Genomic DNA, 576716 nt, shown 5'->3' with positions numbered 1-576716 from the left:
TCAGAATCATGCATGCTTTCCTGGATTTCCCTGAGGAAATAATCCTTGATTTCATGGGTTTTGGCTCTTTCATACGTCACTCTTTGAAAAACTTCTCCTTCATCACTGTTTCCTTTTGCCTGTAATTTCTTGATCATACATATATGAGACATATCTCAGATATGTGCTGAATCATATTCACTGGACTGTCAGGGAATTCCCCACAGAGAGCAGGTTCCTGAGGGTCTCCACCATCGTGTCCCTGTACAAGGTCCTCTGAGCAGTGTTCAGGCATTCCCACTCCTCAGGAGTGAAATCTATGAACACATCCTTGAAGGTCAACTGTGCCTGAGAAAAAGCCATTCCTGACTCCGTTTCTTTCTTCTTCCTCATCTTCTGAGCTTTTTCATCAGGCAGCATGAGTCTTCAGAGGTCTATCCTCATGTTCCCCAGGTTGACTTCATCTACCAAGTCTCAGCTTCTGAGAACATTTCTTGTAATGAATCTCTTGTTGTCCTAACTCACAAAGGGGCCACACATCAGTGCTCAACCCCACTACAGAATTCCTACCCTGGTACTAAAACAGTTTGAATAGTGGAGATCTCTGATAAACCTAAAGAGGTTCCAGTCACTGAAACAATATCCTCTTGGTTAGGCCCTTTGAGAGATACACACTCCTCAGTTCTTCTACCACTTTCTTTTTATGAGGTCAAGATTTTAGAGAAGGATCATGCCTGCATTTCTTTCTCCCAAAAGGAATAAAAAAGCTAGAATTTAACAGCAGTCATCAAAGCAGCCAACCAGATGAATTAAGTGACCCTTTGACATCTTTTAAATTACTCAGTCTCTACCAGTACTGGAACTGCTTCTGGAAACACTGCTCATTTGTCCCCAGTGAATCAGTTATTAATACATCCTTTCTTAAAGGCAAAATCTCCAACTGATTTTGGCACAATGCATAGCACATATTCAAGAAAATTAAAACAGATGCCTTCAAACCTCTTTCCAGAATTAGTCCAATACCCAATAAGTAAGGAACCCTTCAAATTTTAACATCCATTATTGATTACAACTCTCTAGGCATCATCTCTTGCACCTTCCTTGTAGTATTTCTGTTTGCTAGTGAGAAAACTAAGGACAAAAGAAGGAGGTTTTTCTTGGATTTTTCTAAAACACATTGTTATCACTCAAAACACTGCCTTTCTTACCTCCCCAACACTACTGACATCCATTCACACTGGGAATAAAGTCTTTACTGTACAGGATTTATGCAATACATTCTTTCCTATTCCAGTCAATGTGGTTAGTCAATACCTGCTTGCCTTCACCTGACACAGACAACAATACACTTGGACAGCAAAGTCTCAGGTTCTAATGAATGTCCTTATTTGTCACAAATCCTGAAGACTGACCTCAATGACATAAAGTTCCCTAGGGATGCTATATTGTAACAATATGGGGATGACTCTGTTCCTTACTCTCCTCAAAACACCTCACAGGAAGAAGTATCCATTTGCTAAAATTTTTAATATTAAAGGGACATAAAATAGCCAAAAAAATTGCAGTGTACCCAATCCCAGTTTCAATAATTAGAGTATCTGATATAAAAGCAAGAGGGCTACCTAGATCTTGTCAACCTTCATGGTGTCCCACCACCCTTACCAAAATTAAAAAATAAAACAAAACAAAACACCTAAGTACCAATTTGAGGTTTGGTTGAGCTACTTGGTTATTGTTGAAACTGAATTCTCAATTACTCTGTTATGGCCAGATATTTGTATGTTTTACAAAGAATAATAATTCCATCCCAATTTCATGGGAAAACAGGAACATAGCTTTTAAGGCCTTCAAGGAAATTTTGATGAATCCATCTGGTCCTGGATATCCCAATATTTGGATTCATTTAAAAATTCCTCTATATGAAATAAAGAAAATGACCTTGGGGTACTCACCCCCAAACATGAAATCACCATGATGCCTAGGGTACTATAGTTAGCAATGGGACCCTGTGGCACAAGGTATCTGGCCTTAGAGCCATTACAACATTGACCTTTTGGTTAGGACCACAGAGAAAATCATTGTGGGATCCCATTTAACCATTTTTGGACCTCACACAGTAGAAGCTTTCCAGAGTTGCCATTCCTCAATCAGCCACTTCACCTCCCATGAAGTCTCTCTGATGCCAATCCTTACACAACTCTCAAGCTGTAGTAACCTAACCCTCCTACTCTTCTCCCCCCTGTCACTGAGGAAATCCCTACAGCTGTGTAACCATGACAGATAAACTTCTGACTCCTCATGGAGGTCTACAAGAAACTACTCTGGGTTTTCTCATGGTTCACTGAATGGTTCTGATTTGATGGCAACAGTATTGTACTAGGAATGTTGTTACAACTCATTTGATATTGTTGAGGCTATGCATCATTGTCCATAGCTAATTTAGTCAAACAAGCTGAATTATACACTGTTACACAGGTTAATATTAAGCCAAAAGAAAACAGCCAGTATTTATACTGATAGTAGTTATGATTTGGGGCTTCCCAGGTGGCTCTAGTGGTAAAAAATCCACCAGGCAACAAAGAGACATAAGATATGCGGGTTAGATCTCAGGTTTGGGAAGATCCCCTGGAGGAGGAAATGGCAATCCACTCTAGTATTCTTGCCTGGGAAATCGCATGGACAGAGGAACCTGGCAAGCTACAGTCCTTGGAGTTGCAAAGAGTCAGACATGACTGAGCAATGAAACAATACCAAGAGTTATGATTTTAGAGAAGCTTAGGATTTTGGAATGTTGTGAAAACAATATGTTTTCATTATTTACAGCAGACATAAAATTAAATGCCATGCCATAAGAGCTTCCCTGGTGGCTCAGACGGTAAAGCGTCTGCCTGCAATGCGGGAGACCCAGGTTCATATTCCTGGGTCAGGAAGATCCCCTGGAGATGGAAATGGCAATCCACTCTTTTTTTTTTCCCAGGCAGTCTTGCCTGGAAAATCCCATGGATGGAGGAGCCTGATAGGCTACAGTCTATGGGATCACAAAGAGTCGGACACGACTGAGCGACTTCACTTTCCATGTAGGGCCACCCAAGACAGATGGGTCATGATGGAGAGTTCTGACAAAACCTGGTCCACCAGAGAAGGGAATGGCAAACCACTTCAGTATTCTTGCCTTGAGGACCCCATGAACAATATGAAAAGGCAAAAAGATAGGACACTGAAATACGAACTCCCCACATCAGTAGGTGCCCAATATGCTACTGGAGATGGGTGGAGAAATAACTCCAGAAAGAAAGAAGAGACAGAGCCAAAGCAAAAGCAACACCAAGTTGTGGATGTGACTGATGACGGAAGTAAAGTTTGATGCTGTAAAGAGAAATCTTGCATAGGAACCTAGAATGTTAGGTTCATGAATCAAGGCAAATTGGAAGTGGTCAAAAGGAAATGGCAAGAGTGAATGTCAATATTTTAGGAATCAGTGAACTAAAATGGACTGGAATGGGTGAATTTAACTCAGATGACCATTATATCTACTACTGTGGGCAAGGATCCCTTAGAAGAAATGGAGTAGCCATCAGAGGCAACAAAAGAGGCTGAAAAGCAGTGCTTGGATGCAGTCCCCAAAACGACAGAATAATCTCTGCTTGTTTCCAAGGCAAACTGTTCAATATCACAGTAATCCAAGTCTATGCCCAACCAACAATGCTGAAGAAGCTATGTTCAAATGGTTCTATGAAGACCTACAAGACCTTCTAGAATTAACACCTCCAAAAGATGCCCTTTTCATTATAGGGAACTGGAATACCAAAATAGGAAATCAAGAGATACCCGGAGTAACAGGCAAATTTGGCCTTGGAATACAAAAGGAAGCAGGTCAAAGGCTAACAGAGTTTTGCCAAAAGAACACACTGGTCATAAAAAACACCCTCTTCCAACAACACAAGAGACAACTCTACACATGGACATCACCAGATGGTCAATACCAAAATCAGACTGATTATATTCTTTGCAGCCAAAGATGGAGAAGCTCTATATGATTAGCAAAAAGAAGACTGGAAGCTGACTGTGGCTCAGATCATGAACTCCTTATTGCCAAATTCAGATTTAAACCAAAGAAAGTAGGAAAAACTACCAGGCCATTTCAGGTATGACCTAAATCAAATCCCTTACCATTATACAGTGGAAGTGACAAACAGATTCAAGGGATTAGATCTGATAGACAGAGTGCCTGAAGAACTATGAATGGAGGTTTATGGCATTGTACAGGAGGCAGTGATCAAAACCATCCCCAAGAAAAAGAAATGCAAAAAGCCAAAATGATTGTCTGAGGAGGCCTTACAAATAGAGAAAAGAAGAGAAGCTAAAGGCAAAGGAGGAAAGGAAAGATATACCCATCTGAATGCAAAGTTCCAAAGAATAGCAAGGAGAGATAAGAAAGTCTTCCTCAGTGATCAGTGCAAAGAAATAGAGGAAAACAATAGAATGGGAAAGACTAGAAATTTCTTCAAGAAAATTAGAGATACCAAGGGAATATTTCATGCAAAGATGGGCACAATAAGGGACAGAAATGGTATGGGCTTAACAGAAGCAGAAGATATTAAGAAGAGGTGGCAAGGATACACAGAAGAACTATAGAGAAAAGATCTTCATGACCCAGATAACCATGATCTTGTGATCACTCACCTAAAGCCAGACAACCTGGAATGCAAAGCCAAGTGGGCCTTAGGGAGCATCACTACGAGCAAAGCTAGTGGAGGTGATGGCATTCCAGTTGAGCTATTTCAACTCCTAAAAGATGATGCTGTGAAAGTGCTGCAGTCAATATGCCAGCAAATTTGGAAAACTTGGCAGTGGCCACAGGACTGGAAAAAGTCAGTTTTCATTCTGATCCCAAAGAAAGGCAATGCCAAAGAATATTCAAACTACCACACAATTGCACCCGTCTCACATGCTAGCAAAGTAATGCTCAAAAATCTCCAAGCCAGACATCAATAGTACATGAGCCGTGAATTTTCAGATGTTCAAGCTGGATTTAGAAAAGACAGAAGAATCAGAGATCAAATTGCCAACATCCACTGGACCATCGAAAAAGCAAGAGAGTTCCAGAAAAAAATCTGCTTCTGTTTTATCGACTATGCCAAAGCCTTTGACTGTGTGGATCACAATAAACTGTGGAAAATTCTTCAAGAGATGGGAATACCAGACCACCTGACCTGCCTCCTGAGAAATCTATATGCAGGTCAAGAAGCAACAGTTAGAACTGGACATGGAACAACAGATTGGTTCCAAATTGGGAAAGGAGTATGTCAAGGCTGTTGTCACCCTGCTTATTTAACTTATATGTAGAGTGCATCGTGCGAAATGCTGGGGTGCTGCAGTCCATGGTGTACACAAACAGTCAGACACTACTGAGCAACTGAACTGAACTGATGTTCAGAAATTTTTTTTTAATATAAATTTATTTATTTTAATTGGAGGTTAATTACTTTACAATATTGTATTGGTTTTGCCATACATCAACATGAATCCGCCACAGGTATACACGTGTTCCCGATGTTCAGAAATTATTATGTGCAATGCTTTAGTAATATTTGCCATTAAGATTCCCTATGGCACTTTAACCTGGATTCTCTGGAAGCTAAGGGACAATGCATTGCTGATATTTCCACAAGGAAGACTGTCCTTAACAGAGGAATCACAATAGCCTATCCTCTGTTGTAATACAAAGGGATATTTAACCAAATGATAATTTAGGAAATCTGGCAAGAGAAGCCTATTATTTCACTTCTGAAAAGGAAAATCAAAATTTGAAATTCAACAATTATTTTTTTCAGAAGAAAAGAAAATTCTGGTTTAGACCAAAACACCCAGTCTTAACTGAAGACTCTATAATTCCCACTCCTCACCATTGAACATCCATGAAACCATTGGTCTACAGATGAAATGATAGCATTCATGGTTCAGTATTGGTGGAAGAACATTTAGTAAGGCTGAAAAAGTTTCATTGTCTAATTTGTGCCACTTCTCCAAAATACAATCCAAGGAAACCTGTTTATAAAGCTCCCAAATATTGTGAATGGCCTAATGGACCACTTGAAGCCTGGCAAATGAATTTTACACTACTTCCTCTACCTCATGGATATAAAAATGTTTTAGTGATAGTTTGTATATTTTCACACCTTCCCAGGTGGCTCAGTGCTAAAGAATCCACCTGCAATACAGGAGCCACAGGAGATGTGGGTTCGATCCCTGGGTTGTGAAAATCCCCTGGAGAAGGAAAGGGCTACCCCTCCAGTATTCTTTCCTGGAAAATCCCATGGACAGAGGAGCCTGGAAGGCTACAATTCTTACAGTCTCAAAGAGTTGGACACAACTGAAGCAACTTAGCACACACGCACTGCTTCTTTTGGAAAAAATTATCCCAACCCAGAGAGCTCCTTTCAGATATCAAAGGGATAGAGGAACTCATTTCACCGGTCAGGTTCTTCAACAAGTGCATATTTTACAATATATTCACTGTGCTTTCTGCTTTAGTTGAATACACTAACAGCGTTATTAAGAAATAATTGGCAAAATTTGTAGAGACCCTTCAAATGCCTTGCCTGAAAGCACTGCTATTAGTCCTAAATCTTAGATCTCCCTCTTTTGGAACTCACAACCTGTCACTCTTTAAGACAGTCACAGAAGCCCAATGCATTTGACTCTCACTTCTTTTGTCCAGACACTAAAAAAAGGTGAGATGCTCCAGTAATGTAGAGGCCTTATAGCCTTCTTGAAAAATAATCATGTTTCAGATAATACAAAGAGCAATAATTCTTTGAGAGGAAGAGAAAAGCTTTATTTTTGTCTTTCTTTTTCTTTTTTTATTGGCAGCTATATAATGTAGATGAATAATTAATTCTTTTTGATTCATAGTTAAAACAAGGCTAAATTTCTATTGTGGTAGGGTCATCATTTAATTTTTTAAATTAATTGATTCATTTTTATTTTTCATGGAGACATTTTATTTTAAAACATAGCAGTGTGTATTGCTCTTTGTATTACCTAATTTAAATAATTTTCTTAAAATTACCTAAATAATTTACCTAAATTTAAATAATTTACTTTGTGATGTCGAAAGGACTTCTATTGATTTTATGACTCAATTTTCTGGAATACGGTAAGATATCCTACTTTTCATGGCATGATAATATATGAATATACATACACACACATAGGAAGAGGAACTTTAGATGAGATGCCCCTTCTATTTGTATTACCAGAATATTTTACACTGCGAATTACTTAGGCAAAACCAACCAAACCATGGAAAACAAAGTTTTTTTCATAGATACTTTACATGGATATATGTATTGACCACAAGTGCTATTTCTTCTATATCCTACATATTTATATTATTGGCAGCCGATAATATAACATTGATTTTCCCCAAATTGGCATTTTAGTAAAAAATAATATTTGATTATAAATTGATGATAAAGTTTTTCATGGACCATTAGTCATAATTGTTTACTGCCATGTCAAGCTCCAGGAGAGTTATATGACCACAGGGTGATGGAGACACCGTTCCTGTCCTTTATGGGACAATATTTGTCTAACAGGGGAGATTGTCAAGAAAAAAATAATTTTAGTACGTACTGTTATCCTAAAATCCAGCACTCTCACTTCTTGTTTGTTTGTTTTTGTTTGTTTGTTTGTTTTTGCTTTTTTGGTGGCCCATTCAGGGAATGAACAGCACTCTCACTTTCTTGTATCTATCCAAATGAATTGAAACATTATGTCTGCACAAAAAACATGCACATGGAAGCTTGTAGCATCTTTATGTATCATTGCTAAAACTTGGAAGCTGCAAAGATTTCCATCAGTATGTGAAAGAATCAATAAATTGGAATGCTCTCAAACAACAAAAACACTTTGGAGGAAACCTTAGTGTTTATTATTGAGATAAAGAACCAATCTGAGTCCAACTCTATAACATTTTGGAAAAGGCAAATTCTGAGAACAGTGCAAAAATCAGTTTTTCCCAGGGATTGAAGTGGAAGAGGGATAAACAGGCAGAGTGAAGAGGATTTTTTGGGCAATGAAAATACTCTGATGCTGCAATGGTGAATTCATCTTACTATGTATGCATGCATTCTAAGTCGCTTCAGTTGTGTCTGACACTTTGTGACCCTATGGACTGCACCAGGCTCCTCTGTCCATGGGATTCTCCAGGCAAGAATACTGGAGTGAGTTTCCATGACCTCCTCCAGGAGATCTTCCCAACCCAGGGATGGAATGTCTTTATATCTTGCACTGGCAGGTAGGTTCTTTACCATTAGTGCCACAAGTGAAGCCCCAGATGTTATATATTTTCCAAAACTCATAGAATGCATAACACCAATATAAACTATCTACTTTGGGTGATAATGATGTCTCAATGTAGGTTCATCAATTATAACAAACATACCAATCCAGTGGGAAATGTTGATAGTTGGGGAGGCTGTACATGTGGTGGGTGGTGGTGGTTTAGTCTCTAGGTCATATCCCACTCTTTCAACCCCATGGACTGTAGTCTGCCAGGCTCTTCTGTCCATGGGATTCTCCAGGCAAGAATGCTGGAGTGGGTTGCCATTTCCTCTTCCAGGGGCTCTTCTTGACCCAGGAATTGAACCTGGTTCTACTGCATTGCAGGCAGATTCTTTACCGACTGAGCTATGAGGGAAGCCCCATCTGCGGTGGGGGCAGGATTTAAATGGAAACTCTCTTACCTTGTGCTCAGTTTTACTTAGAACAGAAAACTTCATTAAAATATAAAGTCTACTTTAAAAAGTACAATTGCAATCCTTCCTGCTCTAAAATTTTATTATTCTAAATATTTTTTAAAGAGAAAATTACCCTTTTAAATTATCTTCAAAATCATTTTTTAATTTGAGCCTCATTTTCTTTTTTAAAATAACTGACTTATTTAATTTTTGGCTGCACTAGTTCTTCATTGCTGCACACAGGCTTTCTTTAGTTGCACCAGTGGAGACAACTCTTCATTGCAGTGCACAGGCATCTCTTAGTAGTGGCTTCTCTTGTTGGGGAGTATGGGCTCTAGGGCAAGCAAGCTTCAGGAGTCTTGGTACATAGGAATAGTTGCTCCACAGTGTGTGGAATCTTCATGGACCAGGGATAGAACCTGTGTACCCTGCATTGGCAGGAGCATTCTTATCTATTGTAACTCCAGGGAAGTCCCCAAATCAGTTCTTTAAAAGAAATATTTATTTTTGACTGTGCTGGGTCTTCATTGCTAGGTGGGCTTTCTCTAGCTGCAATGAGTAGGGGCTACTCTTTGTTGTGCTGCGTGGACTCCTTGCTGTGGTGGGTTCTTTTGTTGTGGAGCACAGGCTCAAGGTGCTGGGCCCTCAGTAGTTGCAGCGGACAGGCTCAGTAGTTGAGGTTCCTGGGCTCTAGAGCATAAGCTCAGTAGTACAGCCCACCAGCTTAGCTGCTCTGAGACATGTGAGATCTTCTCGGACCACGAATCAAACCTCTGTCCCCTGCATTGGCTGGCTGATTCTTCACCGCTAGACCACTGGGGAAGTCCCCCAAATCAGTTTTAAAGACACTATTCTTTTGAGGCTCCAAATCAAGATAAACATCCCCCCCCCAAAAAATATCCACATGCATTATTTAAAAGTACAAAATTGTCCTTACAATTTTAAAGGACAATTTATATCTTCTGTATTTATATAAATCACAGCACAAATATTTATACTAGATGAGCTTTTATTTTTAATATAAATTTATTTATTTTAATTGGAGCTAATTACTTTACAATATTGTATTGGTTTTGCCATACATCGACACAAATCCACCACGGGTGTACTTGTGTTCCCCATTCTGAACCCCCCCCCCCACCTCCCTTCCCATACCGTCCCTCTGGGTCATCCCACTGCACCAGCCCTGAGCATCCTGTATCATGCATTGAACCTAGACTGGTGATCCGTTTCACATATGATAATATAATGTTTCAATGGCATTCTCCCAAATCATCCCACCCTCTCCCTCTCCTATAAAGTCCAAAAGACTGTTCTATACATCTGTGTCTCTTTTGCTATCTCACATACAGGGTTATTGTTACCATCATTCTAAATTCCATGTATATGCATTAGCATACTGTATTGGTGTTTTTCTTTCTGGCTTACTTCACTCTGTATAATAGGCTCCAGTTTCATCCACCTCATTAGAACTGATTCAAATGTATCCTTTTTAATGGCTAAGTAATACTCCATTGTGTATATGTACCACAGCTTTCTTATCCATTCATCTGCTGATAGACATCTAGGTTGCTTCCATGTCCTGGCTATTATAGACAGTGCTGCGATGAACATTGGGGTAAGTGTGTCTCTTTCAATTCTGGTTTCCTTGGTGTGTATGCCCAGCAGTGGGATTGCTGGGTCATATGGCAGTTCTATTTCCAGTTTTCTAAGGAATCTCAACACTGTTCTCCATAGTGGCTGTACTAGATTGCATTCCCACTAACAGTGTAAGAGGGTTCCCTTTTCTCCACACCCTCTCCAGCATTTATTGCTTGTAGACTTTTGGATAGCAGCCATTCTGACTGGCATGAAATGGGACCTCATTGTGGTTTTGACTTGCATTTCTCTGATAATGAGTGATGTTGAGCATCTTTTCATGTTTGTTAGTCATCTGTACATCTTCTTTGCAGAAATGTCTGTTTAGTTCTTTGGCCCATTTTTTGATTCGGTCGTTTATTTTTCTGGAATTGAGCTGCAGGAGTTGCTCATATATTTTTGAGATTAATTCTTTGTCAGTTGCTTCATTTGCTATTATTTTCTCCCATTCTGAAGGCTGTCTTTTCACCTTGTTTATAGTTTCCTTTGTTGTGCAAAAGCTTTTAAGTTTAATTAGGTCCCATTTGTTTATTTTTGCTTTTATTTCCAATATTCTAGGACGTACATAGTTTTGGAAGTTTTGGCCACAGCAATCAGAGCAGAAAAAGAAATAAAAGGAATCCAGATAGAAAAGAAGAAGTAAAATTCTCACTGTTTGCAGATGACATGATCCTCTACATAGAAAACTCTAAAGAATCCACCAGAAAATTACTAGAGCTAATCAATGAATATAGTAAAGTTGCAGGATATAAAATTAACACACAGAAATCCCTTGCATACCTATGTGCTAACAATGAGAAAACGGAAAGAGAAATTAAGGAACAATTCCATTCACCACTGCAATGAAAAGAATAAAATACTTAGGAGTATACCTACCTAAAGAAACAAAAGGCCTATATATAGAAAACTATAAAACACTGGTGAAAGAAATTAAAGAGGACACTAATAGATGGAGAAATATACCGTGTTCATGGATCAGAAGAATCAATATAGTGAAAATGAGTATACTACCCAAAGCAATCTATAGATTCAATGCAATCCCTATCAAGCTACCAACGGTATTTTTCACAGAGCTAGAACAAATAATTTCACAATTTGTATGGAAATACAAAAAACCTCGAATAGCCAAAGCAATCTTGAGAAAGAAGAATGGAACTGGAGGAATCAACCTGCCTGACTTCAGGCTCCACTACAAAGCCACAGTCATCAAGACAGTATGGTACTGGCACAAAGACAGAAATATAGATCAAAGGAACAAAATAGAAAGCCCAGAGATAAATCCACGCACCTATGGACACCTTCTGTTTGACAAAGGAGGCAAGACTATACAATGGAGAAAAGACAATCTCTTTAACAAGTGGTGCTGGGAAAACTGGTCAACCACTTGTAAAAGAATGAAACTAGAACACTTTCTAACAGCACACACAAAAATAAACTCAAAATGGATTAAAGATCTAAATGCAAGACCAGAAACTATAAAACTCCTAGAGGAGAACATAGGCAAAACACTCTCCAACATAAGTCACAGCAAGATCCTCTGGATGAGCTTTTAAAATGGTTGTGTTTAGAATGCTGAACACCAGAGACCTGCTTGCAGCACTACTTTTTATCATCTGGTCTCATCTACCAGCAGGTGGCCTAGGAGTCCTGAGGCTCAGAATGTCTATCCCTGGAGAGTAATGGAATCTTTCTTATTACATTCCCCTGCCTGTCCCTGTGCTGATGGCTAAAGCAGCTTGGGTAAATTGTGATTCATCGCTGGCCTTTGTAAATTCTGAGTCCTTTCTTCTTTCTTTCCTGTTACAGAAATAGAGGGTAAGCTTGAGGAATGAAGAATCCTGGAGGTGTCTGTTAGCAGGGAAAGATAATTAAATGACTCATTTATAGAGCTCCTTCTGTATGCTAGGTCTAGTGCCAAGATCTCAACATGCATCATCTCATTAATCCTACAGGAACTCCATATTCTGTATGTGCATCATTACGAACATTTTCTGAGGAAGCTGTGCCTCTTGCCTAAGATCTCTCCAGCCCAATATTCACTGCATTCCCTGAGCTAAATACACCAACCCCTGACCCTCAGCAGGGGACCTTCCTTGGGTACCATTTGTTTATGGTCCCTGTGATGTAATTTATGTGGCATTAATTCTGGGTGTTTCTGAGATGATGTTTCTGGAAGAAATCAGAATTGAATTCATCAACTGAGTGAAGGGATATGCAATCATCAATGTTTGTGGGCATGATCCAATTCTTTGAGGGCCTGATAGACCAAGACTGCATCTTTTCTCCCTCTTTCTCTTCTTGCCCATGGACATAGCAGCTTCTGGCTCATGAGACTTGAAACTCTGGGGCTTTCACCAGTAGTCACCTGATTCTGAGGCATATGATCTCAGATATGGATTGCATTATTAAATCCCCTGGTTATAAAAGTGGTCTTACTTCTTTGCTAGCTTACAGGGAACAGACTGTGGGACTCTTCAGCATCTGTAACTATGCAAGCTCATTCTCACAAGAAATCACTTCTGGGGGGGCATTCCCAAGATGATGGAGGAATAGGACGGGAAGACCACTTTCTCCCCACAGATTCATCAAAAGATCATTTCAATGCTGAGCAACTTTCACAAAACAACTTCTGAATGCTGGCAGAGGACACCAGGCACCCAGAAAGGCAGCCCATTTGAAAGGAGGTAGGACAAAATATAAAAGACAAAAAGAGAGATGAAAGATTTAGGGATGGAGACCCGTCCTGGGGAAGGAGTTGTGAAGGAGAAGTTTCCAAACCGTATGAAATCCTCTCACATGCGGGTTTTTGGGGAGTTTTGGAATCTCGGAAGGCAACATAACTGGGAGGGAAAAAAAAAAAAAAGCCCCACAGAATAGGCGCCTAACCGCAACTGCCAGTAGAGAAGTAGCCCAGATGCTCACAACCACCACCAGTGAGCGGGGTCTGGATAGGGAGGCACGGACTGCATCTTTGGTCCTTAGGGTAAGGACCCCAGCCTGAATGCCCTGAGGACAATCTGAAGGAGATAACCTGAGACAGCAACCCAAACTGTGGGATTGCCAGAGAGAAAGAGAGAAAGAGAGAGAGAGAGAGAGAACTTTGCCACGAAAGGCTCTAACTCACAGCCTGGCCCTCTCACAGAACAAAGGATTGAGCAAATACCAAAGGAGAGCTGGCCGGCTGCGTACAGGCCCGTCCCCACTGCTGGAGGCAGAGAGGCAGGCGTGGGACAGCCAGAGCCAGAAGGCAAGGGGCTGCCCCAATCTTAGCCCCAGAGACTGGCATCCTCCACCAAACTGTGAGCAGGCTCCCAGTTGCTAACCACATCTTCCTGAGATCCTGGACAGTTGACATCTGTCAGAAGGCTTGCAGCCTGAGATCAGCTCCCCAGGGGACACACAGGGCACATCTGGGGCAGCGAACTCACCAAACATCTGGTTGCCTGAGTTGCTCGGACCTGGGAAGGGCACAAAACGCATGCCCAACCAAGTCTGTGCCCTTGCTGAGTACCTGAGAACATGAACCTGAGCAGCTTAGACCTGCGAAGTGCACAAAGCGCAGGGCCCAATTGAGACAGTGCCCTACAGAGCACCCTGGAGCCTGAGCTGTGTAGACCCGGAAAGCACAAGCCACCTTGAGCTGGGGCAAACCCAGTGTGGTCCGTGCACTGTGAGCACTCCCCACGCATGCCAGCAATATTCGGTTGCAGTGTTCCTCCCTCCTCACAACACAACTGAACAAGTGAGCCTAAATAGGTGACCACCTTCATCCCCTTGCATCAGGGTGGAAATTAGACACTGAAGAGACTTACAGAGGGAGCCAAAATAAACAAAGAAGAAGGAACCACTCTGGAAATGACAGGTGTAACAGGTTAAAACCCTGTAGTTAACATTGACTATGCATTGGAGGGGGGTCTATAGACCTTAAGAACAAGTACAAGCTAGAACAAGGAACTATCTGAAACTGAACTGATCCCACACTTCCCACAACAGCTCCAGACAAATTCCTAGATACATTTTTACTATTATCATTTTTTAATTTTTTAAAAATTTAAGTCCTTTGCTGCTGCTACTGCTGCTAAGTCACTTCAGTTGTGTCTGACTCTGTGCGACCCCATAGATGGCAGCCCGCCAGACTTCCCATCCCTGGGATTCTCCAGGCAAGAACATTGGAGTGGGTTGCCATTTCCTTCTCCAATGCATGAGAGTGAAAAGTGAAAGTGAAGTCGCTCAGTTGTGTCCAACTCTAGCGACCCCATGGACTGCAGTTATTATTCCTTTAATTTTCATTTTATAACCTACCATTACCTTGCAAAAAAAGACCCCATTTTTTAAAGAAAATTTCATGTCTATATTTTTAATAATTTTTATGATTGATTTTGTTTTGTATTTTAAATATTGTGGTTTTTTTTTTTTTTTTTTTTTTTTTTTTTGAGAGTCTAACCCGTACCCTAGATTTTAAATCTTTGCTTTTTGGTATTTGTTATCAATTTTGTACCTTTAATAATCTAATCATCAGTATCCATTATCACTTAGGGGTGTGATTACTGGCTTGATTGCTCTCTTCCCTCTTGATTCTCCCTTTTCTCCCCCAGGTCACCTCAATCTCCTCCCTACCCTTTCCCTTCTTTACTTCACACTGAATCTCTCTGGGTGTTCCAGACTGTGGAAAACACTTAGGGAATTGATTACTGGCTAGATTGGTCTCCCCCTTTTGACTCCCCCTCTTCTCCTCCTGGTCACATCTATCTCCCTCTCCCTCTTCTCTTCTCCATGTAACTCTGCGAACCTCTCTGGGTATCCCTGACTGTGGAGAATTGTTTCACCATTAACCTAGATGTTTTATCATCTGTGCTGTATGGATGGAGAAGTCTTGAGGCTACTGTAGAATAAGACTGAAAGCCAGACTTGAGAACATCAGAGAACTCCTGACTCCAGGGAACATTAATAGACAAAAGCCTCCATATCTACACTGAAACCAAGCTCCATCCAAGAGCCAACAAGTTCCAGAGCAAGACATACCATGCTAATTCTCCACCAAACCAGGAACACAGTCCTGAGCACTAAAAGACAGGCTGCCCAAAACCATACCAAACCCATAGACACCCAAAAACTCACTACTGGACACTCCATTGCACTCCAGGCACAAGAGATCCAGCTCCACCCACAGAGCACAGACACAAGCTCCCCTAACCAGGAAACCTTGACAAGCCACTAGTCCAATCCCACTCACAGGGAGCAACCTCCACAATAAAGAGGAATCACAAACTTCCAGTGTACAGAAAGGCCACCCCAAACACAGTAATCTAAACAAAATGAAAAGGCAGAAAATATTCAGCAGGTAAAGGAACGTGAGAAATGCCCACCACACCAAACAAAAGAGGAGATAGGGAGTCTACCTGAAAAAGAATTCAGAATAAAAATAGTAAAGATGATCCAAAATCTTGAAAACAAAATGGAGCTACAGATAAACAGACTAGAAACAAGGATTGAGAAGATGCAAGAAATTTTAACAAGGACCTAGAAGAAATAAAGAAGAGTCAGTCAATTATGAATAATGCAATAACTGAGATCAAAAGAACTCTGGAGGAAAACAACAGTAGAATAGCTAAGGTAGAAGAGAGGATAAGTGAAGTGGAAGATATAATGGTAGAAATAAATGAAGCAAAGAGGAAAAAAGAATTAAAAGAAATGAGGACAACCTCAGAGACCTCTGGGACAATGTTAAACACCCCAACATTTGAATCATAGGAGTCCCAGAAGAGGACAAAAAGAAAGGGTATGAGAAAATACTTGAAGAGATAATCGTTGAAAACTTCCCTAAAATTTGGAAGGAAACAGCCACCGAAGTCCAAGAAACTTAGAGAGTCTCAGACAGGATAAACCTAAGGCAAAATACCCCAAGACATATATTAATCAAACTAACAAAGATCAAACACAAAGAACACATATTAGAATCAGCAAAGGAAAAGCAACAAATAACACACAAATAACAACAAATAACACACAAGGCGATCCCCAAAAGGATAACAGCTGATCGTTCAACAGAAACTTTTCAGGCCAGAAGGGAATGGCAGGACATAAAGTGATTAAAGAGAAAAACCTACAACCCAGATTACTATACCCAGCAAGAATCTCATTCCAATATAAAGGAGAAACCAAAAGCTTTATAGACAAACAAAAACAGAGAATTCAGCACCACCAAACCAGCTCTTCAGCAAATGCTAAAGGATCTTCTCTAGACAGGAAACACAGAAAAGGTTTATAAACTGTAACCCTAAACAACAAAGTAAATGGGAACAGATGATACTTATCAATAATTAACTTAAATGTGAATGGGTTGAATATCACAACCAAAAGACAAAGACTGGCTGAATGGATAAAAAAACAAGACTCCTATATATGCTGTCTACAAGAGCCCCATCTCAAGCCAAGGGACACATACAGACTGAAAGTGAAGGGCTGGAAAAACTTGTTTCATGCAAATAGAGACCCCCAAAAAAGCAGGAGTAGCAATAGTCATATTAGATAAAATAGACTTTGAAATAAAGGCTGTGAAAAGAGACAAAGAAGGACACTACATAATGATCAAAGGATCAATCCAAGAAGAAGATATAACAATTATAAATATATATGTACCAGCATAGGAGCACCTCAATACACAAGGCAAATGCTAATAAGTATGAAAGGGGAAATTAACAGTAACACAATAATAGTGGGAAACTTTAATACCTCACTCACACCTATGGATAGATCAACCAAACAGAAAATTAGCAAGGAAATACAAACTTTAAATGATGCAATGGACCAGTTAGACCTAACTGATATCTATAGGACATTTCACCCCAAAACAATTAATTTCACCTTTTTCTCAAGTGCACATGGAACATTCTCCAGGACAGATCACATCCTGGGCCATAAATCTAGCCTTGGTAAATTCAAAAAAGTTGAAATCATTTCAAACATCTTTTCTGATCACAATGCAGTAAGATTAGATGTCAACTAAAGGAAAAAAAAAACTATTAAAAATATAAACATATGGAGGCTAAACAACACACTTCAGAATAACAAACAGATAATGGAAGAAATAAAAAGGAAATCAAAATATGGATAGATACAAATGAAAATGAAACCATGACAACCCAAAACCTATGGGATTCAGTAAAAGCAGTGCTAATGGGAAGCTTCATAGCAATACAAGCTTACCTCAAGAAGCAAGAGAAACATCAAGTAAATAACCTAACTTTACACCTAAAGCAACTAGAAAAAGAAGAAATGAAGAACCCCAGGGTTATGAAAATCATAAAAGTTAGGGCAGAAATAAATGAAAAATAAACAAAGGAGATCATAGCAAAAATCAACAAAACTGAAATCTGATTCTTTGAGAAGATAAATAAAATAGACAAACAATTAGCCAGGTTCATCAAGAAAAAAAGGGAGAGGAATCAAATCAACAAAATTAGAAATGAAAATGGAGAAATCACAATATACAACACAGAAATACAAAGGATCATGAGAGACAACTATCAGTAACTACATGCCAATAAAATGGACAACTTGGAAGAAATGGACAAATTTTTAGAAAAGAATAACCTTCCAAAACTGAACCAGGAAGAAATAGAAAATCTTAACAGACCCATCACAAGCACGGAACTAGAAACTGTAGTCAAAACTCTTCCAACAAACAAAAGCCCAGGACCAGATGGCTTCACAGCTGAATTCTACCAAAAATTTATAGAAGAGTTAAACCCCATCCTAATCAAACTCTTCCAGAAAATCGCAGAGGAAGGCAAACTTCCAAACTCATTCTATGAGGCTACCATCACCCTAATACCAAAACCAGACAAAGATGCCACCAAAAAAAGAAAACTATAGGCCAATATCACTGATAAACATACATGCAAAAATCCTCAACAAATCCTAGCAAACAGAACCCAACAACATATTAAAAACATCATGCATCACGACCGATGGGCTTTATCCCAGAGATGCAAGGATTCTTCAATATCTGCAAATCAATCCATGTGATACACCACAGTAACAAATTGAAAGATAAAAGCCATATGATTATCTCAATAGATGCAAAGAAAGCTTTTGACAACATTAAACACCCATTTATGATAAAAACTCTCCAGAAAGCAGGAATAGAAGGAACATACCTCAACATAATAAAAGTCATATATGATAAACCCACAGCAAACATTATCCTCAGTGGCAAAAAATTGAAAGCATTTCCCTAAAGTCAGGAACAAGACAAGGGTGCCTACTCTCACCACTACTATTCAACATAGTTTTAGAGTGTTGGCCACAGCAATCAGAGAAGAGAAAGAAATAAGAAGAATCCAGATTGGAAAAGCAGAAGTAAAACTCTCACTGTTTGCAGATGACAAGATCCTCTACATAGAAAACCCTAAAGACACCACCAGAAAACTACTAGAGCTAATCAATGAATATAGTAAAGTTGCAGGATATAGAATTAATACACAGAAATCCCTTGCATTCCTAAACACTAACAATGAGAAAACAGAGAGAAATTAAGGAAACAATCCCATTCACCATTGTGATGAAAAGAATTAAGTACTTAGGAATAAATCTACCTAAATAAACAAAAGACCTATATATAGGAAACTATAAAACATGGATGAAATAAGTCAAAGATGACACAAATAGATGGAGAAATATACCATGTTCATGGATCAAAAGAGTCAATATAGTGAAAATGAGTACATTACCCAAAGCAAGCTATAGATTCAATGCAATCCCTATCAAATCAATGGTATTTTTCACAGAACTAGAACAAATAATTTCACAATTTGTATGGAAATACAAAAAAAACCTCAAATAGCCAAAGCATCTTGAGAAAGAAGAATGGAACTGCAGGAATCAACCTGCCTGACTTCAGAGTATACCACAAAGTTACAGTCATCAAGACAGTATGGTAATAGCACAAAGACAGAAGTATAGATCAATAGAACAAAATAGAAAGCCCAGAGATAAATCCACGCACCTACGGACACCTTCTCTTTGACAAAGGAGGCAAAAATATGCAATGAAGAAAAGACAATCTTTTTAACAAGTGGTGCTGGGAAAACTGGTCAACCGCCTGTAAAAGAATGAAACTAGAACACTTTCTAACAGCATACACAAAAAATAAACTAAAAATGGATTAAAGATCTAAATGTAGGACCAGAAACTGTAAAACTAGAGGAAAACACAGGCAAAATAATCTCTGACTTAAATCACAGCAAGATTCTCTATGAGTAAGGGAAATAAAAGCAAAAGTAAACAAATGGGACCTACTTAAACTTAAAAGCTTTAGCACAATGAAGGAAACTATAAGCAAGGTGAAAAGACAGCCTTCAGAATGGGAGAAAATTAAAGCAAATGAAGCAACTGACAAAGAATTAATCTCAAACAAGCAGCTCGTTTACCTCAATACCCCCTCCCCCCAAAAATGATCCAATCAAAAATGGGCTAAAGAACTAAACATACATTTCTCCAGAGAAGACATACAGATGGCTATCAAACACATGAAAACGTGCTCAACATCACTTATTATCAAAGAAATGCAAATCAAAACCACAGTGAGGTACTGTCTCACGCTGGTCAGAATGGCTGCTATCATAAAGTCTATAAACAATAAATGCTGGAGAGGGTATGGAAAAAGGGGACCCTATTACACTGTTGGTGGGAATGCAAACTAGTACAGCCACTATGGAGAACAGTGTGGAGATTCCTTAAAAAAGTGAAAATAGAACTGCCATATGACCCAGCAATCCCACACTGAGGAAACTAGAACTGAAAGAGACATGTGTACCCCAATGTTCATTGCAGTGCTGTTTACAATAGCCAGGACATGGAAGCAACCTAGATGTCCATTGGCAGACAAATGGACGAGAAAGTTGTGGTACATATACCCAATGGAATATTACTCATCTATTAAAAAGAACACATTTGAATCGGTTCTAATGAGCTGGATGAAACTGGACCCTATTATACAGAGGGAAGTAAGTCAGAAAGAAAAACACCAATACAGTATATTAGCACATATATATGAAATTTAAAAAGATGGTAATGACGACCCTATATGTGAGAGCAAAGAGACACAGATATAAAGAATAGACTTTTGGACTCTGTGGGAGAAGGCAAGGATGGGATGATTTGAGAGAATAGCATTGAAACATGTATATTACTGTATGTGAAATAGATCACCAGTCCAAGTTCGATGTATGAAACAGGGCACTCAAAACTGGTGTACTGGGACAAACCAGAGGGATGGGAAAGGGAGGGAGGTGGGAGGGGGGTTTGGGATGGGGTCACATGTACACCTGTGGCTGATTCATGTCAGTGTATGGCAAAAGCCACCACAATATTGTAAAGTAATTAGCTTCCAATTAAAATAAACTAATTAAAAAAGAAATAACTTCTAAGATATGTCTATAGAGTGATGGTTCCTGAACTGACCATGTCCACTTTCATGCACATATTTTTTAAGAATGAATTCAGCACCACACCATCTGTAGATGGTGGAATCATGGGATATGGACAAGTCTGAGTTTTAAGTGGTATATAAGAGGTGTTTTGTTATACATCCTGATATATTGGTGATAAATCATGCTATACTAGTCTTTCCCAATAAGCAGAGAGAGCAGGTTTTACACAAAAAATGTCCATTTCTCAATGACATTCAGTTCAGTTCAGTCGCTCAGTCGTGTCCAACTCTTTGCAACCCCATGAATCGCAGCATGCCAGGCCTCCCTGTCCATCACCAACTCCCAGAGTTCACTCAGACTCACGTCCATTGAGTCAGTGATGCCATCCAGCCATCTCATCCTCTGTCATCCCCTTCTCCTCCTGCCCCCAATCCCTCCCAGCATCAGAGTCTTTTCCAATGAGTCAACTCTTTGCATGAGGTGACCAAAGTACTGGAGTTTCAGCTTTAGCATCATTCCCTCCAAAGAAATCCCAGGGCTGATCCCCTTCAGAATGGACTGGTTGGATCTCCTTGCAGCCCAAGGGTCTCTCAAGAGTCTTCTCCAACACCACAGTTCAAAAGCATTAATTCTTTGGCGTTCAGCCTTCTTCACAGCCCAACTCTCACATCCATACATGACCACAGGAAAAACCATAGCCTTGACTAGACGGACCTTTGTTGGCAAAGTAATGACATTACCTACCCCAAAAAGGATATGATATTTTTAATGTGGCTTAGAAATACTAAATGTCAGATGTTTGTATGATTTGAGTGTTTTCCAAAATGAATTTGGATGATTTTACTGGGGACAACTTGTTTTGTACCAGAAGGATGGCTACACACTCATGAAAGACATGAATTGGTGAGGACTGGTAATGTGTACATCTGCAGTGTAGATGATGCCTTCCAGAACTGGGGGCCTTGGTTTGTGTAGTGAAGCCCTTTCCTAGCAACAAAAGGCCAGGAACTGAGACCAAGGGACCCACCAGGAGAACCATGAGGACTGCTCATAACCGTGGTCATGACGTGACAGCAGTCCGGGCCCTGCCAAGTGCTCTTCATTCCAGTGGTTCATTGGACACCAAATGTGTTCCGCTTGTGTGTACTGACCCATGAGCAGACACAGAAATAAACAAGGGTGCTGAGATGCCCCAGAGAGAACAAAAAGCCAGTGGGAATGGTTGGGTTTCAGATAAGACAACTCAGTGCCTTTTAAAAAAGTCAGTAGCTAGAGATTCCTGAACTATAAACTGACACAACAAGATAACATATCATGGATGGCAGCAGTCAGTTTATGCAGAGGATCTCTTTACTTCTGACCATTTCTTTGCAACCATCCATGCAGGGAGTCGGAGAAGGCAATGGTGCCCCACTCCAGTACTCTTGCCTGGAAAATCCCATGGACAGAGGAGGCTGGTAGGCTGCCATCTATGGGGTTTCACAGAGTCGGACATGACTGAAGTGACTTAGCAGAAGCAGAAGCAGATGCAGGGAATATTGCAACATATCTCAAGGCCAAATTTCTATCCAGAAACTTAGATTCATATTTCAACTCTAAATACATGTCCCCAGAATTACCAACAACTCCCCTAGTCAACATTTTCCAAAGAAATTCTGCACCCCTCTGGATCACCTTTTCTTCTCACATTCACGTTGAGCTGATATCTGGACCCATAGGTTTCTGTTCCCTTCACCATGCACCTATGTCCTAGATGTCACTTTTCAACTGCTCAGAAAAATTTTTTTCATAGATGTACCCAAGTAGGCTGGCAAATAGCAATGGTATAGAATGGGCTTCTCATGATAGAGTATCTTATCACCACAGCAAGGATATGGGCTGAAGCTAAGCCAGATGGCCCTAGGACCTCCAAAGCCCCTTATAATGTCAATTAGCTCAGCCTGAAACTGGGTGAATCTCCCTAAGTGAAGGACTCCACTAGAGCTGGAACACTCCTGAGGGGTAGAATAAAACTCTTCCTTTAAACAGGTCAGCCCAGCCATGTGACTCAGCACCTTCTCCAGGATGGCCATGGAGAGGAGGTTCCCACATAGGCTGAAGGCCCTGAGCTCAGAGCAGAGGCTCACGGCAGGCAGGATGGCCTCCAACTGGGAGTGCATGACCCCACACTGTTCTAAGTGCAGTTTCTGGAGGGTGGCTGCAACTTTCTTCAGTAGAACTTGGAGGATCCCAGGACTAAATTCAGTCAGGGTGATGACACTCAGATTCAGGCATTGTGGCTGCATGATGTTCAGACACTGAAACAGAAGGATCAAGTCTGATTCTGTCAGCTGGCAGTGAGTTACTTCGAGGTTGTGCAATGGGATCTTCAAGCACCTGGAACTTGTGGAGAAACAACAGATTAGGTTTGGTCATTTAGGAGCCACATGGAATGAAACCAGAGTCTCAGAATTGAGGCAGCATTCTGATTTACCACCTGTTCTTTTCCATCACAATCCTGACATCACCTGTTCCTTTGCTCTCTTTCCTCCTCACTTTCCTCCAGCTCCATTTCCCCTTCCATCCTTGCTGGTTCTTTATTTCTTATATCTTTAAGCATCACAGGGAGGAGGCTGGGACTTACTCTTTCAGTCTCCCTTGCATCTTGTGCACTCCTACACTTCCAAAGGCATTTCCTAAAGTGAGCTCACCAATGACCAAGACCATTCTTCATTGTCATCATCAGAAGCCTCTTGTCCATCCCATGGCCATCCACCCTTGCTGACCTCAGAAGTATCTTCTGAGATGTCTAGGATGCTAACCTGCTACCTAGATATGACTCACCTGGGCAGGGGGGCGGGCAGCAGCTTTCTGGGAAAGCAGAACATCAAGCCCATTCAGCACTGCTTGTAAGGTTCCCTGGTGAGGTATCTTCATCAGGTCACCCAGAGGCAGGCAAACAGAGGGCCAGGTATGCACCATGGCCTTCAGGGTCTCCCTTTGTTGCCCATAAAAAGCCTTCTTGAACAGTGGTGGAAACTGCTCAGTGGGTAGATTGTCCAAAGCAGAAGTGACCAAGGCCTCATCCCTCAGCAGTCTGGTTCCCATCAGGTTCATGTTTCTGTGTGGGTTCCAGACACTCATCCTGACTTTGCTCCAAAAGGTGCCCTATGGAATCTTCCAGGGAACAAAGCATCTATATCAGGCCAAGCATGAGCACACCTTCCTCTGTCCCCCTACCATTCAGAGTGACCAACTAATGCCCAAAGCATAACTGCCCTGGAACTGGTGGAAGAGCCTCACGGTTGCCCAGCTCCACTCTAGTCTCAAGTGGGTACTGAGTCATAATTATTTCCCTACTGGCCCCAGAACCAGCATCTCTCAAGTACCAAGGAGGAGGAAAGGCAACCACTAGCCCATTTGTTTCCCTTCATTGCTTTCTTGATTTCTTAGTGAGAACTGGGTACTGTAATCCTGAAAGTTACCCCAGTTTTGAATGAGAAACATTTTCAGACCATCACTTGGTGCTCTAAAACCATGGGTATAGGAGGATTATGTAGACCCACACAGGTTCCCCACTCAGTTATTACTGCAACCCTGGATGGTACAGATTAAGGGGACAGCCCTACAGTGAACATCATATGAGCATGCTAAATACTTTATACACAAAGAAATAAAGTTCTAAACAGTTCTATGTTTTTCATTTTGGTTCAGATGTTTTAAAATGAGATAAACTAAAGCACAAAACAAAAATTTGAGATTAAAACAAAATTACACTGAGGTGGGAAACAAAAAACCTTGAATTTGTTCATCTGAAAAGATAGAATAAAATCTCTCTCTTCCATCCCCACCTGATTGACGCCATTCAAGATCTGTGACTGTAAGTAACATGAGGGTGTCTGTAGCTGAAATCTGTAACTCACCAGCCTTGAGTGGTTGGCCAGGAGCTCAGACTTCTGACTTGGAGTACACAGCTGGTAACTCCAGAGTTAGAAGATTCTGCATTCCTCCTTTGGTCCTGAGGCTTTTATATACCTTACTAACAACATCTTTCCTCTTTCCAAACATCCAATCGGAAGGCCATACTTGATTGGATTCCAAAATATGCCTCAGGCTGCTGTTTGACACTGATTGGATCAGTGTCAATCTCCAAATAAAATTTTGAGACAGATATTCATTGGAGAAAGAAAAGAATAAAAAAGATAGAATCAAGTACATATTCATTCATTGTCTCCACAGCTTGGGTTTTCTTTTACTAATATCTACTTCTGCTTCATTGACTAAGTGAAAGTCTTTGACTGTGTGGATCACAACAAACTGGAAAATTCTTAACAAGATTTGAATGCCAGACCACCTTACCTGCCTCTTGAGAGGCCTGTATGCAGATCAAGAAACAAGAGTTATAACCAGACATGGAACAATGAACTGGTTCAAAATTGGGAAAGGAGTACAAAAAGGCTGTATATTGTCATCCTTATATGCAGAGTGCATCAAGCAAAATGCTGGGCTGGATGAATCACAGGTTGGAATCAAGATTGCTGGAAGAACTATCAACAACCTCAGATATGCAGATGATATCACTCTAATGGCAGAAAAAAAAAAAAGAGAAACTAAAGAGCCTCTTGATGAAGGTGAAAGAGGAGAGTGAAAAAGCTGGCTTAAAACTCTAAAAATCCAAAAATTCAAATGACTAAGATCATGGCAAACAGTCTTATAACTTCATGATAAATAGATGGGGAAAAAGTGGAAACAGTGACAGATTTTATTTTCTTGGCCTCCAAAATCACTGTGTATGGTGAGGAGTACGGCCAAGAAATTAAAAGATGCTTATTCCTTGGAAGAAAAGCTATGACAAACCTAGACAGCATATTAAAAAACAGAGACATCACTGCCTACCAAGGTCCATCTAGTCAAACTATGGTTTTTCCAGTAGTCATGTACAAATGTGAGAGTCGGCCCATAAACAAGGCTGAGCACCAAAGAATTGACGGTTTGGAATTATGGTGCTGGAGAAGACTCTTGAGAGTCTCTGGGATAGCAAGGAGATCAAACCAGTCAATCCTAAAGGAATTGACTTTAGGATTTAAACCCTGAATATTCACTGGAAGGACTGACGCTGAAGCTCTAATTCTTTGGCCACCTGATGTGAAGAGCTGACTCACTGGAAAAGACCCAGATGCTGGGAAAGATTGAAGGCAAAAGGAGAAAGGGACGGCAGAGGATGAGATGATTAGATAGCATCACTGACTCAGTGGACAAGAATTTGTGCACACTCCAAGAGATACTAAAGGACAGAGGAGGCTGGCATGCTGCAGTCCGTGGAATCACAAAGAGTTGGACACAACTTAGTGACTGAACAACAACATAGCCCTGGGTGTGAGACATGGAAGGGGACACCCATTACTGACAGTAAACACACACACACACACACATAATAACTTGGAAACAAATCTTGAAAGGGTCATGATTGTGAGATCATTGACCATATCAAAATTATTAAATGTCCAAGATTTAAAATAGCTTTGTGAAGGAAGTTGTACTTTCCCCAAATAAACAAAATAAACATGTTCCTATATTAAACTGCTACTTTTATGTTGGAAAGAGTATTAGACCATGAGCTTATTCAAGGAACAGGTCGAATGATTTTGGGGATATGGTTGGTTTTCCAGCCTTAAGTCAAGCCTTCTCTGAAGGAGGTCTGGTCAAAATCATGAGAAGAGAGGGCTGTCTTATTTGGACCCTCAAGTGGACAGGGACTAGATATCTTCAAGATTCACAAGTTGTTTAACTGTAAGTTCATTTCAATAGCAGACCTGGTAAATATTTGAGGTCAAAACCCTACCATGTGTTTTTAAAATAATTTACCATATTAATAAAAGTATGTATTTGCCTGGAAAAAAATCACAATAAGAAACGGTGGAGACTGGGTAGCATAGAGCTGGCCATTCTTTAAAAAAAAATCCTGTGAATGACCCAAGCAGTGTAAAATATTGTTTCCCTGCCGCCCGCCCCCCCCACCCCCGCCATGGGAAGAATGGAGATTAAAAGATACCCTACTGTAAAACTCCATTCACAGTACAATAGGAACAAATGAGGATTCGCAAAACAGTAGAGGGAGGATGGTGGCTGGAAAATTACTAAAAGGTAAATGATGTCCTCTGCTCTTAAATATAGAAGAAAAAGTCCTCGACTCTATAACTGAAATTGATGCTGAACCCAAATCTGTTCTGCTCGCTGCATAATAGGCTAATAAATTGAGAGAACAGTGAGTTTATTTGGAAAGCCAGTAGACCAACAGTATGATGAATTAATGTTTCAAAGAACTAACTTCCCTAAGTTCAGGTTTCATGTATAATAAGTGAGGTCAGTGTAAAATTATGGTTCTGGCCAGACTCCAGAGAGGATGTGTTTATTTCTTCCTTCCTACAGTCATTCACCTTTGGCTGCCCAGGTGGCTCAGTGGTAAAGAATCTGCCTGCCAGTGCAGGAGACGCAGGAGCTGCAGGTTCAATCCTTGGGTGAGGAAGATCCCCTGGAGGAGGGAATGTCAACCCACTGAGTATTCTTGCTGGGAAAAATCCTATGGACAGGGGAGCCTCGTGTGCTACAGTCTCTGGGGTTGCTAAGAGTTGGACAAGACTGAGCATTCACTTACTGACTCACTTTCTTTGTTAGTTTTAAAGTTGAAAATATTTTTCTATTATTTTTGTTTACCCTGTTTAAACAAAATCTAATGTTAATTGGTACTTATATCCTTTTCCAAGAGACAGAAAAGACCCCATGTACTTCTTTCTGACTTCTAGGTTTTTATTGTTATGTTCTCAAATTGCATATATACAAATATATATATATATACACACACTCACATACATTATATAAATAAGTGTAATAAAATGTATAAATATATATTTTAAAATTTTTATCTCATTTGGCCATTGTCTTGTACATTTTTATTTATTTAGAACTGCCTACATATTTAGTAATTTTTGTATTTTTAATTTGTTACTACTTCTCCATCCTGTTATCCAGGACTTTTCCCCTTATTTTTTCTATTTATTTATTTAGTTGGCTGTGCCTCAGGACTTGCGCGATCTTAGTTCCCAGACCAGGGATTGAACCCAAACTCATGGCAATAAAAGCACTGGTTCCTAACCACTGGACCTCTGGGAACTCCCTTTTCTTTTTAATAAGTATCCTTTATTATTATTCTTTAATTTGATATGTTCATGAAAAATCTCAGATTTTGTATTCTCTAAGTGTTTTACTTTTCTCATTTTTCCAGAAGATCGTCTTTGCCTTGTACACAATTGTTACATGTGTCATTATACTCTTCCAGCACACTGAAGCTCTTTCAATTGTGACCTAGTTGAGAAATTGGGTATCAATTTAATGTTTTCTTCTTTGGTGCAATCTTTTTTCTTTGTTTCCTCTTTGTATCTCCTCCTGGTAACTATCAGGTTATTTCTTTGTCTTCTTTTTTGTGATTTTGTTAAAATCAGTGTAGCTGTGAATTTTTTTGTGTGTGTTATGTTCACAGTCTAAAGAGCTTACTGAGTTTATGGACTGTTTATTCATCAGTTTTAAAGCTCTCAGTCGTTTCAACCCCAATATCGCTTCTGCCCATTTCTCTCTTTAAACTACTGTGATTCTAATTAAAAGCATTTTTAAATTTTTTATTGTATTTTGATGGTCTTTCTCTCTAGGTGTGTATGTATCTCATTTCCTCAAAATTTTGCTTCTTCAGACTTTATTCTGAATTCTTTTCTGGTATTTACTCAGTTCACTAATTTTTTCATTATTCGTTTCTAAGCTGAGTACTTTCAAACACATCCATCCATGTTATTTACTTTTCATTTAGAACTTTTATTTTTCCAAAATTGCTTTGTTCTTTTTAAAGATATGTTTGACTTCTCTGCCAGAATATTTAAACGTGTATTTTATCTCCTTGAATCTAGTAAGTTTAATTATATAAAGCCAATGTCTGGAACTCAACTAAGCTGGGAGAGAGAGCTGAGCTGCCAGGCATCAGAGTAACCAATAAAAAGCCAAAAATGAATGAGTTAAGCTTTTAATCAAAGTTTGCTGCTGTCTGTTCAGTCTGCAATCAGCCCACAAAAAACAAATGTCCATGCCTTAGTTTTCAGTTTCAGAGCCTGTCGGTGATTGCCTGATGTGTCTGTTTTCCAGGGTACATGCAGTGTGTGCTTGTTTTCCCTCCCACCGAGGACTCCCCTATCCATGGAAAATACAAAGAAAGAATTGCCCAAGAACAATGAAAGTGCAGCCAAGAAACAGAAAATGATGACACTGGAAGTCCACTTGGACGTGGTCAGGAGACACCTGAGCATAGCTAGGACAACACTGCCACCGTGTGAGAGACCAGTGCAAGGAGCGCTCACGAGTTCAAAGGAGGAGGCGGCGGGAGGAGGAGAGGGACAGGCTGAAGATATCTCAGGGTGATAATGTGGGTGAAAACGTTCCTCTTCAGAAGGACCCCTCGAGGTAGTTCCCACAGGACCTTGAGAGCATAAGGGGTTATGTATTGGAGGCTGATCTTAGTTCAGGTCAGTTCATTTCAATCACTCAGTCATGTCAGATTCCTTGCGACCCCATGAGCTGCAGCACACCAGGCCTTCCTGTCCATCACCAACTCCCAGAGTTCATCCAAACTCGTGTCCATTGAGTCAGTGATGCCATCCAACCATCTCATCCTCTGTTGTCCCCTTCTCCTCCTCCCCTCAATCTTTCCCAGCATCAGGGTCTTTTCCAGTGAGCCAACTCTTCGCATGAGGTGGCCAAAGTATTGGAGTTTCAGCTTCAACATGAGTCCTTCCAATGAACATTCAGAACTGATTTCTTTTAGGATGGACTGGTTGGATCTCCTTGCAGTCCAAGGGACTCTCAAGAGTCTTCTCCAAAACCACAGTTCAAAAGCATCAATTCTTTGGTGCTCAGCTTTCTTTATAGTCCAACTCTCACATCCATACATGACTACTGGAAAAACCATAGCCTTGACTAGACGGGCCTTTGCTGACAAAGTAATGTCTCAGCTTTTTAGTATGCTGGCTAGGTTTGTCATAACTTTTCTTCCAAGAAGTAAGCGTCCTTTAATTTCATGACTGCAGTCACCATCTGCAGTGATTTTGGAGCCCCTCAAAAATAAAGTCTGCCACTTTTTCCACTGTTTCTCCATCTGTTTGCCATGAAGTGATGGGACCGGATGCCATGATCTTAGTTTTCTGAATGTTGAGCTTTAAGTCAGCTTTTTCACTCTCCTCTTTCACTTTCATCAAGAGGCTCTTTAGTTCTCTTCACTTTTTGCCATAAGGGTGGTGTCATTTGCATATCTGAGGTTATTGATATTTCTCTTGGCAATCTTGATTCCAGCTTGTGCTTCATCCAGCCCAGAGTTTCTCATAATATACTCTGCATATAAGTTAAATAAGCAAGGTGAAAATATACAGCCTTGACATACTCCTTTTCCTATTTGGAACCAGTCTGTTGTTCCATGTCCAGTTCTAACTGTTGCTTCCTGACCTGCTAATTATTAGAGAAGTGCAAATCAAAACTACAATGAGGTATCACCTCATATCAGCTAGAATGGCTATCATCAAAAAATCCACAAACAAAAAATGCTGCAGAGGTTACAGAGGGAAGGGAACCCTCCTACACTGTTGGTGGAAATAGAAATTGACACGGCCACTATGGAAAACAGTATTGAGGTTCCTTGAAAAACTAAGGTAAAGCTACCACATGACCCTGCAATTCCATTCCTGTATATATATCCAGAGGAAAAGAAAACATGATCCAAAAAGATACATGCACTCTGGTGTTCATTGCAGCACTGTTTACAACAGTCAAGACATGGAAGTAACCATCGACAAAGGAATTGGAAAAGAAGATGTGGTATGTATATACAATGGAATATTATTCATCCATTATAAGAATGAAATAATGTAATTTGCAACATTTTTGGACCTAGAGTATCGTCCTGAGTGAACTTAACTCAGAGAAGGAGAAATATCTTATGACATCCCTTATACGTAGAATCTAAAAAGAAATGATATGAATGAACTTAAAAAAAAACAAAACAGAAAAGACTCACAGATTGAGAGAATGAACTTATGGTTGCCAGGGGAAAGGATGGGGGAAGGGATAGTTGGGATGTTTTGGATGGACATGTACACACTACTATATTTATTTGCATAGCACATGGGATTCTGATCAATGTTATGTGGCAGCCTGGATAGGAGGGGAGTTTGGGGGAGAATGGATACATGTGTGTGTATGGAAGAATCCTTTTGATGTTCACCTGAAATTATTGCTTGCTCCTTGAAAGAAGGAGCTATGACCAAACTATACAGCATATTAAAAACCAGAGACATTACTTTGCCAACAAAGCTTTGTCTAGTCAAAGCTATGGTTTTTCCAGTAGTCATGTGTGGATGTGAGAGTTGGACCATAAAGAAAGCTAAGAACTGAAGAATTGATACTTCTGAACTGTGGTGTTGGAGAAGACTCTCTAGAGCCCCTTGGACTGCAAGGACACCCAACCAGTCCATCCTAAAGGAAATCATTCCTGAATTGGACTGATGCTGAAGCTGAGGCTCCAATACTTTGCCCATCCAATACTTAGCCCATCTGATGAGAAGCAATGATTAGTTGGATGAAAGACCCTGATGCTGAGAAAGATTGAAGGCAGGAGGAGAAGGGGACAACAAGGGATGAGATGGTTGGATGGCATTACCAACTCGATGGACATGAGTCTGAGCAAGCTCCAGGAGATGTCCAGATGTCCTGGTGATGGACAGGGAAGCTTGGCGTGCTGCATTCCATGGGGTCGCAAAGGGTCGGACACAACTGAGCGACTGAACTGAACTGAAACTATTGCAGCGTTGTTAATTGGCCATACCCCAATACAAAATAAAAAGTTGTTTTTTTTTTTTAAGAAAAACATCTACCCTTTTCTATCATTAGGAAAATAAAGTCATTGAGACAAATTTATTAGGCAGAACCACCAGTGGTAAAGAAGTAAATGTTTGCAAATTCTAAATACTTGAAATTTCAGCAAGAAAAGAGGACACATCTGCTAACCTGCTTCACAATATTTACCTGAGAACCTGCCACTTCTTTCTCTTCTTCCTCCATTTCTAGGTTTCTTTCTCAGGCCATATTGTGCAGCTAAATTACACCTGTACCTCTTTGAAGGCATCAGCACAGACCCTTCACCTGCTACCCTCTCCCTCAGAGGTAGAAGGCCCATGAAGTGCAGAAAAGGTCATTCCCTTCTTTTCTTTACCACCTGAGAGATTCAGGGAAAAAATGAGTTCCTACTTAAAAAAGAACTTATTTTATCCTGCCTTGTTTTCACATACCCTGCTTTCCCATAGTCAGTCACTAATTTTGCTACAGCAATTGGGAATGTGAATTGCAAGGATCTAACCCTCTCACACAGGTTCTCTTTCTTGCCTTTCCTTAAACCAAAGATTGGACTCAACTGTCACACCAGAGATATATCTGAGAGCCATTTTGCCTAACTGTGGCTTAACCCTGGAATTTCCTGGAGCACGTAGTTTAAAAGTTATTTTTAATCTACGTTAATCATATTGTTCACCTGAAACAATGTTTGCAAAACTTGAATCAAGTATTATCGTAGGTCAACTACAACGTGTAGGTCAATTATACTTCATTTTTTAGAAAAGCGTGTGCTTGGACAGAATCTGTGAAGGTGGTCACAGGGGATAGTGGTTATTAAAACTCACTAGATCATCTTTATTGTAAGCTTAGAGTGATAAGCATGTATGTAAATCTTGCCTCTCAAATTTTAATATTCATACAAAGCTTTCAGGAAGCATGAAAGATATTGCAGTTTGCAGGTTTGGAGTGGGGTCCATGAATTGGCGTCTTCTATCAAGTTTCTTCCTTGTGATGCTGCTGCTCCCCAGACCTGTTTTCAGTAGCACAACCCTAGAGAAGCCAGGCACGCTACATTTCAGCCCTTTCCACCAACCAGCTTATTGCAACACGCTACTATTGGTTCTACTAAAGACCACCATGACCATCTTGAAGGATCACATATTTGACTGGCACTTTAAAGTTTACAGAAGTTTAATAAAGGCTGTAACATGTTGGTAAATCTCTACTTGGAAAACAACATGTATATAGTCATTAACACAACGATTGTTGAGCATCTGCTATGTGCTTACAAGTAGGTTATGTTGCACTGGAAACCTCACAGCTATTATTTGAGTGAGTACTCATAATAGTCCCAAACCTGGGAGTTGGGCACTAGAAATCTCATAACAATAATGAGGATGTAGATCCTGGGACTCACCTTTCTGTCTCTTCTGTTTCCCTCTCATTGATTTTTGTTAAATGCTTGATGGAATAGAAGCTAACTGTAGATGACTGGAGTTATAGAGAAGGGGAGGGTATGTTAGAAGTTCAGAGAGTTTTTATTTCAATCTATACCTTTACTTTTTTTTTTGCTAATATGATAAAGTTTTAACTTTATAAGTAAAAGACAATTAGTTTTTCTAATTAGTTATATTTTCTATACTCTCATCAGCAACACAGGGTAGTTTTAATTCCTCCCCAGTCTCACTAAAATTTGATGCTAGCAATTAAGGTTTTTTTTAAATTTAAATATTTATTAGAAACTTGAGGTATCATCTCACTATTTATTTCCTTGTGTTCAGCATAAACAGATAAGGATAATGTGATATAAATGAATATATATTATTCAGCTTTAAAACCAGGACATCTTTCCATCTGGAACAGCATGAATGAACCTGAAGGACATTACGCCAAGTGAAATAAGCCAACAGAGAAATAAGATACTCTATTATCTTAATTATATGTGGAATATACTAAAGTCCAACACAAATCAGAGTCTTGACTGTCTATAACTTGCAGTGAGCATAATGGGAGATGTTGGTCACATTGTATAAAATTTGGTTGTACAAGATAAATGAATTCTGGAGATCTAAGTACAGTCTGGTGAAACAGGGGACATCATTGGCTTGTTCCTGATATTACTGGGATAGGTGCTAGTTTTTCATGAGATGCCTTTTTTTAAATTTTATTTTATTATTTAACTTTACAATGTTGTATTGGTTTTGCCATATATCAACATGATTTTAAGCTAACTTATTTTGAGCATTTTCTACATGTAGAACTTAAGTGTTTCATATACATTCCTTCTTTCAATTCTCAGATCTAACTACGGTCTACCGAACTCGATCAAGAAGAAAATTTGCATTATTTGGTGTTGGCCCATGACAGTGAAGGACAGGGGAGCCTGGAGTGCTGCAGTCCGTGGGGTCACAAAGAGCTGGACATGACTTAGTGACTGACCATGGCAGAAATTAAATTTTGAAACTCATCATACAATACATCATCAATTAAACCCAAATTATCACCCCCAAAAATGAAGATTAAAATTACCCCACTAAATATTTGAGAACTTACAAGTATTTTTCTTTGTCAGCATCATCTATTTTTGAATAAGTAACAGAGTTATGAATAAATATAATGCTGAACTGTACATATAAAGACTGATTTTCTTGATTAGTATATGTATCCACTGGCTATATTTTAATGCTTAAAATGATGCAGGGCTTGATAATTATATCTATTTCCCTACAAATAAACAAAATATTCATACCCAAAGTTCTTTAGAATGCATATTAAGAGATAGAATTTTTGTCTAAAAATTGGGAAAGTCTTCAGGTGACTTCTAAATTGTACATTGACTTTACAAATAAATGGGGTGAGATTTAAAGAAAATGAGTCAAAAGGAAGAAAATGTGTCTTATCATTGTAACTTTTAATGGAACATCTATAGTAATTTGTAATTGTGTACTTTTAAAAAAATTCTTGGATAAGGAGTAGGGGCAATACTTTTTCTTAGTTTAAAGAATTTCACAATATATTTCATGAAAAGCAGTGTCAGTTGCAAACCTGGTTTTCTGCCATAAATGGAGAGTTATTTCTATGAATTTAACTTATTTATTTTTCTAAAGCATACTGCATATCTTCAAAAGAATCACAGACAATTATGGCTGATGATTATACAGGACATATGTACATTTCAGAAACTTTATATAAATGCTAGAATATCTATAGTAGTAACATTTATCCATACTGTATAATCTGAGAAGACTTATCACTCCTTTAACAATGCTTCCCACGTAATTCTATATGCCAAACAATGCTGGATATATACTCCTCTCTGAGATGCCTCAGGAGTCTTCTAAAGCATCTCCAAATTAGCTGGAGGTCAAAAGAACATTAATTAATATTAGGTGTTTGGGAAGTTTGTAAAAAAGTTTATAAACACTTGGTCAAACAACATCACAGGTCACTTTGAGACCTATTTCTTAGGCAAAGTGAGAAGAGATCTCAAAGCAAATATAGATCACTTAAAGGCAAGGAAGTTCATATAATCTGTTATCAAAAGCAGCATTCTAAGTAAACTTGTTCTCTTAACAAAGAGGAATCCAATCTAGCCTTGTGTCAGTCTACTTTTAATAACAAAATCCATTTACCCAAATTTAATTTAATCTCATCCAGACTCTGCATAAAACTCCTTTTTTACTCAATATATGTATCCTACTTTCCTACTGTAGCTTTTTAAAAATTATTTTTGTAGCTTTAATTAGTTTTAATTATTTATTAGACTCCTCAGCTCTTACATACCTTAATTTTTGGTGAAAAGCAAGAGGCAAGTAATTGTGAACTGTTTGCCATACAAGTGCTTTCTGATTGAAAACTTATGCTTTAGTTAAAAATTTTCCACTTCTAAGAAAGCAAAGGTAGTAAACTTAGATCTGCCCAGCAGTCAATGTTTTATCCTGTTTGAAATGAACCAGGTAGTCAATGAGTTCTTACCATTTAACTTAGTTCAATTTCAAGTTACCAAAATCTGGAGAGACTATTTTAGACAGGCAAAGTTTCATTATATCAAGTTATTTTTGCTTGCTGACAAATTTGCAACAGTCATAAGCTCTTTTTTGACCTCTAATAAATGTAGGTGCAATGGAAGTGTTAAACTTAACATACCAGAAAGTTTAAACTATACCATTCATCAATTCAGTATTGACTATTTCTCAGATCATGAGGATCAGAAATTCATTTGGCTGATTTCCTATATATTAGGAAGTATTTAATTCATAAGCACTTACTTTTGAATCAGTTGAATAGAATTCATTTACAAGTCAACTCAGCAGTGTTATAAGTGAAAATAATCCAGTTCTGGAGGATGAAACTCAAGGGGCTGCATTCAGGAAACAAATTTGAGTTTCCCACAGCTGGCACACTCACACCCAAGATAAATACCATCACGCACACAAAGAACAACATCTTATTCCTGCAGGACAAAAACAAAAGGGTGAAATTCAACAATTTCTTCAAATGTTTCAAGCAAAGACCTTTTTTTTAAGAACAAACAATACGCAAATAGAAAAATAAGTGATCATGACTGCATGTGTTGTGGAATTCACCTGGCAAACACAAAACTAAACAAAAAAAAATGGAATCTGAAAAATGATACAAATGAACATACGTACAAAACAGAAATAGACTCACAGACAGAAAACAAACTCATGGGGCTTCCCTGGTGGTCCAGTGGTTAAGAATCTGCCTTCTGATGCAGGGGATAGGGGTTCAATCCCTGGTCAGGGAACCAAGATCCCATATGCTGTGGGGTAACTGAGCCCATGAGCCACAATGAGGATGCATCAGAGCCAGAATAAACAGCAACAACAATAAGAAAACTTACAGTTATCAAAGGGGAAAAGGGGATAGGGATAAAGTAGGAGTTTGGGATTAAAATATATACACTGCTATATATAAAATAGGTAATTAATATAATATGAATAATGAACATAATAGCTATATTCAATATCTTGTAATAATCTATAATGGAAAAATCTCAATATACATATTATCTGATATATATAATATTTATAAATATATAATATCTACAAATACATAAATATATATAACTGAATCACTGTGCTGGTGGTCACCTGAAGCTAACACAATATTGTAAATTAACTATATTTATTACAATAAAAATTTTAAAAATAAATAAATAAAAATAAAAGTTGAACCTGAGATTCCAGAAATACAAGCTGCTCTGCTCTGAGAAAGGCCATGACACTGACATGGATGCATGCAGGCTTTAAAATTGCAAACTGGGAAATTTGTTGGATTGTCAGTGCTGTCTTCATTCTACCACCTCAAGATTATTTATTCAGTTCTTTGCGTTCTTGCTGGATGTCAGCAAAGATTTGGCCCCCTCAGTAACTAAAGGCTATATAATCAACTGAGGGAGCTGTATAATCAACTCATTTCACAGATGAAGAAAGTGAAGTCCAGAGAGGTAGTCACTTGGCCAGGGTTTCTGAGACAGAAAGAGTTTAGATACAGGATATATTAATCTACAACCTGTACTTTCAGAATCTTGCACCAACCACTATGCCCTCTGGCCTTGAGAATAACCAGAAAATAGTCTTATAATCATCTGAATGGATTTTCAAGTCGAGCATAGCTTATATACCAAAAAGACTGGAAATCACATGTGCATTGCGTCATGAACCAGCACACATAGGAAATAGGAAATAGAACATTACCACACTCTGGGCACTGATTTCAGCTTATGGCTCTCTCTTAGCCAAGGGAAGCCAATTTTCTAACTTTGGAATTAATTTTGCTTGTAGTTGAAATTTATTTAAGTGGGATAATACATAATGTTCTCCTTTAGGTCTGTCTTCTGTCTTTATGCTTATTAAAATCATACCTACTCTTCAAAGTGGCTGTAGCTCAGTTTAGTTCTGACTAATATTCTATTTAAAAATACACACCATAGGAAAAAATTAAGTCAAAATGGATCAAAGAGCTAAATGTGACACATAGAGGTATAAAACTCCTAGAAGGAAACACAGCAGGAAATCTTCATGACATTGCATTTGGCAAGGACTTCCTAGATATGAAAACATAAGCACAAGAAACAGAAGTAAAAATAGGCAACATGGACTATTTCAAAAGCTAAAACTTCTGAGCATCAGAGCACACAATAGACAGAGTGAAAAAGCAACAACCTATGGAATCAGAGAAGATACTTGCCCATCATATATCCTGTTCAGAACTGGACATGAAGAGCTGCTACCAGGGATCCTGCCCCTCAGCATGCAGCCGGCTGACCTGGGACCCACAGGGCCCTGCTGTCAGTTGTCCCAGACCTGACCCCGTCCACGAGTGGTCAGCAGGCGAGGCTGGGTCCATGCTGTCCCTGGAGGACTCGGCTGGGGACGGAGGGGAAGAAGGTGCCAAACATTTTAAATTTTTTTGCAAAACGTGACTTGTACAGGCAGGTTGTGTCCAACCCACAGACTTGATTTCGATAAAGAGTACCCTGCACGTGAGTTAATGTGGAGTGGGGCCTGCATCCCTCCCCAGTCCTGGAGGACTGAAAACATATTTCATGCTCTCCGTCAGGAGGTGGTGGCCCTAAGTCTCCTCCCAGAAGCCTCTCTCATTGCCTCCCCCCCAGATCCTTTGCCCCCACCTTCACCCATCCATCTGAGAACCTGGAGCCCACCCAGCCCTGAGCTGGTGGCTCCCTATTGAGCTTTGTCAACATCCACCCAGGACCAGACACTGAGCTGGGTTTTGCAGATGCTTCCTGTGAAGTGACAGGTACTGACAGAAGCACATGTGAGGATGTAGAGCTATTTCACCTACAAAACACAGTCCACTCTCCACTGACTGGCACTGCCTGGCCAGGAGCTGGGGCTGCTCTTATGGGTCACTGGGTAGATGGCTAAGGAGTTTCTTAAGGGCTTCTCCCCTTCTGCCAGCTGGGCAGAGGCCCCAGGAGAAGGAGGGTTTGGTTTTATTTTTATTTATTTATTTTTAAAAATTCCACCAGATAAGAGTTTATGATAAAAAATCCAAAATCACATAAGGATATAAAATATCATAAGCAAGTCAACTGAAATAACAAACAGCATAATCAGACCAACAAAGATTTTAGAGTAATAATCAGCGTTAAAATATAAAATGATATGTAGTATGTTTTTACACAGAAAGAAATAATAGCAAAAGAAAAATATGATTCATAAAAAATGATCATGAAACAAAGGGGGGAAATAGAATTAATCAGAATTTAAAACTTAATAAACATGTTAAGAGCAGTGTAGACATATAAAGCAGAAGACCTCGAAAGAGGCATGTATGCATCTTGAAGAATGAGTCTCTATAGATGTTGTTTGCATAACATGTGTCTAAATTATCAAAAATAGGGAAGAAGCTGCATGGGAAGACAAGCAGGGATACCCTAGAAGCAAAGACCTTTCAGAACCTATTTCAAGTCTGTGACAACACCCTTGAGTTTGAATTCTTGAAAGATGATAGAGAAGGAAGTGGGAAACAGCCTTGGGTAGATCGGGCTTTGAGGCTGAGTCACAACTTATGGGACCTAAAGCATAGACTTATATAGTTTGGGGTGGTGCTTTTTAAGAAAAAGTACTCAGAGTTTTGTGTGGGATCCAAGAAGGGGCTGAACAAGTGAGGGTCTTGTGGTTTCAGCCTCTGTAGCTTCCCAGGAAACATGCCTCTGGCGATGAGTTAAACCCAGGGTTTTAGTGAAAAAAACCTTTGCCCGAGTATCTCCTCTGTCCTAGTAGACTGTCTGTACCTCGACCTGGTCACCTCTCCCCTAAATGGTACACTGGCCCCAGTGGCTGTGTGACCTTCACCCAGTCACCTCTCCTCTCTGGATTACCACCCTCCCCACAATGGGGCATTTAAAAGCCCTATTCATGTGCAAGAAAAAGATGGTGACAGCACTGAGGACTTCCTTTCCAAGGTAAGATGAAAGGCAAGAGGTTGTTTGGAGGTTGTACCATATTTCCATGCTGTTGTGACTCATGCTCCCATTAAGCTTTATGCTTGTTACCTGACCAATGTGTCTCTAATTTTTGTTTCAAAGCTCACTTAGTATCATGCAAAGATGCCAGTAACATGAGAAAACCTCTCATTTGACGGGAGCAGTCCTCCTGCCTATTGGCTGCAGTCTCCCCCACCTCCATCTGATCCTCACTATTCTGGGCTGGACTGTGTGTGCCCATGCGCCCATAGGCACGTATGGGGGGAGCAAGCAAACTCTTAGGGCTTCTCTTTCTGTGGACCTCTTCCCTCCTGAATTAGCACTGAACACACAGACATACAAAAGTCTCAGTGCCCAAGTGCCCAGGAAAAGCAGTCACAGATGTCCACTACCGCATCCAGGGCACTGGAGCATCCTGGGATCTAAAGTGCCTTGCTTTGATGGCTTGGTGCTAGCTCCATTGTGACCCACCCCCATCAAAATCAAGTCAGTTTCAGGTCCAGCTTGACCCAGGGCCTCAAATTATGACATCAGGAGTTACCTTAGCTCTGCTTCCCATGTTGGCCTCATTCTTTGGTCAGTTAGCTGATGTAGTGGCCCTGAAAGCCTCTCAGAGGGGAGAGAACGTCTCGTTCACAATAGCTCTGTTGCACAGCCACCAAAGCTCTCCGGCACAGCTTTCTTGGGACCAGGTCACATGTCTACCCTCAAACAGGTTACTGAAATCAAAGGAGATAAAGTCTGTTCATTGCCCAGATCTAGGTTATATGCTCAAATTTTGATTCTGATATTATAGAGAGTTGCTGCTGCTAAGTCGCTTCAGCCGTGTCCACTGCAGCCTACCAGGCTTCTCCATCCATGGGATTCTCCAGGCAAGAACACTGGAGTGGGTTGCCATTTCCTTCTCCAATTATGGAGAGTTAACTTTCCCCAAACCACATGAGTAGGAAAGGCTGATGGTGGGGGTTCTTCACAGAAAAAAGATAGAGAGACAGAGATCAGGCAAGAAAAGTAGTTGCAGATGACTACTACCTTACCCAGGGCAGTGGAGCATTCTAGAATCTAAAGGGATAAGTTCACCCCACACCAAGTGGCAAGCCCAACCGAAGCCCTAAGTGCCACTCATAAGTCAAGGGCCTTGGAGTTTGGAGTTGAGAGCCAAATGGAGACAAGGCCTGAGGCAAGAAGAGCAGAAACAAGCACAGGCTGTGCTGCCAGGGCTGCTGGCCTGGGAGGCTGAGGTCTGGCCAGAGACACAGCTGCCCAGGGGCTGTGTTAGCATGGAGTCGAGACTCTCACATGAAAGAGCAGGCAGGATGAGGGCCTCTGGGGGAGTCTTGCATGGAGCTTGTTAGATAGAAATGAAGCATCTCAGGCCTCACTCCAGAATATCCTACAATGGAGTCTGAATTTTCACCAGATTCCCAGAGGATTCATATGCAATGCTCATCTTGAAGACATGTCTCTTGTTTCATGGCCTTCACATTCAGGGGTTGTGGGACTTATGTCAGGGTTTTAGTCAAACTTTCTTGAGTGTAGTGTGTCCATTTTAATGGAGGAGCCTTAAGCATATTCATGCCCCATCATGGAGCCAATATTTCTATTTCTGAGATATTACTGAACAAAATCAGCAGAGTCAGGAACAAGGAATGTTATGCATGGAGATGCTCATTGCACTATTTTATAATCAGAAACTATTGCCTATCCACAAATAGGAAAGAATGAAGTAAGTTATCGCACCTTATATAAGACTAATATGCTACTGTTTGAAATATTGTTTTAGAAGAAATCTATAGCGAATACACACAGAATGTAGTGATAAAAAAGATAGATCCAGTGCCTGCACTCTTGAACCTGACATTCAGTAGGGGAAGACAGACAGTAAGCCAGTGGACAAATGAGATATTTCAGATTGTGACAAGTGCATAGAAGGAAGGAGGGGGTAATGTGGTAGAGAAACATGAGTGGATTATGGAGGGTTACGTAGATGGGGAAACAGTGAAAGCCTGTTTCAGGAACTAGAATTTAAAATTAAGTCCAGAAGTTGAGAGGGAGTCAGCCAAATGAACAGTCAGGCAAAGATTTTCGAGGCAAAGGGAACAAGAATTAACAAGATGCTGGGATTAAGAAGCTTGGCTAGTAGAGGGAAGTAATGGAAGGTGTGTGGCTGGAGTGGGATAAGCCAGAGGAAGCTTGAAGGAGGGTGGAGCAGTGAGTAAGACCAGACCCCTCAGGCCCCCTGGGCTGTGAGTAAAGTTGGATTTTGTTCTAAGGGCTGAGTGTTACAAGAGTACATGGATCATAAGGCAGTTCTATTTCCAGTTTTTTAAGGAATCTCCACACTGTTCTCCATAGTGGCTGTACTAGTTTGCATTCCCACTAACAGTGTAAGAGGGTTCCCTTTTCTCCACATCCTCTCCAGTATTTATTATTTGTAGACTTTTGGATCGCGGCCATTCTGACTGGTGTGAAATGGTACCTCATAGTGGTTTTGATTTGCATTTCTCTGATAATGAGTGACGTTGAGCATCTTTTCATGTGTTTGTTAGCCATCTGTATGTCTTCTTTGGAGAAATGTCTATTTAGTTCTTTGGCCCATTTTTTGATTGGGTCATTTATTTTTCTGGAGTTGAGCTGTAGGAGTTGCTTGTATATTTTTGAGATTAATTTTTTGTCAGTTGCTTCATTTGCTATTATTTTCTCCCATTCTGAAGGCTGTCTTTTCACCTTGCTAATAGTTTCCTTTGATGTGCAGAAGCTTTTAAAGTTAATTAGGTCCCATTTGTTTATTTTTGCTTTTATTTCCAATATGCTGGGAGGTGGGTCATAGAGGATCCTGCTGTGATGTATGTCAGAGAGTGTTTTGCCTATGTTCTCCTCTAGGAGTTTTATAGTTTCTGGTCTTAGGTTTAGATCTTTAATCCATTCTGAGTTTATTTTTGTGTATGGTGTTAGAAAGTGTTCTAGTTTCATTCTTTTACAAGTGGTTGACCAGATTTCCCAGCACCACTTGTTAAAGAGATTGTCTTTAATCCATTGTATATTCTTGCCTCCTTTGTCAAAGCCAGCAAGCCCACTGCTGGGCATACACACTGAGGAAACCAGAAGGGAAAGAGACACGTGTACCCCAATGTTCATCACAGCACTGTTTATAATAGCCAGGACATGGAAGCAACCTAGATGCCCATCAGCAGATGAATGGATAAGAAAGCTGTGGTACATATACACAATGGAGTATTACTCAGCCATTAAAAAGAATACATTTGAATCAGTTCTAATGAGGTGGATGAAACTGGAGCCTATGATACAGAGTGAAGTAAGCCAGAAGGAAAAACACCAATACAGTATACTAACGCATATATATGGAATTTAGAAAGATGGTAACAATAACCCTGTGTACGAGACAGCAAAAGAGACACTGATGTATAGAACAGTCTTATGGACTCTGTGGGAGAGGGAGAGGGTGGGATGCTTTGGGAGAATGACATTGAAACATGTAAAATATCATGTAAGAAACGAGTTGCCAGTCCAGGTTCGATGCACGATACTGGATGCTTGGGGCTAGTGCACTGGGACGACCCAGAGGGATGGTATGGGGAGGGAGGAGGGAAGAGGGTTCAGGATGGGGAACACATGTATACCTGTGGCGGATTCATTTTGATATTTGGCAAAACTAATACAATTATGTAAAGTTTAAAAATAAAATAAAATAAAAATAAATAAATGATTAGGGAAACGTGACACCCCCCCCCCCAAAAAAAAGAGCACATGGAGAGGAGGAGAGATATCAGTAAGATGGCAAAATAGGAGGTCCCAGCCCTTATTCCCCCACAGAAACACTGATTTGACAACCATCCACAGACAAAAATATCTTTGTGAGAGCTCTGGAGTCCAGTTGAGAGGTTCTAGCACTCCATGAACCACAAAATGTAAGGCCAGCCACACTGAAAGGGTAGAAAGAGCAATCTCAATTTGCTTGTATCACCCCTCCCTGAGGCTGACAAAATTCAGAGCCCAAGAGATTCCCCAGCCCACAACTTCTCCCACAGAATAAAGACAGAACAGATGAGAGTCTGAACTCCCCTGTTTTTTTAGGGCAACGTCTAAAAGCTCTACTTATCTTGATGCACTCAGAACACTGAAGAAACTGCCATTGCTGGATTATCTGGGAGCAACAAAGAACAAAGAAAAGGGTAGAGGTTCATAACAACCAACATATACACCCCAGAGCCACAAATCCCCAACGATGGTGCCTGACACACCCCCACTGATGGCATATGGACCTCAGCAGCCACTGAAGACCTCAACAACCAGTTTGACTCTGCAGGACTCGGAGAAGGTGCACAACTCTGAGACTGCTCTTCAGAAGGGTGGGGTAGAGTGGGATTGAGCTCATTGTCCTTGCAACTCAGTGTACTGCCCTGTGAAAAGGGGGCATGTGACTCCTGGCAATCAACATGGTCCTGTGGGTAGGGAAAAGGCACAAAATTCTAAAACATGTCTTCAAAAGGGAGGGAAGAAAGTAGTGCTTGCCCCCAATGTCATGACTCAGCACGGCATGCCCTAGAAAAAAGGATTAGGCAGCTCTCAGTACCTTACACAGCTCTGTGGGTTCAGGAGAAGGCACACAATCCAAAGACTAGCCTCCCAAGGAGGGATGAGAGGAGTCCAGTGGGCACATCTATACAAAAAGTTTGATAGATTCCCATGATCTCTATCCAGGTGAAAGCTTTTCCATTCCCAAGCCGGGATGTAAGGACTAAAAGGGGTGACTACTTTTTCAAGTGTGCAGACATCAGCATAGGATAAAATAATCACAAAGAATTAGGAAAACATATCATCAAAGGAAGTAAACAAAGTTCCAGTTACTTACCCCAAAGAAATGGTGATCTATGAATTGTCTGACAAAGAATTCAAAATAATCACCTTAAAGAAGCTCAGTGAGCTATAAAAGAATGCAGATGGACAACTAGTAAATCTGAAAAAGCAATACTGGTCACAGTAAGAAGTTCAACATAGAGATATAAACCATAAAAAAGAACCAAAGTATAAATTCTGGGAGCAAAGAATACAATCATTGCTCTGAAAAATTCAATAGAGAGCTTCAACAGGAGACTTCAGCAGGCAGAAGAAAGAATAAATGAACCAAAGACAGGTTATTTGAAATACTGTACTTGGAGATGCAAAGGTTAAAAGGAATGAAAAAGTGCATAAAGCCTGCAGGACTCACAGGACCCAGTCAAGAACACAATATAGCACAATGGGAGCTCTGGGAGGTGAATAGAAAGAAGAAAGTTTATAAAGAAATAACAGCTAAGACTTCCTTAGTGGTTCAGTGGTTAAGAATACACCTGCCAATGCAGTGAGCATGGGTTTGACCCCTGGTCCAGGGAGACCCCACCTGCCACAGGGCAACTAAGCCCGTGTGCCACAGCTACTGAGCCTGCGCTCTAGAGCCTGAGAGCTGCAGCCACTGAAGCCTGCTCATCCTAGAGCCTGTGCTCCACAACAAGAACAGTGAGAAGCCTGCACACCACAACCAGAGAGCAGCCCCCACTCTTCACAACTAGAGAAAGCCCACATGCAGCAGTGAAGACCCAGCACAGCAAAAAAAAAAAAAAAAAAGTTAAAGAAATAACAGCTAACATTTTCCCTAATCTGAGGAAGGAGAAGGACATCTAAATTAATAAAACCCAGAAGACTCCAAAAAGGTTGAACCTAAAAAAGGTCTATGCTGAGACACATTAAAATTAAATTATCAAAAATTAAAGAGAGAATCTTGAAAATTCAGAAAAGAAAAAAAAAAAGACTCCACATAAAATGAAACCCATTAAGATCATCCACAGAATTTTTAGCAGAAATCTTGAAGGCCAAGAGAGACTACAGTGATCTTTTCAAAATACTGAAAGAAAAAGATCTGCCAACCAAGAATACTATGCCTGGCAAAACTGCCCTTTAAAGAATGAAGGCGAGGTAGACCTTCCAAGAAAAACAAAAACTGAGAGGGAGTTTGTTATCACTATACCTGCCTTACAAGAAGTGCTAACGGGAGTTTGCCATGTTGAAACCAGATGACACTAAACAACCACATAAAAGCATAAGAAAGTATCCATTTTACTCATCAGTTCAGTTCAGTTCAGTTCAGTCCCTCAGTCGTGTCCGACTCTTTGCGACCCCATGAATCACAGCACACCAGGCCTCCCTGTCCATCACCAACTCCCAGAGTTCACTCAAACTCATGTCCATCGAGTCGGTGATGCCATCCAGCCATCTCATCCTCTGTCGTCCCCTTCTCCTCCTGCCCCCAATCCCTCCCAGCATCAGAGTCTTTTCCAATGAGTCAACTCTTCACATGAGGTGGCCAAAGTACTGGAGTTTCAGCTTTAGCATCATTCCTTCCAAAGAAATCCCAGGGCTGATCTCCTTCAGAATGGACTGATTGGATCTCCTTGCAGTCCAAGGGACTCTCAAGAGTCTTCTCCAAAACCACATACATAAATATAAATAAATAAAGAAAAATACAATACTGTCATGCTGGTGCACAAATCACTTTTAACCCTACTTGAAAAATTAAAAGACAAAAATATTAAGAACACCTATATCTACAGTAATCAATCCATAATTGCTTTAAATTTAAATGGATTGAACTCATTAATCAAAAGAACTGAGTGACTGAAAGAATATAACAACAAGCTACCAATATAGGCTCTGTACAAAAGATGCACTATAGCTTTAAGAACACTCAAAGTTTGAAAGTTAAGGAATAGAAAAAGATATTCCATACAAATGTTTAACCAAAAGAAAGCAGGGGTGGCTATACCTATGAGACAAAATCGAGTTTGAATCAAAGACTGCTACACAAGAGAAAGAAGATCACTGTGTGCATGCCAAGTCACTTCAGTCTCATCTGACTCTGTGACCCTATGAGCTGCAGCTCACCAGGCTCCTCTGTCCATGGAATTTTCCAGGCAAGAATACGGGAGTGGGTGGCCACGCCCTCCTCCAGGGGATCTTCCCAAACCAGGGATCGAACCCCTGTTTCTTGCATCTCCTGCATCGGTAGGTGGGTTCTTTACCCCTAGTGCCACCTGGGAAGCCCAAAGAAGATGATTATACAATGGTAAAAGGATTTGTTCAACAGGATGATGAAACAATTGTCTATGTAACCATTCCATTCTTGGGTGTGTATCCAAAAAAAGCAAAAACATTACTTCAGAGAGATACATGCACTTCAATGGTCGCAGCAGCATTATTTATTTTTTTGGAAGTTTAATCTTTTTTAAAATTAATTCATTTTTTAAATGAAGGATAATTGCTTTACAGAATTTTGTTGTTTTCTGTCAAACCTCAACACGAATCAGCCATAAGTATACATATATCCCACCCTGTTGAACCTCCCTCCCATTTCCCTCCCCATCCCACCCATCTAGGCTGATAAAGAGCCCCTGTTTGAGCTTCCTGAGCCGTACAGCAAATTGCCATTGACTATCTATTTTACGTATGCTAGTGTAAGCTTCCATGTTACTCTTTCCATATATCTCGCCCTCTCTTCCCCTCTCCCCATGTCCATAAGTCTATTCTCTATGTCTGTTTCTCCATTGCTGCCCTGTAAATAAATTCTTTAGTTCCATTTTTCTAGATTCCAAATATATGTGTTAAGTAAGTGTGAAGTTGCTCAGTCGTGTCTGACTCTTTGCGACCCCATGGACTGTAGCCTACCAGGCTCCTCCGTCCATGGGATTCTTTAGGCAAGAATACTGGAGTGGGCTGCCATTTCCTTCTCCAGTGGATCTTCCCAATCCAGGGATCGAACCTGGGTCTCCTGCATTGAAGGCAGATGCTTTACCCTCCAAGCCACCAGGGAAGCCCATTATGTGTTAGAAAGATAAATATCTTTCTAACTTATCTTTCTCTTTCTGACTTACTTCACTCTGTATAATAGGTTCTAGGTTCATCCACCTCATTCAAATGTGTTCCTTTAAATGGCTGAGTAATATTCCATTGTGTGTATGTACCACAACTTCTTTATCCATTTATCTATCAGTGGACATCTAGGTTGCTTCCATGTTCTAGCTATTGTAAATAGTGCGGCAAACAACAATGGGCTACATGTGTCTCTTTCAATTTTGGTTTCCCCTGGGGTATATGCCTAGCAGTGGGATTGCTGGGTCATAGGGTGGTTTTATTCCTAGTTTTTTAAAGGAATCTCCATACCGTCTTCCATAGTGGCTGTATCAATTTACATTCCCACCAACAGTGCAAGAGCATACACTTTTCTCCACACCTTCTCCAGCATTTATTGTCTGTAGACTTTTTGTTGATGGCCACTTTGACCAGTGTGAGGTGATATCTCACTGTAGTTTTGATCTGCATTTCTCCAATAATGAGCCTTGCTGAGCATCGTTTCATGTGTTTAACAGCCATCTGTATGTCTTCTTTGGAGAAATGTCTGTTTAGGTCTTCCCCCATTTTTGACTGGGCTGTGTGTTTTTCTGGTATTGACTTGTATGAGCTGCTTGTATATTTTAGAAATTAATCCTTTGTCAGTTGTTTCAGTTGCTATTGCTCTCTCCCATTCTGAGGGCTGTCTTTTCCCCTTGCTTATAGTTTCCTTTGCTGTGCAAAAGATTTTAAGTTTATTTATTTTTTTCTTTTTTAAAAATATAAATTTATTTATTTTACTTGGAGGGTAATTACTTTTCAATATTGTATTTGTTTTGCCATACATTGACATGAATTCCCCATGGGTATACATGTGTTCCCCATCCTGAACCCCCCTCCCACCTCCCTCCCCATACCATCCCTCTGGGTCATCCCAGTGCACCAGCCCTGAGAACCTTGTATCATGTATCAAACCTGGACTGGCGATCCGTTTCACATATGATAATAAACATGTATCAATGCCATTCTCCCAAATCAACCCACCCTCGCCTTCTCCAACAGAGTCCAAAAGAATTCTATACATCTGTGTCTCTTTTGCTGTCTTGGGTTATCGTTACTATCTTTCTAAATTCCATATATATGTGTTAGTATACTGCATTGGTGTTTTTCTTTCTGGCTTACTTCACTCTGTATAATAGGCTCCAGTTTCATCCACCTCATTAGAACTGATTCAAATGTATTCTTTTTAATGGCTGAGTAATACTTCATTGTGTATATGTACCACAGCTTTCTTATACATTCATCTGCTGACAGACATCTAGGTTGCTTCCATGTCCTGCCTATTATAAACAGTGCTGCAATGAACATTGGGGTACACGTGTCTCTTTCAATTCTGGTTTCCTCGGTGTGTATGCCCAGCAGTGGGATTGCTGGATCATAAGGCAGTTCTATTTCCAGTTTTTTAAGGAATCTCCACACTGTTCTCCATAGTGGCTTACCAGTTTGCATTCCCACCAAGAGTAAGAGGGTTCCCTTATCTCCACACCCTCTCCAGCATTTATTGCTTGTAGACTTTTGGATAGCAGCCATTCTGACTGGCGTGAAATGGTACCTCATTGTGGTTTTGATTTGCATTTCTCTGATAATGAGTGATGTTGAGCATCTTTTCATGTGTTTGTTAGCCATCTGTATGTCTTATTTGGAGAAATGTCTGTTTAGGTCTTTGGCCCATTTTTTGATTGGGTCATTTATTTTTCTGGAATTGAGCTGCAGAATTTGCTTGTATATTTTTGAGATTAATTCTGTGTCAGTTGCTTCATTTGCTATTATTTTCTCCCATTCTGAAGGCTGTCTTTTCACCTTGCTGATAGTTTCCTTTGTTGTACAAAAGCTTTTAAGTTTAATTAGGTCCCATTTGTTTATTTTTGCTTTTATTTCCAATATTCTGGGAGGTGGGACATAGAGGATCCTGCTGTGATTTATTTCGGAGAGTGTTTTGCCTATGGTTACTCTAGCAGTTTTATAGTTTCTGGTCTTAGGTTTAGATCTTTAATCCATTTTGAGTTTATTTTTGTGCATGGTGTTAGAAAGTGTTCTAATTTCATTCTTTTACAAGTGGTTGACCAGTTTTCCCAGCACCACTTGTTAAAGAGATTGTCTTTTCTCCATTGTATATTCTTGCCTCCTTTGTCAAAGAGAAGGTGTCCATAGTGCATGGATTTATCTCTGGGCTTTCTATTTTGTTCCATTGATCTATATTTCTGTCTTTGTGCTAGTACCATACTGTTTTGATGACTTGGCTTCGTAGTAGAGCTTGAAGTCAGGCAGGTTGATTCCTCTAGTTCCATTCTTCTTTCTCAAGATTGCTTTGGCTATTTGAGGTTTTTTGTATTTCCATACAAATTATCAAATTATTTGATCTAGTTCTGTGAAAAATACCATTGGTATCTTGATAGGGATTGCACTGAATCTATAGATTGCTTTGGGTAGTATACTTGTTTTCACTATATTGATTCTTCCAATCCGTGAACACGGTATATTTCTCCATCTATTTGTGTCCTCTTTTATTTCTTTCACCAGTGTTTTATAGTTTTCTATATATAGGTCTTTTGTTTCTTTAGGTAGATATATTCCTAAGTATTTTATTCTTTTCATTGCAGTGGTGAATGGAATTGTTTCTTTAATGTCTCTTTCTGTTTTCTCATCATTAGTGTATAGGAATGCAAGGGATTTCTTTGTATTAATTTTATAACCTGCAAATTTACTATATTCATTGATTAGCTGTAGTAGTTTTCTGGTGGAGTCTTTAGGGTTTTCTATGTAGAGGATCACTTCATCTGCAAACAGTGAGAGTTTTACTTCTTTTCCAATCTGGATTCCTTTTATTTCTTTTTCTGTTCTGATTGCTGTGGCCAAAACTTCCAAAACTATGTTGAATAATAGTGGTGAAAATGGGCACCCATGTCTTGTTCTTGACTTTAGGGGAAATGCTTTCAGTTTTTCACCATTGAGGATAAGGTTTGCTGTGGGTTTGTCATATATAGCTTTTATTATGTTGAGGTATGTTCCTTCTATTCCTGCCCTCTGAAGGGGTTTTTAATCATAAATGGATGTTGAATTTTGTCAAAGGCTTTCTCTGCATCTATTGAGATAATCATATGGCTTTTATCTTTCAATTTGTTAATGTGGTGTGTCACATTGATTGATTTGTGGATATTGAAGAATCCTTGCAGCCCTGGGATACAGCCCACTTGGTCATGATGTATGATCTTTTTAATATGTTGTTGGATTCTGTTTGCTAGAATTTTGTTAAGGATTTTTGCATCTATGTTCATCAGTGATATTGGCCTATAGTTTTCTTTTTTTGTGGCATCTTTTTCAGGTTTTGGTATTAGGGTGATGGTGGCTTCATAGAATGAGTTTGGAAGTTTACTTTCCTCTGCAATTTTCTGGAAGAGTTCGAGTAGGAATGGTGTTAGCTCTTCTCTAAATTTTTGGCAGAATTCAGCTGCAAGGCCGCCTAGTCCTGGGCTTTTGTTTGCTGGAAGATTTCTGATTACAGTTTCAATTTCCGTGCTTGTGATGGGTCTGTTAAGATTTTTCTATTTCTTCCTGGCTCAGTTTTGGAAAGTTGTAGTTTTCTAAGAATTTGTCCATTTCTTCCAAGTTGTCCATTTTATTGGCATATAGTTCCTGAGAGTAATCTCTTATGATCCTTTGTATTTCTGTGTTGTCTGTTGTGATCTGTCCATTTTCATTTCTAATTTTGTTGATTTAATTTTTCTCTTTTTGTTTCTTCATGAATCTGGCTAATGGTTTGTGTATTTTATTCATCTTCTCAAAGAACCAGCTTTTGGCTTTGTTGATTTTTGCTATGGTCTCTTTTGTTTCTTTTGCATTTATTTCTGCCCTAATTTTTAAGATTTCTTTCCCTCTACTATCCCTGGGGTTCTTCATTTCTTCCTTTTCTAGTTGCTCTAGGTGTAGAGTTAAGTTATTTTTTTTGACTTTTTTATTGTTTCTTGAGGTAAGCCTGTATTGCTATGAACCTTCCCCTTAGCACTGCTTTTACAGTGTCCCATAGGTTTTGGGTTGTTGTGTTTTCATTTTCATTCGTTTCTATGCATATTTGGTTTCTTTTTTGATTTCTTCTGTGACTTGCTGGTTATTCAGCAGCATGTTGTTTAGTCTCCATATGTTTGAATTTTTAATAGTTTTTCTCCTGTAATTGAGATCTAATCTTACTGCATTGTGGTCAGAAAAGATGCTTGGAATGATTTCAATTGTTTTGAATTTACCAAGGCAAATTTTATGGCCTAGGATGTGATCTATCCTGGAAAAGGTTCCATGTGTGCTTGAGAAAAAGGTGAAATTCATTGTTTTGGTGTGAAATGTCCTATAGATATCAATTAGGTCTAACTGGTCTATTGTATCATTTAAAGTTTGTGTTTCCTTGTTAATTTTCTGTTTAGTTGATCTATCCATAGTTGTGAGTGGGATATTAAAGTCTCCCACTATTATTGTGTTATTGTTAATTTCCCCTTTCATACTTGTTAGCATTTGTCTTACATATTGCAGTGCTCCTATGTTGGGTACATATATATTTATAATTATTATATCTTCTTCTTGGATTGATCCTTTGATCATTATGTAGTGTCCTTCTTTGTCTCTTTTCACAGCCTTTGTTTTTAAGTCATTTTATCTGATATGAGTATTGCTACTCCTGCTTTCACAGAGTTACACAGAGAAGAGGAATGAAGGAGACAGAGGTGGCCAGGAGGATAAAGGGGGCAATCAAAAGGACACAGTGATCCAGCAAGTAATCAGTTCCCTAAGTGTTCTCCACAGCCTGGAACACACAAAGATATTCACAGAGTTGGGTAGAGAAAAGAAGGGGGAGGGAGGAGATAGAGGCGACCTAGTGGAGTAAACAGAGAGTTGAAAGAGGGAGAGAGCAATCAAGTCAGTAATCTTGCTCCCAAGTAAAAATGGGTACTGAAGAATGGGTTCTTAAAGGTGCAAAATTGATAAAAAATACCAGAAGCAAAGATTAAAAATCTAGAGTAGAGGTTAGATTCTCAAAAATACAATATTAAAGAAAAAAACCAAGTCACAAAAAGTATAATATATATATATATATATATATATATATATATATATATATATATAAAGTTTGCTTTAAAAATAGGGTCTTTTTTTTTTGCAAAGTAATAGTAGGTTATAAAAATGAAAATTAAAGGAGTAATAGAGGACTTAAAAATTAAAAAAATTAAAAAGTTAAAAAAATGATAATAGTAAAAATATATCTAGGACTTTCTCTTGTGTTGTTGTGGACAGTGTGGGGTCAGTTCATTTTCACATAGTTGCTTGATCCAGCTTATACTTCTCAAGATCTATGGGCCCCTTCCTATGTAGTTGGTGCTAATGATAGGGTTTTAATCTGTTGCACCTTTCTCTTCCAAAGTGGTTCCCTCTTGTTTATTTTAGCTTCTTCTGTTTGCTGGTCTCTTCAGTGTCTAATTTCCATCCTGACACAAGGGGGCGGTGGTGGTCACTTACTTAGGCTCACTTGTTCAGTTGTGCTGTGGGGAGGGAGGAACACTGCAAACAAATAACACTGGCGTGTGTAGAAGTGCTCGCAGTGTCTCAGCCACGCTGGGTTTGCCCCCACTCACGGTGTGTGCTTTCCCAGTCTACACTGTTCAGGCTCTAGATTGCTCTGCCAGGAACTGTCTGAGGCGGGCCCTGGGTTGAGTGCACTTCCCAGGTCTAAACCGCTCAGGTTCAGGTTCTTGGATACTCCACAAAGGTGCAGACTTGGTTTGGCCTGCGTTTTGTGCCTGTCCCAGGTCCGAGCAGCTCAGGTGACCAGGTGCCTGATGAGCGCAGTCGCCCCCAGTTGGGGGCTGCGTTTTATCGCCTCCCTCGTCCCAGCCGCTTGGTTTCCTGGGTGTACAACCCACGCGGCTTCTCAGGTGTGCCGAGTGTCTCTTCTGGGGAACTGATCTCAAGCTGCGATCCTCCCGGCGGATGTCAACCGTCCAGAATCCCAAGAAGTCTTGGTTAGCAATGAAGCCTGCTTGCAGTTTGGTAGATGATGCCTCTCTGGGGCCGGATTGTCCCCTTCCGGCTCTGGCTGCCCTCACCTGCCTGTCTCTGGCGGGGGATGGGCCGGTCCCTAGCCGGCTAGCTCTGCTCAGTCCTTTGTTCTGTGAGCGGGCCTGGCAGTGTCTTAGGTTAGAGCTTTTCACAGGATAGCTATCCCACAGTCTGGTTTGCTATCTCAAGCTAGTTTCCTCAGATTGTCCTCGGGGCATTCAGGCCCGGTCCTTACTCTAAGTAGTGCAGCCTGCGCCTCCCTGCCCAGCCCCCGCTTGTTAGTGGTGGATGGGAGCCTCTGTGCTGCTTCTCCACAGGGAGTTGCCGTTAAGCATGTAATCTGTGGGTTTTATTTATTTATTTATTTTTCCTCCTGGTTATGTTGCCCTCTAAGGTTCCAAGGCTCTCCACAGACTCGCCGGTGAGAGTGTTTCCTGGTGTTTGGAAACTTCTCTCTTTTTTAAGACTCCCTTCCCGGGACGGATCTCTGTCCCTACCTCTTTTGTCTCTTTTTATCTTTTATATTTTTTCCTGCTGCTGCTGCTGCTAAGTCACCTCAGTCGTGTCTGACTCTATGTGACCCCACAGACGGCAGCCCACCAGGCTGCCCTGTCCCTGGGATTCTCCAGGCAACGGGCTGCCTTTCTGGGTGCCTGATGTCCTCTACCAGCATTCAGAAGTTGTTTTGAGGAGTTTGCTCAGCGTGCAAATGTTCTTTTGATGAATTTGTGGGGGAGAAAGTGGTCTTCCCATCCTATTCCTCCGCCATCTTAGGGTCGCCCCAAGATTTTAAGTTTAATCAGGTCCCACTTGTTTACTTTATGTCCATTACTATAGGAGGTGTGTCATAGAGGATCTTGCTTTGATTTATGTTATCGAGTGTTCTGCCTATGTTTTCCTCTACGAGTTTTATAGTTTCTGCTCTTACATTTAGATCTTTAATCCATTTTCAGTTTATCTTTGTGTTTGGTGCTAAGAAGTGTTCTAATTTCATTCTTTTACATGTAGCTTTCCATTTTTCCCAGCACCATTTATTGAAGAGGCTGTCTTTGCCCCATTGTATATTCTTGTCTCCTTTCTCAAAAATAAGATACCCATAGGTGCATGGGTTTATTTCTGGGCTTTCTATCTTGTTCCATTGGTCTATATTTGTTTTTGTGCCAGTACCATACTGTCCTGATGACTAGCTTTGTGGTATAATCTGAAGTCAGGAAGGTTGATTCCTCCAGTTCCATTCTTCTTTCTCAAGACTGCTTTGGCTATCTGGGGTCTTTAGTGTTTCCATATGAATTGTGAAATTTTTTGTTCTAGTTCTGTGAAAAATGCCATTGGTAATTTGATAGGGAGCACATCAAATCTGTAGATTGTATTTGGTAATAGAGTCATTTTCACAATATTGATTGGAATATCTCTCCATCTGTTTATGTCATCTTTGATTTCTTTCATCCGTGTCTTATAATTTTATGTGTACAGTTCTTTTGTCTCCTTAGGTGAGTTTATTCCTAGACATTTAATGCTTCTTGTTGCAATGGTAAATGGGATGGATTCCTTATTTTCTCTTTCTGATTTTTCATTGTTAGTATATAGAAATCCAAGTGATTTTTCTGTATTGATTTTGTATCCTGCAACTTTGCTAAGTTCACTGATAAGCTCTAGTAATTTTCTGATATAATCTTTAGGGTTTTCTATGTACAGTATCATGTCATCTGCAAACAGTGTGAACTTTACTTCTTCTTTTCCAATCTGCATTCCTTTTATTTCTTTTTCTTCTATGATTGCACAGCAGCATTATTTAATTGTCAAGCAGTTGAACCAACCTAAGTGTCCATAAGAGATGGATGGATAAAGAAGATGCAGTATAGGTACACGCTGGAATGCTACTCAGCCATAAATAAAAATGACTTTTTTTTTTTTTTTTCCATTTGCAGTAACATGGATGGACTTGGAGGGCATTATGCTAAGAGAAATAAGTCAGACAGTGAAAGACAAATACTTATATTTGAAATCAACATATATATAGTATTATATATAAAGTAGGTTAACAACAAGGACCTACTGTATAGTACAGAAAACTGTACCTGTATCTTGTAGTAACCTTCTTTGTAATGGAAAGAATATATTCTTTATCACTTGGCTGTAAATGTGAAAATCAAAAAACATTGTAAATTATCTATTCTAGAATTTTAAAAATACTTTCAAAAATAGTTATAAGTAAAAATAAATATGCATCCAACATCAGAGTTCCTAAATATATAAAGCAAACATCTACAAATCTAAAGGGAGAAATATATGGCCATACAATAATAGTAGAAGAGATGAATACTCCACTTTTGACAGTGGATAGAACATCTAGAGAAAAATCAATAAGGAAACAGCAGAGTTGAACATCACTGTTAAACCAATGAACCAAACAGATAAATATTGAACATCCAACAGCACCAAAATGCACCTTCTTCTCAAGCACGCATGGATTCTCCAGAATAAATCATATTAGAGATCACAAAATGGGTCTTAACAAATTTAAGGAGCTTGAAATAACCCCAAATATCTTTTCTAATCACAATGAAATGAAATTTCAAATCAATAAGAGAAGGAAAATCGGGATATTCATAAATATATGAAAATAAGCATCATCCTTTTTATTAAACTTATTTTAATAAACATAAATGTTAATATATTTTAACATTATTTTAAATTGCAAATATGGCACATGCTTATTATAAAAACATTGAACCAAACCAAAATTATAGCATAAGGAGAGTTTCCTTCTTTTCTCTCCCCAGATGTCTATTGACAGATGAATGAATAAAGAAGTTGTGGTACCTATACAATGGAATATTACTCAGCCATAAAAAGGAATGAATGTGAGTCAGTTGAGCTGAGATGGATGAATCTAGAGCCCATTATATAGAGTGAAGTAAGTCAGGAAGAGAAAAACAAATATTGCATATTAACACACACACATATATATAGTCTGGAAAAATTGTAGTGAAGCAACACCCTTTTGAATAACATTGGATCAAAAAAGAAACTTTGGGAAATTAGAAAATATCTTGAGACAAACAGAAAGTACCAAGAGACACCAGTAAATACATACCATCACAAAAGCAAATCTCAAATAAGCTAAATTTACACAAAAAGTACATATCAGGCCCTAAGTTAGCAGAAGGAAAGAAAAATAAAGGTGAGAGCATAAATTTAAAAAATTAGAAAATACAAAAGCAGTAGGAAAACAGATTAAACTAAGAGGTGATTTTTGAAAAGCTAAAACGATTGACAGACTCTTAGCAAGATTAATAAAAAAAAGAGAAGACTTTAATAAAATCACAAATAATAGACATTACAAGATGCCACAGAAATTAATTCTTATAAGCCATTGTGAACAATTATATATCAAGAAATTGGACAACCTAGAAGAAATGGATAAATCCTAGAAACATACAACCTACCAAGATGGAACCAAGTAGAAATTGGTCAGAAAACCAAGAATAGTAATAAATAGGAGATTGAACCAAATACTTCTCAACAAAGAAAAACCCAGGGTCAGATTTTTGTAGGCAATTCTACCAAATGTTTAAAGAAGAATTAATAAAAAACTATTCAGTCATGTCAGACTCTTTGCAACCCCATGGACTGCAGCACACCAGGCCTCCTTGTCCATCACCAACTCCTGGAGTTTACTCAAACTCATGTCCATTGAGTCGGTGATGACATCCAATCATCTCACCCTCTGTCGTCCCCTTCTCCTCCTGCCCTCAATCTTTCCCAGCATCGGTGTCTTTTCAAATGAGTCAGCTCCTTGCATCAGGTGGCTAAAATATTGGAGTTTCAGCTTCAACATCAGTACTTCCAATGAACACCCAGGAACATCAGTCCTTTCAATGAACACCCAGGACTGATCTCCTTTAGGATGGACTGGTTGAATCTTCTTGCAGTCCAAGGGACTCTCAAGAGTCTTCTCCAACACCACAGTTCAAAAGCATCAATTCTTATGTGCTCAGCTTTCTTTCTTTTTTTTTTTTTTCAGCTTTCTTTATAGTCCAACTCTCACATCCATACATGACTACTGGAAAAACCATAACCTTGACTAGATGGACCTTTTTTGACAAAGTAATGTCTCTGTCTTTTAATATGCTGTCTAGGTTGGTCATAACTTTCCTTCCAAGGAGTAAGTGTCTTTTAATTTCATGGCTGCAATCACCATCTGTGGTGATTTTGGAACCCCCCAAAAAATAAAGTTAGTCACTGTTTCCCCATCTATTTGCCATGAAGTGATGGGACTGGGTGCCATGATCTTAGTTTTCTACACTCAGGTAGCTGGGATCTACCTGCTGGTCACACCTTTGCTACTGGTGAGATCAAGGTAGGTGGGTGCTCAGGGGAGCCCAGGTTCATCCATGAGTTACGAGGGGCCTGGGAGTCTGAGGAGCAAATTTCAGGCTCTGTCCTCCTTTTAAAAATAACAGTTCACCACTGATGAACAATTGTTGAACAATTGTTCATTTTCCCATTAAAACTGGTTATGTACACACAGGATACAGAACAAACTTATCTCCACATGTGTGGGCATACATGTTGTATACAGTTCAAAGCTCCACCACAGTGTAGACAGGGGTATTCATACCAAGTTAGTAATTGGGCATTTCCAGTGCCCAATTACTGGAAACAGCCCTCTCATTCCCGTGTGGATTGAGTCTGATTCCCATGCTGGCACCTCTCAGCCAAGGCAGTGGGTTTTTCTGTGTTACTTCATTCAGATGGACTATGACACCTCCCCACTTTGGGGACTGGCTGCCTGCTCCTTGCTGCTCCAAATGGCCAGTCAAGTGTTCCTGAGGTTGCTCAGTGTCCCTGGTGTGGACTTGCCACATGCATCTATTCTCCTGATGAGACACAAAGGCCTGTTCTAGCTCAGGGTTCTGGAACACCCAGCCAAGCCATGTCCCACGTTTCACTGGTGTTTACACCAGGAGTAGACTGTCTGGGTCAGAGTGCTTTACCTCCAAGGTCAAGTTTAGTGTCTTTTCTAACAATGGGGCTTGTCTCTGTGCCAGGTCCCATGCAGACCTGGGAGGAGGGGAGCATTTATCAAACCTTTACTCAAAGAAATCAAAGCTGCTGCTGTGGACTGACCCATGCTGAAGGAGAGGGTGGGCAGGCTGCATTGAGAAGGGTGAATATGGAGGGAGACCTGTCTGATGGAGGCACACACCTCCCAATCCCTCTCTGAGACAGGACCACAGTTGTTGAGTGTGAGCTGCAGGAAATATCCGGGCAGAAGGGAGAGTGTGTGCAGTCTTCAAGGCTGGAGGGCTGTGTGGTTTATGTGCTGCGGCTACCACCACACAGGTCACAGCCTGGGCGGCTTGAACAAGAAAAGGGTGTCTTTCCACAGCTCTGGAGGCTAGAAGTCCCACATCACAGTCCAGCAGGGTCATGGTCTGGTGTGGATTCTCCTCCTGCCTGGAAGTGGCCGCCCCCTCACTGTGTCCTCACGTGGTGGAGGGAGCCTCTTATGTAAGGACTCCAGCCCTACTGGGTTAAGTCCCACCCTTAGGACATCGTTCAAATTTTGCATCTCCTTACAGGTCTCCCATCCCCAAACACCACCACAGTGGGGGTTGGGACCCAGTGAATCTGGGGACATGAACATTCCATCTGTAATGGGGTGAGGGGAACTGAAGGGCCTGGAGCAAACGTGGGGCAAGGGGGAGGCTGCGTTCCTGTACCTGCTTTTGTGAAATTAACCATCCATAAACACAGAGGTTTTAAACAAGCATCATGTATTCAGGCTGGACTACATGCTTTGGGCAGGGCTGAGGGATGGCCCCTCACTGCCGCAGGGGACCTCAGTTGAGGCCTCACTCATGGTGGCTGCTGTCCAGTGCTCATCTGGGCTAGTGGCAGGGCCTCCTCCTCCTCCATATCTGTTGGGCTTCTTCACAGGCGGGAGGCTGGTTTCCAAGAGTGAGGAAGCAAGAGCCACCTTTCCCATGGCAAGTTGGGCCTGACCCTAGCAGGACAGTCATTTCTGCCATCGTTGAAGTCACAGCATTCAGGTGAGCTGCTGGCCACCCACATCACAGATCTCGTCTCCTTTGTTTTTAATGAAAATTGTGTGAATTTCAGGAGTTGTTTTTCAGTCTCTAAGTCATGTCCTATCCTTTGTGACCCCATAGACTGTAGCACACCAGGCTTCCCTGTCCTTCACTATCTCCCTGAGTTTACTCAAATTCATGTCCATTGAGTCAGTGATGCCATCCAACTATCTTATCCTCAGTTGCCCTCTTCTCCTCTTGCCTTATGTGTTTCCCAGCATTAGGGGTTTTTCCAATGCTTTGGATCCTTGCATCAGGTGGCCAAAGTATTGGAGCTTCAACTTCAGCATCAGTCCTTCCAATGAATATTCAGGGTTGAGTTCCTTTAGGATTGACTGCTTTGATCTCCCTGCTGTCCAAGGGACTCTTGAGAGTCTCCTCCAGCACTACAGTTCAAAAGCATCAATTCTTCAGTGCTCAGTCTTTTTTGCGGTCCAACTCACATCCATACATGACTACAGGAAAAGCCATAGCTTTTACTAGACCAGACCTTTGTTGGCAAAGATATGTCTCTGGTTTTTAATATGCTGTCTAGGTTTGCCATAGCTTTCCTTCCAAGGAGCAAGCTTCTTTTAATTTCGCGGCTGCAGTCACCATCCTCAGTGAATTTGGAGCCCAAGAAAATGAAATCTGTTACTGCTTTCATTGTTTTCCCATCTATTTGCCATGAAGTGATGGGACCAGATGCCATGATCTTAGTTTTTTGAATGTTGAGTTTTAAACCAGCTTTTTCACTCTCTCACCTTCATCAAGAGGCTTTTTAGTTCCTCTTCACTTTCTGCCATAAGGGTGGTATCATCTGCATATCTGAGGTTATTGATAGTTCTCCCAGAAATCTTCATTCCAACTTTAGGACTGACTGCTTTGAAAATTGCTGTCATGTCCTACTCTTTGCAACCCCATAGACTGGAGCACACCAGGCTTCCCTGTCCTTCACTATCTCCCTGAGTTTACTCAAACTGGCATTTCGTATGATGTACTCTGCAAATAAGTTAAATAAGCTGGGTGACAATATTTGATGTATTCCTTTCCCAATTTGGAACCAGTCCATTGTCCTATGTCTGGTTATAACTGTTGTTTTCTTGACCTGCATACAGGTTTCTCAGGAGGTAGGTAAAGTGTGCTGTTATTCCCGTCTCTCTAAGAATTTCCCATAGTTTGTTGTGATCCAAACAACCAAAGCCTTTAGCATAGTCAATGAAGCAGATGTTTTTTTGGAATTCCCTTGCTTTTTCTATGATGCAGAGGATGTTGGCAATTTGATCTCTGCTTCCTCTGCCTTTTCTAAATCCAGCTTGTACATCTGGAAGTTTGGTGTCTATGTACATAGGGGGATGATCGGTACAGGCGCACTAACTAACCTGTCCATGTGCTCAGGTAACATGTGCTCACACACTTTTTGGTGTGGTCTGAGCACCTCAGGTCTACTCTCCTGGCGAGTTTCCCTAACACAATGCAGAGTCATAAACTACTGTCATCCTGCTGTGAGCTGCCTCTCACTCAGCCTACAGACTGAAACTTTTACCCTCTGACCAATCTCTCCCTTTTCTCCCACCCCTACCCTGGTTACACTGGACCTCATTTCTCTCAACAGAGCATATCAGGAAACATAGCATATCTCCTGTGCTATTTATCTTCTTGACCTTGAAGAGAACATTGGCCAGCTGTTTCCCCAAGCCAGCACAGCCCCAGAGGGATAAAACACAGCAGGCTGGGTGCTCAAAGGCTGTGAAGTCAGAATGAGCTGTCCCAAATTCCCCCCACCCCCCATGCTTCCTGCATGGCCAGTGCACACGGGCTCCATGACTGGAGATGCAGTTGAGCGTGTGTGTGTTGACCATGAGTGAAGTTCATGGCTTTGATCATATTCTCTGGGGGGAGGTCTCTCACCCAAGAGAGGGTGCATGATCATGAAGATGGACATGATTTGAACCCATATCTGTGTCTTGGCTGAGGGGGTGGACAGTGCATCCAGCCGTGTGAGCCCACCTTGGAGTAGCCATGGTTTATCCCATGCCCCACTCACCACCTGACTCAGCAGGAGTCCCAGTGATGTAGGCACCACCTTCACTTACTCTTGTGGGGTTTTTGTTTTTGTTTTTTTTCATTTTGCTTTTTCACTTTTTCTTATGGAAACTTTGAACATACACAAAAGAAGGCAAAGCAGTACAATGACCCTCCCTTCCCACGTACACAACTTCAGCAGTTATCACCTCATGGCTTGTCATAGCATCAATCTCACTTTCACCTTCCCTGCCATCATTTTTTTTTTTCATTTTTTTTTAATGGAGCAGCAGACATACTGAAGAGTGTTTGTGTCCTAAGCATGCAACAGGGTCTGTTTCACACTGTGAGCTCACAAGGTAATGGTTCGAGTACCCAATCTGGTGTGTGTGTGTTTGTGTGTGCGTGGTATGGGGGATGTTCTCTACGCCTAGCAGCTGTTACACACCTGCTGGCTATCCCACAATTCATCTCAGCCCCGACACTGTCTACCTATAAATAGTTAAGTGCTCCGTCCCATTACCCTGCCTCCACTTGAGGTGCCAACTGCAAGCCTAGGTTGTTACCTGTACTTCTGACCAACAGGCTATAAGCCAGGCTCCCACGCCTCTCCCTGCATTGATTAATTTGCTAGAGCAGCTCACAGAGATCAGGGAACCAGTGTGCTCAACTGTATCAGCAGTTACTTTAAAAGGTTGTAACTCAGGAGCTGGGGTCAGGATGTGGGGAGATGGTACAGAGCTTCTGTGCCTTCTGAGGGTTCCACTCTCTAAATTTTCAAACTTCACCAACCTGGAAGCTCTCCAGACTCTGTCCTCCTGGGGTTTCAGCACATGAGCCGACTGATTAAATCACCAGCCTATGGTGTTCAAGTCAACCTTCAACTCCCCTACTCCCCTATGAAATCAAGGGCTGGGACTGAAGAGAAGTACCAAGATCTTAAAGGAATCAGATCAAGTCACTGGGCAAAGAACCCCTCTGCTGGATATTTTTCGATTTCCTTTGATGACCATCAAGAAGATGCACCGGAGATTTTTGGGGGTGGGTCTGAAAGCAACGCTGGCCTCATAGGAGGAGTTAGGCAGTGTTCTATCTCCTGAATCTTTTGACTGATTTTGAGGAGGATTGGTGTTCCTTCTTTTCTAAATATCTGGTAGGATTCATCAGTGAAGCCATCAATTGGACCCAGAAGTTTTTCTGTAGAGAATTTTGTGATCCAATCACTTTACTAATTATGAGTTTATTCAGATTCTCTATTTCTTTGTGACTCAGTCTTGGGGGGGTTTGTAGTTCTAGGAATTTGTCCACTTTATCTAGTTATCCCATTTGTTAGGGAACAATTATTTACAGTACTCTATAATACTTTTTGGAGAAGGCAATGGCACCCCACTCCAGTACTCTTGCCTGGAAAATCCCATGGATGGAGGAGCCTGGTAGGCTGCAGCCCATGGGGTCGCTAAGAGCCTGACACGACTGAGCAACTTTCACTTTCACACATTGGAGAAGGAAATGGCAACCCACTCCAGTGTTCTTGCCTGGAGAATCCCAGGGACAGGGGAGCCTGGTGGGCTGCCGTCTATGGGGTCGCACAGAGTCAGACACGACTGAAGCGACTCAGCAGCAGCAGCATAATGCTTTTTATGCCCCCATGTTCATTTCTGGTTTTAATAATTTGTCTTCCCTTTTTTCTTAGTTAACTTTTCCAAAAAACCAACTTTGGGTTTTGCTGATTTTCTGTTTCTTTCTATTCTCTATTTTGTCTCTGCTCTAATCTTTATTAGCCTCCTTCTGCCAGGTTTGCATTTAGTTTCTTTTTTTTTTTTCATGTTTTAATGCATTTAATTATCATGCCATGTGACAAAAGAAAGTGTATGCTAAGGAGATTGAAGTCAAGCTTGTTACAGTTCTTTGGTTTTGTAAAATTTAGACAAATATCTTACAGCACTGATTCTGTTTATCATCTCAAATAATATAAGAAGTATAAAAGGTGAACAGGAGTAGATTAAGGATAGTAGAGGTAAGAAAGGTAGGCATATGTTATTTTCACATATTGTATATATTTATTATAAGAAGTTTTACCATCTTCAGATAAATGCCAGTTTTAGCATTATATGCATTTATATTTTTTTTGTAGAAAACCACTTTTATTTTATTTATTTTTGAATATAAATTTATTTATTTTAATTGGAGGCTAATTACTTTATGATATTGTATTGGTTTTGCCATACATCAACATAAATCCACCACAGGTGTACATGTGTTCCCCATCCTGAAACCCCCTCCCACCTCCTTCCCTCCCCATACTATCCCTCTGGGTCATCCCAGTGCACCAGCTCCGAGCATCCTGTATCATGCATCAAACCTGGACTGGTGGTTCGTTTCATATATGATATTATACATGTTTCAATACCATTCTCCCAATTATCCCACCCTCGCCCTTTCCCACAGAGTCCAAAAGACTGTTCTATACATCTGTGTCTCTTTTGCTGTCTCGCATACAGGGTTGTCGTTACCATCTTTCTAAATTCCATATATATGCGTTAGTATACTGTATTGGTGTTTTTCTTTCTGGCTGACTTCACTCTGTATAATAGGCTCCAGTTTCATCCACCTCATTAGAACTGATTCAAATGTATTCTTTTTAACGGCTGAGCAATACTCCATTGTGTATATGTACCACAGCTTTCTTTTTTCTCTCTCTCTCTTTTTTTTTAAATTTAATTTTATTTTTAAACGTTACAATATTGTATTGGTTTTGCCAAATATCGAAATGAATCTGCCACAGGTGTACATGTGTTCCCCATCCTGAAACCCCCTCCCACCTCCTTCCCTCCCCATACCATCCCTCTGGGTCGTCCCAGTGCACCAGCCCCAAGCATCCAGTATCGTGCATTGAACCTGGACTGGCGACTCATTTCATACATGATAGTATACATGTTTCAATGTCATTCTCCCAAATCTTCCCACCCTCTCCCTCTCCCACAGAGTCCATAAGACTGTTCTCTACATCAGTGTCTCTTTTGCTGTCTCATACACAGGGTTGTTGCTACCATCTTTCTAAATTCCATATATATGTGTTAGTATACTGTATTGGTGTTTTTCTTTCTGGCTGACTTCACTCTGTATAATAGGCTCCAGTTTCATCCATCTCATTAGAACTGATTCAAATGAATTCTTTTTAATGGCTGAGTAATACTCCATTGTGTATATGTACCACAGCTTTCTTATCCATTCATCTGCTGGTGGACATCTAGGTTGCTTCCATGTCCTGGCTATTATAAACAGTGCTGTGATGAACATTGGGGTACACGTGTCTCTTTCAATTCTGGTTTCCTTGGTGTGTATGCCCAGCAGTGGGATTGCTGGGTCGTATGGCAGTTCTATTTCTGGTTTTTTAAGGAATCTCCACACTGTTCTCCATAGTGGCTGTACTAGTTTGCATTCCCACCAGCAGTGTAAGAGGGTTCCCTTATCTCCAAACCCTCTCCAGCATTTATCGCTTGTAGACTTTTGGATAGCAGCCGTTCTGACTGGCGTGAAATAGTACCTCACTGTGGTTTTGATTTGCATTTCTCTGATAATGAGTGATGTTGAGCATCTTTTCAAGTGTTTGTTAGCCATCTGTATGTCTTCTTTGGGGAAATGTCTGTTTAGTTCTTTGGCCCATTTTTTTGATTGGGTCGTTTATTTTTCTGGAATTGAGCTGCAGGAGTTGCTTGTATATTTTTGAGATTAATTTTTTGTCAGTTGCTTCATTTGCTATTAATTTTGCCCATTCTGAAGGCTGTATTTTCACCTTGCTTATAGTTTCTTTTGTTGTGCAGAAGCTTTTAATTTTAATTAGGTCCCATTTGTTTATTTTTGCTTTTATTTCCAATATTCTGGGAGGTGGGGCATAGAGGATCCTGCTGTGATTTATGTCAGAGAGAGTTTTGCCTATGTTCTCCTCTAGGGGTTTTACATTTTCTGGTCTTGCATTTAGATCTTTAATCCATTTTGAGTTTATTTTTGTGTATGCTGTTAGAAAGTGTTCTAGTTTCATTCTTTTACAAGTGGTTGACCAGTTTTCCCAGCACCACTTGTTAAAGAGATTGTCTTTTCTCCATTGTATATTCTTGCCTCCTTTGTCAAAGAGAAGGTGTCCATAGGTGCACGGATTTATCTCTGGGCTTTCAATTTTGTTCCATTGATCTATTTCTGTCTTTGTGCCACTACCATATTGTCTTGATGACTGTGGCTTTGTAGTGGAGCCTGAAGTCAGGCAGGTTGATTCCTCCAGTTCCATTCTTCTTTCTCAAGATCGCTTTAGCTATTCGAGGTTTTTTTGTATTTCCAAACAAATTGTAAAATTATTTGTTCTAGCTCTGTGAAAAATACTGTTGGTAGCTTGATAGGGATTGCATTGAATCTATAGATTGTTTTGGGTAGTATACTTGTTTTCACTATATTGATTCTTCTGATCCATGAACATGGTATATTTCTCCATCTATTAGTGTCCTCTTTGATTTCTTTCACCAGTGTTTTATAGTTTTCTATATATAGGTCTTTTGTTTCTTTAGGTAGATATATTCCTAAGTATTTTATTCTTTTTGTTCTAATGGTGAATGGAATTGTTTCCTTAATTTCTCTATTCTCATTATTAGTGTATAGGAATGCAAGGGATTTCTGTGTATTAATTTTATATCCTGCAACTTTACTATATTCATTGATTAGCTCTAGTAATTTTCTGGTGGAGTCCTTAAGGTTTTCTGTGTAAAGGATCATGTCATCTGAAAACAGTGAGAGTTTTACTTCTTCTTTTCCAATCTGGATTTCTTTTATTTTTTTTTCTACTCTGATTGCTGTGGCCAAAGGTTCCAAAACTATGTTGAATAGTAATGGTGAAAGTGGGAACCCTTGTCTTGTTCCTGACTTTAGGGGAAATGCTTTTAATTTTTCACCATTGAGGATAAGGTTTGCTGAGGGTTTGTCATATATAGCTTTTATTATGTTGAGGTATGTTCCTTCTATGCCTGCTTTCTGGAGAGTTTTTATCATAAATGGATGTTGAATTTTGTCAAAGGCTTCCTCTGCACCTATTGAGATCATCATATGGCTTTTATTTTTCAATTTGTTAATGTGGTGTATCACATTGATTGATTTGTGGATACTGAGGAATCCTTGCATCCCTGGGATAAAGCCCACTTGGCCATGATGTATGATCTTTTTAATGTGTTGTTGGATTTTGACTGTTAGAATTTTGTTAAGGATTTTTGCATCTTTGTTCATCAGTGATATTGGCCTATAGTTTTCTTTTTTTGTGGCATCTTTTTCAGGTTTTGGTATTAGGGTGATGGTGGCCTCATAGAATGAGTTTGGAAGTTTACCTTCCTCTGCAATTTTCTGGAAGAGTTTGAGTAGGATAGGTGTTAGCTCTTCTCTAAACTTTTGGTAGAATTCAGCTGTGAGGCTGTCTAGTCCTGGGCTTTTGTTTGCTGGAAGATTTCTGATTACAGTTTCAATTTCCATGCTTGTGATGGGTCTGTTAAGATTGTCTATTTCTTCCTGGTTCAGTTTTGGAAAGTTGTACTTTTCTAAGAATTTGTCCATTTCTTCCAAGTTGTCGATTTTATTGGCATATAGTTGCTGATCAGATCAGACCAGATCAATTGCTCAGTCATGTCCAACTCTTTGCAACCTCATGAATCCCAGCACGCCAGGCCTCCCTGTCCATCACCACTCCCGGAGTTCACTCAGACTCATGCCCATTGAGTCAGTGATGCCATCCAGCCATCTCATCCTCTGTCGTCCCCTTCTCCTCTTGCCCCCAATCCCTCCCAGCATCCGAGTCTTTTCCAATGAGTCAACACTTCGCATGAGGTGGCCAAAGTACTGGAGTTGCAGCTTTAGCATCATTTCTTCCAAAGAAATCCCAGGGCTGATCTCCTTCAGAATGGACTGGCTGGATCTCTTTGCAGTCCAAGGGACTCTCAAGAGTCTTCTCCAACACCACAGTTCAAAAGCATCAATTCTTCAGCGCTCAGCCTTCTTCACAGTCCAACTCTCACATCCATACATGACCACTGGAAAAACCATAGCCTTGACTAGACGGACCTTTGTTGGCAAAGTAATGTCTCTGCTTTTGAATATGCTATCTAAGGTTGGTAATAACTTTCCTTCCAAGGAGTAAGTGTCTTTTAATTTCATGGCTGCAATCACCATCTGCAGTGATTTTGGAGCCCAGAAAAATAAAGTCTGACACTGTTTCCACTGTTTCCCCATCTATTTCCCATGAAGTGATGGGACCAGATGCCATAGTAGTCTCTTATGATCCTTTGTATTTCTGTGTTGTCTGTTGTGATCTCTCCATTTTCACTTCTAATTTTATGGATTTGACTTTTCTCTCTTTGTTTCTTGATGAGTCAGGATAATGGTTTGTCAATTTTATTTATTGTCTCAAAGAACCAGCTTTTGGCTTTGTTGATTTTTGCTATGGTCTCTTTTGTTTCTTTTGCATTTATTTCTGCCCTAATTTTTAAGATTTCTTTCCTTATACTAACCCTGGGGTTCTTCATTTCTTCCTTTTTAGTTGCTTTAGGTGTAGAGTTAGGTTATTTATTTGACTTTTTTCTTGTTTCTTGAAGTATGCCTGTATTGCTATGAACCTTTCCCTTAGCACTGCTTTTACAGTGTCCCACAGGTTTTGGGTTGTTGTGTTTTCATTTTCATTCGTTTCTATGCATATTTTTATTTCTTTTTTTTTTTTTCTTCTGTGATTTGCTGGTTATTCAGCAGCATGTTGTTCAGCCTCCATATGTTTGAATTTTTAATAGTTTTTCTCCTGTAATTGAGATCTAATCTTACTGCATTGTGGTCAGAAAAGATGCTTGGAATGATTTCAATTGTTTTGAATTTACCAAGGCTAGATATGGCCCAGGATGTGATCTATCCTGGAGAAGGTTCCGTGTACACTTGAGAAAAAGGTGAAATTCATTGTTTTGTGGTGAAATGTTCTATAGATATCAGTTAGGTCTAATTGGTCTATTATATCATTTAAAGTTTGTGTTTCCTTGTTAAGTTTCTGTTTAGTTGATCTATCCATAGGTGTGAGTGGGGTATTAAACTCTCCCACTATTATTGTGTTATTGTTAATTTCCACTTTCATACTTTTAGCATTTGTCTTACATATTGTGGTGCTCCTATGTTGGGTGCATATATATTTATAATTATTATATCTTCTTCTTGGATTGATCCTTTGATCATTATGTAGTGTCCTTCTTGGTCTCTTTTCTTTAAAACAAATAGCTTTTGTTTTAAAGTCTATTTTGTCTGATATGAGTATTGCTACTCCTGCTTTCTTTTGGTCTCTATTTTCATGGAATATCTTTTTCCAGCCCTTCACTTTCAGTCTGTATGTGTTCCTTGTTTTGAGGTGGGTCTCTTGTAGACAACATATATAGGGGTGTTGTTTTTGTATCCATTCAGCCAGTCTTTGTCTTTTGGTTGGGGCATTCAACCCATTTACGTTTAAGGTAATTGTTGATAAGTATGATCCCATTGCCATTTACTTTATTGTTTTGGGTTCGAGTTTATACACCCTTTTTCTGTTTCCTGTCTAGAGAAGATCCTGGAGAACTGGTTTGGTGGTGCTGAATTCTCTCAGCTTTTGCTTTTCTGTAAAGCTTTTGATTTCTCCTTCATATTTGAATGAGATCCTTTCTGGGTACAGTAATCTGGGCTGTAGCTTATTTTCTTTCATCACTTTAAGTATGTCCTGCCATTCCCTCCTGGCCTGAAGAGTTTCTATTGAAAGATCAGCTGTTATCCTTATGGGAATCCCTTTGTGTGTTATTTGTTGTTTTTCCCTTGCTGCTTTTAATATTTGTTCTTTGTGTTTGATCTTTGTTAATTTGATTAATATGTGTCTTGGGGTGTTTTGCTTTAGGTTTATCCTGTTTGGGACTCTCTAGGTTTCTTGGACTTGGGTGATCATTTCCTTCCCCATTTTAGGGAAGTTTTCAACTATCATCTCCTCAAGTATTTTCTCATGGTCTTTATGTCTTCTTCTTCTGGGACTCCTATGATTCGAATGTTGGGGCTTTTAACATTGTCCCAGAAGTCTCTGGGATTTTCCTCATTTCTTTTAATTCGTTTTTCTTTTTTCCTCTCTGATTCATTTATTTCTACCATTCCATCTTCTACCTCACTAATTCTATCTTCTGCCTCCATTATTCTACTATTTGTTCCCTCCAGAGTGTTTTTGATCACATTATTGCATTATTCATTATATACTGACTTTTTTTATTTCCTCTAGGTCCTTGTTAAACCTTTCTTGAGTCTTCTCAATCCTTGTCTCCAGGCTATTTATCTGTGATTGCACTTTGATTTCAAGATTTCTGATCATTTTCACTATCATTATTTGGAATTCTTTATCAGGTAGATTCCTTATCTTTTCCTCTTTTGTTTGGTTTGGTGGACATTTATCCTGTTCCTTTACCTGCTGGGTATTCCTCTGTCTCTTCATCTTGTTTATGTTGCTGTGTTTTGGGTGGCCTTTCTGTATTCTGGCAGTTTGTGGAGTTCTCTTTATTGTGGAGTTTCCTCATTGTGGGTGGGGTTGTATGGGTGGCTTGTCAAGGTTTCCTGGTTAGGGAAGCTTGTGTCAGTGTTCTGGTGGGTGGAGCTGGATTTCTTCTCTCTGGAGTGCAATGAAGTGTCCAGTAATGAGTTATGAGATGTCAATGGGTTTGGAGTGACTTTTGGCAGCCTGTATATTGAAGTTCAGGTCTGTGTTCCTCTGTTGCTAGAGAATTTGCGTGGTATGTCTTGCTCTGGAACTTGTTGGCCCTTGGGTGGTGCTTGGTTTCAGTGTAGGTATGGAGGCGTTTGATGAGCTCCTGTCTATTAATGTTCCCTGGAGTCAGGAGTTCTCTGGTGTTCTCAGGATTTGTACTTAAGCCTCTTGCTTCTGGTTTTGTCTTATTTTTACAGTAGCCTCAAGACTTCTCCATCTATACAGCACCATTGATAAAACATCTAGGTTAAAGATGAATAGTTTCTCCACAGTGAGGGACACCCAGAGCGGTTCACAGAGTTACATGGAGAAGAGAAGAGGGAGGAGGGAGATAGAGGTGATCAGGATGAGATGAGGTGGAATCAAAGAGGAGAGAGCAAGCTAGCCAGTAATCACTTCCTTATGTGTGCTGCACAGTCTGGACTGCTCAGAGATGTTCACAGAGTTATACAGAGAAGAAAAGAGGAAGGAAGGAGACAGAGGTGGCCAGGAGAATAAAGGGGGGAATCAAAAGGAGAGAGACAGATCCAACCAGTAATCCATTCCCTAAGTGTTCTCCACCACCCGGAACACACAAAGAGATTCACAGAGTTGGGTAGAGAAGAGAAGGGGAAGGGAGGAGATAGAGGCGACCTGGTAGAAAGGAGAGTCCAAAGGGGGAGAGAGGAGTCAAGCCAGTAATCTCACTCCCAAGTAAAAATGGGTACTGAAGATTGGGTTCTTAAAGGTACAACATTGATAACAAATACAAAAGCAAAGATTAAAAGTCTAGAGTAGAAGTTGGATTTTCAAAAATACAATATTAATGAAAAAAGAAAGTCACAAAAATTATAAAATATATATATATATATGAAGTTTGCTTTAAAAAATAGGGTCTCTCTCTTTTTTTTTTCAAAGTAATAGTAGATTATAAAAATGAAAATTAAAGGAGTAATAGAGGACTTAAAATTTTTTTAAATTAAAAAAATTAAAGAATGATAGTAAAAATATATCTAGGACTTTCTCTGGTGTTGTTGTGGGCAGTGTGGGGTCAGTTCATTTTCAGATAGTTCCTTGATCCAGGTTATATTTCTCAAGATCTATAGGCCCCTTCCTATGTAGTCAGTACTAACTACAGGGTTTTAATCTATTGCACCTGTCACTTCCAAGGAGGTTCCCTCTGTTTTAGCTTCTTCTGTTTGCTGGTCTCTTCAGTGTCTGATATCCACCCTGACGTAAGGCGGCGGTGGTGGACACTTTTTTAGGCTCACTTATTCGGTCGTGGGACGGAGGGAGGGACGCTGCAAAAAATAACACTGGTGTGTGTTCTCAGTGTCTCCAGCACACTGGGTTTGCCCCTGATCATGGCATATGTGTTTTTCCTGTCTACACGCTAGGCTCTAGGTTGCTCTGCTGGGAACTGTCTGAGACCTGCCTGGATTGTATGCACTTCCCAGGTCTAAGCCACTCAGGTTCAGGTACTTGGGTAGTCCTTAGAGGCACAGACACTGTTGGGCCTGCATTCTGTGCCCTTCCCAGATCTGAGAAACTCAGGTGACCAGGTGTTTGGAGAGTGCAGTCCCTGCGACTTATCACCTCCCCTGTCCCTGCTGCTCGGTTTTCTGGGTGTACAACTGGTGCAGCTTCTCAGGCAGATGTTGACCATCCAGAATCCCAAGAAGTCTTGGTTAGCAACGAAGCCTGCTTGCAGTTTGGTAGATGATGCTTTTCTGGGGCTGCGACTGCCTGCTTCTGGCTCTGGCTGCCCTCGCCTGCCTGTCACTGGAGGGGGATAGGGTGGTCTGCAGCCGGCTAGCTCTGCTCAGTCCTTTGTTCCGTGAGTGGGCCTAACAGTGTCTTAGGTTAAGGCTTTTCGTGTGGTAGCTATCCCACAGTCTGTTTTGCTAGCCCAAGTTACTTCCCTTAGATTGCCCTCAGGGCATTCAGGCCCTGCCCTTACTGTAAGCAATGCAGCCGGCGCCTCCCTGCCCAGCCCCCGCTTGCTAGTGGTGGATGCGGGCCTTTGCGCTGCTTCTCCTCTGGGGGAGTTACCATTGGGCACATAATCTGCGGGTTTTAATTATTTTTCCTCCCAATTATGTTGCCCTCTGTGGTTCCAAGGCTCGCCACAGACTTGGCAGTGAGAGTGTTTCCTGGTGTTTGGAAACTTTTTTTTTTTAAGACTCCCTTCCTGGGACGGAGCTCTGTCCCTACCTCTTGTCTTTTTGTCTATTTTTCCCTACCTCCTTTCGAAGACAACGGGCTGCTTTTCTTGGTGCCTGATGTCCTCTGCCGGCATTCAGAAGTTTTTCTGTGGAATTTATTCAGCTTCCAAATGTTCATTTGATGAATTTGTGGGGGAGAAAGTGGTCTCCCTGTCCTATTCCTCCGCCATCTTAGGACTGCCCTTGTTCTTTTTCTAGTTCCCTTAATTGGATGAGGTTACTGAGATTTTTATGTGTTTAAAGCTATAAATTTCCCCTTAGTACTGCTTTCCTGTTTGTCATTAGTATTTCACTTTCCTTCATTCTACATATTTTCTGATTTCCCTTGTGCTTTCTTCTTTGCCATGATGGTTCTTTTAAATTTTTACAAATTTGTGAAATTTCCATTTTCCTTCTGTTACTGATTTCTAACTTTATGCCACTATGGTTAGAGAAGATACATTTTATGAGATTTACCTTGTGAAATCTACTGAGACTTATGGCCTATTCTATGGTCTGTCCTGGAGAAGGCCCCACATGCCCTGGAGAAGTGTTTGTCTGTTAGACCTAATTGCCTGATTGTGCTCTTCACATTCTCTACCTATGCATTCATCTTGTCTGGTTGTTTATCCATCACTGAGAGTAAGGTATTGGAGGTTCCAAGTATTGTACAGAACTATGTCTCCTCTCAGTTCTATCCATTTCTAATTCACGTGTTTTGATGGTGTGACTGGGTGTGTAAATGGTTGTGATTTTATCTTCTTGCTGTATTGAACCTCCTAATCCTTGTCTCTTGTAACTTTTCTGATTTAAAGTCTATGTTGTCTGATATTAGTATGGCACGGCTGCTCTCTTTTGGTTACTGTTTTGATGGACTATCCCTTCCCAGGTGGCACTCGTGGTAGAGAACCAACCTGCCAAAGCAGGAGACATAAGCGATGTAGGTTCGATCCCTGGGTCAGGAAGAGCTCCTGGAGGAGGGCACAGTAACCCACTCCAGTAGTCTTGCCTGGAGAATCCCATGGACAGAGGGGCCTGGCATTCTACCTGCCATAGGGTCGCAAAGAGTCACGACTGAAGTGACAGAGCACAGCACATCTTTTTCTATCCTTTCATGTTCAACTTTTTTTCTGTCTTTGGATCCAGTCTCTTATAGATAGCAAATAGCTGCGTCATATATTTTTATCCTTTCTGCCAATCTTTTAAGTGGAGAGTTTAATCCATTTACATGTAATTACTGATACTGAAGGAGTAATTATCTGAAGGAGTAATCAGTAATTGTCATCTGGCTCTTTTTCTGTATGCCTTATGTCTTTTTTGTCCCTCACGTCCTGCAAGATCACCTTTTGCATTGTTAATTTTTTGTAGTGAAACATTTTGATTCCCTTCTAGTTTCCTTTTGTGGATATTCTGTATCTATTTTGTGATTACCATGTGATTACAAATAACATCCTAAAATTACAACACTCTAATTCAATTTAAGCCAGTTTAATTTCAGTAACATAAAAAACCTGTTCCTATACAGCTCTGACTCCAGCCCCTTTCAGCTACTGATGTTACAAAATTAAATCTTTTTAGATCATGTCCAAAAGCAGACCAATTTTTAAACTATTAATCTCGTCGAAGAGAAAACAAAAAGTGGAGCTACAAACCAAAGTTAAAATAGGACTAGCGTTTTTTTTTAGTTTGACTGCACTGGGTCTTAGTTGCGGCGTGTGGGATCTAGTTCCCTGACCAGGGATTGGACCAGTTTCAACCTAGTCCTTCTGCATTAGCACCAGAGATTCTTATCACTGGGCCACCAGGGAAGTCCCAAGGCTTGCTTTTCTAATTGCCTATCTACTTTTACCAAATATGAATTCCTAAGTTTGTCCAGGGTTTTTCATTACAACCTGGAGGACTCCGTGCTGCAGGAGTATAGTTAGCACAGTTAGCATTGCTAGTTAGTGCTGGCAGTCAGTGTAGTCAGCAGATCACCATGATGCTGGGCCTCACAGCTATCTCAGGGGACAAGGCTTCTATTGAGAACTGCGATTCTTTACATTATCGGTAAAGGTTGATTTGCCAAAGTGGGCCCGGTACATTCTGACTGGGACAGAGTTGGCCATAAAGGTCATTAGGAAGAGTCAGCAGAGCTTCTCCAGACTCCAGGACTTTTCCGGGAAGTGAATAGTATGAAGGTTCTAAACCATGAAAATATCGTCAAACCACTGGAGGTGACTGACACAGGGACCTTGTTCCTGGATGGAGGGCCTCAGTGAGGGGGACACGTGCACCATTTGGAGGACCGTGGGACATGGACCAAATGACAGAGGCTGACGCCCGAGGCCGCTGGGACAGCTGCTCTCTGCCCTGCAGCACGGCCACCAGGGGCACGTCCTGCGCTGGGACGTGAAGCCAGGGAACCTCCTCTTTGACACCGAGTAGCACGTGAAAATCACAGACTTTGGCCTCAGCAACGAGTGTGATCAGAGTGGGAAGCTCAACACTTTCTATGGCAGCTGCACTTACGCTGCCTGAGAATTCTTCCTGGGACAGGGCTCCTACTGCCCTGCGGTGGATGTGTGGAGTCTGGGAGTAGTTCTCTACTCCATGGTGACCAGGACCCTACCCTTTGGGGGATATGACTTTTCAGAGCTGTGGCTGTGAATCCTCGTAGGGCAACAACACGTTCCCCTGTGTCTGTCATCAGAGAAAGAATTTGCTAAAAGATATGGTCCTCAACCCCAGTGACAAGAGCACCTTAAATGACTGATGAGGCCTCCATGGGTGAACTTGGGCCAGAAGGAGCCACTCAGGCCATTCTGTGCACCACCCTGTGACAAGGACCCAGGGATGACAGTGGTAAGGACTCTGGTGTGGAGGTGGGACCTGATCCATGACTCAGGGAACAGGCAGCAGGCATTGCACTGTCAGCTCAGGGGAACACAAGGTGGAGGGCTGCTCCATCACTGCGAGGCTCTCCCCTTCCACTGACCTCAGCAGCCATAACTTGAGCCTTCTCCAAGGCCTGAGGTGTCCACACTCATACCACGTGGCTCAACCAGGGAGAGAATATACAACTGCACAAGGACCAGAAGTCAGAGCAGAAGATGAGGGAGCCTGCTGGTCTCCACCTGGCCTGGAGCAGAGGCCCGCCATCCCCAGCGAGCGCCCTGTGTGGCCCTGAGGCCTTCCCTCCGCCAGCAGCACCAGCAGCAGGACTGAAGTCCCAGAGGGAAGCAGCTGCCCCTGGGTGTGTCCAACACCAGGATCTCCTCCCACACTGGGCAGCCTGAGAGTGTGTCCCCAGACACTTTCCTCTGGTCACAGCCCAAAAGAGTGGGGTTCACTTGAAAATATGCAGATTTATAATAGTCTGCCCAGCAAGAGGCAGCATAACAAACGGAGCCCAGGTTAAGTCCATGGATGCCCCACGATGAAACGTCAGGATGCAGTCCCTGGCAGTGGTTGAGGGGTCAAATCCTCTGATAAGATTCGAATCAGGAGGGTATCCCATACCTCCACAGCCTTCAGAAGCATCGTATCCAAAACACTGGCCAGGTCAGAGGACGGTCTGCAGCGGCCTGGGTGACCAGAAGAGGGCCCGCCTGGCTGCAGGCCCACCCCTGGGCTCTCACCTGAAACTGCAGAGACTGGACTGCCTCTCCTGGGCATGTCTCCCTACCCCACTCTTCTGTCCTGCATGTGAGAGGGGGAGGCGGAGACTTCTTGTCAACTCTTTGGTTCTTCCAATTCCTCTTGATAAACTTGATGCTCCAGTTTTGAATCCTCCCTGCACAGAATTGAGGCTGTGTATTTTCCCGTCTAAGAAGTGCGCAGTCATGTGGTACTAGAAGTAAATCAGAACAATTAAATGCAAAGACGACCAAGAGAATTAGGAGGATGACTCCCAACAGCAACAGTTGCTGCGCTGCAGGGCCGAGATGCAGAAAGCATGTATGACCTCCCTGCACTGACATTACCCAACATCTTTAGAAGGGCTGAGAGGAACTTTTGGCCCCTGGGGCCTGTGTTAATCATGACCGAGATGCCCATAAACAGGATAAAGTCCTGTGAAAGCCTGTGTGTAGTGTGATCAGGTCCCTGTGCAGCTGAGTTTCCTGACTCTCTGCTTTCACATGATGGGGGAGTTGTCCTGATATGTGGGTGTGACCACAGGGACTGGAGAGCAGGCCATCCGGCAGGAGAAAGCTGGAGTGTCAGGCACACACAGGACAGAGGTCAGGAGCCAGGCTGGCGAGAGGGGCCTGGGCTGGCCCCCTTGCTTCCAGGACCATCCACACCGGTGCTCTGTGTTCTGTGTCTCCAAACTGAAACATCCCCACCTCAGGGCTGGAAAGTAGTTGAATCTGATGATGGAACGTTGTGCTCAGAGACTGTCTCCTCTTCTGTGAGGTGTGGGCTGGTGCTGGCTGGGCCACAGCTGCCTCTGTTCACTCTATTTGTCCACACAGTCCCACAGGGAGGGTATGGATTTTGTACTAAAGAGCAGGGCATCCATGAGCAGGGCGGGACACAGTCTCCTTCCACTGGCCAAGATGTCTCTGGCTGCCGGTGTCCAGAGGGCCCTATGGAGGTGGGGTGGGGAGAAAGCCTCAGTGTCAGTGATGGAACCCCATCAGCGATTTGTCAGCAAAACTCAGGAAAAGCACCCCCTTGCCCATGATTTTCAACTGGTTTCTGATTTCCTTCATGCACTTTGTCGAACAGACAATCTCATAAAATGTGAGTTCAGGGTAGAGATAGGTCGGGTGATGGGAGGGAGCATTAGAGGCAGTGGGCTGAGGCATCCAAGGGCTCCCAGTACCTTGTCCACTCCCAGGTCACCGGGCATCCTCCTTTATCTGGACACTGGCCGCCCAGGACTACAGAGTTACCACCTCTTCTGCAGCTAGGGTGCTTGTGTGACCAGGCTCTCTTCCAGAGGGGATGGGAGTCATTTGCACAAACTCTAGAATGTGTCCTGGGAGAGCAAAGCAGGCCCTTTCTGCTTCTCCCTCTGTCCTGATCAGGAAACTTCAGCTCTGAGATTGGAGCTCATTCTGCCCTGTGGACAAAAAAACTCCTCTGGATTGAAGGGCATCAGGAACAGGAGGCTCCGGACCAGCCCTGGACTGTCCGCCTCCTGACCCAGCGTGAGGGGGGCCAGCTTCCCTTTGCCCCTCAGCCATGGGCCCTGAGTTGCAGCTGCTGAGCCTTACCCTAGGCTGGACAGCAGGCTTGGAGGGGGCCTTTCCTGTGGCTCCCAGGATCAGGCTGCTCCCAGGACCACAGCTGTCTGATGTTTCCCCCCTCACATCCGTGGGGGATAGCCCAGCTCAACTGCAGCCCACTCTCCCCTCTGGGGGCTTCTCTGGAAATCTAATGACTAAAAGATTCAGGAGTGATACATTCCAGGGGCACCACCCCCACTCTCTCCCAGAGATGCAGCTTGTTTTGAAACAGTGATATTTCCCTGCTACCACCTGCGGATTCTAACCAAATAATTAGGGGAACAGGCCATCTCACATGTGGTATAACTTGATTATTGCCAGAAACATGAGTTTGGAACCGAGAACTTTCCTGCTCAGCTGACAACTGTAAAAGCTTAATTTGAAAAACCAACCCATTTCCACCCAAAGGCAGAGACGGGTTCTTGGTCATGCCTGGGCCTGAGCCCTCAATTTAGGGAGATGGGTAGTTAGGACCTCGTAGGAGTTCGGTCCTGTTCACGTGATACTTACATGCCCTCCACCCTGATGGAGCCTGTGATTTTATGGGAAAAGGAATTCTAATACATCTTAATATTTTGTACTTGGTTTTGTAAAAAGGTGTATAGTTCACTTGTTCTTCATTTGTTTGCTGTGTCTGCAAAGCGTCTCATAGGCTGGTGTAAAATAGAATATTTAGTAGTAACTTTGAGGGTCAGTAAGGCTAACTGATCAGAAAACAACCACTATTGAAATGAAAGTTTCTCCTCACAGTCCTGGAAGAGGGGGTTTCACCACGCAGGGAGCATGGGGAGGTCAGGAGGTGGAGGAGCCGGAGCTGTGGACAGAGGAAGCCTTCATCGCATTGCTGAAGAGGGAACAGCAGACAGGGTGAGCAGGATGAAGGCTGGCTGGGCTGAGTAACTTCATTGGCTCTGGGGTTAGGGGACCCCAAGTGTCCTACAACCTGACCCTGGTTAGCAGGGCAGGTGGACAGTGGTTCAGAGTGTGAGCCCAGTTAAAGAGAAGGTTGGTTTGTATGTGAAAAGTGGGCCCTGGGGGGGAATTCCCTGGCATCCAGGGGTTAGGACTAGGCGTTTTCTCTGTCAGGGGCCAGGGTTCGATCCCTGGTCCAGGAACTAAGATCCCACAAGCCCTGTGACGCACTTAAAAAAAAAAAATAGTGGTCCCTGGAAGGACTCCTGTGGGGGCAGGGGTGACAAGGGGAGCAGGAGGCCCAGTTGAGGTGCTGCAGAACACGGAGTGCTTTTGCTTGCAAAAGCAAAGCATCAAGTTGACGGAAGGTAGAAATGGTCTGTAGAAGGTACAGCTCTAATGTCACCTCCTCAGAGGAGCCTTCCCTGCCTGCACCTTCCACAGGGAGACCCTCCCCAGGGCTCACCTGCTTCATTCCTGCACAGTATTCAGCACCCAACTCCCTACTCCATGCCTCCCCCAACCCAGTGGAAAGGTCCTCACAGGGACTGCAGGACCTGCAGGACTTGACCTCTCTCCCACCACTCCCCCCTTGGTCCTCTCTTCTGCACCCTGCACTCCTGACTTCCCTGGCCTGCGTGTCCCCACAGCACATGTCCTCCTAACAGGCCCTGTGCTCCCTGTGTGCCTCATTCAGCACCAGACCTGTCCCCCAAGTCAGTGCTGAGCCTGCCCCCCCGGGGTCAGTGCCAGGCACACAAGAGACTCAGCAAGTCGTGAGTCAACAACTCACCATCACTGCCTGGAACATTCTTGTCCATGGCCTCAGTGTCCACACACGCAGTGCAGGTTCACTGAGGCCCTACTGTGGACTGGGTAGACTCCAGACCCAGCACACAGATGGAGTGAAGCAGCGAGTCTCCATTCTCAACAGCACACAGCCTGGAGGGAGACAGAGGAAAATAAGTAATGTAGAGGCAAAGTCAGGTGGTAAGATGTTCCAAGGAGAAAAAGGGAGTCAGGAGGGACATTTGAAGGCAAACTCTTGGAGGTGTTCAGAGAGCAAGTGACGCAGGGGGAGAGAGTGCCAGGCTGAGAGATTGGCGGTGGAAAGGCCCCGGGGGCCACAGTGGGCTGCGTGTCGAGAGTCTTACGCTCTGCGGCTTCTTAGCTTTCTCCCCAGCCTGTATGTTGCCTTTATTTATAATCCTAATTCTGGGCCACCCATCTGTAGGGCTTAGCAGATTCTAGTCCAGTCATTTGAAGTGGGAATGCGTGAATTTGGGTCATGTGTTTACTGAGTGGCCTCCCTGGGCCCAGCTGTGTTTGGCCCCAGCAGGCTGTGAAGTGAGGACGATCTCCACCCTGAGGACCCCAGTTAGTGGACATCCAGATGCCCTCAGGCCCCTTCTGTTGCACCCCTGGGCCCCTCCTCTGGGTCTCAAGCTCCCACCCCGACTTCAGTTGCACCTTTGTCCCCTACTTCCAGCTCCTCCTGGACATTTCTGTCCCAGTGGCCCCTGAACTTCCCTGGGTCAGCATGTCCCAGACAGAGTTCATCCCTGGCCCCATAACAGCTGTCTCACCATGAAGCACCTCTTGTGAGGGAGTCACTCCCAGCTGGATGCTTGAGTCCCAAGGCACAGCCCCTTCCCCCCCATCACATGCCTCCCAGTCATGGTCCCACCTCTAGGGGTTCCCCATCATTCTCCCCATCCTTCAGCCTTGCGTTGCACACCAATCCATCCCTCCTCTTCACAACTCCCCATGAGGCAGGAACAGGTACATACGGGCACAAGGAGGTGACAGGATATTCTACTTGGAAGATAGAATCGGATCCCACAACAGAGGACAGACAAGGTCTCCCCAGTTGGCCAGAGCACAGACCACAGTGGCAGCAAGATGCCCCTAAAGGGTGAGGCAGCCTCATACTGCAGCCCCTGCCATCTGTCCCCCAGGGCGTCTTGTGCTTCATGCCTTGGCCTGGGCTACTGCCTACCTCAGTCTGTTAGGGGGATACATGTTCATTAATTCACTCACTCATTCTTTTATTATGTACCTGGTTCCTGTTCTGTGCCAGCTGAATAAGGCCTCATCCTTGGAGACCCAGCTCAGACACCACCTCCTCCATGAAGCCCTTCTTGATTTCCCACCCTTTCTACAGCTCCTCTGGCCTCATCTGGGGCCCCCAGGACTGTGATCACATTATGTTTACTTCTCCAGCCTGTGACCTCTGTGAGGGTCTGGGCCCGATGCAGAAAGGGGCTCAGAAAAATGTGATGGGGATAAAACACCAAATAGATGAAAGGATCAAACACAGGCCACATGTCCATCAAGTGCCCCTCCTCCATCCCTCTAGGACCAGGGCTCCATCGTCAAAAGGAAGCAATGGGACCCACTCTCACCTCATGCTCATTCAGACAACTAACAGTCTGGTGTTTTTTTTTTTAACTTGGGAGCCATGTCACGATGGTGCCCCTGAGTAGTGAGAAATCTAGTCACCACTCCAGGAGTGGAATCTACCTGTCCTGTCTTAGCTGAGACTGGACGGGAAGCAAATGCAGGATGTGGAGGAGATCCTCAGGGTCTCGCCGAAAGGGTCTCTTCTGTCTCACTGGAAGAGGTGAGATGGAAAGAGAGGAGGCACAGCTGCCAGGGCTGGGTCACAGCAGGAGGAGTGGAGACCAGGGGCTCCCCGGGTTCTCCTGCTGCTCCTGCCTCCACGCGGAGCCTGCTTCTCATGCTGCAGCCCACCTCCAGGCCCTCACATGGCTGAGCCTCCACCAGGAACCCTCTCCTCTCCTCACCAGCACCAATGCCCTGGCCCTTTCAAGACTCTGCTCTTCTGGGGACTTGTCCCTGAGCCTGCCTGCCCCGGGCACCCACCCCACTGTGACTTACTCCTCCACTCTGTACTCAGCCCTCCTGTTGTAATGGCCTGAGGACAACACGTCTCCCTGGGACATAGTCTGTGCTCTGGGACCAGCTGAGACCCAGCAGACTTCGGTCATAAGCTCTAAATCTCTGTGACCCTGGGTGAGTCCCTTGTCCCCTTGGAGGCTCCATTTCTCCTGTAAAGGGTCTGGCAGTGGCCACTTCACAGCAAAGCTGAGCCATTGGAGCTGCCAGAGGTGGAGTTGGGCCAGAGACTGTGGCCCTCAAGGCTGACCCGGGGACCGGGCCCCTCATGGCCGGTGTTTGTGGAAAGACCGGGAGCAGCGATGCATGCGTGGTGGGAGAAGGGCTGGGTTTAGGGGCAGCTTTGGAGCCTGAAGACACACCACCCAGGGGATATGTTATGGAGCTCCTGGCCCTGGTTTTTCCCACCCCTTCCCTTCCTGGGTGCCTTTGGAGGACATGTGACGACGAACCCCTCCTTTGAGGGCTGCACTCAACCCATTTATCCCACCCTCCAGGGGATCAGGACAAACTCCACACAGCTGTGGCCCTCATGTCAGCAAAGCTCCATGGACTAGGAGGAGGACTGCAAACCCAGACATCTCCAGGAGCAGGCATGAACAGGCCGGGGAGAGCCTGGGCCTAGGGGCTGCATAGAGGGAGGTGGGCACTGTGGCGAGCTGGGGACACAAACCCCTTCCGGAGGGGCCCCCACTCAGCCTCAGAACAACCTCACCCATTCACCCCCTGGGAATGTCCCCCAGGAGGCCAGGACTTCTCATTTCATGTCAAAACTCACAAAGCTAGAAATCTGGGGCTTTGTCTGAAATCTCCTAGTGTTTAAATGTTGAAATTAATTTTTAAAATCCAGATTTGCCCCTGGGCCCTTGTTCAAGGCCCTTGGTTTAAGACCAGATGTGGGCTGGGCAGCTGCCCTGAGGCAGGGTCTAGACTGGATGCTCTGTCACTGCCCAGCACGGCCCTCGTCCTCTGGTGCCTCCTTGTGGATGCTCAAGGGACAGCTTCACCCCGAGAAACCAGCCCCCAGGCAGAGTACGGGGGGTCAGGGTCTCCCAAAGCTGCCCTTTCCTTCAGCAGATCCGCGGCAGTGGAGCCATTTATGCCCCACACTAGGCTTGCCCTGTGTGTGGAAGAGCTGGAGTTGCCTTCACGAGAAGCGTCCATGTGCAGGAAAGCGATGAGTCTTTCCCAAAGCCCTAAACCTGTATTGAGCACCTGCTGCACACACAGTCCTAGGATGGGAGCTTGGGGATTGGGGAGCCCGAGCATCTGACCACAAGGGACCAAATAGGCCAGATGAGAAGGCAGTGGTGTCCAGGGCTTCGAGGAGGAGGGAAGATACATCTGAGGGGGGAGGGGGCATGTGACTGGGGTACCTTTGAAGCATCATCGCCAAATGATCTGGGGGGACAGAGGACACGTGTGCTTGGTGCTCAGAAGGTGTGGGGAGCAGAGGGAGGGACCCTGTCCCTGTAGAGGCCTCCCTCCCCTTCCTCTGTCCTGACGGGGCTGCTGATGAGGCCACTCTCAGTCTGCCCTCCTGGCCCTGTTACTATTTCTCTGCACAGATGAGGACGCCATGGTGCAGAGAGGGCAGTGGCCACCGGTGGTCACACAGTGACCCCTCTGTGGTGGTCTCAGTGACCCCTCCTGGGGCCCTGTTATGAGTTCTCTATGGCAGATGTAGACCCTTTCCCTGCTTCAAACTTTAGGTTTCAGTTTGTTTGGGGTCACTGTGCACTGGGAACAAAACGTGTGTCCATAATGTGGACACGAACTGCACTTCCACTGACAGACAAGGGTGAAGAAATGAGATACATACCATATGCACACATATACAGTGGATCTGACTCAGGTGTATATCAAATACACACATGCATATACAATGGATCTTACTCAGATATATACCATATGCACACATATATAATGGATCTTACTCAGATATATATCATATATACACATACATATACAATGGATCTTACTCAGATATATATCAAATATACACAACATATACAATGGATCTTACTCAGATATATACCATATGTACACATATATGATGGATCTTACTCAGATATATACCATATGCACACATATACAGTGGATCTTACTCAGATATATATCAAATATACACATATACAATGGATCTTACTCAGCTATAAAAAAGCATTTGCAACAATATGGATGGACCCGGAAGGCATTATGCTCAGTGAAATAAGTCAGAGAAAGACAACTACAGTCTCACTTGTATGTGGAATTGAAAAAAAATCAAACTCAGAAACAGAATAAGGTGTGGGGAACCAGAGGCGGGTGTAGAGGGGGGCAGGTGAAGTGGGTGAAGATGGCCAACAGGCACACACTTCCAGCTCTAAGACACACAGTCCCTGGGGTTGTGTAATTACAGCAAGGTGACTGTGGTTAACAATACTGCGGTGTGTATATGAAAGTTGCTAAGAGAGCAGTTCTTAAGAGATCTCATCACAAGAAAATAATGTGTAGCTGTGAGTGGTTGTGGATGGTAACTGAACTTGTGATCATTTCACAGCATGCACACATATCAAATCATGATACTGGGCGCCTAAAACTAACACTGTTCTGAACCGATTATATCTGATAACCTGTATCTCAGTGATCGGGGGTGAAAGCCTGGAAGATCTATTGCTGAAGCAGACCCCAGGTCCCTCAAAGCCTAACAGGGCCCTTTATGGGAACAGCTTGCTGACCCTGCCCCGGAAGACAGTGGTCATTGCAGCCACAGCAGCGAGTCTGGGAGCACTCCCAGCCCATCCAGCCCCTGTGCTCTACTTGTCGCCTCATTTACCCCCCTACCCACCCCAAGAGGGACAATATTTCAATTTTACAGATGAGAAAATGGAGGCTTGTTTTGCTTTGAATAACTAATGAAGTGATGGGAACCAGCTTTGAACACCAGTGTTCTGAGTTCACAGCCACATCTCAACCCTGATCTCTAGAAGGTGGGGGTCTAGGCATTGGAGACCCTCTATCTTCCACACTTGAAGCCTTGCTCCAGGGCCCACCATCCAGCGGCAGAATCAACACACTTAACTCACTTATTCTCACCCACTCAGCCCTTGGCTGCTGCTCTCCTGCCGCTGACACTTCAGCTGGCTGAGGTGCTACAGGCGTCTCATCTCCACCTGCTGGCCCTCCCTGCCCTGAGCGGCAGCCCCTCCTCACCTCCTTATTCTAAAACTTTAGCTCACAAGTCTGCAGAACTGCATGAAAACAGCCCTGCTGGCCTGTGTGGAGGCCTTGATAAGGGGAAGGAGGGAGAGTTTGGGGTGGCCTCTGATACGGAAGGGATATGGAAAAGACAGTACTTATGTCCATAATGGGGCTCAGTTTGAAGCTAAGAACTTGGTCGCAGAGAGAAATAAAGGCTGAGGAGGGGCTGAAGGTTACAAGGATGCTGAGAAAAGGGCTTGACTATGGGATTGCAAGTAGGTGGTGCTAGTGGTAAAGAACCCGCCTGCCATTGCAGGAGACCTAAGAGATGTGGGCTCCATCCCTGGGTCGGGAAGATGTAGGAGTAGGAAATGGCAACCCACTCCAGTATTCTTGCCTGGAAAATTCCACAGACAGGAACCTGGCAGGCAATGGTCGGGCCAAACACAACTGAGTGACTGAGCGCACAATTTAATAAAAAATAATCAGGCCCCTGGATGATAACAGTTTGCACATTAAGGTTGGAATTGGCTACTTGACCTCAGTTCCCAGATGTGACTCTCTGGGAACTGGGGGGCCTTAACTAGGGGTGCTGTCCTCTCAGCCATAGCCACACCTGCCCACATGTGCACCTGGGGCCTGTGGTCCCATGGGTCAGGGCACTCCTGTCAGGCCCAGGAGGGCCAGGTCATAAGGGATGACACTTCTGTGGGGTCACCTGTGTGCCCCCTGCAAGGGTGAGCAGCACGTGAAGAAGAGCCCTCCTTCCCCTCCATACCCCAGTCCCCAGGTCCAGTGCTGGGCAAGCACGCATCAGATCCTGTCTGTGTAGCAAACATCCTGGCTGGTGTCAGGAGGCTGCCCACTCTGACGTCATAAAGGGGATGATGGATTGGGATCCAACCCCCCGACTCACCAGTGAGTCCCTCACCCACATCCAGCCCCTGTTATCTTCTCTGTAAACTGGAACCCACCCTGGGGCCCCCGTGTAAATTATGACACAAAGTGCTGGGCTGTTTCAGGAACCCTGGGGTGTGCTGACCCTGAGGCCCGGAAGGTGGGAGAGGAGTGGTGTGGGTGTAGCAGGTGTGACAGCAGAGCTGTGTAAGAACCAGCTGAGTGTACTTTCTAATATCCAGAAACAGAAAGCTGCCACTAGCAAATGCATTCATTAGGGCCACATTTACTCTCGCACCAGTTACAATCATCTGCTTGAAAAGAGCTCGCTGGAGACTATCAGTGACATTTCTGACCATCAAAGAACAGTGATGCTTAGCTCCTCAGCCCAGGGGGCCTTGTGCACTGGAATTTCCGTCTGCTTCTGTCCTCACTCTCTTGCTCAGCTTCTCTAAGCAGCTTCCCATGGCCCGAGGCCTGCTCATCTCCAGGCAGAAAACACCATATAAAGTCTTGCCACCTTCCCCACCCAGGCTGTGTTTCTGCAGCAACTAGCCACCAGTGATCCCAGTCCCCTGATCATCCCGGCATCTCTGCATGTGCTACTCTCCTCCTCTCTGCTCCCACGCCTTTGATCCCTCAGCTCCCATGTTATTTCCCCTTTATGGCAGGATGGCTTTGGCTGCTCACCCAGAGGATTGGCCCAGTCCAACTCACTTTCTTCCAGTGGATGCTCAGTGTGGATGAATAAAGGTTGGTCCAAATCTGTCATGAGAGCTGCTTCCACCACTAGCGATTGGTCAGGACAAGGATTCGTGACCCAGTTCTAGCCAGTGATATACTAGAGGAAGTCTACAGGGGCTCCTATGAGAGATTTTCCTTCCTGAAGAGAGATAGGTAGGGGAAAAGGTGACCCTTGCTTTCAATGGAGGGTTAAATTTGCAGAAGTGATGGCTGGAGGGGAAGCAGCCACCTTGCATCCATGAGGCAATGACACCCACATTCTGGTGATGGTGGAATAGAGAGGTGGGTGATTCTGATGAAATTGCTGGGCCACCAGACCCACTCTGACTCTCCCACCTCTCAGTTTCTTGAAACGTTAAATATTAGTTGCCTGGGTAGTTGAAGCCACTCTCAATATGGATTTCTATCATTTCAGTCAGACACATAACTAAATGATACAGCCTTCAAATCCCAGTTGAAAATTCTCTGTCCTGAAGCAGTTCCCCCAGCAGACTTGGGTCTCTGCCTCTGCCCCACACCCTTCACCCATGAAAGCAGCTTAGGTGCTATGGCCTGTCAGCCTGGCTGGCTTATCTGTATGTGGTCTGTGAACACCTCTGGGCAGGCCTCTGCCTTCTCTTCTCTGTGCACCCTGAGCCTGCAAACAGTGGGCCTTCAGAACCTTAGGGACCTCACCCTACCATGGCCAGAATCCTCCAGCTATCAAAAGGCCTGTTGATGCTCTTTGGCCCAAGTGCTTCTTTCAGACTGTGGGGTCTTCTACAGCCTCTGCAGCATCAAGAGCAAGGGGCATTGTAAACAGAGCTTCCCAGCTGTTAGATCTCACCTCTCACCTGCCTTCCTGTGCTGAGCTGTCAATTCCTTGTCCACTGGGTCTCTTCTGTGGCACCACGGGAGGCTGCAATGTGGAGAAAGGAGTACTGGAGCTGAGTTTCAAGGGAGACGTGGAAAGGGCAGTGTTGGATGCATCCTGTTCAAATTGAGTGAGGTTCCCTGTACATTCTGGAAAAGGCTTCTGGTGTGCAAGAGGGAAGCAGGGCCCCCCAAGGCCCAAAGGAAGAAGATGTCCACAGGTATGAGTGGGGAGCCTCCCCTGTAGCAGCTCCAGATGGGAGCCAGGGACCCAGGAACTGTCCATGTGGTCACATGAGCATGACTATGTAATTGACAAGCAAAGCAGGAGAAAGGTGGGAAGGACTTGGGGAAACCAGAGGGTTGGGTGTGGTCTGGTGAAGTAAGGTGCCCTCCTTCCTTCAGTGTGAATTGCTTTTGTGACTGTCAAAACAGCCACTGGGCAGTTACCAATTCTCAGACCCCTGGGAAGCCAGCGTGGGGCTGGGTGCCTTAGCCCCTTCACATGGACAAGCCGCACCATGTGGCTTCCCAGATTTCAAGGAGCAGGACCTGGTGCTTCTTTCTGACTTCACACTTCCTGGCTGTAGCCCACTTACCTTCCTTCTCTGAGCCTCCATCTTGTCCTCTAAAAAGGGACATGGGTTACTACCTTAACCCTGTGAGGACTAATTTGGGGAATCCTAGAATTAATAGTTGGCCCCAACAGATACCGCTTGTATCCATTCAAATCTCCAAATTAAACTGGAGTCTTGTAGTGTTATGGGGAATTTCTTCCCTGAGGTCAGATGAAACCCACACCGTGGCAGTCCCAGGGTCTCCACTTAGCCAGCTGGACATCAAACCCAAAGGGGCTCAAACAAGCAGGAGAGAATGATCATAACTAAGTCCACGAGCACAGCTTCTGGCTGGACTGTACCTGGGTCTCAGGGACGTCAGCAGGAATCGTCTTCCCCACCTCTCAGCTCTGCTTACTGATGTCATCCTCACCCAAGTAGCTCTGCCTTTATGGAACAAGGCCACCAACCGCCACAAGCTGATGTCACATACCTCCAACTGCCACAGGCTGACCTCACTTCTGTCCAACTGCCAAGGGCTGACCTTAGGTATCCCCTGTTCCTAATGGCAATAAAACTCCATCCCCCAGGATTCCAGTATAGGCCCTGATTAGTCACTTGTCCAGCCCCGAGTCAATCACAGGTGTCCAGGAGGATGGAACATGCTGATTGGTCAGGTGGAGGTCATGTGACCACCCTGTCTGGGAAACCTGTGAGCTGTTCAGCATGTTTCAGGGAGGGAGACAGTGTGATGCCCCAAGAGCAGGGGTGAGGGCACAACTGAAGGATCTGCTGTGATGTGTTTCTGGGATGTACATGCTTACATCCTCCTCACATACCCAGTTTCCCCTATTTACAAAATGCTTTGTGACGGATCTCTTCCCTCCCCAAGCCCCGTTTCACCCACTCACACCAATTAGGATCAAGACCTCCTGTTTGGAGACAAGACTGGGGATCCCCTCCCAGCCTCAACGCTTGTTTTCAGTGTGTGATTGCAGTCATTTATTCAGTCAACAAATACCCACTGAGCATCACCATGTGTTCCACAGGTTTCAGGACTGTTGGTTGCTCTGAGTAGTGGGCATTACCTAGGGGCCTCCCAAAGGGAGTGAATTTTGTCTGAGGAAGCCATTCAGACAGAGTCACTGAATAACTGAATTGTTTGCTGTACCCGTGAAACTAACACAGCCTTGTAAATCAATATACTTCTATATATAAAAAAGGTATTCCCTTCTTGAAAATTGTCCTTAAACTTGTAAAGTTTTCCCTTTCAAATGTAGGTTCTTGTGTCTGTAATTCATTTGGTGGTGTTTCTCTGAGTTAGGAATCCAGCTTTGTTTTCCAGTTGCCTGTCAAATTGCCCCAGCACCATTTACTCAATGGGCCTCCTTCCTCCATTTACATACTGAGAAGCCTTTTTGCAAACCCCTAAGTATCAAGGACCTCAGGTCTTTGGTAATCTGTAGAGCACCCCACGGTCAAGCAGACTGTCTCTACAGTCTATACCTTCTCTCCTCTTTCTATCATTGCAGTTTCTAGAATGCACAAGTGCCCCAGAAAGCCCCGTGTAGTGACCCATGGATGTTTCTGTGAGGACAGGGGACGTGAGCATGGAGGAGGGGCTGAGTCCTTAACGACCATGTGACCATGCTGAGTGACCCCAACAGGGGGTCTGGCGTCCTCAGATGGGGTTTGGATGTCCTGGTGTCTGGTTGTGCCAGTGGGACTGGCAGATAGGGACCTGGGGCTCTGGGGCCAGCAGTAGAGAGATTAGCCCTCTCAGCTTGCTTTTGCATTCTTTTGCCCCCTGTGGGCTCCACATAGCTGGTGTAGAGACATTTCTGACACCTTTATCCTAAAAGCCAGAGAGGTGCTCACTGCTTGTGCTTCTCATCCTGGTCTCATCCTTCCTTGCGTCACATTGACTATAAGGTACCTACGGTTTAATAGACCACCACCTCCTACCCACCTTACTCCTACTAGCTCCTTTCCTGGTAGGGAGATAAAGAACTCTAGGAGCAGTACTCCATCATGCTTGAGCCTGGCCAGAGAGACACATTCTGGCCAGGAAGGCTGCACCCTTGCTGTGGCTTCTGATCCTGCACCCCTGTGCCGTTAGTGTAGGCCCCACCCTGAGGCCTCCCCTCCCTGATCCACACCAGTAGAGAGTACTTGGTGCAGCCCCTTGGCTTTTCTGCCCTGGTCCTCCTCCAGCCCCATCTGCCTCCCAGGCTTCACCCTTGACGCCCACCCACAGGGTCAGGAGGGCCCAGTTCTGGACAGTTTCACACAATGAGACACTGTTGGAGGCCCTCCAACCCCTGGTCTAAATGAACATTTCCTTAGAGCCTCATGATCCTGTGAGGAGATACTGTTTTTGTGCCCATTTTACAGTTGAGAAAGACAAGGCTCAGTGCCATTGTGTGATTTGCCCAGGGTCACCCAGCAGGTCAGTGAGTGAGTTAGGGTTTGAACCCAGGCTGTATGACCCCAGTCTCCACATCTCAGACTCCATGACTCTATACAGGTTTTTCAGCTCCTCAGTTAAATTTATTTCAAGGCATTTTATTCTTTTTGGTGCAGTTGTAAATGGAACTGTCTTCTTCATTTCTCTTTCTGATAGTTTGTTATTAGTGTGGAGAAATGCAACAGATTTTTGTCCTGCAACCTTGCTGAATTTGTTAGTTCTAATAGCTATCATTTGGTGGAGTTTTTATGGTTTCATAAAATATTGTATCATATGTAAATAGTGACAGTTTTACTTCTTTTTTTCCAATTTAATTTGGATGGCTTTTATTTTCTTTTCTTGCTTCATTCCTGGGTAGGACTTCCAATACTTTGTTGAATAAAAATGTGAGTGGGCATCCTTGTATTTTTCCTAATCTTTCAGATAAATTTTCACCTTTTCCCCACTGAGTATGATGTTATCTGTGGGCTTGTCTTTTATGGCCTGTAATATATTCCATGTATAACCACTTTGTTGAGAGTTGATATAAATAGATGCTGTATTTTGTTAAAAGCTTTTTCTGCATCTATTGAGATGATCATGTAATTTTTATCCTTTGTTTCATTTGTGTGCTTGTATCACATTGATTTGTGCATATCAGCTTTGCATCCCTAGAATTAATTCCACTGGACATGGCATTTGATTCTTTTAATGTATTCTTAAATTTGGTTTGCTAATATTCTGTTGAGGATTTTTGCATCTATGTACATCTCTATGTACATCTGGGTCCTTCTTGACATTCTTAAATTCTGAATTTAAAATGTTTTCTCAGACTTCCCTGGTGATCCAGGGTTAAGAATCTGCCTATTAATGCAGGGAACACGGATTGAATCCCTGGTCTGGGAAGATCCCACATGCTGAGTGCTACTAAGCCTGTGAACCACAACCACTGAAGCCTGATCACCCTAGAGCCCAAGCTCTGCAACAAGAGAAGCCACTGCAAGAAGTCTGTAAAGCACAGCTAGAGAGTAGCCCCCACTCGCCACAACTAGAGAAAGCCTTTGCATAGCAATGAAGACCAAGCACAGCCAAAAATAAAATGTCATCTCAGTGAAAAAATACATTTAAATGCAAAGATATCAAGAAAGTGAAAAAGTCCTTAGAAGTAAATGATATTAATACTAAGGCGTAACAGATGAAAGGAACAAGTATTCCAAATAACTTACTTTTCATAATAATTTTAGCTCTTCAGAGGACTTCTCATTAAAATAAATTTAAAAGGCAAGTTCCAAGTTAAATTTTCTTGGCACTATATTTCTACAATAAACTGAAACTTACGTAATTTATGTCTATGATGTTAAGGAATACTATTCAGATATTAAAATCGTATTTTCAAAAACTTAATGACATAGGTAAGTACTAATATTAAGTGAAAATGTAACTAGGAATATAGGATGAGCCCATCCCTGGAGAAGGAAATAGCAATCCATTCCGGTGTTCTTACTGGGAAACCCCATGGGCAGAGGAGCCTGGTGGACTGTGCTCCTGGGGTCACAGGACTTGGACTACACTTAGGGACTAAAGCACCAAGTTTAGATGAAAGTACAGATACGTTGAGTGATAATTTTCAAGTTTACCAAAATGGTTTAGTGTTAATCAGAAGGATTCCATAAATATGCTTTGGTTTGATATTCTGTTTCTTTCAATCAGATACACAGAGCTGTGAGGCAGGTCAGATATTACCAACACTTTCCCACGGCACCCTCTGCAGGCCCTGGGAGGCACTGACTTTCTGTCCTGGAGCTCAGTGCCTGACTCAGGGGCTCCGTAAATATTCCCAGATATGCTGCACTTGCGAAGAAACCTACTTTTCCACAGTGTGAAATCACAAGACAAAGATTACTTCCATTGGAAGGTACCTCCTAAACTCTGACTCTTACGAATTTGGTTTTATCTGCCTGCAATCCAGTGAAAATGTCTGAGTTACAGGTGCGGCTTCTTTTGCCACAGAGCCAGGGAGCCCTGAGCATTCCTGCCATTCCTTATGTGACCGCCAGAGGGCCGTGCATGACCGCTCATGACAATCGCACTGCCCACATCAAACGTTTCACCAGTTGTTCTTCCTCAGAACTTGTTTCATTTCCTTAGAGAATGTCCTTCAGGACTATTATATTCTCTTTTATTCATCAATCTTTCGGAATCTAATGAAAACTTACAAACAACAACTGAAGATAATGCATTGGACGGGAGATGCCCCTCCTTCCATAGGCAGGCACAGAAAATAATGAGTGTCTGAATTGAGAGGGTCCGTATTCAACAGTAGGTGAACCAAGAAATTCCAGATGCTCAAGCTGGATTTAGAAAAGGCAGAGGAATCAGAGATCAAATTGCAAACATCCGTTGGATCCTAGAAAAAGCAAGAGAGTTCCAGAAAAACATCTACTTCTGCTTTATTGACTACACCAAAGCCTTTGACTGTTTGGATCACAACAAACTGTGGAAAATTCTTAAAGAGAAGAGAATATCAGGCCACCTTACTTGACTCCTGAGAAATGTGTATGCAGGTCAAGAAAGAACAGTTAGAACCGGACATGGAACTATGGACTGGTTTCAAATTGGGAAAGGAGTAGGACAAGGCTGTATATTGTCACCCTGCTTATTTAACTTCTAGGCAAAATACATCATGTAAAATGCTGAGCTGGATGAAGCACAAGTTGGAATCAAGTTTGCAGGGAGAAATACCAATAACCTCAAATTCGTAGATGATGCCACCCTTATGGCAGAAAGTGAAGAGTAACTAAAGAGCCTCTCGATGAAAGTGAAAGAGGAGAGTGAAAAAGCTGGCTTAAAAGTCAACATTCAACTTAAAATGATGAAAGAGAAAAACCTACAACCAAGGTTACTACTTGGCCCAGCAAGGATCTCATTCAGATAAGAAGGAGAAATCAAAAGCTTTACAAACAAAACTGAGAGAACTCAGCACCACCAAACCAGATCTTCAACAAATGCTAAAGGATTTTCTCTAGACAGGAAACACAGAAAAGGTTTATAAAATAGAATGCAAAACAACAAAGTAAATGGCAATGGGATCATGTTTATCAATAATTACATTAATGTAAATGGGTTGAATGTCCCAGCCAAAAGACAAGGACTGGCTGAATGGATATAAAAATAAGATCTCTATATATGCTGTCTGCAAAAGACCCACCTCAAACCAAAGGACATGTACAGACTGACAGTGAAGAGCTGGAAAAAGATATTTCATGCAAGTGGAGAGCAAAAGAGGGTAGGAGTAGCAATACTCATATCAGATAAAATAAACTTTGAAATAAAGACTGTCAAAAGAGACAAAGGAGGACACTAACTAATGATCAAAGGATCAATCCAAGAAGATATAATGATTATAAAGATATATGCACCCAACGTAGGAGCACCTCAATTCATAAGGCAAATGATAACAAATATGAATGGAAATTAACAGTAATACAATAATAGTGGGAGACTTCAATACCCCACTCACACCTACAGATAGATCAACCAAACAGAAAATTAGCAAGGAAACACAAGTTTTAAATGATACAATGGACCAGTTAGACCTAATTGATATCTATAGGACATTTCATCCCAAAACAATGAATTTCACCTTTTCCTCAAGTGCACATTGTACATTCTGCAAGATAGATCACATCCTGGGCCATCCTTTACCATCCAGCCTTGGTAAATTAAAAAAAAAAAATGAAATCATTTCAAGCATCTTTTCTGATCACAACGTGGTAAGATTAGATGTCAACTACAAGGAAAAAAAACTATTAAAAATTCAAACATATGGAGACTAAACAACACACTTCTGAATAACAAACAGATCACGGATGAAATAATAAAGGAAATCAAAATATGCATGCTGCTGCTGCTGCTAAGTTGCTTCAGTCGTGTCCGACTCTGTGTGACCCCATAGACGGCAGCCCACCAGGCTTCCCTGTCCCTGGGACTCTCCAGGCAAGAACACTGGAGTGGGTTGCCATTTCCTTCTCCAATGCAGGAAAGTGAAAAGTCAAAGTGAAGTTGCTCAGTCGTGTCCGACTCTTCCTGACCCCATGGACTGCAGCCTACCAGGCTCCTCCATCCATGGGATTTTCCAGGCAAGAGCACTGGAGCAGGTAGCCATACTTTCTCCAGGGGATCTTCCCGACCAAGGGATTGAATCCAGGTCTCCTGCCTTGCAGGCAGATTCTTTTTTACCATCTGAGTCACCAGAGAAGCCCCAAATATCCTGAATATCACCCCCAACATCATCCTACAATCAGGGAAAGAGCTGCAACTTATCTAGATATATACATATTTCACTCAACAAAGCTGAAGCTTCTATTATTAAAAATTTAAAAATTAATAGATAGGCCTATTTAGATGTGATAAATCTCAGCTCCAAATGTGTCTTATTGAACTGATCATCACTACCCTAATAGAATTTCTTGTCCCATAAAAGACGAGTGAAAACAGCAATTATTCTTGAAGCTAAGAAAAAACAGAAACATGTATTATCATTTTAACTCATTTAATAAAGACCAGTGGCTGAGCTAGACATTAATTCAACATTATTTGGTTACTTAAATAATACAAAACATCATAAAAGTCTACTATCAGTAACTATATGCCAATAAAATGGACAACTTGGAAGAAATGGACAAATTCTTAGAAAAGAATAACCTTCCAAAACTGAACCAAGAAGAAATAGAAAATCTTTACAGATTTTTACATCACAAGCACAGAACTAGAAACTGTAATCAAAAATCTTCCAACAAACAAAAGCCCAGGACCAGTTGACTTCACAGGTGAATTCTACCAAAAATTTAGAGAAGAGCTAACCCCTATTCTACTCAAACTCTTCCAGAAAACTGTAGAGGAAGGTAAACTTCCAAACTCATTCTATGAGGCCACCATCACCCTAATACCAAAACCTGACAAAGATGCCACAAAAAAAGAAAACTACCGGCCAATATCACTGATGAACATACCTGCAAAAATCCTCAACAAAATTCTAGCAAACAGAATCCAACAACATATTAAAAAGATTATACATCATGACCAAGTGGGCTTTATTCGAGGGATGCAAGGATCCTTCAATATCTGCAAATCAATCAATATGATATACCACAGTAACAAATTGAAAAATAAAAACCCTATGATTATCTCAATAGATGGAGAGAAAGCCCTTGAAAAAATTCAACATCCATTTATGATAAAAAAAAAAAAAAAACCCAGAAAGCAGGAATAGAAGGAACATACCTCAACATAATAAAAGCTGTATTTGATAAACCCACAGCAAACATTATCCTCAATGATGAAAAGTTGAAACCATTTCCCCTAAAGTCAGGAACAAGACAAGGGTGCCCACTCTCACCACTACTATTAAACATAGTTTTGGAAGTTTTAGCCATAGAAATCAGAGAATAGAAAGAAATAAGAGGGATCCAGATTGGAAAAGAAGTAAAACTCTCACTGTTGGCAGATGACAAGATCCTCTACATAGAAAACCCTAAAGATTCCACCAGAAAATTACTAGAGCTAATCAATGAATATAGTAAAGTTGCAGAATATAAAACTAACACAGAGAAATCCCTTGCATTCCTATACACTAACAATGAGAAAACAGAAAGAGAAATTAAGGGAAAAATCCATTCACCAATGCAATGAAAAGAATAAAATACATAGGAATAAATCTACCTAAAGTACAAAATACATATATATAGAAAACTATAAAACACTGGTGAAAGAAATCAAAGATGGCACAAATAGATGGAGAAATATAGGATGAATAGAATCAACATAGTGAAAATGAGTATACTACCCAAAGCAATCTATAGATTCACTGCAATCCCTATCAACCTACCAATGGTATTTTTCACAGAACTAGAACAAATAATTTGACAATTTGTATGGAAACATAAAAACCTTGAATAGACAAGGCAATCTTGAGAAAGAAGAATGGAACTGCAGGAATCAATCTACTTGACTTCAGACTATACTACAAAGCTACCGTCATCAAGACAGTATGGTACTGGCACAAAGACAGAAATATAGATCAATGGAACAAAATAGAAAGCCCAGAGATAAATCCATGCACCTATGGACACCTTATCTTTGACAAAAGAGACAAAAATATACAATGGAGAAAAGATAATCTTTCTAACAAGTGGTTTTGGGAAAACTGGTCAACTGCCTGTAAAAGAACGAAAATCAAACACTTTCTAACACCACACACAAAAATAAACTCAAAATGGATTAAAGATCTAAATGTAAGACCAGAAACTATAAAACTCCTAGAGGAAAACATAGGCAGAACACTCTCTGACATAAATACAGAAAGATCCTCTATGACCTACCTCCCAGAAAAATGGAAATAAAAGCAAAAATAAACAAATAGGACCTAATTAAACTTAAAAGCTTCTGCACAACAAAGAAAACTATAAGCAAGGTGAAAAGACAGCCTTCAGAATGGGAGAAAATAATAGCAAACGAAGTGACTGACAAAAATTAATCTCAAAAATATACAAGCAGCTCAATACCAGAAAAGTAAACAACGCAATCAAAAATGGGCTAATGGACATTTCTCCAAAGAAGACATACAGCCAGTTAACAAGCACAGGAAAAGATGCTCACCATCACCCATTATCAGAGAAATGCAAATCAAAACCACAATGAGGTACCATCTCACGCTGGTTAGAATGGCTGCTATCAAAATGTCTACAAACAATAAATTCTGGAAAGGATGTGGAGAAAAGAGAATCCTGTTAAACTGTTGGTGGGAATACAAACTAGTAAGCCACTATGGAGAACAGTGTGAAGATTCCTTAAAAAACTGGAAATAGAACTGCCATATGACCCAGCAATCCCACTGCTGTACATACACACTGAGGAAACCAGAATTGAAAGAAACACATGTACCCCAATGTTCACTGAAGCACTATTTACAATAGCTAGGACATGGAAGCAACCTAGATGTCCACTGGCAGATGAATGGATAAGAAAGTTGTGATACCTATACACAATGGAATATTACTCAGCTATTAAAAAGAACACATTTGAGTGAGTTCTAATGAGCTGGATGAAATTGGAGCCTATTATACAGAGTGAAATAAATCAGAAAGAAAAATACCAATACAGTATATTAAAGCATATATATGGAATTTAGAAAGATGGTAATGATGACCCTATATGCAAGAAAGAAAAAGAGACACAGACATAAAGAACAGCCTTTTGGACTCTGTGGGAGAAGGCAAGGGTGGTATGATTTGAAAGAATAGCATTGAAACATGTATATTATTGTATGTGAAATATACATGTATGTATAGACCAGCAGTTCAAGTTCGATGCATGAAACAGGGCACTCAAAGCCAATGCATTGGGACAACCCAGAGGGATGGAATGGGGAAGGGAGGTGGGAGGAGTTTCAGGATGGGAGGACACATGTACACCTGTGGCTGATTCATGTCAATGTATGGCAAAAATCACCACAATATTTAAAGTAATTAGCCTCCAATTAAAATAAATAAATAAATTTAAAATTTTAAAAGAAGATATTTAGGAAAACTTACAAAACAAATAAAATATGAAAAATAAAGTGAAATCACTCATAACATTCTTAAAAAAAAACACCTCAACATTCAAAAACTGAAGATCATGGCATCCGGTCCTATCACTTCATTGCAAATAGATGGAGAAACAATGGAAACAGTGACAGACTTTATTTTCTTGGACTTCAAAATCACTGCAGATGGTGACTGTAGTCATGAAATTAAAAGACACTTGGTCCTTGGGAGAAAAGCTATGACAAACCTAGATAGCATATTAAACAGCAGAGACATTACTTTGCTGACAAAGGTCTGTCTAGTCTAAGCTATGGTTTTTCCAGTAGTCATGTATGGATGTGAGAGTTGGACCATAAAGAAAAACGAGCACTGAAGAATTGATGCTTTTGAACTGAGGTGTTGGAGAAACCTATGGAGAGTCCCTTGGACAGCAAGGAGATCCAACCAGTTCATCCTAAAGGAAACCAGTCCTAAATATTCATTGGAAGAACTGACGCTGAAGCTGAAGTTCCAATACTTTGGCCACCTGATGCAAAGAACTGACTCACTGGAAAAGGCCTGGATGCTGGGAAAGACTGAAGGCAGGAGGAGAAGGGGATGACAGAGGATGAGGTGGTTAGATGGCATCACTGACTCAATGGACATGAGTTTGAGCAAGCTCTGGGAGTTGGTGATGGACAGGGAAGCCTGGCATGCTGCACCCCATGAAATCGCAAAGAGTCGGACATGACTGAGTGACTGAACTGAACTGAACTTTGCCTAATGTGAAGTTTAAAAACTCATTCAAAGTGGACAAAAGACTTAAATTTAGGAGCTAAACCTATAAACTTATTGGAGACCACATAGGAGCAAATTTCTTGACTTGGGATTTGGCGTCAGTTTCTTAAAGGTGCCACCAACTACGCAAAAGTTAGAATATATATTGGTTGAAATGTCACCAACATGACTGCAAAAATTACACAGGGCATTTCTCCAGTAATTCTCCCAAAACCCATTGTGTGTATGTGTGTTAATTGCTCAGTTGTGTCCAGCTCTTGATGACCCGTGGACTGTAGCCTGCCAGGCTCCTCTGTCCATGAATTTCTCCAGATAAGAAGACTGGAGTGTGTAGCCATTCCCTTCTGCAGGGGATCTTCTCGACACAGAGATCGAACCTAAGTTTCCTGCATTGCAGGCAGATTCTCTACCATCTGAGCCATCAGGAAAGCCCTCCACCCTGCCTCCGCAAACCCATTAGGCAATGCCAGTTATTGTCTCCATTCTAGAGATGGGGCCACTTAGGCACACAGCCCTGCTGGGATCATGCAGCTAAGAAGAGGCTGAATAGGCCCCAGACTACAATTTCTCTGTCTTTGAACTCTGTGCCCCTTCCACACTGCTTCTTCCTGGATTTCTCCAGAGATTGGATGCCCAGGCCTCAAGAACTCCCTGAGCTCTGGGGCAGGGTCACCACCTATGCCTGGGACTGAGCTCACTGGCCAAGAGTAGCCCACCCTGGCCACTGGGGCCCTCCCAGTGCCAGGATAAGCTTCTATCTGGGCAGGAGGTTGTTTCTTTATAGACACTGGAAGTAAGGGCTCCTGTATCCTCAGAGCTGAGAGACCCCCTACAGCATCCAGTTGCAGCTTGCTTGTCAGGTGGGTCCTGCAGATGTCTACTAAACCCTGGGTTCAAATCCATTCTCTGCAGTCTCTAGGACAGAAATGGGGACAGTTTCTTTAAGCTCCATTTCTTCATCAGTCAAACAGGGACAGTGTTTCTACCTTATGCCTGGAATTGTTAAGAGAGTCCATGAGCTGATTCATGTCTGGTAAAGAGACCCAGGTAAGGGGTGGATCTTTAGCTGCCCCTGTTGATTTGATGAGGTCTTCCCTGGTAGCTCAGTGGTGAAGAATCCACCTGCCAATGCAGGAGACCCAGGCTCTATCCCTGGGTCAGGAAGATCCTCTGGAGGAGAAAATGGCAACCCATGCCAGTATTCTTTCCTGGGAAATCCCATGGACAGAGGAGCCTGGTGGGCTACAGTCGATGTCCTTGCAAGCCTGCTGCTGCCCTGGGCTCCCCAGCTCTGACCACTTAATTCCCTCTGCTGAGTGCTCAACTCCTTCAGACTCATATCATTCTCCAGAAAGCCTTTTTCACACCCCCACTGGGTGGGGTGTCCTTTGGCCGGCTGTGGGGAACAGCATAGGGGTTCATGCCATCAGACCCAGGGCATCCCTGAAATGACCCGACCCTGTGCCTGTGGAAGATGAAATGCTGAGTGCTGAGAGCTGACCCTGGAGCTCCCTACATAGTGCTGTCTCCTCCTTGGACCACATGTTGGGGTGACTGGGAAATGAGCTTCTTCCTCCCAAGGCAGCCAGAGTGAGCTGCCCTGATCTCCCTGGGGTGCCTCCCACCTCCTCTGTGTGCTCACCCTGAGACAGCATGTCAGGGTCCACAGCCATCGAAGGGCCAGTGTCTTTCTGGTGGTCTATCAGTTCAGCTCAGTTCAGTCGTTCAGTCACGTCTGACTCTTTGCAACCCCATGGACTGCAGCACGCTTTATACTGAAAGTCAGTTTCTGGAGAAGAGTTTAGGTTTAATGGAAACAACATTGGGAAGAAGAATTCAGGCCGCTTCTCTTACAAACCAGCACTAGCCCAGCCCCTAACGTGTGGCACTGCCTTCGGCTGGCAGCCCTCGCCCGTGGTCCTCACTGTTCTCCCAGCCGGCAGTGCCCTGTTCCATCAGGGGCATCTCTCTCTCTCACCCTGGGACCCTGAGTGCCCTCCCTGTTAAGATCTACATTCTGTGAGTAGGGATCCATGTCCGGGAAGACAAAGGAGAGGTTGCTGACCCAAAGCCACAGGCAGAGTGCCACTCTTACTTTAGTTTGAGGGTGGGAAGGGCTTTTCTCCTTTCCCCTCACTTGGGGTCTGGGGTGGGAAGCAGAGCCCCTCCCCCATGAAGAATCTGAATCAGGACTGGGGCAGGGGCTGAGCCGGGGTCACTGCTGGAGGAGCCTGAGGGGTGCTTAGGGGCTGTGCTGCCTTCAGAGCCCCAAGCCTGAGGCTCTGACCTTCCTGCAGCCCCCAGTGGCCCCAGCGTGCTGTGTTGAGGCCTCTCCTGCTCACAAGAGCTATAGTGGTTCTTGTTGTCATAGCTCAGAACTTCCTCTGAACTGAGAACACAAAAAGTCATGTCTAAAACTCACAGATGTGCCCTTGCAGATGCTCGCTTGAGAAGAAGGAGTCCAGGCTTGGAGGAGGAGGGAGTGGCTAGGCCTGGGCCCTCCACTAACTGGGAGGCAGGGCCTGGTCTCTGTGCTCAGAAGCTGAGTTATGAGATGGAGGGGCTGGAGTGGTTCTTGGGTGGGGCCGGGGGCAAGGCTGGGTGTACCCCCAGGAGGGAGCTGGGTGAGCTGTGCTCCAGGGAACGGAGCAAGGGGCCGTGGCAGGAAACCTGGTGAAAGGAGACTGGGGTGGCCCCTCCCTGCTCCAAGGGTCACTCTTAGATACCTCAATGGCCACCGCCCTGCCTCAGGTGTCAGCTCCCGGCTCCCAGGAGTCCCTGCTTTCCCAAAACACAACCTTGATAAAGACATCACTGATATTGGAAACTGTGACAAACACCTAAAAACAGTATGAATTGTGTTCACAAAAATTCCACCTGTAGGGACCAGTCCTAAAAAAATAGAGACTGATGAATGCAGATGTACCCTTCAGCATTAGGAGAATGAAAAACTGGAAATGGCCCAATTGTGTACAGCTGGAGCTGCTGAGTAAACTGTGATATGTGGCCACCAATATAGGACAGGGGACACAGGACTGACCTGTGTGTGTCCACCCAGGGGGACATCAGGTTACATTCCTGGGGCCTCCCCACCCACCCCCTCATGTGTACATGCACACACACACTCCTGCAATTTCCAACAGGAAAGAGTGGGAAAAGAGAAATCACTTGCTGAAGACAAGTTTTTTTTTTTTTCAGGATTTTACTTTATTTCAGTCTTATTGAGATATAGACACACAATAGTGTACATATGTAAGGAGTACAGCATAACAATTTGACTTGACTTAGAATCATCATGGAGTGATTATAACAATCAGTTTAGTGAATATCCATCATCTTACATAGATGCAAAATAAAAAAAGAAAAAGTAGGTATTTTTCCTTGTGAGGAGAACTTGCAGGCTTTATTCTAACAACTTTCATATATAACATATACCAATGTTAATTACAGTTATCATGTTATACAGTACATCCCTGTACTGTGGAAAATTCTTAAAAAGATGGGAAAACCAGACCACTTTACCTGTTTCCTGAGATACCTGTATGCAGGTCAAGAAGCAATAGTTAGACCGGGACACTGAACAACTGACTGGTTCAAAATTGGGAAAGGAGTAGGAGAAAGCTGTACATTGTCACCCTGTTTCTTTTTTTAAATATTATTTATTTATTTTAATTGGAGGCTAATTACTTTAAATATTGTGGTGATTTTTGCCATACATTGACATGGATCAGCCACCGGTGCACATGTGTCCCCCATCCTGAAACCCCTCCCACCTCCCTCTCCACCCCATCCTTCTGGGTTGTCCCAGTGCACTGGTTTTGAGTGCCCTGTCTCATGCATCGAATTTGGACAGGTCATCTATTTCACATATGGTAATATACACGTTTCAATGCTATTCTCTCAAATCACCCCACCCTCGCCTTCTCCCACAGAGTCCAAAGGTCTGTTCTTTACATCTGTGTCTCTTTTGCTGTCTTGCATATAGGGTCATTGTTACCATCTTTCTAAAGTCCATATATATGCTATAATATACTGGATTATTGTCTTTCTTTTGACTTACTTGACTCTGTATAATAGGTTCCAGTTTCATCCAGTTTCATTCAAACACATTCTTTTAATAGCTGGATAATATTCCATTGTGTATATGTACCGCAACTTTCTTATTCATTCATCTGCCGACGGACATCTAGGTTGCTTCCATGTCCTAGCTATTGTAAACAGTGCTGCAATATCGGTCACCCTGTTTCTTTAACATACATGCAGAGTTCAATTCAGTTCAGATCAGTCGCTCAGTCATGTCCAACTCTTTGTGACCCCATGAATCGCAGCACACCAGGCCTCCCTGTCCATCACCAACTCCTGGAGTTCACTCAAACTCATGTCCATCGAGTCAGTGATGCCATCCAGCCATCTCATCCTCTGTTGTCCCCTTCTGCTCCTGCCCCCAATTCCTCCCAGCATCAGAGTCTTTTCCAATGAGTCAACTCTTCGCATGAGGTGGCCAAAGTATTGGAGTTTCACCTTTAGCGTCATTCCTTCCAAAGTACACCGAGTACATCATACGAAATGCTGGGCTGGTAGAGTTATAAGCTGGAATCAAGATTGCTGGAGAAATATTAACAACCTTAGATATGCAGATGATATCACTCTAATGGCAGAAAGCAAAGAAGAACTAAAGGCCTCTTAAAGGGGAAAGAGAAGAGTGAAAAGGCTGGTTTAACATTCAACATTCAAAAAACTAAGATCATCACATCTGGTCCCATCTCTTCATAGCAAATTGGGGGGGTGGAGTGGAAGCAGTGACAGATTTCCTCTTCTTGGGCTCCAAAATCACTGCAGATGATGACTGCAGCCATGAAATTAGAAGATGCTTGCTTCTTGGAAGGAAGACTTGGCAAAACTAGACAGTGTATTAAAAAGTAAAGACACCACTTTGCTGATGAAGGTCCATATAGGCAAAGCTATTGTCTTTCCAGTAGTCATGTATGATTGTGAGAATTGGACCGTAAATAAGGCTGAAAGCCGAAGAATTGATGCTTTTGAATTGTGGTGCTGGAGAAAACTCTTAAGAGTCCCTAGGACAGCAAGGAGATCAAACCAGTCAATCCTAAAGGAAATCAGCCCTGGATATTCATTGGAAGGACTGACGCTGAAGCTGAAGCTCCAGTACTTTGGCTACCTGATGCTGGGAAAGATTGAGGGAAGAGGGCAGCAGAGGATAACATCAATGATTCAGTGGACTTGGGCGAGCTCTGGAGATGGTCAGGGACAGAGAGGCCTGCTGTGCTGCTGTCCGTGGGGTTGCAAAGAGCTGGACATGACTTAGCGACTGAACAACAATGCATCCCTAGTACTTATTTGTTTATAAGTGGAAGTTTGTACTTTTGTGACCACCTTCATCAAATCCCCCCTCCTACCAACCCCTGCCTCTTGTAACCACAAATCTGGTTCTTTTTCCATGTGTTTGCTTTTTAAAATGATATTTGACCTCCAATACTATTTTAGTCCTAGTACACAACATAATGGTATTTCTATGCATTTCAAAATGATCATCAGGCTAAGTCTATTTACCACGTGTTTCTGGACAGAGATATTAAATTATTATTGACCATATTCCCCAGTCTGTACATTTGATTCTCATGATCCAGTTATTCGTAACTGGAAGTCTGTACCTCTTCCTCTCCCTCATATATTTCTGGCACCCCCATACTACCCTGCCTTCTGAAGACTACCTGTGTGTTCTCTGTATCTAGGAGTCTGTTGCTGGTTTGTTGCTAGTTCTTTCATTTGTTCTGTTTTATAGATTCCACAGAAATAAAATATTTGATTTTCTCTGTGTGACTTATTTCACTCAGCATAAGGTCCATTCATGTTGTTGCAAATGGCAAGATTTCATTCTTTTTAAATAGCAGAGTAATAGCCCATTGTGTGTGTGTGTGTGTGTGTGTGTGTGTGTGTGTGTGAATGACATCTTTTTAACCTACTCATCTGTCAGAGGGCTTTTACATTGCTTCCATATCTTGGATATTGTAAATAAAGCTGCTATGAACATCGGGGTGCAAACACCTTCTGGAATTAGTGATTTTGTTTTCTTTAGAGAAATACACAAAAGTGGAATTGCAGGGTCACATGGTAGCTCTATGTTTAGTTTTTTTGAGGAAACTGAGTACTGTTTTCCACAGTGGCTGCACCAGTGTACATTCCCAACAACAGTATAAGGGTTCAAATGTTCTCCACATTCTCACATTTGTTTTCTTTTTTGTGATAGCCATTCTAACAAATATGAGGTGATATCTTGTGGTTTTGATTTAAATTACTCTGATGGTAAGTGTCTAGTCAAGGCTATGGTTTTTCCTGTGGTCATGTATAGATGTGAGAGTTGGACTGTGAAGAAGGCTGAGCGCCGAAGAATTGATGCTTTTGAACTGTGGTGTTGGAGAAGACTCTTGAGAGTCCCTTGGACTGCAAGGGGATCCAACCAGTCCATTCTGAAGGAGATCAGCCCTGGGATTTCTTTGGAAGGAATGATGCTACGGCTGAAACTCCAGTACTTTGGCCACCTCATGTGAAGAGTTGACTCATTGGAAAAGACTCTGATGCTGGGAGGGATTGGAGGCAAGAGGAGAAGGGGACGACAGAGGATGAGATGGCTGGATGGCATCACTGACTCAATGGATGTGAGTCTGAGTGAACTCCGCGAGTTGGTGATGGACAGGGAGGCCTGGCGTGCTGCGATTCATGTGGTCGCAAAGAGTCAGACACGACTGAGCGACTGAACTGAACTGAACTGAACTGATGATGAGTGATGTTGAGCATCTTTTCATGTGTCTGTTGGCCATCAGTATGTCTTTGGGAAAATGTTGGGAAAGACTGAGGGCAAGAGGAGAAGGGGATTACAGGATGAGATGGTTGGATGACATCACCAACTCAATGGGCGTGAGTTTGAGCAAACTCTGGGAGATAGTGAAGGACAGGGAAACATGGTGTACTGTAGCCCACGGGATCGCAGAGAGTTGGATATGACCCAGGGACTGAACAACAACATAGCCTCCCCTCCCCAAATATGGGGCCAAAACGTGCATATGCAGATATGCATAGGATAGGTAAACAGTTGGCATTATTATAACTTGAAAAAAGATACAAAGAATTAAAGAACCTGCTCTAGACAGTGAACATTTAGCATTTCCCATTGTATTGTAAAGGAGGTTAAAACTATTAGAGGAGCAATTTAAGCTCCGAAGCTTGGGGCTGCAAGTATAGCTATCCAGTGGCACTCACCCAGGGAAATTTTTGGAAAGATTCTGGGAAGCAACTGAGAACCTTGTGAAATATCTGTAGCAATAACATGTTCACTTTATACACCGAAGATAACATTATCTGTTGTTGTTGTAGAAACTCCTCACTGGAGTTAGATTACTATGCTGTTCATGTACAGAAACTATTAACAGGTTGAAACATTTATTTTCATACAAGGAAAAATGCTTTTTCTGACTTTTATTGAAGTGATATTTTTCCTGATACATCATAAACCAAAAACTCCCAGTGTACAGAGTTTGTTAACATGCCACAAACTGAGCACTTAATGGATCACATTTGTGTGATAATGATGTAAGATCACTGATTTAATCTAGGAATTGAGGATTAATTTAAGGATTATTTTTTTATCCTGGAAATCACATCAGTAAGGACCAAAAAAATCTATGGGTCAACAGTGTGTTCAATATTGCTGAAGACAGATGGTATTCATTCTACTCACTCAAATGACTACAGACCTGGGTGTGAACACTGAAGGGCAGAAATGTCGCTACAGCAACAGAGTTCTGGAAAAGTCTCAGACCTTCTTTTGTAACATTCCAGGAACTGACTGTCTGGTAAAGTGGGTTTTGAGACTGCAATCACATCATTAAAATTCAGTGAATGACTGTTTAAAAAAAATCTCATATAAATACCTTTTTGAGAAAAGAGCTTTCCTAGATATAATTTACGTATTATATAATGCACCTATTTAAAGTGTACAATTCAATGAGCATGTTTGCAGAACTGTGCAACTATCACCGCAATCGATTTCAGAACATTTCATCACATCCCCACAAATCCATGCCCATTAGCTGTCACTCCTCACTCCCCCCAACCTCTTCCAGCCCCTGGCAACCACTCATCTGGTTTGTGTCTCTACGGATTTGCCTGCTCTGCGCATTTTATATCAATGGGATCATACAGTATGTGGAAACTTTTTGTTTTGAGGGAAAGGGTAGGGAAAGCTCCATGGTCTGCTTTTCTATTATTATAAATTTCTTGTCTTATTTATAATCCTTCTGTCCCTAAGTAGTATCTTCCTAATTTCCATCACAGCTGGTAATGGAAAGGAGGATGGTTCCTGGTTGGTTACAGTGTGATATCCTGCTGCACAAAATGCTTGCTTCATGCGGACACTGTGGGGTTGGGGGAAGGGTGTGGCAAATGCTTTTGTTCTTGGCAGGCAGCCCTGGATGGTTCCCCAGCCGCCTACATCACCTAACAAGGTGATAGGATAAGCCAGGTGCATAAGGATAATATGCACATCAGTGAAAGAGTCTTGAGAGTCAAGTACCAGAGAAATCAGCTCAAACATCGAGGAGGAGAAAACAGCAAGATTGGAGACATGGTGTATAGATAGATCACACTAAGAGCAGATAAGAAATGATCAGTCCATGTCCGTGGGGTGAGCCCAGGGGCTCTAAGTCTTACTCTAGAATGTAGCTGTTCTTCGGGAGACACTGAAGGGCCAGTGATCCTTTGTCTCAGTGACCTGAGACTTTGTGTTCTTAGAGAATGCGTAGACATCAGTGGTTTCCTTCAAAACAGTCACCACCCCTCCCACAGCCCACACCCTACCTCCCCCCTCCATTCTGGCTACATACAAGTCTGAAAATGCCAGATGCTATTTTCCCATTCCTTCTACCAGCAACAGTTAAGCATGAGAGCCATACATGGTCAAGTGACCTAGTGGGAGACCACTGCGAGATTTCTTGGGATGGATGTCTTTCCTAATAAAAAAACAGATTCACGAAAAAAATTAAGGGTTTTGACAAGACATTGTCTTCGCTTGCTCCCTAGAAGTGTAATGACCACTTTGAAACCATGAAGGAGGAGTCAGAAGCTGGCCACCTGGGAACACAGGACCCACGCAAGCCCTTGACCATAACACTGCGCTTCTCACATAACCAACCCGGGATGGCCTTCTCAGCTTTTTGGTACATGAGTTCATCAACTCTTAATTGTGCTTTCTCATAATTTTTAATAGGAAGTATCCCAGAATGATACACTGGAATGAATTTACTACTTTCAGAGGATCATTGGTTATAAATCTTGGTTATAAGGCAAGCAGGCAGTTGTGCTTCCTTTGTGATTTTAATTTCTCCTTGGAAAAATGCTCCCAGTGGACTCTGTCCTTGGTCAGTATCCAAGAACTGGAGTGTTGTCATGGACTAAAAGACTCTAAGAACCAAGGGCAGCACTTGCAGTGTGATGTGGCAATGAATGCTTCCTCAGAAATAATGGGGTCATGAAACGCCAAGTTCAGTGCCATAAATCAGCACTCTGTGCCCGAGTCCACCCACCCCTTAAAGCTGGCGTGAGTGTGACAGCAGCTGGGGAGGCCGATTTTCTTTGTGATGTGGGTCCTAAATACCAGGTTTCTTTGGGTTGAATGACAGCTGGGCCCACTGACCAGGGCCTTGTCAATACAAAATTACAATTTTCCTTAATCCACCTCTGTAAAGATTTTAAGGCAAGCCTTAGCTGGAAATCAGGACATATCACTTTTTTTCCTTTTTAAAATGAATTTGTATTAAAGTTGATTTACCATGTTGTGTTTGCTTCTGCTGTACAGCAAAGCAAACTAGTTATACAAATACATATATCCACCATCTTTTAGATTCTTTTCCCATATAAGTCATTACATGGTGCTGAGTAGAGTTCCCTGTGCTACACAGTATATATACAATGGAAAGTTATTCAGTCATAAAAACAATGCAATAATGCCACTTGTAGAACGTACCATTTTCATCAAGGTTTTAGATTTAGCAAAGATCAAAATCAGGGCCCCAGGCTTCCTTGGTGGCTCAGTGGTAAAGAATCCACCTCCCAACGCAGGAGACACAGGTTCTATCCCTGTTTCGGGAAGATCCCACATGCTTCAGAGAAACTAAGCCTGTGCTCTAGAGCCCAGGAACCCTAACTACAGAGCCCACGTGTAGCAACTACTGAAGCCCACACTCTCGATAGCCTTTGCTCCATGACAAGAGAAGCCTCTGTAAGGAGAAGCCTGTACACCACAGTGCAGACCCCCATTCACTGCAACTAGAGAAAAAACCAGTGCATCAACAAAGACCCAGTACAGCTTTAAATAAATAAAGCCATTAAAAAAAATCAGAGCCCCAAATTCCTGAACACCCTGTGACACTGCTCAGAAGCAGTTTTGATAGCCCTGGAACCAGAAATTTATGATCCTTTTTAAGTTAAATTGATTCAGTTCTGCCTGGTGGTGGTACCCCTTTTGAAAAGAGACAGTCATGCCAGGCAACTCTGCTCTCCCTGCCTAAATACCTGCTCCCCACATTAGGGAAAAATCAAGAACCAGAAAGGCTGTGCTCACTCCCTTCAAACACCTACTTCATCTTCAAGCAAGAATTTGCTCTGCAAAAGCCTCTCTGGACCAGCCCAGCTCAACACAGAGCTCCCTTGTCTGTGCCCAGGATGAACTACTGTGCTGTCAATGGTCTGGATCCAGCTCTGCCTTTTCAAAACCATGACTCAACAGAAACATCATGCTTTTAGTGAAAGTGAGAGTGTTAGTTGATCAGTTGTGTCCAGTTATTTTTTCGACCCCATGGACTGTAGCCCATCAGGTTCCTCTGTCCATGGAATTCTCCAGTCAAGAATACTGACGTGGGTAGCCATTCCCTTCTCCAGGGTTCTTCTCAACCCAGGGATCAAACCCAGGTCTTCTGCATTTCAGGCAGATTCTTTACCATCTGAGCCACCAGGGTAATTGCATGCTTCTAGGCTCCCACATAAATCATGGGCCCTGTGTGTTTACTTTTCAAAACACAAATACAAATAAAACAAAAAAAAAGCTAAACATGGGTGGTTGATTGTATTTCATGTGAACTTTTGGTTTCGGGGAATAGGAATGAAATTGGGATCTTACAGCATCTATGAACAGTAGATTGTACAGCACATGCTGGATTGCTGGGGTTAACCTACTGGAGCCTTAATTTTAGATATTTGAGGTTTGCAGACATGGAGAAGACTCTTGAGAGTCCCTTGGACAGCAAGGAGATCAAACCAGTCATCCTAAAACAAATCAACCCTGAATATTCATCAGAAGGACTGATGCTGAAGCTGAAGCTCCAATACTTTGGCCACTTGATGCAAAGAGCTGACTCATTAGAAAAGACCCTGATGCTGGGAAAGATTGAAGGCAGGAGGAGAAGGGGAGGACTGAGGATGAGATGGTTAGATGGCATCACTGACTCAATGGAAATGAGTTTAAGCAAACTCTGGAAGACAGTGAAGGACAGGGAAGCTTGACATGCTGTGGCCTATGGGGTCACAGAGTGGACACCACAACAGACATGGAAACTGTACTGTGGAGCTCCCCAGCCCAGCATAGCCCCTGCAGAGGGCAGGAGGGCGGGGGCGGGTGCAGAGTGGGGGATGGGGTCTGCCCAGCTCCCGTATCCACAAGCAGAGCTTTGCTGCTGCTGCTGCTGCTAAGTCACTTCAGTCGTATCCGACTCTGTGTGACCCCATAGATGGCATCCCACCAGGCTCCCCCGTCCCTGGGATTCTCTAGGCAAGAACACTGGAGTGGGTTGCCATTTCCTTTTCCAATGCATAAAAGTGAAAAGTGAAAGTGAAGTTGCTCAGTCGTGTCCGACTCTTAGTGACCCCATGGACTGCAGCCTACCAGGCTCCTCCATCCATGGGATTTTCCAGGCAAGAGTACTGGAGTGGGGTGCCATTGCCTTCTCCAAAGTAGAGCTCTAGCATCAGCCAAATTCAAGGACAGCAGACTCCTGGTTGTTTCTGATCTCATTTTTACTCTCAGACCTCTGTTTTTCTGAGGATCAAATCACTGTGAAGTCCCGATGGCACGCACCCCAGCAAGCCTCTCAGCACAGAACTAGCCCCACCCACGCAGGGATCCATCTCCCCAGGAAAATACCACTTGCCCATGACACTCAGGGCCTTCAAGATGACTAGATTGCTGGCTGTTGATCTTACCAATCAATTTTATGGAGAAAAACTGTATTTATTTTCATTTAAGATTTGGTTCTGGGGTATTTTTTTTCCCCCAAGGGGACAAAAAATGGTTAAACTTGTGGTTCAAGTCACATATTAGGGTTTCACTCTAGCGGCTTAGACAGTAAAGAATCCTGCAATGCTGGAGACCTGTGTTTGATCCCTGGGTCGGAAGATCCCCTGGAGGAGGGCATGGCAACCCACTCCAGTATTCTTGCTTGGAGAATCCCCATGGATAGTGAAGCCTGGCAGGCTACAGTCCACGGGGTCACAAAAAAATCAAACATGACAGAGGGACTAAACACACAGCACATACTCCATCCTGCAGTTCCCCTCACCCTTAGCCCAAGCGAGTGACTGAGGAAGAAGGAACAGCAGTCTGTGGGGTTGAGGTGGCCATCCTGCACCCTGCTGAGGTCTCCAGAGCTGCTGGCTCTGGCCAGAGTTGAGTGCTCTGAACAGGGCTGGCGTCTCCCCTCTGCAGAAGAACCAGTCCACACAGGTAAATCCAGGGTGAGGCTGTCCGGGTCCGAGTCGAAACTACACTTGACTTCACGGCCCTGCTGCCTCACAAGGGTGGGGGCACAGCCTTCTTCCTCCCAGAGAAGAAGAGGAAGCCACCTTGTTTGGAGCAGCCTGCACCCCGAGCCCACCCTTCCAGGCAGGTCTGTGTCCAGCATGCCATCTTCTCCATACTCCATATTCCTCAGTTCTTCTGCATGGTGCCCCACCAGAAACACTGGAGGCAGAGGACTGGAGCTTCTCTTTCATGGGACCCCTGATCTCAAAAAATACCTTGTTGGCTGGGCCATTAAGGAGCTTCCCTACTGTGGTCCCATGATCCTGTCACTGGAGGGGTTCTGGGAGCCCCACGTTGTATCCTAGCCTTATGGACTGGTGCTTTTGCACAAAAGAGACGGAAGCCAGCCCTTATCAGATATCTCAACCACCAGCAACTGGGTAAGACTCCAGCAGGGGTGTTGGACAGCCACCCCCGCCCCATCGGCTGCTGTTCCTTCTCTCTCAGTCACTCGCTTGGGCTAAGGGTAGGTGGGTGGGTGGGAATGCAGGATGGAGCCCACAGCCCAAGTCTGTATTTGACCTTATTTACTGAGGAGCGCCTCTTCCCTCATCCTTTCTGAGACAGTCCCTGAATCCAGTGTACACCAAGGGGCACTTGAAGGATGAAGCTGCTGGGCCCCTGGCAACTCTTCTGGAAAGTGAGCTGTCCTGCCACCTCAAGGACACTCCTGTGACAGGCACTGCAAGGGCCCGACTTCCAAAATGTACAATTAGGCTTGGGGAGCACATCTTCCTGGGAATTTCTATACAGGTTAGAATGACCGATCCAGTAACTTAAGTCTGCCTGTTTATGTAGTGAGAATTTGTCATTCACCAAACCCATCTGTAACTTTCCTTTTAGTGTGTGACATCATTTTTAATCATGTCAAGAGCTGCCTCTGTGTGGTACTCAAGTGAAGCCAGTATTTAAGGCATTAAACTTCAACCTGAACTGTTACCCCCCAGAACCAGCCCAGACACCTGTGTCCACGGGCCTGGGGCCCCTCCCTCAACACCTGGGAGGTGCCGTGGACTTAAACACGCGCTGAGTGGCTCTCTGATCTCACTGCGTAGTCACTTGTCATGAATCTGTTTGCAGAAAGTAATGTGCTTGTGCTCTAAGTAAAGTTTGGCTTGGCAAAATATAAAGTCAATAAACGACAAGGCCTACTCTACAGCCCAGGGAACTATATTCAATACCTTGTCATAACCTACAATGGAAAAGAATATGCAAAAAGAATATAGATGTTTGTGTATATATGATTTAAATATATAAAACCTGGAACACTTTGCTGTACACCTGAAACACTATAAATCAACTAAGTTGTTGTTAGCAACTTAGTCCCTAAGCCATATCCGACTCTTTGCAGCCCCATGGACTATAGCCATGGAGTTTTTCAGGCAGAACACTAGAGTGGGTTTCCATTTCCTACTCCAAGAGATCTTCCTGACCCTGGGATCAAACCCACATCTCCTGCATCTTCTGCATTGACAGGCAGATACTTTACCAGCGAACCACCTGGGAAGCCCACTCTGTAAATTTAAGGTGGACAGCATGTCAGTTTGATACATTTTACACTGTCATGTGACTGTCATTGTAGCAATAATTAGACCTCTGTCTCCTTATATAGCTGTCATTTCCTTTTAGTGGTTGGAATAGTTCTAATCTCTTAGCAACTTTGATGATTATAATACAATGCCATTGTTTAATTGTCCAGTTATGTCTGACTCTTTGTGACCCCATGAACTGTAGCCCAACAGGTTCCTCTGTCCGTGGGATTTCCCAGGCAGAAAACTGAAGTGGGTTGCCATTCCTTCTCCAGGGGCTCTTTCTGATCCAGAGATGGAACCCACATCTCCTGAATTACAGGCAAATTCTTTACCACTGAGCCACTTGAGAACACCTTATAATAAAATACTGTTGTCTATATTCATATACTATAAATTAAATCAGATATTTAACATTTTAAAAAGAAGCTGAAAAGCTAGCTACACAAAATTTTTCTAATTCTTCTAATTTTTCGATGCTGGCAACTAACTGAAAACCAAAGTTTTCAACAGTTTGTTGGCCAAAGTGTTTTTAAAGCTGGATTTGTCTGGATCCGATGCATCTCCATTTTTACTCAGCACTAAACAATGCTCCAAAGTATATAAATTCCATGTTCTACCTGTTTTCATAGTTTAATCACATTGAATTTTTAAACCAGGTTTGAAAACCAGAATATCTTACGAGTCTGTTAACGGCAGCTTAGCTCAGGCGACCGGCTACACACAGGAATCTGGAGTTAGAAGTCCAGCCCCAGGGCTGAAACTGATTTATTCAGTGACTTTGAACAAGGTTATTCACCAAGAGTTTACCTGGGTCTGCATCTGGGTCTGCTGTGAGAAGACCTAACCAAGGGGATTTAAAATATTTAGCTCCCTCCCAAAAGTGCTTCAAGAATTCATGCCACTATCTATTTGTAATTTTAAAGTCTGTCTCATTTGGAAACATTTCCAGTGAATTTTGCAGACAAAGGTCCATATAGCAAAGAGATGGTTTTTCCAGTAGTCATGTGAGAGTTGGACCATAAAGAAAGCTCAGCACCAAATAACTGATGCTTTCAAACTGTGGTGTGGGAGAAGTCTCTTAAAAGTCCCTTGGACAGCAAGGAGATCAAACCAGTCAATCCTAAGGGAAATCAACCCTGAATACTCATTGAAAGGACTGATGCTGAAGCAGAAACTCCAATACTTTGGTCACCTGATGCAAAGAAATGACTCACTTGAAAAGACCCTGATGCTGGGAAAGATTGAGAGCAGGAGGAAAATGGGTCAACAGAGGATAAGATGGTTGGATGGCATCACTGACTCAATGGGAGATTAGGTCCCAGCAAACTTCCCAGCAAACTCTGGGAGATAGTGAAGCACTGGGAAGGTTGGCATGCTGCAGTCCATGGGATTACAAAGAGTTGGACATAACCTAGCCGCTGAACAACAACGTGAAATCTAAAAATGACAGTTAAGTACTGTCAACTGAATACAAGCTTTTCAACACCGTAAAAAAAAAAAATATATATATATATATATATATATATATATATTCCTTTTATAAATTAAAAGATTTTCCAGGAAAGACTAGCTCTATGTCAATTTTTTCAATACTTTAGGCTCTGAAACTAACTTCCTTAAAAAGCATGGTATAAAAATGAAAACATATTAAATATTTTAAGCCTCAGAAACAAACAAATTGGTGGAAGAAGCTAATATTCATTTCTCTGCTTATCCTCTCATATTTCTGTATGACCCTTGAGTTGAGGCTGTGAAGACTGCTCCTTTACATGTTTTCTTATTAGGAAAATGCTTTCAGTTAAGTATAATGGGCTCTATTTTCACTTTGTTTCCAAGATATATTTAATATTCTTAGGCTATATTTTATAAGCCTAGATGTGTATTGCACAGATATGCACACTATCATTTTAAAAAGATCAGTCCAATTAATAAATTTTACATACTCCAAAGTTATTGTTTGGTATATGAAACCACACTTCCCCTATTCATCATTATGAAAATTCTCTTTCCCTTTGATATGGCTTGATGTGGGTCCTTAGTAACACCCTCAATTTCATTCAATCTATCGATGGTGTTCAAAACTCATCCTTGAGTTTCTCATTTGTGAATTTTGTGGTTTGCCTTCAGCATTAAAAATGAGTTGATTGCCCTTCTTGAATCCCTATAACTACTTCCCTAAAAAGAATACACAATTGATCTTACAAACTCAACATGTACGTTTCACTTCTGTGCATCTTAAGTATCATGACAAGTTCTCTAGCTCATCCTCACTGTTCGCCTCTGCCCCTTCCTCTCCAGCCACAAATCACCTGCTCCAACAGTTCTGCCCTGGTTTGCTCCATTCTTATCGTCTCCCTTTTCTCAGCCTTCCTGTCTTCACACAGGCCCAACTCACTTGGCATCTGTGTGCATTTCTGACCCCCCAGCCTCCTACATGCAGCTCATGCACTACTCTGCCCAAGCCTGTCTTCTGACTGCAGGCTTTGTTTCCCTCGCCCACTCCACAAAATTCACCCCTTGTTTTTTATTGCTCTTTATGTTCAGAACTGCCTCCCACGAACATTCACAAACCTCACCACACTCCCTAAGATCATTTCTCCAGAAGGGCTTCCTAGTCTGCAAGCATCCTTGCTCCTGTGTCTGCATGTCACACAGTTGTTCCTGGCCCGTTCGTAGCAATTCGCTTTTCTCCCTGAAAGATTTTGTTTGGAGCCTTAATTTTTTTTTTTATGGGTACTTTATAGAATTAATCAGGGAAGCTTCAACAGTATATGTTAAACATATGTAATACTTAATTGTAAGTTATGCAAACACAAGGGCAGGAGTAATTCTATTGCCTGATGGTCTCATGGACCAGTCAAATCAGCACCAAAATTGCTTATCACACAGGTGGAACTTACATCTTTGCTGCATGCTATTTTAATAACCATTACTATCAGAAAATTTGAATTTAATAAAAATGCCCACTCAATATTTAGAATATTTGTTAAAATGTTTATTGCTTGTTAAAATTTAATGTTTGTTTAAAAGGCTTTTTAAAATTGCCTTTATCATAGGATGCAGGAGTCTTTGAATCTGAGTAGTTTCACTCTGTATAGTATATAAGACTTGAATTGAGTGAAAACCTGTGCCTTTAAATATCTTGGAAAGAAAACACTATTATTATGTCTTTTTCAACCAGAGCAATTTACTAAACTAGCTTTAGTAACTATTTATCACCTCCTTGCTGCAATAAAACTGCAAAACTGGCAGTTGGTATCTGTCTACATTCCCTGGGATGAGATATTAACTGATTCCAAAGTAAAAATAATCAACAGAAATTATACGCTTTGAACTCACTGCAGTAAGTCCACAGGGCAAGTTGCCAAGCCTCTCTTCATATGGTAGCTGCCAGTCTTGGGAAAGATCGATTCTAAATAAATAGCTCACTGCCATGCTCAAAGGCTCACAAAATGCCCTTTGTCCTCAACTAGAAAAGTCATGAAAAGAAAATGTGGAGATTCAAGGTCTTCATTTGGTCTCCTCCAAACAATCCATCAAGCACAATCCCCCTTCTCTCTAAACTTCTGTGGCACTTACTCTCACAGTTAACCAAACAATATTCTCTTTCTCTGCATGTTTGTCTTCCTACCATAGTCTTCTCTGGAACTGCTAGAGGCAGAGACCATCAACTATATTCTCTCTGCTTGTCATTTCAGCATTGGTGCCACATGAATGGGAGGAACATGAATTCATTCAACAAACATCTTCCAGACAGCTATGGTGCTCCAGGCACTGTAACTAGAGATACAGTGGTAAATAAGACCCTGCTCTGAGAGAACTGAAATCTAGAGGGAGAGAATCGGGTAAGCAAACAGGCAAGTAGCATCATATGTGATGGGAGACCCTTGAAGCCAGAGTGAGTTATGAGGGCACATTTGGTGGGGTTTGAATTGTTTTTAAAGAGTTCAGGATGAGCCCTGGATGGAGCGATTTCTAACAAGTAATTTGGAGGTGAGTAGGACTCAGCACAGAGAAGGCAATGGCACCCCACTCCAGTACTCTTGCCTGGAAAATCCCATGGACAGAGGAGCCTGGTAGGCTGCAGTCCATGGGGTCGCTAAGAGTCGGACACGACTGAGCGCCTTCACTTTCACTTTTCACTTTCATGCATTGGAGGAGGAAATGGCAACCCACTCCACTGTTGTTGCCTGGAGAATCCCAGGGACGGCGGGGCCTGGTGGGCTGCCGTCTATGGGGTCGCACAGAGTCAGACACGACTGACGCGGCTTAGCAGCAGCAGCAGCAGCAACTCAGCACAGCGAAGAAGGGTTGGCGGAAGCAGAAGAGTTTAAGTTGCATATCCCAGAAGTGAGACAAAGCAGAGCACATTAAAGGAACAGGAAGTACTTTAGAAGACTCGGAGTTTACAGTGGTGGTGAGGATTGGAGATGGGAGATGAAGCTCTAAAAACGAGCTAAGACCAAGAGACATAGGAGGGAATTTGGTCTTGCACCTTCAGGGTAACGGAGATTAGGGGGAGGTTCTGAGCAAGCGAGTGACTGTGGCCAGGGAGGTCCTTCTGGCTATGCCGGGAGAGATGGTGGGAGGGATGCAGGTGGGGGCGGGGCTGTGCTGGGCTGGGCGGGAATGAGGAGGGGTGGTGGAGATCTCGGAGGCTGTGGGAGAAGGAGGAGTCGGAGGATGTAGGTGTTCCCAGTTCCGTCAACTGCATATATGCTATTAAGTATTCTAGGGCAGGACTGTAGTTCTCAGGGTGGGTCCAGCACAGATGAAAGATGCAAATGTCCCAGATCCAAACTACTCCAGACTGACTGGGTGAAGTGGAGGAGACCAGCCACCTGCGTGCACTTTAACCACCTTCTGGGTGGTTCTGATGTGTGCTTAAGTTTGAAATCAATGTTTTAGCTCATGAGTCTTCCAACTGTTTTGTTCAGTTACCCTAAAATGTGTTTGAAAACATGTGTGTTATTCACACGTTTTAAATTTGACATCCAAATGTTTTCTTTTAAAGTATAAATAGCTACAAAGGATGTAATTTTTAGCATGTTAAAAATATATTGTATCTTTTAAATACAGTCAGCAAAATCAAAATACCCTAACAATGTGATACTCGCCATAGCACAGTAAGAAGGGAAGCAGGATAAAAAAATGAACAATTTCTTTTTTTTAATAGTTTAGCAGTTTCAAAATGTAAGCCCATTCCTTGGACACTCATATCCTTTTAATTTCCATAACTGAATGTTATACTGTATTCTGTTAATCAACCGACCATACTTAGCTGCAACAAAAATATGAATGTGATAAAATGCATGTCTGCTAAATCGCTTCAGTTGTGTCTGACTCTGTGCGACCCTATGGACTGCAGCCCACCAGGCTTCTCTGTCTGTGGGATTCTCCAGGCAAGAATAATGGAGTGAGTTGCCAGGCCCTCCTCCAGGGGATCTGCCCGAACCAGGGACTGAACCAGCTTCTCTTACCTCTTCTCCATTGACAGGCAGGTTCTTTACCACGAGCACCACCTGGGGAGCCCTGAAATAAAATATTCATCCTCAATTTAGATATAATTATTTAGCACATAGTTGATAAAATAGCATAATGTTTTATAATTTTGATAATAACTATTAACATGAAAAGTAGTGTATTGTTGAAATATATCTCCTAGTGTGATGAGTAGAGCTTCTAAAATTTAATTCATATATCTGTGGATAAATACTACATATTAATAAAATAAGACAAGCTTTAGTGTCAATTCTATCCATATTTTATTTTTATAATGCAAATTAAAAACAATTAACCAAACACCCTGTTCATATAATAAGGAAAAGGGATGAAAGAAGTTTTATTATAGCAATTCTACCTAATTCTCTGCACTCCTTGTAAGATATATGCTAAATTATCATAGAATCATCTATCATCAAAAATGTCTGGTGGACTATCATTTCTCTGTGAAATAGGAGGCCAAGTCATTTGTTCAGAGTAAAGATGAAGTGGTAGGTAGGCACATGGAAGAGAATGGAGTTTAGGGGGTAGGAGTGGAAGAGAGTGAGAACAAAGAACATACGTGAATTGCCGGGCAGAGTTTAGGCCCTGAAATATTAAGAATACAAATGATTGGATTAACAAACTGAGGGCATGTTATTCAGTTGCCACTCTTTGAAATTGCCGATTAAATGAGCAAAGCTTAATCACATGGTATCTGTTACAGACAGAATAGCGGCCCCTCAAAGATGGCCATGTCCTAATCCCCCCTGTGAATGTGTTAGTTTATATGCCAAGAAGTACTTTTGTATAAGTGATTAAAGTTTGTAAACAAGATGGGATAGGTGTCCTGGATTATCCAGGTGGTCTACTGTCATCACAAACTGAAAGGCAGGGGATTCAGAGTCAGAGAAGAAGACTGAAGCCAGAAGAAGTGGTCAGAGTGATGCAGGAAGAGGCCAGGAAGGAGCTAAGGATGCAGGTGCCTCCAGAAACTGAAAAGTCAAGGAGATAGACCTCCCCTGGAGCCTGAGAAGGAACCAGAGCTGACTGCACCTTGAGTCTAGGACTTCTCCCTCCAGGAGTGGAAGATTATACACTTGTTTCAGGCGCTCAATTAGTGGTGATTTATTACAGCAGCAATAAGAAATGAGCACACTTGTCCCTTCAGTTCTGTGTGGACAATGTTGCTCACATTGTAACATGCAATCATCTGGGACTTTATTCCCATGCAGCTTTTGATTCAGGAGGTCCTAGGGGGTCAGACTGTGATTCTGCACATCCAACAAGTTCCCAGGTCCTGGGCCACAGACACACTTTGAATAGGAAGGATCTGGAAAGCAATGTCTAGACAGAGAGAGAAGTGGTTTTTGTGACCATGTAGCATCTTTCATTTGTATAGTTGCCCCGAATTTATACCTTATGATGGCATTCACTAAGCACAGAATCTCTGTGAGGCAAATACTGATAGCATTTTCTTTTACTGATGAGGAAAGTGATACTCATAGAGGGTGTGCCACAGCCCCAGGCTGCACAGCTGCTCTGTTGTATTTGGCCTGTAGCAGGACCAGTACTTGAGCATGGGTTCCTCTGTTCCAAGTTCTTTTCACTATAGCAAAGTCAATGTTTAAATCGAGATACTGAAACAACCAACAAATTCTGAAGCCTCAGAGCTGCTCAAGGGTAAGAAGCAAAGTTAAAGAATCCACAGCAATTCCTGTGAAATTTAACTGACGCAGGAATGGATGGAAAGAGAGATGAACTGTTACACAGTTTTTTTCACTCTGAGATTTGACCAAAATGTTAATCATGTTTCAAGTCACCTGGGATACACTTGTATTGCTTGGTACTAGTATCTTGACAATGAATAAATGTACATTGGATATATTAAGTCATGCTCTGCTGTCTTTTCCAGAACCTTCTCATTATGTTCAGTATTTATTGAGCACTTACTGTGTGCCAAAAGCTTATGCCAGACATTACAGAATTGGATATAAATGAGACATTGTCCTTGTGTTCTGGAATTTCACTGCATGATAGCAAAGAGATAAATGCAGGGAGAAATCTATATTTTTATACAATTATAGAAGTTTCAAAGATTAAAGGAAGGGTTGATTTGGTCTGGAAAAGTTAGATATTAGAGGTTGTTTTTGTTTTCCTCAGAGGAAACTGCATCTGTTCTAAAAAACTCTATTGAGATTTTTTAAATAAGTCACAGATATAAAGCCCTAGTTTTTCCCAAAGTTTTAAAGCTCATACTACACTAATCTTATATTTTTGAGCAATTATTAACTGTCACTTGCAGGGGGGCTCTTATTACTGCTAAGTCTGGACTGTTTACACATTTTATATCTTTAAACTGCACTGCAAATTTAATACATCCCAGTTCCTTTGTAAGTGTAAATAAAACCTACCTAAGTATTGTATAACTTATAAATGTAATAAATTGAATGTGTAAATACAGTAAAGTTTAATAAAAGTCACATAAATGTCCCAATTCAGGAAGATTTCAACTTTAAATCACAAATCTAAATCAATTGCTTGATCTGACATTTCAGTTATAAAGCTGAAGTTCTGATAGGCCAAATATTTTATACATTAAAAATATGTAAGAAGTTCCTACATGTTCTTTAGCACAATAGTATTATTGTTATGATTTCAGTTTTCCTAAACATTTACAGCCTTTCTAAAACTAGGAAGATGTTTACCCTCTAGGAAAGACAGGCATATCTTGCTGTGCAGGGCAGTGCCCTCCACTCTAACAGAAGGACCACGGGGAGCAGGATGCCCACTGTAGGGGAAGAGGCCTGTATGCAGACAAGGAGTAAATGAGAAAACTCTGTACTTCTGCCCAACTTTGCTGTGAATCTAAACAGCTCTAAATTATATAATCTATTAATTCATTAGAAAAATAAATGAAAGACAGTTACCATCTTTGTTAATGGAGGATTTTCTGGGGATGCCACATTCTGGTCCACAGTCTTCACACCCACGTTCCTGAATCCACTCATCATCTAACTCCTGAGTCTCTCCCAGAAGTCTGTAGCCTATCGGTGTTGATCATTTAATTGCATTCTGCGTGGTTTTGACTTTAAAGATACATTAATGTTTCTTCTTTCTGTGTAAAGATCTCTGAACCTTACTAAAAACCTGCATTATTTTTATTTTATATGTTTTATGGGCCCACACAAAATATATTTCTCTGAACAGTGAGTGTTCAAGGTTTTCACTGACTGGTGGTTACAATTTATAAAGTCATTTAAATAACAATTCTTCCCCACCTTTAAGAGCTTGTAGAAGAGATGTAGTCCAATACAGGTCCATATGGTGAAACATTCAAGTATAGAAGAAGCTCACATGAGACAGACAAGAGGATGAACTAACTCCAGGTGGGGAGACACTGTGTGTGTGTTTTCAGAGCACTTCAGAACTGGGGTGAGCTTAGAATGTTAAACAGGCAAATACTAGGCAACTAATGGAGAAGGAAATTCCAGTAAGGGATGCAATAAGTGCCAATACACACAGAATATTTTGACCCAGAACATACTATATGTATTAAATCATGCTTGATGATCACTTCTTGAGGAAATGATGGACGAATTATGAATGAACACTGTATAAAGTGCTCATAGACAACACTAGTCCTAGAATATAAAGTACAGGTAGGTTATGGGTTTTGACTTATAGTGAGAAAAAACCCATCTGCCCCCTGAAAACCCCCTGTTCCCCTCCTGTTTGTTTCCTTCTCCCTTCCCAGAACACCTGACAACCACTGATCATTTTATTGTCCATAGTTTGGTATTTTCCAGAATGGCCTATATTTGGACTAAGCAATATAGCTTTTCCACACTGGCTTCTTTAGCCCAGTAATAAATAGTCACCTAAGAGTCCTTCATCCATGTGTTTTTAAATTTTATTTTATTTTTGGCTGTGCTGAGTTTTCATTGCTCTGCATGGGCCTGCTTCAGGTGTGGTGAGTGGAGGCTCCTCTCTAGTTTCGGTACACAGTCTTCTCATTGCAGTGGTCTCTCTTGTCAGGGCTCACAGACTCCAGAACACTGGCTCAGTAGTTGTGGCACGTGGGCTGAGTCGTCCTGTGATATGTGGAATCTTCTCAGACCAAGGATCAAACCCATGTCCCCTGCATTGGCAGGCAGATTCTTTACCACTGAGCCACCACAGAAGCTCCCGCTGTATCTTTTCACAGCTTCTTTTTTACACTGAACGACATTCTGTTGTCTGGATGCTTCACAATCTGTTTATCCCTGCACCTGTGGAAGGACTTCTTGGTTGCTTCCAGTTTCAGGCAGTTATACATTGGTATAGACAGTTGTTTGCAGGATTTTTGTTTTTTGTTTTTTTTGTTTGTTTGTTTGTTTGCAGGGTTTTAAGTGAATATGGGTTTTCAAATAAACTGGGTAGATAAGATTGCTGCAGCTTACAGAGAGGTTTGCAACTTATGGCTTCCCTCTCAAATCCATTGACGCACTTTCAAATGGTTGTGTGGATACTGGATGTTTAAACTTTACCAATTGCTTTATGTTGACACATTTTTTCATTTTTTTTGTTGACTCAGGAACTGTTTATTTAAATAATAAAGCAAATCCAGACTTCATCCAGTGATGAAACTAGCAGTATGATAGGAAATTTTGCTGAGTGTGCTTTGAATGACTAATTGTTATATATTTTTTAGTATTTTATAGCTTTTGCATGACATGTCTATTCCTAATTGTGCATTCTTTGGTTTCCAAATCTTAACCTAAGACACTCTATGTTAACCTGAGAAAGGGCTTTTTCCTGCCTATTTTCCTCCCCCTGCCTTTTTTTTTTTTTAATTACAGGAAAATCAATGCTTTTTCTCATTTCTCTAGATGTAGCACAGCTTTTTCGGAGAGCACATCCTAACTTCATACCTAGACAGAATAGCTATTAAGGATGTTTTCAAAATCCAAATTTATCAGATGATGGGAAATCATAAATGTAGTTCATTAATAATACATGCTTAATTTTCTGAGTTTATTTTGGAACATTGTTTAAATTGTTTTTTTTAATTTTTATTTATTATTATTATTTTTTACTTTACAGTATTGTATTGGTTTTGCCATACATCAACATGAATCCACCACAGGTGTACACGTGTTCCCATCCTGAACCCCCTCCCACCTCCCTCCCCATACCATCCCTCTGGGTCATCCCAGTGCACCAGCCCCAAGCATCCTGTATCCTGCATCGAACCTGGACTGGCGATTCATTTCTTATATGATATTATACATGTTTTTATGCCATTCTCCCAAATCATCCCCCCCTCCCTCTCCCACAGAGTCCAAAAGACTGTTCTATACCTCTTTGTCTCTTTTGCTGTCTCGCATACAGGGTTATCGTTACCATCTTTCTAAACTCCATATATATGTGTTAGTATACTGTATTTGTGTTTTTCTTTCTGGCTTACTTCACTCTGTATAATAGGCTCCAGTTTCATCCACCTCATTAGAACTGATTCAAATGTATTCTTTTTAATGACTGAGTAATACTCCATTGTGTATATGTACCACAGCTTTCTTATCCATTCATCTGCTGATGGACATCTAGGTTGCTTCCATGTCCTGGCTATTATAAACAGTGCTGCAATGAACATTGGGGTACACATGTCTCTTTCAATTCTGGTTTCCTCGGTGTGTATGCCCAGCAGTGGGATTGCTGGGTTGTATGGCAGTTCTATTTCCAGTTTTTTAAGGAATCTCCACACTGTTCTCCATAGTGACTGTACTAGTTTGCATTCCCACCAACAGTGTAAGAGGGTTCCCTTTTCTCCACACCCTCTCCAGCATTTATTATTTGTAGACTTTTGGATAGCAGCCATTCTGACTGGCGTGAAATTGTACCTCATTGTGGTTTTGATTTGCATTTCTCTGATAATGAGTGATGTTGAGCATCTTTACATGTGTTTGTTATCCATCTGTATGTCTTCTTTGGAGAAATGTCTATTTAGGTCTTTGGCCCATTTTTTGATTGGGTCGTTTATTTTTCTGGAATTGAGCTGCAGGAGTTGAGTGTATTAAATTGGTTTTTTTTTAAAGTTTATTTTAATCAACTTAGAGGCAGGAAGCTACTTAGCTAATGAAAGCTGAGACATCCTTTTATAAACTCAGAATATTCCTGAGAGCATTTAAAAATGGGAGGATGTTATGTCAAGATTCATACTCTCGGATAATCTGTAAGAATAAAAATTCTAAATTCCTGACTTATAGGATTCCCACTGTCAAGTTCTCACTGACTTGTGAATGTAGAAAAAATGATCTTTTGCTTAAACTTTGGTGGAAGAGTTTAACTTCTTTCAAAGGATATTAAAAAAATCGTTGGAAAGTGTAATATGTATATATTTCAAAGACTCTCAATTATCTGGACTGAAGGCTCTGTTCTCACTGTGACTAGATGAATGGAAGTGTCCTGCACATGAATCATGCTGTACTTTAAATCAAGACATCACTTAGGTATTAATGCTGTGTGTATAGGTGTTTTGTTTTGGGGATTTTTTTTTTTGCCTAAATTAATGTTACAGATTTAAAAAAGATAAGATTGCTGAACTGTATGGTATGGTAAGCCTATGTGTAGCTTTGGAAGAGGTAGCCAAGATTTTTGCTGAAGAGCCTGTACCGTTTGCATCCCCAGCCAGCACGAGTGACAGTACCTGTTGTGTTGCGTGTTCACCAGCATCTGGCGTTGCCAGTGTTCTGGATTCTAGCCATTCTGAGAGATGTGTGTGGTATCCCACTGTTTCAGGAACTTCCCCGATGACAAATGAAGGTGAGCATCTTTGCAAATACTTATTTGCCATCTTCCTTGGTGAGACATCTGTTCAGATCTTTTGCCCGTTTTTTTTTTTTTTTTTTTCTGGTGGGTTGTCTGTTTTCTTATTGCTGAGTTTGCAGTGTTCTTTGTATTTTTAAATGAAAATCCTTTAACAGATTTGCAAATATTTTTCAGTTGTGGCATGTCTTTTGATTCTTTTAACAGTCTTCACAGAGTAGAAGTTTAGAAATGTTTTAATTCAATGTATTTAAGGAAAAAACCCATAAAAACAGTTTACTCATTTCTCCCACCCTCCACCTACACCTCTGGCAACCACCAATCTATTCCCTCTATCTATGACCCTTTTTGTTTTTAGATTCCACGTGTAAGTGAGGTCATATGGTATTTTTCTTTCTCTCTGACTTATTTTACTTAGTATAATGCCCTTGAGGTCCATTCATGTTTCATTACTTTTTATGAGCAAGTAATATTCCATTGTATATATATCACAGTTTCTTTATCCATTCATCCATCGATGGATACTTAAGTTGTTTCCGTATTTTGACTATCATAAATAACGCTGCAGTAAACACACACACATATCCCCAATTTCTGGCACAGAATTCCTGAGACCTTTGTAATTTCAGGAATTGAACTGGGTTCTCCTGCTTTGCAGGAGAATTCTCTACTGGCTGAGCTACCAGGAAGCCCTCCTGGATGATAAGAACATCTTTTGTTCTAATGAGAGAACTCTTGGTGGACTTCTGGGTGGGGAGGCTGGTCACCAAAAAGAATAAGCTGAGATTAGAAGCTTGAACTTGCAGCGCCACTCCCCAGTTCTTGGAGACAAGAGGGGAGGGGTTAGAAGTGAAGTGGATGTATCATTCCTACATGATAAGGTCTCCAAAGAATCTCCAAAGTATGAGGCTTGAAGAGCTTCCAGGTCAGTGAATATATCCAGATGTCTAGACGGTGGTGCAACCCAACTCCAATGGGACCAAAGCTCCTATGCTCAAGAGCCTTCTGGACCTTGCCCCACATATCTTTTCATCTGGCTATTCACCTGGGACTTTTACTATGTAATAAACCTGTAAATGTAAGTGTTTCCTCTAGTTCTCTGAGCTGTTCTAGAAAATTATTATACCTCAGGACTGGGTCATGAAAACTCAAATGATTGAAACCTTAGGAGGGGGTTTTAGAAACTCTGGTTTACAGCCAGTTGGTCAGAAGCACAGGTGACATCTTGGACTTGGAGCTGGCATCTGGAGTGGGTGCCAGCCAGCTCATGGGGTCTGTGCTGAATCTGGCTAGGGTCAGTATTAATTGAATTGTAGGCCACCCAGCAGGTGTTGGAGAATTGCTTGGTGTGGAAACACATCTGCCTGCTGAAGTGTTCTGAGTGTGAGTAGAGGAAAATTATTTTTCTTTACAATAATCTTTACAAAATTTAATTTTTGTGACCAGTGTAACATCTGTGTCTAGACTTTTTTTTTTTTTTGCATATGGAAGTTCAATTGTTCCAGCATGGTTTGTTGAAAGACTCTTTTTTTTTTCCCTCCTTGGAATTGATTTTTTTTTTCTTTATCCAAGGTAAGTTGTCTATATTGGGTGGATCTGTTTCTGGACTCTTCTGTTCCACTAATCTGTATATCTTTTTTTGTTCTTACCCTATACCACACTGTCTTGATTGCCATAGTTTATAGTAAGTCTTGCAATCTGGTGTGTCAGTCTTCCAGCTTCCTTCTTTTTCAGTATTTTGTTGATTATTTTTAATTTTTGCCTTTTTTGCACAAACTTTGGAATTAGTTTGTTGATGTCCACAAAATAGCTTGCTGGGATTTTGATTGGGATGTGTTGAATCTATAGACCAAAGTGGGAAGAATTGACATCTTAACAATATTTAGTCTTCCAATTCATGAACACAGGGTGTCTACCCATTTATATAAATCTCAATTTAAATACTTTAAATAATGAAATAAACTTATTTACCCATAAAATGGAAACATTTCAAGGTAACATAGCCCTCATGCATAATATCATGAAGAAGCTCATGGTTTTATCCCAGGACAAATATTTGCCTCAGAGGCCCTCAGTGGGTTTCCTTCTTCATGACACTACATTGGCATCTAGCATCCCAGCCCTCTGGTGCATCTACCCTATTGTCCAGAGACTTTGTGCAAGAAATTCCAACTCCAGTCCTAGATCCACTCTGATTGGACCAGCAGAGGTCATGTGCACATTCTTAAATAGCATATCTGTATGAAGGCACATATTCCGTTCCAGATACTAGATACCAGGCAGGGCAGGAGCCAGGTTCTCCAGAAGCCCATAGATTTCCAAATGGAAACTGGGAACTGTTCTAAGGTGTTGCAGGGGGTAATGGGGGGAAAACTATCACACATATAACTCTAGCAGGAAACTGAAGAGTTGGCCTTCAGTTAAAGCTGGTGAGGTAGAATAAGGATGGGTTTCACATGGCAGTGGTAAATGATTGGACTTCCCTAGTGGCTCAGATGGTAAAGAATTTCTGTGCAATGCAGGAGACCCAGGTTTGGGTCAGGAAGATCCCTTGCAAAAGGGAATGGCTACCCACTCCAGTATTCTTGCCTGGAGAATCCCATGGACAGTGGAGCCTGGCGGGCTACAGTCCATAGGGGTCACAGAGAGTGATTAGATGTGTATGTTAGAATATTTTTTCTGTGGTATGTTTGGAACGAATTGACCTTTACATGCCTCAAGGCAGATGAATGGGGGAGCTGTGAGACTGGTCCTGGAGAGCGAGGCTGAGGTCTTAGAGCTGGACCCTGGTTGTAGCAGGGAGGAGAGGGCAGATGTAAGGAATATTTAGGAATTAAAAAAATTAACAAGCATATAAAATGGTGTTCTGGTTTCTCTGACAGCCTCACAAATCAGGGAATAAAGGATGACAGAGCATGAGGTGGGAAGTGGGATGGGGTAGAGCTGATTGATTATTTCGCCCATGTTGGATTTGGAACGTCTGAGCCAGCCTAGAGGAAATGTGGAGTAGACGAGTGGATCTGTGGATGCATTATAGTTAGGCTGAGGGCAGAGAGAATGTTATCATCCTGTAGGGGGAAACTGAAACCAAAGACAGCAGGATTAAAGTATACTAGACTTTTAATAGAGTGGGGAGCTTACTGGAACAAAGCCTATATATTATTTGTTGTCTAAGTTAATTTTTTATTATTTTTACTGGAATATAGTTTTTACAATGTCATGTTAGTTTCAGATATACAGTACAGTGAGTCAGACATACATATACATATATCCACTCTTTTTAGATTCTTCATTGCAGAGGATTGAGTAACATTCCACTCTTTTTAGATTCTTCATTGCAGAGGATTGAGTAACATTCCCTGTGCTATACAGTAGGTTGCTGCTGCTGCTGCTGCTGCTGCTGCTAAGTCACTTCAGTCGTGTCCGACTCTGTGCGACCCTATAGACCAGCAGCCCAACAGGCTCCACCGTCCCTGGGATTCTCCAGACAAGAATACTGGAGTGGGTTGCCATTTCCTTCTCCAATGCATGAAAGTGAAAAGTGAAAGTGAAGTCGCTCAGTCGTGTCCGACTCTTAGCGACCCCATGGACTGCAGCCTACCAGGCTCCTCCATCCATGGAATTTTCCAGGCAAGAGTACTGGAGTGCAGTGCCATTGCCTTCTCTGATACAGTAGGTTATCAATTTTATATATAGTAGTGTATATTTGTCAATCTCCCCATTTATCCCTCCCCCCTTTAATTGTAAGTAAACTGATTGGGATTCTGATTCTTTAGTGTAACTAAATCAGTCTTAATCCTTGTTATTTTAATGTCACAAATTGAAGGACCACTTTATGTAGGACTTTGTATAGTGTCTGAATCAGCTGTACTCCAAACTGACAACCACAGTCAAGATTCTGGCACCCGGCATGGGAAGACAATAGAAGCATCTTGTGTGCGTGATACATCGCCTCAGTAATGTCCAACTCTTTGTGACCCTATGGACTGTAACCCCCCTCTGTCCTCTGTCCATAGGATTCTCCAGGCAATAATACCAGAGTGGGTTGCCATGCCCTCCTCCAGTGGATCTTCCTGACCTCGGGATTGAAACCGAGCCGCCTATGTCTTCGGCATTGGCAGGCAGCTTCTTTACCACTAGCACCACCTGGGAATCTCCAATAGAAGTGCCTTTTCCTAATAGTCTTTTTTCTTTTTAAAGATTTTTTTTTTTTAATGTGGACCATTTTTAAAGTCTTTATTGAATTGATTACAACATTACTTCCCATTTCTGTTTTGGTTTTTTGGCTGCAAGGTATGTGGGATCTTAGCTCTCTGACCAGGGATCAAACCTGTGCCTCCTGCCTTGCAAGGCTAAGTCTTAACTGCTGTACTTCCAGGGAAGTCCCCCTAACAGTTTTTTGTTTTTGTTTTTTAATCTTTAATCTTTGTACATGTGTTCCCAATCCTGAACCCCTCTACCACTTCCATCCCCATCCTATCCCTCTGGGTCATCCCAGTGCACCAGCCCCAAGCATCCTGTATCCTGCATCGAACCTGGACTGGCGATTCATTTCTTATATGATATTATACATGTTTAAGTGTCATTCTCCCAAATCATCCCACCCTCTCCCTCTCCCACAGAGTCCAAAAGACTGTTCTATACATCTGTGTCTTTTTTGCTGTCTCATGTACAGGGTTATCGTTACCATCTTTCTAAATTCCATATATATGCGTTAGTATACTGTATTGGTGTTTTTCTTTCTGGCTTACTTCACTCTGTATAACCAGCTCCAGTTTCATCCACCTCATTAGAACTGATTCAAATATATTCCTTTTAATGGCTGAGTAATACTCCATTGTGTATGTGTACCACAGCTTTCTTATCCATTCATCTGCTGATGGACAGTTTTTAACAAGGCTTTTCTCTGTATTTATAGAAATAAAATTTACCCATGAGTAAGGGCTAAAGGCTAAATTTTAAATCTTTCTGAAGATACTTCTTGCATTGTAAGAATTCATTTTTTAAACACTACATTAGTTTTCTAATGCTACCATAACAAATTACCACAAATTTAGTGGCTTAAAAGAACACCAATGTATTATCTTACAGTTCTAGAGATCAGAAGTCCTAAAATCAATGTGTCAGCAAGGCTGTATTCCTCCTGGAGGCTCTTGGAGAGAATTCATTCCCTTGCCTCTCCCGTCTTCAGGACTTCAGAACAGTCATCTTTGGAGCCCACTGTTCCTTTTCAGGCTAAGAGGTGAGGCAAATTTGGGTAACCTGGCCAAGGCTGCAGAGCAATGGAACACAGGCCATTTTTTTCCTGGAAATTACAGCCTCTAAGCTGAGGCCCAAAGTGAGAACTATTTATTTTTCAAATTAATTTTTTATTAATAACTTTGTGACAGTGTAATTTATATACCATAAAGTCAGCTATTTTAATTCAGCAAGTTCTTAGTTTATTCACAGAATTGTGTAACCATCCATAACTTCATTTTATTTTTTGTTTTGTTGCTTTTTAATTATTTATTTTAATTGGAGGCTAATTACTTTACAATATTGTGGTGGTTTTTGCTACACATTGACATGAATCAGCCATGGATGTACATGTGTTCCCCATTCTGAACCCCCTTCCCAACTCCCTCCCCATCCCATCCCTCAGAGTCATCCCAGTGCACCAGCACTGAGCACTCTGTCTCATGCATCGAACCTGGACTGGTGATCTGTTTCACATATGATAGTATACACGTTTCAATGCTATTCTCTCAAAGCATCCCACCCTTCTCCCACAGAGTCCAAAAGACTGTTCTATATATCTGTGTCTCTTTTGCTGTCTCACATATAGGGTCATTGTTACTGTCTTTCTAAATTCTATATATATATGTGTTAGTATACTGTATTGGTGCTTTTCTTTCTGACTAATTTCACTCTATATAATAGGCTACAGCATAACCTCATTTTAAAACACTTTCATCTCCCTCAAAATAAAACTCATATCCATTTAGACACTCCCCATTCCTACCCACAGCCCAAGTCAACCACTAATCTACTTTCTATCTCTAAATTTAACTTTTCTGGACATTTCATATAAATATACATTGTAAAAGATGTGGCCTTTGTGCCTGGCTCTTTCACTTAGTATAATGTTTTTGCCATTCATTCTTATGCTAACATGTAACAATACTTCCTTACTTTTTTTTAATTTATTTTTTAATTGAAGGATAATTGCTTTACAGAATTTTATTGTTTTCTGTCAAACCTCAACAGGAATCATTCATAGGTATACATATATCCCCTCCCTTTTAAACCTCCCTCCCATCTTCCTCCCCATCCCACCCCTCTAGGTTGATTCAGAGCCCCTGTTTGAGATTCCTGAGCCACAGTAAATTCCCATTGGCTATCTATTTTGCATATGGTAATGTAAGTTTCCATGTTACTCTGTCCATACATCTTGCCCTCTCCTCCCTTTGCCCCATGTCCATAAGTCAATTCTCTGTGTCTGTTTCTCCACTGCTGCCCTGTAAATAAATTCTTCAGTACCACTTTTCTAGAGTCTGTATATATATGTTAGAATATAATATTTATCTCTCTCTCCGACTTACTTCACTCTGTATAATAGGTTCTCGGTTCATCCACCTCATTAGAATGGACTCAAATCCATTGCTTTTTATGGCTCAGTAATATTCCATGGTGTATATACAACTTCCTTATCCATTCATCTAGCAATGGACATCTAGGTTGCTTCCATGTTCTAGCTATTGTAAATAGTGCTGCAATGAACAATGGGATACATGTGACTTTTTCAATTTAGGTTTCCTCAGGGTATATGCCTAGGCATGGGATTGCTGGGTCATAGGGTGGTTTTATTCCTAGTTTTTTAAGGAATTTCCAAACTGTCTCCCATAGTGGCTGTATCAATTTGCATTCCCACCAATAGTGCAAGAATATTCCCTTTTCTCCACACCCTCTCCAGCATTTATTGTTTGTAGACTTTTTGATGATGGCCATTCTGACTGGTGTGAGGTAATATCTCATTGTGCTTTTGATTTGCGTTTCTTTAATAATGAGCGATGTTGAGCATCTTTTCATGTGCTTGTTAGCCATCTGTTTGTTTTCTTTGGAGAAATGTCTGTTTAGGTTAGGTCTTTTCTCCACATTTGGATTTTTTTTTCTGGTATTAAGTTATATGAACTGCTTATATATTTTGGAAATTAATCCTTTGTCAATTGTTTCATTTGCTATTATTTTCTCCCATTCTGAGAGTTGTCTTTTCACCTTTCTTATAGTTTCCTTTGCTGTGCAAAAGATTTTAAGTTTAATCAGGTCCCACTTGTTTACTTTTGTTTTTATGTCCATTACTGTAGGAGGTGGGTCATGGAGGATCTTGCTTTGATTTATGTCATTGATTGTTCTGCCTATGTTTCCTCTAAGAGTTTTATGGTTTCTAGTCTTACATTTAGGTATTTAATTCATTTTGAGTTTATCTTTGTGTATAGTGTTAAGAAGTGTTCTAATTTCATTCTTTTACATGTAGCTGTCCAGTTTTCCCAGCACCATTTATTGAAGAGGCTGTCTTTGCCCCATTGTATATTCTTCCCTCCTTTGTCAAAAATAAGGTTACTATGGGTGCATGAGTTTATTTCTGGGCTTTCTACCTTGTTCCATTGGTCTATATTTCTGTTTTTGTGCCAGTACCATACTGTCTTGATGACTGTAGCTTTGCAGTATAATTTGAAGTCAGGAGGTTGATTCCTCCACTCCCTTTCTTCTTTCTCAAGACTGCTTTGGTTATTTGGGGTCTTTGTGTTTCCATATGAATTGTGAAATTTTTTGTTCTAGTTCTGTGAAAAATGCCATTGGTAATTTGATAGGGATTGCACTGAATCTGTAGTAGTGTTGGGTAGTATAGTCATTTTCACAATATTGATTCTTCCTACCCAGGAACATGGAATATCTCTCCATATGTTTATGTCATCTTTGATTTCTTTCATCAGTGTCATATAATTTTCTGTGTATAGTTCTTTTCTCTCCTTAGGTGAGTTTATTCCTAGATATTTAATTCTTTTTGTTGCAATGGTGAATGGGACTGATTCCTTAATTTCTCCTTTTGATTTTTCATTGTTAGTATATAAAAATGCAAATGATTTATATGTATTGATTTTGTATCCTGCAACTTTGCTAAATTCACAGATTAGCTCTAGTAATTTTCCGATACCATCTTTAGAGTTTTCTATGTACATATCATGTCACCTGCAAACAGCGAGAACTTTATTTCTTTTCTGATGTGGATTCCTTTTATTTCTTTTTCTTCTCTGATTGCTGTAGCTAGGATTTCCAGAATTATGTTGAATAATAGTGGTGAAATTGGACACCCTTGTTTTGTTCCTGATCTTAGGGGGAGTGCTTTCAATTTTTCACCATTGAGAATAATGTTTGCTGTAGGCTTATCATATATGACCTTTGCTATGTTGAGGTAGGTTTCTTCTTTGCCCATTTTTTGAAGAGTTTTAATCATAAATGGGTGCTGAATTTTGTCAAAGGCTTTTTCTGCATCTATTGAGATAATCATATGGTTTTTATCTTTCAATTTGTTAATATGGTGTATCACATTGATTGATTTGCATATATTGAAGAATTCTTGCATCCCTGGAATAAACCCAACTTGATTGTGGTGTATGAACTTTTTGATGTGTTGCTGAATTCTGTCTGGTAAAATTTTGTCGAGGATTTTTGCATCTATGCTCATCTGTGATATTGGCCTGTAGTTTTCTTTTTCTATGTTGTCTTTGTCTGGTTTCAGTATCAGGGTGATGGTGGCCTCGTAGAATGAGTTTGGACGTGTTCTTTCCTCTGCAATTTTTTTAAAAGAGTTTTAGAAGGATAGGCATTAGCTCTTCTCTAAGTGTTTAATAGAATTCTCCTGTGAAGCCATCTGGTCCTGGGCTTTTGTTTTTTGGGGAGATTTTTGATCACAGCTTCAAATTCAGTGCTTTTAATTGGGTTGTTCATAATTTCTATTTCTTCCTGGTTCGGTCTTGGAAGATTGAATTTTTCTAATCTGTCAATTTCTTCCAGGCTATCCATTTTATTGCCATATAGTTGTTCATAATAGTCTCTTATAATCCTTTGTATTTCTGCATCATCTGTTGTAACCTCTCCTTTTTCATTTCTAATTTTGTTGATTTGATTCTTCTCTCTTTTTTTCTTGAGAGTCTGGCTAAAGATTTGTCAATTTTGCTTATCTTCTCAAAAAAACAACTTTTAGTTTTATTAATCTTTATTATTGTTCTTTCATTTCTTTTTCATATATTTCTGCTTGGACCTTTATGATTTCTTTCCTAATTCTAATTTTGGGTTTTTTCCCTCTCTTTCCCAGTTATTTTGAATGTAAAGTTAGGTTGTCTATTCGATGCTTTTCTTGTTTCTTGAGGTAGGATTGTATTGCTATAAACTTCCCTCTTAGAACTGCTTTTGCTGCATCCCATAGGTTTTTAGTTGTTGTGTTTTCATTGTCATTTGTTTATAGAAACTTTTTGATTTCCCTTTTGATTTCTTCAGTAACCTGTTGCTTATTTATAAGTGTATCATTTAATCTCCATGTGTTTGTGTTTTTTACACTTTTTTCTTATAATTGATATCTAGTCTCATAGTGTTATGGTTGGAAAAGATGCTTGATAAAATTTCAATTTTCTTAAATGTACTGAGGTTTGATTTGTGACCCAAGATGTGGTCTATCCTGGAGAATGTATCATATGCACTTGAGAAGAAGGTATATTCTTCTGCATTTGGATGGAATGTCCTGAAGATATCAATGAGATCCATCTCATCTAATGTACCATTTAAGGCTTATGTTTCCTTATTAAATTTCTGTTTTGATGATCTGTCCATTGGTGTGAGTGGAGTGTTAAAGTCTCCTACTATTATTGTGTTACTGTCAATTTCTCCTTTTATGTCTGTTAGTGTTTGTCTTACGTATTGAGGTGTTCCTATGTTGGGTGCATAAATATTTACAATTGTCATGTCTTTCTCTTGGATTGATCACTTGGTCATTATGTAGTGTCCTTCCTTATCTCTTGTAATATTCTTTATTTTAAGGTCTCTTTTGTCTGATATGAGGATTTCTACTCCAGCTTTCTTTTGCTTCCCATTTGCATGGAATATATTTTTCCATGCTCTCACTTTCAGTCTACATGTGTCTTGTGGTCTGAAGTGGGTTTCTTGTAGACAGCATATATATGGGTCTTGTTTTTGTATCCATTCAGCCAGTCTGTGACTTTTGGTTGGAGCATTTAATCCGTTTACATTTAAAGCAATTTTTGATATATATGTTCCTATTGCCATTTTCTTAATTGTTTGCTGCTGGTTTTGTAGATCTTTTTTCTTCTCTTGTATTTCTTGACTATATAAGTCTGTTTAACATGTGTTCTAAAGCTGGTTTGGTGGTACTGAATTCTCTTAACATTTGTTTGTCTGAAAAGCTTTTGATTTCTCTATCAATTTTGAGTGAGATCTTTGCTGGGCACATTAATCTTGGTTGTAGATTTTTTTTCCCTTTCAGTATTTTAAATATATCCTGCCATTCCCTTCTGGCTGACAGAGTTTCTGCTGAAAGATCAGCTGTTATAGGTATGGGTTTTCCCTTGTATGTTACTTGTTGCTTTTCCCTTGCCACTTTTAATATTCCTTCTTTGTGTTTAGTCTTTGTTAGTTTGATTTGTTTGTGTCTTAGTATGTTTCTCCTTGGGTTTATCCTGTATGGGACTCTTTGTGCCTCTTGAACTTGATTGACTATTTCTGTTGGGGATTTTCTCCCCAGGACTTGGAAGCAATGAACCTGAAAGAATGACACTTGGACAGTCTCTTGCAAGGACTGACAAGTTTATTTCTGCAATCAAGCCTTTTTATAGAAGTAGGAACAAAGAGCTTAGAGCATACAGCCAGCAGAGCGCGTACAGGGCTAACACCTAATCAGTGAAAATATTTCACGGACAGCGCGTTCTAAGTGACCCATGTGCTTATCCCATAACCTGTTTTCTCAAGCAACATCCTTAATATTTATTATTAAATCTTGGCGCTGGGCATAACCAAAGGTAGATGTTTTTCTGCCTGAGCACACCAAGCTGGGGTATTTCTGGCCCTTCGCCATTTTCCCAAGGACTTCCTCCAACCAGCTATTTTGTACTGGGCTTCCCAACATATCCTCCTTTTGTTTTTAATTTAAGCACGGCAGCTGCTAGTTGGACTCCATTGTGGGAGGCATGGAGTCTTGAGTAAAGACATTTGAATCCTATAAGCAATGACAGAAAAAGCAGGGTAATTAATACATATATAAAAATGTTACTTCCTGAAAACCAAGCTCTAGGGTCTAGAGATGATAGGGTTTTGGTTAAAGTATCGTAAAATTGAGTGCTGTACAATTCCTTAGGTACCTTAACTTGAAAATTAGCAACTTGCTGTTTCAACAAATTGATGTCTAAACTTGAGTTATCTGTGAGATCCTGCAAATGCGCTTTAACTTTATCCCAAGGATATTCAGTGCTATTATAGGGCATGTCAGTCAGACAAAAAGAAGTAAAATTCCAGTGATGACGTATACGTGTTTGGAAAGTCAGTTGCTGCACTTGATCTCCTAAGTGGATAACCACAGTTTGTAACTCATTAATTCATGTTTGTAATTGCTGATCTATTTGAGCTTGTCGAGTCCAAAGATCATGAGAGTCTTTGTGCCAAGCAGTGATAAAATCATGACTTTGTATAGAATTATGTAAAGCCATACCGGACAAAGTTCCTACAGTCACAATGGAGATAAGGCTTAAGATGCCTGCAATAATCCACCCAATGATGCGCTTATATCGCCTAAGTCCAGTTTTCAACAATACAGAAAGAAATACAGAATCAGTCCAAGGCTCAGTTAAGTTTACAGGAAGCCATAACTCAGGTCTTTGTTTAACTAGCGCAATGCTAGCATTGTGATATGAAATGATGTGATTAAGGCAGGTATACAATGCATATGCAGTACAATTGACAATCTTGGCCGATAAGTCAATATAAAAATGCCCTACAATAAACAAGTATGGAAGGTGAACACACAATTGAATATAGCCAGTACTATTGTATAGGAAGGTATAATTAGAAGGATGAAACACACCATAGTCCCATAAACACTAGCAAAGTGCTCTAAGGCTGCTGAAATTTTCCAAATGTGCCATTGCTCTGGCCCCACAATGGGGACAACAATCCTGGGTTGTGGGGGTGATAAGCCCCCGTTATACCAATTCAGCAATATGTCCTTATCAGTCCAGAAACTTGTCTTAATTTTATGAAAGCCTCCAATGCTTGATCTATTAACCAGGAGCAATTATGATGTTCCTCCTGCTCTTCAGAACAGTTTACAAACAAACCGTGAGGTCCCCAGTCAACAAATTTAAATGTATGATTAGTATGATTTTGCTGAAATATAGAAATTTTCCTAAATTGGCCTCGACAATCAGACCAATGTAACGGTTGTATCTCCTGTTTTCTTCTCCAAGATACAGTATGACATGAAGGTTCCTCTGGTTGAAAAAGCGAGTTCGAATAGTTGGCTATCTGGCCTGGATAATGTCGCTTGGAGCCATTAAGTAAGAAAGATGCCATAGCAAACATTCCCAGATGCAAAGCAGTCCCATTGTTGGCAGAGTATGCCCACCACTGTGGGAAGATAGTCACGCAAAGGGGATGAGATCCGAAACAGATAGGCAAGGTTTTGAATCCCATGGAAATATTGATTGGCTTTCCCTCATCTTCTTCATGAATTGGTCGCTTTGTGGACCAGGGACTTGGAAAATGCATGCTGTCATTAGTAAAGATCATAGAGGCTTTATCTACCCAATCCACTATGGAGAGAACTGGTGGGTTGGGTATGTATGCCCAATAAACATATTTTGCACTTACCCCAGAGGAACAAAAAAGAACAGCTAACATTGCCAGAAACAGCTTATCTGGAGTCATAGGAGTTCCAGTACTCTTCAGTGTCTGCTCAGCTTGATGAGTCATGTTTTTCACTTGAGCCCATGTCGGGTAAGGATTCAGACAATGGTGTTTCCTCATTGGCTCCTCCAGGGTCATTGACAAGACCCTTTGCGTCAACTTCATCACTTCCCGAGGGAGTCCGGTCTTGGGGTCCCTCTTGGTAACAGACATGGCGAAGGGGAACCCAGATTTCCTCTCCATCTGCAATGACAAGACCATAACCCTTGCCTAGGAGTCATAAGATTCCTGGCAGCCACTGATTAAATTGCTTATGCCATATTGGTGTATTGATTTCTAATTTGCTGTTTTTGTCTTCTGCAAAATGTCTATCTGCACGAGTATCAGAATTATTTTTTGTTAAGGTTAAAAAACTCAGGGAATAAAGAGTTAAAGATAATAGTAATTGAGGGTTCATGGGATAAGAAGTGTGTCTCCTCTTCCATATTCCCCCTTTCTGTTTTAATAAATGAGTTTTTAGGGTGCGGTGGGCTCTTTCAATAATGACTTGACCCTGAGGATTATAGGGTATTCCTGTAATGTGTGTTATGTTCCATTCTGATAAAAATGAATGAAACTAATGAGAGGTGAATGCAGGTCCATTGTCTGTTTTCAAGACAGAAGGAATCCCCATAACGGGGAAGGTGAGTAAGAGTGTGGAAATGGCGTGTTTACTGGATTCTGAAGAGACAGGTACTGCCTAGATAAAGCCTGAAAATGTATCAACTGAGACAAAGAGCAAAGAAAACTTTCTTAAGGAGCAGTGAGTGAAATCAGATTGCCAAAGGGAGTTAGGCTGTTGCCCCCGGGGATTAACTCCTGAAATCGTAGTTTGTAAGTGCAGAGGGGCACAGACATCACAGGTTTTAATAATACGCCGCACTTCAGTGAGAGGAATATAGTATTTAGAGTGCAATCTGTTAGCATTGGTATGAAGATTAGCATGTTCGTCACTGGCAGACGTAAAAACGGGAGCTATGAGCCTGTCAAAGGCATCATTTCCTGCAACCAGAGGGCCAGGTAAACCTGAATGAGCACGTATATGTGCAATAAAGGAAGGTTCCGTATGTGAGCGAATTAAAGCCTGAGTCTGTGAAACGGGAGTATATAATTCTTCATCTAGGTTGTATAAAAAGGCGGTAACAAAATCAGGAAAAAGGGAAGCAAGGTATTTGGAATCAGTATATACGTTGAAGGATAATGGTTGAAGCGACAAAAGAGCATATAAAGCATACAACTCAACTCTTTGTACTGAAGAATAGGTAGTGGGTAATTTCTCTTTGATATCAGGGCCGACAATCCCTGCTATGCCTTTCTTGTTGCCAACAATGAAACAGGTGGGTGCATTGGAAATAGGCTGGGATGCAATGATATTAGTTACAATGAATTTAGTACATTGTAGAAAGTCCCATAATTTTCCTTTCAGCAAATGAAATGAGATAACATTTTGAAAATCACTTAATGCCATTTGCATGGTCAAGTTATACTGTAAGGCAATTTGTAATTCCTTTTTTGTCAAGGGAACATGTATTGCATATGGATCAAATCCAGTCAAAGTTTGTATACAGCTTCTTCCTGACACAATTAAGTGCCCTATTTTCTCAATATATGATACAATTTTTTTAGACTGTTTAGTGTGTAAATATACCCATTGTATTGGGCTATGCTGAGCTATAATTGCAGTGGGCGAATGTTCAGTGGGGAATATATATAAAGAAACTGGTTGATCATAATCTAGCCAAGTTGAAAAAGATTGTTGAATGCGTTTCTCCACTAAGGCCAGTTCTTCTTTGGCCTCTTTTGTTAGCTGCCTAGGGCTATTAGGGTCAGGGGATCCCTCTAAAATTTTAAATAGATTTTGTAAGGCATAGGTGGGGATGCCAACAGATGGCCGCAGCCAATTAATATCTCCTAGCAATTTTTGAAAATCATTCCGCATGTGTAGAGACTGCACAGTAATTTGAGTTTTTTGAGGTTTGATTTTAGATTCTTCCATAACATGTCCTAAATAACTGAAGGGTGCTTTCCACTGAATTTTATCTGGTGTAACAAGCAGGCCATGATTTTGAAGAGTAGTAGTAACTTCATTATATAACTGTTGCAAACAGAGTTCAGATTCCATAGAAAGAAGTATATCATCCATGTAATGAATTATAAATGCAGTAGGATACTTATCTCTAATGGGTTGTAATAAAACAGATATGAGATATTGGCAAATGGTAGGAGAGTTCATCATTCTCTGAGGTAGCACCTTCCATTGAAATCTTTTAACAGAAGCCATGTGATTTATAGAAGGAACTGAAAAGGCAAAACGTTTTCTATCTTTAGAGTGCAGAGGTATAGTAAAAAAGCAGTCTTGTAAGTCAATAATAACTACAGACCATCCTTTTGGTACCATAGAAGGGGAGGGCAATCCGGGTTGTAAGGGCCCCATAGGTAACATGGTATTACTAACAATTCTTAAATCTATCAACATTTGCCATTTTCCTGATTTCTTTTTTATTACAAAAACAGGGGAATTCCACGGGGAAAATGAAGGTTCTATATGAGCTTTTTGTAATTGTTCATTTACTAATTGCATAAGAGCTGCCAATTTTTCTTTAGTTAGGGGCCATTGAGGTGTCCATACTGGGGTATCAAATTCCCAATTGAGAGGCAGCGGTGTTAACTCAATGGCCTCCATTAAAAATGTTCATTTAAAGAAATTGTGGCTTTCGTTTGTTGAAGAAAATCCCGTCCCCATAAATTGATAGGCATATTAGTAATATATGGTTTAAGATAAGCTACAATTTGATCAGGGCCATACACTTGGAAATAGGATGCACTGACAAAAGTTTTTGTGGCATCAGCTTCACCCACTCCTAATAGTCTAGAAGGAGCCACAACCTTACTCCAATCAAGGGGGCCATTCTGCAGCTCTAATGATTGAAATGTCAGCTCCAGTATCTAACATGCCCGTGAAATTTTTTCCCCATATGCGTAAAGTAAGCATGGGTTTCTGATGTTCCTTTAATAAGGTGGATAGTGCAGCAGTAAGGTTGGTACTGCCAAAGCCTCCCTGCTGAACTTTATCAGATGCCTTCATTGGTTTGACATATGGCAAAAGTAATAATTGTGCAAAACGTTTCCCTTTTTGTAAGTATACATTTCCCATTTTCACAACATTTACCATAACATGTATTTCCCCTTCATAATCTTCATCCACAACACCAGTCAATACCACTAAACCTCTCATTGTGCAGCTACTACGTCCCAAAATCAGTCCCACTGTCCCGGGTGGAATCAGGCCATAATATCCAGTGGGAATTTTGTGGGGGTTGTATAATTCTATTAGTTCCATATCATAAGAACTAGGTATATCAATGCAAGCACTCTTAGATGTAGCTGCTTGTAGCATCATAACGCTAGGTCCTCCTTTTGTAGTGGGGCTAGAGGATGACCCCTTTATCAGTTTCCCTGTTGTTTTTATTGTGCACCGGGGTTCAAAGTGTTTCCATCCTTATCAAATTTAGAATGACATTCATTCAGCCAATGGAACCCCTTTTTACATCTTGGACATACTCCTGGGGGTCTCTTCTTATTAGAAGTAGTAGTATTTTTTTCCGGCCTGTGTTAGCATGCGACATTGTTTTTTCATATGGCCGGGCTTCCCACAGTTAAAACATTTGGCATTAGCAGCTTTCTGTATATTAAAGGTTTCCAATGCTGCCAATTTTGCTCTATGGGACATAGATCCGTTGTCCCTACATGCTTTCAAATATTCCATAAGAGAGCCAGTCTCTTGAATTGGTCTGAGCACGGATCGACATTCCTCATTAGCATTTTCAAAAGCAAGTTGTTTTAAAATAATATTTTGTAAAGTCACATCCTTAATAGATTTCTCAACTGCATCCTTTAATTTTCCTATAAATTGAGAATATTCCTCCTCATGTCCTTGAATAATCTTAACAAATGAACCATCAGAGTTAGCATTATCAACCTTTGCCCACGCCCTGCAGGCAGTTTCTTTAATGAAATGCAACATCTCAGGGGTAATATTAGCTAATTGCGCCATTACATCGGCCATAGTCCATGTTCCAGTCAGTATATCATAAGTTAAATTGGCAGGGTTACCACGAGATTGCTGGTCAATCATCAGCTGTCGGGCCTCATCACTAACCCACATTTGCCACTGCAGTAATTGTTGAGGATTTAAAACCATCTTTGCTACTTGAAAAAAATCATATGGCATCCAATGGTCAGCCCATCCTCTGAGAAATTCTATACAGTAAGGAGAAGTAGGTCCATACAGAGTACATGCTTTCTTAAAGCTAGACAACATGCTAAAATCTACACTGGCCCAAGAATTTTGACCCTGGACGGGTTGATCAAATTGTATTGGGAAAGCGAAAGCACAAGCAGGTATCTCCCGAGGAGGAGTGAAGCGGTTAGTACGAGCAAGGTTAGCGACTGCAGTTACAGATGCAGCAGAAAGAAAAGCCTCAGATTTGGGCTGTCCGCTGAACGAAATGACTTCCGCCTTAAGCGGTTTCGGTTTTGGCACATCCTTAATAGATACAGCCTCAAGTTGTTTTTCCAGGGTTTGTGTTTGATTGAGCATGACATTCTTGCATTTCAAAGCACCTTGCATGTCTTATTCATTAAGCTCGTATTCATGCAAAGACCCAACAGTCTCTATCTCCAAATCAACATTATGTCCTTCAATTTGTTCTATGACAGCCCGTATGAGTGACCAGGTAACCCACCATTGAGGAGGAATGCGAACTCCCTGCCGATATGCTCGCAAAACATTGTTCTTAACCCTTTTCCATACATCAAGATCAAGCGTCCCCTTCTCCCGGAACCATGGATTATGTTCCAGTAGTATATGATAGCAGTCATTCAACTGATCTCTTGAAACATTAACACCGTTTTGTTTCAAAAAATGATGCATTATAGAAATGAAAGGAATTTTACTGCTATGTTGTCCCATCCTGCTTACCTCTTTCTGCAGGGGCTCGTCGCTTTGCTCAGCCTTCCTTTCAAGTCCCTGTTCGTGGCGCCACTTGTTGGGGATTTTCTCCCCAGGACTTGGAAGCGACGAACCTGAAAGAATGACACTCGGACAGTCTCTTGCAAGGACTGACAAGTTTATTTCTGCAGTCAAGCCTTTTTATAGAAGTAGGAACAAAGAGCTTAGAGTATACAGTCAGCAGAGCGCGTATGGGGTTAACACCTAATTAGTAAAAATATTTCAAGGACAGCGCGCTCTAAGTGACCCATGTGCTTACCCCATAACCCGTTTTCTCAAGCAACATCCTTAATATTTATTATTAAATCTTGGTGCTGGGCATAACCAAAGGCAGGAGATGTTTTTCTGCCCAAGTACACCAAGCCGGGGTATTTCTGGCCCTTCGCCATTTTCCCAAGGACTTCCTCTAACCGGCTATTTTGTACTGGGCTTCCCAACAATTTCCTTTTCCATGTTGGGGAAATTTTCAACTATAATCTCTTCAAAATTTTTCTCATACCCTTTCTTTTTCTTTTCTTCTTCTGGGACCCATATAATTTGAATGTTGGTGTGTTTGATGTTGTCCCAGATGTCTCTGAGACTTCTGGGAACTATCCTCAGTTCTTTTCATTCTTTTTACTTTATTCTGCTCTTTAAAAGTTGTTTCCACCATTTTATCTTCCAGGTCACAGATTTGTTTTTCTGCTTCAGATATTCTATTATTAATTCCTTCTAGAGTATTTTTAATTTCAGTAATTGTGTTGTTTTTTCTGTATATTTATACTTTAATTCTTTTAGGTCTTTGTTAATTGATTCTTGCATTTTCTCCATTCTGTTTTCAAGGTTTTTGCTCATCTTTACTATCATTATTCTGAATTCTTTTTCAAGTAGTTTGCCTATTTCCTCTTCATTTATTTGAACTTCTGTGTTTCTAGTTTTTTCCTTTATATGTGTAGTATTTCTCTGCCTTTTCATTATTTTTTTAAACTTACTGTGTTTGAGGTACCCTTTTCCCAGGCTTCAAGGTTGAATTCTTTCTTCCTTTTGGTTTCTGCCCTCCTAGGGTTGATCGAGTGGTTTGTGTAAGCTTCGTATATAGTGAGATTTGTGCTTAGTTGTTTTTGTTTGTTTGTTTGTTTTTCCTCTCATGGGCAAGGCTGAGTGAGCTGCTAATCCTGTCTGCTGATGATTTGGCTTGTATTTTTGTTTTGTTTGTTGCTTGGATGAGGTGTCCTCCACAGGGTGCTACTGGTGGTTGAGTGATGCCGGGTCTTGTATTCAAGTGGTTTCCTTTGTGTGGGTTCTCATTATTTGATACTCCCTAGGGTTAGTTCTCTGGTAGCTTAGGTTCTTTGAGTCAGTGCTCCCACTCCAAAGACTCAGGGCTTGATCTCGAGTTTTGCGTGGTTCTATATATTCTTCTCCAGTGATCAGGTACTCCTGCCCGCTCTCAACTGATGTTCTGCAAGATCTTCTGTGTCTGAAGGTGTATTCCTGATGTATCCATGGAGAGAGACAGACTCCATGTCCACCTACTCCTCTGCCATCTTGTTCCCCAGTACTTCCTTACTTTTTAATCACTGAATAGTATTCCATTGTACTTCAGGATATGTTGCAATACTTTTGTGTATCCATTGATTAAAACTATTAATTTCTACTGTTAGATCATGAAAATGTATTCTAGCTCAGAATATATATCCTAAGGAGCCTCACATATGTATTCAGCTGTGGAGCACTGGGCTGATTCCTGTATGGCTGGGAATTCTTGGATAAGCACTCTGTCTCTGAGGTGGACTCAAAGCTTTGCTCAGACTTAATCTTCTGATTGGGAGTCCTGGGTACCCTGACTCAGGGCTCACGCTCTCCTAACTCCTTGCCTCTGAGGCTATGGATAAAAAACAGCACTGGGTGCAGGAAAACACTGGGCCAATCAGAAGGACACTCAGCCCTTGGCACTCATATGAGGGTGGCAGAAGTAATAGGTCTTTTTTGGCAAGATGACGGCAGCTCAGAACACCTAGCAACAAAACTTGGAAATGTCCAGCTTCTCATGGCAGGCTTCCTCCATCTTGATGAATTAATATTTCTGCCTTTTTCATTTCTAGGATGACTGGAAGAGGTTGTAAGACATCTGGATGTATTTGGATTACGTAACTGACTTATTTCCTTTGTTCAACATTTATTGAGCATTTAATATATGCTATGCCATTTGTATGCATTATCTGATCCAATTATAGCAATGATCTTATACAGTAAGCTATAATACTTATTTTATAACTTTGGAACAACAGACTGGTTCCAAAAGGAAAAGGAGTATGTCAAGGCTGTATATTGTCACCATGCTTATTTAACTTATATGCAGAACATCATGAGAAATGCTGGGCTGGATGAAGCACAAGCTGGAATCAAGATTGCTGGGAGAAATATCAATAACCTCAGATTTGCAGATGACACCACCCTGATGGCAGAAAATGAAGAGGAACTAAAATGCCTCTTGATGAAAGTGAAAAAGGAGAGTGAAAAAGTTGGCTTAAAGCTCAACATTCAGAAAACTAAGATCATGGCATCTGGTCCCATCACTTCATGGGAAATAGATAGAGAAACAGTGGAAATAGTGACAGAATTTATTTTTGGGGGCTCCAAAATCACTGCAGATGGTGACTGTGCCATGAAATTAAAAGATGCTTACTCCTTGGAAGAAAAGTTATGACCAACCTAGACAGCATAAGAGACATTACTTTGCCAACAAAGGTCCATCTAATCAAGGCTATGGTTTTTCCAGTCATCATGTATGGATATGAGAGTTGGACTATAAAGAAAGCTGAGCACCGAAGAATTGATGCTTTTGAACTGTGGTGTTGGAGAAGACTCTTGAGAGTCCCTTAGACTGCAAGGAGATCCAACCAGTCCATCCTAAAGGATATCAGTCCTGAATGTTCACTGGAAGAACTGATGTTGAAGCTGAAACTCCAATACTTTGGCTACCTTATGGGAAGAGCTGACTCATTGGAAAAGACTCTGAAGCTGTGAAAGATTGAAGGCTGGAGGAGAAGGGGACGACAGAGGATGAGATGATTGGATGGCATCACCGACTCAATGGACATGAGTTTGAGTAAACTCCAGGAGTTGGTGATGGACAGGGAGGCCTGGTGTGCTGCAGTCCATGGGGTTGCAAAGAGTCTGACATGACTGAGCAACTGAACTGAACTGAACTGAAAATACTTATTTTACAGATGGGAAAATTGAACCTCAGAGAGATTATTTTTCCCAAATCACTCAAGCTACATGATAAAGTCAAGTTTCAAACCCATTTTATCCAATGCTCCCCAAACTTTGAACTAGTAATGTGCAATAAAGATGAGGGGATAATTTATTATGGTAGAATGATGAGAGGAAAAATAGGAGATGGTTAAAACGGGTCTTTACCAGTGCTTTTAGGAACAGAAAAAGGACAGAGGCTGGATATTCATCAGAATCGGGAATGGGGAATGAAGGGGTTAGTTTGAAGATGACCCCAAGATAGGTCCATCCTAGTTACATAAATAATTGCAAGGATCAGATAGTTCTTTAAAGATATTCAATAATTAACACCTCTTTCTGTTATACTGGAAATTGGTGGTAAATGGAAATAAAAAATTATGAGATTTCCAAGTACTCAGATGCCATGCAAGTGGGGTCATGGATTCTAAAGCGAGGAACCACCTCACCAGTTGCTTTTACCCATAAACTACATCGCCTCCTAACCCTGGTTGACACACTTTCCTCCCCCTGAATACTCTTCACACATATGTTGCCTTCCTGAATCTTCTCCACCTCCATCTCTCATCTTGCATATCAGATCCCTCCCCAACTTTAAAAGCAGATTATTCCTATTCTCAGACAAAGCACCTGTTACAAGTCCGCAGGCATCACAATTTGTAATTATGTAGTTTATTGGCTTGTTCAGTGGCCTTCTTGCCTCACTTTTCACACTGTAAGTTCCCTGAGGGTGGAGAGCAAGTCTGTGAAAATCTGCAGTAAGATTTCAAGCAGTGCTTCCACACCTGCCCACAAGCTCCTTGAATGCGCCACTTTGTGAGAATTAATACATTTTGGAAACCAGCAGGCTTGCGGGTACATGAGAGCCAAGATGCACTCTTCTAGCTTCAACCTTCAGCTGAGAAAGGCTCAGGAGGATGGGCTCCAATCCAGCATCCTTGAGGCCAGTAGAGTTATCGCCTTGATGGATAAAAGCTGGCACACCTTCCTCCCCAGTCACTTCATATTCAACAATGCCAAAAAGTCCCAAGAAGGGACATTCTAAATTGTAAAAGGAACCACTCAACTCTTAAATGCATCCACTTTAAAATACATCCCGGTGGCTTTCCAGGGGATGAGGAAGAAATACATAGAAAATGTTTCCCAGGCTAGGAAGAAGCTTCTTGAAGACAAGATGTGAGACAGTGCACGGAAAAGCTATAGCTGCTCTTTTCCATTTCCTTCAAACTCTGTCTATGTATTTCTGTTTGGTATTAGTGCACAGAGAGCCAAGATTTTGCAAACAATAGGAGGTTGTAGAAAGGAACCCTGAGGAAAAACAAAATTTTATGCATAGTCAGTTCAGTTCAGTTCAGTCATTCAGTCGTGTCCGACTCTTTGCGACCCCATGAATCACAGCACTCCAGGCCTCCCTGTCCATCACCAACTCCCGGAGTTCACCCAAACTCATGTCCATCAAGTCAGTGATGCCATCCAGCCATCTCATCCTCTGTCGTCCCCTTCTCCTCCTGCCCCCAATCCTTACCAGCATCAGAGTCTTTTCTAATGAGTCAACTCTTCGCATGAGGTGGCCAAAGTATTGGAGTTTCAGCTTCAACATCAGTCCTTCAAATGAACATCCAGGACTGATCTCCTTTAGGATGGACTGGTTGGATCTCCTTGCAGTCCAAGGGACTCTCAAGAGTCTTCTCCAACACCACAGTTCAAAAGCATCAATTCTTCAGCACTCAGCTTTCTTCACAGTCCAACTCTCACATCCATACATGACGACTGGAAAAACCATAGCCTTGACTAGATGGACCTTTGCTGGCAAAGTAATGTCTCTGCTTTGAATATGCTATCTAGGTTAGTCATAACTTTTCTTCCAAGGAGTAAGCGTCTTTTACTTTCATGGCTGCAATCACCATCTGCAGTGATTTGGGAGCCCCCAAAAATAAAGTCTGACACTGTTTCCCCATCTATTTCCCATGAAGTGTTGGGACCGGATGCCATGATCTTAGTTTTCTGAATGTTGAGCTTTAAGCCAACTTTTTCACTCTCCACTTTCACCTTCATCAGAGGCTTTTTAGTTCCTCTTCACTTTCTGCCATAAGGGTGGTGTCATCTGCATATCTGAGGTTATTGATATTTCTCCCAGCAATCTTGATTCCAGCTTGTGTTTCTTCCAGTCCAGCGTTTCTCATGATGTACTCTGCATAGAAGTCAAATAAGCAGGGTGACAATATACAGCCTTGACATACTCCTTTTCCTATTTGGAACCAGTCAGTTGTTCCATGTCCAGTTCTAACTATTGCTTCCTGACCTCCATATAGTTTTCTCAAGAGGTAGGTCAGATGGTCTGGTATTCCAGTCTCTTTCAGAATTTTCCACAGTTTATTGTGATCCACACAGTCAAAGGCTTTGGCATAGTCAATAAAGCAGAAAGAGATTTTTTCTGGAACTCTCTAGCTTTTTTGATGATCCAGTGGGTGCTGGCAATTTGATCTCTGGTTCCTCTGCCTTTTCTAAAACCAGCTTGAACATCTGGAAGTTCACGGTTTACGTATTGCTGAAGCCTGGCTTGGAGAATTTTGAGCATTACTTTACTAGTGTGTGAGATGACTGCAATTGTGCGGTAGTTTGAGCATTCTCTGGCATTGACTTTCTTTGGGATTGGAATGAAAACTGACCTTTTCCAGTCCTGTGGCCACTGCTGAGTTTTCCAAATTTGCTGGCATATTGAGTGCAGCACTTTCATAGAATCATCTTCCAGGATTTGAAATAGCTCAACTGGAATTCCATCACATCCACTAGCTTTGTTCGAAGTGATGCTTTCTAAGGCCCACTTGACTTCACATTCCAGGATGTCTGGCTCTAGGTGAGTGATGACACCATCGTGATTATCTGGGTTGTGAATATCTTTTTTGTACAGTTCTTCTGTGTATTCTTGCTACCTCTTAATATCTTCTGCTTCTGTTAGGTCTATGCCATTTCTGTCCTTTATTGAGCCCATCTTTGCATGAAATGTTCCCTTGGTATCTCTAATTTTCTTGAAGAGATCTTTAGTCTTTCCCATTCTGTTGTTTTCCTCTATTTCTTTGCATTGATAGCTGAGGAAGGCTTTCTTATCTCTCCTTGTTATTCTTTGGTACTTTGCATTCAGATGCTTATATCTTTCCTTTTCTCCTTTGCTTTTCACTTCTCTTCTTTTCACGGCTATTTGTAAGGCCTCCCCAGACAGCCATTTTGCTTTTTTGCATTTCTTTTCCATGGGGATGGTCTTGATCCCTGTCTCCTGTACAATGTCACAAAGCTCCGTCCATAGTTCATCAGGCACTCTATTTATCAGATCTAGTCCCTTAAATCTATTTCTCACTTCCACTGTATAATCATAAGGAATTTGATTTAGGTCATACCTGAGTGGTCTAGTGATTTTCCCTACTTTCTTCAATTTACATCTTAATTTGGCAATAAGGAGTTCATGATCTGAGCCACAGTCAGCTCCCAGTCTTGTTTTCGCTGACAGTATTGAGCTTCTCCATCTTTGGTTGCAAAGAATATAATCAATCTGATTTCAGTATTGACCATCTAATGATGTCCTTTTGTAGAGTCTTCTCTTGTGTTGTTGGAAGAGAGTGTTTGCTATGACCAGTACATTCTCTTGTCAAAACTCTATTAGCCTTTGCCCTGCTTCATTCTGTACTCCAAATTTGCCTCTTACCCCCGGTGTTTCTTGACTTCCTATTTTTGCATTCTAGTCACCTATATTGAAAAGGACATCTTTCTGGGTGTTAGTTCTAAAAGGTCTTGTAGGTCTTCATAGAACCGTTCAACGTCAGCTTCCTCAGCGTTACTGGTAGGGGCATAGACTTGGATTACTACCTTGGAAACGAATAGAGATCATCCTGTCATTTTTGAGATTGCATCCAAGTACTGCATTTCGGACTCTTTTGTTGAACATGATGGCTACTCCTTTTCTTCTAAGGGATTCCTGCCCACAGTAGTAGATATAATGATCATCTGAGTTAAATTCACCCATTCCAGTCCATTTTAGTTCGCTGCATAGTCAGTATTAACTAAATTTAAATTCACGTTTAACTAAGTAAATACATTTGTTAAGTAAGTTAGTGCAAGACTGGAATTTGATTTCTCTCTTTGTTAGAAGTGCTTCCTTTTGATAACAGAATGTGTGAGTTTCTGTGACCTTGAGTGATTCAAATTCGTTTCCTTTTCATTGTTTTGTGTCTTTGGTTAAATGAGTAAGTATTGTTTCACCGTGACCTATAATCCTGTTGTGTTTTAACACCTTTTTGATGTTTTTAATAAACTTCCCAAATATTGTAATCTAACTAAAGCTCTTTTAGCTTCCAGCTGACTCTGGGATACTTTGAAGAAACATCTCTGAGGCATCTCAGAGAGGAATGTTAATTTATTTGGTATATTAAATTACTTAAAAGATATTGTTAAGTGATTGGAGATGAATCTTTAGGTTTTGTGTATGGCTAAATATCATTAATATAGATTATTTCAAAGTTTATATGGAATCCCTAACATCTGATGTGTCCTGATATAATGTTACCAGTCAAAATTCTAGTTATTAACCCTAAAATGCTATATATCCCAGAAACATCCAAGTTTCCTGCTAATTGCATGGTACTCAATCTTTAATCCTGCTATTTAAGTTTTTTCCTTGTCGTGCGAGTGTATGTTCCTCCGTTCTTTGTCTCGTCACTACAAAGATTTGGAGTGATGGACATTAAAGCCCCTTTGGCGTGTCACAGCTCTCAGGTCTTGGATAGACCATGTTATAGCTCTCACGTCTCGAATGGACTCATTGGAAAAGACTCTGATGCTGGGAGGGATTGGGGGCAAGTGGAGAAGGGGATGACAGAGGATGAGACGGCTGGATGGCATCACTGACTCGATGGATGTGAGTCTGGGTGAACTCCGAGAGTTGGTGATGGACAAGGAGGCCTGGTGTGCTGCGATTCATAGTGTCGCAAAGAGTCGGACATGACTGAGCGACTGAACTGAACTGAACTGATAGCTCTTAGACAAGTCAGTGTTACAGCTCAGTGTTACAGCTCTATTTTATTTAGAAGATAGCAGGAAACTCCATCTTCGAGGCATGAGGGGACGTTGATCCAAAGACACGAGGAGAAGAGCGCCCCAGCACGCAGGAGAGAGAGCGAGAGACAGCTAGCTTTGGCTCCTCTATTTATATGTTTATCTCTCCCTGGGCCTGTCCTATGTAAATTGGGCCAGCCAGGAGTGTTGTTTGTTTTACCTGAAGTCCTCACTCCGGTCCCTGGACCTTCTTTTGTTCTTTTTTCGCGGGCTTTTCCCTTCCTTGTCTTTTAGCCACTGCCATTTTGGACTCTTTCCCCCTATTCTACCTACCTAACATTCCTTTATAGACAATATTTTATACTGATGCTTTTATAAAATGAAGATTTTCAAGAACCCTCATAATCTGTTAACTTTAGATAATGCCACCAAATTAGGTAACAAATGAAAAAATTCTAATGAAAAACCTGATTACTTCATCCAGATCAATAGGAATCATTTAGATGAGACTGAATGAACTGATAAATATGATTTATGACTTTGGGAAATGTAGTAGCTTAAATCTTTGATTTTCAGTAAATCTTTTCTCTTATGCTATGACCTACAATAAGTTGATAAAGTATACCTTTGTAAACAAAGATAAAGCATTTATCTTTTTCTCTACCTGATCCTACCAGAGTTTGGCTTCTCCAGCTGACTCTTCTGTGGACTTGATGGCTTACTGCAACTGGACTACAACTAGTTATATTAATAATTGTTTTAATTTGTTTTTTGTTTCCAAATTGTTTATACATTTTGTCTCCTGTTGCACGATGACTTTGTCAGTGTTACTAGCTGCATCATTTATACCCTATGTTATAAGATTATTGTCTCTTATAGTTCCCAGTATATAACTCAACCTCCAACCAAATTGATGATGGCTAAACATCTGGTGAAAATAGATCACATTTATGACTCTTATAAAATAATTGTAATAGTGTGATTCTAGGTATGGGAAGAAGCAACAGGGGAAAACATTTCCTGGATCATAATAGATTAGAAGACAGAGGATCCAGAGAATCTTTTATTACCTATCAATGGACCTAATTCCAAAATTAACATCTGGAGTGGCATATCAACAGGATCTTTTGCCTGATCTGAGATGAGCCTCCCAGGGCCAGGAAACAAAAGTAGGTCACAAATTGTCTTCCAAATATTGGTGGAATGTCACACCAAAAGGAGGAACTGAGAAATGGAATGTAACAGTATATAAAGGATGAAACAGTTATCACCAATTGCAGCCACCAGGGAAGTTGGGTGAGCCCTGGGGGAACTCAAGAAGGAAAGAATACCTGTTATTTAACAGACATCAAACTACAGTCATTCCCTACTAAAAGCCCTGAGGAAGCTAGGATGTGAAAAACAGAGGATACTGGCCCCAGATAGCTGAGGTTCATATCAAAGGAATGATTTCGGTGGGTCCAGACTCTTGCATCTTCCCATACATCAGTTCAATTCAGTTCAGTTGCTCAGTCATGTCCGACTCTCTGCGACCCCATGAATTGCAGCACGCCAGGCCTCCCTGTCCATCACCAACTCCCGGAGTTCACTCAGACTCACGTCCATCGAGTCAGTGATGCCATCCAGCCATCTCATCCTCTGTCATCCCCTTCTCTCCTGCCCCCAATCCCTCCCAGCATCAGAGTCTTTTCCAATGAGTCAACTCTTCGCATAAGGGGCCAAAGTGCTGGAGTTTCAGCTTTAGTATCATTCCTTCCAAAGAAATCCCAGGGCTGATCTCCTTCGGAATGGACTGGTTGGATCTCCTTGCAGTCCAAGGGACTCTCAAGAGTCTTCTCCAACACCACAGCTCAAAAGCATCAATTCTTCGGCGCTTGCCTTCTTCACAGTCCAACTCTCACATCCATACATGACCACAGGAAAAACCATAGCCTTGATTAGACAGATCTTTGTTGGCAAAGTAATATCTCTGCTTTGAATATGCTATCTAGGTTGGTCATAACTTTCCTTCCAAGGAGTAAGTGTCTTTTAATTTCATGGTTGCAGTCACCATCTGCAGTGATTTTGGAGCCCAGAAAAATAAAGTCTGACACTGTTTCCACTGTTTCCCCATCTATTTGCCATGACGTGATGGGACCGGATGCCATGATCTTTGGTTTCTGAATGTTGAGCTTTAAGCCAACTTTTTCACTCTCCTCTTTCACTTCATCAAGAGGCTTTTGAGTTCCTCTTCACTTTCTGCCATAAGGGTGGTGTCATCTGCATATCTGAGGTTATTGATATTTCTCCTGGCAATCTTGATTCCAGCTTGTGTTTCTTCTAGTCCAGCGTTTCTCATGATGTACTCTGTATATAAGTTAAATAAGCAGGGTGACAATATACAGCCTTGACGTACTCCTTTTCCTATTTGAAGCCAGTCTGTTGTCCCATGTCCAGTTCTAACTGTTGCTTCCTGATCTGCATATAGATTTCTCAAGAGGCAGGTCAGGTGGTCTGGTATTCCCATCTCTTTCAGAATTTTCCACAGTTTATTGTGATCCACACAGTCAAAGGCTTTGGCATAGTCAATAAAGCAGAAATAGATGTTTTTCTGGAACTCTCTTGCTTTTTTCAGGATCCAGCAGATGTTGGTAGAAAAGCACTAAATTCCTTAAGTTGGGATATCTGGTTTTCTTTAATTAACCATAATCTTTTGATATTCAGACTTTTGATATTCAATCTTTTGATATTCAACTTGTCTTTTGTTGCAAAGCTTCTATTAATATATAACCTGGCTCCTCCCCTCACCTCATCAGAGCAGTTCTCTCAGGGTTACTTGAGATGCTGCCTCCTGGGCTTAAGCCTAAAGATTTCTGCTGAATAAAGCATAACTCTCAAGTTTTAGGTTCCATGTATTTTTTTCAGTTGACAGTAGTTAAGGTAGAGAAAAGATTACTAAAACTGAAGTGCTCTCTAGAATATTATTTCCTTTCTTCTATCTGTTGACTGAAAAAAAAAATGCACAACATAAGAACAGTGGTTTTGGTTTTATTTGGGGACCTTACTGAGGATTCTAACATTACTGAGGACCTTACTGAGAGACAGCCTCTCAGATACTCTTAGGAGTTGCTCTGAAGTGGTAGGGGAGGAGCCAGTTTATATGGGAATTTTGGGGGGCAAGGAAGTACAAGTAGTCAAGCATTGGTAAAAGATTGGCTTGACCAATCACAAATAATTCAAGTTAATGATTTTAGTGCTTTTCTGTGTGTGGAAAGATGCAAGAATCTGGGACCATTGAAATTCTTCCTTAGACATGGGTCTTCACTATCTAGGCACCCATCCTCTCAAAAGCACATGACACTTTCTGTTTTTCCAGCCTGAATCCCCCTCAGGGCACACTGTCTACAGTGGATTGTGACTTAACCCTTGTAAAAGGGGCTGATGAACCATACTCTGTGGTTTGTTTCCATGTCCATATTTATACTGGAATCTGTTCCCATGGTCCTTCCTGTTCTGTGAATTCCTTATTGTCTTGATGGCAAGCTCCATCCAGAGCAAAGACTTACCCCTATTAAACTGAATGATTGAAAAAAAAAAAAAGATGGTAAATAGTTTTCCCAAAGTGTGTTAAGTAAGAAGTGCTATGCTTACATGTGAAAACATACAGAGCTTTACTACCTACATGTCATTTTAAGTCCATCCCAATACATAGTACTGTTTTGAACAACTGAGTAACACAGTTTGGATCAGTCTCCCCAGGTTCTGAGCATTGCTCCAGAAGCTCTGAGAAAGCAAACATAAGGCCTTATCTTTTTTTTAACACAGAAATTGTTTAATATGCTATAATAACTGCATGTTATAGGTAATTCTCGTGGAGCATTGTGGAGCCCTATACCAAGGTCACAGGTGTGGAGCCCTGTACCAAAGTCACAAGACAAAAGTCTTTGGAACTTACTGAGTTCCATAGCAACAATTGTCATGAGCCTTCGGATCCAAAGTGGCCAGTTCTTGACTCCATATTAGGTAAAATACGCACTCTACAGCATCTAACCAATCACCTATTGGCACCCTTCCAGTAGGAATTTTCTCTGTCTTGAGGCTATAAAAATTGACCACTAGCCTGTGAAAGGGGTCAGCTCTCCCTTAAGCCAGCCCGCTGTTCTAATAGTGTCTCCAAATCCAATAAACTCTATTCTCCCCTCATTCTGCCTAATGTCTGTAAATTCTTTTCCAACCTGCACACAGACCATGACAATTCTATCCTTCAAAAAATACATTTTGTAGAATATTTAATAGCATGGAAAGTGGTAACAATATAGTGATGAAGAATAAAGTGAGCTACAAAAGAGCAAGAACACAATAATTTCATTTAAAAATATGTATTTTGAAAGGTTTAGATTTACAGAAGAGTTGAAAAGTAGTTAAGAGCACTCTATATGCCTTTCCCACAGCTTATATTGCACTTTACATAACTAGGGCACAGTTATCAAAACTAAGAAATTATTACTTACATGTTCTAACAAGTTAAAAAAATAAAGAAAATTTTGACCTCACTGAGTTTTCCCACTAATATTCAATATCCTCTATCCAGTTCAGGAGAGCATTTTGCATTTGGCCATCACCTTTCCTAAGTCTTCTTCTCCAATCCATTATAATTTTTCATATTTCCTTGTTTGTCAGAAGGTAAGGCCTTAATGTCCAGAAAGAGAGCCATTCCCTACACCTGGCTGCTGTGCAAGTGAGTGTGGCTGGTCTAAACTGAGATGTACCTATTAGAAGGAAATGGCAACCCACTCCAGTGTTCTTGCCTGGAGAATCCCAGGGACAGGGGAGCCTGGTGGGCTGCCGTCTATGGGGCTGCACAGAGTTGGACACGACTGAAGCGACTTAGCAGCAGCTATTAGTGTAAAACTGATGCTGGGTGTTTTTTTTAAGTCAGCAAAAGAAAAGCAAACCAAACTTTAACAGGGTTGGAGGTTAATAGCACAGGGATTTGAAAAAACTTGAAGGCACCTGTGCTGCAGAAGCACCTCTGTTCTAAGAGATGGTCTTAAGCAAAAGCTAAAAGGGCAGAGAATCAATGAATCTTCAAGCAGAAGCCAACATAATTTTACTAAGAAGGGATCAGTATAAATCGCCACAAACGTTTTAACTCACAACCTTGATTCTGAAAACTCACTTGGTGGAAACTGCCAACGTACTTTTTGCCTTTAAAGTGGCTTTCTTCACTAGTGTCACTAAGGGAAGTACTTTCCCCTTATATAAAAAAAATGCTTCCCACTTGGAGGGTCACAGCATGAGGTCTTGCTGTTGACAGTCTTGGGGTCCAGGTTGGATCTGTCATTAGACTCTAGAACTTTGAACTTTCCACAAGATAAAGAATGTAGTCAAGCATTAATTGGCACCACTTGTCAGACACCAACATACTTAACAGTGAAAATTTTCAATTATGCAATAAATATAATGGCAAATTTTGACCTCTCTTGGTTCACAGGACCTCTCTTGGTTCACAGTTTTTAGAAAGTTATTTTTAAAATGTCACTCCAGATTCCCATGATGAAATTACCCAGAGGGCAATCCTGTTTATTTTTTGGCCCAGGAAGAAAATGTGATGTTTACTAGACACGCACGGTTTGTGCCAGAGAGCCAGTTAGGCTGGGTTTCATGAGAACACAGATAGCAACAGAGGTAAGTGGTTCTTATTCTTAAAGTCACTCAGTCATGTCATGTCTTTGCAACCCCATGGATTATACTGTCCATGGAATTCTGCAGGCCAGAATACCGGAGTGGGTAGCCTTCTCCTTCTCCTTCTCAGTGGGTCTTCCTGACCCAGGAATCAAACTGGGGTTTCTGGCCTTGCAGGTGGATTCTTTACCAGATGAGCTACTAAGGAAACCCAGGTAAGTGGTTACTTACCTAGCTGCAATAGATCATTTGCAGTCCAGGTGGGAGCTTCCAAAATAGAATCTAGGATATTAAAGGAAATGAATTCAAGTACACATGGAACATTCTCCAAGACAGACTATATGCTGGGCCATGAAACTCATAAAAAGGATAGGAATACAAAAAGTATGTTCTTCAACCAAAATGCAATTAAATTAGATATAAGTACATTTTACAAATTGAAATATCTAGACATACTCCTTAAATATCTTTCCTGTTGGAAATTCTTAGGCAGTTTGCTCATTGTGTCTTCATGGTGTTTTAGGGGTAGTATAGGCTGTAAAAGAAAATGAGGCAGGGAGTAAGCACAAATTAGCAACTAAACAACAACTTGTAGTAGAAGCACAGAGTCCTAACCACTGGACTGCCAGGGAATTCCCTGTTTTTTCCTTTTTAATGTGACGACTAGAAAATAAATTACTGATAAGGCTCACATTATATTTCTACTGAAGAATGCTACTCTAAGGCTAAGGATTGGCTTCCTCAAACTTTATTTCTCATGGGCTCTGTCTTTAGAATGCTTTTTGTCACTTCTTGCCACTGAGCTAGGTACCTTATGGGCTGAGACACTCACAGTGGACTTTCTATGGTTCATTCTGAATGGTTGTTGATAACTTAAGAGTCCTTGAATGATCCCTTTCAGGTTGAAAGACCAACTTCATTTACAGAACTCTTTAGCTTAGTAGGAGATTCCTTATGTAGAAGAACAAAATAAATATTTTCATTTCTTCCAGTTCCTGGAAAAGAGTACATTATGTAGTGTTGCTTGTTATAAAAATTTGGGATCTAAACTTGAAGGTTCAAGTATTGTCTTTGCTGCTGTGTGAACTTGGTCTTAGTCTGAACTTGTTTATTAATTAAACTGGATTGAAAGTAACTTCCTACCTACCAAGCACACTTGTGGGTTTCAAGTAAGCCTTTGAATGTAATAGAGCTTCTCATCCTGACTTTCTACAACGCTGTCATCTGTTGGTTCACATTCAAAGGATGTGAGAAAACCAGCATCTTCTCCCAGTTTCCCTCTTTTTTTTCCTTCCCTCTCTGCCTTCCCCTTTCCTTCTCTTCCTTTGTCTTCAGAATTTGTAGAATATATCTTGGAAAAAGTAGGAAGGAAACAAATAGTTCAGAATCAAATATGTCTGGGTAAAGAAAAAGCAAAATAAAGACTCACAGTGAAGTCCTCAGAGAAGCAGAGAATTCTTATAGCCTCAGGCAAACTGTGCCCTCTGATGAACCTGGATTCTGGGAGAGAGCAGTCTTGTGAAAGACCTGAAACAAAGGCTTTTCAAGCCCTCTGGAACTGAAAGAGACTGGGATAGTATCCTGGCAAAATTATTAGTTGATTTCTCAGAATTATTTGCTCAAAAGGGTCACTTGAGAATAACTGAAAGCTACTTGCCTTTAAGTATCATCTATTTTAAGAAAATAATTTGAAAAAGATTAGTAATTATTGCTGCATGATGCTTTTACATAAAAGAATTATAAGACCTTAAAAAGTTTTTTGATAAAATAGTTAAGGAGGGAGGTTTAAAATGTTGGTTCACAATATGTGAAGGAATCTTTGCTTGCGGCATTTAAAATGCATCATGTAATATGTAGTGCTCTTTTCTCCTTTAAGCTTTAAAAATACTAACATGTTAGCTAGGTATCCATATTTTCAAAGTGATTAACAATTAGCTTCTAATTTAAATACATGTGACATTATTGATTAATGCCACTTTGCTCTTATTTTAATTTACTGCTTGGAGCTTCTTTAGGTGCCAATAATGTTTAAAAGTGTCTTTTAAATATAGATAACTAAATTGCTTAAGTAATTAAAATAAGATTTACAGTGAGGAAAATTTTTATATTAGAATTAGAACAAAATGGTAAGAAACTCTTTAACAGTTATCAGGGAGGAAGAAATTTTTCTCTACCCTTCTACATTCTTCTGGTTGGTCTAAGAATTAAACTGACATGAGACCAATTAACCGGAGAAAATCACACAAGAGTTTAATAACATATACATATAGGAGAGACCCTGGAAAACAGAATCATGGCCAAAATGGCCACAGCCCTCACCTTAAATACTGTCTTCAGCTAAAGGCAACAGAGGATGTTGAGCGTAATGGTTTGGCAAGTCAAAGGGGAGGAAGGCAATTCACAAGGAGGTAGAAGAGGCACTGTTTGGTGAGGGAGCGTTTTCTGGGCCAGTAGAGACAGGGGACAGAGTGAACTCTGACCTTTAGGTCCACTGAATCTCCCCATCACACCCAGCGTGGTGGATATCTCTGCTGATTACTCTATTCAGCTTTAATACATGAATTCTTTAGGCTTCCCAATAATCAGCCTAAATGAATCCTAATGTCAAGGAGACTCATATGGGGTCAGCAAATTTTTCTCCCCTAGACAGTGAACTGTGACAAACTTTCACAGCAAAGGCCAAGACAAAAGATTGTCTTGAAGGGTTTGCTTGGGAGAGTGGTGGCTTTCCATATAACATGTGATTTCTTGGGCTTGTGCCAAGGGTGTTTCCTTTTCTTTTTTTTTCCTCCCTCTCTATTTTTTGTAGGTGGCAACAACAGGGGCATGTTTAATATTGATGAGTTTGATTTTTTGAATATAAATGCTGTTTGGTTTAGATGGTGAATGCATAGAAATTTGGAGATTAGCATTTTAATCAAGTCTAATCTCTTAGTATTTCCCGAAACTCCTCCACCCACTTCAACATTTTGTCAAAAATAAATTTGAAAAATGAAATTTTGAAATGATCGCTTTGAAATGAAATGTTCTCTTAAGGAGATGCAAGGTTTGCAATAACACAAAAGCAGTATTATGTATAGTAACCTTTTCTAAACCATATGCCAAGCACATTAACAGGGTTTAAGATGATCAGTTACTGAAGAAAAGACCAATCTACTCAACCAATATTTATCAAAGAACCATGCTTCTTCAGGCAGGTTGGAAGTACAGTATGTAGCTTTGATATTACTGCACCGCTAAACTGGAATGTGGCTTCCTTTTTTCCTTTTTAAAATTTATCTTTTTTTTTTTTTTTCCTCAGGGTGGATCTTTAAGCTGCCAAGCTGTTTGGCGGGGACCGGGAAATGGACTCTGGCGGCAGTTAGGTCCCCAGACTGAGGGGTGCTCTTGGCGTTTCAGCGGAGGAGGGGCAGGGCCGAGGGACCGGGCCTAGAGCCATTGGGGCGGGGTCATGGGGCGGGAGGGGTGGGGCCTTGTGCGTCCCGCCCGGTCATTGGCGGTGCTCCGTGCGCGCGTTCAGCCACGCGCGGGCGGGCGCAGTCTCGGCGCGTTGTGCGAAGCGCGGCAGGTGCGCGGACATCCTCCCTCCGCCTGGCTGTGCGGCCGCCGCGCGACTCGCCGGGAGCCCGGCGCTGCCGGGCCCAGGGGTTGGCATGGCCTGACCCCCCGCAGCGGCGGCGGCGGCAGCATGGGGAACCAGGACGCGAAGCCGAAGAGAAGCGCGGGCGATGTCCCGCATGGAGGCGGCGGTGGTGAGGACGCCGCTGGGCCCCGCGAGGCTGAGGGCACAAAGAAGGCGGGCGGGGGCAAGAAGGCGCCGGGCCGGCACGGAAAGGGGGGCGGCGGCGCGGAGCCGGGCCGGAAAAAGAGCCGGTCGGACCCCAGGGCCTCGGTGTTCTCCAACCTGCGCATCCGGAAGACCCTGTCCAAGGGCAGAGGTACCAGCGGCTCTCGTGAGGATGTGCTGGACCCCCAGGCCCTGCAGGCCGGCGAGCTGGACAGCGCCCACTCTCTGGTTACCAAAACCCCAGACCTCAGCCTCTCAGCCGATGAGACGGGCCTGTCGGATACCGAATGTGCGGATCCTTTCGAGGTGACGCGTCCCGGGGGTCCCAGCTTGGCCAGGGTCGGCGGCCCGGCAGTGGCCGAGTATTCGGAGACCGCGGCGGGGGCGCAGGATGGACAAAGGACCAGCTCGGGCTCGGACACAGACCTCTACAGTTTTCACTCGGCCGCGGAGCAGGAGGACTTGCTCTCGGATATCCAGCAGGCGATCCGCCTCCAGCAACTGCAGCAGCAGTCCCCGGGCCCCGAGTCGCCCCCGGTGTCGCCCCCCTCCACCGCCCCTCTGTCTGGGGCCCTGCCGGGCCTGGACCGACCCCCGCCGGGCCCCAACGCCGAAGCGGCGCTGTCCGCGCCCCCCGACAGGCCCCCGGCCGCAGAGCCACCCGCAGCCACCGCCTTCGCGTCTCCTGGGTCGGTTCCGGGGGACCGAGGGGCAGCGGACACGGACGAGGAAGGCGAGGAGGACGCCTTCGAGGACGCGCCCCGAGACTCTCCGGGGTTGGAGTGCGGCCTGGCGGCGGGAGAGGCCCCGTGCACGCAAGAGGCGACGCGCGAGGAGGGCGCGCCGAAGCCTGTCGTCCCCGTGGCCGCCTCCCCGCCACTCAGTCCAGCTCGCAGCCCGCGCCGCCCCCGGGCCCGCCCGCTCCTGGCGCCCTGTTATGTCAGGACCACCACCCGGCAGCTCAGCTCGCCAGGACCGTCCCCGTCTCCGTCCCCCAGCCACAGCCCCCGGGTCCAGAGACGGCCGGAGTCCTCCCTGGGCCGCGGTTCCGGAGCCCCCGCGGCCCCCGCCGCTGCCCCGGCTAGGAAGCCCCGCGCGGGCCGCAGCCGCTCGGCCGACTGGACTGCGGAGCTGGGCCGTGCTCCCGGGGCGGGGGTCTCGGCGCACCTGGTGCAGCGCGGGGCAGGCGGCTTCCAGGGTGTGTTCGCAGGTGAGCCCTGGGCTCGGGGCCCTGGGCACCTGCCCCTCAGAAACGCTTCGATTTGCATACAGAGAATTAAAGGGAGCAGCTTAGTCGTGTCGGTTCTAAGTCATCTAGAAAAAGGGCCACTGTGTCCACTTCTCCAAAATATCCCGGGTCACGCCAGGCAGATCAACTCCTTTTTGGCACCGTTTGCAAAGCCATCCTTCTCTTTCCGCCCTTCTCCCACAGCGTTAAAAATAAGGAGGTTGTTCACAGCCCTGTGACACATCATCTGTTCTAGGACTGCTCTGATGTACCCGCCTGGGCGCGCCGTTTGATGCGTAGTTTCTCTCGGTGATCAGGGTGGACGCCTTAGTGAACTTAGGTGGTCACTCCTGTTTGGTGACACAACCAAATCTCATACATGCTTTCAGAAAATACAGAGTGATCTAGAGTATTAGGGATCATTTACATTTGGTTTCATGGCCCGACTAAGACAGGGTGTGGCTTGGAGACTGATGGTGAGTAGGCCAAGAGCACACGGAATGCTGCTGGAACCTTCCCAGCGTCTGCTGTGGACGCTTCAGGGCCAGTCCAAGGGTCAGCTCAACGTGGTGAATGTCAGATAGTACAGTGAATTCATCCTTGGTTAGATCCCAGGGCCCTTCCGCTGGTAAGAGTGTCAGCTTATTTCATGCTTACTAATTTTTCTTAATTATTAAATAGCTGAGTGTAAGAATTTAACAAGCAGGAGAAAATGAGAATTTATGCAAGTTTTGGTAGATTGTGATAAGTATTTGAAATATTAAAAATATCAAAGATAATTTGAAAAGCTTAAAATTTTATATTCTTTAATAAATCTTATATTACTTTAGTAAATAGGTTATCTGTAAAATAGTAGATTATGTTTCTTAATGAACACGGCTGCCTCACCCTTAGGTAAATATTATTCACTTTTTGTACTTGCTTGTATTGACCACAGTTTAAGTTTCATCTATGGACTGTCTTAGTTTTACATTCATAGATTCTTCTAGTTAAGAGTGGCCTCCTCCATGTTTTACATGCTTGCTCTCCCTTTTTAACTTTTCCTTTTCTGTTATTTTGCAGGTTAAGTTAGGAATGTTTATAGTCTTGATATTCACAAGATAAATTGTAAACAAAACAAAACACAAGCGTAAAAACCCACAAAAGACTGATTTTAAAGGAAGAGGATTGGAAAGTTCTTTAGTTATTTTTTGTGAATTTAATGTTGGTGAGAAATTACCTCCTCCTTATGTAGGTAACACTCATTTCATACATTGTTTTTCTAAAAATGAAAGTATAACCATAATTAAGATTACCATTCATTAATATTGTTCTTCCAAGCAGCTTTAGAATTTGGAAATATTCATTTCCAAATGAATATGAAATGAAAAATACATTTCCTTCGTTTAACATAAATATATATATATATATACACACACACACATACATACATACACAGGGCAGCCATATTGTGCTAGACAATATGTTAAGTGCTGAGTGATACAAAGATCATTAAATCCTGGTTCTGCCTTTCCATGGCTCACTGACTAAGAGCACAGGAACACACAGAGACATAGTACTTTGGGTGCATCAAGTGTGCAGTGACTTACTGCCTTGGCAAGGGATAAAGAGAAAGGAATTCATAGGAGGATTGATCTGAGTCCTGAAGATCATAGGACCTTTCAACCCCAGGTTAAAGTTTTGTTTTCCTTAAGGAAAATAAAAGGGGTATTTTTGGAGCTAGCATTTCATTTAAATGTTCTAAGTATTTCCAAATTTGAAATTTGGGACTCTTAGCAGGATTCCTGTTCAGGAGGTAAGTGGGTTTTATTGACTTCCAAGCAGAATTTTTTACTGTGTAGTTAGTTGCTTTAATATGGGCATCACCTTTATTTTTTAATTGAAGTATAATTGGTTTTTAATGTTGTATTAATTTCTACCATACAGAAAAGTGACTCAGTTATACATATATATATATATGTTTTGTTGTCCAGTCACTATATACATTCTTTTTTTTTTATTCTTTTTAATATTCTTTTCCATATAGTTTATACCAGGATATTGAATATGGTTCTCTGTGCTATGTAGTAGGACCTTCTTATTTATCCATTCTGTACGTAATAGCTTACATCTGTTAATCCCAACCTCTAACTCCATCTCAACCCCTTCCTCCTTGGCAGCCTCAAATCTGTTCTCTGTGAGTCTGTTCTGGTTTCTTAGATAAGTTCATCTGTATCATATATTAGATTCCACATAAGGTGATCATATGGGGCAGTGCTTTATATCTGATGCTTGGATGTAGTTGGTCAGTAACTATTGGTTATTTGTATAGTAGTTTCTATATATTTATCTCACCCATTCACTTTCTTAAAAGAAAAAAAAAAAAAGAATTGGTAGGTTTAACCTAATCTTGTAGCTGGTGGTCACATGGAGGTAAACAAAGAGATGAAACTTTTTCAAGGTCACACTGTAATTCTTTCAGAGGCTGAGCCAAAAATAGCTGAGTCTACTGATTCGAGTCTGAATGTTCTTGCTTATTAGTCATTTTTGGATGTTCAGCACTGTCAGACATCATATAGAGAAAACAACTTAAAAAATATTGTGGTGTTTAAGGCCTTCACTTACAATATTTTCCAGTTTCTGTCATTAATATGATGAACTCCTTTCATTGTTGAGCATCTGGCCTTCCTGGGCTAGATGCAGGGTGATTGCTGGTCAGTGAAGCAGGCTTTCTCCAGACAGCTCTCCTGGAAACTTCCCTGTGGTGAACCCAGGGAATCCAGAGTGACACAGGCCTCTGTTCCTCAGCTGTTGTCTGTTTTCTTGTCATCTGCCTTTTCTTTGATTCTTTACCATCCTCTAGGATTTTATGAGTGTCTTGAAAATTACTAGATCCCTGGCGAGGACTAGCATTGTCCTCAGGGAAATTGTTTTCTGGCTTTAATTTGCATGTCTTTGGATCAAGTAATTGCCAGCTGCCTTTGAAGCAGGTGATAGATCTATAAGCCTCCATGAACATCTTTTATTTTTAAACCGTAGAATGAGGGTTGTCAGCTCTGCAGAAAGGAACAGATGTTTTTCTTCTTACTGCCTTCCAAATGTGGGGAGAAAATTCAAGTGAAGAGAGATCTGCATGGCACATGTTTGTGTTTTGTTGCTGATATAACAGCATTTAGCAATAAAGGGGACCAAGACTTTATCTTGTTTTAGCTATTCAGGAGCTGATGATGTCTTAAGCCATTGGACTGAAATTTCACAGTTAATTTGAAAAAACATCTTTTTCAGTGTTTAGTAGAAAAATTGCTATGAAATTTAAGAGATTCCTTTGCACGTGCTATACTTAAGCAGAAGCTTGTGAATAGAATTTTACAGTTAAAAGTTTAGGCATATGAAATGTTAAGTTGGTGATAATTTTTGATAGAAATCTTTCCAAAGTCATTTAATTATGTGCTTATCTGTCTTTTTTTTTAAAACATGTGGACTTAATGGTTCATTAAATGGCTTAATGTCATCTTTAGGCAATCATGGTTTCATCCTGTGAAATCATTGGTGTTGCCCTCAGCTGCTATTGAAGTGTACTTGGTGACTCTAGTTGGCTGTTTCTGAAGTTTTGTATCTACCTGGTTTTCTAAACTTTTTACTTCCTGTCAGCTATTGATTCGTAGAGCTGTCTTTGGTCCCTGCCCCCCACCCCCCATTGCTTCTAATTTGATGTTTCTGGTCAGTTTGTTATTGGTTTATAAATGCTGTGATTATGATGTTTACTATATTTGTTGCACTTCTACTAGATGCAAGGTTCTGTGTTGGTGCATTGCATAATTATCTCTAATCCTTGTGACAGTGTTTTCCCAATGAGCAAACCAGGGTCAGGCATGTGAAGTAACTTGCTTCAGGGCATCAAGCTGGCCAGTGACCCATCCAGGATCTGTACTTAGAAAATCAAATCTGTTATTAATATGAATAAAATAAAATGAAGTGTGTCAGTGAGCTTTTGGAGCACTCAGATCAGATCAGATCAGTCACTCAGTCGTGTCCGACTCTTTGCGACCCCATGAATCGCAGCACGCCAGGCCTCCCTGTCCATCACCAACTCCCGGAGTTCACTCAGACTCACGTCTATCGAGTCAGTGATGCCATCCAGCCATCTCATCCTCTGTTGTCCCCTTCTCCTCCTGCCCCCAATCCCTCCCAGCATCAGAGTCTTTTCCAATGAGTCAACTCTTTGCATGAGGTGGCCAAAGTACTGGAGTTTCAGCTTTAGCATCATTCCTTCTAAAGAAATCCCAGGGCTGATCTCCTTCAGAATGGACTGGTTGGATCTCCTTGCAGTCCAAGGGACTCTCAAGAGTCTTCTCCAACACCACAGTTCAAAAGCATCAATTCTTCGGCACTCAGCCTTCTTCACAGTCCAACTCTCACATCCATATATGACCACAGGAAAAACCATAGCCTTGACTAGATGGATCTTTGTTGGCAAAGTAATGTCTCTGCTTTTGAATATGCTATCTAGGTTGGTCATAACTTTCCTTCCAAGGAGTAAGCGTCTTTTAATTTCATGGCTGCAGTCACCATCTGCAGGGATTTTGGAGCCCCGAAAAATAAAGTCTGACACTGTTTCCACTGTTTCCCCATCTATTTGCCATGAAGTGATGTGACCGGATGCCATGATCTTAGTTTTCTGAATGTTGAGCTTTAAGCCAACTTTTTCACTCTCCACTTTCACTTTCATCAAGAGGCTTTTGAGTTCCTCCTCACTTTCTGCCATAAGGGTGGTGTCATCTGCATATCTGAGGTGATTGATATTTCTCCTGGCAATCTTGATTCCAGCTTGTGTTTCTTCCAGTCCAGCGTTTCTCATGATGTACTCTGCATAGAGGTTAAATAAACAGGGTGACAATATACAGCCTTGACATACTCCTTTTCCTATTTGGAACCAGTCAGTTGTTCCATGTCCAGTTCTAACTGTTGCTTCCTGACCTGCATACAAATTTCTCAAGAGGCAGGTCAGGTGGTCTGGTATTCCCATCTCTTTCAGAATTTTCCACAGTTTATTGTGATCCACACAGTCAAAGGCTTTGGCGTAGTCAATAAAGCAGAAATAGATGTTTTTCTGGAACTCTCTTGCTTTTTCCATGATCCAGTGGATGTTGGCAATTTGATCTCTGGTTCCTTAGCTAGTCAATTAAGGGCCTGGGCTTTAGAATTTAGATTGTGTGACTCTCACTGCAGCTTTTCTAAAGTCTATCTTGATTTTTATATCAAAGTAGAAGGACCCACTCTAGGAGTACAGACTTTCTCATGCAGCTTGTTAAGTTATTAGACTGTGAATGTTTAGGGCCGGGAGCAGTCTTATATCCAGCAGTAGTATCTGACAGAGTGTAGACGTCCAGTCATTGTCCAATAAATGTGTGATGGTCAGGAATCACCCCTTCTGTGTATAATGCATCAGTGTTACTACAACAGGGGAGGGTTTTACAAGAATGTGATTCTTTCCTCTGTATCTTGCCTTACTGGGTCTCATATCTCTGAATATGATTTGGCAGTGTAAGCTGGGACTGGGAACACTATTCTCAAGTCATTTTAGTTTGGCTTAAAACGTACTTTCGCATTGTTCCTTTAAGGTTCTGGTTTGGATTGAAGTTAAGCACCCCAGTAGCTTCAGTGATGGGTTTTAGTGACTGGCCTGGCTTTTCATGCATTTAGGCAGTTGGATACAAGCCATGTGTATTTGACCTTGAGCAGGTGCATTTACAGCCATATTTCCTTCTGGTCCTATTAAAAAGGTGCTGAACACACACCTTGGGTGATGGCAACAGTAGTTACTAATTACTGTTACTCCAGGTAAATCTGTATCGTAGCTAGATGTACAGTTAGGTCACTCTTAAGTAACTTTTTCTGATATGTATGAAAGTGGAGGAATAATTCCAAATGAATAGTATTAGGAGTTAATGAAATAGTGTTTGTCAAGTCCCTACAACTCTGCCTGGCACATAGAAGGCGGACAGTTGGTGCTATTTACTTTCCTGTCCTAGTTTATTACCTTAATGGCTATATGGTTCAAAGTCGTCCGAACCATATTTGTGAAATCAAAACCACTCTGAAATCATATACAAACTCTGGTAAGATATAATCAGTTGCTAGTTGAAAATTAATATTTCTAGTCAAGGTTATTTTGTTTTTCCAAATTGTTTATATATCAGGTTTTTTTCTCCCTCTCTTTTTCATTTTCTGTGATTGTAACCCTTTTTGTCACTTTGTCAGAAATTGTGGTTTTCTTGGGGGTTGGAGAAGGAAAGCATATGATGGGGGTATGACTGTGTGATTAGCAGGAGGTACTGATGTTTAAAGTGGGGAGTGGGTAGAGGCAACAGTATTTACCCGCCTCGCTTTGCAGCCTTTACCTCCCATGGTTTCCTTCAGAAACTCTCTACTTTAGTCGAGTTAACCAGCTTACTGTTCTATGAACGTGCATTTCATTTTCCTTACTTTGTGCCTTTGTCTAGCAGTGTTTACACTCTTGTAACACACTACTGTCTCTCTTTACTTAATATCTGAAAAAGCTGCTTGAGTTCCCATTTCCTCTTTTGTGTCTGTCCCAGCTGGTGTGACTGGCAGTCATCTCCATGTTTCTGTACTTCTGTCTGTATCATATCACATATACTTCTTGGATTTAGGGAATCTTTGGGGCTTCCGTTTCACTTTTTTCTGCTTTTCCTTTCTCTTTGCCTGCTTGCCTGATTCCATCCATTCATCCTCCTCCTCTATCTATTGAATACCTATGCCACATCTGCTCTCTGCCAGTAAGTAAGATGGGCACTGAGCATACTGAGGCTTTATGAATACCAGTTGACCATTTTTGTGTCTGTGTGTGTGTGTCTAGGCCTCCTATTGGTAAATAAATAGTTGAATTTAGCCTGGAAGACTACTAGCATTTTTGGGTGGTTGAAATTAAATCATTTTTACTGAGGTATACTTAGGTTTCCTTGATGGCTCAGTGGGTAAAGAATCTGCCTGCAATGCAGGAGACACAGGAGACACAGATTTGATCCCTGAGTCAGGAAGATCCTTTGTCAGAGGAAATAGGAAATAGCACCCCACTCCACTATTCTTGCCTGAAAAATCCCATGGACAGGGGAGCCTGGTGGGCTACAGTCCAGAGGCTTTCAAAGAGTTGCACATGACTGAGCATGCATACATATGATTGAATCAGTAGTGAAGATAGAATGATACTTCTATAGAATTTGTGTAGGGAGAACATCTGTTCCTGTTTTTGTGGGTTGATAGTTAAAATCAACCCACAAGCAACTGTTGTAGCTATCAATGATAATGCAGTAACTTTAAGCTTCCAAATATAAATTTTATTGGTAGTGGAAATAGAGGAAAACTATTATTTTGTTCATTCTTGATTTTGCATTTTAAGTGATAATCTGATGTTAATGAAATTTAGCATTAAGGGACCGTTAGGAAGAATCTAATATGTACTACCTTGTTGCTTTATAATTTCCTTCTTGATTTTCTTGTTGACCCATTGGTTTTTTAGTAGCATGTTGTTTCAGTTCAGTTCTGTCACTCAGTCATGTCTGACTCTTTGCAACCCCATGAACTGCAGCATGCCAGGCCTCCCTGTCCATCGCCAACACCTGGAGTTTATTCCAACTCATGTCCATTGAGTTGGTGATGCCATCCAACCATCTCTTCCTCTGTCATCCCCTTCTCCCCCTGCCTTCAATCTTTCCCAGCATCAGGGTCTTTTCTAGTGAGTCTGTTCTTCGCATGAGGTGGCTAAAGTATTGAAGTTTCAGCTTCAGCATCAGTCCTTCCAATGAATATTCAGGACTGATTTCCTTTAGGATGGACTGGTTGGATCTTCTTGCAGTCCAAGGGACTCTCAAGAGTCTTCTCCAACATCACAATTCAAAAGCATCAATTCTTCAGTGCTCAGCTTTCTTTATAGTCCAACTCTCACATCCATACATGACTACTGGAAAAACCATAGCTTTGACTAGATGGACCTTTATTGCAAAGTAATGTCTCTGCTCTTTAATATGCTGTCTAGGTTGGTCATAGCTTTTCTTCCAAGGAGCAAGCATCTTTTAATTTCATGGCTGCAGTCACCGTCTACAGTGATTTTGGAGCCCCCAAAAAGAAAGTCTGTCACTGTTTCCACTGTTTCTCCATCTATTTGCCATGAAGTGATGGGACCAGATGCCATGATCTTAGTTTTCTGAATGTTGAGTTTTAAGCCAGCTTTTTCACTCTCCTCTTTCACTTTCATCAAGAGGCTCTTTAGTTCTTTGCTTTCTGCCGTCAGGGTGGTGTCATCTGCACGTCTGAGGTTATTGATATTTCTCCCGGCAATCTTGATCCCAGCTTGTGCTTCATCCAGCCCAGTGTTTCTCATGATGTACTCTGCATATAAGTTAAATAAGCACAGTGACAGTATACAGCCTTGATGTACTCTGTTCCCTATTTGGAACCATTCTGTTGTCCATGTCCAGTTCTAACTGTTGCTTCCTGACCTGCATACAGATTTCTCAAGAGGCAGGTCAGGTGGTCAGGTATTCCCATCTCTTTATGAATTTCCCAGAGTTTTTTGTGGTCCACACAGTCAAAGGCTTTGGCATAGTCAATAAAGCAGATGTTTTTCTGGAACTCTCTTGCTTTTTTGATGATCCAACAGATGTTGGCAGTTTGATCTCTGGTTCTTCTGCCTTTTCTAAATCCAGTTTGAACATCTGGAAGTTCACGGTTCATGTACTGTTGGAGAATTTTGAGCATTTTGCTAGCATGTAAGATGAGTACAATTGTGCGGTAGTTTGAGCATTCTTTGGCATTGCCTTTCTTTGGGATTGGAATGAAAACTGACCTTTTCCAGTCCTGTGGCCACTGCTGCATTTTCAAAATTTGCTGACATACTGAGTGTGGCACTTTTACAGCATCATCTTTTAAGATTTGAAATAGCTCAACTGGAATTCCATCACCTCCACTAGCTTTGTTTGTAGTGATGCTTCCTAAGGCCCACTTGACTTCACATTCCAGGATGTCTGGCTCTAGGTGTGTGAATTCACTATTGTGATTATCTAGGTTGTGAAGATCTTACTTGTATAGTTCTTCTGTGTGTTCCTGCCACCCCTTCATAATATCTTCTGCTTCTGTTAGGTCCATACCATTTCTGTCCTTTATCGAGCCCATCTTTGCATGAAATGTTCCTTTGATATCTCAAGTTTTCTTGAAGAGATCTCTAGTCTTTCCCATTCTATTATTTTCTTCTATTTCTTTGCACTGATTATTGAGGAAGGCTTTCTTATCTCTCCTTGCTATTCTTTGGAACTCTGCATTAAAATGGGTATATCTTTCCTTTTCTCCTTTGCCTTTCATTTCTCTTCTAGTCACACCATGTGGTTTAGTCTCCCTGTAGTCACTTTTTTCTTACTTCTTTTCCTGTGGTTGATTTCTACCATTGTGGTCAGAGAAGATGCATGAAATAATTTCTAAGTTTTGTGACTTAGGGGAAACAGTGGAAACAGTGTCAGACTTTATTTTTTTGGGCTCCAAAATCACTGCAGATGGCGATTGAAGCCATGAAATTAAGGACACGTACTCCTTGGAAGGAAAGTTATGACCAACCTAGATAGCGTATTGAAAAGCAGAGACATTACTTTGCCAACAAAGGTCCATCTAGTCAAGGCTATGGTTTTTCCAGTAGGCGTGTATGGATGTGAGAGTTGGACTGTGAAGAAAGCTGAGGGCCGAAGAATTGATGCTTTTGAACTGTGGTGTTGGAGAAGACTCTTGATAGTCCCTTGGACTGCAAGGAGATCCCACCAGTCCATCCTAAAGGAGATCAGTCCTGGGTGTTCATTGGAAGCACTGATGCTAAAGCTGAAACTCCAATACTTTGGCCACCTCATGCGAAGAGCTGACTCATTGGAAAAGACCCTAATGCTGGAAAGGATTGGCGGCAGGAGGAGAAGGGGACGACAGAGGATGAGATGGCTGGATGGCATCACTGACTCGATGGACATGGGTTTGGGTAGACTCTGGGAGTTGGTGGTGGACAGAGAGGCCTGGCATGCTGTGATTCATGGGGTTGCAAAGAGTTGGACACGACTGAGCGACTGAACTGAACTGAACTGATGTGGTCAATCGTAGAGAATGTTCCATGTGCACTTTTGGGATCTCTGTTGCCCTGTTGATTCTCTGTGGAAGATGTGTCCATTGGTATGAGTTGCGGGTTAAAGTCTACTATTAATGTATTCCCACTGATTTCTCCCTTTCTGTTTGTTAGTATTTGTTTTATGTATTTGGGTGCTCCCATATTAGGTGCATATAAAATAATGACTATATTATCCTCTTCATGTACTGATTCTTTTATCCTTATGTAGTGTCCTTTATCTTTCTTTATAGTCTTTAAAGTCCATTTTGTCTGATATGAGTATTGAAACTCTCACTTTCTTATGATTTCCATTTTCCTGAAATATCTTTTTCCATCCCCTTACTTTCAGTCTGTGTGTCCTTTGCCCTCAGTTGGTCCTCTTGTAGGCTGCATATTGTGGACTCTTGTTTTTTAATTTTTTTATCCATTCTGCCACTGTGTGTCTTTTGATTGGAGCATTCAGTCAATTAGCATTTAAGGTAATTAGTGACAATATGTTTTTGTTGCCATCTCAGACCTTGTTTTCCTGTTGATTATTTCTTCTTTCTTCCTTTTTTTTTTCTTCTTTTCCTTTTTGTGGTTTGAGGATTTCCTTCTTTTTTAACTTGTGTTCCCTTTTTGGTTTTTGTGAATCTATTGTATGTTTTTGACTTATGGTTGCTCTGTTCTTCAAGTATGTTAACCCCTTCCTATATCTGCTTGCTTTAGACTGGTAGTCATATAGGCTCAAACACAGTCTAAAAAAAGAAAAAGGATATGCATATTCTTATTCTCCTTAGTCACATTTTATGATTTTGATGTCCTTTTTTCACATCTTTGTGTTTATCCTTCTGCTGTTCCTTGTGTTATCATTGCTTTCACAAATAGTTTTTTTTTTTCTTTTTGATCTTTGTGTGTGTGTGTGTGTGTGTGTGTGTGTGCATGCTAAGTTGCTTCAATCATGTTCAATTATGTGACCCTATGGACTGCAGCCTGCCAGTCTCCTCTGTCCATGGGATTCTCCACGCATGAATTCTCGAGTGGGTTGCCACGCACTCCAAGGGAACTTTCCAACCCAGGGATTGAACCCAGGTCTCTTATATCTCTTGCAGTGGCAGGCAGGCTTTTTTTTTTTTTTTTTTTACCACTATCACCACCTGGAAAGCCCTTTTGATCTGTATACTGGCTGATTTAAATGATTTACTTCCCAGTTGTGATTTCCTCTTTCAAATATCATCTTGCTTCTTTTTTATGTAGAGATGACCTTTCAATATTTATTTTAGAATAGGCTTAGTATTCTTTTAGTTTTTGCTTGTCTGAGAAATTCTTTATTTCTCTTTCTGTTCTAAATGATAATCTTGCTGGGTAGAGTATTCTGGGTTGCAGATTTTTCTTTTTCAAGGCTTTGAATATATTTCGCTACTCCCTTTTTTCCAGAAAACTTATATCAGTGTTTCCGTAGAGAAATCAGCCAATAGCCTAATGGAGGTTCCCTTGTAATTAGCTGTTTGCTTTTCTCCTGCTGGGTTTGGAATCCTCTCTTTAACTTTTGCCATTTTTATTATGTCTTGATGTCTGTTTGGGACCCCCTGTGCTTCCTGTTCTGGATATCTGTTTCCTTCTTTAGATTTGGGAAGCTTTCAGCCATAATTTCTGCAAATATGTTTTCAATCCCCTTTTCTCTTTCTTCTCCTTTTTTGGAATGCCTGTTATGTGTAGATTGCCCTGTTTTATATTATCCCATGTGTTGTGCTGTACTTAGTCACTCAGTCATGCCCAGCTCTTTGTGACCCCATGGACTGTAGCCCACCAGGCTCCTCTGTCCATAGGGATTCTCCAGGCAAGAATATTGGAGTGTGTTGCCGTGCCCTTCTCCAGGGGATCTTCCAATCCAGGGATCAAACCCAGATTTTCTGCATTGCAGGTGGATTCTTTACTGTTTGAGCCACCAGGGAAGGTGGGGGTAATGGTTGGCTCCCAGTTGGCAGTCCCTTGGTGCAGGTGGCTGGCTGAACCAGGGGGATGAGGACAGTGATCGGGGCTGTGTCACAGGACCCTTGTTGGTGGGCTGCTCATGCTCCCAGGAATGTGGGGGCAGCACCCACATCTGCTCTCAGGACCCTCTGCAGTGGCAGAGGGAAGCCCATATTATCCCATAGGTTTCTTATATTTCTTTCCTTCTTTTTTTTTTTTTTTTTTCATTTGACTTTCTGTCTGCTATTTTGATTGGGTAATTGTCTGCTATTTTGATTGGGTAGTTTCCATTATTCTATCTTCCAGATCACTTATTCTTTCTTCTGTATTTTTCATCCTGCTATTAATTCTCATGAGCTCAGTTTTCATCTCAGCAAATGAGTTTTCTATTTTTTCTTGGCTCCTCCTTATAATTTCTAGTTCCTTTTTGCAGTTATCTGCATTTCTGTTGATAGCCTTTCTTAATTCTTTCAGTATTTCATTACTTCCATTATTAGACTGAAGAAGTCTGTCTCATTGTTCTTTCATGGGAATTCTCTTGATCTTTTAACAAAGAGTGATTCCTCTGCTTCTTCATTTTTATATTTCTCTTACTCTGTGAGTTTAGGAGAAACCAATCTACTATAGTCTTGGAGGATTATGTATATGTGGGAGCATCCCTTCATAGCTTGTGTGGGTTTAACTTTTTGGAGGGGTGAGGGCTGTTTTTGGTATGGATGTTTGCTGTCTCTTTTTTGAGCATGTGCTGGCTGTTATCCCCTTGATAAGGGGTGTGCAGGTGCACGGCCCGTGCCCATGCCCCGGGGAAGGTGGGGGCAGCAGCTGGCTCCCAGTCGGCGGTCCATTGGTACAGGTGGCTGGCTGCACCAGGGGGATGACAGTGATCAGTGCTTCATCATGGGACCTTTGTTGTTGGTGGGCTGCTCGTTGTCCCAGGGAAGTTGGGGCAGCAACCCGCATCTCCTCTCAGGACCCTCTCTGGTGGCAGTGGTCCATGCCTCTGGAACCCTAGATGGCAATGGTGGCTCACGCCGGCCCCTGCAGCTCATGTAGGTGGCCCCCTGATGCCTGAGAGCATGTGCAGAGATAGAGGCTCCTATGGTGGGTCCGACCCTCTCTTCATATGCCCCGCAGCAGTGGCTCCTTGCCTCTTTGGTGGTCCCAGACTTCTTGAACTCCCTTGGTTGTAGTGCATCACACCCTAGTGCCCTTGGGCTGGCTTGCTGTCTTCGTGCACCAACTGTAGTCCTCTCCCCAAGCCTGACCTTAGGCTTGAGCCTTGGTACTCAGCCCCCTTAGTACGAATGTTTGAGGCTAGGGTATGCCAGTCGGCATTGCCCGACCATGCAGGACTGTTTCTGCTTTGCCCTCTGCACACCTGCCACCATGCTCTCCTCCAAGGCTCCAAAGTTCCCGCTCTGTCCCAGCTGATCTCCCTGCCAGCAAGGAGACCTTTCCTCTTTCACAACTCCCTCCCAGGGCCACAGGTCCTGTCCTGATTCCTTTCTCTTTTTTTCTTTTGCCTTACTCAGTTGCATGGAGATTTTCTTGCCCTTTTGGAGGTCTGAGGTCCATTGCCAGCATTTAGTAGATGTTCTGTGAGAATCATTCCACATGTAGATGCATTTTTGATGTATCTGTGGGGAGATGGTGAGCTCCATGTCTTGTTCCTCTGCTATCTTCATTCATTCCCAACTGACTTGTGGGATATAATTTATATTCAATATAAAGTTATCGGATATACTGAAAACTTTCTGAGATTTTTTGAGTGTTAAATATATAAATACACAGAAAATAAAACTTCTAGTCAATTTGAAATGGTAGTAATACAGGGTACTATAACATCAGAAAGATAAGAACAAGAGATAACAGTTATTGGATGCTAGCAGAGGATGCCAGGGAGTATTGTTCTTAGACACCTGCTCCACTGTGGGTCAGAGAGAGGGAAGCTTTTGTGTCTTCCCTTCAAGGATGTCTCTCGAGGGATTGATTGCATGGGAAATGACTGCCATTATTCTGTGATTGAGCCAGTGTCCGGCATATCCTGGACCTATTGGTAGCTTTATTATGTTATGTCAGAGCTGCAATGGGTCAAAAATTGTCCTTTTTAATTTTCACGGGGAATAGAGTAATTTCTTGAGAACATTAAGCTTTTGTTGTGTTTTAAAATTATGCTTTAAAATGTTTAACCTTACTCCTTTCAGTCTCTTTTTATACTACAGGCAGAATGGTCCTTGATGGTAGTTCTCTGGGATCTAGTGCACATGTGAAGAATTCTGTGACACTTAAATTGTTTCTTTACACAGTAGCAGCCCTGCAGCAGGAGTGCAGGCTGAGAAGTCTTTCTATTGGCCTCTCTTTTTAAGTGTCCCTCCTATTTCCTGTAATATGGGGCAAAGATTTCTTTTTTACTTTTAACTAGTTTATTTATTTACTTATTTATGGCTGTGCTGGTTCTTCATTGCTTTGTGTGGTCTTTCTCTAGTGGTGGCGAGTGGGGGCTGCTCTTCACTATGATGCTCAGACTTCTCATTGTGGTGGCTTTCTCGTTGCAGAGCAGAGGCTTTACGCATGTGGGCTTCAGTAGTTGCAGCTCTCAGACTCTAGAATTGGGGCTCAGTAGTTGTGGCACACAGGCATGGTTGCTCCATGTCATGTGAAATCTTCCCAGACCAGGGATTGAACCCATGTTCCCTCCTTTGGCAGGCAGATTCTTACCCACTGTACCACCAGAGAAGTCCCCAGTGAAATTTCCTCCCTCTTAGGTTTCCCAAGTTGCAAAAGTGAATGTAATTCTCCTGGGAAGCTGCTTCTTCCAAGTCTCATCCAATCCTTCAATTCATATATAAGTTGTGGTTTTAAGAGTTAACTTTTTTCCTAATAATGATACTTTGTATATTTAGAACTTCACTAACTTTAGAGTGGAAGAAAATCCCTATGCTGGAGGATCCTTTATACCATGGAGTAAAGATGCTTTTGGCACTGGCTGGTGGTAAAACCTTGATGGTTTTGATCAAATGTTAAATGTTACTAAAGGGGATTTGAGTTGGAATGCTGCTATCTGATGTGCACTCAGGACCTTGTGTTTTGAACACCAAGGTAGTAAGTGTGGGTGTGGTGGGTGGTGGACCTGTTTTATGGAAATCTCCAGGAGAGAAGGCTGTGTTGTACAATATTATGACCCAGGGATTTACAGTGTATGGAGTCTTTCTAATACTGGCACAAATACATTGTGTAAATCCTTTTAGATACATTGTCTATGATATGTCTGATTCTTGAATGCTGTATAGGCTTTGCAGTTTTCCTTTTAGTTTATTTTTGTTTTTTGTTTTTTTTTTTCCTTTTCGTTTAAACCTCTCAATAAAACTACTACTACTAATTCTTTCTTTTATTTCAATATACTTTAGTAGATTGGTTTTTGTTTTCAGTCTTCCCTAGTATTATATATGCTTACTCACATAACTTTTATGAGTCCATGGTATTTTATTTAAAAGTTTGCATCGGCATGAAAAATTTCTTAAGAGACTAAAAAGATAAAAGGTTTTGAGAGCTTCTCTGTATTTTACTTTTTTTAAAAAAAGTTTTATTGGTCTTCAAGAAGTGCAGCTTGTTTAAGCTCATTAAGAAGCAAATGGACTAGAAAAGAACTATTTCAGGATTCCAAATAAATGCATTTGAATACTCTGAGGAAAGTTTTGTAAGCCATAAGTCTTTTCATTATTAACATACAAGTGTTATCTTTGAAAAGAGTAATATAAGCAATGAGGTTACATTAGAGATAGACTTTAGAAATATGTACTTGTACATATTTTCATATTTTTCCTATTGTAAAATATGTATATATTATACATATTATCTCCTACCCAACACCTTTCAAAGCTGCAGACTAGTGCTTGCCTCCTGGGAGAGGTGAGAGATGTGATTTCTCCATGGGAGGTGTTACACTCTGCAGCTATCCAGGATGTTCAGCAATTATATCTCATTTTGCTTGCAGTGCTGTTTTGGTTAAATGGCTTTCAGGGTATAAAATATTTGGATAGTATCCTGGCAGTTTCTTCAGGATATAGGATTTGATGTGTCTTTATTTCACTTTTGGAAAAATTAAAAAATGTATTGACTCCATTGGATTTGATGTGTTATTGGTGGGCAAATAAGACTAAATAAAAACTCCAATGATTGAGGTGGAGAGAGATTTGTCTCTGGGCTGAAAATGTGATGTAAGTGAAGAAGTGATACTGGAAGTGTTTAATCTCTGGCTTGGATGGTATCTTTAAGGAGCCTCATTTGATTCTAAATTCACAGATCATTTTCAGTACCATCTGCTTCCGAATAATAGCTGAGCCCACCGCCTCTGGCTTCATCACCATCTAGATCCAGTGGACAGCTGTCTACATCTCTGGCCCCTCTCTCCTGCATTAGGCACATCCTGCTGAGCTGTCACAGGTCTTGAAGGGTCACCGAGTCTAAAACTATACTCACTCTCTTCCCCACGCTTTAAACACCTGCCTCCCAGTTTCACAACCAAGGCATGGCATCCAGCCTTACTGTACTCTTTGGTTTTTCCACCTCCCCATACTTGAGCTTGACATCAATCATTCCTTCCATTTTCTCTACTCTAAAATTTTCTCTTTGATAAGGCTTGTAATTTCTGTTCCCATTGCCTCTACTTTTGCTAGAACAGATCATCCAACTTTGAGATCCTAAATATTCTCCCTGCCCTCAGTCTGGGTATTTTCCAGTAATTCTCTACAAGGCAAGAGAGTAAACTATGAAAAAAAAAATACTTATGGTTGTGCTGAGTCTTTGTTGCTGTGTGCAAGCTTTCTCTAGTTGCAGAGGGTGGGGGCTACTCTCCAGTTGCAGTGCACAGACTTCTCATTGTGGTGGCCTCTCCTGTTCCAGAACACAGACTCCAGGGCACACGGGCTTCAGTAGTTGTGGCACAGGGGCTCAGTAGTTGTGACACTTGTTCTTTAGTTGCCTAGGGTATGTGGAAACTTCCCAGATCAGGAATTGAACCAGCGTCCCCGCATTGCAAGGGAGATTCCTATCCACTGTACTACCAGGGAGGTCTGAGAGTAAACTATTTAAAATACAAAGATGAACTGGCTACTCCCAGATTAGAAACATTACAGTGGCTCCCTATTGCCCTGAGACTAAAGTTGATAAACTGACATATATATAAATATAACATTATATATAAATAGTCACTAAGTCATGGCCAACTCTTTTGTGAGCTCATGACCTGTAGCCTGCCAGACTCCTCTGTCCATGGGATTTTCAGGCAAGAATACTGGAGTGGATACCCCCTTCTCCAGAGGATCTTTCCAGTCCAGGGATTGAACCCATGTTGCCTTGCATTGGCAGGGAGATTCTTTACCATTGCACCATCTGGGAGTCCCATATACCATATATACTTAAAAAGCAATTTATTTAACCATTTTAAAATTGAAGTATAGTTGATTTACAATATTGTGTTAGTTTCAGGTGTACAGCAAAGTTTTTCAGATCAGAGAAGAGGCAGCCACTGCTTTTGTGCCTGGTTTTCAGTCATGGCTTGGTGAGTGGTCTTTACTTTGTCTTTAGCCCCTCCAAGACTCTGTAGGACAAAGAATGCCCTACTTTAACTTGCTATTAATCTTGCTATTTAAACTATTTGGAGTGGATTCAATTAAAATCTTAAGTATAGAATCAATTTTAGACATCATACATCTCTTCCCCTAGTGTTTTATCCCTTTTTTGAATTTGGTGAATTTGGTGTGCCCTTTGTTGAACAGAAGTACTTAATTTTGATATCATCATATCTGTTTTTCATATATGGTTTGTGATATTTTCTTCTCATTTAAGAAACTGTTTCTTAGGCCCAGGTCACCAGCATTCTCTCATTCACAGCCTTCCCTAGTGTTATCGTTTCATCATCTGCATCTAAACGTCTGCTCTGTCCAGAGACCTGAGTGTGTGGTATGACACACCTGGCAAGACAGTGTTCTCAACATCATCTACTAAAGAGTTTTTACTCATTGGTTTTTAATGCCAACTTTATATCGTTCCTGTATGTGGATAAGTCCATGTCTGAGGGTCTGTTCTTTTCCTTTCATTGTATTTTTCTATCTTCATTGGGTACCAAACAGCTCTCATAAATGTACTTTGCAGTATGTCTTGTTACCCAGAGGAGAAGTGTCTCCTTTTTCACATTTTGAACATTATCAGGACTTAGCTACTGATGGGCTTGTAGTTTCCTATATAAATTTAAATTAAGTGGTTGAGGTTCTGAAAAAGTCCTGATAGTGTTCAATTTATTAAATTTGTAGATTACTTTGAGGACTATTGTCATTTTAATAATATCCTCCAAGACAGTGGAAGACCTCTTTATTTATTCATCTTTTATGTCCTTTTAATGGAGTTTTAGACCTTTTTGTAGCTGGTTTGTGTTTTCTTTGCTGAGCTAGTTTCTGGGTGCTTCCTGTATTTCATTGCTTATAGGAATTTTACTTTTGTATTATTTCTAGTTATTGTTGGGGTAAAAAACATTTTCACTGTCTTTCTGTTGTAAGTTTTATGGGATCTCTCTTGTGAATATTTTTTAAACCTAAAGGTTAGTCAGTAATATCTATGGTTTATAGCTACGATTCTAACACTAACTCAGATGTGTGGGTTTTTTTTCTTCCACACCACGAAGCAGTCCTACAGTTCAACTGAATTCTGACAACACTGTTTACCTAAAGATGGTGTCGGGTCCTGCAGATTAAAGACTCAGTCCTGCAAGGCTGCTCACTCTTCAGATGCTAGTCACAGGTCCACTTGGGCTCCTGACTGAGCAGCTTATAGATTCCACCAGCCCCCTTCTTGGGTTTAATTTATCTTTAGTGCAGCTCCTAGAACTCAGAGAAGCATTTCACTCAGCAGATTACCAGTGTATAATAAAAGAATATAACTCAGGACCAGTTAGATGGGAGATGCACAGGGCAGGGTGTGGGGAAAGGGCAGGGAGCACCTGGGTACCGCTCTCCCCAAATCTCCATGTGATCACTGACCCAGAAGCTCTCTTAACCCTGTTCTTTTGGGCTCAACTGATTAAATTGTGGGCCACTGGTGATTGAATCAGTCTCCAGTTCTGTTCCCCTTTCCTCCCTGGAGGTCAGGGGTGGGACTGAAGGTCCCAACTCTAATGACACAGTGGGTTCTCCTGACAACCAGCCCCCATCCTGAGGTTCTTCCAAAAGTCACTGCATTAACATAAAGTCAGGTGTAGTTGAAAAAGCTTGCTGTGAATATCAAGACACCTTTTTTTCTACCCTAATCACTTAGGAAGTTCCAAGGGTTTAATGAGCTCTGTATCAGAAATTGGACAAAGACCAAATGCATATCTTATAAATCACAATAACACAATAGTCATATGGGTTTTAAAGGTAGCCCTTTAATTTTTTTTTACAGCAAAATAATTGAAACAGTTATAGAACATAGTATATATTGTATAGATTCTTTTGAAATTGTTATGACTTTCTCTTTGACCTTATATATCATCAGTTTTCATGAATCTATGCTTTTTGTGGGGAGCTATAATCCCAAACTCCGAAACATTAATATTTTAATTTAGTATGTTGTGTTTTACAGCCAACATTAATGCCATCTCTAATTATTCAAAAATACTTCAAAAGCGTCATTTAAACAACTGTGTATTTTATCCAAACAGAGAACCCTGCCTTCTTTGGTTTCTGCTGAATGCTTCTCCCTGGTTTGCCTCCTACATTTTGGGCTGGCTTTTGCTCCTTTCTCCTGGTTCTCTTCTTCCACTGAACCCTTCTTACTAAATGTTGCTTCCCCTGGCCTCAAGCTTAGTCCACTCTAACACCCATCCTGGGCAGTCCTTTCCCTACATATGGGTGACTCCATATTCCAATTTCTGGCTCAGATGTCTCTATGAATTCCAGATGCAAATTTCCTCCTGTCTTAAAAAAATCTCTATATGACTGTGGGAGGAGATCCAAGCTGAAGTTCTCTCTTCTCTAAATCCACTCTGCTCCCTTGTTCATTGCCTGCCTGGTGGGTGGTAATAGCATGTGCAGAGCCCTTTACCCAGTTTCTGAAGCCAGAAGTCTAGGAGGTGTGCAAGTTAGCAAGTTCCTCACATCTTCTCCTCAGACTCACCAGTCACTGTCTCCCATTAAAACATACCTCCAAAGGTAGGGATATTTGGCAAAACTAATACAATTATGTAAAGTTTAAAAAAAAAAAAAAAACCTCCAAAATTAAAGCAAACCTCACTGCCTCCTTTCCAACAGAACTCTTAATGCTCTTCTCAGAAGTATTCTGTGGCTCTCCATTGACAGGGACAGTAGGTATCGAGGCAGAAGATCGAATGTGTTCAGGATGGAGGAGCTGGATTTGCTAATACTTTGTGTGGCTCACTCAGCATCAGAGAGACATCCCTCACAGAGGGTCCAGCCTGGCCACCACTTGTCTTGGGAGGAGTGCGTTCACTGTTCAGAGACTGGTTGGAGATCTACTCATGCGACCGTGACCCTGGAAAGGCTGAACTTGACCACTGACTTGCCCTCCTGCTAGAAGAGTCAGTGATATTTGACTTCAAAATTTCAGAGCAGCAGCAGTGATCTGTGTGTCTCATTTCTTTTATTTGGGACTGCTTTAAATATGTAAAACTTCTTTAGCTAGAGCTATTTGAAAGCTTCCATTTATTATAGTCACTTATGGATTTATCTTCACAGATTGAAATTAAGTTTTTTAAACCATTTTTCCTTTTGACATTTCTGACTTTTTTTTTCCTTTGAACTTTCATTTGTTTCACAATCTTTGAAGAAATTATCAGAGAAATCCACAGTCTAACATAGGTCCTGAAAAGGAGTTGGTTGTCATTATCACATATGTTCTATGATAATCCTTGGTGGATTTTATTAGATTCTTTAGGTTAGATTTCTTAGCTTGTTCTTGTCATATTTCAGCTTGATCAATTGAAGTTGCACAGTTTCTTCTTCCTTGAAAAAAGCCAAAACTATAGATTTCTATAAATTTTAGTAGACTGCAGTGACTATAGTCAGAGCTCTCTACACCCAGTCACTTCAATGCTGTGTCTGAGTGATGGTTTACTGTAGTTGATGTTGAGCACAATTTTTTTTTTACTGCTCTTCTCCGTATTTTTGGTGTCCCGTAACAAAGATGCATCATACATGAGTCCCAGGTCACCACGCAGAGCAGTCCACTTCTTCAAAATAGTTATGAAGACACATTACAGGCATTTACCATTAGGGCTCACATAGACAACCAGCAAATCTATACTCAGTCTGTAGGGTTTTATAAAATTTAAAATATTTCCATTTCCCTTCCTTACCTGGTGTTTAGAGCATGCCAGTGGGCATCTTCCTGTGAGAATGTCTGGACCAGCACTGGCTGTGGGCTCAGTGGGCTCTGAGTTCTGGGGAGCAAAGAGCTCCCCAGCTTGTACCGAGCCCTTTGTGAGCTGTGTTGTCTCTGCAAGTAGGGCCTAGTTGGGTCCTTGAGCTTCCTGTGATCTGTCCAGACATTTGACCACACGTTGGCTTTCTTTTCTCAAGAAAGTTCTAGATGTTTATGCTCTAAAGAGCTTATTAGAGGCTTTCTCTCCCTGTAAAACTTGGAGCATTGTGAATCTGACACCAGACATGTTAATATCCATACGACGGTACTTGGCCTTATCTCTTTTTTCTTACTCCAGCAAAGTTCATCTGTATATGATGATTCACAATATGTGATCTCTCTTTCTTCACTACATCATATTTGCTGGGCGACGACCTCATTTCCTCTTTTTTTTTTTTAAAAAAAACTATTTATTTATGGCTGAACTGGGCCTTCATTGCTGCAGGGGTTTTTCTCTAGTGGAGAGCAGGGGCTACTCTTTGCTGCCATGCATAGGCTTCTCACTGTGGTGGCTGCTTCTGTTGCAGAGCGCGGGCTCTAGGGCACGTGGGCTTAGTAGTTGCGGTTCCTGGCTCTAGAGCACAGGCTAAATAGTTGTGGTGCATGGGCTTAGTTGCTCCACAGCATGTGGGTCTTCCCGGACCAGGGATCAAACTCATGTCTCCTACATTGGCAGGAGGATTCTTTACCACCGAGCCACCAGGGAAGCCTCTCATTTCCTCTTACTGTTTCAATTGAAAGTTAATTTTGGATTTCATGAGAAATTTATTAGATATGTCTGAGCTATAAAATCAGAAAAAAATTAACACAATGAGATTCTTGTTTAAATTCAGTTTGCATCAGGTATGTGGCCTATAGAAACAAAAACTTATGTTTTATGCCTTTCAAAATACAGCTATTATATTGTTCATCCTTCAAGCATTAAAAAATACACATAAGGAAAAAATATCCATTGTGTGTTTCTACACTGTTATAGATTAATGAGAAACACTGGGCTGGAAGAAGCACAAGCTGGAATCAAGATTGCTGGGAGAAATATCAATAACCTCAGATATGCAGATGATACCACTCTTATGGCAGAAAGTGAAGAGGAACTAAAAAGCCTCTAGATGAAAGTGAAAGAGGAGAGTGAAAAAGTTGGCTTAAAGCTCAACATTCAGAAAACTAAGATCATGGCATCTGGTCCCATCATTTCATGGGAAATAGATGGGGAAACAGTGGAAACAGTGTCAGACTTTGTTTTTTTGGGCTCCAGAATCACTGCAGATGGTGATTGCAGCCATGAAATTAAAAAACGCTCCTTGAAAAAAAAAAAAAAAAAAAGCTCCTTGGAAGGAAAGTTATAACCAACCTAGATAGCATATTAAAAAGCAGAGACATTACTTTGCCAACAAAGGTCCGTCTAGTCAAGGCTATGGTTTTTTCAGTGGTCATGTATGGATGTGAGAGTTGGACTGTGAAGAAAGCTGAGCACCGAAGAATTGATGCTTTTTAACTGTGGTGTTGGAGAAGACTCTTGAGAGTCCCTTGGACTGCAAGGAGATCCCACCAGTCCATTCTAAAGGAGATCAGTCCTGGATGTTCATTGGAAGGACTGATGCTAAAGCTGAAACTCCAATACTTTGGCCACCTCATGGGAAGACTTGACTCATTCCCATGTTGATGCTGGGAGGGATTGGGGGTAGGAGGAGAAGGGGATGACAGAGGATGAGATGGCTGGATGGCATCACCGACTCGATGGACGTTGAGTTTGAGTGAACTCCGGGAGTTGGTGATGGACAGGGAGGCCTGGCGTGCTGCAATTCATGGGGTTGCAAAGAGTCGGACACGACTGAGCGACTGAACTGAACTGAACTGATAGATTAATGATGTTATAGGACATAACACAAAGCTCCCACCTAGCCTTCCCCCAAGTATAATCTAGGATGTCACTCAAATATCTAGGCCTTGACTTCTTTACAGGCCAAATTGGAGGAGTCAAATCATCTCTGAGATATCTTCTAGTTCTAAAATACTGAAAATTAAGGGGTAGATTGTCATTGAGTAATTTAATCCTAATAATGACAAAAAGTACAGTAAAACCAGAAAAATTCCATGCATCATTCAGGCTAATGGGGAAAAGGTCTCCTGTTGTCTCCAAGGATAAGTTTCTGTATTGAAAGTTTCTCTTCCTGTCTGGACACTATACTGTGTCCAGTAGATGAAGAAGGAGCCGGAGGCTTCCCTGCTGTGTGCTGTCACTGTTCCTCTGTGTTTCTTCTTCAAGAGTGTCCTGCCTGTGTTGTCCTGTTAAAATGCTGGCAGTGAAGGACAGGGAGCATGTTTTCCTCCTGACAATATCCTTGCTGGACCTAGGACATTCTTTGATAAATGATAGGCTCCTAAATCCCACTCCAGTATTCTTGCCTGGAGAATCACATGTACAGAGGAGCCTGGCAGGATACAGTCCATAGGGTCACAAAGAGTCGGACGTGACTGAAGTGACTGAGCACACATGCACGCACACAGACTCCTAAGTGCTTCATTGTATCTGGTCTTTGCTGCATTCCTCCACCACCCCGTTTTCCACTCAGAATGTTTAATTAAGAGAGCATGTCCTATACAGAGTGCATTTAGAGTGCTCCTTCTGGAGACTTGTTCATTGTGACAGCTTGTGAGCCCCCACAGGGCACAGAACTCGTGGTCTCTGTCTTTTATATCTTAGTACAGAATGTTGGTCAGAAGCCTTTCACAGAGTTGCTGGCCCACACAGAAGTGGAAGACGCCTGGAATAAGAATTAGGAGAGTGGAGTGTGTGTCCAGTTTTGGCTCTGTTGCTTTCTGGTCTTGGGACATCAGGCACATTCTGGAACCTGAATTCCTCAGTTGGTGTCTTTGAAATCATGGTGATAAATCCTTGCTGTGCTTTACAAAGCTGACAGTAGGTGTGGACATGCCCTTTACATCGTATAGTTCTATCCAGACAAATGTTTTCTACGTTTTATGGTGTCACTGCTTACCTACCCAACAGAACTCCAGTGCAGAGATCCGTGATCTTACCTCATTGCCCCAGAAGATTTGTTGTGATGGTAAATAGTCCTTTATGACTGTCCTCTGGCTGTTGTTTCCTGTTTATCTAGCCCTGTGATATTTGCTTAGCAAAGCAAGAGGACTATGAATATTTATAGATACAGTCAGCCCTTTGTATCCATGTATTCTTTGCATCCACCAATTTAGCAACTGCACATGGAAAATTATATATTTTTAAATTCCAGAAGGTTCTGTGAAGCAAAACTTGAATTTGCTGGGCACCAACAACTGTTTACATAGCATTTAGATTGTATTTACAACTGTTTACATAGCATTTACATCATGTTAGGTATTGTAAGCAATCTAGAGATGAATTAAAGGGAGAATATGTGTGGGTTATAATCAAATACTAGGCAATGTAAAGAGAGTTGAGCATCTATAGATTTTGGTCCCAAGAGGGTCCTGGAGCCACTGCGCCTCAACCCCCACCCCACCGCCCCTCCGCCACCACAGATACTGTAGTGGGTGACTGCAAAGAGGCACCACATGCTGAAGTCAGTAAGTGTATAAGTGCAAATGAGGAGAGGGGAGAGGGGGTTAGTGCAGAAATGATTGGAGAACACTAATGTATGGATGTGAGAGTTGGACTGTGAAGAAAACTGAGCGCCGAAGAATTGATACTTTTGAACTGTGGTGTTGGAGAAGACTCTTGAGAGTCCCTTGGACTGCAAGGAGATCCAACCAGTCCATCCTAAAGGAGATCAGTCCTGGGTGTTCATTGGAAGGACTGATGTTGAAGGTGAAACTCCAATACTTTGGCCACCTCATGGGAAGAGTTGACTCATTGGAAAAGACCCTAATGCTGGAAAGGATTGTGGGCAGGAGGAGACGGGGACGACAGAGGATGAGATGGCTGGATGGCATTACTGACTCAATGGATGTGAGTTTGAGTGAATTCCGGGAGTTGGTGATGGACAGGGAGGCCTGGCATGCTGCAATTCATGGGGTCGCAAAGAGTCAGACACAACTGAGTGACTGAACTGAACTGAACTGAACTGAATGACTAGTAAGTTCCCTGACTGTCATCGGGTGAATGCTGTTTCATTCAGCAAGTAGGTTTTTGGTAAACTAATTTAGAGCTGCTTTATCTATAGTAAAAGCTCAGTAAACAGTGTTGATTAAATAAAAAATGAAAATACGAAATAAAATGAAGCGTCAAATAGCTGAGCACTTAGAAAAGTTATGGTTATTCATATTCGAGGGCCAATTATTTACATTTATTGTTGTGGTCAACATGTCCAGTCTAGAAACAGACGCTCTGGTCAAGGAGCAGGGTGAGGGGACCAGGACTTAGGGGGCACCCCAACTATGTGTCACATGGGGTAGGTTGGGTAGGGAAGGGGATGTGGAGGGAACCTGGGTCCTGTGTTTCCTGGTCACAGTAGCTGGTCTGTACAGTGAAGAAGCAGCTTTGGGTCAGCCTGTTCTACCCAGTTTAGGTGCAAGGCCTGCAGTGTCTGATGGGGCCAGTGCGTCCTGATTAAATCCCCAGCCATCAATGCAAGAAGCAAAAGAGAAAATTGTGTCTCTGCCCATCCCCCCTGCTCTGGTCAAAGTTTATCCCTTGGTGGGAATGGGAGTTCAGTGCAGCCCAGCTAGTGTGCAGGTCCTGGAAACTTGTCATGTTCCCACCATAGCAATTGGAGTCTTTAATAAGGAAAGTTATGTCTGCTATTTTTGCAGAATCAGGAACATATTTTGTTCAGCTGTGTAATTTTGATTATTTCACGTAATACTTGTGACATATTTTTCCATGTCATTAAACCTTTTTTTTTAGTAGCATAATTGAAGATATTTTGTGAAAATGTGATCATACATAAAGCAGAAGTGTGATGAAGGCCCACAGGCCATCACCCAGCTCTATGGTTATCAGCATTTTTAATGCTGAAACAGCTTCATCACCACCCTCACCATCCTTGCTTTATGGACTGACATGAGATAAATTCCTGGCGTCATGCCATTTGAATCTCAGGTACTTAAGTATGCATCTCAAAAATGTAATTTTTAATACGCTGCAATGGCATTATTATATTGAACATAAATAGAAATTGTTTAGGGTTAGGGTAACTAACCCTCAAAGACAACACTAGTCTGTTAAGTAGGCATTCACAGAGCTCTCTGCCACCCTAGAGGAGAACAGGTCCAGGCTGACATGATATGACTTTTGCTAAGTGTTCAGGTCTTTTTCCCCAGAGGGACAGCATGGGTGCTTGGTGGGTAAGCTGTGGATTAGACAGCTTTCCTCTGGGATCCCTCCTTTGGACTCAAGGAAGCCCAAGACCCATAAGAAGGCACCAGCACTGCCTGGGATAGCTGGAGGGGGTGATTTGGCCACATGCATCAGTAATCTGTCAAAATTCACCCCTTGACCCCAAAGTTTCAACTCTGGAAAATCTATCAAAAAGATATCATAAATATCCTAAATGAAGCATCACAAGCATCCCCCCTACCCATCGACTAAACTTACCATGCTTGCCAGCCTCTGTTGTGTTGACTCTGAATGACATGCGGGTTTGGGGATGACAGCTTGATCTTTATTTGCAGATTTTTCAATTGACCTTTTTTTAATGGGTTTCCCATCTATTCACTAAGTAAACACTTAAGGATGGTGATTTTCAAATGTTGTCATTTCTTTGCATTTTTGGGGCTGGAATTTTCCTCTACTGAAGACTTTTCTTTAATCTCTCATTGTTTAGGTCTCTAAGTCATGTCCAAATCTTTGTGACCCCATGGACTACAGTGCACCAGGCTTCCCTGTCCTTCACCATCTCCCAGAATTTGCTCAGATTTACGTCTGTTGGGTTGGTGATACTATCTAAACATCTCATCCTCTGTTGCCCTCTTCTCCTTTTACCTTTAGTCTTTCCCAGCGTCAGTTTTTTTGTTGTTTTTTTTCCCAGTGAGTCAGCTCTTCACACCAGGTGGCCAAAGTATTTGAGCTTCAACTTCAGCATCAGTCCTTCCAATGAATATTCAGGGTCGATTTCCTTTAGGATTGGTTGGTTTGATCTCCTTGCAGTCCAAGAGACTCTCAAGAGTCTTCTCTGGCACCACAGTTTGAAGGCATCAATTCTTTGGTGTTCAGCCTTCTTTAATCACTAGGTATGTTTTATTGCCCCCAAATATAGTTCATACTGGAAGGGTAGTATGATTTCTTTTTTTCCCATTGATTTTCTGTTATTTGTGGCAATTTGATGCACTTGCATTCTCCATTGACATCTACTGAGTTTTACTTTTCTTTTTCCTTTTCATATATTGAATGTGTTTGAATGATTATTCTATAATAACATGACTTCTGATGACTGTATAGTAAGCTGTCATCTATATAAAACTATCATTTAATCTATGTTTTTGTATTTGGACATTTCATTTTTTTTTTTTTTTACTAGTAACAAGCCATTTTTTACTGTACCAGGAACTGTGCTGAGAAGTTTACATGCGTTACCTCATCTAATCTTCACAGTAATCTTGTGATGCTTCATTTTGGTCATTTATCTGTGATAGATTTTCCAGAGTTGGAACTTGGCAGTCAAGGGGTGAATTTTGACAGATTACTGATGCATGTGGCCAAATCTCCCCCTCCAGTTATCCCAGCCAGTGCTGATGCCCTCTTATGGGTCTCAGGCTTCCTTGAGTCCAAATGAAGGATCCCGGAGGAAATAGAGCTCACTGCCGGTTTGGTGGTTCTTGAAAATTCCACATTCTTTCCCAGGCTGCCTGTTTTAGGATACAGTTCTTAGGGTCTTCATGTAGATGCCTGAAGCATTCCAAGGAGGAGTCCTTTTGCTGTCCTCCTGATGCCATCAAGAAGGCCTTCCCAGTTTTAAGGGGCAGAGTGTGTGCAGACAGGTTAGACTATAGGAGAGAAAAATGGGAAGAGTGGAGTGGAGGCCATGGGATGAGCCCTGAAGCATGTGTACTTAACACACTTAGCAGAGAAGCCAGTAAGGGCTTCAGGAGACCGTGGCTGGCAAGGTGGAGGCAATGGAGCATCAGAGGATGAGAGGAAGGTATTCTAAGGAGTCAGAGTGAGTCAACAGTGAGAACGTTCTGAGGGCATGGACATGGAGTGAGAATGTCTTTGGTGTCATGCTGGTTACCGGTGTCTATTGCACTCAGGATGGCGGCCAGATTAGGCTTGTCAGTGCAGAGTGGACCGAACCAGGAAGAGGGGCCAGAGGTAGCAGGTGTCGGTAATTCTAGCTCGCAGGCTTTCCTTTTTTTCCCTCTAGTATTTATCTATTTATTTAGCTGCACTGGGTCTTAGTTGCAGCATGTCTGACCAAGGATTGAACCCTTCATCCCTGCATTAAGAGTGTAGAGTCTTACCCACTGGACCACCAGGCAAGTTTCTGGCAGGTTTTTTTCTAATTGAAGTATAGTTGATTTACAATATTATGTTAGTTTCAGGTATACCATACAGTAAATCTGTACTTTTGCAGATTGTAGATTATTACAAGATATTGGGGACAATTCCCTGTGCTATACAGTAAAGCCTTATTGCTTATCTATTTTATGTATGATAGTTTGTGTTCATTAATCTCATGCCCCAAATTTCCCCACTTTCCCCACTCCTTCATAACTATAAGTTTGTTTTCTGTGTCTGTGAGTCTGTTTCTGGTTTTTACACATTCACTTGTATTATGTTTTAGATTCCACATATAAGTGATATCATATAGTATTTGTCCTTCTTTCTGACTTATTTCACAAAACATAATACACTCTAGGTCCATCCATGTTGCTGCAAATGGCATTATCGCATTCTTTCTATGGCTGAGTAACATTCCATTGTATATCCGTGCCACATCTTCTTTATCCATCAACGGACCTTTAGGTTGCTTCTATGTCTTGGCTATTATAAATAGTGCTGCTGTGAACGTAGGAATGCACGTATCATTTTGAATCATTTTTCCGGGATATATGCCTAGCTGTGGAATTGCTGAGTCATATGGTAGTTCTGTTTTTAGTTTTTGAGAAACCTCCATACTGTTTTTCATTGTGGCTACACCAACTTACATTCCCACTAACAGTGTACGAAGGTTCCCTTTCCTCCACATCTTCTTCAATACTTTGTTGTTTGTAGACTTTCTCATGATATAGCTAGCATTTTTGATGTGAAAGGAAGCCAAGAAATAGGACAGTAGCTGGTAGTAGGGAATGACGTGGGGTCAGGGAGACTTTTTAAAAAATTAATGTATTTGAGATTCTGGAAATGTCTGGTCAAGAAGGGCATGTTCATGATTCAGAGAGAAGGAACAGTTAAAGAGTGAAGTTTCATGCATGCAGCAAAGAATTCGATTCAGGACACAAAGGGAAGAACTTGCTTTTGTCTGGAGCAGGGTGTCCACCATGAAGAGGAGGCAGAAGGAGGTGCTGCTGCTGCTGCTAAGTCGCTTCAGTCATGTCCGACTCTGGGAGACCCCATAGACGGCAGCCCACCAGGCTCCGCCGTCCCTGGGATTCTCCAGGCAAGAACACTGGAGTGGCTTGCCATTTCCTTCTCCAATGCATGAAAGTGAAAAGTGAAAGTGAAGTCGCTCAGTCATGTCCAGCCCTCAGCGACCCCATGGACTTCAGCCCTCCAGGCTCCTCCGTCCTGGGATCCTCCAGGCAAGAGTTCTGGAGTGGGGTGCCATTGGAGGTGCAGGGGTGGGTATTCCAAGTATACACAGTCCCAGATTCTTCCATGTTCTCAGTGAATAAGACTTTGTAAAAACTTTGAGAAGTTCATCATCTCACTGGAAAGAGTGGTTTGAGGGAGGCAACTGGAAGCTAAGTTGAGAATGCAGAGCAGGGTTGAGCCTTACTGAGGTTTATAGTTAAGATGGTAAAGTGAGAACAGGTAGCACTTGTGTCTTACATGGTGTTGAGGTGCTGAGGTATAGGCAGGGGACAGGGGGACAGCCAGGCTGATGTGACAGGGAGAGAGGCACTGGGGTGCTGGGATGTGAAGGCTTGGCTGTGGTGGTGGAGTCTAGACTGACCTGATGAGCAGGGTAGTGACCTCACATGTGACCATGACTGACTCAGGGCCCATGTAGGGGATAGTGGTTTACAGGAGATTGCAGAACCAGAGCCAGAAGGTCATGGTTGGGGATTAGATATCCATGTATTGATTCACTTGTGATCAAACATGAACTGGTGATTCCGTGCCAGGCCTTCCTTGAAGTTTTGGGGAAACGTGTTGAATAGACTCGGGCATCTGTTGAAATGGAGCTGACATTCCACGAGGAGGAATGGTCTGAGACTCACGTGAGTTTAGGGCCCAAGTGCTCTCTGAAGGATGGAGGGGGTCTTGGGAAAGGGTGGTAGGTGCCGTTTTATTATTTTTAAAAATCTTATTATAGTTGATTTATAACATTGTGTTCATTTCTGATGTGTGTGCACGCATGCTAAGTTGCTTCAGTTGTGTCCAACTCTTTGCAACCCTATGAACGTAGCCCACCAGGCTCCTCTGTCCAAGGGATTCTCCAGGCAAGAATATTGGACTGGGTTGCCATGCCCTCCTCCAGGGGATTTTCCTGACCCAGGAATCCAACCGGTGTCTCTTGTATCTTCTGCATTGGCAGGTGGGTTCTTTACCACCTGGGAAGCCCAGTTTCTGATGTACATCCAAGTAATTGTAATTCAGTTATTTATATACACACACACACACACACACACATTTTTTCAGTATTCTGTTCCGTTGTGATTTATCACAGAATGTTGAACACAGTTCCCTGTGCTCTATAGTAGGACTTTGTTGTTTATCCATTTGCTATATAATAGTTTGCAACTGCTCATCCTAACATCCCAATCCTTCTCTCATCCACCTTGGGTGAGCTGTTTTCGGAAGGGCGGTCGGGAAGGTCTCTGGGTGGAGGTGACAGCTGAGCAGAAACATAGATAAAGTGAGAGAGGGTGGGTCTTACAGATATCCTGGGCAGAGCGCTTTGGTGTTCTGCCAACCCCAGGGAGGGCTCTTAGGTGCTGGAGGGGGAAGTGGTAGGTGAGCTGGGGGTGGAGTGGGGGAGACAGAGGACACAGGAGGTGGGATCTTTTTCAGTCATGGCTTCAACCCAAGGGTGACAGAGAGCCCTGAGGGCTGAGTGAGCTCAGACCCATCCTGACTTCCTGGTGCAAGCAGTCAAGCTCCCAGTGGTGGACAAGATGGTTTCTGTGGGGGTACAGGAGGCACGGGAGGCAGGGCTCAAGGTCACGGGTGAGTTATCTTCCTAAGTGCAGGTGACAGTGATAGGAATTGAGGTGGAGACCAGGGTGGTGAGGGATGAGGTGGAGGACTTAGTCGGGGAGAGAAGGACCAGAGGGAGTGGATGCAAAAGGAAGAACAAGGAGAGTTTCAAGAGAACAGAGGGTTTTGAAGGAGTCAGGTCATTTCAGAATTGCTTGTGGGATCAAGAACCCCATCTCCCCCACTCCCTGTCCCTGAGATGTGTGGGATTTGATATAAATGTCTCCATCTAAGAGGCTTGTGAGAGGAAGCCTCCAGGGCACCTGGGCTGTTGTGAACACAGGGTGAGTTTGTCACAGAAAAAGCTGGAGAGCTGGAGATGGGATCCCACGGTGCTGTGGCACGATGGCCTTCACCACACGCTCAGGGCTGGAAGCTGCAGCTGAGATGCTCAGGTTGAAGGGTGTTTGGTCCTCAGGGCACGAAGCTCTGGCACTGTGCTTCCCTCTTTCCCAGACTGCTCCCCAACCACTTTAAAAAATATATGTTGTTTTGGCTGTGCTGGGTCTTCATGGCTGCATAGAGGCTTTCTCTAGTTGCATGAGCAGGGGCCTACTCTTTGTTGAGTCTTCTCACTGGTGGCGTCTCTTACAGTGGAGACAGGTTTTAGGATGCGTGAGCTTATGTAGTTTCAGCTGGTGGACTCGGTAGTTGCGGTGCCCGGGCTTAGTTGCTTTGCAGCATGTGGAATCCTCCTGGATCAGGGATTGAACCTGTGTCTCCTACATTGCCAGATGGATTCTTAACCATTGGACCACTAGGGAAGCCCTCTCCCCACTTTTGATAATTTTTTGACTCAATGCACACACACACATTTTTTTCACTCTTGGACATATACACACAAACACAAGACCTGGTCTCCCTTGTTTTCTTTCATATACAAGATTGAGTTATAGGAAAGAGAATTAATTAGTCTTCTGACCATTTGCAGGCCTACTGTAAGATGTATTTATAAAATGGGTTTATTGTAATAATAATCAATGACTTGAGAACTGAGGAATATGGTTTCCTAAGTGTGGATCCAGTGAGGTGCAGACAAATTTAAGTTCTATAGGGAAAAAGCTTTTTATTTCCCCTCAGAAAATGTCCTGGGAGACCAGATGTTCTCTACTGACCTACAAGAATGGAGAAAACAGAGCCTCTTCTGCCCTGTTCTGTTATTCTGTGTATCAGAAGTAGATCTTGACTCTTTAGTTTTTGTTTTACAAACAGCAACAAGAAGAGACACAAAAATTGTGTGGCTACTGTCCTGCAGAGCTGAGTGTGTATATGTTTGAAATTTAGATGTGACTGATATGTAGAGTTGGGCCTGGCTTTCACAGACCCAAGCTGAAAATGCTTTTTACATTTTAAAAGTTTTTCAAAATAAAACACAAACAAGGAAGAACATAAGCAGAGGGTTTCCATAACCCTTAATGCCTAAAATATTTACTCTTTGGTTATTTACAGAGAGTTTTCTAACCATGGTCTAGACTGATAATTCATTTCCAGATCTGACCATGACGTGAACAATTCTTTGCCAAAGAATCGTTGCATTGTATTCATTCAGAAATCCTAAAAGTATTCACTGATGCTTCTTATGTGCAAGTGGCCAGGTTTGCAGGATGTCTGCCTGCTGTCAGAGAGTTTATGTTTTAGTAAGGGAGGCAGCAGAGAAGGCGATGGCACCCCACTCCAGTACTTTTGCCTGGAAAATCCTGTGGAAGGAGGAGCCTGGTAGGCTGCAGTCCATGGGGTCACGAAGAGTCAGACACGACTGAGCAACTTCACTTTGACTTTTCACTTTCATGCATTGGAGAAGGAAATGGCAACCCACTCCAGTGTTCTTGCCTGGAGAATCCCAGGGGTGGGGGATCCTGGTGGGCTGCCATCTATGGGGTCACACAGAGTTGGACACGACTGAAGTGACTTAGCAGCAGCAGCAAGGAAGGCAGACATTAAACAAATAATTGCACAAATAATTAACTAAAATAATTAATGACAGAGGAGCTTTGAAGGCTGCCAAAAGAGGGCAGATGGGGGTCTCTGGAAGCTTTTCTGGATAAGTGGCTTTAACCTAAATTTGAAGGTTGAACCTGCTCATAGAGGAGGGGCAGGAGCAGGGCAGGAACTGAGCCAACAGTTGGTGGCGGGGAAGGAGACTTCCTGTTCCTTCCACCATAGTCAGCATGAAGCCAGCGGGATCATTTCCGAAGGGTAATAAGTTAGAGAGTGAATTGTGTCAGGACAGATGAGGGAGTGGGCCTGTGGGTCTTGGCTCTGGGTGACCAGTGACAGGCGGACTCCTGGATCCCCCTCCCCAGAGTCCTGCTCTCTCCATGACCAAGACCCAGAGCTCTGGGACCAGTGGGCCCAGACACTGCTGGTGTCTCCTCTCTGTGTGCTTCTCTTCTCTAGTCTCTTCTAGGAAACTAACAAAGGTCTGACATGTGGTGTTTCTGGGGTGCACGTGAGGAAATGTTGCGTTTCTGTCACTTCAGGGTGACGTTTTCTGCTGGGTAGCCCTCTCCGCTTCCAGGGGCTGGTGCCTGTCTCCCTCTCACCCCCTGCTCTGCCCCCCGCCCACCGTCGCCATACAAGACTGTGAATATCAGCCACTGACATTTCTTAGCCCGAATGGGGGCTCCTGGCTGCCTCCTCAGAGAGCCTTTGGCGACGGCAGGAGGATTTCCAAGCTGCTATGCGGCTTCTTCACAGAGCAGAAGATGGACGGCCCATCGCATGGCCTCTTTGTCTTTGGGGGCAGGAGGTGTTGGGGGATGGGAGACCCTGAGGCGACCTTCCCCGTGTGGTACCTGGGCCGCCCACAGAGTCCTCTCTGCGCACGGCGTAGCCTGGGCAATGGCGCCGCCCCAGCTGTGTTTCCGCCTCTCCTCAGGGAGTCTGAGCTGGGGACCTGCCAGTGCTCCTGCCTAACGACCGTGTCTCACCTGCAGGGAGAACTCTGCTGGAGAAGCTGTTCAGCCAGCAGGAGAACGGGCCTCCAGAAGAAGCAGAGAAGTTCTGCTCGCGGATCATCGCCATGGGGCTCCTCCTTCCTTTCAGCGACTGCTTCCGGGAACCATGTGGGCAGAACGCCCAGTCCAGCTCAGCTCCGTTTGATGTAAGTAGGAGAGTTCACAGGAGAGTTCACAGGACTCGCTGGCTGAGAGGCAGCTGCAGTGGCAACAGCGGCTCTGATGTGTGTCTGCCCTTCGCCCCACGTTCATGCGATGCAGGCCTCCCTGCCCCTGCCCCTTCCCCACGACAGCTTAACACTTGTGTTTCCTTTCTGACGAGATTCTTAAGTATATTTGCCAAACTTTCTTTTCTTAACACATGGCCACTCTCAGCAGTTTTCTAGCCTTCTTTAACCAGTGATGGGTTTTGAGTGGCTCTGAGTCAGTGTTTCCGACTTTACTGGTCATGGATGTACCTTCAGAAGCAGCTCGGAGGCTGGAAGCTTTGTTCCCAGAGGCGGCAGGTTTCTGAGGGCCTTACAGCGCTATTCCCATGTGTTCACAGCTCATCTGTGTACTGACTGTTGACACGAAGCAGTCCTGTCTGCTTTCTCCCCGGCTCCCACTCACCAAGAGGGTTAATTCTGCAGAACAATCATTCCCGGCTGTTTCATAATGCATAACAAATGACAGCATAGCTGGGTTTTTGCTTTCAAGCCAGAATATTGCTCATCTTCCTCAGGTATGTGGTACATGTGTGACCCTGGGGGCTGTAATGAGTGGGCATCTAAACCCAGATGTGTGAGAATTCCCACAGAGGATTCTCTCATGAGGAAAGTGGAGAAGCTCGGCTCCCTGTGTGGAGCACGGAGTTTGTGCCATAGAGGAGTGGGTCTCATCCATGTGGGATGCTTATGCCTGTGCCCTGCTTCTGATTGCACCCCTGTCTCCTCTGTGTGTGTGTACCATTGAACAAGGGTGCTGTAGTGAGGAGTGCAGAGAGATACTGGAAATGAGCCCTGGTTGAGATCAAAAAGAGAGAGTAAATCCCAAAATGTCCATATGCATCTGCTTTTTTTTTTTTTTTCCCTTGCTATCCTTTACCCATCACAGCTGTGGTCTCCCTTCAGTTTTAGGAAAATGAACCACATAAAATATTGTGAGATCTTCTTAATACTTCCCATGTGAACGAAGATTCCCTGGGATGTACTGGGATTTGTGAGGCTTTCTTCTTAAGATTGACTGATCTATCCATCCATCCATCATCTATCATCCATCTCTGTATATATCCTGACTATATCAATCTGTATCTATCACTTATTATCTCCATCCATCCATTCATCCATCCACCCATCTGTCTATCTGTCTGTATGTCCATTCATGACATAGCAGCTAACCATTGCTCAGTTAATCTTTTTCTTGTGTGAGAAGAATTGGATAACTAAAAACTTTTCCTCCCTTTCCCTTTTTGAGAGCTGTGTGTGTTATTACAGGGATAGAACCTGGAGACTGTTGTGGCCTAAAAGTTTTAGTGAGCTGTGTTCTAGGAGATATATCAATTTGCAACTACAAATTAAAATAAATATGGATAAAGGCCAATACTTATCACTCCTAACACTTGCTTTTTGATTAAAACTATTCCCAAGTTGACTGCATTTTCTCCCCTTAAAGCTCAGAAATAAAGTCTGTTGTTTAGTTGCTCAGTCATGTCTGACTCTTTGCAACCCCATGGACAGTAGCCCACCAGGCTCCTCTGTCCATGGGATTCTCCAGGCAAGAACACTGGAGCGGGTTTCCTTCTCCAGGGGAAATAAAGTCTATCAGTCTATTAATGTGGAATTGAAATAAACTGAAAAGAGTAATCCTATTTCTCCTTTTATAAAAAATCACTGAACTAGTAGTTTCTTGCTCCTCACCGCCCTCTATTCTTATGCTAGAGAGCCTAGTAACCCCTCCCAGCCTGGTCATTGGAGGGCAGCTGGGTATGGCATAAAGAGTGAAAAGCAAAATAAATGCAGCCCCTTACTATAGTATGAAGTAATTTCCTCAGAGTGGGGAATTTCTTTCTCCAACTTTGTGCGGTTGCATTTGCTGACTTTATTTGTTGGCTCTGTGCTACCTCTCCAACCCCGCCCTCCGCGCCCACTCCCCCAAGTCAAACCTAACTCGAAACAAGAAACGTTATTTCATATATTTAAATGGCATATCAACAACAGAAGTGTGCACTCACTGTATGCACAATCGCTGTTTTTCTTCAAAGCCTGGGAGAGGAATCAATATAAACAGATCTTAGTAGGGGAAGTGGGAAGAATGCACTTTCTGTGGGGAGAGGAGTTTCTGATAATTAGCCTCTCTGCTGGCTTCCAGCTGGAAAGATTCTCTGCTCTTGGGAGATTTTCTAACCAGCAGTTCTCTTGAGGACAGTTGTCCTTTGAGACAGACCAGCCTGTGGGTATAAGCTCACGAGGGCCCTCTTCCCACCCCCACCTTTGCTTCCTTCCCTGAGGGCACTCCCGCCCCCATCTCCATCCATACAGATCCCAGCACAGGGCTTACATCTGGATCTGGAGAGCATCCTCATGCAGTTTATGGACTGACCTATTTCAGTCAACCCTCTTGGTTTAGTCCCAGTTATTTTATACGTTTTTAGGGCCTAATATTTTGCTTTAGAAATGCTACAGAAAATATGAAAGGATTTAACATTCTCCCTTACGTTTTCACTGGGTTAAAATTTCAAGAATACTGAAAGGCAAAGGTCTTTGAGTGATAATGTTCATTCATTCACATATGTTTACTGAACGCATTCTACATGCCACACAGTGTTCTAGGCTCCAGAGAGAGATTACTGAGCCAGGTCCTGTTCTCCTGAATTACACTCTTCGCAGTGGGATGAGACACTTAAGACACAAACACAAGCCCAGATGAAAGTATAGATAATGAATTCATGTCAGATTCTGATAAGTGCAGTGAAGGAAGTCAACCAGGGGAATATGGTCAGTGATGGGCGTGGGGTGGGGAGAGTGTAGATTGGGGCCCCACATGTAATGTCTGGAGCGCTAAGGAGAGGTTGGAGGGAAGGTCCCCTCAGGAGCCCAGTAGCAAGCACAAAGGCCCTGAGAGGGATGTGGGCATGGCATGAGGACCTGCATAGCCACTGTTTCTGGACACAAGGTCAGAAGGGACTCTTGAGCCAGGACTTTTGAGGTCTTGAAAGTAATGGAAGGAAAATGTGTGTTTTTAAAAAATTAATTAATTAAATTTAATTGGAGGCTAATTACTTTACAGTATTGTGGTGGTTTTTGCCATACATTGACATGAATCAGCCATGGGTGTACATGTGTCCCTCATCCCGAATCCCCCTCCCAGCTCCCTCCCCATCCCATCCCTCAGGGTTGTCCCAGTGCATCGGCTTTGTGTGCCATGTTTCATGCATGGAACTTGGATTGGTTGTCTATTTCACATATGGTAATATATATGTTTCAATGCTATTCTCTCAAATCATCCCACCATCTCCTTCTCCCACACAGTCCAAAAGTCTGTTCTTTACATCTGTGTCTCTTTTGCTGTCTCGCATATAGGGTCATCATTACCATCTTTATAAATTTTGTATATATGCATTAATATACTGTATTGGTGTTTTTCTTTCTGACTTACTTCACTCTGTATAATAGGCTCCAGTTTCATACACCTCATTAGAACTGATTCAAATGTGTTCTTTTTAATAACTGAGTAATATCCCATTGTTTATATGTACCACAACTTTCTTATCCATTCATCTGCGGATGGACATCTAGGTTGCTTCCATGTCCTAACTATTGTAAACAGTGCTGCGATGAACATTGGGGTACACATGTTTCTTTCAATTCTGGTTTCCTTAGTGTATATGCCCAGCAGTGGGATGGCTGGGTCATATGGCAGATCTATTTTCAGTTTTTTAAGGAATCGCCACACTGTTCTCCATAGTGTCTGTACTAGTTTGCATTCCCACCAACAGTGTAAGAGGGTTCCCTTTTCTCCATACCCTCGCCAGCATTTATTGTTTATAGACGTTTTGATAGCAGCCATTCTGACCGGTGTGAGAGGCTACCTCATTGTGGTTTTGATTTGCATTTCTCTGATAATAAGTGATGTTGAGCATCTTTTCATGTGTTTGTTAGCCATCTGTATGTCTTCTTTGGAAAAATGTCTGTTTAGTTCTTTGGCCCATTTTTTGATTGGGTCGTTTATTTTTCTGGTATTGAGCTACATGAGCTGTTTGTATATATTTTGAGATTAATTCTTTGTCAGTTGCTTTGTTTGCTATTTTTTCTCCCACTCTATGAGGCCACCATCACCCTAATACCAAAACCAGACAAAGATGCCACAAAAAAGAAAACTGGCCAATATCACTGATGAACATTTATGCAAAAATCCTCAACAAAATTCTAGCAAACAGAATCTAACAACATATTAAAAAGATTATACATCATGAGAAAGTGAGCTTATCCCAGGGATGCAAGGATTCCTCAATATTTGCAAATCAATTGATGTGATACACCACATTAACAAATTGAAGGGTAAAAACCATATGATTATCTCAATAGATGCAGAGAAAGCCTTTGACAAAATTCAACACCCATTTATGATAAAAACTCCAGAAAGCAGGCATAGAAGGAACATACTTCAGCAAAATAAAAGCCATGTATGATAAACCCACAGCAAACATTATCCTCGGTGGCAAAAAATTGAAAGCATTTCCCCTAAAGTCAGAAGCAAGACAAGGATGTTGAATAGCAGTGGTGGGAGTGGGCACCCTTGTCTTGTTCCTGACTTTAGGGGAATTGGTTTCAATTTTTCACCATTGAGGATAACGTTTGCTGTAGGTTTATCAAATATGGCTTTTATTATGTTGAAGTATGTTTCTTCTATGCCTGCTTTCTGGAGGGGTTTTTTTTTTTTTCCCCATAAATAGATGTTGAATTTTGTCAAAGGCTTTCTCTGCATCTACTGAGGTAATTATATGGTTTTTATCTTTTAATTTGTTAATGTGGTGTATCACTTTGATTGATTTGTGGATATTGAAGAATCCTTGAATCCCTGGGATAAAGCCCACTTGGTCATGAGGCATGATCTTTTTAATATGTTGTTGGATTCTGTTTGCTAGAATTTTGTTGAGGATTTTTGCATGTATGTTCATTAGTGATATTGGCCTGTAGTTTTCTTTTTTTGTGGCATATTTATCTGGTTTTGGTATTAGGGTGATGATGGCCTCATAGAACGAGTTTGGCAGTTTATCTTCCTCTGCAATTTTCTGGAGGAGTTTGAGTAGTATAGGTGTTAGCCCTTCTCTAAATTTTTGGTAGAATTCACCTGTGAAGCCATCTGGTTCTGGGCTTTTGTGTTGGAAGATTTTTGATTACAGTTTTGATTTCCAAGCTTGTGATGGGTCTGTAAAGATTTTCTATTTCTTCCTGGTTCAGTTTTGGAAGGTTATTCTTTTCTAAGAAATTTTCCATTTCTTCCAAGTTGTCCTATTTATTGGCATATGGTTGCTGATAGTCATCTCTTATGATCCTTTGTATTTCTGTGTTGTCTGTTGTGATCTCTCCATTTTCATTTCTAATTTTGTTTATTTGATTCTTCTCCCTTTGTTTCTTGATGAGTCTGGCTAATGGTTTGCCTATTTTATTTATCTTCTCAAAGAACCAGCTGTTCGTTTTGTTGAGTTTTGGCATAGTCTCCATTGTTTCTTTTTCATTTATTTCTACCCTAATTTTTATGATTTCTTTCCTTCTACTAACCCTGGGGTTCTTCATTTCTTCTTTTCCTAGTTGCTTTAGATGTGAAGTTAGGTTATTTATTTGATTTTTCTCTTGTTTCCTGAGGTAAGTTTGTATTGCTATGAACCTTCCCCTTAGCACTGCTTTTACTGAATCCCAGAGGTTTTGGGTTGTGTTTTCATTTTCATTCATTTCTATGCATATTTTGATTTCATCTGTGATTTGTTGGTTATTCAGAAGCATGTTGTTTAGCCTCCATATGTTTGTATTTTTAATGTTTTTTTTTTCCAGTATTGACATCTAATCTTACCACATTGTGATCAGAAAAGATGCTTGAAATGATTTTAGTTTTTTTGAATTTACCAAGGCTAGATTTATTGCCCAGGATGTGATCTATCCTGGAGAATGTTCTGTGTGCACTTGAGAAAAAGGTGAAATTCATTATTTTGGGGTGAAATGTCCTATAGATATCAATTAGGTCTAACCGGTCCATTGTATCATTTAAAGTTTGTGTTTCCTTGTTAATTTTCTGTTTAGTTGATCTAGCCATAGGTGTGAGTGGGTATTAAAGTCTCCCACTATTACTGTGTTACTGTTAATTTCCCCTTTCATACTTGTTAGCATTTGCCTTACATATTGCAGTGCTCCTATGTTGGGTGCATATATATTTATAATTGTTATATCTTCTTCTTCGATTGATCCTTTGATCATTATGTAGTGTCCTTCTTTGTCTCTTTTCATGGCTTTTATTTCAAAGTCTATTTTATCTGATATGAGTATTGCTACTCCTCTCCTCTTTTGGTCTCCATTTGCATGAAATATCTTTTTCTAGCCCTTCACTTTCAGTCTGTATGTGTCCCTTGGCTTGAGGTGGGTGTCTTGTAGACAGCATATACAGGGGTCTTGTTTTTGTATCCATTCAGCCAGTCATTGTCTTTTTTTGGGGTATTCAACCCATTTACATTTAAGATAATTATTGATAAGTATGATCCCATTGCCATTTACTTGTTGTTTTGGGTTCCAGTTTATAAACCTTTTCTGTGTTTCCTGTCTAGAGAAGATCCTTTAGCATTTGTTGAGCTGGTTTGGTGGTGCTGAATCCTCCCAGCTTTTGCTTGTCTGTGAAGCTTTTGATTTCTCCTTCTTATTTGGATGAGATCCTTGCTGGGTACAGTAATCTGGGTTGTAGGTTTTTCTCATTCATCACTTTAAGTATGTCCTGCCATTCCTTTCTGGCCTGAAGAGTTTCTATTGAATGATCAGCTGTTTTCCTTATGGGGATCCCCTTGTGTGTTATTTGTGGCTTTTCTCTTGCTGCTTTTAATATTTGTTCTTTGTGTTTGATCTTTGTTAATTTGATTAATATGCGTCTTGGGGTGTTTTGCCTTGGGTTTATCCTGTTTGGGACTCTCTGGGTTTCTTGGACTTGGGTGAATATTTCCTTCCCCATTTTAGGGAAGTTTTCAACAATTATCTCTTCTCGTATTTTCTCATGGCCTTTCTTTTTGTATTCTTCTTCTGGGACTCCTATGATTCAAGTGTTGGGGCATTTAACATTGTCACAGAGGTCTCCGAAGTTATCCTCATTTCTTTTAATTCTTTCTTCTGTTTTCCTCCCTGCTTCATTTATTTCCACCATTCTATCTTTCACCTCACTTATCCTTTCTTCTGCCTCAGCTGTTCTACAGTTGTTTCCCTCCAGAGTTCTTTTGCTCTCAGTTGTTGCATTATTCATTATTGATTGACTCTTCTTTATTTCTTCTAGGTCCTTGTTAAACATTTCTTGCATCTTCTCATTCCTTGTCTCTAGTCTATTTATCTGTAACTCCATTTTGTTTTCAAGATTTTGGATCATCTTTATTATCATTATTCTGAATTCTTTTTCAGGTAGACTCTCTATGTCCTCCTCTTTTGATTGGTTTGGTGGGCATTTATCATGTTCCTTACCTGCTGAATATTTCTCTGCCTTTTCATTTTGTTTAGATTGCTGTGTTTGGGGTGACCTTTCTGTAGGCTGGAAATTTGTTGTTCCTTTTTATTGTGGAGGTTGCTCCCTGTGAGTGGGGTTGGACTAGTGGCTTGTCAAGGTTTGCTGGTTAGGGAAGCTTGTATCTGTGTTCTGGTTGGTGAAGCTGGATCTCTTCTCTCTGGAGTGCAATGAAGTGTTCAGTAGTGAGTTTTGGGGTGTCTATGGGTTTGGCATGACTTTGGGAAGCCTGTATTTTAATGTTCAGGGCTGTGTTCCTATGTTGCTGGAGAATTAGCATGGTATGTCTTGCTCTGGAACTTGTTGGCTTTTGGGTGGAGCTTGGTTTCAGTGTAGGTATGGAGGCTTTTTGGTGAGCTCTTGTCAATTAATGTTCGTGGAATCAGGAGTTTCCTGGTGTTCTCAAGTTTTGGATTTAAGCCTCCTGCCTCTGGCTTTCAGTCTTATTCTTACAGTAGCCTCAACACTTCTCCATCCATATAGTACAGATGATAAAACATCTAGGTTAATGGTGAAAAGATTCTCTACAGTGAAGGACACCCAGAGAGGTTCACAGAGTTACGTGGAGAAGAGAAGAGGGGGGAGGGGGATAGAGGTGACCAGGAGGAAAAGAGGAGGAGTCAAAAGGGGAGAGGCCAATGTAGCCAGTAATCAGTTCCCTAAGTGTTCTCCACAGCCCAGAACACCTAGAGAGATTCACAGACTGAAGTAGAGAAGAGAAGGAGGAGGGAGGAGATCGAGGTGACCAGGGGGAGAAAAGGGAGAGTCAAAAGGGGAGAGAGCAATCAAGCCAGTAATCACACCCCTAAGAGAAAATGGATGCTGAAGATTAGATTCTTAAAGGTACAAAATTGATAACAAATACCAAAAAGCAAAGATTAAAAATCTAGAGTAGAGGTTACACTCTCAAAAATACAATATTAAAAATACAAAACAAAATCAATAATAAAAACTATAAAATATATATATATGAAATTTGCTTTAAAAATAGGGTCTTTTTTGCAAGGTTGCTGCTGCTGCTGCTAAGTCGCTTCAGTCGTGCCCGACTCTGTGCGACCCCATAGACGGCAGCCCACCAGGCTCCCCCATCCCTGGGATTCTCCAGGCAAGAACACTGGAGTGGGTTGCCATTTCCTTCTCCAATGCATGAAAGTGAAAAGTGAAAGTGAAGTCGCTCAGTCGTGTCCGACCCTCAGCGACCCCATGGACTGCGGCCTACCAGGCTCCTCCGTCCATGGGATTTTCTAGGCAAGAGTACTAGAATTGGGTGCCATTGCCTTCTCCGTAATAGGTTATAAAAAATGAAAATTAAAGGACTAATAAAAAAACTTAAAAAAAATTTTTTAATGATAATAATAAAAATATATATAGGAATTTCTCTGGAGCTGTTGTGGGCAGTGTGGGGGTCAGTTCAGTTTCAGATAGCTCCTTGTTCCACCTTGAGAAGACTCAAGGTCTACAGGCCCCTTCCAATGCTTAGTCAATATTAACTACAGGATTTTAATCTGTTGCACCTGTCGCTTCCAGAGTGCTTCCCTCTTCTTTGTTTATTTTGGCTTCCTGTCTTTCCAAGTCTATTCAGTGTCTACTTTCCGCCCTGACACAAGGGGGCAAAGAAGGTCACTTAGTTAGGTTCACTTGTTCAGTTGTGTTGTGGGGAGGGAGGAACACAGCAAACAAATATCACTGGCGTGTGTGGGGAGTGCTCGCAGTGTATGGACCACAGTGGATTTGCCCCAGCTCATGGCGGCATGTGCTTTCTTGGTCTACACTGTTCAGGTTTCAGGTTGCTCAGCAGGGGCACTGTCCAAAGCGGACGCTGTGTTTTGTGCACTTCCCAGGTCTGAGCTGCTCAGGTTCAGGTTCTCGGGTACTTCACAGGAGCACAGACTTGGTTGGGCATGCGTTTTGTGCCCTTCCCAGGTCCAAGTGGCTCACCAGGTGCGTGGCATGCACACTGTCCCAGGTGGGTCGTGCATCTTAATCACCTCCCCAGTCCCAGCCGGTCGGGAGCACCGTCTCAGGTGTGCTGTGTGTCTCCTCTGGGGAGCTGATCTCAGACTGCGGCCCTCCTGGCAGATGTCAACCGTTCAGGAGCCCAGGACGACTTGGTTAGCAACTGGGAGCCTGCTCACAGTTTGGTGGAGGATGCTGGTCTCTGGGGCTGAGGTTGGAGTAGCCCCTTGCCTTCCGGCTCAGATGTCACCCACCTGCCTCTCTGCCTCCTGCGGCAGGGGAGGGGCCTGTACGCAGCAGGCCAGCTCTCCTTTGGTATTCACTCAATCCTTTGTTCTTTGAGAGGGCCAGGCTGTGCATTAGGTTAGAGCCTTTTGTGGGAAAGTTTTTTTTTTTCTCTCTCTCTCTCTCTGGCTACCCCACAGTTTGGGTTGCTATCTCAGGTTAGTTCCCTCAGATTGTTCTTAGGGCATTCCGGCCCGGTCCTTACCCTAAGCATGCAACCCGTGCCTCCCTGTCCAGTCCCCAGTTGCTTGTGGCCAACATGAGCATCTGGGCTACTTCTCTGCTGGGAGTTGCAGTTAGGTGCATATTCTGTGTGTGTGTGTGTGTGTGTGTGTGTGTGTTTTTCCTGCCGGTTATGTTGCCCTCTGAGATTCCAAAACTCCCCACAGACCTGCCAGTGAGAGGGTTTCCTGCTGTTTGGAAACTTCTCCTCCTTCACAACTCCCTCCCCAGAGCAGGTCTCCATCCCTAACTCTTTTGTCTCTCTTTTTGTCTTCTATATTTTGTTCTACCTCCTTTCAAAGAGAATGGGCTGCCTTTCTGGGTGCCTGGTGTCCTCCACCAGTGTTCAGAAGTTGTTTTGTGGAAGTTGCTCAGCATTCAGATGATCTTTTGATGAATTTGTGGGGGAGAACGTGGTCTCCCCGTCCTATTCCTCCACTATCTTGGTTTTTAAACATTTGTATTTACCACAGGATTGACTGCGTGGTGGTTCAGGCTATAACCTCCATGTTTGTAGTCATATGGTTCAGTATGAAGGAGAAGGGTTTTAATACATGTTTTGTTAAATACATGTTTTGAAAATTATTTCTCTGGACTCCATCATTTTAAAGAATGCTCTGTCACTTTTATTTTCATTCTTACAATTTATTGTAATTTGTCCCTGGTTACTTTAGTGAGTGGTTGAACTGTGACTAGCTCTTGTAGGCATCAGTATCTTAACTTCCATACATCTGAATTGAAGCACATATGTTTTGAGGTTATTTTATTTTTTCGACCTGGTGTTTAGTAAATTTCTAATATGTGCTACTTTTTGGGTATTCTATTTTAGAAGGCAAAACAGTTGATTCCCCCACCCCCTCAACCCTCCAGCTATGCTTAATTCGAGAGTGTTGTTGTGAAAGTAGCAATGGCACTGACGTTACTACCCCATCACAGCATTCTGAGTTTAGAAGAGATGCTGCCAGGACGTCTGTAGATTTCACAATAATCCCCAGACATGAAGCTCATTGAGGTTTAGAAAAATCAACTTTTCAAAGCTCATTTGTGCCAGTCACACTTTTGAAGTCAGTGACATACTGTCTTCTCTGTAGTTTGTTTTTGCTCATTTAAGGATCTTGCTGTATCAGGGCCTGTTTTACTTTGACACCTGGTGCTTCTTCTCACTCCTTTGGCAGTGTGGGTGATGCAGAATTGGTTGCGAATGTTTGTTGATGGCCTTTAATTAAAACGGATGACTTAGCCCAGCCTTTTTGTCATGGTTTTCTTCTCTTTCTTGTGCATTTGCCCTGAGTAGTAATCAGTTCTGTGGACATGACTCACATTTCTGTGGCCTCCCTTTTGAGTCTTGAGAGCCAGGAGGAGTATAGAACCTGAGGATCCAGAGGACAGCAGCCAACCAGGGACTGAGAGGGATTTTCCTCCAGGTTTGTAGTGCACAAAGTTGTTTCTTTCTGACTCTTTGTGACCCCATGGACTGTAGCCCACCAGGCTCCTCTGTCCTTGGGATTCTCCAGGCCAGAATACTGGAGTGGGTTGCCATGTCCTCCTCCAGGGGATCTTCCTGACCCAGGGATCGAACCAATGCCTTTTATGTCCACCTGCATTGGCAGGGGGATTCTTTACCACTAGCACCTCCTGGGAAGCCCCTGGATTTGTCCTAGCCTTTGGAAATCTGAAAGGCGATTTATTTCCTTTCTATTATCTTTATTGTTGATCTGAGGGGTTGGCCAGATAGAAGGCCTTAGTAAGTGCTTTACAGCCTCTGTCACTGAACCCAGCTACGCCGTTGTCATGTGAGCACCACAGACAATATTCAGGGAATAGATTTGGCTGTTATTTCTTAACAAGACTTCATTTACAAACACTGGCTGCAGTTAGCTGGCCCCAGGTCTATACTTAGGTAATACATAACAGGTAAATTTATTTTGAAAAGTCAGTTTGACTTTTCTTTCCATCTCTAACCATGTGTGGTCATCAGCCAGTCATATAATAAAATACTGTTATATAATAAAAACTGAATTACTTTCCTGAAAAATACAGGTCCTCTCCCTATTGCTGTGTTGCTCACTGTCCAAGGGGCTGCCAGGTGGGCAGGTACACTGGTGTAGTGTTTTATGGGGGACAGAGAATTGAGTGGTCAGTGTGACTGGAGCATAGTGTCCAGTGTGAGGGGCAGGGGTGGGACAGGCATCTGTAAAGAGTGTGGTTGGTACCCAGAGCAGTTGATGGGAGTCTTCTGGTAGATGGATTTAGGAATTGGAGCTCAGTCCTGAGAGCAGTGGGGAACCACTGGAGGGTTTTAGGCAGAGGAGAAAGCATTCCAGGTGCTTGTGGAGTCCTGACCTAGGGTTGTTCTATGGATCTGACTTGGAGGCTGGAAGATTCTGAGGAAGATGGTGTGGGAATCCAAGAGTGTGGAGGTGCTGTCCTTAGCTAAGGGAGCAATGCTGGGGATGATGAAGGGACAGATGATACTGGTAGACTAGTGGTGCTCAAATGTGAGCAGGCATTGGAATCACCTGGAGGACTTGTGAGCATAATTGTTGTTCAGTTTAGGTCTTATGGAATTTGAGGATAATATACTGAAAGATACGCAGAAGTAATTGATTATTTGTGCCTGGGGGTCAGGAGACAGAGCCTAGGGGGAGAGAGATGGAGTCTTTGATTGCGCAGATGATCCCTGAAGCTGTTAGGCATTGAAGAATGCCCACAGGATGAGAATCAAGTGGGGCCTGACATGCAGATGAACGTTTATGCAATGGACAGGGGAAAGCTGCATGGGACAGGTGAAGAGCAGTTAGAGAGGTGGGGCAGAGAGACAGATAAGACAGATGGAGGAGTAAGTGATACCGAACAATGCTAAGAGGTCAAGGAAGAGTGAGATTGAAAAGTAGACATTGAATTTGTCAAAGTTATTGTCAGTAACCTTGCAGATATAGAGAGCAGTCTGGGTTGGATGTATATGTGTTTTTTGATGGGGGACTCTGGCCAGGTCTCCACATGCTGAAGCTAGATGAAGGGTCAGGGCAAGCTGGGGAGGCAGGAAGGGGTCAGTGCAGGAGTGTGATGAGCACCAGAGGCCTTGTGTCAGGGTTGTTATGAGGAGGGAAGGAGAAATACCTTTTTAAATAAAAGCTTGGGCATGTTTAGAGCATGTGCAGATGCTGATAGGAGGGACCCTATAGAGAAGGAGAATTGATGGATAGCGTGTGGTCCTGAGAGTGTCAGAGGGATAGGATTTGTAGCTCAGCTCAGTTAGGGCTGGCCTGGGACACGAGTAGCAACACCTGTGTGTGAAAAGAGACCGGGAAAGGGGTGGGCAGCGCACCCCTTTCCCCGGGAAAGGGGAAAAGCAGCGCGGGTGGGCTTTTCTTACAGGTGGCTCACGGGAAGGTGAGGGAGTGCTGACAGCGTCCGTGTTTGCTGTGAGTTAGGAGACTTTGACCTCTGCACTGAGTGAGTAGGGGTGTGTAAGGCCAAATGTTTGAAAATTGTGTGGAAATGTTTCATGTGGATGCACAGAACCATCACTGAGAACTGGTGGGAGGAAAAAGGGTGCTTCTGGAGGCTGGTGGGGGTACAGGGTGGGGATAATGTTGACTCTGCCCCAGAATTGGGTCAGTGAGGATGGGAGTTGGGAGTGGAGTTGACAGGTGAGGTCACTCAAGCTCAGAAAGGAGGAGTGACTTACCTGCAGCTGCAGTACTTTGGACAGCCAGAAATCTGTCTCCCAACAGTCAGGTCAGTTACTTTTCTCCACACCACCCTGCCTTAGTGAGAAGAAGAACTTCTGACTGAAACAGATTCTCAATTTCCCTGTGTTCTTTGTGGTTAATAGTCCCAGCACATTCATTAATGAGGTTGGGTATGAGTGTTTTCTTTAACAAAGTAACCCTGTGACTTCTGTGAATGTTCTGTGAAGAATCTTGGACATTTTTAAAGTTGTTTATCACCAGGGAGCTTTTTACCATTTTAAAAAAAGTGTTTATTTTCACAGTGCCTCCCCCAAAGTAGACCTTGCCCAAAAAGGGAAAGTGGAAGTATTAGTCATTCAGTCGTGTCTGATTCTTTGTGACCCATAGACTGTAGCCCACCAGGTTCCTCTGTCCATGGTATTCTCCAGGCAAAAATACTGGACTGGATTGTTACTCCTTTCTCCAGGGGATCTTCTCCAGGGATGAAATCCGTGTTTCCTGGGTTGCAGGCAGATTCTTTACCACTGAGCCACCAAGTAGGCCTCAATGAATTACATTTTTACAGCAACATCATTAACAGCAAAAACCTATGAAAAGCAGCCAGCATGTTGAAGGGCCAAGCACTCAGTGTTTAACAGGGATCACTTAAATTGATTAATTTAAACTTAAACCATTTATTTAATCCTACTTCCATTTTATGATGTGAAAACTGAAACTTAATATCACTTGGTAAGTCACATAGTTTTGTGAGCAGCAGGTGGAATCCAAACCCAGGAAAGCTGACTCCACATTTTGTGCCTTGTCTTCACCTCCCATAGCTGACATGTTACCAAAACTTTTGATTCAGAGACATTGCTGCCCCTCAGACAGGCGGGGGGCAAAGGCCTCCAGTCCTTGCCCCTTCCGCAGTAGAGCATCCTCCCGTAAGTTATGGGTGGCCATCAGCCTGCAGCCATGGTTCTGTCTGTGGAGCATGTGGTTCTCAAGTGTTTACTACTGAACAAAATCCATGTGTAAGTGGACCCAGACCATTCCAACCCAAGTTGTTCAAGGGTCAGCTTTGTCTCTAGAAACTCGGGCCTTGTTTCTCTTCCTTGTCATCACTCTGGTGCAGCTCACTTAAGCCTCTTACTTGGCTTCCATGGTCCCCCTCTGCCCCTCAGCTCCTTCTCCAGAGATGAGCGATCCTGTCACATCTGCTGAAGCTGCTCACCCTCACCTGAGGTGACACCAGAGCCCTCACTCACACCTGAAGGGTCCCTTCAGTGACCTCCTGGATGGGGCTGTAGCCTCATCTGCTACTCCTCTCTGCCATATTACTGTGCTGCCCAGAGAGCTTCCTAAGATTCTAACCTGGCCCCTGCTCTTGGAAAGTTTGATTGGCTGGGCCTGAGGTTGACTTCTGGAAATAGGGGTTTTGATCAGCCAGCTTTGGGAAGGCCTTGTTCTACGAAATGTGTTCTGTGAAAAGTAGTTGCTGCTTCTCTGTGGAAACTGCTTTTTACCTCTTTTTCTTTAACTCCAAGGAGGTCCTACCTTTGAATTCTCAGGAGGTTGAGCTCAGCTGATGAGGGCTGCTGGGCTAACACAAACTTAATGACCCAGGCTCTTTCCCAGATGGCTCATTAAGGCTTTGGTTCACTTTCTGTGTGTGATTGAGAAATTGCTCAGCTGAGAGAGATGAAGCTGGTCTCCACGTGGTTGATGGAATCTTCAGTGTAGCTAATGCCATCTCTAATTCCTTATAGGAACTTCCTCTGTTCAATTCTTTCATTGTTCTTATTTGAAAAAAGTTGAGATGTAAAATGCAGATATTCAGATCTGGAAGTGTAGCTCTGAATAAATTCCTATTTTAACAAAAAAAGATGATTAAATTGAATCTTATTTAGTATTTACTATGGCCCAAGGCCTAATTCCGATTTTCCTTCCTTTATATATTTATAAGCATGTTTTTCTGAATTTTACTTTTGAAATATAAGGGTTTGTGGAACATTGAAGTTACAGAATATGAAGATTGAGAATAAAATAATTATTTGTGAGTTTGTCAAAGTTTCAAACAATCCTGGAGAGAAAAATTTTAAACCTTTTCAGTAATCTTGTCTGAAATAGGGTATGTATTCTAGATTAAGAAGTTATGTAATTCATATACATATATAAAGTTGTTTTTTACAGATTAATTTATATATATATTTTTATCTCTACTGTTATCACATACTCAGTATTTCTGGGGGCTTCCCAGGTGGCAAAGTGGTACAGAATCCACCTGCCAAAGCTGGAAATGGAAGAGATGGGGCTTTAATCCCTGGGTCAGGAAGATCCCCTGGAGTAGGAATGGCAACCTGCTCCAGTATTCTTGCCTGGAAAATTCCATGGATGGAGGAGACTTGTGAGCTATAGTTCATGGGGTTGCAAAGAGACACACTGAGTGACTGAGCATGCACACACACACACAATATTTCTGATTTGATTTGTAAGCCATTTAATTGTTCCGCATAAATGTGTATGCATAGAATTCAGCACGGTATAAGGTATTATAAATGTTAGATTCTTCTACATCTTTATTCTGTTAAGGCCAAGCATTTCTACTGCATTTACTCTACAGCATTTATTCTGTTGTGGTGTTGATTTTTATTCCCCTATTTGTGCGGAAGAGAAAGTAGTTTGCAAGTCTTCTTGGCAAGTCTCTATGCTGGGTAAATATAGCAACTGAGTTGCTAAATTCCAGTCAAAAATAGAATTCAGCTTCATTTTGAAAGCTCCTTCCCATTCATCCACAGCCATCCAAGTATCACATGTTTAGCTCTGCCCTCTTCTGGTGATTTTAAATTATGGAAGGAAATTGCCATAACAGAATTGCAGTAGGAAATGGCAGCCTACTCCAGCATTCTTGCCTGGAAAATCCCATGGACGGAGGAGCCTGGTAGGCTACAGTCCATGAGATCGTAGAGAGTCGGACATGACTGAGCGACTTCACTTTCACTTCAACAACACAAGGGTGAGGGCTACCCTGTGAGCAGTCGACAAGCTGCCTATAATTTATAGTGAGCTCAGTATCTGCAGTTCAACCAGCTGGTCAAGCTGCAGTACTGACTGTTGAGAAAATCCCTTTGCAGTTTAAACTCTTGTTGTTTCAAGGGTCAGCAGTACTTTACAAATTTGCAGTGGCTGCAAATTTTAAAATTTCGGCACCACAAAATACATTGATTGGAAAATTAATTGTAATAGTTTTAATTTTAAAAACGTAAAATAAAAGTCATTTAAATTAGAGAGAAAATCACTTAAATTAGAAATGGAAGCTGCTTTCTACATCGCTCAAGAAAAATGTCATTGTAGTTTTCTTTCTCCAAGTGCTGATGAAAACAAATACAGAATAGTTCAGGTTGCAGTCATATTAGGGAAAATAATCCAGTAGTTTGAATGATGATGTTGATGAAGTTAAAGGATTTTTTTGTACTCTTCTGACTGAGCACTTTCTCAGTTCATGCTCAGGATAACTCCCTTCAGTTGAATTTTCAGTTAAAAGACACCTTCCTTTTTAGAGACAACAGGTTTTATTACATTGAATTTGCTAAGCAGTATATCTCCTTTAGCTAAAGGATTAACTTGTGTTGGAATATTCTTTCACTTTTAAGGATTTATACAAAATTTTGTGAAGGTGCTTGTATTAAGATATAAAGATCATGGATGCTTACAGATATGGTGGGCTACAAATCAGATGTAGTGAACACAGAGGGTTGGTGGGCACTGGTTAACCTCTTCTGTACCCAGCAGTAAGTGACTAGTGATCAGACAAGACATCAGGCCATCCCATGTTCTCCTCAGATATGAGCAAAAAGTGATGTCTGAGCATGAGGAGAGTTTCACAAGGTAAGACCAAACAAACACCATTAAGGCACCTTCTGCTCAGAATCTTGTTGGATCATAACTTTAACTGACATCACATTGACATTTAATAATATCTTGAGATTGAAATCCAGCTAAAGAGCACTGAGCTAGGAGGTGAAAATTGACTTTGTTTCTAAACTCTCTTTCTAGTTGTGTTACCTCACTGGTGCAATGAAGTCCTGCAAATAACAGTAACATTTGTGGAATCCTTACTTTGCCAAGGATTTGACACATCATTTGATCTTATAACACCTTCTGACTCCCTGGGAGCTATTATTGCCTATTTTAGAGGGAAGGAAGCCTGGGCATTGCAATTAGCAGGAGATGGTCCCCATCTAAGTCTGTTGAACTCTGAAATGCCTCCTCTTGATGACTGTGTCTGTTGTGCAGAGGCCATTGAGTGTTTTAGAATCTTCACAGTCTATGGACACAAATATGTTAGCATCTCACAAGTATGAAGTTGAAGTGAAAGTCGCTCAGTTGTGTCCAATTCTTTGTGACCCCATGGACTATACAGTCCATGGGATTCTCCAGGCCAGGAGTGGGTAGCTTTTCCCTTCTCCAGGGGATCTTCCCAACCCAGGGATTGAACCCACGTCTCCTGCATTGCAGGTGGATTCTTTACCAGCTGAGCCACAAGGAAAGCCCAAGAATACTGGAATGAGTAGTCTATCCCTTCTCCAGCGGATCTTCCCAACCCAGGAATTCAGCCAGGGTTTCCTGCATTGCAGATGGATTCTTTACCAACTGAGCTATGAGGGAAGCCCATACATCTCACAAGTATGGTCTAAGGCAAATGCACAGGTTCTAACAGGACCCTTCCTATGTTAACAACTTGGTCTTTATTGTTATTATTTTTTAAATGTTATTCATTTATTTATTTTTGTTTGTGCTGGGTCTTTGGGAGGGCTTTTTTTTCTAGTTGTGGCAAGTGGGGGCTTCTCTCTAGTTGTGGTGTGTGAGCTTCTCATTGTAGTGGCTTCTTTTGTTGCAGAGCAAGGGCTTTTGAACTTGCAGCCTTCAGTAGAGCTTGGGCTCAGTAATTGTGGCACATGGGCTTAGTTGCCCCACAGCGTGTGGAATCTTCTCAGATCAGGGATTGAACCCATGTCCTCTGCAGGCAGATTCTTAACCACTGGACCACCAGGGAAGTCCAAATCCTTGGTCTTTAGAAATGGCTGCTCAGGGCCTCTGTTTTGTGTAACTGTGTTTGCACTCTGGAGAGTAGCTTGTCTCAGAAATCATGACCATAGCTGTGGCCATGGTGGCAGCTCTGACCACTAATCATCCCATCAGTCTCCCTGGAATCACCATTCAGGCACCTTGTCTGTAAGAAGTAGAGCTTGTCATGGATTTTTACCTGGCTTCCCAATGACTGCAGGTGGTTGGTGACACATTTTAAGGCTGAGTCTCTATTTTAGCTTCTGTTTCTATAAAGAGACTCAACAAAACTCACCTTCTGCTAATAACTTTGAGAAAGCATAGGCTCCAATATGGGAAGCCTGGATTTCGAGGGAGGGCGTCTGGTCCAGAAAACTCAGGAATGCAGTTTTCCATAGTGCTTCCTTCTAGTGAAGAATGTTTCATTACAGGCATTTGGATATTCTCACCCTAGCTTGGCATTGTGTGCAACTCTTCTTGACCCCAGGGACTGTAGCCTACCAGGCTCCTCTGTCCATGGGATTCTCTAGGCAAGAATACTGGAGTGGGTAGCCATTCCCTTCTCCAAGGGATCTTCCCAACCCAGGGATCAAACCCAGGTCTCCTGCATTGCAGGCAGATTCTTTACTGTCTGAGCCACAAGGGGAGCCCCCAGCTTGGCGTTGGTCAGTATCTAATTATGAGACTGGATTGCTAATGAGCAGTGCTCTGCCCCTCCCTGAGCAGGACTCTGTGGTCCCAGCAGAGGGACCAAGGATGCTGTTGCCAGGCAGCCCTGGCTCTCAGCCTTCTTTGCTTGTTCCTCCTCATGGGTGGCTACCTCCAAGGGCCCTGACGTTGATAGCATATACACCACACTCCCCTCCATCTAATTCAGCCCTGGTCTCTCCCCCAGGAGAGGCATAAACCAGTGTGACCTTCTCTGGGAACTTTTGATACTCTGAGCTATTATTCCTCTCACCCCACTGATTTCTTTTACTTCTACCTTTAACTTAAAGTTGGTTTCTTTTTATCAGTTCATAGTTGTTTGAAATCCCACCAAAAAAAGATACACCACGTCCACAGGCAAAGGAGAAGCCCCAGTAAGATGGTAGGAGGGGCAAAATCACGTTTAGAATCAAACTCCATAACTGCCAGAGATGCTTGGAGGGCTCAAACAAAACCTTGTGTGCACCAGGATCCAGGGATCCCATAAGAGACTGGGGTCCCTGCATTTGAGTGTTTGATTTTCTCCTGCAAAAGCATGGGTTAGCAGTGGCCTGGCCTGGGGACAGGGGCTCTGGCTGCAGCAGACCTGGGAGGCGTGGAGTGTGAGCCCCACCACAGAACCACTGAGCAGACAACCCACAAACTGGAGAACAATTATCCCAAAGAAGTTCTTGTACTGTTATGAAAGTTCTAGGGCCTGCAACAGATTTCCTAACCTGGAGATCTGGAAAAGGGACTGAGAACCCCAGGGAATTTGACCTTGAAGGCCAGTGGGATTTGATTACAGAACTTACACAGGACCGGGGAAACAGACTCTTGGAGAGCACAAACAGAACCTTGTGTGCACTGGGACCCAGGAGAAGGGAGCAGTGACCCCACAAGAGACTGAGCCAGACTTGCCTGTGAGTGTCCAGGAGTCTCGGGCAGAGGCATGGGTCAACACTGACCTGCCATGGGATCAGGGACATTGAATACAACAGTGCCTGCATAAGTCCTTTTGAAGGAGGTTGCTGCCATAACTGCTACCATAGTATGGCCTCAGGTCAAACTGCAGGGAGGAAACACAGCCCCACCCATCAGCAGAAAATTGGATTAAAGATTTATTGAACATGGCCCTGCCCATCAGACCAAGACCCAGATACCCCACATCCACTCCGTCCCATCAGGAAGCTTCTACAAGCCTCTTATTCTTATCCACCAGAGGGCAGGCATAATGGAAACCACAGTTACAGAAAAGTAACTGATCACTTGGATCATAGCCTTGTCTAAACCCAGTGGAAACTATGAGCCATGTCATGTAGGGTCACCAAGATGGACAAGTCATGGTGGAGAGTTCTGACAAAATGTGGTCCACTGGAGAAGGGAATGGCAAATCACTTCAGTATTCTTGCCTTGAGAACCCCATGAACAGTATGAAAAGACAAAAAGATATGACACTGAAAGATGAACATCCCAAGTCGGTAGGTGCCCAATATGCTACTGGAGGAGAGTGGAGAAATAGCTCCAAAAAAATGAAGAGGCTGAGCTAAAGTGGAAACAGTACCCAGTTGTGGATGTGACTGGTGATGGAAGTAAATTCCAATGCTTTAAACAACACAATTGCATAGGACCGTGGAATGTTAGATCCACGAATCAAGCTAAATTGGGAGTGGTCAAACAGGAGATGGCAAGAATGAGCATCAACATTTTAGGAATCAAACTAAAATGGACTGGAATGGGCTAATTTAATTCAGATGACCATTATATCTACTACAGTGGGCAAGAATAACTTGGAAGAAATGGAGTAGCCCTCATAGTCAACAAAAAGTCCAAAATGCAGTACTTGGGTGCAATCACAAAAATGACAGAAAGATCTCTGTTCATTTCCAAGGCAAATCTTTCAGTATGACAGTAATCCAGGTCTATGCCCCAACCACTAATGCTGAAGAAGCTGAACAATTCTCTGATAACCTACAAGACCTTCTAGAACAAACACCAAAAAAAAAAAAAAAAAAAAAAAGATGTCTTTTTCATCATCAGTTCAGTTCAGTCGCTCAGTGTGTCCGACTCTTTGCGACCCCATGAAGTGCAGCACGCCAGGCCTCCCTGTCCATCACCAACTCCCGGAGTTCACTCAGACTCATGTCCATCGAGTCAGTGATGCCATCCAGGCATCTCATCCTCTGTCATCCCCTTGTCCTCCTGCCCCCTATCCCTCCCAGCATCAGTCTTTTCCAATGAGTCAACTAGGGGACTAGAATGCAAAAGTAGGAAGTCAAGAGATAACCTGCAGTAACAGGCAACTCTGGCCTTGGAGTACAAATTGAAGAGGGCAAAGGCTAACAGTTTTGCCAAGAGAACACACTGATCATAACAAACACCCTCTTTCAACAACACAAGAGAAGACTCTACATATGGACATTACTAGATGGTCAATATTTAGATCAAATTGATTATATTCTTTGCAGTCAAAGATGGAGAAGCTCTATGCTGCTGCTAAGTCACTTCAGTCATGTCCGACTCTGTGCAACCCCATAGATGGCAGCCCACCAGGCTCCCCCATCCCTAGGATTCTCCAGGCAAGAACACTGGAGTGGGTTGCCATTTCCTTCTCCAATGCAGGAAAGTGAAAGTGAAGTCGCTCAGCCGTGCCCGACCCTCAGCGACCTCATGGACTTCAGCCTTCCAGGCTCTTCCGTCCATGGGATTTTCAGGCAAGAGTACTGGAGTGGGGTGCCATTGCCTTCTCTGGGAGAAGCTCTAACAGATCAGTCGCTCAGTCGTGTCCGACTCTTTGCGACCCCATGAATCACAGCACACCAGGCCTCCCTGTCCATCACCAATTCCCGGAGTTCACGCAGACTCATGTCCATTCAGTCAGTGATGCCATCCATCCATCTCATCCTCTGTCCTCCCCTTCTCCTCCTGCTCCCAATCCCTCCCAGCATCAGAGTCTTTTCCAGTGAGTCAACTCTTCGCATGAGGTGGCCAAAGTACTGGAGTTTCAGCTTTAGTATCATTCCTTCCAAAGAAATCCCAGGGCTGATCTCCTTCAGAATGGACTGGTTGGATCTCCTTGCAGTCCAAGGGACTCTCAAGAGTCTTCTCCAACACCATAGTTCAAAAGCATCAATTCTTTGGCCCTCAGCCTTTTTCACAGTCCAACTCTCACATCCATACATGACCACAGGAAAAACCATAGCCTTGACTAGACGAACCTTTGTTGGCAAAGTAATGTCTCTGCTTTTGAATATGCTATCTAAGGTTGGTCATAACTTTCCTTCCAAGGAGTAAGTGTCTTTTAATTTCATGGCTGCAGTCACCATCTGTAGTGATTTTGGAGCCCAGAAAAATAAAGTCTGACACTGTTTCCACTGTTTCCCCATCTATTTGCCATGGCGTGATGGGACCGGATGCCATGATCTTTGTTTTCTGAATGTTGAGCTTTAAGCCAGCTTTTTCACTCTCCGCTTTAACTTTGATCAAGAGGCTTTTGAGTTCCTCTTCACTTTCTGCCATAAGGGTGGTGTCATCTGCATATCTGAGGTTATTGATATTTCTCCTGGCAGTCTTGATTCCAGCTTGTGTTTCTTCCAGTCCAGCATTTCTCATGATGTACTCTGCATATAAGTTAAATAGACAGGGTGACAATATACAGCCTTGATGAACTCCTTTTCCTATTTGGAACCAGTCTGTTGTTCCATGTCCAGTTCTAACTGTTGCTTCCTGACCTGCATACAGGTTTCTCAAGAGGCAGGTCAGGTGGTCTGGTATTCCCATTTCTTTCAGAATTTTCCACAGTTTATTGTGATCCACACAGTCAAAGGCTTTGGCATAGTCAATAAAGCAGAAATAGATGTTTTTCTGGAACTCTTTTGCTTTTTCTGTGATCCAGCGGATGTTGGCAATTTGATGTCTGGTTCCTCTGTCTTTTCTAAAACCAGCTTGAACATCAGAAAGTTCACGGTTCACATATTGCTAGCCTGGCTTGGAGAATTTTGAGCATTACTTTACTAGCGTGTGGGTGAGTTCAATTGTGCGGTAGTTTGAGCATTCTTTGGCATTGCTTTTCTTTGGGATTGGAATGAAAACTGACCTTTTCCAGTCCTGTGGCCACTGCTTTTTCCAAATTTGCTGGCATATTGAGTGCAGCACTTTCACAGCATCATCTTTCAGGATTTGGAGTAGCTCAACTGGAATTCCATGACCTCCACTAGCTTTGTTCATTAGTGATGTTTTCTAAGGCCCACTTGCCTTCACATTCCAGGATGTCTGGCTCTAGGTCAGTGATCACACCCTCGTGATTATCTGGGTCATGAAGATCTTTTTTGTATAGTTCTTCTGTGTATTCTTGCCATCTCTTCTTAATATCTTCTGCTTCTGTTAGGTCCATACCATTTCTGTCCTTTATCGAGCCCATCTTTGCATGAAATGTTCCTTTGGTATCTCTGATTTTCTTGAAGAGATCCCTAGTCTTTCCCACTATACAGTCAGCAAAAAAAAAAAAAAAAAAGACTAGGAGTTGACTGTGGCTCAGATCATGAACTCCTTATTGCCAAATTCAGACTTAAATTGAAAAAAGTAGGGAAAACCACTAGACCATTCAGGTATGACCTAAATCAAATCCCTTACATTTATACAGTAGACGTGACAGATTCAAGGGATTAGATCTGATAGAGCTCCTGAAGAACTATAGACAGAGGTTCATGACATTGTACAGGAGACAGTGATCAAGACCATCCCCAAGAAAAAGAAATGCAAAAAGGCAAAATGGTTGTCTGAGGAGGGCTTACAAGAAGCTGAGAAAAGAAGAGTTGTGAAAGGCAATAGAGTAAAAGAAAGATATATCCATCTGAATGCAGATTTCCAAAGAATAGCAAGGAGAGATAAGAAAGCCTTCCTAGTGATCAACACAAAGAAACAGGAAAAAAATAGAATGAGGAAGATGAGAGATCTCCAAGAAAATTAGAGATACCAAGGGAACGTTTCATGCAAGTCCAGTTCAGTCGCTCAGTTGTATCGACTCTTTGCGACCACATGGAGTGCAGCATGCCAGGCCTCCCTGTCCATCACCAACTCCCGGAGTTTAGTCAAACTCATGTCCATTGAGTCGGTGATGCCATACAACCATCTCATACTCTGTCATCCCCTTCTCCTCCTGCCTTCAATCTTTCCCAGCATCAGGGTCTTTTCAAATGAGTCAATTCTTTGCATCAGGTGGCCAAAGTATTGGAGTTTCAGCTTCAGCATCAGTCCCTCCAATGAACACCAGGACTGATCTCCTTTAGGATGGACTGATTGGATCTCCTTGCAGTCCAAGGGACTCTCAAGAGTCTTGTCCAACACCACAGTTCAAAAGCGTCAATTCTTTGGCACTCAGCTTTATAACTCTCACATCCATACATGACTACTAGAAAAACGATAGCTTTGACTAGACAGACCTTTGTTGGCAAAGTAGTGTCTCTGCTTTTTAATAGGTTGGTCATAGATTTTCTTCCAAGGAGCAAGCATCTTTTAATTTCATGGCTGCAGTCACCATCTGCAGTGAGTTTGGAGCCCCCAAAAATATAGTCTGCCACTGCTTTTTTTCCCTACTGTTTCCCCATCTGTTTGTCATGAAGTGATGAGACTGGATGCCATGATCTTAGTTTTCTGAATGTTGAGTTTTAAGCCAACTTTTTCTCTCTCCTCTTTCACTTTCATCAAGAGGCTCTTTAGTCTTCTTCACTTTCTACTATAAGGGTGGTGTCATTTGCGTATCTGAGGTTATTGATATTTCTCCCAGCAGTCTTGATTCAGCTTGTGCTTCATCCAGCCCAGCGTTTCTCATGATGTACTCTGTATATAAGTTAAATAAGCATAGTGACAATATACATCCTTGACAGTCTCCTTTCCCAATTTGAAACCAGTCTGTTGTCCCATGTCCCATTCTAACTGTTGCTTCTTGACCTGGATACAGATTTCTCAGGAGGCAGGTCAGGTGGTCAGGTATTCCCATCTCTTGAAGAATTTTCCACAGTTTCTTGTGATCCACACAGTCAAAGGCTTTGGCATAGTCAATATAGCAGAAATAGATGTTTTTCTGGATCTCTCTTGCTTTTTCAATGATCCAAACTGGAAAATTCTTAGATGAGAATACAAAACCAGCTTACCTGCCTACTGGGAAATCTGTATGCAGGTCAAGAAGCAGCAGTTACAACCAGACATGGAACAATGGACTGTTTCCAAATTGGGAAAGGAGTATGTCAAGGTTCTATATTGTCACCTGGCTTATTTAACTTATATGCAGAGTACATCATATGAAATGCCAGGCCAGATGAAGCACAAGCTAGAATCAAGATTTCAGGGATAAATATTAATAACCTCAGATATGCAGGTGCTGCTGCTGCGAAGTCACTTCAGTCCTGTTGGACTCTGTGTGACCCCATAGACGGCAGCCTACCAGGCTCCCCCGTCCCTGGGATTCTCCAGGAAAAAACACTGGAGTGGGCTGCCATTTCCTTCTCCAATGCATGAAAGTAGAAAGTGAAAGTGAAGTTGCTCGGTCATGTCTGACTCTTAGCAACCCCATGGACTGCAGCCTACCAGGCTCCTCCATCCATGGGATTTTCCAGGCAAGAGTACTGAAGTGGGCAGATATGTAGGTGAGACCACCCTTATTGCAGAAAAAAGGGGAATTAAAGAGCCTCTTGATGAAAATGAGAGAGGAGAGAGAAAAAGATTGGCTTAAAACAGCATCCAGAAAACAAAGTTAATTGCATCTGGTCCCATCACTTCATGGCAAATAGATGGGGAAACAATGGAAACAGTGACAGACTTTATATTCTTGGGACTAAAATCACTGCAGATAGTGACTGAATCCATGAAATTAAAAGATGCTTGCTTCTTGGAAGAAAAGCAATGACCATCCTAGACAACATATTAAAAAGCAGAGACTTTAGTTGACCTACAAAGGTCGGTCTAGTCAAAGCTATGGTTTTTCCAGTAGTCATGTATGTATGTGAGAGTTGGATCATAAAGAAAGTTGAGCACCAAAGAATTGATGCTCTTTAACTGTCGTTTTGGAGAAGACTCTTGAGAGTCCCTTGGACTGCAGGGAATTCAAACCAGTCAATCCTAAAGGAAATCTGCCCTGAATGTTCACTGGAGGGACTGATGTTGAAGATGAAACTCCAGTATTTTGGCCAACTGATGTGAAAAACTGACTCACTAGAAAAGACTCTGATGCTGGGAAAGATTGAAGGCGGGAGGAGAAGGGGACAACAGAGGATGAGATAGTTGGATTGCATCACTGACTTGATGGACATGAGTTTGAGCAAGCTCTGGGGGTTGGTGATGGACCGGCAAGCCTGGCATGCTGCAGTCCATGGGGTCACAGAGAGTTAGACATGACTGAGCAACTGAACTGAACTTAAAATTGGTTTCTTTTTATCAGATGATAGTTATTTGAAATCCCTATGTTTGTTGGTCTTCTCATTGTTTCCCTTGATTTCATAGTGAGTCTGTGTTTGTGTGTGCATCAGTAGTGTCATACAGCACCTTCCTACCAGGCTGTCCCCTCCCTCTCCCTGCTCTCATATCACTGGGAACCTCAGCATGATGGCCCATTAGCATGTTTCTTCCTCTGTGAGCTGGAGGCCCAGGCTCAGATCCCGTCCATAGAAACAAAGTCGTGCTACATACCAATTAGGAAATTCTGTTTCTGGAACCCTTGCTGCTCTACTAAGCAGGTCTGTGCAGAGATGAGCTTGCATTCTCAGTGTGTGACCTCCTGGATTTTCCACCTTACTGCTCGTGACTTCTGACTCTCCTCCTCAGAGCTGTCAGCAGTTTTTGCAGGAAGTCCACAGAACTTTCAGGAGGCCTTTTCTGAGCTGCTTGCTTACTCTTGACCGCTCAGCACATGTTTAATCCCCTGCCACCTGCTGTTGGTCCTTCCCTGTTTCAAATGTCTTCTTCTCAGCAACCATCCAACCCACTCATTCTGTGCTGGGACTCCTTCTCATTTCAGTGGGAAGTCTATAGTTTTATGTGATCTTCCTTGATTTCATCTTATGTGGACTGATTTTTTTCTTTTTACAAGACGTCCGGAAAACTTGCTTCTACTTTTCTACCAGTATTTTTTCCTTTACTGTCCAATTTCCAAGCCCATCAACATATTTCAGATATTTCTGAAATGATAACTATTCCCTTAATTTTGAGAATTCATTTTCCTTACTTCTAGCTGGATCTCAGGCCATTTTAAACAATACTTCCTGGAAACTCCCTTTCACTCACTTGCTATAAAACAGGATTTTTTTCTCCTTTCTTCTTCCTGATGCTAAAATGTATTGACAGAAAGTAGAGTCCTTACAATTCTTCCCCACCCCCTTGTCTTTACACACACGTGTGTGCATATGGACTGGCTTGCATGCAAGTGCCCACCTCCCATCACATCTGCAGGCTCTGATTGTGCATGTCTGCCTGCTGAAAGCCTTGACCTCCATGTTCCACTGACATCTGAGATTCAGCTTATCTGAAATCAGACTCCTTTGCAAAATGTCACGTGATCCTTCCTTCTTGAAGGCATGACTGTGGCTTCCTTTCACCTGCCTCTGCACTGGGGCCCTGTGGCCCCCACCTGTGCCCCTCAGCTCTCGGGAAGCCTGCCTCTGAGCCAAGGACTGCCACCACCTGCTTTGGGCAAGAGCCTGGATCAGTCTTCACACTTCCCACCTGCTTATTATCATGGCTCATTCTCACCAGGACCGGGTCTGCTCTGTTTTGCTGAGGTCCTCTGTTGCTGCTGACATGGTGCACACCCCTGCCTTCTCTTCTCTCCATTGTGACTATCCCTGTTTCCCCAAGTGCCCCAAAATTCTCTGTCCCCGGTCTGCTGACTTCAGCCTTGTCCTGAGTGCTCTCGAGCCATTAGTTTTGGTTTCCAGTAATAATTTTCATTTCTTTAGTGTCCACTTTTGTTTTTAAATACTTTTAAAATCCTTCCAGGAAGTTTTCCTGATCATCTTGACCAGGGGGAACCTGGCTTCATATTGAATCACTGCCACAGATGTGCTTTTCCTGAGATTCCTGTCAGTTTTCCATTTTAAAGTATGTTTGCACCTTTTATAAAATGCCCATGGGATTTTGACTGAAGTGTTTTGAGTTTAGACACACTTGAGTTTGAGTCCTAGCTTGTTTACCTTATAACTATATGATTTGGGGCAAATTATTTATTTGAGGCTCAGTTTTTTCATCCACAAAGTGAGGAAAGTCAAAGGGATTTTGATAAGGATTAAATGACATATCAGGTACTTAGGTAAGTGAAGTGATGTTTGGAGTGTATAGTTAGATCCCCAGGGGGTTTGCATCTTGGCACTTGCCCGGTGGCATTGGTCAGCTCCCATGGCCTCTATGGTCCTGTTACCACTTGGTAATGATGGACAGTTCATGACCGCATGCCCAGCACAGAGTGGCTGTCAGAGCCGTCTTGTCGTCGTTCTTGTTGATATATGCATACCTGGATGTCTCCAGTCAGTGTTCTTGTATCATCTCATTCTTCCTTAGTTCTGCCTCCTGCCTCCTCATAAGCTGGTTGTTTACAGATGAGGAAGCACAAGGTTCCACAGCAAAGCTTCTAGAAGATGATGGTGCCGGGATCTATGATTTAAACTGAGGAGTTGCCTGGCTTAAAGTTCATGTACTTTGTGTGAGATCATGATGAAGCTGACATGCAGTAGGGGGTTCTGCCAGTGTTAGTATCCATACCCACCTAGGAGTAGCACACCTTCATGTCTCAGGGGAGCTCCTGCTTAACTGGGGGTGGGGAACACACAGACCACATGTGAAAGAATTGCAGATGCTAAATGTGCCGTGGGAACACAGGCAATGCCACACTTAACTTCCTGGGGTACATGGGGAGAAGCCCCCCACCACACCCAGAGAGGGGGCATTCATAGTGGCACTTGAAGGTTAAGTAGGAGTTTGCCAGGTGGAAAGCCAAGGGGTCTTTGAGAAAAATCATCTGCCCCAGAAGCATGGGGCTCTGATGGATCCTGGTGCATCCAGAAAACAGGGAGTCATCTGGGGTGGTAGGAGCAAAGGGGCCCTTGAGGAGTATGGGAGGAGATGTGGTGGGCAGAAGGCCATGGGTCAGGGCACATGCATGGGCCAGACCAGGACACGGAATTCTGTCACAGAATCATTGGAGATCTGTAAGGTGTTTTCCTGGCAGGAGATGGGTGTGCTTGTCGTTGCTTTAGCTGAGGTCTCCCTGCACAGTGGGAGGTGGCTGCATGAGTGTGGCAACCAAGGAAGAGATTATTGAAATATTTTAAACAAGATTTGAGAGCTGGAGCAATTGAGGTGAATGACAGTCTCATTTTAGAGGTGGATCTGAATTGGAGATGGTTGGTTTCAGCTAATGGCTAGACTTAGAATGTGCAGGGTTGTCAAAAGTCAACAGGTTTCTAGATTGGGAGATTGGATGGAAGATGTAATTTTTGAGTAATTTTAAATAACTCATACTCTCAAAATTTTTGAACAATTCTCAGTTTGTCAATGAAAGGACTCCTTAGTTACATCATTTAACAGCAAACAGCAAACCTAATTAGTTGGCTTTTTAAAATGGTGGCTAGGACTTGGGAAGGCCCTTGAAAAGAGAAGCTTTCAGCTTGGTTTGAGGGAGATCAAAACCATTCATTTAAATTCCATTCCAGTCTGTTTATGAAATTTTATTTTAGGATACTTCAGATTTATTGATCACTTGCTGAAAAGAGTGAAGTCTCTGCATGGGAGCTTCTATTTAATTCATCTATGTTGCTCATGCTGTGATTTCAAAGGCATGCTGGGGATGTCTTGCTCCATCAGGAAGCTGGCTCCCTCAGTGGTGTGGGAGGCGGTGCTGGCAGGCTTACATCTCTGAAACAGAGGCCATGAACTTGCCTCAAAGGAAGGGCTTTAAAAAAAAAAACAAAGACACTTCTAACATCTGAATTAGAGCAGGACAGGATCAGCAGGCACTTTGAGCCTGGGATGGTAAGAGAAATCCACTTCTGTGGTGGAAAGCCTCATGCAACATAGAAAAGGTGTGTTGGGGCCTGTCTCCCAAAAAGATAAAGCAAAATGTTTTGACCAGGAAGATGGAATTTGAGTGTCTTCAGGTGAGTAAAGTTTGAACAGAAATAGCTGTTAATCATCTGAGCAATAATTTATGCTAAAGACAAGAAAAAAGAAAAACTAAGGCTTAGAAACAAAAATATATTTTGCTACTTGAGAAGCCCTTTGAAATCTTTAGAAACAGTGAAAGAACAGAATTTATAATTTGGAGTTCATTTTCTCTTCTTTTCTAGTGACTTAATGTTTTTATTTAATTGGAGGGTAATTGCTGTACAATGTTATGTTGGTTTCTGCCATACAACAACGTGAATTAGTTATAACTCTACATATCTGCTCCCTCTTGAGCCTCCCTTCCATGCTCCCTGCATCCTACCCCTCTAGGTCATCTAGTATCTTCATTCCTTCCATTCAGATAGGTTTATCAGTACCATTTTTCTAGATTCCATATATATTCATTAATACATATTTGTTTTTCTCTTTCTGACTTAATTCACTCTGTATAACACGCTCTAGGTTCATCTACCTCACTACAACTGACACAAATTTATTCCTTTTTATGGCTGAGTAATATTCCATTGTCATCTGCATATCTGAGGTTATTGATATTTCTCCCGGCAATCTTGATTCCAGCTTGTGCTTCTTCCAGCCCAGCATTTCTCAATATGTACTCTACATAGAAGTTAAATAAGCAGGGTGACAATATACACACCACCCTTATGGCAGAAAGTGAAGAGTAACTAAAAAGCCTCTTGATGAAAGTGAAACAGGAGAGTGAAAAAGTTGGCTTAAAGCTTAGCATTCAGAAAACGAAGATCATGGCATCTGGTCCCATCACTTCATGGGAAATAGAGGGGGAAACAGTGGAAACAGTGTCAGACTTTATTTTTTTGGGCTCCAAAATCACTGCAGATAGTGATTGCAGCCATGAAATTAAAAGACGCTTACTCCTTGGAAGAAAAGTTATGACCAACCTAGATAGCATATTTGGAGAAGGCAATGGCACCCCACTCCAGTGCTCTTGCCTGGAAAATCCCTTGGATGGAGGAGCCTGGTAGGCTGCAGTCCATGGGGTCGTGAAGAGTCGGACATGACTGAATGACTTCACTTTGACTTTTCACTTTCATGCATTGGAGAAGGAAATGGCAACCCATTCCAGTGTTCTTGCCTGCAGAATCCCAGGGACGGGGAAGCTTGGTGGGCTGCCGTCTATGGGGTCACACAGAGTTGGACATGACTGAAGTGACTTAGCAGCAGCAGCAGCAAATAGCATATTGAAAAGCAGAGACATTACTTTGCCAACAAAGGTCCATCTAGTCAAGGCTATGGTTTTTCCAGTGGTCATGTATGGATGTGAGAGTTGGACTGTGAAGAAGGCTGAGTGCCGAAGAATTGATGCTTTTGAACTATGGTGTTGGAGAAGACTCTTGAGAGTCCCTTGGACTGCAAGGAGATCCAACCAGTCCATTCTGAAGGAGATCAGCCCTGGGATTTCTTTGGAAGGAATGATGCTGAAGCTGCAACTCCAGTACTTTGGCCACCTCATGCGAAGAGTTGACTCATTGGAAAAGACTCTGATGCTGGGAGGGATTGGTGGCAGGAGGAGAAGGGGATGACAGAGAATGAGATGGCTGGATGGCATCACTGACTCGATGGACGTGAGTCTGAGTGAACTCCGGGAGTTGGTGATGGACAGGGAGGCCTGGCGTGCTGCAATTCATGGGGTGGCAAAGGGTCAGACACGACTAAGCGACTGAACTGAACTAACTGAACTGACTGAATATTCCATTGTATATATGTACCACAACTCCTTTATCCATTCGTCTCTCAGTGGACATCTACATTGCTTCCATGTCCTTGCTGTTGTAAATAATACTGCAGTGAACGTTGTGGTGTATTTCAGAATTGTGTATTCAGAATATGTGTATTTCAGAATTGTGGTTTTCTCAGTTTATTTCTCTAGTAAGGGGGTTGCTGGATCATATGGTCATTTTATCCTAGTCTTTAAGGAATCTCCATCATGTTCTCCGTAGTGGCTGTATCAGGTTATGTTCCCACCAACAAGGCAACAGGGTCCCTTTCTCCACATCTTCTCCAAGAATTTATTTTTTGATGGTGGTCATTCTGATTTGTGTACTTGTGTTAGTCACTCAGTCATGTCCGACTCTTTCTGACCCCATGAATTGCAGCACGCCAGGCCTCCCTGTCCGTGGAATTCTCCAGGCAAGAATAGTAGAGTCGGTTGCCATTCCCTTCTCCAGGGAAACTTCCCAACCCAGAGATCAAACCCAGGTCTCCTGCATTGCAGATGAATTCTTTACCATCTGAGTAGTACCTGGGAAGTAGTACCAGCTGTGAAGTACCTGGTGTGAGGTGATACTTCATTGCAGTTTTGATTTACATTTCTCTAGTAATGAGTGAGGGAGAAGGCAATGGCAACCCACTCCAGTACTGTTGCCCGGAAAATCCCATGAATGGAGGAGCCTGGTAGTCTGCAGTCCATGGGGTTGCTAAGAGTCAGACATGACCGAGCAACTTCACTTTCACTTTCTACTTTCATGCATTGGAGAAGGAAATGGCAACCCACTCCAGTGTTCTTGCCTGGAGAATCCCATGGACGGAGATGCCTGGTGGGCTGCAGTCCATGGGGTCGCACAGAGTCGGACACGACTGAAGCGACTTAGCAGCAGCAGCAGCAGCAGTAATGAGTGATGTTGAGCATCTTTTCATGTGTTTATTGGCCATCTGTATGTTATCTTTGGAGAAATGTCTGTTTAGGTTCTCTGCCTATTTTGATTGGGTTGTTTGTTTTTCTGATTTTGAACTGCTTATATCTTTCAGAGATTAATCCTTTGTCAGTTGCTTCATTTGCAATTGTTTTCTCCATTTCTGAGGGTTGTCTTTTCATCTTGTTTATAGTTTCCTTTGTTATGCAAAAACTTTTAAGTTTAATTAGGTCCCATGTGTTGACTTTTGTTTTTATTTCCATTATTCTAGGAGGTGGGTCAGAGAGGATCTTACTGTGATTTATGTCAAAGAGTGTTCTGCCTATGTTTTCCTCTAAGAATTTTATAGTTTCTGGCCTTACATTTAAGTCTTTAATCCATTTTGAGTTTATTTTTGTGTGTGGTGGTAGGAAGTGTTCCAGTTTCTTTCTTTTATAATACATGTAGCTGTTTAGTTTTGCCAGCACCACTTATTGAAAGTGAAGTCACTCAGTCGTGTCTGACTCTTTGCGACCCCATGGACTGTAGTCTACCAGGCTCCTCCGTCCATGGGATTTTCCAGGCAAGAGTACTGGAGTGGGTTGCCGTTTCCTTCTCCAGGAGATCTTCCTGACCCAGGGATTGAACCTGGGTCTCCTGCATTGTAGGCAGACACTTTACTGTCTGAGCCACCAGGGAGCCACTTATTGAAGAGGCTGTCTTTTCTCAATTGTATATTCTTGCCTCCTTCTTCAAAGATAAGGTGTCCATTGATGTAATGGGCTTTATATCTTATTCCATTGGTCTGTATTTCTGTTTTTATTCCAACACCATACTATCTTGAGGATTGTGACTTTATAGTATAGTCTGAAGTCAGGAAGGTAGATTCTTCCAGCTTCATTTTTCTTTCTCAAGAATGCTTTGGCTATTCAGGGTCTTTTGTGTTTCCATACAAATTGTAAATTTTTTTGTTCTAGTTTTGTGAAAAATGCCATTTGTCATTTGATAGGGACTGCATTGAGTCTGTAGATTGCTTTGGGTAGTATAGTCATTTTCACAGTATTGCTTCTTCCAATCCAAGAACATAGTTTATCTGTCCATCTGTGTCATTTTTTATTTCTTTCATCAGTGTCTTGCAGTTTTCTGCATACAGTTCTTTTGTCACTTTATGTTGTTTTATTCCTAGGTATTTTATTCTTTTTGTTTCAGTGATGAATGTCATTGTTTCCTAAATTTCTCTTTCTGATTATTCATCGTTAGTGTATTGGAATGCAGGAGATTTCTGTGTATTCATTTTGTATCCTGTAACTTTGCTAAATTCATTGATTATATTCTGGTGGCATCTTTAGGGTTTTCTATGTATAGTATCACATCATCTGCAAATAGTGAGTTTCACATCTTCTTTTCCAATCTGCTGCTGCAGCTGCTGCTGCTAAGTCGCTTCAGTTGAGTCCAACTCTGTGCGACCCCATAGTTGGCAGCCCACCAGGCTCCTCTGTCCCTGGGATTCTCTAGGCAAGAATATTGGACTGGGTTGCCATTTCCTTCTCTGATGCATGAATGCATGCTAAGTCGCTTCAGTCGTGTCCAACTCTGTGCTACCCTATGGACAGGAGCCCACCAGGCTCCTCTACAGGATTCTCTAGGCAAGAATACTGGAGTGGGTTGCCATTTCCTTCTCCACTTTTCCAATCTGGATTCCTTTTATTTCTTTTTGTGTTGATTGCCATGTCTAGGTCTTCTAAAACTATATTGAATAACAGTGGTGAGAGTGGGTACCCTTGTTTTGTTCCTGATATTAGAGGAAATGCTTTCAGTTTCTCAGCATTGAGAATAATGTTTGCTGTGGGCTTGTCATATATGACCTTTATCATGTTGAGGTAGGTGGCTCAGTGGTAAAGAATACACCTACCAATGCAGGAGACTTGGATTCCATACCTGGGTCAGGAAGATACCCTGGAGAAGGAAATGGCAACCCACTCCAGTATTCTTGTCTGGGAAATCCCATTAATAGAGGAGGCTGGCAGGCTACAGTCCGTGTGGTCACAAGAGTTGGAGACAACTTAGCGACTAAACAACAACAAAAGTTTCCTTCTGTGCCGATTTTCTGGAGAGTTTTTAAAATCATAAATGGAAAATTTTGTGGAAAACTTTCTCTACATCTATTTTGATGATCATATGTTTTTTGTTTTTAATTTGTTAATATTTTGTATCATATTGATTGATTTACATATGTTGAAGAATCCTTACATCCCTGGGATAAATTCCACTTGATCATGTTTTTCTTATTTCTTGAGGTAGAATTGTATTGCTCTAAACATTCCTCATAGAACTGCTTTTGCTGTATTCCATAGGTTTTGAATTGTCATGTTTTCATTGTCACTTGTTTATAGGTATCTTTTGACTTCCTCTTGAATTTCTTAGTGATCTCTTGGTTATTTAAAAGTGTATTGTTTAGCCTCCATGTGTTTGTGGGGTGTTCTTACAGTTTTTTTTTCTGGTAATTGATATCTAATAGCATTTTGGTCAGAAAAAATGACTCATACAATTGTAATTTTCTTAAATTAACCAGGGGTTGACTTTGTGACCCATGCTGTGATCTTTCATGGAGAACATCCATGTGTACCTCAGAAAAAAGTATATTTTACTGCTTTTGGATGGAATATCCTGTATAAGTTAGGTCCATATGGTCTAATGTATCATTTAAGGCTTGTGTTTCATTATTAATTTTCTGTTTGGATGATCTATCTTTGGTCTGAGTGGTAGTGTTAAAGTCTCCTGCTGTTACTGTGTTACTGTTGATTTCCCCTTTAGTAGTTGTTAGCATTTGCCTTATGTATTGTGCTCCTATGTTGAGTGAATATATATTTATAATTGTTATATCTTCTTGGATTGATCTGTTGATCATTATGTAGTATCCTTTCTTGTCTGTTGTAATATCCTTTATTTTAAAGTCTGTTTTATCTAATATGAGTATTGCTACTCCAGCTTTCTTTTGATTTACATTCATATGAAATATCTTTTCCCAGCCCCTTTTAGTCTGTACCTGTCCCTTGGCCTGAAGTATTTCTATTGTAAACAGCATATATATGGATATTGTTTTTGTATCCATTCAGCCAGTGTGTATCTTTTGGTTGGAGCATTTAATCCATTTCCATTTAGGTTAGTTTTTGATATATATGATTCTGTTACCATTTACTTAACGGTTTTGGGTTTGCTTTTGTCGGTCTTTTCTTTCCTTGTGTTTCTTGTCTAGAGAAGTTCCTTTAGCATTTGTTGTAAAGCTGGTTTGGTGTTGCTGAATTCTCTTAACTTTTGCTTAAATTAAAAAAGCTTTCAATTTCTCCATCCAGTTTGAATGAGATCTTTGCTGGGTAGGGTAATCTTGGTTGTAGTTTTTTTCCTTTCATCACTTTCAGTATATCCTGCCACTCCCTCTGGCCTGCAGAGTGTCTGCTGAAAGATCAGCTGTTAAGCTTATGGGGATTCCTTTGTATGTTATTTGTTGCTTTTCCCTTGCTGCTTTTAATACCTTTTCTTTGTGTTTAATTTTTGTTAGTTTGATTAATATGTGTCTTGGTGTGTTTCTCTTTGGGCTTATCCTGTATGGGACTCTCTAGGCTTCCTGGATTTGGGTGGTTATTTCCTTTCCCATGTTAGGGAAGTTTTCAACTATAATCTCCTTAAATATTTTCTCATACCCTTTCTTTTATCCTCTTCCTCTTGGACGAAATGTCGGTGTGCTTAATGTTGTAAAGCACATGGAGGTCTCTGGGACTGTCCTTTTTTCTTTTCATTCTTTCTTTATTCTTCTCTGCTTCCATTATTTCCACCATTCTATGTTCCAGCTCACTTATCCAGTCTTCTGCCTCGCTCTGCTGTTGTTTCACTCAAGTGTATTTTTTATTTCAATTACCGTGTTATCATTGCTGATTGTCTGATTTTTGTTTCTTCTAGGTCTTTATTAAACACGTTTTGTATGTCCTCAACCCACACCTCAATCCTATTTATCTATGCCTCCATTTTATTTCTGAGATTTTGGATCAACTTTACTATCATTACTCTGAATTCTTTTTCAGGTAGACTACCCATTTCCTCTTTATTTGTTTGGTCTTGGGGGTTTTTACCATGCTCCTTCATCTGCTGTATGTTTCTCTGTCTTTTCCTTTTGTTTAATTAATGTATTTGGGGTCTCCTTTCCACAGCTTGCAAGGTTTCAGGTTCCTTTTACTTGTGAGGTTTGTTCCCCTGGGTGGGGTTGGACCAGTGTCTTGTGAAGGCTTCCTGGTAGAGGGGAGACTGGTGCCTGTGTTCTGGTGAGTGGATCTAGGTCTTGTCTTGCTGAAGGGCAGTGCCATATCCAGTGATGTGTTTGGAGTGTCTGTGAGCTTGGTATGGTTTTGGGCAGCTCTGGCACTGGAGCTTGCTGGCCTTGGGTGGGTCTTGGTGTTAGTAGTAAGATGGAGGCCTTTGAGAGAGCTCTCATTGATTAATATGCCATGGGGTTGGGAGTTCTCTGGTTGTCCAGCATCCTGGACTCAGGTCTCCTACCTTGGAGGTTTCAGGCCTGACTCCTGGCTGGAGCACCAAGACTCTACACAATGCAGAGAAGAAGAGAAAGAAATAGAAAAAAGAAAGAAAGAAAAAAAAAAACAAACATACAAACAAAGAATGGACAGACAAAACCCTGAAACAAATGGTAAAACTAAACAGACAGAAACACAAATAAACTCACATACACTCATAAAAAGAAAAGACAAGAGAAAAAAAAAAGGAAGAATGAAAAGGGGAACTAAGACAGAAGAGAGTAATCAGACCAATAAACAAACCCCTAGGGGCTTCCCTGGTGGCTCAGATGGTAAAGCATCTGCCTGCAACATGGGAGACCCAGGTTCATTCCCTGGGTCAGGAAGATCCCCTGGAGAAGGAAATAGCAACCCACTCCAGTGCTCTTGCCTGGAGAATTCCATGGACAGAGGAGCCTGGTAGGCTACAGTCCATGGGGTTACAAAGAGTCAGACACAACTGAGCAACTTCACTGAAAACTAGTAAAATACAAAAACCAAAAACATGGAAAAAATACAATATAGCGAAAAAGTACTGTAGACATAGGAAAAAATAAAATTTAAAAATAAAAGCATAGAAAAGGTAATTAAAAAATAAAAATTAAAGGAATAATTTAAAAAAGCAATAGAACATAGCAGAAAAAAAGACAAAAACATAGAGATAGTGTTAGTAAGAAAAGTATTTTCCCTGAACTCAGTTGTGAGTGTCCTCTCCCCGACAGTGAGGTCCTCCGATACTACTAGGAAGTTCTCTGGACCTGCCTTGGGCACTGTGAGGTCAGCTCAGACTCGGATCTGGCCTTACTCTAGCTTGTACTTGCTTCCAGAGTCCACCATTGCCCCCAAAGTCCACAGTCGCAAGCAACTGGGGGAATTTCATCCCAACTGGGGGAATTTCATCCCAACTGGGGGAACTTGCTGTGGTTGCACAAGCACATTTCCTTCCTCTTTAGCCACACAACCCCTGGTGTGCTCCATTTTGGTTTTGGTCCTGCCTGTGTTTGTAGGCAGTCCTCTGGCATCTGTTTCCCACCCAGACAAGGGGAAGGAGAAAGAGCGGCTGCTTAGGGCTCACTTGCTCAGTGTGGCCAGGGAGGGGGAAGGATACAGGATCACAGTTGTGATGTGTGGGGACTGCCTGCCGCAGAGGCCTGTGGGAAGGTGCTATAGCCTGAGGTGGGTTGTGCACTCTCCTAGGGGAATTGGCCCTGGGTCATGGGTCCCTCAATAGTGTTAGGGTGCACAGGCTCCCTGAAAGGTGTCCACAGGGACCTGCACCTGCTCACAGCTTGGTGGCAGTCCACACCTCACCTCTGGGGTCACAGACCACAGCCTTACCTCCCCCCTGCCTCCCATCCCCCGCTAGCACACAAGCTGGCCTTGGCAGCAGCCGGCCAGCATTCCCACCTCTGCGGTCACAGACTGCAGCCATGGCTCATCCCACCTGTGGCACTTGCAAAGGCTGCATCTTGCTGTCTGAGAGCTTGTGGAGTTAGAGCTTCCCTGTGATAATGATCTCTTATCTCCATGGGAGGCCCAGGTTTTTCTGTGGACTCCCTCAGCTGTATCATACTAACCCCTTCAGGTTGTCTTCATGGCAGTCACTCCCAGTCCTCTCCCTGGGATCAGACCTCCAAAGCCTGAGCCTTAGCTCCCAGCCCCTACCTACCCTGGAAGGCATGCAGACAAGTGTCTCAGGCTGGGCAGTGGTAGTTAGCTTCCATCCCTGTGTAAAATTCTCTCAGCATTGCCTTCCACATACCTGTTGCTGCACTCTCCTCTGAGGTTCCAAGGTTCCCCCGTCCCCGCCCATGAAGGGTTTTCTGGGTGTGTGGAAACTTCCTCCTTCACAGCTCCCTCTCAGAGGTGTGGGTTCCAAGCCAAATCCTTTGTATCTCTCTTTTTTTGTTATTTCTTTTGCCCTACCCCATCATATAGAGATTAGCTTGCCTTTTTGGAAGGTCTTCTGCCACCGTTCAATAGGTGTTCTGTAGGGGTTGTTCCACGTGCAGATGTATTTTTTTTTAATATAAATTTATTTTAATTGGAGGTTAATTATTTACAATATTGTATTGGTTTTGCCATACATCAACATGAATCTGCCACTGGTATACACGTGTTCCCCATCCTGAACCCCCCTCCCTCCTCCCTCCCTGTACCATCCCTCTTCATCGTCCCAGTGCACCAGCCCCAAGCGTCCAGTATCATGCATTGAACCTGGACTGGCGATTTGTTTCATATATGATATTATACATGTTTCAATGCCATTCTCCCAAATCATCCCACCCTCTCCCTCTCCCACAGAGTCCAAAAGACTGTTCTATACATCCGTGTCTTTTTTGCTGTCTCGCACACAGGGTTATCATTACCATCTTTCTAAATTCCATATATATGCGTTAGTATACTGTATTGGTGTTTTTCTTTCTGGCTTACTTCACTGTGTATAATAGGCTCCAGTTTCATCCACCTCATTAGAACTGATTCAAATGTATTCTTTTTAATGGCTGAGCAATACTCCATTGTGTATATGTACCACAGCTTTCTTATCCATTCATCTGCTGATGGGCATCTAGGTTGCTTCCATGTCCTGGCTATTATAAACAGTGCTGCAATGAACATTGGGGTACACGTGTCTCTTTCCCTTCTGGTTTCCTCAGTGTGTATGCCCAGCAGTGGGATTGCTGGGTCATAAGGCAGTTCTATTTCCAGTTTTTTAAGGAATCTCCACACTGTTCTCCATAGTGGCTGTACTAGTTTTTTGATGTGTTTGTGGGGAGGGAAGTGATCTCTATATCTTACTCCTCTGCCATCTTGAAGGCCTCCCTCATTTCCTCTTAATTGTATTTCTGAGATCCAGACAATGAAAATTAAAGCTTTTTTTTTAGTCACAAAAGTGTGTAGCTGTTGACCTGCTTAACAGTCTGCATTGTTTACTCTGACAGATGATTTTGTCCCCAACAGTGCCGTGCTATTAGTAATACTTTATGTTGAGACCATCTTCTGTGGGGATGGAGGGAACTTTATAGCATTTTCCAGTGTATCAGGAGTGAAGTCATTGGTTTCAGTTAATTATTCCTGAGAGTTGAAGTCTGTGTGTAGCAGTGTGAAATCTGTGGGCGTGTGTGCCTTCGCTGAAATGGTGTTTTTAAGTCCTTATTCTACTAGTTCAGTGCTTTCCTGGAAATGTCAGTAATTGAGAGAAGTCATAGCTTTGTCATCTGGGTCATCTGAAGGTGAGAGTAGTAAATGATTAGGATATTAACCATTATTATTAACTGCATTTGATGCTATTTATTGAACATTTGCTACAGCTTGAAGCACTGTGATTGCAAAAATTACCTCAAGCTATAGGTAGCTCAGTGGTAAAGAATCTGCCTGCCGATGCAGCAGATGCAAGAGACACGGGTTCAGCCCCTGAGTCAGGAAGATACCCTGGAGTAGGAAATGGCCACCCACTCTAGTATTTCTTGCCTGGAAAATTCCATGGACAGAGGAGCCTGGCAGGCTATAGTCCATGGGGTCTCAAAAAGTCACACATGACTGAGCATCCACACATGCACACATGCATCCTCATTTTACCCCGGGAAGAGTGAGGTTCAGGGAAATTAAGTAACTGTTCAAAATTTAAAATAGGAACCAAGGTGCTAATTGCCACAACATCCTACCTCTTGCATTTAAAAAAAAAAAATTCTTTCAGCTAGATAATACTAGAAGCAATGTTACATATTTAAACTAGAGAAAATGTCAAGTTATATTCAGCTTGGAATTTTTTAAAAAACCATGAGTTTTCAGGGTCTCTGAGAATAGGCTCTGTGTATTGCAGGAAATCTTGTATGCTTAGTTGGATGTAGGAAACCTTACTTTTTGGGAGGGGATTTACAATGACCTTGAGTAAGTCAGCTGACCTCCCTGAATGATGTTCACAGCATTACTGCTGTTACATAATAAATATATTTGAATCTGTGCCATGAGTAAGGTCTGTGACGCATGTTTCCTCCCTAGGAAAGAGACATTTACACTTGAGTGAAATTTTTGTTCCTTCATAGTCAACCGACAATTCAGGTGTTAAGTTGAATAGAAATGAACTTCTAGGTTAAATACTTCTTAAAAATCATAGAAGTCCATCTACTCTCCTTTGCCTGAGTTTGATCCACCTGATGGGATCTTCCAAGGTTGTGCCTTCCCACCTCGTCCCTCTTGTCAGTACACCACTGACCAGCTCACCTGTCCAGTAACTGTGTCTGCTTAATTGTTAAGCAACTTCCTTTTGAACCCTGAATGCAGCCTCTGTTGTATCCAGCTTCTCTTAAGGTATCTAGTTGAGAAAATGATGGGTTGAATGTTGGTGATTTAAGTGTTTGAATTCAGATGTCACGTCTTGGAAGAATTGAGCTAATTAGTACCATGTTTGTATGTTCAATATCATATTTGTTATTCGTTCTTTGGAATCTCAATTCTTACTCTTGTCCTCATATGAATATCCTCTACTTTCCAACTATACACTGTGCTAGTGGTGCCACCGAAGAAGGAAATGGCAACCCATTCCATTATTCTTGCCTAGAGAAATCCATGGACAGAGGAGCCTGGTGGTCTGCGTCCATAGGGTCGCACAGAGTCAGACACGACTGAAGCGACTTAGCCTGTGTGCATGCCTTGAAGAAGGCAATGGCAACCCACTCCAGTATTCTTGCCCGGAGAATCCCAGGGATGGAGGAGCCTGGTGGGCTGCCGTCTATGGGGTCGCACAGAGTCAGACACGACTGAAGCGACGCAGCAGCAGCAATGGTGCCACCCAGGAGAACTCATATGATGTTTTCTCTCCAACTGATTTCTTAAATATTTGGACAAACAGAGCTTGACCAACTACATCCTATAAAATTAGTCAGAAACAGGACTTACACTATTTCCAGTTCCCTATCTTTACTTATGGGATTAACTCAAGTGCTACAAAATATTATACACACTATTTTATCTGGAGCCAAAAAAAGGTTTAAGGAAAGTCATTGTAAAAGCTGTTCCTCCAACCTGATAGTTTTATTTCCTTTAATTCTGAGAATGTATGTTATTTGTAATATGTTACTATTGGTAGGATATTCTTGTGGTAAAATACAGGCAGAGACTCACAAGAAATTTTGAGAAGTTGGGGTATTTGTTCAACTAATACCAAATTATGAAGGTACATTTTCTTGTGGTTTTCAAAATATACCCTAGGAAATGTCTATTTATACCATCTTCCATATGATAACTAGAGCTTAGAGTGAGTTGGTATGGCCTCATTAGAAATATATTAATATCAGCATCTTCTAAATGACCTCTAGTCATTGGAAAGATATACTCCATTGTCCCAGCTCAACATTAATTCCCCCTGCTCTAATATCTAACTTCTTTGTCTTCTCTATTGAATAGGAGTAACAGCTTTACATATCTTCCTGGTCATGAAGTTCAAAATGGTATTCCTCACCATCCTGAAAGGCAGGTGTTACTTTGCTCTATGAGAAGTGGACGACAGGTGAAACCAGTTAATAGCAACTTCACAGTGAAACATGCTTTGCTCTAAACTTGTCACCAAGTCAGGAACCCCATCAACCCTACTGGCTCAGAACTAGGTGTGAGGAAATTCCCTTCCATGTATTGAAAACTCTGACTGTTATTTGTTGTTTTTGTTTTGTTTTTGTTGTTGTTGCAAATAATATATGTTCACTGAGAGGAAATTTATAAAAGCCCAAGGTCATGGCAGTTTGGACATTTTTACTTTCTCTTGAGCTCTTACAAATTTTTCAAACCATCTCAGTGAATAAGAATTATTTTCATCCATGTATGTATCCACATGCACAGTTCTTTTAACGTTGTTTTACGTTTTTACTCCCTGTTCCTTTTTAAACTTTTTTTGTCATTAATAAAACAAGCTTATTAGCAAAACAAAGAAAATCCTGGGTTGAGGTGACTTCAGTGGTGAATTTCACTGGATTTTTAAAGAAGAAATAATACGAGTCCTACATAATCTCTTTCAGTATATTGTATTTAGGTGGTATTAAAAATGGGAACCTACTTAATTTAAACTGAAATTGAGGTTTATGTTAAAACCAACATTTTGCAAATGTGCTTTTAAGGCTTAACCAGGATCTGTATTCTAGGGCAGTGAAAACAGTTTCTTGACACTCTAATGCAAGTGATAGATACTCCAGAGATGTGGACTTTACTGGGATACAAGGGAATTACATTTAAATTTTGAAGGCATTTTATAGCATTTAAAGCACAGCTATAAACCTAATAATTTTGATGTATTAAGTTATCTTTAATACTTTTTCTATAAAACAGGTGATGTTTATATCCCACAATGAAAATTTTTTATATGGTGAAATTGGCTTTGCTGTTAACATCACTCCAAAAACTTGCTAATTTCACACTCCAGAAATGTTTACTGAGGACCATTTTTTATAAAACTGTCATTGCTTCTAATTTAGACTTTTGCTTAAAAGGAAGTGAATATACAAAATTATATTGCCCCTACTGTGCCAAAAGAAAATATTAAAAGTAAGTAGGAGAAGGCAGTGGCACCCCACTCAAGTACTTTTGCCTGGAAAATCCCATGGTCAGAGGAGCCTGGTGGGCTGTAGTCCATGGGGCCGCAAAGAATTGGACATGACTGAAGTGACTTATCACATAACACATAGCAACCTAGTATCAGTCCTGAAACATTGTGGTGTAGTTTTACCTGTTTCTGGAACTTCGATAAATATGTCCTACAGTACACACTCTTTTGTATCTGCTACTTTGCTCACTTTACGTGAAGTGAAGTGACTCAGTCATGTCCAGCTGTTTGTGACCCCATGGACTGTAGCCTACCAGGCTCCATGGGATCCATCCATGGGATCTTCCAGGCAAGAGTACTGGAATGAGTTGTCATTTCCTTCTGCAGGGGATCTTCCTGACCAAGGGATCAAACCCGGGTCTCCTGCATTGCAGGCAGATGCTTTACAGTCTGAGCCACCAGGGAAACTGTCATTTATTTTCATTTTTTCATGGTTTCCCACTGTGTGAAGATTTCATATTTTATCTAGCTACTCTGCTGTTTGTGAACATACCTGTTTTTCATTTGAGTGATTTTAAAATGCTGTTATGACATTCTTGTACATTTCTGTTGGATATATGCCTGGGGGTAGATATGCATATGTCCAGCTTTATAAGAACCAGAGAAGGCAATGGCACCCCACTCCAGTACTCTTGCCTGGAAAATCCCATGGACGGAGGAGCCTGGTAGGCTGCAGTCCATGGGGTTGCTAAGAGTTGGACATGACTGAGTGACTTCATTTTCACTTTTCATGCATTGGAGAAGGAAATGGCAACCCACTCCAGTGTTCCTGCCTGAAGAATCCCAGGGACAGGGGAGCCTGGTGGGCTGCCGTCTATGGGGTTGCACAGAGTCAGACATGACTGAAGCAACTTAGCAGCAGCAGCAGCACCTTTATAAGATATGGTGAAATATTTTTCATAAGTAATTCTACCAATTGATAGTTCAGTCAACAATATATGAGAATTCCCATTATTTTACATTCTTGGCAACTTTGGTACTATTACGGTCTTATTTTTTGTATGACTGACCATTCTGATGGTTGTGTAATATTATATCACTGTGGTTCAGTTTATCTTTCTCTGATTATTAATGTGGTCAGTAACTTTTTATTATGTTTGGGTTCTCCTTTGAGGCTTCTCTCTCATTTTTCTATGGGTTGATTGTATTTTTCTTAGTGGCTGTAGCAGCTCTTTATTATGGATTCAGATCCTTGGTCAGTTAAGCTTTTACTTTCTTCATGGTGTGTTTTTTTTTTTTTTTAATTTTAAAAATTATCATCTATTTTTATTTTTTGTTTTTAAATATTTACAATGTTGTGTTGGTTTCTGCCATACAATAATGCAAATCAGCCATAATTATACATACATCATGTCCCTCCCGAGCCTCCCCCATCCCATCCACCCAGGTCACCACAGAGCACAAGACTGGACTCCCTGTGCTAAACAGCAACTTCTCACCAGCTATCATCTTACACCTGATAGAGTATGTATGTTTTTTTTTTTTTAATTTTTTATTCAATTTTAATTTAAAAAAAATTATACATGTGTTCCCCATCCTGAACCCTCCTCCCTCCTCCCTCCCCATACCATCCCTCTGGGTCGTCCCAGTGCACCAGCCCCAAGCATCCAGCATCGTGCATTGAACCTGGACTGGCATCTCGTTTCATACATGACATTTCACATGTTTCAATGCCATTCTCCCAAATCTTCCCACCCTCTCCCTCTCCCACAGAGTCCATAAGCCTGTTCTATACATCAGTGTCTCTTTTGCTGTCTCGTATACAGGGTTATCGTTACCATCTTTCTAAATTCCATATATATGCGTTAGTATACTGTATTGGTGTTTGTCCTTCTGGCTTACTTCACTCTGTATAATAGGCTCCAGTTTCATCCACCTCATTAGAACTGATTCAAATGTATTCTTTTTAATGGCTGAGTAATACTCCATTGTGTATATGTACCACAGCTTTCTTATCCATTCATCTGCTGATGGACATCCAGGTTGTTTCCATGTCCTGGCTATTATAAACAGTGCTGCGATGAACATTGGGGTACACGTGTCTCTTTCCCTTCTGGTTTCCTCAGTGTGTATGCCCAGCAGTGGGATTGCTGTATCATAAGGCAGTTCTATTTCCAGTTTTTTAAGGAATCTCCACACTGTTCTCCATAGTGGCTGTACTAGTTTGCATTCCCACCAACAGTGTAAGAGGGTTCCCTTTTCTCCACACCCTCTCCAGCATTTATTATTTGTAGACTTTTGGATCGTAGCCATTCTGACTGGTGTGAAATGGTATCTCATAGTGGTTTTGATTTGCATTTCTCTGATAATGAGTGATGTTGAGCATCTTTTCCTGTGTTTGTTAGCCATCTGTATGTCTTCTTTGGAGAAATGTCTATTTAGATCTTTGGCCCATTTTTTGATTGGGTCATTTATTTTTCTAGAGTTGAGCTGTAGGAGTTGCTTGTATATTTTTGAGATTAGTTGTTTGTCGGTTGCTTCATTTGCTATTATTTTCTCCCATTCTGAAGGCTGTCTTTTCACCTTGCTGATAGTTTCCTTTGATGTACAGAAGCTTTTAAGTTTAATTAGGTCCCATTTGTTTATTTTTGCTTTTATTTCCAATATTCTGGGAGGTGGGTCATAGAGGATCCTGCTGTGATGTATGTCAGAGAGTGTTTTGCCTATGTTCTCCTCTAGGAGTTTTATAGTTTCTGGTCTTACATTGAGATCTTTAATCCATTTTGAGTTTATTTTTGTATATGGTGTTAGAAAGTGTTCTAGTTTCATTCTTTTACAAGTGGTTGACCAGATTTCCCAGCACCACTTGTTAAAGAGATTGCCTTTAATCCATTGTATATTCTTGCCTCCTTTGTCAAAGATAAGGTGTCCATATGTGTGTGGATTTATCTCTGGGCTTTCTATTTTGTTCCATTGATCTATATTTCTGTCTTTGTGCCAGTACCATACTGTCTTGATAACTGTGGCTTTGTAGTAGAGCCTGAAGTCAGGTAGGTTGATTCCTCCAGTTCCATTTTTCTTTCTCAAGATCACTTTGGCTATTTGAGGTTTTTTGTATTTCCATACAAATTGTGAAATTATTTGTTCTAGCTCTGTGAAGAATACTGTTGGTAGCTTGATAGGGATTGCATTGAATCTATAAATTGCTTTGGGTAGTATACTCATTTTCACTATATTGATTCTTCCAATCCATGAACATAGTATATTTCTCCATCTATTAGTGTCCTCTTTGATTTCTTTCACCAGTGTTTTGTAGTTTTCTATATATAGGTCTTTAGTTTCTTTAGGTAGATATATTCCTAAGTATTTTATTCTTTTCGTTGCAATGGTGAATGGAATTGTTTCCTTAATTTCTCTTTCTGTTTTCTCATTATTAGTGTATAGGAATGCAAGGGATTTCTGTGTGTTGATTTTATATCCTGCAACTTTACTATAATCATGGATTAGTTCTAGTAATTTTCTGGTGGTGTCTTTAGGGTTTTCTATGTAGAGGATCATGTCATCTGCAAATAGTGAGAGTTTTACTTCTTCTTTTCCAATTTGGATTCCTTTTATTTCTTTTTCTGCTCTGATTGCTGTGGCCAAAACTTCCAAAACTATGTTGAATAGTAATGGTGAAAGTGGGCACCCTTGTCTTGTTCCTGACTTTAGAGGAAATGCTTTCAATTTTTCACCATTGAGGATAATGTTTGCTGTGGGTTTGTCATATATAGCTTTTATTAGGTTGAGGTATGTTCCTTCTATTCCTGCTTTCTGGAGAGTTTTTATCATAAATGGGTGTTGAATTTTGTCAAAGGCTTTCTCTGCATCTATTGAGATAATCATATGGTTTTTTTTTTTCAATTTGTTAATGTGGTGTATTACATTGATTGATTTGCGGATATTGAAGAATCCTTGCATCCCTGGTATAAAGCCCACTTGGTCATGGTGTATGATCTTTTTAATGTGTTGTTGGATTCTGATTGCTAGAATTTTGTTTAGGATTTTTGCATCTATGTTCATCAGTGATATTGGCCTGTAGTTTTCTTTTTTTGTGGGATCTTTGTCAGGTTTTGGTATTAGGGTGATGGTGGCCTCATAGAATGAGTTTGGAAGTTTACCTTCCTCTGCAATTTTCTGGAAGAGTTTGAGCAGGATAGGTGTTAGCTCTTCTCTAAATTTTTGGTAGAATTCAGCTGTGAAGCCGTCTGGACCTGGGCTTTTGTTTGCTGGAAGATTTTTGATTACAGTTTCAATTTCCGTGCTTATGATGGGTCTGTTAAGGTTTTCTATTTCTTCCTGGTCGAGTTTTGGAAAGTTGTACTTTTCTAAGAATTTGTCCATTTCTTCCTCGTTGTCCATTTTATTGGCATATAATTGTTGATAATAGTCTCTTATGATCCTTTGTATTTCTGTGTTGTCTGTTGTGATCTCTCCATTTTCGTTTCTAATTTTATTGATTTGATTTTTCTCCCTTTGTTTCTTGATGAGTCTGGCTAATGGTTTATCAATTTTATTTATCCTTTCAAAGAACCAGCTTTTGGCTTTGAGATTAGATCTCAATTACAGGAGAAAAACTATTAAAAATTCCAACATATGGAGGATGAACAACACCCTGCTGAATAACCAACAAATCACAGAAGAAATCAAAAAAGAAATCAAAATTTGCATAGAAATGAATGAAAATGAAAACACAACAACCCAAAACCTGTGGGACACAGTAAAAGCAGTCCTAAGGGGAAAGTTCATAGCAATACAGGCACACCTCAAGAAACAAGAAAAAAGTCAAATAAATAACCTAACTCTACACCTAAAGCAACTAGAAAAGGAAGAAATGAAGAACCCCAGGGTTAGTAGAAGGAAAGAAATCTTAAAAATTAGAGCAGAAATAAATGCAAAAGAAACAAAAGAGACCATAGCAAAAATCAACAAAGCCAAAAAATGATAGAGTATGTATGTTGATGCTATTTTCTGCATATACCCCACCCTCTCCCTCCCCAACTGTGTCCTTAAGTCTATTCTCTACATCTGTGTCTCCATTCCTTCCCTGCAAATAGGTTCATCGATATCATGGTGTCTTTTGATGATTACATTTAATGGAGTCTGAATTATCTGTTGCTAGCTCCATAGTTTGTGTAATGGGTGCTCTGTTTCAAAGTCTTTGCCTACTCTGCAAGCAACCAGATGTCTTCCTCTATTATCTTCAGAAGCTTTGTTGTTTAGATTAAATCTGTAATCATCCTTGAAAGTATGTTTATGAGGCACAGTTCATATTGTATTATCTATCTGTATAGGTGAGAGTCTGCTATGTGAATCTCTTTTCTACTGTGTGTGTGTATCTTTGTAAAAATGTTAGCATGCTTAATTATTATTGCATAGTAAAATGTCTTGATGTCTGGAGTAATCTCTCTGCTTTGATATTTAAAAAAATTAATGTTTGGTTACACTTGGTTTTTGTTGATGCACATGGGCTTTCTCTAGTTGCAGTCAGCAGGGGCGACTCTCTGTTGTGGTGTGTGGCCTTCTCACTGTGTTGGCTTCTCTTGTGGAGCACAGGCTCTAGGCATATGGGCTTCAGTAGTTGCAGCAGAGAGGGTCATTACTCGAGGCTCACGGACCCTAGAACATGCAGGCTTCAGTAGTTGTGGCTTTAGTTGCCTACAGCATGCAGCATCTTCTTGGACCAGGAATTGAACCATGTCTCCTTCGTTGGCAGATGGATTCTTTATCCACTGTACCACCAGGGAAGTCCCTTTGATTTTTTTAAAAGATTATCTTGGTCATTTTAGGCTCTTTTGAATATACATTTTAGAATCAGTTTATCATATCCCCCTAAAAGGCACTGGCACACTTGGGATGTCAATTAGAACTTCATCAGATTTAGCCATCAGTTTGGAGAAGAGTGAAGTAACTGAGATTTCAAATCCACAATCATGATAAATTTGTTTATATACACATACATCATTTTTACTTTCTCATTGAAGTTTTTTTTTTTTTAATTGAGTTACAATTGATACACATTATATTAGTTTTTTTGCCTTTTATACTGTAAAAAAAAGATGGTTGGATGGCATCACTGATTCAATGGACATGAACTTGGGAGAACTCTGGCAAGTGGTGAGGGGCAGGAAGGCCTAGCATGCTGCAGTCTGTGGGATCACAAAGAGTCGGATACAACAACATATTAGTTTTAGGTGTATAACATAATGTGATATTTATATAAATTATTTTTTTCCCTCTTTATTTTATTTTATTTTTTTTATTTTTTAATTTTATTTTATTTTTAAGCTTTACAATATTGTATTAGTTTTGCCAAATATCAAAATGACTCTGCCACAGGTATACATGTGTTCCCCATCCTGAACCCTCCTTCCTCCTCCCTCCCCATACCATCCCTCTGGGTCGTCCCAGTGCTCTAGCCCCAAGCATCCAGTATCGTGCATTGAACCTGGACTGGCATCTCGTTTCATACATGATATTTTACATGTTTCAATGCCATTCTCCCAATCTTCCCACCCTCTCCCTCTCCCACAGAATCCATAAGACTGTTCTATACATCAGTGTCTCTTTTGGAGTATTACTCAGCCATTAAAAAGAATACATTTGAATCAGTTCTAATGAGGTGGATGAAACTGGAGCCTATTATACAGAGTGAAGTAAGCCAGAAGGAAAAACACCAATACAGTATACTAACGCATATATATGGAATTTAGAAAGATGGTAACAATATATAAATTATTAAATGATCCAGCTAACATTCATTAACATACATAGTTAACAAATTCCTTTTTTCTTGTGATGAGAACTTTTAAGATCTGTTAAGTACAGTTACTTATATTTTGTAACTGTAAGTTTGTACCTTTTCACCATCTTCACCCATTTCACCTAGCCTTCACCCCCACCTCTGGTAACTGTCATTATATTCTCTGTGAGCTTTTTGAAAAAAAATTCCACATATAAATGAGATGATATGGTATTTGTCTTTCTCTGTCTGACTTATTTCACATAGCATAATGGTCCATCCATTTGTCTCAAATGGCAAAATTTTATTCTTTCTTTTTTTATAAAGGCTGAATGGTTCATTGTATACATAAACCACATTTTCTTTATCCATTCATCTGTTAATGCACATTTAGGATGTTTCCATATTTTCAGTCAGTTCAGTCACTCAGTCGTGTCTGACTCTTTGCAACCCCATGAATTGCAGCACACCAGGCCTCCCTGTCCATCACCAACTCCCGGAGTTCACCCAAACTCATGTCCATAGAGTCGGTGATGCCATCCAGCCATCTCATCCTCTGTCGTCCCCCTCTCCTCCTGCCCCCAATCCCTCCCAGCATCAGAGTCTTTTCCAATGAGTCAACTCTTCGCATGAGGTGGCCATAGTACTGGAGTTTCAGCTTTAGCATCATTCCTCCCAAAGAACACCCAGGACTGATCTCCTTTAGAATGGACTGGTTGGATCTCCTTGCAGTCCAAGGGACTCTCAAGAGTCTTCTCCAACACCACAGTTCAAAAGCATCAATTCTTTGGCGCTCAGCTTTCTTCACAGTCCAACTCTCACATTCATACATGACCACTGAAAAACCATAGCCTTGACTAGATGGACCTTTGTTGGCAAAATAATGTCTTTGTTTTTGAATATGCTATCTAGGTTGGTCATAATTTTCCTTCCAAGGAGTAAGTGTCTTTTAATTTCATAGCTGCAATCACTATCCTCAGTGGTTTTGGAGCCCAAAAAAATAAAGTCTGACACTGTTTCCACTGTTTCCCCATCTATTTCCCATGAAGTGATGGGACCACATGCCATGATCTTCGTTTTCTGAATGTTGAGCTTTAGGCCAACTTTTTCACTCTCCTCTTTAACTTTCATCAAGAGCTTTTTAGTTCCTTTTCACTTTCTGCCATCAGGGTTGTGTCATATGCATATCTGAGGTTATTGATATTTCTCCCAGCAATCCTGATTCCAGCTTGTGCTTCTTCTGACCCAGCGTTTCTCATGATGTACTCTGCATAGAAGTTAAATAAGCAGGGTGACAATATACAGCCTTGATGTACTCCTTTTCCTATTTGGAACCAGTCTGTTGTTCCATGTCCAGTTCTAACTGTTGCTTCCTGACCTGCATATAGGTTTCTCAAGAGGCAGGTCAGGTGGTCTGGTATGCCCATCTCTTTCAGAATTTTCCACAGTTGATTGTGATCCACAGTCAAATGCTTTGGCATAGTCAATAAAGCAGAAATAGATGTGTTTCTGGAACTCTCTTGCTTTTTCCATGATCCAGCAGATGTTGGCAATTTGATCTCTGGTTCCTCTGCCTTTTCTAAAACCAGCTTGAACATCTGGAAGTTCATGGTTCACATATTGCTGAAGCCTAGCTGGGAGAATTTTGGGCATTACTTTACTAAAGTGTGAGGTGAGTGCAATTGTGTGGTAGTTAGAGAATTCTTTGGCGTTGCCTTTCTTTGGGATTGGAATGAAAACTGACCTTTTCCAGTCCTGTGGCCACTGCTGAGTTTTCCAAATTTGCTGGCATATTGAGTGCAGCACTTTCACAGCATCATCTTTCAGGATGCAGATGACACCACCCTTATGGCAGAAAGTGAAGAGGAACTAAAAAGCCTCTTGATGAAAGTGAAAGTGGAGAGTGAAAAAGTTGGCTTAAAGCTCAACATTCAGAAAACTAAGATCATGGCATCCGGTCACATCACTTCATGGCAAATAGACGGGGAAACAGTGTAAACAGTGTCAGACTTTATTTTTGGGGGCTCCAAAATCACTGCAGATGGTGACTGCAGCCATGAAATTAAAAGACACTTACTCCTTGGGAGGAAAATTATGACCAACCTAGATAGCATATTCAAAAGCAGAGACATTACTTTGCCAACAAAGGTCCATCTAGTCAAGGCTATGGTTTTTCCTGTGGTCATGTATGGATGTGAGAGTTGGACTGTGAAGAAAGCTGAGCACCGAAGAATTGATGCTTTTGAACTGTGGTGTTGGAGAAGACTCTTGAGAGTCCCTTGGACTGCAAGGAGATCAGCCCTGGGATTTCTTTGGAAGGAATGATCTAAAGCTGAAATTCCAGTACTTTGGCCACCTCATGCGAAGAGTTGACTCATTGGAAAAGACTCTGATGCTGGGAGGGATTGGGGGCAAGAGGAGAAGGGGATGACAGAGGATGAGATGGCTGGATGGCATCACTGACTCGATAGACATGAGTCTGAGTGAACTCTGGGAGGTGGTGATGGACAGGGAGGCCTGGCGTGCTACGATTCATGAGGTCGCAAAGAGTCGGACACAACTGAGCGCCTGATCTGATCTGATATAATTGAATATTATTTTTCAAATGATACTGTCAAGTTTCATTTGACAGTATTATTCATTCGGTCCATTTATTCCTCACAGAACACTTTACAATTCTGAAACTCAAGAATGTTCTTGAAGATGTCTGGTTATTCATGTGTTTCCAGAAATCAATGGCTGCCACCTGCCTAATCTTTTTAATTTAAAAAATTTTTTAATTGAAGGATAATTGCTCTATAGAATTTTGTGCTTTTCTGTCATACATCAATAAGAGTCAGCCATAGGTACACCCATGTCCCCTCCCTCCTGGACCTCCATCCCATCTCCCTCCCCATCTCACCCTTCAGCCTGTCACAGAGCCCCTGTTTCAGTTCCGAGTTGTATAGAAAATTCCCATTGGCTATCTGTTTTACATATGGTATTGTAAATTTCTATGTTACTCTCTCCATACATCTCCCCTTCTCCCTCCTCCCCCCATGTCCATAGCTCTGTTCTCTATGTCTCATTTTCTATCAGTGTCCTGAAAATAAATTCATCAGTGCCATCTCTTAAGATTCCATATGTATGTGTCAGTATACAGTATTTATATTTCTCTTGGTGACTTACTTCATTCTGTATAATCAGCTCTAGGTTCGTCCACCTCAGTAGAATGGAGTCAAATGTGTTCCTCTTTATGGCTGAGTAGTATTCCATTGTATATATGTACTACAGCTTCTTTATCTAAACATCTGTCAGTGGACATCTAGGCTGGTTCCATTTTCTAGCTATTGTAAATAGTGCTGTAATGAACCTTGGGGTACAAGTGTCTTTTTCAGTTTTGGTTTTCTCAGGGTATATGCCTAGGAGTGGGATTGCTGAGTCATATGGTGGTTTTATTCCTAGCTTTTCAAGGAATCGCCACACCATCTTCCATAGTGGCTTTATCAGTTTACATTCCCACCAGCAATGCAATAGTGTTACATTTTTTCCACACCCTCTCCAGCATTTGTTTTTGTAGACTTTTTGATGATGGCCATTTTGACTGGTGTAAGGTGGTATCTCATTGTAGTTTTGATTTTCATTTCTCCAATAACGAGTGATGTTGAGCATCTTTTCATGTGCTTGTTAGCCATCTGTATGTTTTCTTTGAAGAGATGTCTCTTCAGGTCCCTTTCCCACTTTTTGACTGGGTTGTTTGCTTTTCTGGTATTGAGTTGTATGAGCTGTTTATATATTTTGGAAATTAATTCTTTGTCAGTTGTTTCCTTTGCTATTATTTTCTCCCATTCTGAGGGTTGTCTTTTCACCTTGTTTATAGTTTCCTTTGCTGTGCAAAAGATTTTAAGTCCCACTTGTTTATTTTTGTTTTTATTTCCATTACTCTAGGAGGTGGGTCATAGAAGATCTTGCTTTGATTTATGTCATTGAGTATTCTGCTTATGCTTTCTTCTAACAGTTTAATAGTTTCTGGTCTTACATTTAGGTCTTTAATCCATATTGAGTTTATCTTTGTGTATGGCATTAGGTAATGATCTAATTTCATTCTTTTGCATGTAGTTGTCCAGTTTTACCAGCACCACTTACTGAAGAGGCTATCTTTGCCCCATTGTATATTCTTGCCTCCTGTGTCAGAAATAAGGTACCCAGGGATGCATGGGTTTATGTCTGCATTCTCTGTCTCATTCTATTGGTCTATATTTCTGTTTTTGTGCCAGTACCATACTGTCTTGATGACTGTAGCTTTGTAGTATAATCTGAGTCCAGGAAGGTTGATTCCTCCAGCTCCATTCTTCTTTCTCAAGACTCCTTTGGCTATTTGGGGTCCTTTGTGTTTCCATATGAATTGTGAAATTTTGTGTTCTAGTTCTGTGGAAAAATGCCATTGTTAATTTGATAGGGATCTCATTGATTCTGTAGATTGCATTTGGCAGTATAGGCATTTTCACAATATTGATTCTCCCTACCCAGGAACATGGAATATCTCTCCATCTGTTTATGTCGTCTTTGATTTCTTTCATCAGTGTCATAGTTTTCCATATACAGGTTTTTTGTCTCCTTAGGTATGTTTATTCCTAGATATTTTATTCTTTTTGTTGTAATGGTGAATGTTATTGATTCCTTAATTTTTCTTTCTGATTTTTCATTGTTAGTATATATGAATGCAAGTGGTTTCTGTGTATTGACTTTGTATCCCAAGTCTTTGCTGAATTTACTGATTAGCTCTAGTGATTTTCTAATAGTTTCTTTTGGGTTTTCTATGTATAATATCACATCATCTACAGACAGTGAGAGTTTTACTTCTTTTCCGATCTGGATTCCTTTTATTTCTTTTTCTTCTCTAATCCCCATAGCTAGGACTTCCAAAACTATGTTAAATAATAGTGGTGAGAGTGGACACCCTTCTCTTGTTCCTGATTGTAGAGGGAATGCTTTTAGTTTTTAACCATTGAGAATAATGTTTGCTGGTGGACTTTTCATATATGGCCTTTACTGTGTTGAGGTAGGTTCCTTCTATGCCCATTTTTTGAAGAGTTTTAATAATAAATGGGTGCTGAATTTTGTCGAAGGCTTTTTCTACATCTATTGAGATGATCATACGGTTTTTATCTTTCAGTTTGTTAGTATGGTGTATAATATTGATTGATTTGCATATATTGAAGAATATTTGCATCCCTGAAATAAACCCGACTTGATCATGGCTAATGAGCTTTTTAATATGTTGTTGAATTCTGTTTCCTAGAATTTTGTTGGGGATTTTTGCATCTATGTTCATCAGTGATGTTGGCCTGTAATTTTCTCTTTTTCATATTGTCTTTGCCTGGTTTTGGCATCAGGCCTGGTTTTGGCCTGATCATGGCCTCACAGAATGAGTTTGGAAGTGTTCCTCCTGTGCAATTTTTTGGAAGAGTTTTAGAAAAATAGGCATTAACTCTTCTCTAAATGGTTGATAGAATTCTCCTGTGAAGCCATTTGGCCCTGGGCTTTTGTTCTTTGGGAAGATTTTTGGTCACTGTTTTCATTTCAGTGTTTGTAATTCAGTTGTTCATAATTTCTATTTCTGGTTCAGTTTTGGGAGGTTGACCTTTTCTAAGAATCTGTTTCCTCTAGATTGTCAATTTTATTAGCATATAGTTGCTTATATATTCTCTTATGATCCTTTGTATTTCTGTGTTGTGTGTTATAACCTCTCCTTTTTCATTTCTAGTTTTGTTAATTTGATTTTTCTCCCTTTTTTTTCTTGATGAGTCTGGCTAGCAGTTTGTCAATTTTGTTTATCTTCTCAAAGAACCAGCTTTTAGTTTTATCAATCTTTGCTATCGTTTCCTTCATTCTTTTTCATTTATTTCTGCTGTGATCGTTATGATTTACTTCCTTCTGCTGACTTTGGTTTTTTTTTTTGCTTTTTGTTTCTTTGTTTGTTGTTCTTTCTCTAGCTGCTTTGGATGTAGAGTTAGCTTGTCTATCTGATGCTTTTCTTGTTTCTTGAAATATAATTGTATTGCTATAAACTTCCCTCTCAGAACTGCTTTTGCTGAATCCCATAGGTTTTGGGTCATCATGTTTTCACTGTTATTTGTTTCTAAGAATGTTTTGACTTCCTTTCTTATTTCTTCAGTAGTTCATTTCGGTCACTCAGTTGTGTCCAACTCTTTGCAATCCCATGGACTGCAGCATGCCAGGCCTCCCTGTCCATCACCAACTCCCAGAGTTTACTCAAACTCATGTCCGTTGAGTCAGTGATGCCATCCAACCATCTCATCCTCTGTCGTCTCCTTCTCCTCCCACCTTCAATCTTTCCCAGCATCAGTGTGTTTTCAAATGAGTCAGTTCTTCACATCAGGTGACCAAAGTATTGGAGTTTCAGCTTCAGCATCAGTCCCTCCAATGAATATCCAGGACTGATTTCCTTAAGGATGGACTGGTTGGATCTCTTTGCAGTCCAAGGGACTCTCAAGAGTCTTATCCAACACCACAGTTCAAAAGCATCAGTTCTTCGGCACTCAGCTTTCTTTATGGTCCAACTCTCACACTCATACATGACTACTGGAAAAACCATAGCTTTGACTAGACAGACCTTTGTTGGCAAAGTAATGTCCCTGCTTTTTAATATGCTGTCTAGGTTGGTCATAACTTCTTCCAAGGAGCAAGCATCTTTTAATTTCATGGCTACAGTCCCCATCTGGAGTGATTTTTGGAGCCCCCCAAAATAGTCTGTAACTGTTTCCACTGTTTCCCCATCTATTTACCATGAAGTGATGAGACTAGATGCTATGATCTTAGTTTTCTGAATGTTGAGTTTTAAGCCAGCTTTTTCACTCTCCTCTTTCACTTTCATCAAGAGACTGTTTAGTTCTTCTTCACTTTCTTCCACAAGGGTGGTATCATCTGCATATCTAAGATTATTGATGTTTCTCCTGGCAATCTTGATTCTAGCTTGAGCTTCATCCAGCCCAGCGTTTCGCATGATATAATCTGAATATAAGTTAAATGAGCAGGGTGATAATATACAGCCTTGACATATTCCTTTCCCAATTTGGAACCAGTCTATTGTTCCTTGTCCAATTCTAACTGTTGCTTCCTGACCTGCATACAGATATCTCAGAAGGCAGGTCAGTTGGTCTGGTATTCCCATCTCTTTAAGAATTTCTTCAGTAACCTCTTTGTTATTTAGTAACATATTGTTTAATCTCCATGAGTTTGTGTTTTTGCAGTTTTTTTTCCCTGTAGTTGATGTCTAGTCTCATAGCGTTGTGGGCAGAGAAGACATTTGATGCAATTTCAGTTTTCTTAAATTTACTGAGGCTTGATTTGTGGCTCAAGATATGGTCTGTCCTGGAGAATATTCAATGTGCAATGAGAAGAAAGTGTATTCTTCTCCATTTGGATCGAAAATCCTGAAGACATCAATTAGATCCCTTTGGTCTAATGTTTCATTTAAGATTTGAGTTTCCTTATTGATTCTGTGTTTTGATAATCTGTGCTTTGGTGTAAGTGGGGTGTTAAAGTCCCCTACTATTATTATGTAGCTGTAGATTTTCCCTCTTACGCCTGTTAGTGTTTACCTTCTGTATTTAGATGCTCCTATGTTAGGTACATAAATATTTACAATTGTTATGTTTTCTTGGGTTGATCCCTTGATCATTGTATAGTGTCCTTCTTTGTCTCTTATAATATTCTTTATTTTAAAGTCTATTTTTTTCTGAAATAAGGATTGCACTCTGGCTTTCTTTTGGTTTCCATTCACATGGAATATCTTTTTCCATCCATTTACTTTCAGTCTGTATGTGTCTGTAGGTCTGAAGTGGGTCTCCTGGAGGCACCGTATAAATAGGTCTTGTTTTTGTATCCAGTCAGTTGTGTGTCTTTTGGTTAGTGCATTTAATCCATTTACATTTAAGGTAATTATTGATACATATGTTCTTATGGACATTTTCTTGGTTATTTTGGGTTTGTTTTTGTAGGTCTTTCCTTTCTGTTGTATTTACTGGCTATGTAAAGTCCCTTTAGTATTTATTGCAAGGCTAGTTTGGTGGTTCTGAATTCTCATAACTTCTGCTTGTTGGTAAAGCTTTTGACTTCATCAATTTTGAATGAGATCTTTGCCAGGTATAGTAATCTTGGTTGTAGAGTTTTCTCTTTCAGTACTTTAAATATATCCTGCCATTCCCTTCTGGTCTACAGAGTTTCTGCTGAAAGATCCTCTGTTAATCATATGGGTTTTCTCTTGTATGTCACTTGTTGTTTTTCCCTTGCTGCATTTAATATTCTTTCTTTGTGCTTAATCTCTGTTAGCTTGATTAATATGTGTATCAATGTGTTTCTCCTTGGGTTTACCCTGTATGGGACTCTCCGTGCTTCTTGGACTTCATTGGCTATTGCCTTTCCTATGTGGGGGATTCAACTATAATTTCTTCAAAAATTTTCTCAGTGCCTTTTTTTCCCTTCCTTTGGGACCGTATAACTCGAATGTTGATTTGCTTAATATTGTCCCAAAGGTCTCTGAGGCTATCCTCAATCTTTTCATTCCTTTCCCTTTATTCTGCCCTTCAGCAGTTATTTCCACGACTCTATTCTCCAGCTTACTTATCTGTTTTTCTGTCAGTTATTCTGCTATTAATTCCTTCTAGAGTATTTTTAATTTAAGTAATTGTGTTGTTCATCTCTGTTTGCTTATTCTTTATTTCTTCTATGTCCTTGATGATTGTATTAACTGTGTTAAATGCTTCTTGCATTTTCTCCATTCTATTTTCAAGTCTTCAGAGCATCTTTACTCTCATTATTCTGAATTCTCTTTCAGGGAGATTGGTTATTTTCTCATTATTTATTTGGTCTTGTGAGTTTCTGCCTTGCTCTTTCATTTGTACTCTACTTCTCTGTCTTTTCATCACTTTTTTCTGACTTGCTCCACTTGAGGTCTCCTTTTCCCAGGCTTTAGGGTTGTATTACTCCTTCCTTTTGGTTTTTGCCCTTGGAGGGAAATGTTGGTTGGGTTGTTTGTGTTGATTTATTGTTAGGGGTGACTTGTGCCTGTGTTCTGAAAAGCAAAGCTTCAAGCTAGGCAGGCCTGCCTCTGACTTGGGATCCAGACATCAAATCTTGTTTTCCCCAAGTTGAATTTTTTCAATTTTATCACAATGCCTGTCTTGGAGGGTCTCCTGGAGAGGCAGGGAGGCGAATGTAGCTCTCTCTGGAGTCATAAAAGCTGATGGCAGACACAGCAGGGGCCTATGTGCACTCTGGCTGGAGTCAGAGGCAGATACTTTGGGCCCCTGATATGGAGACCTGGCTCCACTCAACAGCCTGTAAGTTTCAGTGCTGGGACTCCTCAGTCCAGGGAACACAGCCCTACCATCAGCAGACATGCTGCCTAAAATGACTTCCTAAGTCCATAGCCATCTCTGGACACACCCCTTAACTCAGCCCTGCCCACCCCCTTATAACTATTTTGATAAATGTAAGAAGTTAGTGTTACTATACTAAACACAGCAAAAAATTAAAACAAACTTTAAGTATGGCATTCTAATTGAAGGAAATGAATTTAGACATTGTACAGCTGTGTTTTAGTCATCAGAAGTCTTAGAGAAATTTCCAGCTGTCTTTGAAAGTTCATGTGCTGAGTGCTGTCTCCAATGAGGCCATTCTGAATTGAGAATGGTAAAACAAACAGGAGACACACAGAACACAAAGCTTCAGCTGCCTACCCGTGAGACCTGTTCCCAAGTGAATCCCTTACTTGAACTTGGGAATATTTGCTAGCAGTGTTTTCTCTCTTATGAAGTTTCTCTCCAGAAGCAACCAGTCAGTGAGCCTAAGGAGCATTTGGCATTTCCTCAGAAGATGTCCTCATCAGCTAGAAACAGGTCAGACTGACTCTTTCAACTACGTAATCATTTTCCTGAAATCATGGACTCAGTTTCCAAATGCTGTGGCAACCAGGTAGTTGTGGTGCTAGCCAATCTGCTCTGTGTAATTTGTCATATTTTAAAGCTTCTACTCACATTTTGTATCTGCAAGAATGGAGAAAGTGGCATGTGCAGACTGAAGTAGAATACACCATGAGGACAAAACACTCATCTTTTTGTTGTTGTTGTTGTTTAAGCAGAACACTCAATTTTCTACCTTATTTTCTAGTTTTTATATTATAATATTGAAAATGGGAAAGGATATAAATGTTAAAAACTTCGAATTGCTAAAGAGCACTGAGAAAATGGGAACTAGCACCTAAAATAATAAATACATATATATGATTGGGTATTTTAAAAAACCAGAATCATTTAAAATCCCCCAAAATTACGTGAGTCAGCTTGTTAGTATAGCAGTTAGTAGGTTCAGTATTTTAATTCACTACTTAGAACTCTAGGTCCTTTATCGAAGGAAGGTCACATAGTTAGTTTACACTGCACACTACATGTGGAGGAGCATGCTGCTGCTGCTGCTAAGTCGCTTCAGTCGTGTCCAACTCTGTGCGACCCCAGAGACTGCAGCCCACCAGGCTCCCCCGTCCCTGGGATTCTCCAGGCAAGAACACTGGAGTGGGTTGCCATTTCCTTCTCCAATGCATGAAAGTGAAAAGTGAAAGTGAAGTCGCTCAGTCGTGTCTGACTCTAGTGATCCCATGGACTGCAGCCTACTAGGCTCCTCCGTCTATGGAATTTTCCAGGCAAAAGTACTGGAGTGGGTGCCATTGCCTTCTCCTGTGGAGGAGCATAGTGGGTAGTAATTTTGCCTAGTGTTATACAGCTGTAATGCATTCCTGTTTGAGCACAAACTGATAGGATAGAGGCTTGCATCTGTCCACTCGTTCCATTGTTTCTAGTGAGCATTTGCTAAGTGGGAACTGGGTTGCACCCTCCTCACACCGTGTCACTGTCACTTTTCCTGCCTCTGTGGTGGCTTATTTGATGCCTTGTTTGTTTTCCACACTGGTAATGAATGGCATTACATGTTGAAGAGTCTTAAACATTGTGAGGGAAACCATGACCCTGCTTAGCTTGACCACTCATCCCAGTGGCTGGGCCTGTGGCACCTGAGCGGGTTGGCTGTCCTTTCCAAAGTGCAGATGACTCCCAGAAAGTGAGGCAAGTGACATTTACACACAAGGGTTCTGAAGAGGCTAAATTACTTAAAAGTCTGAAGGTTCTGAATATGTGCAAACTGCATACTGTGCTGGTTGAGGCCAAAGGTCAGTGTTACTACACTGCTACTGGAGGGAGTGGCGCTCCGGCCGGTCCATCTCAGTGTTGTAAGACCTCACCTGTGCAGAGGTCTTAGGTGCACAAAGACAGGCACTGGTGCTAAAACTAAAGGCCTCATGATCTCAAGAATCTTCAGAGCTTCTGGGATGCATTTTCTTTTTAGGAATGAAGGAAAATTCTCCCATTTTTGAGCCATTCTTTTATGTCAGTTCTACAAAGTTGCATGTAACTTCTGGAGCCTATTATACAGAGCGAAGTAAGTCAGAAAGAAAAACACCAATACAGTATATTGATGCATATATATGGAACCTAGAAAGATGGTAATGATGACCCTATATGCGAGACAGCAAAGAGACACAGATGTAAAGAACAGACTTTTGGACTCCATGGGAGAAGGCGAAGGTGGGATGATTTGAGAGAATAGCATTGAAACATGTATGTTATCATATGTTAAGTAGATCGCCAGTCCAGGTTCGATGCATGAGACAGGGTGCTTAGGGCTGGTGCACTGGGATGACCCTGAGGGATGGGATGGGAAGGGAGGTGGGAGGGGGTTCAGGATGGGGAACACATGTACACCCATGGCTGATTCATTTCAATGTACAGCAAAACCACTAGAATATTGTAAAGTAATTAGCCTCCAATTAAAATTTTCAAAAATTTATATGTAAAAAAAATATTTTTAAAAAGATAGTGAAAGTGAAAGTTGCTCGATTGTGTCCGACTCTTTGCGACCCCATGAACTATACAGTCCATGGAATTCTCCAGGCCAGAATACTGGAGTGGGTAGCCGTTCTCTTCTCCAGGGGATCTTCCCAATCCAGGGATCAAACACAGGTCTCCCTCATTGCAGCCAAATTCTTCACCATCTGAGCCACCAGGGAAGCCCTGTAAAAAATAAAGTTTTGTAAATGTTTAGTATTCTGCTAATTTGATTTTGAATTGTAAATGTCAAGTATTGTTTAGGGAGCTTTATTATACTTTGTTAAAAAGGCAAACTTGTACATTTTTATAATTTTTTATGATTAAATTTAATGTACCAAAAATTAAAATTAAAAAAAGAAATCAAAGCAACTAGCTCTTGCGGTAGTTATGTTTGAGTTACACCATGTGGTTTACACAGCTGTTTTCATGTAGCATTTGCCCTGCTCACTCCAGTCCTGCAGAAAGACAAGATCAGGCATTGTTTCTGAGTTCCTGGTGAGGACATGAAGGGGTTATAAAGTTAGCAGATATGTCTGGGGTGCAGTTCTGGTTCTATCCTAGGAGTTTTGTCTGTCCCATGTTTTTTGTTGTTTTTGATGTTGTTTTACATGGTACAGTTGTGAATAGGTTTAGATATAATGGATTGCTTGACACCTTTGTTTTCTGTTTAATGCGCACAAAGTACCCGGTACTTTTGTTAATAAGCAGATGAAAAAAATGAGATCACAGCTCCAGCTGCTCTCATGTTGATAAACCATCTCTCTTGCTTTTTCTTCTTATCTGACAAATGTGTTAATTCAGTAGACATTAAGTGGTATTTATGGAGTGCTTGGGAATTTTACAGGACTTGTGTACACACTTTCTGTGCTGAAGTAGGTTAGGCGGTTAAGGGAAGGCGAAATGTACTCAGAAATGTGTTCAGCCACTGATCTGGATTGCATGCTGTTAACTGTCAACAAAAGGCGGGGCTAACGAGCTGTGATTTGGGAGTTGGGGGAGACCCTAGTGGGACTTAATCTTTGGTTAGATGTTGTGCATGGGAAAGGCTAGGTTGGGGCATTCCAGTGAAGTGGAGCTTGATTTGGGACATGTAGGGAGGTGAATTTGGGAGGATGAGTAGGAGGGTTATAGAAAAAGGACAGCTGGAAGAGTTGACATTTGATTCTTGAAGAACCACAACAGAACTTAGTGCTTGCTTATTCCCTGCTTGTTGGACCCGTACGATGAAGGAGAGGTTTTGTCACCTTACAGGTCTGTATGTGTTTCAGTCCTGGGGTGGGGCTGAAAGACTGCAGGACTGGCCGGGCTGTTTGTGGTTTATGTAGGCTTTTACGGAGCACTTTTAGCAAACTTGTATTTGCTGAATGGTGAAATCCTGAGTGAAACCACTTGTCCCCATGGCTGCTGGTGCTGACTCTTTTCTGTGGAGCAAATGAAGTCTGAGACTGAGTGGGTTTATTATTAGGATGATGAAGCTCTCTAAGTCAGAGTCCCCCTTTTAGGAAACACACAGCTCGCTCCCCTGCCAGGTGCTTGGCTGCTCTTTACACGAGAGGTTCACATTTTGTGGATGTGAAGGGGACATTGAGCCTTGATATTGCCCCTTGTCCACATCTCACCTTGTTCTTGCCAGAATGAGGATATTGTCTGATGTCTAATCCCTGGACAGGGATTTGCTGGTCCACGTCCATTGAATTCCTTTACTTTTACCAACGAGAGCTCATTTCTAATATCATGTTAATTAAACCACTCATTTTTCCAATAAAAAGTTATTTCTGATATTTAGTAGACCTGGTATCAATCAAGATGTGATGTGTATGTGAAAGATGTGACTGGCCAACCGGTCTACAGTGGGACCCTTCCTGATTCAGACCTGAGAATCTGAGTTCTTGGATAGGGGCAGTGAGTGTCCCTAAAGGTGAAGCTTAAACTAACTGATATATACATTGTATTTTACTGTTGACACTGAAGAATATTTTATGCAGTTCTTCAATTAATTTGCGAAGCAAATTTTTGGAAATAGCAATGCCTCTCCACTGGTTAATTCAAGTTCAGTGTCAGCATGGTGTTTATATCATGTTTTTTATTTTTGTTTCTACCACTCAATTACTCTCTCTGTTCTATTTGCTGTGTTGATCAAAAGGTTTAGGGAAATATACCTGTGAGTAAGGAGGATGTCAGGAAGAGAACCCAGGGCTTGTGTACATTGGTGCCTGCATCCTGAAGCACCTGTTACCCTGCAATCTTAGCGGGCAGTTTCCAAGGGTGTCTGCAGCCTCAGAGTGGCCTCCTTTCTATGGTTCCCACTTGGCTTCCTGGCATGAGATGTAGCTATGAGCCTGCTTCTCATTCTGCCCAGATTCTGTTGATCTCCAGCTGGGAAGAGCTTTCTTTGCAAGATCCCTGTCCAGTTCTTTTTTTCTTGGCAAGTTCACTTACTTTTTTATAGTTCCTCTCCCAAACTGGTCCCGACCTGGATTGAGGATAATTAGTTTCCTGGGCTTTCTGTTGTTGAAGGCAAGGAAGCTGTTTATTGTCCTTGAGTGCCCAGCACTGCCTGTTCTCTGATTTTGCCAAGTGTTTACACAGATTTCAAAGGTACATCATATTCCAGTGCATTGAAGACGCTTAGTCAGGGGACTCTGTGATCGGGTGGATTTTCTGACCTTGTAATTCCCTGCAGACCCACATGGCCTTTTACCTCCAAAAAAAGAGACTAAAATTTTACCATAGGAGTTGAAACACATATGGTTATGAAAACAAAATGTGTGAAAGAAAGTTTATGTGATGAATCTACATTGAATAGTATAAAATGCTGTTTCATGTTTTATGTATGTTTGCATCTATATATATGCCTATCACACATATATTTATGATAGAAATGATGTTGCAATTATCAATCAAGAAGACTCCATTTTTCATAATTGAATTAAAATAGCTTAATTTTTTTTTTTTAATATAGCAAGATCAACTTTACACCTGGGCTGCAGTTAGTCAACCCACACACTCACTGGATTATATCGAAGGGCAGTTTCCGAGGAGAGTCCCAGCTGCTTGGCCACCATCTAAACCTCCTGATGAAGAACACAGGCCTAAGGATGCTGACACAGGTAGGCCCACGGGAAGAGTGTATGTTCTGAAAGTAACATCAAATCTCTGTGAAGCACCTGCTGAGTAGTGAGTCTGGATTTCTCTTCCAAGTATTTCTTAGATTACAGTCGTCATATAAATCAGGCTAAATCACTGGGAAGCTTGTTAAATTGAAAATTCTTACCCTCTATCTTCATAGTTACGGGGACTGGGCAACTAGAGCTATCCAGTTAGTACTGTGTATACAGAGTCTGAGAACCACTGCTTTGGGGTCCAGCTGAGGCCCCCACCTGGAAGGAAGCCACCCACTGTATGGGCTGAAAGCTCAGAAGGGAACTTTCTGTCTGTTGGCTTCAGAGGCGGCAGCCACCTCACCTCCTTCCCTGGCTTTTCCCTTACTATTCTCTTTGAGCTTTTGTTAGTTTTTTCCTTGCCTTCAGAGATAATTGATAGAGGCAAGATGAAGCTATACATTCTACTAAATCTAAATTTTAAGTAATTAAAACAATCATACATTGTTCAGATGTAATGTTTGATTGGGTTTTTTTTTGTCCCTTGTGTTGTCCTAAAGTGTTTTGTGTTATTCTTGAAGTACTTTGAAGGTAGCATGACATTGACATCAGCTTTTTATGGAGCCCAAAGCTAGAAAAGCACTTCATTGTATTGAATTAAGAATTATATTTGTATAACAATGTTTTTATGGAATTTGGTTGTCTTATTCCTTGCTTCCTTTTTCATTTTAGTGTAATAAAATCACAGCTTCTTCTTGGTGGACTGATCAGGAATATTGGCATCTGATCCATCAGGAAAGAGTAAATAGAAGGGCATTATTACAATTCAGAAATCTCTCCCTCATCAAATTTTCCTAAATGGTATCATAGCATGGTGTCAGAGTTAAGAATTTGGTATTTTATTCCCATTGGCTTATTGAGAGAAAGATGTTGGGTGGACGCCTAGCTGGGACCTCTGTAAAGAGTGTGACCAGGGAGCATGGACTCTGCTGTGTATCAGCTTGTAACCTCGGGCAAGTTTCCTAACTTCTGTCCTTGTTTTCTGCACCTGTTAAATGGTAGTAAGGATAACACCTACTGCATATGGATACTTTGAGAATTATCTAAGTGTTAAAGCATAGATTAGCATCCAGAATGCAGTCATTATATTCCTCATGAGTCCCTGTAAAGCCAACAATGGCCCACACCCTCAGTGACTTTATTTCAGACTCCTGTCCAAAGATCTGCAGAGGGGGCCTCCTGCTCACAGCCTCTGTTTTTCTCCTCATCCCGAAGTGATGCATTTACTTCTTCTTTCTTTGCACTGAGGCACTGATTGGCGGCCCACACGCAACCTTGTGTACCCCTTTTTAAAGGCCCATGCTTTTGAAACAGTGCTTAGTGTTTACTTGATGGACTATACTCTCTGAAATGAACCACAAACAAGAGGTGTGACATAAGAAACATGTTCTATGTAGGGCTTTGACTTTCTTTGGGTACAGAGAACAGTTGATCAAGGGCCAAGGTAGATCTTCAGAGATGAGAGGGTGCTTATGTAACACCTGAAAAAAACGAGCATGTAAAACAATTTAGTTTTAAAGGGAAAATTATATAACTTAATGTATTTATCCTATTAAATACACTTTTATTTGTTTATGTCAAAAGTTACTTCAGTTCAGTTGCTCGGTCGTGTCCAACTCTTTGTGACCCCATGGACTGCAGCATGCCAGACTTCCCTGTCCATCACCAACTCCCAGAGCTTGCTCAAGCTCATGTCCATTGAGTCGATGATGCCATCCAACCATCTCATCGTCTGTCATCCCCTTCTCCTCCTTCCCTCAATCTTTCCCAGCATCAGGATCTTTTCAAATGAGTCAGTTCTTTGCATCAGGTGGCCAAAGTATTGGAGTTTCAGCTTCAGCATCAGTCCTTCCAATGAACATTCAGGACTGATTTCCTTTAGGATGGACTGGCTGGATCTCCTTGCAGTCCAAGGGACTCTCAAGAGTCCTCTCCAACACCACAGTTCAAAGGCATCAATTCTTCAGTGCTCAGCTTTCCTTCTAGTCCAACGCTCATATCCATATATGACTGCTGGAAAAACCATAACTCTGATTAGACAGACCTTTGTCAGCAAAGTAATGTCTCTGGTTTTTAGTATGCTGTCTAGGTTGGTCATCTTTTCTTCTAAGGAGAAAGTGTCTTTTAATTTCATGGCTGCAGTCCCCATCTGCAGTGATTTTGGAGCCCAAGATAATAAAGTCTGTCACTGTTTCCATTGTTTCCCCATCTATTTGCCATGAAGTGATGGGACCAGATGCCATGGTCTTAGTTTTCTGAATGTTGAATTTTGAGCCAGCTTTTTCACTCTCTTCTTTCACTTTCATCAAAAGGCTCTTTAGTTCTTCTCTTTCTGCCATAAGGATGGTGTCATCTGCATATCTGAGGTTACTGATATTTTTCCCAGAAATCTTGATTCCAACTCGTGCTTCATCCAGCCTGGCATTTCATATGATGTACTCTATATATAAGTTAAATAAGCAGGGTGATAATATATAGCCTTGACATACTCCTTTCCCAATTTGGAACCAGTCTGTTGTTCCATGTCCAGTTCTTACTGTTGCTTCTTGACCTGCATAAGATTTCTCAGGAGGCAGGTAAGGTGGTCTGGTATTCCCATTTCTTTAATAATTTTCCACAGTTTGTTGTGATCCACACAGTCAAAGGCTATGGTGTAGTCAATAAAGCAAAAGTTGATGTTTTTCTGGAAGTTACTTACCGGTTAGGAAATAGCTAGGTGTAGCTACAGTAGAATCAGTCAATTTCATTGAGACATATTTTAACAGTCGTTCATGTCTTGTGTTTTACACCAGTGATTAGGGTGATGTTTTCATTTTTTTTTTTCATCCCTAGGGTGAACTTCTCAACTTTAACTGAAACATTTATATTATCCTCTAAAATTTTAGGGCAGTTTTAAAAAGTTATGAAACATTTTATGTTACTAATTTTTTTTTTTTTTTGTAAACTGGAGGAATGCTAGACAGAAAGTTAATTAGTGATAATATGAATTTTAGTTTGGTAAGAGATGATAGTTGGAATTGAGGCCAAGAAGTTTGCAAACTAATTTTTCCTTTTTCGATATAACTTGTAAAATGCCAGAGTAGCAATGTTTAATATAACAACCTGTCTCCTTTTAAAATGTGTAGTCTTAAAGAGGATGATGGAGATAAGTAGAAAATAGTTTAATGTAGTGACTTATTTTTATCCAGCTGATCTGTTAATAAACCCAAGAGCCCAATAACTGTTTTGTCCAAAATGGCCTAATGGCCCTTCCTAAACTTTTCCTACTGTGATTCTGCAGGATTCTGCAGGGCATTCTCATTCTGCGACCATTCACCCTCCCTGTCATAAGCAGGCAGGTGAGGATATCAGTAACACAGTGAAAACCATGCATAGACCCTACATTTTTTGAAAAATAGATATTAATTGCAAATATTGATAATGTGATTATTAATAGTGACAAACTATTTCCAGTGCACTTGACTGTGGTCTGTGTGTAGTGACTTCACAGCTAAAATTGCTGTTTGCAGCATGTGGTCCCTTTCAGCTTTGTTTTAAAATAAAAGAATTCACTGATTATTTTTCTTTCTGAAGAAGAAAGACTTATGATTCCATCTTAGAAAATTGACAACTTGGTTTTTCTTTGACATTTTTTTACCTTTTGGCTCTTCTTTACACTGGTTACTAATCCCCATGTGTGCATGCTAAGTCACTTCAGTTGTGTCTGACTCTTTGTGAACTTATGGACTGTATCCCCCAGTCTCCTCTGTCCAAGGGATTCTCCAGGCAAGAATACTGGAGTAGGTTTCCATTGCCCTCTTCCCAACCCAAGGATCAAACTGGGGTCCTCTTGTCTCCTGCATTGGCAGGCGGATTCTTTACCACTAGTGCCACCTGGGAAGCCCCACTAATCCGCATGGCAGGCTAATTCAGATTCGTGGTGCTGCCTTTTCTGCCTTTCTCGGGGACCACACTTCTGTTTTTCCACAATCCATTTTGTGAAACTGGCTTTCTCCACCTTCATCTAGTGGTGAAGAAACGGACCTTCCTCTATATGAATCTAGGTGCAGAGGCTGCAGTGAGGCCTCAGGGGTTGTGGGTTCTTGGGGATCTTTGGCTCCTACCGTGTCTTTGTGTTGCCTTCACAGAGGAGCCTGAGGTGCTGAGGCTGATCATCTGAAGTCCATAGAGTGAAGTCTCCTAGAAGGACAGGCTGGAAAGGAAGTTAGAGAGCATTGTGCTTGCTCCAGAAGTTTGTAGCAGAAACGTTAATAAGAAGAGGTCCTTTTCAGTTATTTTTTCTCCTTATCTTCTCTCTCTTCATTTTCCTTTACTTATTTGATGCAACCCACCCCCACCACGGTGGTTCTTCTGGAGCCTCCTGGCATTTTATTCATATCTCTATCATTTGAATTATTTAGGTTGGGAACTGATCTGTATTTGCCATCTGTCTTCTGTGTAGACTCCCAACATTTCAAGACCTTTGGATGCAGTATATACTTAAATATTGAGTGAATAAATGAAGATCTTTTGTTGAAAAAGATATAAATATTAATAAAATATCTACTCAGCACATGAATGCAATATTATATTTGATGGAATTCTGTGTGTGCTGAAAGAGCCCAAGGACCATTTTAGGGGATCATCACCAAGCTTCAAAGGTTACTTGATAGATTTACACAAAGAGAGACTTGGTTTTAGTTTTGAATTTGTGGAGAACAGAGTCAAGGTGTGAAGAGTGATTTGATCATTCTTGGTGCATCTTTGGAAAATCAAGGCCGTTATCTTCCTTTTAAAACAATTAAATATATATATTTATTTGGCTGTTCCTGGTCTTAGTTGCAGCACATAGGATCTTCATTGCCACATGTGGGATCTTTAGTTCCCCAACCAGGGATCAAACCTGGGCCCCCTGCAGTGGGAGCACGGAATCTTAGCCACTGGACCACCAGGAAAGTCCCTTTCTTTCTTTGTTTCAAGAAATTCTTTTAAAAACCATAAGAAGTTCTGTATTATCTGAATTAAATTATAATATCTACCCATAAAAAAATTTAATTTTATTTATTTATTTCTGGCCAGGCTGGGTCTTTGTTGCTAATGCAGACTTTCTCTAGCTGTGGCCCTGGGGCTTCTCATTGCAGTGGCTTCTCTTGTGGAGCATGGGCTGTAGGCACTCCGGCTTCAGTCGTTGCAGCTTGTGGACTTAGTTGTCCCTTGGAATGTGGAATCTTCCTGAACCAGGGATCGAACTCCTATCCCCAGCATTAGCAAGTGGATTCTTAACCACTGAAACACCAGGGAAGTCCAGGTCCATTATCTTTCCTTAAAAATGTGAATGGTCAAGAGATTGAACAGAAGACTGATTTTAGAAAAGCAATTTGGGCACAGAAAATTCTGGAGGAAAACATGGAAGGACAGCTGGTAGAAACGTGACAAACTTTTTGTATAGGAATCCTAAAACCTGGGTTTACTTGCTGGCTGAAAGAATGGTAATCCACCTTGGCTCCAAAAAGATAGCTGAGCAGCTTATGAATATGTGAGGTGTACAAAAAGATGATAGAGGGAAATAGATTAGATTGAAAGGAATTGAGTATATAGCACTGAGGTGAACCAGCATGCTGAAATGACTTTCAGAAGGACTTGCAGTTTTTAAAGGTGGTTGGCATTTATCCCTCAGGGTTAAGGTAGAAAGAGAAGTGGGGACACAGCTGGATCATGCCCTGTGTCTGTGAGATGAAAAGCAATAATCTCAGAAGGACAACTCTTCTGTCCTCTAGTATCCAAAAGAAGTATTTCTATGGCTTCTAAATAAAGGAGCTTCTGTGGGATGAAATATAGTGTGAAGTGCATTCTCAATTCATTTCCAGGTTTTTCCTGATGCTTTAATCCATGTTCACTTGAGGAAAAGCAGAGATTCTGGAAGGGGCTTGGGGGGTGGTGGGGGGCGGGGTTGATGATGTTTATCTCTCAACCTGCCACCTGACTCAGGAATAAAATGCTCTCAAGCAGATCAACCATGTCTCCTGGAGATGATTCTCCATGTTCAGTTTTATTTATTTATTTGTTTTTTTAAATCAGCTCGCATTTTCCCCTCATATATGCAGGCTAATGCCTCTGTGTGGACATCCTTTGTTGGAATCGAGGGGCAGATCCAGATTATTAAATAATCAAATAAACAGAATACAGGGTTGACCCCTTTTAGGGAAATTACATTTTTAACCCCACCTTCATTTGTGTAAGGATATGGCATACCAGAGTAAAGACATCTACCATTGGTTAGGCTGCTAATCATAAGTCATGGAATTTAAATGAAATTTAATGAATTTTCTTTAGATTAAATTGATTAGATTTGAATCAAATTGATCATTAAAGAAGCTATAATTTAGTAATTTTATATAAGCACATTTTTCATCAAAATGTAAAAGTTTTGAGAGACTGCTTAGTTCATTTTCAGAAGCTGTATTTTCTGCATTTTGAAGGGTATTTGATTTGTTCCATTCCTAGCATATCCTACCCTTTTTCTTCCTGTCCTCTCTACAAATGTAAACCTCATCCAAGTGTGTTTTGTAAGTCACTGGCTTATTTGTGATGATAAAGAGATCATTTTTGAAGCATATTTGGAATTCTGGAGTGCCCAGAAATTTTTGTGAGGTTTCTGTTTGTTTTTTTTTTTTCCAAAATGGAGCATTTAAATTTTTGTCAGGAATGTTCTTTCTCCCACTCTACTTCAGACAGTAATGTTTTTTTAAAACCAGTCTAGTTTCATAGACTTCTAGTTGGATGGCTTCACTGACTCAAAGGATGTGAGTTTGAGTAAGCTCCGGGAGTTGGGGATGGACAGGGAAGCCTGGCGTGCTGCAGTCCATGGCGTGGCAGAGTTGGACATGACTGAGTGGCTGAACTGAACTAAACTGAGTTTCTTAATCCTTAGGAAGGGTGGGTGGAGGAGTTGGCAGTTTGAGATGTGCTCTTGAGAGCTCTCCCTGGGTCACTCCAAAAACACCCATCCTGATGATGAAGAGGGACTGTTTGCGGGTGCAGGGCTGACAGAAGGCAGTTCTGAAAAGCTCTCCAGTTCTGGGAGGAGGGGTGGGAGGCCAGTGCCCTGGTAGTTCGCATGAGGGGTCCACACTCGGAGGACACTGGAACCCGGTGGGTTTCTCCCCTACCTGCCCACAGGCTCCTGACTGGCCCGGTGCTCAGAAGCCCTTCACTGGGCACAGCCCAGCCTGTGTCGTCCCTCGGTGGACAGCCCTTTTGTGATTTTTCATGCTTCCTTTTGCTCTTTTGCTTCCCCTTCTTTTTCCTTCTTATTCTCTCCCGTTTTCCTTCTCGATGTTTGTTTTTCTTTCTTCTCTTGATTATTCTCATTTGTTTCCCCTTACTTTGTAGTTATTCTGTACATTTCTTTCACCTTAAAATCTTGACCCTCTAGAACTCCTGTGCTCCAGCTTGTGATCTGGAAGAGAATATTTTGACGTATAAATTTCTCCTAGGCGTCATAACACACTGATTCAAGGAAGTAGTGAAAGAGGTGAGGGTGAGAGGATGAACTCAGTTCAGATCAAAGTTTACATGTAGGTGTTCAGAACAGTGGAATATTGATAACACTCTCTAGTTCTTTGTTTTGGTGAGGCGGTGACATTCTTTTTACCATCGGAATCCAGAGGTTTGCTTTTTGGAGCAGATCATGTGGCATAGGACTATTTAAAAAACAAAACAAAACTGGGAAACACTGTATGTGTCTTTAAGGGAAAGGGCTGTTTGTGACCCTCCTGGAGACTCTGTGGGCTCTGCCTGCATCGCTTGCATAGACAGACAAGGAAGTGAAAATGTCCTCCTTTCTACAAAGCCCTAGAGTCTTGTCTCAAGTCTGTTGTGTTTTGGAGGATTTGAAGATGACTAAAACCAGCAGAAAACAGAAGTGTTCTAGAGCCTAGATTTGCTTTAATATTAACTGTCCTCACTTTGATGTTAAATATCTTTCTTCAAAAATGGCCAGCTCTTGTGTTGAGTTCAAAATAGAGCTGTCAGTATGAGAGACAAATCTTTTGATTAACTTAGTGAAATATAGTATTCGGGAAAACACTTGTGTGTTAAAGCTGCTTGTTAGTATTGTTGCCACAGTGATACCTGTTGGTGAGTGATTATGCCGTGCTGTTCCCAGTGATTTTGTTCTGAAAGATGTACCCTGAACTTAGGTGCAGCCCTAGCAATGGCATGGCGACCTGTGCCCTGCCCAGCGCCTGCTCTCCTGGGGCTCCCGCTTTGCTTCCGTGGTTTCACCATCCTTTGGTCTCACCTTTCATCCCCTCCCACAGCAACAAATATTTCACACATCTACTGTGTGTCAGGCACTGTTCTAGGTGCTGGGGAGTCAGTAAGGAAAAGAATCTACAAAGTGTCTGTCTTCATAGAGTTTGATTTAGTCAGGTAAGATAGAGAAATAAGTTGGCAAACAAGTGAATTCTATAGCATTTTGTTTGAGGATTGACTTGGTGGAGAGAGCAACAGGGAACGGGGTGCTCCATGGAGCAGGGAGAGGGTGGGTGTGTGTGCAGAGATCCCCACACACCCAGATCCCCTGGAGGGAGCAGGACTGTATGCACAGGGCAGCAGGAAGGCTAGTGTGGCCAGAGTGTGCTTAGCAGGTGGGGATGGCACAGAGGTCGGGGTGGCGGGAGAGGAGAAGGCCGAAGGAGGCTCGTGGGGCCCAGGTGGAGACCATGCTTCAATCCAAGTGAAATGAACTTTCAATGTAGTTTAACAATACGTTGTATGATTTAAACCATGAATGCCTTTTTTTTTACTTTTTCTGTGCATTGTCACACACGTGAATTAAAATGCTGCTAAATTAGAAAAGTCTGAGGTATCCGCCATAGTGATTTCTATGTATTGTCAGGCATCTGGTCTGTGTGCCAGTCTGGGATGGGGAGCAATGGGACAGTGGGGAGACAGACTCATCTTTGTCTCCCTACCAGCTGTGTCTGGGCCTCAGTTCCTCACCGCGATGCAACCATGGACAGGAGAAGTCCTTCTCAGACTCCAATCCACGATTGCTGGTAGTTCCTGGAGGCTCTCTTATGTCTTTATTTTTGTAACTCCCATGTGAGCTTCACAGAAAGCATCCCTTAGCTTAAAAAACAGAAGGAAATATAGCCTTAGCTATCCCTTAGGTTTTACAGCATGAAGAAGCTGCAGTCCCATAGTTTCTGTCTCAGATGACCATCACTCAGTGCCTATTAGTGAGGGCACATTATCTCTTGTTGAAAGTGCAAGATCAGCTGTCAACAGTCAGATAAGGTACCCAGGACCCCGTCCTTCCAGGCTAGGGAGTTGACTTCCATCACTGTACAGACTTAAAGAGAATAATATGAGCAGTGACTGTCTTAGCAGATACTTCCTGGCACAAAATAGAAACTAACTATTGAGATAAGTAATCATGACTGATGTGTAAAGAAGGGCATAGTGCTAATCTAATTTTAAAAATACCTAGTGACATGAGCGTGTCATCTTGTGTGTTACATGTACTGAAAAGTGGTCATGTCCTCATAACACGGAAGTATAGCTGGAAAGTAGCCTGGGTGTTTGGGTGCTTATTGTGGTTGAAGGTATATTGTAGTTAGTTTCATTTTCTGATCAAAGAAATGGGAAAATCTGCTCTTTAACATATTGCCTGTCTTCTTCCTTTTCAACCCAGACTCTCAATCTGCTGTTTTAGAAACTCCGAAAAAATGTTCAGATGCTGCTCAGCAGGTAAGAAGACTTAATTAGGCTGTGGAATCCTTTTCTCTCGTGTTTGTCTGCCTTATCTTCCATTTGCCCAGCCAGCTAGGCCACCTGTGTTTCTCAGCCTGCAGGAGACTCCAGGCAGGTGGGTGGGTGTTTTGTTCCATTCAGACTTGGCCAAAGAAATCAGCCTTGAAGTGGCTCTGGGCACAAGCTCCTCAGAGCCCATATCATTCCACATCCAGCCAGAGAGCTGGGCCACAACTGCTGGCTCCACTAGGAAACAGTGGCCATTCAGGTGTCGTGTGGAAATGTGTCTGGTTGAACTAATAATCATATGGATATGATTTTTTTTAATGTCCAGAGCTTTTTAAAAATCAAATTATATTCTTAGGTTGATTTGGTGAATGAAACTTTAGTTAGTATCTGTTTAATTTCCATAGAAACTTTCTTCTTCTGTTACTAAAGAAGTCAAATCTAATGTCTTCTTTTTCTTGCACCAAAATGCACCTCCTGAAAAAATAAGAAACATTTATATGGAATAGTAATTGGGGTTAGCAGTTGTTCTTTTGGATATAAAATCATTTTTAAAATTTGTTTATATATTTTCCAACTATAATTTGAAAATAACTTAGTATTATAAATTACGAGCATGAAGCATGTTCTCTGGAGGGGGGGTCTAGATAGAAAATTAGATGGCTCTTGCCCAGGTTCCAGGCCCAGGTCAATTTCTGGTTAGTGATGGCATACTATCTGGGATATGGTGTTCTTCTCTGTAAAAATCAAAGAATCTGATGATTTTTGAAAACTTTTCCAAGTATAAATTGACTCCCCTTTTCAAAAAAAGCAGCCCTGCAGCGTACATTGAAGTTTGCTCCTCCTGGAGGAGAAGTAGAGATAAAAATTGGTTGAAAATTTCATTTTATAAATCCTCTGGTGCTTTTCAGAAATATAGCCAGACAGGTCACTTTGATAAGAGTAAAGATACTCTTAAGAATAATGTCATAAAATAGGTTTCCCCAGCTTCTTTTTTTTTTTAAGAACAGAGACCTCTGTCAGGCTGGGGTACTTGGAGAGGTCTGGTGGACTCAGCTGGAAGTACATTACCTTGTAGTTGTTCAGTCACTAAGTCACGTCCAACTCTTTGTGACCCCATGGACTGCAGCACGCCAGGCTTCCCTGTCCTCTATCTCCTGGAGTTTGCTCAAATTCATGTCCATTGAGTCAGTGATGCTGTCTAAGTTTAGTGATTAGTCAAGAGTGAATATAATGAAGAGAAGTAAAAAGAAATAATCAGAAAAATTTATGCCCTCAAAATATCTCATTATTCTTGCAGCAGTTTTTTGTCATGACTATGTTGTAAATTATCTAATTTGAGATAATATGTTAGATTTTTCTAGTTCTTATCTTCAGGGTGCATATTATTGAATTCTCTGTTACATTGATAATCCCAAAGAAAACCCGAACAAAAAGTATTCTACACTATCAACACATACAACGTTGCTCTGTGTATTAAGATTTCATATAGAATAATATAAGGTAGACATTCATGTGTGTGTATAAAATTATAGCGATTTTCCATTTTTCTTGAGCTTTGAGCCAGTAAATAGTATGTGGAAAACCTGATGAACTGGGTAATTTTAAAACACCTGATGTTATAGTCTGAAAACTCATAAGCAAAACAGACTAATTTAAATTTCATGCCTTCTCATTTCCTTGTTGCCAGTGAAGTATCTAGAAACTGAAAAATGCAGTAAATTAATTGGGAGGCAGTTGAAGTCAAGCACTCAGTAGTGACATCATTTACTCTTGGAGTCCCTGGCTCTTTGTCATTAGTTTACTTGAGGACGGGTTCTTTTCTGTGATGATATGTGTCTGTTTCATAAAACCTGAAATAACAGCCCTAAGAGGGATTTGGGAAACTAGAAACCTGTGTACTGTGCACCTGTTATTTTACTGTATTATCTTAGGCAATTCTTATAATAACCCTTTAAAGTCATTTTTATTAATTCATATTTAACCGATAGGAAAGTGACATTTGTAGAAATTAACTTGCTTTAGGTCAAAAATTGATAAAGGGTAAGAGTCATGATTTAAACAAGAGGTCTGACTTTGTACCTCATGTTCTCTCCACTATGATAAAATCTAGACTTTCATGCATGTAATTTTCCTATGGCTATTTAATACCATCTCATGGCAGAATCATCTAATGATTATATGAGAAATTTAACTTATCCTATTTATACCATACATAAGAGTCTGATGTCAAGATTTGTTTTAGAAGCTTAGATTGAAGCTGAGTGGATCAAAGATACATGTTTAACTTTCTGCTACATTGTGTCCATTTCTCAAACTTTAGTGCTTCACTACTCTTGAAAAATGTGCAGCTCTGTCTTTCGTGTAACGCACCTTGCTTCTAGTTACTAGACAGCAGTCTGTCTGTCTGTCAGCTGCCCTTGCAGAGGAAGTGAGAGGCTTCTGGCCAGTTTGCTCTGTGACTGATGGGTGTGATGAGTGCAGAGGGTTGGTCCCTCCGTGGAGGTGATGTGGCTGGTGTGTTCACTCTGTTTTCTTCAGGCACCTGTTCTCTCCATTCAAGTGCTCTGGAGTACACTGAATTGGTTTTGACTTTTGCTCTTTCCCTGTACTTAATAATTCTGAGAACTCCATATCCCTAGACAAGGCCCAAGATTCCTAATGCCTCTTCTTAGCTGGGAGGGGTGGAAGGCTCAGGAGTTCTCTGTGCACATGGGGAGAGACCCGCTGCTACCTTCCGGTGCTGTCACCCCAGGCCCATGGGTTAGGAAGTTTTAAAACAAAGCTACTTTCTTTAGACCCCACTTACTGATTATTTTAATAAAAATAATATGATTTGAGGGGCTTCCCTTGTAGCTCCGTCGGTAAAGAATCTGCCTGCAATGCATGAGACCTGGGTTCGATTCCTGGGTTGGGAAGATCCTCTGGAGGATGAAATGGCTACCCACTCCAGTATTCTTACCTGGAGAATCCCATGGAGAGAGGAGCCTGGTGGGCTACAGTCCATGGGGTCGCAAGTCTAATATGATTTAGTGACTAAACCACCAATATGATTTGAAAGCTACCCTAGCTAAAGAGTTATGTCATAAGACAGAAACAGGACTGTCTGTATTCTGTATTTTTTTTTATTCTTTGGCATTTGAAATACTATTTAAACTGTAAATTCGTTTACATGCTACAGTATATGAATAGCCAAATGTCAACTATAGTTTCTAAAAATGTTTACTCCTATGTTAAAGATTAATTTATGGTAGTTAAATTGGTTACTGCCTAGTTTTTAACTTATTTTTTGCTTTTGAAGTTACACATAAAATATGTGCTTCAAAGCATTGTCCTAACACTCTCAACATCTTTCTGATGTAAATGGACTAGCTGAAAGGTAAATAGAATAAAATTTGACCTTTGAAAATTCTGGCTTTGGATAGGAATTTATTAACATCAGGAAATTTAACATTGGGTCTTCCTATACATTACGGTATTTATTGAGAACGTCACATCTGTTACTGAGTGTTAGATAATGAAAAAATTAAACAAAATTAGTACTCTCTTACCCTTTACATTGTATGCAAATAAATTCTCAAAGGTCAGGAAAATGTGTACGATTTGAACTCAGTCCAGTTTTAATCTCCTTTGAAATTGGCTTAAAACATTCCCCCCAGGATCCTGCTCTGATCAGTCCTCTCAGTGCCCAATTGGATTGCAAACTTACTTGAGGAACTGAGTATTCTTTTTCTATTGGTTCTCCTTTCAGAATATCCTTTATAGTGCTCCTTATACAATGACTGCTCGTACAGTGTATTGTTAGTTTCAGATACATCTTTATTTAGAGGCACATCAAGGGAACACGTGTGATGAAGTAATGTAGCCTGGTTGATGGTACTTGAGGGGTTACTCACCTGTGTCATGACATAGACAAGTTCAGAGAGTAATAAAAGAATTGGTTAGATCAAAGAAAGGGGTAGGGGATGTAATTTTGAAGGAATAGTAACGGAGACATGAAAACAAGCAACTTGAATTGCATAAGAGTGACTTAGACATATTAAAGAGTTGGGGGGAAAGTGTATTTTGTCTAAACTCTAAGGCAGTAAGTGACGTGAAGTCACATGTTAATTACAGACCTACAAAACAACAATTTACAAGACAAGTAAACAATCACAGTAGAGACCAGAGTAAGAAAAAGAGGGGTTAAAGGGGAGATAGAAAGAGGTGGTTGTGGTCTGGAAACATACGTTAGTTAGTTAGTCTTCCTTGAAGTTTACCTCAGACTCTGAATGTTCTTAGGTAGATTATCAACACATTGGTGCGGTGACTCTGCAGGGGGTGGTGGGGTGGGTCGGGGTACTTGGGAAGGGGGAGACACAGTCGTCCCCCTGTGGAAGCATGGGAAATGGGTGCTATTTTGGCAAGGTGTTCCCCATTATGTGTTAAGGGGAAGACAGAATTCTTCTGGAAAGTACATTTTCATTTTATGGAAACTCCCCCTAGCTCAGAGGCAACAAATTAGGTATTTTAGTTTTAGAAATAAAAAAAAAAGGAGAAACTGTTCTGACAGTTTTAAGAGTGAAAACCAGCAGGCATCTGGAAAACAGTTACAATTTGAGGTGTGAATGTGAAAAAAGCCATAGAGGTCACATACTGTTTTTACTCTTCGCTTGGAGGCTTCCCATATAGCTCAGTCAGTAAAGCATTTGCCTGCAATGCGGGAGGCCTGGGTTCAATTCCTGAGTTGGAAGTTTCCCTGGAGAAGAAATGGAAACCTACTCCAGTATTCTTGCTTGGAGAGTCCCATGGACAAAGGAGCCTGGTGGGCTACAGTTCATATCACAAGAGTCGGACACAACGTAGCACTATCTTTCTGGGGCAATAGGACTTGGAGGTGAAATGAAGTTGTGTTCTTAACCTACTGAGCTTTTGCCATTCTTGTTCAGTTGCTAAGTCATGTCTGATTGTTTATGACCCCATGGACTGCAGCACACCAGGCTTCCCTGTCCTTCACTACCTCCTGTAGTTTGATCAAAACTTATGTCCATTGAGTCAGTGATGCCATCCAACTATCTCGTCCTCTGTGGTCCCCCTTTCTTCCTGCCCTCAATCTTTCTCAGGATCAGGGTCTTTTCCAATGAGTTGGCTCTTTGCATCAGGTGGCCAAAGTATTGGAGCTTCAGCTTCAGCATCAGTCCTTCCAATGAATATTCAGGACTGATCTCCTTTAGGATGGACTGGTTGGATCTCCTTGCAGTCCAAGGGACTCTCAAGAGTCTTGTCCAACACCACAGTTCAAAAGCATCAATTCTTCAGTGCTCAGCTTTCCTTATGGTCCAATGCTCACATCCATACATGACTACTGGAAAAAACATAGCCTTGACTAGATGGACCTTTGTTGGCAAAGTAATGTCTCTGCTTTTTAATATGCTGTCTAGGTTGGTCGTAGCTTTTCTTCCAAGGAGCAAGCATCTTTTAATTTCTTGGCTGCAGTCACCATCTGCAGTGATTTTGGAGCCCAAGAAAATAAAGTCTGTCACTGTTTGCATTGTTTCCCCATCTATTTGCCATGATATGATGGGACCAGATGCCATGGTCTTAGTCTTTTAAATGTTGAGTTTTAAGCCAGCTTTTTCACGCTTCTCTTTCACTTTCATCAAGAGACTCTTTAGTTCCTCTTCTCCTTCATAAGGGTGGTGTCATCTGCATATCTGAGGTTACTGATATTTTTCCCAGCAATCTTGATTCCAGCTTGTGCTTCATTCAGCCTGGCATTTCACATGATGTACTCGGCATATAAGTTAAATAAGCAGGGTGACAGTATACATCCTTGACGATCTCCTTTCCCAATTTGAAACCAGTCCATTGTTCCATGTCCAGTTCTAACTGTTGCTTCTTGACCTGCATACAGATTTCTTCGGAGGCAGATAAGGTGGTCTGGCATTCCCATCTCATGAAGAATTTTTCAGTTTGTTGTGATCCACACAAAGGCTTTGGCATAGTCAATAAAGTAGAAGTAGATTTTCTGGAACTCTCATGTTGTTTCTATGATCCAATGAATGTTGGCAGTTTGACCTCTAGTTCCTCTGCCTTTTCTAAATCCAGCTTGAACATCTGGAAGTTCTCAGTTCATGTACTATTGAAGCCTAGCTTGGAGAATTTTGAGCATTACTTTGCGTGTGTGATGAATGCAATTGTGTGATAGTTTGAACATTCTTTGGCATTGCCTTCTTTTGGGATTGGAATGAAAACTGACCTTTTCCAGTCCTGTGGTCACTGCTGAGTTTTCCAAATTTGCTGGCCTATTGAGTGCAGCACTTTCACAGCATCATATTTTACAATTTGAAATAGCTCAACTGGAATTCCATCACGTCCACTAGCTTTGTTCATAGTAATGCTTTCTAAGGCCAGCTTGACTTCACATTCCAGGATGCCTGGCTCTAGGTGAGAGATCATACCATCGTGGTTATCTGGGTCATTAAGATCTTTTTTGGGTAGTTCTCCTGTGTATTCTTGCCACCTCTTCTTAATATCTAATGCTTCTGTTAGGTTCATACTGTTTCTGTCCTTTAATGTGCCCATCTTTGCATGAAATATTCCCTTGGTATCTCTAGTTCTCTTGACGAGATCTCCAGTCTTTACCATTGATGACTCATGAGAGGGGCAAACAGATCAAGCAGCTGCTGTAAAGGGATAGAAGGCGATAAAAGTTAATAGCTTACAAAGGGTGTTTTTCCTTTACTGCACTATTGGTTGTCTGCTGACATACTATGTGCAAGGTATTTGTGGTCTTTATTGAAGGAAATACAAAGAATTGTAAGGTCCTGGGCTCTTCTGTAGATATGAAGTGATTTGCAAGATGTCAGGTGATTCTGCTAAGGTATTTAGTGTATGTTGTATTACAGAATTAGAAAAAAAAAAAAAAAAGTTAACCTACAGAGCTGTGCTTCTGAAATCTGAACGTACTCATGTCTGCTCTCTGCTCATGGTGTCAGAGACAAGACTCAGACCTGAGTGACATGCAGGCCTTTCCTTTGCCATCTTCTGCCTTGAGCCCCATCACCCACTGTTTCCTAGATGTTCAGTTTGTTCTGACCTTAAAAAGACACGCTGAAAGTTTAGCATCCTTCATGTCTTTCTTTGATATCTTTCCTTCTTATGCCTACTGCCCCTTTTTAATTCACTGAATACCTATTTCTTAATCTAAACTCATATTAGACTTCACTCCCTCTTAGATACATTCCCTGAGAGGCCTCCCTCCTGACTCCTTTGATAGCTCTGCTCTGGGACTCTGTATTTACTTGCTCTCCCATAATTGTTGTATTATGTGCATCTCATAGACAACTGTCCTCCTTAAAGCTAGAGCTCCTCCATTCTACTTGTCCCTCCAGTGTCTAACATAGTACCGGACATTTTGAGGCAGATCAGAACATGTTTGATGAACAAATAGGTATGTAGGGGTCCACACTGTCAAGAGTAGAGGTGGTTGTTGGGGAGTAGTAGAAATTCTGTTTCTATTCACCCCAAGTGATGAGGATTGAGCTTTGAACCAGTTTTCCTATGCATAAATCCCAGTTACCCCACTTTTACCTGGGAAATCTCTGCAATGTATTCTGTTCTCTGTGCCTTAATTTCCTCTTCTACAAAATGGGAATGATGAGTCTCACAAAATTTTGTGAGATTTAAATGCACAAATGTAGCCTAGAAGAGCCCCTGGCACATAGGAGGCTCTCAAGATGTTAGCTGTTAGCTCAGCAGTTGGCACAGTGGTAAAGAATCTACCTGCTAGTGCAGGAGATGCAGAAGACGTGGGTTCGATCCCTGATCTGGGAAGACCCTTTAGAGTAGGAAAAATCACAACCCACTCTTGTATTATTGAATGGAAAATTTCGTGGACGGGGAGCCTGGCGGGCTACAGCCCATGGCATTTCATAGGGTTGTACACGACTAAGCGACAGAGAGCTGAGCCGAGCAAATACCCCTAAGCCATTCCACCAGACGTGTTGTGAGCTGTGTTCTTTGCAAGCTTAATTACCTTAGAGGCTGCTTAGGTGTCCATCCAGAAGGGTGGCTAGGAGGTGAGCATTTTCTCAAGGTATCATCAATGAAGGGAAACTATGATGAGATTGTTTTTCTTCCTTGCACTAATTGGGACAACTCAGGAATATTTTGCTTTAGATTTATTGCAGGACCTTGCCACAACTCAACTAATGAAGAGAACATTCAGAAGATGTGAGGAAGCCAAAGAGACGGTTTCCATTTTTTCCTGACCCATTTCCCAAACATGCTGTTTAATACTTCCACTCTTGTTATTCACTAGTGAGAGGTACTGTAACCTTCCCTCCAGTTGGATTATCAATTACTGCTCATTTCAGTTCAGTTCAGTCACTCAGCCATGTCCGACTCTTTGCAACCCCATGAATCACAGCACACCAGGCCTCCCTGTCCATTACCAACTCCCGGAGTTCACTCAAACTCATGTCCATCGAGTCGGTGATGCTATCCAGCCATCACATCCTCTGTCGTCCCCTTCTCCTCCTGCCCTCAATCCCTCCCAGCATCAGTCTTTTCCAATAAGTCAACTCTTCGCATGAGGTGGCCAAAGTATTAGAGTTTCAGCTTCAACATAAGTCCTTCCAAATAACACCCAGGACTGATCTCCTTTAGAATGGACTGGATGGATCTTCTTGCAGTCCAAGGGACTCTCAAGAGTCTTCTCCAACACCACAGTTCAAAAGCATCAATTCTTTGGCGCTCAGCTTTCTTCACAGTCTAACTCTCACATCCATACATGACCACTGGAAAATCCATAGCCTTGACTAGACGGACCTTTGTTGGCAAAGTAATATCTCTGCTCTTCAATATGCTATCTAGGTTGATCATAACTTACCTTCCAAGGAGTAAGCGTCTTAAATTTCATGGCTGCAGTCACCATCTGCAGTGATTTTGGAGCCTCGCAAAATAAAGTCCGAGACTGTTTCCACTGTTTCCCCATCTATTTCCCATGAAGTGATGGGACCAGATGCCATGATCTTAGTTTTCTGAATGTTGAGCTTTAAGCCAACTTTTTCACTCTCCTCTTTCACTTTCATCAAGAGGCTTTTTAGTTCCTCTTCACTTTCGGCCATAAGGGTGGTATCATCTGAATGTCTGAGGTTATTGATATTTCTCCCAGCAATCTTGATTCCAGCTTGTGCTTCATCCAGCCCAGCGTTTCTCACAATGTACTCTGCATATAAGTTAAATAAACAGGGTGACAATATACAGCCTTGACGATCTCCTTTTCCTATTTGGAACCAGCCTGTTGTCCCATGTCCAGTTCTAACTGTTGCTTCTTGACTTGCATATAGGTTCTCAAGAGGCAGGTCAGGTGGTCTGGTATGCCCATCTCTTTCAGAATTTTCCACAGTTTATTGTGATCCACACAGTCAAAGGCTTTGGCGTAGTTACTAAAGCAGAAATAGATGTTTTTCTGCAACTCTCTTCCTTTTTCCCTGATCCAGCGGATGTTGGCAATTTGATCTCTGGTTCCTCTGCCTTTTCTAAAACCAGCTTGAACATCTGGAATTGCATAGATCACGTACTGCTGAAGCCTGGCTTGGAGAATTTTGAGCATTACTTTACTAGCATGTGAGATGAGTGCAATTGTGCAGTAGTTTGAGCATTCTTTGGCATTGCGTTTCTTTGGGATTGGAATGAAAACTGACCTTTTCCAGTCCTGTGGCCAGTGCTGGGTTTTCCAAATTTGCTGGCATATTGAGTGCAGCACTTTCACAGCATCATCTTCCAGGATTTGAAATAGCTCAACTGGCATTCCATCACCTCCGCTAGCTTTGTTCATAGTGATGCTTTCTAAGGCCCACTTGTCTTCACATTGCAGGATGTCTGGCTCTAGGTGAGTGATCACACCATCGTGATTATCTGGGTCATGAAGATCTTTTTTGTACAGTTCTTCTGTGTATTCTTGCCACCTCTTCTTAATATCTTCTGCTTCTGTTAGATCCATACCATTTCTGTCCTTTATCGAGCCTGTCTTTGCATGAAATGTTCCCTTGGTTATCTCTAATTTTCTTGAAGAGATCTCTAGTCTTTCCCATTCTGTTGTTTTTCTTTATTTCTTTGCACTGATCGCTGAGGAAAGCTTTCTTATCTCTCATTGCTAATCTTTGGAACTCTGCATTCAGATGCTTATATCTTTCCTTTTCTCCTTTGCTTAATTACTGCTGCAGACAATCAATTACTGTTGGAATCAATTATCAATCACTCTTCAGTCAATTATAAGTTCTGTTGAAAGTAACACAGCTGATGATGAGATCTACCTGATCCCTTGCCCTGTCCCCTCGCATTTCTCATCTGTGCAGTGAAGGGCTTGGAAGAGATTGGTCATTTCCATTTCCATTCAGAAATATTGCATATTCAGTAATTCATTATCTTTTTCACTGTGAGGATTCTGGAGGTGCTTCTTTAGCTCTCTGTGTGACTCTCCTTTTCCATTATATGTTCTACTTTAAGGAGCTAGGGGTAAGTTATTTACCAGTTACCATATGTTATGATATTTCCTTCTTTCTTGAAATTCTGTTTCAAATTTGAAATTGATTGCTCTTTATTTCTGTGCATAATCTTATCTATTTAAAAATCTGGGTTTCTTTTCCTGTAGGATTATGCACAGCTTGTGTTGCCTTATTGTAAATTTGGAATCTCATTGGCTTTCTCCAAAGCTGTAGAATGTTTTCATATTTAGAGCTTGACAAATAAGAGAATTTATCTTCTTCTGTAAAGAGTAGAATTCAAATTTTATACCCATCTAGAGGTATCCTAAGTTGACAATAATGTGGCCTGAGAATTTAGCAGAACTTGAAAATCTGAATATTGTAGAAAATGAATTACATATTTAATATTAACATTTACAGAATAAATTACCACAGTATTAACTTACTAATAAGTGATTTTATATTCTAGGCTCTGAAAGTACATCGCCTGCACAATAAACATAATAAAGTTGCAAAGATGAGCAAATTAACCTTTCAGCGAAAGCTTTCCTTGAATGTATCTTGACTTTATTTCTGAGTTTTAGCCTTAATACAATAATGTTTCTTTTTCTGGGAAATAGATAATCTTGTACTTGAGAAATACTTTGGTGAACATATTATTTTTAATAACAATTTTTGATGATATGCTAGTGTTTAAAATAACTTATAAGAACTAACCAATACCACCCACATATAAGATATACAAAAATAGAAGAATTTTGGCCAACTTATTGTATATAATTGTTCAGCTAGAGTAGATGGCAGTTCTACATTTTTTAATGATTTAGAGGGTTGAAGCAATATTTTAGAATATAAATAATCTCAAAATTGGTGATATATAAAAATATTACTGTATTGAGTAAAATAGATTTGTTAACTAACTTCCATTTTTAAGGATTATTATATAGATTCTCTACAAAAATTGCAAAGATTATTGTTTTCCTTTTCTCCTTTTATTTAAAAAAAATTATTTATTTTTGGTTGTACCATGCAGCCTGGGGGATCACAGTTCCAGGGCTAGGGTTTGAACCTGGGCTCCCTGCAGTGGACCACTGGATCACTAGGGATGTCTCCCTTTAAATTTTTATTTTAATTTTAAAGTGAGAACCTGATTTAGAATCAGTCTCTCCTCCTCCTCCTCCTCTTCATGGCTTTTACTTTTTATACTGCCTTTATTATACCTGAATCTATGATGAAAAATAGCTGGCTAAAGTAATAACATTTAAGAATTAAGTTTCGGGGTGGGGGAGGAGAGGGCAGGACAAATGGAGAGAGTAGCATGGAAACATACACACTACCACATGAAAATAGACAGCCAATGGGAACTGACTGTATGACTCAGGAAACTCAAACTGGTGCTCTGTGACAATCTAGAGGGGTGGAATGAGGTGGGAAGTAGGAGGGAGGTTTAAGAAGGAGGGGGCGTGTGTATACCAGTGGCTGATTCATGTTGATGTACGGCAGAAACCAACACAATATTGTAAAGCAATTATCCCTCAATTAAAAACATAAATAAATAAATAAATAAAAATTTTTAAAAAGAATTAAGTTTGGCAGACTCACAGACCTAGAGAATATATCTGGGGTTGCCAAGCGGGGGTCAACATGGCAGTGATGGAGTGGGAGTTTGGGGTTAGCAGATGTTAGCTATTAAAAATAGGATGGATAAATAAGAAGGTCCTACTGTATAGCACAGGGAAAATATTCAATATCCTGTGGAAAAAAAAACATAAGGGAAAAGAGCACAAAAAAACTGTGTGTGTGTGTGTGTATAACTGAATCACTGTAGAGTAGAAATTAACACAGCATTGTAAATCAACTATACTTCAATTAAAAGAAAAAAGTTTAGGAGAGAATGTGCAAGATGGCAGAGTAGAAGGAGCCTGAGTTCACCTCCTCTCACTTCAGCTTACCCTGGGGACATAGATACTGGTGGAAGTTATCTGGGGAGTTTGTTCTACCATGTGGACACTGGTACTGGCAAGGGCCATTTTGACATCAATGTTGGGACACCTCTAGCCAAGCAGCTAATTAGGCATGAATGCAGCCCCACCCATCAGCAAATAGGCTTCCTGAAGACCCCTTTAGCCCATTGTCTGCCTCTGAACATCTCTGCCCACGAGCATGCACACACCAGCCATAAGAAAAGGCCTGTCTGTGAACTGGCCCTCCCACTAGCAGGCCAGCACAAGTTTCAAGAAAACTCAGGACCCACAGAAAAGTTCGTCAAGAACTGGCCTCACCCACCAGCGATCTTACACCTGCTTTAGGTGTTTGCCTGGGGCCTGGCAACCTGACCTCAGGACCTGGTTCTATCCATCAGCACCAGTAGGCTGGAACTTGCCCTAGAACCTGGCTTCACTTATCAGTGGGCAGGCAACATCCCCAGACCCTCAGTGCACCCACCAGAGAGCCAGTACAGCCTGGAATCCCCTGTGATTTTGTAGTCAGCTGCCTGGCGACCCACTTCTGCCAACTACTGGCCAGCAGCCTAGGCCCAAGACACACCAGGTAACTAAAGAGACCAAGAGCCAACCAAGTTTGCTAGACCACTCACAACAGTCAGTCTGCCACAAGAGAAAGGCCCAGAAGACAGACAGACCTCTTAAGGAGAACCCCTAGAGCATATGGCTCTGGTGACCACGGGGAAGTGTGCTGCTGGGACGATGTCTCCAGCAAAAGGCTCCTTCTCCAAGGATGGGAAACATAACCAAGCTACCAGACTCATAAAAATAAAAACAGCAAGTTAGGCAAAATGAGGTGACGAGGCAAAATATTCCAGATGAAGGGACAAAGCAAAACCCCAGAAGAACTGAGTGAAGTGGAGATAGGTAACCTACCCCAGAAGTGGTTCTGGGTAATTATTGTAAAGATAATCAAAGAAGTTGGGAGAAGAATGGATGCAGAGAGAGAGAGACGTTAGAAGTTTTTAGGAAAGAGTTAGAAAATACAAAGAACAACCAAACAAATATGAAGAATACAATAACTGAAATGAAAAATAAACCAGAATAAATCACTGCAGATGGTGACTGCAGCCATGAAATTAAAAGACACTTACCTTGGAAGAAAAGTTATGACCAACCCAGATAACATATTGAAAAGCAGAGACATTACTTTGCCAACAAAGGTCCATCTAGTCAAGGCTATGATTTTTCCAGTGGTCATGTATGGATGTGAGAGTTGGACTCTGAAGAAAGCTGAGTGCCGAAGAATTGATGCTTTTGAACTGTGGTGTTGGAGAAGACTCTTGAGAGTCCCTTGGACTGCAAGGAGATCCAACCAGTCCATTCTAAAGGAGATCAGCCCTGGATTTCTTTGGAAGGACTGATGCTAAAGCTGAAACTCCAGTACTTTGGCCACCTCATGCAAAGAGTTGACTCATTGGAAAAGACTCTGATGCTGGGAGGGATTGGGGGCAGGAGGAAAAGGGGACAACAGAAGAAGAGATGGCTGGGTGGCATCACCGACTCAATGTATGTGAGTCTGAGTGAACTCCGTGAGTTGGTGATGGACAAGGAGGCCTGGTGTGCTGCGATTCATGGGGTTGCAAAGAGACACGAATGAGTGACTGAACTGAACTGAACTGAGAGCAAATAATACAAAGGAATGAATCAGCAAGCTGAAAGATGGACTAGTAGAAATTGCTGGTCCTGAACAGAAAAAAAAAAAAAAAAAGAATGATGTTGATGTATGGCACAACCAATACAATATTGTAAAATAATTAGCCTCTAATTAAAATAAATACATTTCAATCCTGAACCCCCCTCCCCCCTCCCTCCCCGTATTGTAAAGTAATTAGCCTCTAATTAAAATAAATTTAAATTAAAAAAAAATCAATTACAAATATTCAAAAAAATAAATGTTTCTGGAAAAAATAAAATAATAAAATAAAATAAATAAATTTATATTTAAAACAAAAGAATGAAAAGAAATGAGCACAGTTTGAGACCTCTGGGACAACATCAGGAATCTAATATTCTCATTGTAGGGATCCCAGAAGGAGGAAAAGAGCAAGGGGCCAAGAACATACTTGAAGTCATAATAGCAGAAAACATCCCCAACCTGGGAAAAGGAAACAGTTGCCAAATCCAGGAAGTGCAGAATTCTATAGAGGACCAAGCCAAAGAGGAACACACCAGGAGGACATTATAATGAGAATGGCAAAAATAAAATTTAAGGAGAGAATATTAAAAGCAGCAAATGGGAAAGTGAATCCTGAGAGAGCGCCCAAGTGGAGTAGAAGGAAGAGTTCACCTCTTCTCCCAAGGACACCAAAGTCACAAAAATCTGTAGAACAACCATCACTGAAAAAGTCTGAAACCTACCAGAAAAGATCTCTACAACTTAAGACATAAAGAAGGAACCACAACAAAGCTGGTAGGAGGAGTGGAGTCATGATATAATCAAATCTGATACCTTCTGGGTGGGTGACCCACAAGCTGGAGAATAATTATATTACAGAGGTTCTCCCCAGTGTCTCCCTTACAGAGGACAGTCCCCACAGTGTCAGACCTGTGAGGGTCTGACACTGGGAATAGGAGCCCCCAGAGCATTTGGCTTTGAAGCCCAGTAGGACTTGGTTGCAAGAGCTACACAGAATTGGGGAAAATAGAAATTTCACTCTTCACTCTTAAAGGGTGCATACAAAGTCTCATACACACCAGGGCCAAGGGCAAAAGCCACAATTTCGTAGGAGCCTGGGACCAACTAGTCTTGAAGAGTCTCCTGGGGAGGTGATGGTTGCTGTGACTCACTTTGGGGAAACAGACACTGGTGGTGGATATGTCGGGAGCGTTCATCTGTGTGAGCTCTTCTATAGGTTGATATCCTGGTACCAATAGTCGGCCTTACCCAACAGCCTGTAGTCTCCAGTGCTGGGACACTTCTGGCCAAACAACTAACTAAGAGGGAGGGACACAGCCCCATCCATTGACAGACATGCTGTTTAAAGACTTCCTATGCCCACAGCCACCTCTAGACACACCCTTAGACATGACCCTGCCCACCAGAGGACCAAGACCCAGCTCTACTCACCAATTGGTAGGCACTAGCCCCTCCCACCACTAAGCCTGCACTAGCCTCTAGACCAGCCTCACCCGCTAGGGAGCAATACCGGAAGTAAGAAAATTGTACTCACAGCCTGTGGATAGAATCTGCAAATGCAGGCCAGACACTACCCCCGGGACAAGCTGGCCCTTGGCTCTTGGGTGACAAGAGAAGAATGGACTCCTGGAATGCACAGGTCATCTCCTACAGAGGGCCCCTTCTCCAAGATCAAGAAATGTAACTGACTTATACATACATAAAATAGTAATTTTGACACAATGAGGTGACAGAGAAATATGTTTCAAAGGAAGGAACAAGATAAAAAACCGAGAAAAACTCAGTGATATGGAGATAGGCAATACCTGAGAAAGAGTTCAGGGTAACTGTAAAGATGATCAAAGAATTCAGGGTGAGAATGAATGTAGAATGAAATTAGAGGCTTTAAAAAAACCTATGGATAGATCAACTAAACAGAAAATTAAAAAGGAAACACAAACTTTAAATGATACAATAGACCCCAATTGATATCTATAGGACATTTCACCCCAAAACAATGAATTTCACCTTTTTCTCAAGCACACACGGAACCTTCTCCAGGATAGATCACATCCTCGGCCATAAATCTAGCTTTGGCAAATTAAAAAATTTGAAATCATTCCCAGCATCTTTTCTGACCACAATGTAGTAATATTAGATCTCAATTACAGGACAAAAACTATTAAAAATCCCAGCATATGGAGGCTGAACAACTCGCTGCTGAAAAACCAATAAATAACAGAAGAAATCGAAAACGAAATCAAAATGCATAGAAATGAATGAAAATGAAAACACAACAACCAAAATCTATGGGACATTGTAAAAGCAGTATGGATTGTGAAGAAGGCTGAGCGCTGAAGAATTGATGCTTTTGAACTGTGGTGTTGGAGAAGACTCTTGAGAGTCCCTTGGACTGCAAGGAGATTCAACCAGTCCATTCTGAAGGAGATCAGCCCTGGGATTTCTTTGGAGGGAATGATGCTAAAGCTGAAACTCCAGTACTTTGGCCACCTCATGTGAAGAGTTGACTCATTGGAAAAGACTCTGATGCTGGGAGGGATTGGGGGCAGGAGGAGAAGGGGACGACAGAGGATGAGATGGCTGGATGGCATCACTGACTCGATGGACGTGAGTCTGAGTGAACTCAGGGAGTTGGTGATGGACAGGGAGGCCTGGCGTGCTGCGATTCATGGGGTCCCAAAGAGTCAGACATGACTGAGTGACTGATCTGATCTGATCTGAAGGGGAAGGTTCATAGCAATACCGGCTTACCTCAAGAAACAAGAAAAAAGTCAAATAAATAACCTAACTCTACACCTAAAGCAACTAGAAAAGGAAGAAATGAAGAACCCCAGGGATAGTGGAAGGAAAGAAATCTTAAAAATTAGGGCAGGAATAAATGCAAAAGAAACAAAAGAGACCATAGCAAAAATCAACAAAACCAAAAGCTTGTTCTTTGAGAAGATAAATAAAATTGACAAACCATTAGCCAGACTCATCAAGAAACAAAGGGAGGAAAATCAAATCAACAAAATTAAAAATGAAAATGGAGAGATCACAACAGACAACACAGAAATACAAAGGATAGTAAGAGACTATTATCAGCAACTATATGCAAATAAAATGGACAACTTGGAAGAAATGGACAAATTCTTAGAAAAGTACAACTTTGCAAAATTGAATCAGGAAGAAATAGAAAATCTTAACAGACCCATCACAAGCACAGAAATTGAAACTGTAATCAGAAATCTTCCAGCATACAAAAGCCCAAGTCCAGAGGCTTCACAACTGAATTGTACCAAAAATTTAGAGAAGAGCTAACACCTATCCTACTCAAACTCTTCCAGAAAATTGCAGAGGAAGGTAAACTTCCAAACTCATTCTATGAGGCCACCATCACCCTAATACCAAAACTTGACAAAGATGCCACTGAAAAGAAAACTACAGGCCAATATCACTGATGAACATAGATGCAAAAATCCTTAACAAAATTCTAGCAAACAGAATCCAACAACATATTAAAAAGATCATACATCATGACCAAGTGGGCTTTATCCCAGGGACGCAAGGATGCTTCAATATCCGCAAGTCAATTAATGTAATACACCACATTAACAAATTGAAAAATAAAAACCATATGATTATCTCAGTAGATGCAGAAAAAGCCTTTGACAAAATTCAACATCCATTTATGATTAAAAAAAAACAACCCTCCAGAAAGCAGGAATAGAAAGAACATACTTCAACATAATAAAAGCTATATATGACAAACCCTCAGCAAACATTATCCTCAATGGTGAAAAACTGAAAGCATTTCCCCTAAAGTCAGGAACAAGACAAGGGTGCCCACTCTTAACACTACTATTCAGCATAGTTTTGGAAGTTTTGGCCACAGCAGTAAGAGAAGAAAAAGAAATAAAAGGAATCCAGATTGGAAAGGAAGAAGTAAAATTCTCACTGTTTGCAGATGACATGATCCTCTACATAGAAAACCCTAAACATTCCACCAGAAAATTACTAGAGCTAATCAATGAATATAGTAAAGTTGCAGGATATAAAATTAACACACAGAAATCCCTTGCATTCCTCTACACTAACAATGAGAAAACAGAGAAATTAAGGAAACAATTCCATTCACCATTGCAACGAAAAGAATAAAATACTTAGGAATATATCTACCTAAAGAAACAAAGGACCTATATATAGAAAACTATAAAACACGGGTGAAAGAAATCAAAGTGTACACAAATGGAGAAATATACCATGTTCATGTATCAGAAGAATCAATATAGTGAAAATGAGTATACTACCCAAAGCAATCTACAGATTCAATGCAATCCTTATCAAGCTACAAATGGTATTTTTCACAGAACTAGAACAAATAATTTCACAATTTATATGGAAATACAAAAACCCTTGAATAGCCAAAGCAATCTTGAGAAAGAATGGAACTGGAGGAATCAATCTGCCTGACTTCAGTCTCTACTACAAAGCCACAGTCATCAAGACAGTATAGTACTGGCACAAAGACAGAAATATAGATCAATGGAACAAAATAGAAAGCCCAGAGATAAATCCATGCACCTATGGACACCTTCTCTTTGACAAAGGAAGCAAGAATATACAATGGAGAAAAGACAATCTCTTTAACAAGTGGTGCTGGGAAAACTGGTCAAGCACTTGTAAAAGAATGAAACTAGAACATTTTCTAACACCGTACACAGAAATAAACTCAAAATGGATTAAAGATCTAAATGTAAGACCAGAAACTATTAAACTCCTAGTGGAAAACATAGGCAAAACACTCTCCGACATAAACCACAGCAGGATCCTCTATGACCCACCTCTCAGAATATTGGCAATAAAAGTGAAAATAAACAAATGGGACCTAATTAAAATTAAAAGCTTCTGCACAACAAAGGAAACTCTAAGCAAGGTGAAAAGACAGCCTTCAGAATGGGAGAAAATAATAGGAAACGAAGAAACGAACAAAGAATTAATCTCAAAAATATACAAGCAACTGCTGCAGCTCAATTCCAGAAGAATAAAAGACCCAATCAAAAAGTGGGCCAAAGAACTAAACAGACATTTCTCCAAAGAAGACATACAAATGGAGAACAAACACATGAAAAGATGCTCAACATCACTCGTTATCAGAGAAATGCAAGTCAAAACCACAATCAGGTACCATTTCACCCAGTCACAATGGCTGCGATCCAAATACAAGCAATAAATGCTGGAGAGGGTGTGGAGAAAAGGGAACCCTCTTACACTGTTGGTGGGAATGCAAACTAGTACAGCCACTATGGAGAACAGTGTGGAGATTCCTTAAATACAGGAAATAGAACTGCCATACCAGTCCATTCTAAAGGAGATCAGCCCTGGGATTTCTTTGGAAGGAATGATGCTAAAGCTGAAACTCCAGTACTTTGGCCACCTCATGTGAAGAGTTGACTCATTGGAAAAGACTCTGATGCTGGGAGGGATTGGGGGCAGGAGAAGGGAACGGCAGAGGATGAGATGGCTGGATGGCATCACTGACTCAATGGACATGAGTCTGAGTGAACTCCGGGAGTTGGTGATGGACAGGGAGGCCTGGCGTGCTGCGATTCATGGGGTCACAAAGAGTCGGACATGACTGAGCAAGTGAACTGAACTGATGACCCAGCAATCCCACTGCTGGGTATACACACTGAGGAAACCATAATTGAAAGAGACACGTGTACCCCAATGTTCATTGCAGCGCTGCTTATAATAGGCAGGACATGGAAGCAACCTAGATGTCTGTCAGCAGATGAATGGATAAGAAAGCTGTGGTACATATACACAGTGGAATATTACTCAGCCATTAAAAAGAACACATTTGAATCAGTTCTAATGAGGTGGATGAAACTGGAGCCTATTATACAGGGTGAAGTAACCCAGAAAGAAAAACACCAGTACAGTATACTAACGCATATATATGGAATTTAGAAAGAAGGTACTGATAACCCTGTATGCAAGACAGCAAAAGAGATACAGATGTACAGAACAGTCTTTTTGACTCTGTGGGAAAGGGGGAGGGTGGGATGATATGGGAGAATGGCATTGAAGCATGTAAAATATCATATGTGAAATGAATCGCCAATCCAGATTTGATGCATGATACAGGGTGCTCGGGGCTGGTGCGCTGGGATGACCCAGAGGGATGGGATGGGGAGGGAGGTGAGAGGGGGTTTTCAGGATGGGAAACACATGTACACTCATGGCAGATTCAAGTCAATGTATGGCAAAACCAATACAATATTGTAAAGTAAAATAAATACATTTTTAAAAAGAATTAGAAAATATAAAAGCAAGGGAAAAGCAATAGGTAACAATTAGGGATTCCCATAAGGGTGACTTTTCAACAAAAGCTGCAAAGGAAGGGGCATGATATACTTAAAGTAATAAAGAGGAATAACCTCCAATCAAGAATACTCTACCTGGCAAGGTTCTCTTTCAGATATTTGATAGATTAAAAGCATCACAGACAAGAAAGAGCTGAAAGAGTTCAGCACTACCAAAATAGCTTTACAACAAATGTTAAAGGAACTTATCTAAGTGAGAAAAGACTATGACTAGAAACATGAAAATTATGGAAAGGAAAAATTCATCAGGAAAGGCAAACATATAGTAAAGATAGGAAATCATCCACTCAGAATAAAAACTAGTAGGATTATTAAAAGACAAAAGTAGTAAAATCATCCATAACTACAATGAGCAGTTACGTGATACACAAAACAATTAGATGTAAAATATATCAAAAACACTAATCATGAGGCTCATAGAGTACAAGTGCAGGGTTTTAAAGATGTATTTGAAATTAAGACATCAGTAATTGTATAACCATCATATATATATATTATATATATATAATGAGTGATATATAAAAACCTCATAGTAACTATAATCTAAAAATCTGTAATAGATATACACACAGAAAAAAAGAAAAAGGAATCCAAACTTAACAGTAAATATAACCATCAAATATAAGAGAACAGAGCAAAAGAAGAAAGGAAGAAAAAAACTACAAAACAACCTCATAAAGAATTTTTAAAAGGCAATAAGAACATACATTAAAATTCAACATATGTTGAAATTAGTTTCAATGTAAATGAGCTAAATGCTACAATGAAAAGACATAAAGTAGCTTAATGTAAAAACAGGCCTGCATGTAGGCTGCCAACAAGAGATTTGCCTCAATCTAAGGAGACACAAACTGAAAGTGAGAATGGAAGAATGTATTCCATGCAAATAGGTTGAAAAGAAAGCCAAGATAGCAATAGTTGTATCAGAAAAAATAGACTTTACAATAAAGACTGGTAGAAGAGACAGGATATTACATTATTATCAAGGAATCAATCCAAGAAGAAGATATAAGTATTGTTAATATACCCCAACATAGGAGCATCTAAACACAAAAAGCAAATACCAGCAGACATAAGGGAGAAGTCAACAGTAACACAGAAATAAAGGCAGTTCTAAGAGGGAAGTTTATAGTGATACAAGTTTACTTTGTCAAGCAAGAAAAATCTTAAGTAAACAACCTAACCCTACACATAAAGGGCCTAGAAAAAGAACAAACAAAACTCAAATTTAGTCGAAAGAAAGAAACATAAAGATATGAGCAGAAATAAATGAAACACAGAGTAGAAAAAGAATAGAAAAAGTCAATGAAACTAATAGCTGTTTCATTGAAAAGATTAAAAAATTGATAAGCATTTTGCCAGATTCATCAAGTAAAAAAGAGAGACAGCCCAAATCAATAAAATAAAAAATAAAACTTTTTGTTACAACTGACACCACAGAAATTCAAAGGAACATAAGAGACTACGGAAAACAACTATACACCAATAAGATGAACAACCTATAAGAAATGAACAAGTTCTTAGCAAGGTACAATCTCTCAAGTTAGAACTAGGAAAAAATAGAAAGTAGGAGCAGACCAAGTACTACTAATGAAATTGTGTCAATAATTAAAAAAAAAAAAAAAAAACTTCCAGGAAACAAAAGTCAAGATCAGATGTCTTCACAGGAGGATTTTACCAAAGATTCAGAGAAGAGTTAACAAGAAACTTTCTGAAAGTATTCCCCCAAAAAATTGCAGAGGAAGGAATGCTTGTGAACCCATTCCATGAGGTCAGCATAACCCTGATACAAAGATATTTAAAAAAAATTATTACTGATGAACATGGGTGCAAAAATTCTCAACAAAGTATTAGGAATCTGAATCCAACAATACATGAAAAGGGTTATAAAACGTGATCAAGTAGGATTTATTCCAGGGATTCAAGGATAGTTCAATACCCTCAAATCAATCACTGTGATATACCACATTAACAAACTGAAGAATAAAACTATATGATTATCTCAATAGATGTAGAAAAAGGTTTTGACAAAGCTCAACATCCATGTATGATACAAACTCTCCAAAAGTGGCCATAAAGTGAACATACCTTAACATAATAAACACCTTATTGACAAACCTACAGCTAACATCATACTCAGTGATGAAAAGCTGAAAGCATTTCCTGTAAGATCAGGAACAAGACAAGGATGCTCACTCTCACCATTTTTATTTAACATACTATTGGAAGTCCTAGCAACAGCAGTCAGACAAGATAAATGAAATTAATCCAGATTGGAAAGGGAGAAGTAAAACTCTCACTGTTTGCAGATGACATGATACCATACAGAGAAAATTCTAAAGATGCCACTGGAAAACTACTAGAACTCATTAATAAATTTGGTAAAACTGAAGGATGTAAAAGTAATATACACAAATCTGTTGCATTAGGAGGTAATCCCACTTATCAAATTAAGAAGGAAAAATGCCTAGGAATATACCTACCTAAGGCATCCCTGATAGCTCAGTTGGTAAAAAAACCTGCTTGCAATGCAGGAGAACCCGGTTCAATTCCTGGGTTGGGAAGATCTGCTGGAGAAGGGATAGGCTACCCACTCCAGTATTCTTGGGCTTCCCTTGTGGCTTAGCTGGTAAAGAATCTGCCTGGAATGCAGGAGACCTCGGTTTGACCTGTAGGTTGGGAAGATCCCCTGGAGAAAGGAAAGGCCACCTACTCCAGTATGGTGGCCTGGAGAATTCCACGGACTGTGTAGTCCATGGGGTTGCAAAGAGTTGGACACCACTGAGTGACTTGCACTTTCACTGTTTTTCAAGGAGATAAAAGTCCTGTACTTGGAAAACCATAAGACATTGCTGAACAAAATTGAAGATGATACAAACATATGGAAAGATATACTGTGTTTATGAACTGGAAGAATTGACATTTTTCAAATGACCATACAACTCAAGGCAATCCACAGTTCAATATAGTTCCTATCAAAATTCTAAGGATGTTTTTCACAGAACTAGAACATATAATATAAAAATCTGTATGGAAACACAAAAGAATAGCCAAAATGATCTTGAGAAAGAACAGAACCAGAGGAATCAGGCTCCCTGACTTCAGACTATACTACAGAGTTACAATAATCAAAACCAGTATAGTACTGGCACAAAAACAAACACAGAGATCTGTGGAAGAGTATGGAGAGTCCAGAAATAAGTCTGAGGTTATGTTGTCAAATTCATCTACAACAAAGGCAAGACTATACAGTAGAGGAAAAAAAAAAAAACAGTTTCTTAAGTAAGTGGTGCTAGGAAAACAGGACAGCTACATGAAAAGGAATAAAATTAGAACATCCTCTAGCATCTTACACAATAACAAACTCAAAATGGTTAAAGACCTAAATATAAGACCAGAAACCATAAAAATGCTGTAAGTAAAAATAGAATACTCTGACACAAATCATACCAATACATTTTTTGGATCTGTCTCCTAAATCAAAAGAAATAAAATATAAACAGATGGAACCTAATTAATCTTAAAAGCTTTTGGATGGCAAAGGAAACTATCAACAAAACAAAAGACAATCTATTAAATGGGAGAAAATATTTGCAAATTATATGACTGATAAGGGGTTACTTTCCAAACTATATAAACAGCTCATACAACTCAACATAAAAAAAAAAAAAAACAAACACTCCAGTTTAAACATAGGCAAATGACCTGAATTTTTTTCTAAAGATGACCTACAGATGGCCAACAGGCATATGAAAAGATACTCAACGTCATAAGTCCTCAGAGAAATGAAAATCAAAACCACAATGAGATATCACCTCATGGCTTCAGAATGGCTATCATCAAAAAGAACACAAATAACAGAATATATATATATGTGGACAGGGAGGCCTGGCATGCTGCAATTCATGGGGTCGCAAAGAGTCAGACACAACTGAGCAACTGAACTGAACTGATCTGAGATATGTATATCTAAGTCACTTTGCTGTACAGAAGAAATTAATGCAACATTGTAAATCAGCTATATTTCAGTAAAAGTTTAAAAATAATGATAAAATAATAAAGTATTTATAAAATAACATAATAACAAGAGAATTGTGAAAATGTGGAGAAAACAGACCCCACATACCCTTTTGGTGGGAATGTTTCCTATGGAAAACAGTATGGAGGTTTCTCAGAAAACCAGAACTACCGTATGACCCAGCAATTTCACTCCTGGATATTTATCTAAAAAAGAAAGAAAGCACTAATTTTTAAAGATACATGCATCCAGTGTTCATAGCGGTATTATTTACAATTGCCAACATATGGAAGCAACCTAAGTTTCCATCAAGAGATTTGTGCCTAAAGAAGATGTGGTATATTTACTAAAAAGAAACAGACTCACATATACAGAGGATAGAGCAGTGGTTATCAGTGGGGAGAGGGATGTGGGGAGTCGCAAAATAGTCATAGGAGAATAAGAGGTACAAAGTATGTATAAAATAAGCTGCAAGGATATATAGTTCAGCACAGGGAATATGGGCAATATTTTATACTAACTATAAATGGAATGTAACTTTTTAGAAATGGTAAATCACTGTGTTCTACACCTGAAACTTATACATTGTATATCAACTATATCCCAGTAAATTTTTTTTTCAATAATTGAGTTTTGGAAAACACTTCTAGAATCTAGTACTTGCATGCCTTTTATCAAGTAGCCTTTTTATATGTTCATTTCATAAATGGGAAAATGAGAGCTACTTCATACCAGGACAACTCAAAAAAGACTTATCTAAGCTTAATGGTCACTTTTAAGATTACACTGGAAAAATGAAAATAATCTATATATTTTATTAGGTTGGATTTTCTTGTGCTTACTAGCATCATAATTGGAGAGTGAAGTTAACTACAATGGCCAAATAGGATATTACAAATTATTTTATTATAGTTATTTCTTTTACCATGGACTATTTAGAGAATATATGACATGATTTCCCAACCTATGTATTGTAATTCTTTAGTCTTTTGTATAGACATTGGTGAAAAATAGTGACTTAGATTTCATATATTTTTTTATATATATATATATACACACACCGGAGAAGGCAATGGCACCCCACTCCAGTACTCTTGCCTGGAAAATCCCATGGATGGAGGAGCCTGGAAGGCTGCAGTCCATGGGGTCGCAAGGAGTCGGACACAACTGAGCGACTTCCCTTTCACTTTTCACTTTCATGCATTGGAGAAGGAAATGGCAACCCACTCCAGTGTTCTTGCCTGGAGAATCCCAGGGACAGGGGAGCCTGGTGGGCTGCTGTCTCTGGGGTCGCACAGAGTCGGACACGACTGAAGTGACTTAGCAGTAGCAGTAGCATACACACACACACACACACACACACACACATACATACACACACGCATAAATAGAAGTGCCTGTCACAATTTTGCCTATTTAATAAGTGTTTATATTTCTTTATTACTTAAAAGGTAAATTAATTTCCTTTTCAGCTTTATTTCACAAGAAGGGCTATTTGATTGTATTTTTTGATTGTAGGGAAATAAGTACCTTGTGTAGGTGCTTATCTTTGAAGTTACAAGTTCTATTCTGCTTTTAATAAGCATCATAATTGGTGTTTAGCAAGTGAAATGTTATAGTAAAATATAGAATTTTTAGAGAAGAAGTAATGGGTTTAGGATTAAGACTGTTATCTTTATACTTTCCTTACCCCCATGGAAAAAGAAACTGTGAAGATTTTAAATAAATATACACATAGCACCAAAAATGCTTCCTTTATTGTAAATACCCATTTCTGTTTTGTCTGTCTGCAGCTTTTCCACTGTAAATGGGTTAGATATTTGTTTTGAATTTTTAAAAACTAGCAAAGTAAGTTATTTTTTATTTTGTGGAGACTTTGTTTGGATTTAGTGTTTGGCAAGCAGGATAGGAGTTTAGTTTCATACTTTGTATCATCTTTGTATCACCTCTCAGTCAGTAGGGTAAGAGCAGGCCTGGCTCCCACGTGGGGAAGGTAGTGACATGTCTGTTCTGTGGATGGCGGCCTCTGTTGGGGTATTGTGTGAAAAGCCCTGGATGCTCTGGAGAAGTAGTTGTGGGCCCTCTCATCCCCGCATCGATGGGGGACAGGTGTACCTGTGTGATCAGGTGTCTGACCTGTGCTTCACTTAGTTGGGGGTCTGTCCCCTATTCTTCCTTCTCCTATTCCTGCTTTCCTCATTTTTCTCTGCCCACTCCTTGCCTCCTCTTTTCTTCTTACTCATCTGTTATTGGCAGTCAGTTTACTGAGAGGGCTTTCCCCTTTTCTCTACTCAAAGTCCTTTTCCCTGAAAGGTCGATGGCATGCTTTGGGAGAGGAAGATACCGTCTGGGGGTGAGAGTGACCCACACATGGGCACAGTTGCTCTTGGCCATTGTGATAAATTGTGGCGACCAAAGGTATCCCTTTCTGAAATGCCTTGAATAAAATATTTGAATTGTGTTGTGTGATATAGGTTCTATACATGCACGTAAGACATGCCTGTACATGCTTGTGTGGGTGTTGCAAATATTTCTCATGATTTTACTGGGGATTCCTGTAGAGATTACTTTTTAGAAGTTGAAATTAACTTTAAAATTTAGGATTTAAAATATCTTTAGGAAATGTCCTCATATAGCAGATGTTACTGGGCAAGAAGGAGAGTGGTCTATGGTGAAATTAAGTGGATCTGTCGCTCAGTCTTGGCTTCCGTCTTCACCGAGGTCTGCTGATCTTCCATAATTTCATTTGAAGATTAATTAGAGAAGGGCCTTAGGACCTCATGGTCATCTACATAATCCACTTTGAAATCCAAGGGCAGAGAAGAAGGGACACATGGTAGAACTAATAATGTGTTTCCATAGGGAGAGCTTTTAGAAGTAACAACCGAATACATTTTGCTGAGTTTGGTAGGTCTAGTTTTTGACGTTTGGAGTATCCCTGATTTTCTGTTTAACTGTGATGTCTGTATTGCTCCCCAGGAAGTGTGCGACATGAAGTCTGAGGGTCAGGCCACTGTCATCCAGCGGCTGGAGCAGACCATCGAGGATCTGAAGACCAAGATAGCTGAGCTGGAGAAGCAATACCCTGCCCTAGACACGGGTCTGGAAGCCCTCAGGTTGGGCGAAAAGGATGTCGGATATGAAAGGATTGTACAGGCCAAGTCCATCCAGACGTCCCCGATGGAAGAGGGTGGTGTGCTAGCACGTCCTCCTGGGGGGTCCCCGCCGGCTCCCCCACCCTTGACTGCACATGGAGAATCAACAGGGCTGCCCTTGCCTTCAGGACCTCAGACCATGTTCTGCTCAGAAATCTCTTTGGTTGTGTCTCCAAGGCGGATATCAGTTCAGCTTGATGCACAGCCGTCCCTCCAGCCTCCACCGCCTGCATCCCTCCCCTGGTCTGACAGTCATGGACAGGCCAGGTCCCAGCCTTCCCATCCTCCTCTTCACACTGGGTTTGAAACCAGCCAGGAGCACTCTGCTTTCTCCTCCTCTGGAAACGGCTGTGACATCCCCACTGCACCACCTCTGCCTCTAGAGACCACCGAGGCTTCCCCAGCACCCCTGACCCCCGGTGCACCTGGGCCTGCACTGCCCAGCCCAGCGGGCCTCTCACCTCCTCCTTGTCTGGGTCCAGAGATGCTGCCACCTCCTCCTCTACCTTTGCCTGGAGTGGGAGTTCCTCCCCCGCCTCCTCTTCCCGGGGTGGGGATCCCTCCCCCGCCACCTCTTCCCACCGTGGGAATACCTACCCCTCCACCTCTTCCCGGGGTGGGGATCCCTCCCGCTCCTCCCCTTCCCGGGGTGGGGATCCCTCCCGCCCCTCCCCTTCCCGGCGTGGGGATCCCTCCCGCCCCTCCCCTTCCCGGCGTGGGGATCCCTCCCGCCCCCCCTCTTCCCGGCGTGGGGATCCCTCCCGCCCCCCCTCTTCCCGGCGTGGGGATCCCTCCCGCCCCCCCTCTTCCCGGCGTGGGGATCCCTCCTCCCCCTCCCCTTCCCGGCGTGGGGATCCCTCCCGCCCCTCCCCTTCCCGGCGTGGGGATCCCTCCCGCCCCGCCTCTTCCCGGCGTGGGGATCCCTCCCGCCCCCCCTCTTCCCGGCGTGGGGATCCCTCCCGCCCCGCCTCTTCCCGGCGTGGGGATCCCTCCTCCCCCTCCCCTTCCCGGCGTGGGGATCCCTCCTCCCCCTCCCCTTCCCGGCGTGGGGATCCCTCCTCCCCCTCCCCTTCCCGGCGTGGGGATCCCTCCTCCCCCTCCCCTTCCCGGCGTGGGGATCCCTCCCGCCCCGCCTCTTCCCGGCGTGGGGATCCCTCCCGCCCCCCCTCTTCCCGGCGTGGGGATCCCTCCCGCCCCGCCTCTTCCCGGCGTGGGGATCCCTCCTCCCCCTCCCCTTCCCGGCGTGGGGATCCCTCCTCCCCCTCCCCTTCCCGGCGTGGGGATCCCTCCTCCCCCTCCTCTTCCCGGCGTGGGGATCCCTCCTCCCCCTCCTCTTCCAGGCGTGGGAATACCCCCCACCCCTCCTCTTCCTGGAGTGGGAATTCCTCCTCCCCCACCTCTTCCCAGTGAAGGAATACCTCCTGCCCCACCTCCTCCTCCTCCTCCAGGTGTGGGGATTCCACCTCCTCTAACCCCTCAGCCCCCACCCCCTCCTGGATCAGGCCTTCCTCTCCCACGACAAGTTGGGAGTAGCACTTTACCGACACCTCAGGTGTGTGGCTTTCTTCCTCCTCCGTTGCCTCTTGGCTTGTTTGGATTTGGGATGAACCAGGAAAAAGGGAGTAGGAAGCAGCCAGTAGAGCCTTGTCGGCCAATGAAGCCTCTATATTGGACAAGAATTCAGCTGCACAGTAGAAGGTAACACCCGCGGCGTTCCTGTTTGCATAATTTGTCAACACGAGCGAAGTGGTTTCCTCTCTGTACCACTCCAAACCTAGTCTCTAGATTTTTACATGAATATTTAGTGGAGCAATTTTAGACTTTTCTCCAGAAGTATCCAAGTGATAAATCATGTGTATCAATGTACACATTTCTGTCTATATAGTTTTTTAATTTCTTTTTAAATTGAAGGATAATTGCTTTACAGAATTTTGTTGTTTTCTGTCAAACCTCAACATATGTAATTTTTAATCGACCTTTTAAGGATTGATGGATAGATCTTTCTTGGCCTATGTGAGCTGTTGCCTTGTTGCAAAGCCTCATTCTGACAAATAACTTATAAAAGTAAATCAAATCGTTAAACAGACAAAGCCTTGAAGATGTATTCTGCATCCTTTTGAAGGCATGGTCTTGTTTGACTATTCAGAAAAGTGATACACAAAAGTCCACATGTGTGGATTTCACCCCGTGTGTGAAATGATTTACGTCTGACCATTTCATGGCACTTCTATAGATGATTTGCAATGCTGTGAAGTCATAAAATCACAAACTACATGACTTTTATGAAAGACATGATATTTATAAAAGAATGCCTCCCAGCAGGTTTGCTGCTGGTGTATTACTTACCCATGGATGGTCCGTAACCTGGTTCCCTGAACCTTGGGATGGTGCCAGAGATAACATGCCCTTTAAATTTCCCCTGGACTTTCTTATACCGAGTTCTCATGACTTTGAATTTGTGGTTGTCTGTGATGTGGCACAGATTTAGAAATAGGATATTTACTAGACTCATCTTCATTTCTTGTATTAATTTTCTCTTCTCTGAATCATAGTGGAGGGTCTATTTTGACTGCTTCTAACTTTGTTGTTCATTCTCTGAGTACTTTGCCAGGTCACTTCCCATTGCTGAGGCATCGTTTCCAGCTGTGCTCCAAACTCATTTTTCCCATGTGCATTATATGAAATTCTTTTATTTTGTTGGTTTGCTTTTTAAAATGGACCTTCGTTTTCAGGTGGTACTACCTACCTGTCTCTGTGGTCACTGAGGAGTCAGATGACATGAGTGCTGGACAGTGGTAGGGAGACAGAAATGCCACTCTGTAGATAGAAAGTGATTTATTTTTAACCCACGGAACTTAAGGGTCAGGTTGGAATGTGAGATACCAGACATTTCTTGCCTGGAGAGCCATACTGAAAAGGGTTCTTACATGTTTTATATAATGACTTGATGACTGAGAATTCCTAGAAAGAAAAGAATTCCTTTCTAGGCAAAGGTTTCATCCTGTATTGATGCTGTTTCTCATCATGTTGGTTGATTAAACAAGTGCTGATCTTACAGAAAAGAGCATTTCCCCCATCCCCAACCTCCCTTCATCCTCTCCTTGCTCCTCTGGTGCCTGTGTCCTCCTGTCCCTGCAGTCCAGTTTGACGGCTCTCTCATGGGTTTTTGCTTAACTTTAGAGACTCCAGTGCTTCACTTATTTGGGAAAAAATTGAAGAACCATCCATAGATTGTCATGAATTTGAGGAATTGTTTTCTAAATCTACTGTCAAGGAAAGGAAGAAACCCATTTCTGACACCATCACAAAGACCAAGGCTAAGCAAGTGAGTATTCATATGTTTTCTGAAATTGGACAGTATTTTGGGCATAAGTGTGAACTTTCACTGGAGAAAAACTTTGACACCATTTTCAGGGTTGTGTCCGCTCCACAGTCTGTAAGCAGATAGTAGGCGTTAGCGTTTTAGAACATGTGGTTAAGTAAGACTTTCCCAGATAGAACAGCAAATAATCATCTCCACCAAGTGATCATGTTCTGACTATTTGATTTGTAGCCCCACGGTCCATATTTCCAAGATTTTAGCAGTTGCTTGTTTTTATAATTAGTTGTCTAGAAACAAACTGGAAATCAAGCTAGAAATCCAGTCCTTAGTAACCAATCATGTGTTTGGTATTTTGTTCCTATTCTAACACCTGAGTGGATGCCCTGTAGAACCTAGCTAAATAATCACCTTGAACTTGACACAGAGAAGAGATTCTTGTATCCAGTTCCAGCATCTCCATTCTGTGTTAGATCCTTTGATGCATCCTGTGACACTTGAGTCCTAGAGAGAAAGAGAAGTACATTTGGAAGAAAACATTTTCATACAGTATTTTCCCACTGGTCCACACAGTGGCCTTGATCATGAACTAATTTTGTGTCTCTCTCAAGGCAGCCATTCAGGAAAGCATAGCAAAGCCCAGAACAATGAGCTCAGAAGGAAGGCACTGCTGTTGGTGTGCATCTTTCATCCTGAAGAGGGCTGGTAGCAGCTCTGTCTTTTTGGGTGAAAGAAAGAGAATTGAGGTCTGAAGCCTCAGGACTCTCTTGGCACAGCCTCTCCAGATGAGTGAAAACTGAGGGGTGATATGGTCCTGTGAACTTTTGCTCTAACCTGGAAGTTGTAGCTAGACGTCTGGCCCAGAGTTGTTTTCATTCATATTCATTTCAGACTCATCCCGTATGTCTCTATTGCTCTGACAGTGACGCAAACTCAAATGTGACACAGTGAATTTTTCAGAACCATTTATTGTAACACAGCTGGTTGCTGGTGACTTTAGATCAGAAACAATGGTAAACCTGTACCTTGTAGGCCCTGAATAAACATTTGTTCTGCAAATAAACCAGGCGACTGGAGGAGGAGGACTTTATACATACCCATGACTATTCCTGATAATGATTAAAGCCAGAAAATCAATTATCTCACAATAAGCAATTTGGTCAAGGTGGCTCTGTCATGGAATAAAGGTAAATGGAGAACCACATTTTTTCTGGCAGAGGTAAACAGTCTAAAAATCTTTCCCACAGCATCTTTGTATATAGGATGCATAGACTGAGTCATCATGTCTCTTCTCGTGGACGATTCTGGTGATGGAAAAGCTGTTTAGGTGAGGAATATGGGCAGGGCAGCATAGATGCCATGGAGGGCTGGGCATCAGGGCCATCACCTGTCAAGCAGACAGGAATGACATGGGGCATCTATTTTATGGGATGAAATTCTTGCCCTCCCTGCCTCCCATCACTGCCTTTTCTTTGTTAAGTGAACACAGATAAGGAAGCTGTCTCATAATGCCTGAAAGTATAGGATTTTATGATTTCTTTGACATCGTGTTCAGTTTTTAAGCCTCCTGAAATGAGATTATGTCCAAACCATGAAGACAGCAACCTCAGCTAGTTGGCATGAGATGCAAGCTGCACATCTGAGTGGAGCATCAGCTCAGCACAGTTGCCTCACCCTATCATGAGCTGTTCCATAAACCATGGGGACAGAGCTTTGCCAGGGTTATCATTTGTACCCATTGGTGGTGATGCAGCTGTTGACCTTCAGCTTAAAGACAGTTTGTGGACCCATCTCCATCCTGACTCCCAATGAGCTTGTCAGCATCTTCTTGGCCAGGGTCTAGTTCTCAGCCCTGCTTTTCAGATTTGTTTTTGGAAGGAAAAGTTTTTGTTTTTGTTTTTTCTGATGTGTTGGTGAAAGACCAATCTACTACAAACGGTTATATGGCTGAAGAAAGCGAGTTTTATTTAACTGTGTTGTGTTTGGAAGAAAAATCTATCCATTCTATCTACTTTAAAATTTCCATCTAATTTAAAATTTTGCTTAAAGAAAACATATTTTCCGGATGCAGGTGACATGGGGTCAAGGGTGCCAGCCCTCTGAGGAGCTGAAAATCTCCATATAAATTAGAGTCAGTCCTTTGTACTTGGGGTCCCTCTGTATGGTTCCATGTCCATGGATGCAACCACCCTAAGCTCTTGCAGCACTGCAATATTTACTATTGAAAAAAATCTGGATGTATGTAGACATGCACAGTTCAAATTGTTAACAAGTGGTTCCTCTTATCATATGCAGACATTCATTTCCAGTGAAATTAATAGCCATTAATGCTGTGACGTGGTTTTATGAAGGTGTTTAAAGCTATTCTTCTCATATGTGATGGAAGCTAAGAATTCTGGTTTTCTTTAAATACTTCAAAATAGCTAAAATATTTTTTGTGATCTGTTGTCTTCTTGAAACTAAGAGTGTGGCTGAATGTTCTGGCCTTTAATAACTCTCAGAAAACACGTTTTCAGTGTTGTAACAGAGGTTCCTCAGCTGGAAACCTTGCTGTGTGGCATGATGAGAAAGAGGATGCTCTGTGGGTGCCGAGTGGCAGCAGTGAGGAGTGTCTGGTATTTCTCAGTCCTTTCTCCCCACAAGTAACTCAAGACAGAGCCTTTCACTTTTTCTCATGGCACCTATGCTTAAGTTCTGTGCTGATATCTTAGCTCACCCGTCTTCGCTGTGGTTATGAAAACATAAGGAGATTTGCTGAGAAGGTACAGGGAGTTTATCAGACTGTTATTTCACCTAATTCTCCTTTAACAAATGAGTGTGATGCTTCCAGGTCAGAATTAAACATCAACCTGCTGATTTGGCACAATAGCAGCCCCATCTCCCAAGGAATCAAGAGGAAGATGGAAAAACCAGTGTCACCTGAGGCCCTTGTTTGACACATTGCACACACACAAACCTGTCCATTTTTAAGGTTTTTAAGAAACCTCTAGAGCGAGTACATGTGACCTGTGTCCTGCCATTCACAGAAGAGCTCAGTGACTGTTAATGTTGAGTGATCCTAAGCCACTTCAAGATCTTCATGTCCAATTAAAGATTAAATTTAACTGAGCTTTTGAGCAGGAAAGTGAGAGGATATACACTGGAATAATTTTGACAGTAAGAATTCCCTCAAAAAGAAGTTTCTAGTTAATCCAATGTCAAATGAGTTCCTGAGAAAATATATTTTGGGAAACACAGTAGCAGCAGCAGCTTCAGCAGTAGTAATAGTAACAGTGGAAACATGACAGCTGGGGAGCCTGCAGGCGTGTGGGCTTAGTTTACCATCTGCTGCCACTGTCTCTGAGCCTCACCTCAGCTCAGTCCATCCTAGTGCATGGGCTCCGTGGTTGTGGTGTGCAGGCTAAGTAGCTCCGTGGCATGTGTGATCTTCCCAGACCCAGGGAGTGAACCTGGATTGGCAGGCAAATTCTTATCCACTGGACCACCAGGGAAGTCCCTGGACCTTACTTTTACTAATTGCAAATCTTCATCTTTAGATTTTAAAATATATTTTATCATATTTTTATGGATATCAGTGTCAGTGGATATTTCAGTATTCACAGGCTGATGGCCTGCATGATAATCTGACAGGCCTAGTTGTTTGTACTGGTGTTAAGTTTTCCTGTTGTAGCATGGCAAGGCTATGTTTTGGTTGGATTCTTAGACCTAAAATAATATCTGAAATACCAATTATAATAAGACAATTTAGATCTGTTTGGGAGAATACATCATAAACATTTAGTACTTTGTAACCTTTAACATAGTACCTGCTTTTAATAATGCATTTCTATTGCAAGCCTCACATCAAAATACAAAGCTATAGTTAGATGAACATACATATTGTGGATTCTAGATTTGCTTTAGATGTTGAAAGATTCATTATATTTTTGGAGATGTTTTTCCTAAAACTATTTGTAGAGCATACCCAGTCAATTCAAAAAATGCAACAATAATAACTTATTTTTAAAAGTTTTCTTTTAGTCAAAATATTATTTTTGCATTTCTAAACAGATGGCTAAAAGATAAACAGAATGCCAAATGAAATAATAAAAAGGAAATATAATTAGGCTAATGATCCATGACCTTGCTAGATATACTAGGAAAATTATATTTGACTGTCCTTTGAATTGTGAAGATTTAATCATGATGTTGAAGTTTAATTCTTTGGGACTTTGTATTTATATACTATGATGATATTAAGATTTTGTTGGTCTAGATATATTAGAAAAGGGTATTAAGTTTTAACTGCTGGGGTGTTTATTATGATACATCAACATTGAAAAAAGGGTTTGGAAAATATACTTAAGATTCACATTATGTTTTATGATTATCTGTGGGAAACTAAAACTCATCTATGCCTAAGTAAGACTTTTTGATCAGATGATGGGAGAGTGTTTTATCAGGTGTGGAGAACACAGGAACCTGAAGGGAAGCAGGGACACCAGTTATGTTCAGCTTTGCAGCCTTTCTTGACCCAATGGGAACAGAGTTTATCCATTGGAGCTAGGAGTACAGCAGAGACATGTGGCAGCCATGCCAGGGAGAGCACAGAGGTCCTTGGAGGCATGCCTCGATAGCCAGCACTGACCAGTTCTCACAGTGGACACTGTCTGCAATCAGGACTCTTGAATAGTGTGAATTTCTGGACTTAGGTTGTGGCTGTGAGAGGAGATGAGGCTGGAAGTTGGTCTTGTACAGAGGAATACATGTTGAATCCTTGTTCCATGAGCAAGGATTAACCTTGCATCTTGTTTAAAACCCTAGGAAATCGGGGCAATAGAGCAGCAGGCTTCTGTGTTCAAGAAGCTCCTGTCTGGCAGTTTCAGGGCTGTGGGTGTGGGCTGTTGACAGTCATTTCCCATCACTGATTGTGTGTCCTTCTCATCCTCCAGCAAGTCTTTAGATTTTTCTCATTGGACATATGAGTGAGAACTGAGATAAGTTAGGCCTGAAGTTAATTTTGTTGTCTTGGTGCTACATAGTGGAATGTATGTTTCTGTACCATGGACAGCAACAGGATTCTGGGCTACCCAAGAGAGCAGAAGTGATGCTGCTGACAGTAGACTGATTGTTCCCAGGGTACTTCCTGTGACCTAAGCTGAAAAATGTTCCCCATTATTTGGGGACACAAATTTAAGACTTACAAGAAAAATTAACGTTCTTGTTGGTATCTCTAGTGTTTCTTTAATTTAAAACTTAAGAGACACTAATGCTGGGGAAGGTTGAATGCAAAAGGAGAAGAGGGCAGCAGAGGATGAGATGGTTAGATAGCATCACCAACTCCATGGCCATGAATTTGAGCAAACTCTGGGAGATAGTGAAAGACAGGGAAGCCCGGCATGCTGTAGTCCATGGGGTCGCAAAGAGTTGGACACGACTTATTGACTGAACAACAGCAAGAAATAAATAAATGTATGTTTCTTTTTCAAAACTGTGTTCATAATGGAAAATATCTAACATATCTGCCTATTTTTGGTTATGTTAATAAGTGAATTTTTAAAATTACTAAACTTGTAACTTGAAACTCCATCTGAAAAATCATGTTAAAAATCTCTTTGAAGTTGGACCTTCTGGACAGACAGACAAGCAGCTTGGTAGGTCCTCTTCCAGTAAAACAACAATTTAACTGGCGAGAATTGTAACGGAAATACTTATCTAAAGTCTCTGGAAACTGTCCTCAGGACATAGAGGAGATGGAGAAACACCCACTCAAGAAAATTTCCTGAAACTCAGACCCGCGGGGTCCGAGCCCTGAGCGGCTCTATTCCTACCACAGGGTGTGTGCACCCAAGGCTCTGTCTTTGACTGTGGCTCTGCCCTGGGGGAGGCAGGAAGCCAGCATTTCTACTTTCTTCAGTCCTCTTGCAGAAGCTCTGTTTCAGGCAAGCATGGAGAACTAAGAAAGCATCTGAGAAGGGCTGTCTGGGGATCACAGTCAGCTCTAGAGGTCGCAAAGGCCGTGCACGTTGCCTCTGCTCAGGAGCCATCAGGGCAAGGACACAGGGTACTTGAACAGTGTCCCCAAACCTCATACAGATTCATCAGAACCAAGTGGAATCTTCATTGCACGAGACTCTTAAACACACCTTTGTGCAAACATTACCTGGGGAAGAATCCTAAGCCAGGCTTAAAAATAAAGTCAGTTATGCTTGGCAGTCAGAAAGCTGTGTGCATGCCCCAGGCTGCACCTTCTCAGGAATGATTAGAGAAAATCAAAGTTACTAGTTCCCTGCTCAGTGTAGGGAGAAATTCTGTAAATGTCTCTCACCCACAAAATGGTTAACAGGAGAGCTTTAAGTGGTTAAAGGAGCAGAAGCACACTCTTTAGCTTTTGCTTTAGAGAAGAAGAGCGTGTGCAGTAAGGTCAGGCTGCACATTGCCTCAGGGACAGACTTCCCCAAGGCAGTACAGCCAAGTCACTGAGCAAATGAACAAGCAAACACAAAGACAGTAAGTTCTGGGGCCAGGAAGAGACAGGTGTCCCCAGAGCTCCTAATATGGTATCTGAAATGTCCAGTTTTCAACAGCAGTAAATGAGACATGTTGTTTGTTGTTTTAGTCGCTAGGTCACGTCCGACTCTTTGCAAACCCATGGAGAATAGCCTGTCAGGCCTGTCTGCCCATGGGACTTCCCAGGCAACAATACTGGAGTGGGTTGCCGTTTCCTTCTCTAGGGGATCTTCCTGGCCCAGGGATCGAACCCATGTTTCCTGCTTGGCAGGTCGATTCTTTGCCAGTGAACCACCTGGGAAACCCAAATGAGACATACAGAGAAGCACAAAAGTGTGATCCACATAATAGATACAAACAAACAGGCAACAGGAACTTCTTTCACAGGGACCCAGATGTTGTATCCAACAGAAATGGATTTCAAAGCACCATTTTAAATGTCTCCAGAAAACTGAAGAAAATGATTTCTAAAAAATAAAGGAATATATGATGATATTGTCTCATTAAATTGAGAATGCCAGTAAAGGGAAATTATTTTAAAATTCTGGAGTTGAAAAGTACAATAATCAAAATGAGAAAAAAGCACTAAGTGGTCAAACAGTTGGTTTCTGGCAGATGGCAGAAAAAACTGTCAGTCAACTTGAAGATAAATTAGTAGAGATTTTGTAGTCTGAAAAAACAGAAAATAAGAAAGTAAAAACTTCAGAAAAATGTGGGGTATCATTAAGTTATCAATGTACATGAAATGTATCAGAAGGAAAGGAGGAAGAAAAAGGTATAGGAAAAAATATATGAAATTATAAGGGTGAAAAGTTCCTAAATTTGATTAAAAAAAAAACACTAATGTACACATCTAAATTTAGTGAACTTCAAGTAGGCAAATACAAACAGATCTCTTTGTATATCTTAGTCAAAATGTTGAAAGCCAAAGATAAAGGAAGAATCTTGAAAGCAGTGAGAGAGAAATAACTCATCACATAGAAGGAAACCCCAGGAATATCAGAAGCAAGCTTATCAAGAAGTAACAGAGGCCAAAAGGCAGTGCGATGACATTCAGATACTGAAATGAAAGCAGCAAACCAAGACCTTACATCCAGCAAAACAAGTGTCCATAAATGAAAGTGCAATAGAGGCATCCTCAGAGAAACAAAACTGGGAGAATTAGTTGCTGACAGACCTGCCTTCTGACACTAAAGGGTGTTCTTCAATGTGAAGGTAAATTACAGAAGACACGCGCGTGCACACACAACACAGTTTTCATCTATATAAAATATAATATAGTTGTGTGCTTCTTCTCCTTGATTCTTCTGACTGACTTTAAAATAACTGCATAAAACAGTATGTATGCTATTGAGCCTGTGACATCTAGAAATGGAATATATTTGAGAACAAGGAAACTAGTAGAAACAGAAGCTGTATTGCAGTCAGAGAGTGACACCGTGTGGGGTGTGCATCTATAGAAAAGAGTGAAGAGAACAATAAAGGGTAAATGAGTAGCTTAATGTAACAATAGAAATGTATATCTCTCCTCCTAACTTCTATGATTATAACAGTAATAATGTAAAAAGGTGGGGAGTGAATGGAGCTATAGAGGAGTAAAGTTCCTATATTTCTGGAATTAAGTCAATATAAATATAAATTCTGATATTTAAAATAGATATTGTAAGCTCTTGAACAACCACTAAGATAGAAATCCATCCATTAGAAAAGAAAACAATAAGGGAAGAATAGAGGAACAGAAAATACTCAAGATATATAGAAAACACAATGAAAAATAGCAGTTGTAAGTTCAGCCATATGGATAATAACATTAACGTCAAGGTATTAAACAATCCACTCAAAAGGCAGACATTATCAGGTTGGATAAAAAGAAATCTAAGTATATAAGAGACACACTTCAGATTCAAAGATATAAATATGTTGAAAGTAAAAAGAACAACTTTAACCAACCATAAAAGAGCTGGAGTAGCTGTACTGATATCAGATAATATAGACTTTAAAAATGTTAGCAGAAATAAAGAGGGACATGCCATAATAATAAAAGAGTCAATCTACCAGGAAGATTTCTACACACAGGCATCTATCAACAGTATCCCACAATACATGAAGAAAAAACGGACAGAATTTAAAGGAGAAATCAATAATATGTGAACAGTTTAATAGCCCACTTTCAGTAATGGATGGAAAGTTAAGCAGGGCTTCCCTGGTGGTCCAGTGCTTAAGAATCTGCCTTGCAGTGTAGGGGATACTGGTTTGATTCCAGGACTGGGAAGATCCCATGTGCTGTGGGGCAGCTAAGCCTGTGTACAACTACCACTGTGCTTTCTCTCTGGAGCCTGCAATCTGCAGCTGCTGAAGCCTGCACACTCTAGAGCCTGTGCTCTGCAACAAGAGAAGCCTTTGCAATGAGAATCCCATGTGCCACTAGAGAGTAGCCCCCACTCGCCGCAACTAGAGAAAGCCTGTGCACAGCGATGAAGACCCAACACAGCCAAAAGTAGGTCAATAAAAGTTTAAAAGTTAAGCAGAAAGTTAACAAGGAACTAGAAGGCTTGGACAACAGCGTAAAGACTAGATTTAAGAGAATGGAGCGTTGCACCCAATCAGCAGAACAAACATACTGCTCAGACAAACACAGAATGTTCTCTAGGATGGACCATGTGCTAGGACACACAAAAGCAAGCCTTTATAAGCTTGAGCTCAGTGCCTTAATAAACTTAAAACTATTGAAAGACCAAGTATGGTTTCTGGTCATAATGGAATTAAATTAGAAAGCAATAACAAAGAAATTTGGGGGAATTTTCAGATCTGTAAATACTAAACTCAAGTTACAAATGATTTAAAAAAGAAATCACAATAAAAAATACAAAATACTTCAAGATCAGTATAAATGATATCATAATATATTAAATTTTTATACTCTATAAAATATATACTTAATACATATTTTATATGTAATGCATATTTATATTTATTATGATAAATATATTTAATACTATGCAACAAAATCAGTGCTTAGAAAAATTTATAGCTATAAATATCTTATTTTAAAAATCTGAAATCAATCTTGCCTTCCACCTTAATAAACTAAAAAGGAAAAGCCAAGTAAGCCTGAAGCAAGTAGAAAGAAGGAAATAATAAACACTAGAGTGGAAATAAATGAAACAGAATAGAAAAATAATAGAGAAAGTAAATGTAACCAAAAATTGATTCTCTGAGAACATAACAAAATTGACAGACCTTCAGCTGGACCATTAAAAATACAAAGATTCAATAAAATCAGGAAAAAAAAGATATCAGATATAGACTACAGACCTAATGAAATAAAATAGGATAAGTACTGTGAATAATCATATGACAACACATTAGTTAAATTAGATGAAATGGATAGGTTCTTAAAAAAAATAACTGACTTAGGAAGAAATAGAAAGTCTGAATAGGTTTATAGAAAGTAGAGACTTAACTAGTAAAAGACAAAACAACCCCCCCAAAAACTACTCACAAAGAAAAGCTCAGCCCCATGTGGTTTCACTGGTGAATTATATCAGACATTTGAAGAATTCCCACTGATCATTCACAAACTTTTTTTAAAAATGGAATGCAAACTAGTTCAGCCACTATGGAGAACAGTGTGGAGATTCCTTAAAAAACTGGAAATAGAACTGCCTTATGATCCAGCAACCCCACTGCTGGGCATACACACTGAGGAAACCAGAAGGAAAAGAGACACGTGTACCCCAATGTTCATCGCAGCACTGTTTATAATAGCCAGGACATGGAAGCAACCTAGATGCCCATCAGCAGATGAATGGATAAGAAAGCTGTGGTACATATACACAATGGAGTATTACTCAGCCATTAAAAAGAATACATTTGAATCAGTTCTAATGAGATGGATGAAACTGGAACCTATTATACAGAGTGAAGTAAGCCAGAAAGAAAAACAGCAATACAGTATACTAATGCATATATATGGAATTTAGAAGGATGGTAACAATAACCCTGTGTACGAAACAGCAGGGGAGACACTGATGTATGGATCAGTCTTATGGACTCTGTGGGAGAGGGAGAGGGTGGGGAGATTTGGGAGAATAGCATTGAAACATGTATAATATCATGTATGAAACGAGTCGCCAGTCCAGGTTCGATGCACGATACTGGATGCTTGGGGCTGGTGCACTGGGACGACCCAGAGGGAGAGTATGGGGAGGGATGAGGGAGGAGGGTTCAGGATGGGGAACACAGGTATACCTGTGGCGGATTCATTTCGATATTTGGCAAAACTAATACAATATTGTAAAGTTTAAAAATAAAATAAAATTAATTTAAAAAAATGAAATAGGAGGGAACACATCCCGTCTTATTCTGTGAGACCATTTTGCTATCATAATCAGGCAGACTCATCACAGAATAAAGTACAGACCAGTATCCTTTACAAATACAGACATAAATTGTCTCCAAATGCTGCCAAATGGAATCCAGCAACATATATAAAAGATTATATGTCATGGCCAATGGGATTCACCCTAAGAATCCGAGATTACATATATGGAAATCACTTATTGTAATATACAACATAAAGGATCAAAGCCCTATGAACATCTCAATAGATGCAAAAGGAACATTTGACAAAATCCTGCAGCCTTTCGTGATAGAAACACTCAGCAAACTGGGCATAGAAGGGAACTTCCTCAACCTGCTGGGGAGTGTCTTTGAAAAACCCACAGCTCACGTGGAAGACTGAATACTTTTGTCCTGAGATCTGGAAGGAGAGGAAGGTGTCCATTTTCACCACTTCTGTTTAACAGTCTGTTAGAGGCTCTTGTCAGGGCAGTTGGGCAAGAAAAGGAAATATGTAAATGACATCTAGATTGGGATGGAAGAACTGAAACTATGTTCTCTTTGTACCTGACATGGTCTTTTACGTGGAAAAAAAAACCTAAAAAAATCCACTGGTGTGGGGGGAAAGAAAAGTAATAAAGCAATTCAAGAAGACTGAACAAGATATAAAGTCAGTGTACAAAAATCAGTTCTATTTCTAGACACTAGCAATTAACGCTGTAAAAATGTAATTATATAGATAGTTTCCTTTATAATAGCATCAAGAAAGTAAAACACTTGGGTATAAATTTAACAAAAGAAGTGTAAGACTTATACACTGAAAGTGAGAAGACCCCCAAAGAAAGCTAAGGTGGATCCAATAAACAGAATGACACACTGTATTTATAGAAGACACCACCAAATTGTTCCCCAGATTATAGAACACAGTTCTAGACAATGTCCCAACTACCTTTAAATCTCCCAGAAACTGACAAGTGGATCTTGCAAAATCATGTGAAGATGCAAGGGGTCCAGAATATTCAGAACAATCTTGGAGAATAAAGTTGAAGGACTTACACCTCCTGGTTTCACAGTGATTACACAGGCACAGTAATCACAGACAGTGTGGCTTGGGTATATGGATAGACTATTTGTCAGTGGAAGAGAATTAAGAGCCCAGAAATAATGACATAGTTTATTGATTTTTGACAATGGTAGTGAGACATTTCAAGAGCAAAGGAAAAGATTTTTCTACAAGTGATGCTGAGACAGCTGGACATCCACATGCAAAAAATTAATTTCTACCTCTTAACCTCTACCATGAACAAAAATTAACTCAAAATGGATCATAAACATAAGAGCTAAAACTATGAAACTCAGGAGAAAACATAGTCGATCTTCATGACCGTGGGTTGTGTAGTGGTTTCTTAGATAGACTCCAAAAGCACATATGATGAGAAAAATATAAAAAGTTGGACAACATCAAGATGAACTATATCTGTACTGGAAACAATGAAAATAAACAAGAAAATTTAAAAACCTGTCAAATGGGAGAAAGTATTTGTAAGTGATATCTGATCAGAGGTTAATATCCTGAGTATGTGATAAACTCTTACAGCTCGGTGAAGTGAAAACAACACAGCCTGATTGAAAGATCAGCAAAGATGTGAGTCGAAATGAGATTCACAGCCACCGTGTGGCACACCTTTGCACGCACTAGGATGGCTGGACCCTAAAGGAAAGACAGTAATTGCTGTGTCGAGGGTCTGGGAAGCCGCAGCTCTAGATTTCTGTGAGTAGTCCCACCACTGATCTATCTATTTATGTAACTACCAGTAAAAATCTAGTTTTATGAAAAAGTACTCCAGTATTCTCGCCTGGAGAATCCCATGGATAGAGGAGCCTGGAGGACTGTAGTCCTTAGGGTCACAAAGAGTCAGACATGACTGAAGCAACTTCACACACACAAGCACACATGAAAAAGCAAAGTATTTTTCAGGTAGCTCCAGTTACCCATAGAATAATCATGTCAGGCTATAATTTTCTGGATAAACAATAATTTTTTAAGCTTAAAAACTTTTAAAGGTAAACCTCCCTGAAAGTGTATTGTCAAAAGTGTAAGCTTGTTTTTAACTTACAGAGCAAAACAATTTTATCTATCTCTGAAGGAGAAATTTATCTCTTTCTTCCTTTGATGAAGCTACTAAAGATATGGACTGTGATTTTTCTCTTTAGGAACATGGGCCCTGGGAATATAATGAAAAGCCCTCTAGGAGACCCACTGACCTTCCCTTGAACACTCTGGGACAGTAACAGAGCCCCCAGAGGATGCATCTGCCGTGTTTAGGAAGGTTATGTCCACTATTGGTTTGTTGTTGTTCAGTCACTAAGTTGTGTCCAACTCTTTATGACCCTATGGACTGTAGCACACCAGGCTTCCTTGTCCTTGCTCAAACTCTTGTCTGTTGAGTCAGTGATGCCATCCAACCATTTCATCCTCTGTCGTCTCCTTCTCCTCCTGCCTTCAGTCTTTCCCAGCATCAGGGTCTTTTCTAATGAGTCGGCTCTTTGCATCAGGTAGCCAAAGTATTAGAGCTTCAGTTTCAGCATCAGTCCTTCCAGTGAGTATTCAGGGTTGATTTCCTTTAGGATTGACTGGTTTGATCTCCTCTCAGTCCAAGGGACTCTCAGTAGTCTCCAGTCCCGCAGTTTGAAAGCATCAATTCTTCAGCACTCAGCCTTCTTTATGGTCCACCTTAACTCTGACTGTAAACTGGATTACTGCCTGTACCAGTGGAAGCTTCAAAAGACTTTTTTCCCTCTAGTCCTTACATATGAAAGAGGATTGAGAGCAAAATCTAAGTCCCTGTGTGTTCTTAACTTGTATATCGAGCAGACATGTGGCAAAGGAGATTTGCATCATTAAACCTAAACTTCAGTGCATAAACTAAGATTGGCTCTCCTGGCCCCTTCAGTAACAGCCCCCCCACCATGTGCATGATGCATGAAGACTGATGTACTCCTGGAAACTGTCATCTCTTACCCTTTACACACATGAAGAAAGTGAAATCAGACCCCAAACTGCTGATTTCTTAATGATGCCTCCATAGAAGAAGTGGGACTTAATGTGCTGCTAATTATAGTACCATTGTACTGTTAATATATGTTTAGCCTCCAAATCAAAAAAATATAAGTTTGGTGGTTGTACTAAATTGTTTTCTATGACATTGTGCCAGGACTAAGTGAACAAAATGCCTATTCTTTCATAACTGATACATTTTAACTAGGTAGGAAAAGTGACTTCAAAATATCAAGTTGCAGGAAACGTTTTAGGAAGCTCTAGCATAAACATGAGGCTCCCAGGTGGCACTAGTGGTAAAGAACCCACCTATCAACGCTGGAGACATAAGAGATGTGGGTTCGATCCCTGGGTCAAGAGGATCCCCTGGAAAAGGGCATGACAACCCATTCCAGTTTTGTTGCCTGGAGAATCCCGTGGACAGAGGAGCCTGGCGGGCTATAGTCCATGAGGTCACAAAGAATCCTACATGACTGAAGTGACTTAGCTTGCGTGCACACCCAGGATAAACATTACCACCCAGAATTTATTGGAAAAAGTACTGAGAGTGGTATCTGTGAACTTGAATAAAAGCAGAAAGAAGAGTGTGCAAGGACCGTGGTCAGCCACAGCTTGGCAGAAGTCAGGCACGTTTTCTTATCACCATTTCCTGTACAGTCATAAAAACCACTGTGTTTTCAAGTGTATGTTGGTAGGAATGGAGACAAGGATTTTCTTTGATCTGCAAGGTGATCATAATGGGTGGTTTTGTATATTTTTTCTCATGAATTTATTCTAATGTAATTAAAACTTCACAAAACATAGGCAGGTGATTCTTTATAATTTCTTAGCTCTGAGTACACACAAAGAATCTTTTTTTTGTACTTTTCTACATAATGTTGGTGGCTTTACTTGTGGCCCCTTTTACTAACATTCTCTGTAGTTTTATCGATTAGTGTTATAAATAATATTTTAATTTTTCTTAATTAGGATGGAATTTCTCCTGATTTCTTTCCAGTGCCAAAAAATGAAACAAGCTTGCTTTTAAGCAACATTGGAAGCTAGAATTTGAGTTGAGACAAACTTCTTGAAGCCCAGATCAGCATCAGTTCAGTTCAGTTCAGTTCATTTCAGTCGCTCAGTCATGTCCAACTCTTTGCCACCCCACGAATCGCAGCACACCAGGCCTCCCTGTCCATCACCAACTCCCAGAGTTCACTCAGACTCACGTCCATCGAGTCAGTGATGCCATCCAGCCATCTCATCCTCTGTCGTCCCCTTCTCCTGCCCCCAATCCCTCCCAGCATCAGAGTCTTTTCCAATGAGTCAACTCTTCGCATGAGGTGGCCAAAGTACTGGATAGGGCTCCATAAAAATGGAACAAGTCTCCATCTTTGAACTGGTGAGGGGAGAAAAAGTAACATTTTGTTGTTGTTTTGAAAGTTAAGTTTCAGTGTTACCCTGGCAATGCCAGATACACTTGGCTGATTTTGTTAAGTACAAGCTTTCATATTATAGTAATGCCAGCTTGCTTTTGATTATTGCTGCATAAAAAGCAAGTAGATGGAGAGGACTCAATTCCAAAAACAAAATAGAAGCAATGTCGGAGAGGACTCAATTCCAAAAACAAAATAGAAGCAATGTCTTTTTGGATTCCCGATTAAGTCTTCCCTAAAATGCAAAGCAGCCCAAATGTAAGACCTAACCAAATTACCCCTTTTAAAAAGATAAGAAATATTTCCCCCATTTTCTACCAAGTATGGCTGAAGTTTGTTTTTAAATATTTATTTATCTGGCCATGCCTGGTCTTAGTTGTGGCACACAGGCTCTTAAGTTGTGGCTTGCAAACTCTTAACTGAAATGTGGGATCTAGTTCCCTGACCATGGATTGAACCTGGGACCCCTGAATTGGGAGCTTGGAGTGTTAGCCTATGGATCACCAGCGAAGTCCCTAAAGCTTGTTTTTATTTCAAAGTCTGATCTTTTTAAAAAAATTAATTTATTTATTTTAATTGGAGGCTAATTACTTTACAATATTGTGGTGGTTTTTGCTGTACATTGACACGAATCAGCCATGGGTATACATGTGTTCCCCATCCTGAACCCCTCTTCCACCTCCCTCCCCAGTCAAAGTCTGATCTTTATAAAATACCCACAAAGAAAATCCAATGACAGCATGGTTTCAGTTTATTCCACTTCCAAAACTTTTTTCATATATCTATAGACCTCTTTTTATCAGGGCCATGGGAACTGCTGATGTGTCTAAGGGATGAGCATGGCTATCTTAACTGTACTTACAATTCACGTTGTTCAAGAATCTGCACCCTTTCCTGTATTCCATGTTGAGGTAAATGAGCATCTCAGGTACTGGACCCAAATGCAAAATTACAGAAAGGGTATTTAACACACAACTCATACAGAACAGTGATTACTTTTAGTTTGCCCTCTGGCGTCCCGGGAATTCCCTGTAGCTCCGACAGTAAAGAATCTGCCTGCGATGCAGGAGACTCAGATTCCTCGCTTTCCAGGTGGTGCTCGTGGTAACAAACCCACCCTCCAATGCAGAATACACAAGAGATGTGGGCTCAATCCCTGGGTTGGGAATATTCCCCTGGAGGAGGAAATGGCAGCCCACTTCAGTATTCTTGCCTGGAGAACTCCATGGACAGAAGAGCCTGGCAGACTATAATCTATGGGGTCACAAAGAATCAAACATGACTGAAGTGACTCATGGAGAAGGAAATGGCAACCCACTCCAGTGTTCTTGCCTGGAGAATCCCAGGGACGGGGGAGCCTGGTGGGCTGCCGTCTATGGGGTCGCATAGAGTCGGACACGACTGAAGCGACTTAGCAGCAGCAGCAGAAGTGACTCAGCACGCATACACTGTTTATCTTGATCCAGCTTCATAAATTACATTTGCCATTGTTGAGGTTATGGATTCCACTGCCTTGTTTTAGTAACCAGACCATTTCCCCTTCTCACACAGCTGCCCTGGGCCACCCAGGACTACGGATCCAGATTCTGTCCTTGTCGTCACTGTCTTTGTTACTCAGCTTACTGCAGTCTTGCTGTTTTCCACATATATTAATTTTGTCTTTTCTGTATGTTTACTTACCCTGAAATTGCATCTTAAAAATGTAATCTGTTTTAAGTTTTCAGAGGCTTATATATTGCTCACCTTTTATCATTTATTCAACTTTAATAGGCACTTAATAAGCTCATTACTAGAAAACTAATGAGTATAGGTCTATCTTCTTTGTAAATTTTCTTCTCAAAGTATTTGAAACCATCTCTCTTGCTAAGATTGTTATTTTTTAACTACACAAAAGTTATTTGAAGAGAATAATACATTATCTTTTTGAAGACTTGCCCTAAGGTTCACAGAAAGGTTAACAATTGAAAAATATACTTTTTATTCTGAAAAGCCAGTAACGTAATCTTAGAGGAAGTAAGACCCATACTCCTTACTAATTAGGGGTAAAAGCAGAGCATTGTGCCTCTCTCTTTCTGTATTTTCGTACAAAGAACCGGAGGCAAAGAGCAGATCTTCTTGAACATAGCACAATGCTATCATCTGGAACTTTGGAAATGGTTTCCTGACAATGTTGTGATGCCTCCTGGTGATAATGTATGTGTTTCATATTTTCTTTATTCAAGTTTGGGGTGTATGTAAGGCAGTCTTTCAAAGGGATGAGAGAAATGTCGGTGGGGATGGGATTGCTCCAGTACGTGAATTCATTTCTCCCCTGAATCCTTTTCACGGATAAGGTGGTTTTAAACTGATTGGTAGCTGTGACAACACAGTAGGTTCATTCTTTTTCATTTATCCCGGTCAGACTACCCTCTCACCCATAGTGTCATCTGGATTTTTTGTGGGGACAAAGCAAAAAAAAGGGGGGGACAGAAAAAAATTGATACAAATTATTAAATCTTTTTTGCATTAACAACCTCCTCAGGTGGCACTGAACCCCCTCCCCTCGCCACGATCTTTAACCTTCTTCCCGATGACCCCTGAAAAGAGGAGGAAAAGGTGAGGAGGGCCAAAGACATTTTACACACTGGGCAGAAGTTCTGTTGGAGAAGATTCCAAGGGTGTAGAGAACTTCCAGAAAAAGGGAACCCATTGTAGAAGAAAGGGAAAGAGACCTTGGAAGGGTGAGTGACGTGAGCCTTGTATGTGAAGATGCCAGTTTGTGTCTCTTTGAGCCCAAATCAGGTCTGAGTTTGCATGTCGTTTCTTTTCTATCACAAGGAAACATATGTCATGCTTATTATTATTGTGATATTGGACTATAACCATGACTGCAATTTTAGGTGTGTGAAAACCTTCTGTCCTTACCAAAAAAGATATGTGTGTATTCATCTCCCTGTGGATAAGTTATAATTAGAAACATGTTGAATCAGATGAAAACTCCTCTTCCCTGCGGTCCTTCTGAGAAAACAGGGAGTCACTCACTCCCTTACCAGCTTCCTGACCGTATCCCCCTAGTCATGTTCTATCAAACCAGTTGTAAAACTGGAATCATTCTCTTTCCTACCTGTACTTTAGATACTAGTTTTTGGCTTCCAGTTCCAAAATCAGAAAGGGAAAAAAATAGGATGCCTGAGCTCTTGCAGTGAGTCAAGGATGATACCTTACTGTCCTGGGGTGTCTCCTTACACACCCTGAGGACCCAGGCTTGGCTGTCATCTTTGCCTGATGGAATAGAGGAGCTTCTGCATTGGGGCAGCAATCTGAGAAGAAGTAAAAAAGTGTGTATTTGTAAAACAGCTCTTATACTCATTTGCTCTTCTTTTAAAAGCATCTTTTCATTTAGATGAGTGACTGATTTGTTAGGTACATAATCTTCCATCAGTGAGCCTTAAGGTTTTCCTGTCTTCAGGTGACAGAAGTCAGCTGTTCTCTCTAAGAATAAGGGCTCATCTCTGCTCTCACTCCCTCCCCAGTGTCAGAAAACAAAGAATGGGATGGCAGAAAGGATCCTGCCCAGAGAGCCGGTGCCTTAATCATTAGTTGCTCCTGATTATTCACATTTTCTCTTTTTAATGTGTCTATATTCTTACTACTTCAGGTTACTCATGTCTGTTATGTCATGTGTCAGACGCCTCCCTTTTCCCCCGTCAGGCTGTTTCTGGTGTAGGATCAGCCTGTGCTGTGCTAGTTGTGAGATGCTCGTAAGGGATGAGGGTTCGTGATACAAGCCCACGCAGATTTAGCCCACACATGAGCCACTGTGAAAGTCAGGTGTGAGGTCCTGTTGGGAGTTATGCCTTTTTTGCAGGGCTTTAGTGCAAGTTTTTCGGAACCACTTGGTTCCATTGATAGAAGAATGATTTCCGTTCAAGTGACTACCCAAAAACAGATTTTCCGCTTTCCTCACTGGCCCCACCCACCCTCTACAGAGAGTCTTCAGGAGATCTAGCCAGGCCTTTACAGTTACTCCAGCCCCTGACACAGTAACACATGGTATGGTCTCATTACCAGCCTTAAAGGTGGTGTGTTTCCTAATTGTTAGGTTTTTTGGAAAGGCCATATATACAGCAAACTGTTCTAGAGCTTTCTTTCAGGGGTTTCATTTTCTTCTTGTTTGGTACTTTGGGCTTAACTTCACAAAAGTGCCTTAGAAAGTTGAAAGTGACACTTCTTTCCACGTCTCCAGCAAGTTCAGTGCTGCTTCTGTTAGGAGCAGCTGAGGTTGGAGGGGTGTTGTCTTATAGACAAATGGGGCCAGTCTTGGGAGGCACTGGGGTTTGGATCTTGGGTCTTGTATCATAAAACCAAAAAATTATTTGCGAGCTGGAAAAACAATTCTCCTTTCATAAGCTTTAATCCATTTATGTGACTGTTGATGGTCTCTGCTGATGCATGACTCTTGAGCAGGTAATTATCAGGTATAATCAGACAAATCACCATCAACTTAGCAAATGTTCAGGGGTTTTTACAAGAGTCACTCAGGTCAGTCTGCTCAGCTGTGCACGTCAGCTGTGGGTGACCCCTGGCTCAGCCCTTTGTACAGACCGTGGGCTTTCGTGCGTCTGGAACCCCATTATCATTTTCTTGCCCTGAGGTATGGTTGTCAAGCTTTGTTTACCACTCTGCATTTTCAGTATCTTTTCCTGTCTCTGGATTTTTAGAAATAGACAAATGAAATACCCCAGCTGGCTGTCTTGGGGATAGAGTCCCTTACTGGGTGTACCCCACGGCTTCCCCTGAGGTGAAATCATTGTTCGATGATGTAGAGGATTTCATAGGAGCAGGAGGATAACCAGATTCCACGTGGCATTAATTCAGTGCATGATTCTTTATTGAATACTGTCTGTGAAGTGCTGAACTTCGTACTTAATCTCCATAGGGTAGGACAAGAAGATTGGGGAATAAGCCTGGACTTTGTGAGAAAGAATTCCAAAGGATACCTGAGTGTCTGCCTTCTTCCTGCCCTAAAATCAAGAGAGTGATGCTGAGCTGGGAGAAAAAAACCTTCATAATCCCAAATAGCATCTGATGCTGAAATTCTATTTATTTGACTTCTAATGTATGTGTGCATGCTCACTTGTATCCGACTTTAGGTGACCCCATGGACTGTAGCCCACCAGGCTCCTCTGTCCATGAGATTTTCCCAGCAAGAATACTGGAATGGGTTGCCATTTTTCCTCCTGGGCATCTTCCTAAGCCAGGGGTTGAACCCACATCTCCTGTGTCTCCTACCCTGCAGGCAGAGTCTCTGAAATCTAAAAAAAAAAAAAAAAAAAAAGACTCGTTTCTTTATTACTTTGATCTGATTTAGTTTATCTTCTATGAACAAGTTACCCATAAATTCTAGGAGAGACACAGAATGAATTGGCTGGAAAAATCTAATCCAGCAGTAATGACTTGCCAATAGTGCTTTCTAAGAATGTTTTATTCTTACCGATCATTCAAAATTACCTTTAATCAATATCTGTATGCAGCTGACAGTAATGGTGATATAATTTAGCTGTCCACTAGAAATGCATTCAGTAGTTTTGTGGACACTTGAAATATGTCTAAAGCTGTATTTCTATATCCTCTGCTTCTAATGCTTTGCTAATGGTCATGGGTAAAGAAAAGAAAACTTATTTGGTGAATCTCTTAGGGTTGTGTGTCCTTCATGTGTGTGCTTTTGTGGTTGCCAGTGACATGTGTAACACTTTCCAAAACACCTGACTGCTTTAGAGGTTACTGGGTGACTTATTTAATCCTGTGGTTTTATTCTGAGATATTTATTTTTTGGTCACATCTGTCTTCATAAAGCTTTACGAATGTTATTGAAAAGTATGAAGTTTTCTTTGTTCATTTCATTAGTCTGCTGAAGTTCCAAACAAGGATAACAACTATGGAAAACCAGTAGTAAATGCTAGTTTAACATATATACAGTCTTATCCTAGTATTGCTCCTATATGTGTTTATCCAAGAGAAATTAGTTCACATTTCCATGCAAATTACTGCTGGGCATGGAGTGTCCATGCCTCCTGTGACCTGAAGGGCCTTGGGAGTCTGCTCTGATGCCCTGGAGGCTGGGCATCCTCCCGTGAGGCTTCACAACCATTGGAGAAGGAGATGGTATTAGTAGAAGGGGAGTTCTCCCTGCTCGTGTGTGCAATAAGAAAACCTTATCATCTCTTGCTCTGCAAAATCCCATATAAGCATCTTTCACTTTAGTAAGATTTAGTGTCTGCTGTTTTCTTGAAATAGTACAAGCAATACAGAGAAGGCTCCTGGTTCCAGGTTCTCATCAAGTCAAACTCTAGAAATAACCGTATCTTTCCAAAGTAAAAAAAAAAAAAAAAAAAATTGAATCCAAATCAAAGCTGTGGAATAACCAACAGTGTGTCTAGTGAGTCCTTAGAGAAACAGCGTTTTATAGATTAGTCAATGTGTTGGGTTGTTCTTTCTTAACTGTGGTGTTTACCGAACTTCGTTTGGTTTATTCCTTATTAATATATATATTAATATGTATATATAGTCCTTATTAATAATAATAAGTATTCCTTATTACTTTCTGTTATTGCCTGTTGTCTTCTTGTTGGAATAAGCTTAAGTGCTTGTGCAGCATTGTGAAATATAATTGCTTGTTTTTAAATTAGTAAGTTAACACTAGTGCCTATTTGCAAGATATCTTATACTTTAAAAATAGTTTACATTACATGTTTGATTGTCTCAAACAATGGGAATATTGCATATAGACTGTATACTTTACAGGTAGGACAATTGAGATCCATTGGCTGGAGAAATTGTGCAGTTACATGGCTGCTAATTTAGTTGGAGACATGGACTGAAGTACAGACCTCCTACCGACACGCAGGCCAGCGCGCTGGAAACCCTGAGTGTGGGGATTGTCCCCTCCCCACATCCCTCTAGCCTACGCCTCTGGCTTAGTTCAGCTTCACTGTTTCATGTCTGCCCATGTCCTCTCATCACTTGCTCATTTGCGGGTTCAGGGCCGCTTTTTGCATGTTGGCTTCTCCAGCTCTTGGTATCCCTCTTGTATCCTGACATGGGGTGAGAACAGCAGTGTTTGTGTTCTGTGACTCTGCTCTGGAATTTCCCTCTATTCCATCTTCTCCCCTCCTTAGGGGAAGGTCTGCCTCATTGGCTCTGACCATGCATCCATCTGAGTCAGTATTCAGTTTTCAGCAGGGCCATGCCAGCAACTGAGAGGAAAGCACTGCCCTCTCCATGACTAGCAATTAGGAAACAAAGCCCTGATCCTGACTGTGCATTTAGACCACGAGCTAGTTAGGTAGTTTCTGTCTCTAGTGTGTTCCAGATTGTGAGGAACTACAGGCTGTCTGTGTATTGGATATTTAACGTGGAGCCTTTGAGGCATCAGCTTTCTTATGTCACTTTTCACATGACGTAGGTAAAGTGCATACTTCACTGTATTAATGGCAGACTCCATGGTTGACTGATGAGATAATTATGTGTTGTTTTGGCTACTTAAATAATAAGTGGAGTTCCCATCAGCTTTCAACTGTGTCTTGACAAGACTCTGAGGCAAGTTGTATAAATTCTTTTCAGTGTTTGAGTCGAGTTTAGTTGTAAGATCATAGCTCAATTGTTATTTGAATACAGTTGACACTTAAAGGAGAGGTTGGGGGTACCAACTTCTAAGCAGTTGAAAATCCAGGTGTAACTTATAGTCAACCATCTGTGCCCCTGGATTCAACCCACTGGGTCCTGTGGTGCTGTTGGGTTTACTATCGAAAAAACACCGATATTCCAACCCATGTTGTTCAGAGGCAACTGTATTTTTCAGTGATTCCTATATGAGCATTGGCATTAGCTGTGGAGTTTTTTTGGTAAATGTACATTCCAGGGCTCCATCCTAGAGAAAAAATTATTTTCAGACTACAAAGTAAGAACCTTTGTTTAGGAAGCTACTGAGGTGACTCTGGTCTCTACCAAAGGTGGGAGTTGTTTGTTGAGGTTGGGGGGCTTCCGAGAAAACATGGTGGTTTAATTCAGTTCAGTCGCTCAGTCATGTCCTACTCTTTGCGACCCCAAGGACTGCAGCATGCCAGGCTTCCCTGTCCATTACCAACTCCCAGAGTTTGCTCAAACTCTTGTCCATTGAGTCGGTGATTCCATCCAACTCTCTCATCCTCTGTCATCCTCTTCTCCTCCTGCCTTCAATCTTTCCCAGCATCAGGGTCTTTTCCATTGAGCCAGTTCTTTGCATCAGGTGGCCTAAGTATTGGAGTTTCAGCTTTAGCATCAGTCCTTCCAATGAATATTCAGGACTGATTTCCTTAAGGATGGACTGGCTTGATCTCCTTGCAGTCCAGGGGACTCTCAAGAGTCTTCTCCAACACCAAAGTTTAAAAGCATCAACTCTTCAGTGCTCAGCTTTCTTTATGGTCCAACTCTCACATCCATACATGACTACTGGAAAAACCATAGCTTTGACAAGATGGACCTTTGTTGACAAAGTAATGTCTCTGCTTTTTATTATGTTGTCTAGGTTGGTCATAGCAAGACTCATATTCGGAAGGAATTTGCTGAGGCTTTTGCATACCTGTCCTGTGCCAGTGGCTGGGGTACATGACATGAGAGTCTCTATCCAGCTGTACTTGTGTTTCAGTGAGAGTTACCCTGACAATTACTTCAAAGTTTGTATATGATGGGAGGAGACTGTATGGTCTGATAACAGCAGGAAGAGGGCCTTAAGTCAGTCTTGAGACTTGTGTGGGAGGTGGGGGGTGATGCTGGGACACTCTTGTCTAGAGAGCAGAGTCAGTGCTATTGACAGTGGGAAACAGAACAGAAAAGCAAGGAGCCATTCAGTGTTTGTGAAGGAGGAACAACAAAGGAGCATTTACAGGATGTGAGTCCAGGAGTGGGAGTGGGGTCCTGGGGGCAGAAGCCTCTTGTACTCTTTGGAAGAGATAAGAATCTGCCCTAGAGGACAGGGGAGAAAGAGAGGAAGGGAAACTGAGGAAATACAGAAGCCTCAGTGTGTGATCAGATCCAGAACTGAGTCCAGGTCTCCACCAAGGACAGTGGTCATCTCCAGCTGCAGAAGGGTTGCTTACTTTTTCCACCTTCTTGGTCATGAGGGTACCCAATCCCCCCATGCCTGCAGGATGCCTTTGCTTAGTGGGTGTAGGAGTTACAGTATTGGTCTGGCTGCCTCTCCCGTGATTTACAAAGGATGGAAAGTTAATTTTACTCTTTCAGAGAAGTGTCTAGGCACATGAATGTCTGGGAGGTAGGTGGCTCCATTCCACCAGATTGTTATTCATTTTCTGGCTCTTGTTGTCTCAGTATCCCCAGAGTTTTTTATGGCCAGGTGGCTCAGTTCCTTAACTCTGCCTTAGAGCCCGAGAGAAGGGATGAGGAAGTGGAGACAAGATTCCTTCCTGCGGCTGTGCTTCACTGTGCTTTATCGCTCCCTATACTCCATCACCTGTGAGATGGTCTGATGGCCACACCTCAGTGTGAAGTAGGCTGTGAAAAATGCTGTGTCAGCAGCCAGCCATGGACCAGCTGAAACACAGAGCTTCTGTTTCCAAGCTGAAGAGGACTTTGCAGCATAAGTTCTTAAACATGGTACCTGCCACAGAGTCCTTAGTTTTGTTGAATGAATGGGTTGGAATTTGGTCCTGTTGAGTTGGAGGAGGAGGGAGGCTCCCAAGTAGAGATGCCCAGGAAGTAGTGAAAGACAGGATTCATAACCATGAGCTGCCCACAAGGTCAACATGTGGGGCCCTTCCAAAGGCTGTGGACATTAGGTTAGAACAGAGAGAAGAGCTGCAGAGAATAAAGCAGGAGACAGACCTCAGAAAGACTGTTTATAGGTCAGGTGGCATTTGGCGGCGAGAACCCAGAGAAACAATTAAGAGTCCCACCTAAAGACACTGAGAAATGCTGTTTCCTCAGTGACAGTGGAGAGAGATGAAATGATATTGGGGAAAGGCTAAAACTTTGAAGAGAACAAAAATAAAAGATGTAGGGGCCAAGCAGTGTGTCTGAGGAGAGAGAACTGACTGTTGTCAACATGAGACTCCTTCCAAAGGTACTGTCAGATGGGCCGTCGCAGGGGTGGTGTTCCCTGTTTCAGAGGAAAACGCTCAGAGGACATCTCAGGGGCAGGTTATAAGACTGTGTGGAAATGCATCCACTTTGCTGGAGGCCATGTTTGTAGCTGAGACTTGACATTATCATGAATTACTTGCTTTCTACTATTTCAATGCTGAAACTGACATTTTTAAAAAAGATCAAGTGTATGGTTTCTGTCAAGTTAAAAAAAAGACATTTAAATTTCTCTAAGTATAAGTAGCTTCATTTGGGTTAGATTTTGTAGTCAGCAAATGGTGTGAGCCACATTTGTTCAATCAGTTCAGTTCAGTTCAGTTACTCAGTCGTGTCTGACTCTTTGCAACCCCATGAATTGCAGCACACCAGGCCTCCCTGTCCATCACCAACTCACGGAGTTCACTCAAACTCACGTCCATTGAGTTGGTGATGCCATCCAGCCATCTCATCCTCTGTCGTCCCCTTCTCCTCCTTCCCCCAATCCCTCCCAGCATCAGAGTCTTTTCCAATGAGTCAACTCTTTGCATGAGGTGGCCAAAGTACTGGAGTTTCAGCTTTAGCATCAGTCCTTCCAAAGAACACCCAGGACTGATCTCTTTTAGAATAGACTGGTTGGATCTCCTTGCAGTCCAAGGGGCTTTCAAGAGTCTTCTCCAACACCACAGTTCAAAAGCATCAATTCTTTGGCACTCAGCTTTCTTCACAGTCCAACTCTCACATCCATACATGACCACAGGAAAAACCATAGTCTTGACTAGATGGACCTTTGTTGGCAAAGTAATGTCTCTGCTTTTGAATGTCCTATCTAGGTTGGTCATAACTTTCTTCCAAGGAGTAAGCGTCTTTTAATTTCATGGCTGCAGTCACCATATGTGGTGATTTTGGAGCCCCCCAAAATAAAGTCTGACACTGTTTTCACTGTTTCCTCATCTATTTCCCATGAAGTGATGGGACCAGATGCCATGATCTTAGTTTTCTGAATGTTGAGCTTTAAGCCAACTTTTTCACTCTCCTCTTTCACTTTCATCAAGAGGCTTTTTAGTTCCTCTTCACTTTCTGCCATAAGGGTGGTGTCATCTGCATATCTGAGGTTATTGATATTTCTCCTGGCAATCTTGATTCCAACTTGTGCTTCCTCCAGCCCAGCGTTTCTCATGATGTACTCTGCATATAAGTTAAATAAGCAGAATGACAATATACAGCCTTGACGTACTCCTTTTCCTATTTGGAACCAGTCTGTTGTTCCATGTCCAGTTCTAACTGTTGCTTCCTGACCTGCATACAAATTTCTCAAGAGGCAGGTCAGGTGGTCTGGTATTCCCATCTCTTTCAGAATTTTCCACAGTTTATTGTGATCCACACAGTCAAAGGCTTTGGCATAGTCAATAAAGCAGAAATAGATGTTTTTCTGGAACTCTCTTGCTTTTTCGATGATCCAGCGGATGCTGGCAATTTGATCTCTGGTTCCTCTGCCTTTTCTAAAACCAGCTTGAACATCAGGAAGTTCACGGTTCACATATTGCTGAAGCCTGGCTTGGAGAATTTTGAGCATTACTTTACTAGCGTATGAGATGAGTGCAATTGTGCGGTAGTTTGAGCATTCTTTGGCATTGCCTTTCTTTGGGATTGGAATGAAAACTGACCTTTTCCAGTCCTGTGGCCACTGCTGAGTTTTCCAAATTTGCTGGCATATTGAGTGCAGCACTTTCACAGCATCATCTTTCAGGATTTGAAACAGCTCAACTGGAATTCCATCACCTCCACTAGCTTTGTTCGTAGTGATGCTTTCTAAGGCCCACTTGCCTTCGCATTCCAGGATGTCTGGCTGTAGGTAGTGATCACACCATCGTGATTATCTGGGTCGTGAAGATCTTTTTTGTACAGTTCTTCTGTGTATCCTTGCCACCTCTTCTTAATATCTTCTGCTTCTATTAGGTCCATACCATTTCTGTCCTTTACTGAGCCCATCTTTGCATGAAATGTTCCCTTGGTATCTCTAATTTTCTTAAAGAGATCTCTAGTCTTTCCCATTCCATTGTTTTCCTCTATTTCTTTGCATTGATCGCTGAGGAAGGCTTTCTTATCTCTCCTTACTGTTCTTTGGAACTCTGCATTCAGATGCTTATATCTTTCCTTTTCTCCTTTGCTTTTCGCTTCGCTTCTCTTCACAGCTATTTGTAAGGCCTCCCCAGACAGCCATTTTGCTTTTTTGCATTTCTTTTCCACGGGGATGGTCTTGAACCCTGTCTCCTGTACAGTGTCACAAACCTCCATCCATAGTTCTTCAGGCACTCTATCAGATCTAGTCTCTTAAATCTAGGAAAGTTGAAATCCAGTCTAAAAGGCCCAGATGTTGTTGTCTTTCATTCTCTGGAGTCCTGTGTATGGTGGAAAGTAGAATTTTCCCAGACTCACTCAGGGAGTCTGTATTCTGGCATCTGCTTTATGTGGTCCCTCCATGTTTAATTCTGACCTGCTAGGCTTACACTGTCTAATAGAGAACAAATTGGCAAGAGCCTTTTTTTTGCTTTATTTTTATTTGGAGGATAATTGCTTTACAATGTTGTATTAGTTTCTGCCATACAACAGTGTGAATCAGTTGTAAGTATACGTATGTCCCCTCCCTCTTGAACCTCCTTCCCATCCCCCTGTTCACACACTCCTGCATCCTACCCCTCTAGGTCATTCAGAGCACTGAGTGGAGTTCCCTGTGCTATACCACTGCTTCTGCTAGCTATCTGGTAGCAGATATGGTATTTATATATGGTAGTATATATATGGGAGAAGGCAATGGCACCCTACTCCAGTACTCTTGCCTGGAAAATCCCATGGACGGAGGAGCCTGGTAGGCTGCAGTCCATGGGGTCGCAAAGAGTCGGACACGACTGAGCGACTTCACTTTCACTTTTCACTTTCATGCATTGGAGAAGGAAATGGCAACCCACTCCAGTGTTCTTGCCTAGAGAATCCCAGGGACGGCGGAGCCTGGTGGGCTGCCGTCTATGGGGTCACACAGAGTCGGACACGACTGAAGTGACTTAGCAGCAGCAGCAGCAGCAGCAGCAGTGTATATATGTCAGTACATGCTTAGTTGCTTCAGTTGTGTCTGACTCTCTGTGACCCTATGTACCATGGCCTGCCAGGCTCCTCTGTCCATGGGATTCTCCAAGTAAGAATACTGGAGTGGATTGCCATTTCCTTCTCTAGATGTATATCAGTGCTACTCTTTTAGTTTGTTCCACCCTCTTCTTCTGCTGGGTCCACAAGTCTGTTCTCTGTGTCTGTGTCTCTATTCCTGCCCTGCAAACAGGTTCATCAGTACCATTTTTCTAGACTCCGTATACAGGCATTAATACGCAATATTTATTTTTCTCTTTCTAACTTACTTCACTCTGTACAATAGGCTCTAGGTTTGTCTACCTCTTTTCAACTAACTCAAAATTGTTCCTGTTCATGGCTGAGGAATACACCATTGTATATGTACCACATATACATATACATACCTTGTATGTACCACAACTTCCTTATCTAGTCATCTGTCAGTGGACTTCTAGGTTGCGTCCATGTCCTGGCTGTTGTAAATAATGATGCAGTTAACATTTGTCTTTTTGAATTACAGTTTTCTCAGGTATATGCTCAATAGTGGAATTGCTGAGTCATGTGGTAGTTTTAGGGCTTCCCAAGTGGTGCTAGTGATAAAGAACCTGCCTACCAATGCAGGAGACACAAGAGACTGGGGTTCAATCCCTGGGTCAGGAAGATTCCACTCCAGTATTCTTGCCTGGAGAATCCCATGGACAGAGGAGCCTGGCAGACTACAGTCCACAGGGTCGCAAAGAATTGGAGATGACTGAAGCAACTTAGCATGCATGCATGGTAGCTTTATTCCTAGTTTTTAAAGAAATCTCCATACTATTCTCCATAGTGACTGTATCGGTTTAGATTCTCATGAACAGTGCAAGAGGGTTTCCTTTTCTCCATATCCTCTCCAGTGTTTATTTGTAGAATTTGTGATTATGGCCATTCTGACTGGTGTGAGGTGATATCTCATTGTTGTTTTAATTTGCATTTTTCTAATAATGAGCAAGGTTCAGCTTTACGTGTGTTTATTGGCCATGTGTATGTTGTCTATAGGAAATGTCTGTCTGGGTCATCTGTCCAGTGTTTGATTGGGTTGTTTGTTTTTCTGATATTGAGCTATATGAGCTGCTTATATATTTTGGAGGTTAATCTTTTGTCAGTTGCTTTGTTTGCAATTATTTTCTCCCATTTTGAGGGTTGTCTTTTCATCTCATTTATAGTTTCCTTTGCTGTGTGAGAAGTTTTAGGTTTAATTAGGTCCTATTTGTTGATTTTTGTTTTTATTTCCATTACTCTAGGAGGTGGATCAAAGAGGATATTTCTGCAATTTATATCAAAGAGTGTTCTGTCTATGTTTTCCTCTAAGAGTTTTATAGTTTCTGGTCTTACATTTAGGTGTTTAACTCATTTTGAGTTTATTTTTGTGTATGCTGTTAGGAATTGTTCTAATCTCATTTTTTTAATTCCCCAGGCCAGAATTCTGGAGTGGGGAGCCATTCCCTTCTCTAGGGGAGCTTCCCAACCCAGGAACTGAACCCAGGTCTCCCACATTGCAGGTGGATCCTTTACCATCTGATCCACCATGGGAGCCCCTTTTAAAAGTAGCCTTCCAGTTTTCCCAGCACCACTTATTAAAGAGGCTGTTTTTTTCTGTTGTACATTTTTACCTCCTTTGTCAAAGGTAAATGCCCATAGGTGCATGGTTTTTCTCTAGGCTTTCTATCTTGTTCCATTGATCTATATTTCTGTTTTTGTACCAGTATCATACTGTCTTGATTACTATAGCTTTGTAGTATAATCTGAAGTCAGGAAGGTTGATTCCTCCAACTCCATTTTTCTTTCTTAATATTTCTTTGACTATTTGGTATCTTTTGTGTTTGCATACAGATTATAAAATTTTTTGTTCTGGTTCTGTGAAAAATGCATCATTAATTTGATAGGAATTGCATTGAATCTGTAGATTGCTTTGGGTAGTATAGTCATTTTCACAGTGTTGATTCTATTGATGTATCTCTCCATCTGTTTGTGTTGTCTTTGATTTCTAGCATTAATGTCTTACAGTTTTCTGCCTACAGGTCTTTTGTTTCCTTAGGCAGGTTTATTCCTAGGCATTTTATTTTTGTTGTTGTTGCAATGGTGAATGGGATTCTTTCCTTAATTTCTTCTTCTGATTTTTTGTTGTTAGTGTATAGGAATAAAAGGGATTTCTGTGTATTAATTTTGTATCCTGTGACATTACTAAGTTCATTGTTTAGCTCTGGTAATGTTCTGGTGGCATCTTTAGGATTTTCCGTCTATAGTATCATGTCACATGCAAACAGTGCCAGTTTTACTTCTTCCTTTCCAATCTTGATTCCTTTTGTTTCTTGTTCTGTTTCTGGGATTCTGTCTGCTATAATTTTGTTGAGGATTTTTGCATCTATATTTACCAATGATATTGGCCTGTAATTTTCCTTTTTTGTGATAAGTTTGTCTGGTATTGGTAACAGGGTGATAGTGGCCTTGTAGAATGAGTTTGGGGGTGTTCCTCCCTCTGCAGTTTTTGGAAGAGTTTGTGAAGAATAGGCACTAGCTCTTTTCCAAATGATTGATAGAATTTGCCTGTGAAGCCATCTGGCCCTAGGCTTTTGTTTGTCGAAAGACTTTTTATCACAGTTTCGATTTCAGTGCATTTTTAAAAGATTCTATGTGATTTATGTGCAAGTTGAAGTTTAAGAAATAACCCTTTATTTTACAGATTCCATGTTCATAATTCTTACACAGTCCTTCATGAAAAGGATGTCTAAGATAAAAATTTCATTAAGAATATTAACTGAATCTGCTGTGAATTTGAATTGATTTAAAATAATCCCCTTTCCTTGTATATGTTCTAATTTTGTGGATTTCAAATGTTTTTTCTCCTAGTTTTATTAAGATGTAATTGACATACAGCACTCTATAAGTTTCAATTGTACAGCATAATAATTTGATTCACATACATCAAGAAATGATTACCACAGTAAGTTTAGCAAGCACCCATTATTTCTTAGAGATAACATTTTAAAAAAAGAAAAACGGTAAAACCAGACTTGGAATGGCTGAGATGATGCAGTAAGAAGACCGGACCTCCTATGAGGACCTCAAAATTAACATTTTTTATAGATCACCTGTCTATGAGGACACCCTGAGGACCAGCAGAAAAGATCATCTACAACTAAAGACATAAGAAAGGGGCCACAGGAGGGGCAGGAAGGGCAAATATGAGGTTTAGTCAAGACCAGCACCAGTGGGCAGGTGAACCACAAGCAGGAAAATAGCCACAATTGTGGAGATTCTCTCCCAGGAGAGAGGGGTCTGAGCCGCACATCAGGCTTCCCCACCCACAGGTCCTGCACTGGGGCAGTGAGCCCCCAGAATGTTTGGCTCTGCACAGCAGTGGGCCTTGCTTTAGAGAGAGCCCAAGGGCTGTGGGAAGCAGAGACTTTGCCCTTAAAGGGCAGAATCAGTAGTTTGAAAGGAACCGGAGGCTGACCCTTTTACTAGTTGTGGAGAGTCTTCCAGAGAGACTGGAGGCAGCTTGGACTAACCCTGGGGACAAGGACCATGGCACAGCCTTTTGGGAGCTCTTTCTCCACGTGGACACTGGAGCAGGTAGATGCCGTTTTTGGAATCTTCCCTCTAGCTTATTAGTGCCGTGACTTGGGCCCTCAACCAGTGGTCAGCACCGCTCCTGGGATGCCCTAGGACAGGCAGCTAACTGGGCAGACACAGAGCCTACCACCAGCAGGCTGGCTGCCCTGGGCTCCCTAATCCCCTTGTTGCCCCAGGACCAGGCCCTGCCCAGAAGAGGGGCATGAGGCAGCCCACCCACCAGTGGATCCTGCAGCCAGCTATCAGGACTCAGACATTCCCATCAGTGGGCTGACTCAAGATCTGGAATGCCTGGGTCTGGAAGTCTAGACCTCAAGACCTAGCTCTGCTCTGCAGTTGGCTGACAGCAGCTATGGGACCCCCAGAAACCTTCAGACAGAGATCTTGGGACACAACTCCATACATCAGTGGGCCAGCAATAGCCCTGGACACCATAGGCCCCAGTGCTACAGAGCAGATGGCTGATAGCAGCTCCAGAACCATTGAGCCAGAGAGCCTGGTTCTTGGCTCTGTCCACCGAAGAGTCTGCACCAGCCCCAAGATGGGCTGGGCCTTGGTCCCACCCACCAGTGGGCTAACACCAGCTCCAAGAAACTCTGGACCCTGCAGCCAGCTTCATCAGAAACCACCCCCACCCATCAGCAGGCCTGAGATGCACTCTCCCCACTGGACTCCCCACTTGACTCCCCACCAAGCCACCGCAGGCTAACACAAGCTCACAGCCATCCATCCACCCACCCTGGTACCTTTCCCTGTCCACTACTGAGCCAGCACCAGGACTCTCTGGGCCATGCAGCCAACTGCACCAGGGTCTAGCCCTGCTCAACAACAGATGCAGCTCCACATTAGATGGGGTCTGGCAACCAAAAGGGCCAAGGTACAACCTCACCTACCAGTGAACCCACCATAGTTAACCCTCCACAACAGAAGGACCCACAGAACCACAAAGGGGGCACCCCAGAGCCTTTATAGGAGACTGCTGCTGGGCCCCTAGTGTATTTCCTGCATAAGGCCCCTTTTCCAACATCAGGAAACATAACCAACCATAAATATATATAAATGAAAATAGAATTAGGAAAAATGAGATGAGCTAGGAATGTGTTTCAAATAAAGGAAAAAGACACAACCCCAGAAGAAAAACTAAGTCAGTGGAGATAAGCAACCTCTCTGATAAAGATTTTAAGATAATGAAGGCAAAGATCATCAAAGAAATCTGGAGAAGAATGCATGAACCCAGTAAAAAGTTGGGCGTTTCTAATAAATAGCAAATATATCTAAAGAGCTGAAGAATACCATAACTGCCATTGAAAATATTCTTGGGATTTCCCTGATGGTTCAGGGGCCAAGATTCCTTGCTCCCGATGCAGAGGGCCCAGGCTTGGTCCCTGGTCGGGGCTTCCCTGATGGCTCAGACAGTAAAGAATCTGTCTGCTATGTGGGAGACCTGGGTTCAATCCCTGGGTTGGGAAGATCCTCTGGAGAAGGGAATGGCTACCCACTCCAATATTCTTGCCTGGAGAGTTCTATGGATAGAGAAGCGTGGTGGACTACAGCCCATGGGGTTGCAAAGAGTTGGACATGACTGAGTGACTAGCACTTTCACTTTTTTTCAGGGAGCTGGATCCCATATGCTACTTTACATGCTGCAACTAAAAAAAAAAAAAGAGAGATTCTACATGTTGCAACTGAAAGATCCCACATGCCATATCTAAGACCCAGCTCAGCCAAATAAATATAAAAATATTTTAAAATACACTGGTAGTAATCCATGGTGGAGTAGATGATACAGAGGAAGGGATAAGCAAACTGGAAGACAAAATAGTGGAAAATACTCAAAAGAGAAAAAAGAAAAAGCTTTTTTTTTTTTACTGTTTTTATTTTATTTTATTTTATTTTTAAACTTTACAATATTATATTAGTTTTGCCAGATATCGAAATGAATCCGCCACAGGTATACCTGTGTTCCCCATCCTGAACCCTCCTCCCTCCTCCCTCCCCATACCATCCCTCTGGGTCGTCCCAGTGCACTAGCCCCAAGCATCCAGTATCATGTATCGAACCTGGACTGGTGACTCGTTTCATACATGATATTATACATGTTTCAATGCCATTCTCCCAAATCTCCCCACCCTCTCCCTCTCCCACAGAGTCCATAAGACTGATCTATGTATCAGTGTCTCTTTTGCTGTCTCGTACACAGGGTTATTGTTACCATCTTTCTAAATTCCATATATATGCGTTAGTATACTGTATTGGTGTTTTTCTTTCTGGCTTACTTCACTCTGTATAATAGGTTCCAGTTTCATCCACCTCATTAGAACTGATTCAAATGTATTCTTTTTAATGGCTGAGTAATACTCCATTATGAATAATACCACAGCTTTCTTATCCATTCATCTGCTGATGGGCATCTAGGTTGCTTCCATGTCCTGGCTATTATAAACAGTGCTGCGATGAACATTGGGGTACACGTGTCTCTTTCCCTTCTGGTTTTCTCAGTGTGTATGCCCAGCCGTGGAATTGCTGGATCATAAGGCAATTCTATTTCCAGTTTTTTAAGGAATCTCCACATTGTTCTCCATAGTGGCTGTACTAGTTTGCATTCCCACCAACAGTGTAAGAGGATTCCCTTTTCTCCACACCCTCTCCAGCATTTATTGCTTGTAGACTTTTGGATCACAGCCATTCTGACTGGCGTGAAATGGTACCTCATAGTGGTTTTGATTTGCATTTCTCTGATAATGAGCGATGTTGAGCATCTTTTCCTGTGTTTGTTAGCCATCTGTATGTCTTCTTTGGAGAAATGTCTATTTAGTTCTTTGGCCCATTTTTTGATTGGGTCATTTATTTTTCTGGAGTTGAGCTGTAGGAGTTGTTCGTATATTTTTGAGATTAGTTGTTTGTCAGTTGCTTCATTTGCTATTATTTTCTCCCATTCTGAAGGCTACCTTTTCACCTTGCTAATAGTTTCCTTTGTTGTGCAGAAGCTTTTAAGTTTAATTAGATCCCATTTGTTTATTTTTGCTTTTATTGCCAATATTCTGGGAGGTGGGTCATAGAGGATCCTGCTGTGATGTATGTTGGAGAGTGTTTTGCCTATGTTCTCCTCTAGGAGTTGTATAGTTTCTGGTCTTATGTTGAGATCTTTAGTCCATTTTGAGTTTATTTTTGTGTATGATGTTAGAAAGTGTTCTAGTTTCATTCTTTTACAAGTGGTTGACCAGTTTTCCCAGCACCACTTGTTAAAGAGATTGTCTTTAATCCATTGTATATTCTTGCTTCCTTTGTCAAAGATAAGGTGTCCATATGTGCGTGGATTTATCTCTGGGCCTTCTATTTTGTTCCATTGATCAAGCTTTTAAAATGAGTGTTTAAGAGACTTCTGGAACAACATCAAGCATCCTGATAGTCACATTACAAGGGCCCCTGGAGGAGGAGAGAGAAATAAATGGGCAGAGAACTTATTTGGAAAAGTAATAGCTGAAAAATTCCCTAACCTGGGGAAGGAAGCTGACATCCAGATCCAGGAAACAGAGTCCCAAACAAGATCAACCCAAAGGTGTCTACACATTATAATTGTCAAAAATTGAAATAAAGAGAGAATATTAAAATCTGCAAGGCAAAAGCAACTAGTTTATACTAGAGGACTCTCATAAGGCTGTCACCTGATTTTTCCACAGAACTGCAGTTCAGAAGAGAGTAGCATGATATATTTAAAGTGTTGTAAAGAGAAAACCTACAATAAGAATACCTTACAGGGGAAGGCTATCCTTCAGATTTGAAGGACATATAAAGAGTTTTACAGATAAGCAAAAGTTCAAACAGTTTAGCACTGCCAAACTGGCTTTATAGGAAATGCTAAAGGGACTTTGCTAACCTGGAAAGAAAAGGCCACAACTAGAAATGTGAAATTCCAAAAGGAAATATCTCACTGATAAAGGCAAATGCACATTAAAAATAATAGAGCAACCACATAGATAGCCAGTAGAAAGACTGAAAGACAAAAGTAGTAAAACCATCTACACCCATGATAACATGTAATATATGATGTCAAAAGCAGTAAACTTGGGGGCAGGGAGTAAAAATGCAGGATTGTTAAAAACGGTTTGAATTTAAGAGATCAGAAATTTAAAATAATCACTTATAACTAAAAAGCTACAGTAATCAAACAGTATGGTAACAACATATAAAGAGACATGTAAATAAATTGAAAAGGATAAAAAACCCAGAGATAAACCCATGCACCTCTGGTCACCTAATCTGTGACAAAGGAGGCAAAAATATACAGTGGAGAAAAGATAACCTCTATGCCGGAGTCCAGGTCCAGCAGCCAGGGATTCAACCTGAAGGGATGGGTGGTGTCGGTGAGAAACTAAGGCAGCCTCTCATTTTTCTTGGACTGCCTGTTTATTTCAAGCTTATGATTCTCTTTTATACTTTTACAAAAGCATTAGGTCAGAGGTTTGATATTTTTAGTTCCCATGGACCCAGATTTATTTTTCTCCAAAAATCATTGTTGCCCTCAAAAGGAGTTCGTTCCTCAGTGATTCTCTCATCTACTTTTTCTCATGTGTCCTTGTGAATACACTGTAACTCATGCCAATATCTGGGCTGCATACCACATTCCTCAGTTTAATTCTTACTTTTCTAAGTCCTGTTTGCCCCTAGTATCCTAAGCTCACTATTTCTTAGAAAGGGCTTCTACCTAATAATACCCCTAAAGTCCCTAATTTCTATAAGCTATAGTAGGATATGCTAACATTACAGCAATCCTTAAATCTTTAGCTTCTAACTATTTTAATTATTCCTAAGCCCTAAATTCATAAAACTCCTTTGCCATAAACTTTTCTCACAAATGGGCTTCAGATAGCAATCCCTCCCATGGCCTCAAGCTGCGGCCTGTGTGCTCACCCTGGAACACTTTTTTGTAAAAGTCCTTGAACAGATGTCAGTGATTAACTTTATGAGTTATTCTTTGAGCACAGCTGCAGAAGGCTTTATGCCTTCTCATGCTCCTCTCAAAAACAATAAGCACCTTAATATTCTCTTCAGTCAACTCAGCCAAGGAAAGGGAAAAACAAGTCAGAATCACAAAGCCTAACTCCTTCATTCTGGGTCCGTGCCTACAGAACAAAGGGAGGGAGTTTAGGGCCGTGCCTCTATTTTGTCAGTAATGCCTAACACAGCTCCCGACACCTCTACAATAAGTGGTGCTGGGAAAACTGGACAACTATATGTAAAAGAATGAAGTTAGAATATTCTCTAACACCATACACAGAAATAAACTCAAAATGGATTGAAGACCTACATACAAGATTGGATACTCGGAAGAATCAATATAGTGAAAATGAGTATACTACCCAAAGCAATCTATAGATTCAATGCAATCCCTATCAAACTACCAACAGTATTTTTCACAGAGCTAGAACAAATAATTTCACAATTTGTATGGAAATACAAAAACCCTCAAATATCCAAAGCAATCTTGAAAAAGAAGAATGGATCTGGAGGAATCAACCTGCCTGGCTTCAGGCTCTACTACAAAGCCACAGTCATCAAGACAGTATGGTACTGGCACAAAGACAGAAATATAGATCAATGGAACAAAATAGAAAGCCCAGAGATAAACCCACACACCTATGGACACCTTATCTTTGACAAAGGAGGCAAGAATATACAATGGAGAAAAGACAGTCTCTTTAACAAGTGGTGCTGGGAAAACTGGTCAACCACTTGTAAAAGAATGAAACTAGAACACTTTCTAACACCATAAAAAAATAAACTCAAAATGGATTAAAGATCTAAACGTAAGACCAGAAACTATAAAACTCCTAGAGGAGAACATAGGCAAAACACTCTCCGACATAAATCACAGCAGGATCCTCTATGACCCACCTCCCAGAATATTGGCAATAAAAGCAAAAATAAACAAATGGGACCTAAAAACTTAAAAGCTTCTGCACAACAAAGGAAACTATTAGCAAGGTGAAAAGGTAGCCTTCAGAATGGGAGAAAATAATAGCAAATGAAGCAACTGACAAAAAACTAATCTCAAAAATATACAAGCAACTCCTGCAGTTCAATTCCAGAAAAATAAACGACCCAATCAAAAAATGGGCCAAAGAACTAAACAGACATTTCTCCAAAGAAGACATACAGATGGCTAACAAACACAGGAAAAGATGCTCAACATCGCTCATTATCAGAGAAATGCAAATCAAAACCACTATGAGGTACCATTTCACACCGGTCAGAATGGCTGCTACCTAAAAGTCTACAAGCAATAAATGCTGGAGAGGGTGTGGAGAAAAGGGAACCCTCTTACACTGTTGGTGGGAATGCAAACTAGTACAGCCACTATGGAGAACAGTGTGGAGATTCCTTAAAAAACTGGAAATAGAGCTTCCTTATGACCCAGTAATCCCACTGCTGGGCATACACACTGAGGAAACCAGAACTGAAAGAGACATGTGTGCCCCAATGTTCATCGCAGCACTGTTTATAATAGGCAGGACATGGAAGCAACCTAGATGTCCATCAGCAGATGACTGGATAAGAAAGCTGTGGTACATATACACAATGGAGTATTACTCAGCCATTAAAAAGAATACATTTGAATCAGTTCTAATGAGGTGGATGAAACTGGAGTCGATTATACAGAGTGAAGTAAGCCAGAAAGAAAAACACCAATACAGTATACTAATGCATACATATGGAATTTAGAAAGATGGCAATGATAACCCTGTATGCCAGACAGCAAAAGAGACACAGATGTATAGAACAGTCTTTTGGACTTTGTGGGAGAGGGAGAGGGTGGGATGATTTGGGAGAATGGCATTGAAACAGGTATAATATCATATAAGAAACGAATCGCCAGTCCAGGTTCGATGCAGGATACAGGATGCTTGGGGCTGGTGCACTGGGATGACCCAGAGGGATGGTATAGGGAGGGAGGTGGGAGGGGGGTTCAGGATGGGGAGCACATGTACACCCATGGCAGATTCATGTTGATGTATGGCAAAACCAATACAATATTGTAAAGTTAAAAAAAAATTAAAAAAAAAAGATTGGATACTATAAAACTGGAGGAAAACATGGGCAGTATACTCTTTCAAAGTGTACTTTTGGATCTGTCTCCTAAAGCAAAGGAAATGTAAGGAAATATAAATGGGAACTAATTAAACTTAAAACCTTTCGCACAGCAAAAGACACCATCAATAAAACAAAAAGATAATTTACTGAATGGGAGAAAATCTTTAGAAATAATATGACCAATAAGGGATTGATATCCAACATCTATAAACAGCTCATAGAGCTCAACATCAAAAAAAGCAAAGAGGGCTTCCCTGATGGTCTAGTGGTTAAGGATCCATCTTACAGTGCAGTGGACACAGGTTTGATCCCTGGTCAGGAAAGATCCCACATCCCATGATGCAACTGAGCCTGTGTGCCCTAGAGCCCAAGCTCCACCACAAGAGAGGCCACTGCAATGAGAAGCCCGTGTACTGCAACTGGAGAGTAGCCCCTACTCACTGCAACTAGAAAAGGCCTGCATGCAGCAATGAAGATCCAGTGCAACCAAAAATAAATGTCTTTTTTTTTTAAGTGATTAAAAAATAGGTGGAAGATAGTAACAGATACTTTTCCAAATAAGAGGAAAGGTGGCCAATAGGCATATTAAAAATGTTCAACATGGCTAATTATCAAAGAAATGGAAATCAAAAGCACAATGAGATATCATCTCACACTGGTCAGAATGGCTGTTGTCAAAAAAAGCACAAATAGCAAATGTTGATGATGATGTGAAGCAAAGGGAACTCTTTACACTATTGGTGGGAATGTAAATTGGTGCAGCCACTGTGGAAAACAGTATGGAGGTTTCTCAAAGAACTAACAAAAGAAATATCATATAACTGAGCAATTACACTCCTTTTATGTATACCCAAAAAACCAAATACACTAATTTAAAAAGATATATGCACTCCAATGTTCATAGCTGCATTATTTATCATAGTCTGGATATGGAAGCAACCTAACTGTTCATCAACAGATAAATGAATACAGATGTTTTATATATGTGTATACACACACACACACACACACACACATATTCAGTTCAGTTCAGTTGCTCAGTCGTGTCCGACTCTTTGCAACCCCATGAATCTCAGCACACCAGGCCTCCCTGTCCATCACCAACTCCAGGAGTTCAGGCAAACTCATGTGCATCAAGTCGGTGATGCCATCCAGCCATCTGATCCTCTGTCGTCCCCTTCTCCTCCTGCCCCCAGTCCCTCCCACGCACATTGCTCAGCCATGGAAAAGAATAAACTTCTGCCATTTGCAGCAACATGAATAGACTCAGAGGGCACTACGCTAAGTGAAGTAAGTCAGACAGAGAAAGACAAATATGAAGTCACTTATATGTGAAATCTGAAAATTACAACAAGCTAGTGAATATAACAACAACAAAAAAAGATGGAGATTCACACATACAGACAGCATACTAATGATTACCAGGAGGGAAGAGAGGGAGAGGAACAATAAAGGAGTAGGTGAGTAAGAGATATAAATCATAGGTATAAAATAAACTATAAGGATCTACTTACAGCATGGGGAATATAGCCAATATTTTACAATAACTGCAAATGGAACATCACCTTTAAAATTGTAAATCGCTATATTGTACACCTGTAGCTTATATTGTACATCAACTATACCTCAATAAAAATAGTAAATTAAGAAATAAGCACACACACATATATACATGTATACAGAGAGAGAAATTTTTATTGTATATAAGCCTCATGGTTACCACAAACCAAAAATGTATAATAGATACACAAAAATAGAGAAAAATATCTAATTGGTATATAAAGGTACCTAATTCTAAAGATAGTCATCAGCTCACAAGTGAACAAAAGAAGAAAAGAACTATGAAAATAATTCAAAAAAGTTAACAAAAATGACAATAAGCTCATATCAATTATTACTTTTAATGTACAAGGATTAAATGTTCCTATCAAAAGATGTACATTGGCTGAATGGATACACAAACCAGACCCATATATGTGATACCTACAAGAGACCCACTTCAGATCTAAAGTCACACACAGACTAAAAGTGAAAGGAGTAAAAGGTATTCTGTACAAATGGAAATGAAAAGAAATCTGGGATACCAGTGCTCATATTAGACAAAATAGACTTTAAAAAAATACTGTAACAATACACAAAGAACGGCATTAAATAATGGTCAAGTGATCAGTGCAAGAAGATATAACGATTGTAAGTGTATATGCACCCAACGTGCATGTAAATACATGGTCCAGGTAAATACATGAAGAAAATATTAACAAACATAAAGGGAGAAGTTGATAATAACACCATAACTGTAGCAGACTTGATAGTCCTTCTTACAGGTGTGAGATGCTATCTCATTCTGGTTTTGATTTGTATTTCCATAATGATTAGTGATGTTGAGCATCTTTTCATGTGTCTGTGGTCCATGTGTGTGTCTTCTTTGGAAACTGTCTATTCTAGTTCTCTGCCAGTGTTTTAATCAGGTTATTTGAGGTTTTTTGATGTTGAGTTGTATGAGTTCTTTGGATATTATTAACTCCTTATCAGATACATCATTTGGAAATGTCTTCATCCATTCAGTTAGGCAGCCTTTTTTGTTGTTCTTAGTTTCCTTTCGGCTTCCCTGGTGGCTCAGCTGGTAGAGAAACCGCCTGCAATGCAGGAAACCTGGGTTCAATCCCTGGGTTGGGAAGATCCCCTGGAGAAAGGAATAGCAACCCATTCCAGTATTCTGGCCTGGAGAATTCCATGGACTATGCAGTCCACGGGGTCACAAAGAGTCGGACACGACTGAGAAACTTTTATTTTCACTTTAGTTTCCTTCACTGTGCAAAAAGTTTTTAATTTAATGTAGTCCTGTTCATTTGCTTTTGTTTTCCTTACCTGAGGAGACATATCCAAAAAAATATAGCTAAGAATGATGTCAAAGAGCATAGTGTGTAAGTTGCTCAGTCGTGTCCAACTCTGTGACCCCATGGACTGCTCACCAGGCTCCTCTGTCCATGGGATTCTTCAGGCAAGAATACTGGAGTGGATTGCCATTTCTTCTCCAGGGGATCTTCCCGACCCAGGGATTGAACCCAGGTCTCCTGCACTGAAAGAGATTCAAAGAGCATATTGCTTGTGTTTTCTTCTAGTAGTTTTATGGCTTCCAGTCTTATGCTTAAGTCTTTATCTGTTTGGTGTGAGAAAGTAGTCTGCTTTGATTCTTTTGCATATAGCTGTCCAGTTTTTCCAACACCATTTATTGAAGAAATCGTCTTTTCTCATTATATATTTTTGTCTCTTTTGTTGTTTATAGTCTCTATACTGTTTTGTGGATCTATGTGTCTGTTTTTTGTGTCAGCATCATCATATTTTGATTAAGGTAGCTAAAGTACAGTTTGAAATCAAGGAATGTGATACCTCAGTTTTGTTCTTTCTAAAAATTGTTTTGGCTACTTGGAGTCTTTTGTGTTTCCATGCAAATTTAGGTTTATTTGTTCTAGTTCTGTGAAAAATGCCAGTAGTATTTTGACATGGATTGCATTGAATCTGTAGATTGCATTCTGGAATATTCAAATTTGCTAAATCTGTATTTTCTGCATTTCATCTAAGAGTTCTGAGATCATTTTGTAAAAGTCAGGTCCTTTGTCTCCATTGTCTATGTAGTTACTGGATTCTAAAAATATTGTGTTTTGATAGCTTCAAGTTTTTGTTAGTGTGTTAAAAGAGAGGGAGAGAGAGAGATATATGATGATGGTACTTTTTTTAATATTAGGTCAAATAACTCCAGGGAATTGTGAAATTGATCCTTTTAGACATCTGTTCTCTCACATATGTATGCTTTTTGGAAGGTGATCAATAATTATTCTTCCTATCTATAATCTTTTGCATTTAAATGTAACATACAGCTTTTAATCGAGTTCATTTGAATTATACAGGGAGAAGCAAGTTCCAAGTATGAGCTATGAAACAGTCTATAAAGAGGTTATGTAACCTTCCCTTATTTATGAGCCTCTTAGGTTTAAAAGATAAGAACGTGGCATGGAAATATTGACACTTTTAGAGGTGGTAATTGGATACTGGTTTGGAGAATGGATAGGAAGAGATAAGACTCATTATTTATTCGAAAATCACCTGAAAGGCTTTTTAAAATGCTGATTGATTCTTTCTCTGCCCAGATCTCTGACAAGCAGGTTTTTAATAGAGATTTTGCAGTTTTAATAAATTCTCATGTGATTACGATGCCTGCTGTTGCAGGAAATATACCTTGAGAACTACTGGACTAAATTTGGGCAGACCAATTAGAAATCTCTTGCATCGATCTATGCAAGTTATAATATGGAAGTAAATGCTGATATTAGAGTTGAAAGAGGAAGGGATGGAGTCCAAAGCTGTATTAAAGTTAAAACTGACAGGACTTGTCAGACCAGAACATGCAGAGGAAGGAGGGGAGGTGGCTCTAGAATGATTTCTGGGTTTCTGACTTTGATGGTGGATTGAAAGCAGTGGTGCGTGATCTCAAGATATGGAATAAAAGAGGAGAGACTGAGTAGGTTTGGGGATTGGGATTGATGATAAGTTTTGGGGGTGGGATTGATAAGTTTGGTATTAGACATGTCAAATGAAAATGTGTGGGTAATCTAAGTGGAGATGTTTGTTAGCAAAATATCAATAGGATACAACTGAGGTGAAGATGGCTGTTAATACAGTTATGTAAATGCAGGCATATATGTTGATGGAGAAGAAAATATACATCATATATTGAAGAGAATATGGAGCTGACAATAGAACTCTGGGATATGCCAATATTTAATGTGAAATCAGAATAGTTCACTTTAAAAAGGCCTTAGGACTGGCAGGAACTCTGCAGTAGAGAGTGACAACTTTAAAAATAAAATAGCCAGTTGTCTCACCAGCAAAAGTTTATTTGGAAAATGTTAGAGGACTTGTAATTGGGGAAATAAATACAAGCTTTGGACCACAGGGAAATACTGAGGACAAAGGGGAGGAGCTTGTACAGAGAAAAAGAGGAGTGGGCAAGGCTGTTCTCTATGAAAATTCCCTGGAGGAAAGTGAGAGTTCAGCTTTCTCATTGGCTGTGCTACAGAATTTTCCATTGGCTGAGCTTGTTACCCAGCAGGTAGAATATCTCCCTTCCTCCTACCAGGGAAGTAGAGGCCCCTTCCCTTCAGAGATGGGCTTCTCTGGTGGCTCAGATGGTAAAGAATCTGCCTGCAATGCAGGAGACCCGGGTGTGATCCCCGGGTCGGGAAGACCCCATGGAGAAGGAAATAAGAACCCACTCCAGTATTCTTGGCCAGAGAATCCCATAGACAGAGGAGCCTGGTGGCCTGGTCCATGGGATTGCATAGAGTCCAACACGACTGAGTGAGTTAACACATACACACACACACACACACACACCCCTTGAAGCTAGGGGGACCCTCCCTTCTTGTTCAGGGTAATTGGTAGGCATGAGAGCTCCCTTTGCTGGCCTTCCCAAGGCCAATTTTAGTTGAGGCTTAGAAATTACTTTTAACCAAAGTTTTTATAAGGATGTAATCAACATGTCAGGTCTGCAGGAAGGTCAAATGACATATGGGTGCAGCCAATTCCATGTATTTAGGAATCAGGGGTGATAGAACATCTTAGGAAAAGCAGTTTTGTCAGAGTAGCACAGATGGGATCCAGATTATATTTATTTGAAGTTAGAAACAGAAATTCTGTTCTATTTTTAGAACAGAATCTATGCCTTCTGCTTTTCTGATATTAAGTTTCTATTTTTCCATCTCTTAAGAGGCTATGGTTATCGATTTAAAAAATAGTTTAGGTGAATGGATTTAAATTGAAGTTCTAAGTTGAATAAAATATTTAAAGAGCAAACTGTGAATCAATTTCTATGGCTTTCCTGTTATGAGGTGCTGCCTCCCGTGGGGTATTAATGTCCCTTGCCTCAGGAAGCTTGCAGAAATAACTGTGGAGTTTCTGTGGTTAAGAAGAGGTGGCAAGAATACACTGAAGAACTGTGCGTAAAAGGCCTTAATGACCTGGATAACCATGATGGTGTGGTCACTTACCTAAAGCCAGACATCCTGAAGTATGAAGTCGAGGGGGTCATAGGAGGCCTTACTATGAACAAAGCTAATGGAGGTGACAGAATTTCAGCTGAGCTATTTCAAATCTTAAAAGATGAAGCTACTATTGTTGCACTCAATGAGCCAGCAAATTTGGAAGACTGCAGTAGCCACAGGACTGGAAAAGGTCAGTTTTCATTCCAATCTCAAAGAAGGGCAAGGCCAAAGAATGTTCAAACTACCATACAGTTGCACTCATCTCACATGCTAACAAGGGAATGCTCAAAATCCTTCAAGCTAGGCTAAAATAGTACATGAACTGAAAACTTCCAAATGTTCAAGCTTAATTTAGAGAAGGCAGAGGAACTAGAAGTCAAATTGCCAACATCTGTTGGATCATAGAAAAAACAAGAGAATTCCAGAAAAACTTCTACTTCTGCTTCTTTGACTACACTAAAGCCTTTGACTGTGTGGATCACAACAAATTGTTGAAAATTCTTAAAGAGATGGGCATACCAGACCACTTTACCTGCCTCCTGAGAAGCTTGTATGCAGATCAAGAAGCAATAGTTTGAACTGAACATGAAACAACAGACTGGTTCAAAGTTGGGAAAGAAGTATGTCAAGGCTGTATATTGTAACCCTGTTTATTTAACTTCTATGCAGTGTACATCATGCAAAATACCTGGCTGGATGAAGCACAAGCTGGAATCAAGATTGCTGGGAGAGATATCAACAACCTCAAATATACAGATGATACTACCCTAATGTCAGAAAGCAAAGAGGAACTAAAGAACCTCTTGATGAAGGTGAAAGAGGAGAGTGATAAAGCTGGCTTAAAAGTCAACATTCAAAACGTTAAGACCATGGCATCCAGTCCCATCACTTCATGGCAAAAAGAAGGGGAAAACGTGGAAACAGTGGCAGATTTTATTTTCTTGGGCTTCATAATCACTGCAGATGGTGACTGCAGCTATGTAATTGAAAGTCACTTGCTGCTTGGAAGAAAAGCTATGACAAACCTTGACAGCATGTTAAAAAAGAGAGATATAACTTTGCTGACTAAGGTCTGTGTATAGTCAAGGCAATGGTTTTTCCAATAGTCATGTATGGATGTGAGAGCTGGACCATAAAGAAGGCTGAGCGTTGAAGAATTTGATGCTTTTTAATTGTGGTGCTGGAGAAGACTCTTGAGAGTCCCTTGGACAGCAAAGAGATCAAACCAGTCAATCCTAAAGGAAATCAACCCTGAATATTCACTGAAAGAACTGATGCCTGATGCTGAAGCTGGAGTTCCAATACTTTGGCCACCTGATGGGAAAAGCTGAGTCATTAGAAATGACCCTGATTCTGGGAAAGATTGAAGGTATGAGGAGAAGGAAGCAACAGAGGATGAGATGGTTGGATGGCATCACTGATTCAATGGACATGAGTTTGAGCAAACTCCAGGAGATAATGAAAGACAGGGAACCCTGCTCTGCTGCAGTCCATGGGGTCTCAAAGAGTTGAACATGACAGCAAGTGAACAACTTCTGAAAGGGTTTGTTTTGTTCTCTACCTATATCCGTGATAGGAACCAAGAGTATTATGCTGTAATTTGTGTGACAGTTGGCAAGGATTATTTTATTAGTTTCCTAATTGATCAACTTAGGGCAGCTGTCACTTCTGGAATTTGACAATAAACATTTCTCTTTTACTCCAGTGTTTTTCCAAGCAAATTTATCATGGAATCCTGAGAGTAAATAGAAGTTGGTGCCCTACACATGATTGGTATCTGGTATAATAGTGTCATAAGCAGGAATTGTCAGTGGCGTGTTATTGTCTGGAAAACATAATTTAAACATGCCCACATCTGTGTTAGGAAACTTATCGGGTTTCTGTGGGCTAATTCTTCTGGACTCTGGAAAGATCTGAGATTGAGCTAACACAACCCATTGGATTTGATGATTGTATCACTGTTAATTAGTTGGAAAGTTCCTCACAAAATGTGGGCCAAATGCAAAATGAGAGCAATGGCCAGTAAAATAGTGAGCTTTCTCAAACAAACAAAAAAAAAACTGCATTAAACGCATTAAAAAAACTGCACATATTCTATTTTGTGGTCAAAGTAACCTGATCTAATAGATTCTCTGAGTACTTTTATTTTTCCCTTTACTATTGGCCAAAGTTTCAAGTTTCTGCATTTAAAATCAAAGAACGCTTTTAAAATCTCAGGCTGCAAGCGATCAGATGTATAAGTGTTATTTTACAGAGACCAATCTAATTTTCTAGGTGGTTAGAAATTTCAGTGTTGGTAAATCAGGCCCTTAAAAGGCTGATGAGAAGAACAGTGGTGGGAGTAATGAAGAGCAGGGTGAAGGCGGGGATTTTGAAGACAGGAAATGCAAAATCCAAGAGCTTTTTCACATCAGTTCTGATACGTTAACAATTCTGTTATTTGTTTCTCATTTAGGATAAAAATTACATGATATTAAGCATATCACTGAGTTCCTGTAACATTTCTTCCTTTTCCTTTCTTTCTTGAGCAGGTTGTCAAGTTACTAAGCAACAAAAGGTCTCAAGCAGTTGGAATATTGATGTCTAGCCTTCACTTAGATATGAAAGATATACAACATGGTAAGTGAAAAACGGGCTTCCCCTCTGGCTCAGCAGGTAAAGAATCCACCTGCAATGCAGGAGACAGTCTGCAATGTAGGAAACAAGAGTTCTATCCCTGGGTTGGGAAGACCCCCTGGAGAAGGAAATAGCAACCCACTCCAGTATCCTTGCCTGGGAAATCCCATGGACAAAGGAGCCTGGTGAGCTACAGTCCAGGGGGTCGCAAGAGTCAGATGCAACTTAGTGACTAAAACACCACCAAGTGAGAAATAAAATTTCAGCTTTTGAATATTCAAATTTGGGCTGAAGTGGAAAATTATTTCATACTTAGATTTCTGTGTGTATTGAGATTAGTATGTTTCCTGTGAGTACTACCAAACTTTCTGCCATGATTGTTTCTGAAAGGGTTATGGGTAATTTGACTCTTGTGTTATTTATCTGTCTTCTTAAGAACCTAATTCTCATGTGACATGTTTAGTCTGCATTAGTAAATACTTAACTTTTGATTCATAAGAAATACTAGTCCCACCGTGCTCTGTACCTGATTGACTGCTCCATGCCATGTCCGAAAAAGGACTGGTGAACACTCCTGAGATCCAGGTATGGGCTGTGTCTCAGTCCCCGACAGTACCTGGGGAGGATGGTCCACAGGAGAGAAAAGTCTCTGAGGGTGAGTCTCAGATGTTTGCTGAGCTAACACAGCGAAGAGGAAGCAAACCTAAGACTTTGTAATATATCAGCTAAAACCAGTGTAGGAGTTACAGGAAAGCTTCTTTAGATTGTTGTTTTTAAAATGATCTTATGATTGGAGATGTCAAAGAGTAGACTGGATTGCCATATGTAGTGATTAAACGAAAGCTCAGAGCTGTTCAAGAGACTACATGACCATTTGTCTCAGATGTCCGTAAAGCAAAGAGTGGGTGATGGGGTGTGTTCTCTTCCTCCTCTGGTTCTGATAGGCTATGAGATGCTGAAAGAATCACTAAAGCAGCTTTATTATGTATAACTTTTTAGTGTGGACAAGTGGTCCCTCTTTTTTCAATTCCTTGGATGGCTAGAATGTAACCCCTAGGCTTCTCTACCCGTGTTATTTTTTCTAGTATCCATCAAAGATAGTTTCAAATTACTCTTGGCCACTTATATATTGTTGGTTATCCAGACCCATGGAAGCAGTGATATGGTGGTGACCTTTTGTTATTTCTTTAATGGTGCTGTTTTAATTTACATCTTTAACCAGGCTTATAAAATATTCTCTATATTTGGAATTAGGATGGCTTTTTACCATTTTTAAAATGGTTTTTGTGTCAGTGTTTTAATACTCGACTCTACTTTGCTCTAGACAAATATCCCTATCCATATCACTCCATCACATTGTGCTGAAAGATACTGCCCAAGGTGAAAAAAGGAGTTAAATCTATATTCAAATGTCCCTTGAGCTGTTCTGAGCCTTAGAGTAGATTTTTTTTTTTTTAAACTTTACATAATTGTATTAGTTTTGCCAAATATCAATAAGCAGATTAAATTTTCCAATGGAATGCCAGTTTACCTGTTAACAAAATACGGTTTATAAATTGTGAAAAGATTTACTTGGCTTTCCAGCTTACCACTTTATGTATAGGGATTCTATTTGGTTGGCTTAAAATAATGTGTGGAGTAACTCATAAATAGCACAAGCTTGGCATGCCCTGTCACTAGAAGAGTAGCTCAACCACAATTTAAATTTTTATTAAACTGCTTTGATGGTGAGGAGAGTTTCTCAAGCTGAAGCATTAGGGGCCATTGTCATGGAACAGGATGCAAAGGCAGATGCCAGGAAGTATTAGGTTGGTGCAAATGTAGTTGTAGTTTGGGACCATGAATTTTAAATCATTATAACTAGGCTCAAACACATCTTTGTTAATCAAAATAGGAACCATTATAATCAACACATTTTTGCCAGCGAGAAATAAGTTTGCTTATTCCTGTAGTGTAAAAATCTGTGCTTCAGGATTCAATGAACTGTTGGAAAGCATTTTCGGCTTCCTGCTCATTATGGAAGTGTTTTCCCTGCAAAAAGTTGTTGATACTTAAAGAAGTGGTAATCAGTTGGCAAGAGATCAGGTGAATATGGCGGATGAGGCAAAACTTCATAGCCCAATTCGTTCAACTTCTGAAGTGTTGGTTGTGTGACGTGCAGTCGGGCATTGTCGTAGAGAAGAATTGGGCCCTTTCTGTCGATTAATGCTGGCTGCAGGCCTTGCAGTTTTCAGTGTGGGTCATCAGTTTGCTCAGCATACTTCTCAGATGTAATGATTTTGCTGGGATTCAGAAAGCCGTAGTGGATCAGGCTGGTAGCAGACCACCAAACAGTGACCATGACCCTTTTTTGGTGCATGTTTGACTTTTGGAAGTGCTTTGAAATTTCTTCTTGGTCCAGCCACTGAGCTGGTAGTTACCAGTTGTCATATAAAATCCACTTTTCATCACATGTCACAATCTGATCAAGAAATAGTTCATTTTTGTTGTGTAGAGTAAGAGAAAATGACACTTCAGAATGACAATTTTTTTGATTTGTGGTCAGTTTATGAGGCACTCAATGACATCACTGACTTGATGAACTTGAGTTTGAGCTCCAGGAGATGGTAAAGGACAGGAAAGCCTGGCATGCTGCAAGTCCATGGGGTTGCAGAGAGTCGGACACAACTGAGCAACTGAACGACAACATGAAGCACTCACTTATCAAGCTTTTTTACCTTTCTATTTTGCTTCAAATGCAGCACAACAGTAGAATGGTTGACGCTGAGTTCTTCAGCAACTTCTCGTGTAGTTGTAAGAGAATCAGCTTTGATGATGCTCTCAAGTGGTCCTTGTCAACTTATGATAGCTGGCCACTATACTTCTCACCTTGAAGGCTCTTATCTCCTTTGCAATGCTTCTTGAACCACCATTGAACTATATTAGCAGTTCCTGGGCCAAATGAGTTGTTGATGTTATACGTTGTCTCCACTGCTTTATAGCCCATTATTTACTCAATAGGAAAATCACTCGAATTTGCTTTCTGTCTAACATCATTTCCCTAGTCTAAAATAAGTATAAAATAAACAGCAAGTAATAAGTCATTAGAAAAAGAACATAAAGTGAAAAATATGCATTAATATGATGTATATATATATTCATAACCATAATTTATTTAAGAGAAATAAGATAAACATAACCACATTTATTTAAGAATGTATTCTAATACCAAATGGCAAATTTCAACAGTGCAAAACTTCAATTACTTTTGTGTGTGTGTGTAGCGGAGTTTTATTACAGTGAAGAGGGGCAGAGAAGGCTTCTAACATAGACATCAGAAGGGGTTGGAGAGTGCCCCCTTGCTAGTCTTTAGCAAGGGAGCTATATACTTTTTAAATTAGTTATTACAATAAATCAAAAGAATGTCTCAAGGTTGTAAAAATTTTACCAGACCCACGCTCACAATTTACATTTTAAGATAACAAATAGGATTAGTCAGAAGTTTTTCAGGAAGGAGAAACTGTCCTCAAGCAGTTATATCTACGTTGTTATATAATCTTTAGTACAGAGTTTAAGCTGAGTTGTGTTGTTGCTTAACCATCAGCGCAGGGCTTAAAGGAAAAAAAGTTTTATGTGACGAAGACTAAGGAATGTAAAGCAAAAAAAAAAAAAGACATTTGTCCTTTCCTCTTGCTTGAGAATTCCAGACCCCTCTCTCCTCCTCAGGGACCCTGGACTTCTTAGCAACCTGCGTAAGAATTGACTCTCTCATTTCCCCCTTTTCTGTTATGAGCATTATGTTGCCAAGGGAAAGGGGCGTCATTTTCATTCCATAACTACTTCCTGCTGTGATGGGGTGATATCCCTAAATTGTTGAGGCAGTGTATTCTCTTAACCCTCATGTTGAGGGTCTCTGATCCAGGGGCCCCAAATAATAGTTGAAGGAGGCCGTGGCACTCTAGGAGCCTGGACAACCATTTGTAACTTAAAAGCTTTCACACTGTTGGAAACAAATTCAGTTATATAGTTAAAGATGCAGAGAGCAAACAATAAAAACAGAATAGTTAGAATTATTATGATTAAGATACTTTGCCACCACGGGGGGCTAGTTAACATTTCCCAAAGTGAGGTGACTGAGGCTTCAGGAGAATCCATAGCCTGAATCATCTTGTTCATGTGTTTAGTAAAGTGAGTAACATTAGTACTCATATCTGGTATAGAGTACATCATGAGAAACACTGGGCTGGAAGAAGCACAAACTGGAATAAAGATTGCCAGGAGAAATATCAATAACGTCAGATATGCAGATGACACCACCCTTATGGCAGAAAGTGAAGAAGAACTAAAGAGCCTCTTGACGAAAGGGAAAGAAGAGAGTGAAAAAAGTTAGCTTAAAACTCAATATTCAGAAAACAGATCATGGCATCCGGTCCCATTACTTTATGGCAAATAGATGGGAAAACAATGGAAACAGTGAGAGACTTTATTTTGAGGGGCTCCAAAATCACTGCATGGTAACTGCAGCCGTAAAATTAAAAAATGCTTGCTCCTTGGGAGAAAAGTTATGACCAACCTAGACAGCACATTAAAAAGCAGAGACATTACTTTGTCAACAATGGTCCATCTGGTCAAGGCTATGGTTTTTCCAGTGGTCATGTATGGATGTGAGAGTTGGGCTATAAAGAAAGCTGAGTGCCGAAGAATTGATGCTTTTGAAATGTGGTGTTGGAAAAGACTCTTGAGAGTCCTTTGGACTGCAAGGAGATCCAACCAGTCCATCCTAAAGGAGATCAGTCCTGAGTGTTCATTGGAAGGACTGATGTTGAAGCTGAAACTCCAATACTTTGGCCACCTAATGCGAAGAGCTGAGTCGTTTGAAAAGATCCTGATGCTGGAAAAGATTGAAGGCAGGAGGAGAAGGGGACGACAGAGGATGAAATGGTTGAATGGCATCCCTGACTCAATGGACATGAGTTTGGGTGAACTCCAGGAGTTGGTGATGGACAGGGAGGCCTGGTGTGCTGCAGTTCATGGAGTCACAGAGTCGGACACGACTGAGCGACTAAACTGAACTGGTATATATGTACAACGTTGGGTATGAATAATAGTACAAGTTCCTCCCTGTGAGGCCATTAGAATACCTAAAGCCAATCTGCTTTGTAAAATCACCTTTCTAATTTGTATTTGTTCACCGTTAAGGGCTGAAATAGCTTTTTCAGAATCTTGTAAATCCTGTTGAGTACAGTTACTCAGAGCATCAACTTGTGGCATAATATCTGTAGTTCCCAGAGAGGGAATGAATATTGCAGCCATATGGTCATACCAGTGAAATACAGACCTTGCCTAGCGAGCTTTACTTGTGGCAGATGAGCAGGCTTCTCTGGAAGCTCTGAAGATATGAAGCCCTGAGTAAAAGGTAAACCTCGGGTGCATCTCCCTATCCAGCAAGGGGAAGCCATGCCCACAGGTAAGAGCCACATATCCAGTAAGTCCTGTTTGGAGCAAACCAGCATGACTCAGATATCCAGTCCCAATCCGTGCCTGGCCAGGCAAAGGGAGGACCCGAACTGGGATTGGAGAACACAGGAATGATTACATTGCATATTTCTTGAGGCAAAAATACCAATTGTTTCCAATTGTTTTAATTATGTTGTTGGCTAACTTCTGGGGATGACTCTATTTGTTCCCAGCATATGGGAACATTAGATAGTAGGCATCTCTTTTCGGGAATTAACCATATGAGCTCATCCCATATTTGATAAATATCAGGTAGGAAACCACGAGGTATAGACCCATTTACCTTCTTATATGCAGAAAAATAGTCATTAAACCGAAATAAAAGTAAAAGTGAAAGTGAAGTCGCTCAGTTGTGTCTGACTCTTTGCGACCCCCTGGACTGTAGCCCAGCAGGCTCCTCTGTCCATGGGATTCTCCAGGCGAGAATACTGGAGTGGGTTGCCATTTCCTTTTCCAGGGGATCTTCCTTTTTTTTTTTTAATTTTATTTTATTTTTAAACTTTATATAATTGTATTAGTTTTGCCAAATATCAAAATGAATCCACCACAGGTATACATGTGTTCCCCATCCTGAACCTTCCTCCCTCCCCATACCATCCCTCTGGGTCGTCCCAGTGCACCAGCCCCAAGCATCCAGTATCGTGCATCAAACCTGGACTGGCAACTCGTTTCATACATGATATTTTACATGTTTCAATGCCATTCTCCCAAATCTTCCCACCCTCTCCCTCTCCCACAGAGTCCATAAGACTGTTCTATACATCAGTGTCTCTTTTGCTGTCTCGTACACAGGGTTATTGTTACCATTTTTCTAAATTCCATATATATGCATTAGTATACTGTATTGGTGTTTTTGGGATCAAACACAGGTCTCCTGCATTGCAGGCAGAGGCTTTACCCTCTGAGCCAGCAGGGAAGCCCAACCAAAATAATGTATTATCAAAGTTGAAAGTCACATTATGTGCATAGTCCCTGAGTGTGTAGTCGTTTGAATCCCAATTTATTGTCAGAGGGTCTAGAATCTGTACTTTGGATGGCCCTGAGCCCCAGAAACTATCAGTACAGAGTTCAGTTTGTTGGGTCAGGCAGGTACCTTTGTAAGTTTCCCAGGGGGCCCTAGTGGTAAAGAACCTGCCTGCCAGTGCAGAAGAAGTAAGAGACCCACGTTCAGTCCCTGGGTTGGGAAGATCCCCTGGAGGAGGGCATGGCAACCCACTCCAGTATTCTTGCCTGGAAAATTCCATGGACAGAGGAGCCCGGTGGGCTACAGTCCATAGGGTCGCAAAGAGTCAGGCACAACTGAAGCAACTGAGCACAAACGCAGATACTCTCGGGGCAGAGGCAGGCTCTGAGCTGGCTCATCTCTGAAGGTTATCTCCTGTATTTTGATTAAAATGCTAGTTCCTATCTTGTCAGCTCTTTGAAGCCTTTAAAATATTTTTCAAATATATTTTGTTCAGCATTTTTAATTGTTCTCAATGGGAGGATTCCTTTAAATAATCCAGTATTGTTCTCAAAAATTGGTATTATGAGAGTAGCTATAGATTTGCAGTTTAGTGAAAATAAACTGAATTTTCTGTACAGCTTTTGATCTATAAGGAGTCAGTGCGGTATTCAAAACTCTCAGGTCCATTTTGGTAGATAACAGTAGCTGTAAAAGAATTCTGAATTTCATAAGGGTCAGCTTTATCCTCCCAGCCCCTAGTCTCACTGCTGGGTAGAGTATCCGCATGGTTTATCATCCAGGGTGAGATACTTCTGAGAATGGAAGGGGTGCCGTTCATAATGCTGCCTGGACAACAAGTGTGAAGTGGACATTTTCCAGGCACACCCGTAGTAGGGTCGGACAAAGCAATTTCTGATCTAATTCTCTCTTGTTTAGATATTTATTAAACCAACATTTATTGCCCAGAAGGAACACAAGAGTTTGAAAAGCCTGCTCTGTAACCCTGAGGTTTCCTGGCTGTCTGTACTTGGAGATCCTCTCACCAGTATCTTTTCTGAAAGATTTGCTCTGTGCCAATGCAGTCATACCACACAGCGAGGGGTCTGTTGTCCTCAGTCTGCACGAGACACTGGAAACCCAGCACAGCCAGAGCTGCACCCAGGCTATTAGGGGAAAGCCTCCCTAAGGATCCCCGCTGTGGACTCCTGCATGGGGCTCTCATGCTCTTGTGCATCTCTAAGAGATTTCATCTAATCCACAGGCCTATGTACCTTTAGTGTCACCAGCAGACCCCCGTTTCAGATGTTAGTGTGGCAGGTATGTCTGAGGACCTTGCAGGAACTGCCTCTGGAGCATGGCTTTTCTTACTGGTGCCGCCAGTCACATGGAGGCCCAGGCGCTGAAGTGTTAACTGCCTACCCAGTTCTGCTCCCTTTGTGCACGCATGTCAACAGTGATTGCAGATACAGTGGTGAGACACACCTAAGAAAGTGTGTAAAGATCCCTCACAGGGAAGTGTGTGTCACTGTCCCCCCAGGACAGTGACCCCTGGTTCCTTCCCTCCTTTTCATGCCTTTCCTGTATAAAGCCAGTTGGTATTGTTTGCACAAGGGCAATGAATACTAAAGTATGTCACTGAAATTTCTATTGCGTTTAAATGAGATTTATGCATTTAAAATTAATTAAAAAAAAAAAAAGAAACCCTAAATGAGATTTATGTAAAACTGCATAGTATTACATCAGCAATATAGTTGATAAAGTAAATGAAACATGGTTATTTTTATTATTTGGTCTCTAAGCTTAATGATTGCTTTTCAAACATTTTTTCATTTTTTAAAAAATGTAGTTAAGGATACCTTATAAGGACAATAACATGCTTTTAGATTTAAATCAGAAATTCCTGTAACATCTGTCTATTTCTGACTCTTCATTGGATCCTGTGTTGTGGATGTTTTGATATTCGCTCGTTGACCCCTTTAAAGGGGCTCAGAGCTAAGGAGCCTCATCCTGACCATTGTATAGGAAGGAATTGCCTGAGGTTGCAGATGCTTAAAAAGGTAATCATTTCGATATTTGGCAAAACTAATACAATATTGTAAAGTTTAAAAATAAAATAAAATTTTTAAAAAAAAGGTAATTGCTTCTGACAAACAGGAGATACATTCTAAAATCTTTCATAATCAAATCTTTTTATCAGTATCCAAAGAGATGGAATTCAGTATTGCTTTGAATTGTACACTCCCACCCCATTGTTACTGATGGTTGTGTAAAATGATCCAGTTAATTTCTATTTTGCAGGGAAGAGAATTGCAGCTTATAGATCAAGCGTATCTGAGGCTTCCCCTTAATAAGGACACCCATCCATCTGACTCCTTGTTCAGTGTTGTCTATAGTATGTTAGCTTGTCTCAGAGTGAGGACCTCTGTTATCTAATAAAATGCAAAAACAGAACTGGCAGGAGAACATAATACTTTTGGCCACCAATATGGAATTTTAAAACTTCGGAGAATATCAATTTAGTAAATTTTGTCTCTTGCTTTAAGGGTCATTTTATAAGACCCTGTTTGCTTATTGACTCTGTTTCTTAGAGAAAAGAAGTTGTGGGTTTCTTTTTCACATCTGTGAGTTAAGTGAAGAAAAATATTTTTTAAAAAACCAATTAATGGAGTTGTTCATTCTTGATGGAACCAAGCAAAGATAAATAAAAAAATTTTATATAAAAAGCAGTCTAGGCTATGGCTATCAATGAACTGAAGCATATTGTGATTATTTATGAGTCTGGTGGTACCTCTAGATGGAACTTCCTATGCCCCCCTTTTAGGAACTAGTTGCTCAGAGAGTATGTAGGGAAACACAGAGTATCTCCCTGGTGTGGTCCTTGGGGATGACTAACCATCTAAGCACATTTCTTCTTAGCATCTCTGCTTCCCTGGGTTTCCCTCCACTTTCTGGTGTAGTCTAGCAATGTTGGGGACATGGATTCTGGGACCAGGCAGGCCCCCTGTTTTCTGTTATGGATGAAATGTTCACTCCCTTTCTCCCCGTTCCTACACTGAAGTCCTAACTTTTCAATGTGATACTATCCAGAAGTGGGGCCTTTGAGATTAATCAAGTTGAGATGAGGCCAAGAGGCTGGAGCCCCCATCATGGGATTAGCATCCTAATAAGAGGAGGGAAAACCAGGACTCTGCCAGCCAGCAAGAGAATCCACCCCAGTTCCAGTCTCCAGAACCTTAAAAACTGATTCCTGTTGTTTAAACCATCCAGTCTAAGGCACATTTGAAGCTCAGCTCTGCCACTGGTTAGGTGGGTAAATCTGGACAAATGTCTTCCTCATCTCTGTTTCTTAGCTTCCTCATTAGTAAAAATGGCTGTAAAATGAGTGATTTCCTATAAATATGTGCATGTGCACTCACATGCAAACACACACACAAGCCCACATAGATATTCAGACACATATTCACACATGCATGCTCATTGGCACCCACACACACAATACCCTTCCTTCATTCCTTAGGGAATGAGCTGTGTTTTCCAGATGTGGGAGTATTTGAAACTCCAGCTGGCCACTCATGGAGAAGGGAGAGTGTAAAGGTTTTATTCCTCCTTCCTTGCTCTGAGTGGTTCCACTACAAACCTTGCCTGGGAGACAGCCTTGTGATGGAATTCTCAAGTGAGAAGTGAGAGGGGAGAGATGGGAGTTCAAGTTCAAGGGGAACGTAAATGAGGCAAATTTGATTGTTCTTAGCTTGGGTTTTCCATCACTATTACCGAAACACTGAATTAGTACTGGGTTGTGTCCATTCCTGTTTCCGGAATGGAGACAGATATGAGAGTTATGTGTATCAGCCACTCTTCAAAGTTGGCTGTGTAGTTTTTGGCTCAGATGGTAGATAATCCACCTGCAGTGCAGGAGTGAAGTGAAGTAGCTCAGTTGTGTCTGACTCTTTGTGACTCCATGGAGTATAGCCCACCAGGCTCCTCTGTCCATGGGATTCCCCAGGCAAGAATACTGGAATGGGTTGCCGTTTCCTTCTCCAGGGGATCTTCCTGACCCAGGGAACAAACCCAGGTCTCCCGCATTGCAGGCAAATGCTTTAACCTTGGAGCCACCAGGGAAGCCCTGGTGCAGGAGCTGTGGGTTCAATCACTGAGTCAGGAAGATCCCCTGGAGAAGGGAATTGCAACCTGCTTCAGTATTCTTGCCTGGAAAATCCCATGGACAGAAGAGACTGGCAGGCTACAGTCCATGGGGTCGAAAAGAATGAACATGACTGAATGACTGACACTTCTTTATCTGAGAGGAGAGTAGTTTGTTTGGCTCTTGAAAGGCTGGGATGTCCTGTAGCCATGTGCTTTCTCATCACCATCTCTGTGCTGTGTGTCACCACACCCCACACGCATTGCCAGTGGGTACTGGAGGCAGGGAGGACGGCGGTGGGGAGGAGTTAGGCTTTAGTGGTAGGGTTAACCTTGGTGATGGGTGTGAGCAAAATCTAAGTACATGGGCAGATGATTCTGTTTCTTGCTTTGACATACTATTTTCCTGAAAGGTGAACTAGTTTCTAGCATTGAGTGTAAAGCATGAGAACACTTAAAAATGAACTAGTTTCTAGCATTGAGTGTAAAGCATAAGAACACTTAAAAATGAGGAAATGCTCTTTCTCAACTGACAGAACTTTATAGGATGTTTCGTGGTGACTCTATCCCTGAGTATTCTGGTAGCTACTAGTGGAGCAGTTCTTTTACCCCTGTGCCTGCCACTGAATAATAGTTTTCTTATGAAACGGTGTTACAGTTGCATTCTTAACCTTTCTTAAAGTAATGAAGTATAATATGTCAAAAATGTTGCTTTTCTTCTTCCATTTTTATTGTTACAATGACTGCACAAAAACTCACCAGTTTTGATGTTTGTTTTTTTTTTGGTTATCCATTTTATTTATTTGTTTATTTTAAATACAAATTTATTTAATTGGAGGCTAATTACTTTACAATACTATATTGGTTTTGCCATACATCAACATGAATCCGCCACGGGTATACACATGTTCCCCATCCTGAATCCCCCTGCCACATCCCTCCCCGTACCATCCCTCTGGGTAATCCCAGTGCACCAGCCCCAAGCATCCTGTATCCTGCATCAAACCTGGACTGGCGATTTGTTTCTTATATGATATTATACATGTTTCAATGCAATTCTCCAAAATCATCCCACCCTCTCCCTCTCCCACAGAGTCCAAAAGACTGTTCTATACATATGTGTCTTTTTTGCTGTCTCACATACAGGGTTGTCGTTACCATCTTTCTAAATTCCATATATATGCGTTAGTATACTGTATTGGTGTTTTTCTTTCTGGCTTACTTTACTCTGTATAATAGGCTCCAGTTCTAATGGGGCTCTAATCCACCGCATTAGAACTGATTCAAATGTATTCTTTTTAATGGCTGAGTAATACTCCATTGTGTATATGTACCACAGCTTTCTTATCCATTCATCTGCTGATGGACATCTAGGTTGATTCCATGTCCTGCCTATTATAAACAGTGTTGCGATGAACATTGGGGTATACGTGTCTCTTTCAATTCTGGTTTCCTCAGTGTGTATGCCCAGCAGTGGGATTGCTGGGTGGTATGGCAGTTCTATTTCCAGTTTTTTAAGGAATCTCCACACTGTTCTCCATAGTGGCTGTACTAGTTTGCATTCCCACAGTGTAAGAGGGTTCCCTTTTCTCCACATCCTCTCCAGCATTTATTGCTTGTAGACTTTTGGATCACAGCCATTCTGACTGGTGTGAAATGGTACCTCATAGTGGTTTTGATTTGCATTTCTCTGATAATGAGTGATGTGGAGCATCTTTTCATGTGTTTGGTAGCCATCTGTATGTCTTCTTTGGAGAAATGTCTGTTTAGTTCTTTGGCCCATTTTTTGATTGGGTCGTTTATTTTTCTGGAATTGAGCTGAAGGAGTTGCTTGTATATTTTTGAGATTAGTTGTTTGTCAGTTGCTTCATTTGCTATTATTTTCTCCCATTCTGAAGGCTGTCTTTTCATCTTGCTTAGAGTTTCCTTTTTTGTGCAGAAGCTTTTAGGTTTAATTAGGTCCCATTTGTTTATTTTTGCTTTTATTTCCAATATTCTGGGAGGTGGGTCATAGAGGATCCCGCTGTGATTTATGTCGGAGAGTGTTTTGCCTATGTTCTCCTCTAGGAGTTTTATAGTTTCTGGTCTTACGTTTAGATCTTTAATCCATTTAGAGTTTATTTTTGTGTGTGGTGTTAGAAAGTGTTCTAGTTCGTTCTTTTACAAGTGGTTGACCAGTTTTCCCAGCACCACTTGTTAAAGAGATTGTCCTTTCTCCATTGTATATTCTTGCCTCCTTTGTCGAAGATAAGGTGTCCATATGAGTGTGGATTTATCTCTGGGCTTTCTGTTTTGTTCCATTGATCTATATTTCTGTCTTTGTGCCAGTACCATACTGTCTTGAAGACTGTGGCTTTGTAGTAGAGCCTGAAGCCAGGCAGGTTGATTCCTCCGGATCCATTCTTCTTTTTCAAGATTGCTTTGGATATTTGAGGGTTTTTGTATTTCCATACAAATTGTGAAATTATTTGTTCTGGCTCTGTGAAAAATACTGTTGGTAGTTTGATAGGGATTGCATTGAATCTATAGATTGCTTTGGGTAGTATACTCATTTTCACTGTATTGATTCTTCTGATCCATGAACATGGTATATTTTTCCATTTATTAGTGTCCTCTTTGATTTCTTTCACCAGTGTTTTATAGTTTTCTATATATAGATCTTTAGTTTATTTAGGTAGATATATTCCTAAGTATTTCATTCTTTTCGTTGCAATGGTGAATGGAATTGTTTCCTAAATTTCTCTTTCTATTTTCTCATTATTAGTGTATAGGAATGCAAGGGATTTCTGTGTGTTGATTTTATATCCTGAAACTTTACTATATTCATTGATTAGCTCTAGTAATTTTCAGGTGGAGTCTTTAGGATAACAGAAACAGAAGATATTAAGAAGAGATGGCAAGAATACACAGAAGAACTGTACAAAAAAGATCTTCATGACCCAGATAATCATGATGGTGTGATCACTGACCTAGAGCCAGACATCCTGCAATGTGAAGTCAAGTGGGCCTTAGAAAGCATCACTATGAACAAAGCTAGTGGAGGTGATGGAATTCCAGTTTAGCTGTTTCAAATCCTGAAAGATGATGCTGTGAAAGTGCTGCACTCATTATGCCAGCACATTTGGAAAACTCAGCAGTGGCCACAGGACTGGAAAAGGTCAGTTTTCATTCCAATCCCAAAGAAAGGCAATGCCAAAGAATGCTCAAACTACCGCACAATTGCACTCATCTCACACGCTGGTAAAGTAATGCTCAAAATTCTCCAAGCCAGGCTTCAGCAATATGTGAACCGTGAACTTCCTGATGTTCAAGCTGGTTTTAGAAAAAGCAGAGGAACCAGAGATCAAATTGCCAACATCTGCTGGATCATGGAAAAAGCAAGAGAGTTCCAGAAAAACATCTACTTCTGCTTTATTGACTATGCCAAAGCCTTTGACTGTGTGGATCACAATAAACTGTGGAAAATTCTGAAAGAGATGGGAATACCAGACCACCTGACCTGCCTCTTGAGAAACCTGTATGCAGGTCAGGAAGCAACAGTTAGAACTGGACATGGAACAACAGACTGGTTCCAAGTAGGAAAAGGAGTTCGTCAAGGCTGTATATTGTCACCCTGCTTATTTAACTTATATGCAGAGTACATCATGAGAAACGCTGGACTGGAAGAAGCACAAGCTGGAATCAAGATTGCTGGGAAAAATATCAATAACCTCAGATATGCAGATGACACCACCCTTATGGCAGAAAGTGAAGAGGAACTAAAAAGTGAAAGTAGAGAGTGAAAAAGTTGGCTTAAAGTTCAACATTCAGACAGAATATGAAGATTGTGGCATCTGGTCCCATCACTTCATGGGAAATAGATGGGGAAACAGTGGAAACAGTGTCAGACTTTATTTTTCTGGGCTCCAAAATCACTGCAGATGGTGACTGCAGCCATGAAATTAAAAGACGCTTACTCCTTGGAAGGAAAGTTATGACCAACCTAGATAGCATATTCAAAAGCAGAGACATTACTTTGCCAACAAAGGTCTGTCTAGTCAAGGCTATGGTTTTTCCTGTGGTCATGTATGGATGTGAGAGTTGGACTGTGAAGAAGGCTGAGCACCAAAGAATTGATGCTCTTGAACTGTGGTGTTGGAGAAGACTCTTGAGAGTCCCTTGGACTGCAAGGAGATCCAACCAGTCCATTCTGAAGGAGATCAGCCCTGGGATTTCTTTGAGAGGAATGATGTTGAAGCTGAAACTCCAATACTTTGGCCACCTCATGCGAAGAGTTGACTCACTGGAAAAGACCCTGATGCTGGGAAAGATTGAGGGGAGGAGGTGAAGGGGACCACAGAGGATGAGATGATTGGATGGCATCACCGACTCAATGGACATGAGTTTGAGTAAACTCCAGGAGTTGGTGATGGACAGGGAGGACTGGTGTGCTGTGATTCATGGGGTTGCAAAGAGTCGGACACGACTGAGCAACTGAACTGAACTGAACTGATGTAGAGGATCATGTCATCTGCAAACAGTGAGAGTTTTACTTCTTTTCCAATTTGGATTCCTTTTATTTCTTTTCCTGCTCTGATTGCTGTGGCCAAAACTTCCATAACTATGTTGAATAGTAGTGGTGAAAGTGGGCACCCTTCTCTTGTTCCAGACTTTAGGGGAAATGCTTTCATTTTTCACCATTGAGGATAATGTTTGCTATGGGTTTGTCATATATAGCTTTTATTATGTTGAGGTATGTTCCTTCTATTCCTGCTTTCTGAAGAGTTTTTATCATAAATGGATGTTGAGTTTTATCGAAGGCTTTCTCTGCATATATTGAGATAATCATATGGCTTTTATTTTTCAAAATTTTGATGTGGTGTATTACATTGATTGATTTGCAGATATTGAGGAATCCTTGCATCCCTGATATAAAGCCCACTTGGTCATGATATATGGTCTTTTTAATGTGTTGTTGGATTCTGATTGCTAGAATTTTGTTAAGGATTTTTTGCATCTATGTTCATCAGTGCTATTGGCCTGTAGTTTTCTTTTTTTGTGGCATCTTTGTCAGGTTTTGGAATTAGGGTGATGGTGGCCTCATAGAATGAGTTTGGAAGTTTACCTTCCTCTGCAATTTTCTGGAAGAGTTTGAGTAAGACAGGTGTTAGCTCTTCTCTAAATTTTTGGTAGAATTCAGCTGTGAAGACGTCTGGACCTGGGCTTTTGTTTGCTGGAAGCTTTCCGATTACAGTTGCAATTTCCGTGCTTGTGATGGGTCTGTTAAGATTTTCTATTTCTTCCTGGTCGAGTTTTGGAAAGTTGTACTTTTCTAAGGATTTGTCCATTTCTTCCACGTTGTCCATTTTATTGGCATATGTTTGCTGATAGTAGTCTCTTATGATCCCTTGTATTTCTGTGTTGTCTGTTGTGATCTCTCCATTTTCATTTTTAATTTTATTGATTTGATTTTTCTCCCTTTGTTTCTTGATGAGTCTGGCTAATGGTTTGTCAATTTTATTTATCCTTTCAAAGAACCAGCTTTTGGCTTTGTTGATTTTTGATATGGTCTCTCTTGTTTCTTTTGCATTTATTTCTGCCCTAATTTTAAAGATTTCTTTCCTTCTACTAACCCTGAGGTTCTTCATTTCTTCCTTTTCTGGTTGCTTTAGGTGTAAAGTTAGGTTATTTATTTGACTTCTTGTTTCCTGAGGTATGCCTGTATTGCTATGAACTTTCCCCTTAGCACTGCTTTTACAGTGTCCCACAGGTGTTGGGTTGTTGTGTCTTCATTTTCACTCATTTCTATGGAAATTTTGATATCTTTTTTGATTCTTCTGTGATTGGTTTGTTGTTCAGCAGCGTGTTGTTCAGCCTCCATATGTTGGAATTTTTAATAGTTTTTCTCCTGGAATTGAGATCTAATCTTACTGCATTGTGGTCAGAAAAGATACTTGGAATGATTTCAATTTTTTTGAATTTACCAAGGCTAGATTTATGGCCCAGGATGTGATCTATCCTGGAGAAGGTTCCATGTGTGCTTGAGAAAAAGGTAAAATTCATGGTTTTGGGGTGAAATGTCCTATAGAAATCAATTAGCTCTAACTGGTCTATTGTATCATTTAAAGTTTGTGTTTCCTTATTAATTTTCTATTTAGTTGATCTATCCATAGGTGTGAGTGGGGATTAAAGTCTCTCACTATTATCCTGTTACTGTTAATTTCCCCTTTCATACTTGTTAGCATTTGTCTTATATATTGCGGTGCTCCTATGTTGGGTGCATATATATTTATAATTGTTATATCTTCTTCTTGGATTGATCCTTTGATCATTATGTAGTGTCCTTCTTTGTCTCTTTTCACAGCCTTTGTTTTAAAGTCTATTTTATCTGATATAAGTATTGCTACTCCTGCTTTCTTTTGGTCTCTCTTTGCATGGAAAATCTTTTTCCAGCCCTTCACTTTCAGTCTGTATGTGTCCCCTGTTTTGAGGTGGGTCTCTTGTAGACAACATATGTACGGGTCTTGTTTTTGTATCCATTCAGCCAGTCTTTGTCTTTTGGTTGGGGCATTCAACCCATTTACGTTTAAGGTAATTATTGATAAGTATGATCCCATTGCCATTTACTTTTGTTTTGGGTTTGAGTTTATACACCCTTTTCTGTGTTTCCTGTCTAGAGAAGATCCTTTAGCATTTGTTGCAGAGCCAGTTTGGTGGTGCTGAATTCTCTCAGCTTTTGCTTATCTGTAAAGCTTTTGATTTCTCTTTCATATTTGAATGAGATCCTTGCTGGGTACAGTAATCTGGGCTGTAGGTTATTTTCTTTCATCACTTTAAGTATGTCCTGCCATTCCCTCCTGGCTTGAAGAGTTTCTATTGAAAGGTCAGCTGTTATCCATATGGGAATTCCCTTGTGTGTTATTTGTTGTTTTTCCCTTGCTGCTTTTAATATTTGTTCTTTGTGTTTGATCTTTGTTAATTTGATTAATATGTGTCTTGGGGTGTTTCACCTTGGGTTTATCCTGTTTGGGACTCTCTGGGTTTCTTAGACTTGGGTGACTATTTCCTTTCCCATTTTAGGCAAGTTTTCAACTATTATCTCAAGTGTTTTCTCATGGTCTTTCTTTTTGTCTTCTTCTTCTGGGACTCCTATGATTCGAATGTTGGGGCGTTTAATATTGTCCTGGAGGTCTCTGAGATTGTCCTCATTTCTTTTCATTCCTTTTCCTTTTTTCCTTTCTGATTCATTTATTTCTACCATTCTATCTTCTGCTTCACTAATCCTATCTTCTGCCTCCTTTATTCTACTATTTGTTGCCTCCAGAGTGTTTTTGATCTCATTTATTGCATTATTTATTATATATTGACTCTTTTTTATTTCTTCTAGGTCCTTGTTAAACTTTTCTTGCGTCTTCTCAATCCTTATCTCCAGGCTATTTATCTGTGATTCCATTTTGATTTCAAGATTTTGGATCATTTCACTATCATTATTTGGAATTCTTTATCAGGTAGATTCCCTATCTCTTCCTCTTTTTTTGGTTTGGTGGGCATTTATCCTGTTCCTTTATCTGCTGAGTATTCCTCTGTCTCTTCATCTTGTTTATATTGCTGAGTTTGGGGTGGCCTTTCTGTATTCTGGCAGTTTGTGGAGTTCTCTTTATTGTGGAGTTTCCTCGCTGTAGGTGGGGTTGTACAGGTGTCTTGTCAGGGTTTCCTGGCTAGGGAAGCTTGTGTCGGTGTTCTAGTGGATGGAGCTGGATTTCTTCTCTGTGGAGTGCAATGAAGTGTCCAGTAATGAGTTATGAGATGTCAGTGGGTTTGAAGTAGCTTTGGGCATCCTATATATTGAAGCTCAGGGCTGTGTTCCTGTGTTGCTGGAGAATTTGCATGGTATGTCTTGCCCTGGAACTTGTTGGCCCTTGGGTGCTGCTTGGTTTCAGTGTAGGTATGGAGGCGTTTGATGAGCTCCTGTCGATTAATGTTCCCTGGAGTCAGGAGTTCTCTGGTGTTCTCAGGATTTGGACTTAAGCCTCCTGCTTCTGGTTTTCAGTCTTATTTTTACAGTAGTCTCAAGATTTCTCCATCTATACAGCACCATTGATAAAACATCTAGGTTAAAGATGAAAAGTTCCTCCACAGTGAGGGACACCCAGAGAGGTTCCCAGAGTTACATGGAGAAGAGAAGAGAGAGGAGGGGGTTAGAGGTGACCAGGATGAGATGAGGTGGAATCAAAAAAGAGACAGCAAGTTAGCCAGTAATCACTTCCTTATGTGCGCTCCACAGTCTGAATCGCTCAGAGATGTTCACAGAGTTATACAGAGAAGAGAAGAGAAAGGAAGGGGACAGAGGTGGCCAGGAGGATAAAGGGGGGAATCAAAAGGAGAGAGACAGATCCAGACAGTAATCAGTTCCCTAAGTGTTCTCCACCATCTGGAACACACAAAGAGATTCACAGAGTTGAGTAGAGAAGAGAAAGGGGAGGGGGGAGATAGAGGTGACCTGGTGGAGAAAAAGGAGAGTCCAAAGGGGGAGAGAGGAGTCAAGCCAATAATATCACTCCCAAGTAAAAATGGGTACTGAAGATTGGGTTCTTAAAGGTACAAAATTGATAACAAATACCAAAAAGCAAAGATTAAAAATCTACAGTAGAGGTTGGATTTTTAAAAATACAGTATTGAAAAGAAGAAAAAAAAGTCACAAAAATTATAAAAAGAATATATATATATATATATATATATATATATATATGAAGTTACCTTTAAAAAATAGGGTCTTTTTTTTGCAAAGTAATAGTAGGTTATAAAAATGAAAAGTAAAGGAGTAATAGAGGACTTAAATTTTTTTTTTAATTACATAAAGAAGAATGATAGTAAAAATAGTAAAAATATATCTAGAACTTTCTCTGGTGTTGTTGTGGACAGTGTGGGGTCAGTTCATTTTCGGATAGTTCCTTGGTCCAGCCTACATTTCTCAAGATCTATAGGCCCTTTCCTATGTAGTCTGTTCTAACTACAGGGTTTTAATCTATTGCACCTGTCACTTCCAAGGAGGTTCCCTCTGTTTTATCTTCTTCTGTTTGCTGGTCTCTTCCGTGTCTGATTTCTGCCCTGACACAAGAGGGGCAGTGGTGAACACTTTTTAAAGCTCACTTGTTCAGTTGCATTGTGGGGAGGGAGGGGGGCTGCAAACAAATAACACTGGTGTGTGTTTACAGTGTCTCAGCCACACTGGGCCTGCCCTCGTTCAGGGCGCATGTGTCCTTCCTGCTCACACTGCTCAGCCTCTATGTTGCTCTGCCGGGAACTGTCGGAGGCCAGCCCTGGCCTGCATGCACCTCCCAATTCTAAGCCGCTCAGGTTCAGGCACTCAGGAAGTCCTCAGAGGCGCAGACTCAGTTGAACCTGCACTTTGTGCCCTTTCCAGGTCCAAGCAGCTCAGGTGATGAGGTGTTTGACGAGCACAGTCACTGCGACTTATCGCCTCCCCCGTCCCTGACGCGCGGTTTTCTGGATGTACAACCGCCGCGCCTTCTCAGGCAGATGTTGAGTGTCCAGAACCCCAAGAAGTCTTAGTTAGCAAAGAAGCCTGCTTGCAGTTTGGTAGATAATGTCTCTCTGGGGCTGCGATTGCCCCCTTTCGGCTCTGGCTGCCTGTCACTGGAGGAGGTGCAGCCGACTAGCTCTGTGCAGTCCTTTGTTCTGTGAGCGGGTCTGGCGGTGTCTTAAGTTAGGGCTTTTCACGTGGTAGCTATCCCACAGTCTGGTTTGCTAGCCCAAGTTAGTTCCCTCAGATTGCCCTCAGGGCATTCAGGCCTGGTTCTTACTCTAAGCAATGCAACCCACGCCTCCATGCCCAGCCCCTGCTTGCTAGTGGCGGGTGCAGGCATCTGTGCTGCTTCTCCACTGGGGGAGTTATCGTTGGGCTTGTAATCTGTGGGGTTTAATTATTTATTTATTTTTCCTCCCAGTTATGTTGCCCTCTGTGGTTCCGAGGCTCACCACAGACTTGGCAGTGAGAGTGTTTCCTGGTGTTTGGAAACCTCTCTTTTTAAGACTCCCTTCCCGGGACGGAGCTCTGTCCCTACCTCTTTTGTCTCTTTTTTTGTCTTTTATATTTTCTCCTACCTCCTTTAGAAGACAATGGGCTGCTTTTCTGGGTGCCTGATGTCCTCTGCTGGCACTCAGAAATTGTTTTGTGGGATTTACTCAGCATTTAAATGTTCTTTTGATGAATTTGTGGGGGAGAAAGTGGTTTCCCCGTCCTATTCCTCCACCATCTTAGGACCACCCCCTGATGTTTTTTTTTAAATGCACACTGATATGACAATATACAGTACAATCTAAGACAATGATTTCAAATGAAGTTAAAGGACAACTAAGTGCTACTAGAGCCATCTTACAGAAAAAAATCAAATGGACTTTTTGGCCAACCCAATATATTGGCACACAGGTTAAGGTAGGGGAAATTTAAAATGCATCAAAAATAAGTAAAACTTCAGTTCAGTTCAGTTGCTCAGTCATGTCCAACTCTGTGACACCATGGACTGCAGCACACCAGGCCTCCCTGTCCATCACCAACGCCCGGAGCTTACTCAAACTCATGTCCATTGAGTCAGTGATGCCATCCAACTATTTCATCCTCTATCATCCCCTTCTCCTCCTGCCTTCAATCTTTCCCAGCATCAGGGTCTTTTCAAATGAGTCAATTCTTTGCATCAGGTGGCCAAAGTATTGGAGTTTCAGCTTCATCATCAGTCCTTCCAATGAATATTCAGGACTGATTTCCTTTAGGATGGACTGATTGGATCTCCTTGCAATCCAAGGGACTCCCAAGAGTCTTCTCCAACACCACAGTTCAAAAACATCAATTCTTCAGTGCTCAGCTTTCTGTATTGTCCAACTCTCACGTCTATACATGACTACTGGAAAAACCATAGCTTTGACCGGATGGACCTTTGTTGGCAAAGTGATGCCTCTGCTTTTTAATATGCAGTCTAGGTTGGTCATAGCTTTTCTTCCAAAGCACAAGCATCTTTTAATTTCCTGGCTGCAGTCACCATCTGCAGTGATTTTGGAGCCCAAGAAAATAAAGTCTGTCAATGTTTCCACTGTTTACCCATCTATTTGCCATGAAGTGATGGGACCAGATGCCATGATCTTAGTTTTCTGAATGTTGAGTTTTAAGCCAACTTTTTTGCTCTTCTCTTTCACTTTCATCAAGAGGCTCTTTAGTTCTTCTTCACTTTCTGCCATAAGGGTGGTGTCATTTGCATACCTGAGGTTACTGATATTTCTCCCAGCAATCTTGATTCCAGCTTGTGTTTCATCTAGCCCAGCGTTTCTTGTGATGTACTGTGCGTATAAGTTAAATAAGCAGGATGACAATATACAGCCTTGACGTACTCCTTTTCCTATTTGGAACCAGTCTGTTGTTCCATGTCCAGTTCTAACTGTTGCTTCCTGATCTGCATACAGATTTCTCAAATTTCAGGTCAGGTGGTCAGGTATTCCCATCTCTTGAAGAATTTTCCAGTTTGTTGTTATCCACACATTCAAAGGCTTTGGCATAGTCAATAAAGCAGAAGTAGATGCTTTTCTGGAACTCTCTTGCTTTTTCAGTGATCCAACAGATGTTTGCAATTTGATCTCCTGTTCCTCTGTCTTTTCTAAATCCAGCTTAACATCTGGAAGTTCATGGTTCATGTACTGTTGAAGCCTGACTTGGAGAATTTTGAGCATTCCTTTGCTAGTGTGTGAGATGAGTGTAATTGTGTGGTAGTTTGAGCATTCTTTGGTATTGCCTTTCTTTGGGATCAGAATGAAAACTGACCTTTTCCAGTCCTGTGGCCACTGCTGAGTTTTCCAAATTTGCTGGCATATTGAGTGCAGCACTTTCACAGCATCATCTTTTAGGATTTGAAATAGCTCAAATGGAATCTATCACCTGGTACTAGCTTTATTCATAGCAGTGCTTCTTAAGGCCCACTTGACTTCACATTCCAGGATGTCTGGCTCTAGGTGAGTGATCACACCATCATGATTATCTGGGTCATGAAGATCTTTTTTGTATAGTTCTTCTGTGTATTCTTGCCACCTCTTCTTAATATCTTCTGCTTCTAAATAAAACCTAGGTATAACAAAGTATTTCAGAAAGGCTGAAGTATGAAGAGAAGTGAAATTAGGCCCAACACATGTGAATCAAAAAAGCAAGAGTTATGATCTTGATATGTGACAACTTAAAATTCAGGCCAGGAACATTATGTGAACAACAACAAAACAATGAAAACATATTCTTAATACTAACAGCTATAATTCACAATGAAATTATAATAGATTTGAATTCATGTCCCTCTAAATAGAGATGCAACTACATAAGAAAGAAACTATGTAATACTTACAAGGAGAGACAGGCACATTAATAAGAGTAACTTTAAACCACTTTGGTCAAAACAGATCAAGAGGGAAAATACAAATAAGGATTTAGAATATATAAACAGAAAAAATTATATCTTATATATACGTATATAATATGTATTCTCAAGGTACATGAACTATTTAGGACTATTGAGTATTCTCAAGGTACATGAACTATTTAGGACTATTGACTATTAAGTCGCAACAAAAATGTCAAACAATGTCATAACACAAACTTATTTCCTCATCTCATACAGTAAACTATTAATGGATTAAAAAAAAGAGTTGTGAACTTATAGCCCATGACAGAGAAAATCAAAGTTTACACACTGAAACTTGGCATGTTCCTTTCATTGTATTACAGATGGTTTTGACTAAAAACTTGGGTCTCACAAAAACTTTTTCCAAAATATTTATATGTACAAAAATCTAAAGAACACACATATTTATCATGATACACTTAGAATAACTGTGGTTTACTCAACATGTCGTTAATATGTATAAAGTGTGGTGGGCTGGTTTATGTGTGTGTTGAGTCATGCTTGGTCATTTGTTCAGTTATGAAGGTTTTCTGTTTTCTCTGTTGATATATATATTTGTATGTAAGGGTTATTTTGATGGCTCATTGTCCAGAGGAATAAAGTAACCGATAATCATGGAGGACATTAGGATTTCTCTTATGTGATTGCTTTTAACTAATTAATTTGACTGCCTCAGGTCTCAGGTGCTATGCACAGAACCTTCACTTTATCATGCAGGATCTCTTATTGCAGCTCACAGACTCTAGTGGTGGTGCGTGGACTCAGTAGTTGCAGCTTAGTTGCCCCGTGGCATATGGGACTTTAGTTCCTGGATCAAGGATCAAAGCCATGTCCTCTGTGTTGGCTTGTAGATTCTTTATCACTGAACCAACAGGGAAGTCCCTCTAATGTGACTTTAATGCATAAAATGTTGCTTCTAAAAAAGATACAAGCTTTCCAAATATAAGATGGCACTGCCTCTGTTCTAATCCATCCCTTGTTGTTTCTGAGCTTCAACTACTCATAGCCAGCTGTATGGGGGAGGGAAAGCCCTGCTGGAGTCGCATCCTCCTGACCCAGCAGGACCAAGCTCACGGCTTGACTCTGGTGGAGGAGACTATGGTCCCTGCTTCTCCCAGTCCCCTCCGCCTTTATTACTCTAAGTATCCAGTGCTTTCATCACTTCTGAAGCTGCAACCCTCCTCTAATTGAGTTAATGGATCAAGATGCACTTACCCTTCTCACGGCTTGTAAGATTTTTTTTTAAAGAACTTTTTATTGTCAGAGCTCTTAACATCCTTGATCACTGGCAATCCATGCAAACTGTGAAACAGAAGACAGGCATCAGTGTGAAGAAAGCTTCAGGTGGAACAATCAGGTGGAGAAGAGGTTTAACCCTCCTTGGGTACCATGAATTTTCCCTACAACTAGATCAACTATCATGTAATATAATACAAGTTCTAAGTCTCATCTCTCCCCTTCCCCACACAGTTCCAGTTGAGGGTGCGCTATACACAATGCATGTTTCTTGAAGATCTCATCCAAAGAAATGAACTTTCTCCATCGTCCACACCTACTGCCTCGCTTGAACGGACGCCTTTGCCAATTTCAAAACTATAGTCAAAGAATTATCCTTTGATTTTTACAATTTATAGGGTTGTAACAGGAAATGCACCTGTTTCCATATTGTCTATCAATTTAGTGATTAGATATAACCTTTGCCAAATGTCTTTAGATAAATTGGCAGATATGTGCATTTATTGGCATAAAACCAGCATGTGGCAGTAACATGAGTGAGTTGCCTATTTTTCTGGTATTAAGCAGATTTTTCAAATTTATTCAGGTGAGTCATGAAAGAGACAGACGGTGGGTTTCTCTCTGGCCCTGGGGGCCTATTCTTGGGATTTTGTGTTTGTGGAGAGTGTGAAAGCTATGACACTTGACACCTGCCATATTGAAATTCCCAGCTCAGCTCAGTCTTTGTCGATGAGGGGAGCAGCTGCAGTGAAGGCAGAGCATCACCTGCTGCCTGCAGGTCGTGAAGTCTGCTCTGTGGACGGTCACTGTTGTTTCAGGTGGTCAGACACTTTTCACAGCTGGTTTATGGCAATTTATACTTTCTGTTTTGTCTTTTTCACACAGCTGTGGTGAACTTGGACAATTCTGTGGTTGACCTGGAGACCCTTCAAGCTCTCTATGAGAATGTGAGTAACAGGAGGTTTTCTGTGTGAGAATGTGACACACGCACAGTTCTTGTCAATGTCCACCTCTGGCCTCATTGCCTCCATGTCGTCTGAGGAAGTTTGATACGGGGGCACTGAATTTACATAAGTCTGGATTTGTTAAAATGTATACTTTCTAGAAATATTTTGAATGAATGCATGGTCTCACAGTTTTAAAAATTGTGATTCAAAGCATGTTGTATGTGCTGTCTTTCAGATTCCTTCTTTTGAAATATAATCAATGCTTAGGCAGAGGGTAATTTGAGAGGAACATTGTGTGATGTGCTAATGCATTTACTCTTGATATGAAAACCCTCAGTAGCTGCTATTATTGCCCTATTTTACAGATGAGGAAACTTGGCAGAGAGAGTCTACACCACCTGCCCAAGTCACACATGCTGTGTTGTGGTGAGGTGGGATGTGGTTTCATTCTGTCTCTGTTTCTCTGTCTGCCACAGTTTTCTTCACTGAGCGTCAGGACATGGTATCTTTCTCCTGGTACCACTTTCTCTTAGAAAGGTGGCCGGAAACCGGCATGAGGAGAACGGACCAGGGCACGTGCCCTGGGGAAGTGCAGTCTTGGGGGACGGAGAGGGTGGCGGGTGCTGTGTGAAATGACTTTTGCTGGGGCTTGGCATTAAATAACATTGATTCATGTAGTAAGAAAGCGATTCTCTTCAATGTGCTTGATTGAATCTAGGAAAGTCTCAGTGTGGCCATGTTTTCTTCCTTGGTTTCTGTTCTTGCCTGTGGTCTGCCTGGTATTTAAGCCTCTGTGATTAAGTGGGGCCTGATTTGGTTTGTCCTGGGCTTTGCTGACCCTCTTCCTCAACCGCTCCCTTGAGGACAGTGTGTTCCACCTGGGTGTCTGTCCTTAGATTCGGTACTTTTAAAGCACATGTCCACGTGATGTCCCTGTGAGGCCAGGACCTTCATGGGCAGGTATTTCTCATGAAGCATCACCCAGTCCATGGGTGAAATACACAGCTCTGGCGAACGCAGTGCTGGCACCTGGTGCCCATTGTGGGCACAGGTGTGTGACTCATTAATGAACTGGAGAGGAAGGCATGAGTGTTTTGTTGCTTGGTGGTCACTACATGATGGAAAACTTGGAAAAAATGGAACTGTTTAGCGGTATACAGAGCTTTCATTTCCCTCATCCTTCCTGCCAACCCTCTGTCGACCAAGAACCGGGTGGAAGAAACAAGGAAACACCAGGGAGAACAATGTCTTCAGCAGGTTGTAACCATGTCAGATTTCACTGGTGTATGTGTAACTGTACCTTGTGCACATATTCCATGCACTTATGTACATGTCTTTCTGCAGATACATAGTGTATATGTCTGTACATTATATGAAGACATGAATGTTTTGTTTTAAGCTGTGCAGAAACATATACAGAAAAAAACAGAACATTGGGGACAACTGTATTTATAAGGAGAGTTTACTTTGCAGTGATTTAGAGTATTTTCTTTGGGAGATTTTAGCCTTTAAAGTAACTTCACAAAATAGAAATTTCTGACTGTGGACAAACCAGATAGCTACCCAGAATTTCTAACCACCATACTCCATGAAAGGAGAACCAGAACCAACTGGAACTGGTTACAATTGTGGTTTTCTTTATATTGTTGATGTCATTAAATCTGATGGTTCAGACTTTCACTGTGTCAGGAAAACAATCATTTTGTGGTAGATACTGGTTTAGGTGGGAATATTCTGGATTGTTTCGATCACTATCTTCAGTAGAGGAACTTAAAGCACCCGTTATGAATAAGAGATGCCTTGTGGCTTCAGCAATACATGAACCATGAACTTCCAGATGTTTAAGCTGGTTTTAGAAAAGGCAGAGGAACCAGAGATCAAATTGCCAACATCTGCTGGATCATGGAAAAAGCAAGAGAGTTCCAGAAAAAACATTGATTTTTTCTTTATTGACTATGCCTTTGACTGTGTGGATCACAATAAACTGAAAAATTCTGAAACAGATGGGAATACCAGACCACCTGACCTGCCTCTTGCAAAACCTATATGCAGGTCAGGAAGCAACAGTTAGAAAGGGACATGGGACAACAGACTGGTTCCAAATAGGAAAAGGAGTACGTCAAGGCTGTGTATTGTCATCCTGCTTATTTAACTTACATGCAGACTACATCATGAGACACGTTGGGCTGGATGAAGCCCAAGCTGGAATCAAGATTGCCAAAAGAAATATCAATAACCTCAGATATGCAGATGACACCACCCTTATGGCAGAAAGTGAAGAGGAACTCAAAAGCCTCTTGATGAAAGTGAAAGAGGAGAGTGAAAAAGTTGGCTTAAAGCTCAACATTCAGAAAATGAAGATCATGGCATCTGGTCCCATCACTTCATGGGAAATAGACGGGGAAACAGTGGAAACAGTGTCAGACTTTATTTTTCTGGGCTCCAAAATCACTGCAGGTGGTGACTGCAGCCATGAAATTAAAAGACGTTTGCTCCTTGGAAGGAAAGTTATGACCAACCTAGATACCATATTCAAAAGCAGAGACATTACTTTGCCAACAAAGGTCCATCTAGTCAAGGCTATGGCTTGAGCATTTGGAAGTTCTCAGTTCACGTACTGTTGAAGCTCGCTTGAAGAATTTTGAGTATTACTTTGTTAGCGTGTGAGACAAGTGCAATTGTGTGGTAGTTTGAGCATTCTTTGGCATTGCCTTTCTTTGGGATTGGAATGAAAACTGACCTTTTTCAGGCCTATGGCCACTGCTGAGTTCTCCATATTTGCTGGCATATTGAGTGCAGCACTTTCAAAGCATCATCTTTAAGGATTTGAAATAGCTCAACTGGAATGCCATCACCTCCACTAGCTTTGTTCATAGTGATTCTTCCTAAGGCCCACTTGACTTCGTATTCCAGGATGTCTGGCTCTAGGTGAGTGATCACACCATGATGGTTATCTGGGTCATTGAGATCTTTTTTGTGTAGTTCATCTGTGTATTCTTGCCACCTCTTCTTAATATCTTCTGCTTCTGTTAGGTCCATACCATTTCTGTCCTTTATTGTGCTCATCTTTGCATGAAATGTTCCCTTGGTATCTTTAATTTTCTTGAAGAGATCTCTAGTCTTCCCCATTCCATTGTTTTCCTCTATTTCTTTGCATTGATCACTGACGAAGGCTTTCTTATCTCTCCTTGCTAGTCTTTGGAACTCTGCATTCAGATGGGTATATCTTTCCTTTTGTCCTTTGCCTTTAGCTTCCCTTCTTTCCTCAGCTATTTGTAAGGCCTCCTCAGACAACCATTTTGCCTTTTTGCATTTCTTTTTCTTGGGGATGGTCTTGATCCCTGCCTCCTGTATGATGTCATGAACCTCTGTCCAGAGTTCTTCAGGCAGTCTGTCAGATCTAATCCCTTGAATCTATTTGTCACTTCCACTGTATAATTATAAGGGATTTGATTTAGGTCATTCCTGAATGGTCTAGTGGTTTTCCCTACTTTCTTCAATTTAAGTGAATTTTGCAATAAGCAGTTCATGATCTGAGCCACAATCAGCTCCAGTTCTTGCTTTTGCTGACTGTTTAGAGCTTCTTCATCTTTAGCTGCAAAGAATATAATCAGTCTGATTTCGGTATTGACCATCTTGTGATGTCCATGTGTAGTGTTGTCTCTTATATTGTTGGAAGAGGGTGTTTGCTATAACCAGTGCATTCTCTTGGCAAAACTCTTTCAGCCTTTGCCGTGCTTTATTTCATACTCCAAGGCCAAAGTTGCGTGTTACTCCAGGTTCTTTTGACTTCCTACTTTTGCATTCCATTCCCCTATGATGAAAAGGACATCTTTTTTGAATATATATATAAAATCATGAGTGAACTGTGCTGGTAGGCTTGGTTTTATGACCTCTTGGATTTTCTGTTATATGGTTTTCAAATCCTTTTTGCCTCTTCACACTGATAGATACTCACCATGAGTAAGGATCCATGTTGAACATCGATTCATGCCCTTTACTTTGTTGATAATGAGACTGCATGTGCATGATAATGAGTGGCTCTTTCTGGGAGGGTGTGGATAGCTTACTGTAACCTGATCTGCACAAAAAGTGGTGAGGAACAGAATGGCTGAAACTTTGAAAAGGGTAAATGAAAAATGTAAATTTGTTACATATGTTTAGAATGCTGGTCATTAAGGTCAGACTTCTGAGACCTGTTGGCATGTGATGGTCTTCGGTTTTGTAGGGATATGGGCTGAGGTCATGTCTAGTTTTCTGGGTGTCAGACAGCAGTCGTGGATGAAGGCTTCCCAGTTAGGTGATGAATGTACTTTTAGCAAAGCAAGAAACTCCCCCTAACTCAACAGAAACTGAGCTCCATATTCCCTAGTGGTGAAAAACGCACTTGTTCAAAATCTTCATTTCAGTTTTTTAAGTTCCTAAGAGAGCTGTGATCATTTAAAAATCAGGGTATCTGAGTTTTAGAATAGTGGTAATTTAATGCGTATTATGCACCAGACACCACTCTAAGCATCTTACCTGTGTTACTTCATTTAATCCTCCAAGTGGCTTACATCCAGCTTAGAAGGAAGAAGCACTATTATTAGAAACGAGGAAACTGACCCAGAGAGGTAGTCAGCTCATTACTGGGTGTGACCCTGGTCCCTGATCACCATGCTCTGAAGCACAGAATTTCCTGAGTCTTGAAGAGCACTGGACAGGGTCCTGTGGGAGGAGGTAAGACACACGGTGTGGTGGCAGGAACTAGGGGTGAAAAGGGAGAATGTGGCCCAGGTTTCAGCACCAGAAGCTCATGGTTGACCCCAGTGATTTATTGATGCTCCTTCAGCTTCCATTTCCCCATTTCTAAATAGGGTGTCTAATAATTCATAAAAACATCAATTTTTGTCACTGTCAAATGGACATAAAGAGAATTTTCTGGACTATTCAGTACTATTATGCTTTTCTTTTAAATAAAAATAAGCATGAGCATAGAACTTAAAATAACTAAGATTGTCAAACGACAGTGACTACGTCTAAGACTGGTAGCATCAAAGATAGCAAAAGTCGTACACCATGGATCTTAAAACTGGACCTTTCCTCAAGGGTCTGAAGATTTTGCTGAATGAAGGACAATAAATATCTGTGTATTTATAGGCAACATGAATTCATTTTGGAAATACTTTTTTAAAAAATTGTCATATTTAGAAAGACACCACTTTATTTACAATCTTCATTTTAACATTTGTATTTTATTTCTTAAAACAGTTTCGGAGATACACTGAAGTTGCAGGTACACTATGAAGGACTATTCTTTTTTCTGTATCAGTTGCAAATAAATTGTCAACATTATGCCTGATTGTACCTGAATACTTTAGGGTGTATTTCCTACAATGTAGCAGACACTTAATCATAATACAACCAGCAATATTATGAAATTGACAGTGATATATTGCTATCATCTAATCCTCAGATCCCATTGTTTTGATGGTTGTTCCAATAACATCCCTTATGACATCCTTTCTGTCTTTCTTTCCTTGGGCACATGCCTCTTTTTGATTTATATTATCATGTGTACATATGTCTTATCTTTCAATTTAACTGTAAATACCTTCAGTTCAGTTCAGTCGCTATGTCATGTCCAACTCTTTGCGACCCCAGGGACCACAGCACTCCAGGTCTCCCTGTCCTTCACCAACTCCCACAGTCTACCCAAACTCATGTCCATTGAGTTGGTGATGCCATCCAACCATCTTATCCTCTGTTATCCCCTTCTCCTCCTGCCTTAAACTTTCCCAGCATCACGGTCTTTTCCAATGAGTCAGCTCTTCGCATCAGGTGACCAAAGTATTGGAGTTTCAGCTTCAACATCAGTCCTTCCAATAAACACTCAAGACTGATCTCCTTTAGGATGGACTGGTTGGATCTCCTTGGAGTCCAAGGGACTCTCAACAGTCTTCTCCAACACCACAGTTCAAAAGCATCAATTCTTCAGAGCTCAGCTTTCTTTATAATTCAACTCTCACATCCATACATGACTACTGAAAAAAACATAGCTTTGACTAGACGGACCTTTGTTGCCAAAGTAATGTCTCTGCTTTTTAATTATTTTAATAATTAAAATAACATATTTTAATATGTTGGTCATGACTTTCCTTCCAAGGAACAAGCATCTTTTAATTTCATGGCTACAGTCACCATCTGCAGTGATTTTGGAGCCCCCAAAAATAAAGTCAGCCACTGTTTCCACTGTTTCCCCATAAATTTCTTACTAGTAGGATTTTCATATCCCATGCTTAGCACAATAGTTTATGTATAATATAATAATTACTAGTTAATTAAAGAATGATCTGAGAGTTGTACTATGTTTTGCTCTTGGTGTGGTTTTATCAATGAAAGAGATGAAAATGGTGAATGTCACTATTTCAAATACTGTACTTTTTGGAAAGATCAGTGTAAAAAGTAATGTTGCTTTCTTAAATATAATTTCAGAAATATGTATTCAAAGATTCAGAACTGATAACTACCTGAATAGAAGTTAATCATTACTATCCCAGAAATAGTTCATCAGATTTTTGTGTGGTTTTTCCCAAACAGTATTTTAAATTTAGTGAGTGGCATTTTGTCATAGGCAGGCTCAGTGTGTTTGTCTCCTTGTTAATGCAAGTTCAGAGGCTTTTGCCTCAGAAGCTGTTGGAGCTGCTGGAGGAAGTTTTCCCTTTCCCCAGGTCGCCTTGACCTTTGAATGCCCAGTGGATTGACTGGGTGTGTGAACTTTCTCGTCCCAGTTCATTGATCCCAAGGTGAACTGAAGACTTGGACCCAGTTGTAGTTTATGTATTTTGTGCGCAATGCAGAACACAATTCTCCGTGTTTTTTAGTTGTTAAAGCCTCTGTGTTTACCTGTGACTCACAGAAATGAGGTGGCAGCCATGTGACCACGCGTCTGTGTGGACCTCTGGGGCCCTTCCCTTGTCCCTCCCCCTCCAGCCTTTACAGCTGGAGCGGAGCTGCATTAAATAGGCTGAAGTTGTGTTTCTGCCTGAGATGAGGTGACTTTCCTGAACCAACCCTCCTCTCCTGCCCTTACACACAAGGCACAACAGAGGGTGTGGTTCCAGCCAGTGAAACCAGTATGTGTGCCAGTGCCCAGGGGATGGGCTCCAGCTGCTCTTCTCATTCATCGTGTATTATAAGGGCAGCACCCCAACCCAGTGGACTGCAGCGGACATTTCATGTCTCCTCTGCGCTACTGAAGGTGTGGGGAGAGTGAGTGGACAGGCTAGGCAAGGCCAGCTCAGTGACACGTCCTGGCCCTTTGCAGTGTGCCTCCCCCATCCCCACCTTTCCTGGAGCATGCCCAGCCCATCGCAGCTGTATCACCACCACTTCCTCTTTATCTAAAAATTCCTGTACTCAGCCGTAAAAAAGAACAGATAGTACACAAATTATATACTTTTGAAAATACTACTGTGGTGCAGTTGAAATAAACCCAGGCTTTCAGAAATTTATCTGTTATAAAATGTCAAAGAAAGTGTCTATTATATAATTATAAATTAATACTGTTAGTCTTTACCTATTACAAAATAAATGAACACATAGCTTTTAAAGTGTCTTTTTCCAGTTATATTTCTTTTTACTAAGAATTGTTATGTGAAAATGTCATCTTAACGATGTCCAGCATCAGAGTGGAATGAGATGATCTCTGTTTCTTTCCCCTTCGATATATAATCAGTAAAACATCCATAACTCAAAAAAGATGCCTCTGCTCAGCACATCAGGTCTCTGGACAGTTCCTTGGATCTGTGCATCTGAAGGCAGGTGGGCAGGACACGTAAAGAAAGCGGAGCCTGAGACAGTGAAGGTGGTGCCTGTGACCCTGGACTGGCTGCGGGCTCAGCCCGCATCCCCAGGGAGCCTGGCAGCACTGGTCAGGCAGCCTGTATAGGACTCCAGCCTCCTGGCCACTGAAACGCCTGGGCCATGGAAACTGGGTATCAGGGACTCCAACCACATGCCTCCTCACCCCCTAGGATTGTGCCTGTGGACCCCACACCCTGGACACACAGGAGGCCCTGGACGTGTAGAAGTGACCCACGTCCCAGTAACACCAGCAGCAGTAACCCAGTCACCTGCAACACCCGCAGAGGCCATGCAGGTGGAGACACACAAGTGTATGCCACAGCTCCACCTACTGGAAGCAGAAGAAAGCGCTCTAATTACCGACCTTTTAAAATGTTAACTCCTGGGTTCAGGATGGGGAACACGTATATACCCCTGGCAGATTCGTGTTGATATATGGCAAAACCAATACAATATTGTAAAGTTAAAAAATAAAATTAAAAAAAATGTTATCTCCTAGTTAGCTCAGCTGGTAAAGAATCAATATAGTGAAAATGAGTATACTACCCAAAGCAATCTATAGATTCAATGCAATCCCTATCAAGCTACCAACGATATTTTTCACAGAGCTAGAATAAATAATTTTACAATTTCTATGGAAATACAAAAAACCTCGAATAGCCAAAGCAATCTTGAAAAAGAAGAATGGAACTGGAGGAATCAACCTGCCTGACTTCAGGTTCTACTACAAAACCACAGTCATCAAGACAGTATGGTACTGGCACAAAGACAGAAATGTAGATCAATGGAACAACATAGAAAGCCCATAGATAAATCTGCGCACCTATGGACACGTTATCTTTGACAAAGGAGGCAAGAATATACAGTGGAGAAAAGACAATCTCTTTAACAAGTGGTGCTGGGAAAACTGGTCAACCACTTGTAAAAGAATGAACTAGAACACTTTCTAACACCATACACAAAAATAAACTCAAAATGGATTAAAGATCTAAACATAAGACCAGAAACTATAAAAATCTTAGAGGAGATCATAGGCAAAACACTCTCCAACATACATCACAGGAGGATCCTCTATGACCCACCTCCCAGAATATTGGCAATAAAAGCAAAAATAAACAAGTGGAATCTAATTAAAATTAAAAGCTTCTGCACAACAAAGGAAACTATAAGCAAGGTGAAAAGGCAGCCTTCAGAATGGGAGAAAATAATAGCAAATGAAGCAACTGACAAACAACTAATCTCAAAAATATACAAGCAACTCCTACACCTCAATTCCAGAAAAATAAACGACCCAAACAAAAAATGGGCCAAAGACCTAAATAGACATTTCTCCAAAGAAGACATACAGATGGCTAACAAACACATGAAAAGATGCTCAAAGTCAGTCATGATCAGAGAAATGCAAATCAAAACCACAATGAGGTACCATTTCACGCCAGTCAGAATGGCTGCTATCCAAAAGTCTACAAGCAATAAATGCTGGAGAGCATGTGGAGAAAAGGGAACCCTCTTACGCTGTTGGTGGGAATGCAAACTAGTACAGCCACTATGGAGAACAGTGTGGAGATTCCTTAAAAAACTGGAAATAGAACTGCCATACCACCCAGAAATCCCACTACTGGGCATACACGCTGAAGAAACTAGAATTGAAAGAGACACGTGTACCCCAATGTTCATTGCAACACTGTTTATAATAGCCAGGACATGGAAGCAACCTAGATGTCCATCAGCAGATGAATGGATAAGAAAGCTGTGGTACATACACACAATGGAGTATTACTCAGGCATTAAAAAGAATACATTTGAATCAGTTCTAATGAGGTGGATGAAACTGGAGCCTATTATACAGAGTGAAGTAAGCCAGAAAGAAAAACACCAACACAGTATACTAATGCATATATATGGAATTTAGAAAGATGGTAACGACAACCCTGTATGCGAGACAGCAAAAGAGACATAGATGTATAGAACAGTCTTTTGGACTCTGTGGGAGAGGGAGGGCGGGATGCTTTAGGAGAATGGCATTAAAACATGTATCAGATCAGATCAGATCAGTTGCTAAGTTGTGTCCGACTCTTTGCAACCCCTTGAATCGCAGCACGCCAGGCCTCCCTGTCCATCACCAACTCCCGGAGTTCACCCAGACTCACGTCCATCAAGTCAGTGATGCCATCCAGCCATCTCATCCTCTGTCGTCCCCTTCTCCTCCTGCCCCCAATCCCTCCCAGCATCAGAGTCTTTTCCAATGAGTCAACTCTTCGCATGAGGTAGCCAAAGTACTGGAGTTTCAGCTTTAGCATCATTCCTTCCAAAGAAACCCCAGGGCTGATCTCCTTCAGAATGGACTGGTTGGATCTCCTTGGGAGATCCAAGGGACTCTCAAGAGTCTTCTCCAACACCACAGTTCAAAAGCATCAATTCTTCGGAGTTCAGCCTTCTTCACAGTCCAACTCTCACATCCATACATGACCACAGGAAAAACCATAGCCTTGACTAGACGAACCTTTGTTAGCAAAGTAATGTCTCTGCTTTTGAATATGCTATCTAGGTTGGTCATAACTTTCCTTCCAAGGAGTAAGCGTCTTTTAATTTCATGGCTGCATTTACCATCTGCAGTAATTTTGGAGCCCAGAAAAATAAAGTCTGACACTGTTTCCACTGTTTCTCCATCTATTTCCCATGAAGTGGTGGGACCGGATGCCATGATCTTCGTTTTCTGAATGTTGAGCTTTAAGCCAACTTTTTCACTCTCCTCTTTCACCTTCATCAAGAGGCTTTTGAGTTCCTCTTCACTTTCTGCCATAAGGGTGGTGTCATCTGCATATCTGAGGTTATTGATATTTCTTTTGGCAATCTTGATTCCAGCTTGTGTTTCTTCCAGTCCAGCGTTTCTCATGATGTACTCTGCATAGAAGTTAAATAAACAGGGTGACAATATACAGCCTTGACGAACTCCTTTTCCTATTTGGAACCAGTCGGTTGTTCCATGTCCAGTTCTAACTGTTGCTTCCTGACCTGTGTACAAATTTCTCAAGAGGCAGATCAGGGGGTCTGGTATTTCCATCTCTTTCAGAATTTTCCACAGTTTATCATGATCCACACAGTCAAAGGCTTTGGCATAGTCAATAAAGCAGAAATAGATGTTTTTCTGGAACTGTCTTGCTTTTTCCATGATCCAGCGGATGTTGGCAATTTGATCTCTGGTTCCTCTGCTTTTTCTAAAACCAGCTTGAACATCAGGAAGTTCACGGTTCACATATTGCTGAAGCCTGGCTTGGAGAATTTTGAGCATTACTTTACTAGCGTGTGAGATGAGTGCAATTGTGCGGTAGTTTGAGCATTCTTTGGCATTGCCTTTCTTTGGGATTGGAATGAAAACTGACCTTTTCCAGTCCTGTGGCCACTGCTGAGTTTTCCAAATTTGCTGGCATAGTGAGTGCAGCACTTTGACAGCATCATCTTTCAGGATTTGGAATAGCTCAACTGGAATTCCATCACCTCCACTAGCTTTGTTCATAGTGATGCTTTCTAAGGCCCACTTGACTTCACATTCCAGGATGTCTGGCTCTAGGTGAGTGATCACACCGTCGTGTGACCTGTGATTATCTGGGTCATGAAGATCTTTTTTGTACAGTTCTTCTGTGTATAATATCATTAAAAAACGAATCGCTGGTCCAGGTTCGATGCAGGATACAGGAAGCTTGGGGCTGGTGCACTGGGATGACCCAGAGGGGTGGTGTGGGGATGGAGGTGGGAGGGGGGTTCAGGATGGGGAACACATGTACACTCGTGGCAGGTGCATGTTGATGTATGGCCAAACCAATACAATATTGTAAAGTAAAAAAAAAAAAAATTAAAATAATTATATTAAAAAAAAAAAGGAATCTGCCTGTGATGCAGGAGACCCTGGTTCAATTCCTCGGTCAGGAAGATCCCCTGAAGAAGAGATAGGCTACCCACTCCAGTATTCTTGGGCTTCCCTGGTGGCTCAGCTGGTAAAGAATCCACCCGCAATGCGGCAGTTCTGGGTTTGATCCCTGGGTTGGGAAGATCCCCAGGAGAAGGGAAAGGCTGCCACTCCAGTATTCTGGCCTGGAGAATTCCATGGACTATATAGTCCATGGGGTCGCAAAGAGTCAGACACGACTAAGTGACTTTCCCTTCCCTTAAATGTTAGAATCAAGTTAAAAAAAGCTTTACCTGAAGAAGAAAGGTGTTGCCTACTTCACATGTGCCTGCAGAGGAACAGCTCATCCAGCACCATGAAACCAAGGTAACATTGTGTTTCAAAAAGGAAACAACAGTCCTCCAGGAAAAAAACTTAAGGAGTATTGTCCAAGTGAAAAATAATTCAAAATGGCCATTGTGAAGAAGCACAGGAAAACTCAAAGGCATTACAATGAGATCAGGAATAATATTATTGTACAGAAGGAATTCTTTACCAAAGAGGCTGAAACTCTAAAAAAAGCCAACAAACAAATTCTGGAGCTGAAGAACTCAATTAACAAGATGAAAAATTCATTAGAAAGTACTGGAAACAGAGCAGACCATGTGGAAGAAATAGTGAGCTTGAAGATATAAATCTAGAAATGATTCAGATAGAAGAGAACAGAGAATTAAGATCTTTAAAAAGGGATGACCCAGAGGGATGGTATGGGGAGGGAGGAGGGTTCAGGATGGGGAACACATGTATACCTGTGGCGGATTCATTTTGATATATGGCAAAACCAATACAATATTGTAAAGTTAAAAAATAAAATTAAATTAAAAAAATAAAGAAAAAAATTATATAACAACAACAAAAAAAGATCTTTAAAAAGTAAGGAAATCCTACAGGAATTCTCTGATTCTTTTATAAGGGACAACAGAGTGATGGGTACCCAGAAGGGGAAGAGAGGGAGAAGGGAGTAGAGCGATTATCTAAAGAAATAATAGCTGAGAACTTCCCAGACAGGGGAAGGATATGGATATGCAAGTCCATGAGGCTAAGAGAACTCCTAGTTACCTCAACACAAAAAGACCTTCTGCAATACATATTATGTTAAAACTGTTAGAAGTCAATGACAAAGAATTTTAAAGGCAGCAAGAAAAACAAAAAGGAACCCTACAAAGGAACTCCCATTGGGCCATCATCAGATTTCTCAGTAGAAACCCTGCAGGCCAGGCAAGAGCAGAATGACTTTCTTAAAGTACTGAATGATAAAAAATGTCAGCCAGAAATACTCTCTCCAGCAAAGTCCTTCAGGAGAATGAAGATTTCCCAGGGTAATGTGTACAATTGTAAATACCATATGAATGAGGGCATTTTAAATAGGAATTTCAGGAGAGGGAGAAGAGAAGCCACATGGATATTTCAGGGATGATTTCCTGCCTGAGGTATGAGCAAGCCTGATGTGTTCAAGGACTAGTAGGGAGGCCCAAAGGAAATGGTGTGAGGGAGGGGAATATAGCTGGAGGTGATGCAGAGTACATCATGAGAAATGCTGGGCTGGAGGAAGCACAAGCTGAAATCATGATTGCTGGGGAAAATATCAATAACCTCAGATATGCAGATGACACCACCCTTATGGCAGAAAGTGAAGAGGAACTAAAAAGCTTGATGAAAGTGAAAGTGGAGAGTGAAAAAGTTGGCTTAAAGCTCAATGTTCAGAAAACTAAGATCATGGCATCCAGTCCCATCACTTCATGGCAAATAGATGGGGAAACAGTGGAAACAGTGGCTGACTTTACTTTGGGGGGCTCCAAAATCACTGCAGATGGTGATTGTAGCCATGAAATGAAAAGACACTTACTCCTTGGAAGGAAAGTTATGACCAACCTGTCTATTAAAAAGCAGAAACATTACTTTGTCAACAAAGGTCCATCTAGTCAACGCTATGGTTTTTCTAGCGGTCATGTATGAATGTGAGAGTTGGAGTATAAAGAAAGCTGAGCGCCGAAGAATTGATGCTTTTGAATTGTGGTTGTTGGAGAAGACTCTCGAGAGTCCCTTGGACTGCAAGGAGATCCAACCAGTCCGTCCAAAAAGAGATCAGTCCTGAATGTTCATTGGAAGGACTGAGGTTGAAGCTGAAACTCCAATACTTAGGCCACCTGATGCGAAGAGCTGAGTCATTTGAAAAGATCCTGATGCTGGGAAAGATTGAAGGCAGGAAGAGAAAGGGACAACAGAGGATGAGATGGTTGGATGGCATCACTGACTCAATGGACATGAGTTTGGATGGACTCCGTGAGTTGGTGATGGACAGGGAGGCCTGGCATGCTGTGGTCCCTGGGGTCGCAGAGTCAGACACGACTGAGCGACTGAACTGAACTGATCAGAGATGTGGTGAAGTACAGCTCCTCGAAGATGCTGAAGCACTGGGGGCCATTGTCATGGAACAGGATGCCAAGGCAGATGCCAGGGAGTATTAGGTGAGCCCTGGCTGGCACAGGTGCCAAGTGCCAAGTGCTCAATCACTTGAGCAGGGGGGAAAGAACAGACCAACCCCTGCGCGCCAGATCAGGAAGAGCACCTTTCAGCCGGCTGTGTGCCTCCAGCGCCCTCTACTGGCAGAGCTTAACAGTGTGTTCACATGGCAAAAGGCAAGATGCTGAAAGGCCTGTCCACTATGTGAAGAATGGGGTCAGTAGGGTAAACTGAGGGCTGAGAGTCAATAACTGGCATGGACAGTAGGCGGGGGTTGAGACTTGGGAGGTTTGTTCTTATTTTGCGTGTGAGTCCCATTTCACTTGTGACTCCGTAAGACTCAAGTCTTGCTCATATGAAGGTGCCTCTGGAAGGAAAAATTTATCTGTGCACTTGGATCTGGCTTGGCGTCTCCTTGGAAATCTTTCAAACTTTATTGTGTGATATAACTGTAAATATTCATTTCAGGTCTGAAACAGTGTTGGAAAGATATCTGAATAGAGTCTTAAATTTGCCATAATGTTTAATAATGGTATTTTTAATTTTTTATTTATTTTTAACTGAAGGATGATTGCTTTACAGAATTTTGTGGTTTTCTGTCAAACCTCAACATGAATCAGCCATAGGTATACATATATCCTCTCCCTTTTGAATCTCCCTCCCCATCCCACCCCTCTAGGTTGATACAGAGCTCCTGTTTGAGTTTTCTGAGCCATACATCAATTTCCCACTGGCTATCCATTTTATGTATGGCAATATAAGTTATTCTCTCCATACATCTCACCCTCTCCTCCCCTCTCCCCCTGTCCATAAGTCTGTTCTCTATGCCTATTTCTCCATTGCTGCTGCTGCTGCTGCTAAGTCGCTTCAGTCGTGTCCGACTCTGTGCAACCCCATAGACAGCAGCCCACCAGGCTCCCTCATCCCTGGGATTCTCCAGGCAAGAACACTGGAGTGGGTTGCCATTTCCTTCTCCAATGCATGAAAGTGAAAAGTGAAAGTGAAGTCACTCAATCATGTCCAACTCTTAGCAACCCCATGGACTACAGACTACCAGGCTCCTCCATCCATGGGATTTTCCAGGCAAGAGTACTGGAGTGGGGTGCCATTGCCTTCTCTGCTATTTCTCCATTGCTGCCCTGCAAATAAATTCTTCAGTACCATTTTTCTAGATTCTGTATATATGCATTAGTATATGATATTTATCTTTCTCTTTATGACTTACTTCACTCTGTATAATAGTCTGTAGGTTCATCCACTTCATTAGAACTGACTCAAATATGTTCCTTTTTATGGCTGAGTAATATTCCATTATGTATATGTACCTCAGCTTCTTTATCCATTCATCTGTTGATGACATCTAGGCTGCTTCCATGTTCTAGCTGTTGTAAATAAATAGTTCTGCAATGAATTGGATACACATGTCTTTTTCAATTTTGGTTTCCTCAGGGTATATGCCTAGGAGTGGGATTGCTGGATCATATGGTGGTTTTAATCCTAGTTTTTTAAGAAATCTCCGTACCATCTCCTGTAGTGGCTGTATGTATTTACATTCCCTCCAACAGTGTAAGAGCATTCCCTTTTCTCCACACCCTCTCCAGCATTTATTGTTTGTAGACTTTTTTGATGATGGCCATTCTGACTGGTATGAGATGATATCTCATTGTAGTTTTCATTTGCATTTCTCTAATAATGAGCAATGTTGAGCATCTTTTCATGTGTTTATTAGCCATCTGTATGTCTTCTTTGGAGAAACATCTATTTAGGTCTTTTCCTCACTTTTTGATTGGGTTGTTTGTTTTTCTGGTATTGAGTTGTATGAACTGCTTGTATATTTTGGAAATTAATTCTTTGTCAGTTGTTTCATTTGCTATTATTTTCTCCCATTCTGAGAGTTGTCATTTCAACTTGCTTATAGTTTCCTTTGCTGTGCAAAAGCTTCTAAGTTTAATCAGGTCGCACTTATTTACTTTTGTTTTGAATTTCCATTACTCTAAGAGGTGGGTCATAGAGGATCTTGCTTTGATTTATGTCATTGAGTGTTCTGTCTCTGTTTTCCTCTGAGAGTTTTATAGTTTCTGGCCTTACATTAGGTCTTTAATCCATTTTGAGTTTATCTCTCTGTATGGTGTTAGGAAGTGTTCTAATTTCATTCTTTTACATGTAGCTGTCCAGTTTTCCCAGCACCATTTATGGAAGAGGCTGTCTTGGCCCCTTTGTATATTCTTGCCTCCTTTGTATCTTGTTCCATTGGTCTATATTTCTGTTTTTGTGTCACTACCATACTGTCTTGATGATTGTAGCTTTGTAGTGTAATCTGAAGTCAGGAAGGTTGATTCCTCCAGCTCCATTCTTCTCTATCAAGACTGTTTTGGGCATTTGGAGGTCTTTTGTGTTTCCATATGAATTGTGAAACTTTTGGTTCTAGTTCTGTGAAAAATGCCATTGGTAATTTGATAGGGATCACGTTGAATCTGTAGATTGTTTGGCAGTATAGTCATTTTTACAATATTGATTCTTCCTACCCAGAAACATGGAATATCTCTCTGTTTATGTCATCTTTGATTTCTTTCATCAGTGTCTTGTAATTTTCTGTGTACACTTCTTTTGTCTCCTTAGATACATTTGTTCCTAGATATTTAATTCTTTTTGTTGCAATGGTGAATGGGATTGATTGCTTAATTTCTCTTTCTGATTCTTCATTGTTAGTATATAGAAATGTAAGTTATTTCTGTGTATTGATATTGTATCCTGTGAATTTGATAAATTAACTGATTAGCTCTAGTAATTTTCTGATAGTATCTTTAGGGTTTTTTATGTATAGTATCATGTCACCTGCAAACAGTGAGAGCATAACTTCTTTTCTGATCTGGATTGCTTTTATTTCATTTTCTTCTCTGATTACTCTAGCTAGGACTTCCAGAACTATGTTGAATAATAGTGGTGAAAGTGGACACCCTTGTCTTGTTCCTGATCTTAGGAGGAATGCTTTCAATTTTTCACCATTGAGAATAATGTTTGCTGTAGGCTTATCATGTATGACCTTTACTATGTTGAGGTATGTTCCTTCTATGCCCATTTTTGAAGAATTTTAATCATAAATGGGTACTGAATTTTGTCAAAGGCTTTTTCTGCATCTGTTGAGATGATCATATGGTTTTTATCTTTCAATTTGTTAACATGGTATATCACATTGACTGATTTGCATATATTGAAGAATTCATGCATCCCTGGTATAAACCCAACTGGATCGTGGTGTATGAGCTTTTTAATGTATTGTTGAATTCTGTTTGCTAAAAGTTTGTTGAGGATTTTTGCATCTCTTTGTTCATCAATGATATTGACCTGTAGTTTTCTTTTTTTGTGTTGCCTTTATCTGGTTTTGGTATTAGGGTGATGGTGGCCTCATAGAATGAGTTTGGAAGTTTTCCTTCCTCAGCAATTTTTTGAAGGAGTTTTAGAAGGACAGGCATTAGCTCTTCTCTAAATGTTTGATAGAATTCTCCTGTAAAGCCATCTGGTCCTGGGCTTTTGATTTTTGGGAAGATTTTTTATCACAACTTCAATTTCAATGCTTGTATTTGGGTTGTTCATAATTTCTATTTCTTCCTGGTTCAGTCTTGGAAGATTGAACTTTTCTAAGCATCTGTCCATTTCTTCCAGGTTAGCAATTTTATTGCCATATAGTTGTTCGTAATAGTCCTTTATAATCCTTTGTATTTCTGCATTGTTTGTAGTAATCTCTCGCTTATCATTTCTAATTTTGTTGATTTGATTTTCACTCTTGTTTTCTGGATGAGTCTGGCTAAAGATTTGTCAATTTTGTTTATCTTCTCAAAAAAAAAAAAAACAGCTTTTAGTTTTATTAATCTTTACTATTTTTTCTTTCATTTCTTTTTCATTTATTTCTGCTTGGATCTTTATGATTTCTTTCCTGATGCTAATTTTTGAGATTTTGTTCTTCTTTTCCAGTTATTTCAGGTGTAGAGTTAGGTTGTCTATTCGATGCTTTTCTTATTTCTTGAGGTAGGATTGTATTGCTATAAACTTTCCTCTTAGAACTGCTTTTGCTGCATCCCATAGGTTCTGAGTTGTCATGTTTTCATCATCATTTGTTTTGAGAAATTTTTTTATTTCCCTTTTGATTTCTTTAGTAACCTGTTGGTTATATAGAAATGTTGTTTAATCTCCACGTGTTTTGTTTTTTAGTTTTTTTTTCTTGTAATTGATATCTAGTCTCATAGCATTGTGGTCAGAAAAGATGCTTTATACAATTTCAATATTCTTAAATTTACTGAAGTTTGGTTTGTTACCCAAGATGTGGTCTGTCCTGGAGAATGTATCGTATGCACTTGAGAAGAAAGTGTATCCTTCTACATTTGGATGGAATGTCCTGAAGATATCAGTGAGATCCATCTCATCTAATGTATCATTTAAGACTTGTTTCCTTATTAATTTTCAGTTTTGATGATCTGTCCATTGGTGTGAGTGGGGTTGTTGAAGTTACCTACTATTATTGTGTTACTGTCAATTTTTCCTTTTATGTCTGTTAGTGTTTGTCTTATGTATTGAGCTGCTCCTACATTGGGTGCATAGATAGTTACGGTTGTCATATCTTCCTCTTGGACTGATCCCTTGATCATTATGTAGTGTCCTTCCTTATGTCTTGTAATATTCTTTATATTAAGGTCTGTTTTGTCTGATATAAGGATTGTTACTCCAGCTTTCTTTTGCTTTCCACTTGCAGGAATATATTTTTCTATCCTCTCACTTTTAGTATATATGTGTCTTTAGGCCTGAAGTGGGTTTCTTCAAACAGAATATATGGGTCTTGTTTTTGTATCCATTCAGCCAGTCTGTGTCTTTTGGTTAGAGCATTTAATCCATTTACATTTCAAGTAATTATTGATATGTATGTTCCTCTTGCCATTTTCTTAATTGTTTGGGGTTTGATTTTGTATATCTGTTTCTTCTTTTATATTTCTTGACTATATAAGTCCGTTTAACATTTGTTGTAAAGCTGGTTTGGTGGTACTGAATTTTCTTAACTTTTGCTTGTCTGAAAAGCTTTTGATTTCTCCATCAATTTTGACTGAGATACTTTCTGGGTACAGTAATCTTGGTTGTAGATTTTTCCCTTTAAATATATCCTGCCATTCCCTTCTGGCCTACACAGTTTCTGCTGAAAGATCAGCTGTTGAGCATATGGGGTTTCCCTTGTATGTTACTTGTTGCTTCTCCCTTGCTGCTTTTAATTTTCTTCTTTTGTATTTAGTCTTTGTTAGTTTGATTAGTATGTGTCTTGGCGTGTTTCTCCTTGGACTTATCCTGTATGGGACTCTTTGTGCCTCTTGGACTTGACTGACTATTTCCTTTTCCATGCTGAGGAAATTTTCAGCTGTATTATCTTCAAAAAATTTCTCATGCCCTTTCTTTTTCTCTTATTCTTCTGAGACCCCTATAATTCAAACATTGGTATGTTTGATATGGTCCCAGTGGTCTCTGAGACTGTCCTCAGCTCTTTTCATTCTTTTTACTTTATTCTGCTCTTCAGAGGTTATTTTCACCATTTTATCTTCCAGCTCACTGATTCTTTCTTCTGCTTCAGATATTCTGCTATTGATTCTTTCTAGAGTATTTTTAATTTCAGTAATTGTGTTGTTTGTCTCTGTAGGTTTATTCTTTAATTCTTCTAGGTCTCTGTTAACTGAGTCTTGCATTTTCTCCATTTTGTTTTCAAGGTTTTTGATCATCTTTACTATCATTATTCTGAATTCTTTTTCAGGTAGTTTGCCTATTTTCTCTTCATTTATTTGCACTTGTGTTTCTAGTTTGTTCCTTCATTTGTGTAGTATTTCTCTGCCTTTTCGTTATTTTTTTTTTAACTTATTGTGTTTGAAGTCTCCTTTTTCCAGGCTTCAAGGTTGAATTCTTTCATCCTTTGGTTTCTGCCCTCCTAAGGTTGATCCAGTGGTTTCTGCAAGCTTTGTATAGGGTGAGATTTGTGCTGAGTAATTTTTTTCCTCTGATGGGCAAGGCTGAGTGAGGTGGTAATCCTGTCTGCTGATGATTGGGTTTGTATTTTTGTTTTGTCTGTTGTTTGGATGAGGCATTCTGCACAGGGTTCTACTGGTAGTTGGGTGTTGCTGGGTCTTGTATTCAAGTAGTTTCCTTTGTGGACGTTCTTGCTATTTGATACTCCCTAGGGTTAGTTCTCCGGTTGTCTAGGGTCTTAGATTCAGTGCTCCCACTGCAGAGGCTCAGGGCTTGATCTTGGGTTTTGCATGGTTCTATATATTCTTTACCACTGGTCATACATTCCTGTCCACTCTCAGCTGGTATTCTGCATACACTTCTGTGTCTGAAGGTGTATTCCTGATGTATCCATGGAGAGAGATGTATTCCACGTCCACCTCCTCCTCCACGATCTTGTTCTCCCTCTTAGGCAATAATGGTATTTTGAACTGCTATTTAAGTTTTATCTAGTAGAAAATAGACTAATGTTTAAACTCAATTTTTCCTAGTAGATGTATGATAAATGATCTTTTAATTAGTGATTTATTTTTTCCTTTTCATTTTTATTGAAATATAATTGGCATACATTGTTATATTTGTTTCAGGGGTACAAGGAACACTTGCCTTTCCACTCCTTGTCCTTGAGAGCAATACCCATAGCCAGCCTGAATCCTTTGCTGTAAATCCATGTTTGCATTTTGCCAGATGCTTCCAGATCGTTGGCATGTTTTGCAGCAGCTGTGTGTGACCTCTGTGGAACAGACCGATGCTCTTGTTATGCAGCCTTGTTGAGAACGTAATCTTTGTTTTCCCCTGATGGCATATGTTTGGCAGGGGGCTTTCTCTTCTAGTTGTCTGTGAATTTTGGGCAGTCTCCAGATCTAAACACAACATAATTTCAAAAACCACAGCCTTGAGGGCCCAATACTTGTTTCCTGAGGAATTAAATCCTAGCAAATCCAGAGATTCTAAATACAGTATATCCTATTGATTTTTTTTAAATCAAAAATCTTTACAGTTAACTTTGGGTTATTGACTGCCATTGAGTTCTGAGAGTAAAATCTCTTCAGAAACTATGCAGTATTTATGGATGCTTGAATATATATATTAATTCTAATTCTTAGTACATACTCTTCATATGGCCCAGTGAGAAGTGGTGGACAGAGGTTAGGAGGATGGAAGAGAAGTTGAGGTAGAAAGATTTTTTTTCAGTGAATCAAATATTTAACATAAAGTCAGAAATGTGCCTGTAAAAATGTCCTTGTATAATTTTTTTTTCAGAGAATGGTTCAGTTTTCTTTATGTCATATTCAAGAGGCAGAAATAATCTTAAATAGTAAGACAAAAGCAAACCTTGGAAGTAAGTCCTATTAGAAGTTTAGTCCAAGAAAAGATATTAAAAAGAAAAGGGAAAAAAATCCACATCCTTTTGTAATTAAACAACTAATCCAATTAGAAGGAGGGAAAAAAGCCGGCAAAGTAGAAAGAATTAGAGGTTTAAATTTACACTTTTCAAGATTGGATTTCATAGGCAGGCTTCATAGTTGGAGTGATCTTTACTTAGTGTCCTGGTGGACAGACTGTAAACCTCAGTATGGAAAGGATCCAGCACACAGCAGAGGACAGAGCATCCTCAAAGGTGTGCACTGCGGTACCTTAGGAAAAATGAGCTAGACTGACTGTTCCCATCACTTCCTAGAGGTCTTTGCTGTTTTAGGAAACATTCAATCATTAGTTTCTTCAAATAAGTGTAATAGGATTACTGATGTTCTCCACAGTTCAGTTCAGTCGCTCAGTCTTGTCCGACTTTTTGTGACCCCATGAATTGCTGCACGCCAGGCCTCCCTGTCCATCATCAACTTGTGGAGTTCACTCAAACTCATGTCCATCAAATCGGTGATGCCATCCAGTCATCTCATCCTCTGTCATCCCTTTCTCCTCCTGTCCCCAATCCCTCCCAGCATCAGAATCTTTTCCAATGAGTCAACTCTTCACATGAGGTGACCAAAGTACTAGAGTTTCAGCTTTAGCATCAGTCCCTCCAACGAACATGAAGGACTGATCTCCTTTAGAATGGACTGGTTGGCTCTCCTTGCAGTCCAAGGGACTCTCAAGAGTCTTCTCCAACACCACAGTTCAAAATGGATAAGAAAGCTGTGGTACATATACACAATGGAGTATTACTCAGCCATTAAAAAGAATACATTTGAAACAGTTCTAATGAGATGGATGAAACTGGAACCTAATATACAGAGTGAAGTAAGCCAGAAAGAAAAACACCAATACAGTATACTAACACATATATATGGAATTTAGAAAGATGATAACAATAATCCGGTGTACAAGACAGCAAAAGAGACACTGATGTATAGATCAGTCTTACGGACTCTGTGGGAGAGGGAGAGGGTGGGGAGATTTGGGAGAATGGCATTGAAACATGTATAATATCATGTATGAAACGAGTCGTCAGTCCAGGTTCGATGCATGATACCGGATGCTTGGGGCTGGTGCACTGGGATGACCCAAAGGGAGGGTATGGGGAGGGAGGAGGGAGGAGGGTTCAGAATGGGGAACACAGGTATACCTGTGGCGGATTCATTTCGATGTTTGGCAAAACTAATACAACATTGTAAAGTTTAAAAATAAAAAAAAAAAGGCATTGATTCTTTGGCGCTCAGCTTTCTTCACAGTCCAACTCTCACATCCATACATGACCACTGGAAAAACCATAGCCTTGACTAGATGGATCTTTGTTGGCAAAGTAATGTCTCTGCTTTTGAATATGCTATCTAGGTTGGTCATAACTTTCCTTCCAAGGAGTAAGCATCTTTTAATTTCATGGCTGCAGTCACCATCTGCAGTAATTTTGGAGCCCAAAAAAATAAAGTCTGACACTGTTTCCACTGTTTCCCCATCTATTTCCCATGAAGTGATGGGACCAGATGCCATGATCTTAGTTTTCTGAATGTTCTCCACAGTTTTTGTTAAATTGCTCAGTCCAACTCTTTGTGACCCCATGAACTTCAGCATGCCAGGCTTCCCTATACTTTACCATCTCCCGGAGCTTGCTCAAACTCATGTCCATTGAGTCAGTGATGCCATCCAGCCATCTCATCTTCTGTCATCCCCTTCTACTCCTGCCTTCAATCTTTCCCAGCATCAGGGTCTTATCTAATGAGTTGGCTCTTTGCATCAAGTAGCCAAAGTATTGGAGCTTCAGCATCAGTCCTTCCAATGAATATTCAGGGTTGATTACCTTTAGGATTGACTGGTTTGATCTCCTTGCAGTCCAAGGGACTCTCAAGAGTTTTGTCTAACCCCACAGTTCAAAAGCATCAATTCTTCAGCCCTCAGCCTTCTTTATGGTCCAACTCTCTCATCCATACAAAGCCTTAGTTTTGACTAGACAGGCCTTTGTTGACAAAGTAGTCTCTGCCTCCTAATATGCCATCTAGGCCCACCATAGCCTTCCTTCCAAGGAGCAAATGTCTTTTAATTTCATGACTGTAGTCACCACCTGCAGTGATATTGGAGCCCAAGAAAATAAAGTTCCCCACAGAGCTGTTTGAAAACTGTACTCTTGCATTTCATCGCATTTTGGGTTGGTTCCTGGAATCCGTGTTCCTCATTTTCAGGTATGAACGTGCTTAAGGTGAGTGTCAGAATAAAAAAGAAAGCCTATTGATCTCTGATCACTTAACATATCGATGCTGTGGACTTAGTAAAATCCAGACATTATGTTTCTTTCTACTCCATCTGAGACATAACATCACCTGCCACGTAATGAAGGTAGCAACTGAGGTTTTGATAACTGTGCTCCTTTTAGATAAATGGCTTCCAGGGAATTCCTGGAAAATGAAAGTTAGAATGATAACTTGGCTTCACTGGAAATGAATGACAGGGGAATGTTCACATACTTTTTACCTGATTTTAATTTGAGATTCTAATTTGATTGGTAAAATCCAAGGGTAGGCATGTTGGTGAATAGCTCTCCCAGCTGTCTGCCCTCCAGCCACTTGGTTTCTGCTTCTCAGAACCTCCTTGTCCACCCCCAGAACTCCATTGACAGGCTGCTTTCAGATGGAAGCTTCTGCCTAGCATCTCCTCCTCAGAAGCATTTCTTATCCCCTCCTTCCTCCTCATTCATTTTTCCAGGTCAAAGACCCTCCTATTATAAACTCAGAGCAACCTCACCCTTAGAGCACTTAGCCTGGATGTTCCACACACAGCCCCAGCATTTACTGTCATCTCCTCCAACATCATGTAAGTTCCATGTCTGCTTCTTTTCTTTAGTAGCATATTCCCACTGGGAACCCACTAAGCATCCCAAAGAAATATTTACCAAAAAAAATGCATTTACTTATAGTAAACATAACACTAGCTTTGACACATTCTCTTAAATAGAATGTTTTTAAAAACATCAAGCTTTTGATCATTACTTAAGTGATGACATATTTTAAGGAGAAAGAGGAACTGTGATCAGATGTTCCACCAAGTTAATCTGAGGATCAGCTTTTACTTTGACATATGAAATAAAGAATTTTGAGCATTACTTTACTAGCGTGTGAGATGAGTACAATTGTGCGGTAGTTTGAGCATTCTTTGGCATTGCCTTTCTTTGGATTGGAATGAAAACTGACCTTTTCCAGTCCTGTGGCCACTGCTGAGTTTTCCAAATTTGCTGACATATTGAGTGCAGCACTTTCACAGCATCATCTTTCAGGATTTGAAATAGCTCAACTGGAATGCCATCACCTCCAGTAGCTTTGTTCGTAGTGATGCTTTCTAGGGCCCACTTGACTTCACATTCCAGAATGGCTGGCTCTAGGTGAGTGATCACATCATCGTCATTATCTGGATTCTGAAGATCTTTTTTGTACAGTTCTTCTGTGTATTCTTGCCACCTCTTCTTAATATCTTCTGCTTCTGTTAGGTCCATACCATTTCTGTCCTTAATCGAGCCCATCTTTGCATGAAATGTTCCCTTGGTATCTCTAATTTTCTTGAAGAGATCTCTAGTCTTTCCCATTCTGTTGTTTTCCTCTATGTCTTTGCATTGATCACTGAGGAAGTCTTTCTTATCTCTCCTTGCTATTCTTTGGAACTCTGCATTCAAGTGCTTGTATCTTTCCTTTTCTCCTTTGCTTTTCACTTCTTTTCTTTTCACAGCTTTTTGTAAGGCCTCCCCAGACAGTCATTTTGCTTTTTTGCATTTCTTTTTCTTGGGGATGGTCTTGATCCCTATCTCCTGTACAGTGTCATGAACCTCCGTCCATAGTTCATCAGGGACTCTATCTATCAGATCTAGTCCCTTAAATCTATTTCTCCTTTCCACTGTATAATCATAAGGGATTTGATTTAGGTCATACCTGAATGGCCTAGTGGTTTTCCCTACTTTCTTCAATTTCAGTCTGAATTTGGCAATAAGGAGTTCATGATCTGAGCCACAGTCAGCTCCTGGTCTTGTTTTGGTTGACTGTATAGAGCTTCTCCATTTTTGGCTGCAAAGAATATAATCAGTCTGATTTCTGTATTGACCATCTGGTGATGTACATGTGTAGAATCTTCTCTTGTGTTGTTGGAAGGAGGTGTTTGCTATGACCAGTGCATTTTCTTGGAAAAACTCTATTAATCTTTGTTCTGCTTCATTCCGTATTCCAAGGCCAAATTTGCCTGTTACTCCAGGTGTTCCTTGACTTCCTACTTTTGCATTCCAGTCCCCTATAATGAAAAGGACATCTTTTTTGGGTGTTTGTTCTAAAAGGTCTTGTAGATCTTCATAGAACCATTCAACTTCAGCTTCTTCAGCATTACTGGTTGGGGCATAGACTTGGATTACTGTGATATTGAATGCTTTGCCTTGGAAACAAACAGAGATCATTCTGTCATTTTTGAGATTGCATCCAAGTACTGCATTTCAAACTCTTTTGTTGACCATGATGGCTATTCCATTTCTTCTGAGGGATTCCTGCCCACAGTAGTAGATATAATGGTCATCGGAGTTAAATTCACTCATTCCAGTCCATTTTAGTTTGCTGATTCCTAGAATGTCGATGTTCACTCTTGCCATCTCTTGTTTGACTGCTTCCTATTTGCCTTGATTCATGGACCTGACATTCCATACTCAAAATTCTCCAAGCCAGGCTTCAGCAATACAGGAACCATGAACTTCCAGATGTTCAAGCTGGTTTTAGAAAAGGCAAAGGAACCAGAGACCAAATTGCCAGCATCTGCTGGATCATCGAAAAAGCAAGAGAGTTCCAGAAAAACATCTATTTCTGCTTTATTGACTGTGCCAAAGCCTTTGGCTGTGTGGATCACTAAAAACTGTGGAAAATTCTGAAAGAGATGGGAATACCAGACCACCTGACCTGCCTCTTGAGAAATTTGTATGCAGGTCAGGAAGCAACAGTTAGAACTGGACATGGAACAACAGACTGGTTCCAAATAGGAAAAGGAGTACGTCAAGGCTGTATATTGTCACCCTGCTTATTTAACTTCTATGCAGAGTACATCATGAGAAACGCTGGGCTGGAAGAAGCACAAGCTGGAATCAAGATTGCTGGGAGAAATACCAATAACCTCATATGCAGATGACACCACCCTTATGGCAGAAAGTGAAGAGGAACTAAAAAGCCTCTTGATGAAAGTGAAAGAGGAGAGTGAAAAAGTTGACTTAAAACTCAACATTCAGAAAACAAAGATCATGGCATCTGGTCCCATCACTTCATGGGAAATAGATGGGGAAACAGTGGAAACAGTGTCAGACTTTATTTTTCTGGGCTCCAAAATTACTGCAGATGGTAAATGCAGCCATGAAATTAAAAGACACTTACTCCTTGGAAGGAAAGTTATGACCAACCTAGATAGCATATTCAAAAGCAGAGACATTACTTTGCCAACAAAGATCCATCTAGTCAAGGCTATGGTTTTTCCAGTGGTCATGTATGGATGTGAGAGTTGGACTGTGAAGAAAGCTAAGCACTGAAGAATCGATGCTTTTGAACTGTGGTGCTGGAGAAGACTCTTGAGAGTCCCTTGGATCTCCCAAGGAGATCCAAGCAGTCCATTCTGAAGGAGATCAGCCCTGGGATTTCTTTGGAAGGAATGATGCTAAAGCTGAAACTCCAGTACTTTGGCCACCTCATGCGAAGAGTTGACTCATTGGAAAAGACTCTGATGCTGGGAGGGATTGGGGGCAGGAGGAGAAGGGGACGACAGAGGATGAGATGGCTGGATGGCATCACTGACTCGATGGACATGAGTCTGAGTGAACTCCAGGAGTTGGTGATAGACAGGGAGTCTTGGCATGCTGCAATTCATGGGGTTGCAAAGAGTCAGACACGACTGAGCGACTGAACTGAACTGATGAAATAAAGACTCTCGCTTTCTCATAATCGTGACAGGAAGTCAGGTCTCTAGCAGTACGTTCCCCTGCATAAAGCACAGCTGATAGCTGCCTGGGTTGACCTCCTATGTTTCTCCAGTGCATCACAATCACTGGCTTCCTTGTGCTTCCCCAAGGGGGCTGAAAAGAGACTGTATTCATGGCTCTATGGAGCTTTCTTCTGCTCCGGACCTTCTACTTTTCCCCTCCTGCCCTGTCTCATTTCAAATGACCAGGCACCTTCAGGAATTAATCCCTGGATGTTGACTGCATCACTCCATCTTGCAACATTTGCTTTTGAAGCTCCAGTGTTACCACTTTCCTTTCCTTTTGGAGTCTCTTTATTGAGTGAGCTTCCTGAGGAAGGATGAATCATCCCAGATGGATAATCCTTAGACCAGCCTGCTAATTCTCAATCCTGTCCATTCAGTGCCTCCTTTTCCTACCAAATATGGTATTGTCGACTGAAAAATACGTGCAGCCAATAAGTTGAGAACTATGTTTTACTTGGCAGACATTCTGAGGACGTAAGCCTGGGATACAGCCTCTCAGAGAGTTCTGAGTGACTGCCCCAAAGAGGTAAGGATATAGAAAAGGGAAAAACGTGTAGTTGAACATTGAAAGGTGACTGCTAACCCAAAAACAGACATCTCAAGTTAATGACCTCAGTGCTTCTCTGTGTATAGGAAGATGCAAGAGTCTGGGTTCACTGAAACATCCCTTTGATGTGCACCTTAACTACTTAGGGCCAGTGTCCTGTTTTACTCCCTCCCATATCCTCTCAGGGCTCACAGAGGAGGCAGCTGTAGTGGCCAAAGGCAGCAACATCCTTGGTTTACTGAAATGGCATCAACATTCTTTGTCCACATTTCCTTTACCATTCTGAGAAGAAATTAATAGACAAAAACCTAGCTACATTTATAACTTTAAAGCTCTGATGTCTATACTCTAAAGTAGAAACAACTCAGTAACCTGGTGCATTTAACTTCATCAATGCATGTAAATTATTGAACTGGAAAGTATGATGAAGGCAATCAATTTTTGTCCTTTTATTTATAACCCCTTTGAATACAGCAGCTAAAATTACCTTTATCACCACTAATAGGATTTTCTGAAATGGTGAACACTTGGTAAATTGAAGTAAGGTTTTCCTTAGATGTGACTGGTAATTCCATTTCTGGAAGGCTGTGTATATTGTGCATGTTAAAATATAGTATTGGATATTTAATTAAATGTTTAAAATAATATATATGGAAATAGTAAGTATATACTGTGACAATCCTAGACAGCATATTAAAAAGCAGAGACATGACTTGCCAACAATGGTCCATCTAGTCAAAGCTGTGGTTTTTCCAGTAGTTATGTACAAATGTGAGAGTTGGACCATAAAGAAGGCTGAGCACTGAAGAATTGATGCTTTTGAATTGTATGCTGGAGAAGACTCTTAAGAGTCCCTTGGAGAGCAAGGAGATCAAACTAGTCAATCTTAAAGGAAACGAACCCTAAATATTCATTGGAAGGACTGTTGCTGAAGCTGAAGCTCCAATACTTTGACCACTGGATGCAAACACTCGACTCACTGGAAAAGACCCTGATGCTGGAAGAGCTTGAGGGCAGGAGGAGAAGGGAGTGGCAGAGGATGAGATGGTCAGATGGCATCACCAACTCAATGGACGCGAGTTTGAGCAAACTCTGAGAAATAGCGATGGAAAGGGAAGCCTGACGTGCTGCAGTCCATGGTCTCCCAAAGAATTGGACACGACTTGGCGACTGAACAACAATATTAATGCTTTGAAAAATAATTTATGCTTACACGTTTTCTTTTCCAATTTATGCTTTGTCTATAGAATGCTTCTAGGAAATATGCTGGATGCCTGTTGCTGCCCTCCATCCCCAGCAAAGAGGATATACTTTGAGGGGATAAAATTTGCATAAATTTTTAATAATCATGAAAGTATTCCAATGAGATAACATTCAATGAGATAATAATTTAACACAAAATATATCATAGTGCACTCTAAGCCCCATCCCCTTAAAACGAGGAGTAGATGGTGAAGGCAGTCGGTTTGTGGAGGGGATGTGTGGCATCCGTCTAGAGCTGGAGCACAGACATTGCTTGAAAGGCCAGAATGGAGGGAGGGTTGCTATGTTGTGCCTTTCCAGTGTTCACACTTCCCTGAGAAATTCTGCTCCAAACACAGACCTGTTTATAAGTCACAGGGCTGTCTTTCAATATGTACTCACCTGGAACAAAATACCCAAGGTTTCTCAAAAGAGAGAAGAAAAAATACTGCTGTCAAATACTGCTTTTTTCTCTCAAAAGAGAGAAAAAAGCTAATACTACTGTCCTCAAATTCTTCACTTATATGCGGAATCTAAAAAATGATACAAATTAACTTATTTACAAAACAGAAATAGACTTACAGACCTAGAAAACAAACTATGGTTATAAAAGGGGAAAGGGGGAGAGGCAAATTAGGAGTTTAAGATTAACATGTACACACTACTATATATGGGAAAAATCCCACGGACAGAGGAACCTGGTAGGTTACAGTCCATGGGGTTGCAAAGAGTCAGACACAACTGAGCAACTCCAGTTTCTTTTCACTACTATATATAAAATAGATTATCTTCAAGGACCTACTGTATAGCACAGAGAACTCTTCTCAGTATTCTGTAAAAACCTATATGGGAAAAGAATCTGAAAAAGAATGGGTATATATACATGTGTGTAACTAAATCACTTTTCTGTACTCCTGAAACTAACACATTATAAATCAGCTATACTTCAATTAGAATAAAGGAAGATTTGGAAAAATTATAATTACTTTTCTCAAAATAGAGAATAAATAAAATGAGCACTATAATCATAAATTTTTAAAAGTCCATGGAGAATGAATCCTTAATAACTTTTTAAAAATTTGGAATGATTTTTATATTGGTTTCACACTGGCTTTGATCCCTACTGTTCTTTTTCCTTATGTTTTAGTTTTAAACCTAAACTGTATTTGATGATGGGAGCACTTGTTTGCTTCTGCTTTTCTTACAGTTTCTTTCCGTCCATCTGGGAGTCTCACCCTGGAAGACCACAAATTGCATGCACATCCTCGCGTGTAGTGTTCAGTTGTTTAGAAACTTGTCTGTTTGTACCAGTGACTGTTTTTATATAAATTCTGTTCTGTGATCTACCTCTAGATTCTCTCTTTGGGAACATTAACAAATGGTAGAGTACAGGCAGTACTTTTTGTCCTTCCCCTATTTAATAACTATATTCAGCTCTCCTGGGCAGACAGTCTCCCCTGACATACATGTACTGAACCTTCCCCGAGTAGTTGTCTGTGGTGGCAGGCAGACATTAGAGGGATGGTGCTAGCAGGTAAGATGAATGCTTCCAACCTTGTGCCACAGATGTTCACTTATCTTCTATAAATCCCTTTAAAGCTTTCCTGGTGGCTCAGTTTGTAAAGACTCTACCTGCGATACAGGAGACTCGGGTTAAATCTTGAATCAGGAATATCCCCTGGAGGAAATGGCAACCGACTCCAGTATTCTTGCCTGAGAAATTCAGTGGACAGAGGAACCTGATGGGCTATAGTTCATGGGGTTGCAAGAGTCAGACATGACTTAGTGGCTACACCACCACCACCACCATTCTGCTGATGATACAGGAAAGTAATAGTTTATGTGAAAGACCATCTGGTTTTTCTTGTGAATAAGGCAGAGGTATTTCAGTGGTATCAAGTATTGATGGTTGCAGGTACCTGCTAAGGGCTTTAGCTCCTACCAAAGCGAAGTCCTGACAGGTAATTATTCATGAATAGGAATAGCATTTGATGGTTTTAACATTCATCTTGAAGGATGCATCATCCTCCCCTCTCCTCCTTGTCACCCATGATTGCAACAACTAATGTTTAGCTGGGCAATTAGTCAATGAAAGGAATAATCAAATGTCTTTATAAGGGTATAAAATTCCTATATTTTCCTTCACTGAATGTTGGACAAAAAATGTTGCCTGCCATTTTAGTAAACAAAGAATGTTGCTTGCCATTAAGCCCTTGGCCACTGCAGCTGCCCCTAGTGGTGTGCCTGAAGGGATTGGGGTGGAGAAAAGCAGGATGCGGGTCCCAGACAGGACTCCTTTAACAGGCACATCAAAGGAATGACTTCAGTGAGCCCTGACTCTTGCATCTGCCCATATGCAGACAGGCAACTATAATCATCAACTTGAGATGTCGGCTTATTTGTGATTAGTGGTAATCTTGATCTTTGACTACATGTTTTTTGTTTTGTTTTTTCTGCAAAAACTTCTATATATCCTGGCTCCTCCCTTACCTCTTTGAGCTCTCTCCCTCAGAGCTGTCTGAGAGGCTGTCTCCCAGGCTATAGTTCTCAGTAAGGTCCCAGAATAAAACATAATTCTCAACTTTTAGATTGTGTTTTTTTTTTTTTTTCAGTTGATAACTTATTTAGGAAATTGAATGATTCTAGATGTGTATTTGGTTCTGAACTTTTTGTTTACTCACCAATATACAATGATTTGCCAATATGTGATTGTGATATTTTCAGGGGCCCTGAATGGCCATTCAGTTTAAGATTGCTGCTTGTCAGTGTCATCACAGACTCATCACTGAGTCTGTCCACTATTGCTGTGTGTATATGTCCACCATAGCTATTGTCTGTGTCTCCACTGCTGTGTGTCTATGTTCACTATTGCTGTGTGTACATGACTAACATTTTGCAAATTCCCCTCAGCCCTTGGCATTTAACAACATTCCAGTTGTTCATTTTACCTGGGGAGGAAAGATTTATGGGACTGTGGTATCTTAGTCTGTGGACTATGAAGAATATGCCTCTTAAAGAACTAGTTTTCAAGATTAGAGGAAAAACAGGCCAACAAGTAATATAGAGACCACCCATAAACTCTGGAATGTATCATGTATTAAAGGTCTATTTAAGTAGTCATTTAATAATACAGAAGGATTTTTCCTTGAAATTGCTGAGAAGTCCTCACTCCAACACAGAAAATGCTGTTCCATTCATAAGTACTTAACACGCATCGTTTTAAGTTTTTTATTATTTTTTTAATGTTGGCTGTGCTGAGTCTTCATTGCTTTGCATGGGCTTTTCTAATTGCAGCAGGCAGGGGCTACTCTCTAGTTTCAGTGCTCTGGCCCCATTGCAGTAGCTTCCCTTGTTGCAGAGTACAGGCTCTAGGGTGCGTGGGCTTCAGTCGTTGTGGCTCGTGCATTTAGTTGCCCCATGGCATATGCAGTCTTCCCAGACCAGGAATCCAACCTGTGTCTCCTGCATTGGCAGGTGGATTCTTAAGCCCTAGACCATCAGGAAGTCCAACATGGATATTTTTTATTCAAATAAGATGAGAGAAACTAACCACCAGATAGATGATTGCAAAATGAGGAGATGGGTTTCAAACACACAACGAAGTATTTACAGGTTAAGGTGACAAGTGCTAGGATAGAATTCTGTGGGAAGAACAGGGCAGTTGCTGAAGAGGTGACAATTACTTGGTCTTGGGGGACCGGGAGTAATCTTCATCATGAGGCAAGATTTGAAGCCATTTTTTAAAGTTCTTATAAACTTGAGAGAGGATATGAGGATTTTCCCAGCAGGTGGGAGAAAGTTTGCTGAAAGGCACAGATGTGGAAAACATTACAGTATTTGGGGTGAGGAATTCTGTGTTGGTGAAGTTGACCCACAGGAGAGTTGAAATTGGATTTGGTTGAGGCTGAGACTGATAGGGATGGATGTGATCAGATGGCTCTGGAGTAGCAGTGATAAGAGGGGGGGAAATCTGCTCCTGAGATTTTTATCAGGGCTCACTGAGCCAGGAAGTGGTACCTAACTGGATGCAGGAGGGGAGAAACTGAAGTCAGCTTCTTTCCTGGGTGTCTGGACCAGATGGCCGTATGCCAGTGTTGGGTATTCAAAGGAGGTACATGTTTGGGGAAGTTAAGGAACAGATCATCTGTTGAGTTTTTTTTTATTCTTTTAAGCTTTTATTTTGAAATAATTACAGATTCACAAGAAACAGCATACATAGTACACAAAGGTCCCGTGTAGCCTTTCCCCAGTTTTCCCCAGAATACCATCTTACAGAACTATAGTACAGTGTTAAAACCCTGAAAACTGACGCTGGTATTTTTCACAGACCTTTTTGCAGTTTTGCCGGTTTCGCATGCACTTGTGTGTGTATGTGAATGAGTGTGTGTGCGTGCACATGTGTGTGTGTAGTTCTATACAGTTTTATCACATGTGCTGATTTGTGTAACTGTCACTACAATCAAGAGACAGCATTGTTGGAAATTCCCTGGTGGTCCAGTGATTAGGACTCGAGCTTTCACTTCTGGGGCCCAGGTTCAATCCCTGATAGGGACAGATGCTGCAAGTCATGAAGCCAACCAAAAAAAAAAGATACACGGTTGTTCCACCTCTGCAAAGATCCCTTTCCCCATGACTAATCTCTGACAGTTACTATTCTGTTTTCCATCTCTTAATTTTGTCATTTTGAAAGTGTTATATAAATGGAATCATAGAGTATGTAACCCATAGCATTTTGAAACTGTCTTATTTTCACTCAGTATTAATTCTGTTGCGATCCAGCCAAGTGTTGAGTGTATCTAAAGCTCGTTTCTTTCCACTGCTGAATAATATTCCATGGTGTGAATGCTCTAACATTTGCTTTATACATTGAGGGACATTTGGGTTGCTCTCAGGTTTGGGCTGTTTACTGCCTAATTCTGTAATTTGATTATGGAACTTCCACGGGACTTCTTCCAACAGACTCTTAGAGGGCACAAACAAAACCTTGTGAGCACCAGGAGCCCGGAAATGGGAGCAGTGTCCCCACAAGAGACTGAGCCAGACTTGCCTGTGAGTGTCCAGGACTCTCTGGCGGAGGCATGGGCTGACAGTGGCCTGCTGCGGGGTCAGAGGCCCTGAATACAACAGAGCGTGCACAAGTCCTTTGGAAGGAGGACACCATTACCACAATTACCCCTACCACAGTTTGGCCTGTGACTATTTACATACATTAAGTTGTTGTTGTTGTTGTTTTAATTTATTTTTTTAATGAAGAATAATTGCTTTACAGAATTTTGTTGTTTTTTGTCAAACCTCAACATGAATCAGCCATAGGTATACATATATTTTTTGTGCTGATCTAAGTTTTCTCATACTGTTCATGGGGTTCTCAAGGCAAGAATACTGAAGTGGTTTGTCATTCCCTTCTCCAATGGACTACATTTTGTCCGAACTCTCCACCATGACCCATCTGTCTTGGGTGGCCCTACATGGCATGGCTCATAGTTTCATTGACTTAGACAAGGCTGTGATCCATGTGATCAGTTTGGTTAGTTCTCTGTGATTGTGGTTTTCATTCTGTCTGCCCTCTGATGGAGAAGGAGAAGAGGCTTATGGAAGCTTCCTGATGGGAGAGACTGACTGTGGGGGAAACTGGGTCTTATTCTGATAGGCGGAGCCATGTTCAGTAAATCTTTAATCCAACTCTCTGTTGATGGGCGGGGCTGTGTTCTCTCCCTGTTGTTTGGCCTGAGGCAGACTGTGGTAGGGGTAATTGTGGTAATGGTGACCTTCAAAGGGACTTGTGCACACACTGTTGTGTTCAGTGCCTGGACCCCGCAGCAGGCCACTGTCGACCCATGCCTCCACCAGAGACTCCTGGACACTCACAGGAAAGTCTGGCTCAGTCTCTTGTGGGGACACTGCTCCTTTCTCTTGGCTCCTGGTGTGCACAAAGTTTTGTACTTTGTTTGTACAAACAAACATGTATTCCAAATCTGTTTCCCCAGTCCTGTGGAAGTTCTGTAATCAAATCTCACTGGCCTCCAAAGAGAATTCCCTGGGAGTTCTCAGTCCCTCAGATTGAGAAATCTGTTTTGGGTCCCAGAACTTTCTTAACAATGTGAGAATTTCTTTGGTATAGTTGTTCTGCAGTTTGTGGGTCATCTGCTCTGCAGCTGTATGGTGGGGTGAATGGTGACCTCCTCCAAGAGGGCTTATGCCACACACTGCTTGACCCAGGTCTACTGCAGCCAGAGCGCATGTGCCCATGGCTGGCCACTGCTTACCCATGCCTCTGCAAGAGATACTCAAACACTCAAAGGCAGGTCTGGGTCAGTCTCTGTGGCGTCTCTGAGTCCTGGTGTGCACAAGGCTTTGTTTGAGCCATCTGAGCATCTCTGGTGGGTATGGGGTTTGATTCTAAACATGATTTCGCCCTTCCTATTATCTTGTTGTGGCTTCTCCTTTGCCCTTGGACATGGGGCATTCACACCATGGAATACTATTCAGCAATGGAAAGAAATGAGCTTTAGATACACTCAACACTTGGCTGTATCACAACAGAATTATACTGAGTGAAAATAAGTCAGTATCAAAAGGCTATGGGTTACATAATATATGACTCCATTTATATAACACTTTTAAAATGACAAAATTAAAAAGATGGAAAACAGAATAGTAATAGGCCTTGGAGTACAAAATGAAGCAGGGCAAAGGCTAACAGAGTTTTGCCAAGAGAACGCACTGGTCATAGCAAACACCCTCTTCCAACAACACAAGGGATGACTGTATACATGGACATCACCAGATGCTCAAAACTGAATCAGATTGATTATATTATTTTCAGTCAAAGACAGATAAGCTCTATATAGTCAGCAAAAGCAAGACCAGGAGCTAACTGTGGCTCAGATCATGAACTCCTTATTGCAAAATTCACACTTAAATTGGAGAAAGTAGGGAAAACCACTGAATCTGCCTGCAATTCAGGAGACCTGGCAAGAATACACAGACGAACTATACAAAAAAAAGATCTTCATGACCCAGATAACCACGTAACCACGATGGTGTGATCACTCACCTAGAGCCAGACATCCTGGAGTGAGAAGTCAAATGGGCCTTAGGAAGCAAACAAAGCTAGTGGAGGTGATGGAATTCCAGTTGAGCTATTTCAAATCCTAAAAGATGATGTTGTTAAAGTGTTGCACTCGATATTCCAGCAAATTTGGAAAACTCAGCAGTGGCCACAGGACTGGAAAAGGTCAGTTTTCATTCCAATCCCAAAGAAAGGCAATGCCAAAGAATATTCAAACTACTGCATGATTGCACTCTTCTCACATGCTAGGAAAGTAATGCTCAAAATTCTCCAAGCCAGGCTTCAACAATACATGAACCATGAACTTCCAGACATTCAAGCTATATTTAGAAAAGGCAGAGGAACCAGAGATCAAATTGCCAACATCTGTTGAATCATAGAAAAAGCAAGAGAGTTCCAGAAAAACATCTACTTTATTGATTATGCCAAAGCCTTTGACTGTATGGATCACAACGAACTGTGGAAAATTCTTAAAGAGATGGAAATACCAGAGCACCTTACCTGCCTCCTGAGAAATCTGTATACAGGTCAAGAAGCAACAGTTAGAAGTGGACATGGAGTATGTCAAGGCTGTATATTGTCACCCTGCTTATTTAACTTATATGCAGAGTACATCATGCAAAATGCCGGGCTGGATGAAGCACAGCTGAAATCAAGATTGCCTGAAGAAATATCAATAACCTCGGATATGCAGATGACACCACCCTTATGGCAGAAAGTAAAGAAGAACTAAAGAGTCTCTTGATGGAAGTGAAAGAGGAGAGTGAAAAAGCTGGCTTAAAACTCAACGTTCAAAGAACTAAAATCATGGCATCTGGTCCCATCACTTCATGGCAAATAGATGGGGAAACAGTGGAAACAGTGACAGACTTCATTTTCTTTGGCTCTATTATCACTACATATGGTGACTGCAGCCATGATATTAAAAGACACTTACTCCTTGGAAGAAAAGCTGTGACCAACCTAGACAGCATATTAAAAAGCAGAGACATTACTTTGCTGACAGTGTTCCATCTAGTCAGAGCTATGGTTTTTCTGGTAGTCATGTATGGATGTGAGAGTTGGACCATAAAGAAAGCTAAGCAGTGGAGAGTTGATGCTTTTGAAATGTGGTGTTAGAGAAGACTCTTGAGAGTCCCTTGGATTGCAAGGAGATCCAACCAGTCAATACTAAAATCAGTCCTGAATACTCATTGGAAAGACTGATGCTTAAACTGAAGCTCCACTACTTTGGCCATCTGGTGCAAACAACTGACTCGTTGGAAAAGACACTGATGCTGGGAAAGATTGAAGACAAGAGGAGAAGGGGATAACAGGAATGAGATGGTTGGATGGCATCACTGACTCGATGGACATGAGTCTGAGCAAGTTCCGGTGTTAGTGATGGACAGGGATACCTGGCATGTTGCAGTCCATGGGGTCATAAACAGTCAGACAGGACTGAGTGACTGAATTGAGCTAATCGGTCTTCTCATGTTGAGAGAAATGCCCAGCATATGTTAAATGTATATTTAGAATGTATTTTTAAGAAGGTGCTAAGCAGTTTTCCAGAATGGCTCTTCAGTCCAGTGATGTCAGCACCAGGACCCAGGAGAAAGAAACAGTGACCCCACAGGAGACTTGCCTTTGGGCGTCTAGGAGTCTCCAGCGAAGGCCTGGGTTGGTGGTGGCCTGCTGCAAGGTTGTGGGCACGGACTGTAGTAGTACATGCATGGGATCTTTTGAGGGAGGTCACCGTTATCTTCATTCAGTTCAGTTCGGTTCAGTTGCTCAGTCATGTCCAACTCTTTGCGACCCCATGGACTGCAGCACGCCAGGCCTCCCTGTCCATCACCAACTCCCAGAGTTCACCCAAACTCATGTCCATCGAGTCGGTAATGCCATCCAGCCATCTCATCCTCTGTCATCTCCTTCTCCTCCTGCCCCCAATCCCTCCCAGCATCAGAGTCTTTTCCAATGGTTGGCCCCAGGTAAATAACAGGGAGGGAACACAGCTCCACCCATCAACAGAAAATTGGATTAAACATTTACTGAACATGGCCCCACCCATAAGAACAAGACCCAGTATCCCCCTCAGTCAGTCTATCCCATCAGGAAGCTTTCATAAACCTCTTACCATTCTCCATCAGAGGGCAGACAGACTGAAAACCACAGAATGGCTGTGCCATTTTAATATTCTCAGATGCAGTATGTGAGAGATCTAGTTTTGCTACATCCTTGCTACTGTCACCACTTAAAAAAATTTAGCTGTTGTAATAGATGGATGTAAGGCAATATCTCTTCGTGATTCTAATGGGCAATTTTCTAATAGTAAATGACCATCTTAGCATGTGTTTATCTTCTGTGTGTTCTCTCGGTGAAGTCTCTGTCTTTTACCCATTTTCTTGTTAGATTGTAGGCTCACTGTCACCCCTCTGAGCCACCTCATTCTGCCTTGTTGCTGCTGCTGGGGGTAAGAGTGCCATCTGCCCCCTCCCCAGACACCAGGGAGGAGGTCGGGGCAGTGGGTTGCTGGGTAGCACTGCTTCCTGTCAGCCAGCTTTATCGCATCCCTGTGAGTCAGGGGGAAAGTTTGGTTCTCCACTCAGCCATACTGATTCCAGGAGGGGTCAGTTTTTCTTTTCGTTTTTGATTGGTCAACAAGTATTAAAATTGAGGTTTTTTTCTACCAGACATCCTTTCTCCAGTCCTTTTTGTAGAGCTGGTCCTGGGTCCAGGCCTCTCTAGCACCCCTTCAGGGATGAAGGAGGAAAGAAAACCCAGGAGCTTACATCATTCCTCAGGTTGTGAAGTTCCTGCCCGGTCACCTTCCCTGCATTTTTCCTAGCTTTCCTATATTTGTTGGTGTCTAAGGCCCCCGATCTCTTCATTAGGCAGCCTGGGGCTCAGTAGAGCTCCTGTGGAGAGACATTTATGTTAGCCCTTGATGTCAGGAGGTGGTGGGTAAAGGCCTGGACCTCAGCTCCTGTGCTCACTGGATGAGGCCCAGGATCTGCATTTTCTTCACACACTAGGGGTGGCCCTCTTGGTGATGATGCCTGTCTGTCAGGGCTCCATGACACTGTACACACAGGACACCTTGCAGGTGCCTGCCTGCAACTAAGGGCTCAGCAAATAGGAGCTCTTGTGCTCCTATAGGTGAGACTCTTGGCTCCAGGTAGATCATTTTTGAGCTTAGTGGAAGAACAAAAGCCAGATGATGGGGATTCAAACACCAAGCACTCGGGGAGGGAAGTCAGTTTGCCTCTGAGATTCTGAGCTGGAGAAGGGGAGAGAGGCCTGTGAAAGAGGGAGAAGGAAGTCTGAAGCTCAGGCAGGACAGGAGGAGGAGCTGAGTGGAGCAGAGAGGGGGAGACATGCAGGTAAATTACACGGAGAGGACAGCGCTGCTGATGCTGGCAGAGTAGCACAGGAGCAAAGACAGGAACACTGCCCCAGAGGCCAGGGCAGACTCCCTCAGTCCGCATCCAGCACAGAACTGCATTCCTGACTGACGTCACCACATACTGTGATCTTTGCTTCTCCAAAATCAGACACCCACTGTTTCCACTCCTGGTGGTTACTGTTTCTACTGCGTAAAGAAGAGAAAAGAGACTGAACGAGGAGATAGGAGATTAGAAAGAAAAATAGGCTCCATTCTTTTATTATTATTTCATCTTGTGTTTATTAATCATCTGCTTTATTTCAGGCATTTGCTCTGGTTGCAGTGAGGAGAAAATTGACGTTATCCATATGCTTATGTTGGTTTCTTTCCGCTCTGTGCACTGGGCCTCATGTATCTGTTCATGGCTGTGACGTGTGCTTGAAGGAAACGTGAATTCCTCCAGTGCTGCCATGATACGGGGGGATGCGGCTAGTGGAGGGTGAAGGAGGCCTCCCCAGAGCAGAGAGGCTAGAGCTGAAGCCAGGTGGCTGTGGGTGCTCCCAGGGTGAAATGTGTGGGGGATGTTCTAGATAAAGGATGCCGTGTTTGTGGATAAGGAACTGAAGGGAAGCTGGTGAGGACAGACTTGCTCAGCTGGAGGGGGCAGGGCACAGACAAGGGGGTGGGGAAGGGGGCAGGCCCTGGGAGCTTAGCAGGTGCCCAGGGTCTGTGTGGATCCAAGAGTGACATCCTCCACAGGATACTGTGACATAGGTATGAGTGGGGGCGATATGGAACACAGGCTCAGATCCACATCTTTAAAGCCAAGCTGCCCACCATTTAGAACATGTATCAGAGCCTTGGATATGATGGGGGACCAGGTGGACCCTCACGTCGTGGGTAGACGGAGACTGTTGGTATGGAGTGGGCAGAGCAGTGGGAGTGGAGGACAGTGAGCAGCTCCAAGACTTGGTAATTCATGAGCTTCCAGCTGGGTGACTCGTTCCTACTTTACTGTCATCAGGACCACTGAAGAAGACATGAGCTTATCTTTAGACTGTTTTGGTCCAAGATGCTTCTGCAGTGTCCAAATGAAAATGTCTAGGAAGCAGTTGCCTGTGTGGATGTGGAGGGAAAACCAGAGCTGATCACAGAAACACAGGCTGAAGACATTTGTCCTGGGTGGTTGGGTGCGTGCGGGTCTGGTGAGGAGGGCAGGAGGGGGTCATTGGGGGTGAGGGGGAGTCCAGGGACAGAGAGTGCGATGCTGTGATGGAAGGAAGCAACACTAGGCGGCAGACACGGGGGCGAGAGTTGATGCCCTTTGAGGATCAAGGCAAAGATTTACAGGTGAGACTGAGTATGAAATACTGAGAAAATGGTAGGGACTGAGTGAGGGAGCTGGTGAAAGTCTGGCTTGCACAGTGTTTCCACCTGCATGCCTTGAAACCCTGGCTCTTCAGGAGCATTTCTATCACATCCTCTCTGTCTCTTTCTGACACACACACGTGTTTTATAATCGATTAAATATGAGGATTGCTGCTAAAATGAAATAGCTCTTTCAACAACAGAACTTCCGAAAGTATTTATTTAGCATGTAGTTGAGTCACTGAGTCGTGTCTGACTCTTTTGCTACCCCACCTGCCAGGCTCCTCTGTCTGAGGGATTCACCAGGCAAGGATACTGGGGCGAGTTGCCATTTTCTTCTCCAGGGGATCCTCCCAACTCAGGGATTGAACCCATGTCTCCTGCATTACAGGCGGATTCTTTACCACTGAGCCACCTGGGAAACCACCTTATTACTATAGTATGTACCACCCAGCAGCTCTTAATGAATCTCAGGACCCAAGTCAGTGTTCCCTGGAACCCCACTTGAGAAACACTGGCTGAGCACTGTCAGTAGACTTGGCCACAGAAAAGCACATGGTCTCTCTCGATAGCCTCCCCTCCATCTGCGTACCTGCTCCCAAGCCTCTCCTCTCTGGAAGCTACCGTTTCTCTCAGGAGTTGGAAGAGCAGCCATCAGTTGCAGGGTATGTGGGTTTGGGACTGTGAAGGTCAAAATACTTGGTGATTCCTGGCAGGCAGGAATTCCATCTATTCTGGCCAGTGGTTGGGTGAGAGCTGTCTCTGGGGTGTTAGGTGCCATGAGTCTTAGTGAGTAACGAAGTGAAAACTAGTGACACTAGTGAGTAATTAGTGAAAGCCTCTAACTTAGCAGCAATAGGCCTATTTCATTTTTAGGCAGACGGGAAATCATGGGAAAAGGAATTTCTGGTATAAACCTGCAGATAATTGGGGTGGGAGTGGGAAGGGGTACGCAGTCCCTGTGCTGGAGACTGAAACGATTTGGTCTCATGAGACTGGGAGAAGGAGGGCTTGTTATTTGAATGTTTGGAACTTGGAAATTATTTTATGCGGTTAATTGATATGTGAATGTGTAGCTGCATTGTCCATGCTGCTGCTGCTACTAAGTCACTTCAGTCGTGTCCGACTCTGTGTGACCCCATAGACGGCAGCCCACCAGGCTCCCCCGTCCCTGGGATTCTCCAGGCAAGATCACTGGAGTGGATTGCCATTTCCTTCTCCAATGCAGGAAAGTGAAAAGTGAAAGTGAAGTCGCTCAGTCGTGTCCGACTCTTAGCGACCCCATGGACTGCAGCCTACCAGGCTCCTCCGTCCATGGGATTTTCCAGCCAAGAGTACTGGAGTGGGGTGCCATTGCCTTCTCCAACATTGTCCATATGTTGGGCCATAAGAACCTATTTCAGCAGAAACTCTGGAATGATGGTGAGCTCCCTAGCACCTCCTTCATATATAGGAAGAGTTACATACAGTTTTAAAAGCAGTGGAAGATCACTGTAGCACGGTTGAGCAAATAAGAATGGTGTTATGAGCAGCATGGAATGTTGTGTGGTGGGGTTTTCCTTGAACTTGAAGCCCAGTATATATATTTTTATCTCCAGTATCTGGTGTAATGCTTAGTAATTAGTCAACCTTTGATTGAATGGGTGGATGAATAAATCCCTAATACTCATCCTTTTTAAAGCCTGACTTTAAACTGAAGGACCAGCGAAGAACCCTTGAGACTAACTTCACTTTGTGGGTCAAAGAGAGTCAGAATTATCCAGATGACCTTTAGGTTCTTGTATAGATTGGTAGTCACTAGTCTGACATAGTTGATGATTGCTGATAAGAAAAAGAATTTGGGGCCTTAAGGTAGAAAATAACTGACTCTTGTTTTGCAAGTTTTGCACAAGTTTTGCAAGGAGAAAACTGACATTATGGGCTAGAAGAAGCAGTTGGTCTTAGTGTACTGATGAATAGTAAAATTTGTAGATTTGATGAATACTGCTTAAAAATCTATGGTGCTTTAGTCCTCTGTGTGTGTGTGTGTGTGTGTGTGTGTGTGCGCGCGCGCGCGCACGTGCACACACGCTCAGTCATGTCTGATTTTTTTCTGAACTATGGACTGTAGTCTGCCAGGCTTCTCTGTCCATGGAATTTTCCAGGCAAGAATACTGAAGTCGGTTGCCATTTCCTACTTCAAGGGATCTTCCCAACCCAGAGATTGAACCCACGTCTCTTGCATCGCTTGCATTGGCAAGCAGGTTCTTTACCACTGTGCTACCTGGGCATCCCTTTTAGTCCTACTTCTTACACCTTTATACACATATTTCTGCATAACAGATTGAAGATTCCTACATGAGAGAGTGATGTTGAATGAATATACAGATGAGTGAATTCACAGGTGCTTTTGCTGAGTGTAACTTTCTTATTTCTTTATCTGCTGTTTGTGTCCTAACACTTGGAATAACTACTTCTGTCTCATGCATGCTCAGGTGTCTATTTTGGATTCACATCACCTCACATGGACTCTCACTGTACTCTTAAGGTGACAGTAAACAGCTGGCATGTTCTGCATCTCATTGTGTCCTCACTATTTCTTGTTTCCAGTGTCCTGTCATTATCCTTCCTCCCTTTACCTCTGTCTTCTCTCTAGACTTGGAGGCCTTCTTTCTTCCTGTTGGATTACTGATTTAATTTTTCAATGTTTTAAGAATTTACTAACTGCTAAGTAGTATGTAAGGCCATATATTGTCACCCTGTTTATTTAACTTATAGGCAGAGTGCACACATGCATGCTAAGTCACTTCAGTCGTGTCCAACTCTATGTGATCCTGTGGACTGCAGCTTGCCAGGCTCCTCTGTCCATGGGATTCTCCTCCGGCAAGAACACTGGAATGGGATGCTATGCCCTCCTCCAAGGGACCTTCCCTACCCAGGGATCAAACCCATATCTCTTACATATAACCTGCATTGGCAGGCAGGTTCTTTACCACTAGCACCACTGGGAAGCCCTATATTCAGAGTACATCATGAGAAATGCTGGGCTGGTTGAATCACAAGCTGGAATCAAGATTGCCAGGAGAAATTCAACAATCTCAAATATGCAAATGATACCACTTTAACGGCAGAAAGCAAAGAGGAACTAAAGAACCTCTTGATGAAGGTGAAAGAGGAGAGTGAAAAAGCTGGCTTAAAACTCAACATTTAAAAAACAAATATCATGGCATCTGGCCCCATCAGTTCAGTTCAATTCAGTTCAGTCAGTCAGTCGTGTCCGAGTCTCTGCTACCCCATGAATCGCAGCACGCCAGGCCTCCCGTCCATCACCAACTCCCGGAGTTCACTCAGACTCACGTCCATCGAGTCAGTGATGCCATCCAGCCATCTCATCCTCTGTCGTCCCTTTCTCCTCCTGCCCCCAATCCCTCCCAGCATCAGAGTCTTTTCCAGTGAGTCAACTCTTCTCATGAGGTGGTCAAAGTACTGGAGTTTCAGCTTCAGCATCATTCCTTCCAAAGAACACCCAGGACTGATCTCCTTTAAAATGGACTGGTTGGCTCTCCTTGCAGTCCAAGGGACTCTCAAGAGTCTTCTCCAACACCACAGTTCAAAAGCATCAATTCTTCGGCGTTCAGCTTTCTTCACAGTCCAACTCTCACATCCATACATGACCACTGGAAAAACCATAGCCTTGACTGGTCCCATCACTTCATGGCAAATTGATGAGGAAAAAGTGGAAACTGTGACAGATATTCTCTCTTGGGCTCCAAAATCACTATGGACAGTGACTGTAGCCACAGAATTAAAAGATGCTTGCTCCTTGGAAGAAAATCGGTGACAAACCTAGATAGCATATTAAAAAGCATAGACATCACTTTGCCAACAAAGGTCCATCTAGTCAAAGCAATGTTTTTTCCAGTAGCCGTGTATGGATGTGAGAGATGGACCATAAAGAAAACTGAGTGCTAAAGAATTGAAGCTTTTGAATTGTGGTGCTAGAGAAGACTCTTGAAAATCCCTTGAAACGCAAGGAGATCAAACCAGTCAATTATAAGGGAAGCCAACCCTGAATATTCATTGGAAGAACTGATGCTGAAGCTGAAGCTCCAGTACTTTGACCCCTTGATGTGAAGAGCCGACTCTTTGGAAAAGACCCTGATGGTAGGAAAAACTGAGGGCAAGAGGAGAAAAGGGTGACATAGGATGAGATGGTTGGATGGTATCACTGACTCAATGGCATGAGTTTAAGCAAACTCAGATTGATAGTGAAGGAAGCCTGGCACGCTGCAGTCCGTGGGTCACAGAGAGGCGGGGACGGTTTAGCAACTGAACAACAGCTATATAGTCATCCCTGGATATCTGCAGGGAGGGGGACACGAGTGAGGATCGATACAAAAAAAGATGCTCGAGTCCCTTAAATAAAATGACACAGTTCTTGCATTGAACACCCCACCCTACCCTCTTGTATACTTGTAATCACCTCAATTACTTATAATGCCTAATATGATGGAAATGCTGTGTAAATGATTGCTGGAGTGCAGTAAATTCTAGTTTACCTTTGGGAACTTTATGGAATTTCCCCCCAAAATATTTTGGATCTGCATTTGGTTGAATCCTTGAATTCGGAGCCCAGGATGCAGAGGGCTGACCACATCATGAATCATACTGGTCACCAGGACCACAGAGATGCACAGGACGTGGCGCTTCTCTTACAGAAGTTGTAAACATGTCTGCACATCACCAATAAGACATGGTGGTATCCTTGGCACAATACAGAGCAAATATAAGGTTCTGTGTTGTTCTAGAGAGAGACTGGTTATAGTAGGGGTTGAGGTGGGCAAGGCAGGCTTTGCAGCAGAGGTTGTATCTTTACTTGTCAGTATTCTTCTGTTGCATCATATTCCAAAAGCAAAATTTATCAAACCCTCAAAATTGACCAATCTGTCATCAAATCTTCTTTCCCTGCTAAAAGACATTTTCTTGGAGGAACTAGTCTTTGCTAATTAATCCCATCAACAGAAATACCTGCCTTTCAGAATAATCAGTGAGTTCAAAACAAAACCATCCCTTCACTTAAAAGTTGATCGGGTTCTGTCATGTACAGCAGTTTTTGGCTGGGCTGCTTTTCTGTGTAAACAACAAATAATCTTGAGGGCATTTTACCTTCTGAGGACTAGACTCAAACCCAAGATAGGGTGATCTACTCAAATTTCTTCATGCATTTAGAAAATGAAGTATTTAGACTGTTTTGAAACATCTTTGTGAATGATAGAAACATTAAAATAAAAAAATAAAAATCATCCAGATTCTCCATAAAGCATAAGTTTGTGTTTTGGTCAGCCTATAAAATTCTCTACCTTATGTTAAAATGTAGAAAATCCTCTCCCATAAAGAAACAAATTTAGAATTACAAATTTTTAGCTTGAGATTTTCAAGGGTAAAAGAAGACACTTGGGAAGATAAAGCTTGGAGCTATTTTTGTATTAAAAAGAAAATTCAGGAGAATCAAAATCTTTTATTTTTGTTCCATGACTTAATAATTCAACTGTACTTTTCTTTTTCCCAAAGCAGATAGGCATAGACAATGATTGCAATCGGTAAATAGGTACTTTCTCTTTTACAAATCTTATAGCAGCTTTAGGATCAAATTCCTTCCAAATTTAATTTGATTAACTTCTGAATACGAAATACCATTTTTAAGTAAAATTATTGCATTCCAGAGAATATTATAGCTTATTTGACATGTGGGATCTGAGTTCCCTGAGCAGGAATTGAACCTGTGCCCTGCCACAGTGGAAGCTCAGAATCCTAGCCACTGAACTGCCAGAGAAGTCCCTCCAGAGGGTATTATAAACAGCTAAAAAACAATAAAGGGAAATCATATTGATTTAAACCATGCTGGAATAAATATTTTGCACATCACCAGTAGCCAATAATGGTTTCCCTGATAGCTCAGTTGGTAAAGAATCTGCCTATAATGAAGGAGACCCCGGTTTGATTCCTGGGTCAGGAAGATCCCCTGGAGAAGGGATAGGCTACCTACTCCAGTTTTCCCTTGTGGCTTTCTTTCCCAGTTTTCCCCACAAGGGAAGCCTTGTGGCTCAGCTGGTAAAGAATATGCCTGCAATCCAGGAGACCTGGGTTCGATCCCTGGGTTGGGAAGATCCCCTGGAGAAGGGAAAGGCTACCTACTCTAGTATTTTGGCCTGGAAAATTCCATGGACTGTATAGTCCATGGGGTCACAAAGAGTCAGACACGACTGAGAGTTTCACTTTCACTTTTGATAGCCAATAATATTTGGAAGATTTGGAGATGATCTGGTTTGCATTACACATATACACTTTAAAATACCTCATGAATTAAGTCAAGCTTTACCTCAGATGCTAAGAAATACGAAAATATGTAGAGTTCTGCTGTATTTAAGATCATTATCTAAAAACTGTTTGGTTTTTGTTTTTCCAGAGAGCACAGTCAGATGAACTGGAAAAAATTGAAAAGCATGGTCGGTCCTCCAAAGACAAGGAAAACGCCAAGTCTCTGGACAAACCTGAGCAGTAAGCACACCGTGGACCCCATGGGCAGCATGCGGGCCATGGGGGGCTCTTTCCATTGGGAAAACGAAGTATCTTCTGTGCATCAGGGTCATGAATGATGTGAGGATGAATGTGTTTACGTGCATCGTCTTTTTCCTCTTAACTTGGCTTTGTTTCCTTAGGTTCCTTTATGAACTGTCACTAATCCCCAACTTTTCAGAGCGAGTCTTTTGCATTCTGTTTCAGTCCACATTTTCAGAAAGCATTTGCTCAATTCGGCGCAAACTGGAGCTGCTACAGAAGTTGTGTGAGGTGGGTGCATGGGTTCTGATACTTAATTGTGCTCAGTCATGTTCATATTTCAAACAAATTGTCTCTTATTTATAGTAAACACTTCCAACTGAGTACCATTTGAAGACATTTTCTTTATTTCCCCTCAACAAATTGTTAGTGATTCCATCCAAATGCTTCAGGAATAGCTATATGACTCAACAGAAGAGAAACATTCTTCTGAAAATAAAGAACAAATGCTTGGCAGAAATGACCAATATTAACATCTAAAACAATTTGTCAAAATTTAATAGCACCATTCATTCTGGTTGTGGTAAATTATTTTGAAAAGTAGCATTATGTCATTAAAGAGATTTTCAGAGGCCGTGATACACAAATTCAAGTTAAACTGTGTGCTTTGGAAGAAGTGAGTGTGAACCTTTCAGGGATAAATCTAAATTTGGAAATTAAACTTTATAACTGTGTTTCGGTTTCCCACACCTTATGCTAAAAATGTTACACAGAGGCAGGTGCAGTTGGACTGATGGCAGTGACGTTACACTGTGGTGGTTCTCATGTTACGGGTGTGTTTGGTTTCCTTGTAATTACACCACAGGAGCATCCTAGGCTGGCACCTCTCAGCTGGAGAAGCACAACCTGCATGCTGTTAGTGGTGCAGCTTTTTTAAAGTTATCTTTGGAGATGCTGTTCTTAAATATACCTAAAATGAGCACTGATGAAGTTTGGATATGACCCATAATTATTAGTATGATCTGAATATCTGCCACTAACTTGAGAAAATTCAAACAGTAAGTGAGAAATTCTTCTTTATCCTGTTTTACAGACATTAAAACATGGCTCAGGGGTTATGCAGGTTTTGGGTTTGGTTCTTGCCTTTGGCAACTACATGAATGGTGGAAATAATACTCGGGGACAGGCAGACGGTTTTGGATTAGATATTCTCCCGAAGCTGAAAGATGTTAAAAGCAGTGTAAGTATTTTGGGTGAGTGAATGTAGCAAACTGAGGAGTGGATGTCTGTTTTGTAATAAGTTGAACTGTAAACCAGTGCGATAAATGTTTATGCTCCAAGGCCAAAAGTTCTATTATGTTCTGAGCCAGAAAAAGGTAATGGTTTTTAAAATATTAAGTTCAACTGAGGGAATTCCCAGGTGGCACTAGTGGTAAAGAATGTGCCTGCCAGTGAAGGAGACATAAGAGACCCTGCTGCTGCTGCTGCTGCTGCTGCTGCTGCTAAGTCGCTTCAGTCGTGTCTGACTCTGTGCGACCCCAGAGACAGCAGCCCACCAGGCTGCCCCGACCCTGGGATTCTCCAGGCAAGATCACTGGAGTGGGTTGCCATTTCCTTCTCCAATGCATGAAAGTGGAAAGTGAAAGTGAAGTCGCTCAGTCGTCTCCGACTCTTAGCGACCCTACGGCCTGCAGCCTTCCAGGCTCCTCCTTCCATGGGATTTTCCAGGCAAGAGTACTGGAGTGGGGTGCCGTTGCCTTCTCCGAAGAGACCCTGGGTCAGGTTCAATTCCTAGGTCGGGAAGATCCCCTGGAGGAAGGCATGGCAACCTGTTGGGGGCCAGAGTGAGGTACTCCGCCCATGGCAAAGGTCATGAGGAAGGAGGCTCGACATACGCAAAGGCGGGATCAAGCCTCAGGAGTCCCCCTGGAAATCCTCGAGCGTCTACCCCCATAACCAGAGCCTGCCTACTTTACTACTTTGTGCTCTTACCTACACCTCTGACTTTACGGGGGGCTGTCCCCCACCACCTCTTTCGGAGAAGGAGTTAACCTAGAGCTCCAGTCAATAAAAACTCTTGGGTGTGACAAGAGTGTTTTAACCCACAAACTCCTCTGAAGGTTCTCTAGCCTGCCTGACAGGCTCGTCCGGCCACATGTGATTGCTCACAGCCTCCCAACCGTGAGAGGCACGAGATGCTTTAAACCCTCTAAAAACAGGTTCTTTAGAGAAGTTAGAAAACTATAAGTATAGTGGGCTAATTAGAAATTGTGTTGGTGAAGGGTTTTTCATTTGTTGAGCCAATGTTTGTTGCTAAGTCTCCATATCCCCTGCCCTTACACACATTAATGAATATATAGAATTAACCTTTGATATTAATCACGTTAGACCTTAGGCTAAGTAAATTCTTTCCTTAACTAAAACCCACTACACCCTCACCCTGTAGGAATGTAACTTTATTTGGGTGGCGTCTGTTTTGAGAATAATCAGCCCTGGAGAAATAAGTGTCCTGATTGACTGACCGCTGTCACAAAGAGAGGGTCGTAAATTGTCAGCAGGCCCCCCTGGCCAGAAGATGATGTAACACCCCTAAGACCTCTGTATACATTTGTATGAAGCACCTGACTTTGATAAAAGTCAGGACTGCTGACCCCGCCTGACTTTTGCATAACATCTCAGTGTATAAAAGTAGACCATGGAAAATAAAGAATTGGGATCAGTTCCTCGAAATACTGGTCTCCCCATGTCTCTCTCTCACTCTGGCTGAGTCTCCATCTGGAGCGCGGAACCCACCAAGCTTACTAATTTTGCCTGGGCTTCTAAGATCCGACCGGGGAGGCCTCAGTGTCTCCTGTCCTTCAGGAGAACGGAAGGACGCCTGCGGCCTACGTAAGTGGTGCAAGCTTCTTGTCTTGAAGTTTTATTGGTCCCCCGCGTAAACCAAGCTACTCAGCCTCTTTTCTCCACTGAATTTTCCTACTGAGCTATCCTCATTCTATTACTCCTTACATCTCTAATTAATATCTAATTGAAGCTATCGTATCCTGATCCTCGCCGATGCCGTCTCTCCTTCGAATACCCTGGATCAGCTGGGGTTGGTCCTCGGCAGCAACCCACTCCAATACTCTTGCTGAAGAATCCCATGGATAGAGAAACCAGGCAGGCTACAGTCCACTGGGTCTCAAAGAGTCAGACATGACTGAAGAGACTTAGCATGCATGCCCGCAAGTTTAAGTGAACAATTGGCCTATAAAAATGAAAATATAGAGAATTGTCTTCCTAGATAAGGAAATAATAAGGAAATAATCTCCCTGACAGAAGAGAGATACTTATTTTGCTTTTTTCTGCTGGTCAACAACTCCATGGTTTATTTAGTCATTACACTCATATGTTCATTTGACATTCTTTTATCCAACTTCTATGGAATGCCAGACACTGTACTTTTCCAAAATTGGGAAAAGCATAATCCTTTCTTGGAACACCAACAACATATAACTTTTGTGATCTTTATGGTTCTATTTGTTCAAGTGCCTTTTTATTTGTATGACACACATTTTCTCAGGAACCTTCAATATGTCAACCTGATAAATCACATTTATTCAAAATTTATTTATTCTTCTAAACACATGGTAGGTTTTGAATAGTTCTTTTTTGAAAAGATTTATTTATTTATTTATTTATTTATTTTTGTGCTGGGTCTTCGCTGCTGCACATGCAGTCTTTCTCTAACTTCAGTGAGCGGGGGCTACTCTCCAGGTGCAGTGCACGGGCTTCTCATTGCAGTGGTTTCTCTTGTTCTGCAGCACGGGCTCCAGGTGTTCAAGCTTCAGTGGTTGCAGCTCTCAGGCTCTGGAACATGAGCTCAGTAGTTGTGGCACACGGGCTTAGCCCCACATTCCACATTCCACATTCCCATGTGGAATCTTCCCGGATCAGGAATCCAACTGTGTCCCCTGCCTTGGATTCTTAACCACTGGACCACCAGGGAAATACTGAATAGTTCTTAACAACTGATTGTTGGATTGAAACAAGTAATTTTTGCAAATAACATTAGAATATAAGTATAATCAATAAATGTTACTTATAAAAAATGAATCTGAAATAGATTCTTATGGTCATAATTATATATGTATAAGGGATTATTTGTTTTTTGTATTGGTTAATGTATCTTATTCAATCCTCCTATAAGTTAAACTTCATTAATTTAAATAAGGAATGATATGGATAAGAATAATCAAGAAGTAAGATTTTTAATAATTTAACTTGCATTCTCACAAGGGCTATGCAAAGTCCATTTGGTTCTTTCTCTATAAAATAAAGATAACTATGTCTGTAGTTTCATAGACTTGCATGCATGGAACTGTTACTTAGATCACTCAGAATTACCTAGGCACTTAGTAAGTGTTTTGTTAATTGACTGAGGTATTGCTGATCATTTCACTGATTTACAAGTTAGGAAAGACAAAGGAAGTTGCTTAAATCATTTTACAAGTAATCCTGCTTCTAATAAATGTACTACTTTTGTTATTACAGCTCTGTATTTCCGTGTAATCGATGTATATAGTAAAATATATTGTTGTTGTTGCTGCTTAGTTGTTAAGTCATGTCCAACCCTTTGCAACCCCATGAACACTAGCCCACCAGGCTCCTCTGTCCATGGGATTTCCCAGGCAAGAATCCTGGAGTGGGCTGCCATTTCCTTCTCCAGGGGATTTTCCCCACCCAGGGATTGAACCCCTGTCTCCTGCATTGGCAGGTGGATTCTTTATTGCGGAGCCACCAGGGAAGCCCGTAGTGTGTTCAGGGAGTCTGTGTTGTGTTAGTCACTCACTCGTGTCCAACTCTTTGTGACCCCATGGACTGCAGCCCACCAGGCTCCTCTATCCATGTGATTTTCTAGACAAGAACACTGGATTGGGTTGCCATTCCCTTCTCCAGGGGATCTTCCCCACCCAGGGATTGAACCCGCATCTCCTGCATTGGCAGGTGGGTTCTTTACCATCTGAGGCCCAAGGGAAGCCCATCAGGGAGTCTAATAGATATATCATCATATCCCATCAGACTTGTTTATAAAGGAATGTTGCTCTTTTTATCGATGAGGGGAAAGTCATGGTTAGATTAGGTTTTTATTATAAGGTATGTTTTTAAAAATATGTATTTGGTTTCACACATCCCAATTATCTAGTATTTATTTTGAGAATTAAAAGAAAAAACATATATTAATGCTCTAAATGTGCCAGAAAAGAAGGTGGAAAGCTCTTCTTTGAAGATTGTTAGATATGAAGCAGTTTTTCTTCTTTAGAATTACATACATTGCATTTTTATAGCTCCACAGATACTAATTCTTGAATCTCAGTTGCTAACATAAGTTATAACATGAATTTGCATTCTTAAAGCTCCAGCTTACTTGAGATAATACTTAACTTTTAAATTTTCTTAATCTACTTAGTAATAAACCTCAGTCAAGCTTCCTGTTGGAGTGGTCCCTACTGGTTCAGCCATACAGAAGTGCTGGTGCTATTTAGTCATTTCTGTTTAGATAGTAGTTATACCTGTTAATAATAAGAAATAAAATTAATGAATTAATTTTCTGGTTGAGGAAGGTGAAAGCAGAAAGGTGTGTACAACTGAGACAACCCTCGAAACAGCTGTGCTTCCACTTGGGGCTCAGGTGGGAACAGAGCGAGGGAGGACAAGACCGTCTGGGCCATTAAACTAAAGTAACATGACACAGAGAACGTCTCCCTTCATCCTAAATATTCTCATCTACATGTGTGGGTTTACTGGGATGAGTTTTATTTAACACTGTATATTTAGTCATTTTAAAAAACGTATTTCTACTCACTTTGGTCTCTCTGCCTAGGACAATAGCAGAAGCCTGTTGTCATATATCGTGTCATATTATCTTCGCAATTTTGATGAGGTGAGATAATGTTCACAGAGTCGCATTCTGTTATTCCCTGTTGTTGAGCGATGTGGTCATGTTTGATGTTGTTTGTCATTGCTGCTGCTGCTCTGTCCTCATTTATTTAAAGTCTGTGCTTCCTGCTGACCAGGACGCTGGGAAAGAACAGTGTGTGTTTCCACTGCCCGAACCCCAGGACCTCTTTCAGGCCTCACAGATGAAGTTTGAAGATTTTCAAAAAGACCTCAGAAAACTCAAGAAAGACCTGAGAGGTAACTTAAAATGTTAAGGAAACTCAGTTGTTATTTATGCTTCTTTAATGAGAGAACAGATTTTTCAGTGTTTCTAAAGAAGGTAAAAATCAGTGTAAACAAACATTTTCATATGTGGCAAAAGAAAAATTTTACAAGTAATCTTATTCTTTTGTTTTTTTAAAAACAAATGTGTATTAGAAATCTAGTTATTTAATCGCATCTTGGTTATTTGAATAGCAGCCTCTTTCATCAGGGACAAATTTTATTGTCTTACTTTCACTTTATGTTCAAGAATATTTGTACATTTATCATATCTTGTTAAAAGACACATATTTCCTCCCCACCCACCCTTGGAATACTTGCCTAAGATTTTGTGGAATGTGAACTTTCCTGGGACAAAACATTTTTTCATGTATTTGGTAAAAAAAGAAAAAAAAGATGCACGTGTAATGCTTTATTGTTACTGTTCAGTTGCTAAGTCGTGTCTGACTCTGTGACTCCATGGACTGCAGCACACCAGGCTTTCCTGCCCTTTACTGTCCCTCAGAGTTTGCCCACACTCGCGTCCACTGGGGTTCCCAAGTGGCGCTAGTGGTACAGAACCCAGCTGACAATGCAGGAGACAGAACAGATGCAGGTTCAGTCCCGGGGTTGGGAAGATCACCTGGAGAAGAGCGTGGCGGTCCACTCCAGTATTCTTGCCTGGAGAACCCCCATGGACAGAGGAGACTGGCTGGATACAGTCCATAGGGTCGCAAAGAGTCAGACACCACTGAAGCAACTTAGCACACAGGCTCAAATGTCCACTGAGTTGGTGATGCCATCCAACCATCTCATCTCTGTCACCCCTTTTCTTACTGCCCTCAGTCTTTCCAGCATCAGGGTCTTTTCCAATGAGTTGGCTCTTCGCATCAAGTGCCCAAAGTATTGGAGCTTCAGCTTGAGCATCAGTCCTTCCAGTGAATATTCAGGATGGATTTCCTTAAACTGACTGGTTTAATCTCCTTGGTGTCCAACTGACTCTTTTTTTTTTTTTTTTTTTAAACTTTACATAATTGTATTAGTTTTGCCTAATATCAAAATGAATTAAGAGTCTTCTCAATTATTAGTTGAGAAGCCTTAGATCATTTTGAAGAGACTTTGAAATTCTTCAGAATGGTAAATTTAAAGTAATGCACAAAAGCAAATAGTTAACAATTATTTATTTTTTGTGTATAAAACTCCTCTCACCTGCCCTACCTTTATAAATGAGGTACATTTATAAAGGCTTATGATATTATTGGCTTATGATATTATTATTAGTTTCAGGTGTACAACTTAATAATGACAAAGGTCTGTATAGTCAAAGCTATGCTCTTTCCAGTGATCATGTATGGACGTGAGAATTGGACCATAAAGAAGGCTGAGCACTGAAGAATTGATGTTTTCAAATTGCAGTGGTGGAGAAGACTTTTAAGAGTCCCTTAGACAGCAAGGAGATCAAACCAGTCAATCCTAAAGGAAATCAACCCTGAATACTCATTAGAAGGACTGATACTGAAGCTCCAATACTTTGGCCACCTGATGTGAAGAGCCAGTTCATTGGAAGAGACCCTGAGGGTGGGAAAGATTGAGGGCAAGGAGGAGAAGGGAGTGACAGAGATGAGATGGTTGGATGGCATCATGGATTCAATGGACATGAACTTGGGCAAACTCTAGGAGATAATGAGGGTTGGGGAGCTTGGCATACTGCACTGAACAACAACAAAATTTTTATATATTATGCACCAGCGTTATTACAGTGTTATATTCCCTATGCTGTACCTTGCATCCCTGTGACTTATTTATTTTGTAACTGGCAGTTTCTATCTCTTTAATCCCTTTCACCTATTTAACTCACCTACTTTATCTTATTTTCATGAAGTTTCTTCATTTATGGAGTTGAGAATACCACAACTTTCAATATAAGCCTCTTTCTCACTATTTAAGCACAGTCAGGGAGGACATTTATGTGAGATTTTCATTGCATTTTGTATCGCTAGATGAGAAGAGGCTTATTTACCCCAGAAGCCAAAAAATTGATACAACTTTTTAAAGAGATTCTATCCTAGTGATGTATAATCAATTATAGAGTTGTTATATTCTGGTCATAGATGATTTTATATAGATTTAAATCACCATAGTAACATTATATAGTTTGCTTCAGTTCAGTTCAGTTGCTCAGTCGTGTCCGACTCTTTGCGACCCCATGAATCGCAGCATGCCAGGCCTCCTGTCTATCTCCAACTCGCGGAATTCACTCAAACTTACGTCCATCGAGTCGGTGATGCTATCCAGCCATCTCATCCTCTGTCATCCCCTTCTCCTCCTGCCCCCAATCCCTCCAAGCATCGCGGTCTTTTCCAATGAGTCAACTCTTTGCATGAGGTGGCCAAAGTATTGGGAGCCTCAGCATCAGTCCTTCCAATGAACACCCAGGACTGATCTCCTTTAGGATGGACTGGTTGGATCTCCTTGCACTCCAAGGGACTCTCAAGAGTCTTCTCCAACACCACAGTTCAAAAACATCAATTCTTCGGCACTCAGCTCTCTTTAAAGTCCAACTCTCACATCCGTACATGACCACTGGAAAAACCATAGCCTTGACTAGATGGACCTTGTTGGCAAGGTAATATCTCTGCTTTTCAATGTACTATCTAGGTTGGTCATAACTTTCCTTCCAAGGAGTAAGCGTCTTTTAATTTCATGGCTGCAGTCACCATCTGCAGTGATTTTGGAGCCCCAAGAAATAAAGTCTGACACTGTTTCCACTGTTTCCCCATCTATTTCCCATGAAGTGATGGGACCAGATGCCATGATCTTCGTTTTGTGAATGTTGAGCTTTAAGCCAACTTTTTCACTCTCCTCTTTCACTTTCATCTAGAGGCTTTTTAGTTCCTCTTCAATTTCTGCCATGAGAGTGGTGTCATCTGCATATCTGAGGTTATTGATATTTCTCCCTGAAATCTTGATTCCAGTTTGTGTTTCTTCCAGTCCAGCGTTTCTCATGATGTACTCTGCATAGAAGTTAAATAAATAGGGTGACAATATACAGCCTTGACGAACTCCTTTCCCTATTTGGAACCAGTCTGTTGCTCCATGTCCAGTTCTAACTGTTGCTTCCTGACCTGCATACAGATTTCTCAAGAGGCAGGTCAGGTGGTCTGGTATTCCCATCTCTTTCAGAATTTTCCACAGTTTATTGTGATCCACACAGTCAAAGGCTTTGGCATAGTCAATAAAGCAGAAATAGATGTTTTTCTGGAACTCTTGCTTTTTCCATAATCCAGTGGATGTTGGCAATTTGATCTCTTGTTCCTCTGCCTCTTCTAAAACCAGCTTGAACATCTGGATGTTCACAGTTCACATACTGCTGAAGCCTGGCTTGGAGAATTTTGAGCATTAATTTACTAGTGTGTGAGATGAGTGCAGTTGTGTGGTAGTTTGAGCATTCTTTGGCATTGCCTTTGTTTGGGATTGGAATGAAAACTGACCTTTTCCAGTCCTGTGGCCACTGCTGAGTTTTCCAAATTTGCTGGCATATTGAGTGCAGCACTTTCACAGCATCATCTTTCAGGATTTGAATAGTTCAACTGGAATGCCATCACCTCCACTAGATTTGTTCGTAGTGATGCTTTCTAAGGCCCACTTGACTTCACATTCCAGAATGGCTGGCTCTAGGTGAGTGATCACATCACTGTGATTATCTGGGTCGTGAAGATCTTTTTTGTACAGTTCTTCTGTGTATTCTTGCCACCTCTTCTTAATATCTTCTGCTTCTGTTAGGTCCATACCATTTCTCTCCTTTATCAAGCCCATCTTTGCATGAAATGTTCCCTTGGTATCTCTAATTTTCTTGAAGAGATCTCTAGTCTTTCCCATTCTGTTGTTTTCCTCTATTTCTTTGCATAATCGCTGAGGAAGGCTTTCTTATCTCTCCTTGCTATTCTTTGGAACTCTGCATTCAGATGCTTATATCTTTCTTTTTCTCCTTTGCTTTTCGTTTCTCTTCTTTTGACAGCTATTTGTAAGGCCTCCCCAGACAGCCATTTTGCTTTTTTGCATTTCTTTTCCATGGGAATGGTCTTGATCCCCGTCTCCTGTACAGTCACGAACCTCCTTCCATAGTTCATCAGGCACTTTGTCTATCAGATCTAGTCCCTTAAATCTATTTGTCACCTCCACTGTATAATAATAAGGGATTTGATTTAGGTCATATCTGAATGGTCTAGTGGTTTTTCCCCAATTTCTTCGATTTAAGTCTGAATTTGGCAAGGAGTTCCTGATCTGAGCCACAGTCAGCTCCCAGTCATGTTTTTGCTAGCTGTATAGAGCTTCTGCATCTTTGGCTGCAAAGAATATAATCAGTCTGATTTCAGTGTTGACCATCTGGTGATGTCCAAATGTAGAGTCTTCTCTTGTGTTGTTGGAAGAGGGTGTTTGCTATGACCAGTGCGTTCTCTTGGCAAAACTCTATTAGCCTTTGCCCTGCTTCATTCTGAACTCCAAGGTCAAATTTGCCTGTTACCCCAGGTGTTTCTTGACTTCCTACTTTTGCATTCCAGTCCCCTATAATGAAAAGGACATCTTTTTTGGATGTTAGTTCTAAAAGGTCTTATAGGTCTTCATATAACCATTCAACTTCAGCTCCTTCAGCATTACTGGTTGGGGCATAGACTTGGATTACTGCCTTGGAAACAAACTGAGATTATTCTGTCATTTTTGAGATTGCATCCAAGTACTGCATTTCGAACTCTTTTGTTGATCATGATGGCTACTCCATTTCTCTAAGGGATTCCTGCCCACAGTAGTAGATATCATGGTCATCTGAGTTAAATTCACCCATTCCAGTCCATTTTAGTTTGCTGATTCCTAGAATGTCGACATTCACTCTCACCATCTCCTGTTTGACCACTTCGAATTAGCCTTGATTCATGGACCCAACATTCCAGGTTCCTATGCAATATTGCTCTTTACAGCATTGAATCTTGCTTCTATCACCAGGCACATCCACAAGTAGGTGTTGTTTTTGCTTTGGTTCCATCCTTTCATTCTTTCTGGAGTTATTTCTCCACTAATCTCCAGTAGCATATTGGGCACCTACTGACCTGGGGAGTTCCTCTTTCAGTGTCCTACCTTTTTGCCTTTTCATACTGTTCGTGGGGTTCTCAAGGCAAGAATACTGAAGTGGCTTGCCATTTCCTTCTCCAGTGGGCCACATTCTGTCAGACCTCTCCACCATGACCCGTCCATCTTGGGTGACTCCACATGACATGGCTTAGTTTCATTGAGTTAGACAAGGCTGTGGTCCATGTGATCAGATTGGCTAGTTTTCTGTGAGTATGGTTTCAGTGTGTCTGCCCTCTGATGCCCTCTCACACCTACCGTCTTACTTGGGTTTCTCATACCTTGGATGTGGGGTATCTCTTCACGGCTGCTCCAGCAAAGCGCAGCCACTGCTCCTTACCTTGGACGAGGGGTAGCTCCTCACGGCCACCCCTCCTGACCTTGAACATGGAGTATCTCCTGTCAGCCCTCCTGTGCTTGTGCAGCCGCTGCTTCTTGGACATGGAGTTGCTCCTCTCTGCCACCTTCCCTGACCTTGGCGTGTGATAGCTCCTCTCGACCTCTGCCCTGACCTTGGGTGTGGGGTAGCTCCTGTTGGCTGCCACCCCTGACCTTGGGCATGTGGTAGGTCATATAGTTTGCTTGCTGCTGCTACTGCTGCTAAGTTGCTTCAGTTGTGTCCGACTCTGTGCGACCCCATAGATGGCAGCCCATGAGGCTCCCCCATCCCTGGGATTCTCCAGGCAAGAACACTGGAGTGGGTTGCCCTTTCCTTCTCCAATGCATGAAGTGAAAGTGAAGTGAAGTCGCTCAGTCATGTCTGAGTCTTTGTGACCCCATGGACTGCAGCCTACCAGGCTCCTCTGTCCATGGGATTTTCCAGGCAAGAGTACTGGAGTGGGGTGCCATTAATATTTATTGTATGCCTGAGGCACGATAGGCCTTTGCTAGGTGCCATGAGTACCAAACATACAAGCATCACTGTCAAGGAGAAGTGAAATCCTGCCCCTTAGGTGCTCCCCTGAGAGTATCACATATGGGTGGTCATAGATTGATTATACTCTTTGCAGTTGAAGATGGTGAAGCTCTATACAAGCAGCAAAAAAAAAAAAAAAGACCAGGAGCTGACTGTGGCTCAGATCATGAACTGCTTATTGAAAAATTCAGACTTAAATTCAAGACAGTAGGGAAAACCTCTAGGCCATTCAGGTTTGACCTGATAAATCACATCCCTTATGATTATACAGTGGAAGTGACAAACAGATTCAAGGGATTAGACCTGATAGATGAGTGCCTGAAGAACTATGGACAGAGGTTCATGACATTGTATTGGAGACAGTGATCAAGACCATTCCCAAGAAAAAGAAATGCAAAAAGGCAAATGGCTGTCTGAGGAGGCCTTACAAATAGCCAAGAAAAGAAGAGAGGCTAAAGGCAAAGGAGAAAAGGAAAGATCTACCCATCTGAATGCAGAGTTCCAAAGAATAGCAATGAGAGATAAGAAAGCCTTCCTAGTGATCAATGCAAAGAAATAGAGGAAAACTTTAGAGTGGAAAAGACTAGAGATCTCATCAAGAAAATTAGAGATAGCAAGGGAACATTTCATGCAAAGATGGGCTCTTGAGGGACAGAAACTGTATGGACCTAACAGAAGTGGAAGATATTAAGGAGAGGTGGGTAGAATACACACAAGAACTATACCAAAAAGGTCTTAATGACCCAGATAACCACGATGGTGTGATCACTCATTTAGAGCCAGACATCCTGGAATGCAAAGCCAAGGGGGCCTGAGGAAGTGTCACTGCGAACAAAGCTAGTGGAGGTGATGGAATTCCAGTTGAGCTATTTCAAATTGTAAAATATGATGCTGTGAAAGTGCTGCACTCAGTATGCCAGCAAATCTGGAAAACTTAGCAGTTACCACAGGACTAGAAAAGACCAGTTTTCATTGCAGTCCCAAAGAAGGACAATGCTGAAGAATGTTCGAACAGTTGAACTATTGAACTCATTTCACATGTTAGCAAATTAATGCTCAAAGTTCTCCAAGCCAGGCTTCAACAGTATGTGGACCAAGAACTTCCAGATGTTCAACCTGGATTTAGAAAAGTCAGAGGAACCAGAGATCAAATTGCCAGTATCCATTGGTTCATAGAAAAAGCAAGAGAATTTCAGAAAAACATCTACTTCTGCTTTATTGACTATGCCAAAGCCTTTGACTGTGTGGATCACAACAAACTGGAAAATTCTTAAAACAGATGGGACTATCAGACCACCTTACCTGCCTCCTGAGAAATCTGTATGCAGGTCAAGAAGCAACAGTTAGAACAGACATGGGACAATGGACTTGTTCCAAACTGGAAAAGGAGTATGTCAAGGCTGTATATTGTCACCCTGCTTATTTAACTTACATGCAGAGTACATCATGCAAAATGCCAGGCTGGATGAAGCACAAGCTGGAATCAAGATTGCCTGAAGAAATATCAATAACCTCAGATATGCAGATGACACCCCTGTTATGGCAGAAAGAGAAGAGGAACTAAAGAACCTCTTGATAAAGGTGAAAGAGGAGAGTGAAAAAACTGGCTTAAAATTCAAGATTCAGAAAACTAAGATCATGGCATCTGGTCCCATCACTTCATGGCAAATAGATGAGGAAACAATGGAAGCAGTGACAGACTTTATTTTCTTTGGCTCCCGAATCACCTCAGGTGGTGGCTGCAGCCATGAAATGAAAAAAAACACTTGCTCCTTGGAAGAAAAGCTATGACAAACCTAGACAGCATATTAAAAAGCTGAGACTTTACTTTGTTGACAAAAGTCTGTCTAGTACTTTTAAGTCAGCAAATCTGGAAATTTTAGCAGTGGCCATGGGACTGGAAAAAGTCAGTTTTCATTCCAGTCCCAAAGAAGGGCAATACTAAGAATGTTCAAACTACCCTGTAGTTGCACTCATTTCACATGCTAGCAAGGTTACGCTCAAAATCCTTCAAGCTAGGCTTCAGCAGTACATGAACTGAGAACTTCCAGATGTACAAGCTGGGTTTTGAAGAGGCAGAGGAACCAGAGATCAAATGACCAACATTCGCTGCATCATGGAGAAAGCAAGGGAATTCCAGAAAAACATCTACTTCCACTTCATTGACTACACTAAAGCCTTTGACTCTGTATTTCACAACAAACTGGGAAATTCTCAAAGAGATGGGAATACTAGACCACCTTACCTGTCTTCTGAGAAACCTGCATGTGAGTCAAAGAAGTAACAGAACAGTACATGGAACAGTTGACTGGTTCCACATTGGTAAAGGAGTAGGACAGGGTGGTATATTGTCACCCTACTTATTTAACTTATATGCAGAGTACTTTATGCGAAATGCCAGGCTGGATGAAGCACAAGCCTGGATGAAGCACAGGCTGGAATCAAGATTGCCAGGAGCAATATCAGCCACCTCAGATATGCAGATGATACCATTCTAATGGCAGAAAATGAGGAGGAACTAAAGAGCTTCTTGATGATGGTGAAAGAGGAAAGGGTGAAATAGGAAAGCTGGCTTACAACTCAACATTCAAAAAACTAAGATCTTGGCTTCCAGTCCCATCACTTCATGGCAACTGAAGGGGAAAAAGTGGAAAGAGTGCCAGATTTTATTTTGGGGGGCTCTGAAACCACTGTGGATGGTGACTGCAGCCATGAAATTAAAATACAGTTGCTTCTTCACAGCAAACTTTGAGAAATGTAGGAAAACTTTTAGAAACCTAGATAGCATATTGAAAAGCAGAGACATCACTTTGCCAACGAAGGACCAAATAGTCAAAGGAATGGTTTTTCCAGTAGTCATGTACAGATGTGAGAGATGGACCATAAAGAAGGCTGAGTGCTGAAGAACTGATGCTTTCAAATTGTGGTACTGGAGAAGACTCTTGACTGCTCCGGAAATGCAAGTCAGAACCACAATGTGATATCACCTCACGCTTTGCAGAATGGCTATCATCAAAAAACACAAATAACAAATGTTGGTAAGGATATGGAGAAAAGGGAATCCTTGTGCACTGTTGTTGGGAATGTAAATTGGTGCAGTCTCTGTTTAAAACACTATAGAAAATTTACAAAAAACTAAAAATAGAGCTACCATATGAACCAGCAATTCCACTCCTGGGTATATGTCTTTAAAAAAAACACAAATACAAATTTGAAAAGATACGTACATCCCTGTATTTATAACAACATTATTCACAGTTATCAAGATATGGAAGCAACCTAAATGTGCATCAATAGATGAATGGATAAAGAAGATGTATACACACACACACACACATATATACAAACACATACACAATGGAACACTACTCAGCCATAAAAAGGAATGAAATTTTGCCACTTACAACAACATGGATAGAATTAGAAGGTACTTTGCAGAGTGAAAAAAGATAGAAAGACAAACACTGTGTGATATCACTTTTGCATGGAAACTATAAAATATTGCAAAGTAGTGGATTTAGTAAAAAAAAAAAAAAGCAGACTCACAGTTATAGAGAACAAACTAGTAGTTAATTGTTGGGTGAAGGGAGAGACAGGGATGATATGGGGAATGAGGAGTGGTTGGTACAAACTGTCATGTATAAAATAAACTACAAGGATGCATTTTATAATACAGAGAACATAGTCAATATTTTAAAATAACTAAAAATGGAGTATAACTTTTAAAACTTTGTCACTATATTGTATACCTGGAACTTACATAATTTGTACATCAATTATATTTCAATAAAGAAAGGTAGGGGACTTCCTTTTGTGGTCCAGTGATTAAGAATCCACCTGCCAAAGCAGGGGACACAGGTTTGATCGCTGGTCCAGGGAAATCCCACCTGCTGAGGAGCAACTAAGGCCATGTGCCACAACTGCTGAAGCCTGTGTGCCTGGAGCCTGTGCTCTGCAACAAGAGAAGCCACTGAAACGTGAAATCTGTGCACTGCAACAAAGAGCAGCCCCTGCTTGCTGCAACTAGAGAAAGCCCAAGTGCAGCAATGAATACCCAGTGAGGCCAAAAATAAAACAGTAAATAAATAAAAATTTAAAAGTGAACTTCTGTTTAATAAAAATGAAGAGAAAGAAAAGAAAAGGTAGGGACTTCCTTGGAGATCCAGTGGTTAAAATTCTGGGCTTCTAGTGCAGGGGGCTTAAGTTCTATTCCTGGTCTGGGAACTAAGATCCCATGTGTGCTGGTATAGTCAAAAATAAATTAATTAAATTTAAAGGAAAAGAAAAGGTAATCTCCCTTGTTGAGTTAGCTTTTGATTCTTCAGAATTTTTTTTGAAGAGAGAGTAGATGCTTTAGTTATCTACTGTTATGTGATCAGAATTGATGTTTGAAACCAAACTTACTATCCTGAGATTAGCCTCCCTTTTGTGCCAGATGCCAGTAAGGTGAGGGTGTGAATTGAGAGGCAAGTAGAGGTCAGTACTAAATGAAGGACTGTCTCAAGATGAGAGATGAATCAGTAGAAAGGCGGCCTCAGTAGCACTGAGACCATCACTGGAAATGTCCCCATGTGTGCCCTAAGCTTGGGACTGTGCGCCTGCATGGCGCTTAATCTTCATGACTTCATCACGTCTTTTTATTTTTTTGAGGCCTATTACTTTACAATATTGTACTGGTTTTGCCATACATTAACATGAATCTGCCACAGGTGTACATGTGTTCCCCATCCTGAACCCTCCTCCCACCTCCCTCCCCTTCCCATCCCTCTGGGTCATCCCAGTGCACCAGCCCCAAGAACCCTGTTTCATGCATCGAACCTGGACTGCTGATTTGTTTCACATATGATAATATACATGTTTCAATGCCATTCTCCAAATCATCCACCCTCGCCCTCTCCCACAGAGTCCAAAAGACTGTTCTATACATCTGTGTCTCTTTTGCTATCTTGCATATAGGGTTATCATTACCACCTTTCTAAATTCCATATATATGTGTTAGTATACTGTATTGGTGTTTTCCCTTCTGGCTTCACTCTGTATAATAGGCTCCAGTTTCATCCACCTCATTAGAACTGATTCAAACGTATTCTTTTTAATGGCTGAGTAATATTCCATTGTGTATATGTACCACAGCTTTCTTATCCATTCATCTGCTGATGGACATCTAGGTTGCTTCCATGTCTTACACATGTTAGAATGTTTTGGTGTCATTCAGTATATTCAAGGTTGAAGCTTAAAGAATCAACACCACTGTCTCTTCCTAAATTCTACAGGGTACAAACTTATGGAGTTTTGTTATATAAAATTATGCTGTTTACATAGATACTATGCTATGCTATGCTATGCTAAGTCACTTCAGTCGTGTCCGACTCTGTGTGACCCCATAGACGGCAGCCCACCAGGCTCCGCCGTCCCTGGGATTCTCTAGGCAAGAACACTGGAGTGGGTTGCCATTTCCTTCTCCAATGCATGAAAGTGAAAAGTGAAAGTGAAGTTGCTCAGTCGTGTCCAACTCTTAGCGACCCCATGGACTGCAGCCTTCCAGGCTCCTCCGTCCATGGGATTTTCCAAGCAAGAGTACTGGAGTGGGGTGCCATTGCCTTCTCTACATAGATACTACATATGTCAAATAAGTAATTTAGAATTAGTTTTGCTTTGGACTGCCCTCACTTGATAGAGTGAATGCATTTAGATGATCTAAGTGACCTCTATGGTATTGCTTATGATAATAAGTAAATGTTTTCGTGCTTCCTGAGGCCTCATGTGAGAAGGCCCATTGCCAACAATGTGCACTCCCCACGTCATGTGTTTATGCTGAGACCACCTCCCGGCCAGAAAGCAACTTGGAGACCTGCTCACACCGCACGGAGGTTCATGCCTTTGCTGACTCTGAAGTTACGGCCCCTCCTCTCTGAGAAGAGAGATACCTTGAGGGGTATCACGGGTGGTGACAGAGAGCTGGACACTCATCTGGTCCAAGTGTGTCACCCACAACATCCACACATCATGTGGCCGTTGATCATTAGTGTGAGGCAGGTCAGGGTTAGTGAAGACCAGTAAAGAATACAATAATAGTATGGAAAATGGTAACATGTCTGAGTTTGTCCCTATAAATGTCATTCCCACAGTCTGAAGCATTGCCTCGGTGCAATGCTTAGGAGATGAGAGTTCCCTGTTCTTGTTGTGTGTTAGAAGCTGTCCCTCTGGTGGTGGTGGTAATTGTAGCAAACCTGATAATCCTCTTATTGTGTATCCACTAGTCTTCTGCATATTTTACCTATGCAAAACCCTTTCATCTTCATAGCAAAGTAGACACTATTATTAACCCCATGTTACAGATGAAGAAACTGAGGCACAGAGCAGGTGCATACCTGGCCAAAGACTCACAGCTGGTAAGTAAGCTATAAACCCCGTCTCCAGAACCCATGCTCTTAGCCTCCAGGCCATCCTGCTCTGCTCCTGTTGCTGATAAAACTAAAGATAATAGCAGTAATGGTGCTGAAAACTTACATGGGCCTTAACATGTACCAGGCTCCATTCTAAGTGCTCTACATGCATTAACTGACATTCCTTGTAACAACCCCAAGAAGCAGGTTCTATCACTGTGTATTACAGATAAAAAGACTCAGGCACAGAAAAGCTGACTGTCTTTTTGAAAGTTACAGCTGTTACGTTTTACCTTTTTTGTGCTTTTACCTCTTAAATTTTTGTAGCCTGTGCACTCGATTTGTCCATGGAAGTGCATCACTTGTGTATGGACAGTGACCAAAAATACTGAGAATTCCTCTCATTGGAACTCACTGGTACCACTCACTCCTGGTTCTCCTTATAATATCTGACATTTCCTTCTAAATCTTCTGTGTTCATAGCCTTCTCTTCCTCTGCTTCTTCATTACAGTTGGCATTGCTCAGGTGTTCAACCTTGGCTTGCTCTTCTTCACACTAGACATGCTTTCTCAAGTGGTCTTATTCAGAGTTTTCCTGTATTGCTCTGATCTGCAGACTTATACACCCAGCTGCTTGCTGGCAGCCACACATGGATTTTCCACTGGCATCTTAAAACTCGGCGAATTCAAAAGCAAATTAATTTTCTTTTCTCTGAAAGATACTCCTCTTCCTGTGTGCTTCATCCCGAAGCCTCCAAAGCTATGAACCCAGTCAGCATCCTTCTTTCCCCTCCCTCCTTCACACAATAATGCACATTAGAATCACTGTTTTAATCTTTTTTGTGTCTTGTACCTGGAATTTACTTTTCAAAATGACTAGGATGAAAGCCTTGGCATGTAGACTCTGAAAAGCCTCCTCAATTAACAAACTGAAGAATAACAATCATATGATCATTTTAATAGATGTAGGAAAAGCTTTTGACAGAATTCAACTTCTATTTACAATAAGAACTCTCCACAAAGTGCGTATAGAGGGAATATACTTCAACATAACAAAATCTCTGTAGGATAAGCCCACAGCACACATCATACTCACTGGTGAAAAGCAAGAAGCATTTTCTCTAAGGTCAGGGGCAAGACAAGGATGTCCATCTTGCCACTTTTATTCACCATAGTTTTAGAAGTCCTAGCCACAGCAATCAGACAAGGAAAAGAAAGAAAAGGAATCCAAATTGGAATGGGAGAAGTAAAACTGTCACTGTTTGCAGATGACATGATACTATATATAAAAATTTCTAAAGACACCGCCAAAAAACTACCAGAACTAATAAATGAATTTAGTAGAGTTAAAGAGTACAGAATTTCTTTCTGGCTTACTTCACTCTATGTAATAGGCTCCAGTTTCATCCACCTCATTAGAACTGATTCAAATTTATTCTTTTTAATGGTGATATATGGCAAAACCAATACAATATTGTAAAGGTAAAAAATAAAATATAAAAAAAAGAAAGTTGAATCAGAAAAAAAATTGTTTTAAAAGAGTACAGAATTTAATAGAGTAGTCCCGCACATATTAATATGAACCTTCAGGTTGCACACTTTGAATGATGTGAACATTGTTCACATATCCAGTCACATAAGTTAGTCCGTGTGTCTGGCATACGTTGTCACTCGTGTGCATTCTCTACAAGTGATTGTGCTTCTGTGTGCTTTACAGTGTTGTAACGAGTTACAGTAGTAGAGTATCTTTATTTCAAGCTCAGGATGTCTGAACACAAGTGTAAAACAGCAGTAAATAGCCGATTGTGTTAGTTGGGTACCTAGACCATCTTTCTTGGACTTACGACCAAATTGGACTTATGAACGCGCTCTCAGAACAGAGCTTGTTTGTATATAGGGGACTTACTGTACACAGAGATCTGCAGCATTTCCATACACTGAAAATGATTACGTGAAAGAAAAATTAAAAAAATGATCCATTTACAATTGTATCAAGAAAAATATACCTGGGAATAAATTTAACCAAGGAGGGGAAAGACCTGAAAACTCTAAGATGTTGATGAAAGAAGTTGAGGACAAGACAAATAAATGGAAAGACATACCATGCCTATGGATTGGAAGAATTAATGTTGCTAAAATGTCCATACTTCCCAAGGTAATCTACATAGTCGCTAACAAAATACCAGTGGAATTTTTCATAAATCTGGAATAAATTCTAAAATTTTTATGGAACCTCAAACGACCCCAAAAGCCAAAGCAATCTTGAGAAAGGACAAAGCTGAAGATAATCACATTCCCTGACTTCAGACTACACTACAAAGATAGAGTAATCAAAACATGATTGGTACTGGCAGGAAAACAGACTCATGTATCACTGGAACAAAATAGAAAGTCCAGAAATAAGTTCACACTTACATGGTCAATTAATATATGTCAGAGAAGTCAATACTATGTGGTGGGGGAAAGACAACCACTTCAATAAATGCTTTTGGGGAAACTGGACAGCCGCATGCAAAACAATGATACTGGACTATTTTCTTACAACATATTCACAGGTAAAATGGTTAAAGAGCCAAATGTAAGACCCGAAACCACAAAATACCTACAGGAAAATATAGGCAGTATATTATTTTTCGTTTCAGGTCCTAGGGACATTTTTTAGATGTGTTTCCTCAGGCAAGGGTAAGAAAAGCAAAAATAAATGGGACTATGTCAAACAAAAAAGCATTTGTACAACCAAAGAAACCATCAAAATGAAAAGGCAGCCTGCTGTATGGGAGAAGATATTTTGTATGGGAGAAGATAATATACTGGATAAAGGTTTAATATTCAAATTATATCAAGAAATCTTATAACCTAATATTAAAAAGAACAAACAATCCAATTAAAAACTACAGAGGACCTGAACAGTCATTTCTCCAAAGGACAAAAAGATAGCCAACAAACACACGATAAAGGTTTTCAACATCACTAATTATCAGGAAAGCACAAATCAAAACCAATGTGCCATCACCTAACTTCTCTTAGAATGACCATTATCAAAAAGACAAGAAATAACTATTGGTGAGAAGAATGTGGAGAAAAGGGAACCCTCATTCACTGTTGCTGGGTATGTAAACTCAAGCAGCTACTGTAGAGAACAGTATGCTGCTGCTGCTGCTGCTAAGTTGCTTTAGTCGTGTCCGACTCTCTGCGACCCCATAGACAGCAGCCCACCAGGCTCCCCTATCCCTGGGATTCTCCAGGCAAGAACACCGATGATTCCTCAAAAAATTGAAAATAGAAATATCATCAGTCCAGTTCAGTTGCTGAGTCGTGTCTGACTCTTTGTGACCCCATGGACCGCAGCATGCTAGGCCTCCCTGTCCATCACCAACTCCTGGAGTTTATTCAAACTCATGTCCATTGAGTCAGTGATGCCATCCAACCATCTCATCCTCTGTCCTCCCCTTCTCCTCTCACCTTCAATCTTTCCCAGGATCAGGGTCTTTTCAAATGAGTCAATTCTTTGCATCAGGTGGCCTAAGTATTGGAGTTTCAGCTTCAGCATCAGTACTTCCAATGAATATTCAGGACTGATTTCCTTTAGAATTGAATGGTTGGATCTCCTTGCAGTCCAAGGGACTCTCAAGAGTCTTCTCCAACACCACAGTTCAGAAGCATCAATTCTTCGGTGCTCAGCTTTCTTTATAGTCCGACTCTCACATCCATACACGACTACTGGAAAAACCGTAGCTTTGACTAGGTGGGCCTTTGTTGGCAAAGTAACGTCTCTGCTTTTTAATATGCTGTCTAGGTTGGTCATAACTTTTCTTTTAAGGAGCAAGCATCTTTTAACTTCATGGCTGTAGTCACCATCTGCAGTGATTTTGGAGCCCCAAAAAATAAAGTCTGTCACTGTTTCCACTGTTTTCCCATCTATTTGCCATGAAGTGATGGGACCAGATGCCATGATCCTAGTTTTCTGAATGTTGAGTTTTAAAGCCAACTTTTTCACTCTCTTCTTTTACTTTTATCAGGAGGTTCTTTAGTTCTTCACTTTCTGGCATAAGGGTGGTGTCATCTGCATATCTGAGGTTATTAATGTTTTTTCAGGCAATCTTGATTCCAACTTGTGCTTCCTCCAGCCCAGGATTTCTCATGATGTACTCTGCATATAAGTTAAAGAAGCAGGGTGACAACATACAGCCTTGACGTACTCCTTTCCCTATTTGGAACCAGTTCTGAATTCCAGTTCTGGGTATTTATACCAGTAAAAATGCTAACTGAAAATGACATATACACCCCTGTGTTTGTTGAAGCCTAATTTATAAATAGCCAAGATTTGGAAGCAACCTAAGTATCCACCAATAGATGAATGGATTAAGAGGACATGTTTTACATATACATATGTGTGTATATCTGTTTATATACACACACACACACACACACACACACACACACATTTCACCTACCACACAGTGGAATGTTATACAGCTGTGGAAAAAGGAAAGATTCCTACTTGCAGCAGCACAAATGGACCTGGAGGGTATTATGCTAAGTGGAATATGTCAGGCGAGAAAGACAGTGTCGTATGCCTGTCAGTTATGTGTGGAATCCAAAAAGCAAAACAAATAATCAAACAAAACAGAAAAGATACATTGATACAGAGAATAAGCTTATGGTTGCTGGGGTAGGGGTGCAGGGATGGTTGAAAAAGGCAATGTAGATAGGAGGTATAATCTTGCATTTAATATAAAATAAGTAATGGGGTTTAATGTTGAGGTTTAAGCCAACTTTTTCACTTTCATCTTTCACTTTCATCAAGAGGCTTTTTAGTTCCCTTTTGCTTTCTGCCATAAGGGTGGTGCCAGCTGCGTATCTGAGGTTATCTTGATTCCAGCTTGTGCTTCTTCCAGCCCAGCATTTCTCTTGATGTACTCTGCATATAAGTTAAATAAGCAGGGTGACAATACACAGCCTTGACGTACTCCTTTTCCTATTTGGAACCAGTCTGTTGTTCATGGGAAATAGATGGGGAAACAGTGTCAGACTTTATTTTTTGGGGCTCCAAAATTACTGCAGATGGTGACTACAGCCATGAAATTAAAACACGCTTACTCCTTGGAAGGAAAGTTATGACCAACCTAGATAGCATATTCAAAAGCAGAGACATTACTTTGCCAACAGAGTCCATCTAGTCAAGGCTATGGTTTTTCCAGTGGTTATGTATGGCTGTGAGAGTTGGACTGTGAAGAAAGCTGAGCGCTAAAGAACTGATGCTTTTGAACTGTGGTGCTGGAGACTTGTGGGTCCCTTGGACTGCAAGGAGGTCCAACCAGTCCATCCTAAAGGAGATCAGTCCTGGGTGTTCATTGGAAGGACTGATGCTAAAGCTGAAACTCCCGTACTTCGGCCACCTTATGTGAAGAGTTGACTTATTGGAAAAGACCCTGATGCTTGGAGGGATTGTGGGCAGGAGGAGAAGGGGAAGACAGAGGATGAGATGTCTGGATGGTATCACCAACTCGATGGACATGAGTTTGAGTAGACTCTGGGAGTTGGTGATGGACAGGGAGGCCTGGCGTGCTGTGATTCATGGGGTCACAAAGAGTTGGACACAACTGAGCAACTGAACTGAACTGAATGGGGTTTAATATACAGCATGAGGAATATACTCAGTAATATTGTAATAGCTTTGTATGGTCACAGATAATTACTATACTCACTATGGTATTCATTCCATAATGTATTTAAATCACAGTTGAATCAGTGTTGTATATCTGAAACTAACGTAATGTGTACATCAACTATAATATTTTTAGTTTCTTTTTATAATCCCCTAAAGTGAAGCCTTGATGCTAGGCTTCTTTTGACAGCATCGGATGCTGACATTTGTCAGTTGCCATGGTTAACAGGATTTCCTAAAACGATTTGTAATTGTTTCAGTGCACTGTTCGCAGTGTGACATTCTGAACACTGTTTTCTCTTTAATTTCAGCCTGTGAAGTTGAAGCGGGGAAAGTTTACCAAGTGTCCTCAAAAGAGCACATCCAGCCTTTCAAAGAAAACATGGAACAATTTATTATTCAAGGTAAATTCTGAAAAGATGCTGCACTTCCTCCCTACTCAGCAGAAAGGTAGAAGGCATTTTGAAAAATAGGCATTGGTTTAAAAGGAATTATTTTAACATCACAGAAAAATAAATGTTGTATCATAAATCATACAGTTGTGACAGAAGAGCAATTAGCTAAACATGCTGTTTTGTAGATAATATTCATTATTACTGTTTTTTAATGACAGTAAATACAGTAGTTATTAGTTAAAATGGCATATACTTATAAAGGCATTATAATTTTTATGCTTTTTGTAATAGAAAGTTAGATATTCTTTAAAGATTTATCTACACATACAACTTCAGTTCAACTTGGTATTTGCTTTATCAAAACATTGTGCTACAAAACAAAGTACATTGACAATTTTATGATCTTTAAAACATTATATTCTATTTTTATAGGATGTATAAATACTCTTGGATATTTAACACATTTTCCCCAAGGTCCATAAAAGCTTTATAAATATTATATTCTTGATTCTTCCTATATTCCTATGAAATAAGCAGCAGTGGAAAATTTCAAGCAATATTAAAGGAACAAAAAAATTTTGATAGGAGAAATCTATTAATCTATTGCTGTTTGAATTCCTTGAAACATGATTATATCAAAGGACTCACTACTCCACACATTGCTGCTTTGGAATGTTGCATATCTTCTGAAGATCAGATCTGTATGAAGCTGTGCTCTGGGGAGGCTCTCCTAGTTCAGGAATTCTCCAGAGACTGATGTGGCCTGAGACTGAAGCCAAGCAGTGCTCTGGAGACTGGCTTCATCTTCTGTCGTTTTACAGGTTGTTCAGGCGTCTGTAATGATGATAACCCAGTGAATGAGTTATACTGGAATTTGATTAAACATTATTTATCTCATGTTTCCATACAAATAGTAAACTCTTTTCTTCTAATTCTGTGAAAAATGCTATAGCTTCATAGGGATTGTATTGAATCTGTAGATGACTTTGGGGTGGTATGGTCATTTTGACAACATTGATTCTTCCAATCTAGGAGCATGGTATATCTCTCCATCTGTTAGTGTCATCTTTGATTTCTTTCATCAGTATCTTACAGTTTTTGAAGTATAAGTCTTTTATATCCTTGGGTATGTTTGTTTCTAGATATTTTATTCTTTTTGATGTGATGGTAAATGAGATTGTTTCCTTAATTTGTCTTTCTGATCTTTCACTATTAGTGTATAGGAATGCAAGAGATTTCTGTGTTTTAATTTTGTAGCCTGCAACTTTACCAAATTCATTGATGAGCTCTGGTTTTCTGGCAACATCATTAGCATTTTCTAAGTATAGTATCATGTCATCTGCAAACAGTGACATTTTACTTCTTTTCCTTTTTCATTTTTATTATGAAATTTAAAAATATTACTATATGTCTTTTTAGATATATTATATTACATATAACATTTTATATATAATAGAAACACAGCATATTTATGTACATATGTATGTACACATACATATAATATTTCACATTTTATATTCCTTTCATTTATAAAACAAGATAAATATATTCTCATTATTTGCCATAATTATGTTCTACAAGATTGCCACAAACACTGAATTATTGAATACTGGACCACTGTTCCTAGCAGTAAAGACAGTTCTTCAAGCCTCTGGTCACATTTTGGTCTCATTTCATCAACCAACCAAAGTACAGTCTTGCTTTATGTGTGTTCATGTTTGAATACACCTTCTTTACTATACTGCTAATTCATTAATATCAAACTCAAAGCCAAGTCTGACAGCCCCTGAGTGAAGCTTACCCAACACATGTATTTTCTCCATAAGGCACACCATAGCCTCCTCAGGTTTAGGGCACTAGATAGCTCTGCACCTACATGCTTGTGGACTGTTTAAAAAGAGAGATTACCAGGAAAGAAGGAGGTAAAAAGATGCCAAACTGCATCCCAGTAGACTGAGAAAAGGACACTTGTACAGGATGAGACTTGGAATAAAGCAGAGCCACACTGTATTCAGCCTTAACCAGGAGCATGTGCCTGGTGACTCAGACTTTTCAATGTTCTGCATACATCTGTGAGCAGCTACAAAGGCACTGCGGTTGTTTATTTTGGAATTAAAATCAATTTTAATGAATTGGCAGCTTCACAAATACAGAATCCATGAATAATGAGGATCACCTTTGGAAGGTTATGTATGTATAACATAAATAAGGGCAAGTGTGTATACATGTGAAATACTGGGCTCGATGAATCACAAGCTGGAGTCAAATTGCTGGGAGAAATATCAACAGCCTCGGATATGCAGTACGATACCACTCAAATGGCGGAAAGTGAAGAGGAACTAAAGAGCCTCTTGATGAAGGTGAAAGAGGAGAGTGAAAAAGCTGGCTTGAAACTCAACATTCAGAAAACCAGGATCATGACATCTGGTTGAATCACTTCATGGCAGATAGAAGAGGAAAAAATGGAAGCAGTGACAGATTTTATTTTCATGGGCTCCAAGATATGATACCATACATAGAAATCCTAATGATGCTTCCAGAAAACCAAAGCTCATCAATGAATTTGGTAAAGTTGCAAGTTACAAAATTAATACACAGAAATCTCTTGCATTCCTATATACTAATAATGAAAGATCACTGCCGACAGTGACTGCAGCCATGAAATGTAAAAGATGCTTGCTTCTTGGAAGGAAAGATATGACAAACCTAGACAGTATATTAAAAAAGAAAGACATCACTTGCCGACAAAGGTCCGTATAGTCCAAGCTATGGATTTTCCAGTAGTCATGTACCAATGTGATATTTGGACCATTAAGAAGGCTGAGTGTCAAAGAATTGATGCTTTTGAATTGCGGTGCTGGAGAAGACTTTTGAGAGTCCCTTGGACTGCAAAGAGATCAAACCAGTCAATCCTAAAGGAAATCAGTCCTGACTATTCATTGGAAGGACTGTTGCTGCAACTGAAGCTCCAATGCTTTGGCCACCTGATGTGAAGAGCCAACTCATTGGAGAAGACCCTGATACTGGGAGAGATTGAGGGCATGAGGAGAAGGGGGTGGGAGAGGATAAATTAGTTAGCTAGCATCACCAACTCAATGGACACGAAAGTGAGCAAACTCCAGGAGATAGTAAAAGACAGAAGAGCCTGGCATGCTGCAGTCCACAGACTCACAAAGAGATGGACATGACTCATTGGAAAAGACACTGATGCTGGGAAAGATTGAAGGCGAGAGGGGAAGGGGAGGACAGAGGATGAGATGGTTGGATGGCATCACCAACTCGATGGACGTGAGTTTGAGGAAACTTCGGGAGTTGGTGATGGACAGGGAGGCCTGGCTTGCTGCAGTCCATGGGGTCACAAAGAGTCACAACTGAGGGACTGAACTGAACTGAACCAATCTGATCCACTACAGCTTTTTGAATCCTGGCAAAACCATTACATCTACGAAGTATGCTCAGCAGAACAATGAGATACTCCTAAAACTGCAGTGCTTACAGCTGGCATTGGTCCACAGAAAAGGGCCTAATTCTTCTCCATGACAATTCCTGACCACATGTTGTACAACCAGTGCTTCAAAATTTGAATAAATTGAACTGTGAAGTTTTGTCTCACCTTCCATATTCACCTGACATCTCACCAATGGACTTTCATTTCTTCAAGCATCTTGACAACTTTTTGCAGGGAAAATGTGTCCACAACCAGCAGGATTCAGAAAATGCTTTCCAAGAGTTCATCAAATCCGAAAGCACAGATTTTTATACTTCAGGAATAAACAAACTTATTTCTCATTGGCAAAAATGTGTTGATTGTAATGGTTCCTACTTTGATATATTTGAGCCTAGTTATAATAATTTAAAATTCATGGTCTGAAACTGCAATTATCCACTCCAGTATTCTTGCCTAGAGAATCCCGTGGACAGAGGAGCCTGGTGGGCTGCTGTCCATAGGGTCTCACAGAGTCAGACACAACTGAAGCGACTTAGCATGCATGAATGCATTGGAGAAGGGAATGACAACCCACTCAAGTATTCTTGCCTGGAGAATCCCAGGGACAGAGGAGCCTGGTGGGCTGCCGTCTATGGGGGTCGCACAAAGTCAGACACAACTGAAGTGACTTAGTAGCAGCAGCAGCAACCTAATAAAACACACAGTTGGTCTAAGATTTTGGTCACTGCATGTAATTAAGTTGAGTGCTCCCTAAATGAATGGCAGTTATCTCAAAAATACCTTAATTTTTACTACCTTAGTAACATTTTATTTTAGTTTGATTGGTTGCATCCTCACAAACTGAAGAAACACATCCAGCATTTGTCACTAAGTCAACATCTTGTATGTGCATGCTAAGTCACCGCACTCATGGTAGAGTCTTTGTGACCCTACGGACTGTAGCCCACCAGGCTCCTCTCTCCGTGGAATTCTTTGGGCAAAAACACTGGACTGAGTTGCCATGCCCTCCTCTAGGGACCGAACCCTCGTCTCTCACATGCCCTGCATTGGCAAGCAGGTTCTTTACCACTCATATCACCTGGGAATCCCAAGTTAACATCATCAGTGTGCCTAAAAGATTGTGATAACAAAATGTTGGTGGTGTTTTTCTGCAAGCAGTGTGTTGAGAAATGGTAGCTCAGTGTCTCCAGAAATCTGAAATGCACCCCAAGTTTCCAGAAAATTTTTTATTTCTTTTTTTTTTTTTTTGGTTGCATTGGGTCTTAGTTGTGGCCTGTGGGATCTTAGTTCCCTGACCAAGGATTGAACCCACGTCCCTTCACTGCAGGGTGGATTCTTAACCACTAGACCAACAGGGAAGTCCCAAGTTTTTTATTTCTAAGATTGCCCTACAAAAGAGAATCGTCTCTCATAGGACTTTATCAAAGCTGATTCCAGCTGAGAAAACAACTCCTTTTAGCTTCAAAATCATGTTTTAAAAAATGGAAAACAGAGTAATTTAAAGTATTCCCTGCTATCCCAATTTGGTTTTATGGTTGTAATATGGCTATTAGGTTTGGACAGAGAGCCTATTTTTGTTTTCTTCCTTTAGTAAGACTCATTCTTCTGCCACATTGAACTGTAGTGTTTATTCAGTGAAACTTGTTCATACAATGAAGCCAAAGCTGTTTTAGATACATCACAAGGAATCACTATGAATAACTGAAACTCACTTCATTCCACTCACAACTAGTTAGGGGCTTATATTATGTAAAAAGCTGTTAAGTGTCTGTTTTCTTTATCTGCATATAATGTTGAAGCATGATACAATAGCAGTTGGTATATTCAGTTAAACATTATTATGTACTCTATCACTTTAGGATTTCAAGAGCTTGAAATCCAACATTTTCAAAGAATATTTATGTAGCCCCTACTAATTATTGGGGGCACTATGCTAAATATTTTGTATATGTTAACAGATTAATCTATTTGCCTAAGATTCTCTATGTGTGTTAGTCACTCAGTCGTGTCCGACTCTTTGCAACCCCTTGGACTGTAGCCTGCCGGGCTTCTCCATCCGTGGGATTTTCCAGGCAAGAATACTAGAGTGGATTGCCATCTCCTTCTCCAGGGGATCTTCCCGACCCAGGGATTGAACCTGGGGCTTCCCTGGGGGCTTAGCAGGTGAAGAATCCACCTGCAGTGTGGGAGATCTGGGTTCAAATCCTGGGTTGGGAAGATCCCCTAGAGAAGGGAACGGCTACTCACTCCAGTATTCTGACTGGAGAATCCCATGAACTATATAGTCCATGGGATCACAGTCAGACACAACCGAGAGACTTTTTCGCTTTCTTTCTCCTGCATTGCAAGGAGGCTCTTTACCATCTGAGCCACCAGGGAAGACTAAGATTACAAAGCTAATTTCAGAGGCAGAATCAGAATAGAATACACATCACTGGAATCTCATTCTAGGGTGTGTTAAATTTCATAAATCATTTACTCGGTGCATCTAGAATAGTCCAAAAAATTTCTTCCTTTCTCAGTCTTAAATTCTATATTTTACCAAAAAAAAAAAAAAAAAAATGACGCAAGGGCAGTTGGAAGAACGTCCTTCCTGAAAGTGTTATGCGTTGTGTTGCTTTGTTGTTTTCTCTTAAACTTTTCTGTGGTTCTAGAATTACTTCTGAAAACAAACCATTTCATACAGCAGCCCAAAGCAGATTTTGTAAGTAAATAGGTTAACATTGGAGATTTTTCAAAGTGAAGTCATGGAACATCTATCCTGTTTCTTAATATGGCTAATGATTGACCTGTAGTTTTATGGAAGCAGTCTAAAAAACCAGAAAGGAAAGGGGAAACATACCTCTGCTACCATCTCCCAGGATTGCTGTTAAATTCAGACAGTCCTGCAGAGGGCCAACATAACATTCCACAGTGGCTTTGCAGACGTCCAGACCTTCAAACAAACAGTCTTGAGATTGTGAAACAGCAGCCCAAGCTCGCAACTGTTTAAGTTGTGATGCAGTCACTGACATTTCCCAAGTGGCCACAGGTTTGATTTCACACCCAGTTCCAATATTTATAATCATTTTGCCCTGCTCCTTTCTGTCTTTTAATTTTTCCAAATGGCTGCAAGTGTGCCCCCAAAGGAAATGATTATGAAAAGACAACTTCTTTCACTAGCTCCAGGGTGGTTTTTTCTTTGATTTTTTTCATTTTTTTGTCCAGTAGCTCAGTGATTTTCAAACTGTGTGTCACAGATAATTAATGAAGAATGAAATGAATTTAGTGGGTCACAACTACATTTTGAGATCTAGGGGAATAGACTAAAAATATTATTAAAAGCATTGTAAGAAGTGGAAGTATATTTTAAACTTCTGTACCAAATATGTGTGTATGTATATAAAGTAATACATAAATTCCTAGAATGCTTACTGGCCAGTGAAAGTCATTGCCATACATACTTTGTGTGATGGGAGTTTATGTGTTATTTTAAACAATTTTAAAATAGTGATGTCATTCCTTCCCCAAATTTGATCTTTGGGTTTGTGTCCAGCTACCATTCTTTATTTCTAGACAAATCTAGTAGCAAATCAGTGGGTGCACTGTCACGTCATCACTTGAAGTTAGGAGAAAGTATTAGTATTTTATCCTATGTCTGCATAGAAGTCAGCTCTGGATCTACTCAATTGTGATCTGATGTGGAGAGCACTGGTAAAGATCATTACATATCTTTTCTATTTAGGTTTTTACTTGGTTTTCAGACCTTTGCTTGAGAGAATTGTTTTCAACTAATTATTGGAATTTAAATCCTTGACAGACAAATTTGATGTGAATATCAAGTTACCTGGTATTTTATTTTCTTAGTTAATGTGACTAATTTAAAGAAATTACTTAGAAACTAGTATTAACTTAATGAAAATTAAATATAACCTATTAAATCATATCTATTCATAGATTTCAAATAAAATTCTATAATTATGTTCCAATAAAAATTTTTAAAAATAAAATTTTGGTGGAGTACATTAGCATTAATGTATTAAGATATATTTCATATTATTTGATATGTTTTGTTTGAGATGGTTATAACCATTTATCATATCTCATCTATTTCTTTTCTTGCATTTTCAGCTAAAATTGACCAAGAAGCAGAGGAGAACTCACTGACAGAGACTCATAAGTGGTGAGAAATTACTTTCCTTTAATATTTATTCTCAGAGTAGGCTTATAAAACATTTAATGTGCTTCATCTCAAGGAGTCAATCATTAGCTTGGTTTTTATTTTCAAGCATAAAAGAAACTAACAGTGTACTTTAATTATACATTGGATTTCTGACTTTTATTTTTATAATTCTGGATGATATAGAAACCTGTTATATCAAATTATTTTGACTAGATAGCTTATTAGCACCTTCTCTTTAGAATAGGTTTTAGGGCTGTGGAAATACACCAGAAAGGAAGACAGCAGGAAACTAGTTCAAGAAAAAGTGTGAAGGGTTTGGTTATAGGACATGAGTTTCCATGTGCAAAAGCAGAGTTCAGGTGGGCCCCTGAGTTCCCCTTGCAGGACCCTTACTTTCACAGTAGAGGTTTGCCATCATCAGTTCAGTTCAGTCTCTCAGTCGTGTCTGACTCTTTGCAACCCCATGGACTGCAGCATGCCAGGCTTCCCTGTCCATCACCAACTCCCAGAGTTTACTCAAACTCATGTTCATCCAACCGTCTCATCCTCTGTCCTTCCCTTCTCGTCCCGCCTTCAACCTTTCCCAGCATCAGGGTCTTTTCCAAAGAGTCAGTTCTTAGCATCAGGTGGCCAAAGTATTGGAGTTTCAGCTTCAGCATCAGTCCTTCCAATGAATATTCAAAACTGATTTCCTTTAGTATGGACAAGTTGGATCTCCTTGCAGTCCAAGGGACTCTCAAGAGTCTTCTCCAACACCACAGTTCAAAAGCATCAATTCTTCGGCGCTCAGCTTTCTTTATAGTCCAACTCTCACATCCATACGTGACCACTGGAAAAACCATAGCTTTGACTAGGTGGGCCTTTGTTGGCAAAGTAATGTCTCTGCTTTTTAATATACTGTTTACGTTGGTCATAGCTTTTCTTGCAAGGAGCAAACATCTTTTAGTTTCATGGCTGCAGTCACCATCTGCAGTGATATTGGAGCCCAAAAAAATAAAGTCTGTCACTGTTTCCACTGTTTCCCCATTTATTTGCCATGAAGTGATGGGACTGGATTCCATAGTCTTCATTTTTTGAATGTTAAATTTTAAGCCAGCTTTTTCACTCTCCTCTTTCACTTTCATTCAAGAGGCACTTCAGTTCCTCTTTGCTTTCTGCCGTAAGTGTGGTGTCATCTGCATATCTGATGTTATTGATATTTCTCCTGGCAATCTTAATTCCAGCTTGTGCTTCATCCAGCCTGGAATTTCACATGATGTACTCTGCATATAAGTCAAGTAAGCAGGGTGACAGTATACAGCCTTGACATACTTCTTTCCCAATTTTCAACCAGTCTGTTGTTCCATGTCCAGTTCTAACTGTTGCTTCTTGACCCACATACAGATTTCTCAGGAGGCAGGTAAGGTGGTCTGGTATTCCCATCTCTTTAAGAATTTTCTACAATTCCCCAGAGAGAGAGAGAGAGATTGATTTTAAGGAATTTGCTCACAACAGTGGCTGCCTGACTTCATTTTATAAACGGTTATCCCTCCATCATGATTTTAGTCTGTCATCACAGCAGAGCTGGCCTTCCTCATTATTCTCTGCAGTTGACCCTGTATTGGGGCAGTGGTGTTCTTATAACAAGACATTTAGTTTTACTTTGCACCCTACCAGAAACCAAGTGACAAATTGGTGGGAGATGTATGTGGTATAATTTCTAGAGCAAGCTTGAGAGTCATTTACAGACTGTGATAGCTGAGTTGGGCTGTAAATGTCCTGGGCATCTTTTCTACACCAAAAGAGAAGGTCCCCAAAGGTCTTGAGGCCATGTGTTGTTGCATATTCCCACCAAGGTTGCTATGAAGGAGGGCGGCCAGTGAGGTGCAAGGGCCCTGATGGTCCATCTTGAATGGCACCTGGGAAGCCACACCATGTGCCTAGACCAGCTTCCTTAGCCTCCCTCCACCGTCTGGGGCTGTAGGGATGGAATACCTCGGTTTTTGCAGTATGCATAATTTTTTCAAGTGTGAACAGTAAGAGATCTTACTAGAAAAGCATATTCACATGAAAATGTGTTGTAAACTGGACAAACTTGTTTTCACCTTGCTTTGAAGGGAATTTTACTCATCTGTGTTTATATTTGACTACTTAGAAAATAAAAAGCCTTGACTCATTCATTTTAAAATGATAGTGAACTCTCCTCAACAAATCAGTTAGGATTCTTTTCTGCGGTGGAATATTATTTTTTCAGGTCATTTTATGATTCCCTAACTAAATAAAAGTAGTCAAATGGTTAGTATGGTTCTAACTAAGAAATGGTTAGTAAATTTCTAAATGGTTAGTAAATTTCTTGCTTTAGCAAGTCAAATCATTTTTATATTCCATTTCTTACCATTATAGTATTATGTGCTAATTTTGTCTTTTTATTCATAGAATTTTGCTATCAATCTGAGAAGTGGGACTTCAAGTTCCTATTTTGTATGTACATAATTATGTAACTTTAAGATAAATTGTTTGACGGAACTCTTCAGTTCTCCCAGAAAGTAAGATAACTGAGCAGATGAGTCTTGAACCACACACCCAAAATCCACATACACGTTGGAGAAGCATGTTCTCATCTTCAGATGATTTCAGTGGTGAGCCAGGAGGTCACTTTGTCTTACAGGGCTTCACCAGAATTCTGTTCCATTAGATGCAACCCAACTGAATGTGTTTATTTCAGCCTCTGTCTTATTTCTTCTTAATTCCCATCCACAACTTTTTCAATTACGGAAAAATATCACCAGACCAAATATGATTACTCAGTGTCTGTATCAATGAACAGGTAGAGAATGTAGCAATTCTAGACTTGTCTAATGAGTGGCCATTCCTTTATATCTATATTTGAAAATAATGAGAATGAGAGTTATAAAACTAACTGCTCACATTCAGTGGTTCTTATTTATAAATTATGGCTAGCTTAAAAATTATCTTAGAATTTCTTTTTTTTATTCCATGGGTAAAAACCATACTTTATGGTGACAATGATTTTGAAATACAAAAATAGAAGATTTTTTTTAATTTTTTTACTGTTTTTTAATTAAAATATAGTGATTTACAAAGTTGTATTAGTTTCAGGTGTACAATAAAGTGATTCATTTATACGTACAAGTATATCTTTTTTCAGATTCTTTTCCCTTATGGGTTATTATAAAATGTTGAGTATAGTTCCCTGTCCTATACAGTAGATTGGTTATTTTTTTCTACATAGTAGTATGTATATGTTAATCCCAAACTCCTAATTTCTGACTCCCAACAGCTTTCTCATTTGGTAACCATAAGCTTGTTTTCTCTATCTGTGAATCTATTTCTGTTTTGTATATAAGTCCATTTGTATCATTTTTATTAGATTTCATATATAAGCAATATCCTATATTTTTCTGTTTTATGCAACTTAGTATGATAATCTCTAGGTATATCTATGTTGCTCCAAAAGGCATTATTTCATTATTTTTCATGTTTGAGTACTATTCCATTAAATGTATATATATACACACACACCACATCTCCCTTATCCATTCAGACACTTAGGCTGCTTCCTTGTCTTGGCTATTGTAAACAGTGCTGCAATGGACACTGGAGTACGTATATATTTTCACATAATGGTTTTCTCTGGATATATGCCCAGGGGTGAATTGCAGGATAATATAGTAGCTCTATTTCTAGTTTGTTAGGGAATGCCCATATTGTCTCCATAGTGGCTGCACCGATTTACATTCCCACCAACATTGTAGGAGGGTTCCCTCTTCTCCACATTCTCTCCAGCATTTGTTGTTTGTACACCACTCTGACAGGTGTGAACTGATACCTCTTTATAGTTTTGATTTGTATTTCTCTAATAATTGGCAATGTGGGGCATCTTTTCATGTGTCTTTTGGCCATCTATATGATGTCTTTGGAGAAACATCTATTTAAATACACCCATTTTTTGACTGGGTGTTTTGTTTTTTTTTTTTTTGATATTCAGCTACATAGTTCTTTGTATGTTTTGGAGATTAATCCTTTGTCAGTCACACCGTTTGCAAATATTTTCTTCAGTTCTGTAAGTTGTCTTTTCATTTTGTTTATGGTTTCCTTTGCTGTGAGTTTAAATTTAATTAGGTCCCATTTCTTTATTTTTGCTTTGTTTTCCTTTGCTTTAGGAGACTGATCCAAAAATGCATTGCTACAATTTATGTGAAAGTATACTGCCTGTGTTTCCCTCTACAAGTGTTATGGTTTCTGGTATTACATTTAGGCCTTTAATTGATTTTGAGTTAATTTTATATATGGTGTAGGAGAATGTTGTGATTTTGTTCTTTTACATATAGCTGTCCAGTTTTCCCAATATCACTTATTTAAAAAACCATTTTTTCTCCATTGTGTATTCCTGCCTCCTTTGATGTAGACTAACTGACCATAATTATGTGTGTTTATTCCTGGGCTCCCTATTCTGTTCCATGCATGGAGTTATGTGTCTGTTTTGTGCCAGTCCCATACTGTCTTGGTTACTACAACTTTGTAATATATTCTGAACCCAGGGAGCCTGATTTCTCCAGCTCTGTTCTTTTTTCTTAAGCTTCTTTGGCTATTTGGGGTCTTTTGTGTTTCCTTAATTTTTGTTATAGTTTTGAGGAAAATGCCATTGGTAATTTGATAGGGATTACATTGAATCTGTAGATTGCTGAAAGGTTGTTGCCGAATCACGCAAAGACACCAGGATTCTTGGCCCCCGGAGGAGAATTCAATCCGGGGCCAGAGACAAGGCTTGATTGCTCAGAGCTTTTGTGTAATAAAGTTTTATTAAAGTATAAAGGAGATAGAGAAAGCTTCTGACATAGGCATCAGAAGGGGGCAGAAAGAGTGCCCCACTGCTAGTCTTCAGCAGGATGTTATATATTCACTAGCAGTCTGTTAATGAAAGAAAGTGAAAGTGAAGTCGCTCGGTCGTGTCCAACTCTTTGCAACCCCGTGGGCTGTAGCTCACCAGGCTCCTCCGTCCATGGGATTCTCCAGGCAAGAATACTGGAGTAGGTTGCCATTTCCTTCTCCAGGGGATCTTCCTGACCCAGGGATTGAACCCAGGTCTCCCACATTGCAGGCAGAGGCTTTAACCTGAGCCACCAGGGAAAGGAATGTCTTAAAACTCAGAATGGCACCAGGCCCCTCACCCATAAGATGCATTTTGGGATAATCTTGGCACCAAATGGTTCATCCTGGGCCATAAAATAATTAACTTGAATCTTGAAGAAGGGCAGATCACCATACAAATAGTTTCATTTTCATAGATTAGGGGAACAATATCTGAGTATAACATACTGGTTTGTCAAGTAGGTTCTGAGCCAAGAGATGGAACCCACTTGAAGACAGAGTCTGGGGTAAATGCATAGTACATTAGCATAGCTTAAGACAAATATTTCCATAAGAGAAAGGCATTGGTTATCTTAGGTTTGAGAATAGTTAACTTCAGGTGAAACCAGGTATCATTATGGCAACACAGTATTTTAAGAGAAACCTCCTTTTAAATTTGTATAGAGAAGGGAAAAATATCCCTAGTTTGTTTCCTCCTGCCGCTTAAGAGAGATAAAAATATCTGACACTTGCAGGCTATTTCCTCCCTTTGGAGACCCCTTGCCTTCCTGCCTGTTACCCTCTCATTGCCTTGGTAGTGAAGTCATTTTGACAATATTGATTCTTTCAATCCAAGAACAGGGTAAAACTTTTCATTTGTTTGTGTCATCTTTGAGTTCTTTCAGCAGTGTCTTACACTTTTCAGAATATAGGTCTTTTGTCTCTTTAGGTAGGTTTATTCTGATGTGTTTTATTCTTTTTGATGTGATGGTAAATGAGATTCTTTCCTTAATTTCTCTTTCTGACCTCTGGTTGTTATTGTATAGAAATGCAACAGATTTCTGTGTACTGATTTTTTTTTGTACCCTGTGTGTGTGTGTGCTAATCACTCAGTCCTGTGCAACCTTTGTGACCCCATGGACTGTAGCCCACCAGGATCCTCTGTCCATGGGATTTTCCAGGCAACAATACTGGAGTGGGTTGGCATTCCCTTCTCTAGGGGATCTTCCCAACCCAGGGATCAAACCCAGGTCTCCTGCATTGCAGGCAGATAGATTCTTTACTATCTGAGTTACCAGGGAAGCCCTGAGACTTTATCAAATTCACTGATGAGCTTTAGTAGTTTTCTGGTAGCATTTTTAGGATTTTCTATGTAGAGTATTATGTCATCTGCAAACAATAACAATTTTACTTCTGTTCCAATTTGGATTTTTTTTTTCTTTTCCAATTCCTGTGGTGAGGATTTCCAAAACTATGTTGAATAATAGTCATGAGAGTGGACATCCTTGTCTTATTCCTGATCTGAGAGAAAATGCTTTCAGTTTTTCACCACTGAGAGAAATGTTTGCAGTGGGTTGGCTGTATATGGCCTTTACTGTGTTCAGGTAGGTTTCCTCTGTGTCCACTTTCCAGATAGTTTCCATCATAAATGGTTGTTGATTTTGTCAAAAGCTTTTTTCTGTATCTATTGAGATGAACATATGGTTTTCCTTCTTCAGTTTGTTGATGTGGTGACCAGTCATTGTTTGATTTGTAAATATTGAAAAATCCTTGCATCCTTGGTATAAATCTCACTTGATCATGGTGCATGGTCCTTTTAATGTATTGCTGGATTTGATGTGCTAGTATTTTTTTGAGGATTTTTCCATCTATGTTCATCAGTTATGTGGTTGCTTTTTAGTCTCTAAGTCATGTCCCCATGACTTCTGTGACCCCGTGGACTGTAGCCCACCAGGATCCTCTGTCCATGGGATTTCTCAGGCAAGAATACTGGAGTGGGTTGCCATTTCCTTCTCCAGGGGATCTTCCTGACCCAGGGATCGAACCCACATCTCCTGCATTGGCAGGCAGGTTCTTTTCCACTGGGCCACCAGGGAAGCCCCCATTCATCAATTATATGGGCTTGTAATTTTCTTTTTCTGTGGTATCTTTTTCTGGTTTTGATATCAGGGTGATGGTGACCTCATAAAAGGAGTTTGAAAGTGTTCCTTCCTCTGCAATTTTGGGGAATACATTCAGAAGCAAAAGTGTTAACAGTTCTCTAAATATTTTGCAGAATTCACTTGTGAAGTCATCTGGTCCTGGACTTTCATTTGATGGGAGTTTTTAAATTACTGATTCAATTTCAGTAGTTGTAATTGGTCTGTTGATATTTTCTATTTCTTCCTGGTTCCATCTTGGGACACTCTTGTCTAAGAATTTGTTCAATTTGTTCAACAGAATTTCTTCCAGAGTGTCCGTTGTATTGGCATACAGTTGCTTGTAGTAGTATTCATGCTCCTTTATGTGGTATCAGTTGTAACTTTTCCTTTTGCATTTCTAATTTTATAGATTTAGGCCCTCTCCTTTTCTTGATGAGTCTGGCTAAAGGTTCTAACTTGGTTTACCTTTACAAAGAACCAGCTTATAGTTTCATTGATCCTTTCTATTGTTTTCTTAGTCTCTATTTCATTTATTTCTGCTCTGGTATTTATGGTTTCTTTCCTTCTGCTAACTTTGTGTTTTGTTTATTCTTCTTTCTCTGATTGCTTTAGGTGTAAGGTTAGGATGTATGTTTGAGATTTTTCTTGTTTCTTGGGGTATGATTGTATTGTTAATAAACTTCCCTCCTAGAACTGCTTTTGCTGTGTCCCATGGGGTTTCGATCTTTTGTTTTCATTTTCATTTGTCTCTAGATATTTTTTGTTATTTCCTCTTTGATTTCTTGAGTGATCCATTGGTTGTTTTTTATCATATTGTTTAGCCTCCACATGTTTGAAGTTTTTGCAGTTCTTTAGTTTATTTCTTTTTTACTATTTATTTATTTTTAGCTGTTCTGGGTCTTCATTGCTACGTGGGCTTTTCTCTAGTTGGGTGAGTGGAGGCTGCCCTCTAGTCGTGATATGTGGGCTCCTCACCGTGGTGGTTCTCTGCTGCAGGGCACGGGCTCTAGGGCATGTGGGCTGCAGTAGTTGTGGCACGCGGGCTCAGTGGCCGCCTGTGGGCTCTGCAGTGCAAGCTCAGGTAGTTGTGGCTGCAGTCTTATTTCCTACAGGGCACGTGGGATTTCCCTAGACCAGGGAGCAAACCCGTGTCTCTTGTATTGGCAGGTGGATTCTTTACTCCTGAGCTACAGGGAAGCTCATGTAGCTTATTTCTGATCTCACAGGGTTGTGACTGAAAAAGGTGCTTGATATGATTCTAATTGTCTTCAGTTTACTGAGATTCACCTCATGGTCCAGAATGTGATCAATCCCAGCATGTGATCAATCCCAGCATGTGAGAATGTTTCATATACACTTGAGAAGAATGTGTATTCTGCTACTTTCAGATGAAATGATTACACACACACACACATATATATGTAAATGTATGTATGTGTGTATATATATATGTATATGTCTATCTCAGTTAAGTCCATCTGGTCTAATGTGTCATTTAAGGCCTGTGTTTCCTCATTGATTTTCTGTCTGGATGATCTGTCGATTGATATAAGCGAGCTGTTAAAATCCCCCACTGTTGTGTTACTGTTGATTTCTCTTTTTCTGTCTTGTTAACATTTGTCTTATTGAGATGTTCCTCTGTTGGGTGCATATATAGTTACAATTGTTATATCTTCTTGGACTGACCCCTTGATGATTACATAGTGCCTCCTTTGTCCCTTGTAACAGTCTTTAGTTTAAAGTCAGTTGTCTGCTTTTGAGTATTGCTACTCTAGCTTTCTTTTGATTTTGATTTACATGGAATACTTTTTTTCCATCCTCTCACTTTCAGTCTCTATGTGTCCCTAGATCTGAAGTGGGTCTTTTGTGGACAGCATGCATACAGGTCTTATTTTTGTATCCATTCAACCAATCTGTGTCTTTTGGTTGGAGCACTTAATCCATTACATTTAAGGTGACTATCAATATGTATATTTCTATTGTTATTTTCTTAATTGTTTTGGATATGCTTTTGTGGGTCTTTTTTCTTCCCTTTCTCTTTTGTTCTCTTCTCTAGTTCTCTTGATGACTGTCTTTAGTATTATGTTTGGATTCCCTTTTCTTTTTGTGTGTATTGAAATGTGTTTCAAATACCCTGCATTTGTACTCTCCTCCTCTCACAATTACTGGGTTAGATATCATACATGTGTATAGATGATTTCCCATCTTTGCTATATGTTTGCCTTTACCAGTAAACTTCCCCATTTTGTTATTTTCTTGCTTCTTGTTGTGGCTTTTTCTTTTCCACTTAGAGAAGTTTCTTTAGCATTTGTTGCAAAGCTTGTCTCATGGGACTGACTTATCTTTTGCTTGTCTGTAAATCGATTGATTTCTTCATCAAATCTGAATGAGAATGTTGTTGGGTAGGGTTTTCTTGCTTATAGGTTTTTCCCTTTAATCTTTTAAAATATATCCTGCCACTCCTTTCTGGCCTGCAGTTTCTGATGAGAAATCAGCTGATAGTCTATGGGGATTCCCTTGTATTTTATTTGTTGCATTTCTCTTATTGCTTTTAATATTTTCTATCTTTAATTTTTGTCAGTTTGATTATTCTGTGTCTCATTGTGTTCCTCCTTCAGTTTATCCTGTGTGGGACTCTGTGCTTCCTGCACTTGGGTGACTCTTTTGTTTTTCATTTTAGGAAAGTTTTCTGCTATTATCTCTCCATAAATCTTTTCAGGCCTTCTCTGTCTGTCTCTCTCTTTCTCTCTCTCCTCCTTCTGGGACCCCATAATGCAAATGTTGGTGTATCTGATGTTGTTCCAGAGGTCTATTAAACTGTTTTCATTCTTTTTCCTTTATTTTGTTCCATGGCAGTGATTTCCACTACTCTCTTCCAGTTCACTGTAAGTTCTTCTGCCTCATTTATTCTGCTATTGATTCCTTCTAGTGTATTTTTCATTTCAATTATTTTACTCTTCAACTCCATTTGGTTGTTCTTTATATTTTATGACTCTTTGTTTTTAAAAATTCTTGTAACTTCTCACTCTGTGCATCCATTCTTTTCCCAAGTTCTTAGATCATCTTTATAATCATTACTCTGAAGTCTTTCTCATGTAAGTTGCCTAACTCCACTTCACATAGTTGTTCTTGGGTTTTATCTTGTTCCTTCTTCTGGAACATATTCCTCTGCTATCTCATTTTATCTAAATTTCTATTTTTATTTTTATGTATGTGGAAAGTTAGTTATATTTCTCAACCTGGGACATGTGGCCCTCTGTAGGGGATGTCCTATGTGTCCCAGCAATGCACTCCTCTCTTGTCGCAAGGGCCAGGGATCAGCTGGTCCCAGGGTAGGTTCTGATCTACCTTTGGGGACTCAGTCTGCAGGCTGCTCAGTTCAGTTCAGTTCAGTTGCTCAGTCATTTCCGACTCTTTGCAACCCCATGGACTGCAGCATGCCAGGCTTCCCTGTCCATCACCAACTCCCAGAGCCTACTTGAACTCATGTGCAGGCTGCCAGATCATAGTTTTCTTGCTTCTGTCTGCCCCCTGGTGGTTGAGGCTGGTTGAAAAGCTTGTGCAGGCTTTTTGGTAGGAAGGTCTAGTGTCTGCCCACTGGTGGAGAGAGCAGGGTCTTGTCCCTCTGGTGGGTAGAGCCATGTGACGGAGTGTGTTTATAAGTGGCTGTGGGCTCAGGGTGACTTTAGATAGCCTACTTACTGATGGATGGGTCTATGTCCCCACCTTGTTGGTTGTTTAGCCTGAGGCATTCCAGCACTGGACACTGAAGACTGTTGAGTGGGGCCAGGTCTTGGTACCAAACTGACAGCCTCCAGGAGAGCTCATGCTGGTGAATATTTCCACTACCAGTGTTCTTGTCCCCATAGTGAGCCAGAGCCACCTCTACCCCCCAGGAGACCCTCCAAGACCAGCAAGTAGGTCTGACCCAGGCTCCTATAAAGTCAGTCCTTTTGTCATGGGTCCTGGTGCATTTGAGTCCTTGTGTGAACCCTCCCCCAAAGTAGAGTTTCTGTTTTACCACACTCCTGTGCAGCTCCCGCACCCCAGCCCTGTTTGGCCATCAAACCAAATGGTCTGGGCGCTCCACTATTGAATTCCAGTTCCTCAAGCTGAGGACCCTGACAGGAGGCTCGGAATTCTCTCCTGTGGGAGAATAGCTGCCATTTAATTATTTTCCAGGATGTGGGCCAGCCACCCAAGTGGTGTGGGACTGATTATATCACAGATGCACCCCTCCAACTATCTAATTAGGTTTCTTCAATATGTCTTTGGATGCAGAATTTTTTTTAATAGACTCCAGTCTTTTATATTGATAATTATTCAGTGATTCTGGTGTCCTCATAAGAGGAAGTGAGCTCAAGTCCTTCTACTCCATAATCTTGTCCTCTCATGTGTAGTAAATTTATTGCTGCTATAAATGCAATAGGAAAAATTTCCAGGGCACTTTGAATCATTTCAGTTCAATTCAGTTGCACAGTCATGTCTGACTCTTTGCAACCCCATGGACCGCAGCACGCCAGGCTTCCCTGTCCAACACCAACTCCCAGAGCTTGCTCAAACTCATGTCCATCGAGTTGGTGATGCCATCAAACCATCTCATCCTCTGTTGTCCCCTTCTCCTCCTGCCTTCAATCTTTCCCAGCATCAGGGTCTTTTCCAAAAAGTCCGTTCTTAGCATCAGGTAGCCAAAGTATTGGAGTTTCAGCTTCAGCATCAGTCCTTCCAATGAATATGCAAAACTGATTTCCTTTAGGATTGATTGGGTGGTTCTCCTTGCAGTCCAAGGGACTCTCAAGAGTCTTCTCCAACACCACAGTTCAAAAGCATTGATTCTGTGGCACTCAGCTTTCTTTTTTTTTTTTTTTTTTTTATTTATTTTATTTATTTATTTTTTTCTTTAATAGAAAATTATTTAATTAGTATACATGTGTTCTTTATAGTCCAACTCTCACATCCATACATGACTATTGGAAAAACTATAGCTTTGACTAGATGGACCTTTGTTGTCTAGGTTGGTCATAGCTTTCCTTGGTGTCTTTTAATTTCATGGCTGCAATCACCATCTGCAGTGATTTTGGAGGCCAAAAAAAGAAAGTCTGTCACTGTTTCCACTGTTTCCCCATCTATTTGCCATAAAGTGATGGGACCAGATGCCATGATCTTGGTTTCTGAATGAGTTTTAAGCCAGCTTTTTCACTCACTTTTATCAGGAGTCTCTTTAGTTCTTCTATTTCTGCCATAAGGGTGGTGTCATCTGTGTATCTGAGGTTATTTGTATTTCTCCCTGCAGTCTTGATTCCAGCCTGTGCTTCATCCAGCCTGGTATTTTGCATGATGTACTCTGCATATAAACTAAATAAGCAGTGTGACAATATACAGCCTTGATGCATCCCTTTCCCAATTTTGAACCAGTCCATTGTTCCATGTCTGCTTCTAGCTGTTGCTTCTTGGCCTGCATACAGATTTCTCAGGAGGCAGGTCAGGTGGTCTGGTATTCCCATCTCTTGAAGAATTTTCCACAGTTTGTTGTGATCCACACAAAGGCTTTGGCACAGTCAATAAAGCAGAAGTAGATGTTTTTCTGGAACTCTTGCTTTTTTGATGATCCAATGGATATTGGCAGTTTGATCTCTTGTTCCTCTGCCTTTTCTAAATCCACCTTGAACATCTGAAAGTTCATGGTTCACATACTGTTGAAGCCTGGCTTGGAGAATTTTGAGCATTACTTTACTAGCGTGTGAGATGAGTGCAATTGTGCAGTAGTTTGAACATTCTTTGGCATTGCTTTTCTTTGGGATTGGAATGAAAACTGACCTTTTCCAGTCCTGTAGCCACTGCTGAGTTTTCCAAATTTGCTGGCATGTTGAGTGCAGCACTTTAACAGCATCATGTTTAGTATTTGATATAGCTCAACTGGAATTCCATCACCTCCACTAGCTTTGTTCATAGTGATGCTTCCTAAGGCCCACTTGACTGTCTCACTCAATTGCACTTTGAATGGCATCAAATGATAAGGCTCGTTGCCAGATGTGGTGTCAAGAACCAGCATTGGGTTTAGTAGAAAAGAGTAGATCCAATGTCTCCAGTAATTTCAGAGGCCCTTTAAGGGAACTTTGATGCCTAAGTGGACAGCCAGTCAGTAGCTGAGAAAGAGCAGATTTTAGAAACAGTTTGTTTTAGCTATGGGTTCCTTTAGTTTCACTAAATTTAGTTTTGGCATCAATAAAGCAGATAGAAATGACTAAAGGTAAAATTTGAACTATATTACAAAAATCACATTAAATAATTTACCTTATTCAGTTAATTTACATGTTGTACTTGGTAAAGGAAATTAGGCTGTCTCCTTTTTCTAGGAAGCTTGTGACTTTTCCTACAGATTAAAACATTTGGTTTAAAGATGTTTGTATTTTTCCAATGGGATATATATGCTACTGAAATTTTTACATAAAACTGTTTTTAAAATATATTTCAGAATGGAAGTTCTTTTTTTTTAAGCTCTCTCTCCACCAGGAATTAAAGACAACTAAAAGATTTGAATGTAATTAATCTTTCATAAGTAAGACTAGTAAATTTGTTGAATGGAGAAGTAATTTTTGCAGACATACTTACAGATTAAAAAATTAATGTGCCTTATTTGAGAATTATTATGAGATGAAGGTTTGACTGTACAGTTTAAAAATATAGTTAGTGTACCTCATAGTACCAATTTTTTTTTAGAATTTTGAATACACTATTTCTCTCCCCTCATTTATTTAATAACAGAGGCAATTGGAAATAACCACTAATCAAAGGAAAACAATAGTAGTGGGAGAAAACACATGTGTGAACGAATTTTAAATCACACATCTTAAAAAAGTGAATATTATTTTTCTGCATGTAAGTTTCACTGAGTGGTATTTTACCAAAGTCAAGATTGTATAACATGAATTCAAATGGAAAATATTTCCCAAAAAGTAGACAAAGTGAAGGAAGAAAAAGAACATTAGTTTTAATCATTATATGTAATATGTAACTTTCACCATCATGATGGAGAAAATACTGAATCAGTCCTGAAATGACGTATGCATACTCTGTCATGTGTGGTGACTTTTAAGGGGTCAGCTTTTAAAGTGTTGTCCCAGGAATGAACTTCTGGATATGGATAAAATGAGAAGTGAAATGTTCAGTTCATGATACGCCTGTTTTCCAGATCTTTCTGAGTAACTATCTAGAGATGAATAGTCTGTGTTTGTCTGGCTTAGGCTGACAGACCAGGCAGGTTGCAACCTGGTATTAAAACTGAAGTGATATGGCATATCTCTGAAAAATCCCCAAGCAGTTAATATCATTCTCGTAACAATATTGATCAAGTAAAAACAAAGTTGGAGTTTGTATTTTCCAATTTGGGTTTCTTAGTTAACTACCTCAAATCCTGCCGAAGAGTCACCATGTGGGGGCCTGCAGGAGGGACGCTTCCAGGGCAGAGGAAGAAAACTGCTTCACACCTTCCAGGCTCAGGCTTTGGCACGTCTGGGGTGCAGCACTTTCTGTGTACAAAGGCATTTTCTTCAGTCGCTACATTATTGGAATTTTTACAAAACCCACTGACTTTCAACAGTGTGGGGCCTGTGAAACCCATTGCAGATTTGCTGGCCTCTGTCAGTTATAAAAAATATTCTGAGGTGGTTATCTCTCCTGGAATTTTTTTGTTGTTGTTTTAGCTTGTATGTATTCTGAGTAGAACAGCTTCAGGACCTTCTGCTTTATAGAGTTTTATGTTTCCTTCCAGTTTTGGTTTGTAATTATAAAGGGGAAATATGCATCAAATAATTTCTGCTCTTCTACAGAGTTTTGTTTTAAAAATGGAAACTTTCCTATTGTATCGGGTTGATAAAATCTTCCCCACTGCAATATTTTAAAATATATTTGGGCCTAAACTGTTTCCAGAAGCTAAGTTCTTAAACTTAAAAGAGTTTAGAACTCCAAAATTTTTGTCCTCTATAACAAAGAAGAAAAGAAATGCCCACATTTTTATTAGAGATTCTGATCCCTGTGTTCTTGCAATATGTGGGGAAAAGAGACACATGAGAAAGTATACACTATCTTGCCCACTGTTTTATGTTTTAGACAATAGAAAATTATAGAAAAGCTTTGATGTTATTGTTCAGTCACTCAGTCATATCCGATTCTTTTCATCCCTATGGACTGCAGCACACCAGGCTTCCCTGTCCTTCACCACCTTCTGGAATTTGTTCAAATTCATGTCCATTGAATTGGTGATATCATTCAACCATCTCATCCTCTGTCACCTCCTTCTCCTATCCTCAGTCTTTCCCAGCATCAGAGTCCTTTCCCATGAATTGACTCTGCATCAGGTGACCAAAGTATTGGAGCTTCCGCATCAGTCCATCCGAAATCAGGGTTGATTTCCTTTAGGATGGACTGGTTTGATCTCCTTGCTGTCCAAGGGATTCTCAAAAGTCTTCTCCAGCACCACAATTCAAAAACATCAGTTCTTCAGTATTCAGCCTTCTTTATGGTCTGACTCTCTCACATCCATACATGACTACTAGGAAAATTATAACTTTGACTATGTGGACCTTTGTTGGCAAAGTGATGTCTCTGCTTTTTAATACCATGTCTAGGTTTGTCACAGCTTTCCTTGCAAGGAGCATCTTTCAATTTCATGGCTGCAGTCACTTTCCACAATGATTTTGAAGCCCAGGAAAATAAAGTATGTAACTGTTTCCATTGTTTCCCCATCTATTTGACATGAAGTGATGAGACCAGATGCCATGATCTTCTTTGTTTGAACATTGAGTTTAAGCCAGCTTTTTCACTTTCCTCTTTCACCTTCATCAAGAACTCTTTTGTTCCTCTTTGCTTTCTGTGATTAAGGTGGTGTCATCTGCATATCTTATGTTATTGATATTTCTCCTGGCAATCTTGATTCCAGCTTAATCTTCATCCAGTCTGCCATTTCACATGACGTGCTCTGTATATAAGTTAAAAAAAACAGGGTGACTATATACAGCCTTGATGTGCTCCTTTCCCAATTTTGAACCAGTTCATTGTTCCACATCCAGTTCTAACTGTTGCCTCTTGACCTGCATACCAGTTTCTCAGGAGACAGGTAAAGTGTTCTGGTATTCCCATCTCTTTAAAAATTTTTCACAGTTTGTTGTGATCCATACAGTCAAAGGCTTTAGCATAGTCAATGAAGCAGAAGTAGATGTTTTTCTGATCTCATGGGTGTTGGCAATGTGATCTCTGGTTCCTCTGCCTTTTCTAAATCTAGCTTGAACATCTGGAAGTTCTCAATTCACATACTGTTAAAGCTGATCTTGAAGGATTTTCAGCATAATCTTGCTAGCATGTGAAATGAATGCAATTGTGCAGTAATTCGAACATTCTTTGGCATTGCCCTTCTTTGGGATTGGAATGAAACCTGACCTTTTCCAGTCCTATGGCCGCAGCTGAGTTTTCCAAATTTGCTGGCATATTGAGTGCAACACTTTTAACAGTATCATCTTTTAGGATTCGAAATAGCTCAGCTGGAATTCCATCACCTCCACTAGCTTTGTTCGTAGTATGATTCCTTAGGCCCACTTGACTTCACACTGCAGGATGTCTGGCTCTGGGTGAGTGACCACATCATCGTGGTTATCTTGACCATTAAGACCTTTATTGTACAAGTTCATCTGTGTATTCTTGACACCTCCTCTTAGTATCTTCAGTTTCTGTTAGGTCCATACCATTTCTATCCTTTATTGTGCCTATCTTTGCATGAAATGTTCCCTTGGTATCTCTAATTTTCTTGAAGAGATCTCTAGTCTTAGTAATTTAAGATAACCGTTGTATTCAATCATATCATGATTCAAATCCATTAGAGTTGTATGTTTTGAGAAACTAAGCTGCTAGCCCAGTAGATGCTCTAGAAAAAACAATTGAATAAAAGTAGTCACTTTCATATTGAAAGAAAATATTTTTCAGGCTAGAATGAAACTAAGACAAAAATGAAAGTTATCGGTGAGTCTACCTATACACACATTTCATAAGGCAAATTAGAAATCTTCTTTAGAAGGTTGTTGTTAGAGGGGCATATTTGGTTACAAGCTACAGAAAACCACCTTCAATTAAGTAACATGGGATTAAGTAACTCAGTTAAATTCCATGGGATTAAGTAACTCATGGGGTTTCTCAGAGGCCTCCAGGCTGCGCAGTAAAGGGAAACAGCCTCCAGGTGTGGGAACCTGGCAGGGATGCGCACAGGGCCCAGGCCCTGGCCAGATTAGAAAGTGAAAGTGAGGTCACTCAGTCGTGTCCGACTCTGTGCGACCCCATGGACTGTAGCCCACCAGGCTCCTCCATCCATGGCCAGATTAGAGTCACTGGCAAATCGTGGTTTCACTTTTTTTCAAGTTGTCTGATTTGGAGATATTTATTGAACCGTACCTCCATTTCCTCATCTCTAAAATGAGGAGAATAGTAGAGCAGTGCCAGGCACAGTATCAGCACCGTATATTGGTATTCTTAGTATTCTTGGTATTCTTCTCACTTCATGATGTTCACTATGGGGACCTGCCACTAATGACCCAAGTCTGAATTTTCCCTGTGGCTACTATTGCAGATTTGAAAAGGGTGAGTCTGATTAACTTCCAGACAGGTGGCATGAGCTCCTGAAGTTCAGCTCAGGCTGTGGGTGGCTGGTGCGGCAAGTCTTGCCAAGCTAAGTAATGGCCCATTGACTTAGGGGGCATAGGTAGTGTAACAGTAAGGGTTAAAAAGAGATAATTTGGTGAATAGCCAATGACCTTTTATAGGTTGAACTTGTTTCTTTGTGGGAATTTTACATCACAAAGCGCATCATTTCACTTTTGGGGACTATAGCTGCATACATCAGATGTGAGTAAACATACATGAAAAGTAGCATGAAGAATTGTTTTACCTGGTTTGCTCACCATTTGTCCTGAGAGTTTCGGACTTAGAGCAGTGGAAATTTCAGCTGCATTTACTTTGCAAACTTTGCATCAGAGCTGGCAGGAAATCACCTCATAGACTCTTGACCCACTAAAGTTGTGCATCTGCAGAAAGTGTCCCAGAGGAAGACAGAAATACACCTAGGCTGACTGCAGGCCAATCCATCTTTCTGATCTGTTTCCTTCATGTGCATGGGAGGTCAACATGGTCAAGTATACAGTTTTTATTTTTTTTTAATTTTATTTTATTTTTAAACTTTACAATATTGTATTAGTTTTGCCAAATATCAAAATGAATCCTCCACAGGTATACCTGTGTTCCCCATCCTGAACCCTTCTCCCTCCTCCCTCCCCATACCCTCCCTCTGGGTCATCCCAGTGTACCAGCCCCAAGCATCCAGTATCGTGCATCGAACCTGGACTGGCGACTCGTTTCATATATGATATTATACATGTTTCAATGCCATTATCCCAAATCTTCCCACCCTCTCCCTCTGCAACAGAGTCCATAAGACTGTTCTATACATCAGTGTCTCTTTTGCTGTCTCGTACACAGGGTTATTGTTACCATCTTTCTAAATTCCATATATATGCGTTAGTATACTGTATTGGTGTTTTTCTTTCTGGCTTACTTCACTCTGTATAATAGGTTCCAGTTTCATCCACCTCATTAGAACTGATTCAAATGTATTCTTTTTAATGGCTGAGTATACTCCATTGTGTATATGTACCATAGCTTTCTTATCCATTCATCTGCTGATGGGCATCTAGGTTGCTTCCATGTCCTGGCTATTATAAACAGTGCAAGCAGACAGTTTTTAACACAGAAGCCAAACATGCAGTAGATCCACCATACACACTGCTTTTCCGCTAGACACTATGCTTTTTTTTAACTTTTCTTTTTTTTATTAATATAAATTTATTTATTTTAATTGGAGGCTAATTACTTTGCAATATTGTATTGGTTCTGCCATATATTGACATGAATCCGCCACAGGTGTACATGTGTTCCCCATCTTGAATACCCCTTCCACCTCCCTCCCTATACCATCCCTCTGGGTCATCCCAGTGCACCAGCCCCAAGCATCCTGTATCATGCCTCAAACCTGGACTGGCGATTTGTTTCACATATGATATTTTACATGTTTCAATCCCATTCTCCCAAATCATCCCACCCTCGCCCTCTACCACAGAGTCCAAAAGACTGTTCTATATATCTGTGTCTCTCTTGCTATCTTGCATACAGGATTATCATTACCAGCTTTCTAAATTCCATATATATGTGTTAGTATACTGTATTGGTGTTTTCCTTTCTGGCTTACTTCACTCTGTATAATAGGCTCCAGCTTCATCCACCTCATTAGAACTGATTCAAATGTATTATTTTTAATGGCTGAGTAATACTCCATTGTGTATATGTACCACAGCTTTCTTATCCATTCATCTGCTGATGGACATCTAGGTTGCTTCCATGTCCTGGCTATTGTAAACAGTGCTGCAATGAACATTGGGGTACATGTGTCTCTTTCAATTCTGATTTCCTTGGTGTGTATGCCCAGAAGTGGGATTGCTGGGCAAACCGCACTTTCTTTCAAAGGTCCAAGACTTTCCCAGGTCCTGCCCGCTCCTTTTCAAACAATGTCAGCCCATCTGAGTGAGATCAAACACACCTGCTCCTGGCCACAGAGACTCCTAAGGAAAAATATCAGTATATTTGCAATGAAAATATATTTCAATCCCTCTGGTAATACTGTGGTGTGGAATTTTGCATCTGTACCAAGTTTTGAAAAAGTAAGATCAGTCCCTAGACTAGGATGAATATTAATAGATGCAGATTTTGCAGGGCTTCTCAAAAGTTGCCTAACCTTATTTTTTAACCCACTAAAATATTTCCCCAAGTGACTGGGGGTTACTTTTAAAGTTACGAAAATGTATCCTCATAAAATAATTCATAAAGTCTTTTCGGTTTTGTTTGTAGTCTTTACATTGTTTAGCAATAAAGTCATTAGTACTTCCGGGAACAGTCATGACTTGATCAAAATTATTTGATTTAACGGTATTGAAATCAAAGTTTTTTTAGCATTGGGCAATTATTTATTTATCTTTATTTTTAATATAAATTTATTTTAATTGAAGGCTAATTACTTTACAGTATTGTATTGGTTTTGCCATACATCAACATGAATCCACCACGGGTGTACACATGTTCCCCATCCTGAACCGCCCTCCCACCTCCTTCCCCATCCCATCCCTCTGGGTCATCCCAGTGCACCAGCCCCAGGCATCCTGTATCATGCATCGAACCTGGACTGGCAATTCATTTCACATATTATATTATACATGTTTCATTGCCATTCTCCCAAATCATCCCCACCTCAGGACACTGGTTTTTAAAATTGGCCTTAAAAAAAACCTATGAAAATATAGGCAAGAATATTCTTGACTTTGAGTTAACTCACTGTGAAGAATCCACCAGAAAGAGAGCAAAAAGTGATGAAAAGGGGAAACAAGAGATTGGGAAACGAGTTCAGTAAATAAAAAAAGGGGGGGGGACTAGAAATAGGATGTGATAAAGATACTTCACTAAACAGTATTTTTTATTTTATTCTAGAGTGTAGTGAATCAATACCTGGGGGAGAGTCTTGTCCAATGTTCTTTTTTTATGACCTGAAATGTAGACCTCACTTTTGAAGCTGATTTCATTTCGAACCTTCAGTGATAGCTGAGAGCATGGTTGCATATCGGTAATGTGGGAAATCTGTCATCATTTATTCAGAGAACTTGAAATATAAGCCCTGTAAAAAATAACCAGAAAATTATTGCTTCTGATATTTCAAGCTATGAATCAACGTGCTCATATAATCAGAAGAAAAATGATCCAAACCCCTTTGTACCTCTAAGTCTACACTTTAAAACTGAGCTACTCTTTCTTCACGTGAAGGCTCCACTGATGTCTTAGGAGAAACAGTGCCTTATAGGTTGGCATATACATTTTTAAAATTGGTGTTAAGAACCTTTTAATTCCTGTCCTTACTTAATGAACATAAAAATATAGGTCTCATTTTTTTTTCAAAACTCATGCCGCATATCTTTCCTTTTTCCCTTAGCTATATCCCACATATTGCAGGTTAGATACAGATGAAGATAATATTTCAAATCTACTAGCTTAATCTGAAATATGTGTTTTATCACCCGTGCTATTCAAGTGGCTAAGTCATGTTCTCAAATCCAGGCTTTCAGAATTTGGACCTCGTGTCAAAAGCAGCTCTATGGTTAGAGTTTGTATTTGCATAGGGCATTTTACAGTTTCATGCTATTGAATCTTCTTTCTGTACAAAGTGCCTATATAGAAATGTGAGATTCTATTTTAATGGATTATGAGATCTAATTTCCTCATATAAATCTCTGGGGGAGGGGAGAATCTCTCCCCTATCCTCCCCAATAATTTGTACACACACAGTTATTCAGCATTATAATATTTGTGTAAACTCCATAAATTATCCAGCATTTTAATAGAAATGACCAGACAATAAGGAAAACAAGTAGCAAGAGGTTAAAATAGTCATAAATGTCCTTATTGCTTTGCTAAATCTGCAGTTGTTAAATATTACTATGTTGATTTAAGACAGTGGCATTTTTTTCATAGCCTATTGTATAGTTCAAGAACAAAATTTACCAGAAATATCAGGGGATGCATATCTAAGTAATTTTTAATGTTAAAATTTTTTTAGAATCAGTAACCACAAATAACTACCCACTCAAATTATTTTGATGGAAAATAAATTTTAAAAGAAAACTAAATGTCAAAATCCAGCACTTGGTATCTTGTTTCAATTATAATGTTTATCATTTGGTGCAGAATAAATTTAGTGATGTTAATTATAAGATTTATAGAACAATGAGTGAAGGATGGGATAGCCTGTCTCCCAGATAATAGTTCATAAATAAGAAAAAAGAGAAGGTTTGCTGCTAGGTAATATAAAATGATACTGGCATTTTAAAAATCATTATTTCTTAATTCCATCGTAAAAAAGACATATTTCAGTGCCAGCTCAGAAGTGAAACACTATCTTTAAAGTTTTCTGTTTGCATTTTCTCACTAGCGAGATCAAGGAATCTGAAAAATTGACAGTCAGTGATAGGACAGCAAAGTGAAGGCTCTGAAATAGTGAACAAGGTGTTAGCATTCAGAAGGGGACAATGAGAAGAAGGCCTGTGTTAACAGGGGAAAATGAAAGGATTTATCTTTTCACCACTTTTAAGTGGTCTTTTTTGCATAGGATGCTTCTGAGAAGAGCTCTGAAAGGAGGAAAACAAGGAGAAATAAAATCAACTAGATTAACTATAAATGACAAACAGGAAAGAAGATAGGTATAGTTAAGTAACATTACTTGTGCTATAAGTTTTGTAAATACTCCTTATCAAATTAAGAATCTCCTTCAGTTACCTAATTTGCTAAGCTTTAAAATTATGAATAGGGATTAAATTTTTTCAAACATTTTTTCTAAAGCTATTGAATGGTTGCATTAATTTTCTCCTTTAACATGTTAATGTGAAATACATTGATTTTTTTTTTTTTTTAAATGTTGAGCCAACCTTGCAATCCTGAAATAAACTGACTTGGTTATGGGGGGAAAAAAGAAGAAGTAGGGGGAAATCAACCTTAGGATATTGGTTCTGCTGGAAGTAGACCTAGATTTCTAGATTTCTGCCTCAGGCCACTGACCAAATAAATTGCAAAAGAATTAAGGAAATAAACATTAAAATTGAAACTTAAACCAGAAGAAAATAATGGGAAATACTTGTAGATTTTAAAATTGGGGGAAGTTTTCTAAGCATTGTAGCCACAGAGTATCAATGTTTATCTCTATTTTTCTTACTGTTCCTGAGTTACCTGTTGTTTGTTGGTGTTCTTCTCAGTAGCAAACTGCAGAGGATACATAGTCAGGTTCATTCAGGAAAGGTTTTTCAGCTTGTTATCCTCATATTTTCTAGGCATACACTGTTTCTCCAGTTTCGCTTTTGATTAATTTTTATTTTTCTTAAGGTTTTAATTGTAGACAGAATTGAAAAAGTCAATTAGTACCACCAGGCTTGTAACAAAAGGCAGCCTCCCCTGCTCCACCCTTCCCTACACCCGATTACATTTCTCTTAGCAGTTTCCTCTCATATTTCTGCCATATTTCTCAATAATAACCTTGTACTACTAGTTCGTTACTAATTTGCAATACAGGTAGGTGAAGTTTTAACTCACTTTGTTACCAAATCAAGCTTGGGTCAGCTCACCAATGTGCAGAAAAGTCAATCTGCTAATACTGGGTTGTGATGAAGGAAAATACAGCATTTATTGCAGGTGTCAAGCAAGGAGAACAGGCCAGTCATGCTCAAAGGACTAGAACTCCCTGATGGCTTTCACACATGGGTTGAAAGACCACATTAGGGGTAAGAGTCACAGGGTACATGATCATGTCTAGTTATTCTTCTGACTGATTGGTGATGAGGTAACAGGGTGATGTTTTGAGAATCTCCATCATCAATCTTCAGGCTTTAACCAGTCTTCCTCTGTTCCTGCATTTTCTCACTTCTCTCATCATTAACTGCTTGAGTCTCCTCTTTGGAACTCAGTTATTGTATTCTTAATCTCTGTTCAATTCTTCTTTGTTTTTTTCTAATTCTTTGTTAAAAACTACCTTCTCCCTCTGTTCATCAAGTCTTCTCCCAAATTGTTTGATTATTACGATCATTACCTTGAACTCTATCAGATATATTGCCTATCTCCACATCACTTAGTTCTTCTGGGGTTTTATTTTTTTCTTCTTGGAATGTGTTCCTCTGTCATCTCATTTTTCCTAATTTGCTGTTCTTACTTCTATGTATCTGGTGGCTTGGTTACATTTCCCGACCTGGGAGCAGTGGCATCCTGTAGGTTCCAGCAGCACATTCTCTGGATACCATAGCTTCATGCTCTAGGACTACCCCTGTTGGGTTGCCTTGGTCCTTCTCTTGAGGCAGGCTGGCTATTGTGGATGGTCTCCAAGGCATTGCTTGGCCTTGGTCCCTTTGATTGCCAAGTCCTGCCTTCTTGCTGACGGGTGGGGTAAGGCCCAGGGACTTCTGAGACTGGTGTCTGCGTACTGGTGTGTGGGACCCCCTCCAGTGCAGGTGACCACGATGAGGCTGTAGTAGCTGCTCAGACCCTGGGTCCCACACCTCTTGAAATGCCTGAATATTTCCCTTTGTCCCTGAGCAGTGGAGAAGGACCAGGGGGATTAGTACAGTACACGCTTCCCACAGTGTTTCAGGGTCATCCCTCTGGTCAGTGAGTTCTGGATCTGAAATCAGCTCAACTCCAGGAACTGAGCAAGGCATCTTGATTTTTTATTAGAGCAGCTTCTCTGTTCTCACCCTTTCCTTTGGTTGTAGATGTTAAACAGTGTTGTGTGTGTGTGTGTGTGTGTGTGTGTGCGTGCGCGCACGCGCACACGTGCGTACATGTGCCCATGTACCTCTAAGGATACCATGATCTATTAACTATCTCCACACTCCCTGTGGGGCAGACACGATGGTAACTGTGATCCCTGGGCTTCACCATTGGCCCCTGTTAATTCATCATCATCTCCATGGATGTTAATGGGCTCAGCTGTGACCTCCTCTCCTTTCCTGGTCCACAGCATGGACTGAAAACAGTATCCCTGTAACCAGCAGTCTTGACTGCCTTGGTGCACAGTGGGCCCTCTGGGACTTCCCATGGAGTGTTCCGTTGCTTAGTGCTCTGGATTCTTTTACTATATATGGACATGCCCACAGATCCCAGCCTCCTCACTCCCTCTTCTGTTTTCCAGAGCAGCTGAGTCATGTCTGCTTTTCTCTGCATGGCCACCATTTACTCTAGACCTGTAAGAGCTACCCCTGGGTCCTGCTACCTCAGGAAAGTTTTCTTGCAGCCACCTGTGTGTATAATCTCTTTTCCTTCATTAGTTCTGGCACTTTTCTAGGTGGGGAGCTCACCTTTACTAGAGAAGAGTAGGCCCCCTCTACAAACTACTGATAGTTTCAGGGATCTGTAAGGGTGACTCATATCGTTCTCACTTGTTTCAGGATCCTAGATTTTCCTAGCCCGGGATCTGATTTTAGCATAGCAGACCTGCTTGGCTGTGCTTCTAAATGTCTCTGGAGCTCTTCAGTTCTGTTACATCTTTTTGCTGTGTTGCTGTTTCTGTTCTCTCACTACAGGTGATAATGGCCTCTTTCCAATTATCGAGTTGCCCCCTAGTCTTTAGCTGTCTGTTATTGCTCAGGATCCCTCATTATCTCTCTGTGGGGTGTCAGTCCAACTCAGCTGTAGTCAGCCAATTCCACTGTCTCTGTGGCTTTTTCTCACCATATCTTCAGCAACCTGAATCATCACACCTGTGAGGACATTTTCTAGGCCACTTTGCTGATCTTTACCAGTTCATGGCCTCCTCCACTCTGCCAGGGTCTGCCCTGTGTACCACCCAGGACAGTGGGGTGCTGGCTGACTGTGTCTCAGACCTCATCTTACTGCTTGTTTTCTCAGACTCCTCGTGGCTCCACTTATACTATTTCAAGTTCTCCACGAACCTGGTGCCAAGACTGGATTTACTGGGAAAAACAGTAACGGAGGCAGAGGAAGCTGGGGCAGCTATTAGACCCAGATGCAGGTCGAGCTCTCATGGTGGAGAGCGAAGGAAGAAAGCCTAAATAGCAAAAGCCTTAGACTGCAGTGCAGTTACCAGAAAGTTTTGGTAAAGCCAATGAAAGTCCTCGAGCCAAAGTCACCATTTAGAGGAGCCTGTGTGTCCTAGATGACACCTACACCAGCATCCCTGCTGAGTGCACTTGCCGGCCAGGAGCAACCCTGGGCCTCCGTACAGATGAAGTGATGGGCTTCAAAACAGCATCTAAGGCCCTTGGTCATTTCCATTTTCCACAGTTGGAACCTGGGAGATCTGAAAGATGCATACTTGTGGCTGCCACAAACATGATATTTTTATTTCTCCTATTTTTAATACCTTTAAATTAACCAATGTTTATTTAATATCTTTGCCCCTTCCAAAAATAATATAACACCTTCAAATTGTTTAACTTTTCTCACCACAGGTTGTTGATCAGGATTTTAGGTTTGTGTGTTTGTGTTTGTGTGTGTGTAAGATGTGATGTCTGTTTATAGATTCCTTTTGTTGATTTTTTGCATATAAATATTCAGCTGTTCCAGAACCTTTGTTGAAAAGACTATCATTTCTCCATTGAGTTACCTTTGTTCCTTTTTCAAAGATCAGTCAGCTATATTTCTGAGCCTATTTTTGGACACTCTATTCTGTTTCATTAATGTATATGTCTACTCTTTCGCTAATATATCACACTGTCCCACTTTATAGTGTGTCTTAAAATTGGGTAGTGAATCAGTTTGTCAACATCCACAAAGTAACTTGTTAGGATTTTTATTGGAATTACATGGATAAAATTAAGTTGGGAAGAACTGGCATCTTTACAATATTGACTATTCCTACCCATGTTCATTGGAACAAAGGACTGGTTCAAAATTGGAAAGGGGGTACATCAAGGCTGTATATTGTCACCCTGCTTACTTAGCTTATAGGCAGAGCACATCATGTGAAATGCTGGACTAGATGCATCACACACAGGCTTTGCTCAAGACTGGCAGGAGAAATATCAACAGCCTCAGATATGCAGATGACACCACCTATGGCAGAAAGCGAAGAGGAACTAAAGAGCCTCCTGGTGAAAGTCAAAGAGGAGAGTGAAAAAGCTGGCTTAAAACTCAAGATTCAAAAAGCTAAGATCATGGCATCCAGTCCTACCACTTCATGGCAAATAGATGGGGGAAATGTGGAAACAGTGTCAGATTTCATTTTCTTGGGGTCCAGAATCAATTCAGACAGTAAGTGTAGCCACAAAATTAAAAGACACTCGCTCCTTGGAAGAATAGCTATGTCAAACCTAGACAGTGTATTAAAAAGCAGAGACATCACTTTGCTGACAAAGGTCTGTGTAGTCAAACCTATGGTTTTTCCAGTAGTCATGTATGGATCTGAGAGTTGGACCATAAAGAAGGCTACGCACCAATGAATTGACACTTCTGAACTGTGGTGCTGGAGAATAGTCTTGAGGGTCCCTTGAACAGCAAAGAGATCAAACCCGTCAATCCTAAAGGAAATCAACTCTGAATATTCATTGGAAGAACCAATGCTGAACCTCCAATACTTTGGCCACCTGATGTGAAGAGCTAACTTATCAGAAAAGACTCTGATACTGGAAAAAATTGAGGGAAAGAGGAGAATGGGGTGACAGAGGATGAGATGGTTAGATGGCACCACTGACTCAATGGACATGAGTTTGAGCAAACTTAGGGAGATAGTGATGGACAGAGAAGCCTGGCATGTTGCAGTTCATGGGGTCACAAAGAGTCAGATGCAACTTAGTGACTGAACAACAACCCATGTTCATAGTATATCTCTCCACTTATTTAGCTCTTATTTGATATTTTAATCATAGTTTTATAATTTTCCTCATAGGCTTTATATCTGTAACTAGATTTCTACCTTAGTATTCCATTTTTTTTGTGCTATAGGAAATTATTTGTTTTTAATTTCAAAATTTAATTGTTCAATGCTAGTATATCAGAAAACATTCGAGTTGTATTTATTGACCTGTATCCTTCAATGTTCCTATTTGTTTATTAGTTCCAGGAATTATTTTGTAGATTCTTTGGCACTTCTACATAGACATGCTGTGCTGTGTGCGTCATTGTTCACTCATGTCTGACTTTTTGTGACCCCAAGGACTGTAACCCTCCAGGCTCCTCTATCCATTGGGATTCTCAGGCAAGAATACTGGAGTGGGTTGCCATGCGCTCCTCCAGAGAATCTTCCAGACCTAGGGATTGAACCTGGGTCTTCTGTGTTGCAGGCAGATCTGTACCACCCAGGAAGCCAAAGAATACTGGAGTGGGTAGCCTACTCCTTCTACAGGGGTCTTCCTGACCCAGGAATTGAACTGGGTCAATTTGATTCCTGCATAGCAGGTGGATTCTTTACCAGCTGAGCTACCAGGGAAACCCCTACATAGGCATATTCATCTGCAAATACACTTTTACTTCTTCCCTCCCAATCTGTAAACCTTATTTACTTTTCTTGTCTTATTGCATTAGTTACAACATAGGCATATTCATCTGCAAATACACTTTTACTTCTTCCCTCCCAATCTGTAAACCTTATTTACTTTTCTTGTCTTATTGCATTAGTTACAACTTCCAGTTACAACTTCTGTTATGTGCAACAGAAGTAAAAGAGAGGGCACTCTAGCCTTATAACCATTCTTAGGAGGGAAAATTTCAGTATCTTAACATTTAGTGTGGTGTTAGCTATAGAAGTTCTTTTGTAGATATTCCTTCTTAAGTCAAGGAAATTCTCTATCCCTGGTTTGCTGAGAGTATTTTATCAAATATCTTTCCTGCATAAATTAATATCATCATATTATTTTTTCTTTAGTTTATTGATGCAGTAGATTAAATTTTTTAATTTGAATATTGAACTCATTTTCATAACTAGAATAAACATCACTTGGTCATGGTGTATAGTTCTTTTTATTCATGTTGAATTCTACTGGCTAATTTTGTTGTAAATTTTTTAATTGATTCTAAGAGGCATATTGGCATGCACTTTTTTTTCTTGTAATATCATTATCTTGTTTGGGTATGAGACAGTTGCTGGTTTCACAGAATGAGTTAGGAACTCTTTCTTCTGCTGCTACTTTCTGAGAGAGATTCTTTTTTTTTTTTTTTCCCCTATAAAGATGTGATAGAATTCTCTAGGGAAATACCTAGGCCCTGTGGTTTGTTTTCTGGAAGGTTATAAATTATTAACTTAATTTCTTTAATAGATGTACATGTTTTCATATTATTTCTACTGTGAGATTTCTAGTAGTTAGTGTCTTTCCAAGATTTGACTTATTTTATCTAAGTTACCAAATTTTTGTCAAAGAATTATTCATAGCATTTCTTCAAATGTCGATGGAATTAGTAGTGACAACCCTTCTTTCATTACTTACAGTACTAATTTGTGTTTTTTAGGACACTCCCTCACACCATATACAAAAATAAACTCAAAACTGTTTAAAGACTGAAATACAAGACAGGACATCATAAAACTCCTAGAAGAGAACATAGGCAAAACATTCTCAGACATAAATCACAGCAACATTTTCTTAGATCAGTCTTCCAAGGCAAAAGAAATAAAAGCAAAAATAAATAAGACCAGGACTTCCTAGTGGTCCGGTAGTTAAGACTCTGACTTCCCAATGCAGAGGTCCCAGGTTTGATCTGTGGTCAGGGAACTAGATCCCACATGCTGCAACTAAGATCCTGTGTGCTACAGCTAAGACCCAGCACAGCCAAATAAAAGTTTTTAAATAGTTTATTAAATAAAATGAAAATAATAATATAAAAAGTAATTAAATTTTAAAATTAAAAATTCAAAATAAATAAAATAACTTAAATGTAAATAAAAATTTTTAAATAAATAAACTTTTTAAATTAATTAACTAAATAAAAAATAAATGAGACCTGGACTTTGTTGGTGGTCCAGTGTTAAGAATTCACCTGCCAATGCAGGGGACATGGGTTTGATCCCTTGTCTGGAGAGATCCCACCTGCTGCGGAGCAAGTAAGCTCATGCACCACAGTTACTGAGCCCGTGTTCTAGAGTCCATTCTCCACAAAGAGAAGCCACCACAATGAAAAACCCATGCACCCCAAATGGAAAGTAGTCCCCATTCGCCACCACTAGAGAAAGCCTGAGTAGAGCAACAAAGAGGCAGCATAGCCAGAAATAAATAAATATTTAAAAATAAAATAAATGAGACCTAATCAAATTTAAAAGCTTCCACACAGCAAAGGAAACCATAAAATTTTTTAAAGAAAATGAAAAGGCTACCTAGAGAAGGAGATAAACTATCTTCAAATAATGCAACCAACAGGGTGCTATCATGGAAACTATACAAGTAGCTCTTATAACTCAGTATTAAAGAAACAAACAACCCAGCCAATAAGTAGGCAGAAAACCTAGAGACATTTCTCCAAAGAAGACTTACTGGTGGCCAACAAGCACATGAAAAATGCTCAGTGTGGCTAATTATTAGAGGGACATAAACCAAAACTACAGTGAAATATCCCCTCACACCTGTCAAAATGGCCATTTTCAAAAAGTCGGCAAATAATAAATGCTGGAGAAAGTATAGAGAAAGGAGAACCTTCCTACACTGTTGGTGGGAATGTAAACTGGTGCAGCTTCTATGGGAAACATTATGGTGATACCTTAGAAAACTAAAAATAGGGTTACCATATAATTTCAAATCCTAAAAGATAATGTTGTTAAAGTACTGCACTCAATATGAAAGAAAAAACTCAGCAGTGGCCACAGGACTGGAAAAGGTCAGTTTTCATTCCAATCCCAAAGAAGGGCACTGCCAAAGAATGTTCAAACTACTGCACTCGTTTCACATGCTAGCAAGGTTATGTTCAAAATCCTTCAAGCTAAGCTTCAACAGTATGTGAACCGAAAACTTCCAGATGTTCAAGCTGGATTTTAGAAAGGCAGAGGAACCAGAAATCAAATTGCCAACATCCATTGGTTCATAGAAAAAACAAGCGAATTCCAGAAAATCACCTACTTCTGCTTCATTCACTATGCTAAAGTCTTTGACTGTGTGGATCACAACAAACTGTGTAAAATTCTTAAAGGGGTGGGGTTACCAGAACAACTTACCTATCTCCTGAGTAACCTGTGTGCAAGTCAAGAAGCAATAGTTAGAACTAGACATGGAACAACAAACTGATTAAACATTGGGAAAGGAGTACGTCAAAGCTATATTTGTCACTCTGCTTATTTAACTTTTATGCAGAACACATCATGCAAAATCCCAGGCTAGATGAAGATCAAGCTGAAACTAAGATTGCCGGGAGAAATGTCAATAACCACAGATGTGCGGATGACACGACCCATGGCAGAAAGTGAAGAGGAACTCAAGAGCCTCTTGATGAGGGTGAAAGATGAAAATGAAAAAGCTGACTTAAAACTCAACATTCAAAAAACTAGGATCATGGCATCCGGTCCCATCACCTCATGGCAAATGTTGTTCAGTCCTGTCCGACTCTTTGTGACCCCGTGGACTGCAGCACTCTAGGCTTCCCTGCCCTTCACCATCTCCTGGAGCTTGCTCAAACTTATGTCCATTGAGTCAGGGATGCAATCCAACTATCCCATCATTTGTCATCCCCTTCTCCTCCTGCCTTCAATCTTTCCCAGCATCAGGGTCTTTTCTAATGAGTCATCTCTTGGCCTCAGGCAGCCAAACTATTGGAGCTTCAGTTTCAACATCAGTTCTTCCAGTGAATATACGGGATTGGTTTCCTTTAGGATTGACTGGTTTGATCTCCTTACAGTACAAGGGACTCTCAAGAGTCTCCTCCAACAGCACAGTTCAAAAGCATCAATTTTTGGTGCTCAGTCTTCTTTATGGTCCAACTCTCACATCCATACATGATTACTGGAAAAACCATAGCTTTGACTGTACAGACCTTTGTCAGAAAAGTAATGTCTCAGCTTTTTAATACACTATGTTTGTCACTGGTAAAGAATCTGCCTGCAATGCAGGAGACCCAGGTTTGATCCCTAGGTCAGGAAGATCCCCTGGAGAAGGCATGACAACTCACTCCAGTATTCTTGCCTGGAGAATTCCATGGACAGAGAAGCCTGGTGGGCTACAGTCCATGGAGTTGCAAAGAGTTGGACATGACTGAGCTATTATCACATTAGATTTGTCAAACCTTTCCTTTCAAGGAGCAAGCATCTTTTTATTTCATGGCTGCAGTCACCATTTGCAGTGATTTTGGAGCCCAAGAAAATAAAGTCTGTCACTGTTCCATTGTTTCCCCATCTATTTGCAATGAAGTGATGCCATGATCTTAGTTTTTTGAATGCTGAGTTTTAAGCCAGCTTTTTCATTCTCCTCTTTGACCTTCATCAAGAGTCTCTTTAGTTCCTCTTTGCTTTCTGCCGTAAGGGTGATGTCATCTGCATATCTGAAGTTATTTATATTTCTCCTGGCAATCTTGATTCTAGCTTGTGCTTTATCCAGCCCATTATTTTGCCTGATAGATGGGGGAAAGGTGGAAACAGTAGCAAATAGGTGGGAAAATAGTGGAAAGTGGAAACAGTGACAGACTTTATCTTCTTGGGCTCCAGAATCTCTGTGGATGGTGACTGTAGCCATGAAATTAAAGGATGCTTGCTCCTTGGAAGAAAAGATGTGACCAACATAGGTACCATATTAAAAAGCAGAGACATCACTTTGCTGACAAAGGTCTGTGTAGCCAAAGTTATGGTTTTTCTAGTAACCATCGGAAGTATGGATGTGAGAGTTGGACCATAAAGAAGACTGAGTGCCAAAGAATTGATGTTTTTGAACTGTGGTGCTGGAGAAGACTCTTAAGAGTGCCTTGGACAGCAGGGACATCAAATGAGTCAATCCTAAAGGAAACCAATCTTGAATATTCATTGGAAGGACTGACGCTGAAGCTGAAACTCCAGTACTTTGGCTACTTGATTTTAAGAGTCAACTCATTGGAAAAGATGCTGATGCTGGGAAAGTTTGAAGGCAGGAGGAGAAGGGGGTGACAGAGGATGAGATAGTTGGATGGCATCATTGATTCAATGGACATGAATTTGAGGAAACTCCAGAAGATGGTGAATAACAGTGCTGCAGTCCACGGGGTTGCAAAGAGCTAGACATGACTAGAGAATATTACACCTATTGAAATCAACCAGGCAGAGTAAGGCAAATACTGTTATGATCTTACTTACATGTAATGTAAGTAATTAGAAGTTTGGGATTAGCATATACAACCACTGTGCATAAAATAGATTAGCAACAAAGACCTACTTTATAGTCAGTATTTTAGAAATTATAGTCAGTATTTTGTAATAACCTATACTGGAAAAGAATCTGAAAAAATAACTGAATCACTATGATGTATACCTGAAATTACCACAATACTATACTTCAATTAAATATATATACCTTTGTGTGTCTTTCTGTATGTGTCTCTTAGGGTCAGCAGGCCAGCACCACAGTGGGGTGACCACCCTTACCTGTCCTCCCTACTCATCTGTACAGTTTCACTCACTTTACTCAGCAGATAGTTTGCAATGGCTCCTAACAAGAGAATCCTCTCATTTTCAGTGTTATCTCTTGGTGGTTGTGTGAGATGTTAATATTAGGAGAAGCTGAATGAAGGCTATACTGGAATTCTCTACATTATCTTTTCAACTTTTTTTTTAATCTAAAGTTAATACAAACTTAGGCCATGAAATAGGTGACCATTATGTCAACTGTCTCCTGTAAACTCCTGAGACTTTTGTAAGGGGAAAATGGAATATATTTAATTCAGTTTGCATCAGTTTAACCTAAAGGAGCAAAAGAAAGCTGTTAATAATTTCTCACTTTCAAGTTCAATAAACAAAACAATAATGGTTCCATCATGTTAGGTCATGAGAAGGAAAATTGCTAAAAATTATACATTTAGATCAGAGACTCTTGAGAGAAAAGTAATGGAATTGTGGTCTATGAAGCCAGATTTTAAAATGAGTGAGGATGTGGGAGCATTGAATTATAAAGCATTTGTATATAAATAATAGTATCTTTCAATGAGTCTGCATGGCTGAGAGAATATTATTTATAGGTGCAGAAATCTGCATATACTCTTAGGATCTGGAGGAAAATCCACTAATAAGAGATCTTGGATGCCAGAAATAGAAGACAGTTGTTGTTGGGGATGAAACTGCCGGTGGTTATTTTTTAAAGGGAATCTTTTAGAGACACATACTAAAATATACATGGATGACATTATACCTGTTGAGGACTTGCTTATACCTGTTGAGGATTTGATACTTTGCTAAAGGAAGCAGGGGTAGGTAAATTAAACACCATGCAGGTGAAGAGCTTAACTGTGATTCAGAGGCAGTAAACAGAATGTACAGTGATCATCATGTATTCATCACCCAGTTTCAGCAGTTCCTGAATTGGTTTCATCTATACCCCTGCCCGCTTGCTCCCTCCCACACTGGTTTTTAAGCAAGTCCTCAACAGGTATAATGTCATCCATGTATATTTTACTATGTGTCTCTAAAAGATCCCCTTTAAAAAATAACCACCAGCAGTTTCATCCCCAACAATAGTAATAACCTCTAATCTCATCAAATACCCAGTTTCTTTTCAAAACTCCAATTAGTTCATATATGTAATAAATGATTTTATTTTCTTAGTTTGTTTGGAGCAAGATATAAAGAAATTCAAACCATTATACTTAGACAGTGTCTTTTAAGTGTTTATAATAGACTTTGCCCCCTGAAATTTATGTATTTAAAAATCTAGATCATTTGCCTTAGTTCTGAGTGTTATCACAAAATACCATACTGGAGGGCTTACACAGTGCACACTTCTGGAGTCGGGGAGGTCCACATCAAGATGCAGCATAAATCTACGATTTACTAGTTGTGTGCTGTCAACCCTTTGAAACTCTTCTGAGCATCGCGTACGTGTAATATGAAGCAGCCTTGATGGCCCTGGAGATGGGCACTGCTGCCACTGTCAGGATGCTGGCCGCCCTGCTCACACCCACTTAGCTGTGTTACCGTGATCTTCAGGGGCAGCCTCTGTCAGTATCGCCCAGGGCTGTTGATTTTTCCCCATCAGCAATATAGGAAGTCAGATAGTATAGAAGCAGTACAATACACGTATAGATACATGTTAGTTTAGGGGCAGAGGGCTGATATTTCATTTGTTTAGAGTCTAGGTATAGACCCACAACTTCCCTTATGTCCCAACTTGATTACAGGTTCATTTCTGAAATAGGTCAGACAGATAGTGATTAATATTGAAATTGGATGGACCAGGGATAGTTACCTGGATAGTTACCAGATAGTATATGGAGGACTCTTACCCGCTGCTAACATCTGTGTCCAAAAACTCGTAACATAAAACCTTAAGAGAACTCCTGAGGAGTTGAGTCCTCTTGGTAATAGTAACTGCCTGAATGAAATCAGCCTTTTGATGGAGAAAGAATACCCCATATTGGAAAGTAATTATAGCTTTTACACTTGTGTGTGTGTGTGTGTGTGTGTGTGTGTGTGTGCTTTCACAGCTTTTTGGAGACTACAGCCTATTTCTTCATGAGACCAAAAATTGGAGAGAAGGAAGTGTCCCCAAACGTTTTCTTCGGTATCTGGCATGAATTCAGCTCTGACTTTAAAGACTTTTGGAAGAAAGAGAACAAACTTATTCTACAAGAAAGGTAGGTGTTTTTCATTTACACAGTGGCATTTTAAAACTGGTGTTTTCTCAGTGTGACCTGTTAGGGGTTGCCAACTTTCACAGCCTGAATGAAAAACTAGGTCCTCACTCTGGGGTTTCCAGTCTAAGAGGGTGCTGAGGTTGCGCAGTACTTGGAGTTCAAATAAGAAGAGTCAGCACAGTGGCTGTGATGCTGCAAAGGGCAGCTGGGGTGATGGTTTGCCAGGATCACTGTCTGGTAGACCAGATTATGTGGTGAGGAAACCACACAGAAGCAGGCAGGCAAGAAGAGGAATGAAAGAGCCCTGCTGAGATGACAGGCCCACTCATTTCCAAAAAACCTTGATAAGGTAAGATGAATCAGTTTGGTTTATTAACTTTTGCTCAATTCATGGGATATTGTCGCACATTTCACCATTCATATCAAAATTTCTCCCAGGTGTCACCAAGAAAAAGATGATCAATGTTTTTAAGAGATATTTTCAAGACTTATCGTATCACATTTCCTTAAGTAAATCTTCAGAAATGAAGGGAAATTTCCCTTCTTAAGTACATGGAATGGAGTCCTGTCCCTTGATTATGAAGCTTACACAAGTGCATTGTTACCAAGTTGGGAAGCATGTCCCCAAATTGTGGGGTCTGAAGGGAGAATGAAAGGGAAACCAAACCCTAATCCTGAGCCTATTAGTGCACTTCCCACATCCTGACCCTAACAAGGACTTTGCTTTAGAAAATGTACCTCTTAAGGGACTTTATATAGCACAAAGTTCCACAGTTTTTTTTTTTTCATATCATCTTCATTTTGGTCTTGGTTGTCTATAAAACCATGCTGGCTCACCTAGTTTTCACTTGTAAGTAGATTTCAATCGGTCTTAAAATCAGGTGAGATTAATTGCTGACACTTGCTGAGCAAGTGGACCGTTCTCACTAATAGAATTACGTACCTAGAGCCCACGACTCCATCAGAGCAGGAAGTCTGCCTCGGTGACGAGTGGATGGAAAAGAGAGTGGTCTGAATGGAAGGGAAACACTGTAAACATCTATTTGGAGACAGTGAACTTGTTCTACCTCAAGATGCATCACCCAGGTTACTGTAAAGGACATTTGCCAGGAGTCCAGGTTGGTGATGCAGGAGAGAGAACTGAGTGAACACGGGCCTATCTGGACCACTGTTCAGACATGGATGTTTCCACCTTTTCACCGAGCAAGTCTTGCTCGGTTTGGAAAATGGTGAGGAATGACTTTGGCATGTCGCAGACAGCCTCCCTCCCTGGTGCTCACTGCTCCCACGCATGCCTCCTTTCAGCTCTGACCTAAGCCTGGGAAGGGCCTGGGGCTCAGTCACACTGGGAAAGAATATAGAAAGATCAGTGTTTCACTTTGCACAGGAGCTGGGATGATACTGATCTCAGAGGGAGAGATCATAGTTCCCTGCCCGGAATTAAACCTGGGCAACCTGGATGAAAACCAGGAGTCCTAGCCGCTAGACCACCAGGGACTAGAGGCGAGAAGCAAAAGTGGCCCGGGCTCTTGCCCCTGTTTGTAAGCAAGACTGTTTCAAGGAGGCAAAAACTGTAAAAACAGGTCCAATGTTTATGATTAGATACATAGCACAACGTATGGGAGAGCACACAGGAAAACAGTTTGTTCATCCAGCTCAGAAGGAGGGCAGAGATACACACCTGCAGAGGAGTGCGGAGTGAGTGAGGAGGAACACAGTCTGGACGTGTTTAAATCACTTATATAGGACAGCCCTTCTAGGCCTTTGTTTACCTTTGGCCAATTACCTTGTATCTTTCTTCACACCTGACTGGTCCACACACCTTCCCAAAGATGTGTGTGCAAGTTTCTTCTAAGATGTATCCCTCCATAGAGGCCTATGGGTGCGTGTCCACACTTATTATGGGGTGGGGTCCCTTCCCTTTTCAACCCCAAAGAAGACTTCCTGAACATGTGCAGACAGGGAAGTCTTCCTTGACCTCAGGAGTGGGCACCTTTTCTCTTTGCTTTAGCAGAACTCAGCTTTTACCACTAGCTTTGTCCTTGGAGTGTCTGGGTGAGAACAAAGCTTGAATTTTACTCCACTTGACAAATACCAGGTGTCTGGCCCAGAGGTCGGCTATCTCCTACCTCAATACTGACAGAGTGGAAGTGGCGAGAGGTAGGCACAGACAGCAGGAGTGGAGAGGGCCTGAGAGCACATAAGTGAGCAAGGGATTCTCAGCTAAGGTCCTGGCAGGAGATCACAGGGGGTCTCTCATCCAAGCTCTCTTCACCACGTGGCCTGTCCAGAAGTGCTGAGCGGCTCCCATGGAGATGATGTTGGCCTGGAGCAAGTCATTCACCTTCAGGAATGGCGAAGGCCTTGTCCCTGAGATAGAGCTGGGTTTCCAGAAAACTCTGTTGACAACAGTCCACCATTTAGGAGATTTTAGGCATTGGACATGCTCGCTGAATATCTCATACAATCAACCCGATCCTCTTTTAATACTTCTCCTGTGCTTAAAAAAATCCAGTGGGCCTTTTGGCTCGCTGGAGGTGACTTCATTTCATCTCGTAGTGATGTTAACAGGCAGGTGACAGGAGCTGTCCCGTGCACACGGCTCGTTTGCTCTGAACAGAGGACTGAGGAGGAGCCATGGGAGGTGAGAGAGCTCCTTAGCCCTCTGGAGGACAGGGTGGAAGGTGTCTGTGGGTGCCTCACTGCAGAAATGCCAACCACAGCCTGGGGTTGGGTAGGGGCGTTGATCACGTGTGTCTGTACCTGCCACCCTCCACCTGTCTTTTCAGTGTCTTCTCCTCCTCCTGTGCTCCCTCTTCTCCTCTCTTTCTCTCTCATCTGCACTCTCACCTTCTCTTGCCTTTCAACTCCCTCCCTCCAATCGCTCTGTGCTTTAGCACAATTTCCAGGCCAGGCTGTTTCTTTAAGGGTGGACCCCTGGCCATCAGTCTGGCCCTGGCTCACATTCCCCCAACTCAGGAGGAGGGGACATTCTCGAGCTTCTAGAGAAATCCTAGAGAGGAATTCCAGAGGAGTCGTGTTCATCTTTGGATCAGCCACAGTGGCCAGAGGTTGGTTCTGCAGGGACTGTGATTGGTTCAGCAGTCCTGCAGCCAGAGCGGAGGATTGCCGTGAGTGACAACCCCCTTCTTGGCAGTGTCACTGGAGTTGGGGAGGGGCAAGTAAATGATGCTCTACCAGCCCGAATTTATTAAGCCTTTAAAAATAACCTGTGTGATTACCAGAATGTCTTAGCATGTCTTGAACTCTAAAGATGCTTTAATGGTGTGGTTGAAATTTTCCTTTCTGAGCAAGTTTTCCTTGCTCTAATTTGTAATGTATACATTGAATAATATTATAAGGTTGTAAATACTCTATAAAAATCATTACTAATTGTTGTTTGAGTATGGAGTGGTAGTAATTATTTTTGGCTTTTTCTGATGACTTATATGATTTAAACATATATTTCTTGAAACGGTGAGTTTCTAGTCTGTGGGAAAAAGGTCTGCTGTCTTTCATCAATGGGGTGTGGAAAACACAAGCATTTCCAGACCAGAGTTTTTATTGGCTTCCCAGGTAAGTGCTAGTGGTAAAGAATCCATCTCCAAAGCAGGAGATGTAAGAGACTCGGGTTTGATCCCTGGTCAGCTAGATCCCGTGGAAAAGGGCATGAGAACCCATTCCAGTATTCTTGCCTGGAGAATCCCTTGGATAGGAGCCTGGTGGGCTACAGTCCATGGGGTCTTAAAGAGTCGGACATGACTAAATCAACTTAGCATGCACACACGCTTGCTGGCTTGAGCCCTAGACAGGCATGGCTTCAGAGTTAGCAAAGTGGAGACAGTAATAGCTGTCCTGCACAGAGACGATAACTGAACAAGATTATTAGAGTATGTAGGGCAGTGTCTCCGTGCTCAATATTCAGTGGCTGTTGTGCATCATTTAATAAAAATGACCTCCTGATTATGATGACCCACAAGGTCATGTGACATTCTGACAAGGCATGTTAAGAACATATCTGTAAATGCAAGGCATTAAAGTGATGCAGTTGCCTTCTTGGTTGGTAAAATGTCTTGATTCTGAGTCCAAGGATGAACTTTTGTTTGAAGATGCCGAAGTGACCTGTCCTTTCTTGGTTTTAAATCATGCTCTACTCCTCTTGATGCTTTAGACAGCTGACGAGTTGGTTTTGTCTTGAGTCAGAAAAAATTTTTTTCATGTATGCAGAACTAGGCTTTTATATACTTATTAATTACAGGTCCATCTCCAAAGAAATCTGGACTCATTATTATTGAGCAACACAAAATATGAAAAATAAATTTTTTAAATGTCAGCTCGATCTATCCAGAAGATGGGGACAAACTGACATGAATGCTGCCCAAGCACATTGTTTGTATGTGAGGACCCAGGGGACTCATCTCATCCCCAGGGGGCCGTCAGCAGCACCGACCACTCGGGAGGCTAAGGGGGCTCGGGGGATAGGAGCTAGGTGACTTAGACAGGGTGCTGGAGGCACTGGTGCTTTTCTTTCCTTTATTTTTTTTGTATTTAAATAAATGTGTATTGGAGTGTAGTTACTGTGCAGTGTTGTGTTAGTTTCTGCTACACAGCAAAGTGAATCAGCTATACACGTGTGTGTGTGTGTGTGTGTGTGTATAATATATCCCCTCTGTCAACACATGCCTTTCCACAGTGATGGAAAACTACCATGATGGATGACCACCATGGTCCTGGGGGAGACAGTTGTGCCCAAGACAGCTTCATTGCCAGCAAATGCTCTGTTATAGCTGGACTTGGTTTTTAGGCAGAGTCCAGTTGTGTGACGTGTGGTCATCATCTCCTTGCATGTTGAGTTTCCAGGCCTAGGAGACCCTCGGTCATTTGATGGCGACCCTGTCTCTCTGGAGCTGATAGCCTAGCCCTGGTACAGTGTGACGGGCAGGGGAAGCAACAAGGGGGATCAGTTCCTCCAGAATTCTGTTGACGCAGATCTGATTAGGAGCGTACCAGGTGGTCCTGGGGGTGAGAGTGTCCTAGACGAGGAGACCAATCTCCAGGAGCCAGGCCTCAAGCCCCATCATGCAGGGAGGCCTGTCACCATTTCATCTGTAGTCAGCTTGAGACATTTTAATTAATCAGTGATGGCATTAGTAAGGGTTGTGCTTAAAGTGCTGTCTAACTTAATTTGCTCATTTAATTTACTCTGAGGAACCAGGAGAAAGGGCAGCTACTCCTCCCACTGCGCAGGCGAGGGGCAGTCGGATCTGGTCTCAGCCCCAGGGGTCTGTGGTTGGAGGCAAATGTCTGTGTTCCCCGCCTTAGGATACCGCACATTAAACTGAAGGTGCCTCGTGCAGTGCTGACATTCCTTTTTCCATCATTTGTATGCGTATGAGCTGTGCGTTCAGATTGAAATGGGGTGTCATCAGAGTAGAAGGAAGCAAGCATTTTCAAAGCAATGAAAAATAAACTTGAGCTAAAGAGACAGACTTATTGTTCTGTAATCATGTGTTCGTTGGACACCTAAGTGGAGCTGCCTCTTGGACCTCCACTCAGCACTGTCATATGGAGCAGTACGTGAAGTTGGCCAACCACTTACCCCTTTAATTCAGGTGTCAGTTTCTAGACAAACGACCCATAACGAAACCTTCCTCCTAGTTCTGATCCCTGTAGCAGATGCCTTGGCTGGAAAATGACAAGACAGAACAGTGGCCAGTGGAGCCTGGGAATGTGTAAGGAATATGACATACACTCATTAAAGGAGTAATTCATATGTATTAAGATATAATAGGCAATTAAATTCATGAATTTATTAATTCAGCAAATATTTACATCCTACTGTGTGCTTGGCAAATTTCCTGGCCATGAGTATCTTACCCTCTAGTGAGAGAGGCAGACAATAAAAAAGTGAACACACACATTTTTAAATTATAGGTTGAAATTAGCACTATGAGGAAAGTAAAGAGTGAACCAATTTTGCAGAATGAAAAGCAGAAGAGTTTCATTTAGAAAGTGTGGTCAGAGGAGGCCTTTCTGAAGAGGCAACATTTATGCTGACAGCTAAAGAACTTGAGGCTGGTGAGGGGCAGGATGGTGAGCCTGGCTGGCAGAGGTGTGGGAAGGTCACAAAGCCTGACAGAAAAGACTGACTGCTCTCCAGGTCATGAGATGAATCTGAGGGAACAGGCAGGGACCTGACCATTGAGGCCCTTGCAGTCATGCAAACAGACTGACTTCTATCGTGGGTACAGTAAAAGTTCTCCCAGGGCTTTTGAAAGGGAATGACCTGATGTGATTCATGCACAGAAGAGACAGTTGGGCCAATTGTGTAGGAGATGGGGGACCATGGTATTGAGAAACGAGTTGGGAGTAACTGAGGTGGCCCAGGTGAAAGGTGTGATGCTCTGGACCAGGAGAGGCAGCAAGAGATGACAGGAAGTGGACCCTCTGCACACATGTTATCTTGAGTTCCTGACTAGAACAATTTGGAGGTCAGAAAAGTCTAAGTCTCAGCTGCATCATGACAAGCTTATGTTAACCAGATTTTAGAGATCAGGAAAGCAAACTTCCCCCTTTCTTTCTCCTAAAATGATTTACAAAAAGCCATGGCTAAGAAAAGATCTCCATTGATAGCTAAAGAAGGCTTTCTTATCTCTTCTTGCTATTCTTTGGAACTCTGCATTCAGATGCTTATTATCTTTCCTTTGCTCCTTTGCTTTTTGCTTCTCTTCTTTTCACAGCTATTTGGAAGGCCTCCCCAGACAGCCATTTTGCTTTTTTGCATTTCTTTTCCACAGGGATGGTCTTGATCCCTGTCTTCTGTACAATGTCATGAACCTCATTCCATAGTTCATCAGGCACTCTATCCATCAGATCTAGGCCCTTAAATCTATTTCTCACTTCTACTGTATAATCATAAGGGATTTGATTTATGTCATACCTGAATGGTCTAGTGGTTTTCCCTACTTTCTTCAATTTAATTCTGAATTGGCAATAAGGAGTTCATGGTCTGAGCCACAGTCAGCTCCTGGTCTTGTTTTTGCTGACTGTATAGAGCTTCTCCATTTTTGGCTGCAAAGAATATAATCAATCTGATTTCAGTGTTGACCATCTGATGATGTCCACGTGTAGAATCTTCTCTTGTGTTGTTGCAAGAGGGTGTTTGTTATGATCAGTGCATTTTCTTGGCAAAACTCTTTTAGCCTTTGCCCTGCTTCGTTCTGTATTCCAAGGCCAAATTTGCCTGTTACTCCAGGTGTTTCGTGACTTCCTACTTTTGCATTCCAGTCCCGTATAATGAAAAGGACATCTTTTTTGGGTGTTAGTTCTAAAAGGTCTTGTAGGTCTTCACAGAACCATTCAACTTCAGCTTCTTCAGCATTACTGGTTGGGGCATAGACTTGGATTACTGTGATATTGAATGGTTTGCCTTGGAAATGAACTGAGATCATTCTGTCATTTTTGAGATTGCATCCAAGTACTGCATTTTGGGCTCTTTTGTTGACCATGATGGCTACTCCATTTCTTCTGAGGGATTCCTGCCCACAGTAGTAGATATAATGGTCATCTGAGTTAAATTCACCCATTCCAGTCCATTTTAGTATGCTGATTCCTAGAATGTCGACATTCACTCTTGCCATCTCTTGTTTGACCACTTCCAATTTGCCTTGATTCATGGACCTGACATTCCAGGTTCCTATGCAATATTGCTCTTTACAGCATCAGACCTTGCTTCTATCACCAGTCACATCCACAGCTGCGTATTGTTTTTGCTTTGGCTCCATCCCTTCATTCTTTCTGGAGTTATTTCTCCACTGATCTCCAGTAGCATATTGGGCACCTACTGACCTGGGGATTTCCTCTTTCAGTATCCTATCATTTGGAAGCAACAGTTAGAACTGGACATGGAACAACAGACTGGTTCCAAATAGGAAAAGGAGTATGTCAAGGCTGTATATTGTCACCCTGCTTATTTAACTTATATGCAGAGTACATCATGAGAAACGCTGGACTGGAAGAAGCACAGCTGGAATCAAGATTGCCGGGAGAAATATCAATAACCTCAGATATGCAGATGACACCACCCTTATGGCAGAAAGTGAAGAGGAACTAAAAAGCCTCTTGATGAAAGTGAAAAGAGGAGAGTGAAAAAGTTGGCTTAAAGCTCAACATTCAGAAAACGAAGATCATGGCATCTGGTCCCATCGCTTCGTGGGAAGTGGATGGGGAAACAGTGAAAACAGTGTCAGACTTTATTTTTTGGGGCTCCAAGATCACTGCAGATGGTGACTGCAGCCATGAAATTAAAAGACGCTTACTCCTTGGAAGGAAAGTTATGACCAACCTAGACAGCATATTCAAAAGCAGAGACATTACTTTGCCAACAAAGGTCCATCTAGTCAAGGCTATGGTTTTTCCTGTGGTCATGTATGGATGTGAGAGTTGGACTATGAAGAAGGCTGAGTGCCAAAGAATTGATGCTTTTGAACTGTGGTGTTGGAGAAGACTCTTGAGAGTCTCTTGGACTGCAAGGAGATCCAACCAGTCCATTCTGAAGGAAATCAGCCCTGGGATTTCTTTGGAGGGAATGATGCTAAAAGCTGAAACTCCAGTACTTTGGCCACTTCATGCGAAGAGTTGACTCATTGGAAAAGACTGATGCTGGGAGGGACTGGGGGCAGGAGGAGAAGGGGACGACAGAGGATGAGATGGCTGGATGGCAACACTGACTCGATGGATGTGAGTCTGGGTGAACTCCGGGAGTTGGTGATGGACAGGGAGGCCTGGCGTGCTGCGATTCATGGGGTCGCAAACAGTCGGACACAACTGAGTGACTGAACTGAACTGAAGAAAAGATCTGAGACTGTGGATATCAGAAAAATTATTTTCTAAAACTTAATTCTCCAAAATGATGTAAAACTCTAAGGCGAAGGTTAGATGGAAAAAAGTCACTGCACTTGCTTCTTTATCTTATCATGTTTCGAGAGATGTTTTTAAATTTGGGGGAAAATCCTTTCTCAAAGCCTCATGTTCAAAAATGGAAAAAACTCACCCTGAAAAGTTCTGGTTCGAGCTTCTAACAGATAGTCAGGGCCAAGAGTCAAGAAATATCTTGTCCACAGACTTTTTGCTTTGAAAAAGGATTTAAACATTTCTCGTGAGTTTGTAGAGACTTATGAAGGTATCTGAGCAATTATTAATTTCTCTTCAGCATTTGCTAAAAAGTTTTTTTGATGTATTAGCAAAGTTTGTAGTAAAACATATTGGGGTCAAAGTATGGTTCATGGAGTAAAGATATTTAAAAATTGCTCATTAGAAATAACATTATGGAGTTTATAAGAGCTGAAAATGGGCTTCCTTGGCGGCTCAGTGGTAAACACACCCCTGTCAATGCAGGAGACACAGTTTTCAATCCCTGGTTTGGGAAGATACCCTGGAGGAGGATATGGCAACCCAATCCAGTATCAGTGTCTGGGAAATCCCATGGGTAGAGGAGCCTGGCAGTCTACAGTCCATGGGGTCACAAAAGAATTAGACACGACTTAGTGACTAAACAACAGTGAGCTGAAAATAATTCCTAAAGTAAGCTATTCCTTTACCAGCAAGCTATTATTTGGGAAGTCATTTTCAATTTCTTTAGGAGCCTCTCAATGTGATGGTTATAACCTGTGGGAAGAGGAGGGCCAGATTTGTCTAAAACTAAATTCTTAGGTTTGTCTGGACTTCACTGGAGCCTGGATTTTTTAGGTAGTGAAAACTGTAAGAATTCAGGGGCCCCACCAGTCACCCCCTTGTGACATCTTCCTGACTGGCTCTGAGCCCTCCAAGCAGAGGAGCCCACTGGCCAAACATCCTTCTTCCTGTCTGCTTGGCACTGCACACTCAGACCTGGCGGAGCAGTGGGGAGCTGAGAGAAATGGAAAGCATTGAGAGAGTAGCATTGAAACATATGTATGTAAATCATATGTAAAATAGATAGCTAGTGGGAAGTTGGTGTATAACACAGGGAGCTCAATCCAGTGCTCTGTGACAACCTAGATGGAGTAGGGGGTGGGAGAGAAGTTCAAGAGGGAAGGGACATGTGTATGCTTATAGCTGATTGACATTGTTTATGGCAGAAACCAACACAACATTGTAAAGCAATTATCCTCCAATTTAGAAAGATGGTAACGATAACCCTGTATGCGAGACAGCAAGAGAGACACAGATGTATAGAACAGTCTTTGGACTCTGTGGGAGAAGAAGAGGGTGGGATGATTTGGCAGAATGGCATTGAAACATGTATAATATCATATAAGAAATGAATCACCAGTCCAGGTTCTATGCATGATACTGGATGCTTGGGGCTGGTGCATTGAGACGACCCAGAGGGATGGTACAGGGAGGGAGGAGGGAGGGCGGTTCAGGATGGGGAATACGTGTATACCTGTGGCGGATTCATGTTGATATATGGCAAAACCAATACAATATTGTAAAGTAATTAACCTCCAATTAAAATAAATAAATTTATAAAAATAAATAAAAATAAATTTTTAAAAGTTTGGGATCATGGGGTCAGTAATGGGTACTCAGAAGCTAGTTGTGAGAGAAGGGGGTGGGCAGGATCGTCTCCAAGACGCAGGTGTTAGTCTCTACAACAGATTTGAAGCTGATGGCACCATTAGACCCAGCCGTGCTGGGTCATTTTATTTGACAAAGAGCAGTTAACTCACTGGTTTTGCCTGCTGAAGTCTGATTAACACTTAAGAAGCAACTGTTACAAGACATCAAACTCAATTTTGAATGTCTGTGACTCTCACATCCTGGAAGGACATGGCCAAAATATTTTTTAAAAGGTCAGCCTAGAGTTGCCATGAGGTCCACAGCTCTCTCCTGGAATCCATGGAAGAGGACACACAGCAGTGTTTCTCATAACATCTGAACGCTGGAAACAAACTCAAATGTCCTTCAGCAGATGAGTGGATAGACAAAACACAGCACATCCTTACAATGGAATAGCACTCAGCGATGCGAAGGCATGAAGCACTGATGTGTGCTGTAACATGGGTAAGCCTTCAAAATGCTGTGCTAAGCGAAAGAAGATGGTCACAGAAGACTATATGGTGCGATTTGATTTATATGAAACACCCAAAATTGGCAAGTATTTATATAGGATCTGGAAGTAGATTAGCCCTTGTTGAGGGCTGGGGGCAGAAAGGAATGGGAATTGACCTCTGACAAGGTTCCTTTGGTGGGTGGAATGTTCTAAGAATAGACAGCTGCAGAGCCTTCTAGGGTGCAGGGTATGGGTTTTTCCGTTGTTTTATTTATTTGTTTTTTTGGCCACATCATGTGACTTGTGGGGTCTTAGTTCCCTCATCCTTCCCCATCCCTCAGCAGTGACACCGCTGAGTCCTAACCACTAGACTACCAGGGAATTCCCTGTTCAATCCACTTTAAGTGGAAATTTAATCATATGTTAATGATATCTTAATAAAGCTATTTTTAAAAAAAAACAAGTAAATAGAATTTCTCACATTAGCCACTAGTCCTAATTGTGGACCACAGTTGAACATCCCACCTGTCCTCAGCAATCTGTTCAGGTTGGTCACAGTTTTGAAATCATCCCGGCCATTTCCCCTGTGCTCAGGAGATACATTCAAGGAAACCAAGTCTTTCAACTACTAATATGACTAAATGAGCTAAATCAAAATTTAAGAGATAAATCCGCTGGTGCAAATTTGTAGGAAAACAAGTAGCAGAGTTCGTTCCAAAATTTAAAAGATCTCCATCTATTTAAATAATGACTCTGTAGTGATGAAATGAGCAGTATTTCTCTGTATTAAACTTCAGATTCAGGAAATCTTTCAGTTCAGTCAATCAGTCGTGTCCGACTCTTTGCGACCCCATGAATCGCAGCACACCAGGCCTCCCTGTCCATCACCAGCTCCCAGAGTTCCCTCAAACTCACGTCCATCAAGTCGGTAATGCCATCCAGCCATCTCATCCTCTGTCGTCCCCTTCTCCTCCTGCCCCCAGTCCCTCCCAGCATCAGAGTCTTTTCCAATGAGTCAACTCTTCACATGAGGTGGCCAAAGTACTGGAGTTTCAGCTTTTAGCATCATTTCTTCCAAAGAACACCAAGGACCGATCTCCTTTAGAATGGACTGGTTGGCTCTCCTTGTACTCCAAGGGACTCTCAAGAGTCTTCTCCAACACCACAGTTCAAAAGCATCAATTCTTTGGCACTCAGCCTTCTTCACAGTCCAACTCTCACATCCATACATGACCACTGGAAAAACCATAGCCTTGACTAGATGAACCTTTGTTGGCAAAGTAATGTCTCTGCTTTTTAATATGCTATCTAGGTTGGTCATAACTTTCCTTCCAAGGAGTAAGCGTCTTTTAATTTCATGGCTGCAGTCACCATCTGCAGTGATCTTGGAGCCCCCAAAAATAAAGTCTGACACTGTTTCCACTGTTTCCCCATCTATTTCCCATGAAGTGATGGGACCAGATGCCATGATCTTCGTTTTCTGAATGTTGAGCTTTAAGCCAACTTTTTCACTCTCCTCTTTTCACTTTCATCAAGAGGCTTTTTAGTTCCTCTTCACTTTCTGCCATAAGGGTGGTGTCATCTGCATATCTGAGGTTATTGATATTTCTCCTGGCAATCTTGATTCCAGCTTGTGTTTCTTCCAGCCCAGCGTTTCTCATGATGTACTCTGCATATAAGTTAAATAAGCAGGGTGACAATATACAGCCTTGACATACTCCTTTTCCTATTTGGAACCAGTCTGTTGTTCCATGTCCAGTTCTAACTCTTGCTTCCTGACCTGCATATGGGTTTCTCAAGAGGCATGTCAGGTGGTCTGGTATTCCCGTCTTTCAGAATTTTCCACAGTTTATCATGATCCACACAGTCAAAGGCTTTGGCATAGTCAATAAAGCAGAAATAGATGTTTTTCTGGAACTGTCTCGCTTTTTCCATGATCCAGCGGATGCTGGCAATTTAATCTCTGGTTCCTCTGCCTTTTCTAAAACCAGCTTGAACATCTGGGAGTTCACAGTTCATGTATTGCTGAAGCCTGGCTTGGAGAATTTTGAGCATTACTTTACTAGTATGTGAGATGAGTGCAGTTGTGTGGTAGTTTGAGCATTCTTTGGCATTTCCTTTCTTTGGGATTGGAATGAAAACTGACCTTTTCCAGTCCTGTGGCCACTGCTGAGTTTTCCAAATTTGCTGGCATAGTGAGTGCAGCACTTTCACAGCATCATCTTTCAGGATTTGAAATAGCTCAACTGGAATGCCATCACCTCCACTAGCTTTGTTCGTAGTGATGCTTTCTAAGGCCCACTTGACTTCACATTCCAGGATGTCTGGCTCTAGGTGAGTGATCACACCATCATGATTATCTTGGTCATGAAGCTCTTGTTTGTACAGTTCTTCTGTGTATTCTTGCCACCTCTTCTTAATATCTTCTGCTTCTGTTAGGTCCATACCATTTCTGTCCTTTATTGAGCCCATCTTTGCATGAAATGTTCCCTTGATATCTCTAATTTTCTTGAAGAGATCTCTAATCTTTCCCATTCTATTGTTTTGCTCTATTTCTTTGCATTGATCCCTGAAGAAGGCTTTCTTATCTGTTCTTGCAGGAAACCTTAAGTCATGTTAAAACACACACACACTCACAAAATAGGTAATACGTGTATATGTGATCTGAAATGACTCATGTATTCCAAATACACTTTTTTCAGATCTAATATCCTGAAAGGAGTCAGATTGTCCAAGTTTTCTCAATCTGTAGTTCTAATGGAAAAGAGATAAATCCTTAGGAACAAAGAGTGGCTATGATAATGGTTACAATAAACAAAAGGGGGAAGAAATGTGTTCGCCTTGGCCCTGGGGTAAAGCCCCATCTCTCGCTTCTGTTTTGGTGGGCCTCCACCCTCTCACCAGAATGTCCCCATCTACCGCCCCCTGGGCCCTTGCCTGGCCTCTGAATCTTCACTTAGGACCCCTCCCCATGGGCCCCGACCAGGTCGCTGCTCAAGATCTTTGCTTCTACTTATCTCAAACAGGCTTAGAAACGTGAACCACGGGCAACTGCTAGGTCAGGAGAGGAAGTCTGAGCCCTTGAGAAGAAAGCAGACATTTCCTGAGGCAAGCACAGACCTTTTACATGGTGCTTCCTATCCAGGGGGCCCGCAGTGGGGACTGGCCATCCTGGTGCTGTGAGACTGGCCGTGGGAGCACAGCACGACCTTGGACAAGGGCATTGCTAGTCTATTCAGCTGTCCAATGAACAGCCATCGGGGCAAATAAGTGCCCTCCAGTCTAGGCTCCCCTTAGTTTCTGTGGAAAGCTCTTGTTTATAATTTTTTCCTCCTTAAAAGGACCTTTAGATCATTAGCATCATGGTTGTCATCACCATCATCAAAGTTATTATACATGCATAATATTTCTTATCTGCATATTAGAATTCCATATCAAACTCAAATTTGGATGCTTTTGTCTGCTTCCTCTTCTTTAATTTTTAAATTTTTAATTGAAATATAGCTGATTTATAATGTACTAATTTCTGCTGTACAGCAAAGTAATTCAGTCATACATATATCCATTATGATTTGATATTCCATATTGATATATATTCAATATCCTGAGATATATATTCTCAGTGTTATACAGTTCTCTGTGCTATATGGTAAGACCTTGTTTTTCCATTCTATATATAATAGTTTGCATCTGCTAGTCCCAACCTCCCACTCCATCCCTCCTCCAGCCCCCTCCTTGGCAACCACAAGTCTGTTCTCTATGTAAATCTATTTCTGTTTCATATATAAGTTCATTTGAGTCTTATTTTAGATTCCACATATAAGTGATATCGTATGATATTTGTCTTTCTCCATCTGACTTACTTCACTTAATAGGGATTCACCCATCCCTGTTCCTAGATGGACCTAGAGAATGGTAAAACTCCATTGTATTGAATATATATGTACCACATCTTCTTTCCCCGTTCATCTGTCTGTGGGCATTTAGGTTGTTTCCATGTCTTGACTATTGTAAGTAGTGCTGCTGTTGGGGTGCACATTGGGGTGCATGTATCTTTTTGAATTACAGTTTTCTCTGAATCTGTGCCCAGGAGTGGGATTGCTGGATCTTCTGGTACCTCTGTTTTTCTGAGGAATCTCCATACTGTTCTCCATGGTGACTGCACCAACTCATGCTTGCTCTTTCTGAATGTTGTCTTATGTGAAGCCCATGAGCATTTTATTTTATTTCATTCTATTTTGATTTATTTTGCTTCTGGGTGTTTTGTTTGTTTATTAAAATCAGTAATAAAACACCCAGGATCCCTGATACTTTGAGTATCTTTCTAAGTTTGAAAACTTTAATCAGTTTCATCTGCCATTTTATCTTACTGAGCAATGTTGACATTCTCTGGATAATCCACCAGCTTTCTCCCCACCTCCCCCACCAAGCCATGGCGACTCTGCATTTACTCAAAGGGCAGGTGGCACTCTCCCAGCATGAGCCATCGTGTTGTCCAGAGGTTACACTTGACAACATGAAACTAAGGCTCAGAGGGGAATGAAGGTGTCCTGTGTTAGTGCTCAGTGAGGAAAGAGGCCTGCACTATCCTTTGGGGGCTCAGGGCAAAGGGAAGAGAGAGTTGAAGGAGTTATGGCAGTATATGTGGGCCTGTCAGACAGTGTTCTGTGAGAAGTGACGGGTAAACAGGGACTTGAAGTGAAGGAATAAAGCAGGGGTACAGTGGAAACAGTGGCAAACTTTATCTTTGGGGGGCTCCAAAATCACTGTAGATGGTCATTGAGGCCATGAAATTAAAAGATGCTTACTCCTTGGAAGGAAAGTTATGACCAACCTAGATAGCATATTCAAAAGCAGAGACATTACTTTGCCAACAAAGGTCCATCTAGTCAAGGCTATGGTTTTTCCAATGTTCATGTATGGATGTGAGAGTTGGACTGTGAAGAAAGCTGAGCACCGAAGAATTGATGCTTTTGAACTCTGGTGTTGGAGAAGACTCTTGAGAGTCCCTTGGACTGCAAGGAGAGCCAACCAGTCCATTCTAAAGGAGATCAGTCCTGCGTGTTCATTGGAGGGACTGATGCTAAAGCTGAAACTCCAATACTTTGGCCACCTCATATGACGAGTTGACTCATTGGAAAAGACTCTGATGCTGGGAGGGATTGGGGGCAGGAGGAGAAGGGGACGACAGAGGATGAGATGGCTGGATGGCATCACTGACTGGATGGACATGAGTTTGAGTGAACTCCGGGAGCTGGTGATGGACAGGGAGGCCTGGCGTGCTGCAATTCATGGGGTCGCAAAGAGTCAGACACGACTGAGCGACTGAACTGAACTGATGGAGATAGAACATTCCAGCCAGGGAGAGTGGCAAGTGCAAAGCCTGAGGGAGGCAGATGCAGTGAGCATCCTGAACAGAGTGAGCAGGAGGAAAGAGGTGGAAGACGACTGCACAGAGGGGTACTGGGCCAGATCGTGGAGCCTGGTGGACCATGTGGAAGAGGCTCCAGAAGAAGCGGGTAAACCAGAGCCATGTGGCATGCTGTGGTGCTTGCAGGAGCAGGAGAAATCGGTGTCTTCACAAGGACAGGCACCATTAGGTAGTCAGTGACAGACGCCTGGTTAGATGGGTGCAGGAGAAGAGGATGATGGGTGGCTTTCTGGAGGAGCCAGTACACTCGGAGGTCAGCAGAGAAAGAAGGTGTTGCTGGAGCGGGAAGGAGTGAAGGATTTTTTTTTTTTTAATGGAGGAATCAACAGCATATTTTTAGCCTGAAAGGAATAATCCAGTAGAGGAAAAAACTGTGGTTTTGTTCTCCCTTAATATGTATATTTCCTAGATGCGCTCTTGCCTTGTATTGCCCACATCTTTCTAGCACAGAATTCCAAACCACTGTGGTATAAATAGCTCTGCTGTGCTCTCTTTTGAGTGTCACGGGAGGAAACGTGATAAACTCTCTCTCTGTCTATAGTCTAATAGTCTACGGTCTGTGTCTATGTCTAATAGTCGTTGGAGGCTTCACTGGTGCCTCAGACAGTAAAGAATCTGCATGCAATGAAGGAGACCTGGGTTCCATCCCTGGGTCAGGAAGATCCCCTGGAGAAGGGAGTGGCTACTCACTCCAGTATTCTTGCCTGGAGAATTCCAGTTTTCTTGAGCTCCAAAATCAATGCAGATGGTGACTGCAGCCATGAAATTAAAAGACGCTTGCTCACTGGAAGAAAAGCTATGACAAACCTAGGCAGTATATTAAAAAGCAGACTGTTTATAATAGCCAGGACATGGAAGCAACCTAGATGCCCATCAGGAGATGAATGGATAAGAAAGCTATGGTACATATACACAATGGAGTATTACTCAGCCATTAAAAAGAATACATTTGAATCAGTTCTAATGAGGTGGATGAAACTGGAGCCTATTATACAGAGTGAAGTAAGCCAGAAAGAAAAACACCAATACAGTATACTAACGCATATATATGGAATTTAGAAAGATGGTAACAATAACCCTATGTACGAGACAGCAAAAGAGACACTGATGTATAGAATAGTCTTATGGACTCTGTGGGAGAGGAAGATGGTGGGAAGATTTGGGAGAATGGCATTGAAACATGTATAATATCATGTATGAAACGAGTCGCCAGTCCAGGTTCGATGCACGATACTGGATGCTTGGGGCTGGTGCACTGGGACGACCCAGAGGGATGGTATGGGGAGGGAGGAGGGAGGAGGGTTCAGGATGGGGAACACATGTATACCTGTGGCAGATTCATTTTGATATTTGGCAAAACCAATACAATATTGTAAAGTTTAAAAATAAAATAAAACTAATAAAAAAAAGCAGAGATATCACTTTGCCGACAAAAGTCTGTATAGTCAAAGCTATGGTTTTTCCAGTAGTCATGTATGGGTGTAAGAGTTGGACCATAAAGAAGGCTGAGCATGGAAGAATTAATGCTTTTGAACTGTGGTGCTAGAGAAGACTCTTGAGAATCCCTTGGACATGAGATCAAACCAGTCAATCCTAAAGGAAATCAACCCTGAATATTCATTGGAAGGACTGATGTTGAAGCTGAAGCTCCAATATTTTGGCTACCTAATGAGAAGAGCTGACTCATTGGAAGAGACCCTGATGCTGGGGAAGACTGAAGGCAGGAGGAGAAGGAGATGACAGAGGATGGCATCCCTGACTCAATGGACATGAATTTGAGCGACCTGTGGGAGATGGTAAAGAACAGGGAAGCCTGGCTTGCTGTAGTCCATGGGGTCACAAAGAGTCAGGGATGACTGAGTGACTGAACAATGACACTACAAAAGCCATGAGAAAAGCAAGCACTTTTTTTTAATATAAATTTATTTATTTCAATTGGAGGTTAATTACTTTACAATATTGTAGTGGTTTTGCCATACATTAACATGAATCTGCCACGGGTGGACATGTGTTCCCCATTTTGAACCCCCCTCCCACCTCCCTCCCCTTCCCATCCCTCTGGGTCATCCCAGTGCACCAGCCCCAAGCACCCTGTCTCATGCATCGAACCTGGACTGGCAATCCATTTCACATATGATAATATACATATTTCAATACCATTCTCCCAAATCATCCCACCAACAGAGTCCAAAAGACTGTTCAATACATCTGTGTCTCTTTTGCTATCTTGCATACAGGGTTATCATTACCACCTTTCTAAATTCCATATATATGTGTCAGTATACTGTATTGGTGTTTTCCTTTCTGGCTTACTTCACTCTGTATAATAGGCTCCAGTTTCATCCACCTCATTAGAACTGATTCAAATGTATTCTTTTTAATGGCTGAGTAATACTCCATTGTGTATATGTACCACAGCTTTCTTATCCATTCATCTGCTGATGGACATCTAGGTTGCTTCCATGTCCTGGCTATTAAAAACAGTGCTGCGATGAACATTGGGGTACACATGTCTCTTTCCCTTCTGGTTTCCTCGGTGTGTATGCCCAGCAGTGGGATTGCTGGGTCATAAGGCAGTTCTATTTCCAGTTTTTTAAGGAAGGCCTGAGCAGGAAGGGACTGGGGCCTCTCCATCCCCACTTCCCTCAGTATTTTTCCTCTTACTTCTGCCAGCTCACCTCCAGGGACACGTTCTTTTTTCCTGCCTAAAGTGTGGGGGGAAAGTCTTGTCAGAGTTTTGTTGAAAGAGAACTGGCATTTGGGAGCAGCATTTGCTAGGAGGCTTAGGATAGATAGGCCTGCTCACAGAGCTGCCCACAAGTGCCCACATCTCCTGCTTCCAAGCAAGCACATCCCAGGGAGACTAACCTGGAACAGAACCACCTGGCCCGGGAGCTGCTTTTCCGAAATTCCTCTGCACCTGACTTTGAGAATCCTCTCTGCTGTCTGGTGCCCAGGGCCCAGCTCCCAGCTCAGCCGTGTGTGCAGCCAAGAGTCTAGGGACACAGGAACCACTTGCCCCATCAGTCACGTTCATATCCAGAGCCTGAACCAGTAGGGTGGAGGAAGCTCTGGCCTCGGTGGGGAGTCCTAGGGCAACAGGGTCCCCTGCAGCACTCCCAGGTTATTCCGTACAGAGTCCTTGTTCTCAGCCCCATTTCCCCTTGTAAGGGAAGTATGGAAAACTAAGATTTCTCTTTGAAAGCCCTCGGGGCACAACTGCCCTGAATCCTGAGCTGGGGCAACATCCTTGGCATCTGTGCACACCTGTGACTCTTGCCTGGGTTTCAGGGCCCTCAGCCCTGCACCGACTCAGGCATCCTGACCACACTCTCTAGTTCTCCTGCTGTAGGAATGGCCACACTTGTTTTCTGTGTAAAACTTAAAATGTTTGTATTAGACTGGGCTTTCTGTGATACTTAGAAAATAAGATAGTAAGAAAATTAAGATGCTTTGGTGGTCTAAATACTTGTGAAGTACGTTTTTTTTTAATATTACAAAATGCCTTAAAGAGTTCTAGGTAAATTTAAGAGAGGATTTATTGGATTTTCACTAACTGTAGGGGAAAAAAGCAAAAAGAATTAGTTTGATCCATCGTGCCTCAGTAACCTCATAGCTGCTGCACTCAACGAATTGTTTCATTCTGTTGTTTAAAAACAGGGATTCATTCAGCTGCATAGGAGATGAAATCTGTCATTAGAAACTTTGCCATCAGGCTTAAGAAATACATTTATAACTCATTTCTTTCAGGAACCAGGTTTCAAGATCTCCATAAGAAGTCTTTTATTAAGATAAATCACAGCTTTGTCAGTTTCTCCAGAAGTACTCTATTTTTAATTCCCAAGGAGAATCAAAATAATGAAAATAAATTAACCTAGTAGGTTATTTTCTTTCTAATGGCACCTGTTTTTATTAATAGAATTCCAGTCTACATATTTCTTGGGCTTCCCTGGTGGCTCAGGCGGTAAAGAATCTGTCTGCAATGCAGGAGACCTGGGTTCAATCCCTGGGTTGAGAAGATCCCCTGGAGAAGGGAATGGCAACCTATTCCAGTATTCTTGCCTAGAGAATTCCATGGACAGAGGAACTTGGAAGGCTGTAGTCCATGGAGTCACAAAGAGTCGGACACAACTGAGCAACTAACACACATATTCCTTACTATTTGCTTAGTAGAAGCAGTCATTCATAACATTGTATAGCATTTTATAAGAACTTTTAGTGCCTTTTTTTTTTTAGCTGCACTAGGCCTTAGTTGCCACACATGGGCTCTTTACTTGCTGCATGCAGACTCTTCCTTGCAGTGTACAGGATCTAGCTCACTGCCCAGAGATGGAACCTGGGCCCCTGCACTGGGAGCGGCCCCTGGGTCACCAGGGAAGCCCTCTAAAGGACTCTTAAAGTGAAGCTTTCTGGATGTTTGCAGCAGCTCCGGGCAGTCCTAGTAGTGATACTCTTCTGCGTTCTTGAGCCCTTGTCCTCCCCGAGGGACACAGGGGGCCAAGCGAGCAGATGCTACCCCAGCATCAGACAGCAGGGCGACCTGCTGTGCAACCTCCCTTCCAGTGATGTCCTCTTTTAACTGTTCCTCTGGTAAATTCAATACTGTTTTCCTTGGATCATGTGTTTAAAAGGAAATCCTAGATGAGTTCAAACATTACTGCTCAGTCTCTATTTTCTGTTTTCAAATGACTGGTCCCCATGCTTGATGACGCTCAATTAAAAAAGAAAAAACGGTCCCAAGTATTCATTGTATAGATTTCCATGCCTGGGGAAACATAATGTGGAAACTGAATCTGAGATCATTTTAAATAAACATATGAGTTCTTATATGATGCTGCTTATTTCACTAATGCTTCTGATTTATACGGTAGTGCCATCCCCTTTTATGTAATGGAGCCAATCTCAGCACCTCACCTGAATATGAGGGATATTTCTTTATTTTCCTGTGTGTAAGACTCCTTTAGTATGCCTAAAAATATAAACGTGCTTGTGTCCTATTCCATTCGACCTTCTTTGATTCCAAGTTAAGAGCCACTGGATGAATTCACCTTTAACTCTATTATGGTTTTAAATCAAGTATCAGGTAACATTCCTGTGTATGTGGTATTATTTTTCTCTAATAAATCAAATCCTTCATGATACTTGCTCACCTACTATAGATGGACTGTAGTGATCTTTCTAAGTCTTTGTTTATATCATGTGTTTTCTCCCCATCCAGAGTAAAAGAAGCTGAAGAGGTGTGTAGGCAGAAAAAGGGAAAGTCACTCTATAAAATAAAACCAAGACATGACTCTGGAATTGTAAGTATTTATTCTGTTTTTTGATTTGTGGTTTTCTCTGGCTTTTAAACACTCTTTTCTCAGAATATACAAATCCACCTAATAACATTTTAATCATCTTCCTCTTAAGTTTGAACAAATAGTGAGCTTCCAACTTAGAGAATCTCCTTTTCCTTCTGCCTGTAATCAGGTACCAGAGGCTAAAAGAATCTCGGTGTTCAGCATTCAAAGCCTAACCATCAAGATGGGTCCACTGAGGGGGTGCATATATGTGGGGGGCTGCTGGTGGAGTTGGGGCCATCTTTCACTCTCCTCATCATACATGGGTCACAGCACAGCTGATGTAATCCCATGAGCACCCTTGGGGCCTAGCACAGGGAGTGCAGGTGCAGCATTGTTCTTTGCTCAGACCAGGGGCTCAGGCTGCACAGGGGCTACCAGCAGCTGTCAGCCCACAGCCAAGCGTAACAAGCCAAGCTCTTCCCTCTTTGCTCATTTCTCCCTTCAAAATAAAACACCAGGTTGTGCACCAAGAAGGGAAGGGTTTGGTGGACATGATGAGTCCACGTGATGCTGTCTTATGTTTTGTTGAATGTTTGAGGGATTATCACTTGGCACTACAGAGCAAGTAAATGCTATTTTAAATGAACAGTTGGGTTAGATCTTAAAATAGCATTTTGAATTAGTTAGTCTAATATAGTGTAAATGGAAGATACTCAAATAACCAAAATTGGGCCACAATTAAACAGCTTTATTTAGAAAAAATTAGAAATTATATCTGCATTTAAAAGATATTTCCCCTTCCGTTTCTCTGTACCAAAATCTTATTGAACAACAAGTATTATATTATGGTTTGGTTTATCTTCTGTCTTTTTGATGAAAGTATATCTTCAAGTACATGTATAGAATGAGAAGGAATAGTTATTTATTAACCACAATTATGCTGTTATAAGGATAGCAGAGAATTAAATTACATTAAGAATGAGATGAAAGTGTGTTAGTCACTCAGTTGTGTCTGACTCTTTGTGACCCCATGGACTATAGCCTGCCAAGCTCCTCTATCCATGGAATTCCCCAGGCAAGAATACTGGAATGGGTCACCATTCCATTCTCCAGGGGATCTTCCCGACCCAGGGATCGAACCCGGCTCTCCCACATTGTGGGCAGATTCTTTACCATCTGAGTCATAGAAGAGAATTAAATCACATTAACAATGAGATGAAGCCTCAGTTCAATTTTAATATTTATGTGTTTGGACATAAGACTGAAAATGAGAACAGTGAGCTGATACTCTTTCACATCGATTAGAAGCTAAATTTTGAAACATTTTTTTCCCTCAAAAATATTACTGAAAATTCTGAGATAAATAGATTTTACTTATATGTTTTTTCACTTATGAGCTGTGGATCTTTAACCTTTTCTCAAAGAATTTGATCCAAATGAAAATGCTATTCTAAACTCTATACATTCTTTAAAGTTATTTCTTCTAACTATTTCTTTTACCTGGTGCATTTATTTCAGAAAGCAAAAATAAGCATGAAAACCTGACTAATGAAAAGCAGAACAAAAATGAGTCACTGAAGCCACTTCCACAGAATTCAGCCAGCCTGAGGGCAGGAAGGAAACTCATCATTTTGATCATGTTTCTTCTTGGCCTCTTGCATAATCTTTATGTTTTCCAGACAGTTTACTGATTGTTGAATTCTACACTGTATTCATATAAAAATGCAAAAGCAGTAGACCAGTGGAGAATGTGACACCTTTTCTTTTTGAAAAAGTTTATGGTATTTTACCAATAGACCAAAACAGCATGTGTAAGAGGCAGTATCTGCATTAATTCTGAACATGCGAAACAGTAACCTCCAACTTACTGTTGTGAGAATATTCCCTGTCACAGCGAAACACTCTTTCTCCTGATGACCAGTACTCCACGTCACTGCATTTAGATTTATGGTTAACATGTTATTTCTAGTGACTTGTTTGTATCAGTTTCACATCTGCATATAAATTTTCTATTTTAAAATTGAGGTACCATTTATATATGTCATAGATAAGGCTTTCCCAGCTCTTGGGTTGGTCTCTGTAACTATATATTTGTGAAAGAAGATTATCATTTTTTTTACTCATCAGACAATGAATAGAAAAAAATATAGCAAAAGGAAAACCCTTTCTATACATCATTTAATATAGGCAGGAATTATAATTTTAAGTTAAATGAGGGTCTTTATCAACCATGTCCTTTAGGACCTACATAAAGCCAATCTGCAGCAAAGGCCAATTAAACCAAAATCGTGCCTCTCTGTAACTTTTACCATTGCCCTTCTCAAAGAAAATGACACAGTGCTTTTAAATGATCCTCATAAAATTGCCAAACATGACAACTGTTGGCAAAAAAAAAAAAAGAGTAACTTTAAATGGATTGATATCTACCTAGGACTTGTTCATTAAACCCACCTGCCTGAGTATTGTGACTTGATTGGGGTTTCCTTTATGTGTTACGGCAGTTAATCAAAAGCTATGAAATGAGTATGCAAGAGTTTATGATCTAAAGGAGCCTAAGAAAATATTTTATTTTAGTTTGAGAGGGGAAAAGTATAACTCCACTCTTTCTGAGAGTATTTTAAAGTCACTTCTGAAGCATTGTGATGGCTTTGTCTAACATTAATAGATTTTTAAAAATGATATGTCTTGGGGTATGGCTATAAATAAAGGGGAGAATCTGTTGCTATTGCAAACCAATGATGGAAGCAACTTACAAAGAAAATCTGAATTGTAACTATGTTTCTATTTATGTAAAATACTGTCCTCACCTTTCAGTCTGTAGTTGATGTGCACAGACACAGTGGTGGCTCTCGGGTTGCTGTTCTGCCGTCTTCCTGTCTCCTTCAGTCCCTCCATGTGTATATGAACTTCAATGATACAATGGGGCGTTTAACAGAGATTGCTATGTGCAATACTGTATTTAGTGTTTCTATTTTAATTTTTCTAGGATGTTAATTTATATGAAAATAAAATGCATAATAAAAGAGTTCTGTGCCTATTGTGTAATATAACCTAAAAGCACATGCAAAATATTTACCCCAGAGGGGAATTAAGTTAGAGCATCTGTGTCCAAAGACTTTTGAAAGTTCTTATTTCAGGCTGAACAGTTATTAGTGAATAGTGAAAGTCACTCAGTCGTGTCCAACTCTGCATGGACTACACGCATGGACTACACAGTCCATGGAATTCTCCAGGCCAGAATACTAGAGTGGGTAGCCGTTCCCTTCTCCAGGGGATCTTTCCAACCCAGGGATCGAACCCACGTCTCCTGCATTGTAGGTCGATTCTTTACCAGCTTAGCCACCAGGGAAGCCTGAACAGTTATTAGCAGCTAAGTATTTAACAAATGCTGGTTTGTAAAGATAAAATAATAATTCTGCTACACCAAAACATATTTTCTTAAGTTCAGATTTTCTTAATGCAGTTTTAGGGAAGAAGTATTTCCCCCTTTTGGAAATACCAGTATGTTAATACCTAAGAAGTCTTTTTTCTATAAGTTACAAATTAGTTGCAAAAATTCATATGATGTAGATTAAATGGTGATAAAAATTGAGTTGATCTCAGTGAGGCAACTCACTTCCCTGGTGGCTCAGACAGTAAAGCATCTGCCTATAATACAGGAGATCAGGGTTCGATCCTTGTGTTGGGAAGATCTCCTGAAGAAGGAAATGGCAAGCCATTCCAGTATTCTTGCCTGGAAAATCCCATAGACGGAGGAGCCTGGTAGGCTACCGTCCATGGGATCGCAAAGGGTTGGACCAGACTGAGCGACTTCACTTCACTTCACTTCACTTCACTTCAGTGAGGCAGCAGTGAGTGGTGGCGCGAAGTGAGATCTAATTCCCTGCCCAGGAACTGACCCTGGGTAGCCTGAACGAAAACCAGGAATCCTAGCCACCAGGCCAGCAAGGGCTAGAGGCTAGAAGCTAATTTTCCCTGGATCTTTGCCGCCAGTGAAAAATGCATTTACCATGGAGGCAGAAACTGTAAATGCAGGTACAAAGTTTATTATTAGAAACATAGCACAGCAACATGTGGGAAAGAACATAGAGAAACAGTTGGTTTAGTTAAGACAGAAGCAAAACAGAGATACACACCTGGAGAGAAAGGAGCGCAATCAAGAGTTGGTTAAGTCATGTACGTAGGCCAGTTTTTCTGGGTCTTTGTCTTCCTTTCTGCCAATTTTCTGGTTTCTTTTTTCACATCCGACCTATCCTGAGACTCTCCCCTGGTCTGCACTCACCCCTCAGCTAAGATGGATCTCGAAGTGGAAGCTTCTGGGAGAAGCAAGACTCATTATGGTCTGGCATTTTCACCTGATTTTTGACCCACAAGGAGCCTTTCTGCGCATGTGTAGTGTTTCCCTTGTCCCAAAAGGGGGTGGGGGGAGGGGAGACCTCAGTCCTTTATTCAAGCAGGATTTTGTCCCTCTTTGTCCTTGCCATGACTATTACTTTAAAGTGTTTATAAGAGACAAACACTGGCTATTTATCACCTTTCTGTTGTTACATCCATTTCAGAGGGCAAACAGGAGGCTGATTGTAAATGCCTCAACTGGAGCCCACCTATCGCTTGTCTCAGGAAATGTGAACAGGAGGCTAGTTGTAAATGTCTAACCCAGAGTCCATCTATCTCCTACATCAGTGTTATGGGAAAACAATAAGGCAGAGAACATTATGGTGCAAAGAGATGGATATAGACAAGGGAATAGAAAGGAAAAAAGGAAGCGTTATGCTAATAGAAAAGCATTATTGAAGCTAATGGGGGAAAAAAGCTAATGGAAAAGACTTTCTTTTTCTCCATAAATCATCTTTGAATTTAGGTCTAATTTAATTTTTCACTATAAATTTTTCATCACCTTTTTTTCATCTACTTTGTGCCAAGGCCTGTACTCATAACTGACATTTAAAAATGAAAAGAAAGAGGGAGAAATGGGTAAAAGGCCCACTCTATGGTGAGGAACTGAAACTAAATTTTTGGCGGTGAGCACGGTGTAGTGTGTGTGAAGTCGACATACAAGGCACACATGAGAGTTATTAATATTATAAATCACTGTTACCACAATTAAAATAATTTGAAAAATTAAAAAGGAAAACTGAACATCAAGTTGGGGTGGGGAGGAGTGTACAGCAGCAATTAAATTCATCGTAATGCCCAGTTCAAAGAGTACAAAATGCTAAATCCAGAGGGATGAGGATGAGGTGAGGGCTGGGGAGAAGAGAGGTCTCTGGGGGCCCAGGGAGCTTCACTTTTCTCAGTACCTGCAACCAGGTGAGCCTGATGGAGGGAAGACAGTACAGAGGGGAAAGGATGATGAGAAATGTCACCAGAGATGCAGAAAAGGACGTTGTGGCAGGAACTAAGGTAAGTTTGTTATGGTTTGGGGTGGGGAGTGCCCAGAGGTCACGTGGGGGCAAGGGAGGAGGGGCAGGGGCACTGACGTGACACAGGAGCCTGTTTCAACTGCCATCTTAAAAGTTCCAAATGGGTATTTGGTGGAGATGATGAAACATTTCTAAGGAAGGTAACAAGCTGGAGAAAGAGCATGTCAACCAGAAGCTGAACAGCCTGCCACCCCCCTTGGGAGAACTGGCCCCACGGATGACAGGAGGTGGTGAGGGGCTGAGCAGGGCAAACCTAAAGGACGATGAGCATCCTGCAGCGTCACTCACAGCAGGACCCGTGTTCCAGGTGACCCAGCCCGCCCTGCTGCAGCATGGAGGATGGGGCCTGTAGCTTAAAGGGGCAGTTGTGGCTCAAAGCAGGAATGGATGCAGGTGAGGCACTACCAGTAAGATGGAAACCTGAATGAAGAAAAGACACGGTAAGGAGGTAGGCTTCTTGAATTGTCAGATGTAAGAAACAAGAAAGCAGAATGAACTTACCATGACAGGCTGGTCTCTGGACTGTTATTTGGCAAAGCCTGGCTCCTGGCATCAGTGAGGCCATATAAGAAAGGGGTCCATTAAGTTCCTTCACAACCATTAGCGCCTGGAGAACCTTCTCTGCTGAGCCTACCAAAAAAGGCAGCTCTCTGAGTTTTCATCCCCTTAGTTAGTTAGTTAGTTAATGTTAGTCGCTCAGCTGTGTTCAACTCTTTGCGACCCCATGAATTGTGGCCTGCCAAGCTCCTCTGTCCATGGAATTCTCCAGGCAACAATACTGGAGTGAGTAGCCATTCCTTTTTTCCAGGGGATCTTCTCGACCCAGGGATCAAACCCAGGTCCCCTGCGTGGCAGGCAGATTGTTTACTATCTGAGCCACTAGGGAAGCCCCAAACCCTACAACACCCAGTATTCCCCAGGTGGTCTCCTATCCAAGTACTAACCAGGCCCAACCCTAACTTAGCTTCCAAGACCAAAGGCGATGCAACGCATTCAGGATATTATGGCTGTAGACTGGCTTCATTCTCGGCAGGGCACTTATCACTATGAAGTAATACAGTTGTAATAGGGCTGGGGCAGGTGGAGCTGCAGTGCCAAACAGCGACTGGTCAGCACTGCAACCCCTCCCCTTGTGTATAAAAGGAGCCCCAATTGGGTCTGAGAAAAGATGGATCGAGTGGCTAGTCTGCCGTCTTCTTGGTCTGCTAGCTTTCCAATTAAAATCATTATTCCTTGTTCCAACACTTTCTCTCCCAATTTATCGGCCTGTTGTGCAGTGAGCAGAGTGAGCTTGGGCTCTGTAACATGTCCTGCTCTTCTCGTCTGTGCACTGATGACTCCTACACTGTTTTCATGATTATAGCTTCATTACATTGAAGTCAAAGCATAAGAAGCCTCCAGCCAGTTCTCATTTCTGAGGATTCCTTTGACTATTTCCACACGAATATTAAAAGGATTTGCTCTATTTCTGTGAAAAATACCATTGAAAGTTAGGCAAAGAATGCGTTCACACTGGACATTGCTTTGCAAAGAATGGACATTTTAACAATACTAATTCTTCCATTCCATGAGCATGGACTATCTTTCTGTTTATTGGTTTCTTCTTCATTTTCTTCATCAACATCTGAAAGTGTTCAGTGTGCAGGCTTTAGAAGCCCTTGGTTAAATGTATTACTTGGTATTTTGTTCTTTTTGATGCAGTTGTCAATTGGATTATTTTCTTTCTCTCTTTTTTTTTAATTTTATTTTTTAACTTTACAATATTGTATTGGTTTTGCCATATATCTGATGGTTCATTTTTTGTGTTTAGAAGTACAGTTGATTTGTATGTATTGATTTTGTACCATTACTGAATTCATGTATTAGTTCCAATGGTGTTTTAATGGAATTATGTAGAAAATTACAACTCAAAAATCCCACTGTTTCTGTCACATCCAGGCCATTCACAACATGGAAGACAGAGTGGCTCCTACCAGCATCTTCCCACAGTGCCCGTCAATTCCATGTGGACTCATACAGGGGCGATCGGGCTCATGAGTTTGTATGAAGTGGATCTAGGTAACAAGGCTGGCCCTCTATTAGGAAGTGTGATGTTTTCTCTGATTTTCTGGTGTGGTATTGATAAGGTGTTTTGGAAAGTTTTTGACTTTGCCGTAATTCCAAACCTACAGAGACCTGTGGTAGCAGAACAAACTCTTGTGTATCTACACGCTCAGATTTCCCAGCTGTCCTTACTGGAGTGCATTTGCCACTTCACACAAGATTCTCCAGTGCGTTTTACCCAAGACAGGGAAAGTGTTCTTCCAGGGAACCAGCATGTAGCATCCAAACGAGGAGATTACGTGGTTTCCATGTTACAATCCAACCCAAGGCCCATTTCAACTTTCACTAGCTGTCCCAACTCTAGGGAAACGTCTTTCCCCGTTCTGATCCAGGTTTCTTTTCCTGGAACCATGATTGATACTTTTCCTCATTTTCACAACCTTGATGGAGGCAAAGTGCACAAGATAAATATGACCTGAGTCATAAGATAAATATGGCCTTTTCTGTGTTATAACATGTATCAGGACTTTATGTATTTTGTGTGTTTGTGTAGGTGTGTGTGTGATTAATTGTACAGATTATTTACCATTTAAGACATTTTAAGTACACTGTTCTGTGGCATTAACCACACTCACATTGTTGTACAAATAACGTCTCCGTCCATGTTCAGAACTTTTCTGTTCTCACCAGTGAAACTGTGTGCCCATTAAAGACAAATTTACCTCAGCCCCTGGCCATCACACTCTACTTTCTGCCTTTGAACTTGACTTCTGTGTGTACCTCATATAAGTGGAATTTTGTTCTGCTTGTGACAGTTGCTTCATTGATAATGGCTTCAAGGCTTCTGTTCGCAGTAGCATGTGTCAGAATCCCTTCTTTTTTTCGGCTGAATGCATTCCTTTGTGTGTACACCACCACGTTTGTTTGATCCCCTCACCCACGATGGGCAGTTGGGTCACTTGCGCCTTTTGCTGCTGTGATGAATACTGCTCCTAGGACGCGTGTACTCATAGGTGTCCAGCCCCTGTTTTCAGTCTTTGGGTCGTATACCCTGATGTGGATGTGGTGGATCACAGGTAAATTCTATGACGAAGTTTTGAGGAACTGGCACACTGTTTTCCACATAGCCTGCACCATTTCACTTGACTTCTTTTATGGAAAAATCATAGTGGTTTATGGATCCACTCCAATTGGTTTATCTGTTTACCCACTGGTGAGCATTTGCACCATCTCTCCCTTTTGGGTCTTATAAAGAGTGTTGCTATCAGCATGTGTGAACACCTGTTTTCACTTCTTTGGGGTATATACCCAAGAGTAGAGTTGTTGAGCTGTACGGTAATTTTACATTCACATCATAGACATATGTTGAATCCTTTTCCATTTGCACAAGTAATTTTTAAAGGTTCCAACTTCTCTGCATTGTTGCCAACATTTGTTTTTTTACGTTTTTTAAAAAAATATTTGTTTGGCTTCATCAGGTCTTAGTTGGGGCAGGCAGGGTCTTCCTTGTGTCCTGAGGAATCTTCATTGTGCACTGTTGTGCACAGAGTCTCTAGTTGTGTTATGCAGACTCTAGAGCAAGCAAGCTCAGCAGTTGTGGGGCACAGACTTAGTTGCTGCGAGGCACGTGGGATCTTCCCAGACCAGGGATCGAACCCATGTCTCCTGCACTGGCAGGTGGATTCTTTATCAGTGAGCTACCAGGGAAGCCCTACCCTCATGTTTTATTGAAGAGTTTATACAGTCATGTCTTGGTACCCTTGGGGAATTGGTTCCAGAATACCCTAATTTTGGTATACTCAAGTCTCCTATATAAAATGGAATGGTATTTGCAAATAACCTGGGCAAATATCCTCTTATATACCTTAAATAAAATCTAGCTTACTTATAATAACTAATACATATAGTCACTGTATAAATGTTAAAAATGCAATGTGAATGCTATGTAAATAGTTGCTGGTATGTGACAAATTCAATGTTTTCCTTTTGAAACCCTTTGGAAATTTTTTTTCTTATAGTTTTGATCTGGAGTTTTGTCAGGAAGCATTTAACAGGAGGCTTCCTGTGTGCTGTTTTGGATCTGGCATGAATCCTCTGTTCCTTATTAATTCCTGAATATTCAGGAATTAAGAGGAGTTGGCAAGCCACTCCCTGGGCTGAAGAATGCATGCATTTCCTTGGTTAGTTTTTCCATACGGTGATAAGTTAACTATTTACGACCCTCTTCCTTTTTATGAACCTTATGGTAAAAGTGATTATTTACAACCCTCTCTCTTTGATATGGATTACCTTATGTTTCCTTGATAATTTGTAAGTCTGGACTTTTAATTTTTATCTTTGCTGAAAATAGCTACCTTGTAAGACAGTATATATACCCACACTATGTTGACTAAAACACCTTTGCTCCTTCAGAGCTTAAATCCCCGTGTCTTTCTTTCTCTCTCTCTCCGGCTAATTCGGAGCACAGAGGCCCGTTGAGCTCACTTTCTTGCCCAGGCTTCTAAGACCCTCTCGAGAAGGCACACTGTGCCTTCACCCCCTCGAGAAGGCACCCGGTGCCTGCGTGAAGCAGCACAAGCTCTGTGCCAAGAGCTTTATTGGTTTTCTGCATAAACTAAGGAATATCAGCCTCTTTCTCTCTCTCTTTTAATTTCTTATCATCAACTCCGGACCACCAGGTTCCGGTCCATTAAAGGACCTCAACAGAGTTTGAATCCATGGACGTGGAACCCATAGATACAAGGGGCTGACTGCAATTTTACTTTTTACATTTAAGCCTTTTATATATTTTGAGATACTTTTTAGTATGTGGCATGAGCTAAGGGTCCAATTTCATTCTGCTGCATGTGGATAGCCAATTGCCTAGCAACACCATTTGTTGAAAACACCATTTCCCCCCAATTTAGTTCTGTGGACTGTTGTGTAAAATGAGCTCATTATGAATGGATGGTGTATTTCTGGGATCTCAAGTCATACCATTCATGTATGTATGTGTATAATATATTCATATATGTGTGTGTGTGTATACACACACAAGGGCTTCCCTGGTGGCTCAGATGGTAAAGATGGCTCAGATGGTAAAGAATCTGCCTGCAATGCAAGAGATCTGGGTTTGATCCCTGGATTGGGAAGATCCCCTGGAGGAGAGCATGGCAACCCACTCCAGTATTCATCCTTGGAGAATCCCCAAGGACAGAGGGGCCTGGCGGGCTACAGTCCATAGCATCACAAAGAGTCAGACACAACTGAAGCAACTTAGCATGAGTGCACAAATACACAGGAATTCATGTGTGTATACACACACACAAATGCACACACACAATTTCATGTATATATACACACACACAGGACTTCCCTGGTGGCTCACGGTAAAGCGTCTGCTTACAATGCAGGAGACCCAGGTTCGATCCCTGGTCAGGAAGATCCTCTGGAAAAGGAAATGGCAACCCACTCCAGTACTCTTGCCTGGAAAATACCATGGACAGAGGAGCCTTGTAGGCTACAGTCCATGGGGTCATAAAGAGTCAGACACGACTGAGTGACTTCACTTTCACTTTCACTTTATACACACACATGGATTAATGTATATACACACACACACAGGAATTCTTGTATATATATAAATACACATGAATTCATGTATATATATTTGTACATATATACATGAATTCATGATATATACACACACAAATTCACATATATATATATTTACACACACATGAATTCATGTGTATATGCACGTGTGTGTGTACACATGTGTGTGCGTCCTGTGTGTGTGGTGCGTTCAAGGTCAAAGCTCATGATCTAGGCAACCAAACCCGTGATCATGTAGGTTTTCTTCTGTATTATTTATCATTTATTTATTATTATTCTGTATTGTTTATAGTTTACTGTTTTAAATTTTTTTTGTGGTCAGTGTTGAATGACTTTTGGTGTAAGCTGTCAAATGTGTGTCTAATTTCATTTCATTGTGTATGTTTTCTAATTGTTCTGTAACTATTTTTCCTAGAGGTCCCAGGATATTTGCCTCCATCCTTTTGCATTTCCAACACGCAGTGGATTCAGTAGGACCACCAGCAGGAATCCAGGCCTCCCCTGAGCTAGGAATGGCTACGGCCGGCATTTCCCAGTTGGCCGTCAGAGGGCGACAGTCCCACCTCTCTTACCAGTGCAGGGGCTCCGGATTCTGCCCCCAGACTTGGCCCTGTGCACAGCCTACAGGACACGGGCCTACTCAGGACCTACCCGGGGATTCACTTCAGGACAACACAGGGCTGTGTCCACGCTGAGAGGAGCTCAGTTCCGACAGGAGGCCATGGGAAGAAAAGGTGAAGAAACAGTGAGGAGAAGCTTCCTGTGCCTGGCTGGCTGTCTGGAGGGGCGCTGTCTTCAGAGAACCCAGCAGAGGAAGGGCTTGGTGTAGAAAACTGGGGGTTTGGATTCATTTTGTGTGCAGTGCAGACAGTGTCCAGTGTCCTTTGGCTTGTGATGTTCTGTTTTCCAGGCAATTTATTGAGGGGACCTTCCCTTCCCAAGTGTATGTCTTTGGCAGACTTGTCATCAGTTAACTGACCACGTATTAGCAGGTTTTTTTCCTTGGTTCTCCCTGCTAATATTCTGGCTAGTTTCCTCTTTCTGTGCCATTTCTACATGGTTTGGTTACCATAGCTGCATAAGATGGTTTGAAGTCAGAGTGAGTTTCCCCCAGCTACTGTTCTCCTTTCTCAGGACCCCCTTGGCTGTTCAGGGTCCTTTGTGGTTCCATGCAACTGTCAGGATCGTTCGTTCAGTTTTTGTGAAAAATATCATTGGAAGTATGGTTGGAATTGCATTGAATGTGTGTGCTGTTTGGGTTAGAATGGACATTTTAGCACTAATCAGTCTTTCCATCCATGAGCACAGGGTCTCTTTCCTTCATTTGAGTCTTCAAATTCTTCACCAATATCTTAATAATTTCAGTGCTCAAGTCTTTCATGTCTTTGGATACCTTTATTCCTAGGTATTTTGTTCTTTTGATGTTATTTTAAATGGGGCTGTTTTCTTAATTTCTCTCTCTGATGGTTCATTATTTGTGTACAGGAACACAGCTGAGATTTATGTATTCATTTTGGGTCCTGCAGCTTTACTGAATTCATATATTCTAAGAGATTTTTGGTGGATTGATGTCGAAAGCTAGAACTAGAAATCCCACTGTTTCTACCACATCCAGGTCATCCACAACACCCAAGAGATAGTGACTCCTAACAGAATCTTCCCACAGTGTCCCTTACAATCACGTGAAATCCTACAAGAGCGAAGTGTATCATCACTTGGGGTGAGTAGGATCTGGGTAGGACTTGGCCTCTCTAGCCATGTTTAATATTGTCTTGACTTTTCTGTCCTATTGACATGGTTGTTTTGAGAAGTAATTTATTTTTCAGTCATTTCCAACTTACAGAAAATGTTCAATAGCAAGACTCAAAGTATTCATATTTGCCCCTTCATACAAATACTCCAGTGTGTTTGACCCTAAACAAGGATATTCTCCCAGGAACCCAGCATATATCCCTGAAATGAGGATTATGAAACTATCTTCTAACCATCTGATCCATAGGTCCACTTCAACTTTCACCAGCTGTCCCAACTCTATGGTAGTAATTTCTTTCATTCTGATTTGGTTTTCTTTCTTTTTTCTGGAAACTTGATTGAGACTTTCTCTCGTATTCAAATCCTGGATGGATTTAAAGCATCAGATGTGCATGTGATCTGGGTGGCTTCTTTCACTTAGGATGTTGTCAGTGTTCACCCACGCTGTAGCCTGTATCAATCCTACACTTTTTTCATTGTTATTAAAAACACATAACAACAGGTACCTTACAGTCAACGTGACATAAGGAAGGATAAGACGGGATGAGAAGTGCAAGCAGTGAGCCCCTCTCAGGCTTTTAGGAGAAAGGTGTCAGAAATGTCTTCACACTGGCTAGGCAGAGCCCATAGGAGGCAAATGAATGGAAAAGCAAGCTTTGAGGTCTAATCTCTCCAGTGCCAGCCCCACATCCCCAGGTTCCAATCTACCAGCCCTACTGTGCACACCAGGCACCAAAAGGAAGATACATAGACTCTTGACTTAGGAAGCCACACCCCATGTTGGGGTCACACAGCATGGTCACATGATCATTATGGACTCTATGCTCATGTCCCCAGTCCTCACAGAAACATCCGCAGGTCACTACACGGGGCTTTCTGGGGCACTTATGAATGCTAGAAACTGCAGTGGTAAAAGGAGGGGAGAAGGCACAGATGGCAGGATGGATATGGGGTGGTGTACAAATTACCAGAGACCTGAGGTCCTTGACACTAGGAGTTTGAAAAAGGTTTCTTAATATGTAAATGGGGAAAGGAGGCCCATTTAATAAATGGTGCTCAATTTGGCATCCAATTGGAAAACAAAACTGGATTCCCTACCTCAAAAAATACCACCAAAGCAATCACAGGCACATTAGGAACCTACATTTGAAAGGGAAAACTCTACAACTTTAAGGACGATTTTAATGAGGGTGTATTTTTTAAATTGAAGTAAAGTTGATTTGCAAGGCTGTGTTAGTTCCAGGGGTATAGCAAAGCGATTCAGTTATTCAGTGATTTGTGTCTGAGATGCTCCTCAGACACAGTTCAGTCCCTGTGGGAGGCCACTGGGCAATGCCCAGTACTCAACCAACAGTCCTGGAAACCCACAGCAGCAGGTGGTGATGCTCAGTGGATGTTTGTTGACTCAATAAATGACTGTAATCACACACTAAAAGCAAGCCTTGAGGCTGGGAGGGGATCCCCAGTCTTGTCTCCAAACAGAAGGTCTTGATCCTAATTGGTGTGAGTGGGTGAAATGGGGCTTGGGGAGGGAAGAGATCCGTCACAAAGCATTTTGTAAATAGGGGAAACTGGGTATGTGAGGAGGATGTAAGCATGTACATCCCAGAAACACATCACAGCAGATCCTTCAGTTGTGCCCTCACCCCTGCTCTTGGGGCATCACACTGTCTCCCTCCCTGAAACATGCTGAACAGCTCACAGGTTTCCCAGAGGGGGTGGTCACATGACCTCCACCTGACCAATCAGCATGTTCCATCCTCCTGGACACCTGTGATTGACTCAGGGCTGGACAAGTGACGAATCAGGGCATATGCTGGAATCCTGGGGAATGGAGGTTTATTGCCATTAGGAACAGGGGATACCTAAGGTCAGCCTTTGGCAGTTGGACGGAAGTGAGGTCAGCCTGTGGCAGTTGGAGGGATGTGACATCAGCTTGTGGCGGTTGGTGGCCTTGTTCCATAAAGGCAGAGCTACTTGGGTGAGGATGACATCAGTAAGCAGAGCTGAGAGGTGGGGAAAACGATTCCTGCTGACGTCCCTGAGACCCAGGTACAGTCCACCCAGAAGCTGTGCTCATGGACTTAGTTATGATCATTCTCTCCTGTTTGTTTGTTAGCTTGTTTGAGCCCCTTTGGGTTTGATGTCCAGCTGGCTAAGTGGAGACCCTGAAACTGCCACGGTGTGGGTTTCATCTGGCTTCAGGGAAGAAATTCCACTTAACATTTCAAGACTTATTTTAGTCTGGAGATCTAAATAGACTCAATCTGCTGGGGCCAGCTATTAACCCTAGGATTCCCCTAATTAATCCTCACAGGGTTAGTCCTGTTAAGGTAGCAGCTCCTGTCCCTGATTAGAGGACAAGACAGAGGTTCAGAGAAAGGAGGTAGCCAGGCTACAGTGAGGAAGTGTGCAGCCAACAGAACCCCCAGATCCTGCTCCTTGAACTCTAGGAAGCCGCATGGTGGGGCTTGTCCATGTGAAGGCGCTAAGGCACCCAGGCCCATGCAGGCTACCCTGGGGGCCTAAGGATTGGAAACTGCCATGTGGCTGCTCTGAAACTCAAAAAAAGCAATTCATACTGAAGGAAGGAGGGGACCTTGCTTCACCAGACCCCATCCCACCCTCTGCTGCTGCTGCTGCTGCTGCTGCTGTTGCTGCTGCTAAGTTGCTTCAGTCATGTCCGACTCTGTGTGACCCCAGAGACGGCAGCCCACCAGGCTCCCCCGTCCATGGAATTCTCCAGGCAAGAATACTGGAGTGGGTTGCCATTTCCTTCTCCAATGCCTGAAAGTGAAAAGTGAAAGTGAAGTCGCTCAGTCGTGTCTGACTCTTAGCGACCCCATGGACTGCAGCCTACCAGGCTCCCCTGTCCATGGGATTTTCCAGGCAAGAGTACTGGAGTGGGGTGCCATTACCTTCTCTGACCCCACCCTCTAACTCCCTCCAAACCTGTACCCTTTTCTCCTTTGCTTGTCAATTACATAGTCATGCTCATGTGACCACATGGACAGTTCCTGGCTCACTGGCTCCCATCTGGAGCTGCTAAAGGGGGATACTCCCCCCATCGGACTTCTTCTTTGGGGCCTTAGACACTGTATTCCCCTCTTGCACACGAGGCCTTTTCCAGAATATACAGGGAACCTCACTCAGTTTGAACAGGATGCATCCAACACTGCCCTTTCCACGTCTCCCTTGAAACTCAGTTCCAGTCCTCCTTTCTCTACATTGCAGCCTCCCGTGGTGCCACAGGAGAGACCCAGCTGACAAACGATAGCACAGGAAGGCAAGTAAGAGGTGAGATCTGACAGTTGGGAAGCTCTGCTTACAAGGGACCTTGCTCTTCATGCTATAGAGGTAGTGAAGCCACCAGGGTCTGGAAGAAGTGCTTGGGCCAAACTGAATCCACAAGACTTTTGACAGCTCAGCCTTCCAGCCATGGTAGGGATGGGGCAAGGTCCCTGAGGTTCTGAAGGCCCATAGTGTGCAGGTTCAGGGTGCACAGAGAAAAGGCAGAGGCCTACCGGGAGGTGTTCACAGACCACTTACAGACAAGCCAACCAGGCCAAAAGGACACCATAGTGCCTGAGCTGCTTTCATGGGTGAAGGGTGTGGGTGCAGAAGCAGAGACCCAAGTCTGCTGGAAACTCCTTAAGGACAGTTTTCAACTAGGATTTGAGGCTGTATCATTTAGTTATGTCTTTGGCTGAAATGATAGAAATCCATACTTACAGTGCCTTCAGCTACATCAGTTCAGTGGCTCAGTTGTTTCCGACTCTTTGCGACCCTATGGTCACATGCCAGGCTTTCCTGTCCATCAGCAACTCCCAGAGCTTGCTAAAACTCATGTCCATCTAATCGATGATGCCATCCAACCATCTCATCCTCTGTCATCCCCTTCTCCTCCTGCCTTCAATCTTTCCCAGCGTTAAGAGTCTTTTCCAATGAGTCAGTTCTTTGCATCAGGCGACCGAAGTAGTAGAGCTTCACCATCAGTCCTTCCAATGAAAATTCAGGACTGATTTCCTTTAGGATGGACTGATTGGATCTCCTTGCAGTCCAAGGGACTCTCAAGAGTCTTCTCCAACCCCACAGTTCAAAAGCATCAATTCTTCAGCACTCAGCTTTCTTTATAGTTATACTACAACTCTCACATCCATACATGACTACCAGAAAAACCATAGCTTTGACTAGATGGACCTTTGTTGCCAAAGTAACCTCTCTGCTTTTTTTTTTTAATATAAATTTATTTATTTTAATTGGAGGCTAATTACTCTACAATATTGTATTGGTTTTGCCATACATCAACATGAATCCGCCATGGGTGTACATGTGTTCCCCATCCTGAACCCCCCTCCCACCTCCCTCCCCATACCATCTCTCTGGGTCTGCTTTTTAATACGCTGTCTAGGTTGGTCATAGCTTTTCTTCCAAGGAGCAAGCGTCTTTTAATTTCATGGCTGCTGTCACCATCAGAAGTGATTTTGAAGCCCAAAAAAATAGTCTGTCCCTGTTTGCATTGTTTCCCCATCTATTTGCCATGAAGTGATGGGACCAGATGCCATGATCTTAGTTTTCTGAATGTTGAGTTTTAAGCCAGCTTTTTCACTCTTCTCTTTCACTTTCATCAAGAGGCTCTTTAGTTTTTCTTTGCTTTCTGCCATAATTGTTGTGTCATCTGCATATCTGAGGTTATTCATATTTCTTCCAATGATCTTGATTCCAGCTTGTGCTTCATCCAGCCCACCATATCACAGGATATACTCTGCATATAAGCTAAATAAGCAGGGTGACAATATACATTCTTGATGTTCTCCTTTCCCAATTTGGAACCAGTCCATTGTTCCACATCCCATTCTAACTGTTGCTTCTTAACCTGCATACAGATTTCTGAGAAGGCAGTTAAGATGGTCTGGTATTTCCACCAGTTGAAGAATTTTTCACAGCTTGTTGTGATCCATACAGCCAAAGGCTTTGGCTTAGACAATAAAGCAGGAGTAGATGTTTTTTCTGGATATCTCTTGCTTTTTCTATGATCCAACAGATTTTGGCAATTTGATCTCTGGTTCCTCTGCCTTTTCTAAATCTACCTTGAACATCTGAAAGTTTATGGTTCACATACTACTGAAGCCTGGCTTGAATAATTTTGAGCATTACTTTGCTAGCATGTGAGATCAGTGCAGTTATACAATAGTTTGGACATTTTTTTGGCATTTCCTTTCACTGGGATTGGAGTGAAAACTGACCTTTTCCAATTCTGTGGAGTTTTCCAAATATGCTGGCATATTGACTGCAGCACTTTCTTTCTTTTTTTTTTTTATTTTATTTTATTTTTAAGCTTTACAATATTGTATTGGTTCTGCCATATATCGAAATGAATCCGCCACAGGCATACACGAGTTCCCCATCTTGAACCCTCCTCCCTCCTCCCTCCCCATACCATCCCTCTGAATCGTCCCAGTGCACCAGCCCCAAGTATCCAGTATCGTGCATCGAACCTGGACTGGCGACTTGTTTCATATATATTATACATATTTCAGTGCCATTCTCCCAAATCATCTCACCCTCTCCCTCTCCCACAGAGGCCAAAAGACTGTTCTATACATCATTGTCTCATTTGCTGTCTTGTATACAGGGTTATTGTTACCATCTTTCTAAATTCCATATATATGCGTTAGTATACTGTATTGGTATTTTTCTTTCTGGCTTACTTCACTCTGTATAATAGGCTCCAGTTTCATCCACCTCATTAGAACTGATTCAAATGTATTCTTTTTAATGGCTGAGTAATACTCCATTGTGTATATGTACCACCGCTTTCTTATCCATTCATCTGCTGATGGACATCTAGGTTGCTTCCAGGACCTGGCTATTATAAACAGTGCTGCAATGAACATTGGGGTACACGTGTCTCTTTCAATTCTGGTTTCCTCAGTGTGTATGCCCAGCAGTGGGATTGCTGGATCATAACGCAGTTCTATTCCAGTTTTTTAAGGAATCTCCACACTGTTCTCCATAGTGGCTGTACTAGTTTGTATTCCCACCAACAGTGTAAGAGGGTTCCCTTTTCTCCACACCCTCTCCAGCATTTATTACTCGTAGACTTTTGGATCGCAGCCATTCTGACTGGCGTGAAATGGTACCTCATAGTGGTTTTGATTTGCATTTCTCTGATAATGACTGACTTTGAGCATCTTTTCATGTGTTTGTTATCCATCTGTATGTCTTCTTTGGAGAAATGTCTATTTAGTTCTTTGGCCCATTTTTTGATTGGGTCATTTATTTTTCTGGAATTGAGCTGTAGGGGTTGCTTGTATATTTTTGAGATTAGTTGTTTGTCAGTTGCTTCATTGGCTACTATTTTCTCCCATTCTGAAGGCTGTCTTTTCACCTTGCTTGTAGTTTCCTTTGTTGTGCAGAAGCTTTTAAGTTTAATTAGATCCCATTTGTTTATTTTTGCTTTTATTTCCAATATTCTGGGAGGTGGGTCATAGAGGATCCTGCTGTGATGTATGTCGGAGAGTGTTTTGCCTATGTTCTCCTCTAGGAGTTGTATAGTTTCTGGTCTTATGTTTAGATCTTTAATCCATTTTGAGTTTGTTTTTGTGTATGGTGTTAGAAAGTGGTCTAGTTTCATTCTTTTACAAGTGGTTGACCAGTTTTCCCAGCACCACTTGTTTTTAATCCATTTAATCCAAGAGATTGTCTTTAATCCATTGTATATTCTTGCCTCCTTTGTCAAAGATAAGGTGTCCATATGTGTGTGGATTTATCTCTGGGCTTTCTATTTTGTTCCATTGATCTATATTACTGTCTTTGTGCCAGTACCATACTGTCTTGATGACTGTGGCTTTGTAGTAGAGCCTGAAGTCAGGCAGGTTGATTCCTCCAGTTCCATTCTTCTTTCTCAAGATAGCTTTGGCTATTTGAGGTTTTTTGTATTTCCATACTAATTGTGAAATTATTTGTTCTAGCTCTGTGAAGAATACCGTTGGTAGCTTGATAGGGATTGCATTGAATCTATAAATTGCTTTGGGTAGTATACTCATTTTCACTATATTGATTCTTCCAATCCATGAACATGGTATATTTCTCCATCTATTAGTGTCCTCTTTGATTTCTTTCACCAGTGTTTTATAATTTTCTATATATAGGTCTTTAGTTTCTTTAGGTAGATATATTCCTAAGTATTTTATTCTTTTCGTTGCAATGGTGAATGGAATTGTTTCCTTAATTTCTCTTTCTGTTTTCTCATTATTAGTGTATAGGAATGCAAGGGATTTCTGTGTGTTGATTTTATATCCTGCAACTTTACTATAATCGTTGATTAGTTCTAGTAATTTCCTGGTAGAGTCTTTAGGGTTTTCTATGTAGAGGATCATGTCATCTGCAAACAGTGATAGTTTTACTTCTTCTTTTCCAATTTGGATTCCTTTTATTTCTTTTTCTGCTCTGATTGCTGTGGCTAAAACTTCCAAAACTATGTTGAATAGTAATGGTGAAAGTGGGCACCCTTGTCTTGTTCCTGATTTTAGAGGAAATGCTTTCAATTTTTCACCATTGAGGATAATGTTTGCTGTGGGTTTGTCATATATAGCTTTTATTATGTTGAGGTATGTTCCTTCTATTCCTGCTTTCTGGAGAGTTTTTATCATAAATGGATGTTGAATTTTGTCAAAGGCTTTCTCTACATCTATTGAGATAATCATATAGTTTTTATTTTTCAATTTGTTAATGTGGTGTATTACATTGATTGACTTGCGGATATTGAAGAATCCTTGCACCCCTGGGATAAAGCCCACTTGGTCATGATGTATGATCTTTTTAATGTGTTGTTGATTCTGATTGCTAGAATTTTGTTAAGGATTTTTGCATCTTTGTTCATCAGTGATATTGGCCTGTAGTTTTCTTTTTTTGTGGCATCTTTGTCAGGTTTTGGTATTAGGGTGATGGTGGCCTCATAGAATGAGTTTGGAAGTTTACCTTCCTCTGCAATTTTCTGGAAGAGTTTGAGTAGGATAGGTGTTAGCTCTTCTCTAAAATTTTGGTAGAATTCAGCTGTGAAGCCGTCTGGACCTGGGCTTCTGTTTGCTGGAAGATTTTTTATTACAGTTTCAATTTCCGTGCTTGTGATGGGTCTGTTAAGATTTTCTATTTCTTCCTGGTTCAGTTTTGGAAAGTTGTACTTTTCTAAGAATTTGTCCATTTCTTCCACGTTGTCCATTTTATTGGCATATAATTGCTGATAGTAGTCTCTTATGATCCTTTGTACTTCTGTGTTGTCTGTTGTGATCTCTCCATTTTCATTTCTAATTTTGTTTATTTGATTTTTCTCCCTTTGTTTCTTGATGAGTCTGGCTAATGGTTTGTCAATTTTGTTTATCCTTTCAAAGAACCAGCTTTTGGCTTTGTTGATTTTTTGCTATGGTCTGTTTGTTTCTTTTGCATTTATTTCTGCCCTAATTTTTAAGATTTCTTTCCTTCTACTAACCCTGGGGTTCTTCATTTTTTCCTTTTCTAGTTGCTTTAGGTGTAGAGTTAGGTTATTTATTTGACTTTTTTCTTGTTTCTTGAGGTATGCCTGTATTGCTATGAACTTTCCCCTTAGGACTGCTTTTACAGTGTCCCACAGGTTTTGGGTTGTTGTGTTTTCATTTTCATTCATTTCTATGGAAATTTTGATTTCTTTTTTGATTTCTTCTGTGATTTGTTGGTTATTCAGCAGCGTGTTGTTCAGCCTCCATATGTTGGAATTTTTAATAGTTTTTCTCCTGTTATTGAGATCTAATCTTACTGCATTGTGGTCAGAAAAGATGCTTGGAATGATTTCTATTTTTTTGAATTTACCAAGGCTAGATTTATGGCCCAGGATGTGATCTATCCTGGAGAAGATTCCATGTGCACTTGAGAAAAAGGTGAAATTCATTGTTTTGGGATGAAATGTCCTATAGATAACAATTAGGTCTAACTGGTCTATTGTATAGTTTAAAGTTTGTGTTTCCTTGTTAATTTTCTGTTTAGTTGATCTATCCATAGGTGTGAGTGGGGTATTAAAGTCTCCCACTATTATTGTGTTATTGTTAATTTCTCCTTTCATACTTGTTAGCATTTGCCTTACATATTGCGGTGCTCCCATGTTGGGTGCATATATATTTATAATTGTTATATCTTCTTCTTGGATTGATCCTTTCATCATTATGTAGTGACCGTCTTTGTCTCTTCACAGCCTTTGTTTTAAAGTCTATTTTGTCTGATATGAGTATTGCTACTCCTGCTTTCTTTTGGTCCCTATTTGCATGGAAAATCTTTTTCCAGCCCTTCACTTTCAGTCTGTATGTGTCCCCTGTTTTGAGGTGGGTCTCTTGTAGACAGCATATGTAGGGGTCTTGTTTTTGTATCGATTCAGCCAGGCTTTGTCTTTTGGTTGGGGTATTCAACCCATTTACGTTTAAGGTAATTATGATAAGTATGATCCTGTTTCCATTTACTTTATTGTTTTGGGTTCGAATTTATACACCCTTTTTGTGTTTCCTGTCTAGAGAATATCCTTTAGTATTTGTTGGAGAGCTGATTTGGTGGTGCTGAATTCTCTCAGCTTTTGCTCGTCTGTAAAGCTTTTGATTTCTCCTTCATATTTGAATGAGATCCTTGCTGGGTACAATAAACTGGGCTGTAGGTTATTTTCTTTCATCGCTTTAAGTATGTCTTGCCATTCCCTCCTGGCTTGAAGAGTTTCTATTGAAAGATCAGCTGTTATCCTTATGGGAATTCCCTTGTGTGTTATTTGTTGTTTTTCCCTTGCTGCTTTTAATATTTGTTCTTTGTGTTTGATCTTTGTTAATTTGATTAATATGTGTCTTGGGGTGTTTCGCCTTGGGTTTATCCTGTTTGGGACTCTCTGGGTTTCTTGGACTTGAGTGATTATTTCCTTCCCCATTTTAGGGAAGTTTTCAACTATTATCTCCTCAAGTATTTTCTCATAGTCTTTCTTTTTGTCTTCTTCTTCTGGGACCCCTATGATTTGAATGTTGTAGCGTTTAATATTGTCCTGGAGGTCTCTGAGATTGTCCTCATTTCTTTTAATTCATTTTTCTTTTTTCCTCTCTGATTCATTTATTTCTACCATTCTATCTTCTAATTCACTAATCCTATCTTCTGCCTCTGTTATTCTACTATTTATTGCCTCCAGAGTGTTTTTGATTTCATTTATTGCATTATTCATTATATATTGACTCTTTTTTATTTCTTCTAGGTCCTTGTTAAACCTTTCTTGCGTCTTCTCAATCCTTGTCTCCAGGCTATTAATCTGTGATTCTATTTTGATTTCAAGATTTTAGATCAATTTCACTATCATTATTTGGAATTCTTTACCAAGTAGATTCCCTATCTCTTCCTCTTTTGTTTGGTTTGGTGGGCATTTATCCTGTTCCTTTATCTGCTTGGTATTCCTCTGTCTCTTCATCTTGTTTAAATTGCTGAGTTTGGGGTGTCCTTTCTGTATTCTGGCAGTTTGTGGAGTTCTCTTTATTGTGGCGTTTCCTCACTGTGTGTGGGTTTGTACAGGTGGCTTGTCAAGGTTTCTTGGTTAGGGAAACTTGTGTTGGTGATCTGGTGGGTGGAGCTGTATTTCTTCTCTCTCCTTTAGAAGACATGGGTTGCTTTAATGGGTGCCTGATGTCCTCTGCTGGCATTCAGAAGTTGTTTTGTAGAATTTACTCGGCGTTTAAATGTTCTTTTGATGAATTTGTGGGGGAGAAAGTGTTCTCCCCATCCTGCTCCTCCACCGTCTTAGCTCCTCCTGACTGCAGCACTTTTGCAGATCACCTTTTAGGATTTGAAATAGCTCATTTGAAATTGCATCACCTCCACTACCTTTGTTTGTAGTGATGCTTCCTAAGATCCACTTTACTTCACATTCCATGATGACTGGCTCTAGGTGAGTGATCACACCATCATGGTTTTTTGGGTCATGAAGATCTTTTTTGTATAGTTCTCCTGTGTATTCTTGCCACCTCTTCTAATATCTTCCGCTTCTATTCAGTTCAGTTCAGTCGCTCAGTCATGTCCGACTCTTTGTGACCCCATGAATCACAGCATGCCAGGCCTCCTTGTCCATCACCAACTCCCGGAGTTCACCCAAACTCACATCCATCGAGTGGGTTATGCCATTCAGCCATCTCATCCTCTGTCGTCCCCTTCTCCTCTTGCCCCCAATCTCTCCCAGCATCAGAGTCTTTTCCAATGAGTCAACTCTTCGCATGAGGTGACCAAAGTACTGGAGTTTCAGCTTTAGCATCATTCCCTCCAAAGAAATCCCAGGGCTGATCTCCTTCAGAATGGACTGGTTGGATCTCCTTGCAGTCCAAGGGACTCTCAAGAGTCTTCTCCAACACCACAGTTCAAAAGCATCATTCTTTGGTGCTCAGCTTTCTTCACAGTCCAACTCTCACATCCATACATGACCACAGGAAAAACCATAGCCTTGACTAGACGGACCTTTGTTGGCAAAGTAATGTCTCTGCTTTTGAATATGCTATCTAGGTTGGTCATAACTTTCCTTCCAAGGAGTAAGTGTATTTTAATTTCATGGCTGCAATCACCATCTGCAGTGATTTTGGAGCCCAAAAAAATAAAGTCTGACACTGTTTCCACTGTCTCCCCATCTATTTCCCATGAAGTGATGGGACCAATGCCATGATCTTCGTTTTCTGAATGTTGAGCTTTTAGCCAACTTTTTCATTCTCCACTTTCACTTTCATCAGAGGCTTTTTAGTTCCTCTTCACTTTCTGCCATAAGAGTGGTGTCATCTGCATATCTGAGGTTATTGATATTTCTCCCGGCAATCTTGATTCCAGCTTGTGCTTCTTCCAGCCCTGCATTTCTCATGATGTACTCTGTATATAAGTTAAATAAGCAGGGTGACAATATACAGCCTTGATGCACTCCTTTCCCTATTAGGAACCAGTCTGTTGTTCCATGTCCAGTTCTAACTGTTGCTTCCTGACCTGCATATAGGTTTCTCAAGAGGCAGGTCAGGTGGTCTGATATTCACATCTCTTTCAGAATTTTCCACAGTTTATTTTGATCCACACAGTCAAAGGCTTTGGCATAGTCAATAAAGCAGAAATAGATGTTTTTCTGGAACTCTCTTGCTTTTCCCATGATCTAGCAGATGTTGCCAATTTGATCTCTGGTTCCTCTGCCTTTTGTAAAACCAGCTTGAACATCAGGAAGTTCACGGTTCATGTATTACTGAAGCCTGGCCTGGAGAATTTTGAGCATTACTTTACTAGTATGTGAGATGAGGGCAATTGTGCGGTAGTTTGAATGTTCTTTGGCATTGCCTTTCTTTGGAATTGGAATGAAAACTGACCTTTTCCAGTCCTGTGGCCACTGCTGAGTTTTCCAAATTTGCTGGCATATTGAGTGCAGCACTTTCACAGCATCATCTTTAAGGATTTGAAATAGCTCAACTGGAAATCCATCACGTCCACTAGCTTTCTAAGGCCCACTTGACTTCACATTCCAGAATGTTTGGCTCTGGCTCTAGGTGAGTGATCACACCATCGTGATTATTTGGGTCGTGAAGATCTTTTTTATACAGTTATTCTGTGTATTCTTGCCACCTCTTCTTAATATCTTCTGCTTCTGTTAGGTCCATACCATTTCTGTCCTTTATCGAGCCCATCTTTGCATTAAATGTTCCCTTGGTATCTCTAATTTTCATGAAGAGATCTCTAGTCTTTCCCATTCTGTTGTTTTCCTCTATTTCTTTGCATTGATCGCTGAGGAAGGCTTTCTTATCTCTCCTTGCTATTCTTTGGAACTCTGCATTCAGATGCTTATATCTTGCCTTTGCTCCTTTGCTTTTCGCTTCTCTTCTTTTCACAGCTATTTGTAAGGCCTCCCCAGACAGCCATTTTGCCTTTTTCCATTTCTTTTCCATGGGGATGGTCTTGATCCCTGTCTCCTGTACACTGTCACGAACCTCAGTCCATAGTTCATCAGGCACTTTATCTATCAGATCTAGTCCCTTAAATCTATTTCTCACTTCCACTGTATAATCATAAGGGATTTGATTTAGGTCATACCTGAATGGTCTAGTCGTTTTCTCCACTTTCTTCAATTTCAGTCTGAATTTGGCAATAAGGAGTTCATGATCTGACCCACAGTCAGCTCCCGGTCTTGTTTTTGCTGACTGTATAGAGCTTCTCCATCTTTGGCTGCAAAGAATATAATCAGTCTGATTTCAGTATTGACCATCTGGTGATGTCCATGTGTAGAGTCTTCTCTTGTGTTTTTGGAAGAGGGTGTTTGCTATGACCAGTGCATTCTCTTGGCAAAACTCTATTAATCTTTGCCCTGCTTCATTCCATATTCCAAGGCCAAATTTGCGTGTTACTCCAGGTGTTTCTTGACTTCCTACTTTTGCATTCCAGTCCTCTATAATGAAAAGGACATCTTTTTTGGGTGTTAGTTCTAAAAGGTCTTGTAGGTCTTCATAGAAATGTTCAACTTCAGCTTCGTCAGTGTTACTGGTTGGGGCATAGACTTGGATTACTGTGATATTGAATGGTTTGCCTTGGAAATAAACAGAGATCATTCTGTCATTTTTGAGATTGCATCCAAGTACTGCATTTTGGACTCTTTTATTGACCATGATGGCCATACTCCATTTTTTCTAAGGGATTCCTGCCCACAATAGTAGATATAATGGTCATCGGAGTTAAATTCACCCATTCCAGTCCATTTTAGTTTCTCAATCTTTGGATGCAAAGAATCTAATCAATCTGCTTTTGGTATTAGCCATCTGTTGATGTCCATGTGTCATCTCTTGTGTTGTTGGAAGAGGGTATTTGCTATGACCAGTGCATTTTCTTGGCAAAACTTTGTTAGACTTTGCCCTGCTTCATTTTATACTCCAGACTTGGCTCTGGAGCTAGGCCTCCTCAGGACCCACCCAGGCTTTGGCTTTGGGACAGGACTGGGCTGCATCCACACGCAGAGGAATTCAGTTCCCTCAGGAACTCAGTTTAGTCAGGAGACCATGGGAAGAAGAGGTGAAGAAACAGTGGCGAGAAGCTTCCTGTGCCTGGCTGTCTGTCTGAAGGGGCACTGTCTTCCGAGGACCCAGCAGAGGAAAGGCTTGATGTGGAAACCTGTCGGTTTTGATTAGTCACTTGGGGTGAGCAGGATCTGGGTGGGGCCTGGCCTGTCTAGCCGTGTTTGATGTCGTCTTGACTTTTCTGTGCTTCTGTTCACATGGTTGTTTTGAGAAGTAATTTATTTTTCAGTCATTTCAAACGTACAGAAAATTTTCAATAGCAAGACTCAAAGTACTCACATTTGCCCCTTCATACAAAATACTCCAGAGTGTTTTACCTCAAACAAGGACACTCTCCAAGGAACCCAGCATATATCCCCCAAATGAGCATCATGAGATGATCTTATAGTAATCCAACCACAGGCCCACTTCAGCTTTCACCAGCTGCCCCAACTCTATGGAATTGTCTTTTTTCATTCGGATTTAGTTTTCTTTCTTTTTTTTTCCTGGAACCATGATTGAGACTTACCCTCACATTCAAATCCCTGATGGATTTAAAGCACAGATGAGCATGTGACCTGGGCGGCCTTTCCTGGCGGCTTCTTTCACTGAGGACGTTGTCAGCTGTCACTGTCTATCCATGTTGTAGCGTGTGTCAGTCCTACATTCTTCTAATTGTGGTTAAAACACATAATATAACAATAGGTACCTTACTGTCAGCATGACACAAGGAAGGATAAGGCAGGGGATGAAAGCACAAGAAGCAGGCACTTCTCCGTCCTTCAGGAGAAAGGTGTCACAAGTGTCTCCACACCAGGCAGGCAGAGCCCATAGGAGCACAGAAGGCAAACACTTTCAAACTGTGGTGCTAGAGAAGACTCTTGAGAGTCCCTTGGAGAGCAAGGAGATCAAACCAGTCAATCTTACAGGGAACCAACCCTGAATATTAATTGGAAGGGCTGATGCTGAAGCTGAAGCTCCAATACTGTGGCCACCGTATGCAAAGACCTGACTCACTGGAAAGATTCATTATGGGAAAAATTGAGGACAAGAGGAGAAGGGGGTGACAGAGGATGATATGGTTGGATGGCTTCACTGACAAAAAGGGCATGAGTTTGAGGACACTCAGGGAGATAGTGAAGGACACCGAAGCCTGGCATGATGCAGTTCATGCAGACATGACTTAGCAACTGAACAATAGGAGGCAAATGAATGGAAAAGCAGCCTGTGGAGTCTAGTCTCTCCACTCCCAGCCCCAGAGCCGCAGATCCCAATCTACCAGCCTTAATGTGCATATCAGGACACCAAGAAGAAGACACACAGACCCTGCCTTAGGAAGCCAGACCCCCTGTTGGGATCACAGAGCATGGTCACATGGTTATTAAGGACTCAGCCCCTCCTCCATGCTCACATCCCCTGTCCTCACAAAGACATCCACAGGTCACTACATGGGGCTTTCTGGGGCACTTGTGAATAGTAGAAACTGCAATGGTAAAAGGAGAGGAGAAGACACAAGACGGGAGCATGATCGTGGGGCCCTACAAATTACCAAAGACCTGAAGTCCTTAATACTTACGATTTTGAAAAAGGTTTCTTAATATGTAAATGGAGAAAGGAGGCCCATTGAGTAAATAGTGTTGGGACAATTTGGCATCTAACTGGAAAACAAAGCTGGATAACTGTGTCAGGAAACACCACCAAAAGCAATTAGACAGATTAAGAACTTATATTTGAAAGGGAAAACTTACAACTCTAAGGACAATTTTTCACAAGGGAATATCTTCTTTTCTTAATAGAAGTATAGTTGACTTACCAAGTTGTGTTAGTTGCACAAGCATAGCAAAGTGACTCAGTTATTCAGTGATACAGTATATGAGGTGATTCCTCAAAGAAAATTCACTCTCTTTGGGAGGCCCCTGGGCAATAACCACTACTCAGAACAACTGACAGTCCTGAAACCCAGAGCAGCACATCGCGGTGCTCAGTGGATGTTTGTTGACTGAATAAATGACTGTAATCAGACACTGAAAGCAAGCCTTGAGGCTGGGAGGAGATCCCGAATCCTGTCTTCAAACAGGAGGTCTCTCCTTTTTGGTATGGGTGAGTGAAATAGGGTTTGGAAAGGGAAACGATGTGTTACAAATTATCTGGTAAACCAAGGACATGTGGGAAGAGGATGTTAGCAGGCACATCCCAGGAAACTGAGCACAGAGGACGCAGCAGCTGCACCCTAACTCCTGCTTGTGGGCATCACACTGTCTCTAACCCTGGAAGCAGGATGAACAGGGCACAGGTTTCCTGGAGAGGATGGTCATATGACCTCAACCTGGCCTGTTAGCATGTTTCACCCCTCCCTGGGCATTATGATTGGCTCTGAGCTGAGCAAATGACCAATCAGGACTCAGGGCAGACCTCCTGCTGGAATCCTGGGGAAGAGGAGCTTTATTTCTGTTTGGAGCAGGGCAAAGGTCAGCCTGTGGCAGTTGGTGGGGCTATGAGGTCAGCCTGTGGCAGTTGGAGGGGATGGGAGGTAGCCTGCAGCAGTTGGTGGCCATCTTGCTCCCATAAAGGCAGAGACCCCTGCAGGAGGACGACAGAAGTATGCAGAGCTGAGAAGTTGGGGAGAGAGAATTTCCACTCAGGTCCTTGAGATCCAGGTACAGTCCTGCCAGAAACTGTCTGCCTGTGGACCTCTTAGTTATTTAAGTCATTTTCTCCTGCTTGTTGACTTGCTTATTTAAGCCACTATGGGTTTTCTATAACCACTTTCCAAAAAATTGTGACTCTTCCTTTCAGCTGGCTAAGAAGAGTCCAGAGAACTGCAACAGTGTGGGTTTTGTCTAGTTTCAGGGAAGAAATTCCAGATAACATTGCAAGACTTTAATCTGGAGATCTGAATGAACTCAAGCAGTATTTGTTGGGGCCAGCTATTAACTCTAGGATTCCCCTAATTAGTTCTCACAGGGTTAGTCCTGTTAAGGTAGCAACACCTGTCCCCAATTAGAGGACAAGATGGAGGTTCAGAGAAGGGAGGTAGCCAGACTACAGCAAGGAGGTGTGCAGCCAACAGGACCCCTGCTCCTTGAACTCTGGAAGCCACATGGTTGGGGCTTGTCCATGTGAAGGCGCTAAGGCACCCAGCCCTGCACTGGCTGCTGTCGGGGGGCCTAAGGATTGGAAACTGCCGTGTGGCTGCTTTGTCACTCACAAAAGCAACTCATGCTGAAGGTAGCGGGACCTTACTTCACCACAACCACCCACTCCTGACTCCTTCAGCTCTGTACCCTTACTCTTGCTTTGCATGACAATTACAGAATCACGTTCATGTGACCACATAGGCAGTCTCTGGTTCACTGGCTCTCATCTGGAGCTGTTACAGGGGAGGCCAGGAGCTTTTGCCACTGCCCCCACCAAGGGACTTCTTCTTTGGGGCCTTCGGGGCTGTATTCCCCTCTTGCACTCCAGAGGACTTTTCCAGAATATACAGGGAACTTCACTCAGTTTAACAGGAGGCATCCATCACTGTCCTTTTCATGTCTCCCTTGAAACTCGGCTCCGGTCCTCCTTTCTCCATTATATAGCCTCCCGTGGTGCCCAGGAGAGACCAAACTGACAATGAGTTGACAGCACAGGAAGGTAACAGAAGTGAGATCTGACAGCTGGGAAGCTCAGCTTACAAGGGACCTCTCTCTCCACGCTATAGAGGCTGTAGAAGCCCCCAGGGTCTGGAAGCAGTGCTTGGGCCAAACTGAATCCACAGGCCTTTTGACAGCTCAGGTTTCCAGCCGCGGGGTGGGGTGAGGTTCCTGAGGTTCTGAAGGCCCACTATGTGCAGGCTCAGGGTGCACAAAGAAGAGAGGGCAGAGGCTCCCGGAAGGCGCTCACAGACCACATATAGACAAGTCAGCCGGGCCGCAAGTCATAGAGCCTGAGCTGCTTTCGTGGGTGAAGGGTGTGGAGCAGAGGCAGAGACCCAAGTCTGCCCGGGGAACTGCTTAAGGAGAGAGAAATTTCAACCGAGATTTGAGGTTGTATCAGTTAGTTACACCTTTGGCTGAGGTGAGTGGGGACAGTGTGGGGGAGAAATGGAGAGACCAGACCATGCAGGAACTGCAGGCTCTGTGGGGGGTTTGCACTGCGTGCAAGGAGGCACAGCTGGTGAGGATCAGGGGTTTGGGCCCCGACGCTGTGCAGAAATTAAGCCGGCGAGCCCTGAGGAGGGCCTCCCTGTAGATGCACAGGCAGGGAAGGTGCTCTGAGGAGGCGATATTTCAGATGAGCCTTGTGTGGACCACTTCTACCTTCTGTCAACTTGATGCTTTGCTTTTGCAAGACGCCCCCTGTTCTGAGGCACTTCAACTTGGCCCCCCATCCCCGCCTGTCAGTCCCCCTCCCCTCACAGAGGAGTCCTTCCAGGGCCCACTGATTTGCATCCTATGGCTTGTAGGATCTTAGTTACTGGACCAGAGATCGAATCCAGGCCCCTGGCAGAGAAAATGCCCAGTCCTAACCCCTGCACACCAAGGTATTCCCCCAAGGCCCACTTTTCAAATACAATCCAACCTCCCCTTTAACTGGACTCATACTCCAGCACTGTCTACCTGCCCTGCTCCCCAGCGTCAGGTTCCAGGACACTCAGGGTCCCCTCACCCCAGAGCCCATGAAGTTGCTCAGCCCGGCCAGTCCTCAGCCTGCTCACCCTGCCTGCCGTTCCCTTCTCAGCAACATGATGAAGGTTCCCTCCAACCACAGGTCCAGCTCCTCCACCTCCTGCTCTCCCCATGCTCCCTGCGTGGTAAAGCCCCTCTTCCAGGACTGTGAGGAGAAACTTTCATTTCAATGGCGGTTGTTTCCTGATTGGTTAGCCTTACTGACCCTCAAAGTTTCCACTAAATATTCTATTTTAAACCAGCCTACAAGACACTTTGCAGACAGAGTAAACAAATGAAGAACAAGTGAACTACACACCCTTTTACAAAATCAAGTGGTAATACCTTAATATGTATTGGAATTCCTTTTCCCATAAAATCACAGGCTCCATCAGGGTGGAGGGCATATAAAAATCATGTAGTCAGGACCAGACTCCTACGACGTCCTAACTACCCATCTCCCCACACTGAGGGCTCAGGCCCAGGCTTGACCGAGTCCCAGTCTCTGACTTAAAACTGAGTGGAATTTGGCTGGTTTTTCCAATTAAGCTTTTACAGTTGTCAGCTTAGCAGCAAAGTTCTCAGTTCCAACTCATCTGTCCGGCAGTAATCAATCTGCACCACACGTGAGATAGCCTTCCCCTGAGTTATTTGGTTAGAATCCGCAGATGGTAACAGGGAAAATGTCACTGTTTCAAAACAATCTACATCTCTGGGAGAGAGTGGGGGTGGTGCCCCTGGAATGTATCACTCCTGAATCTTTTAGTCATTAGATTTCCAGAGAAGCCCGCAGAGGGGATAGTGGGCTGGAACTGAGCTGGGCTGTCCCCCATGGACGTGCGGGGGGAAACATCAGACAGCTGTGGTCCTGGGAGCAGCCTGACCCTGGGAGCCACAGGTAAGGTCCCCTCCAAGCCTGCTGTCCAGCTTAGGATAAGGCTCAGCAGCTGTAACTCGGGGCTCATGGCTGAGGGGCAAAGGGAAGCTGGCCCCCCTCGCACTGGGTCAGGAGGCGGACAGTCCAGGGCTGGTCCGGAGCTCCTGTCCCTGATGCCCTTCAATCCAGAGGAGTTTCTTTGTCCACAGGGCAGAATGAGCTCCAACCTCAGAGCTGACGTTTCCAGATAAGGACAGAGGGAGAAGCAGAAAGGGCCTGCTTCTCTCTCCCAGGATACATTCTAGAGTTTGTGCGAATCACTCCCATCCCCCTGGAGGGAGAGGTTGGTCACACAAGCAGCCTCGATGAAGAGTAGCCGGGAAATCTGTAGTCCTGGGCGGCCAGTGACCAGATAAAGGACGGTTTCTGGTGACCTGGGAGTGGACAAGGTACTGGGAGCCCTTGGATGCCTCAGCCCACCGCCTCTAATGCTCCCTCCCACCACCCGACCCATCTCTACCCTGAGCTCACATTTTATGAGATTGTCCGTTAGGTCAACTGTATTAAGGAATTAATAATTCAGGAAACAGTTGAAGATCATGGGAAAGTGGGTGCTTCTCGTGAGATTTGCTGCAAATTGCTGGTGGGGCTCCCTCACCGACACTGAGGCTTTCTCCCCACCCTCTTCCTGCAGAGCCCACTGGGCACCGGCAGCCCGAGACATCTCGTCCAGTGGAAGGTGACTGTGTCCCGCCCTGCTCATGGGTGCCCTGCTCTTTAATACAAAACCCACACCCTCCCTGTGGGACCGTGATGGACAAATAAAGTGATGAGGCAGCTGTGGCTCAGCCAGCCCCAGCCCACACCTCACAGAAGAGGAGACAGTCTGTGAGCACAACGTTCCATCATCAGTCAACTACTTTCCAGCCCTGAGGTGGGGATGTTTCAGTTTGGAGACACAGAGCACAGAGCACTGGTGTGGATGGTCCTGGAAGCAAGGGGGCCGGCCCAGCCCCCTCTCCCCAGCCTGGCTCCTGACCTCTGCCCTGTGTGTGCCTGACACTCCAGCTTCCTCCTGCCGGATGGCCTGCTCTCCAGTCCCTGTGGCCACACCCACAAATCAGGACAACTCCCCCACCACGTGGAAGGGGAGATCCTGACTTCTGCATGAGAGTCAGGAAACTCAGCTGCACCGGTACCTGACCACACCACCCACAGGCTTTCATGGGACTTTACCCTGTTTATGCTTCCCTGGTGGCTCAGACGGTAAAGCGTCTGCCTTCAATGTGGGAGCCCCAGGTTCAATCCCTGGGTTGGGAAGATCCACTGGAGAAGGAAATGGCAATGCGCTCCAGCACTCTTGCCTGGAAAATCCCATGGACGGAGGAGCCTGATAGACTACAGTCCATGGGGTCGCAAAGAGTCAGACACGACTGAGCAACTTCACTTTCGCTTTCACTTTATCCCATTTATGGGCATCTCAGTCATGATTAACACAGGCCCCAGGGACCAAAATTCCCCTCAGCCCTTCTGAAGATGTTGGGTAATGTCAGTGCAGGGAGGTCATACACGCTTTCTGCATCTCGGCCCTGCAGCACAGCAACTGTTGCTGTTGGGAGTCATCCTCCCAATTCTCTCAGTTGTCTTTGCATTTAGTTCTGATTTACTTCTAGTACCACATGACTGCACGCTTCTTAGACTGGAAAATACACAGCCTCAATTCTGTGCAGCGAGGATGCAAAACAGAGTGTGATCCACCCTTCTGGAGCATCAAGTTTATCAAGAGGAATTGGAAGAACCAAAGAGTTGACAAGAACTCTCCGCCTCCCCCTCTCACATGCAGGACAGAAGAGTGGGGTAGGGAGACACGCCCGGGAGAGGCAGTCCAGTCTCTGCAGTTTCAGGTGAGAGCCGAGGGGTGGGCCTGCAGCCAGGCGGGCCCTCTTCTGGTCGCCCAGACTGCTGCAGACCATCCTTTGAGCTGGCCAGGGTTTTGGATACGATGCTTCTGAAGGCCGTGGAGGTGTGGGATACCCTCCTGATTTGAATCTTGTCAGAGGATTCGACCCCTCGATCACTGCCAGGGACTGCATCCTGACATTTCTTCTTGGATCATCCATGGACTTCACCTGGGCTCCGTTTGTTATGCTGCCTCTTGCTGGGCAGACTATTATAAATCTGCATATTTTCAGGTGAACCCCACTCTTTCTGGCTGTGACCAGAGGAAAGTGTCTGGGGACACACTCTCAGGCTGCCCAGCATGGGAGGAGATCCTGGTGTTGGACACACCCAGGGGCAGCTGCTTCCCTCTGGGACTTCAGTCCTGCTGCTGGTGCTGCTAGCGGAGGGAAGGCCTCAGGGCCACACAGGGCGCTGGGCTGGGGATGGTGGGCCTCTGCTCCAGGCCAGGTGGAGACCAGCAGGCTCCCTCATCTTCTGCTCTGTCTTCTGGTCCTTGTGCAGTTGTACGTTCTCTCCCTGGTTGAGCCACGTGGTATGAGTGTGGACACCTCAGGCCTTGGAGAAGGCTCAAGTTATGGCTGCTGAGGTCAGTGGAAGGGGAGAGCCTCGCAGTGATGGAGCAGCCCTCCACCTTGTGTTCCCCTGAGCTCACAGTGCAATGCCTGCTGCCTGTTCCCTGAGTCATGGATCAGGTCCCACCTCCACACCAGAGTCCTTACCACTGTCACCCCTGGGTCCTTGTCACAGGGTGGCACACAGAATGGCCTGAGTGGCTCCTTCTGGCCCAGGTTCACCCATGGAGGCCTCATCAGTCATTTAAGGTGCTCTTGTCACTGGGGTTGAGGACCATATTTTTTAGCAAATTCCTTCTCTGATGACAGACATAGGGGAATGGGGTGTTGCCCTACGAGGATTCACAGCCACAGCTCTGAGAAGTCGTATCCCCCAAAAGGCAGGGTCCCGGTCACCATGGAGTAGAGAACTACTCCCAGACTCCACACATCCACCGCAGGGCAGTAGGAGCCCTGTCCCAGGAAGAATTCTCAGGCAGCGTAAGTGCAGCTGCCACAGAAAGTGTTGAGCTTCCCACTCTGATCACACTCGTTGCTGAGGCCAAAGTCTGTGATTTTCACGTGCTACTCGGTGTCAAAGAGGAGGTTCCCTGGCTTCAGGTCCCAGCGCAGGACGTGCCCCTGGTGGCCGTGCTGCAGGGCAGAGAGCAGCTGTCCCAGCGGCCTCGGGCGTCAGCCTCTGTCATATCCCACGGTCCTCCAAATGGCTACATGTCCCCCTCACTGAGGCCCTCCATCCAGGAACAAGATCTCCTCTGTGTCAATCACCTCCAGTAGTTTGACAATATTTTCATGGTTTAGAGCCTTCATACTATTCACTTCCCAGAAGAGTCCTGGAGGCGTTCTGCTGACTCTTCCTAATGACCTTTATGGCCAACTCTGTCCCAGTCAGAACATACTGGGCCAGCTTTGGCAAATCAACCTTTACCAATAACGTAAAGAATCGCAGTTCTCAATAGAAGCCTTGTCCCCTGAGATGGCTGTGAGGCCCAGCATCATGGTGATCTGCTGACTACACTGACTGCCAGCACTAACTAGCAATGCTAACTGTGCTGACTATACTCCTGCAGCACGGAGTCCTCCAGGTTGGAGTGAAAGGCTCTGGATAGCAGCTCAAAATGGTATGAAGAGATAAAGATCTCTGGTAAAAGTAGATAGACAAGCAATTAGAAAAGTTACTATTGTAACTGTGGTTTGTAGCTCCACTATTTTATTTTCTCTCTGATAGATGAGATTAATAAAAAGAATTAAGCACTATTTTTAGTGTGGTTATGAGTTACTACTGTTGTTCAGTCACTAAACCATGTCCAGTTCTTTGTGACCCCACGGACTGTGCACACCGGGCTCCTCTTGTCCTCCATTCCTCCCTGAATTTGCTCAAATTCATGTCCATTGAGTCGGTGATGCTATCTAACCATGTCATACTCTGATGCCCCCTTCTCTGATTATTTCAATCTTCCAGCATCGAGGTCTTTCCAGTAAATCAGCTCTTTGCATCAGGTGGCCAAAGTATTGGAGCTTCCATTTCAGCATCAGTCCTTCTAATGTAGATTCAGGGTTGATTTACTTTAGGATGGACTGGTTTGATCTCCCTGCAGTCCAAGGGACTCTCAAGAGTCTTCTCCAACAATGCAAATGGAAAGCATCAATTCCTCACTCAGCCTTCTTTATGGTCCAACTCACATCTATACATGACTACTGGAAAACCATAGCTTTGACTATAGGGACCTGTGTCCCAAAGTGACATCTCTGCTTTCTAATACATTGTCGAGGTTTGTCATCACTTACATTCCAAGGAGCAAGTGTTTTTTAAATTTTATGGCTGCAGTCACAATCCACAGTGATTTTGGAGCCCCAAGATAATAAAATTTGTCACTGCTTCCAGTTTTTGCCCTTCTATTTGCCATGAAGTGATGGGACTGGATACCATGGTGTTAGTTTTGTTAATGTTGAGTTTCAAGCCAGTTTTTTCACTCTCCTCTTTCACCCTCATCAAGAAGATATTAGTTTCTCTTTTTTTTCTGCCGTTAGAGTGCTATCATCTGAATATCAGTGGTTGTTGATATTTCTCCTGGAAATCTTGATTCCAGCTTGTGATTTCTCCAGCCTGGCATTTCACATGACACACTCCCCATATAAGTTAAATAAGCAGGGTGATACATACAGCCTTGACATACTCGTTTCCCAATTTTGAACCAGTCCATTGTTCCATGTACGGTTCTGTTCCTTCTTGACCTGCGTAAGGTTTCCCAGGAGTCAAGTAAGATGGTCTAAGTATTTCCATTGTTTTAGAATGTTCCACAATTTGTTGTGATCCACACAGTCAAAGGCTTTCATCAATGAAGTAGATGCTTTTCTGGAATTCCTTTGCTTTCTCCATGATTCAATGAATGTTTCAAATTTGACCTCTGTTTCACTGTCTCTTTGAAACACAGCTTGTACACCTAGAAATTCTCGATTCATGTACTGCTGATGATTAGCCAGAAGGATTTTGAGCACAATCTTGTTGGCATGTGAAATGAGCAAAAGCATACAGTAGTTTGAACATTCTTTAACCCTGTCTTTCTTTGGGATTGGAATGGAAATTGATCTTTTCCAGTCCTGTGGCCACTGCTGAGTTGTCCAAATTTGCTGACATATTGAGAGCACTTAAACAACATCATCTGTTAGGATTTGAAATAGCTGGAATTCTGTCACATCCACTAGCTTTTTTCATAATAATGCTTCTTCCTAAGGCCCACTTGACTTCACACTCCAGGATATCTGGCTCTAAGTGAGTGATCACATTATCCTGATTATTTGGGTCCTTCAGATCTTGTTTGTATAGTTCTTCTGTGTATTCTTGCCACCTCTTCTTAATATCTTCTACTTTTGACAGGTCCTTATCACTTCTGTCCTTTATCATTCCCATCTTTGTATGAAATGTTCCCTTGATATCTCCAGTTTTCTTGAAGAGATCTCTAGTCTTTCCCATTCTGTTGTGTCCCTCTTTCTTTGCATCGTTCATTGAAGAAGGCTTTCTTTTACCGCCTCGCTGTTTTCTGGAACTTTGCATCCAGTTATGTGTATCTTTCCCTTTCTTCTTTTCCTTTCACTTCTCTTCTTAGCTATTTGTAAAACCTCCTCAGACAACCACATTGCCTTCTTGCATTTCTTTTTTGGGGGATGGTTTTGATCACCACCTCCTGTACATTGTTATGAACCTCTGTCCATAATTCTTTAGGTACTCTGTCTACCAGCTCTAACCCCTTGAATATATTTGTCACTCCACTGTATAATCATAAGGGATTTGACTTAGGTCATACCAAATGGCCTAGTGGTTTTCTCTACTTTCTTTAATTTAAGCCTGAATTTGGCCAATAAGGAGCTGATGATCTGCGTCATAGTCGGCTCCAGGTCTTGTTTCTGCTGACTGTATAGATCTTCTCCATATTTAGCTGCAAAGAACATATACTAATTTCGATATTCATTATCTGGTGATGTCCATGTGTACAATTGTCTCTTGGGTTGTTGGAAAAGAGTGTTTGCTATGACCAGTGTGTTCTCTTAACAAAACTGTTTTTGCCCTGCTTTATTTTGTGTTCCAAGGCTAATCTTGCCTATTATTCTGGGTATCTCCTGACTTCCTACTTTTGCTTTAGAGTCCCCTATGGTGAAAAGGACATCTTTTTTTGTGTTAGTTCTTTCTTCAAGAACCAGTCCACTTCAGCTTCTTTGGCATTAATGGTTGGGGCAAAGACTTGGATTACCAACACGTTGAATGGTTTGCCTTAGAAACAGACCAAGATCATTCTATCGTTTTTGAGATTGCACCCAAATACTGCAATTTGGACTCTCTTGTGGACTGTGGGGGCTACTCCATTTCTTCCAAGGGATTCTTGCCCACAGTAGTAAATATACTGGTTATTTAAATTAAATCCACCCATTCCTGTCCATTTTAGTTCAATGATTCCTAAGATGTTGATGTTTAATCTTGACATCTCCTGCTTTACCACATCCGATTTACCTTGATTCATGAACCTAACATTCCAGCTTCCTGTGCAATATTGTTCTTTACAGCACTGGACTTTATTTTCATCACCAGACACATCCACAACTAAGCGTTTTTTCCACTTTGGCCCAGCTGCTTCATTCTTTCTGGAGCTATTAGTAATTGCCCTCCACTCTTCCCCAGTAGCATACTGGGCACCTTCTGACCTGGAAGGCTCATCTTTGGTGTCATATCTTTTGCCTTTTCATACTGTCCATGGGTTTCTCTAGGCAAGAATACTGAAGTGGCTTGTCATTTCCTCCTACACTGGACCACATTTTTTCAGAATTGTTCACTATGCCTATCAGTCTTGGGTGACTCATGGCATGGCTCACATCTTCATTGAATTATGCAAGCCCTTTGCCACAACAAGGCTGTGATCCATGAATGGGTTTTGGATACACAACACAAAAGGTATAATCAGTAACTAAAAGGAGTTTGAGTCAGAGCTGTTGGAGCAGAGGTTTTTTATGTTCTTGACATTAAACTGGCTTAAATTGGCATTAGAGTGTTATATCTTTAGGATGTTACTTATAATCTAATTATAACCACAAAGAAAATAATTATAGAATATGTACAAAAGGGAATGAGAAGGGAATTAAAATGTTGCACTACCAAAAATGCAGAAGAAGGTGGTCATGCAGGAAATCAGAGACAAAAAAATCATTAAGCCATACAGAAAACAAAGAACAAAATGACAGAGGTAACTTCTTCTATATGAGTGAGTACATTACATGTAAACAGATTAAACTCTCCAGTCCAAAGACTGGCAGAATGATGCATATGATGCAACTATTTGCCATCTATAAGAGATTAATTTTAGATCCAAAGACAGAAAAAAGTTGAACATGAAAGGACAGAAAAAGATAGTCCAGGCAAACAGTAACCAAAAGATATCAGTTGTGGCTGTACTAATATCAGACAAAATAGACTAAATGAGAAAAGGTTACAAGAGAAAAGAATATTATATGTTAATAGGAAATTCAACAATATAGCAATAAGGTAAACTCACATTTACACACCTAATGACACCATCAAAGCACATGAAAGAAAAATGAACAGAACTGAGGGGAGACGTAGACCATTCACACAACACTTGGAACTTCCAATATCCCACTCTCATTGATGGATAATCAGGCAAGATGAGTGCAAAGGTAGAAAATTTCAGCAGCACAATCAGTTAGGTCTAACGACAAACACACCAGCAGAACACATGTTCTCCCCAAGGGCATTAGGGCCTCCTCCAGGACAGACAATTGGTTAGGCTACAATTTATCTCAGTGTATTTGACAAGACAGATCTCATGCAAAGTATCTTCTCTAACTACAATGCGATAAAGTTAGAAATCAGCAAGAGAAGAAAAAGTGGAAAATTCACATATTTGTAAAAATTAAACACACTTTAGCCAATGTAGCAAAGAATAAAGCATAGGGGAAATTAAAAAGTACTTAGAGATGAGGGAAAGTGAAGCACTACCTTATGAGAAACAGAAAAGCAGTGCTAAGGGGAAATTTATAGCTTTAAAAACAAAAATCTCAAACCAGTAACTCCATGTAATTTTGGTAACTAGAAAAAGAAGAACAAACTACTGAACCCAAAGCTGGCAGAAGGAAGGTAGTAATGAAGATTAGTGCCAGAGACAAAATAGAAAAGCAAAGAAAATAAAGAAAAAACACAAAGTTGACTCTTTGGATAAATTAACAAAGTTGACAAGCTATTAGCTGGACTGACTTAAAAAAAAGGGGGAAGACAAATGACTGAAATGAGAAATGAACATGGAGGAATAAAAAGGATTATGGAGAGTACTGTAAATGATTGTTCTCTAACAAATGGGATAACTAGATAAAATGGACAAAATGCTAGAACTACAAATCCTCCCAAGACTGAGTCACAAAGAAATAGAGACTCTGAATAGACTCACAGCTAGTAAGGTGATTGGATCACTAATCAAAACCCCTCCACAGACAAACCTCTGGACCAAACTGATGGCTTCACTGGTGAATCCTCCCAGACCTTTGATAAGAACTAACACCAATCCTCCTCAAAATCACCCCAAAATTTCAGGAGAAAAACAAACAAACAAAAACCACTTTCTAACTCTTTTAAGGTATGAAGAGGCAAAAAGATAAGAAAAAGATGAACTAAAAGTTCACTAAAAGATGAACTCCCCAGGTCGGTAGGTGCCCAATATGCTACTGGAGATCAGTGGAGAAATAAATCCAGAAAGAATGAAGACACGGAGCCAAGGCAAAAACAACACCCAGTTGTGGATGTGACTGGTGATGGAAGTAAAGTCCGATGCTGTAAAGAGCAATATTGCATCAGAACCTGAAATGTTAGGTCCGTGAATTAAGGCAAATTGGAAGTAGTCAAACAGGAGATGGCAAGAGTGAACATCGACATTTTAGGAATCAGCAGAACTAAATGGTCTGGAATGGGTGAATTTAACTCAGATGACCATTATATCTACTACTGTGGGTAAGAGTCCCTTAGAAGAAATGGAGTCAACAAAGGAGTCTGAACTGCAATACTTGGATGCAGTCTCAAAAATGACAGAATGATCTCTGTTCGTTTCCAAGGCAAATGACTCAATATCACAGTAATCCAACCAGTAATGCTGAAGAAGCTGAAGTTGAACAGTTCTAAGAAGACCTACAAGACCTTCTAGAACTAACACCCAAAAAAGATTCCTTTTCATTATAGGGGACTGAAATGCAAAAGTAGGAAGTCAAGAAATACCTGGAGTATTTCTAGCCTTGCAGTACAGAATGAAGCAGGGCAAGGGCTAATAGAGTTTTGCCAAGAGAACGCACTGGTCATAGCAAACATCCTTTTCCAACAACACAAGAGAAGACTCTACACAAGGACATCACCAGATGGTCAATACTGAAATCAGATTGATTATATTCTTTGCAGCCAAAGATGGAGAAGCTCTATCAGTCAACGAAAACAAGACTGGGAGCTGACTGTGGCTCAGATCATGAACTCCTTATTGCCAAATTCAGACATAAATTGAAGAAAGTAGGGAAAACCACTAGACCATTCAGGTATGACCTAAGTCAAATCCCTTATGATTATACAGTGGAACTGAGAAATAGATTCAAGGGATTAGATCTGATAGAGTGCCTGAAGAACTATGGACAGAGGTTAATGGCATCATACAGGAGGCAGGGATCAAGACCATCCCTAAGAAAAGGAAATGCAAAAAGGCAAAATGGTTGTCTGATAAGGCCTTACAAATAGCTGAGAAAAGAAGAGAAGCAAAAGCCAAAGGAGAAAAGAAAGATATACCCTTTGAATGCAGAGTTCCGAAGAATAGCAAGGACAGATAAAACCTTCCTCAGTGATCAATGCAAAGAAATAGAGGAAAACAATAGAATGGGAAAGACTAGAGATCTCTTCAAGAAAATTAGAGGGAGGGAGGTCCTAAGATGGTGGAGGAATAGAATGGGGAAACCACTTTCTCCCCCACAAATTCATCAAAAGACCATTTGAATGCTGAGTCAATTCCACAAAACAAGTTCTGAATGCCAGCAGAGGACATCAGGCACCCAGAAGAGCAGCCCGTTGTCTTCGAAAGGAGGTAGGAAAACAAATAAAAGATAAAAAGAGAGACAAAAGAGGTAGGGACGGAGATCCATCCCGGGAAGGGAGTCTTAAAAAAGAGAGAAGTTTCCAAACACCAGGAAACACTCTCACTGCTGAGTCTGTGGCGAGCCTTGGAACCTCAGAGGGCAACATAACCAGGAGGAAAAATAAATAAATAATTAAAACCCACAGATTATGTGCCCAACGGTAACTCCCAGCGGAGAAGCAGTGCAGACGCCTGCATCCACCACTAGCAATTGGGGGCTGGGCAGGGAGCCGTGGGTAGCATTGCTTAGGGTAAGGACCGGGCCTGAATGCCCTGAGGGCAATCTGAGGGAACTAACTTGAAACAGCAAACCAGACTGTGGGATAGCTACCCGCGAAAAGCCCTAACCTAAAACACCGCCAGGCCCGCTCACACAACAACGGACTGAGCAGAGCTAGCCGGCTGCGGACCAGCCCATCCCCCGCCGGAGACAGGCAGGCGAGGGCAGCCAGAGCCGGAAGGGGGCAGTCGCGGCCCCAGAGAGGCATCATCGACCAAACTGCAAGCCGGCTTCATTGCTAACCAAGACTTCTTGGGATTCTGGACGGTCGACATCCCTCTGAGAAGGTGCGCCGGTTATACACCCAGAAAACTGAGCAGCAGGGACGGGGGAGGCGATAAGTCGCAGCGACCCTGCTCGCCAAACACCTGGGTGTCTGAGCTGCTCAGACCTAGGAAGGGTACAAACCGCAGGCCCAACCGAGTCTGTGCCTTTGTGGAGTACCCGAGTACCTGAACCTGAGCGGTGTAAACCTGGGAAGTGCATACAACCCAGGGCCAGCCTCAGATAGTTCCCGGCAGAGCAACCTAGAGCCTAAGCAGTGTAGACAGGGAAAGCACACACGCCATTAGCCGGGGCAAACCCAGTGTGGCCGAGACACTGGGAGCACTTCCCACAGACGCCAGTGTTATTTGTTTGCAGCGTTCCTCCCTCCCCACAGCAAGACTGAACAAGGGAGCCTAAAAAAAGTGTCCACCAGCACCCCCTTGTGTCAGGACGGAAATTACACACTGAAGAGACCAGCAAACAGAAGAAGCTGAAACAGAGGGAACCGCCTTGGAAGTGACAGGTGCAACAGATTAAAACTCTGTAGTTAGCACCGACTACATAGGAAGGGGGTTGAGAAGTATAGATCTTGAGAAGTATAGCTGGATCAAGGAACTATCAGAAAATGAACTGACCCCACATTGTCCACAACAACACCAGAGAAAGTCCTAGAAATATTTTTACTATTATCATCCTTTAAATTTAAAAAATTCTTTTTGTTATTTTTAAGTCCTCTATTACTACTTTAACTTTCATTTTTATAACCTATTACTTTGCAAAAAAAAAAAAAGACCCTATTTTTTAAAGCAAACTTTATATATATATATATATAATTTTTGTGACTTTGGTTTTTTTTTTTCTTTAATATTGTATTTTTGAGAATCCAACCTCTACTCTAGATTTTTAATCTTTGCTTCTTAGTATTTGTTATCAATTCTGTACCTTTAAGAACCCAATCTTCAGTACCCATTTTTACTTGGGAGTGAGATTACTGGCTTGACTGCTCTCTCTCCCTTTGGACTCTCCTTTCCACCAGGTCGCCTCTATCTCCTCCCTCCCCCTTCTCTTCTCTGCACAACTCTGTGAATCTCTTTGTGTGTTCCAGATGGTGGAGAACACTTAGGGAACTGATTACTGGCTGGATCTGTCTCTCTCCTTTTGATTCCCCTCTTTATCCTCCTGGCTACCTCTGTCGCCTTCCTTCCTCTTCTCTTCTCTGTATAACTCTGTGAACATCTCTGAGTGGTCCAGACTGTGGAGCACACATAAGGAAGTGATTACTGGCTAGCTTGCTCTCTCCTCTTTTGATTCCACCTCCTCTCATCCTGGTCACCTCTATCTCCCTCTTCCCTCTTCTCTTCTCCATGTAACTCTGTGAACTGTTTTATCAACAGTGCTGTATAGATGGAGAAGTCTTGAGGCCACTGTAAAAATAAGACTGAAAACCAGAAGCAGGAGGCTTAAGTCCAAATCCTGAGAACACCAGAGAACTCCTGACTCCAGGGTGCGTTAATTGATAGGAGCTCATCAAATGCTTCCATACCTACACTGAAACCAAGCACAAGCCAAGAGCCAACAAGTTCCAGAGCAAGACATACCATGCAAATTCTCCAGCAACACAAGAACATAGCCCTGAGCTTCAATATACAGGCTGCCCAAAGTCACTCCAAACCCACTGACATCTCATAACTCATTACTGGACACTTCATTGCACTCCAGAGAGAAGAAATCCAGCTCCACCCACCAGAACACAAACACAAGCTTCCCGAACCAGGAAACCTTGATAAGCCACCTGTCCAACCCCACCCAAAGTGAAGAAATTCCACAATAAAGAGAACTCCACAAACTGCCAGAATATGGAAAGGCCACCCCAAACACAGCAATGTAAACAAGGTGAAGAGGCAGAGAAATACCAGCAGGTAAAGGAACAGGATAAATGCCCACCAAACCAAACAAAAGAGGAAGAGATAAGGAATATACCTGATAAACAATTCTGAATAATGATAGTGAAAATGATCCAAAACTTTGCAAACAAAATGGACTTACAGATAAATAGCCTGGAGACAAGGATTGAGAAGATGCAAGAAAGGTTTAACAAGGACCTAGAAGAAATAAAATGAGTCAATATATAAAGAATAATGCAATAAATGAAGCACTCTGGAGGGAACCAACAGTATAATAACGGGGGCAGAAGATAGGATAAGTGAGGTAGAAGATAGAATGGTAGAAATAATCTCTTTAACAAGTGGTGCTAGGAAAACTGGTCAACCACTTGTAAAAGAATGAAACTAGAACACTTTCTAACACCATACACAAAAATAAACTCAAAATGGATTAAAGATCTAAACATAAGACCAGAAACTATAAAACTCCTAGAGAAGAACACAGGCAAAACACTCTCTGACATAAATCACAGCAGGATCCTCTGTGACCCATCTCCAAGAATACTGGAAATAAAAGCAAAAGTAAACAAATGGGACCTAATTAAAATTAAAAGCTTCTGCACAACAAAGGAAACTTTAAGCAAGATGAAAAGACAGCTTTCAGAATGGGAGAAAATAATAGCAAATGAAGCAACTGACAAACAACTAATCTCAAAAATATACAAGCAACTCCTGCAGCTCAATTCCAGAAAAATAAACCACTCAATCAAAAAATGGGCCAAAGAACTAAATAGACATTTCTCCAAAGAAGACATACAGATGGATAACAAACACATGAAAAGATGCTCAACATCACTCATTATCAGAGAAATGCAAATTAAAACCACAATGAGGTACCATTTCATGCCAGTCAGAATACCTACGATCCAAATGTCTATAAGCAATGAATGCCAGAGAGGAGGTGGAGAAAAGGGAACCCTCTCACACTGTTGGTGGGAATGCAAACTAGTACAGCCACTATGGAGAACAGCGTGGAGATTCCTTAAAAAACTGGAAATAGAACTGCCATACGATCCAGCAATCCTACTGCTGGGCATACACACCGAGGAAACCAGACTTGAAAGAGACACGTGTACCCCAATGTTCATCGCAGCACTGTTTATAATAGCCAGGACATGGAAGCAACCTAGATGTCCATCAGCAGATGAATGGATAAGAAAGCTGTGGTACATGTATGCAATGGAGTATTACTCAGCCATTAAAAAGAATACATTTGAATCAGTTCTAATGAGGTGGATGAAACTGGAGCCTATTATACGGAGTGAAGTAAGCCAGAAAGAAAAACACTAATACAGTATACTAATGCATATATATGGAATTTAGAAAGATGGTAATATGATAACCCTGTATGTGAGACAGCAAAAGAGACACAGATGTATAGAACAGTCTTTTGGACTTTGTGGGAGAGGGCGAGGGTGGGATGCTTTGGGAGAATGGCATTGAAACATGTATAATATCATATAAGAAATGAATCGCCAGTCCAGGTTCAATGCAGGATACAGGATGCTTGGGGCTGGTGCATTGGGATGACCCGGAGGGATGGTATGGGAGGGAGGTGGGAGGGGCGTTCAGGATTTGGATCACATGTACACCCGTGGCAGATTCATGTTGATGTATGGCAAAACCAATACATATTGTAAAGTAATTAGCCTCTAATTAAAATAAATAAATTAAAAAAAGAAGTTAAATAAGCAAGGGGACAATATACACCCTCGATGTAGTCCTTTCCCAATTTTGAACCAGTCCATTGTTCCATATCCAGTTCAAACTGTTACTTCTTGTCCTGCTACAGGTTTCTCAGGAGGCAATTAAGGTGGTCTCATATTTCCATCTCTTTTAAGAATTTTCCAGTTTGTTTTAATCCACACAGTCAAAGGCTTTAGCATAGTCATTGAAGCAGATGTTTTTCTGTAATTCCCTTGCTTTCTCTATGATTCAACAGATGTTGGCCATTTGATCTCTGGTTCCTCTGCCTTTTCTAAATCCAACTTGTTCATCTGGCAGTTCTCCGTTCACGTACTGCTGAAGCCTAGCTTGAAGGATTTTGAGCATTACTTTGCTAGCATGTGAAATGAGTAGAATTGTGTGGTAGTTTGAACATTCTTTGGCGTTGCCCTTCTTTGGGATGGAATGACTGTGTTGACATATAAATAAATGTATTGATTTCTAGGCAGTGACATAAGTTCACGGCAGCAAAGTCATTTCTCCCCCAGCCCTTTGTAAACAACTAATTAGATAGACATACAGGAACTAAAGTACTTAGCACCCAAGGCCAAGGGACTCAGAGGGCTTTCCAAATATAAATCGAAAAATAAATAAACGAGACCTTATAAGGGCTGTGGATTCGAGGAGTCAGAGAACCTTCCCCCAATAAGTCAGGAGAGTTCTGACCTGGGCAAGTACAGGCAAGAGATTCTGTGCAAGCCCAGCCTGTCTGAAGACAGAGTCCAGCAATGGAGAGAACTACTGCCATGGACAGACAGATGGAGGACTGTACCAGAGCTACCCCCCTTCCCAGGACACTGCCTGGGGAGACAGCAACTGCAACCTCTCCTGAGAGGAGGTGGAAAGTGGTAACCACCCAGCTACCCAGTTTAGGGATTATGGTGAGAAACTTGTTTCTGTCCAACAGCACCCTGGTTTCTGGGGGGAGGATGGAAAGAAAGCAGATAGAAATATTAGAACATTATATGAGCAGGTTACTGCTGTCTTTTTCAGAAGTCAGCAAGGGATCTGCCCACTAGGCTTGTATTACCACACATAAGAATCTCCACCTGGCCTAAAGACACCCTCAAAGCCCCAGTGCTAACCCCACACCTCCCCCCATCCTGCTGCCAGCTCTTGTGTGCACCGCCAGTGCCACTGTGAGAGAGGCATCCAGGGCACAGGGAGCTTGCACAGAAAACAGACGGCAAACGGTGGGCAAAAGCGAAATCACAAACTTGACTTTTAGCGCCACCTTCTGGAATACAAAATAAATGCTTCTAGTAGCCGTGGTCCATTGTGGCTCAGACAGTAAAGAACCCGCCTGCAATGCGGGAGTGGAGAAGGCAATGGCAACCCACTCCAGTACTCTTGCCTGGAAAATCCCATGAACAGGGGAGCTTGGGAGGCTGCAGTCCATGGGGTCGCTAAAAGTCGGACACGACCGAGCGACTTCACTTTCACTTTTCCCTTTCATGCATTGGAGAAGGAAATGGCAACCCACTCCAGTGTTCTTGCCTGAAGAATCCCAGGGACGGGGGAGCCTGTTGGGCTGCTGTCTGTGGGGTCACACAGAGTCGGACACGACTGAAGTGACTTAGCAGAAGCAGCAGCAATGCGGGATACCTGGGTTCAATCCCTGGGTTGAGAAAATCCCCTGGAAAAGCAAATGGCAACCTATTCCAGTATTCTTGCCTGGGGAATCCCCATGGACACAGGAGCCTGGGGTCTTAAAGAGTCAGACACGATTGAGCGACTAAGCACAGCACAACACAGTTTGTAAGAACCAAAGTAAACATAAATCCTTAACCAAGAAAGGTGTCTGCTACTTCAAATGTGAATGCACAGTTGCATATATGCAAACACTATGAAAACTCAGGGAAATATGTTATCACAGACAGAAAATTCTCCAGCAACTGAACAGAAACACATGGAATATTATGATCTGACTGATAAAGCATTCAAAATAGCTATTATGAAGAAATTCAACAAGCTACAAGAAAACTCAAGAAGGCAATTTAATAAACCCAGAAGTAAATTAAAATGTAAGGATGTCCTTAACAAAGACTTTGAAATTATTTTTAAATATCTGGACTGAAGGACTCCATGAATGAATGAGATGAAGGATGCAATGGAGAGCATCTGCAGCAAGGCAGACCAGGGGGAGGAATGGTCTCCTGGGGGATAGCGCTATAGAAAGAATACACTTAGAAGAATGGAAGACTCAATAATAGTGAAGAAAGCCTAAGAGAGCCATTGGCTTCTATCAGAAAGGCAAATATCCAAATAACTGGGGTTCCAAAGGAGGGGAGGAAAGTAGGGGACAGATAGTTTATTTAAAGAAACAGCAGCTGAGGGACTTCCCTGCTGGTCCAGTGGTTAGGACTCGGCACTTCCATCGCCATGGACCTGGGTTCGTTGCCTAATGGGGGAACTGAGATCTCACAAGCCAAGTGGTGCAACCGAAAAAAGAAAAATACAAGCTGAGAACTTTACAAGCCTGGGGAAAACATACACATGCAGGTCTACAAAACTACTAATACATTCTACCATTCCAGTGCAAAAAGAGGCCATCCCTGTGTCTGGAAGATTCTCTGGAGGAGGGTATGGCAACCCACTCCAGTATTCTTAGCTGGAGAATCCCATGGACAGAGGAACCTAGCAGGCTGCAACCCATGGAGTCACAAAGAGACTCAACTGAAGTGACTTAACACGCACATGCACGTGGGTTTTTCTAGTTGCAGCCAGCAGGTGGCGCACAGGCTAAACTAAAATACTAGGTTAGTTTCAGGTAAACAACAAAGTGATTCAGGGATAAATATAGAAAGTTACGTATTCTTTTTCAGATTTTTTACGTTATAGGTTATTATAAGATCTTCAATATAGTTCCATGTGCTATACAGTGAATCCTTGTTTATCTATTTTAAATAAAGTGGCATCTATTAATCTCATATTCCTAACTTACCCTTTCCCCTTCCCCTTTGGTAACCATAAATTTGTTTTCTATGTCTGTGAGTCTATTTATGTTTTGCAAATAAGTTCATTTATATTACTTTTTAGATTATACATATACATGATGTGATATTTGTCTTTCTGTCTGACTTCACTTAATACCATAATTTCTAGGTTTATTCATGTTGCTTCAAATGGCAATATTTCATGTTATTTTTATGGCTGAATAATAGTCCATTGTATACATGTACTACATCTTCTTTATTCATTCATCTGTTGGTGGACATTTCGGTGCTGCTATGAACATTGGGGTGACTGTATCTTTTCAAATCAGAGCTTTCTCTGGATATATACAGACTTTTTGATGATGGTTATTCTAGCCAGTGTGAGGTGGTACTTCATTGTAGTTTTGATTTGCATTTCTCTAATAATTAGCAATGGTGAGCATCTTTTCATGTGCCAGATGGCCATCTGTATGTCTTCTTTAGAGAAATATCTATTTAGGTCTTCTGCCCACTTTTTGATTGGGCTGTTTATTTTATTGACATTGAGTTATATGTGCTGTGTGTATATTTTGAAAATTAATCCCTGTTGGCTTCATTATTTGCAAATATTTTCTCCCAGGTCATATATTTCTTTTCATTTCCTTTTCTGTACAAAATCTTTTAAGTTTCATTAGACCTCATTTCTTTATTTTTGCTTTTATTTCTATTGCCTTGGGAGACTGACCTAAGAAAACATGACTACAGTTTATGTCAGAGAATGTTTTGCCTATGTTATCTTCTGAGTTTTATGATGTCACATCTTATATTTAAGTCTTTCAGCCATTTTGAGTTTATTTTTGTATGTGGTATGAGGCTGTGTTCTAACTTCATTGATTTACATGCGCCTGTCCAACTTTTCCAACACCACTTGCTGAAGAGACTGTCTTTTCTCCAGTGTATATTGTTGCCTCCTTTGCAGAAGATTCATTGATTGTAGGTGTGTAGGTTTATTTGTATTCTCGTCCATTGATCTATACGTCTGTTTCTGTGCCAGTACCATGCTATTTTGATACTACAGCTTTGTAGTCAAATCCAAAGTCTGGGAAACTTATGCCTCCAGCTTCGTTCTTTTTCCTCAAGATTACTTTGGCAATTTTGGGTTTAAATGAGCTGTTTTATCTATTAGTATTTTATATAATTCACGAAGTAACCACAAAGCAAAAACCTAGAGTAGACCCACAAAGGGCAAAGAAAGGGGAAACAGAGCACACCACCATGGAAATCAGCCAATTTATGAATCAGGCTGAGAAAGACAGGGAAAGAAATAATGGAAATACAAAACATGAAAACAAATTGGCATTAGTAAATCCTACATATCAATAATTACTCTAAATTTAAGTGGAGTGATTTCACCATTAAAAGGCACAGAGTGGCTGAATGAATTTTTAAAATGACACCAGACTGTAAGAGAGATCCTTTTCAGATTTAACAACAAATATACAGTCAAAGTGAAGGGATGGAAAATTATATTCCATATAATTGGAAACAAGTGGGAATAACTATACTTACATCTGACAAAATACTTTAAGCCAAAAATTGTAACAAGGGACAAAAGAGGCTGTTATAAAATGACAAAGTGATCAATGCATCCAAAAGATATAACAGTAACAAATAACACACCCATCACCTACATATGTTAAGCACCTGAAACATGTATAATATCATATATGAAATGAGTCGCCAGTACAGGTTCGATGCACGATACTGGATGCTTGGGGCTGGTACACTGGGAAGACCCAGAGGGATGGTACGGGAGGGAGGAGGGAGGAGGGTTCAGGACAGGGAACACGTGTATACCTGTGGCGGATTCATGTTGATATATGGCGAAAGCAATGCAATATTGTAAAGTTAAAAAATTAAATTTAATTTAATTTAAAAAAATAAAAATAAATAAATAAATACTAATAGATATGAAGAAAGAGAATAGAATGGAAAAGGTGAAAACCATGACAGATTTTATTTTCTTGGGTTTCAAAATCACTGCAGACAGTGGCTGCAGCCATGAATTTAAAAGACGTTTGCTCCTTGGAAGGAAAGCTATAAGAAACCTAGACAGCATATTAAAAAGCAGAGACATCACTTTGCTGACAAAGGTCCATATTGTCAAAGCGCTGGTTTTTCCAGTAGTCATGTATGGATGTGAGAGTTGGACCATAAAAAAGGCTGAGCACTGAAGAAGTAATATTTTTGAGTTGTGTTGCTGGAAAAGACTCTTGAGAGTCCCTTGGACAGCAAGGAGGTCAAACTAGTCCGTCCTAAAGGAAATCAACCCTGAATATTCATTGGAAGGACTGATGCTGAAGCGCCAATATTTTGACCACCTGATGCAAAGAGCCGACTCATTGGAAAAGACCCCAATGGTAGGAAAGATTAAGAGCAGGAGGAGAAGGGGGCAACAGAGGATGAGACAGCTGGAGAGCAACACCAACTCAACGGACATGCGTTTGAGCAAACCCCAGGAGATAGTGAAGGACAGCGAGGCCTGGCGTGCTGCAGCCCATGGGGTCACCAAGAATAGGACATGACCTAGTGACTAAACAACAACATGAAAGGATGCCGGGGTCCAGCCCCAGTTGGATCCAGGGATTCCCTCGGGAGGACGGCGTTGGCGGTTAAAAGAATAGATAAAGAGATAATGAAAGAATTTTGCAGTTAAGAAAATAGAGGAGAGAAAAGAGGCTGATATCCCTTGGTTTACACAGAAAGCCAATAAAGCCCCAGCACCGGACTTGCTCTGTTCACATAGGCTGCAGGCGCCTTCTCGAATCATGGAAGGTGCCCCACCTTAGGCACCTTCTCGAGTGGGTCTTAGAAGCCCAGGCAGGAAAGTGAATGCAGAGGGCCCCTGCACTCCAGGGAAATCAGCCTGAAAAGGAAAAGGAAAGAGAAAGAACGACACGGGGAGACCAAGCCTGATGAGCAAGGCCCGCACTTTATTTTCCAAAATAGTTTTTATACCTTAAGTTGTGCATAGAAGATAATGGGGGAAGGGGTAGAGTCATGTAAGGTCAGCAGTCCTTAATCTTTATCAAAGCCAGGCTTTCTTTCTGCAAACTTATCATATGCAAAAGCTTTAGGTGATATACATCATCTTCTGGCCAGGAGGCCTGTTAACATTTTATGACCCTTTCTTCAGAAAACTTATTTTTCTCTAAAGGTGATTATTCTAAAGTCAGGCGCCACCCTCCGAAAACATTAGATAAAGTTGCATTTCTATAGGGCAAAAGTGTGGTGGGCTATAACAAGAAAAGAATTAACTCAAGGGTCCAAGGTTACAAACATTAAAGCTACTACTTACATTTCTATACACCAACTATATTAATCAATACACTCCCAGGAGCACAGTAGGTAAGGGATATGGAAACTTGGCAGCAAGCATTAGCTCAACAAAGAAATCCTCTACTAGTTCTATTCTAACAATTTTAACTCTCTGAGAAGCTCTGCATTGTTAGCATATCTTAAGCTTCCTGTGCCTCTCGTGGTTCCGAGGCTGTGAATCTAAACAAACCTGTCAGGCAAGCTAGAAAGTCATCAGAGCGGTTTGAATTGAAACACTCCTATTATACCCAGGAGAATTATTAACTAGAGTTTTAAGTTGATTTTCTTACAGAGAAAGGTGGTCGGGGATAGCCCCCCATTAATGTCAGAAGAGTTGGTGAAAGTCGTAAAATAGTAAAACAGACAGATTCTAGTTTTGGGGTAGACGCTCAGGCAGGTCCGGGAGGGGGGTCCCTCGAGCTCTGACTCACCTTGCCCATCAGAGCTCTCCCGCATGACCTTGTCATGGGTGGGGATTCCTGTGCTGGCTCCTGGCAAAAGGAGACATAAAGAACAATACATTAATAGTAGGGTATTTCAATATCCCACTTTCAACAATTGATAGAACACCCAGACAGAAAATCAGCAAGAAATGATGAATGTAAAATATACATTAGACCAAAAGAATGTACCAGACATCTATAGAACACTCCATCCAACAGCAGCAGAACACAACATTCTTCTCGAATGTATACTTCACATTTTTGAGGGTTGGTCATCTAATAGGACAAAGAACAACTCTTAGCAAATTTAGGGAGATTGAAATCATAATAGGTATCCTTTCCAACCACAGTGATTTAAGCTAGAAGTCAACCACAGGAAGAAAGCTAGAAAATCCACAAATATAAGGAAAGAAACAAAACATTCATGAAAAACCAATGGGTCAAAGAATTTTTAAAAGTCTTAAATGAAAATAGAAACACAACTTACCAAAATCCTTAGCAGTCCACAGAGGGAGGTTTACAGAGTTAAATTCTCCGTCCATGGGATTTTCCAGGCAAGAGTACTAGAGTGGGGTGCCATTGCCTTCTCCGAGATTAACATTAGAAAAGTCTAAAATACACATTCTAACAACCAACAGGATGGGAGGAAAATGATTTACAGATTTACAAAATTTCCCTCCCATCCTGTAGGCTGTCTTTTCATTTCATTGATTCTTTTACTGTGCAGAAGCTTTTGTTTGATGTCGTTCCATTTGCTGATTTTGTTGTTGTTGTTTGTGGTTTTGACGTCATATCTAAAATAGCAATGACAAGACCAATATTGAGGAGTGTCTTCTCATTGCTTCCTTCTAGGAGTTTTATGGTTTCAGATCTTATGTTTAATTGTTTGATCCATTTTGAATAGGGGTTAATCTCTAAAACAGAAAAATAACTCATAAAACAACCTAATTTAAAAATGAGTAGAGGAACTGAACAGACATTTTTCCAAAGAAAGCATGTAAATTGCCTCCAGAGACATGAAAAAGTGCTCAACCTCATCACTAATCCGGAGAAGGGAATGGCTACCCACTCCAGTATTCGTGCCTGGAGAATTCCATTGACAGAGGAACCCGGCAGACTACAGACCACAGAGTCACAAAGAGTCAGACCTCACCGAGCAACTATCACTAATCATAAGGGAGATGCAAACTGAAACCATTATGAGGTCTCACCTCACACCTGTCAGGATGTTGATCCTCAAGAAGATAAAAATAACAAACATTGGAGAGAATACAGAGAAAAGGGGACTTTTCTTTGTGAACTGCTTGTGGGACTGTAAGCTGGTGCAGCCACTATGGAGCACAGTATGGAAGCTCCTCGAAAATTAAAAGTAGAACCACCAGATGATCCACCAGTCCTGCTTCTAGGTATAAGCTCACAGAAAATGAAGACTAGTTACTGAAGACACACCTGCATTCCCATGGGGATAGTAGCATTATTAACAACAGCCATGATATGGAAATAACATAAATGTCTACCAACAAATAAACTGATAAAGAAAATGTGGGGGACTTCCCTGGTGACGCAATGGATAGGAATCCACCTGCCAATGCAGGGGATATTAAAAGAGGAAAAGGTCAGTCCCACCCTGATCACCTTTTCCACAAGTCTCCCCTGTCTTACAATACGCAAAGTCACTCCACAGAAGCAAGGCATGAACTACTAAATGGGGCCCAGGGTTAGTTATATGTATGAAAATAACTGTTTCCATAAAGTAGTGCATTTTCCTGAGAAAAGCTTTTCACTCATCATTAGAGGAAATAGCTCCTGTCAAATTCTAGTCAAAGACAGCGTGTGTCCAATGGGCAATGCCTTCCCAAACTGGCACATGGGGACCCAGGGAGTGTGGGAGTGAAGGATGGGGAGAGGAGCCCCCAAGCCAGCAGGTTCCCAGGTGTCTCCCCGGCCCAGGGCCAGGCTTCCCACCCACCAGACTCCATCATATCCCACGTGTTCATCCAGCTCCTTTGGCTGTAATAGTTCGCATAGGAGTGAATAAGGCCTAGTCTAGATTCTGAATATGTTTCAGTGGCCCCTCTGGTCCCCAAAGTCAAACAGGTTACGCTGAAAAAACCTGAGCAGCCTTAACTCCCTCCAAGGGGAGCTTCCATGAAGCTTTTTGTGTGGGTTGCCGAGTTATTGTCTCCCCTGCATTAAACTAAGAAAGCTTTATCAGTAATTTTTAGGTCTTTTCCCCCCACAGAAATCTCTTAATACTCATTCCTTGAATATCTTACAAGCCCATTTCCCCAGTCATGTAAATTCCTCAACTCAGCCTTTTAAAAGCCTTTTATATCAGATTTTAATTTGACATGGAAAATTGTTTAAGATAGTTATTAACTGTCAGAGATAACTGGGAAAAATAATCAACACCATTATTCAAGAGAATTTACAGCAATAACTTCTAATGTCTAATATTTCTAACTTCAACTGATATCGCCTAAATTTAGTTCCCTATTACATCAGTTCCTCTCAGCTGGCATACATTTTTACAGAATATAAAAGAAACATACTGAAACAAAAATGCCTCCTGATTCCCTGCTTCAGCTGGTGGTTTACAGTGGTCTGAAGGAGCAATAATAGAGCATCTGGAAGTTTTTCAATCCCCAGTGATGGGTATCCCCAGGATAGTGATTTATCTTCAAATTCCAAATCAGCTACGAGATATGAGAACAGAGTCACTCTGCTAGGAACCTGAGGACAGTGGGCAATTGGTGACTGTGACCTACCCTCGAGATTAAAATGGAAGAGGAGAATGAAGATGTGAGCAGAGAAGCTCTGAACCGAAACACACCCTGTGTGCTGCTAGAGTGATGCGCACTCTGGGAGATCAGGAAGTAGAGAGGTGGCTCCTGGCCAAGGGAATCTTGCAGGAGATGACAATCCACAAGGGGCCTGATGGGCTGGGACTGAGGTGGAAAGGCACAGACAGCAAAGCTAAGTCAACACCAGGAAATGCAAAGAGAACACTTTGCTTGGAGTAGAAACTTTATGTCAGAGTACAGAGTGACCATGGTGTTTAAATAACAGTTGTCCAGACAACAAGTTCTGACTGTATAGCACAGGGAATATACTCAACATCCTGGGATAAACGATAACAGAAAAGAATATAAAAAAGAATGTATGTATAACTGAGTCACTTTGCTGTACAGCAAAAAATTAACACAACATTGTAATTCCACTATACTTCAATTAAAAAAAAAAAAGACGAGTAAAAACAAAATAGTCAGCCCACCTCAGTATCAATGAGCTCACCAAGTACCCAAATCTTGGTTTCTAATGCCATTCTCAAATCAAGGGAACCAAGGCTCCTGTTGGTTCCAGAACTGAGACATGTGTTAGGGAAATTAAATGAATAGTCTCGTTTAGGCTTCAGAGACAAAGCAGAGCAGGCCTCTTATCTGGCTTCTAACCTGCCTGGACACTGCCCTAACTGGGAGTGACTGGGAGTGACTGCCTGCTGTGAGTGCAGAACTCACAGCACCTTAGATAAGATGGGGGGGAAATCTTGAGATTGTTGAGACCCTGGAGGAGGCCTGGCCAACCAAGACCCAGGCTTAACTATATTCCAAGTTTTACAAGAAAAAACAAATAGCATTAACATGAAACCAGAGCTGCAATTTGGTCACAGACTGATGATATCAGCTTGCAACCATCCTGGGATTATAAGCGGGAACCCAGAACTCCAATCTTAGAAGTCTGACCCATGGAACGGATGTGCTGCCTGGGACCCTTTCCCAGTTGGGACTCCAGACGTGCTGTGACACGGGACTTCCCAGAGCTGTTTAAGTCTGGATGTTGGTCAAAACCCAATTTGGTGATGCATTCTCTGATTTTTCTCTTTTCTTTTAATGTTAGTATGTTGAAAGTAAGCTAGATAATTCTCTAGTAAATATCTATATTATGTGTTTGTATATAATGAGTGGCTTATTTTGTTAACAAATCCTTTGAAACTGAGACAAAAGTGAAAACTTTTGGCAAAACAGCAGGAAATACACAAGATGGACCCATTGCATCTCATCTTGTCAGAATGTAAAGAAGGCTGAAAACAAACCATGTACATTTTAATTAAAAAATACTTCATTGCTAAAAGATGCTAACCATCATCTGACAAGAGTTGCCACAAACCTTCAATATGTAAAAAAAAAAAAAAAAGAAAGAAAAGAAAAAGAAAAAAACTCAGTATCTGCAAAGCACAATCACTGAAAAACAATAAAACAAGATATACCCATATTTTATGTCCTGTTCTTTTCAGTACTCAAATTTTTAAGTAAATATGTACAGCTGAATATCCCTTGATTTGTTTATCCTGGTGCTATGCTGGAGCAAAAGAACTGTCCCTTACAGCATAAAGAATTTAGAGACATCCGTTACTAACAGATTACCTGGAAGCAGAAGTGCTCCCAGATATTTCCATTTTCTAAACAGAAAAATTCAACAGATCAGAAAGGAAAAGTGAAGGTACACACCCCTAACTGCTGTCTCTGATGAGCTTTCCACCCAAAGCAGAGATGTTACACTTGCTATGACTCAAATGCTGCTAAGTGTGCTATACCTTGAAACTCACCATCTCAAAGTGGGAACATCAGCCTGCTCCTAAGCACCTGGGTCATCACCTGTGTCTCTGAGAAACTGGCCAGTCGGCCTGACAAGATCAATTTAGAGCATTAAAAAATAAAGAGCATAACAAAACCCTTAAACCATTAACATCTTAAGGTTGATTTTTTTTTCTCTCTCTCTTTTTTTTTTTTTTTTTTTTTGAGACCTCACCACTTAATTGGGTTGGTGACAACGTCCTACTAGATACTTGCTTGGGAACTGAGGCGACTCATGTCTCAGCAGACTAAATGGCTCAACATCCAAATTTCCAAAAAATGCACTTGGTGTGTCTTTCGGGTGGTATTTAGCGAAGCCCCAGTCCACACTCCTCTCCTGCTCTTTAGTTGTGCTTTTGAACAGGGCCACTGTGATGACCTTCTCCCCAAAGGGGTGCACTTTGGGTGGAAGAAGAGGAGGTCAGCGAGCAAAAGATAGTTTCTCAGATATCAAACCAGTTACCATAAACAGTTTAGAAAAGAAAAGCGTAGTTTTCTGGGCCTGTATTGGGCACACAGACTGGAGAATGAACAAAGCTGCAAAGACAGGTGGTAGTAGGAAGGTCAAAATCTGATCTGGGACAAAACCAAGATGCGCAGGGCAGGCTGCAGGCTGCAAATCTCAGCCTTTACACCCCTCTAAGTCCCTTTCTAAAGGAGATCAGTCCTGGGTGTTCTTTGGAAGGAATGATGCTAAAGCTGAAACTCCATTACTTTGGCCACCTCATGCGAAAAGTTGACTCATTGGAAAAGACTCTGATGCTGGGAGGGATTGGGGGCAGGAGGAGAAGGCGACGACAGAGGATGAGATGGCTGGATGGCATCACTGACTCGATGGACGTGAGTCTGGGTGAACTCCGGGAGTTGGTGATGGACAGGGAGGCCTGGCGTGCTGCAATTCATGGGGTCACAAAGAGTCGGACATCACTGGGCAACTGAACTGAACTGAACTGAAGCCCCTTCTTCTCCTCCCGACGCCTCATTTCACAGGGGAGGATGCGGAGTGATAGGTAGGATAGGACTCCACAGGCACCCCAGCCTCCAACTGCGATCTGGCACCCACAGCCCCGCCCGTTGTTGTCCACAGGAGGGCCAGGAACCGCTCCCAGCCCTGCACATTCTGGAAATGGCAGTCAAGCAGCCCCACAAGACTGGGAGCTGACTGTGGCTCAGATCATGAACTCCTTATTGCAAAATTCAGACTTAAATGGAAGAGAGTAGGGAAGACCACTAGGCCATTCAGGTGCGATTTAAATAAAATCTCTTGTGATTATACAGTGGAGGTGATAAATAGATTCAAGGGATTCAATATGATAGAGTGCCTGAAGAACTATGGATGGAAGTCCATAACATTTGTATAGGAGGCAGTGAAAAAAACCACCACTAAGAAAAAGAAATGCAAAAAGAAAAAATGGCTGCCTGAGGAGGCCTTACAAATAGTTGAGAAAAGAAGAGAAGCAAAAGCAAAGGAGAAAAGAAAAGAGATACCCATCTCAATGCAGAGTTGCAAAGAAGAGCAAGGAGAGATAAGAAAGACTTCCTCAGTGATAAATGAAAAGAAATAGAGGAAAACAATAGAATGGGAAAGACTAGAGATCTCTTCAAGAAAATTAGAGACGCAAAGGGAATTTTCATGCAAAGATGGGCACAATAAAGGACAGAAATGGTGTGTACATAACAGAAGCAGAAGATACTAAGAAGAGATGGCAATAACACACAGAAGAACTATACAAAAAAGGTCTTAATGACCCAGATAACCATGATGGTGTGATCAGTCATCTAGAGACAGACATCCTGGAGTGTGAAGTCAAGTGAGCCTTAGGACGCCTTACTAGTGGAGGTGATGGAATTCTAGCCAAGCTATTTCAAATCCTAAAAGATGATGCTGTGAAAGTGCTGCAGTCAATATACCAGCAAATTTGGAAAACTCAGCAGTGGCCACAGAACTGGAAAAGGTCAGTTTTCAGTCTAATCCCAAAGAAGAGCAATGTCAAAGGATGTTCAGTCTACTGCACAATTGCACTCATTTCACATGCTAGTAAGGTAATGCTCAAAATCCTTCAAGCTAGGCTTCAACAATATGTGAACTGAGAACTTCCAGATGTACAAGCTGGATTTAGAAAAGGCAGAGGAATCAGAGATCAGATTGCCAACAACATCTGTTGGATCATAGAAAAGAAAGGAAATTGAAAGGTTGTTGGTGAACCATGAAAGACACTGGGATTCTTGGCCTCTGGAGGAGAAGAATTCAATCTGGGGCAAGTGACGAGGCTTGATCACTCAGAGCTTTTGTGTAATAAAGTTTTATTAAAGTATAAAAGAGATAGAGAAAGTTTCTGACATAGACATCAGAATGGGGCAGAAAGAGTGCCCCCCTGCTAGTCTTTAGCCGGATGTTACATAGCTACTAGCTATAGAAAGGAGATGTCTCAAAATTCAGAGTGGCACCAGACCCCTCACCCACAACATGTATTTTGAGATAATATTGGCACCAGATGAGTCATCCCGGGCCATAAAACGGTTGACATGATCTTGAAGAAACGCAGGTTTCCAAGTAAATATAGAGTTTCATTAGATTAGGAGAACGATGTATGAGTAAAACATACTGGTTTGTCAAGTCGGTTCTGAGTCTTAGGCAGAACTGACTTGAAGACAGAGTCTAGAGTAAATACGTATTTCATTACCATAGCTTAAGACAAACATTTCCATAAGAAAAATGCATTGGTTAGCACAAGGTTTGAGAAAAGTTAAGTTCAAGTGGAGCCGGGTGTCGTTATGGCAACACAGGATTTTAAAAGAAACCTCTTTTTAAACTTGTATAGAGAAGGGGAAAAAATCTAACGCTTGTCTGTTTCCTCTTGCCGCTTAAGAGAGAGATAAAAAAATGTCTGACACTTGCAGCCTATTTCCTCCATTTGGAGATCCCCTGTCTTCCTGCCTGTTAGCTTCTCATTACAGAAAAACATTTACTTCTGCTTCATGGACTATGATAAAACCTTTGACTCTGTGGACCACAACAAATTATGGCAAATTCTTAAAGCGATGGTAATATCAGACCACCTTACCTGCCTCTTGAGAAACCTGTATGCAGGACAAGAAGCAACAGTTAGAAATAGACGTGGAACAATGGACTGGTTCAAAATTTGGAAAGGACTACATCAAGGCTGTATATTGTCACTCTGCTTATTTAATCTATATGCAGAGTACATCATGTGAATGCCAGGCTGGATGAAGCTCAAGCTGGAATCATGATGGCTGGGAAAAATATCAATAACCTCAGATATGCAGATGACATCACCCTTATAGCAGAAAACGAAGAAGAACTAGAGAGCTTCTTGATGAAGATGAAAGAGGAGAGTGAAAAAGCTGGCAAATTAAGCAACTAACAAACAACTAATCTCAAAAATATACAAGCAACTCCTGCAGCTCAATTCCAGAAAAATAAACGACCCAATCAAAAAATGGGCCAAAGAACTAAATAGACATTTCTCCAAAGAAGACATATAGATGGATAACAAACACATGAAAAGATGCTCAACATCACTCATGATCAGAGAAATGCAAATCAAAACCACAATGAGGTACCATTTCACGCCAGTCAGAATGGCTGCTACCCAAAAGTCTACAAGCAATAAATGCTGGAGAGGGTGTGGAAAAAAGGGAACCCTCTTACACTGTTGGTGGGAATGCAAACTAGTACAGCCACTATGGAGAACAGTGTGGAGATTCCTTAAAAAACTGGAAATAGAACTGCCTTATGATCCAGCAATCCCACTGCTGGGCATACACACCGAGGAAACCAGACTTGAAAGAGACACGTGTACCCCAATGTTCATTGCAGCACTGTTTATAATAGCCAGCACATGCACGCAACCTAGATGTCCATCAGCAGACAAATGGATAAGAAAGCTGTGGTACATATACACAATGGAGTGTTAC

At 41.5% G+C, this 576716-nt stretch overlaps 1 protein-coding gene across 1 annotated transcript; it reads left to right on the top strand.

Annotated features, from left to right (window-relative positions):
* Positions 1–160970: 160970 nt before the first annotated feature.
* FMN2 (formin 2) lies at positions 160971–517636 on the top strand. Its single transcript, XM_027530594.1, has 18 exons — positions 160971–162428; positions 197182–197348; positions 263403–263550; positions 273281–273336; positions 300825–302698; positions 304181–304325; positions 352117–352204; positions 377339–377400; positions 425148–425239; positions 425401–425530; positions 426333–426479; positions 431103–431162; positions 431296–431416; positions 449825–449917; positions 457467–457518; positions 492714–492863; positions 514548–514629; positions 516130–517636. The coding sequence occupies exons 1-18, from the start codon at positions 161120–161122 to the stop codon at positions 516154–516156; spliced, it is 4803 nt and encodes a 1600-aa protein (XP_027386395.1). The 5' UTR covers positions 160971–161119; the 3' UTR covers positions 516157–517636.
* The last annotated feature ends 59080 nt before the right edge of the window (positions 517637–576716 follow it).

This window comes from Bos indicus x Bos taurus, chromosome 28, assembly GCF_003369695.1.
Source record: "Bos indicus x Bos taurus breed Angus x Brahman F1 hybrid chromosome 28, Bos_hybrid_MaternalHap_v2.0, whole genome shotgun sequence".
Taxonomy (NCBI): domain Eukaryota; kingdom Metazoa; phylum Chordata; class Mammalia; order Artiodactyla; family Bovidae; genus Bos; species Bos indicus x Bos taurus.
Note: the sequence above shows the minus strand (reverse complement) of the source record. Positions and strands in the feature narration are given on the sequence as shown.

Coding starts and splice junctions, on each gene's coding strand:
- FMN2 (XM_027530594.1), top strand. CDS start 161,120: ATGGGGAACCAGGACGCGAAGCCGAAGAGAAGCGCGGGCGATGTCCCG. Junction 377,401..425,147: donor TTCAAGCTCTCTATGAGAAT/GTGAGTAACAGG, acceptor TTGTTTTTCCAG/AGAGCACAGTCAGATGAACT. Junction 425,531..426,332: donor TGCTACAGAAGTTGTGTGAG/GTGGGTGCATGG, acceptor CCTGTTTTACAG/ACATTAAAACATGGCTCAGG.